Source organism: Cygnus olor, chromosome 10 (genome assembly GCF_009769625.2).
Source record: "Cygnus olor isolate bCygOlo1 chromosome 10, bCygOlo1.pri.v2, whole genome shotgun sequence".
NCBI lineage: Eukaryota > Metazoa > Chordata > Aves > Anseriformes > Anatidae > Cygnus > Cygnus olor.
The window spans coordinates 15,506,425-15,999,525 of NC_049178.1; the positions used below are offsets into that span (position 1 = coordinate 15,506,425).

At 45.2% G+C, this 493,101-nt stretch overlaps 1 protein-coding gene and 3 long non-coding RNA genes across 28 annotated transcripts; all 4 read right to left on the reverse strand.

Annotated features, from left to right (window-relative positions):
• Window positions 1-38,837: 38,837 nt before the first annotated feature.
• LOC121075650 lies at window positions 38,838-44,464 on the reverse strand. Its single transcript, XR_005823079.1, has 3 exons — window positions 44,450-44,464; window positions 44,214-44,300; window positions 38,838-38,959 (listed from the first exon to the last, which is right to left on the reverse strand). It is a non-coding gene; the product is annotated as an uncharacterized LOC121075650 (long non-coding RNA).
• Window positions 44,465-52,620: 8,156 nt separating this feature from the next.
• LOC121075589 lies at window positions 52,621-78,136 on the reverse strand. 4 transcript variants are annotated; one of them, XR_005823046.1, is made up of 8 exons: window positions 77,870-78,100; window positions 58,451-58,516; window positions 57,070-57,157; window positions 56,326-56,372; window positions 55,962-56,008; window positions 54,830-55,151; window positions 53,906-53,992; window positions 52,621-52,717 (listed from the first exon to the last, which is right to left on the reverse strand). It is a non-coding gene; the product is annotated as an uncharacterized LOC121075589 (long non-coding RNA). The 4 variants fall into 4 exon arrangements; XR_005823044.1 differs by lacking the exon at window positions 58,451-58,516 and having other exon boundaries at window positions 77,870-78,070; XR_005823045.1 differs by lacking the exon at window positions 58,451-58,516 and having other exon boundaries at window positions 54,830-56,008; window positions 56,326-56,369; window positions 77,870-78,136.
• A 12,776-nt stretch (window positions 78,137-90,912) lies between these two features.
• MAGI1 (membrane associated guanylate kinase, WW and PDZ domain containing 1) lies at window positions 90,913-415,450 on the reverse strand. 22 transcript variants are annotated; one of them, XM_040568194.1, is made up of 25 exons: window positions 414,949-415,450; window positions 257,926-258,042; window positions 245,030-245,125; window positions 178,947-179,066; window positions 166,549-166,755; window positions 162,934-163,144; window positions 159,325-159,407; window positions 156,070-156,108; window positions 151,744-151,801; window positions 149,678-149,766; window positions 148,575-148,667; window positions 145,163-145,345; window positions 143,740-144,360; window positions 127,409-127,440; window positions 120,849-121,065; window positions 114,883-114,960; window positions 112,097-112,188; window positions 110,944-111,136; window positions 108,103-108,396; window positions 104,633-104,800; window positions 98,916-99,006; window positions 98,733-98,796; window positions 97,743-97,889; window positions 96,371-96,509; window positions 90,913-92,759 (listed from the first exon to the last, which is right to left on the reverse strand). In XM_040568194.1, the coding sequence occupies exons 1-25, from the start codon at window positions 415,238-415,240 to the stop codon at window positions 92,059-92,061; spliced, it is 4,425 nt and encodes a 1,474-aa protein (XP_040424128.1). In that variant the 5' UTR covers window positions 415,241-415,450; the 3' UTR covers window positions 90,913-92,058. The 22 variants fall into 22 exon arrangements, with proteins under 22 accessions (XP_040424128.1, XP_040424148.1, XP_040424147.1 ...); XM_040568217.1 differs by lacking the exon at window positions 245,030-245,125 and adding an exon at window positions 94,309-94,397 and having other exon boundaries at window positions 92,467-92,759; window positions 97,743-97,886; window positions 98,733-98,793; window positions 104,633-104,836; window positions 156,070-156,105; XM_040568214.1 differs by lacking the exon at window positions 245,030-245,125 and having other exon boundaries at window positions 97,743-97,886; window positions 98,733-98,793; window positions 156,070-156,105.
• Window positions 400,731-404,045, reverse strand: LOC121075230. The gene is made up of 2 exons (XR_005822832.1): window positions 402,317-404,045; window positions 400,731-401,277 (listed from the first exon to the last, which is right to left on the reverse strand). It is a non-coding gene; the product is annotated as an uncharacterized LOC121075230 (long non-coding RNA).
• Window positions 415,451-493,101: the final 77,651 nt, after the last annotated feature.

Genomic DNA, 493,101 nt, shown 5'->3' on the forward strand with positions numbered 1-493,101 from the left:
AGAATGGTTTTGCTCTCCCTTATTAAAGACTCTTGAAAGCTCTCCAGATCTATAAATATTCAAATTATTCCCACAGAGTGGCAAGAAGGAATGATTTGTATCCTTCTAGCTTGTTGTGTTAACACATTCTCATTTTTCAGTGTTTCCCAGTTGGATAAATACCATGACAAATAGAGGAAACCCCTGCAAGAGAAAATACATTTTAAAGTAAATTGCACTGATGTGTAGTTTATAAATATTTGCAATGGTGCAGGGAAAAGACCTCTATTCATCCCATTAATGTACATTGAATACAAAGATGACCAGCCTCCATTGATGTTTTCCCCCGCCCCCCCCCCCCAAACTATTTCCAGCACAGGAAAAAAATGAAGTATTGCGTATGTTATGTGAACATGCATAATCATATAAATAAATCCACTTCAAAATAAAAAATGTTACTTTAAATACATTAGTAAAGCTTAATTTTTTTTCTATACCTCTTTTGCTAGAAAGTTAAAGATCTCACAAAATCTGAATCATCTTGCCTGGGGATCAAAAACAGAAAGAAAATTGAGAGCTCAGTAAATGTTATAACCTCTTAACCACTCTGCAAGCAAGAACTGATGATAAGACTTAAACAAGAATGCACAAACATTATTTTGCTAAAAAATTGCATTACAAAGATAAACGATAAGAGCTTGGGAATACCCTGCTTAACGCAGTAGGCTGAAGGACGCGTACAGATCTCTCCTCCAATCGCCAAAGTGTTTTTTGTTATTGCTTTCTAGATCATTTGCTATTTTAAAGAGTTATCATAATTCCAAATTCCAGCTCTGGCTTCTTCAGTCACCACCTGAGAATAGTGCAGCTGTGCTTTGTTTGCGGAGAACGAGCACATTTCCACACATGTACGTGATGTACATACACACGTGGCTCCACGGGAGCAGCATGTGGACACACAGCCACAGTGTTCAGACATGCCTCTATGTGTAAGGCTGGGCTGGGCATTCCCCTGCCAGCTCTGGACAGCTTAATCCCTGTGTGCCATGCTGCTGCACCCGTGGAGAGGCAACAACAACCTTGCCCTGCTCCCAGCTTTTCACTACCTTGGGCATTTCAAGGAGCATGAACCTCTCACCTAATGCAAATGGGTACTTCTTCCACCTGCTCATTTTCTAGCTTCCACCATCATCATGCAATTAAAGGATTTCTGATGCAAGTCATTAAAAATCTACCCCATGAAGCAGTCCAAAATACAAACTGTTCAAAAGGGAACAGTGTAAGCCCCTCACTTCACAGCTACCAGCCTGCTTATGTGCAGTAACTTCTCACCTTTAAAAATTAGAACACCTTCCCTCCCACCCCAGCACGATTCAGCTGTCTTGCTGGCAAACAGCTTAATCAAATGGAAATGAAGTTGGGGACAACCTGCCATTATCTTCCTATAATCCCTGAGAAAATGAAGGTGGCCAAGACCACCGGTGTGGCTTTCCCTGGAGCAGATGCTTGAGGTTTGCAGGAGCCCCAGCTGACCCTCAGCAGAACCTCCTCCTCCCAGCTCCTTCAAGGATTTTAGCAAGGTGAACGCTTGCTGTTATGGAGCTGGCTAACAGCCACCACTCATTTTGCACTGGCCATTAAGCAGCCTGCAGGCAACCCGCATGGATCCAAAGCTGTCGCATATGTTTGTTTTGCTGGGGGAGGAAAGCAGGTTGGGAAGGCTAGCAAAACCCATGTTTCTCCTCTGTAAACAGAGAACCCTCCCATGCTGACTTATAAATTTAATTGCACCATATTCTCAAGGTCTCAGCCTTGAGCTAGACAGAGAAGGAGAAGCAGCAACATCCTCTCCTCCCTGCAGCTCGCCAGGCAGAGGCAGCCACGTCCTTACTGGTGAGTTCAGGGCACCAGACAAAGGCAGAAACCTGCGGCCAAGACCAAAGGGAGCTGTAATGGGCCATGCTCTGAGCTGTTCCACCACAGCACGAGGGAAATAGCTTTCAAGAGAAACAAACATTTTGTACCATGTTAAAGAGGAAAAATAACAACAAGGAAAATAAAAGCTTTGGTTGTGAAGGATGTTCCAGCAGAGGTGATTAATGGTGTTGAAAGAAACCCCAGTTGTTGTTTCAAACTTCTTTCCAATTAGCCACAAAGTTGCTCCCTCTTTTTTTTTCCTTTTATTTTTTTTTCCTTCTTCCTTTTACCTGTGTTTGATTTAGAGTTAAGGTTGGTGATTTGTATTATGACAGCAAAAATAAAGGATCGGAGCACTGTATGCATGTGGATTTAAAGCATTGCCTTTGATGGCTCATTAGCTGCATGTGGCTACATGCAACACTGCTCGGCTGAGATACATTGCCCAGGATTTAATTCCAGAATAATTTCAAAGGCATTAAATCGAATGCTTGCCCTTTTCACCATGGTATTTAAATGGTACTTTGTATGCCAAGCTTAAGGAAAAAAAAAAAAAGGCAGAGAAAACAGATGCAGTACTGTTGGAGCATGTACTCAACTTTGTTAAAATGTTAAACATTTATTAGATTTTTTTTTAAACAAGATAGTGTTAAACCAGTTGTTACTTCAATTAACTTTCTTTACTACAAGGGAAAAAGTAGATGGTTTTGCTAACAAACAGCACTCAGAACTAGCGAACAGTGTCTCGTTTGTTCAGTAAGGCTTAAAGACAAGAACGGTCTCAAGTTGGAGAAAAGAGGAAAAAAAGATGTGCACATTTCTGTGCTGACTGAGCAGAATAAGCCAGACAAAGCTTCTCCCACAGTAGTGGGGAGATCAAGCCCCAGAGCGAGCTGAAGTTCATCAGCCTTGCAGCTCTGCAGGCACAGCCACGGCTGCACCGGCGCCCATGGGCAGAGCTGAGGCGAGCACTCAGCTTGCAGCCCCACGGGGCAGGCAGGGATGGGAGCCTGCCCTGATGTGCCACAGCAATCCCCCAAGCCAGGCTGTGCTCTCAGTTACTGCTGATCTCCAAACCCTGTTAAAACCCTGCATTTTCTCATTTTCCCTCCACTTGCCTCATCCCTGCAGTTTCAGAAATGACTAGTGGTAAAAAGTGAGAAAGTTCACTTTATCGATTTTAAGGTCAATCTTTCATTTAGAATTGAAACAAACTCCAAAGCACAATTTTGCTTGAGCTTGCAGTAGGACATCTCTCTGCCTGACTCCTTTTGCCTGCAATGGGTCGCGCTTTGGTGCAGCTGGATGTGCAGTCCCAGCAGCCCAACACCATGCCCCCCTGCCTCGTCCCTTTGCCTTTATCAGCATCCCTGCATCGCAGACAATTCAACATCTCAACATTTGGATGGAAAGTGCCAGTACAATGCTCTATAAACAGGGTAGCTGCTTGCACCATTTTACTTTACATATTTATTTTGCACCATTTTATTCAGGACAAAAACTCAAAGGCTAGAGCTAGTGGATCTACCAGAGCCTGAGCATTGGTCATTGCATCTGGATTTGAAATCTAACACTGTTTTGGAAATGCATGCAATTACCTAGAACTGTTTCCATGCAGCAAAACTCAGATGCCCTACAGCAGTAATACACTGCAATTACAGCCTCAGCTGCAAGCCATGTTTTACTGCCTCAGACTTTTGAGCAGCCACTATCAGAAAAAGAAGTGAGAAGCAGAAAAATGTTTGCATTTTTGAGGATATTTCAGAGCCCATCTGCCAGGAGTAGGGTTTTATAAACTGCACCGCACACTCACAGCTTATTTTACACAGATAATGCAGTCAAAGAGGGGGTGGTTCCCAGACAAAAAAAAAAAAAAAAAGCAGTATTTGTGCTCTTACAGGAATCTGTCTTAGAGACTTCCTTTCTCTTTCATATTTAAGATGACTGATGGATTGAAAGCTTGAGAAACAGAGAGGTAGATAAATGGCAAACTCCCAGCAGCACTGCTGTCAGTCTCAGAGCACCACATCCACATTTGCACTGCTTCATCCCCTTACCTCACAGCACAGGGCCCCCTTCAAGGCCAAAGGACCTCCCCTACCATTTCTCTGCAGACCCAGTTCTCTTCGTGGAGTGATATCGTCCCTCGATTTCCCACTTAGAAAATTCCCCAGGCAGCATGTATGGATGTTTATAATCACACAGTTTATAAGAACATCACTTTCCTTTACATGCTTCTTAAAGTCTACCTGTGTTGTGATGCCTTATTGAGAAAAATATCAAATTTTTTTTTCTCTTTCTTCTTTTTAGTTGTAGTTTTTCTAGGCATAAGATCCTGGTTCTCGATGTTATTGCAATACAAACAGCAAATAAAATAGCAATATCAGAGATAAACATAAGAGACCAAAATTCAGCTCACAAAGACCAACTTTTACAAAGCCTTTCAGTCCAAAAGAAAAAAAAATATCTAAAAAAGTCATATTAACCACTTGGATTCCATGAAGCTCGCTAGTTTTAAGTCAGCTAACAAAACCATATTAACAGTTACCAAAACTCCTTCTGGTGCCTGAAAGTGCACACATTCACACACACGTCCTTTCCATTTCTGCCCTGCACTGAAGGAAGTGCAAAGCAGCAAATCTGAACACATGTGCTGCAGCTGGCTGTGTCTCTCTGCTGTGCTCAGCAGCAGGGGCGAGCACTGGGGGCAGAGGAGAGGTTGCCCAAAGTGCTCTTTGACTGAATTCTGGTGTGTGTATATAACTTAATTGGGAAAGGCGCGTTACCTGTAACCAGGGCATAGCAATAGTGATATCAGCCAGTTAGTGACTAATGAGAGCTTTTCACCATTAAACCATTTTATCATGTATTATGGGCTGAAAAGAGACCTCACATTGCTCAGCTTGTCACAAATGTGCAGAACTGAGGCTGGTCCCTAGAGGAGAGTGCTTTCTAGTTAAGATTTAAATACAACACACACTCAACTTTTGGTGCACCCCAATGCCACATCAAAGGTATTTCCTCCTTTCACCCTAATCATAGGATTTTTCGACTGGAACATCACACACAGGCACAGCCTGTGGTACGTAATGGCCCTGCAGAGTTTTCCCAAGATCTATTTCATGCACTTAAGTAAAGCTTCAGCTTCAAATAAGCAGGGTGTAAAGTCTTGCTTTTACAAGATATCATGTCATGCTGAAGCACCAAGGACTAGTGTCTAGGGCAAATGATTTACTGACGTGGGGTTATCCAGAGGTTTAATTTGTCATGCATCTCACCCACACACTTTGTTTCCCTCTTCTCTTTATTAGGAGGCAGCACGCTGCACACCACACCACTGGCAGTCAATGCAGCTAACTGCTTCCCTTTGCACAGTAGCAATTCATTTTTCTCAGCTTCCCTCCAGCAAGATATCAATGATTCCCCAGGATCTGCAAAGCCTCTTTAAGAGCCTGTCAGAAATAAGGGAGCCTCCTTTTTCCTACTGCTCAGTTAAACACAGCCTCTGCATTTACATTACCCAGATTTGTGCATCAATCTAATTCCTTCGACGTTTATAAAATATTAGGTGTCAGCGTTTTAATCCCATGATCTGCCAGCCACAGTCCCATTCATCTGCCAGGACGTAGGCAGCCCCACTGTGAGCAGATGTAACTTTACGTCTGATCCATCAATGCCTTTACTTTTGGAAGCTGGATTATTCCAGTGCCTACAGAGCAGCTCCTGTCCTGTACCTCTCATCGGACACCACAGCTGGGAGTGAAAGAGATGCTCAGGAGATGAAGCGAGACCTCCGAAGTGTTTTCTTCTCAGAGCAAACCAATGGGCTTTAAAGCATTTTGTCCAGCTCTGGATACTTCCAGGGCTGTGCAAGAATATGACTGCCATGAGTTGGATTTTCTCATAGCAGCATCCAGGAGGACAGTCAGCTCTGACATTTCCATGCTTTCTCTGACTCACTCCTGTAGGTGATTTGCACCATGATGTCTCCATCCATAGAGAAAACCATCACACATCCTCTACCATAGTAGACGTACAGCGCTTGTACCACAAATACCAGGCGTCAGGCAGAGATGTTTTCAAAGAGTTAAAGTTCCCCAAAACAGGCCTTTTCTTCAAGGATGCTGCTTATTTTACAAGGGTATGCTAACAGTTAGAACAAACTATCACGTTACAAATATGCACTTGCATGCAGTAATATGAACCATAAAAGAGATTAATTAGTGATGCAAACCTAAAATAGATTAAAGTATACTAAACCAGGCATCATTTCCTCTACAACCTGCTTGATTTTAATCTGGCTCGCTCTTTAAAAGTGTTTTTCATTGGGTTTATGCTTTACCTTTTTGTGTCCTTCTCTAACAGATACCTTCACAGAACAGCCCAAGAAGCACTGTCCATACTGTCAAGAACCAGGCCCTTTATGGCAGTATGTGTGTAAAGGAGATAAACATGGTGTACTTATTGATTTCACCTTGGGGCTCCAGAACACACAGAGGGGATTAGTACTCAGCTGCTCCTAACGCCTGAGCTCATGTAGCTTCCTCAATTAACCTGCAGAAGTAATTTAACAACATGTTCAATGAGTCCCAAAAGCAAACGGCGGACACTTGCTGCACGCTCAGACAAGACTGCGGCAACAGAACTCACGCAGGCAGACAGCGGTGACCAAACCCAAGATAAAACCTCTGCTGAGCCCCGAATCCTTTGCCTGTTTGCCTGCGATGGTTATAGTACTACAGCAATACCTTGAAGTCCCAGCTGAGGTACAGAGCTGTTAAATACTGCAAAGCCACAGGAGTAACAAGACTGTCTGGATGCTGGAGGGCCTGCACCCTGGGGAAATGAGGCGGGGTGGAAGCAGCAGCCACCCACCCGTCCTTCCATCTGGGGACCGATGGCTGAGGAGGTGCAGGACCAAGCCTGCCCCGTGACCCTCAGCCTGGGCTTTGCTCTCTCCTTCAGCGCAGGTGGAGCAAGGCCCAAGGTGAGCTAGGGAATCTGAGCATGAGGGAGAAGGAAACGCTGCTCTCAGGAGCTGCAACTGGCAAATCTGAGGCATCTCCCAGGTACTATGCATGCCTACCTGCATGTTGGGCTGTCACTTTGTGTGTTTTCAGCCTCACCAATTGCCTTGGGATGCCCTTTGTTGCCTGTCTCATATGCCCACTGGCGATTGTACACAGAGAGAGGCAGTGAAATTGTTTCCACACTTTTTATTAGAGACTTTCTCTGCATTCATCTGCGCTTTATATCCTGTGGCTTAATGCCACAGATTTGTGATAAGCGTAGAAGCGTCCCTTCCTTACAGCTTAGATTCCTTAATGTGAAATAGGGATAAAACAGTCCACTTCAGTTCCAAATCCAGCCAGAACATTTTTCTTTCAAAAACAGTAATTTTAAGATATTTCCTTGGGGCAGTGGAAATATGAAATACAGCGGTCTCCAATTTTAAAGTAGACTTTGTTTTATTTTTTTTACTGTGAGTGGTGTGACATATACCAGCCACCATTATAGACTAATAAAAGGGAAACTCAATTTTCTGTCACAATGAAGATGACCAATAAAGTTTTAAACATGGACAACACCCGTACAGTTCTATAAAAACTGAGCAGATTCATAAAGCTCCCTTTAAAAGCATACAGACCCTCATAGAAAATGTTCTATAGGGTTATAAATTATCCGGCTTTACTGTAGAAGGGATATGCTGCACATCACAATATGCTCTTTAGCGTTGCCTGAACTACCCCTCCTAAAAGGTTAGGGATTGCTCTTTGGTACCACGGGGTCGTTGGGCAACAGCAACCTGCCTGCCAACACAAGATGTCTTCAGAGCAGAAAGCAACACACCAGGAGAACACAAGCGGTTAATTAAATTAAAGCAAATATTACTCTGCGTCACACAGCAGCCTGTAGGGCTCATCTGAAATCACAGTCATTTGGAAAAGCGAGTGGATGACTGCCCTGCAGTCTAAATGGAGAAGATGAACACAGAGATGAGGGACTGCCTAGAGGCCAACTGAATATGGTGAGCCTGTAGACTGTGTGAGACCTGTGCATCCTTTCTGAATTGAAAATATTTTGAAAATTTTTCAATTGAAAATTGAAATATTTCTTGAATGTGAATGGGTGTAATTCTTAGAACTAAATTACCCAGAAGGAGAGAAGCCAGAGTAGGACAGGCAGAGAGGTAGCAAGGGAGTCAGAGGTGTGGGAGGCTCAGACATCCCCAAAGAGCAGAAACTAGACATGCTTGGTTCTTGCTTGTCTACAGCAAGAAAACACTGCACCACAAAGTCCACTGGCACCAAATACAAAGGGAGGTGTACCGTACCTACGTATCAGAACAGCTTTGTTGCCTGAATGCTTAGAGCCAAGGGGTCAAAACGCCTTCAAGCACTGATAAGTTTCTGTGAGGCATGTCAAGGTGAAGGAAACAAACAAAGCCACATTTAGCTTCTGTCTGGAAATTCAGAAACACTTCCCAAATCAGCAAAGAAAGGTCTCTTGGAATATTTGAATTAGAACCAAAGGACCTCATGAAGCAAACCACTTTAACATGCTTAAAAACCTTTGCTGCATTAAGGCCCAAATCAAGCAAGGTATGGATGAAAGGTAATTAGAGAGAGAGAGGATTAGAGGGTCAGATTCCTTCTTCACTTACGAAAAAGGATGCGCAGAGTTTACCATTTTGCAGGGCACATGGAAGGTAGAGGCATTAGCCTGAGCAACTCAAGGATTTTTCTCCTCTCTGCTATTAGGGCTGTCCTGTGCTGGATGCTTGGAGGTCTGCCCCACAATGAACCATGTTTGCTTCATAGCAGGAGCAGCGTTTACCCCACTATGAATATTAGAGTACTATGTCATATTGTAATCATCAGAAAAAAAAGTGCCTTAAAAAAATAAAAAATAATTCGAGGCATCAAATGTAAGTGTCTTTCTGAAAGTCTACAGGACTTTCACATTGCTCCACTCCAGCATCAGCCAGTACAGCCCTTGCTCAGAGCACCAGCAGCACAGGCTGCCTGCTCTGCATCAGCCTGCATCCTCAGTAATGTGCTGTGGGCCATGGGGACAAACAGGGGGACAGCACTGCCATGGGCAGAGTTTTGTGCAGCAGTGTGGCTAGCATTATGGCAGCTGTTAGGACAGCAACAGATGGAATAAGTTTCCATTCAAGCCTTGGTCTGAGCCAGGTAGCACTTTCCATATTTCTCTGCTGAAATGCCTTGCTATCTTAGTAGTCAATGCCATGTTTCACCTCAAATTGACTCCGACACAGTTCTTGCAATATAGGAACAAGACTTCATCATTGACAGGATGCTGATTCATTTCAAGTGGCTAATGATGGACTGGAAAATAACTAAATCTGGAAATATCTGAAATTCTTATCTTCCTGCATTAAGCAATCAAGAACCATAACTCCTTAACTGCTCTCTTATCTACTTTTTTTTTTTTTTCCAGTAATATCATCTTTTCCTGTCAGGAAAGATGAGACAGATCTGAATTCCGAGATTTATGCTTTAAGTCACTATTGAAAAGTTCATGGTAACTTATTTTACATCTCTAGGCACTGAATTTTCAACACAGAGATAGGCCTGATATTGAAAAAAAAAAAAAAAAAAAAAAAGATGGAAAAAATATTCAAGAACACGTGCAAGAGCATAGCACTTACACTAGAAATAGGTTTACAAGAGGAACGCTTAATCAGAGAAGCAGAGTAGGACACAACAAGCACATCATGAACTCACATCTGCAGATACGTAAGGATGAGGGCACGCAACTTGCTGAACCCTTGGTACTGCTGCTGGCCACGGACGTGAGGTGGCAGGAACATGCTACACCCAGCTGGTGTAAGGACTCCCCTGGAAATAACATGTGCCGTTGCTGAAGCAAATTGCAATTACAAGCCCAGCCCTGTCACTGCTGAAGGGATCCCAGCACCCAGGTCACGCAACACAATACTTTGATGCATCACAGTATCGAATCCAGGATGCAGCAAGGGTTCACAAGCAACAGCAACCATTGATAAAAGATTCTGATAGGAGAAAGATAAGAACCAGCCCTTTGTTATACACATTTGTATATTAGGAGAAAAGGAAAATAAAAATATCAGAAAATGTTTGCTGCTGATTTAAAAAACTGAAGATTAAACATTTGCTTTATCTGTGGCTGCTACACTGGGGCTGCTGTAGAGTACCATAAAGAAAAATCCTGCTGAGAATTCAAAATATGCCTTCCAAACAGAGCAAAAAAGAAAAAAGCAAGTCTGATTTAAAGTATTCACAGGAAATAATTGCAAGCAAAGAAAAAAAAAAAAATACAACCCCCCTGAACCGCAAACATAGGCCCTGAGAAGGAATCATCCCCTGAGAAGCTTTATTGGTTATAGCTCTCATGAAGTCCTTACACTTTCCCACTCCACGTATGAATGCAAATAGGTCCGGAGGGTGCTTTGACAAAGGGCATCCCACCAGGGCAAGCGGTGCCGTGGCCCTGCATGGCGCGAATGACGTGTGCGTGCCGCTGCGCCTGCCCACCCGGGGAAGGCTGCTTTGTGCTGGAACAAGGATTCTCAGCATGGGCTTCGCCAGCCGGGGCCGAGGAGCTGCGGCTTTCCTTTACTGCGAAGCACAAAGTCCTCTTGGTAAAGCGCGGCTGAGACGGGAGGAAGTTTCAATCAAAGCATGGGAAAGAAGAGCTTTGCTGTGCAAGGGGCTGGGAGGCGTTGAATAGGGAAGGCAGGGGGAATAACGGCTGGCTAAAGCAGCAGAAACAAGAGGATGAATGCAGCTTCTGCAGAGACAGCGCTTCACCAGCGAGACAAGGCTAAAGGACCGCATTTTATTTTAACTTGTTTGGTCCCTGACCAAAGAGCTATAAATCTAAAGCCCCGGCCGACATGAAATAAGTTTGTGTTTCCCAGTTTATTGAACCTCTCGCTAGAAAAATGAAAACACCGTGAGAGACCCGGGCACTCAAGCAGAACTCTTTGCGATAATGAATGCAGTGTTCGGCACAGAGGGTAGGTTGCCAAGGAAGGTTATCAAAACTAAAGGATAAAGACAATTTTAAAGACACATCTGGACACTGTTATGACAAGACCACTTTGAAGCACGTTGGGATAGTTTTAATGAAATATTCTTAATGGGAGAAACTTGCTAGGCCTAGTCAGATGAGAAAATGCCACGGCTCCTTATCTTTGAGAGCAATTCATCACTGAGGCCAAACCCCCCACCTAAGAAACATCGGGCTAAGGAGGTGCTGGCAGAGAGCGCCAGGCAGCGACTGCCTGCTGCTGTTGTGAGCATACCTCTTTGGCATCAGGAAGAATAAAACACTTTTTTCCCTTATTAAAGAGGTATTTATCCATACTGAGGGACTGGTTCCCTTTGGAAGAGGCGCTAGCACCAATGGAGTGGGGAGGAGGGACAGTAACAAACACCTACATGTCCCCACTCTGATCCTACCCACATGCCAAGAGAGGGGATTCAGTGGAAAGAGAAGGAGAGGTCTTATCAGAAAAGCAAGATGAAGGAAACCACTGAACAACAACAACAACATGCAACCGCTCTTCACAGCCCCAAGCAGCCTCCAGAAGCCCCAGCCCATTTGATCTGGCAGCCAGAAGCACAGCGATCCCCAAGGCACTTGTGGAAATGAGAAAACATCTGGCTTTATCCAAACGCGCATGATATATAATGCATACAGGGGTTACGGGCCACCTCTTCAGCAGAGCCTACAGCTCTTCAGACCTTGCAGCCTTCAGACCTGCAGCTTCCACAAGCAAAGGCCAGACCAAGTCTGCCCTCAGAGCACACACACCATGATCCAGGTCCAAATTACACAGGCACTTGGTGAGGAGGGGAGGGCAAGGGGGAAGATCCCACCACCCACCCAGCCCCTTCGGGAGGGGGCTCAAAGGCTCGCAGCTTTTCCCAGGGGGTCTGGCAGTGTTTATGAGGTGCCCCTGCCAAATCTGTGGGAACAAACCCAGCTCCCCTCTAGGTCTGCCAACAAGTGCTTACAGCTTAAGGCTTTGGGCATGGAAGAGATGGCCTTGAATCCAACAGACAGCTTGAGCCTCCCACTGTACTTTATATACATTTTTTAAATGAGTACTTGGGAGATCATTGTTGTTGGCTGAATACCGTTATAAATCGTGTATTACTGTTTTTCACAGAGAACCACTATAAATCAAATCCCTGTTTCAGAGGCAAAGAGCAGCGCAGCACTCCAAACCACACAAAAAGACCACGGATCCCAATATACCTATGAACTTCAGCACTAAATTTATGTTCATCGGGAACATTTTTCACCGGGGACAGCGAGACATCCACATGCCCTTTCTGTGGGTGTCCTGGGACGTGGGGTGTGCGAGTGCAGCAGGCAGCTGGTTCTTTGGGGGAAATGCTGGAGGGCATTTCTCATTAAGGAGATGTTCCTGTAAATAAAGGAGACTACTGTATATCATCTCCCACCCGAGACAGACGCACTAACGCAGGGCTGAGAGGCAGGGCTGCTCAGGCTCAGAATGCGAGCTAAATCCTGGAAAGGGATCTGGAAAATGCCACAGCTGACAGCAGAGGGGAGGCAGAGGAAGCTGATGTTAAATCACAGAAACAGCAGACTGCATGTGGACGGCATCACACTGTGGCAGCAGAAAGTGAGAGGAACTGGTATTCAATCTTCATCATTAAGCACTCGTTTACTTCTCAAACACACGTCTGGCCTGAGAAAAGTCTAGCTCAAATCCTGCCATCAGCTGCCCAGGTAGAAGTTTCCTCACAGAGTCCTACCGCACATTTATTCAAGGTAACAAGCCTTTCCCTCCACTTCAGGGCACCATTCCCCTTCCACAGACAGATCTGGCTGGAAGGTGACCTCAGCAGGCTCAGCTGGAGTTAGCTGGTTTTAAAAGAAGAACATTATCTTATTAAAATCACCAGAAGTTTATCCCTGTGGCTTTCAATAATCAGCCCAGAAGACACTTTAGGCCCTACTGCTACCCTTCTTAATCCTGTTGAGCAGCATTCTTACTTTGCAATTGAAATCCGTCTTCCACACAGGAGCAGCAGAGCCAGAGATGAATCCTTCCTAACTTCAGCCACCTAAATGCAAGGCACTTAATGTAAAATCACAATCTATGCTCCCAATCCAGTCAGGCAGTGCAGAGAGAAGTCTTATATATATATATATATATATGTATAGGTTTTAGAAGACAGCAAATCCCACCACAGAAACTCCACTTTCTGCCACTGCATACAGAAGATGCTGGAAGCTTATGGCAACATTACTGTAACACAAAATAAAACACTATTTCCACATCTACTGAAGTTTAGTACACATATTTGCTTTGTGAATCTGAAGCCCTAAAACCAAAAATATAAATCACTTCAGCCACACCACCCCTCCCCAAAGGCCAACTGACTTCAGTTTATTCCAGAAGAATAGTTTGTACAAATCTAATTAGATAATTTGCAAGTTTTACTGCAAAGCCCTGATTAAACTAAAATATAAGCATACAAGACTGCTGCAGAGAAATAACCAGTGTGGGATGGGTACAATCGCACGATGTCTCCTACCAGCACAGTTCACAACAGGATAGAGGGTTCAGCCACTTCCCCACTTCATGCTTAAGTCTTTGAGACAGTCAAGGGTAGATTTCATCTTAGAAAAGAAGAAGCTCTCTTCTTAATAATGGGTTACACAGAGATAAACACGTACTGTAGATATCCCACATTCACTTAGTACAACATCATGGCAAGGAATCCCAGTATGTCTCAGCTCCGAAGGTTTTAGAGTTGTGCACTCCCAGGTAGCTCACAAATACACTGTCCTTCCTATTATTAAACAGTGGAAAAGGTTACTTCTTAGTTGCTTTTCCTGCACTGCCACAGTACTCTGCCTGTTTCACATTCTTAGTCTGTCTAGCACTAACAAAGCAATTTAGAAGCCCTTCTGTTCAGCACGTAGGATGAGTCTTCTATCTGGTTTCAGTGATCGTTACCTTGCCTTCCAGGGATGTCACATCATCTCTACCCCACAGGGAACAGAGAGCATATTATGCACCTAATCTATATTTGCCAAAAGAAGCATACCTTCCACTTATTGCAAAAATTTAATATGTAGTAGCTAATTTAATACACAATATACTACCTGCTTAGAAATAGTTCCCCAGACCCACCTCTTCCAATGCTAGGAGCACTTCAAAGTCCAGGGAGAGGTGCAGATTCTATTAGGGCTGAACTCCAGAGAAAAGCAAGTCCTACTCCTGGCAGAGCTGGAACAAGAGGCAAGGGTCATGAAGACTCACTCAGGGATTTCATATGAAATAATAGGCATAAAACAACAGAGCTCTGGCTGATAAAACCTTGCTACAAGGTCATACAGCAGAAAAAGTGTGATGGATTCTGATCACAGTAGAGGAGACAGGTGTTTCTGTGGAATCTTGTGAAATGTGGTCACGCACAAAGAACATGAGCCTGTCTGAATTGCTAGAATGAGCATCCACAACAAAGTGATTGAAATTTTACTTAAAAAATCAAGTTTTGAAACAAGTACAGCAAAAAGGTTTTCGTATTTGAGCAACAACCAGATGAACGAAAAACAGAATATTTTTGTTGAAAGCTTTGGATGCAACACTCCAACTTTCTGTTTTGGAATAGTAATAACAACAATATTTAAGTTTTGTACAAGTATTACATACACATTAATTCTGAAGATGAAAGAGGGAAAGAAGCTAATTTTGAAAGAACACCGCAAACGATGACTGAAGTCTCCATTGCAAGAAGTCAAAAAACTCCATGTGCACTTGGCCACGAGTGTCAGCCATGCTCCTTTCTATTTGTCAAGTACAGTCTGGATTTAACTGTGGTTCTCAAGTTTCCGCCAAGGTTTATAGAGAATCTGAACCTCAAATGTAATGAAAGAAGGTTGAAAGAAGAGATCTGGCAACAACCTTTCAGGTTTTATTCAAGTAGTTCTTTAATTATGGAGGAAAGTGGACCTGGACATCTGTCAGCACTTTAATATAGTGTCTTCAAGTGTGACCATACCGTTTAACTCCTTCAAATCAAATGGAAATGTTTATTTTGTACTACCACTCGAAAGAATTAACAGACTTATTTTTGCTGGGCACTGATATCAAGGAACAGAGTAATCAGAAATAAAATCTAATCCAAAACAATTTAAGATCAAATTCCTCCTGAAATTTTGGCTTCTAAACAGAGAAATTGAGATCTTCATCAGCTCTTCTGTCTTCCTAAGGTCTTTTCTTCCTTCTGTCCCTACAGACCTATTTGTCATGTCCTGCTCTTCAGAAACTTACCCTTTTTAAGCACCTTGAAATGAGTGTCTTACAGATATTTAGAAGAACAAGGGTAGAACATTTTTATTCAAGCAGGAGTTACTGACTTAACCCAGTACATGCTTAGCTGCCTCACACAAGACTAGCTCTGTTAAGTTATACAGAGAGGTCCAAAAACTTCACAGAGGTTAGGAGAAAGCCTTTCAGAACCATTATTCACTGAATGCAGGAGAAAGTTTATTGCTTGGAGAAGAACCTTTGTGAGCAGCAAAACTATCCCTTCTGGCTGGGTAATCTTCCTTTTGGCAGCAGCATCATCCTGATCCACCTCACCAGTGTCTGCTTTTGGTGATTTGACCCAGACCTGACTGGTTCTCTAAGCAAACTGTTCTAGTTTTTTTCCCCCTGAACTCTATATCTTTCTGAAGATACTTCCATGCACCTTTGCTGGCCATCCTCTTAAGATTCCTCCTATTCCTCAGCTCTCTTTGCATCACAGCTGGCACATATTCAGTCCTCTCCATGTCCTTCCCATCTCCCTTTGCACTGGACAGATGTCCTGTGTCTGGGGAGGGCTGTGCCTTCATTATTTCCTTTTCAATCGTTTCTTTTCTATGAAATGAATGCCTTGGTCTCCTCTGATTCATTCCCCTCTCTCCTCAGGGATTTTATGTTGTAATCTGATTTTTGCAGGCAAAAGAAAATTTGAAGACAAATCCCCAGCGGAACTAATTTTCATTGCCTTTGGCTCTCCTATAATTGATTGCAGCTCTCATTCCATCACTTTAATGAGGGGGCCGAGAGCTCTTTGTCAGTGGATGGGTTAGGAGATCCTCAGGTTTCCTGATTATACACTCTATTAGGAATACAGTACAAATGAGCAATGGAGTCCCTCCTGCTTATCTAGTAATGCCCAGGATATTCAGATGAGTTTTTCCTCCTTCAGCACTTGCTCCCATAGGTTTTGGGTAAGCCATCCTGCAAGGATGGAGTGCACATCAAGAGCACTAAGCATCCCCAAGCCATGCCATCACACATCCTCTCTCTACTGCTGGAAAAACTGTCGTGATCCTCTGGGCCTGGCCCATACCATAGTCTGAATGCAGAAGGAAGGACACACCATGGAGGCCTTCCCTTGCTTCACAGAGCTGAGCTCCTTCATGCCCTGCTGCTGTCCAGCTACCTGGTCCCCGCTTTCCTCCCACCACACAGGAGCTGTGATAATGGGAGATGAGGAGGACAAAATCTTGTTTTGACCACCTGGCAGGCTCAAATGATACTGTTTCCATGGTTATTTCACACCATAGTTTCTGTATGAAATATGTTGTTTTCTCTCATTGACACCTCAGGGGGACACTCCAGCCAGTAATGCTGCCTCCAACTTCCAATTATCGAAAGCAGTTAGAAAAAAGCTCTCTCTTTTTTTTTTTTTTCTTTTTTCCCTTCATAACACAGATCAATGTTTCATTAATCAACAAATCTGAGAGATGCTGTAGCTCCTTGCTCATCCAACAGATTCAGCACACTATTATAAACCAATAAGTAAAGTTGGAGACTTTCAAAACATTGCTCTTCTGGCATCATCAACCTCTGAGCTAGGTCTTCAGATAGAAAACTGTTGGCATGACGCTCGTTGCAATCAGACTCACCATTTCATTGCTGCTGCTTCAAAAAAAAGCAGAGCACACCATCAGAAGTAACTGTAGTAGATTCTTTTAAAATATGGTATCAAAGCAACTGAGTAAGAAGTTTCCAAGGTTTTTGCTGTCATTTCTAACTGTCACGGTATCTCTCGTCACATGCTTTGCTTTAAGCAGACTGCATTTGTAACCTGGTCAGGGCAGTGCTTTGCTGGAACGATTCAGCCTGACCTTTGAGCCGTTCTGGGGGAGAGGCAAAGGTGTGTGGTTGATGACACTTCAGCACAACTCATGGTCTGGAGTCCTGTCTGGTGCATGTGTTTCATATACACAACATACAAACAGCAGTACCTGACACCTGTCTTTTGTGGAACCTTTGCTCCTTAATTAACTGTACAGACTATCACCAAGTGGTCCTTACAGCACTACTCTCAGGGAAGAAAGTGACACAGAGGCAATAATTCAATAGAAAAGTCAAATGGCTTGTTCCAAGCAAAAAGAAAATAAGTACCCAATCCTGAATTAAAAACCCTGAGGGACCTGTCCTCTAATTGATTATGTACATCCATATATGACTTATTAGGAACATTTTATAAATTATAGAACACCTTGTTACTTTGAGATGCAATGCATTACTCATTGTATATGTTTCAATCTATGACAAATGCTTTTAGTTTCCACTATACAAAGTCTATAAATACGTAAAACATGTTATTGTAACCAGGAAAAAAAAGTACCATTTTCTACATGCCTGGTATTTTTTCCGGGAATAAGAATAAAAAAAAAAAAAAAAAAAAAAGAAGAGCTGAAAGAGTGTATGTGCAGTACTATCCCCAGCCTGATCCCCACTGTAGCCATCAAACATGCAAACTGACTTTGGCACTACACTGTGCTGCTCAGTACTTTATATTTAATGCACCAATATGTTGCACTTGAAACATTTTCTCAAGCAGTTCAAGAGATTAACATCTCTATTAAAAGTAATCACAGGCAGCATTTTACACTGATTGATGAAATAGCAAGGTCATTTTGTGTTCACTCATATCTGAAAGTCTCTGAAAGCATATCTTGCATCTTAAAATGCACTTATCTTTACAAATTGCCAGTAAAATGTTTATGCATCTAATGTAAGAGGAGAAAAAAAAAAGTTCCAATGTTAGCTCTGCTCTAAATAATTAAGAGTAGCGGGCAGAACTGAGAAGACTAGCAGTGCAGATGTTTCTCAGTATTGTCAGTGCAGCCAATGGACCGCAGATTTCCCAACTCTTCTGGTACTTCAGCTGCTTTCAACAAATTCACATTCCAGTAATGGGGGACAGTTAGTTTGGTCCACTGTGCTGCTTTGAAAACCTCCACCCTTGACTTGAGAACAAATAAAACCTCCAACTTTTAACTTAATATCTCTCCCCATGTGAATATAACAGCTTCTCCCAGTGACAGAAACTCTGCTGTGAGTCGTGGCAAGCCTTGCTTGGCTGAAACCTACTGCAAACGCACACTCTTTGAAGTTATTACACAGAGAATTTGAAGCCTACTGCTGAAGCCAATACGACTGAATAGCAGCATAAGGAAGAAAAAACATGAAACTTGATTAGACGCACTTGTTTTCTTTTTGCATGTACAGACCCTGCTTAAATCTATATCAGCGTAACCCAGGTACTGCAACAGTTGTACATATTTACATTATGTCCTGATTTTCCTTCTGAGCAGAGATATCATCTCTATGGAATAATGCAGCCCTGGAATTTAATTCTTTTAAAAACACACACAAGGCACAGTTAGGAGGGCTTCAACTCCCTGTGCAGTAGCAAGGATCCTATTACTTGGTCAAACAGAGTAAAGCATGCACACATGCTACTGTAATTTTACCATTAAATTATTCACATCACGTCTAGTGACCCCACCCAAAAGTCATGGCTAGAAGCTACAAAAAGACTCCACAGTACTTACAGACAAGGAAGTACCCCAGATTCGTGGTTATTCTGCTGCAGCAATGTCTGAGCTGTTGACTGCTGTGCACCACACTCTGCTGGGATGAATCCTGTCTAGGAAAGGCAAGCCCTTGTCACCAGTCCTGCTGACTTTACATCACTACTAAGAAAAACAGGTTCTCTGGCAGCTAGCGATCCTTATCTGCATGGATTGTTAAGGGTAAAGAGCCATTTCCTCTTTGCAACATAACTAGATATGTCGAAAAGTGTAAACCAACTTCAAGGGACCCAGTAGGAGCTTGTAGGAGGACCCAGAGTCTCTCAGAGCTCGCTAGTGACAGGAAAATTTCCTCTTCCCCAGAGTCTGGCTGTTCCACATCTACTTCTATTGCAAAACTCTGCAAAGGAGAAGGCTAGGTCAGACCTCAGCTTCAGACCCTGCAGAGGGGCCGAGATGAATTCCACAGCTTCTTATAGATTTAGGACATAAGAACTCTTGTACTTCCTCGGTATCAGTAACAAAAAGAGGCACAGACTTTTGTTGAGCTTGTGCTCAAACAAAAAAAAAGATCAGAACAAATATACCAATGTGCTATCATATATAAACTTTGAATTCCTAGATCATATCCTGTTAAGCACAGCCCCTGGCAGAGTTTACATAAATCACGTTTACCAAATTAACATGGCACAAGTCAAAGTAGCCATTACAATTTCACTGTCATTTTTTCACTCCTAAAGGCAGTGTGGTGGATGTATACCTGTTGCATCTGATCTTTGACACAGCAAGAACACCAGCCTGGTTGGAAGACTATAATTTTGTTTGCTCTGGCTGAAAGATTGTTATTTTTGATATCTGCCCTACCTTGAAGAAGAGCAGCTACTAACGTATCTAAAGCCAAAGTCAGAAAGAAAGAGGGGACAAGATGTGTGGGAATGTAACACTGACCAGGGCCCTACCAAGAAGCCACGGAAACTACCAGAACAAGTGTTCTGAGCGACTTTGTCCAGAAGTTCCCCAAGGTCTCTCCCCCAGCAGATATAGGTAAATAGGAAATAGCCAGCATTCATTCAGGGTTATGCATTGCACAGGGTGCCTCCCGCTTCCACACAACCTTAGCTGATACCTTGAGGACAGAGGACTCTGGAAAGGAGACCTGGACTTACAGGGCACCTCCTCACATCATCTGCGCTTTTCAGCTCTTCCAACCAATTTAATTATGTCCCTCATGGCAAGACTCAGAGAGAAGCTGCAAGCCAAGCAGAGAGCAGTTTTATAGTCAAGATAACTTCTTCAAAAATGTCCACAAAAATAAAACCAGAAGCAGTAACAAAAGACAGAAGCTCAGGTCAAAATGCCTTTTTTACAAATAATCCATGTCCTGTAATGTTGTTTAGATTCCCAGATGTGACTGTAACCAGACACAACCACAAACCATCCTCCCTGAAGTCATGACATATCTCCTGATGTTCCAGAGATACCGAGTGGGACCAAAAATAGGAAAATAGAAACAAAACCAACGACCACCCCCTAGATAATTTGTTTTTCCACAAGTATGTTAAGTATACAAAATAGATAGCTCTTCAAGAAAATGAATCTTTGTCTCTATGCTGAATGCAAAAAATACATGATGATTTTTTGCTGAAGAGAGAGCCATACACTGTCCTGTAACTTAGTTTGATTTAAGTTATGCTCATAAAACCAGCACGGCTGTTTATTTCCAAGAATCATGTTTCAGTCTTGGAGCATTTTCTTTCATGGCCTAAAACACCTTTTTGCATCTTGAGAAGTAAATACAGAATTACTGTGCTGTTGGGAAATACATTCAGAAAATATTTCTCACAACATTTCAGTAACAAAGCAGGAGCTGAAATGTCAACCATTTACAATAGCTCAGAAAATAACCTTTCGCTTCTGGTCATTAGAATCCACAACAGAGAAATGGCACTGGGCAAGTGTTGTTAAACACTAAAACAGCGAGCAAAGCCCAGCCTTGACCAAACCTGCCTATTCCTCTCTGAGGGAAATAATTGAAGATAGAGTTTCAAGGCAAAAGAGCATTCACTTGAACTGAAAGAGTCAGAACTGACAAATCTCTGCATTTCTCAATCCTCAGCTCTTTTTCACGAAGACCATGCATTGACAGAAGGCAGTCATTTCTGGCATAAGCTGTGAATGAACTAGTTCTTTATCAGCAATTTTACAACTCCCTGTACTTAGGAACAAAGTGTCCTGAAAAAGAATTGCTGCGCTAGTTCTCTCTCCTTGAAACTTCCACAGAGAGCAAAAATAGATGTTAGTGGCATAAGTTGGACCAAAAATAAAAACCCCAACAACAAACACAATCCAGGTGGAAGTAGGGGTGAGAAGAACAACTGCAGAGGTGAAAACAGCCCCCAGTCAAAAGAGGGGGACAAGGGGCAAGCTGCTGAGTACATCGTCAACAGACCAGGAGGGCCAGTCCCACAGCAACCAGACTCTGGGGTCTTCAACATGGGGTAGGAAACAAGGGTAGCCATAGATACCACAGCATTTCTCAGCTTGGGCACCATTATTTGCTGGGAAACACTAAATTAACCAGGTGTAAACCAAAATATCCAAAATATTAAATGGGAATCTTAGCCCAGTCTTGGGACCAGGGCATAGGTGGTAAGAGAGCACAGGAGATGGACATACTCAATCACGTCTCTGTAAGCACGGCTCAGTCCACATCATTCAGGTTTTACCATAAATAAAAAGACAAATATCCAAATATTTAGGTGATTATCTGTGAATATTTACAAAGAAAAAGGACCTTCATATCTAAAACACTGCAGAAGAGGAGGAGAGGGATCTGAAAGGACGTCATGCTGCAGCAGTCCTGCATTAAAGCACTCTGCCTATTGTCAGACCTGGCTGTGGAAACCAGTTTGTCTCTAATGCCTGAGCTGATCGCTTCTGTCAAAGCTATCGTGCAGCTAGAGGGACCAGTGAACAGACAGCTGAAGGGCAATGCAGCAGTCCTAAAGTCAAGCAGGACGTAGGACTTTGGCCCCAGCATGATCCTCTGCACAGGAAGAAAGCTGTTCCAGCACACTTTCATAGTGAGGCTGATCTCAAAGCAGCAAAGCAACCATTTTCGTCTAAACTCAGGAATCCCTTAAACCCATGTTTTCTGCATTAAAAATAAAAACACCTCCATCAGGTTCAGCAACAGCACACAGACAGAACTCAAGAAGCCAGGCCAGAAGTGGAAGGAGGGGAGCAGAAATTACATTTGCAGACCAGGAAGCAGATGCTTCTGGCAGTGGTTCTGCTCAGCCGCCAGAGCGCCTCGAGGAGGATTACGCAAGAAATAAACTCTCCACTTAAAAAATGTAAACTGATAAAACAGCCTTGCTTTGATGCTTGCTCTGCAAGAAGCATTTCAGCTGAATCAATAACACAGCGTTGTTCTCTCACTGCAGTGACACTGCAGCGTCTGCAGAAATATTTTCACATTTCAGCTGTACTGTTCATTCCAGAAAGTGCAAAGTTTGTGGTGATTACATTCAAGAGATGCAATCTACGACGGAACATTGCTGCAACCACTCAGACTTTGTCATGGTATGGATGATACAGGATTTAGCCTTCTCTAATGAACAGCATGCCAGATTTATGTGCATATTGTATTTCTCAGTAAGAATGCCTGACTTATTACAGAAACCACAGACAGATCCAGGTGGAGAAGCATTCAGGATATGACAACCACCTATTGCAGTTTAGATCAGAAAGGAAAGCAGCAGCTGAGCTTAGTGCATGGAGAAAGAGTCAGTTTTAGTTTATTGTCTTTTCAGAGCATCTAAAAAAAAAAAAAAACAAACATTATTCATTTAAAAAAGTCCTAGTGCATCACTGGTAGTTTTGCCATGCCAAAGCTGTTATTTCTGGTAAAAGGAAATTGATGGGGAGTGTAGAGTTGTAGATGAGTATCAAAAGAGGGAGGATAGGTAAGCATAGGACATGTTGAATTTTTGAGTGCTCTGGGTTTTGAGCAGGCCTAGTTTCTGATGAAGTTTGTCTTCCTTTGGGCACTTTTTCTTCTCCCAGTCCAATTCCTTTACCATGTCCAAGGTACAGTATGTTAGTATTTATCCCAGAGGCAGGGCAAACAAGAGTCTTTACTGTCTTTATAATAATGATTTTAATTTAAAAAAAAAAAAAAAAAAGAAATAAAGAAAACAGAAGTTTTATTTAAACGTCAGGGAAAGGGGATTTCAAAACATTCATTTATCACAGTCAGTACCTGGGTTTGTTTTCCAAAAGGGCTGTTGCTAATTGCCAGAATGTATATCCAGACAGAAAACACCTCACTTGCTTTTCCTGGTGGCCTTCTCTGGTTTTCCTTTCCTCCCTCACTTTCCTGTCCATATATACTTTTGTGGAAGGCTGCAAAACCCCTCTCATCTGGCACTTTACACCAAGGTGACCATATTGTACGAAGGATGAACCAGACTGGCTGCACCACCGGCTCAGCTGCAGCACCTCTGCACGCTTGCACAGCCAGGCACTATAGTCCTACCCTTGGTGATCTCAGCCCTCAGGACTGCTAGTTCAGCTGGATCCCTATTAAACACTGTCACATTTTCCATAGCAAAAGAAAAAAAAAAAAAGCAAGCACTTTAAGAGAGATAAATATTTGAATTGGATAACTCAAATTAAATCAGGCCACTGTTGAGACAGGTAGCTAACAACTAGCTAACATCTTTGGGTGCTCTAGGCCTACCACATTAGCCATTCATTCCCCATATTTGAAATATTTTCTTTCAATGGTTTCCGTGCTGAAGTAGCCGACATGATTTATCAGAAAGCAGCAGCAGAAGTCAGCTGAGGAGAAACTTCCTTCAAGCACTAAGGGCAGTAACAGCACCAGCAGAGCTCTCAGTGCAAACTCTTATTTCTGTGCATCAAAACAAAGCTGTGACATGGTGTGCAATGTTCCCACTTTGACGTTAGTAGAGATTCTCCACACTACTTATGTTAAAAAAAATAATAATTTGAAAGGAAGATTGAAGCATGCCACTATGACACTGTGTAGTGTTCCATCTGGGGAGCAATGAATGAAAGAATTTTTAGCTACATCACTACGTTTCAATTGTTTCCATTTAAAGTTGTATATAACTTCCAACTAGGAAAAAAAATAATTCAGAAGTGTTGATTTCTGTGCTAACATTCATCAGATCCAAAGTTCAGCTTTCTGTCTCTTTTTTTTTTTTTTTTGGTATGTCATTACCATCAGCACTCCAGCAACTGAGTGAGCAACACAATACTGCAGGAATAAGATGGAGAGAAAAAGAGAGAGAGAGAGAGAGAGAGAGAGAGGAGAGAGAGAGAGAGAGAGAGAGAGAGAGATGCTGATGACAGGACAGGCGAGAAGTTTTCCAGCTTTTCCTCTTGGTTTTAGAACCTTTTCGGGGCTTTCCTTTTAGTAATAGAATCCTGTTTCCAGCTTCATTGATTACATTCATTTCCAAACATATTACTTTTAATTTTTATCTGAGCTTCTAATTGGAAAAATAGAATACCACTCTCCAATTTCTATTTTTGTTTCTTGTTGGATCACGCTCTTCAGTTTTCTTTCCATTTCTTCCCTGAGGTCTGTTTTCTTCCTCCTTTCCACATCTTATTTTCCCATTATTGTTCTTGTGCTTTTCATTATTTGGTGTTCCCCCTCTCCCTCCATAGTTCCGATCTTTACATTCCACAAGCCAACAGTTAGTTATAAACTCCACTTTCACTTACCAATCCCTTACTGCTGATACACGCTGCAAGAACATGTGCTTTCTGCCTTTCTTTGTGTTGGTAGGAAAGAACTGCTGTGAATGCTGGCTCCATTTATTTACACTGCAACGTGACCTCCCTGATCCCAGGCAAATTGTTTAGGATTGCTTTTCATGGCAAGAGGTAGCACCACCTTCTCCCTGTTCTATTTTGACTTCCTTGCCTTGCATCTCTCTCTGCTCCAGCTTATGGGAAGAAGTCACAGCGTCGTGAGAAACGAGGCACAACTCAGCAGTCTGAGGCTGCACAGTGAGTGCAGAGTCATGGGCTCCCTCCAGAGAGATTTGCCAATTTTTATTACACAGGAATAGGGTAAGTCAACACATATGACCTCAGCAAGCCATCAGAAAGTACGTGGTCAAACTGGAACGAGGTCATTGAATTCTGAGAGGGACTTATTTCCCTCTCTCAGTGAAGGAAAGGTCAGCTCCCTTGGGGTGGGATGTAACTCACGTACTGCCAAGACATCCATGGGAATTGCATCAGTTGGGCTAGTATACAGCACTTGTAACAGATGATGACAAAAGCACTGGGAACGGGCTCTGAACATCAATTCTGCATTGCCCTTTTGGGTTTAAATCACGCAGTTGCCGCTTCATATTTTATGTGTATTTTTTCCAGTGGTTTGTCAGTGCATTTGTTGCTGCTGTTAAACGATATTACTTTGGAGGTCAGCTAGATAGTCTGTTTTCTGACATTACTCGTATTTCAGTGTGCGTCTCTGCTTCAGTTAGAGATAAAAGCCCACTATGCTGCTGTACTCCGAAGAGTAAAAAGCCTATCCCAGCTATAAAGGATTTGCAGCCAGCAAAGAAGTAATATGGGGAGCTCAAGGTGATTATCTTCCCTTGTATGCATAATGCACTCTCGCCTCTTTTTATGCGCTGCCTTCCTACAGGACCTGCCAGCTCCCCTCCTCCTCCTTCAGGGATCAACACAGGTAAAGCTTCCCAAAAACCAAGTCACTGCAGTGAATAGATGGGCTCCCATATCAACTGCACTAGTTCCTTACAGCTTATTCATACTGCATCACAGGTCAGCTCCAGACCTCATGCTTCAGATGAGAATTAGGGAATCTAAGCCATCACTGCACACCCTCAGATACTCCCACTGGAGTGCCACAAGAAGCAGCTCACAGTGCAGTGCCTCCGAGGAAGCAGGTTCTGAGCTGTACTTGTGTTACACAAAGCGCAGGTACTTACAAACTAAGGCAGCTTACATTAGACCACACTGTAAATTATAAATAGCTCCCTCTATAGCTCTGCCAGATTATCGCTCATTTTCAAAATGCGCGATTTGAATGCAGCAATGTTGCAGGAGAGAGGGAGAGCCATGCACCTTGCAGTTCAACTCATCTCCATGCAGCTGACACTGACAGGACAAAGAAGCGGCATCCTGCATCATACAATCTGCCTCCTGACATTTGCAGGAGTTTTCCTCTGCTATTGCGACATTACTGCAAGTAGCAGAAATACATTGCCCTTTGCTGAAGGAGTTCTTCAGCAACCTGCACATATTTTGGTTGGCACAGACCTCAGCCCTGGGAACTTGGAATCTCAAGAGAATTTGCTTCTTACACATCATGGCACAGCTCACACAGCCTTCCAAGTCCCTTAACAACCTCTCCTTCCCTCGTAATCTGTTTTCACAAACATTTAGCCAGCTCAAGACCCTACTTGGAGCTCTGCAAATGTTATCACACTGCTACGTCACTGCTCCATGGTGCTGCCCAAGTGCTTGCCTAATGTCTGACTTCTGAGCAGGCATGGCTGTTTATAAAAGCTTTAAATGATGCACGTACTGATGAGACACATCAGATTCAGCACACTGTGTCCAAAGCATTACTAGTAAAAATAGCCCAGACTGCATCACTGCATTTGTTCTGATCTAAGAGAATTCCATGCGCTCCCTGGTGCCACTAGTAAATTATTGACTGTTTAATATATAAGTGTCAGAATAATTTAAAGTTTAATCTACCTAGAGTTTGATGTAGTTTTTAACTCTTTGCTGCTTTGGGGCCAGCCTCTCCTTTATAAACACTACCCCTGTGCAGAGGTGAGGGGGAAGGGTAAGAAGAAAGAGAGTAGCGACTCTGGTCATCTTCTGGGTCTCTGCTCACCCAGCAGACTTGTTCCCATGATGACTGCAAGCCCCACAACAGCTTACGTGCTGCTCTAGACCAGCTTCTCCTGCTTTCTGCCATCCCCAAGGACCCTCAAGAGAGACCCAGTTGGGGTCTCTCTACACCATAAGGCTTTTTCCTTTGGTCTACCACATTTCCAGGAATTTCATATCGGCAGACTTCCCTTCCCCAAGCTGCAGTAGAGCAGTCAATTCTTTTTTCTTTATAAAAAATGTCTAGTTAGTTTTTCCACAGCTCTCCTGAGTACTTTCCACTGGATAATTAAAAACAATAACAAAAATTTAAAAAGGAAACCCTTCTCCATTGATCCTTCCCATGCTGAAAATGTTCATTACGGATGTTATTTCCCTCTTCCCTTTACTCAATTTAAGTTACCCTCTAGAAGTCTCCTTTACTACCTTTTTCTCTGAAAAGCCTTCCATCTTCCTGACCCTCCTTTAATCTTCCTGCATCTCTTGGGGGCTGGGGAGCATGCAATGCTTTCAGGAAACATTGTGCTCTTGCCATTTCTAGAGCTTCACGGTTTCAACCAACTCATCATCTCAAGTCAGTGAGAATCTGCTGCAACAGTTATGTCATGCTACTAGGTTATACCAGGTTTACATGAAAGAGACTGGTCCCAAACTCCATATCTAATTCATGAGCTATATCAACATACTTTAGGGCTTATGTAAGATTTAAAATAATCTAATCTCACAGCTGGCTCAGAAATGTCCTGGAAGAGGTTTCTGAAAAGTCTCACAGTTATTTTCTCTGTGTCCTATGTCATCATCTAAGAAACCGACTGTTGTTGCAGCAGACTTCAGACTTTTTTTTTACGTTCTGTTCATTCTTCAATAACTTCCATTTGCTATCTGACTTCCCATTTCCACCTGTCCTTCCAAAGAGATGAAGGAGGGGGGAAAAAATACACAAGCAGAAACAGGGTGATTTTATGAGTACCACGCCACATTTCAGGGATACTATTACCACTAGACAGCACCAAGATATTGGTTCTGTTTGGAAAATGACCTCTTGCAGTCACAACACAGTCATACCAATTTACTACTTGCAAGGCATCCTTCATAACAGGCCACTGCAGGTATCACATCAAAGACACATGGGGAACTTGAGCCATCAGCACACAGGAGGTAGAGTTGCTGGTGGAGGAAGCCCTAGGAGGTCAGGAAGCCAATATGAAGCCAAAGGCAGTAGGGCTTTTATTGCAATATTGCAGTATCTTCATACTGCAGGAAAAGAGCAATAAACACATTCTTTCCTCCTCTTCAGGAAACAGTGTGCCACATTTGTGTGGTATTTGTTTGTTTTTCCCAGACCATATGGAATTCCTTTCCTTATTTATGTATTTTAGATGAATCTGCTAGCAATAGCTATTCAATAGCTACAATCCTAAGACAGCAGCCACATAATTTCATTTCCAGATTCGTAGGAAACCAACACAGATGTAGGGAGAGCACACTTCAGTATTTATGAAGTGCTGCCTTGCCGTAAAGAGTGAGAACCTGGTTATCATTATAACTGTTCATCAAATCCAAAACACAGTTACAGGTGAACAACAATTAATCCAGAACAGTAAGGTTTTAAAAATCTAACACCTGTAGAGCCAGGCTTACATCCCATACAGCAATCTTAAACACACCAAAGTCACCGGGAACGCTGGAAGTTTCGAGATTCCACCTGAACAGTGGGGCTAGCACAACTCCCAGAGAGCTGCTGGGAATGCACAGGTCATTAGCAGCAGGAATCGTGTTGGTGCAGTGAACTGTTAAGTGTGCAAATTGTCACAACACGTGCCACAAGAAGCCTTTTTCTTGTGTCCCTCAAAGAATCTCACACAACTGGTGCGGAGCAAGTATAACAGGGGAGACGTTATCAGTGCTGTGATTCTTCAAGGAGAAAGGAACGTTTACCCCCTCAGCAGTTTTGTATGAAAATACACATTTCAACTTAGTTGCAGTAGACCTGAATTCATTAATTCACTGGGCGAGGTTTTGAGGACTTTTTTTTTTTTTTTGGACAGAGACAATAGAAAGGCGTGTGCCATGGACCAGCTAATGATGAACTCACATCATGGGTTGTGCATTTCCTACCTCCCTGCGCAAATCTTCCACCTTTTTCTGATGCTGTCACCACTGCCTCTAGTATTGGTATCCCACATTCAAATGAAATCAGACCTCTGTCTGATACTACAGAGCCACTGCCATATCCTTATTGTCTTTATTCCCTTTCTAAAAGGGATTTTTTTTTTTTGTCTGACCCCCAGCAACCCTCCTACAGTCTTCAGACGAAAAAACAAACAAAAAAAAAGAACTCAGAAAAAAACAAACCACAGTTTTCCAACCTTTGGCTCCTGTCAGTGCTGATTTGGTGCAGGAGGTGAGGTGATCTGTGAAAGATACCTCAAGAACAACTGTAGGCTCCCGGGGACTGTCAGAGTCTCCCTTAGAGTGCTCAAACCCACACAGCAGGAGATGCCTGCGAAGTGTCAGCCTTCCTTCTGGCTCAGGGCCGCGAGTTCAGGGAGATGAGTTTGGGGAAAGCTGTGATTTATAAGAATATTCCCTAATTAACATTAAGTTCCACACATCAGACTACAGCCACGCATTTGCATTACAGGTCATAAGGCATCCCCTATTTCAGGGCAGGGAAAGAAAACCAACAGTGACTGAGACAGAGAGGACAGCACCTAGACTTTCTATCCCAAAGTTAGTTCTAATGCTTAGAGGATTTCTTATAGTTTAGGACTCCTGGGGCAGTCTGGTGATTCAATATCCTATCTCCTGCATGCTAAACATTTTGTTTCCGAAGAGAATGAGGAGCACCTGTGCAAATAAACCCCCAGTTTCTGCTCCTCCACCCACCTCCTCTGTAGCTGTGCCAATAGGGCCAGTTTTGTGCGTCCTCCAGGAAGCCCCATCATCTTCCTGTCTAAACGGCCTGATTGCACGCATCCACCTTCCTGCATCCTGGTAGGCAAACTCTGTGGTATGGGTGTAGGAGGGAAAGAGACAGATCCAGAGGGGTTTGTTAGCAGAACTGCGATGCCACACTTAGCACCCACAGACAAGTCTTCTAAACCCAGCCTGGGCTGATGTTATAGGGACCCTGACCCATCTCAATAAGATAGAAGAAAGGTAAATTCTCAGAGCCGTTTCTCCTAGAGGAAAGGAGAAAGATGTGGAAGCAGCCCCATGCCTTGAGATAGCATGTACCAGAAGCCAGCCCCAGCTGGGAAATACACACTCAAGTGCTGCTGATGGCACTCTGCAGTTGCTGTCATTGTGCATGCAAACACAGTGACATGAACCATATTTACAGACATTTTAATTTTGTAAATACATTATTTTGCAGCCAACTTTTTCAGTACAGTAATTAGATGGAGATTTCATAAAGTGCCCAGCTCCCGTGAGTATTAATCTAGAGGCTACTTTGTGCCTGTGAAAATCTCTACTCTCTCCTTAGTGCCTGTAAAGCTCCATTTTGCATTGGATTCCTAAATAGGAGCAATTATCCTTGCCGTGGCAGTAATACAACTCTCACAAAGAGCTAGGCTGCTTTGTCTCCTCACTCCAGTTTCCTCCCATGGAGCTATTTCTTTAATACTAGTCTCTGTACAATGCTTCCAGAACTTGTGCTGCTATAAAAATCTTACTTCAAACCACCTGACTCTTATTTCCCTCTCCCTAAATCTAAAAAAATTATTTTATGATATCTGGGGCTTATAATAGATGGGACACATGCCAGGGGGAACAATAGGAGGAAATGAAAGATGAAATTATTAGCCAGGAGTTAAACAGGAGATGAAATTACTCTGAAGCGTTTGGATATGAGACGGCCTTTATTTTTGGAAAAAGCAGGAAGATTCTCAAGACTGGTTCTGGGTGGGGAAGAGCTCCTGTCGAAGAGAGAGACAATTGCTCTCCTCTTCTAATCCTTGCTGTTCCACCTCAGTGTATTTTAAGGATAATTTCTGCTCTTGCATGCCCAATACATTGTTTCTTCCCCCACATCCCCATCTTGCCTACGATTTGACAGAGTCTGTAATAAAAATGCTAGTTAGCACAGGATGGACAAAGCCATACTCAACAACAGAGGAGAAAGCAAGGGTTTTGGAACACAACCCAAAACTAGGAGCCACAAACTTCCTCGATTTAATCCCAACCTGGGCTTCACACAGTTCAAGGTGGTCTAGCACTGGGGTACAAAGCAGGAGTTACGCAGCCTTCACTCACCGTTGTGTTGAGAAGATGATGATGTTGTTAGACACGTCCTCTCCCCTCCACAGGTCAGCTTCCTCATACTGAAGGAAGACATACACTTTTTAATTTTTTTTTTCTCCTTCTCCCATATAAAACCTACTTAGCAGGCTGGAGAACATCTGTGGCCATCATGCACTCATGAGAAGCTTCCGTGGCCAATTTCTTATCAACACCCTGCCCAGCTGGCGGGATTGGAAGAGAAATTAGTTCAGAAAGCTTGTCTTCAGTGGAGGAGCTCAGATCTGACTCACACTGCAAATATGCACATTTTTATAATAAATTAAAGCACAAAACTCAAAATTCTGCCTTGTAAGGTTGCATGTACAGGGGTGAGGGAGACTATCCCCAAAAATTTCATAGATGTTTATCATGAACAACTGTCCCAAAAGGTTTCATGCTAGTAGAGCTCCACTTGGTGGAGCTGCATTTAGAAGGTGCTTGAACCTTGCTGTAGCAGCAAAATAGCAAAATACTTTCTGATATGCCAACATGAGGTTTCCCCAGCCCTGCAGCAGAAATACCTGTGATCTTATTTTGTCTTTGGTTTCACCAGGGATACATATTTCATTTTCCATCTTTCCTTCTTCATCTGCAGCTCTAGGAACATGCCTATACTGAGCAGACAGACACTGCCCACATCCTGAATAAAGAGAAACAGTAAGACCCCTAAACCCAGCAGAGTTCCCCCAAGTCAGCCAGCTAAGTCCACCATGACTGCAAGTCTCCCCCTCCAGCTGCAGCATGCCGCAGCACTTGCCCTCTGGAGGAGCCCAAACAAAACCAGGCAGAGAGGAGAGAAAAGAAGAGGCAGAATTTAGGTGAGCTGGGCACTTTTCAGACAAGATGGTGCTCACTAAAACAATGAACACGAGCTTAAGTGCAAAACTTGTAGTACCTTTAGTTGAAACTTCAGGTCAGGATAAAGTATTTTTAAATGAGCCAGCAGATCAGCTATTTTACTTCCTATGTTATTTTCATGCTGTGTTATTGATTTTATTTGGGCATTGCAGATTTTTTTTTCTGTACACTGAATTTTTAAGTCTGTTTTTCTCTCTGGCTCATTAATGATGCTACCCAAAGTTGAACTACAGCACCAGTTCCACTCAAGTTTCCGTAGAACAAGTGCTGGTCAGGGTGACCTTCATTTGACACAGAAAGTAACATTCATTTCCCTTACAACCTGCTATAAAAATAATAAAATATAGCTACTACTATTAATCTTCTCAGCATGATTGCTGAATGGCGAAGGCTATTAAAAAAGTTAAAGTTATTGTTCTTTTGCTGAAAGGCAGAATTCCAAGAAAATATATTACGCACTATTTAAAAGTTAAAAATTATCCCAAATAGAATTTTTTATCCATGCTGAGAGGCGGGAATTGAGGATAACAAGGCATGTCTCACTACTGAGTAATAGGCTTACAGCTACTGCATTAAAGGTGACTCTGCCATGCTGAGACAGTTACATCAGCCCTGCCCCTTCTATGAGCTTATGAATCACAATCACTTTTCGGTAACCACCTTATCATTATTCTTCTGGGAGACGTCGTATTACCCCAGCAATGTCTGCTTTATGTACCACAGTGATAGATCCATTAACTATTCAGTGCCTTCCTATTTTCTTCTGGGCACTGTTGGCAGCAAGCAGAACCTCTGGGTATTATCTGGCTTTTGGTGCCTTTGTAACACCGTGCTCCGAGCCCAGTTCCTCTTCACAGCCAGTGAATGAATCTGTTTAACAAAATTTCCATGTAATATATCCTCAATGGGCTTTTGACCTAACGTTATGCAAATCTTTGCTCCCCTAGAGAAGAATTGAAGAAAATAAGCTGAAAACTATTCCAGACAGGAATGCTACGTGTAAAAAATACATTAGAATAGTTTAAGAGAGGATATTAAGGATGAATATGAAATAGAGCATTATTTCACATTAAGTAAACAGACCTTCTCTGGTGCATACTTAATTTACCTGTTGAAGCTGGCAAGTATATGTTCTTGTATTTCTTAGCATTGCTGCTGGCTGTATCACAGGCTCAGCTTCGGCTCAATCAGTGTCTGTGAAGAATGTCATGATTCATTAATGGTCGATAAGTACAAGAGAAAAACTAGATAAAGACTCAATGACTGGGCCAGTGTTCAGCACAGGAGCTATCAGAGCACTGTCACTTCCAATCTGCTTGGAAATACGGTGCTCAGTTCAGTCAGGCACCACAAGAGAGAAAAGCAGCTAAAATGGAGCAAAACCCTCTCCCAGCAGCGTTCAGCTTTCCAGATTTTGCAAGTCCTTTATCCTCTCAGTAAAGCCACGAATGGTGGTTGACCTCCCAGGGTTTCTTTTTGTTGTCTGTGGTCCTTCTCTGCATTTCTACTGAGTGCCACTGCAGAAGGGGTGTGAGAGCAGTCATTCAGTCCAGCATCATCATCTGTTGGGTTTAGTGGGCAAAGCCACAAGTTACATCTGTCCTGGAACCCCTGTTGTCTGCAGGGGTGGAAAGACTTAACTGTATGCAATATCTATGCACAACAAAACCTGAAAATCCATACCAGTCACATTTCCTCAATCCTCCCTCAGCCATCTCACAGATTTATAAGCCATTTTTAAATGACTTTTTCATAGGAATACATCCTGGCTAACATTGCCTTTGCATGCAGCATGCTGCTTTTGATTTAGTCTTGATTAATTATTTTTGTCCAGCCATTCAAAGCACACTCATCAGGGGCACTGATTTATGGCACAGGGCATGAAATAGCCAGATTCTATTAGAAAGATTTGCAGTTACAAGACTGAGACATTATTTATTGGGGCTTCACTACTAATTGGTAACTTTCTGCCCAGCACCTGTGAGCGGGCAAATGGTTCATGTTATGCATTCACTGTGATGCTGGCTTCTTTTATTTACTTGTCTGATCTCACTAGCCTTGAACAAAAGGCCGTAGTTATGGGTAGACAATGATACAAATTTAAATCAGACCTAAACACTCTCAACAGTAAATGGAGAGGATGTGAAAGAGAAGAGTTTCTGAGCTACTGATCACACCTAATACCTGGATCTCCAGGCAAAATAACGCAGTGCTTATTGACTTTTGATTTAATCAGCTACATGCCCAGAAATAGAAGTGTTGAACGCTAACTTCTGCATCTCACAAATCAGCCAAAAGCTTTCCAAGGACGCTCTCTTGAGCTTTCTTACCACGTTAAAAAGTGCTGCTCCCCAAGTTTCACCACCTTTATTTTGGTGGGAGTTGAAAATGTACAAATACTTGAGCACACATCTCCATCCCTTCCCTCCCCCCCGAGCCAATGTTGCTTGCTTGCTCCCCTCCTAAAAACCAGCCAGTGGCATCTGTTTTTCCTCTCTGGTCCTGCTGGGTCATGAATGTTGCAGGAGAAATGCCTCTGGTTATTTCTCAGGTGAAGGTATTGAACAAGGGAAGAACTGTGTATGAGATGCAGTGGAGGGCCTGGTGGGAGCCAGGCTCAGGAGGCCAAGAGACTCTCCAAAACTCAGACAATCGGGAGAAAGTTCCAAACAGACATCATGCAGATGAGATTTAAACCTTCTGGCTTGTGATACTGAATTTCACTGCTGACCAGCAAGCTAGACGCACTGTCCTCAGTTTATTGCTTACACTGAAATGTGGAATTTCTAATCCAAGTCACAAAGTATTTTGCTATTTAAATGGATTCACAGTCTGACATGTATAAACTTGATCAGGAAACTGTCCATTCCTTGGTTAAGGTATTGATGACCAAGTTTAGATTCAAAGCCATGCTGTTAGCTCAGCAGCCCATCACTTGCACCAAAGACCAGCAGCTGCCCTGGTTCAGTGGCTCTGGATGGAGTCACGCATTCAGGCACTTCATTTCCCTCTCCAGTACAAAGCCTTTTGCACCACATGCAAAAGGAAAGCTCTGGTCCGAGGGAAATACTAGTTTTAGCTCTGCACCTTGCCCTGAGGTCCCATCATTTTTCATAACCTAAGCAGGACTGGATTCTTCCCTGCTCAGGAGCCCAGTGAGTAACACATAGGAAATGAGGGGAGGGACGCTGGCAATTCCATGGCATCTTTAGTAATAGATGGGGTCTTAACCCCAGTGTCCTGGATAAACTCCAGTTCTGGTAATTGCATTCTGCATAGTTAAAATCCCCCTGCAGTTTCAAATGAATCCATTATTCTTCACCTTTCCTAAATTGCTGTGCAGCTTTGCTTTGTGCTGCTGAAGAGTTGCTTTGTTTCACCTGAGGGATGATGGCATTTCACAGCTGTATGAAGTGGGCCTGAGCGCACAGTTTGTACAACAGTCAGGGAAACACTTTGGGATTATTCATAATTAATCCCTGTAAATGAATGGGTTTATAACACTGGGTGAAGTGGTACAAACACAAAGCACCACTTCTCTCTGAACTTGGAAGCTGGTAATATAAAACCTATACAGGCAGTAAAAGACAGAAGTTTCTAAAATTTCCCTTAGCCAGCTAAGCATGCAAGCTTCAAGTGACTGTCTCAGTCTTTACTTTCCCATATTGTTATTGATTAATTGCTTTACTTCAATTTCCTTGTTCTAAATGGAAACAATCATAACTCCAGTCTCTAGCTGCAATACAAACTGATTTCAAATCTTTAAATTGTGTCAGTGGGAGGTGGTGATGGGGGGGGGGGGTGGAAGGAAAGCTTTTTATTTTTTATCATCAATTTTCAGGTGTTCCAGGACTTACTATTTTCACCCAGATGTAGAGAAACCACAGGGCATTTCTGCTCCAGTCAAACCCAGGAGATGTCTCAGCATCACAAACTTGCTCTGGCACGATCTCGTCCCTGCAGCGTGTGCTGGTAAGAAACACGAGGATATTCCACAAACAGCAAAACGTGCCAGCCTTTCTGGAGTTAAGTCAGTGACATTTCTCGGCTGCAGCTGGTTGAGTTATAACTTCATTCCCCTTTAAGATTTGGGCTTGTTCGTATTTTACTCAGTGTCTGTGGCTTTGTGAGAACATTACAGACATCTTCTGAGTTTCCAGCCTCTCCTGGAAGGAGACTGTACCACCTAGCATCTCCATCTCCCATGTGGGAGATGCTTTCTAGGAGCCTTAGCAAGGGAGAAAATAGCCAGGACTCCCATCTTTGGGAAAAGTAACCTTTAGCTAATATTATTCTCTTTACCCAGGGCTATTACCCAGAAAAAAGGCCAATATAACAGTGTAAACAGATGCCTTCTGCCCCATCTTTCTCTGCAGGGCAGGTCACAGTCCACCCCTCGATTGCTTGAGCACTGTTTTGATGAAGGCTAGGAATGAAATCAATAGAAAAGGTTACAGAAAGTCATGTACGATGTGGAATCTTGAAGAGAAAAGCTTAATCTGAAACAGAAAAATGACTGCCTAGGAGCCACACGTGCATCTCATTTGGAAAAAAAATCTACAGTCTTATTAAAGTAGCCACGATGAGAGCATTAGCTACAAATTAGGTATGTGTACTGGGGAGCAAGCTTTCTGTATTGTATGGGGGAGTAGCGTGTCTTACACTACGAGACAAATTAAACAAGAAGCTGGAAGATCTGAGTGCTAGGCAGGGGTCAACTCAGGGCTCAACTGAACTTCAATGGTATTTTATACATAAACAGTATTTTATGCACAAACCACAGCATTTTAAGAGCAATTCTCTAACAAAGAAAATGACAGAGGAAAAAAATTCTTTCCTTGAAAATCTGGAGGGGCAGGGGACCCAGAACAATTAACAAACCACAGCTGACAGCGTTCCTTCAGATGCCACAGAATGCATTCGTGGCACTGCTCCCTCGGAGGACTCCAGGATCTCCATGCAGCAGCCTGGTGTGACTACAGGGGAACCCCAAAGCCCAGATGTGGGGGACTGATCCCCTCCCTGCCCAACCCACAGCCTTTTTCTGCAGATCCTGCAGCAGCTGGGGCTGCTACAAGGATCCCTTCTCCCTCCTCCATCCCTGATCCCACACTGCAGGGTGGGTGCTCTGGAAGAGAAAATAAGCAGTGATTTGCTTCCCACGTGCTCCTTTGCCATGCCACCCAATTTTTCTCCCCTTCCTGCTTCAGGAAGGAGGCAATATTCCATCATTACTATTCTAGCTTAATATTAGCTAATATAGTAGCTTAATATTAGCTTAAAAATTGACAGGATCTTTTAAGATGGTTATGAAACCACATGGAGGGAGCTGGAGGACTTCTCCCCCAAGCCCTACTACTGTGAAATTTTCACAAAAGTGCTTCAGGGATTTTGAAATCTTTCCAGATTTTTTTTTAAATGAAACAAAACCGGGAAATGAGTAGTGTATTTTTTTCCATGTTCCTCCCTATCCTTCTTGCCTCCTTTTTTCCCCAGTGAGAAAAGCTTGAATAATAAAAAAAAAGAGAAAGGGAAACAGGAAGCTAATCGAGAATGGATATTTTGATTAAAAGTCCTGTCAGATCTTTGATGCAAGAAAGCCCTTTTACCAGCAGTGCGGTGGAGAAAGGATCATGGAGGACAAGTTACAGGAGTATGGTCTGTGCCTCCAGCCAGGTTAATTCAGCGAGTTAGCTAACATCGTGAGAGTGGGATTTCGGGATTTATGCAACAGCCCTCTGTGGGAATCGCACACACAGCCTGGCCTCAGCACCCCAGCCAGCAAACGGTGACTCTCAAGGACCTTGAGTACGCACAGGGATTTAATCTGAAAGCATAACAGCCTGCAAAAGCCTGACCAGGACAGGGCATGGAGCAGCCATCCCTCGTGGGACAGCTCACAGAGACATCCTGGGCATCCCCAGGGAGGGCTGCCTACGAACGTGGCTCTGAGCACCCTCTACTGCAACCCCCATCTAACTGGGCACACATCAAGGCACGACCGTAGTCAGTGGATGGACACACAGACCGCCGGACAGGCACTTGGTCCTCACACACAGCATTGCTCCATGGCCAGAGACCCTCATCCAGCCACCATGCTGCAGAGGGACCAGCTGCCAGCTTGTGATTGTTGAGAGCGTATTAATGAGAAACTCGTTGCCACCACTTGTAGGCATCAAAAGGACCATGTAATACCTCTCTTGAGGCTCATCTTTTTTGTTGTTGTTGGTTAAGCATGCCAGCAGTAAAAATATGCATGTTGTTTAAAATGTAAATGGATTCAGATTTAGCTATCAGACTCTGCTTGTTGCTATGCCTTTACACATAGGATGGAATAGTACCTTTATACCTACTATTTATTCTACATGAAAGTATGTAAACCCTGTGATCCATTTAAAGCTGCAATCTTTCTGATAAGCTAAACAGATTGAGCTCCATAAATCTCAAACCATAAGGCACATTTTCCTGTCCTCGTATCATTACTATGGCTCTTTCCGGCATCCTTTCCAGTTTTGCAACATCCTTTCCGAGATGTGGAAAGCAGAACCACGTTCACTATTCCAGTCTTGCCATAATAATGAAAGAGACAGAGGTAAAACCACTGTTCTCCTATGTCCCTGGTCTCAGCAGAGGCCAGCAGTAAATGCTTTATTTCATTTGACTTGCTTTGAGAAGACGATTTCCATTCAGAATTTCACTAAAAAATTCATCTGTTGATTTTAAGAGCTGCACCCTTTATAGAGTGTCAGTGAAATAACAATCCCTGATCCATTAAGGGAAATTGTTTTGAACCCAGACAAGTTAAAATGACCTTGTTTAGCAAGTAGGTTTAAGATGACACCCGGCATGCAATGTTCCCCCTTGTTTTCTTTAGAGAAAAATTCTATCTAAGCATATGCCACAGGAAACAGCACAGTAGTATTTTGTACTACAGGAGACACTTCTTGCGCATTTAAATTTTCCCCTGGTGATACGTATGAATTCTTCTCCTTAAATAAAGGAACTTGCCTTGCAGTCACAGCAGCTGTCCACACAACACCCACTAATATGCTGCTGAAAAGAGGTCACCTTTGCCTCTCAAAGGGAGGTTCTTCAGGGATCTCTGTCCTGCCATCAACCTGATTCCCTGGAGGAAAAATAATATATTATATACACACGCATTAAGAGACCATATTTACAAACACCACCAATTCTAATTTCAAGCTGTTAGTTCAACACCCCTGGCAATAAACGAGCTGTAAAAACAATTGTTTGTGAGAAGCCCTTGCACTGTCCCATGAGTACTCATAGCTACTTATTTATGATCAAGACCATGGAAGAAGACCAGAGAAATTGCACTTATGCAGGTTCCTTGGAGAAATCCTCTCTGTAAGAAGTGAACATTAATTTATTGTCTTAATATAATTCAGGGTCACTCTTTAAAGCAGAAGCAATTACCCAAGGATGGAAATATAAGCTATTATATATATTGAGCAGACAAAAAACGTTGTTTTAGAATCAGATACAATCCATACTTAAATATCCAAGTCAGGCACAAGGATCCCAACAAGTACAATTTAAGAAGTAATTGAAATATCAATATATATATATATATATCTTCATAGTATTTTACTTGCCAGTCAGATCATTATTGTAGCATATGTCAGCTGAGCTGTCCAGGAGATCTTATGTGAGTGCATTCCATAATCCACACTGATAAAGAGGGTTGTCTGTGCACACATACAGCTCCCTCTGGGGCCAAAATGGCTCTCAAGTGGCCCACACCAGTACTGACCTAAATTACTGCTGAAAATGAATCCCCCCAAACCCACATGAGGAACCTTAAGTAAAGTTAGAGAAATAGAATAGGCAGCAAGTAGAAGATTCGTTTTTAAAGATAGTTTCAGACTCCGGAATTCTCCCCCAAAATGCTGAGCAGCCATGGGGATGTCTTGTGGGCAGCAGGCTGGGGAGATGGTGCCTGGAGCCAAAGCCCTCCTGCTCACCCTGCCATGGCAAGCATGCCAGCTCCAAGGATGTTGCTCTCTACATCAAGATGTACACAGTAGGAATAGAGCCCAAACAGGATATCTATATCTATATCTATATATATACACGTGTGTGTGTGTGTGTGTAGTGTATAGAGGAAACCATTTGGGTGTCTTTTGTTAAAGTTGTGTACAGTCAGACTAAAAGAACAAAGCTTTGAAGGAAAAACTTTGCTTGTGAAAGACATCTCCTAGCTGACTCATTCCTCAAGATATACACACTTAACCACAGCCCTGATACAAACCATCATGCTGTGCAGCATCAACCCACTCTGATGATAAAGCCACACTAAATGGCTGTGCAAGTAGCTGAAGAAAGCCATATATAGTAACCATGATATTGCTTTTGTGGCCTTAAGGGGCATTATTCCAGGATTTGCTCTCAGAGCAGATTCAGGGAGAATGTCCAGCTCGTGCCTTTGGCCAACCATCATCCTCAAATGAAATGGCCCTCGATGCACAATTGAGTGCTCTTCATGCCGTTCCCACATCCTTCACAGCCTTGCATATGGAGACATCTGGACACCCTTCTGTGACAGATTGGACACCAGCACACCTTTGGAGTTGCCTAGACTTTCAGTGTAACCTGATCTGAAATGTCCAACAATTTGGCATGGGAATCATGAGATCTTGAAAGGGGTCCTCTGGGCACCACTGCAATACAGATACTAAGCAACAGTGAATAAGCTGCTCTTCTAATGTGAGTACTGCTTTTTTTGAAGTGGGATTTGTTGATGAAGACTCCATGACAGGAAAGAGATAAGATAACTTATAAATATTATGATGCTATTCTTTCTATTCTCAAGAAAGAGAATATTATTTACTGAGAAAATAGTTTCATTAGACTCTGCGCAAACCAATTATATGATGCTCATCATCTTTCAACTTTCCTAAGTTCTTAATTGCTGTGGGAGAAACAATTGTTAAACAGCTATTTCTATATGATCCAGATATTATGATAGTTGCAACAGTAAAATCCACAGTATACTTATGCCATTCTCTTAAACTTTGTCCTCTTGGAATACCGATATAGTCCTTGCAAACTGCCCAGTTCGCCAAAATAGATGCAGATAAAGTAAAATGAATGTGATGTGTGTATAATATATTGCACAGCATACAAAAAATATGCATATACAATCTGTAATTCCCTAGTGCATCCACTTCCTTCTCAGCTAAACCAGGGAAGATTCCAAGGTCGTGCTGCAGCTTAAAACTATAATTCTTCCCAAACTGAATTGCTTCAGGCTCTAAAAATTCAGGAGTTCATTAAAAACATCATGACATCTAAAAATAATAAACTAACATCATTTTAAAGGCTGCAGAGTCTTAAACTTGTCTTCACGAATTTTGCCCCTGCATCTCTGCATGCTCAGCTTGCTTTCTGGAATCATTTAGAGCACTAAATATTTACTTCTTTCCTCTCCCTTAATGAAAAGTGGTGATTCTCATGAAACACCACAAACTAGTAACCTTGAATCTCACCCCACCAGTATAATAAGCAGCAAGTTCTTCAGAACTAAATTAGTGACTAACAAACAAGGAAGAGTCACCGCAGCTTTCAAACAGGACCACACTAGACTGGAGGTCATTCGTGCAAACCCTGCAAGAACATCTGTTATGGTGAGGTCCTTAAAAAGAGCTAAGGAGGCCAGGCTGTTCTGAATCACAGTGATGCTGATGGAAGTGGGCCTGCTGATGGAGCCGCATAAACTCCACTGGTGCTCCAGCCCCACAGAAACACTACTCTCTTCTAGTGCAGCTGAAGATAAGAAAAGATTTTGTGTTTCCCCAAACAGGCCCACAATCGATTGCACTTTGATTTTTAACTATTAACCCAGATAAACGTACTGTCACTTCAGGAGTAGCATGGTACACAGAGAGAAGACAGATTTCTCTCCTGACTTTTCCTGTTTTTAATAGAATGGAAATAATCATTCCATCAACTCATCAACTGTGGAAAAAATAATTCTAGATAATATTTCCTATAGAGAAAACTGTATATACAAATCACTCGGGAGACAGGGACCACTGCAGTGCAACTTCAAGGACCAGTGTGTCTTTGGAAACATGCTGCGTAGCAGCAGGAGAGAAAAATGGTCCAAGGAATCTAGAGACAGCACCACAGGAACCAAACCTATGGAATGGACACACAAATAGGAGAAAAGGAAGTTCAAAATAGCCCGAAGACTTGACCCAGCCAAGAGCATTTGCCATGCCCTGAAAGAAAAATCACCGCTCCTAGCAGGCAAGCTTCACCTTGTCCTACCTGAACAAATAACATTCACTGTCCCAGCATATCGAAGAGGATGAACTGGCAGAGAGCATGATGAATTGCCATAACTGAAGGAAGAAAAAGGCACCAAAATAGCTGTCAAAGAGCAGGATTGGAAGACTACACCCAGGATAAGCCCATGCAAAAGTACAGATCCAGAATGAACTTCACCACCCATTCAGGATGCTCCAGACAGTAAACCCACAGGTGATCCCCAAAACATCCCTGGGTACTTCTGTCACACCTGGGATATCAATCTGAAACACTCCTTGTCCTCTTACAGCTTCTGTCAGGCAGATACTTTCCCTTGTTTTTCAGGCTGTTGTGTAACACCACTCTGCCTGTGACACCTACAGCGAGCGAAGCGAGTTGATACCACCGGGCGCTTTGTAAAGCTCTGCGGGATGCTCTGGGATGCCAGCAGCCGCACACAAGCAAGAGCTTAACATTGCTGGCACACTGCCTGCAAATGGTGGTTGCTAGGAGGCAAATATCATATTTAGAAACCTGAAAAGAAGTAACAATTTCAGGTCCAGTTCGAGGCTCATTTAAGTCTTTCTGTTGACTTTAAGTAGGATGTGATCCGTCCTTTAGCAAAGGTAGAGGAAGTTTTTGAAGAAGTAAAAACAAACGTCACCCAAATGACTTCAGGCAACAAGGGCAGACAACAACAGGCTGGTGGAAAGGGAGAATGACTGAGGAAAATGAAAGGCAACAGCACAAAACGTTAGTGAACAAAACCCCACACGATAAAGGATTTAGTTGGGAGCAGCTAACAATGAAAAACCATGTGAAATATGTATTATTCCAAGACTCCCCCACCAGCGTTAGATGTGGCAGAGCCACCGGGATTTTTCCACTTCCTCCATCATGTGGCCATTCTCACCTAACAAATTTGCTGTACCTGTAAAAGCTGTATAACACTGCTGCTGCCCTTTGGCCTTTCTGATCTTCTGCTGTGGCACCTTGTGGTGATTTTAAATGCCACTGTGGACTAAGGGAGGCTTAAGGTTCACTAGCAGAAGGTTTCTGGCACATGACATGATCTCATCATGATCCATACCCCTCTCCACTGTACATACAAAACCACCCAGGAGCCCCTAAAAAGTTGCAGCTGTTTTGTGGAAGCACAAATGAGAATAAAGAAAATTTCAAAGTGGGAAAAAAACACCATAACATCAGACCAAAACACACTCAGATAAACCTGCTCTCTCCTCAGCCTGCTGTACCACTGCAGGACAAGTCCTTTTGTTCAGCAACCTCTCAGGGCTCTGTACCAGGAGAACCCCAGATAAGCTCTCTCTCCTCGGCTTGGCTGAGCTTGGGCTGGTTTCCAGCTGCTCCCTGGGAGCACTGGCCAGCACAACACCTCCATCGTTTTGGGAAGACCCCAGCCCCATCTCTCCAGGGGGCTGTCCTTGAGACAGAGCCAACAGGTAGGACACCAAAACCAGACACCTGTAATTGGTAAGCAGTGTACTCTAGGTCTCCTGCCTTCCCCCCAGTAAATAAATCTCAGGTGAGGCTGACATAACAGCTACCATCCATACTCACTTTGGTACCTCTGTTTCTTTTTATTTGTTTCCTCTGACTTGTTTCTCAGTGAATGCCCAAGTGCAACACATCCAGCACTATGTGCAATGCATCCAGCCTCCCCCAGCTGCCCTAAGCACAGCAGCATTTGGCATCATAACCTGTTTTATATTTTGCTATTATTTTATTCTCACTAAGAAGAAGAAAAAGAGAAATAACATCAGTCTGAAGCAAGACATACTTTTTTTTTTTTGATTGCTTTGATAAGAGCATAGCAGGGATGAAAACATATTGCAAAACTATTTAAAACATGATTTTCAGCACCTCCAGGAACTCCCCGGTGGGATTTCAAAGTCTTTGCTCACTACAGAGATATTCACACCCACTCTGGTTCTCCAGGGAGGAATAGTTTCCTCAGGTTTTGACTGTGCTCTATAAAAAGGGCAGACCTCTTTTACTAGTAGGGAAAAAACAACAGCAAAAACAAACAACAGCAAAATAAACAAACAAGAAAAACATCAACAAAATCCCCCAGAAGAGAAACTCACCGCTGTGATCCTCACTGTTTGGGTGCTGATGTCATTTGAATGATGTCAGACAGCACATCCGCCGCCCAAAGACCATTCCTCTTATCTCTGGAAACAACATAATAATCTTGTCTTCAACATCAACAAAAACAAGCAAGGAACAACCAAGGGTTAAAAGTCTAGAAAAGCACAAAAATGCAATTCCTCCTCCCAGTAAAATCTAGGAACTTTAGCAGACACGACATGCAGTTCCTCACCCACAGACATCCAAAAATTTGCCCAAAATGGGGTAAAGTTGCTGATTCCTGAACATTTGAGTCTTCACAACATGGGTGGGGAATTGAATCACAAAACTCAACTCACCTGCGTGGGACTGAGAGACTCAAGCTTCGCAGTGCAAACTCAGTGCACATTTCCCAGCCCCCTGCAATCATCTCGTCTGCACATTGCCATTGGCTGCAGGAAGCTCACACACGTCCTTCACCTGGAGTCTGGTCAGCTGTGACAATCAGCCAGGAGAGCCTTTACCTTGGTAAATCAATAAAGTGACGATAAACTTCAAACAAGCTGTTATAAATATCAGCAGATAATTTAAAATTTTGTGGATGAGAAAAGTGAAAGGTAATGCTTAGTGACCCCAGATCCAAGGAATCCATTCGTGGAACATCCGATAACCCACTCAGGTGCCAGAAGACACAAACCTCTGTCTCACCAACACTACAGTCCCACAACTGTGACCTCAATTCCTTGACACTTGGCAGATGGGGAAGCTGCAAGGGGAGCAGTCCATGCCTGTTTTCCCCACTTGGACTTCTACTGCTGCAGGTGCTAAGCAAACCCTGTGGTCCACCAAACCCAACAGCTGCCATCTGAAGAAAAGTTATAAGTGGCTAAGCAGAGGCTTCTAAATAAGAGTTAAGTTTAGACTGATTTAGATAGATATTACAGGCCAGTTTCTTTTAACATAAATTGATTATTTGGAATGTGTTCATTGAAGATTAACAGCCCCTCAATGCAATATAAATACATGGCTAATTATAAAGTCAAGCAGTCATTATTAATATTTCTAACAACCAATCTGTAGTCAAAAAACATAAAAATCACCAATCTTAAGTCTCCCACAGTCATGGTAACTGGGAGAAGAGACCATGCTCTGTCTGAAATCAATCAGCCGATGAGTGCCTGGCTGAAGGCAGAGCTATGGAGCTGAGTTTTCTGAGGCCCACAAGAAAACTGGGAGCTTGGAGCCTGATGGAGCTGGAGGAGCTGCTTTCATGCATATATACATATATATATATACATATATATATATATATATACACACATATATATTTTAATAGGCACAGCCAGAGGGGGACTGAATAAGAAGGTCACAGAAAACTTGCTGCAACTGAGATATAGGGACGGGTCTGTGAGGGTTCGTACTCTGAGCACAAAGAGGCACTGTAGTACAGTCCCAAAGCGATAGGCAATAGGACAAGCAGTCCCTGTGTACAGATGAGATTTGCTCCATTAGATGTACTTAAACACAATAGATTTCCACAGAAAAACAGCTCGGTTGTAACTTTCATCCTGCACATCAGTCGAAAGAGCAGCAATAATTTAATACACAGTGCTGGCAATTCTGCACACCGTAGCGCCTTGCTGCTGGGTCACTGCCACAAGGAAGGTAAATGTGCTTCTCTGAAGAGACAGCGTCTCACAGCAAATTTGGACCTAATGAGGTTTATCAAGCACTGGCACCCTCAAGACATGCAGCAGGCGTGCGAGCTGTTCCCACCAGACCAAGGGGCATCCAGAGGGAGAGCAGGAGGCAGGTGCTAGTGGGTGATCTGAGCCTCCCTCTGCTCCCCCATTGGAAAACCCATTTGTAATAACATCAACACAGCCGTAAAGTCCTTGAGCACCGAGCAGTGGCTGTGGTGGGATTGGGCTAGGGCTTGGGAGTTGCTAAAACGCCCCAGCCACCATTCCTTTCCTACATCAGCTCCCCTTGAAAAAGGACACAGCGTTCACTGCAGCAAAGAGGGAATGGGATGCTCTGCAGTGTTATGCAGGGGCTTTAGGGAACACGGTGGAAGGGCTCTGGGATATAAATTTGGGCCACTAGCCTTGCAGGGGGAAAGGGATGGACTACTGGCCCTTTTCCCTGGTGTGGAGGATCAGAGCAACCTGAGCAGTGGTGGCAGTGGCGTTGCCAGAGCTGCCTCAGGTCCCCTGCTTAGGACAGCTGGTGGTGGACGGAGCTGCACGAGAACTTCCCAGTGGAGCTTCTGCTTCTTCCTTTTCAGCAGAAACAGCCAGTTTGACCCTATTGACACATTTGGTGCGAACATCTCGCTTTCAACTCACTGCCTTCATCTGGGAGTTAGCAAAGCATTATACTTCCACACAGCTGAAACATGTCCTCTTGGCTCAGAGTTGATTTTTACATATTTGTGTATAAATAACAATTTCTGAAGTGGTTTTATTATGCAAAACAGTGATTTTTTTTTTTTCAGTGTTTCATTTTTTCATGTAGGATATTTTGAGCAGACATTTTCAGGACATGATAAAAGCCTGGGCTCTCTCATGCTGCAGTTTACTTTACAAACAGCAGTTAGCAATGGGATACGCAGTCCAGCGTAAAAGCAAGGAAAGGCTTTTTATTCTGCTAGTAAATCCATTCGACTTCTTCATCTAGAAGAAGCTAAATGCAGAACATGAAAAAGAAACAACTTTTTCCCGGATAGCTGAAGGTGTTTATTACTGTTCCTTGCAAGCACTTCTAGATTTGTGATCTCGTGACTTGTGAATCTCAGGTTTTGCAAGAAAAAGCGTTCGCTAAAAGTTGCCAGCACTTCTGGTTTTATTCCAAATCAAGAACTGGCACTTCCCCAACTCTAATTAATGGTGGTTATTTTTTGCCATCTCCAGGAGTAGCAAAACCACAACAAGTGGCCCAGAAGTAGAGCAGACAGCTTCTGCTGTGACCTGCTAGGCAGTCACAGTTCCCCCCATCATGTAGGAAAAAAATAAAAATAATTTAAAAATCACACAGGCCTTTTTTTTTTTTTTTTCAGTGCAAAATAAATGTTGTACTAAATCACCTGCTTATCACTCACCAGGCATTTGCAAATAAACCCAGCCTCAGGTTTCAAGCTTGTCAGAAATTTTCCACCAGAAAACACTGATTAGATGCAAGATGCTCTGTGGGAACGTATTGATTCTGTCTGACCTTTGGGCATAAACCAAGTCTGGCTTTTTTACCTGTCCATCTCCCTTACTTTCCTGTCTTCACTGCTGCCGGCCTGCCAAACAGCAGAGGGATGTGGCTGCTGGGATGGGCCCATGGCTCCTGACAGCCCCAGCACTCCCTTGTTCCAGCTGCCCTGCAAAAGGCTGCGTGGTCCTCTCCAGGAAATCTCCATGGCTCTTCATCAGCCTTTCCACCAGCATCCTCCCCAGTGCCTGGCACTGCACGGCTGCAGCTTCTACTCCCCCCGCCATGTACTGTGGGCAGGGAGGGTGGGCTCAGCCCAGCCCCATGTGTGAGTGCACCCAGCCCAGCATCCCTCAGCCCACTTCTCTCCTCACCGCCCAAGCTGCTTCCACACCTAACACACAGGGCAGGATGCACGTTTGTCTTTGCTTTGTTTTTCCAGGACAGAGTGGAAGGAAACTCCATCCAGACCCAGAGTCTCTCTCTACCCTTTAATCTTCAGCCAATGTAGACAGTGTCAGATAGTCTCCCAAACCTGGAAGGAGAAGAGCATTACTCAGAGCAAAGCTTTATGGCAATTGCTTGATGTTTCGCTCATTCAGAAATTAAATCTCTACCAAAAAAAGAAATAAAAAAATATACCTTCTATTATGGGCCACTGGCACATCCTACGGCAGGACTGGATGCTGCAGCAAAGACATAGGACTAAAAGTATATTTAGTCTTTAAAAAAATACACTCAGCTCAGAAAAAAATCATCAAAGCACCTTGCCTGGTTTAAAACCCTCTACATTAACATCTGGCTGGTTGGTGTCTGATCTCCTGGCAGCCAAAGGAAGTGCAATTACCATCATCACCCCACTGTCAACCTCTCTTGCTTTGTTGTTTGCAATTGCAGGCAAATGGGCTCCATAGCCCCGGCAGCCTCCCCAGCCCTGCCTGCACACGGTCTGGCGCTGCATGTGTTAGCAATGAGCCTCGGCAGCCCATTCTCAGAGTGTGAGCTCACTGCACAAAATGAATCTCCTTCCCTTTTTTATCCATTGGCAGGGCAGGAGGCTGCTCCTGCATCTGGGCTGGAGCGCCCGCCCGCCGGCTCGGGGTCTGGTTTCCTGCTTGGGGACTTGTGGAGGGAGGTGATGGGGGCAGAAGGGCTCAGGAGCAGGCACCTGGAGGAGATGGAGCTGGTGGTAAAACTGCAGTGATTCCCTTGCTTAGGAAAAGTCAAAATAAATAGGCAACGAACTGATAAGGTGTCAAATAGCTCTGACGCTGTCTCCAGAGATAATATCAGGACTCATATTTATGCTCCATCCTGCCAACTCATGTGCCCCACCACCCTGCTCCGCTCACAGCATCCAGGGGTCCGAGCAAGATGCTGGGACATCACCTCTCTCCTCACTCCCTCCGTACCCAAGGTTTGAGTTTACATCAGTCCTGGTGAACAGCAAAACCTCTGGATGCCTGTGGCCACTAGTCTGAGTTCTGTGGCCTATTTGTCCAGTCGTAGCCACCTCTGCACCTTGCAAAACTGTTTAGGCTTTGGTGATGTGAGGAATGGATTGCTGCCCCTTGTTGATAAGTCTTCTGCTGTCCACCTGCCCACTTCATCAGTGACAGGTTTATCTGCAACTGTGCTAGGTTTATACTAGCACCAGTATTTTCTAGGCATAGTACTGCAATTGTGAAGTGTAAACTCCTATCAGCCTTCCCTTCCTTGAACTTTCTGTCAGTACACCTAAGAAAAGAATGGAAGATTTCACCGCCGTATTTATATAAAGAAAACTAATTAACCTCATGGTAGGAGTGCAAATCTCGGATGAGCCAGCATCACACGTAAACAACAGGCACAGCCACCCGGCCATCCTGAGAAGGGGCCAGGTGACAGTGGTCATGGCTTGGTGACCCTCAGGAGGGGACACAGTCCCCAGGAGCTGCGTCTTGCAGGCAGTGGTCGTGGGTGCTGATGGTGATGGCAAAGCTGGAGCTGAGACTCAAAGCAGCTCCAATGCCCATGGAAAAGGCACACTTTACAAAATCAGACAATCATATTTGTGTTGCTTTGCAGAGGGTGAGCAGATATAGAGCATTTTCAGAGCAAAGGAGCAGTGGCCCACTGGGTGTCAGAACAGCTTTCCAGCACCCTCACAATTTACATGAACTCTTGAATATCATTTCCTCAAATCCCTGGAATAAACTGTACAAAAGGCTGCTCTGCCTGGCGGCACAAAAAGCACAGCACGACCTGTTTTTGGGGCAGGTACAGCTGCTTCATGCTCTCCAGCTGGTGCTCACCATCCCTGGCTTCCCCAGGGACAAAACCCTGTGCCAGCTGCCCAGGAAGTCACACAAGTGCTTTCAACTGTTCAAATGGTTGGTGAGCTGATCAGTGTCCAGTCTCAGAGAGTAATTTGGGTCAGGAGTGAGCTCTTCAGACAGTTCTCTCTATCTTTTGCCCTATTTTCCTGCTCCAAGCAGAGCTGGCTGCATAGGTGGGTCAGGTTGCTCATGGCCCCGTGCCGAATACCTGAGTATCTCCAGGATCCCACAGCCTCTGTTCCAGCATTTGCCAATATTCATCATGAAGAAGACTTTCCATATATCTACTTGCAGTTTCCCTTGCTGCTACTTCTGTTTCCTGTCTTTCTGGATACTCTCTTAGCCTTCACAATACGTTCTGCTATTGAAAGATGAAATACTCTAAGAAGATTTTATTTATTTATTTATTTATTTTATGATTATAGGAATTAGTCACATTTCTTCAAAAATGGGGTAATGTGGAATAGTGATAGCAGACTCATAGGAGTTTTTTCTTCCAGCAAAGCATCCCACACTGCAGCAAGCGCAGCACGGGAGAGCCACACACCATGCAGAGCACATGTGTCAGAGGAGAGCCAGCCCACACTGCAAGCGCTGATTACTGCTGGTGGGATAACTTAGCCTTATTTAATTCTTTAACTGCTTCTATTGGCTGGCCTCCTTGAATCTTTGGTGATCATCACTAGAAAATGAAAACTAAATGAGATTCCTGCCCATTCAGTCATCCTAATTGTCATTTCCCAAATTGCCAGAATTTTCCTATCTGTTGTAATGCCACAACAGGTTTCCATCAGGATTCCTCCTGCCTCAGCCTCTGCCCCAACTACCTCATCACCCCATAGGAGGAGAAATTACCCCCTTTCAACCTGTCTTCAAAATTAAAACTCCAAAAGAGGATGCAATAATTCTGCAGCACTGCGTAGGCATTCGTACACAGTCCTCTCCCTCGCTGTAATGCAGCCCACCTGCCTCAGAAGGCAGCTTCGACAGGCAGGACTCCCACAAGCACACTTAAATCTGCATTAGCTGCCTGTTTATTCAAGATACAAAGTTCCTAGAAATAGGTTAATTACTTTACTTTAATTACACATTCTCTTATTAAATGCCAATAATAAAAGGAAGTGTCTGCCCTGGAGATAAGATTATGTCACATTCATAATTTGGCTGTTTGGGACAGCAGATAAACGCCTCAGCCATTTTGAAATATGAATTTGTCATTCATGAGAGCAATAAATAATGCAAACAGGGTATGTGGTTACACTGACATTATCACCTCATCATTGCTTAAAGCCACCCCGGGCACGAATATGTGCCACCATAACCTCAGACTCTTTGATAAATTATTGGCCATCACAATCCTATCTAACACGGGGGAATGGATGAGCACTGGAAAGGTTTTATGGTTGCAGCTGCAGTATTTTGTGGCTGTAATACAATTACTGCAGTTACTGCTGAAGCAGCAAGAGATGCTGGAAAGTAAGGGAAAGTCTGCATCCTCCTGGGAGGTAATGTGTAAAGAAACCTTAACGAGTATATCCCGTGGGGGATTTCCTACCCTGCAAGTATTTAAACTGCTAATTAATTCCTATTAAAACAGGGTCTTTTGTGTACATCAAGAAATGGTGCCTGAGGCTTTGAGCCTGCAGTGGGATCTCCTAGGACTTTGCACCAGCTGAGTCTGGCAGGCTTGGCTGAGGCAGTATGAAGTACCGAGGAGTCTTTTAGGGGCCTCCATTTTGGGACTGGAGCACCGAGCTCATGTCCATGCCTTAAGTCCATTCCCAAGCATGATCCAACCACCAGAAAATGAGACAGCGCAAAAGCAACTGGTCTCCAGGCACGGATAAATTATGCATGTCTATGCTCAACCTTTTGCGTGTGCAGTATACATATTTCAAGATTAACCACCAGCCTTACATGTACAACCACTGCTTTTAAAGCCCTGCTTCCCTAAAAACAGGGGAAAAGTTAGAGATAACCCACGCTCTCAGATCATTCACAAAAAAATCAGAGGCTGACAAAGGAGCCTCAGAGGCCAGAGGGCTCCTGGTAAAACAGGGCCACGCTGTGAAAGATCAGGTTACTGGTGCCCTGCTGAGTTGTGGTGCTGGCTTTGTGGAGAGGTTCCTCTCCCCATCCCTCCTCCCCCTGGGTGGATACCTTCAGCTCTGCTCCTTTTATATGCTCACAGCAGTCTCCATGCATGTACTTTTTTTTTTTTTTTTTTTAACTTCTTCTCTTTTATTGTGTTGTAAAAGGCACTGAGCAACAATGAGGTTGTCTTTTACTGGCACAGTACAGGGCTGCAGGTCCCTGTGTTGGACCAGCCGTGGCCTTTCTGGCGTCTGCTGGGTGGTGGCACGAATGCTCCAGCAGAACTGGGATGTCTTCGGTGAAGGACTGCCACTCCTGCCCATTAAATGCAGATGCAGATAACAGAGCAGCTCCTCTGCTGAGCTTTCAGGCAGGTGCCACCCCTGTGCCCAAGGTAGGATGGAAATCCCAGTGGGGAGAGACAGACAGACAGAGGACTCTCATGAGAGTCAGGGTGGCTGCTGCAGCCCCAACACAAGACCCATGCCCTGTAACCCCCTGCTCAGCACATCCCAAGGCAGCTGACAACAACCCAGGAGATGAAGGTGGCTCTGAGCCGGCTGCCTCCTCCACCAGCCACCAAGCCTCAGCCTGCCACTTCCACAGCAGATGCCTCTTCACGAACAGGATAAATTAATCAGCCATAAAGCGTTCCCGTGCTAATAGCACCCTTGTGCGACTCAATTCAACGTAACACTGCCCTCTTGTGCTTCCTCACTTGAGGGGCCTTTGCCGTTGGATGATTTCTTTATTTTTTAATTGGAGGGAGGGGTGATCTACAAAACCAGCTGTTGGTAAAGCGATTCTGATGGTGTTTTATCCCAAGACATCAAACAGTTTCTGTTTCTTGTCATTCTCAATGCATGAGTGGTCTGCGTGGTCCAGATACCCATCCACTCAGGGTGGGGAAACTGAAAAGACAGGCAAGGAAAATAATATAATCACAACTCAAGGTAAAGGAACAATGGAAAATATAAGAAATAGAAAAATGCACTATTATGAAAACACTTGACTCACACAGGCCATGCTAAACCTTTTGAAAGCAGTGTGTAATGCAGGAAACAGCATTTAATTAACATGCTTTTAAAATTTATTTCTTTAGAGTCACATACCAAGCAGAAAAACCATCAATCCATCACGATTAACACTTTACCTAGAAATAACTACAACCAGCACAGTAATCATGGGCAATAGCATGTCTGGGGCTAGAGGTTTTTCCTCCATGCTGTCTGCAGTAGATGTGGATGATGGGCACCAAAACATTTCCACTGGGGATAAAGATCGTGGTAAACCTGCTATACCTTGGGGAAGTCATCCTGTCCCTGAAGCCATGACTCCACTGCTTTGCCTACTTGAAGGATGCTGACCAAGGTCATCCTGGCCCTTGGTCCCTTGGCTTGGATGTGGAGGCTGTGTGCCCCGCCCCAACCCACTGCCCTCCTTCCCAGGCCCCCAAACAGAGCCACGATCAATGGAAGAGCAAGTAAGTCTGCAGAGAGAGGCTGCACAAATGCAAAGGCAGAGGAGTGAGCTCAGTCTGAACTCTGGGCTGCAGTATCTCTCGCTCCTGAGATTTGTTTGCAAGGAAGGACCCTGTGCTTTTATGACACCATCCAAATGGCCACAAATATCACCTCCTTCTTCTGCAGAAGACATATATCAGGTCTGATTTCATTTCACTGTTTATCTGAACTGCCTTGGAAAGCAGTCACTTCCTAACAGAGAGGGGCACGCAGTACATGCAATGCAGTAACCATAGCATTCAAGCAGAAAGTCATTGGGAGATCACTAGATGAGGAAGGAATGATGCTCAGAGAATAAAGGAAAATCGATAATGGCACAAGGGAAAAGGTGCTTTGCTGGCACAATACTGAATTTGTCTTGGGTGTTGCTATTTAGCAGATTACTTGCATAAGCAGAAAAGAAAAAAAAATACATGGAAAGAAAAATACAATAGGTGCCAAGATACAGCCATGGGCATCCAGCACCATGTTCTGAATGGTTTTAGAACAGCCTGTCCTCGCCCAGGTACACAGCCAGCTGCATCTGTGGCTGTGTTTTCATGCTGTCAACTCTAACGTGCTTAAGTATGTGCTTACCTGCCGTGCTGAGCAAGGCTGCCTATGTGGACCTGTGCAAATGTTTTCTTTCATACAATCCTTTATCCCTGAGTCCTTTGAAGAAGGCTTCAGGGAACAAACATTCGTTCAGAAGGGGAAAGAACTATAAGAGCACTTCAATCAATGGCCTATGAAATATGTAATCACCAAAGCTACACCAGCTTACGCTGGCTGAAACAGGGTGAAGCTCATTTGCTCCGGTAAAAAGCTGTAGGAAAATACTAACACCTTTCCAGAGGATTCAAAAGCCAGCTCTCCGTATCCCTCTTGATGTGGGAGCGGAGCTGCCAGGGGTGCTCAGACACCCGTCTGGCCCTGGTGGTTCATTGCTGCTGCCTGCAAAACTGCCTCACGGCTTGGCAGCCAGCAAGAAGAGGACAGCTTCTTCCCTGGCATCGCCCAGATTAAATATTGAAGATGTTTACATTCAGGAAAGATGTGGCTGAGGATTTGGGAAGCTCTTCAGACATTATTAAAATGCACTAAGTGGTTTGCTGGCAATTATCTAGTGTTGTCACCGGCTGAGGCTGGATCTGGCATGTCAGAAACTCCTGAATGCATTTTTCTAGATAAAACCTAGATAAGAGAAGACGACAAGTTTTTTGACCAGGAAACTTGACATTTCAGTGTTGACATCTCCAACTAAGTATTCGTAATAAAACTTCCCAGGAAAGACAGACAAATTATGTTGTGAAGCCTTTACCGGGCAGAGTTTAAGGTGTCCTTGTGCAAACTGATTTAAAACTTCTGCACTCTTCTTTTTGCACCAGCCAGAAGTAGATATTCCTTCAAAAGTTACCAGAACTCTTATTACATCAGGGAGATTGATTTTTTTTTTTTTTTTGATAAACCAGTTAAAGCAAAATACAACATTGGGTGAAAATACAGCAGAGAATGACCTACCTGGCTAAGATTTAGTCCCAATAAAAGTGATGACATTCTGGAGGGCTGTTGAAGCCCTGACTAATATCGTATTTTCTTTTCCAGTTGAGGGTGTCTCGATGTCACAATGCCTGCTGTGGGGGTTTGTGGATCCTCAGCTGCTAGAAAGGGTTTTTCAGCAGCAATGTCCTGGAACATTTCCACTTAACTCCTGTTGTCTCCAGCTAGCGATAACTCTAAGTGTGTGCTTCAGATCCTGAACTTACTGCCATAAGAGTAGCATTCATCAGCTCAGGTCTTGAGCTGGTAATGTATTTTTCCTGGGGCTACACCTTAAGGCAATCTAGAAATGGAAGACAGTGAGGATACCAACTTATTAAGTATGGTAGTGGTTTTTTTTTGTTGTTTTTTTTTTAACCTCAATGAAGTAAAAAAAGTAAAAAAGTCCACTGGAAATCTAACTTCTGCTCAGTTGTCTACACCAAGTGCTTATATTTTTTGCAAGTGTACACTAGATCTCAGCCAATGGGGGGACTGCTAGAAAACACTGAGAAGCCAGAAGAAAGAGCAAAAATTATTATAATTGGCCAGAATTAATTTAGTCAGGAAATGAGAAACGTGTTTGTAACTGTCCTGGGCTGGACCCACTTCTGACTGAGCATTGCAAATACATAGTTTTAATACAAAGACTGATTCATTCATAAAGACACTTTATGACGTGCTTGCATCTGGCATCAGGGGACAGGATTTACTGACCCCAGAGGGCCCTTGCTAGTGCAATGCTCAAACTTTTGGCACTGGTAGTTTCCACGCTGGGCTTCTGGTGAAGAAATGCACATTAGTCATCAGTCCTTGAAAAGGATCCTGCCCTGCCCCATCATTTGAGGTCCCAGCCCCATCATCAGAACAGGATTGGGTTTGTGCTCATGAGCCCATGAAGGTTTCGCCTTATTAAACATCTCGGAGGAGAGCATGGGCATGGGAGCCCTGTGGCTCCTCAGGAGCTGTGGGGACTGAGGTGGGACTGCAACCCCTGGGGATCACAATGGACCAGTTTCTCTGTAAGCTACAACATCCAGCAATGTGCATCAACCCACAGAGGATGCATCACCTCTTTCCCTTGGCATGGAAAGAGAAATAAAAACAAAGTCACCTCAATGATAATGGCGTGAAGGCCTTTCTAAATTGAATTGCTCTTCCCTGGAAAAAAAATAAAATATATATTTTATACAGAGAAAGGAGGTAATTTCCTACATCTAGACTTTGCCAAGCACTGAGAGGAATAACCAGCAAGAGAAATCCATCTGTAAAGCCATGATGGCTAAGGAGAGAGATTTCTACACATGCCAACTCCACCGTGGCTGCATTTCTAGGAATTTGAAGTGTTACTGTGTGACAACAGAAACAGTTATATGTTGGCAGACCTTTTTTTAATGTGGTAAAGGGTCATTAATCATTTCCTAGTGCTCCAACAATCGAATGTACTTGATATCTTCATTTACTTATAGTGTTCATACCAGCTTCTCAGCTATCTTCATTTCCTTGGAAACAGCTGTTTTGCCTGCTAAGGAAAACAAAGTAATATTAAAAAAAAAAAGAAAAAAAAAGAAAAAAGGAAAAAAAGGAGGGGGGAAGAGAAAGTGGAAATACAATAAAGACAAGCACAAAAACTTGAAGGTTCTCAGTAAATACAGACCTCTATTACTTACGTGCAATCAATAAGGTCACTTGTGTACTAACTCATAACAAAGTACAGTTGACAATGTGTTATTTTTCTGCTGGAGAATATAATGTGAGGCTGAGCATGCTAATGACTTTTGGAAACGGGCAATGACAAAGATTGATTAATATCAGTTGACAGCCTGCTCCACAGCTCCGAAGCAGGAATAGCAATGATTGATTTGCCAAAATGTGGGGCACAGGCTTCAGATTATAGAAAGGCTACATCTGAGCTCTATCTGGTTTCAAAATATATTTTAAGGGCCAAATGTTTGACAGTAGTTAAATGCTTAAAGGAAAAAGCACAAGTGTAGCAATATTTTCAAAAGGCAGCTTATTCTAACAATGTTTTTTTCATTGTCTAAGTACCTTTACAAGCCTGAACCAGTAGAATGTTAAGTTCAGGAGCAGAAAGCCTACAAAAAACACTGAAACAAAAGAAGACAACGGAGGGTACAGCTGGCATAACTGACTTAAAAAATAATAGATCTGAGACATCAACACCAGCTTAATGCTGCAGCTTTCAATGTTAAAAGTCTCACCTAGTGAAGCGTCACTTTCTGAGAGGACAAGGAACAAGGTGAACAACTACCCCCAGCAATCTGTAGGGCTGCTTGATCACTCTGCAAGCTCAAAAAGAAATGCAAGAAAAATATCACACCCCAGGCCAACAGGGATCCCCACCGTTTTAGGCAACTGTATGTGTGACAGAACGTGCTCCCCTGGGAACAGCAGACGAGGAGACACAATCCCATCCTCACCTCGTGGGGACTGAGGGGTGGGAAGTCTTGTTGAAAACCCAACCCATCCTTTGCATTTCCCCTTACACTAATGAGTTCAGCTTTTTACTAAGCACAGCACAGCCTGAGTGCCCTGAACCTTAGAAAAGCCAGACTAATAAGCTAATATCTATACTCATGCTCCATTTATAATGATTTTGTCTAATGCAGCATGCAAAAAGCAGGAGAGAAGGATGGAGAATTTCATGACAGATGTCCACCAAAGTGCTAGTCTTCATTAGGGATGTGGTCCTGTGTGAAGCACTGAGTTAGCTGACATGATGCTGGCTGTTTTCCTTAGACCAGGACAACTTGCAGCCGGCACCATATCAGCTGATTGCAATTAAACCCTACCGCTAATCAAAGCGGAGCCTCTAAAGCCATTCCCCTCTCCTAGCACTCCCCTCTGACTGCTGCAGCCACTGCCTTTGCAGTGTAACGCACCATCTCGGTGGTATCTCACAACATGGCAGACTGCGATCTGCGTGGTGCAGACCTCATTAGGAAGAGAGGGCATTGAGATAAACAACAACAAAATTGCATTTTCACTGAGCACAGAATCTGCGAAGAAGTGGACAAACGTTTGGCTAGGGGAGCTTGGGGGTTTCCTGGGCTTCGTTCCAAAATGCATCTTTTAAATACGAATGGCATTGTGTTATTTTTCATAACAAGTCTTATGGAGAATTCAGGAAGCTCTCAAGGCTCCGAGGATGGAAGCTTCCCTTCCCATTCAGTCATATCAAGGAGGGTCTGAGTTTGGGGATTTTTCACTCTTTTGAACTACTTGACATCCAAAAAGAAGAGAGACCCTCCTTCTGAGGCCAGCTCGTTTATAAATCAGTAGTATCTACAACTGATAGATTTTCCTTAATAAAATAAGGCGTTTAAGGTGTCCAAAGATAAGCCAGCCTTTTAGGAGTAACAGCCAGCCTTATTTAGTAAAGTTTGCAAAGAAATCTCCATTCTGAGTAAGTTGTCCCTTAAATAGGGCTCCACTGATCATGCACTAAAGAGCATTGATGTGCCTGTTCCAAGGAGCAGGTTCCTGACAAACAACTCATTTGCAGAAGTAGCTGTGCAAGAACTGAGGATTGGCACCAACTGGCTGCAGTACAACATTTTTACTGGTTGATACTCATCTCACCTTCCTTTGGTCCTCTCAAAGTCAGGTGTGGAAGGTCTAAGTAAGCCAGCAGAAGGCTCCTGCCACCTGTGGATAAAGACAGGTGTCCTCAAAGGGGCTTTGTTTCTCTGACCCTAGGAGAAACACCTCATTTAATCATGCTAGTAGACAGCACTGCATTCACAACAGGAAAAGTTTGAGTAAACCTATACACGGAGCTCGACTTGCAGCACTCATGCCAAAAATCAGTCCTTTTATGATGGATAACCTGTAAAGTCAAATGCAGCTACCAGGTAAAAAGCTGAGAGTCCAAATGCTCAAATGAGTCCAGTCAAAAGACGAGGGGAGCGACCCACAGAGGACACAGCAGAAGGTGTTTTTTTTTCTCCTGAAGCCCATCCTGAGGTCTCCTTGGCCCCAGTGCAACCGCTTGCAGGTGCATTTGCAATACAGAGCTTTCCCTTGTGCGCACCAGCAGTTGGCTCTGGTATTACCCCACCTGCATGGAAAAATATGTGATGACATTTTCTGTCCTCCTTGGATTTTAATCTCTCTCCACAAATCAAGCCTTGGTGATTGAACGGACAGCTTGATGGGCAGATACTGAGACAGGAACCACTGATACTGCCTGCACTACTGACCAGAGCAATTAGCCAAAATTCGGACCCTTGGAAGTTGTTTTATTTAAGGGGAAGTTGATGGGTCAGGTAACTCTGTTGCAGCGATGACTGCATGAAGCCCAGCTTGCTTAGAAAAAAACAAGCATCATATCACTACAAAGTAACCCCTGCTCTTGGCTCCAAAGCTCTTTCTGAGCTCCCCTCAACACACACCATTTCCAAGCGGCTCTGTCTCCCTTACACAAATCCCCTCATATCCCGCTTTGCAAAAAGAGCATCCTCCCAAGCTCTGAGTTTTCCAAATCCCAAACAAGACATATTTTGCCTTTTTTGGGGGGTCGGCAGGGCAGGTGGCCACTGTCTCTTACAGCTGTCACTGGAAAAGTGGTAGTTAAAACCATTAGTCTTGACAGAATTCAGCTCAAATCACAATAAAATCATACAGTGCATTATTGAAAAAAAAGAGCCTTAACCATAGGAATGTTTAGCACTGAAATCATGTTTTCAGGACTTTGTGAGCTATCCCTCAAGTGAAAATTCACTCAGAAATCAATAGAATTGATTTTGTCTGTGCTGGACACTTTTCATGTGGCTGCATCGTGGATGCTAATTGACAGGTCAAAATCTGTACAGGGAGTTTGTGGGAAAACATCTTAACAGTTTACATTTAAGAGACAAAAATAAATGATTATAGATGTCACTCTAGCATTTAGTACCAGAAACAATCACAAACAGTTTTTAATATTTGAGTTCACAATGAAAAACTACAGCACAAAGACCACTTACTCCCCACTGCCATAAAGCTACTCAAGGCTCAGATTCCTTACCCTGAATTAAATAGATGGGAAAGGTCAGGGAGAACATCAATTACCTTGTTTTTCTAAACCAGCTACAAGTTTTAAGACTTCAGGAGAAGAACTTTTGCTTTTATTTCCACATCCCCATGGGGGAAGTATTAGTATGCTTCTGCTAGAAGTGGTGACTAAATCAAAATGTTTGTTATCTTTACCATTAGTATCTAAACAGTCTACAGCAGAAAGGAATGAGGCTTTTTGATGCCTAATCAAAAAGTTTGTTAGCTTCTACAAAATGTACACGGTACATTTTTGTGTGAGTTTTTGTGGTAGAACCCAGTTAAGATCTCAGATGAGAGTGACATTGTGGTTTGCTTTCATGCACAAAAGGACATAAAGTTCCTGTTAATGGAGAAGTAAGAACAATTATCTCTGAAGTGAGTGAATCAAGTTTGAGATACCTCTGAACTACACAAAAATGATGTTTTAGAGCCTTGTCCTTATAAGACATTAGTGATCTGAGAGACTGACTTTCAAGATAAAAGCAAATAGCTGACCTTTGTCAGCCTCTGCTGATAGCATCACATGTGAGTGATTTAACTGTAAGATTAACCAACGTAATGAAGAGTTTTAACTATCATGTAAGAGAGACTTACTGTGATGTATGGCATGCTTTGCAAGCGCTTATGTGAATAATGTCAGCCAGTTTGTCTAAGTAACCACTGTGCTGTCCTCCCATATTGACTGAGAGGAGAAGCCCAGTAAACTCCTGAGAACAGGAAAAACGTGACTGTAACGCTGAGGGGCTGAGATGTGCCACTGCACAGAGATGAGAGAAGACCTGCAGGGAACCTCAGTGTTTTCAGGCTGAACAAAGTGGATTTTTAATTTACTTTGTGGTCAAGACAATCAACCTGATTCTTAAAAATCAAAATACCAGGCTTAATCCTAGGGGAATGTTAAAAAGAGCACAAAAAAAAGTATGTAACACTGAGGCAGAAGTCAAACATGGTAGATATCACCAGAAGAAGCTGCGTGGTAAGAGGAAACAGCTGATGGGATGATGCTACAAACAGATAAGCCTTTTATTAAAACCAGCATCCCTCTCTAGCCCTTCTGTACACCTTCTAGGTCAACACTCAGAGAAGGCGTGAAGCATCACCATACAGAAACTTGTGGTGTTTGCTGAATGATATGCATCAAAGTTTGGAAGGTGCCCAAGTGCTCCTGGAGGGACTCCTCCAGGAGAGAGCTGGTCCTGCTGTGTGTGGGTGCAGAGCTCCAACAGTGAGAGAAGTTATCCTGAGAAAGGAGTAAAGACGACAGCTCCTTTTTAAAAATAAACATGTTTCTGTAGAGCAGCTTGGCATGCAGGCTCACATATTTGTGTGTATAAATAGCCACTGCCTAAGCTTGTTTTGGGCTCTGCTGTCTCACATACATTTTTATGAAGCGGTTCTCAAGCTGGGAGGGTACGAAGGGTGAGGAGAAAGGGAGGGCATTTCCTGGGAACTGCTAGAAGCACAGTTGAGGATACACACAAAGAAAGCTCAGAAGGCGAGTGGGGGACCAGCATAGGGCTGGGGCTGAAAACCTCTGGCCAAGAGGAGGAGGAAGGAGGGGGCAGACTGAGCAGAGACCATGGCTGTTGGGAGACCTTCAGCCCTGCTGCCCCATTTCCCAGCACCCAGGATCCTACTGACAAAGGCTGATCTTTTCTTTCTCCTTTCACTTCACAGCTCCTTTCTACCTGTGTTTGGTTCCCAGGGGCTCCCCCAAATTTCCCAGCATCATCTCACCCAGGTGCATTCAAACACTACACACACCCCAATAAAACACCCCTAAATCAGAGGGCAGGGGAGGGGAGAGAAAGCAAAGACCTCTCAAGGGACATTAACACAGGGCCCAGTGCCACCAAACCAGGGATGGCTGCAGTGAGTCACAGTGCCCGGAGCGTGGGGGATGCCACAAAACGGATGCAGGATGGCTCAGGTGAGGAGGTCCTCACCATTCATCTTCAACCTTGTGATGTTTGGGATTCTCGAGCTTTTCGGTTGAGCTGATTATAAAACCAACCAGCTGACCAAGAAACACCCTTAATTTCAAGAAAGTAAAGAAAATTACCTGTTTATAGGGTGCCAGAGAAAGCTTTAAATTTTGATGTAGGAGTTCAAAACACTCAGAAAATACGCTCAAAAGATACTCAAAGCTGTCTGAGTTTTATCTCACGCAGTCACATCTTTTCATGGTTTCTGGTGACTGTGCTCATGATTTTTGCAACCTAGGACTGGGGTTTTATTTTCTCTCACTTCCTAGCCTCAGGGAACTGCTTAAAGAAACACTGTGATGACATTTCTATAATAGGGGACAATCCAGGGCTGGTCAGGCTAAGCAGCTGTGCCTCCCTGCTCCCCTGCTATCCTCCACCTGGCTGAGTAATTACCATCCTGCATTGCCTCTTGCTCAGAGGATGATGTTATTCCCCCACTGGATAACAAGGTAAAATCAACTTTCCTCACAAATCCCATTATCTCCTGTGATATCCTCTCAGAATGCAAATCAACAAGTTCAGCAGAACAGAGCCCAGTAGCAACCCACAGTCTCTGTTCAAATTGCCTCCTGGTTGCAGGATGAGAATCTGGATTACCAGGAATCGCCTGGGCAGAGCAGTGGAGCAGGGACTCCGACTCTTGTGAGCCCTCGTTCCTCAGATCAAAGAGGTTTGATGGGCAGTTAATTAAGAAGTTAAACTAGAGGGCCGTAAAACACCAGACTAACCTTTGAAGTATACAACTCAAGTTACAATTAAAGACTGACTGTAATTGTCAGATTTTCAGACTTCATGGGCAATACACTCCATCATTATAGATAAATTGACTGGTGAGATCAGTGGCCACTTTGTTTTTCAATGCTGCTGTAAGGCAAGCTGGTTCAAGTGGTACCTGCCCAAGAGCTCATATGCAGCGTTGAGCTCTCTTTTTCCCCCAAATCCAAGGATATCCACAGCTGATACCACAGATGCTCTTTTCTTCTTCCAGGACTGCTGGTCCCAGAATAAGCCATCCTCTCTCTTAGCATCAACATACTTCCTTGATGGGCTGTTCATTCCCCCATGCCCCAGGGAAGAGCAGCCAAGGAGAAAAGCTCATTTAAAAGATGTATGTCTGAACACTGGGCGTGCTGTTAGGAACGTGCTGTGAAAAGTGACAAAGAAAGTAACTTCAATATTATCTGCACTGAGCTCTCTTTTTCCCAGCACAGTGATGTAACCATTCCCTGGCTGTGAAATGCTGGCTGAGACAAGGTACTGGCAGTTTTTAAAGACAGTTTTTGAGATCAGCTTCTGCTTCTCCTCCTGCATCGCACACCCCAATTGTTGGTACTTACTGGTTTCTCTCATAAGAAAACCCCAATGCCTTCTCCCGGCTACACAACAGGACAGATGACTCTTGCACATTAACACCCAGCAGAAATATGCTTTTCTTAAACGGAGACACCAGCTGCACAGGGAGACATAGCATCTCTTAGGAGAACAGCTGATAGAGTAGAAAAAGGAGATTGACACTTGGATTAAAAAGCCCCTGAGATCTGCTTCAGCAAAGAGGTCTTATCCAAAATAGCGCAGTTTGCAAAGTGTTTCAAACACCTTGTCCCCGTGCCACCCAGCCCCATGTGCAGGGTCCTCGCTCCAGCATTTTGCTGCTCACCTCGATTGTATTTTTCACGTACCTGGTGCTTAGCTGTACTTTTCTCCAGTGCATCCTCTCACTCCATGCCTGTGTATATTTACAGCCTGCTCTGAGAATGATTTACATTAAAATCCCAGTGTTAACACTGTGAAGCCTATTGCATGGAAAAGTCCAGAGCCATAAAGCATTTACAACATAGCAAAAATGGTTTCCTAAATCTCTGGCTTGCCTCAAGATATGGAAGAGACTATTTTTTCACTTTGTCCTCCGGATCTGTTTTTTGCTCCTTTTCTCTGGCTGAGTAGCTCCACTGTAATCTTGGAGGAATGAATCATTATCCTGCCTTGATAAGAAGGGCAGAACCACTCCCTCAGCATGTAAAATTGAAGTCCTATTTGATACAGGAACTGTGATACTCTTTATACATTTCTTTCAGTAATGACATGGTTTAAAAATATTAAAGGAGCTAAAGATATTAAAGTGTCTGGATGATGGCAAACTCTTTGATAAGTTAATTTTGTATTCAGAACCAATAAAGCACTGGTCAAAGAGACACAGGGTTTGGATTTACCCTGGATAATTCCTTTGCCATAAGACATTTCAAATCAATTAATTCTGACCGTGCTTAGTCATTGGGATGTCAGTGCTAACACACCACATTAACTGAAGCAACAGAGAAAAGTATTTCGAGTTTAACTTAACAAAAGATGCACAACCTTAGCCATAAGCAACAGGCAACACATTCACACTGCAAAAGTGAATGCAAGGGCTCATTCTGAAAAATAATGTTAGCTAATGAGAGGCTGCAAGTCAATACAGCCACAGGGGAAAATAGACCAGCGACGTGTGGGGAGGCAAGAGAAAGAGCAATGGGGAGAAGGTGCTTGCAGAGGCTGGGTTGTGTGCCAGGGCACCCAGCTTGGTGTGCCCCAGCCCTGCTGGGGTGCTGGCAGCATGAGCCCCTCTGAAGGTGGGATTTCCCTTTGACAGTACCCAAGCTACACAGGAAAATATTTTGCGTTTAGAGGAGAAACGGATTACAGGCACCATCTGGACCAGCGTAATAGAAGATGCATCTACTTCGAGCAGACAATCAGTTCAGAACAAGCCTTAATGAAAGGTGGGAGGTTTACCTGAAGTTTGTCTCCATTCCAGTTGTGTCATTTAAAGTACTGGAAGCTATTTAAAAAGCAAGTAATCTTCTCCCTGTTGAAGGATGTACACACAGCCTTGCAAAGCTCCTTTATCTCCCTATTGCTATCGCCACACAGAACTTAATTACATTAAAATTGCTCCAAAAGTTGCCAACAAATTGTCTGTCCTGGTTACAACAATATTAGTGCATTTGATTCCCTTGAAAATCTCTGCCTCTCTTCTCATTGAAAGGACTTGAGCACATACTTGCTGGGCAAGAAACAAATTGGGCAGACTGTATTTTTAGGCCTTTGAGAAAAATCTTCCAAATGTTCCTTCCCCTGAAAATTTCCCTTGAGTTCTGCAAAGAATTTCCAGTGCGATCACGCTACGCACAAACCTGGCACAGCAGGGGTGATCCTTACAATTAGAAAGCATGCGACATGGTGTCATGGTGCTATTAGCATTTCCTTCCCAGCCAAAGCCTAGAGCTACAAATGTAAAATTGCTCTTTCCCCACTTCATAGCACTTACTCTGGGCAAGGTTTGGCCCAGGTGCTGAAGAAGGCAGCACAAGAGCTGCGAAAGGACATGAAAACAGCATCAGGAACTCCCCTTAACACTCAGCAAGTTATTCACAGGAGAGAGTTTATGGATTGCATTAAAGACAGTTATTTTTATAAGCATCTTAGTATCAAAAAACCACTCATTTATTTTTAACTTTCTGAGTGGGATGAAAGGTGATCAGATCCAAATAGCAACCATGAATTCTGAGCCCGAAAGCCCTGGGGCCTGTTGGTACTGCAATCATTTGCAGAGCTGCAAGTAATCAATCGCGCTCTCCCGGTGTTTACGCAAGGGGAGCTGATTGATTACTCACTGCTAACATGATTGCCAGAGCTGATAACACTTTTCCATGGACAATTCTCCAAAGATCCCAGGGTCTGAGGCTAACAAGCGCTCTGCTGATGGGAGGCCATGGAAGCAGGGCAGCAATTTGGGGGTTGTTTAGGTTAATGTTATAACTGCGGTGTTCGAGTGGTCTGAGACTCTCGAAGCGCTCTGCGCCTTTGCATGGTGTAAGGCAGCGTCGAGGTCTCGTGGCCGACACCACACCTGTGGCAGAGAGGAACAGATCACCCCTTCCTTACATGTGACATTTTCAGGGACGTCCTGCCCATACGTTTTGCAGAGGGACAGAGGGCTTGCTGTCTTATCCTCATCCTACCCAAGGGAGCAGGAGGCAACTCCCCCTTCCCTCTTTGTTTAAATCCTCACGTCCAAAGCACTCCTTAGTAAATTGTTTATAGTGCAAATTTTACTGGTCCTACGGAAACCTAGGACCTCTGTATTCTTAATTATCTATTACCTCCCTTCATTATCTTATTTGCATGTGAAAGAATACATCTCTTTCATTAATCTCTTCTGTAAAATCCATACTTATTTACAAATGGAGAGAGACAAGTTCTCCTCCAGGCCGTATGACGGATTGTATGAACTGACATCCTTTGTGACTGTTTCAAGCCTCAGACAGGATGATGCAGAGGCTTTGACTGCAGCTCCCTCCCCAGTCAGAGATGCTTTCAGGCAGAGGTGAAGCCCAGGGGTTACAGCATATTTATTGCTAAATAGATAAATAGAACATTGTTCCCCTAATGCTGTTGTCAGGAAGTGGGGATCAACAAAAGCGTCTCCCCTCCCCCCCCCGCCCCCCCCATTAAAGGCACCAGATAATTAAGTGAACTCTTATGCCATTTTCATGTTTTACACTGCCTGTAATCTGAAACCCTGGCAAACAAATAGAATAACCCAGAGTCTTTCTGGCAAATGGCACAGACAAGACAGTTGAACTACTCCCAAGTGCCACGAGCTTTCTTCAAGAGCCCTTTACAGGACACTATTAATTGAGGGTGCAGAGGAAAGCGTTGGCAGATACTGATGATCAGAAAGTGCTACAGGCTTGATTTATATGGATTCTTCTGCCTCTTTGAGACTAATTCCAGTTTTAAAATTAAAACTCTGTTTCTCTCTGTTGTCCTTTTCAGTACTTTATGCAGCAAAAACAATGCCAACGGAACCAGGGAGGTACTAAAAGGTGATGTTGATTAAATGTGCACCAACAGGCACAGCTAACAACATACTGTTCCTCCAACCAGATTCTCATATTATTCCTAACAAAGAAATTTCAATATCCAATTTCCAAAAGTATTCTGAGAAAATCTATATTACTGCAATCTGACCACATTTCTCAAGGAATGAGCCCAAACACCTTGTAAAAGCCCAAGGGATCCAGAACGGGATGGATGAGCCCCCATCATTTCCCACAGGCTTCCTGCAAAGCTTGGACCTCGGATATTGCATTATGCTGAGATTATCTAGCATTAAGAACCCAGGTCCTTCTTACCATGTGCCTTTTTTCCTTTCATATTTAGAAGAAGGTTTTTAAGCAGTAACAGTCTCATTATAAGTGTGAACAAAAATAATTGCACCCTTTATACATTACAGCATCTGAAACAGATTAAAAACTTCTAGTATCTTCTAGCTGCAATGGAAGGCAATGCCTTAGGAAAGGTGATGGGAGGCTGTGAATGTGTACAAACAAGCACCTCCAACTTTTCCCAAACAGCTGGGCATCACCAGTTCTTTGTTTCATTCCTCTTTCCTTTTTTTAAAATTTGACCTTTTTTTTTTGTCCTGCTCTCCCAAGAAATGGCCACACTGACTCCAAGTGACATTTCAGTCACAGAGGTAGGTCTCCAGCACAATACATTATTAAAATAAATAAGCTAAACAAACAAACGCCAACAACAACAAAAACACTAAATCAGAGAATGCCCTAAAACTTCAGATGCAGCATTCCTGATGCCATTGATCAGGAAAATAAAATCCATGATACAGACAGACACATTGGCTGGGGTTGTCTTGCTGAAAGATGAATGGGGAAGAAAAAGAGGAAGAGGTTTTTCAAAGACAAAAAAAAAAAGCACAACAAAACAACAAAAACAGAAAATTCAACAGGAGTTCAGCTGAATTATTTCTATTCCTGTAAAAAACAAACCAACAACAACAAACCAACCACCTGTTTCTCTTGCCCAACTGACACCTTCATGTGCCATTTCAATATTCCCATACATAATACTACAGACGATGAAAATGTGCATACGTCATGCCAAAGCATCACAGTATGAACTTGTTTACTATTTAGCAACACACTGACAGGGCAGATCTCTCGCAGCTATTCCCCTTCTAATGATACAACTGAAAACTCCAGTGTGAACGGAAATATGCTGCAGTTCATGTCGAGGAGAATAGCAATTTCCACCATTGTTTTTTCTGTTCTGAATATTCATTAAGCTTTGCTTACTCATCTTCTTGGCTATTTAGCAGCAACATTTTCAATAACTATTTAATTTAATGATCAATTTTTTTTAAAAAAAAATGAACACTTTAATTACACATAGTTGCTGCAGGGCCTGCCAACAATCAGCTGAGTTTTAAAGCAGCAGAAGAAAGAGTACTGGATGCAAGAGGAGCCTTGGCAATTTCTGTCACTGAGAGGATCACTCCAAAACCAGCATGATGCATAATAGTCAGAGAGGGATGGATGTCACTACATTCAATTCTAGCACAGTTTTTAGCACACCACACAAAGGCTCTGCAGACTGCAGCATCAGGTAAGATATGCAAAACTCTGGAAGAAAATGGCAATCCTGGCATTCTTATTTGTCTGTATTAGTTTCTCAGGTACTGACTGTGTTATCCCTCAAACGTCCTTCTGACCTCCTGTATGCCCTCCTTGGATTAGAGCTGCATGGCCACATAGTTTTGCAGCCCACCAGGTCCCCAGCTGTGGGGGGACGTCAGTGAGCAGCTCACGGGGTCTGCCAGCTCCTTGGCTGGCAGGAGTAAAGCCCCCCTTCCTCCTGGCTCCCTCAGGGCCGAGGCAGAAATGGGCTCATGCCAAACATGCAGCTGTGACAGAGCTACCCCAGAAAAGCGACCCCACATCATCATCTCTCAGGTGGTAGAGCCCCCTAACAATGTCCAGCCGAGCAGAGTCCTCTGGTGGGCGCTGGGCCTCTGAGCCAGCAGAAATGCCCCAGGGCAATGGCAAGTCCTACCGCTCACCCCAGTTCCTGCAGCCCAGCATCAGAGACGTGCCAGCTACGTTTTCAAAGCACCAATCCTAACGTCCTCTATAGGACCAGCTTTCATGCTCAGGATCTGTTCCAATTCCATCTACATTTCAGTGAAATATCTCTGATTTCAATGGAGACCATCCTGATAAATGCCAACGTATACAGACACAGGAGCAAATCTTCCCTGCAATCACCCGGGGCATCCAAAACCAAGAGGCGTCTTGGCAGGATACATGACCGGCCTGATTGTGTCCATTTTCAGGAAGGAATACATATGTATAGTGCTGCGATCCAGCTCAGCCTCTATGGAATTCAGCTCTGCTTGATGAGCAATCAGCCTGCTGCGGGAACAAACACATGATGACTGCTTTCAGCTGCTAATGCCACTGCTTTTTCTGGAGCAATAGAGAGACCTAAACTGCAAATTCGCATCTGGCCTTGTTGGAAATTAGCTGGGAATCGAAGGGGTTTGCAATTAGCTTTTGGAAGGATCCACACTAATTCACAATCACAGGACAGGACACCAGAGCCCGCAGTGACATTTCGGGGGGATCTGGTGGTGTGCCTGTAATAGGGTGCATGGTGTATTTATTTTAGCAAAAGGCTATCTTCTTCTGTTTGGCTTCAGACGCAAGGCTATGAAAGGACTCAGGAACAGAGATATTCCAAACATATGCTGATATTCATTTTCACAGCAAAATGCGATTTGGTTGCAGTTTTCCACTGTGTGCACTTATTTGCCATAAATGTCACCAGGATTAAGATTTGCCATGGTTATTTTTCTTTTCTACTTTCAATGAAAATTGTCATTGATATTTGAACACTTGTTTGATTCTTGAAGTTTTATAATTTCTTATTTTGCTAAAACACCTAAACATGTTTAAAATTTAAAGTTTTCATGAAAAAATCATTTATTAGAACTTCTTAAGGGGATCTTTACTTTTAAGTGTTAAAACCACAATGAATTAGTTTTTACCCAGTTCATCTACACATCTTTCCCGGGCAGGAAATACTAATCTCCAACACCTGAGAAGATGAGCCAAATTTTAGTGGTGGTCAGGTGAGAATAAAAGTACAACATCTCCCTACTTTTCGAGCAAGTAAATCTTTTCCTCCTCTCCTCATCTTCTTTACATTTTCCTGTATTGTTAGGAACAGAATTATAACTTGCTGCTCATAAATACAAGCTGCAAATCACTGTCCTGGGAGGAGAAAGCAGGGAGGCTCCAGGCCACACTGCCTCCTGCTCTTCCCGGGGGCCAGGTCCCACCACACTCTGCTCCTGCCTCCAGGCTGCTCTCGGTGTCACACCTTGGCTCCTAAAAACTGCTGTGGGTGATGGCCCCAATCATCCTCTGCTGGAAAACCTTTTCTGACAGCATCATTGGAGAGTCTGGGAAAGGGATGGGGGCAGAAAAGAAAACCCCTCTCATTCATATTTCTACTAAGTATTTTGGAACCCTTTGCTGACTCATTTTGCAGTTTTGCTTGCAGCAAATTCAAAATTAAGTTACTAGAGAATAATGACCATTAAGTGACTGAGATTGCTTTATTTCTCTGAGCCCTAGCAACAGTGATTTTGCTCGCCTGTTGCCATAACAACTATGGCAAGCACATCAAGGTCACTAAGCCCACTTTGCTTCTTGCCTGTAGCTATGTCTCCGATGGCTTATATGCCTCATTTTTATCATAGATCCGTACGCAATGAGTAGGAAGAAAGGGTACGTTTCGTCTTATGAGTAAACACGCATACGATGAGCTTTTCTCAAGGTAAGAGAAAATGGACAAAAGATGACATTTATGGGAAATGTTCACTTCATTCTTAATGGAACAGCAAATCTTGAATATCTAATGCATGTGTGAGGTCCAAAACACCTAATACATATGGCTTAAGTTCTCTTTTACAAAGATGAAGAAAGATTCCTTGAGCAGTATGTTCATAGGGTTTGAAGTTCCTTGGTTTAAAAGGGGATCTACCAGCCTGCCCCAGGTCCTCAGCATGGGGACATCAAGGTCCCTGAAGAGCCACCTCAGATATTGAAGAAGTCTGACCTCAGTGCTAAAATATATGTATATACTGAAGTACAGCTTCAATGGAAATGCCCCATTTATTGCACTGCTGCTCACTGAGACACGTTGTCTGCACTAGGCTGGAATGAGAAAGCAGGAGAGGGCCACCGAGCTGGCTGGCTGATGAAATACAGAGCCCCGGGTCAGGCAGGACATCACTCACAACACCATTTTCCTTAGTTATTTCTTTCACAGATTTTAACAGATGCAATTTTTACTATGGAATATTTACACCACACACATCATTTTCATTGTATAGAAAGGTTATAAAACATCTTTTTAATACAAGCGAACTGCATTCATTTGTCTCATAAGTCAACTAGAGGCACTTTCAATGGAAATTCTAAGCTCCTACATTACCAGAGCGTTTTTTTCTGCCCTGTGGAAGGAGAGAAAAGAATTATTGTCTCTGAACAATATAAATGACTTTGCCACCTCTTCTTATAGCTAGTTGATTACAGCAGCCAGGGAATGAAAGATTTTGCTGTTTATTTGTCAGCTTTACACCAAAAACTGCAGCAAAAAAGATGAAACGTCCAGAATTGCAGAAGGATTTATGAGGCACTAAATACTTCTGTGAATCAGGGCTGAAATGTGATTTTATATATACATGTGTAGTAGCTGGCGATAGGACAAGATAGATAGATAGATATATAAATGTACACAGGCACATAGGTGGATAGACAGACAGACTGGAGCTGGACCACAAAATGTCAAATTTCAATTTTGATTTATCATTTACAGCAGAGATTCTGGCCCAGCTCGCCTGGCATTGTTGAACATCTTGCTAGATAAGGCAGATCAGTTATCTCATTCTCCAGGTAGGAAACAGAAGAATAAGAATTGTTGAAGACCATGAGCCCACCGGGCCAAGACAAAGATCTTACCACGTTTGGGGATGTCCAAGCACCTGGCTGAGCAGCAACAAGTAGCTTTGGTGTTTATAACAAGGAATAGCTGCAAAAGAATTGGCTGTCTTGGTTGGTATTCTACACTGGCTGATATTATCTGTAAAGATAGAAGGCTAAGGTATTCTTGATAATGACTGCTACCACATATGAGCTCAAAGAACTCAGGGAAATAAGGCTTCCTGACAAGCTAAACGCCAGCTGCTGAATTTAGGGCTTATGGGTATAATCCCGTGGTTTACAATGGGACACACTGCGCTCTTCAAGAGAAGGCTTGTGACAGCAGTTGTGCCCCAGCAGGTCACGTCACAGCCCTGCAGGGCCAGGGGGCTGGGGACATGGAGGAGCTGGCTCCAGCCCCTTCCCTGGGGCCCAGGGGGAGCAGAGTGTGCTGGGAGTCACAGAGGCACCTGTGTGGAGCTTGATGGAGCCCCAGAAAGGTGGTAGGCAAAGGCTAAGACAAGGGCAAAGTCTGTCCTGCCAAGTATATGTAGGGTTGCAAAGAAATTGGTTTCCAAACATTATTTATTCATTAGACACAAGTTTCTTCTTTTCTAAAGTTGTCTGATTTAGTGGATGTTCTAGACAACCAACTCCAGGCCAGTTTAATAATTCAAAGTCCTTTTGATGTCCTCATTGTTCTCTACTTACAGGAAAGTCCTTGGCACATCCACCCCAGAGCCCTGGCTGCCTCCAGGTCCCCCCAGACACACAAAAAATTAAATAGCTAAAAGAAACACAAAGGCTCAGTGCAAGTCTGAACTGAAATCATGGGAGCTTGCCCAGCTTGTGTTTGGTGAGATGCAACCCGTAAAGCTCCAGCTGACTACAGGTATTAAAGACGTGCTGCTTAATGCCTTTTGGCAGAAAATACGCTGAGATGTATCTCGGGGAAACAGTACATTCAATTGCTGCAGATTCAGTTGCTTTCCACAAAGCATCTCCTGTTATTGCTTTAATAACCAAAAGGAAATCCTGTTAATCATAAGTTGCGAGGTTGTACGAGTTGACAGCTGTGATATCTCAGCTGTTGATAGCTCTGCACAGGCACAGTGAGATAGCAGATAACGCACGTCGCGATTTTCAACAGGGAATTGAGTCGGTTGCCTTATTCTTACCACACGCACACACAAACATGCGCCCCCAAGAATGTCACACATCTTTCTTCTCCTGGTTATTACAAACATATTGCTCCTACAGGCAGATGCCAACATACGATTAAGGACATACAGGTGTCGAGCATGGATTACCATTTCTTAGTTTAACAAAGGGCTAAACCAAAAGAAAATGAAGCAAACAACAAGTCAACCAGAAAGAATGAAAAACAAATAACTGAATTAAATTCATCTCTACTGGGGTGAACTCAGCCTGATTTTTGCCATTGAAACACACACAAAACAGCACCAGCAGCCTGAACTTGCCTGCAACTTCAGTAACCTTTTCTTTTAGACAGTTTTTTAAAGCACACAGTCCACATGTCAATGAAAGCACCAGTATGGCAAAATTAGTCTGGTGTTGAGACCTGTTTGTAGGAAAAAAACCTTCCTGAAATGGTGGCTAATAGAAAGCTTTTACATCCAAGTGCACATCCATTACTGCACATGAAAGTAAAAAGTCATCTTGTGCAAACTGACCAAAGCCTGGCGAATATTTTAAACCCTTTATGGCTTTAAATGACACCCAGCTATCTTATATTTTCACATCATTTATTGCTGCTGACACACACAATTTGTTAGCACACTTTGGGTCACGAGTCAACAGAGCACCACTGAATTACAGCAACTGGATGGGTTCTTCTCCTCCTTGGTTATACATTCTGTGCAGCATTTAGTGCTACAGGACAGAGAGGGCATAGCCTACCACACCTATAGGTGCTGTACAAACAGAGGTGATAGCTGCCCAGGAGGCTGGTGGCTAATGAACACGGACAGGGTCCCATCCTTCTTCCTTTGAGCCCTGAAAAGTGTCCCAAAGGCTCCCGCAGAGAAATGCTTTCTACCTTTGCAGAGACCTCAGGGCAGTACTTTGCATCCTCACCCAAATGAGCAAGAACAAGCCCCTGCCACAAGACAGCTCAGCACCCGGGGTGTCAAGGTGCTTCCTTGGTCCTCTGAGCCCCCATGGCTCTGCGCTGCCCAGATTGAGGAGTCATCCCCCAGGAGAAAAGGCTTCATTTTAATTATCTCTGATTCAGCCTTGCAGAAGTTTTGCAGCCCCAAACTTTATATAATACTTCAAGATTAACTGTGTAATAAGAGGAGACTTGACCTGGAAAAAGTTCCAGCTTAGGCAAAATTTATCTCCCCCCCCCCCCCCCCCCCCCCCCCCATCTTGAGCAAATGTAGTAAAGATAGGGTATTATAGGTACAGCTCTGCCCAGAAGCAGTAGCTATTAGTCACCTCATTATCGTTAGTCATCTAGAATAGCGATTTTTAAAGACCTCTAATAACTCCATCTTGTTGTTACACCGCAGCCTTAAAGGGGGGCTCAGTGCAATAAAATGGGCTCCCATGCTGCAGGGAACCCAAGAGAAAAGGCACGGTAAAATAACAGGGAGGAGCCAACAGCTAAATGGCCATCTAGGCTGCCCGCCCCCATTTTCATTTCTCTAAGTAGGGAGAAGATATATCAGCTCTTTTTGTTAAGATCTAGGTAGTTAAAGGGCCTGTTTTCCCCTTGGGGTGGTGGGTTGTGGTCTCCTCCCTCCCATGGGCACAGCCTGTGGTAGGGTTGCTCCTCCACCCAAGAGCCACGTGGATCCAGACCTTCCCCAATACACACTTCCCTGAGAGGAGGAGGAAGGAAAGAAAGCAGGTTCAGAAATTTTGCCCTCCCTTCCCTCCCTAAATCAGCTTTTTTTGATTAACTGAAAGAGAGGACAAGTCTCCGGAATTTCATCAATTATCTGAATAGGATGGAAACCAGTGACATCAGCTGCTAATGAAGTAAGTCCAAATTAAGCCACTGCTTTTTTTTTCCTTTTAATTTTATTATTATTATTATTTTACACAAAAGGGAGACCATCTGGCGTTCACCACTGAGATCATTCAAGCCTCCAATTAATCTCTGCAAAGCAGCATACCTCCTGGTTGTTCTGTGAGTGACCATTTCTGCAGCCCTGACCATCGGTATAGAAAATAGCTTGTTGAATGAGCTGCTATAGAAATCTTCTTGTCACAAAGAACTCATTAGGTCAGCAATAAAGTGATTTATCAAAGACTTGGACTTCAGCCACCAGCTTCACTCATACAACAGACTCTGTTGCAGTGCTTCAAGCGAAGGCTTACAAATTGCCATCATAATCTTGTAAGTATGCCTCATCTACACCAGCCAGTTCCTGACCAGTGATGTGAAGACCAAGAAATACAATCCTTTTTGACCTCTATTATATGCTGTCAGCCATCCAGATGTGATGCAATGAGTTCAGCAGATATTAATCCTTCTGAATGGCGAGGAAAGAGAGCTCATACTCTGGAAGAGATGCTGGAAGCAAGATCGCTTTATGTAATCTTAACTTCTCCTGAGCCAGTCACCACGAGCTTCCTTTGCCAGATCACACCAGCCCTTCTGCAAGGAGCCTTTGGCAGGGAGGGATGGTCTATCAGCCTGTGTCAGCCACACAGCAGCTGACCTCATATAATCCAACTGTGCTGGATGATATTTTCAGTTCCCTCAGGTTGAAATCTGCTTTTCCGGAGGCATCAGCTGTGTTTCTGCACTAATCCCATTCTCCCTGGTGCCTGAGCTGGGAGAGCAGAGGGAATAAGGTAGGGAAGGAGGGGAGGATTTCCTTAGAAAGTCAAAAAACTAAGTTTCCATGGTATGGAATGCAGAATCAAGCTCATCAACTTTTTCAGCCCATCATGTATGCAACTGATATTTTTCCTTGCAAAACAGACTTCATTTTCTTACCTAAGTCACTTTTCAGCAAGAAGAAAGCCCACGGCTAAGCACAGCTTCAGTAACAAGCCAAGGTGACTCAAATACATTCCCACACATACATATTGTATTTACATTTCCATCCTCTGCTCTGCCTCTGATCCTTCCCCACCATCACCTGGGTCCTGCTGTCTCCTCACCACCTTTCTCTCGCCTCTACCAGTCTTTGCCATTGGAATTTTTCCCCTTCTGCCAGTGTGCTCCTTCCCCTCAGGACATGAACTCGGTTACATCAGCACTGAACTTTCAAACCCGTAATGTTCGAGTGGATTCAAAATTAGTCAAAACAAGCTCATCCATCAATGGCTTTTCATGTCAAGAGCTCTTAGGGCAGGGCGGGGGTGGCAAGCAGGGCCGCAGTGCATATCCAGGGAACAACGAAAATGTTGTCAAAGAGCAATTAAGTGTGCTCCTGTGACAGGTTGGCACCGCAGCTTTTCCGAGGTGAAAGAAGTCATGAAACATTTACAGTTCACCCAGCACCACCAGCAGCTACTGCCTTTTGCATACAGCCTGCATCTCAATCAGGAGGCCCAAACCTGTCTGGTACCAAACAATAATTGTGTTTTTTAAATAACATTGATCACCTTTGATTATGACTTCTCAGTTTGAAGAGATGAATGTCATATTCGCTATTGCTGCACAGCCCTCTTCTTTGCACTGTAAGCATTAATTAAACAGACAGATTGAATTTGTTATCATATATCTGGGCCACCAAGCATAAACATAAATAAAATAACGTCTCTCTTTGCTAATATTAGTCTAAAATCATTTGTGGTTATCAAAACATTCAAAAGAAATACGATAATAACACTGTCTTGAAGAGTTTAATCATAGTCAAAACCCCTTTCTAGGCAGAGGAATATTGCACCCCCTTCATATTCATGGCTGTTAATGTTATTTCCATGCACAGTGAATACGGCACTTTAACACAAGAATCCAGCTGGATTCAACTGCTGCAATCCTACCTAGCAGGAAAGTCAGGGGCTGAATCCTAAGAAGCAATGAATCAAAAGAAAGCAGCTGAAGAGGCTGCTCAGCAAGCAGCACATATTCCCACTAAGACCTGAGCACACCAGGTAAGATTTCCAGAAGGTGAAGGCTAGAGCTGTAAGCCAGGTATAAAAATGGAAAGAAAAAGCAGCATAAAGAATTGGGTATCTGAAGACTATAGAGCGAGCTGAGGCTCCCTGCGTGGCTGAAGGGCTGAGTATGCCATTGACTGAGCCAACTGAGGGTTTTGGACAATATGGGAAATCAAAGAGATGTCAGGGAGCTGGAGAACCGGCATAGTCCTGCATCCCCTCCTTTCCAAATGAGGGGAGCGAGGCAAAAATTCAATAGAGAAATGCCCATGCCTTAAGTGCTTGGAAAAATGCTTTTGTGTGAAGCGTTGTGGACAAAACACACTGAATGAAAGGCTAAGAGCCAGCGCCTGAATGCAGTACCTACTTGTGTGGGAACAGCTCCGTTTCGCTCCTGAATAGGCCTCTCACCCACAGAGGGGACACCAGCTGTGTCCTTTGCCACCCTCCACAGCTGCAGACAGGGGTCAGGTACACAGCAGCTGATCTTTTTTGTCTAACAGCACAAGGCAGACTAAGCAAAAAGCATTCTCCTCCACGGGCGGAAGCTGATAGCAAAGTCCAGGCTTACTAGGTGCTCGATTCGGTCCTTAGCCAGCCCATGAGATATCAGAGAGTTCAGCAACACCCCACGTGCCCAGGTGCTCAGAGAAAAAAGTTTCCTATCAGTGCCTTTTCAGGGCGGGAGGCAAGGGAACACAGTTTTGGTCTCTCTTTGCTGTGGCACAAGAGTTACACGACGCCAGAAACAAACCTCTCTGGCAGAGCTAGGGCTGGAAGCCACAGCTCCATGCTCGATAGCCTAAGCACAAGTGGTGCTGAGCCCTAGCCCTGAGCATCCGTCACCACGCAGAGCTGGGACAGGCCATTGCACTTTGCCCTCTGCCTCATCTCCTCTCCAGCAATTCCACAAATACTGTGGAAGTCTGTACTATTCAGCTACAGTTGATAAGTCCTTCCAACAGCTCACTACAAGAAATTCCAACTTGTTTTATTAACCCATCTCCTATACATTTACATACCAGCAACCTAAAAATGATAAAGAATTAAAACCACTTTACCTTTATCTGTATTTATCCCATTATAGAAGCAGGTGAGTGCTGCAGAGGCAGTCATCACATTTTTACAGCATAACCACTTTAGATAAATGTTGCAGGGAGGCAGGTTTCCCCTCTGTAGGGAGATAAAGTGGGTCCTTTTAGAGCTTTGGCTAGTTTGTGACAGGAGGTCAAATGGAGATGTGAGAAGGCTGAAGTCAGAATTTCCAGGTGACCTGCATTTTGCCTTCAGGAAGTTTCTCTTTTCCCTTATCATTGCTGCCTTTGTCACCTGTAGCAGATTATTCAAAAGATGTTTTGTGGTTTTGTCTCTGAGCCAACATTCATCTTCCTCCAGGACAAGCAGACAACCCCAGAAAAGGAAAGGGCACCTGCTGGCCTCACCTCTTTGTGGAGGGCTCCTCCGCCTTCTCCCTCCTCCCCAAACGGTACAAGAAGGGCAGCTTTTATCCTGTAACACGGATGAGAAATGCACCCATAACACTTCTCCTATGCCAGGTTGAGAGATTAGCTTAGGGATGGGGGTGGCAAATGTAGGAGATGCAGACTGAAGAGCATTAGCTAGATAGATGAGCACAGTGAGAAATCAAGTAAGAACTATCCAACCCACATTCCCACAGCCCCAGGCAAACGTGAAACAACTTAGTCCAAAAATCATTCCCAAATCTTTTTCTGTGTGCCTACTGCAGGCTGTCCGCTTCTGATATCACAGTGGATGTTTCCAGGCACTGAGCTGTAGGGGAGAGATGGGGAGCTCTGGCTTTCAGGAGGACACTGGGGGGGCTTCCCTGTTTTCTTGCAGAGCTGGCAGTGCTATGTTGTACAGCCCCACTGCTCCTTCTCGTCCTCGCTGTAGGTGACAGGACCCCTTTGGGGCATCCAGAGCAAGAGGATTTACTTCTTGCTTGAGCTTTCATGCTCATTTTTGTTTCAGAAATACTAGAGCAATTTAGTTGTTTGTACTGAATGTTACAATGTTCTTGTCTCTTCCCAGTCGTGTAAGCTGGAATTTTACTTTGCAAAAATAAGACGAAATATTTATTCCAGCCTTTCTCATGGAACAGAAGTCCCCCTTCTGCTCACCTCTCCCAACAGAGCCTCAGTCCAAAGGGAAAATGTCCTTGAATACCCTCTCTTCCTTGATGAGTGCAGAGCTTTCCCCATCTGCCATCTGAGCACAGACAAGAGTCCAAGCCTTGTGTCAACTTCCAGCCTCCTTTCGTAATATGGAAATGACAGCGGTTGCTGCACATGGAGCTGAAATCAAATGAATAAATGAATGTCAGCAGACTGTGGGTAGAGGCGCAGAGGTTGCATAACAGAGCCACGACAAGTGCACAGATGCAGCGCGACCGAATTGGGTGCTGAGTGGATCGTCAGGGCTTGTTTCTGAGGGAGGCACCTCATCATTTCGCAGGCACAGCTGTCAGCCGATGAATTATTCCCAGGGAATGAAGAAACAAAGTCCTCTACCCATCCAGTTACTTGTGCAGGCCACTTGGAGGGAATATTCTGTGACATCTCAAGGTAAATTGGGTGGCGAAATATTATGGAGTGGTTCCTTCTCCCTGCAGGATGAGTGTCTAGAGATATCCTACAAAATCCTTACTCTGTCAGTGTCAATAACCCTAAAAAACATATTACCAGCTGCACATTAGCATTAATGTCACACTGCAGGCATGACTACATGGATAGGGACCAGCAGACCTGTGCTCCTTGCCCTGGCCAGGTGGAAATGACTTCTGATCCAGTAGCAGACAGCCATGTTAGCAGGAAGACAGCTCACTTGAGAAGTAAGGCCAAACTTTTTGCCACTATTTGGCTTTCTTATTGTCACTGCTCCTATTTGTCTCCCTGTCAGATGTCACTCCTGCCAACAAGCCCTCTAAACTGAACTGGAATGCTTGCTTTTTATCCCCTTCACTTGCAGCAGCAGAGACGTATATGAACCAGCGTTGCCTCAACAAACATGGCAACAGATTCTTAAATAAACAGCACGCTCCCATGCTTCATCCCCCCACACAAAAACACCACTTCAGCCTCTTTGTGCTGCTTCCCCTCCCAAACTGCAGCAGCAAAGCAATCAACGAGAGAGTGAAGTAGTAGCACGTAAAGCAGACCTGCTTCACTCTGAACAAACACACAAATAACCTCCAGTTTCAGAAGGAGGAATGCACAAACACTTAGGAGATAATTCCCAAACCCAGCAAGACAAAAACTGAGTTAAAAGACTCAAAACACCTGAGCAAGCAAAACAGTCTCTTATCCCTCACTAAAGCAAACACAAAGACGAATTGCATTCACTCTTCAACCTGGCAAGCCAGCCATAATATATTGCCTGCCACAGCGATGATGATTGTTCTGCTCTCCACCTTGGCTTGATATGCACTTGGCAGATTCATAACTCTTTCAAGCTCTCCAAGATAAACATGTGTGTGCCTGATAGGGAACTTCAACTATAACCTTCCTGGAAGCATCCAATGCCCCCTTGCCTGGCAGAGAGGCGGATTCAGGCCCTACCCCAGGGACGTGGCTTAGCTGGTCGGGTCCAAAAGGGTCAGAGGGTCCTTGTGCTTCGGGAAGTCTCCTTTCCTCAGTGAGGATGGGTAGGGGCACAGGTCCCTGCTGCCTGTGGATGCCTGAAGCATCCTCCAACATGCCTGTCCCCAGTCCCATGAGGACCACAGTGGGGGTGCATTGTGTTGGCCACCAGCACATGTAACAGGGGTATCCCCTCCTCTTGCTGGGCTCTGAGCTTGCTGATGTTTTTGGCAGCCCACCTGTCTTCTCCTCCCCTAAGCCCAGTAGCTGAGGAACTCCTACTCTGCCTGATGCCCGCTTCCCGTGTCCAGACCTAATCCACTTCAAAGGCTAAGCTGCCACAAGGGACACGCTTCATGGGGGAAAAACCAAACCACTGTCACTCAAAGGGGTCAGAGAGTTTAGAAAAGTCATCTCCCCCTTCACCCCTAAGCCATGGAGGATTAGCAAGCAGCATCAGAGACTGCTGAGGTGAGAAGGGCACCCACAGCCAAAGGCTGCCAAGAACTGGGAGAACATGGGAGCGCAGCTTGATTTAGGTGAGGAGCTGGTGGATTTAAATCTTGACTGAAGGAACACTTTAGACTCACTTTTTCAGTGGTGGGAGGAAAAACACAACAGTCTGTGGCTGTGTGTAGCATGCGGAAAATCCTGAGTTGCATCTTAGGGCTGCATACATGCATGTATACATACAAAATACATAGCAGGTGTTGAGAGAGCAGCCAGCTCATGTGGAAGCAGGAATCTGCTCAGGACCATCACAGGTCTGGCTGCCAGATGCCTCTGTCCTTGTGCAGAGAGGGGTGGGTGAGCTGCCACCAGCCCCATGCCAGCCCCCACATTATTCCTGAGCCGAGCCCCGCGCTGCAGCTGGACAGGAGCCCACCCAGCTCCGCACCCGCAGCTTGGGCATGGCCATGGGTCAGCTTGGCTGGAAGGTCTCCAGGAGCCACACAAATCTCAAGTTATTAGCCACTAGAGAAAGGTGAAAGTAAAAAGAATAAAGTCCCACCAAAAGAAGAGCAGGCGCATTCTCACTAGCCCAGTACAAAAAGTCTCTGTGCCCTTCAAGTTTCTCACAATAAGCAAAAGTTATGGGGGTTCATTTGTGTCGGCAGCTTCTCAGAGGCACGCTGGGGAATGGCCTCCCTTCCCATCAACTTCTTCTCTGCTTCTGAAGAAAAACTAAATCCCTCACCTTGTCAATATCGACCCTGATGTGTTAAGGGTCCATTTGTCAGGACTAATATATCGCCGCAGTGTCAGCATATCAAGATTTACGCTTGTCTGTAAAGATGGGTTCATTTCAGAGACCTATGGAGCTTTAGTTACTGGGCCTTGGCCTGCCCTTTAAACCCCATTTCAGTTAAAAAAAAAAATGCTATAACCAGCTGCAGAGCAACATGGAAACCATGGAGCTTGTGTTCAAGCAGCCTTGTACTCAGCCCTGCACAAGTGTCGCTGCTCACAAATCTTGCCCCCCACTCCTGCCATAAGGATAAGCCCTGTTTACATGAAAGACCCTCGTGGTCCTTCAACACCACGCCGTAAGGATCAGGCTGTGTCTGCAGGGCATGAGCTTCTCCATCTCCCACCACGCCAGACCCTGCTAACCCTGTGGCTGCTCCGATTTACACCGTGGTCTGCAAGAGCAGGATCAGGCTCCGCAGCCCCAGCGGGTATCTCGTAGCAGCCCTGGAAACGGGCGGCAGCCAGAGGCAGCCCCAGCACATGGCTGGTAGAGTCTGACCTAGTTTTAACCCTGCTAAATATGCAAAGAAAGAAAATGAGCGTGTGTGGGGAAAAGGACAGCAGCGCAAAGTTTTCTCCGTTTCCTTGTCACTTCTCTGCTGCTTCATCTATAACATTTGTACGTTCATCCCACGTTGAAACATTTCCACTGCCTTTTATTTTTTTTTTTTTGGGGGGGGTGCTGAGAGAGGAAAAACAGTTACTCTTGAAGGGTGGGCTGCTTTTGTGTATCTGTGTGGACAAGCTTATATGAAGGTACAATTTTCAAAAATGTAAAGTTTTGGCAAAATATAAGAACATTTGAAAAACTGTTTGCTATCTTTTGCAGAAAATCTCTCCTCAGCTGTTTACCTTTCCAGTTTGCTTGTTTTTTGCAGTCGTTTTGTTCTTACCTTAGTCATCAAGAGCTAAATGCTACCCTGACTATCATTCTGACAGGGTTTTTATTTTTTAAGAGAACGGATTTTTATGCACTTGGTGTTATCTTTATTTCAACATCTGCCTTTCCCTCTGTATTTCTGGTCCACTTCCACCATAGAAAATACTGAAACTTCAGCTTCTCCTTCTGATTCTCTTTGAACTCCAGACCATTCGCGTAGTACATAACTACTTCATTGCTATGGAAACACTGTTTTACTCAGATCACCCCACGCTGTTCTGTATACCTGAGTTTTGGCACCTTAATTTCAATACAAAATTGTGCTTGCTGACAGCACAGGATTTACCAAGGGTACGTGTAGTCTACCTTTCTGGTCTGCTTCCTGCAGCTCATACTGAGCCCCCTCAGCCAGGATCTCTTGATGCCCATGATGCCAGCATGTCCTAGCAGTCTGTGTACACACCTGAGCCTGAGCCATGGAATGCCATGGCAAGACTGGGAACATGGTTCAACATAGGGACCATAAGAACTTGTGGAAAAAAAAAATGGAAGTAGAAACCCTCTGAATATTTGCTACTGGCTAACAAGAGAGAGAAGAGATACTTCATCTAATGCACCAAAGTGAACAGACATCCCCAGACTAGATCCAATTTCCATCCCCAGACAGCAAGCAGCGACACACTGGGCAGACATCACGAAGAGGAACTTCACGGACAGGGAGAGGCCAATAACAGGATACAGAGGTACAGCCAGGTTTTGAATGCACTCGTAGTGTAAAAGAGGATTTGCCACATGATAACACGTGTGGAACAAGTCTTGGCAATGAAGATCCTTGTCCAAGTGGTTAAGAAAAAGCCAAGGATAGAAAAAGCATGAAAACCATTAATCAGTAGACCGCAAGTGGTGCTGTTTCTGGCATAAGTTGAGACAATGCTGGTCATTATGACTCCAATGAACATTCCAGACCTCAGAAAGGTTCTTAATTAAATTATTACATCCCTGACTTCAACATAACTCAGGCACATGCTTGTATGCTTTCCTGAGCAAGGCTTTTTTTTCTGAATTAGGATCTCCATGATTGCAGTCAACTAATTATTTGAAAAGCATTTTCATCTGGGCTCCAAGCAAGCAAATTAAATACGATTAATGTGGGTTTGGCAGGACTCCATGCAAACAAAAGTTGCTCTGTTTTTGCGTAAAATTGGAAAATTGTTTTTTTGCTAATAGAGCCTGATGTATGAAATCTGCTTGTGCAGCTTCTCAGTATTTTCCCAACTTTTCCACTTTGCTGCAAAACTGTTGATGCAATTCTGCTGTGATAAATGAAGCCCCAAATCTCACAGCACCCTGCCTTTAGTACAAGACCTTGTAGGAACCAGAGACTGAGAAGGAATGAATTGCTGCGATTTGCAGTAAAAGTGATAAAGACAAAGAGCATGCTGAAAATAAAGGAATCAACGGTATGCCACTTTATCAAAAGAGATATACCAAGACAGTGATATAAATCACAAGGTGTTAGCAGCTATGGGATAATTCAGGTAGGAAGGCGAGTGGGAAAACATGAACCAAAACATCTCTGTAAGTACAAACACATACTAAAAAACAGATTTCATTTTGGACAGAAGTAAAGTCAAACATACAACCTTTTTTTTTTAATGAAGCCCATAACGACGGTCTGCTTGTCTCTTTACTCAGTATTTTACTGTGAAATTCACTTGACTTCTCCCTCCCAACAGCTATCATTATGGATAATTTTTCTCAATGAAACAGGGACTAAAACAAGTCTAAACCTGAAGCCAGTGCACGTCCATTTTTTTTCCCACTGAATTAGAGCACATCCTTTTTACAGAAGAAATTTTGAGGTGAAAATCATGAAACTGTGTTGCTGTAATACATGTCAGTAACAGAAAGGATACGTAATTTGGAAAGACCATGAAGCTTTGTCAGAAGAAGGAGCTATTCATATTAAATCTTAACTGGAATAAGGAGAGTCATCCTGATGAATGAAATCCTTAGTAAGCAGAGGGACGTGATTTTTTCCCATATATTGAAGTGATGCTAACAGCAGAAGCAATGATCATGAATATTAATATTATTTGCATACAGAGTTTAATCTCTAAGACAGAACTTCAGGCTAAAAATATTTGAGTCAATGCAACGACACGGGATGGCAGTGTTTGTCACTCCGCTCTCAGCAAAAGGAAGTTTTCCTCCTTACGTGGAGGTCTTCATGGGGGAAAACCCACCTATGCAGGCTCTGGGATGCCCCAGAAATGTGTACATGTGTTCGGGAGCAAAGCAGATCTGCGTGCCCACCCGTTTAGGCCACTGACTGCGGGTGTGAAGGCAGCCCAGCTGCGATGCACCCCAGAGGTATGGGGTCCCTCGTGCAGGCTTGTTCCGGGCTCTCGACACAGGCTCTAGAGAATCAGAATTGTGTGTGTGTTGCCATGCTAAGCACCTCAGAGTTGTTTATCATTTGCATATTTTTGCATGGTTATTGCACAATTAAACTGAAAACTTCCAGACCGTGCTGTCCCAAAGGCACAAGGAGCTTTAGCCGTAGTCAACTTTCAATCCTGTTAATTAGGCAGGGAAAAGAAAATGTTTTTGTCGATGCATGCCACACGTAAGGAAAGTTCATTTAGCAGCTCCTCTTATTAAGAACTAAGCCTTTTCAGGGTAGAAAACGTATATTTATATTCAGTGATATCAAGTATCACTTGTATAAAGCAATACTTTCCAAGGACTACTGAAGACCTGTTTCAGACTTTTTCTCTAAGGTTCCAGAAAGAAGATTTCTTTCTGACATCCCAACCAAGTATTTTGTCTAAAAGTACCTGTCCCATCAAGTTATCCTTTAAAACAGAGAAGGGACTGGAGAAGGAAAACAGATGTCTGATGCATCCTCAACAGTGCAGCCACCTCAGCAAGAAAATAAGAACGCATGACAAGAAACATATGCCATATATTTTCTTATGGTCTTTTCTTTCTGTTACTGCTATTAATACCATGTTAATAACTCACACTGGGGCCATCTTTAAACATCTTCTAACCATTCAGTACGTTTCACAGAATAATGAAGTCAGTACTGTGAATCAGCCACATAAATCTTACGACTGCTTTTAGTTTTTATGTCACTTCTGGAAACCCACAGGACATGGTACTCTGGTGCTCCTTCAGAGAGTGATTCTTGGCTTTGTCTGCGTCCCGAGGTTGCCCTCTCCTCACCTCTCCATGCCTGTGGTTGGGACCTCCGTTTCCATTGAGGAGTAGGAGGGGGCCGCGCTGACCGTCCCTGGTGCTGTACTGTACAACTGCCTCGTGCTCTTGGACATTAGCCCCGCATTGCACAACTGCAGTTCAAAGGTTACAAAGACAAGGGCTTTGCCAGCAGACTCAACACTTCAAAGCAGTGGCAACAATTGCTGGATCAAATAGAGAGGAAAGAAGTTGCCTGGGGGTTCCCCAAAGCAAACTGGAGTCTTCGAAGCAAAAACAGGATCCAGAAGAATGTTACTGAGAAACAATGAGCAAAAACTGCTCATTTATGTGGAACAAAAGCCCGAGTCCTCAAGAAACTCTCCAAGTTGCTTCCGTATCCAATCAATATTTTCTCTAGCACATATGGAATGAGCCTCAGCCAACTTCCTCCCCCAGACATTCCTGTTTCCGACTATCCTCAGACAGAAGCAAGATCGCCAATTCAATGGATCTCATTCATACTTAAAGGCACCAGCTTGGAGGAACAGTCTCACCATCCACTTCTCCTGACTCAACAAATTACTGCAGATAAGCTCAGCCACAAATACACCCGTAAGTATGCCCTTAGCACACAGCAAATGCAAGTTAATGTCACTTAACCTCAGTCCTCTAATGACAGATAGAAAATCTGAAGACTGAAATTTCTGAAAAACAGCAAAGGAAGGAAAGTTAAGACTGGCTGTAGATGACACAGGAGTGGAGAGGAAGCCTGGTCTATGAGAGCCACATAAGCAATGTCTAATTCCTGTTCCATACAAGCTTGACTTCTTGCAGTAAGCACCCAAGTCCCATCAGCTTAGGAATGGACCCATTAACCTTGGCTGAGGCACAATGCCAGCAATTTACAATTGGTTGGATATGACCAAAGAAAACACTAAACCAAAGTATTTCTCAGCAGACCATTTTCCGTTCTTCTCTCCTCTTGCTGCAACAAACCTCCACAAAAGTTCTCTTTTAAGAAACTGTTTGTTGCAAAATTAAAGCTAATGAGACTCCTTGAAGAGAAGAAACCGCCTCCATTTCAGCTTCAACATCTTGAGGCTCAGACAACTCTTTGAAACAGAGGATTTGCAATTTGCACACTGACAGAGATTTGCTGAGGATAACAGCCCTCCTCAACTCCCCCACACCTGCCCAGACAGCCAGCAACATTGATGGTGGGTGTTCATCTCTGCTGCTTCAGTGAGGGGTGCATCGATTTAGCTCACGTTTTCACTGAAATGGGTTTACACAGAGATGTCTGATTTGCTCTGAAATGGAAGCACTGGGGCATGCGTTACTTTCTGCTGACTGGCCAGAGCTCATCTGCTGGTACCCATAGGCCCAGATATGCAAAGTCAGTTGGACACTAAATTCTGCTGGAATATGGGGGTTAATAAATGGTAGTGAATAACAATTATACAGTTTTATGTGTATTTATATAAAATAAACTATACCATCATAAACTACTTATATTATATTAATTATATTATATTAAGTATATAGTTAATAAACGTTAAAACTGCCTGATCCCAAACTCATGCACAAGCCTCACTTCATTTTAATGGCATTTATACCCTAATATATCCTAGATAGAATATGCTCAGAACCATATCCACTTATGGGTATTTAATTGAAAGTACAGACACCATTCTGCAGACAACTTCTTACATTTTGATTGAATTTGTTAGTTTGTTTTTAGAAACTATCCTGCAGCTATCACAATTCCATCTGGGAAGGAGCATGTGTGCTGTCTCTCTCTCCTAGGCCCTGTAAATATCAAGAAACATAATGATTTTAAATACTTTAGAAACTCTGTGTCCACATTTAAACTTTGTGTTTTTAAACTTTGATGGACATTTATTATTTAGAGGAGCACTGTAAAGGGTAAATTTCACATCACAGCAACCTGTACACTAATTGCCGTGAGTTCTTTTGAAGAAGTGGTTTGAGGGCCTCTTGTAGGAACATGGACGAGAAGAGGATGTCCTACAAAGGCAAGGCCTTTGCTTTTTCCCCGATGTGTTGCACAGGTATAGCACTATCTTGCTGTAAGTTTATGGCAATAAAGGCAATATGGAAAAAGAAATAATAATGTCTTAAATTCTGAAAAGCACTCCCTGACTTGAAGTTAGGGACTTTGTGACAGATTGTCATAATATGGTCAGTCCCAACCATTGAAGTTCTACATGCATTAAGCAGCAGTGCTTGTGGCAGCACATATTTTACACTCCTTTCCATCCTGAGACCCCACAATTTTCCATTTGTATGACACTTTACTGCCTCTTCATTATATACGCAGGGAGTAATGCTGATGGATTAGCATCACATCCAACCGAGATCCTGGCATCATCTCAGACTCATGCGATTTACAACAACTGCTGAGTAAATTGGGGTACTTTTTTAGTTCCTACTCTTTTTTTTCCTTTCCTTTTTAAAGATTTATCTTAAAAAAAAAAAAAAAAGGTAACCTCAAAGGTCTAACAAGCACACATTTACAGATGGCAGCAGCAGGTCATAAATGACATCTTTTCCTGGTACTATTTATGAAAGCCAAATAAACTGAACATATTATGAGCCATTTATAATATTCTTCGGCAGAATAGTCAGCCAAGAGACAGAACTGAAAGCCTGTTGTAACAAAAGGTATCAAACTGAGGAGAACAGTATCTATAATTACTTCTACGGTGATAAAACAAGCATAGTACAGCAGATGGATTTAACACAAAATCACTATTAAATAAAACACTGGCTCGAATGCCAAGAAATGAATATTCAAGGAGGAGGGAACTCAGTGAAAGCGAATAAAGGCAGCAAACATAGTGCAGCTAGAAGTTCCTTGTAACTCCAACCAAAAAGATCAAAACCGACATAATTCTTCATGCTGGTGAACAGCCCCTCTGCAGACAAAAAAAAAAAAAAAAAGTATTAAAAAAAATTCAGGTATTAATCAAAATGACATACACAAATGACAGGACTGAGCACATGGGTGGTATAGGATCCTAACTATGTAAAACTAATAAGAAAAAAAGGTGTTAAAAAGAAAGGAAAATAAAGAGAAACTAACAATATCAACATATCAACTTGCTAAGATTTTTCACTTATCACTTCATAAACTTTTCACTTCTTCATCAGAAACAAGTTTTTTTTTTTTTTTTTTTTGGCAACTCCATAATTGTAGATCATTGCTGGAAAACATCAGCAAAGTTACAGTCTAAAAAAGTGTTTCTTTTTTAGAAGTTTTGAAAAAAATGTAAGTATTTCATGGTCAGAAGTAAAGCTGGAATGAATTAAAGGGAATAGAGTTGCACCATGGAATACAGAGCTGCAATGCCCTGCTTTAGACCAGGGCTCCTTCTCAGTGGGTTTGGAAGCAGTAGAAAGGATGCCACCACTAAAAAGACATTATGAGCAACTACATATTTTTTTTTCCCTCATCTTTCAGTATTTTTTAAATTAAATGTTTTGTAATATAAAATTTCAGTATTATGTAATATCATCTTTTACATTAAAAAAAAAACAACATTTCGAAAGCTTAAGACTCGCCTAATCAGCTAAGATCATTTAAGCTATGCTATTATGTGATCTTGGAGAGGGTAAACAGTACAAACAGCGGAAGATATAAAGTCAGGAGCAATGTATTCCATCACAATATAATTTCATAGTAAAAAAGCACTGGGCGTCATAAAAGATTCTAACCTAAAATGTCCATAAACTTTCTCACTGACCTAAACATACCCTTAAAGACTCAGGCTGCACCAGACTACCTTTGCAGGTGCTGTGATGGATATACAAACTGCTCACTGCTGCGTGTGATGATCTTGAACAGTGACACAAAAGCCAGGCATAATAACAAACCCTGCTCCACCTAAACACTCAGCTTCTGATTATTCTGGGGAAGAAAATCTTATATTGGAAAACTGGGAACCTTTGCTTTAAGGCTTGTCAAATGATTAATGTATGCAATGGATGACCTTTGGAAACTGTAACCTACAATTTACTAATTTAAACAGGGATGAGTAAGTAACATTACGTTGTGGCTACTCCTTTATCACTACACTCGTATGTATGCTTTGTATGGAAAACTTTATTTGATAATAAAAATAGCATTCACAGACTTTCTCCTTCTTTGTTGCTACATCATATACATAGTGTCTGTTCCGAGGAAAGAAGCTTGTACTGGGTAAGTCCACATCTACTCATCCTAGTGTTATGTATAAACCCAATTAAGTCAAATAAAGCTATGAACAATGTAGTATTTATATATGCATAGTGTTTTATAAAAAATATTGGCCCACATACTGCTTTTCATCAACACCGAAAAGAGCATTATGTCTATAGCACATTGCAAGAAATGATGATTGAAGAACAGAGACTGCATACATGTGCTTAATAATATATAAGCAGGCCCACCATGAAGAAAGAAATGATATTCAAACCAACAAAAGCTTTAGAATTACTTATATAGTCTCCCATTTTAAAACAGCTTTACATACCTGATTCAGTTTACATTAAAATATATCCCCCTGAATCAATTTGTTCCATTTTCAGAAATATAAACACTTAATCACATTCCTCACAGCTAAATTTTGTCATAAATCCTCTTTTATACAAGAAAAAGGCAACATTTTTTTTTTCTTTTTTTTCTTTTTTTTTTTTTTTTCCAACAGGCTCTATTAATTACAATTTAAACTGTACACACAATGATCGGCCATCTTCTTTCTTGGTTTTGTTTTTACAGTACCATGGCAACAACAGTGATAGACTTGCAATGTTTTTGTGTTCATATGGAAAATGTGAAACAGCATACATGTACACACCAATGCACTGTAAAAAGCAGCAGTTTACTTTAGTGGTCCAACAGTAACGGCAAACATTTTGGCTCAGCTAGGCAGTAATCCATTAAAATCTTATACCAATGCTACAGCAGACTTACCACACAACTTGCAAATTTGAAAATACATCTTAGAAACTTGCAGGTTTCCCTTTTGCTGCTGTTCTTCGACTCAAATTTACAGCATATAACCAGTACGGATAGGCTTCTACAACCAGGTTGTCCCACTGATTACCTCTTTTTGCCCGTGTTTTTTCTTTGATACATCTGATACATTTTTTTTTCCCTTTTTTTTTCCTTTTATTTTTTTTCCCCAGCAAGTGCACTCCTTTTGTCTCAGTAAGGATGAACCAGTAAACTAAAAACTTAAATACCTACGAAAAGGAGAATTTTCTGAATTTGGCAAAATAAGAAAAGCCCACTGGTTTTGCCTGAGCAGAAGGAATACACCCGCTCCGAGGGAGGACTCCGCTCCCCACCGCATTGTGCCTTGTCCCAGGATCCCGTTCCCTTCCCTTGCTTCAAAGCAGACAAAACAATACCATGCATGCTCCGGTTGCTGTCCATATACATCTAGAAGATGAGTAGGGCTGCGGTGGCTGCCTTAATGACATATCGTTAAGTGTTGCTGAGGCTAATGAGAGATCAACAGTCTACGTTAGTGTGTGACACAGGCATGGTGGTTACCAGTCTTTCTGCCTTTGCGCATCCTGTAGAGGGGGGCCTGAAAGTATAAACTGTTCATGGAACAAACTAGAAATTCCTTATCGTAAATCATCTTGTGCTGTGTGGGTTTTTTTTTGTTCTTTTATTTATTTATTATTTATTATTATTATAAATATCCTTCATTGAAACAGTAGTCTCTTCAAACAGTTCTTGCAATTTTAGGAACATTTTGTCTCTTTCTTTTTTAATTCCTTCAGCAGGAGCGCTCCATTCCTACTGAGATGAACAATATTCTTCCTTCCCCACCCCCAACCCTTAAAAAATTTTCTACATACAGTGTAGCAGTGAGTCACTAGAGAACAGTCTGGATCAAATTATTCAAACTTGGTCATAAAATCCTTTACCTATATTATATTACTGGCTACCCCCATTTACTATATTGGGGAGGGGGGAAAGTAGCCCGATAAAGGAATTATTCTTAAGAAATCTACAAAGAATGTAGAAACAGAACTTTATAATCCTTTAGGACCAACATTTGGCAAGTAATTAAAAAAAAAAAAAAAGAATACACTGAAAAATACTTTCTTTAATATTATACATCAGGCACAACACTTTTTTTTGTTTGTTTGTTATAAGATTTCATCTGCATAAAAGGTTTGTAGGACCAGCAGGTGCCGGGTGTCTCCTCGCCTTGCGGAGGCTGGATCCTTCCAGCTCCCGTGCTCTCTCCTCCACTCCCGTGGCGTGGGGCAGGCGACGGGGACCCCGGGGGACCCCTCAGATGCTGAGGTCGGTGCTGCACTCCTTGTAGGGCCGCCTGCGCTGCTCAGGCAGGTGCCGGCGGCTCGCCTCGTGCTTCCAGCCGGGGTCTTCCCTCTCCTGGTGGCCGGCTCGCTCCTCCCTGAGCCGTCTGTCGGGCGACCTCTCCCTCCGTCGGTCGGACGACTTGGCCCGCCGGTCGAGGGAGGTCTCTCTTCTCCGGTCGGGCGACCTCCTCGGCTCTGTGAGTCTCTCCAGCGAGCGCCGGCGCCGGCTGGGCGACCGCTCCCTGCGCCTCTCGGGGGAGAGGTCTCTCCTCCTCTCGTGCCGCTCCCGCCTCTCCAGGGTGTTGTCAGCGCTCCTTGTCCCTTCCCTCCGCTTTTCGGGAGACCTCCTCTTCTGCCCGTTCACCACCGCCCTCTCCGGCTGCCTCTCGCGCCTCCTGTCCGGCGACCTCTCCGTCCTCCTGCCTGGCACGGTGTCGTTGGTTTTAGAAGTCCCATTCCAAGTGTGGTGTTCATTGGGATGTCTGCTAACCTCTCTGCTGCCTTTTAGGTCTCTAACGTAAGTCCGCCTGTCCCCATGTTGTGATGATTTGTGAAGGTCTGGTGGATAACTGGACTCCAATGATGGGTGCTGCCGTCGGTCGGATGGCGCGGGTTTCATTTCCGATACATTTTGTGAACCTGTGGCGGGACTGTTCCTGTCACTGCTGGGGTCTGCAAGAAAATAACAGCAAAGCGTTTGGTACCGAAGCCTTCCGCGGCGCCGTGACACCACTTATCACTCTTCAGACTTCATTAGTGACAAAAACAAACAACTGTTAAAGCAGTCAGCGAAGGCTAACCGGAGCTTTTGTTAATTTAACTGCGAACAACGAGAGTTACAGGTTAGTACTGGTGCTGCTCTGTTCATTAGCCGTGTTTTGGTCCAAGCCGATATCGTCTTTATGCTCTTCTCGTCATGGGGCATTTTACATTTCCCCCAAGCCCAATTCACAATGTTTCGCTCACACTACTTTCTCTACAGTGGGGTAAAAAAAAATGTAGTTTGGGTTGTTGGATTTTTTTTAACAGTTTCCAATAAAGAGGGCCGTTAGGAAATGATTTTTTCTTTTAAGTCTTTTGAAAGCATTGCCTTCCAGTTGTGGGAGGCTTTGTTTCAAATAGCGGAAAAAAGCCACAGAAAATAGAATTGATTATTATGTTTTGACCTTGTAAAATAACGTTTTGAAGGTGTGAGAATTAGACTGTAATCAAGCAATTTCCATTTTACTTAATCTCACTTAATTCTGCCACGTTATGAGAAGTCCTAGGGTAGATTTTGGTTTTGCCACAATGATTCAACAAATGATGACAGAACGTATGATTTTTTTTTTTTTTGTATCAAAGCAATGGAAAGGTATTGTAATATGTAGAATGGCTTTGATTAGAACCTAATCTCCAGTTCATTATTTTCATGTAGCGTTTCAGGTAAAATACAGCTGAGCTACCTCTGTAACAAACTGCAAAGCAGCCGGATAACCCCCCAAACCCAAACCCCAGCCCTGCACTGTAGCTCAACTACAATCACCCTTGTCATTTGTAAAGGATGTTTATGAATGATTCATTAGAGACACGGCAAAGGTATCTGTGCTGACTTAATGTGAGCATTCGTTTCATTTGGTTATTTTCTTTTTAAAGTAACTTCTGCACGGCAGCTGGGCCGGTGTTAGCTACACTTCCTGGGTGCTCCTTGCTGCTTGCACTAACTTCAAGGTGGGCTGTCCTGGTGGCAATGACCAAAAACCCTCACAAACACTTGCGGGGACAGAAATTTTTCTGCTTTTCTCCTTTTTGTTTTCCCTCCCCCATGCCAAACACTGTACATGCTCCTTGCTCCTGTCACCACAACGTGTCTCCCATCTGGTGCCATTTCCATTCCTTAGCTCAGGAGGGTCAGTGTGTGCATGGACTGTTATTTTGGTGATTTCCAGGTGAAACCCATGGTGCGACTCACGTGCGTGCATTTTTGCTTATTAGCTTTTCCAGGCAGCCGCTGGAGGACCACACCGCTTTTCCGTGGCTGTAAGAACGCGGCTTGTGGCAACCTGGCTATGGCACAAGGTACAAACGAGGCTTACATGTGTTGAGTGGTGTACTTACAATTCGGGGGACGCAGGGTGCTCGGAATGAATTGCTGTACATATAAAATATAGCGAAGCGGAAAGCAATGTGAGGGAATTAGGCCACAGCACAAAAACACCTAATATTGATTTTAGCTACAAACCGTAGTTTGATTATGGCCCATAAGGTAGAAGCAAGACTCCCCGAGCTTGTCATTTCTCATACATGCAGCGATATTAGGAGGTATCATCGCTGAGGAAGGAAGAGCCCAGCACCAAGAAAAGTAAGAGAAAGAGAAAGAGAAAAGTAGAAAATTTAGATTCCCTATATTAAAGGTGAAAGAAAGAAAAATCTTCATATTTTATCTTAGAATAAAGAAAGTTTATTTTTCCAGTCAGATTGTCTAGGCTTCACCCAAATATAAGGCTGCAAAGACAGCAGTTGTTATTATCGTGACATAAAGAGACATCTAAGAGGTGATTCATTAACCCAGACAACGAGAGCATCCATTCTAAAAGACAGCTGGAACAGCGACACAGAATGTCATAGAAAAAACATTAACAATCAAACAACAACGAAAAATAAAGTCCACCAGAGACCACAACATTAAAAATAAGTACAAAACTCATTACAAAAATATACAGCCTCATAGAGAAGCACGTTCCAATCGAGTCAGAAAAATATTGGAACTTAACATTATTAGAGGAACCGTTTGTGACTGCAGCGAACAGAACGAAGAGAGGAAGGAGTCCCAAATGTTACAAGGATATTTCTTTACAGTAGTGAGGCCCCTGTATATTAAATCCTTGCTTGGAGAATGAACATTTTAGTGGTTTAGCATTAGCCAAAATAAAATTGGTGTTGGATTTTCATCCTCAGTGCAACAGACATATGCTTTGAGATGTGAAGCACTTAATTTACAGGATATGTACGCAGTCTAGCATATGATACAGTACTGTACATCCAAAGGAGTATAGGAAAAGACAGAAGTAGAAAGAACATTACAGAATTTCAGTGCCATCATTGAACCTTCTGGTGTGCTATTTATATTACAGAAGTGTAAACCCACAACTTCCCTTCCGTATCATTAAATACTTCAATTGTTTGTTGGTTATACTCTGAATTGGTCATTTAAAGTTAAATAATGAACAGAGTGAGCAGAAATGCTCAAACTTGGTACAGTAAATAAAAAGAAAATCTAGTTCATAAATTGTGCAGAATGATTTTGGTTTTGTTATTAGGACATGGAGTGAATGATAAACACAGAACTTACTGACACAGAAATAACCCAAATAAGGGGAGAAAAATATAAAGGACATCCCTTCAATCATCAGTTTCTATAGAAACCTCAAAGACCTTTGGTTGGGAGTAGCCCTCCATCGAGGGCACAATATTTGACAATTATCTCAAATAAATAAGACATAATTATAATATTAAATAGTGTGCTAAGTTAAGCCACCCAGCAATCCAACCTCCGGGGGGAAGAAAAGGAATTCTAATGTACTTCTTAGTAAGAAACAAGGACTGAGTGTTTCCCCCAAGACGGACACGAGAGCATCTTTTCATAACCTCCACACCTTTTCAGACCTTACAAATTAACAAGTTGAAAACAGCAGACTGTTTAAAGGGGGAGAAAAGGGCTCAGGAGGCCAAATCAATATATTTTTGTAGTAAAGCTTTTCTTTTTTTTTTTTTCTTAAATAACTTTATAAATATTTACATAAATATTAAGGGAAGGCAAAAATCCCATAAGCCATCTTGGCATTCATGTCTATGGATACAGACAAGAACTAAGAGAATTAACAAAAATTCACTGCTTCAGAATAACAAATCAGGATCCCAGTTTTTGCATTGATTAGAAGTAGAGACCTATTTGAAACAACAATTCAGCCGCTGAGAAACAGTTTGGCACAGTTCAATGACATTCCTTGTTTGGCTGGACAAGACAATAAGGTTTTTTGTTTTGTTTTGTTTTCCTCTCTGATCACCAAAAATACTGCTATGATGATCTTGCCTTACACTGCGCCCCAAGTCCATGGAAGCAAGCAAAGGATGAAATGTGTAGAAAATTCAGCACAAGCGAGGCAATTAACCATATGTTGCAAAGGTTGGTAAGACACTGGTGAGAAAGGAAAATAAAAAAGAATTCCCGCTTCAGATCTTGAGACAAATCATTCATGGAGTGATGCCAGGGAAGAAAGGAATGTTTTCATAGTTTGACCCACCATATTCTGGGACAGAGCCATCTCCACGTTTCAGAAACAGGCGGACCCTGCGGCCACCATTTTTAATCAGTTCGATGGCCCGAGCGTGCTTCATGTTCTTGGTAGTTTCACCGTTGATCTCTAGGATTTCATCACCGATCTGTAAAAGCAATAAAAGAGAAGAGTCTAAGATTAGAAAGTAACCTGCAAGAGGGCCACCACCAGCACATCACAAAGAAGACAGTGTCCACAGCAAAGGTGGAAGAAGAAATATGCAGCAGGTAAGTCTACACGTGCCACACTCCTTCCAGTGACAGCTACTGCCACAGCTGTGAGTCCACAAAAACCAGCATGCAGAGGAGACATGAAGAAAACAGAAGGCTTGAAGTGTTGAACTATTTCTCTGCTATTTCGTAAAACCACCTTGCATTTTTGTATTGCTTAATAACTAGATCTATGTTAGAAGCAGTATTGTTTTATTTTATTTTGATTATTTTTAAGATTTTGGTCAAACTTGCTTGTTTTACAGTCTGCTGTAACCAGCACGTTCAAATATTTTTGAGGTCCATTTCTCACTTGGATACAGATACCTGGTATGAACCAATAAACCTGCTTTTGTAAACATAATTTATCAGGATAGAAAAAACAGGGCTTGGAGGAGCTTGTTAAAACATTGGCTTCCACACAGCAGCAATGATTTATTTTCATCAGCAAAAATTTTAGACTTATAAATCTAGCCCTGGCAATAGAATTTTGAAAATGCCCTGTGTGTGATTTATCTGTAGTAGACAAAGACATGTTGTAAAGTTATTATGCATTCTCTATCAGAGGAGCATGGAGTGCATAAAACTTGGCAATTTACTTTTTCTGTAGGCATTTTATAACATATGATTGTGCTGTAACATTTGTAATTTAGGTGATATGCAAAGTTAACAGCTAATACTCATTAAAAACTATACTGTAATTTTTTAACCCATCAGTCAACATATATGAATGGTCCCTCACCACTCTACCCAGCAGAGGAGAGGATCAGGTAGGACAACCAAATTCTCTTTTCATGGCTCCAGCTTTAAAGGAGCTGGCAAAGACTGTGATTGTAACATTTTGATTACCATGCATATCTTTGTTAGGCTTAAAAAGTCAGTTTATATATTAGAATTTGGAAATCTGGGTTGGAACAAGGATGGGGTGAAGTCTTCCAATGCATGTGCACTTTTATAGACTGTACATAAAGAATGAAAGAAAAGTCACTGATAGAAGTAAATCTATTGCTCCTTTCAGTTACAATTTCATTTCCCATTATCTGGCAAAGCAGAAGGCGTGCCTGCAGGGGAGAGGCAGAGCAGTCAGCTTATTGCAAAGCACTGTGTTTTTTAAATCTGTTTGTGCATACCCTCATCTTCCCACATCTCTCAGCTGGACCATCCTCAGCTAGTCGCAGCACGTACAGATCCATATTATACTCCCGGCCGCCTCGCAGGCTAAAGCCAAACCCTTTGGCTCCTCTTTCCAGCTCAACAGTGTAAAAATCTTGGTCCTGCTGGAGGGAAGACAACAGATGTGCAATTCAACAGAAAGTTAAATGCTTCTCTATTTCTCATTTTGAAATTATTCAACCAGTGAACGTTATTATTTCTGGAACTCGTTAAGTACAAAAATAAAATCGGTGGAGTTTTCACACACACAAGCATTTTCTGCTTCCTCAGTCCCAAACTGCAGAAGAAGGCTAGGATGACCTCGCTCCCAGTGTCAGGCTCTAGTTAGCTGGTACATGGGACAAGTCTACACCATGGTGCTGTCTTCTCCTTTTTGTTACCACCTCTTCTATTCCTTTGCAAGAAGATCAGAAGCACATGTACTGTTTTATTCTACAACACAATGCTGTTGGCGTAGGGATGTTTTGAAGTCCCTAATGGAAGAGGTTACTTCTGGGATGGCCAGTGGCAAGGAAAGATAACAGTGAAATAACCTCTCTAATAAGGTACTGTCTGCAAAACCAGGAACATGTTGGCCATTACCCGTTATTAAGTTTTGCTCTTTTTGTTCTCTGATTTTATCACGTGCACACAACAGTACTTTGTGGAGAGCGCCCTCAAAACATACACTTCCACAAACAAAACACATCAGTTATTACTGTAGTAAAAATGTTAGCTTTTTTTTTTTTTAAAGTCATGATAAGAATGCATTGGAAATGCTTGTCAGATGAAACAACAGCAATACATATTAAGAAACTAATCAGCAAATCCCTCTCCCTCCAGCAAACAGACTGAGGGAGAGCAGCCTCCCAGTAGGAATTTTTGAGGGAAATGTTTGAACACAGCCCTTCAGCAGACTGGAAGCAATAGTCTGTGGTAAACAAAGCAATTAGGAAGGCACTCCTTACCTGAGCTGCTTGGGGCTGTTTGAAATCAAACTGGGATTCCTGCTTTGGTTTGGTGTTGTTCCTGCTGCAGTGAATGAAACAAAGAGGAAGAGGAAAAATACAGCTCATGGAATGTGAAGGTGATTAAGAAGTAACCAAACAGAGCGCATGGCAAGATGCCCTCCTCAAGGAAAACAGTCTGACCTGGTTTCCTGCGGTATTTGCTGAGGAGTATGTGTGGTGGTAATTGTAGCAATTTTTTCTGCATTGGTCAATAAAGTAGCATTGGAGGATTCTGCAAAACAAATTTTATTTATTTATTTTTCATTATGAAGGAAGACCATTGGCTATGCGCTGAAAAATAAAATTTGCAAAGTCATTTCACTGGAAAGCATCAACATGGTTTTTTGTTTGCCTTTTTTTTTTTTTTTTTTTAAGAACTGGAAACTGGCTCAAAATTTCCCAAATCCAAAATGAACAGGATAAAGTCTAAGCTAAGTCATAGCAATTATGTATATAAAACTGTACAGTATCCCATTGCATAGAAATATTGGCCTTTAAGTTGCACATTGAAACTTAGTACGATCCCTCACAGAATTGCAGAATGATTTGGGTTGGAAGCGACCTTAAAGATACACTGTATCAGCCTGTCCAAAGGCCCATCCTCAAGGGTCTGCTTTTTCTGGTATCTGTCATCAGATGTACAAAATCACTTTCTACCCTTCTTCTCTGTAAGAAAAAAAAAAAAAAAAAAAAAAAAAAAAAAAAAGCCTTCCAAACACTAAGCCCTTCTAAACACTCCTAACGAGCTAGGAAACATCGTCACATCACTGCTGTTGTTGTAGCCTATGCTCTTGAAAATGTCAAGGCTTTAGTGAAAACATCATATTTAGTTTCATCACTGAATAAGTTAACTAGAAAAGAATGTGTGTTCCAGAAACCACCACAGCCAACCACCACAACTAGTGTAGAGCAGGGAGTCAAATATTTCTCTATATCTGTATAATGCATACATAGTATATTTATAATTTACTTTTACACAAATGAGGCTTTTTCAATAACCAAATGCATCACCATGATCATCAATCTAAAGGGAAATCCAAAGACACTCAATTGGAAAAAAGAAGAAAAGTTAAAAAAAAATACATAAATTCTGCGTTAGACACAGAACAAAGACTGAGTTGCGAAGGAAGGGTTGAAGAATGCTTTGTCTGTTATATAACGGCATGAATTCCAAAATTCCAATCATTAAAGTCTCCAAATATGGAAGGTTGGCTGGATTAATCTTAAAGTAGCAATAACTATTCCATGGATTATGAGCTTAGCAGTACTTCCTCCATCACAAATTGCAATCGGTAGGATTGAGATGTGGCTTTTATCTAATGCCTTACAAGGTGATATTGAATATGGCTAAACCCCAAACTTGCTGAAATATGTCCTTGAAATGCCACCCACTGGTGCCTGAGCACTCAAAGATGCACAAAGGGATGTGGAACTGCCTGCACCAAATGCATCAATGGCTCTGGGTACCGTTTAAAAAAAGGGTCACTAAGAGAATGCAGAGAAGAGGATTAACCTCAAAGCTTAATTTACACCATGATGAAGGACTCCCAGCCCAACGTCAGCACATGCAAAAGCCATGTTTCTCCATGCAAAGCAGGAGGAGCTTCCAAGTGATTTCCTCACTCCTGCTTCAGAAACAGGGAAGGGAGTTGCTGTAGACATGAGTTAAAAGTGACCATCAAGCTGCTCCTCACGGTACAGCATGGCAAAATGGTCCTCTTGCTATTTTGGAGCTTTATCATAGACTTCAATAAATATAGAGTTAACTTAGAACTCATTTAAAACTCTATCTAAAATTAAGGTCATGCGAATGTCATTAGCCAAATTTCAACACAGTTTTGGAGGAAAGGCCTGGAACACATGCATATGGAACTCAACATATTTTCCAGAAATCCATATTGTATCAATCTGGAACTGAAAATAGTACTGAACAGTTTCAAATTTTGAATTGTTCTGGGGTGTCTGCAGGTCAGCAATCCCTGAAAACATCCTCCCACTGAATTCTGAGGAAGAGTTAGTGGTATGTGCTTAACCATTCGAAATGCTGAATGGTTACCTCGGACAAGGATGGGCATTGGGACTGGAAAATCAGAGTCAACAGAAACACCTGCTCATTAGGCACAGCATTCCCAGTTAGTCACTGCAGTGGCAGGCACTTGCTCTTTTGTGGAACTGTTCTGCACACAGGACATCCCCACTACGTGCTATACTGACTTTATTTAGAAGAGGGCCATGGAATACAACTAATCACAAAACACTGCTCAATACTTTTCAAGAGCAAAATCTAAGCTGAATGCACAATCAGTGGTTAAAAAGATGCAGCTTGTTTCTTGAATGAATTTCTCTAGTTCAGTCCCTCTTAAAAAAAGGCACCATCAGACAACAGAAGCAAAATCTGGGTGGAAATATCTTGCTCTCCAGAATAAAATCACAAGGTTTTCTACCCTGCCCTTGTTTGCCTCATAAGCTCCAAGCATCTGGTAATTCACTTTATTGACTATGGAAAAAGCTCCCACTATTAAACAGAGTCCAGCTGTAATATAGATTTGCAGAAATGGGAGGAAATGGGAGGAAAAGCGGTGGTCATGGGTTTACTTGGATCTGGGAACCTATTTTATTTCACGGATTTATTTCAGTTGTGGAGGAACCTAAAAGAGCTGAAGGTTTTTCCTTTCTATAGCCGGTGCTTGTTAAGGGAAACTCAAGAAAAGGGAAAGAAAAAGAACTGTTGAAACAGATGGGTGCAAGGAGAGCACGGCTCCTTTGCCTGCAGCATTGTGCCCAAGTTAACATGCCCAAACCCATAGCATCTGGAGCCGTAACATCTTCCAGACGAGAGCTGGCCTGTGTCCAGTGGCTCGGAGAGCAAGAGAGGCTCCTGGGTCTGCCTGCACCTCTTGGGGCAGGCATGACCAAAAGATGCCTTTACAAGGCAGTGCCGTCGTCAGCTGGCTTGTGTGAGAGGGACACGTCCCTGTGTGTGGTTAAACTGTTGGATTTAACAAAGTAATTCTGTGTATTTTGTAAAGATGCCTTGATGCTAAAATCTGTCTCCAACTTCAGAAGGTCCTGAAACATGGTTAAGTGTGCTGTATTCACCCAGAACAAAGCCCCTGAAATCCTCCACAAATATTTGGAGATGAGATGAAGATGGGCTCCAAAGAAAAAGCAACTTTCCTCCCCTTTAGTAGGTCACACTAAGAATACCAAGTAGAGCAACAACACATCTTTGGTACAGATGTATCTTCACACCACTGTACTGGGTCTATCTTTAGCCCACCCTATCCCATGAGGCAGGATTTGTGCATCATTTTTGCTAGTGTTTTAGACGCAGGACACATGCCAGCCACCATGCAAAATTGGAAAAGAACACAAATACAGGAAAGGTTCTCTCAATAACTACAACAGTATATTCTAACATATACAGATTTCACCAACTTCTTGCACTATTCTGCCCTAGAATACACAGACACCAGTGCCTAATCTAAGGTTGTTTTTTTTGGCTGCTTGTACCCTTGCATCAGCCAGTAGCATGCTAACCCATCGTCATGCCATTGCAAATACACTCCTGTAGTGGTCTATTACAATGAGTTGGTGCAAGACTATCACACAGCAAAAACCATTGGGGGGTTTAATAATGTTAGAAGAGATTAGCAATGTGAGTTTATTGTGAGTCTTGTGATGAGCTTTAGTTTCACCTTTATCTGAGAAGCACAGCTTCTAATTTTTTTCCCATCAAAATACAATGTTAGACCCCTTAGACTTGCCAAAAAGCACCCCAAAATCAGAAGACAACTAGAGAAATAAAACAACATTGAGACTGATTTCTTAAATCACATGTTTTCTGAGCAAACCTCTCACCATGTTTCAGAGTGGTTGGCCTTACTACCCTTTGGAAATTAAATGCAGGTAGAGCTGGCAATCAGACTTTGAATTTACAGAGCTCAGCAAACAAAAAGGCTCAAAGCCTGCATTACTGCAAAAGAGTTGACTCCTTCCCAGAATTACAGTTCTCCATCTTCTCTAGGAATGCCTGATGTCAGTCACAGCTGGAGAGCTCCCTTCTAACCTAAGCAATTTAACAAGGTATTTTGTACACACATCTGCATGAACAAGGCTGGCTGAGCATTCCTGTCAGGATGCTATGTTCCTCTTCAAAAATATCAATGGATTAAAAGTTATTTCACATGTATTTTTTTTTTCTTCAAAGATTCACCTGCCTAGATTTTGATCAGATACCAAAATAAAGGTAATGAACAACTCTTCTCCTGGTTCACCTTCCAGAGCTGGCACACACAGGCCAGCTCAGCCATTAGCCTGATTCACAGCCATTTTATTATTCATGAATATTTATTTTGCTGGAAGCAGTAAAGGATCACATCCCATTTGACCTGGTTGCTGCTAGACAGTAGGAAAATAAAGCCTTCATGCAAAACAGATCACCCTAAAGAGAAATAATTTATAACCAGATCACCTCTGGTCCTGCCCTGTTTTTATCCTATAGCTAAACAAAGCAGTCATGCTCTGTGGGGTAACCAAATCCCCGTTTCAGCTTACTACAGCCATAGAAAGGAGAGTTAGCAACTAGTGAATGTTTCCCAGAGAAAATCACATCATGTAACTCCTTCATTCTGCATTACAGATACCAGGCTCAGTTCACATCTTCCCTCCGGTTCTTCGGAAGCGGTAAGTGCACTAGTGCTAGTCCAAACAGGCAGAGCGACAGCAAAATGCTTCCTGGCAGGCTGCAGGATGAAAAGGTCTCCTTCCAGTAGTTCTCATTGTGAGGAGACATCTGCAGTTCAGTCAGACTTTCTCAACCTTCCTTTCAAATTTAATCACACTTTCTCTACGTTTAACTGAATGCAAGTAATGTCCTGTGCAACTCTAAGAAATGCTCATTAGCACTGCATCTGAGCTATCAAATTCTATACCCGTGGATTTAGCTTTAAAAAAGAGCAATGTGAAAGAATTTCTGCTAAACGAGTACCCTCTGCGAACGTGTCCTCTGCAGAGCAGGACAATGAACAAATGAAATTCTTACAGTTTGGAACCAAAGCAATTTTAGCTCTGCTGCAGATGCTTCACGTACGTTTCTGCTCTATTCTTATTTGGCATCGCAGGTAGGGATTAATTTCATGAAACCGATACATAACGCAGACCCTCACTTGAACCAAACAGTTCAATGATCTGAAAATAGTACCAAGTGTCAGCATATTGCCAGGCATCCTGCACATCCCCTCTCATCTGAAACAATGAGATCTCATCCAGGGGAACCCTTATGACTGTCAGCTGCAAGCCCACAAGCAGCTCCGGAGCCATTGCCATTTAATAAAGTCATTTGAAAATGTACTGAGATGGCTTCAAAAAGCAACTTATGCAGAATAAAAACAAATCTTCTTTTCAAACAGCTTAAAATATGACAAAGTGTTTATCTCTTTCTGTGATCTCTTTATAGCCTGTGGAAAGCTTCAGGGATCCCGTATATTACTGAGCATGCAGTGATTCTCAAAAATCCTGAAGCTCCATTATTAACCTAAGAATCAAATTAGAGAGTACCAAGATATGCATCAAATTTATGGAAGATTTTAAGGAGATACTTGGAGGAACACAATCAAATTGAATATAATTATTATTTTTTAAATGGAGAATCAGTATCCTCCTTTAAAAAAAAATAGGGCTCCTACTTCTATAGAAAGAAAAGGGAAATACATCTATGGGACACTCACAACCCCTTGCTGCTAATTCCCAAAGCAAGAGTGGAAATCTTTATGCTTTTGCAGCTCTGACTGACGTGAAAAGCCCAGGAACAAAGCAACAACAGGGTGAGAAAACACAGCAGGGAACAAATACTTTACCATCTCCTGGAATGATGCGCAGAGTAACGGTGTTTCCCGCTTCCTTAATGAGGTTGACGATGTCTGAATGCGACTTGTTGGTGATGGAGCACCCGTTCACGGCCAAGATCCGATCGCCTACTTTCAGCTTGCCACAGCGGTCTGCGGGACTCCCTTCAATTATCCGACCTATTTTGTGAGGCATGGCCACACATGCATTTCCCGCTTTTGTATTGGTTTGGGGGTTGTTTTTGTTTTTGTTTGGTTTGGTTTGGTTTTAATTGTTTACATACGTGGGAATTACGGTGAAGGGGAAAAGGAGAAAAAGGGTTGAAAAGGGAAAGAGAAGGTTAAGGGTTAATTAATTAATGCATCAAGCAAAAGTTATTATAGGATAGCTTTGCTGCCAGTGTTCAAAACATTGGCAATCAACTAGTATGAGTGCACAATACTTCTTTTACAAAAAGGTGCTTGTTAACCCTCAAATCTCCCTCCCCCTTGACCTCTGTTAATACATGGTGAGCTTTTATGAACTACAACTGCACTTAGCAGCCCCACAATAACCCAAATCCCAATTTTATTTTTGTACCAGAAAATTGAAACTCCGTGTAGAAAACACAACGTTCCTCCTCCAAGATTACATCGGTGTCAGCCTCTCAAGTCTTTCCCTAAATCAATTGCTGTTCAAGCTTCTGCCAATGTTTTGTTCTTTCTCAATTCAGAAAGATGAAATCATTCTAGTCTGAGGAGGGAGCGCGCCTCCCTTTCTACCACAAAGACCCAATCTGTCAGCGCTGGATGGGGAAGTGACATGGAATGGTTTTCTTCCATTGTGAACAAAGGTACCACCAGGGAAGGCACAGGACCACTACAGATGGGCCAAGACTGACAAAAAAGGTAACCTGTTTGGTGCAGGCATCCACCTCAGCCTCTGTTAACCCCCCCACACACACTTTTACAATCCAAGATGGCATAAGGGTGGGAGCGGGGAAGGGATAAGGACCTCCTGATTTAAATACCTCTAAAACCACACGCAAAACCCGTGAGACGTCTGGCACTCAGAGCCAGAGCGCTTTAGGATGAATGTGTTTTGAAGACAAAACTCCCCTCCTGTTCCATGCAATTGGTTGGCCCCAGAAACGCAGGGTCTTCCACAAAACGCAGATTTGGGACACAGGAGCTACAGAACAGCACTCAGGTAAATCGTCTGGGCTTTTGTATGGCTTCGTTACGTGGGCAAGAGGCCCTCAGGCATGCAGTGCGTGGTGAAAAGCATGAGATATGCGGAGTGGTCATCTGATACTTCACACATACACGATACATTCACCCTCAAGATGCACTTTCCCATCTGTGCTCTAATCTTTATTTGATTAGTAGTTTTAAACGTTGCTGCACGACAAACCCAGAAATGCCATAAAGGAGAACAGGCTAAGAAAAGGAATATGAAGTGAGAGAACAAGGTTGGAAAGATGCAATGAAAACTAGCAGAAGGTGTTAATACTATTTGCAAATGGTGGGGGATTTTTTATCGTTGTTTTACTGTGATGTTAGAAAGTTTCCCTCTCTGGCGATACAGAAATCCATCCAGTATAAAGATTGTTTCAAGGGTATCTGAAATAAGCTCCTGAAATAAGGAAGGAGTTCCAGCTCTGGCCAATCTATGGGGAAATAGATGAGAGGCCACACCAAAGTGACCGAGGTGGGTTTTAGAACCAGTTTGGCCCATCTCTGAATACTACCTATGAAAGAAAAAAAAAACTACAAAGCAGGCACAGAGCAAGCACCACATGGCAGAGGGAACACATCTCATGCAGAGTATTAGAAAAAAGCTGAACACAGTTGAAAAAATTAAAGGAAAAACAGTCACAGATCAACAGACCTCCATGAGAAGCCCCATCACAGAAAACTTCCAGTTAGAGAGTATCTTGGGCTAAAACAAACACAACTCTTTACAATTTCAGGTCAAGGTTTCTCTGCAGAAAACAGTTACAGCACAGCCTTCATACCGTAAAAGTTCTTTACGCATGTTTGAAATGCTTTCAGAAGATAAAAGCTCTCTCTCCGTTTTAGACTGAGTTCAGCTTATCGAATATTGCATTACACCGTTGTGTTCGGGCACCAAAATACCTATCCTGGAAGCACAGTTTCCAGCCATGAGGACAGCACAAAGGTAGCTCAGCACCTGAGAGCTGACAGAACTCACTCCACCAGGTCTACACTGGACAATTCCCCCTTGCAACCTCTGCTGCTATGGCTGCCCAGAACAGTGTTTAGAAACGGTCTGCTCCATATCAATGCCTGCAAAGGAGGTGATGCTCCCTTGATCCCTTGTGCTTTTACTAGTGTAAGGGCACTGCCACTGGGTAACAGCAGGAAATTTCACTGGAAAAAAAAGGGGGGAAGGCCACTTTTTGCCACACACACCTGCCTGCCCCGGGAACAGTCAAGCTGTACAGGGAGACTGCAAGGTATTTTGTCTACAAAACACAACCCTGCTCTGAGAGGCAGCGTGAATATGGCCAAAGCACTTCTTCTGCCCTTCCCTTCCCCTGTAAAGTCAAAGTGGATGCTGCCTCTTGGAGACCATAGAAGGGAAGAGAGTGGCATTTCTGACTGCTTTCCTCCTTGCAATGACAATTCTGCTCTAGAGCAGGCTGTCCTGCGCACACGTGCAAAACCAACTTATTTGTGCTTTGCAATATATGACTCATTTGTTCTGTAAACAGAATGACGCCTCTTTTGCAACAACACCTGAAAACAAGTGTCTGTCTAGCAGAAGAGACAGTCTTCAGAAAGAAACCATGACCACTGCTGTAAGGGCAGGATATCAAGAGTGACATTGCATGAACCTTGTTCCCTCTTGCTCTGAAGAAATGGGTTTGGGAAAAGGAGACACAAGGTGGAACGGGTCAAAAAAATTCCTTTTTTTTTTTTTTTTTGGTTAAACAATATCCTCCATTTAATGTCTCAGCAAGCACTATTAATTAAAACTTTCCAGCCATCAGCACACTCACTTTGTAATGAGGATCAGAATAACCCTGATTGCCAAAGAGAAGTTAATCAGTTTAGGCATTACTGCTTTTAATGATGGCTCAATTCCACCATCAGGAGACACACTTCCTGCCACTTGCTCCCTTTCTGCATTACACAACAGCACCTCTGAGGGGATCCCTGGCTGCTCTCCTGAGAGCAAGCCCCAGAAAGGTGCCCAGCTTGCAGGGACAGCCCGTGCTTCGGGTAGCACCAGGAATTGCCACTGGTGGCATTTTTGCTCTTCAGGATGGGACTTCTCATTTTGCTTTTCTCGACTCAGTGCTGAACAAAACCCAGGAGGCAAACACCTACCAAGTCTCATCCTCTGATTAAGCCATTAATCACACAAATTAGGTCATACCCATGACTTTTAATTAAACATCCCCACTTGCCTCCTTGTGCTGCAGCACTCAAACCTGAGTCTCATTCGAGGGGCGCTGACAAACCCCAAGACTTACCGAACGTCGTCCCCGCCTCCGGCCTGCTCACCGACGAGACGATGACGAAGCCGAAGCCCTCGTTTTCGCCGCGGCGGATTTCCACGTCGTAGGGCTGGACCACGGCGCTGACAACGCCACTGCCTCCCCCGCCTCCGCTCCCGATGCCACTGGTGCTGCCACTGCCCGAGCTGACGGTGTTGAGGGAGTTCTGGCTGCCCTGCGGCGTTCGCTTCTCCTCCGTCAGCGAGGCCGGCTGGTTGCTGCTGTGGTGGGATGAGGCTGGGGACGGGACTTCATTCTCTGCCTTGGGAACTGGGGAAGGAAAAAAAAAAAAAAAAAGACCATCTGAGGAAGCTGCACTGTTTAATGCTTGACAAGTGCTGCACATTGAGAAAAAGACAAAAGAAGAAAAAAAGCATAGAACCTGCTTTAATCCATAAATCATGACCAGTGGCTCCGTCCTCCATCTCCTTTTGGATGTCACCGCAGCTCTGTTCAGTGACAGCACTGACCACACACCCACATCCACTGCTGTTTATGGTCATGCAGCCAAAGCCTTCCACTACCACATCCCCTCTTCAATTACATATGTGCAACTGTGTGTATGTGCACAAGCCGTGGGGAGACACAGTAATACCAAATACCCATCACTCAACACTTGGGTATTTTTTTTTAACTCAATGCTATCAGTTGGGTAGCACTGAGTGTTTTTAATTAACGTGATCATGATTAATAATAACTACCCACACTAAAACAAAACAATTGTGAACTAAGCTTTTCTGGATGGAGGAATCAGCAACTTTCATCTGTACAGTCTGGCACAGTTGGGGGGAACCTTTAAACATTATTAACATTAATATTAAGCAAGTGTTTAACAGCAACTGAAGTTGGAGGTGGTATTAGTTTAAAATCCAATCAGCTAACACAAGGCTTGAAGAAATCTCAAAAAATCTCTTAGTCCACACTGCTCGAGTCCAGGCCAACAATACTTACTGTCAGTCCCGGCAGATGTTTGTCTAATCTGCTGTTAAATATCTCCCCAGGCAATCTATTGGTTGTAATATCTAACTTAAATCTTCCCTGCTGCAACATAAGGCTATTATTTCCAGTTTTATCTTGCAGACATATGGAGAACATATTATTCCCTTCCTCTTTGCAGCAGCCTCTTATAGTCTTGGGGAGTTTAACACCTCCTCCCCCTTGTTTGCTTTAGGCTAAACAATCCCAATTTGTTCGATATTTCCTTGCAGACCATGTTTGCTAGAGCTCTCCTCATTCTCCCTGGTCCTCTGGACTCCCTCCAGTTGGGCGCCCTCCAACTCAAACATGTCTTTCTTGACGTGCTGGACCATGTTGCAGCTGAGAGATCATCTGCTGGGAAATCAGGAGAGTTCCCTGCTGCCTACGTTCCAGCAGCGTTTGTCTTTACCTGAGCCAACCCCAGGTAACACTCATGGCTTACAATAATTTCCGCTTCTATTTACCCAGCCAGTTCTCCACAGTCCATTTGTGCAGCGGAGAGCAGCATATTGCACTTGTCCCCACTGAATGGCTGACTCCATTAATCAGCTCACTTCTCCAATTTGTCTGGTGAATAAAAATCAAGTTGAAGATCTTAAAAGCAACAACAACAAAAAAATGGATGGCAAACACAAAATCTAAAGCTGTAAACCCATGATCTAAAGGAAAAGAACTTTTAAAATATTATTGGAAGGCAGTACTTATTTGCATTTATATACTCGAAGTATGTTCTAAATACATAATATTCTACATATTAAGAATGCATAAACATTCCCTAATGTGAATCTCAGGACAAGGAGTACCCATTTAGGTGAACAATCTTTTGCTACTGGCATATAGACGAGCAGAGGAATAAGGGACCAAAATTCGGGAAGAGGTTTCTCTGCGAAGTTGTGCTGGAATTTAAAAGCCTACAAATATAAGGTGAAAAAAGGGTTCCTGAATAATTTATCCTAGAGTAAGTGTCCACATTTGAAATGATTCGGAAATAGCTCTGAACAAGCCCCTGAATGAAATATCAAGGGTTTATACCAAAATCTCTCATGCATCTAAATCTTTTATAATTTCCAGCCTGCAGGGCTATAAAACTGGAAAACGCATGCACAGAAACAATACCAAAAATCCAACTGCCCTTCCCTTCATCTCAACCCTCATCTTCTAAAACTTTTCTCGCAACGGCAGCTCTGCGTCAGGAATGAAAGATGTGCAGCGTGCACCACACCTAGCATAACTCAGCATAATCAAGCCTCTCTGTTACAAGGAACATGCAGTCCCTGTGCTACCTGCCTGGATCAGTGATGCTTACAGTTTGGCATCCTGCAGTGAAGTTGACTACATGGCACCACCACACCTGAAGCTTCTCCTGCAGCTGGGACTTCAGCCACCACACACCGATCCCCTACCTCGCTCTGCCCTTGCCTCCTCTCCTGTGGACTCTGGAGCATCTTTTCCCTCCCTCCCTGTTTAATCGTTGTTATCAGGCAGCACAATTATTTTGGGAAGAAAACAAAAAACACAGGCAGTCAGACACCGTTTCTGTCACTGTATGGATCCAAATAAAAATGATATGTTGCAACTAAACAGTTCCCCATTTACCAGAAACCTTCACAAAGACTAGAAGACAAGTGAAATTGAGAGAGCCTTGACTAGAAACAAAATATTTGATACATATTTGATCAAGAACAAAAAAGGCTAAAAATAGCCAAAAGAGAAAGAGTAACACCGCATCCCCTGAGTTTTTCCAGTATTACAAGGAGGAGCATTTGTTCTTTAAACTGTTGGCCGAACAGATGGAGTCTGGCAAGAAAATCTAGCCCGCTGAGCAGCACTGCAGCCTACCTGTGTAAACTACTTTGCGCCTGACAGTCAGATTGACGTGACCTTGTTTGGCTGCCTGTTGCATAAGCTGGACGACGAGCTGGTGCGATTTCCCAACAACGGGCGTCCCATCCACGCAGATCAGCTCATCGCCCGATCTCAGGCGGCCGTCAGCATCAGCAGCACCCAGCGGTACAATGTGACCGATGTAAATCTGATGAATTAGCACAAACAGGAGAAAGGAAAGAAAGAAAGAATGATAAATGAGAACAGTAGATGCTCAACAGCCAGCTAGAAGCGAATGGCACACAAATTTAGTAGGGGCCAAAATTGTTGACAACTGTCTGCTAGTCAGGAGAGTCGGTCCTGTGGAAAACAGCTCCACATTAATCTAGCCCTATTGTGAAAATTGTAATCAAGATACTGACATCTTTTTCCTTTAGGCAGTCCTCTCACTCTGCTGACAGACAGCCTTGGGAAATGCATTCAATCAGACAGTAAGCAGAGAGGAGGATGGTTAAAAGCACCGGGAGCCTTGTCAGGGAGGCTGAGATTGAATTATCCTTTCAGTTGCCTCTAGGGTTTACAAGTTCAGTCCCTTCAGCCTGTCCACCAGTGCAGTTTTGGTTTACCTTCAGTGAGCTCAGCAGAGTTGCTCTGGCATGAGAGGGATTCATGGGCTCTCTTTCCATAACAGCCAAAAGAATTTTGGCAGGAAAATATGTGGAAATTTATGCTGCTACTTACTAGCTTTGACCTGCACGGTGTATGATACCTTTCAAGGCACTGGATTTTGGTAAAGAAGCTAAACAAATACAAGAAATGAAATTGAGTAAATAGAAGGACGACCACTCTGAGGTCTAACAGTGGAAACTACCTGTAAACTTGACCAGGACAACCTTTCCTCAATATCCGGGCAATTCCAGATGTATGTGTTTTCATCTGGGCTATCACAAAAACAAAGAATAGCAGAGGAAGTCATACCCATTTCAAACGTGGGGGTTCAGTTGGTTTTTGGGGGCACAGTGGGGAGGAGATGTGAGGTATACAGTCATATCCCATTAATTATTTAAACAAAGATGCCACAGTGCAGTTCTGCACATTTGTGTGTGCTATTGCTGTGATTCTGGAAGATGTCATGAGTTAAAACAAGCCAACTTCTTGAGGTACTCACAGGTTCTCCAGGCTCATTTCCACCCAGAATCCTAAATCCAAAACCGGTTTCCTTTCTCCATAGAAAGATATCCTGCTCTTGATAATCTGGAACTGAAGGGAAAGAGGGAAAACTGTTATTTTAAATCAAAAACACAACTTTATAGCCGTATCAGGACTACTCTGATGTACGTGTAGAGGGATCTGTTGCACAATTTTATTCATTAAATGAGGTGGTCTTGAACTTTTAGACATAATGAAGAATATTTATAGGTTTAAGTAGCGAAGGATTATTAATTAAATCACTACTAAAAATTATCCAATGCTTTCTACTTTCTAGGTGTCTAATTGTGATTTTGTTTATCGCTGTAGTATTTCCTTCCATCAATATTAGCATCATTACCCAGAGCAAGAGCCTCTTCCAAATCATCAATAAATGAATGTGCATGACAGAGAATCACTCTGCCAGAAACAATACAGCTGCCTCCTCTTTCACAGGAGACAAAAGAGCTACTTGTTATGACTTCTACTGTTTAATTAACTTTCAGAAGCATAGTTTGCTATCCGTCTACTGACACTTATTTAAATAACTACAGGACAGATCCCCAACTGGTGGAAAACAGAAGGGGTCCTCTCAAAACAGTGCAGCTCTCCAGACTTTCACTTGCTCATGTACAGGTTTTATTAAACCAATGAACAGACAAAAACAGCTGGAAACATAAAAAAGAGACCAGCCTTACCTACTCATTAGCATGGAACACCAGCAAGGTTTTTACAATGAATATTGCATACTGTGAAGTACTAACCTTGAAGTGTAGTTGAACAGAAATATTTTACATTAACTTATTGATGGTTGCTTTCATCCCTTTTTTAAAAATGCAAAATTAATTGCTAACATTAAATCATATCAGAAGACAACTTCAGGTTCATTTAATATTTATTGGTTAGTATCTATAACATTGACTAATTTTGTAATGATCCCCTCCCAGAATTTATAATTAACGATCAAAAAAGCTATTCCTTTACAAGTCAGCTGCCTGTATCTTTAGTAAAGAAACCAAAGCATATCATCCAGAAACATAATTTCATTACGTGCAACTCAGATACAGGATGCAACACATTCGATAAAACACGATCTAGTTTTCTGTATCTACGAGCCGATAAACGGGATGTTTTCCACTGGCATCAGCGAGTGTCAGACTGGGCCCTGACTGCATTTTACACTGCCGGTGCCTGTTGGTTTGGGTCTGCTCTTTTGGGGCTTCTCAGTGTTAAGACTTTTCTCTGGCTCTGATGCTTTCTCTTCAGTGACTCACCAATGGGCTTAAAATACAATAGGAATTCAAGACCTGGGAATACTAAAAATTAAAAAAGAGCAGGTGAGTGCTCAGGCACACGGCTGGTTTGACATACTCATTCATATCGGTTTCTCGCCCTTGGTTTTACGTACAATATTTTCACATTTTAATTGCTTGCAGTTATAAACTGAGCTTGAGACCTGTGCACACTACCTTACTGAGCTTGAGGCTAATTTTTGCCCAGCTACAACTACAGAACATCCAGGTGCTGAACGTGCTGGAAGCCCGCATTGTTCATCAGTTAAAACTAGCAGGCTGGAGGCAGCTTGCCATCCCAGGGAAATGCGGCACAACACAGACAATGAATTAATTGCTGTTTGTCACTGCCTTCAGCGAGTGGGAGCGTGAAAAGCAGACACACTCGGAAGCGCCTCTCTAGCACTTCGTAGGCTTTTTTGGCAAAGGCTGGCCCCAACCAATTAATAGCGCGTGTTGGATCTGTCAGAGGCAAAATGGCTTCTGCAGAGAGCTTCAGCGTGGGCCCGTTTTTCTCGGCATCTCTCAACACCTTCCCATTTGTCAGCTCTCCAGCCTCCCTGAACGATGCCGTATGCTCCTGGTTCGGGTACCAGCTAGCCCATTAGCGGCCGCTGGAGATAACAGCGAGCCGAGGTGTAACAGCGGGACCAACCCTCAGCAACACAAAGACAACTCATACGGACCCCAAGAAACAAGTTCAGTCATGTAATGCTCCTTCTGCTGGGAGGATTACAGAAGGGTGAAACACAGACACAAACGTACAGACAGCACACGTTTACACAGTGTGAGTATGAACGCAACAAAACCCCTTTTACCGCTTTTTGCTCCAGCTCTGCAGTACGGTGATGCACTGAGAAAACCCCATCCACCTCCGTGCTTCCACACAGCCGAAGTAGGACCACCTGCCGCTAACTGTGGCCACGCTGGAGAACCACATTAGGTTCTCTGCTATTCAGTAGTGCTTCTGAGGAGCCACCTTCCCTACTTAGAAAATGTCATACTGCTGCTGAACTTATACGTTTAAAATGAACGAAAAGTGGCCTCCAGGTGTCATTCATAACATCTTTGCACCTTGACCTGATCTCAAGCTGTCTGACTCTTTCAGAAAAATCATCTACAGAGCCCAAATGGGTAAAATTTGCCAGTCTGCTCATCCTGTCCTAAAACAGACTGCCTGGAGAGCGTTGCAAAAGTGGTAAGAAGAGTTCTGCTGGGGCCAGAAGACAGAATGGAAGGGGAGGCGAGCGCCGTTTCATGATGGGAACATGAAGGTGATGCCCCCGCTACCACCGCCTATGGGATCCGCTGCCAGCCAGTACACAGTCAAGCAAATACTTTGCACCTCCATGGCTAACCTCGGCGCACGGCCCCGCCAGACGCCCGCGGTGAAGAGGAGCCCCCTGCCACAGAGCAGCAATGACACCAGAACAAGACATCACAAGACACAGATATATTCTCGGCACAGTCTTACATTCTCCAAAACTCGTGGAATTGATTTCTCTCTCTCTCTCACCCTTGCTCAGTCCAGTTGCAGGCGAAGGTGACATAGCTGTAACATTAATTTTACAGTTTTGCAAAGCTTAATGTATCTGCTTTCGTGTTAGTTCATTTAATTAATTTAGACTGTATGGATAGTGTTAGGCTTTCATGCATGTAATTGCTAAGGTTATAGCTACCATGGATAATTACATACCAACTTTCACGTCTATTTGCACATGTCTGCGTACATGGGATACATTATACGCACACATGTTTTATTCACATGCATGCAGGTACATTTGAGAGACCTTTTTTGTTCTCAGAGGAGGAATCTATTTGAGAACACCTTGGAAATACTTTTCTACCAAAAAATATTCAACATCATGACACAATAAGTTTTCCAAATGGAAATAGCTTTCTCTAACGTTAAAAGAAATTCTAAATACATAGTGATGAACAATGAAATCAGTGGTTAATTAGCAGTGTTTTTAATTAAATTTCTCCTATACAAACCTTAGTAATTATCTCACATTATATATATAAAAAATCTCCCTGGTGTGATATCAGTTTCAAGAAAACATGGATTCAGAAATAATCAGTATGAGTTCGCTTTAGTCACTAGCTCATTTGAGGCAGCAACACTTTCAGTGACTCATAGCTTGGCAATGCAGAAAAGTTTTAAGGCCCAGATTCAGCGAAGTATATAAGGACAAGCTTGAAATTATGAGTGAATAGTCTCACTGGAGCTGATGGAGAGTTTCAGTGCTGAAAATTCCCGTGATTTAGCCATAAGTCTCGTGAGATTCCATATTCACTGGAAAGCCCCGCTTTCTAAACTATCCCGGTGCAGGAAAATTGCAAGTTTTCTTTCTTTTCTTTTTCATCAGCCCTTCTGATTGCATGGAAAGCTTTAGAGAAGGCTGCAGCATGTTCCTGCCAAGAAGACCAAGTCCTGCCACTGAGGTCTGGGAAGACGCACTGCCCTGGGCTGAGCCACGGACCGAGCTGGTGCCAGACGAACATCAGCAAAGCCTGCTCACAAGCCAGCTTTGTAAACTGCTCTGCAGCCTCTGCTGCTCCTGCAACGTGCTGCGAGCACTACGGTCCTTCCTAGCAAGGCATCCTCTAAGGGCATGGCCACATCTGTGTGCCCAAGTGTACGATTGTAACCGTTTGTCTCCTGCTCATGTAATAAAAGGACATAACCCTACCAAAGGCCCTTTACTAACTATTGTCTTTACAGTCAGCCTGATCGGAAGGCGACTGCAATTTCCCGAGAGAATTTTTCTTTTCTATTTTAGGCAGAAAGTATCTCATGTTTGGTATCATTGTGCAAATATTTTTAATTCTATGTAATTGCTGGTGAGTGAATGCTACACACTGGGGTCATGCCTTGTTTGTATTATTTTAATTAGATTTGGGGAAAGAAAATCCTACCAAATAAATTATGTGCCTGAAAATAAAATTCAAATATTAAAAATAAATTCGAATATTTTAAAAGCTTTAAAAATTATCTATAGTGTTCTGCTTTACTTTTAATTAAATACTTAAGCCCTTCAAAGGGATTAATTAACACATCTGCAATTCAGATTAATTCATTTTGTCACTGCTGTTTTGACAGATGGCCATATGTAGGATACAGTATTTTGCAAAGCAATCAGGCCACATGAGAAAAATTTGACAACAGATTGTGTTAATCTTTAAGGAAGTTTAATAATACATTGAAAAATAAAAAGCATATTATAAAAATGTATTTTCAATAAAACAGTACAAGATTTCAGAATTGTGGCTCTCCGGTAAACTATTCAATTACTGTTTGTCTCACTGAGGGCTCTTCATGCATGTCATTCCTGGTCTTGGAAGTGCTCCATTTTTCAAACCTTAAGGGTTCATCCTTCTCTCTGATTCATGTACACATCCCCCATGAGCAGCAATGAGTTACCCATCAAGCGGAGCTCAGCCAGTTGAAACTTAGCACCAGCAAAGAGTGCATTTGTTATTGCCACCAAATGATCTGTTTTCGAATTCACTCAACACAAAGCTGACTATTCTCGAAAGTCTTAATCCAGTAAGTATTGCAACTCTGGGCCAGATTGCAGCAGAGCATTTGAGCTCAGCCTTAGCCTTAAAGCATCCAAGTCTCTGTGGGTTTACAGCTTGAATTTAAGCCTTCCTGGACAGCAGCCCAAGCCCTGAGCACCTTGGGGGCCTGATCCCCCCACTTAGAGGAGCTGCATGTGAAGGAACTTAAAGCTGCAGTTCTCGTCTGCTGCCATTCAGCCGAAGTCCAGACGCGGTTATGGAGCCAGTGCTCAACTTTGCATTATTAATTCCAGCTTATTTTTTCTTCCTTCTATTTTTATTTTTTCTCTTTCCCAGGCAGCATCTGTAGCTCTCCTCCACAGAATCTGAGCACCTCCTGATATTAAGTTGCATCCGACAAATCAAAACCTACATGTTTTTACAACAGTATGGGTTGAACTTGAATTTGAACCAAATTCTTCTCTACCAATGGCTTCAGTGAGACATGCCAGATAGGTCAAATATAGTCTTTTTTATTAAATAGAGATCCAAAAAGTAGTCAAAGAAAGGAAGAACACTCTTCACCAATTCTGAAAAATTAAATTGTTGCCTGTGTGCTTCCCATGTCTACATCATTAACGTTAATAACAGTGGGATGCACTCCCAGTTAAAAAGGCAGTAGGTGGTCATTATAGATTCAGTACTTCTTAGAAACATCCTGGAGACAATGTATTCATACGTTGAATTAAACCTTTCTATGTTATTATTTTTAGAGGGAAAAAAATTCTGGCTGAGCTGTGGCTAATGAATTCACCTTTTTGTGTCAACTGCACTTGAAAAACTGCACTATGTTCTCTTTATACTCAAATGATTTCACAAATGGGACTAAATAAAACACTGATGATGATCTAATGCTCTGAAATTCTCTCCTCCACTTCGTCATACACTTCAACACAGAGGATTGTTGCTGTTGTTCAATCCACTTGTTGGGGATTCAAAAACCTGCCTCTCAAAAGACCATTTTATTATCCCTTTCAGGCTTATTGAAAATGTAAGGCAATGAATCAACAGAGAGCCCCTTGGACTGGGCAGCAGGGAGAGCTGACCTGGGGCTTCTTGGGCAGCAGGGGCTCCTAGGGCCCACCAAAAACCCCCCAAAAAGGATTAATCAGCCAGTCTCAGCACTGGTACAAGGGTGGCATCCTCCTACCATATAACAGATATTCATTTAGTCCTGCTCATGTCTTCATCACAAGAATGCAGAGTGTCACACCCAGCACCCAAAGCCATGGACATCAAGAGAGAAGAGATGCCGACTTCAGCCCCAAAGCCAAAGGAAACGGGTCCTCAAGCAAAGACGCAACGATATGACCGTACCACTGCAGCCAAAGAAGGAACTGGAGTTAAACTGAACTGCAGCTGGGTGAAACCACAAAGAACAACACACGTTGAGCAGTCAGCAAAGCTCAAGGCCCAGGGCTTAGTTTCTTCCATATCACGAGCACTCCAAGAGCCACACAGCTGGTGCTTGGGAAGCAAGTCTCCAAGGGATGATTCACATTCATAACAGAGCAGCTAATAATTGCCCACTTCTCATGCAGACCAAACACGGGGAAGGAAACACAGTGGCTCACCCCAAGCTGAGGAGGTGCTGGGTTTCAGCTGTGAACCACGGTCTCCATTCATGAGACTGGGGAGCAGGACGAAAGGTGAGGGCTTGGTGGAAGAAGGAGCAAGAGCTGACCACTGACCTACAGAAGAACCCACCAGTCACACTATGGGATCAGACCGCAACAGGAAATACAGCGTGTCCAGCAGCCTTGTTCACTTAGACCATCACGTTCCTGGTTTTCTTCACCTTCTGTTAGGTGCAGCGAAGCCCCACCATGAGGCAAGAGTATAGATTAATCCCCAGGGAACGAGTTTCACTTCAGCTTAGGGGCTCAAATCCATAGGCTTTTGCACACTTATAGCGGTACATGAATACAAAGAGACATAGCCTCATCACACTTTTGACATTACCCAAAAAATCTCTTATGCACAAAACCAGCAAGTCTCAAAAAACACCTTCCTGGGAAGGAAATGACAACAGGACAAAAAAGCGGTAGAAAAGCATTGATGTCCAAACAGGGAGGTCTCATCTGGTAAAAGAGGCAGGAGACGAGGACTGAAGCAACAGAAGAGGACTGACCCCGCTGCACAGAGATGCTGGCCATGGCAAGCTGCGAGAGGGATGCTGAAGGAGCACAGCAGATCCAAACTAGAGCAAGACCTGAGCAGAGAGGGTTGTGGCACAGGGAGAGACGAGGTGTGGGAAACCAGCAGGTCAAGAGATGGTGAAACAGACTGGAAGGGCTCTACTCACAGACAGGGATAAAACCTCCATGAGATACCTGCAGCCATCGAGGAAAGAGCGAGGATTTAGCACATGGCGGTGGAGGTGGCCACAGAAGATGACGGCCTGCATGTGCCCTTCAGGATTTCTCCGTCTCAGCCTCAGGATTTTATCGGGAAAGACAAGCAGGAGCTAAGGCTGCTAAGCTGATACTAATGACTAATTAGTATGATATAAACTGTTAATTAGGAATTAGCTAAGTAGCTGTAGAGGGTCAGAGGAGACGGCAGCATGGTGCCTACAGGAAGGCAAGCTGAGCAAGGGTGACGCTGGTGCCATGGGACAGCCTTGGCCTCGGCCGTGTGGGCAGGGGAAGGAGGAGCTCTGCCTGCAGCTCTGCTGGGCTGAAAAGTCACTGCTCCTCAGCTCTCTGCCCTTTTTTCTATTTCAACGAGCTGCATGTGCAAGTTCAGTCTCTGCACTTCACTGTAGATCAGCATGACCGGACCCAAGAGCCAGCATGGTCAGGAATGCACCTAGTCCCTGGAGAGGGAAAGGAAGCAGTGCACAGAAGCTGAGACACCTACAAACTGCATTGCTGAGACATTCAATCTGAAGAGATGCATCTTCAGCCAAGAAACTGTGACTCATGATTTAATTTTTTCCAGGACATAAGATTTAGAAGTGATTCATTTGGTCAGAAAAAAACAGTCCTACCATTTTTCATTCCGGGGTAGTGTTCATCTCAGACCGTTTCTACCAATTTCCAGTTAGCAGAATAAAACCAAACTCCAGGTGATACTCTCATGGCACCAAGACTTTGAATCTCCCCTTACAGTAACCAAAAGAACTATTGCTTTTGGAAATGAACCTAATACTCTTTAACTCTTTCTTTAAGAAGCTGTTGCAGATTTGATCATTTTCAGCAGTGCAATTAAAGCAAAGCCAGCATGTTTATTTTATTTCTGGAGAAGAAACTGATTGAAACCATATTTATTGCCTTGGAGCAGAGCCAAAGTCCTGCTGAACTAATAGACAAGTGTGCAGATTATTAATTGCCATAAAAGCCATTTACAATATGCATTTGATAGCTGTATTGCTAAAGTGTCTACTCTGGTTAAAGTAAAATGGCTTAGCTGGATTTTCTCCTCCCTAGAGTGAGACTGGAAAGCATCTGATATGAATTTCAGCAGACTAAATACTTCCCATCCTTACTGAAATTCCTGCGCATATCAGTCAATGAGTCTTAACTCCCAAAAAGAGCTTAGGATCTAAATAACAAACTTTGAAATTTTCCTTCAGTTTAATTTAAAAACAAACCAAAAAAAAGGGGAAAAAATGGTCTTTAATTTTAATGGGATTCTTAGAATTATGCTTTGGTCTAAGTGCCCCTTCCTGGAAATGATCTAAATTCAATCCTCACCAGGAAGGAAGCTGCAACTCTGTGAGGTACAAATCACTGACAGGTAAGAGATTAACAAACCGAAGCCTTATATTTCTAACACAAATCTAAAAGATGCAGTTCTTTGCAAAGAAAATAGAGAGAGAGAGCGCAGCTGCCAGAGCCGTAGCCTTAGCAACCACACCTGTTTCATACTCACGTCGGCTTTCATACATGCTCCTGGACTGGGCCCAGATTTTGAATGGATCTGGCTTTTTCTGCCCAGAGCCGTCCGGTTGATCCGCGGCAGGCGGCTCGGCGGCGGCGTAGTCCGGCAGCACCTGCGCGCTGTGAACGGGGGAAGCGGTGTGCCCGCTGCGGTGGCTCGAGACGCTGTGCTGAGAACTGTTTTGGCTGTCTTTCCTTTCAAGTGGTTGCTGGAAGGGAGAAAGCGAGAGGAAAGAGAGAGAACAGACGGTTATTGGTGTTTGAGTGGGTGTTTTCCATCAATTTTTCTCCCTTCTTTGATCAGGGTTTCTGCATGCACAGAAGTAAATATATAAATCACAGTTTTGCTGCCACCAGTTAATTCTGGGTACAGTTAAACTCCCTGATGGCAGATTTTGATAGACAGACTGACAGAAAGAGATATGCAAAACAAAGTCATTTATCATAAAAAACATGCGGTTCTGCACCTCGCACGTAAAACAAATCTAAAGCTCATTATAGGTTACAAGTTTCAGAGCACTTCTTTTTTCCTACGGTAAGTCAGAAAAACTGAATCACATGAGGGTCTAACGTGAGTTTGCAAGAAAACAGAAAAACTACCAAACTTCACTGGGAAAACATAAACAGTCCCCCTGAAACAGATGCAGGCACAGTCCTTACTACGAAAGATCACTTTTCCTCTGTAACCCCCACAACATGACTGGGCTGTCAACAGAGTACCAATTTCATGTCTCTGCTCCCCAGAGCATCCTGAGGATTACAGCAGACCTTCACAAATGTGAAGATGTCTATTTCCCATTTGATTTCCTTGCTTTAACTGAGCACTTTAAAACAGGAAAAAACGCATCCGCCTAAATTCAAAGCTTATTCAACAGCAGTGTGTCAAGAGCTCTGTCTGCTCAATATTTAGCTAAGCAGGGTACATAATTCTTAACTCAAATTCACACCGGTGTGCTCAGATGAAGCACAAGTCACATTTGCATCGCCAGAATTTGCGCTACTCAATATGCAGCAAAATCCTCCCTCGAAAATTGCTCCCCGAACCATAGAGCAAAGGCTTTTAAATGCTCTTTGGAGATGACCTTGGGCTGGCATGCAGGTCGAGTCCCACCTCCCACCTGCGCAGGGAACCAGCACGATGCTTGTCCAACGGCCACCGTTCCCTGGCTACAAGGGGTCACCCCCACGCTACCTAGAAACCTCAGGCCAAAAAAAAAAAATAAATTAAAACCTCCTACTGGCAGGTGGTGCCTGAAAACATTGCAATGGGAACCGCTGCTTTGAGAGACCCTTCTGTAAAAAAAAACAAGACGGGGTAGGGAGAAGAGCCAGTGGCAAACCCAGAGCAGGGCAGCACGGGGGCTGAAGCGCACACGGGTCTGGGGACCCACTCCTGTCTGCTGAATGCAAAACCCTGGGTGGGCAATGCTCCACCACAGCAGGGCTGAACTAATTACAGAGGAGCAAGTCACCACATCAAAGCAACCTTTTTCAGTCTTAACAATAGTCCCGTTTTTTTTTTTTTTTTTTTTTTTTTAAATTGCACATATTTTTGGGCTTATGTCGAGAAAAAAACCCAGCTCCAACAGCCCAAATGGCTTTGACACTGCAGCCCCATATTCACGTCGTTGATCCACCACTAGCATTTTTTAAATGATGTCTCAATTGACTAGAATGTAAAATTGCCTTTGTCCTTTAAAGTAATTTTGAACAAAACATACCTGCTGTGATTATTCATCCACAGACTTTCAAATACAAATATCTGAACCAATTTCAAACATTTTTAGCTTTTTAAGTGGTAAAAGAAGCTAACTCACATGCAGCCCTTCAGTTTTTAAATGAAGCAGTTTAAAAACATCTATGCTGCGGATAATCACTCCTTTGTAACTTTAAAAAAAAAAAAAGAGACAAAAAAAACACATTACAACTCTCAGTTCAACCATCTGGATTGTTTTGTTTGTTTGGCCAAACTACTAAAATAACTAAAAGCATCCTGTGAAACTTCAGGCCAATGTCACTGGAACTAGCTGGTTTACAGAACTCGGAGAAGAGGGACTCAAATGTAAAGCTTTATTCAACCCTCGGGGAAATGTTAAAAACTCTCTGAAAACTTTCTGATCTAAAGAGAAACAAAGTTTGAACTTCCAAGAGTGCTCTCACTTTATGATATGGAAGGTCTAAACACTGAACAAACTATGAATTCTGTTTTCTATTTGGGTTGCAAATGGAAGTGTCAGCTCATCTCAAGCAAAACCACCTCTAATTAAACCAGGGTTGCAATTGCAAATACATAGACATTTTCCAAGAAATAGGGGAAAACTTTTTCAGAGGGACAGTTGTTTTTCCAAACAATAATACTTTTAAAAGCCTGAAATATCTCAGTTTGGGAGTTGAAAAAGGGAGCAGAGAAAAGGGAAGACAACCATGGAAATCATGGATATATGTAATTAAATTAATTCAAGAAAACATTAATCAACTCTCACATCACTAGATTAGGACACAAACATCTTTTCACGTGCTGTATCAGCTTCAGCTCCGAAGGAGCTCCAGAAATGGGGACTGGCCAGATGATGGAGTTTGCGCCTTGGTGCAAAGGCTGAGTTTTCCCAAGAGAGCTGAGCCAACATTACACTGGTGGAATCCTCTGCTTCCTGCCTTGTTCCTAGCTTTGGGGCCCGTCCTCCTGGGTCCAGGTCCGACTGCCCACATCGACCAGCTCCCGCACAGGCAGAAGGCAGCCAAGCCAGGGCCAGGTGAGCAGGGGCTGTTTGGGGCCAGACCTCTGCAGACCTCACCCTGCGATGCTCTTGGTGTCCACCTTTTTCAGTGCAAAGAGAAGCAGACCAGCTGAACCGTGTTGACTTTGACAGCAGCTACAAAAGCACGGGGCGCTGAGCTACCCACGTCAGCAAGAGCACCCCTGACTCTGGAGTGGGAAGAGGAGGCAGCAGCGGTCAGTGTTTGGGACACAGCAGCCTTCTAGGATTCCTTGACCCCGCCATGAGTCCCTAAGCACTGAGCACCTCGCCATCCTCTGATGACAGGGAGGGAAGAAAAAAGCAAAGGCCTTCAAATCTTCAGCTGAGGAGCTTGGAGCTGTTGGGCTTCAAGGGACGCAGGAGGAAAACTGATTACAGAAGCGTACAAGAGCCTGAAAGATGCTGCAGGTCCCCACACGGCAGAGCCCCATTGGTCATTCATGCTAAACTAAAGAGCAATTAGCTGTTACTTTGTACAGGGACTGCTAAAACAACGGAGGCCTGTGACAGGGCTGGGGCACTAACCACTGCCTGTGGCCCTGTATGGCTGCGGCAGGCCAAGAAACCCACAGCAGAGAGGCGGCGGTGGCAGGGAACGTGTCCTGCAGCGAGTCCACACCAAAGGCTTGGCACAGGAGTCCCCAGGCATGAAACAGCAAGAGGGGAGAGCTGCTGGCTCCCTCGGCATTACACGGTGGGGAAAAATGCTCTCTGAATGGAGAGGGATGTGTCGTATTGTGCTGTGAAGCGATTGCTCCTGACAAAAACAGGACACGAAGTGGAGCCCCAGGTACTGCCTCGCCACCCAAAATACACGGCGAGTCTCTCTGCAGGGACAGGCCGTGCACAGGAATTGCACTTTGGGCCACAGTTCAGCTAGGCTGACATTGTACTGAGAGAAAAGTAAGCTTTTTGGAAGAGCTTGGCACTTTCCCTGCAGTGATCTTGTCTGCTGCTGATCGAGCTGCAGAGTTTGTGCTCGAGAGCATTTTGGAGAAGCTGGTGCTGGCGGTGACAGCAAGCAGAGCTGGGAATGAGAATCTTTGCCCCCTTGTGGAGTGTTTTGATGCAAGCAAAAAAAAAACGAAATAGAAAAGAAGAGAAAAGTTTGTTTTCATCCATGTTATACCAGGATAATTGCAGGGGAAATTGCTACGCTAGACAGAACTTTCACGCTGAAAATTTATATCCCCAGACAGTCAATACAACGGTACTGTCCATTTGCATTTAAAGATGAATCAATGGGAAACTGGAAACAAAGCAGCACAGAGAGCTGCTGTGGATGCATCCTTGGTAGCAGTGCAGGGGGAAGGAAGTGCCCAGTCCCTTGTTTGGCTGCAAACTTCAAGATCTGAAGATCTGGCTCTCAAGATATATTTTTTTAATCTAATTTGGCTCTTTCACCAAGGCTAAAAAGTTCTCCCTAAAATAAAAGAAACACAACAAAGCTCATCAGAAGATGCACAGGCTGAAAAATACAGCCCAGGAAAACTGAGCTCAAGGTAGCAAAGTATTCCCAGACCTTGCCACAGCTCCAGCATGAGCAAAACCTCGCCAGGGGTCTCCGACACCTTCTCCAAGCTGGGATGTGCCCAACAGCCTGAAGTCTGCCTTTTGGGAACACGGGATTGGGGCTGACAGCTAAAAATAGGACTTGCGGAAGAAAGGGACAGCTGCAGACAGTAAGTCGAGGGTACACCAAGGATTTGGGAAAGGACAGGGGGTAACAAGAGCGGGCTTTTCACTTGAGCAGAGAGGAGCAGAGGATGAAGACCTGAGCTTGTGCTCAGCGGGGAGCACAGCAGTGGGCAGGCCTGGCTCTGCTCCGCCAGGACGAGAGCGCTTTTCCCTGCCCGTGGGTTCCCCGAGGGGCTTTGCTGCAGGTTTCTGTGCTCAGCCCCTGCATGTCACCGATGCCGGGGATGGAGGCAGCGGCTCCACATGCCCGCTGTGCCCCCGCGAGGGGCGGCCGCTCGCTGGAGCTGCCGCGCAATGCAGAAGCGTGGTGGTGGTGCAGCGGTGCAACATGGCGCTGCTAATTGCCGATGCAAATGATCCGCGGGCAGGCAGCGGGAATAGGAGACAGGCAGAGGGAACAGGAGGCTCAGCTTCTCGTGAATCCTCGGCTTCAGATGCGACAGCATCGCCTGGGGCTGTAGTAAAATGTACTGGAGGGAGCCTAGAGCAAGGTGATGGGTTCAGGAGAGGCACGCGAGGGGCTGCTTCCCCAGGGCTGGCCAGCTCCTCCGAGCTAAGAGTAGGAGGAAAACTGCCGTTGCAGTGCTGCACCTGTTTGCAAGCAGTGGCTTTGTTTCCTGAGGCAGGATTACCCTGATTTCTCTGCTGCTCACACTCTCAGGGAGCATCACTGCTCCCCTGACAGGTGTCTGATGGCAGGAGCCAGCTCCCCGACTCCGAACACACGTGGGGCAAAGCCCGAGACTCGCTCGGCGGGGCTGGTTTAGTGCTGGCAACCAGACTTCGAAGCGAGTGCAGCGGCTCCCGCTCCGACCGGGGAAAAATGTGCAGGCAGAGAAAAGAAACGTGCCAGCCGCGTACATCTCACACGCTGGCTTCTGTCTTACCGAGGGCTGAATTAATCTCCGCATACGACACAGAGGCGAGCGCACAGGGTCTGACATGCCCGCGATTTGCGAGGGAGCACACCCCGCGCTTCTGCCTCTCCGCATTAATGCGAGCTGACAACGGCACAGGCCTGGGCTCACGTGACTTTAATCAGCGCTGCCCTAAGCCATCAGAATCACATTAATTATTTCAGGGCTTTCTTTTGGGAGGAACAGAGAACTCGTACGGAAAGCGGGAGCCTTCTGCTCAGACCCTTGGCGAGGCTCTCGCCCAGCTCTGCAGCAAGGCGGTGGGCACCCAGCTGCAGGTTTTGGCACCCGGGGGGAGTGTCGGTGAAGTTTCGCACAGTCTCGCAGCACGGCAAAGACCTCATGCACTCTGCTTCCCCAAAGCTCTTTTTCTCCCTTCCTCTCATCAGCAAACTGGAAACTTTCAAGCTTAAGTGCTCCATTCCCTTTAAAAATAAAGCATTTCTTTTCGTTGCATATAAATAGCACGTTAATATTTTTTCTACAATATCATGCACGGAGCTTTAATGACACCTTAGCTCACAGCTAGCACGCTATTAGCTAACATGTCATCCGGCTAACAGCTTTACATGGAAATAAGATCAGGATGGACAAGAACATGCCCGATTTTTTTCTTTGTAATATCAAAACTCACACCTGCAGCACAATCCTGCTCAGAAGGAAAATGCCTCCAGAGCAAGCACTCGGAGAGCTGCCTGCATTCACATGAAACTGCAAACACGCTCCAGTCGGGCTTTGTCTTTCTCGGCAAGGTACATGCTGTCACGTTCTGTCAATAATTCAGCCGAGGGTGCTCACGAAAACTCAGGGAGTTAATGGAAAAGGTCGGTGCCTACAAACACCCAACAGAAACCGCTATCTGGCAAGAAGGTGGAGCCTCCCATCTTTCCAAAAGGAAACAATAGCTCTTTTTTTGGTAAGTTAAACAGGAGAGAAGCTCATCTGCCAGGGAAGGGGATCTGTAAACCTGAGGCTTTATTTGCAAACCAGCCCCTCTTCTGCACTGCATCCCGCTCTCGTCTCCCCACGCAGCACAAGCTGTGCAAGGTAATCACGGCTGCAACAGAAAGACAACTTAAAGCCATCAAAGCCCGCAACGAAAACAAACCAAACTCACCCCTTCCTCCCTCAAAGCAGACAGACAGACAAAAATAGTAGGTGAAAAAAAAAGTGCTTACCGACTTTGGGCTCTTCTTTGGGACCGGCAGTCCTGAAAAATGGCAACAAGGGAAAAAATGAGCGTTAGCAGCGAAACGTTACCTTCCCTCACAGAAAAACCGCCTAGGTGTTTTCATCCGAACATGGCCATCTGCAGAGTTAGGTCAGCTTTCCCTCTCGCGCCGGAGTTCCCAGTCTGTTCATATCGAATCAAAGCCCGGGGAGAGGCAGCGCGAGCGCGAGACGGGAGCGAGGGCGCGGGGGGAGCGCTGGCGCTGCATTAGCTATGCTGCCTTGTGCCGCAGCAGCCGGCAGGCTGCGAGAGAAACCCACAGCCCGCGGCAGGCGCCGAGCGAGCCCCAGCGCCTGGGCAGAATCGCCAACGCTCCCCCCTGGCTTAACGGGAGCCTCGGATGTTTGCCTTTTGACGCGATCGCCTTGTCGATTTTACCGGGCCAATCACAGCAGCGCAGGGGGAACAGGTTGATTTTTTAAAAAGTATTTCTCTGGAAATAGATTCTTTTTTTTTGTTTTGGAAAGAAAAACCTACATTGGCTCGAGCTGGGAGGTGCCGGCTGGGCAAAGGAAAACAAAAGCACACGGGGGAGTGAGCTTTTATCCCTAAAAGCGTGAAAGCCACTGAGAAAACATGTTTCCTTCCTGTCCATCCTAAGTACAAATCTTTGAAGCCAGAGATTTTATCTGTTAGCTACAATTTCAGGGAGCTGTGGCTTGAAAACAACACTGCCAGTGTCCTGACCCTGGGGGGGATGCTAGGGAAAAGGGGGGCTTACGCAGGTTGGAGGCGATGCAAAGGAAGGAACAACTGGGATGGCAAGAGAAGGTTTCTTCAAGGACAATTCTGCATTTTGGAGCTGCCTCTTGCTCGCTCTGTGATGAGCGTGAGCCAAAGAACTCAAGTGGGATTTGTACCGACTACTTCTGCGTGGCTCCGTTCCCAGCAAAGGAGACGCTTGTGCGGGGGAGTTTACCCCCAGCGCAGGAAAAGCTGTCTCCTGGGCACGCCGCACATGGTCCTCTGCTGCCGGAGGAGAGGGAGCCCCCCCATTCTGCTCTGTGTGGCACTCCAGAAAAGAACCATAAACTAAAGCGCAGATTACCCTCCACACTAAGTGCTCAGTAATTCAGACGTCTGAAATCTGCTTTTGTCTTTAGGATGTGATTTATGTGGCATTTATGCCACATTATGTTTTCTACTTCATGCATTTTGTCTGTGCTAAAAACCATGCCCTCGTCTAACTTTTGCACAGAGAATAAAATAAGTGATGCAAGCGAATTACAAATGTGCCTAGGAAGAAGCTCATTTTAAGGTAATTAGGGAAATGTTAGTTCTGAATAGGGAAGATCCACAATTAAAAACGATAAACAGAGCTCACTGCTGCTTGCTCGCAGACAGGGCTGAAAACTGTAATGAGCATTTTAAATGAAATGTTTTCTGCTTTTGAGGAACATCCGCGCTCTGCACGTCACTGCGGTGTGCTCCCAGGCACAAGCAGATACCCCTCCAGGCACTGATTGATCGAGGGACATCGAAACATCAAAACTGTTTGAACTGAACAACTGAGGCTGCACCTCCGTTTCTGCTGGCAGTGACTGGGTTTGCATAATAGACTTAAAGAGTAAAGCACTAATAATGTGCACGGCGAGCCACATTTTTAACAGGCATCATTTATCATAGACAGAAGCACACGGACAGGAATTCTCTCTCCCTCGCCTTCCACATGCATGCACACACGTTCACTCTTCCTTTCCAAGAGATGCTCTTCCCTGTTAAATCAATAGGTAGGACAGAGCTCCATGCATGCACGCATCCTTGGCAGACCAACATGAGCCGGAAGAAGTATTGCAGCAATTTAAATGTTCCTTGCAAAATATAAAGCTGAGATGCAGCTGGGCTGTCAGTTCAAACTGTACCAGAATTTAGTGTATTGCATCACAACCATTAAATGTTAAAATTTACTAACTATGAGCTACCGAACAAACCTTTTCTTCAAAGTTTGTCGTTAATTTTAACTTTTCCAATCTAAAAGAGATGGAAAATGGTTGAAAAATGATGGAAAATGCCCACAAGGCCATTGTTTGGCAGGTCCTTTAGAGGCTGATGAATCTTAACAGTGTTACTGCTCTGTACCAGTGTTTGCTGCAGAATTTGCAATAATTGACTTTTTACTAAAATAAGTGGCTGCAGAACACGTTCACAAATATTGTTAGCTGTTCGTGGGACAGGCTTACAGTCAGGGGAATGACGTGCCTGTACATTTTCCTGTAACGAAGTTATTTATTCACCTAATTAGGGACTCGGTTCTGGATGCAGCAGGCCAAACGAGCAAATGATAGGTGTAACACGTAGTTTTCATGCTCAGATGATGGAAAGGATGTGCTATTTAACAGTGACGAACGCAAAGCGCTTGCATAAGCCCCAGCTCCTGGGAGCGCCACAAGCAAGGAAATGATGAGCTTTCCCAAAAGCTTACAGCATACACAAGTGCCCACGCCTCTGAATTCGGGATGGTGTCAACTCTGAATTACAACATTCATCTTTCTATTACATTAACCGCATCCCATTGCCACCCAGGCACTGCTCATGCTGTGCCTTGCCTGGTTCTGCACATCCTGGAGGCTGCCCATCCTCTCCTGAAGTCTTCCCACGAGTTTTCAGAGCTAGATGGACCACATGTGGACTTAACACTTTGCATCTCCCTGGCATTTCTGCCAATTTTTGGTGCTCAGAGTCACGACATTCACATCCCCAGCTAGAGAAACCACAAGGCTTTGCTGCCTTTCCCCACTCAAATCTGACAAGGGAGTAGTAATGGTTGTACCAACACTGTTGGCAGTGCGGTTCCTCTGTGATTTAATTCACGTGGACATCTCCAACCAGCACGGTAAATGCATCTCCTCATCTTGGGGCTTTTGGAGGTGCAGATTAGAGAAGACGGAAGGCAGAGCAGTGCAAGCGAGCGGGGCTGGTGTCATCACAGAGTTAACAGTGTTTTAAAACAAACCGGCACATCTGGTAAACAATGTCAATATGACCCAAACCCCCTTGAATGGGCTCATTGTAGCTACTTACAGAATGTGACTGGAATTAAATTAATTAGAAAACACAAATTACTCTCCTCTAAATAACAATGTAATAAAGCAACTGCTTAATGAAAAATACCAGTGATCAGCGAGCAATCCACAAGCACAAAAAAAGGGATTGTAATCACACTAAATTTGCAGACTCGTCAGTAAGGGAAGAAAGGCTTCATACAAGGTTAGTCAAAAATGAGTCAGATACAAGGATCTAAATTAAACTAATTATCACAGAGATTATTACATTTATCTTAACAAAACCTCTCTCTTTTTTCTCCAGTACTCCCTAAAGCTCTATGTACAGCTGGCTGCATCCATCTGCTCAACTATGTTTTGTAACGCAGGGAAAAAAATGCAAATCATTAAGCAAGTTTTGTACCATGACTCCAGCACTCTTTATGCCTTTACCCATCACGGGCAATATTCTGCTGTGTGACACCAAATTATGTTGTGAATGATGCAGTGCACGAAGTAAGGTCGCAAGCCAGTTCCTTTCATATTATTCAGCATGTGTTAACTTTGCAGTCTTCTGCGGTAAACCTTTCGGTGCTGGGAAACCTTAACCCTACATGCTATGGGATCATGGGAGAGCCCAGGGCCAAAACAGGGAAGTCACCCCCAGGTGTTGCTGTTTGTAACACGCAGTGGTCCTCAATTTGTACAAGAACATTTTCTCAACCCTTTTTGTCTTTATGCAACCAAAGTAGCATGGGCAGACCACAACACGTGGCAAATTCTGTTTCACTGAGCACATACAGAACGCGATATTTAACTACAAATCTGTACCATAACCTGGGCCGGACTCTGGTGACAGACCTTAGAAGACCACAGATGTTCAAAAATTACCCAGATGGACACCAGACACATCACATTTGAGACACAGTGGATTAAAATGATCAAAGGCTGAGTCTTAAGGAAGACATCCAGTCATCCCCTCTGTACAGCTCAGTTATGCAAAGGTCAGCTGGAGCGAACACTTCTCCCTCTACCACCAACAAATATATATATTTATATACATGTATGTGACACACACATATATATATATGTTATAACATAAATATACGTAGATATATGCACACACACAAAATATAAATATATATTTATGGTATTATAGTTATATTATGGTATTATAGGTATGTATTTCAATGGGATCCAGCTGAAGTTGGAACAATACCAGTTCGCACAACCCATCCACAGGACAAAGGTGCTTGAAGTCACCAAGAGCCCACCCAGAACCTAGATATATCATCTTATTTATTGCTAACAATCTCTGTGGCAACTGCTCAACACTTTTCAGTGTTTGGGTGCTTTTGCAGACGACGAAACAGAACAACTGAGGCAAGATCTCCGCTTCCCGTGACTGTTTAACATTTCCAATCAGGACACCCTGTGGACCACCTGCATCCTACAACAAAAACGCCATAGGTGAGCCCAGGTGAAGAGGTCACCCATTTCGTTTTGCCTTTATGTGGTCTGCAGCCCAGAATGCACAACAGCTGAAAATTAGGGGGAGATGAATAAAAACGCAAGAAAAGAAACATTTCAGATTGTGTCACAAGGTTAACGTTTGCAGAGAAAACATTCCTGCCTGGGAAAAAAAATAATAACTAGCTTTCTAAACAGTGCTGCTTACACTGTGCTGAATAAAAGCCAAAGGCTGTATCAAAGGAAACAGACACTATGAAAGATGAGGGGTAAAGTACCGGAATCAGGGGGTACACAACAGTATATGGCATTGCACATTGATCGCTATTTTCTGTGTGCAAAAGAAGGAACTCTAAATAATTAACGCTAATGGCCATTAGTGCTGCTGGGGGCAGGGGAGATGAGGTGGTAGTGACAAAGCAATCCCCTTGATTCTGTATAATCCATTGCCAAAGAATTTTTAATAAAGGACAAAAACTATCTAACAAAAAATGGAGGGAAGTTGATCTTTTCCAGAGTGAACAAAGATCAAGGAAACGCACCAGAGTAATTGGCAGCAAGAGACCCAAGTCTGCACACAGTCGTAAGGAGCTCCACCAAGAAGAAAACCCCTGCCTCGTTCCTCGACAACTTTCCTGCCCATCATTGTGATCTGCATAACAAGAGCATCGCTGCGCTAGCAAGAAAATCAGCTCTGCAATGCAAGCTTTAAGTGAGAGAATAATTTACACTGAAGGAACTTAGCCCTGCCATAAATCAAATTTGGTAGCTATCAAATAAAGTGAAAAATGCCACGTTTCTGATGCTAATGTTGAATGCTAATGCTAGGAATGGGTTGTTTTCAAGAGACCATCTCGGGCATTATTAACCCACTGGCACTAGCAAAAAGCATAATGAGGCATAGTATATTATCACCATTAACAAGAATTTCAGCTTTAGGTGCTCTAAAGATGTTTAATTGTATTAACTTCAATTAGTCATTCTCAGTCAGGATGCAAAACAATTCCCTTCATTTGCAAATCCAGTCATATTTGCAGCATCTCAAACCAGAACTGACTGCAGAAGTGATAAAGAAGATATAGGCCAATAAAATGCTATTTAATTACTACAAAAATATAAATTTAACTATGTAGTAAGATACATACGGTAAAGCCAAGACAGTAAGATAATAAAGTGATTGAGAATTAGTGCAACCATTACCCATCCAGCCAATGGCTGGAAGCATGTCAGCAGTTGTTAGAATTTTATTTATGAAGCTCATTAAATGAAGAGTTCTTCCTAAAGCTCAAGCGGTTGAAGTCATTTGCTTAAATGAAAATCTCTGTTAATATTTAAACAAATATGTACATAGACATTAAATTTCTTAAACCTCAGGAATTTGAGAAGGTGAACACCAGAACTGGAAAGTAATTAGAAACCTTCGTGTCCTTTATATATATGTGTACATAATATAAATTTACATGTGTACACAATATAAATTTATATGTATTTCCATATACTAAAGGGGCTATGCATGAAGCTACTTACCCTTTACCACAAGCCCACAAAACCTACAACTTGCGTGCTTTACTTTTAAGAGCATGTCACATTTTTTTCAGTATGCTGCAATTTCGGTTGTCCCTGAAGTTAAGTGATAATAAATCAGGGGGTTTGATTTCTAGCTTGGAGAGGCCCAGTCCCAAATGTCATCTCCTCAGCTGGCTGTCCCAGGGCATGGCCATGCGGGCACCAAAAGGAGGTGACACCTGGAGGACCATCTCAGGTGCCTCTCCAAGCTCAGCACGGAGCACGCTGCTAGAGGAAAAAACTTATTGTGCTGTTGTCACATCCAGAGTTATCTCCTGAGGGTGTTTGTCTTCAGACTTACTGCAGCACTGTTAAAAGGTGTAAATCCACATGCTCGAACCTGTTTGGTTTATGGCAGGTTCTCTTATTTCATATTTGGTCAGCAGCTCATACAAAGGGGATGCCTGCAAATAGGGCCCTCCTGGCATTAGTTTGCTGTTGCTATTAATAAGTAACATCCCTTAGTAATATGATAATATTTACAGAATGCTCAGCCAGATTCTGTCCTGGGGTATGCACATGCACACATTGCACAAGACAGATTTTTTTTACTAGAGGACAACAGATTTGCCATGACTTTATCAATTTACAATACAGTTCTCTATAAAAACGAATCAGTAACCCAGTATACTTCGATATCTGTAACTGTGCGTCTCAGAAACTAACCCTTGAGGATAAGGATGGAGTCAAAACTTCTGGGGGACCCTTATCCACCTGCCACATCCCTCCCAATATCACCTTCCTGTGTCCCCAGCATCCCCAGCCAGCTGCGCCAGTGCCCTGAAGCTCAGCCTCCTCCACCCAGTTCCTCTGATCTACCTGCCTGCCAGCTCTCCCAGACCAAGCCATGGCACGCTGCAGGCTCCTGACAACACAAAAGGCACCGCTTTACCGGGGCCTTAAGGCTGGTACAGTCCTAATTACTACCACCATCACACCTGATCGAGGAAAAGAAACACGGAAAGGAAGAAAAAGGAAATCCTGATGCTGGGTAGGGAAAAAAAAAAAATAAAAATCCACAATTAAATTCAGAAAAGACTTAGAAACACAAGGGTATATATTTAAAAACAATCTGTCTCAGAACAAAACCATCCACTAGTACATTATAACACTATCCTTCTTCCTCAGTTTTGCCTACCTGCTATTGCTTTTAATGACTCTCCAAATGTAGTTAATTACAGTGATAAACAAAGCCCTTTCTTGGATTTCTGATAGCTCATTAATTCTGTTATGACTGGTTATTATAATGCCAAATCAGGGCAGCAGCCACCGCACCCACCTGCAGCGTGGCTGATAAAAACTCCTTATTTACAAGTACACTCACACCCAAATGCCACACAGGCAGCACAAACGGGTAGGAGGAAAAACTGGGTGGAATAAAACCCTCTGTGCTGCACAGCTCCAAGTCTGCTCCATTTCCTGCTGTGCAAATCCTGATGAAGATGTGGGAGGCACATCCCTAGTTAAATCTGCCTTATCTAATGCCTAGTACTAGGTTCTGCTGTGCCACCTTGTGTTGTAGCGCATCACGTTTGATAGAAAACAACGCTGTGTGGATTTGAGTTGCTCCACTTCTACCACTTCGGCATTTAATACCAAAACCAAATCAAAACATGAGGGGGAAAAAAAACAAACCCACAACTTTCAAAACCTCAAGCCGGGGAGAACAAAAGGCTTTGGGAAGAATTTCAGAGCTCTCGCCTTCCATTTGCTAAGCAACCTCCAGTTTTGTTCTCATCTAAGAACGAGCTGCTTTCTGAAAGATAAGGCGGTTCATGCAATAAAACATCCCGATGAGAAGATTTCAGACATTTTTTCTTCCAGCGTTCAGCAATCGCTTTGGTATTCTTACTGATTTTAAAGCAGATCCAGTGCCACAGAAAGGCAGCCAAGTGTATAACGTGCACAGCGTCGCTATCGCCTTGTCAGCATGCAATATTATGCGAACCTGAAATGATGTTGTTAATCCAAATATGTTAATTGCTCATCTCCTTAATAATAAAAGTACAGGTTTCCTCCTGGCCTCCAGGCACACTTCATGGAATAGCTCAAAACTTTAGGAAATTACCTCAGCCCTTAAAATTAAGGCAAAGCGTGTTACAAAATGCCATGCAATGAATCAGCAACTGCTCGGTGCTCTTCTGCCCTTCCCGGTGACTCCGGAGCTCGGTGACACACACGTCTGGGGGACACAAGCTACAGCCTAGAAAGGCCGTGCTGCCACAGAAATGCAGGGCAACTGATGCAAAACTAACGCTGACCCAAAAAGCAGATTTCCGGCATCTCTCCATTTGCTTACTCATTTCTAGAAGAGAATCAAACGGAGTTAATGAAGGGTAGCTGGGGGGAAAACACTTGTGCCTCCAATGTCTTACAGATCAGAGTCAGCACTTTGCATGCCCCACACCAGCAAGAGCTGGAAATTCTGCAGGCAATTAAAATGCCCACATTCCAGCAATGCCAATTTTCCTTTGTTATCAGGATTGCAACAAAATATAAAGCTGTTGGTTTTTGGAGTCAGGTGCTCATATGTGCATTGTTTGAAGTTTCTTAACCTTTGGGGTTTTGAAAAGGCAATTAATATGAATACTAGAGGCTTGAGATAAAAAGACAGAATAATACATATTATTTTTATATCTGGAGTTTTGGGGCCTTAAATGAAGTGCTTGGGCTTATTGAGGTTGATAGTTGAATTTGTCTCTTCCTATTTCAGCTGGATGCCTTGCATTGAGAAACTCCAGCATGACCTGGTAAGGCTAATTAATTAGTTCCTGCAAATGCACTGTTTGTATGAACATTAGTAATGCACATCGAACACTAAGGTGCCTCAAAAAGCAACCAACAATTATGCTTTGTGGCTACAGGCATTTGTAGGCATTCAAAACCTTGCTGAAACCCTACTGCCTCCTGGAGTCTAATGGGAGCCTTGCCATGAACTTCGGCAGCACCAGAACTTCATGTTTTTGGTAAAAACAGTTGTCCCAAGCCTTCCAAATTCAGATAATCAAAACCAAACGGTTAATGTCACTAAGATTAACACCTGTAAAGCACTTTGAAGGAGAAAAACACTGCATAATCCCCAAATACTACATTATTTATAAGACGACCTGATTTTAAATGTAAAGTTTGGCTTATTTTTATCACAAAGAAAAACAAGTTCCTGCTAGCTTGCTTTACAAAACCAATTATCAGTGATCAGTGTATTGTGCTGCATAACAATACACTGCATTGCCCCAAAAAGGCACATCTAATGCTCCGGAGCTGTTCAGAGGAAAATTAACTTGCACAGTGCATCGAAATGCATGCATATAAGCAATCCTAATAAGGGCTATGAACTTCAAACTTGTTATTAAAAATATCGCAATGTGTAACGTTTCCTTTATTTCATCTTTTCTTGACTTGAACTGATTTTTGTACCTGCTCCTTGATATACTGGTCCCTAACCAGACTGTAAGAGAATAGTAAATGTGACATCAAAACTTGCTTTAAACTTGTTTTAAAGTCTCATCAGCTTTTTTGGCCTTGTTTGAACATAATTCTGCTAAACAGAGAGAAGAGAACAGCAAAGACTGACTCAGTGGATTGGAAAAAAAGATGCATCTACTCCCAGACAAAGGTTCTCCAAACTCAGCTCCTCTCCTGCACCGTAACTCATGGAAACTAGGCAGCTTGCGTTGAAATTATATTAAACCTGATGTAGTGTTTAAGCAATGTGTTTGTACTAGCATTATCTATTTTTTGAAAACAGAAATATAACATTGCAAAATGTTTAAAAATATTTCATTTTTATGCATTTTGTAGACAAAAACTTTACTTATCTGATTTCCTTCTTTGAAGGCAAATCTATTTAAAGGAAATAGTAACAAAATTAAACAACAGAAAATGATCGAAGGCAGATTTTTAAATGCCAAATAAGTTCCCAATTAAATCAGGAAATACGTAAGTCTGGAATCGCAAAGCAATAGCCCTGACATTACAAAAATGAAAAAAAAAAAAAAAGAAAAGAAACAGAAAAAAAGAACTAGAAAAATAAATCTTGGCATTACACATGTACATATATTTCTTTAAACATGCTGCGATTCTCATTTTTTAACATAATTTACTAAATAAATATGTGCACCTGTGAGCGATCAAAAAAAAAGTATATCCCCACCTGTTATTTCTGGATGGTGTTAGTAGCACTACAATATCAGGCGTTTTACAGTGTGCACGTCAAAATAACCTGCACGGAGTGACAAACTGCTGAGAGCCAACAGGCGTGATGGGAGACACCTGAGCAGAAGGTACTGGGAGCACTGGGAGCTGGTGGTGGTTGACAGAAGGGAAGGAGGCTGAGGCAAAAAAGAATTGAGATGACTTGAAATGGGGTTTTCAGAACCGTAGAGGTGAGTTGAGCACACCATATGGCAGAGAGGAATTAGGTCTGCTCCTGCTTCTGGCGAGGGAAGAAGATGTCACAGCGTGGTGGGCTAGGGGTTAGAGGGAGAAACCCACTGCAAGGGAGTGCTGCAGGATGATCCTTACTGGCAGCTCCGAGCTCAGAGAGGTGGATTTTCATGGGGGTGCCTGCGGATCCAAGCGTGGGACAAAGACCCCAGTATAATGCTCTGCTCCCTCTGTGCTGAGAACTGAAAACACTGCTGGAAACCCTGAACTTTCCTTCCCTTTCCAGAAGCTTTGGCACAGGCAAACATGCTCTGTGGTAACGGTCATCCGATTCCCAGGTTGTGATTTTGTCCTAAAAGCAGTTTGGACTCACTTTTCCTCTACTTCAGCAGCTGCTAAGGCAGTTTGAGATTTTCTGGCAGCTAGATGTGTAAGTGGCATGACTTTCAGCTCGCTCTTCACTGCAAGCCTAAAGGGCAAACAGAAGTGAGTGGCTTGTTCAAAACAGTTCAAGCCTCTACTGAATAGCTGATTGCAACTCTAATTACCATGGTTTTACATCATTAGGGATAGCAACTGAAAAGGAGCTCTAACTCCAACACTGTGAGATTAGACTTTTTTTTTTTTTGGCTCTTACCACTCAAGGATTGCTTTCCAACACTTTTGGTGGGGACAGGAAGGTAAAGTTCCCTTTCTGTGGGGGGTAGAGGGATCTCAATAAACAAGTACAAAGACAACATTTTCACTTATAAAATTCAGACTGAGAGGGGTTTATGGAGGGGGCAGAAAAAAGGGAGGAGATGTCCTCTGAACCCAGCAGTGGTAATGGATCTCACTCGGTTTGGGTACTTGTGCTCATTGTCGCTGTAACTTACGCCCAAGCATTGTATTTTGACACTCTAGATCTCAAAGAGCAGTCTGATTTCAATCACGCTGTTATAATGTGCGTGCAATTGTAAGTTGTTACGATATATTGTTTGTAAAGCTTTCCCACCATGTCTAAAGGATCTTCTAACTCTCTCTGCCCTGGCTGGGGGGAGCCTGAAGCTGCAGCCAGCAACATAAAGAAAAAGACAAAAATCTTTATATTATTATATTATGTTTCAAGGGCCTAAACACAAGATAAATAGAGAGAGAGGAAAAAAAAAAAAAAGTCCTCCCATTTTAGGCTACTGAAAGACCCTTCGAGTCCAGAGCAGTTGAGTCCAGCACTCATTTTTGGCACAAGAGGAAGGAGTTAACTCCTCTCCATGGGAAGCGGTGGAGGTTAATTAGCCTCACACGCCAAGAGTACCTCTGGAACAGCAAGGGAGGCTTCATATAGCTAAGCAGACTTAATAGGTTTATTGCTTTCAAGCTCTGTGATTTTGTTCTGTTGCTATAAACCTCTGCTGTAGTTATATGTATCGCAAGGACCTTCTTAAGGCTGAGTCAAGGAGCAAATGAGCAGGGTTACCCAACAGAGGCCTCCCCACTCCTTCCTGCCTCATCTCTCCCCACAACCATCTTCCATTCAACAGAACCCGAAATAGAGATTTCACCACTGACTGCTTTTACATGGAGGTTAGCACTCAGGTGCCCACTGATGGCATTCACATGGGTAGATGTCGCTCAGTCTCCCCTTCCCATAAAATACACGTGGTTCTGAAACTCCAACAGTCGTACCATTTATGTCTCAAAAGAGTGATTTCTGTTCCCTGGTTTAATGTGAATTTGGCACTAGGGAAAGCAACCAGAAACTGCACTGATCTGCACGTGACATGTGAGTGACATCTCAACTGCACACTTTGGCTTTGATCTCCAATGAAGTGGGAACACACCTTTGAGGGGATTACATAGATCAGACTCAAGGTTTACGCTACTTTCAGCCTTCTGGTCAATAGAGACGCCAGCGAGCACCAACTGTGAATGCTTGGAAAGGAAACTGCCCATTCAAACCTGCATGCGAACTGCTCAGCCTAAGTCTTGTAACCCAACACAAAGCAGTCACAGTATTGTTGGATGATTTGTACTGAGGACTAACCTAAAATTGAAAAAAAAAAATAATCCTTTTTAATTTGAGGTAATTTGCAAAATACATCAGTAAAACATGCAGCTGCTTTCACTGAGACAAATGTTAGTTCTTACCGACCCAGATAAATACAGCCCAGTAGTTTTTGCAGAATAACTTCTTCTGAAGCAGTCCCCTGCCCATCCTAGCACAGACACAGCTCCCTGGAACAGAAGTCACTTGGGAAGCAGGGAAATTATTCTGACAAAATGTTGCTTTTACTATAAATGGAATCTATGCAGAATGGTGAGGTATTTGAGAATTGCTGATTTCAGTCCATTACTCCACGTCAACAAGATTTCAATGAAAAATGGATTTCAAGTGGCAAACATTACCTTTTTTTGGGGGGAAAAGCACTTTGTTTACTTGGAAGGTTCAATGTTTAAATAACCTTTTTCAGTTACAAATACTCAAAATAAAGATGTGCCTTTTTGTGGCCTTGTTAACAATAATTCTTCAAAATAAATGAGATGTGCAGTGGCATTGTGCATCGCAGGGACAAAAACCTCTCCTTAATTCTGCATTTTGTAACCAATAGCGCTGGCAGTTCTTTGTAGTCAGGCCTCGAATGGCCCTCCTGTGCTGTCAAGCATCTCTTCCTCCGGTGCAAGCACCGTGTCGTAACCCCTTCAAACCTGCTGAGCTTCACCTTCAGCCAGCGAAGGCTTCCTGCCTCCTCCAGTTGGACTTACAGACTCTGATGGGTCGGCACTTCCTTCTTATTACCGCTTTAAATTACTCACGGCCAGACAACACCCATTTGCTCCTCAGCCAAGATCTCTTTGGTTTAAGAATCTTCTCTCTCTCCTGCCTAATAGCTACAGACAATAATTTTCCCCCCTCTGTCCCTTCATTTTGCTAAGCAAAGGCAGCTTTTCAATCTGCTCTCAGGTACAGCCCAAGCGGCCATCCTGCCCCTGCCTCTGCGCCGAGTTCATCCTTCCTCAACCCCTCGAATGTTGAAGTCCAAACCGTGAGATGGGCTTAGGGGGCTTTTTCCAGCACTGTGTAGGGATGAGATAGGAAAACAATAGCAAGAATATAATCAAGCCCTAGGGAAGGGAGGAGAAAGGGGAAAATAAACTGAAAACAGAACATAGGTAAGGCCTCTCGAAAGCAAAAAAATGACATGACATCATCCCTCCCTTAATGTACCTTTCCCCCCCCAAATCTCACACAAGTCCCACAAATGATTTTCAGATGACACACGAGCAGCTGAGCATGCAGAGGGGGCATTTCAGCTCCATCCTCCCTGAAACCCTCCTTCTGTTCCTCCCTCGGAGCACCTGCAGGACTCGCCTGCTCCCCCAAGCCAGCCTTACAGGAAATATTTCCCAGGCTGCTCTCGGCGGCTGCGGGTTTGCATTTTAACAATTAAACCTTGTTGTTGGGAGCGCACGAGCAGCTTGGAGCAGGCAGAGCTTTTCCTGTATATTACCCGTCTTTTGCTGATATTTTTCTGCCTGATTAGTAATCACTTCTGACAAATCCCTTCGACAGCTCTGAGCACCAGACGTAGTGTTACAGGGATGCTTCCTGCAATGCCTGGCTGAATGCAAATGCAAGGCTAATGCAAGGATGCCTGGCAGCATCTGAGCACTTTCTTCACTGGACACCAGAGGGAGGAGGAGGAAAGGACAACTGTCAGTGAAGCCAAAGAAGAACAGCTTCAGGAGCCCTGAATCAGGCACAGGGGCCAAATGCATTTCTGTAATCGGACCACAATAAACAGCAGCACGTTGTCTGGGGATGGTACTTCTGATAAACGACTTAGCAGAGCTAACACAAGGCAAAATTTCTGGAGAGAGGACCCAAGTGCAGCAGCACTGAGTGTTGAGTATGTTTTAGCCACCTCCATCTCGAGCTTTTAACAAACCTGACTGGTTCTGACGGTGGGTTACTACCGCTGTGTGTATTCTGCTTGGCTTGCGTGCCACAGCCTCCGTGCCTTTTAGTCCAGCTTTTTTCCGGGTGGGGGGGGAAAAAAACACATTTCAATGACTAACTGGATCCAGGGCCACCACAGTTTCAGAGTCCTGTATCATGAGAGCATGAAATTTGGAGCTGCAAGTGCTGTGCACTGAGAGAGAAATGTCAGGACCTGGAGGGAGGGAGGGAGGGAGCTCAAGGAGATTGATATGGCACCTACGTGGGAAGGGGACAGCAAATGTTCAACATGTGTTTAGTATCTCAATTCAATAAAAAATATATGAGATTCAGCAAGATTACCAGGGAACTATTTACTATCCTATTAAAACTCTGCTTTTATTTCCTCATCAAATCTTTTCATTATGCCTTCAAGGCACAAGGAGAATTATTAAATGTCAGCCACAATTCAAATAATTAATGTATGGTGGTACCAGATATATATGTGCTCTCAAGGAGGATTAATAATAGCTGCTATCTTTCTTCCAACCATATTTTTTCCAAAATACATATATTAATCATGAGACTGTGGTCCATTTTTTAAACCTATCTAGTACTGAAAGTCTCTAAGGAACTCACACCTCGAAAATTGCAGAACTCTTAATATATTCTGTTCTGTGCTTTTTAATTTACTACCAAAATACAAAAATACGGTAGGCACTTGCAAAGGAAGGAGTATAAGAAAGGCACTGCTTTCTCCGGGATTGCTATTAATTGCAGAATCGGTGCCCTCCAATCCTTGAAAGGACTTCAAAAACAGCAAACCAGAGTTGCAAATTCAGAAAGCAGCGTGCCTCCATTAAACGGACTGGCCTTGGTCGCCAACTGACTACAATCAAAACACTTTGGGAGGGTTTTAGAGAAGTGCTTTCATACCCAGCATTCCCCCCAAGGCTGCCTGGGGCTGCGTTCAGCACCTGCCTCTCAGCTTACCTCTGTCCCTGCAGCGTGCCAGCTGAGCACCCATGTGCTCATTTTTGCCATTGTCTGTGCAAAGCACGACATGGGACTGGGAGCACATTGGGGCTAGGGCTTTGCTCCGTCAGAGCTGCAGGGCCAGCATCAGGCTACTCCCTCCTTGCAGCAGGGAGCAGAGGCACAGGGGAGAGCTGGCCCCTCTGCTCTCGATTTTGTGCTCAGCAGCTGACCTGGACGTCCCCTGCAAACTCCACGCTCTCTCTCCCTGTAAGTTTAATCTGCAGACCAAGAGCCTGCTACGTGAGGCAGGGTGTGCTACTCTGTGGGTGGCAGAGGGCTCCTGCATGCCCATGCCCGGACTGCAGACATACTGACTGCAGGACACTTTTTGTACCTGCTGGTGCCCTCTCAGCAACGCAACCAAAAATGAGCTCAGCTCCCACTTGCCAACAAATGAATATGGCAAGAAGAAATATTTCAGTTGCTCACAACTTGGAGAAGTTTAACTCCTCTGCCTCCAACCCCAACTGTACCCCAGTGAAAAGTCCTTTCTATACTGAAAAGTCCATGGGTATCTGTCTTTGGACACTGCAAATCACAGAACATATTACAAGCTTCTTTCACCCCTTAAAACAGCTCAAGAAATGTCCTTATTCTTTAAATGAATAAAGTTTTATGAGCAGATTGAGGTTTGTAATGTAAGTAAAGTTGTAGCCACACCACCCTCTTGCCCCCTACCAGAAGCCGTGTGTAGTGCAAGTGCGCACAGAAACTAATGCACATTCCCCTCAGAGCAGCATCAAGACCCCAATAATTTTAACCATCTATGTGACCTAACAACTGCCAACGTGCGGCAGTTCCCACACCTCAGGCCCCAAACCATTTCAACAGAGAAGTTTACGAGAGCAGGTCTTTTGTGACACGCAAGGTTTTTTGTTTCGTTTCAAGAAGAAAGATTTGCAAGCAGTTTCGGAAACGTACCTCCTCGCTGCACCAGCAACGTGACTTCGCTTCCCTTGGGACATTCAATCAGCATATCCACCACCTGGTTGTGCGTGAGGCTCTGCACATTCTTCTTGTTCACTTCGACTATGAGATCGCCCTCCTTCAGGCCTCGGCACCGCGGGCTGTCCACGATTTGTTTCACTCTTTGGCCGCCCCCGCCGGGACTGTCTGCTATAGTAAAGCCAAAGCCCATGGGCCCTTTCACTATATGCACAGTTATCAGTTCAGGCTGCGTTGCTATCGAGGATGCCAAAGAGACCGTGTCATTGGGGTAGCCGTGGGGTCCGTTGGAGGAGACCTCAGCCGGGCTGCTGGGTCTCGCTTCCTTTGTGCCGTTTACTTTCCCTGTTTTACTGCTGTGGCTCGCCGGGGAGTCGTAGTTTTCCTGCCCGTTCACAATGATTGGCTCTTTGTCCAAAATCGCCACGGACGTCACCAGGCTCGTGTTGGGGTCATCGGGATCGAAGGGCAGGGGGTAGCCTCGGCACAGTTCCAGGTCCACGCTGGCACCGATGGGGATGGACTGGAAGATTTTCACTACTTGAGCGTGAGTGTGCCCCAGCACACAGGTGTCGTTCACGCTGACTATGACGTCCCCTGCAGAGGACACAGACAGACAGACCAATGCATACAGCAGCTTCACGTTTGTGCAGGAACGTGGGAAGTGGAGCCTGCGAGCTCTGGTCCACAGCACCCACAGGTACCACTCCGGTGAAGAGCAGCACCCAAACACTTTGCAAGGAAAAGGAGCAGTCACATTTGGGCAAGCAAGAATTATCTTCACATAAAGGATTCACGGCATAAAGCCTTCATGTACAGAAATGTTTTTGAAAGCAAAAGCGGAATTTGGCTGATGCAAAAATTAATAAATTCAAGCGACAATATATAGCCCATTTAGCAGTTATTGTGAAGCCCCAGCTCTCGCTGTTACACCCTGTGCTACACTGACATATGATAGAAGCAAAACTGAGAGCATATGAGAGCTGTAACAGAAGGCTCAAATACCAACTGCTCAGAAACAGCGCCACGTAGCATGTCTCAAGCGTACTTTAGCCCGAAATCTAGGTATGATTCACTTCTTTAAGGCTGTGGCTGCAAGACAAGGATCTTTAGCATGCGATGCGCAGGTGGGCACTCCCCTGCCCATATCCTGCAAGAAGCTGGGAGAAGGGGTGCATGCCATGGCAGATAAATACAACGTGCAGTGATGTAACCCTACAAAAACACCGAAGATTTAGAGTATACCCCTCAATGTATCCCACTTCCTTGCTTGAGAATTGGAAAGCCGAATGCCGTTCCCCCAAAACAAGGTGAGGACTAAAGGTCATTAAGAATTGCACATAAAAACATCTGTAAAAACATAAATCAAAGTGGTGGTGGAGATTTTGATTTAAAGTACCTGTTTCCATTTTGCCATCCAGGGCTGCGGGGCCGTCGAGCACCAAACTTTTGATCTGCAGAAATTCATCTGGTTCATCTCCTCCAACGACAGTGAAGCCAAACCCCCTGCTGCTTTTCCTTAGCTTAGTGTGGATGAACTTCCCTTTCAACTCCGAAGGGTTTCTCGTAAAAAAAGGTTTCCCTGTGTAGGAAGTTTGGAAAATCTATGAACAGGCAAGCAAGAGCATTTGATCTGTTTTTCCTCTGCCCCTTCCCGTTCTAACAAGTGCACAGACACAGCGGTGAGCCAGGCTGAGACCAACCTTGGTTCTGCTGTCCTGGCACCTCGTTGCACTCCACCTGTTTCCCTGGGACCAATCATGCAGTAAAAGGAATGAGCGAAAACCTCCTATTACCAGCTGCTTTGTTAGCTGTGCTTGTGCATACCAAAGCCCCGAGGCTACACGGGGGGAAATATGTTTTTTTGGGGGGAATGGAATATATTAAAGCTGGCAGTGCTGGCTTAGATACGTGTCTTATCTCTGTCCTGAGGTGGTTACATCCGTCCCAGTAAGGATGGGATGGGGGCAGCACATCTGCCCCCTACAAAGTCTGTAGTGAGAATTTCTGCAGAAATGAGTACCGTTATGTTTTCCTCCCTTTGGCCTTCTCCCAACTCACCAAGCAAAAAGCAGCTTCCGAGCTGCGGCAAGACACTGCTCAACCCTCCAGCACAATCCCCTGCCCACCCCGCCACCGCTACCGCCCTACGACCTCTGCTGAAAGGGCAGGGAGGTGCTGCTGTTGTTCTTCAGACCCTGCTTGATGTCTGACTCTCTTCTTTCTGCTCCTTGCCTGTTGCGGATGAAGCACTGCCGTTGTGAGGTACGGATCAAAGAGCACCCCGGGACCGGGGTGGCCGTGCCGGAGGCTGCTAAAGCTCTCCGGGATCACGGTTAAGAGAGAACAAGGCGCTCCAAAACCAAACGCGCATCCTCGCAGAGCACGTTGCACAGCCTTGGAGGAGGAGTCAGAGCTGCTGTACTTCACAGTGCCAACACTAAACACCTTTGCACTTTTAATTGTTTTTAATGCTTAGAGGGGAAACGACTGTGCCACTAAGCCCTCTGGTGACAGCTCCGGGAGCAGCAGCGTGCGGCGCAGCCAGGAGAGCTGGCACACGCTCAAAAAACCTCGGCGGCATAGCCGTGGGGCTCTGCTCAGAAAGCAGACCTTGAGCGAGACTTGTAAGCCTTTGACTGGGGGAAAAAAACAAAAACAAAAACGTACATTTGAAGATTATTCATGAGGGGGAAGTGCGAGGATTCATACTCTTCTGCCTTTGAAGGGTAGCGGAGAAATCCCGCACACCGTGGGCAGGACCCAAGGTGCAGAAAAGCGCCTTGATTGCTGAGTGCAGCCCAGCCTCGCCGGTAAAAACACAGCTGAGAGGCAGCACGTAGCAGGGCTTGGTCCTCTGCTAATTTCTGGTTCAAAAGCTGAACAGGACAGGCAGAGCTTGCCAGCTTCTGCCTACAAACACAGCGTGAACTCGCCCTGTAGTAACAGCGGGTGGTAGCACCACAGGCTATGTCCCACCTACAGCATTTGGGAGGGGCTCACGTTTTAAATGAGTGTATCCACAAAACCCCAGCTGGAAGAGCAGTGCCAGAGGCACAGGGAGGGCTCCTTGTGCCCACATCCCCACCAGCAGTGCCACCGGTGGGAGATGGAAACCCCTGGGCATAGGGCAGGAGGACAGGGGAGCTGGAAATAGCTGCTGCGAAAGGGGGAGTGAGAGAAGGAGCAGCACTGAGAAAGAAAGAGGAAGGAATGGAAGAGAGAGAGTCATCAGTGGGTATCAGGGCACATCACTCAGAGTGGTGCTGAGACACACTAACACTTTCTTGGAGTGTTGCTGTAGGATTTTGGTGGATGGCAGTCAGGAGCGGGTAGAGAGCTGAGTGGGGCTCCTAATGGGTCCTTTGCATTGCCATGCATGGGTGCTTGGGCAGCCCTGCTCCTTCCTGACAGTGTGAAAGGCAGATGTGGCATTCGGAGATGGCTCCTTGGAGAGGACTAGCTATCTGGGGGCACTCTGATGAGATAACAAACACCAGATGCCTGGTGGGCAGGGCACTGCCCCCAGACCTTCTGCGTTTTTCCTTGCTGCCAGTCTGGACTATCCTAACACACTCTGATAACCCTTGTGAATGTGCTGGGGGGTTTGGATACTGTCAAATCGGGAACAGCTTTTTCAGAAGGTCAGATCTGCTGCCACCTGTAGCAGAGAGCACGCCCTGGCTCTTCATGGCAGAAAAGGCAACCCAGGATCTCACTTGTGAGAATTGCCTTTGGAGACCGTGGCTGACCTGCAGAGCTAGAGAGTTATTTCCCAGCTCCTGGGGCCTGTTCCCGCGGCTCTGCCAGGATGACTTGCTCCTGTGTCCCCTTCTCTCACCTTCCTCATCCTCTGGTTCCTGCACACCAGGGCAATGCTGCACACGTGCGATGCAATTTAGATGTCGCTAAAGATGCAGCTTACTTACAGCCACTTGTAACCAGAGAGCACTTGTACTGCAGCAGGTACACGTGAAACTCTGCTCTTGCTGGCAACCTGATCCAACAACTTTTCCACTCATGCTGCTAATCCAGGAATGATTCCTGTCCTGTCTGGCAAGGTTTTTAAGACAAGCCACTGGTCTGTGAGGGGCTGGCCTTACACAGACCACCGACACTAATAAAAAGGGCTGTAATACCCTATAGTGCTTGTACACATTTAATTCAACTTCAAAGTAGGTCCACAGTATTTGGACCTAATATCACTCCCTCCTCATCACTCCCTCCCAGCTCCTACCCCTTTCACATTAAAGGCATTCAAACTTAAATTTTCACGTGGATGTCTGTGTCTTCATCATATTAAAATATGGTAAGATTTTGTGTTGATTTGGGGAGGGAAGGTTGCCCTGTATAAACAGAAAAAAAATTGTTTGCTCTTGATCTTACTATAAGAGCCACACTGTAAACTCAGCAGTGTTTAGAAGATATAAAAGTCTAATCCTTGCTTACCCATATAGCTTTGTAGAAAAAGTTCTCCTCCCATTTGCACTTGCATCCACCAGCAGCAGTTGCTGTTAAAACCCACCGATGTAACTCATGCTTTCATGCCTTTTTAAAGACTTGGAACACTACATGGGAGAACAGTTGCAATCCTTTTTTCACGCAGGTAATCTCATTTGCCTCTCACATTTGGCAACAGATGTCGTCTTGAAACAACTAGTCTCAAAGCCTAGGGTAATTCAGATGAGCAGGCACATGCCCTGGTGTATGACACTAGTCATGGAGATACTCCCTTTACTGTGGCTGAGGGAATTTAATTTGTGTGAAAAAAACTTGTTGCACTTTTACAACTGGTTTCACAAGGTTGTTACCTTGCACTGGTGCTTCCCGAACTGCCTCTTGGTTGTTTGAAACATGGTTTGGAGCAGCGGGTGGTGGGAGAGATGGACACTCCTCTGTCCATTCTGGAGAGGGCAGAGAGGGAAATATTACTTGTTTCACATCAGCACTACGAGTTCGTGCACGTACACACACTGGGAGTGTAAGGTTTGAGCACAGGAAACATGAGAAGCATGGCAAGAGTGGAAAGAGTCACGGAGAGAAGAAATAAAATGAATGGGATGTTCAAAAACCTGTTCTGGAGGACTCCCTGTGTCCAGGTCAACTGCTGGGATACGCTACCTCACGCTCATACTTGGGACTTCATTTGCATCTAGGTAGTCTCAGTATTTATATTAAATCTGTTCCTCACAGCCCACATCTGTTCACCCTGACTGTTAAGTAGAAGAGATGATGTTGTGGCAGGAGGAATGCTGAGGCCTAAATCATGCCCCCCTTGGACAGTAACTGTTGTTGAATGAGGGATGGGAAAGCTATGAAAGTACCAAAATAAACCCACGGGCATCTCACTGCATTTGAGCTGCTTTAGAAAAAAAAAAAAAAAGAAAAAAAAAAGGAAAAAAGCGTTCTGAAATCATGAAATTACTTTAGATACTAGAGCTTGACAACATCCAAAATCCTTGGGTCAAGAACTCCCCCATGTAGAAAGGTTTCTCTACTGTACGTGTAAAATGCCTGCTCCTCATCCCCTTCAGTATACTACATGTCCCAGTGCAGATTGGAACAACACCAGCTATAGTGAGCTACTCGATACAGCAGATTAAAGAAGAAAACGTGTACTTTCATTATTTCTCGGAAGCCTAGAAACTTCCCAGAAATAAAGGTCATTAAAAAAAACCAAAACATCTCTCCCCATTACAGGCCTGAAAGCTAGGACATTTAAGTGGTTAGATGATTTAGATTTTCTTCATCTTATGTGAAGGGCACATGCAACTTTTCTATGCACGTCATTTTGCCTTTAAATGCTCTAAGGCCACAAAATGAAGGACAAAAACACTGGCACGGTGCTGCCAAAGTGTGGGAAGGCACATTCCCCCAAGAAAACCCCAACCACCAAGCCCTCGGTGGTGCCAACCTTCGGGTGGCTGTTGCTGTTGCTCAAGCTGTTTCTTCCTCTTCGCTTCAAGAACTGGGTTTTCATATTGTGTCTTCCGGTTGATGTGGCTGGGGAAGAAAGAGAGCAAAGAATTAGGAAATCCTTTATGTGACAAGCAGGAATGACGATCAGGTATTAAACTCTGCTGAGGAAAGGAGTAAAACTCCAAATGATACAAACAGCAACCTATGTGGAGCAATGCTCACCTAGTTGTGCCAAAAACATACTTAAGAAAACAAGCGGATTTCAGTCTTGATACGATGCACTGGCTAATTCCTTCAAATACATTAAAATAATGATCTATTCTGTAAAATAGTGAGATTAAAGCACGAAAGGTGCCCTTGCCTGATTGTATTTTAAAAGACAGGCCTATATCATCCCCAATTTAATCTGATTCCCGTAGGTGCAGTCGTTCCCTGGCTCACTGAAGTTAAAAAAAAAAAAGAAAAAACAAACACAAACCCAATACCTGCTAACATCTGCCAGCTACCTGATCAATGCACACTATTAATAGAGTGTCTTAAAAATATCTGCTGGGATGCAGGCTGTGGGCTGAAAAGCTGGGCTCTGACTGGATCAAAATATTCAGCACTGGCCACCAGCAAACACTCCCTGCTGAAACCAGCATTTGGTGAAACATCAGCTGCTCTCCTTCAAGGGCCATTAGGGTGCTTTTGACCCTTACAAAGTGTTTAGAGCTAACACTTCTTATCAATTTCAAGAAGAAAAAAAAAAAGAAACAACACAAGAGTAAAAGTTTCTCCACCACTACAAACGCTTCCTACTGCCAGGGGACTGGTAGTGTTAATTGTATTTGCTTAATGCACACATCTTTGTGTCCAAGGCAAAGTTTACCTTTAAGGACTTTTTCATTTTATAGTCTTTTATCCCACATGTCTTTATTAAAAAGCAAACACATTTTCAAGTAATTATGATACAAGCATTGTAGAGTGCTGTTCAGAATTTTTCTGCTAAAGATCAATATTTAACCAAACAAAGAAGCAGGTAAAACCTAGTTCGTGAATTTTGTAAAAGGTTTCCAATTTCAAGATAGCTTCAGAAACTTAAGAATAATTATAAGGATTTCAAAAAGTGCTACAATTTAAACTTTTTCATCATAAAGTTGTTTCTCAAAAAACTATTAAGTAATAATAGAGGAGTGCCTGAATTGGAAGGGACAGAGACAAATGCTCAAATTATGAGCATCTTGCTAGCTTATAGATAGTAAGTAAAATAAACTTACGTCTCATTGCTGTTACTTTTCTATTTAATTACAGCAGTAAGGAGTGCCACAGAACTACCAGGCAAGTATATATAAAGTGACAAGAAAAAAGGGTGGAAAGACCTCTTGGCATGGGATTTAATAGCCGAAAAATATTCTCGATGTCTTTGGTAAATAAATGTCAAGCCTTAATTACACAGTTTGCTAACCCTGTTTCCCTAGGCACAGATGGTAGGGTCAGAACTGAGCCAAAGCAGGCAGAAATTGTATTGCATGTCTATTCTGAGGGCTATCGTAAGCCACCCTAGCAGACAGGAGCATACACATAATTAAAAATTCATTTTATGGGGTCAATGATGAAACAAAACTCAGCTCTCCAGTTTCCCAAGGGAGCGGTCTGTCACCTAGATGGAGAAGAAGCTGTTCTAATTCTGGAGAGCGTCGCCCTGACCCCATGACTCTAGTCACAGCAACGCAGCCCGGTGCAAGAACCTCTGCCGTGGCTGGGCGGCCACGCAGGCTCCTCCATTCCTCCTCGGGAGCCACTTGAGGGGAACGGGCAGCCTGCTTTGCATGCCGGTATTGCGAGCAGAGTGCTGGATGAAAGGGATCAAGCTCGGCTGATTGCACGCTTGTTAGTGCTCTATGTACGAAGGCATTTGGGGAGATGCTGGGCCTCCTGCACGCCCTGCCCCTGGGGTGCTCCTGCCTCCCCTGAGCAGGGTGGGTGCTGAGCAGAGCCCACCCGAGGATGGGGAATGCAAGGCAGAGGAAAGCCTTTCTTCACCCACCAGCCACCCCAGACCCGGAGAGCAACACTTACTCTACATAGTAGACACCATATACGGGATCCTCGATTTTCTCCCAACCAGCAGGCAACTCTGGAAATAGAAAAAGCATTACTGAAGCCTCCATTGCAGGATCTTTTTCTGGCAGGTACCTGCTCTTGCTCAGCATACACTCAGCAGCAGCAACAGCTCAGATATTGCTACAGACGCTTTCCAGAATGATCACAGCATTCTTTAAAGGCTGGCGTAGCGCTGCACTGACATCTCAACCTGCCCCATTGGTGCCGTGTTAGCGTGGGAAGATGCCCCAGCCAGTCAATTTCAGATTTGTTTTTTGCATCAAATGAACAGATGATCAATAAATTTCCTTTCTGGGAGTGCCTCAAGTATCCTCCTGGCTTGACCATCACAGGCAGAGTGGCCCTGGGTGGAGGCACTGCAGCAGAAATGGACGGACACAGGCTACAGGCCAGATTTATGTTAACACCAGCACATGAAGATGGGTAAGGTTACAGCAGGCAATTGTAGCAGGCTAACAGAAAGAGCACTTTTATCTTCTGTACCAGGGTAGGGCCATTTATGCTCAGCACTGCTGATAAAATTATATTTTTGACACATTTCCCAGGGATTTACATTGCATTGCTCAGCCTCAAGTCCAATGTAAACGTGCATCTTGGAACGGGACAAAGGGAATTTAACGTAAACACCCGGCATATGGAAACCACCCAAGTGGGGCTGGCACACACAGATGTATTTCACTGCATAGTACTTAATGTAAAAACACATATTGCCATAATCACATGTAACAGAGGTTTCCTTTTTTAATTAGCATAATTAACAAAAAACAGTTCTGAAGATGAAATTAACATTTGGAAATGTATCCACTTTTGTTCTTGTTGATTTTCTAGACTGCATATAGTACTTTAGCTATAATTAGGGAATGTAATAAAATCTCTTCAGCATCCAACTGAGGGTTATTAAAGCTGTATGTATTACTTAAGGGCCTGATCCTTGTCCCACTCATTTGAACACAATGTTCCCATTGGCTACGGGTACTGAAATAATCATCAGATAGAGTGGTACGTTTATGCAATATTGTAATTCAACTCAAAAGAAAGCTCCACCATGCTACGGACTGTGCAAGTGTGGTCCCTGCCCCACAGCCTCTGCACATTCATTCTTTTAAAAAAGTCATTGCCAGATAACGTAAGTTCACATATCTGACGCAAAATAATTCCTCAAAATTTATCACTAAACTGACGAGACCAACAGTAAATAATCAGTGCTTGTTTATTATCAAATGCAAAGGTTTATTTTCATTAATGGTATCAATTTCTCAGCCAATACAATCAACAATGGCCCAATTAATTAGAATAAATGTAATTATCTAATTCTGCCTTAACAGACTTTAGCTCTGTTGCCATAAGGATAGAAACATCTCCAGACTGGAGACGAACAGAATCTATACAAACACACATGGACTAATTACTCAAAGTTTATGTTTGTGTTCGGAATTGGCTGAAGATCAGATGAAATTGATTTCAGGGTTTTTGCTCCACATGTGCCTTATTTGCAGATATAAGGTAGGTTTTTCATTCTTACCATTATTTCATCCTTACTGGGTTTAACATCTTTGGATTCCTTGAGACATAAGCAATTAAATGCAAGCCAGTGCTAAGTTTTGGGCATAAGAGTGCTACACAAGTTTATCAGAAGACTGATCTGAAATGAGTGCTTCAGAAACTGGTATTTCTCCATGCCGTGCAAGGAAGACGACTGCATGAGAGTAGAAGTTAGAAAGCAAAAGGCTAATCTTGAAAGTCTTTTTGCAAAGACAATGCTCTGGTTTGCAAAGGAGTCCCGTATGGTGAAAGCATTCCAGGGCTGGCTTAAAGAGTTTCCGTGCAGCTAAATTAAGACCTAGCAAGCAATCAGGAAAATTGCAAGTTGTGGCAGCCATTTCATTCTTAATTTGCACTGCGGTGAAAGTAGTATGGTAACAACCAAGCCGGGGGTGGGGTAGGGTGGGGGGAATTAATGGGGGAAGGGAGATGTAATGTACAAATGCCTTGAAACGAGTTTTCCACAATTTTGCTTGCTTAGTAGCTTTTGTTGATTTTGGACTATTAAGTGCTTTTGATTTTTACAGTTCAAACAAAAATGCTTTGCTTTGCTTCTGTTCACAACAGGTTTTCGTATTAAATTTTACTTTTCCTTTTCTTTTAAAGAACTTTCATGGAAAGTCAGAAAATCAGCACTTTCCTTAACCCCAAAACTGGTATTGTGCCCAAGTCATTTCAGGCTCCTGGACAGTTTTCTATCTCTGCAGCTTCCCATTTGAGGAATGTGTGCCTAGGTTTCTAGAAGTAGCAATACAAAAAAAAAATGGCAATTTTTAACACATTACTTGCTGATTACGTAAATGCACTTTTGGACTTCTAAAAGCCTACGGAAATTTCTCTAATGCCAATAATCTCCACAGCCATCCAAAACAGTAATTTTTATGCCATGTTGCACAGTCTAGCTTCTCAGCTGCTTTAAATTATTCATCACCTTTCTCTACCTCTCCTGCCAAACTGAAGATGACCCAGCGTATTAAAATTTTTCATAAATTTAAGATTTCCAAAAACATTTTGCATCATTAGGAGTCTGAGTGAGCCATACAGCTTTTAATTTGGTACACCCACGCAGCACTCTGAAGACTCAGAGAATTTGTCAGCAGGTAAATTCAATGGACAAATATCCAATCTCACACTTTTAAGACTGGGGTAAATACATAGAGATGCTACTGAGATGCTCTTGTTTAGTATCCTATCCTACAGATGGGATAGATGGAATCCTACAAAGAAAATCCTCCAACAACCAGGGATTTTAGTCATTCCCACGCATCACATAAAGGAGCTGGAGATGACTTCAGTGTACCCAGCTCATACTGCTCCCCACGTAGGTGAGTCCAGGAGGATCTGCCCAAGTGTATGACAAATTCTACTCCAAAGGCAAATTTTTTTGCGTAAAGAGAGAGGTGATAACATAAGGAGAGGTGATCTATAGCTCCATATGCAGTCCATCTCTTTCAAAAGGTATAAAAATGTTTCAATTTTTGATTTTCTCATATTTATAAAAAAAAAAAACCTGCAGATACACTACAGAGCTAAATATCCAGCAGCACTACATTAATGCTAAGCACCGATGCACTTAGTGAGTAGGCCATATGTCTTCATGTCCCCTCACTAACTTTGCTGTAACTGAACCATTTGAAAATGTCTTTCTTCACACTGCAATATTTGCTAATCTCAACAGCATATCAATGGGCTGTGACCTCAATAAAGCTTATCTGCATTAAAACAAAGAGAACATCTCATGATGTTCAAGCAAAACACTTGTGTGTTTAAGTGCCTGCAGAACTGGGGTCAGGCTTATCAATTAATGAGTTTCTCTGCAACTGTTTTTCAGCCTTTCTTCTCATGCATTATTCCAGGTATATTATCTAAAAGAACAGTTCCTGGAGAAGTGTTAAAAGTGAGTCAATAGCTGCTGGCTGCCAATGCCATATCAATCACACCAAAGCGGACGCAGAATAACTTGCAAGTCATTACAGAAAGCGGAGGTTAATTCTCTGGTAATACAATCCTCCAGTATGCAGAACTATGAACTGTAAATACAGTCCTCTTTAAAGCAATAATAGTGGAAACAAAATCCTATGCAATCTCTTATGCCTTTCAGCTTTCAAAGTGCACTAGAGCATAGCTGAACAGAAATAACAACTACCCCCACCATCAGGATAACAGAACTAGCACCGCTGAGATTAGATATCAAGACAGCACACTTCACAAAAGGATGCAGCAAATAAAAATGTACCACATCACCGAAAATCATGTTTTTAAAATCACCTACTGAGGCAAAATGTTCTGCTATTTCATTCACAAGCTCAGCAAAAGCAGCCTGTGTAATACTTAAACTTTCTAAATCACACTTTGTTTCTCTTGTCTGGCAAATATATTCGTCCTTCAGCTAATTGATTTCAACTTTGGCACATTTGAACCTTTCCCTGAAGCCAGTGATACCAATGTAAAAGCCCCTAACTTCTACAGAGTCCAGAAGGAAGCAAATTCAAACAAACTTTGCAAAATTAAGGCCCTCTAGCTTTCCTCAAACTCTGAATCAGTACAAAAACTACTGTAGATCTGATACTAAGGGAAGAATAATACCTTTATGGGCTAGGGAAGTTTTGTTGCTAAATTAGGCTTGTTGAAATGAAAAACAAAATTGAAAGATGCAAAATGACACAAAGGAGAAAGCAATTAAAGGCTTAAAACTGTGCAGTTGAAGTCAAACATCAAAACAAGAGATGGATGATTTACCTAGTTCACTGTCCAGTTCCTCCGTGTGTACCCCTTCTTCTCCAAGGGAAGAGCAGTAAATGAGACAGAAAAAATTAAAAGAAAATTTCAGATACCAGCACCAAGCAAGAAATTCCCTCCAGCAAACAGCAGAACAAGCACTAGTTTTCCAGATTGAGCCCAAGCTTTCCATTTATCACATTCCAGTGACCAGAATATTGATGGATTTCGTGTATATAATGAAAGAATTGGTTCTTGCGTTAATAGAATATATGTATCAATTGACTATTTTCATGCCACGGTTTGATGTGGCAAGGTAATACATTTGTGTTCTTCTCTCTGTAGTGAAGCTTCTCCCTCAGATCTGCATGGTCCGACCTTCATAATCTTTTCTGTAGACACAAGGATCTATCAGAAGGCCAGACCTGAATACCAATGAAGAAATCTGAGAGGATAAACCTTGTATCTAAATAAGAACTAATGTGGCAAGGTTTTCAAGAAGGTACCTAGATTTGTGTGCATACAAGGTCCAATTGACTTCATTTTAACTGCTGGGATGATTTAAGATAGGCACGAAGCAAAGTGCCTCGTTTAACTGGAGTCACAGGCCCATACCAAAGTCCTGATGCACTGGTGAGGCAAAGACAGGAATTCTCCATTTTTAGAGGCACCTGGGACAAAGACCACAATTTTTCAAACACACAAACCCATCAATATTCACTGTTGCTCCATTTATCATTATCTGCTCCATATTCATAAGTTAACAGTGACACAGATGATTAAAGTATTGCTTAGCCTATAAATAATAATAATGCAGTCAGAAAATGAAGGATGATGACAAACCCAGAACAAAGATGGTAAAAACAATCTTGGACCTAGTACGGTAAGGTATAAGCCACGTAAACGAATGACAGAAGCAAACAGAAGATGTAGTGTCATGGCACTGCTTTTGAAAACTTGGATACCTAAAAACACTTCCACAACCTGCAACGGATTCTACCCAAACAGTTGTTTAGGAACATTAACATGAAATATGATCTGCAATTTCCTTTGATAGCCTAAACAACTCAAACCTACCCAGAACTGGCCAGGGACACACGTCCTGACGAAGAAAGAACACAAGACAACTGCCACCAAACAAGTCTGAAAAAACATCTAACATTTATAAAAACCACAGACGGGATGGGGTCAAGCCTGAAAACTCACGCACACACACAGAACACAAACAAAATGGAGGCGTCCCACTGACTTCAGTGGAAATACACCCGACGGCGACCCTTGCCAAAAAATGTCAAACTTCCACGATGCAGTAAAAATAATTTTCTCTCTTTTTAGTGCTTTGAAATATAATTATTCTTATGTGTGAAGCAAGATCGGAGCAGCCAAGCAAAACAGTGCAGTGCATGGTTGCACCTCGGAAGCAACTGTTTTAATTACTGAACGTTAAAAATGTTCATTAATGAGCAACTTAGTGAATGAAGTGAAGGGGCACGTGGGAAGATGAAATTAGCTAATTTTAAGGACCTGATAAACAAAAATGCTGCAACTCTGTAAAATTACGAATTAAATACAATAAATTACCCAGCTGCATGTTTCCAATCCCAATTAAATAAATTATCCCAATGCTTGTCTTGTAATTGCTGAGAGGACAAGAGGTTTAAAAGACTTTCCCTTCTGCAAGGGGACGTAAAACTGTTGAGTGGAGTTGCTCAGCCGCCCGCTGCTGGCTCATCCTGCCAGCTGCTCCTCGCCCTGGCTCAGAGCACAGCGCGGGGCATCACCAGGGCTATCGGCGTAGCGGGAATCTCGCTGGCACAGAAAGCCAGAGCAGAAGCTGTGCTTGAGGGAAAACTGCCCTCCGAAAGAAAAAGGCTTGTGCTGAGACTTTGCAACCTTCTCCTTAAATTGCCAGCAACGCTTAACTGCAAGGAAGAGGGAGCTCTGCCTGCATATGCTCCGATTTAATTTTGTTCCTGTTCTGATTACCCGCTGACATATCCATTTTTAGGCCCAGAGCAAGGCCTTCATTAATCCAGCTCCCTCCGCTCGCTCCTTGACAGCTGACGCCAGCTGCTGAGGATGTGAAGCAGGCGTCTGAGCTCAGCGTGCCCGTGCTCGGTCGGTGCCTGAGCTCTGCACATCCTCGCGGGTTGGGTGCACACCGCTGCACTGCCCACAAGAGAGCTGGTGACCTGCTTCGTCACGGCAGCGAAGGCCGCACAGACAACTTCTCCCATCCTGCAAAATCTCACACGTGAAGAAGAGGAGGAGGTTGGAAAACTGCACGTGCAGAAATAGTAACAGCAGTTCTGGGGGCCAGGTTTGAACCTGCCGGTAAAAAGGTTGAGCTGAATTGGTCCTTTTCCAAAATAAAAACGTAACGCTAGTGAGCTGACTCACACCAGTAGGAGGTTAATCATATCACGAACATTAATTTTACAAGGACAGCAACAACACTGATGAGGTAAACCTTTCAATTTTTACTATCTGTCTACCATGATAGCATTGTGTTAGTTGAAACTATTCACTAGAATATCAACACCTTTTCTGGTCAGTAGACCAAAATTTCCACATAGGTTTTTCCCAAATGTCTGAATTATTTTTATCATGAGTCCCTTTTTCTTCCAGTGCCTCCTTAAGGATGCAGGGAGAGAACCTCCTTTAGCAGTCCTGCATTTGGCTGCTCTACATTGGACAGTGGCTTGCATTTCCAACATCTCAAGGAATACAAAATTACCTCAGTGCAAACAATCAGTGGCAGAAATCTACAATTTCAAATGGAACTTGTCTTCAACAACCACAACACTAAGTGCGCTGTCAGAATTTAACATTAAAAGTGAAGCAATTGAGTTATTTTTGCTCAAACAAGGAAATAAAAACACAACTCTTTCAATTCATGTAAAACAGGCAGCTGAAGCGTAACACAATGGAGCACGCAGAGCCTCAGCCGCTTTCCTCCTACACAGCGATCCAAGGAGTGAGCGTTCGAGAGCTCCAAGGCTCGTTCAGCACCAGCGACTATTTAAATGCCTTTGCAAAAACAGAGGCCTCTCACTTTGACCACCTCTCACTGATTTTTATTAAACGATCTGCCATCTCGACAGCTTACACACACAGACAGTGATTTTACAACATAATCAATATTATCTCTATGTACTTATAAACCATCTTATTATTATTTACACATTTCTGAACACAGTACCAAAAAGGGAAAAAGGAAAGGGAGAAAGCCAAAGGATGAAACACATCGTTATTTAACTATTTTCAGTCTCTTACCATCATCTTCACATTCTTCTAGAGGCTTTTGCTGTTTGTTCAGGCACCGTGGATCTAGCCAAGATGTTGTTTTTGTATTATGGCTGGAAACCAAAAATGGAAATATGACCTTTGTTAATAAACCAGAGCTGAAGTATCAGTGACAGAAAAGTATATATCCTCCTTATTATTCAATAGACCTAAAGGCATACTTTTACCTCAGAAAAAGCAGCATTACAATCTGATGTTCTGCAAACTAGTCTACCAAAACGCATGAATCTTGGCATTGAAAGGTGAAAAACAAAAAGCTAAAATACAAAAATTAGCATTTCTGACTGGCAGGATGTATGTGAAAGTTGCCAATATTATAATATGAATTTCCAAACTTTAGTCTTGGTGGTTTGTTTCTCAGTTCCAGGAACTGTCTCGTGAGCCATTTGCCTCTCGATGAAAAGACAGAAATTTCCCTTCCACAAAAGATGCAGTGACCTTTCTCACTGCAAAAGACCCCTAACATTTGTTTAGACTTGGCCCATGCGTTAGTCAAAAGCAAAACTTCCAGTGACAACTTTTAATTACACACACAAAAATGTCAGAGCCTTTGATGGAAGTCAAACAGCTTCACTTTCAACTCTTCCTTCTCACAAGTCCCTTGGCAGTACCGTGATGCCAGTCCCAGTGGTGAAGGCTGCATTGCCAAAAAGCTTTAAATACATTTTCTAGAAATTATTTTCTCCCTTCATTTAATTTGCATGTAGAGACAAGCTTGTAATACAATGCCTCTTCTGCAGCCTGATGTCATCTTAGAGGGGACCTGCAAAGACAAACCTCTGGTCCCTGAGGTATCATTTCTCTGACTTAGCCTGTAACACTGCTTAAGAGCTTTAGGTTTCAATACCATAGTAATGCTATTTACTTCTCCTTCAAGGTCTCAGAGAGGTTTACAAACTTAACCTTAGCCTCACACCAGGCTCGTGACATAGGAAATGATGTAAAGAGAGCTGTGATCCGTGAGGAGCTGACAACTGACCAGCAAACTTGTATTTTACTACCAGAACATGGGACTGCCCTGCTCCTAGGATCCGAAAACACAAATAAAAGGTCCTTGTTTTACACATCCTGCTACCCAGCCCTTCCAAGGCAGGAGAACAAACTCGTTTAATGCTTCTGTACGCTTCAGAGCAATTAATCGCCAACTGGAAAACTGAATGGCAGAAATTGAGCAAGTCAGGCAAATTAGCAGCAATAAAGCAGAGGGGTTCTGACAACTTATAAATAAGGAAGCCTGTAGCCTAGCTGAGAAAAAAAGCTGTGGGAGGAGAGCAATTGAATATTTACATACTTCCTGCAACTTTGCCTTGCTAACCCAAGGCTCACAACTGCGTGGTTGGGTGAGGCACCAAGCATTTAGCTAACCACCTCTCAGATCCCACGCTCAGGAGACAGACCTGTGAAGTGCACAGATCTACATGCAGGGTAATGAGGGGCAGGGATACTTGGGGTAATGAAAATCCCAACTAATGCACCGCAGAAACATATCTCAGGGGCCAAATCACTTCAGCTCCAAGCCAGCAGGATCTGTTATCCGACACACAGCTCTGCCCCCCCTGGACCTGTGCTGGTTCTGTGCAAGCAGCTCAGATGTTCCCGTACTGCTCCCTTCAGCACCCCGACTTGATAAACTCAACGTGCTGCAGATGATGGTACAGGCATCTGAGCCAGCTTGGGTCCACACAGCTCATTAGCTTGCTCTCTTAATTTGATACAAATCAAAGTAAATTGTTTGTAGGCTCAGGCTGTCCTTAGAATTAATAGAACTGCAGCCACTCAGCGCTGCATCCGCACTAACACTTCCCTGCACAAAATCACCCCCTGTGCTCTGCATCCTCAAAATGGTCAGTCTGCACTGCGGGGTGGGAAGCAGTTGGTGTGCTATGAGATTCACATCAGACAGCGAGATGGGTACGCAGGCTATGCTTTTCCATCACGTACACGATTCTCCTGCAAAAGGTCTAACAAATTAGTTGAGGTGCTTCAGTCCTGCACCGCTATCAGGTAACGTGCATGGAGAATACAGTGGGGATGGATTTTAGTTTGCGGGAAACTGGTGGCAGCAACACCACCCCTTCTTCCTGAAGCACTGGTAAGGAAGGGTGGCAGGACCCATGCGGGGACACAGAAGGGAGCAACCGACTGCCTCGGCAGCATTTGGCACTCAGCATCTGTCCTCCTCCAGGGGGAAAAATGGCAGGCTGGCTGGGCGATTACTCAGGCTGTGTTATATACATTAAAGCCAGAAAGTACGTCAAAGAACGAGGCACCCTGAGGACATAATGAGGGGCAGAACACCGCGTTCGGGATAATGAACACATTTCAGTTTCATCTGAAATGCAGCAGATGAGGATTTGCATTGTGCCTCCTAGACTTTGGCGCGCAGTAGGGCTTGGTGGAGCCTCTCAGGTAACCGAGAGCACCCTGGCCCTTTTTGCAGCAGCCCTCTCCCAGCTGGTGAAGAGCTCAAAATTCCCCCAGCTTCTCCAATATTCTGGCACTCTTCTCTAATGAGTTCTGCTGCCACTGCGGCCTAAAGAAAACCTGCTCTGATGGACCTCTCCTCGGCTCCCTGCAGAAGTCCTCTCTCTCGATGATGGGTGAGGACTGCTCCATACGGCCCTAATCCAGCACAGCTCTCACAGAATCACAGAATTATAGAATCACAGAATATCCCGGATTGGAGGGAGCCCATGAGGATCACCTCCTGAGTGCCCAGAGGGATGGAAGCAGAGGGGGTGGTTCTGTGTGAACTGGTCACCGCCTTCTGGTGCACACAGAGGCTCAGTTTCCAGTACCGCGTCACACAGATCATCAGGGCCCAAATCAATTCCTCACCCCTTCCTCCACCCGCGCAGCTAAGGGCTCAAGTTTCATAAGCTAATTGAATTTTAATGTCTAGCTAAGCTCTGTGCAAGAAATCTCTTCCACTAACAGGTCCCATTTTATAAGTTACTTCTATCTCAATAAATCTAGACAAGTATAATTAGGGACTATTATTTATGGCATGAAAAAAAATCAATATCATCATAAAGCTGCTGACAGCGCAGAGCTTTTAGGCGAAGACTGTAGAGCACCAGGTGCTCCGTGCTTTTCTGAACTCACTGTGCCTGTTTTGCACAGAGCCGAGCCTCCCGCAAACCACTGCAGCATGTTAACATCTTCGGCCCGTTTGCTCTGACAAGAGGACAACACACAAAGCCCATTCCCTGGCTCCGCACGTGACCGGGGGAATTCTCTGCTGCACTGCGCACAGGGGCAGGCTCCAGAAATGAGCTCTCAGCCCTTTCAGTCGGGACCTTTCATTCCACCCGTGAAAACAACTGGCCCGTATTTTCCAAGGGTCTGGTGCTTTTGTAACTGCCCTCATCAAACAAGCAATTGCCCGTGGCTTTGAACTTGGGAGTCATTTGGATGCTAATCCAATCAGGAAATGCAAAAGCCCTTCACATGCAGTAAAGAACTTTTAGCTTTGCAACATTACCGTGTTCACTAAATATTTAATTCACATTCAATGCATCCACAGAGGTGTACCCAGGGGGGGAGAGATGGAATTAGAATAACAAAAATGTGCTTTACTCTATAAAATAGACTTCTCCGTTCTCGGTGTAGGCCATCTCCCAGTTTTCCGGCAGAGGACCTAGGTTGTCCTCGGCAGAAGGAGGTAGGTATTGAGGGAGGTTCTGAGATGGTTCCGTGGTGGGAACGTTGGTGTGGCTATCAAGCACGGACGGTGGGGCTGTCTCTCTTACGATATGCGTATTATGCTCGTCTTGGTCACCAGACTCTGCTGTGGATTAAAGAATTTTTCATTAAGATTAGTTAGAATTACTTGAACGCATAAATTTTCAACTTTTTTTTCCTCCTCCTATTTGCTTCTCCAGGTTTATCCTTAGAATTTTCCTCTCCTTGCTTTTAATTCACACGACACAGAAACAGTTGAGCTGAGGGCAGAGACTGCAGGCTTTTTGCAGTCGGGGATGAGCTTGCTTTGCCCACACACACTCTGCCAGCCAGAGCCTTGCCAGCGCAAATCAGAGCTTGTGCTCAGCTACTGAGTTCGCTCTAATAGGCCCTGCTGAGGCACCAAAGTCTTCCAGGCTGTCTGAGGCCAGGGCTCACTGATGTGGATGTGTTCAACGGGCTCTGAGCAGGCTTACAGGTTGACTCCTGCTGCGCCAATTGTGGCGCGGGGATTAGGAGAATAAAATTTCCCATTTGAAGAATGATCAAAAGGAGGGTTTGTAAGTGTACAAGGTAGCCTGAAGCTCAAAGCCAACAAGATAATGGTGAACTTCTTTTGTGCACTTAAAAAAAAAATTAGAATGGATGTCAGCACCACACCGTGCGTCCACATGTTGTTCACAAGTGCCTGTTCTGACTGTCTAGAGAGGTTTATTACATGGCTCTTCACTGTATCCATCCAGCCAAAGTCACTCAGGAGTATTTTATGATGTATTTGGCCCTCCTCCCTATACAGAAATATTTTTCATGCTTATACCCATGCCGTTTTGAGCTATATACGTGGAACAGTGCTGACCATTCCCTCTATCCCTAACCACAGTAAATACTCCCACAAACCAGGTCTGTTCTCCTAACTCCTTCACAAACAAACTTTGGCAACAACAGAAAAAAAAAATCCAAAATTACCCTAGTTTAGCAAAGTTTTTTTTCTGTTCATCCCTTGAAGGTGTTGAAAAACAGTGGCAATCCTTGCAAATCCCCTGAGACCACCAGTCTGCAGTACAGCCCAGGGGCAACAGGCGCTGAGCATGAGATCGGTGTCACGCTGCCAAGTCCCCAAGCAGTGGGACCAAAAGAACTCACAGCCAAGACCTCTCTTGTGCTCTCCAGACAGGAGACCTGACCTCAACTCAAAGCCCCCAGTCTTGTTTTTTTGGGGGACCATTAGCAGCAGCTCCTGCACTATTTCTACTCCGTGTGCTGGCTTGGCGAAAAGACAAGATACTGAAAATAATAAGCTGGAAGAATATGGAAGAAAAAGACCTAGACTGTACCCGTACCCTCAGATGCCTGCTTTCTAGCCTTCCTGTTATTCAATATTTTAAGGTAGAAGCTGACAAGATAAAAAAAAAAAAAAAAAAGAAAAGAAAAGCATGAATGAATCATCACCAGCTTAAGACTGGGTGTAAACATGCCAAAGCCTGAAAAACACAAGTCACTGAGAGGTCTTCTAAGGAAGTGGGAGCATTTTAATATGGCTAGCACACATACACATGAAATAAGCATAAGGAATCATTTTGGTATAGGAGAAATAATTCTCTTTTCTTGATTCTGTGCTCATTTCATGGAGGCAAGGGGCCAGGGTGTGATAACGTTGTGACGAATGAGCTGCATCTTCCAGTATTTCATCTTGTGAAGGAAAACAAGGAAAATAAATGATGCTACAGTCAGTTCAGGGGCAACACGCTGAGATGGGCCGAAAGGAGGTCAAACGGCATCTCCCACCAGCCTCCTCTCAAAATCAGATCCTGTGACAGGAGCTGAGGTAGCTGCCATGTCACAACATAGGAGAAATTACCCCCCGGTGAAAAACTGTGAAGGAGCTGGTAGGCAGAGATGGAAACTCCTAGCCTGGGAGGGATTAGGGCAGCCACGAGTGATTTGGGTTGAAAAAACATAACGGGTAACAGCCAAGCAGAGTACAAGCCCCAAAACCATTTGAGAGTTTGGCCTTGAGAGGTGCAAAACTACATCTCAGCCTAAATCCTTTCCAAGCTCTACAAGATGTCAGAGCCAGGACTCTGGTTAGTAGGAACTGTCATGATAGCTCCTGTGACTCGTTCAAAACTGGGAGAAAAATTATGGAGGTAGGAAGTGACCAGAGCCACAACAGGATTGAGATCTGTGGTCAGCAGGACACAGTAGGACACAAGACCTTCAGAAACACAGAGCTTGCACCCATGCTTCAGACCCCACTTCCACAGCAAGCAGCCCTCAGTTTACTCATAGGTACCTCGGAGAAGAGGACCCGTAATTAAATACAGTGGGCATCTGTAGGTGCAAGGAAGTGGACAGGACAGCAATGTATTCTGGAAGCAGCACTGGTTAATTTCAAATGCACCCTGCTTGAGCCATTTCATACTGGTTTTAATGACTGGAGCTCAACTATAGGTCAGCTCTTCCTTAAACTTTCTGACCTTGGCTGAAGTTGTACCGCAAACTAGCTGACAAAGCTACAGACAGAAATGAAGTTCTGGGCTAATTTACAATGTAGACGAGTACACCTCATGTAGTATTCAAGATCATTTCAACTCAGAAAGTTCCTGATTTCCAGTGGAACCCTTACATTTCAAGCTGACTGTCCACAAAGTGATGTTCAAAATGATGACATGTTCCTTGACATCAGAAGTCATTACACACTTCTTTTTAAGAAAAACCTCTACGTTCGCAAGTAGCAGAATGATTAACTCAGAATATAAATGGATTGACAAGTGTTACCTTTAATTTCTACCAGACATCATTTCATCTTTCTGTACTTAAACTTGTCATTTGGTTCAACAGAGTAATTGAAATCTACACTGGAGTAACTGAAAGCAGAATCTGGCTGACTGCATTCAATGGACAGTTTCTGAAAGAATATGAACGTGTCCTTAATGATCCAACTGCATAGTACTAGATAACATCTTTAAAAAAAATCTCAATTATTGTCCACAGTTAAAGAAGTCTATTCAGAGACCTAACAGTTTCCTATGCTTGAGAACTTCAAAATTCGACGCTGCAAAGTAAAACACCTCCCAGGAAGGAAAACAAACAAACAAACCAAACATGAATTTCCTTCATACACCTTCTCAAATTCTATCCATCACTACCAACAGCTATCCAGCAACAAAAAGAAAACAAAACAAACCAAAAAGTAACTAATGGATGTGAGGTTTTCCCCACTTTTTCTCATCCAGCCCAGTCCCACAAGACCATTTCAGAAATCACAACTGTGGATGTGAGCGTTCACACCTGGACACCTGCCATACAGGTAACACTGGCCAGTTCCTTCCAAAATTGACAGCTCTGCAGCAAACCCATTAAAAACAAACAAACATACAAATAAAAAAAACAATAAGGTAAATTAAAACAAAATAAACAAAACCAAAATAAAATAAAACCACATAAAATCCCCCTCCATAAACCTTCCCCGTGTGTCCTAACTGATGGACTGCGGTATTTTTGTTTTACCTGTGAAGCTACTGCTCATTTCAGGTACATCATCCTCTTCCTCATTCTCTGTGTGCACTATGCCAGCATTTTGCATATCATTGTAAGACTTGGTTCGCTTTGGAGTCGACTGCTTGGAGCCAGACTGCAGGTTTTGCAGAGCATCGGTGGAAGTCACTTTCCCACTGAGGGGCTGGCTGGGAGGCTTGGGCGTTCCATAATAGTTACCTAGGCAATAGAAACGCATTTACATCTTCAAAAGGGAACGGTTTAAAGCAGCAAGATTTCTATTTTATTTTATTTTCAATCCCATCAAAATCTCTGTCCCACCCCAGTAGTAAATAAACAAATAGATAAACTGACGCACGCTGTTCCCATTTTTTTTAAGGGCATATTTCATCTCCAGATCTCTGGAGTGGACGCGGAAATATTTCTTGCCTTTTAAGTTATTCTTGTTGAATCTAAAAGGAGAAGCAATGGTTGCATTGTTTAGGTGCACTGAGCGTACAAGGGCTAAAACAAAAGGCAGCCGTGGTGAATACCAAACTTCATCTCATTACATCTGAATTTCAATTAGTAGCCTTTTTCCATGTGTGCACCCACACAATGCTGGGGCAGATCTGGAGTGAGCCCTGCAGAAAATAAAAAATTCATGACTGCTATCACCCAGTGAAGTGATGAAAGGCTCGATAGCCTGCCTTAATACACAGGTTCTTTTAGGGTGGATGTTGCATTTAAAAACAAAACCCAGTCTCTGTCTAAAGGAAAACTTTGTCAAAGGAGAGAAAAGGAAAGGCACCACGTGGCACTGCTTTCTTCAAAGGGGAAATTCAGCGGTTGGGTCAACTTGGGTAGAAGTGAAGACCTTAAAGCAAAACCGGGAGGGACAAAGACGCACCACAGTTATGCCAACACACGGCTGCTGTTAGCTGTCACCAGAGGTGACGTGAGCAGTTCAGAGCGCCCGGGTACTTCGTTGTCATTTTAAGTGACAGTGGGAGAAATACACAAGACATACAGGTCCACCGAGACCGGAACAACATGGGAATGTTTCACTGGTTGGTTCACTTCGCCTCGAACAGCCCAGCAGCACTCGACCCTGGGATGCTCCAGAGGAAGCTCAGGTCTGGAATCGCCTCCGGCAGCACTGGGAGATACAGAAGTCCCGGCCCTACTGCAAGGCGCTTCTTCCTCCTCTGACGGATGGACACTTTTTGCACAGAGATCTGGGACATACGGCAGTTCACATGCAATTTCCCAAATCTTCCTGTTTGATAATTGTTTTTTCATTTGCCACCTTTGGATTCCAAAGGTGGACTTAAATATCCTCCCTAGGCTCTCTGGCATGCCACAATATTAAAATCTGCCCTCCCATCTAGCTGCGTATAAACCCATGCTGCTATTACAGCAGCACAAGATTCTTCTTTCAAATACCCAGGTACATTTATTTACATCCCTCATCTATCTCCATAGGTTATGCACAACATGACAGCATTATTTTTCAATTTTTCAGCACGTAATTACATAATATATTAAATGTCCATTCCCCAGAAAACGCACACCTCCCTTTATTACTCCTGTTACACTAGATGGAAACCACATGCCAAAGGCATGTTATGCGAGGGCACTTTAAAACCTCGCCTGCGCTAAAAAAAGATTATTTCATTTACTCTTTACATCCGCGCGTGTATTTTTGTTGCAGAAGCCAGCCTCATCGTTTGTACTCTGCGATACAGCGCAGGTTAACGCTAGCCAAGCACTTTGCAGGGACCCACCAAACGCTGCGTGGAGCAGTTCCAGCTCACCCAACCCGTTTCATGGTTATCTCTACTCCTGCTCAGCCCACTCAACTGCCTTTCCTGTTTGAGCCTTGAAGTCCCTTACAACCCCAAAGCTGTGGGAGCTGCCTGCTTTGGGATAAGGCCATGGGGATTGTGCACATCCCAGGACTCGCAGATCTCAAAGTGCAGCTCTGGAAAGTCTCCAGATGCACCTGGAGAAAGGGAGACTGGGAAGCACCCAGCTCAGGCTGGCAGAGCCCAGCTGGGGAAGGCCACGTTGGGCACATGTTGCTACCTTCCCCAGTTGTTGCCTTCCAAGGGGAGGAAAAAGTCTTACAGAGCCGAGGCTGGAGGAGTCGTGGATCTCCTCGCTCCGTGCTTTCGCAGCCCGAGCACCCGGGCAGCACCATGTGCAGGTTTGTCTTAACAAGGCGTGTTCCAGCCTGTGTACAGCGGCGTGGGTTCAGCTCCGTAGGAGCAGCGACACTCCGCAACGCTTTCATCTTCCGTTCGTCATTTCAGAATCTTAAATGCACGCTGTTGCATAATTTATAGGGAGGAGGAAATTACTTCTTCTGGAAAGTCTCTAATGGGGATGGAGGCTACTAAAGCAGGTTGCAGTCTGTGCTAGAGAAATGATTCTTATGCTCTACATACTGCAAAACTATTTTATGCAAAAAAAAAAAAAAAAAAAAGAAAAAGGAGGAACGGGGGAGAAAGAAAGCAAAAGGAAAAATACAAATGTAGGTGGGAAGAAAAAAGAATTTACCCTGCTCCACTCCTATCCTCTTAGGCATTTCTCCAGACAAATGCTGCTACTTTTTTGTTTGCTTTTGCTTTTTCAAAAAGTAGGTGTGTTTTCTCAGGATGTTAACTGCTAAGGCCACAGATCTACGTGTGCACAAGGAACATGAGAACAGCTTTTATTTATGGCACTGAACACCACTATTTTGGACAAAATTTACTTCAGGTCTGTTGTAAATGATTACATCCTTCTGCAATGGATGCAACAAAGTGACTGAAGAGGGTATGCAGATGTTGTTAATGTGGATTTTTATTTCTCCTGGACAAAAACATAGCGCAGATGTTACCATCACTCCTCCAATTACAGACCAGTATCTTTGAGTTTGCTCATTTTCAGTTCCCCTAGTAATGGGCAATGCTGGGCTTCCTACCAGTACATGGAGAGCTGTTCCTCAAGAGAAAAATAGGCTTCTTCAAAGTATTTCAGATTTGCTTATTCCGAAATCACCAGTCACTTTTCAAACCCGCCATGGCTGTTGGTATCGCTATTAGTGAATTACTATTTTATACAAAGGCTGTGTGCTGTGCTAGGGGACCCCTACAAATATATATGAAGGCATACAAAGGGTAAATATGAATTGGAAACTGAGCAAGGGTGTGCACGCGTGGGTTTTGTTTTGCAGAGTATGGGAAATGCAGCCACCGGGGCTGAACTTTGCTTTTCCCTCCACGGGAGGCAGATTCAGCCTGAGTCAGTAGTGAAAAAAATCACAGCTATTCCCTCAGATTCCCATGAGGAGATACAGGCTTGGCACACCACACAACCCACGATGACGAGGTGCAAAAGAAAGCTCCAACGCAGCTTCCAGGTGACAGAGAGTGAGAAAATGGAAATATTCTCTTTGCCTCGTGTCTGCTGGGTGCAGTCAGACCTACTTCTCTTTGCTAAGCAGCTCATTTGGAAGGCGCAGCACGCGGGCCTGGGCTCGGGGGCAGACACATCAGTAGGAGGGACTGGCACTTAAAATCATCATCAAAACTCGTGTTTAATCCTACAAATTATAAAGAGAAAATATTTACCCTGTGACTCAGAAATCCAAACGTGCACCATTAACAACTGACAGCAAACAGCCCAGGAAGAGTTTTTAAGCACTCAGACTTGACATCATTTGCTCAAATTAAATCTGTCAATGTTTACGAAAAAACATATATTTAAAAATATGCTTTAACAGTGCTTTGTGAGCCACTTGTAAGCCTACAGAAGGGGCTAACTTCATAGCCAGTGTAATTTGTACTGAATATCCAATCAGCTCTAATTATTAACAGCATGTTACATGTGCATACACAAGCATCTGTCAGCCCAGAGGATCCCAAAACATTCCCAAAACTCCGCGCAGTTGTGGCAGGACTGCCCGGGTGCTGGGCTCCCCCCTGGTGCCCATAACGGGATGCCTCAAGGCTGGAAAAGAGCAGCTCAGCTCCTGGGCGAAGAGGAATGGGAAAAGCTCTCCTTTCCCGTGGAAATGCCAGTTCTGAAGCACCTGGGATGCCAGGAACTTTCCCAGGTCTGATTCCTATGGGAATGGGGCTCCTAAGCCTTTCTCTCATCTACGTTTGGATCCTGCCTACAGTAACCGAAATAATCGCTAATAATACATTCCCTCAGCAGATGCACATGCTATTAACTGAATTCCTCGTCAGCACCTTTCACTAACCCTTATTTTATTCAGTCCCTTGGTGCATGAAACAGATTTATCCACAGCTGAAGTCTGATGGCAGCTTTTGCAGCCAAAACCGTGACTTAATCCAGGTACTCCAAAGCACCACTCAGGAGAGCACACAAAACTACCAACAATAACGAGGAAAACACAATAGCTATTTGGACGGAGCTGATTTCTTTTCATCTCCTTATCTCCAAGTGTCGGCAGCTTACACATTTTAGCATCACGCACAGTAATTAGGCTTCGGTAACAGCTAATCACAACAAGACGACAAGTTCTCATCATCAGAACACTTCTCGCTCTGCCAGTTCAAGCAGTGTTCATAATCAATGAAAGCGATCTACAGCAGCTCCTATCCTGTCCTGCAGCTTATGAATTAAAGTAATACCGTCAGCCCAGAGACACCGTGGTTTTTGTTTAAGTTTTGGAAACCTAGTGGTAATGAAAAATTTGTCTTATATTTCAAAATAATAATTTAAAAAAAATATTAAATGCTTCCCTGAAGGGCAATGAATTCACATACAATCCTAAGTCGTTTACTTGACTTGGAATTGGAAATGTAATTCATAAAGACAGCTAATTGGTGCATTTTTAAGTTAAAATAACTGAATCCAATTCCTAAGAACTGCTGCCTATTACCATTCAATTCAAATACAGTTAGCGGGACCCCGTGCATCCAAAACGCTGCTTTTGGAATGGGGTGAAATGTGCAACAAGACACATGCAGATCTAAGAGAGTCTAAAACTGAATGGACAGGAAATCAGGTGTTTCACCTTGCAGAGAGGCAAGATGAGACCACAGAGGCAGCCGGGGTGAGGACAGGGCAGCAGAGCCGACACGGAGATGTGCCAGAAGGCAGAGGAGCTGTGCGCAAGGTCAAGCATGAGGCCAAGCATTAGTCCTCATGGTACAACACCAACCAAGGAACGTGGTCCCAGACCTTACATTTCAGGTACTTTAATCTCTAAGTGTTGGTTTTGCTGTAGCTATTCTCTTTTTGGGGAGAGGGCAACTCGTCTTGATTTTCTGTTGCAAAGAGATTTAGGACTGGAAGCGCGTTTGTCTCAGGAAAGTACAGAGCGGAGTTCTTGCGGTCCTGAATTTACTGATGCCTGCTGCGAGGCATAATTTTGCAATTATAAAACAAACAAACAAAAAATATCAAGACACTCGGAAGCCTCTGTGTAGCGTAGAGGACTCTGCGTCCACAAGAAGTGCATCTGATCTTCAAAGGAGTTACCGAGGACTCCATTAACAGCTCATGTTTTAAGAAGCAGTTTGCAGCAAACTGCGTTCATGCAAACGCGTATTTGGGGAAAGAGACTTGGAGATAAGCAATAAAATTAAGCAAGGCCTGGACATGAAGACTTTAAATGTAATTATTAATGTAATTGTTTTCTTTTCTGAGAGGCAGCTCCTCTTCTCTGTGCTCTACAAGAACCAAAGCAATTGACCCTTAATTTTAGCAGAAGAGCCTCTGCTCATCTAATCCAGCAAGAGTGCTTGTGTCTGATTAGCACAGGATGAATTGATTCCCGGGAGCAGGGCTCCTGCTACTGTGTTTTGTCTGTTCTCCTTCCAGATCATATTCTGCTACAGATTTCCACATTTAGATGACAGATCTGGCTGCTGTCTGCAGGATTCACCTAGCTGCAACTGCACATTGATTAGCAATTGCCTCGAGGAAATTCAGAGTATCCAGGCAACCAGGAGGAGGCCTTGGATACAGCATCTGGATTGGAAGCAAAACACAGACAGCGGAAGATCTCGGAGAAATTAGCCCCCAATATATGCAAATCCAATTTGCTCGAACTAGCAGATTCTCTGCCAATTTTTGCAGTTATTAATGGTGAGGTTAACTGGAAGATCAGTCTGGATTTCTTGTTAAGTTAGTAAAAATACTACAATGGGCACATTTCAATTTCTGCTCGCTACCTAACACATACTACAGTGAGTGCCTTACAGGCAATGACAGCACGGCAGAAAGTCACCTACAGATCAGATTGGTCTCATTTATTTTAATTTTCCCTGTGGTTAGGTATCACTAGGCATTGCCACATGTTACTGTTAGCACTCACGTGAAGCTCTGTCCAAGCACATTTAATGCATGGAAAATTTCTAACAAGCCAAAACAAAGCAAAGACACCTCCAGTAACACATAAGCTGGAAGGTATCGGTGGTACAGGGCATGGGACGGATGTGGAAGCTCGGGGTGCTTCCTGAGTTCAGCTGTATCAGAGCTTCTGCTGTATACACATGTAAATAGATTTAAAAAATTCATAGGGAACATGAGTAAGTGTGTGCTTGTGCACGGTATGCCCAGAGAACACAGAAGTGGCTGGCACACACCCTGCCTAGCACAAGGATGTAGGAGTCAAGAAAATGCCACGCTGAGCCATTGCAACATGCAACCCTTCTTCTTGCAAATGCTTGTATGTTTATGTGCATCCCCCCCCCCCGCAGAGGATGTGTCCCGTTAGCACCTCGCCCCTCCGAAAGGCAGAGGCGTGTGCCTTGCAGCTTGCAGCACGGGGAGAGCTCTGCAGCGGCAGGGGGATGCTGCGAATCGAGGAGGCTGGGCTGCCTCCTGGCACAGAAGGGCTGCTCAGCTGCAAAGGGAGCTGGATACCACCTACCCCAGAGGTGCAGCCAGCTCCAGAGACAGTCCTGAGAACATACAGTCCCAAGAAACAATGCCGAAATGTGCCTGGCTGCCATCTATCAACAGTCTTCTCCAAACAGCCTTCATTAATCAACACATCAGATTCTGGTTAAAGAGTAAATAGCTTAAAATAACCTGACTCTAACTTAATACAAAAAGCAACCGATGCGCCATACCCTTTTTGTCACAGGTGTTTGGGAACAACCTCTGCCCCTGAGGTCTGTGTTTTAAGATATATCAAGAAAGAGTAAAAAGCAGGGCTGCCAATTAATAATTTCAGAAAAATTATTGGAAAACTTCCTATTGCAAGTGCACAGAGAGAAGCCACACAGAATTTCCATGGGAAATTCAAAACCACTCTAAAGCCCTATCAGAGATTTGAATATTTGCTTTTAGAGAGAGAGAGTTACTCAGCTACGACTTCAGCTGTTTGTAGAACAAAGCATTGTTATCCGATCACACCTCAGTATAGCTGCACTCATATTTAATGCTGATAATCGGGCCCAGACAAAAATGTAGACTTTTGATTCTCACTAGCAGTTTAAAAAAGAAGAAGAAAGCAAGGCGTAAAGCCAAAGGTAAGAAAGGCATCTTTCTGCAGTGCACAGATGCTTGCCCGTAAGTGGGAATTCGACATGATACACGGTAACGGTGCTGAAGGAGCCATTATGATTTATTGAGTCAATCTGCAGGATGGAGACATTAATAAGCAGATCTTATCTCATTAAGCGGAACATGTTGTTCCGCTGCATGGGCATCCCCAGCATCTGCCAGCCCTCCTCGCCCAATCTTGTCATGTTCCGCACGCTGTGGATGCAGTGCTCATTTCAAGGTTGTACCGAGTTGGCAAGACCCACGGGCTGCAAAGACACCAGAAAAACAGCGGAGAAAACCCAGCCATTTTGGAAAGGCAGCTGGGGGAGCAGCGCTGCTGCGGGGAAACCCAAGGAGAGCTCGCCCATCAGATCTATCAGGCCAAAGGCATCTTGATTTGAAGCATGTTGCTGAGTACACCTCTCTGCTTCCGCTGAAATTCTAACTGCTCTGTTAAGGTAATTTATTACACTCATTAAGTACCACAATCGGAGACCCTGTCTACAGTAGCTAGTTTTATACACTTTAAAAACGTTCGCAAGTCACCCCATTACATCTTAGTCATGAGGCTAATGCAGATTACTTATTACTTCTCTTGGCAATCACATAACGCTTGTCCTGAGAATGAAAGATGATGCCTTGACAATAATACTCCATAATGTAATAACCCTTCACATGTTATAAAGTGCAGCACTTTTTCTTTTGAGGATCGCTAAGTGCTGGGCAGGCATTCATTAATTCAGCCTCTCCAGACCCCAGAGACGCGGCCATCCCCATTCAAAATTCGGCCACCACGCCTATGTCCCCCTGTGTCTCCGCACAGCGCCCGCCTCCCCTGTAACATCCAGCTCCAAGCTCCCAAATGCCAGTGCTTCCACCGCCTCCCTTCTGTCTGTAACATGAGATAACTGCAGGCACAGGACAGCCGCTGAAATATTAATGAGGAGAGAAGTAAGTGTTGTTTTAATATTCTCCAGGCTGGTAACCTGAGGTATAGAGCTGTTACCTGATTTGGCTACTCGGCAGGCTGGGGAAGAAATGGGAATAAAACCTAGAAGCTGTGTCTCCGCTCAAAGCAGCATTCCCTTGGGGGCCCTGGGAGAGCCCGCAATTCAAATGCAGAAGTAATTGCCAAATAATTAGTAGCCTACACAATTACTGCCGTGCATCCATCAGTATTTTATGCCCTGAAGGATCAGTCAATAAATGCCCAAGATTACAATTATCTTGATTTCCTATCCACCAGAAGGCCCAGGTAATGTGCAGTCTAAAAAGATTTTTTCTTCGTAATGAATATTGTCAAGGGAAGTTACCAGCTGGCTCGAGCACGTCACGTGCAGCTTCACCAGCACTCGGGTGGTGCAGAAAGGACCAATACTGGTGCAACATCACAGCTTTGGGCACACCTTCCAGGATTTCATCTCCATGCAATCAAAATGGGGCTTTCATAAAGGAAAAAAGCAGACGTTTCTAGCAGCATCTTAAAACTGGATCTGAAAACCTCAGGAATTAAGGCTTTCAAATCCACACCCCCACACACACCTGATTATGATTTTAGGAGCATTTTGGGTGAAGAACACACCACGGTGGTGGTCAGAGGAGAGGCTGCCGTGCCTGCTCTCCATTTACAGGGACGTGAATCAAAAACTGCCCTGAGGAGCACATTTGCAGGGCACCAGAAGAAATACTACTGATATTATGCAGCCCAGTGGGTAGGCAACACCTTTTTTGTCCCCTTCAGCTTGCAGTTTCTCTTTGCAATTAGAGCACTTTCAAAACCTGATACACTCTCCGACTATTTTGTGGTTTCCAGCTGTTCTCTTCTGCTTGTTCTTTATTCCTCCCAAATCAATAGCATCCGTATCAGCATCAAAGTCCTGCATTTTACCCCTCCTCTGAAAGCTCCCTGTTTTCTATTCTTTCTCCCCAGAAGTTCTCTTCAGTAACTATTAAATGCTTTTGTTACATCTCCTGCAAGGTTTTTCCCAATGATAGTGCTGGTTTCTGAGTGGCTTTATGCCTTCAAAAGGCAAATGAATGTCATCTGGTAATGTCAAAACGTAGCCTTGATTGTTTAGGTCACACTTTCTCTCCAGCTGCTGAAATGTAGCAGAGAAATAAAGAACATGACTACATCCAACTCCCACCCGTCATCACATGCAGACACAGAGACCTCAGCCTCTGCTCCCAGCACCACGAATAGCAGGAGCTCCTCAAGAGGTGTTCTTCCTCACCAGGAGCACTGGCTCTGGATTTCATCGACCTTATTCTTAAAAACTGCCAGCTGTATTTTAAGGCAATTGTGTCTTTCCCTCTTCTTTCCCTCAGTTGTGAAATGCTTCTACCTTACTGTGGCAATCAGGAGCTACTTACAAGCCCGTTCGTTCCTCCAGCCCCACCAAACCTGGTTTAGGTCACGAAGCAGAATTTGCCTATTCAACATCACCGCTCTCCATTTCATGGTTTTGCCCTTGCTTCATCTCTAAATCACCAAATTGCACTGTAACTGAAAGCAACCCTATCCCTGCAGTTGTTGGAGTTCGGCTCAGTACAGTAAGTAGCATTACTAATATTAAAAGCCATGCATTAAAGGTATTATTTTATTGTTCTCTGGAGAGAAACAGGAGAGTATTTCCTTTTGATAAGTTCTATCCCTCTGGTTTAGAATAAACTGTCACTGGGAGGGTCAAAAATACGATCAACTTCACCATGGTGGGGAATTAGAGAAAAAAAAAAAAAGGCAAAATGCAGCATAAAACAAATGAAAATTAAAATAATCTAGGACTATAAAGCTGGGTACTGAAGAAAACCTGGAAATTAGAATTCTAACTTAGTGGTCTTCATTTTGGCGGAGATTTTTTTATTATTATTATTAGTAAAGCAAAATTGCTGGTGGTTGCAGCTTGAGTCTTAACCACGCCATATTCTAAGATTCAATCAAGATTAAAACTGTTTTGATCAATACTCTTGTAAAATAAGATTTCAAAAAAAAAAAAAGGACAACAAAACCATTAAAGAAATCTCAGTAGAGAGCAAAATCATTTCCTGAAGCTGTAAGTGAAAAATGAACTTTATTTATTTCACATTACTATCAAATATTGATGTGTCTTGATGCATATGTGTATACACACATTGTCATTATTTTCTTTATTCTAACTGATTTTTCCCTCATGGGCCAGTTCTCCAGAACCACTAGGCATCAGCATCCCTGATGTCAACGGGGAAAGAAGCTTCTCAGCACTTCGGACAAGTTAGTCCCTCCAAGTTGACACTTCTATCACCCACCGAAATTAAATACCCATTAGACTTAACGGAAGTCAACCTCATATGCAGCAACTCAAAAGAGCTAACCATGAAATCTAAATTGTTTAGCTGCTAAAGCATATAATCACATAAGCAATGAAATGACCATGCTATAACTGTCCCAGATGGGTACAGCATTCCCTGAAAGCTAATGCCCAGCATCTCCCAGGAGCCAGCTTACAGCCAGTTACCCATTTTGTCTTTCCAAGTGGAAAGGTCACCAGAACAAATATGATCAGGAAGCAATGGCAAGGCAGTTCAGCCAATCTATTTCAAGCACCACGACAAAGAAAACTAATTTAGTGTTATAATTAGAAACACGGAGAGGAAAAAGCCGATTTTGGAGAAGTGCTGCTGCTGGAACGTTAGTGTTGGTGCTGATAGGGCTAATCAGCTCAGAGAGGTGGAAGAGCGAAACCAAATAATGCATTTAGCATCTTCACGTAAACCAGGTTTGACACCGCAATTGTCTGTAGTTGGGATTAAGTGCAAGGTTTAAAGGTGACCTTATAGGAGAGTTTTTAAAGAAGTAGGCTAAACAGTGTTTCAGAACTTTATTTTTAGAGCTCAAAAAAACAAAACCACATGTCCCAATCTTTTTTGTTCGTATTTGATAACTACTTTTCAAAGAATATCAGCTATTGGTGTGTAGTTCATATTGTAAAACATAATCCATATATCTTGTTAATGGCTTCAAGAAGGGTTTTTCAACTCCTAATTATGACAAGACCCACTTCACTTCTTGCAAACGACATGCATGAGCTGAAGTGCACGGGAAGGACTTTCAAACCTCTAAGATGTTTTTTTTTTTTGTTTCTATGATTCTATGATTTTTTTCATTAGCTTCCCAAGAGATGCATCTGACTGTTCTCAGTCGGGGGGTAGGTGGAAACAACACAACCAAAAGTAGTTTTCAATTTAAAGGAGATAGAGATTGCATCTTTAGGTATACAAATCCTATTGTGTAGCTAAATTTGGCCAATTTGCCTTGCATTTTCTTGGGAGGCAAAGCCATCTTTTTCCTTCCCTCACCCTAGTGACATTTCAGTGCCCCTTTGGCTGTCTCAATGCTGTTGTTTGTAAAGCTGCGCTGTCAAAAGAATCAACACAATGTCTCGGCTTAGAAGTAATTATCCAAGAACAAAGAAGAAAAAAAGGCCAAAAGCAGTGCACCATGTAGTTGCATCCTGAGACACATTTGGGTGATGAAGGATGTGTACATAGGGAAGAAGACAAAAAGACTGAAGGGAAAAGAGAGACAGCAGGAGGGAAGAAAAAGCGAATAGGGAGATAGGTTATAGGGGACACAAAGGAAAGATGCATTTTCATTCACTGCTACGCTGCCTTCCCTCAATATTTTGTTACCAGATTTCATCTTAGATCCTCCTGGCCTACTGATGTTAATCTTCTGAGGTAGTTAACTCGGTGGGAAAAGACAAAACACAGCAATATTGAAATTCCCTCTCTCTGCGTACAGACAACAAATGGAAATGGAACACAAAGACAGAAAACAAGGTCTTAACTGTAGCTGGTTAACTTGAGCATGGGTGATGCAAATCAGACATCCTACCATGGCTACTTGAAGTGCTTTTTCTCTGCCTGTGATTCCGTACCTTCATAGGTTCCTACTTCCAGAAGGGTCCCACTTCGCTCCAACTCCAGAAACTCCTCCACAGTCAGAAAGTTGTAGTCCACACCAGGCACTTCTCCTTCTCTCGGAGGGCGAGTTGTGCCTGAAAGGAAAAATTAAGATTTAATATAATTTTTTCTTATCAAGTGTTAAAAGGGACAATAAAAATGATTACAAAGGTAGAACAGTATCCAAAAAATACAATTCTATGATACACAGAAAGCAACGCCAGGAGACCAGTTAGGAACCCACATAAAAACAAGACAAGACATACATTTCTGATGATGGTACTAGTTGTTCCACCGAACCACAGTAGTTTTGATATTCCCAGAAAGTCTTTCTGGCAAAGAATTATCTTGTACCACATGCAGAATCACAGCTGGAAGAGTACAGTATCTGGGAATATGCCAGCAATTACCTTCCTGCCATTAGCAGTGTCACTTCAACTTCGATAAAATTGCAATTCGTATTTTCAGATAAGGCAACTTCTGTCTTCCTTTATTTCTGTCACTTATTCTTTCGCATCACAGATCTCTTCTCCCTTCTTTCTTCTTATTACTTTATCTCTATGTATGGTTTTTGTTTTTGATTTTAATTCTACATTAAAAAAAATACCATGAGGCAGTTTGGATGCACCACTCACATGCACTCACTAGAGAAACTGTCTGCAAATGCTTCTTACAGTTCACCTACAAGCTCATCCCGGTTCAAGTAATACTCTTCCTTTTAAGCAATACTTCGCACTGAATCTCTCTCTAGCACTCAACAATTTAAACAGCACCCATAGAGAACAGGGCTCTGATCATTGCTGCTCTGCCAGCTCTGAAACCCTTCCCTTCCTACCAATTTCCAGCCCTTCGAAGCACGGTGTAAGATGAGTCATTTCACGACTTTTTGCTGAGACGGCTTGGGCCACTGCATTTTAGGTCACTGAGCACAGCTTAATTGATTGGGATCCATTTCTGTTCAATAGCCTTTATTTTCCTTGACTCCAGAGACTGGGAGACGGCTGAATTCTGTACATCTGGGATTAAATACAAACGACAGATTTAAAGACACCGGTGGAAACTGAACTTTAGAAGAAAGAACGGTGTTAGACGGTTGCAGGGGTCTGATGGCTGTGGCCGCAACCAATCTGCTGGCTTGGGAGTAACTTCAGAGCTGTGAAAACCATACCTAATATTTAATGAAGCATGATTTCTCACTTCTTTGAGGCTTTCCCGGCCCCTGGGCAGTACCTTCTCAGTGCATACAGTTTCTTAAACCTGCTATAAAAGGACTGAAGAAAATATAAAGAAACTGAGTTTCTGGAAACTAATTGGGAAGATTCCAGCTCTCAGAAGTTGAAAGAGCATAAATTTACCATGCCTACATCTGGCAAATGTTTTCCTCAAGTGCCAGGGAAGCGGAAAATCTACTTATGCCCTATTCATCCGAGAGACTGCTCAAGAGGTCAGTCTTGATGGAATGACACCCTCAGAACACTATCACTAGATTAGTTTCCTTGATAGACATCCACTTTCTCCAAAATCCTCCATTTCTTGTTTCAAAATAGAATCTCTCTCTCTCTCTCTCTCTCTCTCCCCCCTCCACTCCCCCTCTCATTTTATTCACCGTCAGCCTTCAGATAGCCTCTAAATTCCTGTGCTTTTGCTATCATTCCTTCTCTTGGAGCTGTGTGAACGGGTAAAGGCAGGAAGAAGAAAAGCAAAAAAGGGGACAGAGGTGATGAAGGATACCTTCGCCCTAGTAGCAGAACTATTCTTTCCTATTTGAAAGGATTCAACTTGGCATCCTTTGAGTTCTTGAATTCCTACAATGATTTTTACCAAGCACTTTGCAGCAGAGGACAGCTGTCTTTCACAGATCTAGACCAGAGGAGGACTGGGCCTGCACTGCGTGCCCCTTGCTGCCTGAGCTGCTGCGTTTCCACCCAAGACACGCTGCCCCACGCCTGATGCTGCTGCGGATGTTCACACCGTGATGACCCTCACCTGGGCATCATGGGTCTTGCCCCCTGTTGGGTTCCTCTAAACCAGGCCCGTAAGAGGGAAGGAAGATGAAAAAGCTCCAGCAATACGTCCAAGGACGCTCTGTAGCTGCCCCACGCCTGGAGCACAGTGGAAGCGAGAACCAGACTCCGTAACGCTCCTCACCCTCCGCGTCAGTCAAACGTCACCCCGAGCCACGCGGCACGCGAGCCGAGTGCCAGAGACTGGGATGTACTTCTTCCCAGTAACTGACAACACACGTTCATAAAGCACAAAGATCAAGGAACTTCAAGATTCATTTTACTTTATCTTTTCGAGTTCTCATCTTTTCTTTATCTATATCTTTCCACGGAGAGTATTTATTAATCATTTTTTTTTCCTTCTCAATTTTTATAGCAGTGAAATTGCAGTCAGCAGTTTACTAGTGCTGGCTGCCTATTTGACATGACAATTATATCTCTGCCATAATTCCTCTGAGCCATTTTAATGGATCTATTTGTTTCATCTCAGTGTTCTTAATTTCCTGAATATGTTCAAGTCAAAAAATCGCAGATGTGCTTGCTATCAGCGCGATTGCCTGCAACACACGCTGAATGCATTAGGAACGCCAAGCCAGGGCGTAAAAGAAAAACATTACATCACAGAGATAACATTTGTCACCTCCCGTTGGGCTCCAGCAAGGAACAGGGGGGGAAATAAAAACAACACTGCTTAGGATATCTTATCTGGACCAAGGCGAAACACCCAACAACTTTCCATGTCGCTGTCTAGAGCGAAGATTGCTTGCAGATGCTCGGGCTGTTATCCTGCTCCACATCTGAGCAAGTGTTACTGAATGCAATTCAGAAAGGCAGGGGGAAGGGAAAACCCGCCTCCGTTTTTCTTGTAGCAGAATGACAGGCTGCCGGCTGGACACACGCCTGGCAGATGGCATTTCAAAGAGTTTTCATGAACCATCTGGGATGTGTACAATGATTACAAACCACACTTACAACAAAGCCAGAAGGGCTGCTTCGCGAGAGGGGTGTGGGGAGAGGGCAGGCGGAAAGAAAGCGTGAAAGAAAAGACAACCAAGAGGTGCGTAAGCCAACTCGGGGACTTTTCCCAGGAACGGGACGCTGAGAACAACCGGCACCTTCCACCCCGAGCTCCTCTGCAGCCCCAAACAACCGCTCGACTGCTGCCCAGCACCATCGCAGGCTGCAAGCTGCCGTCAGAGCTTTCTGCTGATAAACTCAGAATTGTAATTAAGTCTCTCGTTATTAATGTGATTTAATTATGTGCAAAGCATTGAGTGTGTCCTCCCTCCCCCCGTTAAATTGCATTTCAGCGTCCTTACTACAGGTTGGTCATCGCTGAAGACGAGGGCTACGGAGGTGGCTGTGTATTTTTATCAGAGCTAATAACAGATCAGAGCACTGCTAATGGCAGAATTAATTGAGCGCAATGAGTGCTGCAGACAGCCCAAACAAGAGTTAGATACTCCATTAGGAAAGGAGAGCCAATCATATTTAAATACGTTAACCTGCCTGCCATGTTTGCACTGAAATATTAAGTGGCATCAAATCTTATTGCCATTAGGTAGCAATTTAGCTAATTAATTTGAGTTATGTCCCACTGCGTGACTAGCTCAGAATCGCTAATGCTACAACATGAAGAAACCAAAGGAGAAACTGAGTGGTTACTGACTCCTTCTGTACATTTAATGATTCATAAACTTTCACGATTTGGCTAAAATGTCCCACAACATACAAAAGCAGGTATAAAAATGAATGCACAGTGGAACTGCTCAAACCTTCTACAACCACAAAAAATAAATGAGGAATAAAAAGGCTATTGGTTAGTATTGCGGGTCTTGCCTTCTCTCTGGCTCTGGGGAGGTAAAACTACATTTGGGTGGCCCTGATGCGAGGTGAAACATCTGCCGAGCTGTTGCTTTGGTTGTCACGCTCAAGCTAGTGGCATCCTAGACAATCCATGCACAATTAATGCCCGGGCCACAGAAAAGGGATCTCCTCTTGGGCTGGAGACCCCACCTGAGAAAGCGCTCACAGACAGGTGAGCTTGCGCAAGGAGATCCCCGTGCTGCACTAACTAAATTAATTAAATTAAAGCTTCTCATCCATGCCCAGAGTAACTGGACTACGGCTCAGATGTACTGATGACTATCAACTATTACTCTGAATAATTTAAGTGCCCATTTAAAAGACAAATAGCTACTGTTATTATGTTGCCTATCAACCATACTGACAATTACCCAACATGAGCCTCAATTATAGCATGGCCAGATTGTTAATATGTGATTCAGGGGCTGTTTAGCTCCTTATCAATCTACCATGGCCTCATGTTAAGCTGTTAATAGCCACTGATGCCCTGCTGCTAAATTAATCAGAATCTTGCTTATTGTAACCTAAAAATAAGACTTCAAAGAGGCCATAGTCATTTCAGTTTTCTTCTTAAAAAAAAAAAAAAAAAAGGAAGAAAAAACAGTTTTTGAGCAGTAATTCTGTAACCATGCATCCAAACAGCCTCTAGCGTGTTATTCAGAAGTTAACTTCTCCAGTGCAGAACACCTACATCTCCCCATTGCATTTCTGCAAGCCCCTTACCCAATTCCACTGCTTGGCAGAAATTATGGTGAGCCGCCAAAACACAGCTGAGCAGACCACAAGTCATTTCTCGTCTCCACTGTCCAGATTCTCTTAAAATGACAAAATGTGGGAGTTTCACACTGAGGGTACTGACGTGGCTGCTACAGGCATATTTTCTACAAGCCCCAGTCAGTGGCGGTACCACAGGTGAACGAAGTGCAGTAGGGAAGGTTTTAATGCACAGTGTGCAGGGATGCTACCGACTCACAAAGCTGCAGGGCCGAGCGCTGCTGCGGGGGTTTGCCAACAGGCTGCCTTCAGGCGGGCTAGAAGGAAGGATGCTGCTCTTGCTGTTGCTCTTGCAGGCTGATATTTTTGTTCATTCAGCAAGCGATTCCTCTCCTTGCCTACCTCGAAAAAATCTTCAGCTGCTAAGGAAGAAACACACTAGGAAAAAAGCCCCTCTTCGCTCCGCACAGCGCTCAGAGGTCACCGTCTTCCCTCGTGTCACGAGATAATTTGGAAAGCCTGCTTTGGCTCTCCTGCATCTGTCACCTCCAGTGCCAGATAACTGGAAGGCAGGACAAACTCCACAGATCTGCTGATGGCAAGCAGAAAAGGGAAGAGACAGACAGAACCTGGTCTGCCTCCAGAAGAAGCAACCTGATTAGCGGCTAGGCGGAAGCCCGAACTTATCTGGAACACAGCATTAGGAATGGCTTTATCTACATTAACAAAAAATAAAGAGTAACCTGCCTGTAAGCAAACGCTGTACACAGAACTGCTTCATACTATAGATTCCAGGGGTTATCCAAACTAAGACCGCTGACATTATTTACTAACAGCAGCAGAAGGCATTTTGTTTGGACACAGGTATGTTATCCATTACTCAAGTGCCTGTCCCCATTTACCTAAGGTAAGGGGTGCAATTTATTGTTGTAATTACATGAAAAAACAGAAGTTTCAGAAAGCCTTAGTCTGTTACAAATCAAATATGCTCAATTTAGAAATATAATTTTATCTGGAAACTCCAAACTCAGGAAACCCATTCTGGGATTTTAAATGGTGTCTGTCCCTTCTCCAGCCATCGACTCGATACCTGTAAACCACACAAACGTGACAAGCATCCAAAGCGTCTTGGTGGCGAAGTAGAAATTCAGTCCAAAGGAGAACGTGCTCTGTCACTAGACATTAATTCCCAGCTTTGTTAATGATGCATGTGCAGGAACAGATGCTGATTGACTCTTCCTGGCCACACAGACACTGCAGTACTACAAGCAAAATTTCTGTCAGCACAGTCTGCAGGAATGACTGATTAAACCCAGAAAGCAGCTGACCAAGACAAAGCTATCTTTCTATAGAGACATTTCAGAGAGAAATGAATTTTATGCCTACAGTCTACACTTTTTGTCTGTAGGGAAGATGGAAGGGATTTGTCCGAAGAGCTCAGTATCTCCTCCTGCTCCCACCAGCATCTCCAGCAACGCTCCTTGGGCAAAGCCGGATCCCTCAGCTTAGGGGGACGCCCTCTTGCTCGAAGGACCGTGCTGTGCACACACCAAGCAATGAGGCCGACCCTCGGCACACGTAAAAGCTGCTCTGCCTCTTTCTGAGGCACTGCGTCCAGCTGCATCTCTCGGCTCCTTTCTCAGGAAGTACCGCCGGCCTGGAGCCTCCCCGGAGACATGATTCAGCCAAGCCGCGCAGCAACGGCTCGGGGTTTGCATACCCTCAAGGCAGCACGTTATTTTTGTCCCTTCTAAATCTATTCTTGGTATTCCCGCGGCCCTTACTGCCACTGAATGAGAACATTGATAATCTTCAACACACTTATCCCCGTAGTGTTTGGAGGTAGGGAAAGCAGGTTTTTTTTTTTTTTTTTTTCTGTTTTATTAGCACCGGGATGAAAGATGAACCAGACCCAGGCTCTCAAAGGACTTCAGGAGCCTAATTCCAGAGAAATCAATGGGATTTAGGAAACCTTACGTATCAGGGCCTAACAGATTAAAAGACAAAAATAACTTGCTGCTGCTTTGGGGCTTTGCAAGCTTGTGAACGCGCAGTGGAACACCGTGCCGTGGCTACATGAAGCCAATTCGCATACGGGGTTTTGTTCTGGACGGCAATATCAATTCAAAGAAACCGATCATTATTCAATGACCACAAGATGTAAGGGTTCAAAAACTGCCACGCTTCCCAAGAAAGCCACTTAAACAGGTCTTTTTTTTAAGGATCTTAAGAAAGAAAGAAAAAGAAAGTATTCTGGCAGCAAATAAAACGTAAGGAATAAATGTTCTCATGTTCGCAGCAGCAGCTCACCTTCTGGATCCCTCTCTTTGAGCGATTGCTGTTACCTCAGACACCTGCAGCCGAATCCCTCTCATTTCCCACGAGATGGGACACCCACCAAGAAGATTAAACTTCGTGAACTAATGAGTTTGCCATTAATCCTGTGCTCACTGAGTCCAACAGCATGACATCCACTAATTTAAATTGTGAGAGCCTGATGAGAAAGCAAACGATGTACCTACTTGGCGAGCAGACCTTAGATGTAACTAGGCACTGTTTTATTCTAATATATGGATTAGTGTAATAAAGTGTAATTTTATAAATCAATAAATCTGTAGTAATGGGATTGCACTGCAATGTTCTGCTTTTAAAAACTGGCAAAGAAATGAATGAAAATTGCCATTGGTGTAAGTGTGTGTGTGACTTATGGGAAGTGAAATCAGCTGAGAGTAAATTAACAGGGTGATTATATGTTTGCATTCATATTCACTTTCTCTCATATATACATTTTTAGAAGTCTAGATAATGCTACAACCATGACGCACACCTTTACTTCAAAAGGTCCACCTTTATTGTCTGAAAGAAGAATTGACATACCTCCTTCAGCAGTAGAGATTTTGACTACTGCGTACAGCCGTGCACATCTGTACTAAGCACAACGGACCAAAGGTGCTGGGGTGGGTGCTCTCTACCACCAGCTGCTCAAAATCTACTTTGAAGTCACAGGACATGTGGATGCAGCGTCACTCCCGTGAAAACAGCACTTTTAAACAAATACCCCGTTGGCTTATTGACACTTCCCCACTGTAGGAAGTCGTGTACCCAAAGATACAACCTATCTCATACGAGTTATCAGTTTTTCTCATGGCCATTTGCAAAGCTATCCGATTTCTACAAATTGCCGAACAGGAGGTGTTGCTCAGTCTGAGAGTTTCATGAGCCAAGGAGTATTGCTTTTTCCTTGAAAACGTGGATACTAAAGAAATTTAATCTCCCCCAAACAAGGTAACCTATTCTCTATTTTACTCCAAGGCTTCAGAGTCCTGTGAACAGATACTGGAATTATGCTCATACTAAATTGGGTATCCAACACAGACCAAACACCTGCAGTACTTCAATTCTGTTTATATCCAAAACCAACATTTACTCTTGACACCTACATACATACGTGCAGATATATCCATGAAAAGACATTCTGCACTTTAAAGCCACAGCAATAGATTATTTGATGTCCATTTGCTCAGCTGCTTCAACAAAGATTGCTTGCCTCCCTGGCTGTTTGTCTTCTGAGGCCGTTTGCATTGCCGAGATAAGTACAACACCATGTGGGACAACCCTGCTTGGGTGTGATAGAAAACTCTTTTTGTTGCCTTTAATCACCCTTCTAGCAGACCTTCAATTTGCATTTAAAAGTCTTAATAAAACAGCTCACCTAACAGCATGTGCCTATAACCAGATCAGTTCATTAGTCTGATCTCTACAAATTCCACCATAGAAAGAGAGAGTTATATAAAACCTACACATTTATCTCTGAAACGTTGCCTGATGGTTGTTTCTGTGACCAAATTTTCTCTGACCATGAAAGAGAGAGCATCCATCACACTTCCACAGAACATCAATATAGTTATTTAAAGCAGTCTTTTCCCTGAACAGCATACACTGGAGATACCGTCACCGCGTTATACTTCTTCCCCTAGCCCAGAGCTGCAAAATGCTTAGAACCTAATGGACTCCCAACCGTGATAACCTCATCACACTCTTACAAAGTCAGAAGTCTCCTGTGGCCCTTCGATTTTTGGCAAGACAAAAGTCTACCCACTTACCAACCCTCGGCTCAGACAGGTCTTGTTCCCAGACAAATCCTCCCCAAGCCTTGCTTGGTGGTTTTCCAGCTTCGTATTCATTACTGACCAAAAAATGCAAATGCATCAGATATAGCAAGAAGTATGCAGATTATAGAAACATGCAGTTATAGAGCCATATGGATGCACTTACTGTGAAATGCAAGGGAAGAACTAGAACAGACAGCAAATCCACCCAGCAATATGCCCATTTAGGCACCATTCCCTACAGATTCTGTCCCTTAATTTTACCTGTACTTAACTGCTACCAATTTCTCTCTCTCTCTCTTTTTTTTTTTTTTCCCCAGTAGCTCTGTATGCCTCGCACGCTTTGGTTCTCCATGATTGCTAACACTTTAGCTGGCTGAAAAGATTCTTCTGGTTTGCTTTCTGTAACGTTGTGATTAGGTGACTGCTCAGGATGCTGAAAAAATGCCAAATGTTCAGGAGTTGATTGGTGTTTGAGTTTAGGATTCATCCCTATTGATAATTGGAAGCATTAGAACATGAAAGAAAACAAATACATTAATTCTAATTTTTTCTTACCTCGCTGAAGTAAAAACTGCTGGAATATTTTACTGTGTGCAGTTCCCTTGTTGTCAATTCTACACTACCAGTTCTAACACAGCAAAAACTTATTAGTCCTTACAGCTTTGTAAGAGCAATAAAATACCAGAGAAAACCCAAGTTACAACGCATATTCCTCATGTTTAATTAAAGCATTCCCCGATCCAGGAAGCCTGCTGGTTAGTCAGCACACACCTCTGCATCTCCGCGGCCTGAAGCTATCTGTCACGCCACTGATAACACACACAGCCTTCTCCATTTGTTTGTTTCGGGTTAGGTTTTTTGTTGTTGCTGTTGTTTCGGTTGTACACAAATAATGAAAACCTCGCCTCCCTAACCTGTCATCACCTCGGAATTTCACAGGATGTGTACCCAGGGAGTGTTTTACTGCGTCTTTCTGAAGACGAGCACCACCCTTACAAAGTACTCCAGTGCTCAGACTGGGGACAGGACACAGTGTTTGGCTTAAATGGTCTTTGCTTCATTTCATCTGATTACTTCCAGTTATACCTTCTCCCTGCTAAATGTCCCTGCGTAGGCATTTAGAGCTCTGCCTTCACACAAAACGATCAGTCCATCACATTACACGCTTTGCCATTTTATTAGCTTCTCGCAAGTCATTTTCTGCAAGTGCCCCCATTTTAAATGCCATTTTAAGCCCGCTTGCCATTTTTCCAATGCCCTTCTGGTACGGACTGGCCAACAGACAGCGCGGGACAGCACGCAGAGCCGTAACGCCAGCAGCTCCCACCTTCACCGCAGTAATTCCAGAGTATCTGAAGGTCCCCACTGTCACTGGTTTGGATCCAACGTAAATAAGCTGCACGCAACAATTATCCTTGTGCAACTGCTTGGCAGCCCAAACAAAATGAGCTGTTCCTTGTCCTGCGTCCAATTCCCAACAAACAGAAGCACCACCAGGTTTTAGCTCATACCTGCGTCAGGTTCACGCGGAGAATAAAGAAAAAACCACAATTATTTTTTCAGCTTAGACACGGTCAGTGGAGGACATTGTCATCCGGGGTGTTGAGAAAACAGTCGGCCCAGAAATTTGCTTTCTCACACTACTAGATCAGCCCACTCCAGCAAAATGAATGTCTGAAAATACACAACCAGATCTCGGCTTTAGAAAAACTGTGTAATGAGATTCTCTCCGAAGTCCCGATATGTTACTTGATTTAGAGGACAGTCAGGTGATTATCAGAGACAGAATGCTTGTCTTCAGCAGGAGGATGTCATATAGCAGGTAAGACTGTATCAAAAAATAAAGTTTACACCCAAACTCCAGCACTTATATTCAAAGCGTGAGGCATTTATCCTGCGACAAGTGTGTTGAGTCCTTCAGATGACTGATGCAGGTGACACCACTCTGCCAGATGGATGCTGGCACAGAACCCTCATGGCACTCGCTGCAAATCACCTGCCTAGCTTAAAGCACACAGGTGCACGCAACAGCTTCAAGGCTAATTTCCATGCCTCGTGTTAAAGATGTGCTCAAGTTTTTGCAGGATAGAGGCAATAAATGTTTTGAGGATCTAAAAAGTGTTTCTCTCACCCTGCCAAGGAAGCATTGTAGTAAAGCAAAAGAGCACCCGGAGTTGAATCCCTGATACCCTTGCACCGCAGGATGAGGGGGAGCAGAGCCCGATGGATGTGACAGATTAATTGCAGGCATTTTAAGTATTTTAAATAACAACAAAACCCCTTAACATCCACCGCAAAATCTGAGCAACTCCCACTTGTCAATATATTCAAGAATTCCTTCTGCAAGGTGGGAAGATTGAAACTGCACCCATTTTTTGGACGGGTTACGGAGCCACACGGCGACCAAGCTGACAGCCCCAGCTCCGAGCTGACTGGGAAGCAAAAGAGCAGCAGGGCACTTGTGCCCCACGACTCTGCAGTTAGCAGACTTTGTTTGGGGGCTAATGGCATTACGTGCTCTGTGGTGCTGATCCGCTGAGATAAAAGTGACAGTCCTCGGTGATGGCTTCATCAGAGGGAACTGCTGACTCAATATTTAGGCGTAGCAGCAAGAGCTGTTTATGTGCATACATTGAAAAACAACAGATGACTTGTAGAGCAAAACACATGGGCAACATTCTCTCTCGAGGCAATACAAAAGAGCCAAAGTAGCTAAAGCACATTTCCACAGTGACTGTGCAGTAAAGCAAATTAGAGCTCTATATAGCCATCATCCATTATCCCATATATTTTTAGCAACGCTACGATTAATAACTGGAAGGAGCCAATGAAACCACATTACAAAGAAATATACGTCCTTTTGATAAACTGCCACTCCTTCCTCTCAGGCCACTTCACAACTTAACAGAAGATTAAAGTTTGAAACCTCCACTATAGCATTTTTCCTACTACTATTGCCATTTGTTTACGTTATGCTTCACATTTTTTAGATGAACGAATTACATTAATTATTATTTCTCTCTCCAACTCTTAAGCCAAATTAGGTTACTTCCAGAGGCTAAGGAGAAAGTGAAATTATTAATGTTTCCAAACATCCATTTGGAGGCAAAAAACGTGGTGAGGGGAAAACTTTGCTAAGATTTGAAAAAACGTAATTTGTCTATTACACAAATACTACACTTTCCCCTTACTGCTGTAGCTGTCTCACCTACAAGACCATCATTTGAGATAGGTCAAGACTGTAAGGAAGTATATTTGAAAATCACAGCTCTGAGACTTTCATCAAAATACATTAAAAGTCATTAACACTCGTGCTTCCTTGGAGTCAACTCTACGGGGTTAGAGCTGCAGGACCTGGAGGAGATTCATCTCTCCTCCAACCCCATCGGTTCTTCCCAGGCCTCCATCAGAGGCTACACAGCCGTGATTCAGAGAGCTGAAGCTGATTTCCTGGATCATTTTGCTCAATGGGAATCTCATTAATTATTGAAAATAACAGAAACTTGACCTTCCCTGGAGACTTTTACAGAAGTTCAGACCGAAGGTGAATTTGTCCAACCTGCATAATGCAAGTCAATTCCTCCCTGGGTAAAGCAGCGTTCAAAGTGAACGAGGCTGGCAGAATTGAACCTTTTGTGCATAATTAATGTAACCATCGATAAGAGGAAGCTTAGATTCAGAATTTTTCTGTGAGATAAATGCACAAGGATGAACTTCTACACTTTTAAAGAGTTTAACTTAGAGAAAGTGTCTTCGATTAACCAGAGCCTCTTGCTATTGCAAACTTAAGCGGACGCTTTGCATGGAGCACACGTTGGTTTCATTCAGCAGAAATGGTTGACAGCAAATGATGCCAGTTGTGACTCTCGCTTGTCACAGATCAAGATACAATACCCCTCGAGCACAAATAAGCTATTTCCTGGGCTATTCTCCACTTGGTATGTGTAAGCAATTCCCATTAGTGTCAATGGGAGTTATGCATACGACCATGAGAAGTCACCAATTAAAGCTCAAGTGCTGAAGATATCTACAGGCTATTTGATGTACTATTTCATGATCTTTAGCTCATACTCCTTATCTTTTGGGGAAACATGGCTACAGGGTTTCCACAATGTGTGAATTACAAATAATAACGTATTAATCCAGACTGGTATACATGCTAACCAGGCAGCAATGGTCACATATTTATATAATTGGATTTATAAAACTGCTCATTCTCAGCCAGACAGCACTTGCTGTCCCTCTCCCCAGGCCTAATGATAGTGCAGAGGAAGATAAGCTGTTCGTAAGAAGTCTATTTTGTAAGACCTGTATTACAGACACAGCTCAGTATTTCATGGACTAGCTGATGGAACATGTCTACTTGATGGCATCCTATTTTCTCATACACCTTTCCCATGCAAAGGACTTCAGATTCTTTGGATGATATTTAAATATCTAGGTAAAGGCTAGGTTTTCCAAAGCTCTAGACTATTACAAGTCACTTATAGGCAAATTTTTAAAGAGTTCAGCATCACAAAATACAGGCTTGGAGGAAGACTGGCTGCAATAGCAGACAGTTGTGATAACCTCGATATTCTAATGTAGTGATTTCCATTGTTGATACAACATCCTATAAAACTAGTTTGTCTCTGGGGCTGGGGGACAGCAGAAGGTAGTAAGGTCACTGCGAGAAAGAAAGGGGCATCTTTAAGAGACACACATTTATCTTAGGAGTGATGCTTTTTTCTGATTTTAGAACTTTCAGGGCAACACCAGCCCTCCTCTCCATCACGAAAAAGGCAAGTTTTGAAGTAAATGGATGGTCCACCAAAGTCACCTACCAGCAGCGTTAAGGTACCATTAGTGGAGGACTCCTGCTGGCAACTACAATTGGCCCTAATGGCCAGTCTCCTGGAAACCACGAAGGACAGAAAGCCTGCCCTCCTACAATACCTTTCAGGGATGATGCCTGGGCAGAGCAACTCTTGCCATGAGGTACAGGAATGGACTAAACGACGTCCTCAAGGTCTCCTCTCTAAGTCTGTAAATCACAAGAGCTGGCCACACTGTAATCACGTACTAAAAATTCCAGGAGGGAGGCAGAGCTGTTCTGAATTTTGTCAGAGTTGTAGTAAAGTGTGCTACTAGAATAGGATTTTTTTTTTTAATGTATCCAAGCCAACTCATTCATCTGTTTAGAGTGTCTCTCTCTTAAAAGGAGTTCTTGCAAAGGGCACATCTACACTGCAGTCACTCGAGGACAAAGCTCAGCAGCCAAGTATTTATGGATTTCTTAGGGCAGGTGCTGCAGCTTGCCAAGGGCAGGAGGCTGTGCAACTGGATTATGAGCAACGCAACTTCATATCCAGCCAGGGATCTTTACACACCTCTGATCACCACGTAACAGTGCAGGCAGACCACACGCTCCCCTCCACGTGCAGCCTTATATAGATTCATGTTGCAGATCAAAGGTTTAAGAGTTCAGGAGATGTTGAGTTTCCACACGGATGAGCACGATGCCGCGTGCTCAGGCTGCTCCCTGCTCTCTCCCCATCCCCTCCTCACCTCCAGGCGCCCCTTCCCTCCTGGTCCATACGCACATCGCAGCCTCCCATCTCTGGCTCGTCCTCGCATCACTTCAGGCAGCACAGCCTGGCAGCCCTCGGTAGTTGCATTTGGATTTAAACAATACCAACTAATTTTAAATGATGTTCTGTATAACCTTGGAAACAGCTGTGTGTGATGATCGTGGTCCAGGCACATAAATGCTTTTAAATGACGACTGAAAAAGCATGTTTAGAGAAACAGAAATGCATTAAATGAAACGATCTGCCTGTGCTGTTCAGCTCTGAGCTTTGTGCAGAGCTCTAGTTTTCTGGCCTAGCAAATCAGGAGCTTTTACTGGAGGGGTTCATTATATTTCTTTTTCACAGCAGTTCAAGCAATTCCCCCTTCCCTTCCTCATAAAGTCTCCCCAGGAAAAGCACAGGTTCTAAGATCAGAAACTTTTCCAAATGGGCCTTTGTTAAAATCTCCTGGAAGGAAAACGGTCGAGTTGCCTATCTTCAACTTGTCTTTGGTCTCAGTATTTGTTGCCCTCTTGAACAGAGACAGGTGGGATCAGAAGGAAGAACTTCTGCTTTTTGTATCACTCCAATTATGCCAGCTCTGCCCCCATCATACACTGATATTTCTGGAGCATGTTAGCTGGTAAACATCTGCTAAGTTCAAGTTCTCCCTTCCTTGGCCTCTCTCCCCCCTCAGTGCAAAGGCTGAACAACCTCCTCGAGTTTCTCCTGGGACTGGAAATGCACCTTAGCAGAACGTCTGATGGTCTGCAGGTGGGTCCACACCTCAGCTGGGAGAGCAGAGGGGAATGCCAGGGCTATGCCATCACTTCTGGGAGAAGAGAGCCAGCTCACCCAGAGCTTTCTAGGCCAAGTTTTTAACTCATCTTCAATGCAGAGCCTCCCTTACTTCACACAGCTCCACCTGCTCCACATTATGGTTCGGTGAATGATGATTTTGTGCAATGTAAATAAGGGCTATTTTATAGGGTTTACCCGTTTCCTACAGCCCAGGCTCAGAAGCAAAGAGTGTTTGCCATGGGACATCAGAGCATTAAAGGCCTGTCATCACCTTCTAGGTTTTTAAGAAGGTCTCACATGAACAGCCTCCTGTCCTTGCCTCTCTCTTCACGCATATCCCAAAGGGAAGACAAATGGATAATACTCAATTACCCTGATAAAATTACAAGCCTCCCCTGCTCTGCATGTTTCACCTCTTCAGCTCAGTGAAAATAAGCAAGACACGATTGCACGAGTCTAGGTCCCCACAAACATACAAATAAGGATCAGTGGTGTGAGACAGGAACGCATTACCCCTTTGAAGCTCTGCTGACACACGGATCTGGGCTTCATTGTCACCTCTGGAGTTCAGAGCACTGTTTGCTATAATCAGGAACGTGCCAAAACTCGGGCAGAGCATTGCAACCATCACTGGTCACTCTGCTGAGACGAGCCTGATAACCAGCAGACCAGGAGCCCTTAAACAGAGACCGAGTCCCACCCTCTCCTGTTTGAAAAAGACCATACTGAATGTTTTAAAGACCAGCAGGTCGGTTCACACTGCCGAGGCCCCAGGGGCCTTGGCAAATGCCAAGCTCCTGCTTATAATTCACGTTGTCATAAATGGGGCTGGGGGTAGCAGGAGGGGGAGGACAGACTGGGCAGCGAGAAAAATGCCACTAAAAACGTAAGGAAAAAAACACCATGAAAAGCTGACCTTTGCAAAACAGACTGGCATGCCAAGTACCATTTTCATTACTGATTAAATATATATAAAAGATTGTATACAACCGTATTATTAGATTGTTAAATATGTATACTCAAATGTCTCCTGGAGTAGAATAGCTCTGCAAGAGCCATTCCTCACCCTTAGTAAATATTCACGACGTTTTGGCATACTCGCTACATTTTTAAAACCGGAATCCACATCTATTTTTTTCCTTTGTTTCACAAATCTGCAAATATTTTGGGGTCTGGGCACTATTGATCTTTTCACAGCCATTCCAGTCACTAACTTCAGATGCTTAATACTTTAGTAAAACTGTAATTGGCCACCGTTCGTCACGAGCTTTCTAAACAGGAGAGAAATGTTTATTGCTTTATGCCCACATCCCGCAGCGTGGTGCACACCACCCGGTCTGACAGCGAGCAAGGTTCAAGTTCAACAACGTGTTTAACCAACTCACATCCCAAAGTGGAATTTTTGCTCTGGGTTTCTGTAACTGCTTAAAGGCTGATTGCACTCACCTTATTTCTCACCACTGGAACAACCATAAAGCTAAAGTGAGTTTTTATATTCCACATTTCAGGGTACCGAAAGTAGGGGGCAATAATAGAAATGCTGACATTATCCAGCTATGGTGGTGCAACCTCTCCACCATAATTACGTGCAGTTGGAGATAATAAGCACTGCTGATTCAGGAGGAATATCTGATTGGGCAGGAAAACAGAGAAGTGTTGGATAATCTATTTCCTGAGTGGCAACAGCAGGCCTAAAGAGCGTAAGCAGAGGAACAGAGTTGGTAAGGAAACGACAACGAAGTCCGATCACGAATCCCTAGAGATGCTCTTACTCCTTTTATTGTTCATGTGATTGCAAGGGACCTAAAGGACTCATTCAGGAGCTGTGTTAAAAGAGCATCACCAAGTTCCCTGGAGGAGCGTGCAGCACGGACGCCAGGGGAAGGTTTGATTATGTGGCTGAGACGCTGGATGCCCAGGTGAGAGGGCACAGAGCACTGATTTTCAAAAGAACTGTGTTCCTTCCAGCTCTCTTAAAAATCAAATGCCTTCAAAGTATCTCAAATTCAGCACCGAAAATGAAGGCACACAGAAAAGACTCACAACACGCATGCAACGCTACTTTTAAACTGTCTGAATAACCAGCAAAAATTGCCTTGAAATTACTGATATTATAAGGAAAAAAACCTAATAAAACTGATAAAACTGTTTCAACCAGTTATTTTTTGTTTGAAGAGGGACAGGCTCTTTCTCTCCTTCCTCTTCTTTTTACCTTGGCCTTGGGGGTGGGGTGGGGAAGGGAACAGGACTTTTGGTGAAAACCGTTCAGTGATTTTAATGTTTTTCCTGTACCCCTTCTTTAACCAGAGCTCATTCTAAACATCTACACACTGAATTTCCCACAAGATGATAATTATCTCTAAAACGGCTTGCTCGATTGATACAAAAAGTTCCAAATGCCACACTGTGATTGGTTCTAATTACTATTAATAAATGCAGAATGAACGTTGATAAGATTAACAAACCATTCTGAAAATTTCTTACTATATTCACTCTACAGCATAAACTTCAAATTAACAGCAAGGCCAGCTGGCTATTAATATTCCCAGGTTAACAAAATGCAAGCAGCTCACACAAGGATGAGCTTGGATTTTGCAAAGTAAAATACCTGGGTAAATATTTAGCATAAAAGAAAAAAGGTGCAAGTTCCTATTTGCCTAGGATGGGGTATTATGGAAACAGATACAGCGGCTTTGCAACATTTACCCCAAAAGGAGTGCAGGCACCAAGAGACGGGAGCACGTCGCCCTTTCCCACCCAGCGGGACAGATGAGCCCACCGGTACCTGTTTGAACAAACTGGTCCCCATCTCCTTCCATCCCCCCCAAAACCACCCCGCTCCCGACTGCCCCAATCACCCACCGCAGGGGGCCAATACACACTTCCCGGTTGGCTTCCCATGTGTCGGATGCTCTAGGGCATTTCCAGTTTAATAGGTATTTCTTTTTAAAGTTAGTGGGATTGAAATAAATCCATACTGTTTGCCAATTTCCAGCTTATGTAATCAAAGTCAACTGTGCATTCATAAATTCCTCCCTTCTCCGCAAGCTGATCTGACAGTAGTGGGGGGGAAATGTAACGGGAGAAATATTCTCCTGTGGCACTGTCTTGATTTCCCTGGGAAAATAAAATGCCTTCAGTTTATAATGGCCTGGTAATGAAATAAACATATTGAAATCCATAAAGGAACCTCAATAATAAGGTCTTTAAAAACTGCAGGCACAGCCAAAGCAAAAAAAAAAAAAAAAAAAAAAACATAAAAAAAGGCAGAAATATGCCTGAAATTAAGTGGAGACAAATCACCAAGCCACAGACACGGCGAAGCCCAGCAACAGGCGCACCAGGAGAGGAAGGGGAGAGGATCCATTCAACAGCGTAAGCTCACACAGCCAGCATCTGCTTTCACCCCATACTAAACAAAACAAAGTCACTGCAGCTACAGCATTGGTCACTTACAAAAAACACCTAACTGGAGCTAGGTATACAGAAATATCAGCGTTGTAAAGCCTTTTGTCTGAGCGCTCAGCCAGGCTCCCTGGTTAAATAAAAGTCTGTTCCTCCTCCGCACCGGGAGGTGCTGAAACCCAGGCATTTGCATGGCTTAAAATGGCTGCAGCAGTTCAGGGCTTCTCCAACTTCTTGTAGGCAAGACCGCGGAGCACAGGAGAGGCGTGTCTTTCCTGGCTATACACTATTTTAAATTTAACAAAGCCATTGTAATTAGTCCCCTGAGTACCCCTCCAGTAACAGCTTCAGCTCCCAGCACTTGCTGTATGCTATGCAGTAATTATGCTACCAAGCTGTCAGAGCTTCCTTATCTGCATGCAAATTAGTTCATATGCTATACATCTGCTATAATGACAGTATTAAAACAAGAATTTTATAATGAAGCCATCCTCTTTACAGCAACACAGCACAATTACTTTATTAACATACTGCATATCTACGTCTGTAACCGCTCCCAGTCAAACAGCCAAATTTTCCCTTCCTCCGTGCGGCGAGATCATCTCCACCTCGCTCTCCGTGCCTTTCAATAAATGCAAAGAACAAGGACGGGAATTTCTCAGCTACCTCTGTATAACACCGCTCCTTCATTGTTCCCGGGGAAGTACTGCACCAAATGCCATTAAGCGTGACTAGGTGAATAAATATTCCCACAACGCTCCGAAAGGTTAGGAGATGAAACAGTAATAATCAAATCAGCAGCTGCTCGCTCCCAGCCTTGACATCAATCATCGGCTTCTGCCGACCGGCGACTGCGAGCGCCGCGGCCAAACGGCGGCGGGAGGGGGCCGCGTCCCCCCGCGAACGCACTGAGCAAAAAGAGGTGCCAAGAGCAGAACGAAGCGCGGGGCGAGCAGAACCTCCGAGCGGGCAACCCCGCAGACCTGGCGCCACAGAGGGCTTCTGCGCGGCGAAGGCATGCCGGTGCCGGAGGGGGATGCGAAGGCGAGGTCGCGAGGCACCGCTGCCTCCCGCACCCTGCCTCCGCCCCTCGCCGCGGTGCGTCGGTGCTCGATGTGCCCGCCGAGCATCCTCGCCTCTCTGAAATGTTAGCGTTGGGACACTTTGGTGGGTCGCGGCCCTCTTTGCCAGCTTGGGTTTTGGAAGAAGCACGCAGTTCTCTCTCTACAGAGCTTGTTCACAGTGACCGACCTCAGAGAAATGAAATCGATAGAGGCCTTCACTAATTTCCTTGTGGGCGTTCTATGGTTCTTCTCTTCATTACCTTTTGAGCTCAGGTGCTTTTCTTTTCTTTCTTCTTTTTAGCTGTAAGCTATGTGATCAGCCCTAAACCTTCAAATAAATATTTACATATATTTTTCAAACACTTTACTTTTAGCTCAGTTATTAACCTTCCAGTTTGCATTACCACACGCCACTGGTGCTTTGGGGGAGCTGCTGGGATCAGCACTCCTGCCCTCTTGCAGGGGCACACCCTGCACCCGGGCGGCTGCCTCTCCAGTGTAATAGGGGGAGGTGATTAATAGCGGGGGAATATCAACTCAGGGGCACTTATATAAACTGATACAGATTATTTGCACTTTTGACCTACCGGTTACTCTTTGGAAGTCTGTCTGGGGATACAGCAGTTGTGCTCGGTGGGCATCCTTCCCGAGCAGGAACACAGGCATGTGCAAGTTGGGAAAAAAAAATAAATCAACTTTTCCCCTTTTCACGTCCTATTTCCCCAATCACCAGAAAGGTGTGGATAGGTCTCAGCCAAAGTTTGAGCACTGCTTTGTTCTTCATGCAAATCACCCCTTTCATCAATTACCTTAAAGCCATCTGTAAACATGACGGCCGTTTCAAAGCCAGGAGGAGATAGGTGAGAATTACCATGGACAGCACAAAGATGTTCAGATACAGAACAAACCCAAACGTCCTTTTGAAACCTGTACTTACAGCTTCAGTAAAGCTCCACGTACTGACACCACCGTGCATAAAACAACAAACAGAAGAGCGAGGAAAAGGCACGGAGCAACGCTCCTTTTTCCCCTACAAAAGCAGGTTTTATTTTTGTCAGCATAACCTGTAGTTTGCTGGGTTTCTGTGAGACCAAATATTTAATCAATTTATGAAAGGGATGATATTATGTGTTTGCCTGAAAGAACAGGGTCACCAGATTTCACGACCCCGGAGTTTATACCAGCACTTGGCTCCCATGAGACAAGTACCAAATTGCCTTTTTCCTGGGGGAGAATAGGGAACAAAGTCAGGATACATCCCAGTCCTCCCGCAGCTACTAACAAGACCTTCTGCAGCCTTTGACACCACCCCATGAAATAACAACACAAGCCGCCTTATTAGCGCTCAGTGTGCACCTACCCACACGGACAGGCCTTTCAGAGAGGCCAGTTTTGCAACGAGCAGCTCAGTCTCATCTGTTGGAAATCTCTCCTGCTACTCTTCTGACACCTCTCTCTTACAGCTGTTATTAAGGGTAAACTCCGATGTCCCTTAGCGTCCATAAAAAAACCCTGTCATTAGCTCCAGCGGGGTTTGGGTCACGTCCTGGAGGTGGCATCCATCTCACCTAGCTTTCAGGATGACAAGGCAGGCGTAACTCAGTCGGAGCTCACGCTCTGGGCTCCCTGTGCTCTCCAACACCAGACACAGGCACACTCATCCAGAGCACCGCTCACCCCATGGTGAGCATCCAGGAGCATCAATTTCTCCTTGTTGGCCTTAAAGGGCTTCTAGAGCTCAGACATAGACATCTGCAGTCAGGTGAGACAAACCCCACCTCAGGAGCATCACCACCCCAGTGTCACCAGCCCAGCCTCCTCGGAAGCAATGACTTTTTTGGCATCAACCCCTCCCTGCTGCTGTTATCGCCGAAGGCCCCTCTGTACTTCACCTGACAGCCTCAGCCTCTTCATACTATCCCTGGGACTGTCCATCCAGTCTCCTCTCCCTCTTCCACCTCTTCTGTGTCTCTTCAAAGCCTGTATAGTTTTTTCAGTCTTACCAGTACCTTCCCCAACAGCTCCCTCATCAGAGCCGTGAGCCTCTGGCTGTGGCTTGGCAGCTGAGTTCCCATTGCCTACTTAGGTTTTTGTTGCATTAATAAAGAAGAAATACTGCCATCAGCACGGTAATCTGCTGCAAAATAAAAGCACACAGAAATCACCTGCAAGGTGTGCTATTTTAGACAGACTGGTAATGTAGGTCAAGTTTTATTTAAAAAAAAATCCGAGCCATGTAATTTGTAAAGGAAAAGTTCTCCTCTGGGTTGCATCTGTGTTTATTAAGAAGCCTCTTATGAGTTCTGAATCCATGCACTGTTGTCTTTCAAAGGAAAATCACATAAGCTTATACAATTCCTGTTCCCTGATTTCAGTGAGCCAACTCTACGTTTGCAACCATACATCTTGAGAGAGATTCGTGACAATGGAAATTATTTTTTTTGCGCCTTAAAAAATAAATGTGATGGTGAAAAACCACCCGAGGCATTTGAGAATCAAATCAGGATCACTTCTCGATGCTGTTACACTTCTGGCTGCCCGACTCATTGAGATGAGTATCGTCCAGGCTCCTCTTTTATATAAATCTTCCTCAAGCCCATTCTACTCTGGGAGCCAGTCCATGAAGAATTTAACAGTTTTCCTTGCAGCTTTGGCATGTTCTCTCCCTCATGGTAGCAATATTGATCCATCTGGAAAACCGTGGTAGCACAGCCAGACTGCAGAAACACCGCACAACCACCTTGATGTATTGAAATACTACAGTGACCTTGTTTTCAACATACTGTCATATACTTAGTGTGTACATGACCCATATAATAATGTAGGGTTTGGGCTTTTTTTTTTTTTTCCTTAAACAATTGAGATTGCTATTGCTTCTGAGCAAAGTTTAATCATTATAGTATTTTAATTTTGTAATTAAAAAATACAGAAGCCAATCCCAAGCTGGGAGTACGATGGCTGCGCTTCGCAAAGGAGAGATCTGACAAGGGATAAAGCAATTTATTCACTCCTCCTTCCCTCACCTAGATATTAAACACTTCACAAAGGACCATCAGCAAGAAACCCGATTTGTAGCCACTAACAACCTTGGCAGTGTCCTCTGTAGCGCAGCACAGCTGTTCAGTTGATGGGCACCTTGTCCCAGTAGGGAAAGTCAGAGCTGTTGCCACTGCAAATGTTCCAGCTTTTTGCTTTTCAAGCTCTCTTGCTTTGTGCCTAGCTTGCAGGAGAACCCTGTACAGAAATATTGCCACCAAGACCACAAGGACTGTTAACCTGAGAAATCGCTCTGTTCTGCCATTTGTCTCATCTTAAATGTATTTAAATTCAAACGAGCATTTACATTGCAAGCAACCTTTGTTGCTTTCGAAAATTAAAGGAAACAACACATGACCTTTTCTGAGACTTTAAGCACTCGGATCCAGCTGCTGCCATCTAGCACTGACCGTAACCCAGCTGTGCTGCAGCTCCTCTCTGTGCAGTCCTCCTTAGACCAACCACTCAAAGTCTGAAGAAATAAATGAGAAAACCCCCTTTCACCCTACCTTTGCGCTGGGCTAAACGCATTCAAATTCTTACCGCAAGCTCACCTGACTGCTTGCTTTCTAACTAATATCTTGACAAACATTTTACATCCCATCCCCTGGCAGAAAATACAAGTGCAGCCCCTTCCTCCTGCATGCTGGGGAACCCACCAGCCCACGATCTTTACGTGGTGTCTTCAAAATCTCTGTTCCCGCAGTGCTTTCCCAGACTGGTGTTTACCAGCACATCAAAGAACAGCGAAGTAGTGTCAATCTCAAAAGATCAAAAAACACGGTTCTGAAAAACTGGTTTGGGTCCCTGACTTCCAAATTCCTTCAGCTGCTGCAGTGTGTGTGCGATGCTTTGTACTTTTGGCAAAGCACACAATGTTAAAAAGGGGAATTTTGAAGGGCATCTCACGTCCCATCTCTAACTATCCGAAACGGGTATCCTACCTTGGTTTTCCTTGTAATCTTGCTGGAGAAGAAAAGTAGCATGCACCTAGAAACCTTTCACAGAAAGCCATATGGCTCAGGATGCCTGCACAACAAAGTGCCTGGTCTTTTCCCCGCACCTAAATGAGAATTTACAAGGTACAGGAGGCACAAAGTTTGTCTACAGCCCTGCATCCAAGTAAGACCACATTTTAGGAATTACACCAGATGAGACTTGTATTCAGTATCTGAAACGGTAAAAGGTCAAGCAGAGGACGACAGGAAGGACACAGCCTGAAATCTAGTTTTGGGATCCTGCTTCTTAGTCTCCAGGAGGCTGGACGATTTAGTAGAAATCTGAAGGGTAAAAGTAACAGTTTTGCTATTGTTTATTACCTTGCATGAAGCGATTACTACAGTGGTTTATTGCCTCAGTTGAGCAAAAGACCCATGTGCCAACTCTTCAGGCAGACGGAGAAGCACCACATTGCTTCACAATTAAAAACAACATGGAAGAGCACCAAGGGTGAAAGGTAGATAAAATCCTAATCTCACTCAAGCAGAAGGAAAGAAAAAGGAGTTATGGCACAGAAATCTTCCTACCTTTGCTTCTGCTGCTTCAGAGATTACAGACAGACACACCAAACTTACTAGGAGTCCAAGCAGTGGTGAGAAAACCGAAGCAGAACCTGTTAATGCCTCCTTCCAGAACAGAGGGACCATCACACACTGATGTGAGACCTAACGAAGTCAATATATACCTCCCTTACACGTTGCTATTTCATGTTAGGGAATATCCACTGGCAACTTATCCTACCCATCTGCATTTAGCAGCGTTTCCACATCCTCCTACGCACCCTTCTTTTCTGCTTACAATAGTGCTGTTACGCACCCATGGTGAGAAGCCGTTGGTACTATGCTTCTCCCCCTTTTCTCTGTGACACCCTAAAGCCAAACGACCCCCCCCGATGGCCACTGGCTTGTCAGGGTGCCAGGACAACGGACTGCTGTCCCGCAAGTTGTTTCAGTCTCCTCCTTCCCGTATCAGCTGTCGGTGGTCACCTTGCACATGGACCTGCAGCACCAGGCACGGCTCTGGGCCGTAAGCAGGGTGCCCTCCCCAGCCTGCTCCGCGCTCTACCAAGAATGAAAAACAGAGGAAGAGCTACAAATCTTCCATCCAGCAGGCACAAACTGCCTTCTTTGGCTTTAGGTGTAAGCCATACTAAAAGCAACGTGACTGGAAATCACACAGAATGCCGGCTCACTCAGCAGCCGTTGCAAACACAGGGAATCCTTATTGACCAAGCACGGCTGGGGGTGCGCTGGTCACTCCCAGCAGCGGTCTCTGAAGCCCTCTGCAGACTCTGTTCTACAGCGGTGCACAGGGAAAATACAAAGACTCTGGTTTAAATAAAAATAAATGCACTGTACCAGAATATAATTTTGCGCTGATACAAAAAAAAAAAATCACTTAAAATACTTTTAAAGAAGTTTTAAAATGACAGCTTTCAAGTTTGATTGCACATACCCTGCTCAAGTCTAGATATGGGCCTCTCACAGGATAAGCAGAAATTTCCAGGTTCAATTCCTATCAATCTAGGAAACTTTAGATACCCCACATCTTTGCATCTAGACCAGCTGTGCTTGCTGCAGGACAAATCCACTCCATCCTGTCCTCAGCTCTGGCACGTTGAATTTCATAAAGAAGAAGGATTCCCAGCTATCTCTGTGACCTATAACATTAAAAACGTCACATAAAAGATTAATTTGTTGGTAGAGAGCAGAAAAGAATTTTCTTTTGCCAGAGACAGATTTTTTCTTTTTAAGCAGAAGATGTCACCAGTTCAAAGTCCATCAGAGACGTTCAGTTCAAATATATATTACAAATTTATCTCGGCTATCACTACTGTATACTTGCTATACAATTCACACACAAACATATTTTACTCTACATAAGGATATTTAACACAGAGAGGCTGTTCTTCCTCTAAAGCCCAGGATTAATTTATATAATGCACCTTTAAAGTCATTTTTTTATGCACTTGGCTATGGGTCAATTCCTGTTAATAAAGCAAGATGTTGCAAACATAAGTTCTAGCTTGGTACATGTGCTCACCCCTTTTTCCTGAAAAAACCTGCAGCTGAACCCCCAAAACAGCTACCCAGGAGCAGCACGGCTGCTGCTTTCTGATCGGAAGTCGGTGCGAAGAGATGACCTGTGGTCAAGAAAAATTCACTGATCATTTGCCCCCGTAAAGAAAGAGACCAGGAGGAAAATAAGGGAATTTTGTGACATCGGTGGAAAAGCCCAAGAACATGCATAATGCCATACGACCCCAGCAGGGTACAAACCTGCAGCAACTGCAGTTAAAGAGGAGGGCTTTGGAAGCCAGCTCGAAGGATGCCTGAAGGTACTCACCTCCCACTGTCCCCAGCTGCTCCTGCAATTCAGTGGCAGCCAGGCACCTTGGCACCTTGTCCCCTGCTCTAACTTCTTCCACATATGTTCTCTTCAAAAGGCATTTTAAGACCAAAGGAAGAGCCAAAAACCTGGGGGGCACTTTTGATCACTCCCAGCGTGGAAGGTCTGACATGGCATTCCAGTTCCTGCCATCGCAGCGAATACGGCCGCGATAAGACTCCTTATTGTACCTGGAGAAGCCTACGCTCACAATTCCAGTGAGAGAATTTCCACTACACATAGGCTGGGTTTGCTTGCTTTTTCTCTTCCTCTCTCCCTGAGGTTTAAAGAGATCCCTCCTAGAAGAGATCTATAGGACACGACTCTACTCTGAACACTACTATACCTCATAGCTTGATATATTAAAAATGGCTAAAACTCTGGAAAAGTTTTTAAAGAAACTGGGGCTGCTGCCGGTCAAGGTTATAACCTACATCTACTAGATAATAATTTGTGGACTACGAAACATCTCTTCCATGTTTCTCAATTATTCCCAACGTACAGTCCACACAACTACATTAACATAAAAAACAAGCAGCATCAGAAAGCTATAAATTTTCACAGTAAATCAGCCACTTCCCCTTCATTAGGCTTTGCACAGTTCATATTATTTCCTTTCTGGAGGAAATCATTACTAGTTACTGTCTGCCTTCAGAAACAAAACTATCAGTAACATTTCCACAGGGATCATCTGAAGTGCATTTCTAATAACGCACAGGTTAGAAGGTTTTCAGCGTCCAGCATTTAAACTTTATGGTCCCGATGACACTGTGAAAGGCACATGTGCTTAATAACAAAACTTGTAAAGAAACACATCTCAAAACATGTAACTGCTTGCTTAAATATAGAGCAGACGTGAACTTGGGCACTCACTCAATACAGAGGAACAGGTTCTATTTATTGCTCCAGCAGCCAGCCTTAAAGCAGGAATGACTGACGCGGCAGATAAAGGCTCTTACCCTGGGCTGGGCTGTATATAGCACTTCATCAGTACACTTAGGGCACTTCAGTGAAGCAGGGATGTATTGTTATCCCTATTTTACTGCAAAGGAAAAGCTTCCCAAGGTTACAAAAGAAGATCAGAAACTCGTATCTGCAACCACCACCTATATACCTTAATTCCCATGTTTTGCCCATTCAGCCACACTGTACAAGCTTCACAGTCTGAGGTTTTAAGTAAATATTTAACTAATTTCTCAACAAAGCTATAAGCATTCACAGTACTTTGTCTTCTAAATCAGATTCACTTAGGCCAGCCTCAGCTGTGTCCAAGCACATGCCACCGATGGCCCAACTCTCCTCTCTGAAAACACAGAGAGGTAGAGTTACTTTTGCTTAAACTTCACAGGGAATACATGGGGCCCTGATAGATCTCACTTAAATAGGTCAATTAAGAAATATTTCATGTCTTTACAGTAGAAATTTAGGTAATACGTAGTAAATCTCAAGGTGGAAGTCACAAGAGATGGATTCTTGAGTTAACACATTCATACAAGTCCGAAAACACCCTCCTTGTGGAAGGAATAGCACAAAGCAACACAAAGCAATTTGTTCTTGTGGAAGGAATAACACAAAGCAATCTGAGTTAGGGTGATGCATATACCAACGCAGTCCTTGCGGCTGAGACCTCCTACCATTCCCTGCGAGGGAGGTGACACACAGAAGATGTCACCCTGGCTGGACCACAATTCCCCCACACCTCTGTGCACCACAAAACAGGGCTTGCAAGTCCCGTCACCCTCCGTCACATTCATTTTGGCCAGACCAGCCGGAGATGGCAACCCTTTTTGACCTCCAAAGGCAAAAGGAAGCCTCAGAGCACCTCTGATTAGAATTGCACAGCTGAAATGTTCCTTGTAGTGACTGTTTTCTTTGGTTTCTGCTGGCAGACAGCGGTTCACTTACCTTTGCTGCCTTCCCAGCTTCTTCAGCAGGGCATCATCCTGGCAGGGAGTCCAGCCCCAGAGCTCACAGCTGACTGCTTGGCATTCCCTCCTCTGCCTCAGTTTGCTTTCTTGTTTTACCATGCAAAGACTAATGAGTTCATTTTAATAAAGTGCTGAGCAGGCTATTTGACATAAGCCTCATCTTCCAGGCGGTGCCAAATACCTCAGCTCCTGCTGAGCGCCAGGCCATCGGCGCTGCTCAGCTGCGGGGAGCGGGACCGCGGGGCCACGAGGCAGGTAAGAAACAGCAATGCCATTTCTGGGGCAAGGCAGCAACATTTCCTACAATTAGTGACATGCTAGAAGTGAGAGACGGAGTCAAAATGATGAAGTGAAAAGTCTACAAAGGAGAGCTACGGCCTTTATTTGCAGCCCTCTGCTTCATGGCTCAGCCACTGCGACCAGGCCTCAAACCCTGACACAGCCATCACTCGAGGGCTGTGTTTTCTACGGCTTTTATACTGAAACGCAGCAAGGAAACGAACGAGGAACAGCTTTCGCAGAGAAAGCAACCGAAAACCAATTGTGCCAGACATCTCTGCCCAGACTGCCTTGCCTGTTTGAGCTGTGACAGCGTGGAAACAAAACCTAAGTGCATTCAGCACAAGCTCGCATCCCCGCACGCACAAACTCACACCGACACCACCGCGGCGCGCAGAGGAAATGGCTGTGATGTGAGCATTTGCCAGGAATCACCAAGGAATAATGGAGCCTCTGTTCCCATTTCCAATCAAGAAAAGCTCACGCACCACAAGCACCTCCGCGCTACCAGCAGCAGATCCAGCACATAAAGCTCTTTAAGAGTGCTGCACTGGGAAGTAGTGGGGAAATAGGACACTCCAGACTCTCCAGAGATTGGTTTCTATTTTCATGGCTTTTTTTTTTTTTTCAATTTTTATTTATTTATTTATTTTTTCAAGCAAAAGGACTGCAGAAAGGTATTTCAGCTACCACACCCGAGTAAGTAACTAAAGTTTACACGGTTTGCCAAGGTCGGAGAGCATCGTCTCACAAATTTTCACAGCCTGCAAACAACTTCACAATTCTAAAAATATCTGTGTAACTGTCATGGCAGGCAATCAAACACTCGTATTTTTTCCTATACAAAACTGTTTCCAACATACTCCACCTTGAGAGCTAAAGCACGTTTTCAAAAGCAAAATCCCTGTATCTCAGCAAAATAGGAGAACAAAAGCAAATAGCTTGTGCAATCACCCTCAGACATTGGGGACCTGCGAGAGGTGAGACAACTCCTCCCCAGCACACGCAAGGCATTTCACACTGCAAACCATGCTCTGGAGAAGGCTGGGGAAGAGTGGAAGGTCAGGACCCGCTTACAATAAAAAAATCAGTTTACAATCTTAGTTACAAAGTTAAGACACTATAATACATTTTTAAGCAACTCATTACCAATTTATTAAAACACTAAGGCTTCTTTGAGACTGCTAGAGATCATTGTTTAAACTGCTATTTAACAGTGCACTGATTCACAGCATGGGGAATTAATTCTTATGCCATTACAGACACACATACAGTATGTGCATATATATTACATTTCATTTTTAAAAAGTGATTTTGCATGTAAAATAAATAGGCTTTTTCACATCTTGTCTATGAACTAGATAAATCTATTTTCAAATAACAAACCTGTAACTTACTGGAGCAGTAAACAGTTCTTCTAAAGAAACATAAATATTATTTTGACACTTGGGTACCTCACACAGCAATAAACAAAGCCATTAATAAAGACAAGAAGGCACAGCGCCATGCTTCAGGAGATGCCAGACCATCACCTTTTTGAAAGGGTCAGGTGGCTTTAGAGAGAGGCAACAACCCCATCAAAGCCCTACGTCTGCCTGGAGATTTTCTCATTTGTTCAGGCCGAGAGATGTCTCGCCTTCTTTCAAAGGATTAACAAAGAGAAGAGGAGCAGTGCTTCCTTGTCCAAGTTATTATTTTTAATAAGAAAAATAAATACTAATTAGAATACAAACCAACAGCAGTCCTGATGAAGTGGAACTGTTTTGCTCCCCCATCAATCAACAACCGGACCGCAGAGACGGGATAATCACACGGTAGAAGGTCTCATTTAATTGACTGATACGCTGGAAACCTTTGACAGAAAGTGGTCAGTTTGAACTTTGGGCTCAGTAATGAGCTCTCAGATTTTCTGTTTGACAGAATGGACCGCAACAGTCCTGCATGACTTCACTTAGCTTCATTTCATAATTACGAGCCTGTTCTTTACTATTTTTCCCCAGCTTAAATACTTCTTTTTCAAAGCAATGCCAGGAAAAAAAAAAAAAAAAAAAGAGGAGAGAAACCAATTTTAATGAACTCATGCAAATATAAGCCTGGTGAAATGAAATCACAGACCTAAGCAGAATACTGCATTGAACACATTTGTATGTTTTATGCAAAGCTCATCTAAATTTGAGTAATTGAACCTAATTTGGCAATCTGCACAATCAGTTTGCAAACTTCAACCACTGAATTTTAAGTATAAGCCTGGAAGATCATTAACATTTGTATTTATCACAGAGGCCGTGATCCAGCAGAGTTCTAAAATCTGTGCTCAAGTGTTTTGAGCAAGGTCTTAGCATACACATGGCATCTAAGAGAGTATCAGGAGCTCTACATACAGAGAAAAGTCTTTGATATGTTCAGATCACACAATTTTAACCTCAAACCAATCTCAAATCTCAAACCAAATGTCAAATCTCTGAAGATTAAGGGTAGAAGCCTTCCTCTAAAAAGCCTACCATCTTTACTCTCCTTTGCCACTATCCAAAAAACATTCCCCTGATCATAACCATTCCTCTACAGCTTTCCATCTCCACCCCCTCCTCTTCTCCAAGAGCCCCGTTGCCTGCCGGTTCCCTCCTCAGGCAGATGTTCAGCCGGCCCTTTTCCTTTCTGCATGCACCCGGTCCCCATCGATAACTGGACGTGCTTCCCATGCTCCAGGAGCGTGGCGAGAGCACCCAGCTGCTTATTAAAGGGCAGTTCTCCCCTGCTCTCCCCAGCGCATGTTTTGGCTGCAGCAAGGGTTATTTTTCATTCGTGCCTTCTCTTTCTTCCACAAAAAAATGCAATGGGTCTTGAACTCATAAAAATGTTCTTGCTACAGATAACTTAAAATACTTTGTAGGAAGGAGAACTGTTTCCCATCCAACTCTATTCATTACTTTTTTTTTTTTTTTTTCTGAAGGCATCTCCTCAAAGAGAAGGCGAAGCACATTTTTCAAGGTGAAAACTGCCAGTCTGAATTTGATTCAAAGTCTGAATCCATTTCGATGGGAAGCTTCACAGCATCCCAGCCACTTACTCAAGCAGAGGAGGGTAAGCAGCCTGTGCTGGTATCATAAACCCTCTCCACGCAACCAGAACACCACCAGAGTTGAAATATGGTTGTGTTTCAGTAACACGGTTTTAAATCATAGGCGTAGCCAAGATTTATTAAGGCAGAACTGCGCTAGAGCACATGCGAGTTCAGTTTCTCTCCATGTGTCCTCGGGAAATGTGTTAATTGCTCACAGCTCTAACACAGATTTTCAATACATCTGCAAGACACAACAACACACATGCTAGCACTGGGGGGAAGGGGAGGATCTCATTCTTTCCATTGTACAATCTAGAGATATTCAGCACATTTCAGCGTCACGGCTTTACGCCTTTCCCAAAGCTCCCTCTCCTACCGCCCCGTCCTTCCCTCCAGCTGGCACAGCGCTGCACCCCAGCTCCCCACCCGTCACCGATGTGGAGGGATGCAGCTTGCCCTCTGCACTCCTCCTGGGGACTTCTGATCAGGGCAGGGTGGCAGAGGACAGGTGTAACTGTGCAGTGATGAGCAAACGCTGCAAGCCCGTACCTCAAACCCCCACAAGTCCTGCCTCCTCTTTCTCTATCTCTGACCAGTAACATATCAATTTGATCACACATTGATGCTGCAAATTACATGTCATTTTTTTGTCACCCTTCTTAACAGCTGTGACTTGAAGCAATGCTATTTAGGCAAGAATTCAGAGGAGCAATTCCCCAAATCAGGAGGGCTATACAAGGGACTCCTGTTGCTCCTGGGCCTTCTACAGTGTAGCCAGTTACAGGTATCTGCATTCCCATCACACTCCTGTTGCCAAATTCTCTCCAATTAAACTGAGAGCAGTAAAATCAGGAGGAGAAAATTTTGCAGGAGAAAATTTCGAACTTACTAGGCCACAAAACGTTTTATGAAGATTGCTGCTTAGGTGGAAGGAACCATGTGCTGGAGATGAGCTCAGGCCAACTCCAGCTGTAAGCACGCCAGCCATGCACAGCTGCATCCCACAAACCTAGGTAGTTCTTTCTACAGAATAAACTAACCACCTGAACCACACCAAATGCTCAGGACATGCTGCTCTTATGGCCAGGACCTAGCAGGCCCTCACCAGGTGTGCAAATGAGAAGCTATCAGGTGCTCTACCAGCATCAAGTCCAAGACAGAGCCTATCTTCTAAAGCAAACCTTTCCCCGTGACTGCAAAACATTGCAAGTTCCTACGTCCTGGCGGCTCATTCATCCCAGCCTGCCAGCTCGTAGAGAAAGAGCTGCGGTGGTATTACGATGGTTTGAAACGGGAGGTGTCACCAGAAGTGAACTTTGAAGATGTGCCTCGGACTGCTCAGCCTCACAACGCTCCTGACAAACACTGCTCTTCACATGCTGAAGCAGAGAAATGACAAAGAGGAGCTACTCAAACATATCTGGGCAAAACCCCTTTGTGAATCTAGGGGCAACACAGCCGCATCCAAGGGACACAAACTCCACCGGCCGACATAAGCCTAACTGACCATGCTGCGCCCCCTCCAGCCCCCAGTGTGTGCTCACCAAACTCCCAAGTTTGACCATCAAACCCGATCCAAAAACGCTGGGACTCCTCCTTTCACTGAGGGCTCCATCAGGTGTCTTCATTAATCACAGCTGACAGATTTTAATTTGGGGACTTTGGAGGGAGCGTGGAATGGGGCTTGGCGTCTTGTTTCATGCGAGGAGACGACAACTCAGATCTGCAGTGCCTGATTAATATTTTATGACTGTGATCCACCGGGTATGCGGTGTAATTCCGGTGGCTTGTTTTGCTCTACATCTGCTGCATCTCCAACACTATCTGCAACAGCTTCGTGGAACAACACTGAAAAGAGGTTTCAGTCCAGCAGGACAGCACTGGCTGACCTCTCTCATCGCTTCACGTAATTCAGAGGGAGCAACCATTAAACAGGAACTGAAAGTGCTTTTCAACTTTTAAAGGGAAAAAAATGGCACCAGAGATTTACATATAGATAGCATTTCAGAGAAGAATGATGCTGATTTCTCCTGCCTTGCATTTATTTTCCGAGCCAGCGTATCGGAGCGGTCAGTAGCGAAGCCTGCAACAGGGCACTGCTGAATACACATCTCCGTGTCCTCACCAAGAGCTCAGCGTGCTAACATTAAAATGACATTACAGCCCAGCGCAATCAATGAAAAGAGCTAATGACAGCAAAACGCATAACCTTAAGCACAATTCTGCAATCAAGATCCGTCTTAAGCCTTTGCCCCGAGGTCCCTGATCTAACTTTTTAGGGAATAAAGGGCTAACTTAAAATTTGGTGCTCACTGAGGGCACAGCGGGGTCTGTCCCACAGCCAGGCAGTGGCCGCAGCCCAGAGGCACCCGAGGTACCGGCGCTGGCTCGTCCCAGACCTGCCGCCTGCGGGGACACAACAGCAGGGGCGGCTGTTCTGAATCACCAACATCTTCACACAGCTCAGAGAGAAAGCTTTCTGGTTTCCTTGCGACCTATGAATAGGGTGGTTTGTTTTGTGTCTTTTTTTTACCCCCCATTCAAAGATTTCTAATAGCATATTACTCAAAAACTCCCATTCTCTCCTTGGAATACAAGTAATGCTTGTTATGAACTCTGTCCTAAGAAGGTATGTGTCAGTGAAAGACCGGGATATTTCTTGATCTCCAGTCTCTTTATGCAGCTTAATGCTAATGAAAGGAAACCATTTTTTTGCACACAGTGAAAGGGAACAGATGGTGTCACAGTTCTGCTGTGGAATTTAAGCAGTGACAACCTATACAGCAGATCAGCATCACTGGTGAAACTCTTTTCAGGCAGTAGCATGGAGGGTTTATTTTATTTTTTATTACTACTCACTATTTTGAAAGTCTTTTTCTCTCCTTTTTACAATGAAACCTGAGGAAATGGTATGGTAATCTCACCATCCTGCAAAACCTCAGAAGACACGTGATGACCACTATTTTAAACGTATTGCGAAGGGACAGCTGAAAAACAGCACCTCATATTGCAAGCCATGATTTTCCAATCGTGCATCTATCTAGACACCAGTCGCTGGAGAGCAAACCAACGAGGGCTAAAAAGGGACACTGCCAAGCTGAAAAATCACTCCTCTGGCTGAAATGTGGTCCCTAGTCTAATTATGCCTGCAACACAGCTAATGGGGAAAAAAAGAGGTCTTTTTTAATTATTTTTAATAGTTTTGTATTTCGTACTTTTAGTTGGCAATATTCTTTGTGCAGTTCATCTCATTGTTTTGTTTCTAGGCTCACCTGCTTTCATCCTGGGGAAAAACAAAGGTGAAAAAGCACAAAAATCACAGCTGGAAGTTGACTCAGAAATACAGAATTTTAAAGGGACAGAGATTTCACATAGATTTGCTCCTGTTTCTGCTTATTGCATTGTTAATTACATTTTTCAGACCCTACTGACAACCAAATCGACATGTTTTTATATGCGGATTCTACTAGAGGCATCTGAATGCCCACAAAATCCCCCTCTGGTGAGACAGCCACATGCAGCTTGAAGTGTCAGTTTTTAGTCCTATTATTCCTTCAGATTTATCTTCTCTCAGCTTACTTGAACTGCCTGTATGAGTATTTTATACCCATACCACCAAACGAAACAGATGATACGCTCATCCACTCCACAATTCGCATCGAAATAGCCAATCTCAGCTCAACCCAAATCCCACAAGAAAAAGGATTAACCAGGCAGTAGCATCCTTGGAGAAGAACAAACCTCTGGCTGCAGGAGGAGGAAGAATGGGAGCTTCCCAAACCTCCGACCCCTCCAGGAATGTCTGGACCCACTCCACTTGGGAAAACAATTTTGCACAGGGGTAGATGATATGCAGCCAGAGTTACCCTATTGTCAGCCTTGCCATTACGGTCATTGAAATGAGATTGAGAAAACCAGCTCTTAGACACATCTAGAAACTCAAATTTTGGGCACGTTGCCATTTGCAATGTGCTCAGTTCTCACCGTGGGGGACAACAGCATTCAGCCCGTAAAATGCTGGGAAGCCAAATTAATATATTCGGCTGGGAGTTTGCATAGATCAGGGACTTGAGATCCAGGAGTAGTAGGGGCACCATCATCCCAAGTGCTCCAGTCTTCAGTGGGGAGCGTGCTCAGGCTTTGTGCTCCCCTAGGTGTGTAACACATACGGCTCTAGAGCTAAGGTGTATAACACAAAAGAGAAGCTCCTCTCTTCAATGCACATAAGGCCCAGCCCCAAATTCCCCGACTTAGCCAGGAGATACGTAGGTACAGGGGGTTAATTAACGCTTTGTCATCAAGGCACTGCTCTGCAAAAGCAGATGCCAGGGCTGCTTCACAGACCCAGCGCCTCCGGGAGCAGCGACCACATGAACCATTCCTCCCGCAGCACCAAACCGCTCCTGACTTCCGAAGTGACAGCCTTTACAGGAACGATTGAAAGGAAATACGTTTGGGATGGGAGCACCCCAAGTGTGGAAAAGCGACAAAATATTCGCAGCGAGCGGATTCTGAGCTCGCAGGAGCTCACGAGATGTCACCTGCTGAGGGACACGTCTTGCAGGGAGGGACAACACACCACCTCCCAACGCCTCCCCCAAGCAGAAGCGAGACACTCCGGTTATAAGGCGTTTATAGGGCATCTCTTAAACACGCCGGGTACAATCACCACCGTGCACCAAAGCACCCGCGCTCTTGCGGCAGAAACTCAACAGCTATTACACAGCAAGTGCGAAGTGAAGAAGCAGAAAGAGAGGAGATTGTCAGTAAATAGGGTTAATGCCTGCAGGTAATATCCATTCCGTTAAATTGTGCAGCATTTTCCAGTCTGCAGATTCTCAATCCTATTGAGCATCTCTCTCACGGTGCAGGCAGCCCCATCTGAGCTCCCCCCAAATTCTGCAAGGCTGTGTTTGCAGGCAGCAGCCGGTTAACTAAAGGCTGCTGGTGCTACCCCGGGAAGCTGCAGGGGGGTGGGCGAGCCGCACAAAAGCTCTCAGCACAAAAGGCCATCCTTTTCATCCCTTTTTCTTCTCCATTTTCTCCAGCTGAGCCATAGCTTTATTCAATCAAGTGTTAAAAAAAATAGTTGCAAATGTGGGAGGGGGTCTGACTTGGGGTGGGGGGGGGAATTACACGGGGGAACACCTAATTTAATACGAACACTCAGATTTAGAGGGTGAGGGGATGGGGGGGAGCCTTCAGCTCTCATCTTCTCCCTGCTTCCAAACGAGCCCTTCAGCCCACTTCCTGGCACTCGCAAAAATCCATGCAGCACGCTACAGACATTTTCTGTTGTTTTTTTCTTTATTGTTCCCCACCCCCCGCCCCGGAGAAGACGTGAAGTGCCCGACACCGAAAGGACAGCGAACATCTTTGCATTCCCGGCCAGACCCGCACAGTGCACATAATCACATAAAAAACATGGCTGGCTGGTGCATCGACAGATGCAAACGAGAAATACCAGACGTAGCCTTATTTAGATCACGGCAAAATTAAACGGGGAGGAGGTGGCGGGGGGGGGGGGAGAGAGAGAAAGGGAAATAATTGTGCCTGTGTAACATGGCTGCACGATTTTCAAAGCCTCCCGACTGCCAGCTTGCAGGGAGCAGGGAAGATGTGTGCCTGCTCCGGAGGGAGCTGTTCCTGCCACCCCGCAGCACGGCCCCTTCCCTCGGCTCTCCGGGCGGCGGGCGGGCATCGGCCGGCAGCGCGAAAGGCAGGAAAGAACTAAAATAGTTTACCTGCTCAATGCAACTTCGCGGGAGCCCGGAGGTAGGGATTCCAGGAGAAACGCAGCACGGAAAACAAAAACCTGCTCGGATCCTTCTGGCAGTCCACGGTCTCATCTACATGCGTCTGAGCAAGCCCTCACCAGCAGCTGCTTCTTTTATCAAGCCCACAGGCAGGGCAAATTAGTCCGGTTAGGCGGTTCGGTCAATGTGGGCTATTCACAGCGTGGCTGCTGGGAGAGCCCGGCTTCTCCTGTCCCCCTGTCCCCGGGTAGGCACCCGCCCACCTCCACATGGCCCTGGATAAACACGGCTCCCGCAGCACCCACGGCGCACACCACATGATCCTGGCAATCAGCAGCGCGGGCAAAACGCCGCCCGGACCTCTCGCTTCGCCCGAGCGAGATGCCAAACTCTGGGTAAAAAGGCAAAGCTGAAAGGAAGGGTTTATTTGAAAGGCAAAATCCCTTTTTTCCCAGCTCCCCCTGCCTTTACCCCCCCCCCCCCTTTCCCTCTTTTTTTTTTTTTCCCTCTTTCAAGGAGGAAAAAAAAATAAAGCGAATGTAAAGACCTGAAGATTGGTAGTATCTTCCAAATAACTCAGTTCTGAAAATGAGGTGTCACTGACACAAAGTGTCATTCAGACCTCCAGTGGGCACAGAGCATCGGGCAGAGACCCCGGACCAAGCTCAAGATGTTCCTGGAGAGATGCTGACCACAGCCAGTGCCTCCCTGGTCTGTACGAAGCCACAGACTTTCATTGTTGCTTCACAAAAAGAAAACATGACAAGCCTTTTTTCCTCCTTTCCCAACCACGAACCAGAGTAAGATATTCATACAGAAACACACACGCACACTGAAATGCAGCGCCAGGGAGGTGGCAGCCGGCTCACACTGCCTGCCATCCCTGGAGCGGGGAGCAAGCCTGCACGGGGCACGCAGGAGGCTTCAAATACACTCACGAGTGGGATCCCCAAGGTCAAACATCGGAAACAATTATGAAAGCCTCGATTCTATCATTGCACAAAGGGGAGAAGAACTGAGCCCTTCTCCACGCCTTCCAACAACGCACCTGCATCTAACGCCGCCTTTTCCTTCCCTCCAACGTGGGAAGTGCGCAGAGGGGTGCTGTAAGCGCGCACACGCAAATATGTCCCATAAACAAAGGTCCTCTTGGTCATCTCAACTCTCCCCTCACCAAGGAGGGCACCTAGCTGGGAGAGTTCCCCAAACAGCCTGGCTGATGGGTGCAGGCTGCCTGCTTCTCATCAGCATCTGCATTTAACCAGGAGTTAGCACAAACCGAAGGTAAACATTCATAAGGTGTTTGATGCTTTAAAAAAAAGGAGGCTTATCCAAAAAGCAGATACTAGGAATACATCATGGCATAACAATGCCCCCTCTTGTAGTTTGCTTAAAATCCTGGTTCCTGAAGCTGTCACACCCAAACCACAAAGACACAAAACTCCACAAAACCCGCTTCCCTTTCTAGGAAGGGAAAGGAGCTCAGTGTTTTTACAGCTCTGAAGGAAAAGTTGTAAACTGCTGAAATTCCTCCGAGGCTTAGGAGAGAAAAGAATAAAAGGCAGTGAAAAAAAAAAAAATTCTGTAAGAATGAAAGCAAGCGAGCTGGTGCTCTCCTCTGCCATGCCCAGCTCCTCAGGACCTGACCCAGATGCTGTAGGGCCGGGGCTGGGCTGCACACGAAGCTCTAACCAGGCCCCCTGTCCACACGTGGCTGTGGGCAGCAAGAGGACACCTCAACAAAGGAAAGAGCAAGCACGGAAAGTGTCCCGCAATGGGTAACAAATTCATTTCAGGCTTGGTGGATGAAGTGAAACAGAGCAAGAACTGGAGGGGCGGGGGGGAGCGGGGCCCTGAGCAATCCTAAAAGGCGAAGCTGTGCCACCGCTCCCCAGCAATTTCCACTCTCAGCCACGAGCTGTTACCTCTAATTTGCTCCTCAGCAGGGAGGTTTGGTGCCACCCCTTTGCTCTCCTGCTCCCTCATTACCTCTCTTGCCTGAAAGGTGAGAGGAAGCAGGAGGCAGGATTGAGGCCGTTTCGGGATTGCATTGCGGGGCGTTTTAATAAGCTCGGCACATCGCTGTCCCACATGGAAGTGCAATCCACGATCCAGCCGAAGGGCAGCCTGTACTGCCCTCAAACCTGCCGCTGCTGCTCCTGGAAACACGCGAGCAGCCGGGGCCCCCATCCTGGGGAGGTTCCTGCACATCCACCCGCAGCCGTGGGGTACTGTGTTAGTCCAAGGAGGGCACGAAGCACGCCCCTTCTGTTCTGTTTGGCAAATAAGAGCACAACCGACACCACCGCGGGAGAGATGAAGGCTGCTGCAGCCCCAGTGCCTCTCCTGGCGATCGCATCGCACCTGGCACCCTGCAGAATGGTGCCTTCATCTTCGAATCGTTCCCGGAGATCGCAGGGGGACTCCGGGTGCCCACAGCACAGGGAAAAGGCTGGTTAACAGTCAGGCAGGAACAAAAGGTCGAGTGTGCACAATGCAAAGCTATGCACGCCAGGTGTGATGCACGCAATGCAAAGTACAGTCAGCCAAAGACCTATTTTCAGGCTTAATTAGAATTTTGCTCTGATAAAAGGCCAAACCATCCTCCCATTTACATCAATAGAGTTTGTCATTATCCTTGATGGCAGCAGGACATGGGACATTAGGATAAAAAACAGTTCATTTCCTCACCTTGAATGAGTGAAAATGAGGGTCAATTCTTTACGGTCCCATTTTATTCCTAGAACTTAGAGCATTGCTAGGATTTAGCTTTATATTTCTTAAAAATTACCTGAGGCGGGACAAAGCGATGCCATTTTCCCCCTGTATATTTGACCACTTGTGAAGGAAATGCAACCTAGTCCTCCAAAAATCCATGCTGAAATCTTTCTCTCCAGGGATCCCTGAAGCACCCCCTCGGACCCGTGACAGCGGCAGTGTCACCCTGGTACAGACAACACACACGCCTCTGCGCTCAGCCTCCTCCTGCCAAAGCACTACTGCTCACCACGTAGTCCTGGAGTTGGCCCAGACTCCGTAGCAAGGAACAAAAGGTAGGAGAAAAACGCAGAGGCAGCCTTAAAGCACTCTGAAAATGTGACTTCAGAGGAGAACAGTCGGAGTCCACATCGACAGGAGCCTGTGCTGCAGAAGCAGGAAACAAACAACCTCACCCTTTGAAGCTGGCTGCGAGCACAACTGGTTGGTTCCCAGCTCCTCTCAGTCTAATTTGACACCGACTTCACCGGATTTATTTATTTCAGGGAGAACAGGAGAGGAAAGAAAAGGGTAAAAGCCTGGATCAATGTAGTAGGGACAAACACCTCAAAAAAAAAAAAGAAAAAGGAAGGAAGACCTCCATTCATCACTTCATCTGTAAGCTGGTCCTTCATAATCCGTTTTGTTGCTGAACAAGGAATACAGGTGTGTGTCCTTGGAGAGCAAAGCTTGCTCCTCTGGGGGCACCACGCAAACTTACATGAATGAGGCACATTTCTGAAAGCAATAAACACTGATCTGGAAACTGTTATCAACTACATGCGTTGTTATACACTGCTTTGTTCTTCACGTTCATTGATTTTAGGAACAGACCATTTAATCCACGCTGTATGAACCAGGCCTAACATTTCAGTGAGTTCCTCTGGTACTGAGCCCAGGCAGATTAGACCGCAGAACCCTTACCAACTGGAAAAATATATTAAAAAGAGAAAAAGAAATCGACGTTTTGATATTCCTCCGTTTCTTTACATATAATTTCTGGGAAATATGTATTCTAGTGACTTCCTCTGAACAGGAATATTTTTAATGATAAATAGAAATACACTGAATATAGATCTTAAAAATGTCTAGTTCTCAAAAAGCCCAGTAAAGCACTAACTGCTCCACAGAGTTCTCATATGTTTGTACACCTCAATGTGAATTTTTTGTTTGCATTGCAGGAGCAGAAGCACAGGAGTTCTCAGTCTTACAAAATTGTAATGTTATTTTTAAACTTCTAAATGGATTTGTATGATAAAAACAACCTTGAAACCACAAAGCATCCCAGTTACGCAGTTTCTAGTTGATAAATGGAAAAACGACCCTTTTTATAATCACAGAACAGCAAGACATCCTTGCTACTGAATAAAACTTTCTATTAAAGGAAACAGTGCTTGCTCACTGAATCAGAGAAGGATTTCACCCAAGTGGTCAATGACGACTATTTTAGCAGTGTACGTCCCACAAGCACATTAAGAGATGCTATATTTACCTGTGCATGAAAAATCCCTTCCTCTCTCCTCTCCCTCGCGAGAGGCAGCCCCCCGAAGAGCGAGAGCATTCCCCCGCCGCACCGGCAGGCAGCCTTTAGCTCTGGGGTTTGCAGATGTAGGAACAAGGATGCTCAAGGATCTTTTACGGTTTCCTGGCAGTATTTATGGCTGGATCCCGGCTGGCTCGGACGGCAGAGATGCTCTGCAAAGCATCGTTTCCGGCTTGCTCCCCGCCACGGAGCGTCTCCTTCTCTCGCATTAGGAGCGAGCACAGGACCGATCAGTTTTCCAGCGCTTAATAGATTCTGGCACAGCCTGGCCTCTGCTATAAACAAATAGCCTCGGCGCATGAAACCCCTGAAGACTGATTAAAAGTAAGCCCGATTTCATGAGCACGGGTTGCGTGCGGCCATTCCCGGCGTTAACACACAGCCCTTTGTTCTGCCTCGCTGGAGGGCAGCGCGCGCCGCACTCAGCTGGGGCACCTCCGAAGGTAGGCTCCTGCCAGTGACATGTGTGATTATGTTAATGGCCCTTAACAGTTCTTTAACGTAAGGAAAACTGACACCAGCAATACACAAATTGCTATCGCGGATGTGAAGCGATGCCATTAGGTTCGGGGAGGAACGTGGGGGCCTTGCTGGCAACGCAGCCGTGCGGGTTTACACGAGAGCAGGGAAGGAAAGCACCTGGGCTGAGGTGGCCACAGGTGATGGACATTAAGCAACTGGATTCGCATTGAAAGAGCTGAGTCCTAGGCCGGACAATGCTGGTTTTGGACAGAAGGCAACAGAAGAATTGGAAACGTTCACGAGAGGTGAGAGCAAAGGGGCCCTGGGCCAAGAGACCCTTCCGCCAAGTCCTCGAGACCCCAGGGGACTCCTGCCAAGGACTGTGCTGGGGGGAGGTCTGAGCATTCCTCTGCCTCAGGCCACTTTCCTGGCATCGATTCGGTTTTGTAGGGTGGGAAAATTCTGGCTGGCTTTACGGCCTGGCAGGACACCGGCACGCATGCACCATCCCCACGGGCACCCCAGAGCCGCTGCTCCCCGCCGAGGGAGCTGCGCGGCTTCACTGCAGCCGCAGTTCTGCTCCTTGCCCTCTCTTTACTGGCCTATGAAAAGGATAATTTTAAATCCAAATTAGGCAGTGCACACTGCAGGAGAAACCCCACAGGTAAAATGATGAGGATACAATTTTTCCTGCGGTACTGAGACATTAAAATTTAAGTCTGACGTTTTTAGAAAGAAACGAGCTGACAAACAGACGAGGAAAGTAAAACCGTCCCCATTCCTCCCCCATCTTCACATCTTCCTTAAAAATAAACAAACAGAAGAACAGAACAAGCATTTGAGGAAACGACAGCCCCGGTCAGAACTCACTTCATTACACACCAGCAGCTCTGTCGCCGGACCCTTGGGAACGCCGCCTTCCTCACGTCTGCTCCTCGTGGTGCTGTCCCTGTGAGCTTGACCAAGGCTTGGCCACGCAGCCAGCTGACATCAAAGGATCCGTTCGATGTAATTTATTCAATTTTCAACTATTTCATTTTAATGACCACTGCAAAGTTGTGCTGGAAGACCGTAGATGTAAGCCTAAACCGGTGCAATTCAGATCACAGCTTCCAGTCTGCCAAGACAAACTGTCCGCTCAGGCCAGCTCTAAAATCTCATTAATTTTAGACGAGCATGATACTTCTCACAAGTAATGGACACCTGGCAGCAATCTACTCATCTGCACAGGGCTCAACCAGCAGCAACCACCAAAATAAAACCAGAAGAGCAGTTTGCAGTCCTGGTGATCCAGCTGCAGCGCGCTCTGCCCCTTTGGACCCATGTGAATGTCGTGCCGGGCGCCTGGCTCGCTCCTGCAAGGTGAGAGCCAGAAATCCTGCTACAAACCCTGCAGCTTCACGAGCCACGCTGCCAAAAGCCTCAGGAGTTCCTCCAGCAGGGACAGACATCTTCTCAGCAGCATTTTGAGATTCCCCCCCCACACACATGCAGGTGAGGTGACTTCCCTGAGCGCAGAAGAAGCAGGGAGCTAGTTTGCTTTCCCAGCTCCCTCGCTGCCCCCCTTCCTCAGCTTCTTGTTTCGAGCTCATGCCTCCAACTTCACGCCTTGCTCATGGAGTCAATGCTTTCTAAGGCAGCTTTACGCCTTGCTGTGCGTACAACACAGGCAGACTTTGTGTGTGCCACTGCCAACAACAGAGCTCTGCAAACCTGTGAAATACGTGCCGAACACCACACCACGAGACACGTCCCACGAACAGTTCAGAGGCACGGCGTCTGCTCCTTCGTGCCATACAGCCAGCCCGATCCTGCCTACAGGTCCCGGCAGCCCCCTGCCAGCTCACACAGGCCGACTGATAACACCGCTGCCGCTGGTGCCTTTAACTCCACCTTAGAACACTGCTCTCCCATGGAAGCCAGTCTCACTGGAACACGGGAGAGATCAGGCTGAGGATTAGAAACTGCATCTCTAGCTTTCATTAGTTAAGAACATGCAACACACATTTATTCTTTTAGTTTTTCAACCTAAAGGCAATTTTCCTCAATTCTGCTGTCAAACATTAGGCACTAAATAGCTTGTTCCTTCAGCTTACGCTTTGGTAAAATAATAACAGCAAGCCCGTAAATAGAGTATTGACTCTTTGGGATTCAATAGACTTTCTGCGAGAACCCAAGGGCATTCCTGCTAACTACAAAAGACAAACACAGAGGGACACAGAGAAGGGGACATCATTTTCCTGTAGCCAAGCCAGGCCAGCGCGGAGATTCGGACCCGGGGCTCTCCAATCTCAGCATGCCATCAGCCTTGGCCGTGCTCTCTAGGCCAGTGACCTACAAGCCACGGAGAGCACACGAGCGAGGTGTGTGCCGGACCAGCCGCTCTCAGCATGGGCTGAGCCAGCCTCACGCCTCCCCCTCCACGTCGACAGCCTCTGCCTGATACAAACGCACTCCAGCTTCACTTGGGAAATCAGCAACGCTTAGCTCCAGAGACCAGTCCACTACAGGCCACCAATTAAACTGCATCCAAAGACAGGAGCGACAGGACTTCGTTCCAGCTGCTGTGCCGACGGCGGCTACCAGAACCGAGAACATCAGCGGCTGGAAGCTGCTCCGTGCACCCCGTGGGATTAGCTCACCCAGCCGGCGTCCCAGGAAACGCAGGGGACAATAACGCTGCCGTTTGTGACGTGCAACGTGGGATCGGTGAAGTTTCAAGAGATGCAAAGGAGGGTGATTTCTGGCACCAATGCCAGACTCCTTCCACCATCTCGTTTTCAAAACGGAAGCCTGATTCCGCCTCTGCCTCTCTTGCGGCGCGGGCGCAGCTGCGCAGCCCGCTGCATACACCAGTGGGGACGCGAGCACAGAGCGACAGAAGCCTGCAGGAGGATTTGTTTTATAGCCCAGCTACCGACCAGGTCGCTCTCTGGAAGACGCTGTACAAACAACGACTAACAAGACTGATTCCTGCTCCAAGGCACCCACGGTAAGTAACAGTGATCCTCTGCCCCGACCCGCTCCGACATGCTGCTGCCAGCCGTTTGCACCGGGAGAACGCGCAGTGGGTGCCTGCGGTAACTCACACGGCTGCTGTGAGTTACGAGGCAAAGTCTGTCTCACTGAGAACGGACCAGGAGCTTCTCAGCGAAGGGCTGAGCTTGTACCTCTGCAATAGGAGGAAAAAAACCCTCCTGACCCTTTTATTGTGTGATTAAATTAGGCCAGACCTAACCCCGCTGCATAAAATTGTGTCAGACTTTGTAGGTAGTTACAAAGCATTTGCATTTAGAAACAAAACTTTAACAAACATGGCCTAAGGGCCTAAAAACCACAGATCCAAAAATGAACCCAGAGCAACTGACCCCATGTTTTACATCCAAATACTGCCGTCCTTTAATGCATGATAGGTGGGAAGTAAAATATGTATCAGTGTGAAACTGATAAGCCTGGTATGTGAGTATGTGAGCTGAGACAAACAGCACAGCACCATAAGTTAACGTCATTAGAACAAATAAGACAAAACAAAACACAGAAGTATTTGTTTTAAGTGTTAGAGCAAATAAAGGTGAATTCTTTAGGTCAGCATGATTTTTAAGCTGACTCCACATCCTCCTGTAACTGTGTGCTTACTTGGAACTGAAATGGTTTCCTGCTCGAGAGGAAAGCCAGAAGAAACAGTGAGCGCCTCCGTGGGTGACGAGCGGCGTGACAGCTCTGTCCCCCGCCCGCTGGCCACCTGGGGGACTGAGCATCACCCTTCCCTGCCAAGCTTCCCATCCCAATGGTGACTTCATTGACCCCAATGACTTCATTTGGAAAACCATGATCTACTGGTGAAAAGCACCAACCGGGTTTATTCGTCATCATGTTTTCCTTCTTCTTCCAAGTATCCCATTGCCAATTACACGTCAAAGAGCTGTTTTCACACCTGCAGAAGCAGCTATCCCACAGCACCCGCCCTTTTAGAGCAAAGACAAAACCACACAAAGCCAATCCCTAGAACAAAGCGCACGAGCAATTCGGGTGGAAAAAGGGTTGCCCCATTCCCATCCCCGTGGCGGGACAGGCAGCCCAACCGCCCTGCACTCCGCAGCTCACCTCCCTCTTCGTGGCACCCCGGGGTCCTGGTGCCCCACTAGCGGTGTGCAGACCCTCGATCCCGTAGGCTTGGCTGACAACCTCAGCCTTAGTTAACTGCATCTTTTTGAAATCCCAAGATGTGTGGGAAGAGGCGGTGAGAACTTTAAAAAATTGCAGTACTTTGATCCTAATTAACAGAGTTGACTGAAAGCAGAATATGTAGAGCTAATTTTCACAATATTTTTCCACCATCCCTAGACAGAGCCTTTTTCCTGGCACTGTTTAAAATTAATGAAGTAAATATGTTTGCATATTTATCTTTTCGTTACATGGAAACAACAACAAGGAAAACAGATTGAACTGATAGCAGAATTCTTCCACTCCAGAGCAGTCTGGATGTGGTTTTTGTTTCAGTTCCTACAGTGCAGCCCAAATCAAACAGGCAATGCGAGTTCACTGGCTATGTAAGTAATCAGTTTTATCCAACAGAGCTACTACAAAATAGCTGCTATTGGAAATGACCCCTTCATTTTATTTCTGTCTCTGAGGAGAGATACTGAAACAGTTTTCAAGGAAGACAATATCCTTCCTGAGGCCTAAAAAACAAATCACTTGCCAGTTGTACCACACCAGCAACAACAAATGTCCAGCAGTCAAATGCTACCATGTGGCCAATACGCTCACGTAATGGAAAACAGAAATAAAAAAGAGAAAAGACATACAGGCACAGGATCATTAGAACTCTTGTATTAAGTCCTGAACAGATCTCTCCATTTTTTGAACCCGCAACCCAGAATCCATGAACAAGTGTCCGAGAGGTCAGTGGTCCCTACGCCACTCTGCAAGCCGTAGAGTGGTCAGGATTTCACGTGCGGGATGGGAAGAAGAGAGGCACCCACCTGCAGGACTGAGCTGCAGCTTCAGCAGACTGTGTGCGGAGGAGGCCACCAGCTCGCACGTGCCGTACACAGCGGTGCGGGCAGGTCCCAGAGCCGGGGGAGCGGGATGCACGTTAATGCACGCACAGACTGAGCGGGAGCAAGAGCTGAGCCTTGCCAGGGTGATAAGCAGAGAAGGGAATGGACCTTACTTTGTGTTTGAAAACAGCCAGCCTGTCCCCAAGTCCAACCAGGCTCAACATCCCCCTGGCCTGGATGATCCTGCTCATTTCCCATGGCACAGTGTGTGGAAACCCCATCAAGCCTCTTCCTTTTAAACGTACCCCGTAACGTGCCTGTTACATTGCTGGTTAGACATCCTCCAGCCTGGGAGACAGGGCAAGCGAGGACCGCATCTGGTTCAGGACTCACCCCTCCATACCCAGTTTTACTTTGATTATCGCAGATACAATAATTCACTAGAAACACATTTTTTCTTTCCAAGGGTCACAAAGGCTAAGTAAATGTGATGGATTTTGCTCTACTCAATGATTCCTATTTATGCCTTGATTATTGTATCGATTGCCATTACAAATGGTGAGTACCCGTGATTGAAGCAATAATTAAAAAGGCAAATCATACTCGGCAGTCGTTCCCCTATTACTGCAGGGCTGTGGGTCTTGGACTAGACTGTTCACAGCACTGACTGCGTGCGCACATACAAAAAGCCCTATGGAAACCTCAGGTTTCAGAGACTACAGGAGGAAAAATAAATAGGAAAGAATCATTATCCCTTCTTCATCACCACATATGAGAGAATTATCTGGCATGAAGAACTATTAGGTATTGGTCTATCTGGAAGAAAACAACAGAGGAAACTTTCAACACTGATTATGGCATTTAAAGCGAGGAATTCTGCTCTGCTTTCAAGTCTGTGGTGCTGTAGGAGAGATCTTGTTTTTACGAAACTTCATCTGCTCTACGGTTTCATTACAGCTTTGGAGCTGGAACTGCAAACACAACTTCCACCGACTTCTTACTTCCCCTCCTAACAGAGCCATGCAGATGCCAGGAGTTACCTCATCGTGCACAGAAGACAAAACCACCTTCCCTGCCTCCTAGCTCATTTCTGGTCCATCAGCTAGGAAGAAAGGTCTAAAAGAAACAAAGGTCAGCTGAAGATGACCATGTTCAACAGAGCCACTGAAAGAGCACATTTCCAAAACCCTGTTGGCTCTCTAGACGCAGAACAAATGTATCACACTGCATGCCTGTTCTCATTAAACTAGAAACCCTTCTCATTTCAAATTCTGTTTTCGTTTTGTGCACTTATTTTCATCTTTTTCTACATTGCACTTCCGCTTTCTTTCTCAGAGTAGGAACGAGCAAGATCCTTTTAGATGACACTGTGGTGAATGACATGGTAACTACAAAATCCTTTATTAATCTTTTGCCACAAAAGCCTAGAAAATAACGATGGAACTCAAAAGTAAATGTTGTCTATGTGCATAAAGGGGCTTGCTCTTTGAACTTCACTGAGATGACACAGTCATTACTATATAAAAGCGCGAGCATTTTCTTATATTTTGCAACAATTGTCAAGCAAGTGAAAGCTTTATTTGATTTTCATTCGTGTGTAAAGACGAGATTTAGTGCTCCTGTGGAATAGACTGTGTCAGAAGGGTTTTAAATTGTAATGCTATCACTTTAACATCTTTAAGGCTCTTTTTAGAAGATAAACTCATCTGCCTGTAATGACTAAATGACAGTAATGGAGAAGAGCTAAAGATTTTCTTATAGTAATAAAAGGGAATACTTCACCCAGAGAAAGAAAAGAGAATTATGCACTTCCCAGAAACACTTTCAAAAATATTTCAAAATAATGGAAAAATAAATAGATATACTATATTTACACACACAGAAACTGAACCAGGATTGATGTAGGTCTACGTTTCTGACAGCAAGCATCGCTGCAGAGCAGAAAAGGAACAAATGAAAACTCTCAGCAGAGCACTTGTTGCGGTAACACAGCAGGTGACGGTCCTGGAACTGGGGAGAGCTGCTGGCCAACGCTAGCACTGCATCAGCTTCCAGAAATAGTAAGTAATATGCCGTAAGCTCCCATGATACACAGACAAGACTGTCTCAGCTGAAAGCCCTTGAAAAGAAACAGGGGAAAAAAAACACAAAAAAACATTGTTTTCACTGATCCTCTGTGAAGCATCCCTGGCTCTATACAATCTAGTTAGCCTCCACATTTTGTTCTCTCCTGTACATCCACAAAGAGGAAGTCTTTGAACCGAGTTGCTCCATTCTTTCACAAACATGAATAGCATAACTCTAAACAAAAGATTTTTGTGGGTGCATAACCACAGTTATCTACATGTTTCCCTGGCTGCTCAATTTGTGGAACTATTGTCGTTAGAAAAATTGCTCATCAGTCTTATGTGGTGCAGCAAACACAGAATAAAATGTACTTCAAGGCATGATTTGCAACTGAAAGCCAATCGAAAGGCAATGAATACGCTCCAACAACGCCAAATGAAATAGCGTGGCTGTGTCAGCCAGCACACGAACCAAATGTTATACTTGACAGCTGGCGGGAGGCAAAAATGTGCTCAGCGAACTACAACTCCCAAAGTACTTTGCAGAACATTTGTCCCAGATAAGTCAGATGGCAGCTACGGTTGGACCACGAGGAGAACTTAAAAATAAAAGGAAATGTGCTCTTTTCAATGCCACGAGATAGCAATCCCAATATAGGCTGTATAAAAATTTCTTGGTCCTTTAATTAGATTCTTCATTTGTTTGCATTATTCCATTCAGATTCATCACAATAGCTGATCACTTAGTCAATACTTTCCAAAAGCAGAACTCTGTTTTGCATAAGCACCGATGCCAAACAAATCTCTCCATTTATAAAATAACAGTTGCAATCCTTCCTCCCCAACTGAGCGCTAGGACATAAATATGCCCATTTAATGAGAATGCTCAACCATGAACATTTATTAAAAGCGCGCTAGACGTCAAAACGCCAGCAGAAGCTGAAATATGCATCGTGATTTTGGTCCTGTTGTCAATACTTGCATGCAAAAGTAAGCAGAAGATTTTCCACTTTTCATTATTCCTGCTTAACAGTTATCTCATTCCTGGTGTGGTTTTGTTTGTTTGTTTGAAAATAATCATATATATATTTTCCACAGAAGATTAACTGATATTTTGTATTATATGAAGTACAATTCCGTTGACACTGCCGTGTCAGGTCCTGATTAGCAACACTTCCAGTTGGAAAAAAGCCACCTTAAACCTAACAAAAAATCACAAGAAAACTATCCACGCACCGTGTAAAACAGCTGTAGCTTTGGGGGACCAGAAAACAGACCCTTCGCTTCCAGCCTGTCACGGAAGGCCAGCTGCCACTGCTGTTTCCTTGAACTTGGAAGGGATCGCTGTCTGTGACTGGGGATGTTGGCCATGCCACGACCACAACGTGCTCCTTCTGGACCCTGCATTTTTCAGTGTGGACATTTCAGAAGGTACGGCCAAGGCAAAGGGGTGCCACAGCAGCTCGCTGTTACTCACAGCAAGCCACGCTGCAGCCACTGTTTGTCACACCATTATCCGTATTTATACATGCAACTGAAAAAAAAAAAAAAGATTTTTTTTCCCCATTCTTGACTCAGAGGCAGCTTTGTGATTTGGAGAAAAATCTCTGTAGGTGTCTGAGTTTTCTGGGGGAGAGAGAGGAAGAAAATAGTGGAGTCGTTCTGCTGGGTTTCTTAAAAATGATCTGATATTATTAAATGTTACCAGTACCTGGACATTTGTGGGTGGCCATGCTTTATAAAACAAAACAGATGTATTAACAATGGGAATGGGAATGGACAAGATTAATTTACCAGGACAGCTGATAAAACTTGCAAATACTAGGTTTTGGCAATGGAAAGCCCTTGCTTGTGAAAGACTTCGAGGAGAGGCACCACGCTTCTCTCTGGATCCATCCCACCTTGCAAACTGGGATTTTGGGATTCAGCGGATGTTGGCCTCTGCTCACCCTGGAACTAATGGTAAAACTGCCCTTTGCACTGAACGGGGAGAATCAGCCCAAGGAGCACAGCCCAAAATTACAGCTCTTGGCTTAAAGTTAAATAATAAACCAATGCTCCTTACTAAAAACTAAACTAACAGCCACCACAGGGGCAGAAGATGTTCTCAAATTTGATCAGGAGGTCACAGACACTAGGAAGATGCTACTTCCACATTTTCCTTCAAGAAACACAAGGTCAGAAATTAACAGCTGAGAAGCAGCAAAGAGCACATCTCAGTTTGTGCCATCCCTCTCCTGTGCTCGCATATTCCTCAAACCTGATTCCGAAAAGACCTTGCTCCATGCAAATACAATCCATTATGTCAGCGCAATTAAACTTAACGGGATCATAAAGTCAGCGAGCATCTGGAACTATTGATAAGGTTTCGGTTTATGGACACTTTGGTAGGGGAATTGCCGCTTCCTTTTACATAATGATGCAGCTATTATGGATTTTGGGGGGTTGGGCTCGGGGGCTTTTTTTCTCTGCTCTCGATTTAACAGTTTGCTGTACCTTCATTCAAACACGTATGGGAGATCAGTGGTACTGAATTCCTTCCAGTTTGAATTTGGAAATATGTGGTGTGTGCTTATACATATATATATATATATATATATGCACATATATATGTGCATTTAAGAAAGCTTCTGTGTGTGTGTGTGTGTATATATATAAAGAAGCTTTCTCATCAGTTCAACAGCTTGTCTTATCTCAGTGCCTTGGATTTAAGAGACAGCTCACTTTGGCCATATGTTTCGGTTTTTCCTCTCACTCCCCCGCTGTCTTTCCACACATACCATGACCGTGGACAACCTCTCCTTAAGTGGGCAAACAAATGGTTTAGCTCAGATTTGCACAGTGTCTGCTGACTTGTGTGGGCTCTAGCATCCAACTCAGCTTCATCATTTCAGGCAAGCGCATTTCTGACAGACACCACGGTAATTAGAGCATCTCGATTTTATTAGATTGATGACAGATTAAAGGCCAAGATCACAACTAGCAGAAATCGGTGTTGCTGCCCGGAAATCCACAGTGCTATGCTGGTCTATGCAAGCTGCGAACATGACCCCAAGTCTTTTACATTGTATTGTGTCCCCCTTACATAACGAGATTTTTAAAATTAAATGTTTTCAAGCCTGTGTGTGTGGTCCATAATCTAATTGACCAGACATTCTTGCATCCAGTTTCCACTTTCAATTGTCTGCCCCACCAAATGGTTTGAATTCACAAAAGAGCACATAACTGAATTTCAGCTTTTTGTCCCTGTACAGTAAAAAAAAATATATATATTATATATTATATATATATCATTGCATCTTTTGGGACCTCTGTATGTACCAACGGCCCTGGACTGTCTCTCCCTCGTATCCTCACATACATCTGAAACTGTTCCACATGAGTCTCCTTTATACTTTAGATTCCAACTGTATGGGCTATCCAGAGTTCAAGTTGGTGCCTATTTCTAATAATAATTAAAAAAAAAAAAAAAAGGCAAAACCAAAAACACAGAACTTGCAGATTCAGATCCAAGATCCATTAGCAGAACCCTTGTTTCAGGAGCATCCTGCTATAGGCACCAAATTCTCAAGGACCAAAAGCCCAAGCATGGGGATCCTCAAATCAGCAAGATCTCGGTAGACCGATGGCATGCGTAATGCTGGGGAAGATCCTTAATGAAAGGGAGCCTCATCTATAAAGCTGATCTATATGAGGTCTTGCGGCCCCTCACCTTGTCTTTCTTAGCCCTTCTCCAGCCGGTAACAGGACCCACCACGCAAACCTCACTCCCTTTACAGCTGGAAGCAAGATTCCCGCTACCGCTGCGCCAGAGTCCTGGGAGAGCCCCTGGCCTGTCCCCATGGGAACGGGTGACCTGGATGCGCAGGGACGAGTACCGAGGAGGCCTTTTACACCAGGTGGGTCCGTGCCCGTTATTATAACCATCGCCATTAGCAAATGTAATCAAGCACTCGTCTGACCTCGTACCAGAGGTGAGCTGCATTTGTTTTGACCAGGCAAAGAAAAGAGGATAAAAATCCATTAAAACAATCCCACTATAAGAGGCAATCGAGACTATCCCATTTATTTCAAGTATACATTATATCACAAAACATTTCAAGGGCTTTCTGATGCTTGGTCTATTTTTAAAGACTTGCAGTTAGTCAGAGATGAACCTCCAAACACTCAGCAGCTTGGTATGAATAAATACGCTTTCCCAAGCCTGTGACCTGACATAAAACAGGCTGCAGCGATTCGTGCCAGCTGAGGAGGTTAAGCTAGGAGACAGGCCTCTCTTGTGATGCACGAGGGTTTTTTGCTGTTACAACTCAAGTTTAGAACAAGCCAAAAGAAAGAATCCTTTCCGCAAGAAGACACCACTGCTATAATCTAGCCTGATCTCTCCAGCCAAGCAAAGAGCGCTTCACCCAGCACGCCCTCTACCACGTCTGTAACTCCAAACTTTAACAATTCTGTACCTTTTAAGATGATGTTTAATGCATTTTGATGCCTCCAATACGGGAACAGTCCAACTCATCCCTTCAAAAGTTTGCCAGGACCTATTTTGCATGTAGTAAAGCAACAAAACAAAGCCAAGATACTTCATCGGTTCAAGAGACAAGCAAGAGGAGTCTTTCTTTGTTCTTTAAACCTTTAGCTGGTGCTGTGCAAGTTCCTTATTTACAAGACCGAGGTACTTCCCCAGTAAGGGGTGCTGTGTCGAGGGGTCACCGCCACCAGCTAGGAGCATCAGCGCAGAGCTCCTTATGCAAACAACCACACGCGCAGATTACAGAAATCTGTACTGACAAATTGGTCACGCAACAAACAAACAAATTAAACCCAAGCGATGAACACACATTACAAATTAACTGATGGATTATCTCCCAAGTGCTCATTGCCTGGAACAACTCAGGAAATTCGGTAGCGGGTGGCTTGAGCCAAAGGGTAGCAATTGGCAGGGATATCTGTGGTGAGTGGACACCACCCAGCAGCACCACAGCTGAAGACCCTCCTCCTCCTCCTCCTCCTCCTCCTCCCTCCAAAAGCATTTCTGCAGCCCCTGCAAAGGAACAGAGACCTGAGCCAGCGCTCACCTGACACCAGTGGAGCAGCTCACACGCAAGTGCCCCATCTCCGTCATACCCGCAGAACGCAGCCGTCCTCTCTGAAAACCCGAAAACACTTACCAGAAGTGAATTAAGACAATTCACACCTGCACGACTTGTACCTGGAACGTATCACGGCTCTAAAGGCAACTTCTTCCCCTCCGTTCTCCATACGAAGCTGCTTGTAAGCACATCAAAAAATACCGAGTGCTAAAATGGCAGCTGTATACATTCCAAAACAAGTTGCTACAAGCTCTCCATAGGTATTCTGTTTTCCAGCAATATTCTCTTGCCCCATAAAAGACAGGTTTTGCATACCAAAAAGACACCTGTCCGCACTAAAAATTAACTACCTGTAAAATCAGTTTTTCTTTCTTTCTTTTAAATTAAGTACATTTTTGGCAGCAGCAGGACTTGACTTTTCTTTTGGCCACACTTCTGTAACTTGCAAATGCTTTAACCGAGCAGGGTCATCGCTAGTTTAACGTTTTCATCTGGGTTTACACATAAATAGCACAAAGTTCATAGGAAATCCTAAACATAGCAAAGGAATTATGAAAGTTTGGCAACTAGCAAGTCTACCAAGTAACTTTTTGGTTTTTTAATATTCTGTATAATAAAAAGTACAGCTTTATGATCATTTAAATCATTATCATGTGTGCTGAACCTTACGAATCCTAGCTGAGCTGTACGCTCCAGTGCCTTATTTTTTTTCCAGCTGGAAGATGGACAGAGCTGTTTGCTGTTTGATCTGGCCACATCTGATATCACAAAGGAGAAAATAAAAGGTGAGTATCAACCACTTGGCCCAGTGCATGGGAAAGAAGAAGTTTCCCCCGAAATATTTTGCTTTTATTGACTTTGAAGCTGAAAGAACTGACTTCCACTGCTTTTTCTTTTCCTAATTTGGATGACAAAATCAAGACGTTATCCTGGTCATTTTCTAAAGATCTGCACACAGGTAGGCTTCACCTGCAAATTAGGGCCTAAGCACTGATAACACCCTGCGGGGTTCTGAGCAACGACTGAGCTTTGCAGTTTGGATGCTATTAAAAAAACGCCACACTTGCTCATTTTCATTACATTTTTTTTCTTGGATTTTCAATGCCAGTCAAATCTGGCAAACTTTCCAGCGTTCTGGTGAGCAGCAACTTCACGTGCTTAGCAAGGCTGAGAACACATTCAGACAACTGGGGGGATTTTTGTCTTTTTAACTTCGTCATCACAGTCATGACCCGATGCAGTATCACTTTTGCTTAACATTTTCCAAATAAACCACAGGAAATTGTATGCTATTTAGGAAAGTCAGTTGAGGTGATGATTAGCTACTGAAGCTATTGTAAAATTAAAAAGCACACAGGCATGATTTAAATGTGAAGTTCCATTTTGGTACTAAACCACTCAGCTTTCATTTGACAATACAATACTCAGAGACACAAATTAGCCTTTATCTATAATTATATGCATGCATTTACCAAAAAATAAATATTTTGAAAGATATTTCCTGACAAAACAATCCTGAGACAAAACAATGAAGCATTCATTTCAGCCTCTGCCTAGCTTAAAGTAGGTAGAAATGGTATTTTGAGATACGGTTCTCAGGCAAATCGCACACAGCACAGCTGCTTCAGAATTTGCAGGCTTTAAAAGACTAAAAAAAAAAAAGCGACCTCTCACTTCTTTCATCTCAGGGAAGAGACGAGCATTTGAACTTAATGGCCATGAGAATGATGTGGCCAGAACTTGATGTTACATTGCCTAAGCATCTCTGAGTCCCAATGACTGACAACGTGTACTCGCAGGCATCATCCCCGGCTCTACGTCATTTTATCTCTGACGAGGTCGTCTTTTCTTTGTTTCAGTTATTTTTTTCCTCCCTCCCCCAACCCTTTTTCATGCATTTCCATTGGTTCAGCAAGATTTTGTGTGGTCTCAACACAGACCAGTTTGGGTAAAAGATACACAACAGAACTGTCCTTTTTAATTTTAGCTTCAACACTGAAAGTCCGATCCCCAAAGCCCCACCTAGAACACAATATTTTGCCAAGCGAATGTACGTTCTCTTTTCATTCTATAGGCGGCACCATAAAAGCTGCACTTCAATAATTACACAGTGCTTTTCATCCATCGATCCCAAAGAGCTTGAAAAAAGGAGCATGGCATTAATCTCAACGTACAATGGCAGAAAATAAGGCAGAGAGGGAGGACTTCTCCCCGCTGTTTGTATTTCAGGGGGCATAAGGAACTGTAACGCACCGGGAGCCCTGCAGCAGCAGGTCTCCCACATGGTGACGAACAAGGGAGGCTTTTTTTTACCCCTCCCTCGTGGCAGCTGGGCCGTTCCCGCAGACGAGCAGCTGCTGCAGGCACCCCGTGCACCCATCGCGGTCACAGCCGGGCTGTGCGAGGATGCCCCCGTGCAGGGGACACGGCTGCCTTGTGTTCCCCACATCCGTGTGCACTGGAAACTCACCGCTGGAGGACGGACCGACGGGAGCTGGGCAAAAACCTTCCCTGAGCGTAGCACTGCCCTTCTTCCTTTTCACTCCTGTCTTTTAGGACGATAACAGATCAGCAATTAAAGCAGCCAAGCAGTGGCTGTGCCGTAGGTACGGTCTATTCGTAGTTTGCCACGGTCATTGTTATCCTGGGTCAGCCGCAGCACGCCGAAAAAGTTCGACCGATAAATTTAATATCGGGTCGCATTTAAGCCGCTGACAGCCTATTAAGGCGATCGTGCTGTAGGATGCTGGCACTTAATTACTGAGATGGTATCGGACCGCACAGTCAGCGTAGCGTGGTACGTATTGGTTTGCAAGCAGAGCCCCCAAAACTGTTTTTAATACTACTTTAAGCTAGAGAAGCTTTGAATATGAGAGCTGTTTAGTCCTAGTGCTGCACAGAGTTGGGGCAGTCAGTCGCAGAGCCCAACGGAGCAGCCACACCAGCTCTCACCATGTGTCTCCAGAAAGAAGGATTATTCCTTGCTGTTGCCTCCTGTAATGTTCTGAAATTTATCTTTTTTTTCCCCTCTTTTTTTGAAGTATAGCAGACACTCAACAAAACAGCTTTTGGAGAGGGCAAAAGTAATTCTCAGGACTGAGATAACAAACTGGGGAAGGATACACAAAGGATCAATCATTGCACCCAGCCAAAACACTCTCTTATTAACAGAGCTTGTGGTACCTTAGCGAGGATGGGTGATTTTCTTATCCCTTGTGTTTTTTAGAGATGGATAAACGGATAAACCTGCAGCACGCAGAGGTGCAGGTGGCCACCAGCAAAGCCAGGAACCTCAGGGTGAACAGACATCCCGGGGATGTTCCCCAGCAGACACCAGCCCATGGCAGCCCATCGCACGGCTCTGGTCGGTCCAGCAGCTCCCCCAGCACGCTGCCAACAAGCACTGCCCCTAGTCTGGGAGCATAAAAATGGGGCTTGGGAAACTGAACTAGTACAAATCACACAAACCACAACTGGCAGCCTCTGAGCATCTCTGTTTCTTATTGCCTAGATACATCAGAATAAAACCGAACTTAGTCAAACGGGGAGGAGGCATGAGCCCAGGGAGAAAAAACAGGCTTCGACCCAAACATGCTTTCTATTTCAGCAAGAAGGGCAGACCACGGCTTACTGGAATACACCAGGCTCTGTGTAGGAGGAGGTTCAAGTACCAAGGGGATGGTCAGCAATATAAAATAACTAGGCTATAAAAATTAATAGTGTCAAGACTCATTTGAATGCATATTTGCAAAATGCATTTAAAATAAGTAACTCCTGAGGGAAAGCTATCAAAAAATAATGTAATTAGATACGAGGTCAGGAAAGACATCAAAGGAGTTTAAGATTTCTTCCACTCCACCCAAGAATATCCAAGGAGTAGAGTTTCAAAGCCCAAGGCACAAGTGCAATTGTTTGTTCAGGTGGCGGTCACACCGCCGTTACTTCTGCGGCTCTAACAGTAGTGCAAAGCTCCAGCAGCACCAGCGAGGGCAGCTGCCTAGCGGCATATGGCGAATAGAAATATTTATTTGCTTTTAAAACACTCTTCTCGGGTTATAGACAGATGACCAAACAGGTTACAGACAGAAGACTGAAAGAAATCAAGTTACCCCTGGCCACGTGACAGCATTAGCATCCCCGTGCAGAAGCAGAGTGTGAGCTTTTTACAAAACAGAAATTTAACACTAGAAACTAACATATTTCATCTTATATTTGCTCAGGGCAAGGAACACATTCGTGGCTAGTTACAGCAGCTGAGCTGATGAGCAAAAGCTCATTAGGCCATGCCAGACCAATCGATTTTGCCATGCAAAGATACCCGTATTTTATGCCACCATTTGTTCTGGTGCAATCATTCTGTATCAGAAGTGTTGTTGTTTGGAGCAGCGGAGAAGTCAGAAAAAGCAAATTTATTAAGCACTATGAATATGGAGAGAAACAGAGTAAATTTGATACACTGGTAAAAGGAGAAAAGGGATCAGAGAACAGTTACCATAAAACCTCATTATGAAAGCACCCATGAGAGCCATCGGTTTGCACTATTACTATATAAAGCCTTTTTGTTATAATGGGGCTATCTGAAATAGTGCTTAGTGCAGTGGGACACGCTTTAACTTCACAAAGAATGTTACAACAGGCAACTATTTAATAAGGCTGCTAGATGATCAGGTCAGCAGGTAATTCGCCAGGAGTGAGCCACTTTTAAATATTTTAGTAAAAGAACACACCGAGATAATAACATCTCATTTACCAGCTTGCCCTTCAAGATGATATAACCCTAGTACCTCTTTTACAGCAAAGCAGACCTTTTCTAAGAAAGGTGCTTCGATTTAAAGATCTCCCCATGGCGACAGCGTGCCATTTTGTAGCTCGAGATGCAAAGCCTTCTACATATAAAAGCAACATTTGGGCGGCATTAAAATTTCCCCTGGCTTTGTGTGTGTCAGACGCAGACAGAAGCACTATCTGAAGAGCTTGTTTCACACACGCACACTTACAAGCTTCCGTTTTCAGTCGCTCCCACTGCAAAGTTTCCAGAACTTTAAATACCATGGATGGAATCTGCTATAGCTGTTGTCTGCTCCTCCGTAACAGCTTGTGCTCTGCTTTGGGAGGAAAATGGGACTCTGAAATTTAGGGGTGGTTCCTTTGCTCCTCCCTGCCTTTACAAAATGGGAAAACATTGCACAGAAAAAATGCCTGCTAAAACACAGCCTCCCAAAATTAAGTATTTCTGAGCTAGAGAAGGCCACAGTCCAGGTTGCTTGAAACGGTCTGTTTCTCTTTGCACATGCAGGTAGTTCACAGAATTCCTCCACACTCGTGCTGGACGTTAGTATTTCACTTCTAAAACCCGTTTCTCACTTCATTCACGTGCAGAGGAGAACAACAAATAAGGCAGGGTGTTACCAAAAGAAGGCGGCAAGTTTGAGCACAAGGAAAGCTCTTAACGTCACACGTCTGTTTGACAAGGCTTGGCCAGGTAAAGGCAGAATACAATGCATAAATTAATCACATTCTGGCTGCCCCAATTCTGAGATTTCCTAACCTCGGAACCCTGTGCCCTCTTCAGAGCCATGCCTATCCAAGTTCTGAGCGTGAAGCAGACTCCCAGCAGGAATGCCCCAAAATATAAGCCTACCATTAGAGGGCTGAATTTTCCAAAAAAGACCTCTATTGGCGTAACAAGCTCCCTGACGAAGTTAATGCTAACTCTTCCATTTCCTATTATATGACTTAGAAATTCAAGTCAATCGTGCTTAGCTTGTTAGTCTTCGCTAGGACTCTCCTGAATCCAACAGCATACCTTTAATTGTGTCACGGTACATTTCTTTATCTTGGTTAGGCTGGCAAAACTCCGCAGACTAGTTTCTCCTTCACCTCTCTTGCAAGGATCCTATTTACCCCAAACACCGAAGCAGGAACTTAGCAATGTGATGTACTGACCAGACAGAGAGGAAATAGGCTTTGATTTGCCATGCGATGAACTCGCTGATAGCACAGCACAGAGCAGCTCAAAAGCAGCCCGCGCTGTCTTGGAGAAGCACGAGGAAGATGAATAGAGGTCACCAATATTTAGTCACCAAGACCTTTATAAAAGTCAGAATACTTAGACTGCAATGACCCAAAAAGGCCACTGAACTAATAAAACAATAGAATACATGAAACATGAGAAAGAAAAATGCAGAAAAAAAATGAAAGGGATCCATCCAGCTGAAAGCTAAACGAGCTGATGATAAGGGGAATTAAACGCTGCGTTGGACCCTGGTAACCCAACGAGAATCTGAAACTTCAGATACCGAGAACAGCAGTGCTCAACCTTCGTGTTCCCCAAATCACATGCGTCTAAGAAGATGAGTTGTCTCTAACGGCTAAGCTCCTGCTCAAGAGTGATGATAAAACGAGCTCGAGTACTCAAATCCCAGCATCGCTGTGGCTTTCTAGATCCCTTCCAGCTTCCCAGCGGTTTAGCGCCGTGCGAATGCTTTCTGGGGCACTCATCTCCTTTGTGACAACATCCTCTCATCACCAGGTAACGCGTGACATTCTCGCTCACAGTCCCAGGAGTGAAGTGAAGGATTTAATGAGCACAGCATCTGAATCACTTCCTGACTGGGGCTCCAAATGAGTTGACTTCATCTTCACCAGGAAAATAAATCTGAGGTTCTTTACAAATTAAAGTCTTTGTGTAAAAAAAAGGCAAAGGAGTTTTAGTTCATGCATCTGAATGTGGAAAATCCTTGATTTCCCCTAAGAGTTCAGGATGACAGATTATCAGATGTTAAAATATTGCCTTGTCTACATTAGGACGCTAGCACTTGTCAACTGAATCATGTTCAGAACACACCTTTATCCAGCCAACAGCGCTGTGTGAGTAGCTTGCGCTGCTATAGACCACTCCCAGCCTTTCCTAAAGAAAAGGGCTTGGCTTCCTCAAGCTCTCCTCAAGCCTCAGGCTCTCCTTGTGGACCCTAGAAAAAGAGAAGAGGAGACTTTTTTCCCCCAAGCCACTTCCCCACCTTTATCACGGCTTGCATTCTGGTGCTGAGCTGTTAGCACGCCATCAAAGAAATGACACACTATAAATCGCCACCGCAGCGCTGACAACGAGTGCATTTCCAATGGCACCTTCTACATGACTATTATTCAGTCTGCTCCCCATTCATTTAGATTAATGTAGAAGATTAACACCAGAATGTCCTCACTGCTAGCAATAAATGTACCAAAGACTCCTGGTAAAATTCATACGCAGTAAAGATGCAAATGGTTGGAAGAGAGAGGAAGGCTTTTACTTTTTTCACCCCAATATATCATGATTTCAGTAATAGTGTTCTTGCAGAGGTTTTATTTTTTATGCCTGATTCTCATCCCATCTTCAAATGCATTAAAGGCAGTGCTGTATGCTAATGGAGAATAAAATAAAATAAAATTTCCTGTCTACAGTGGACCAAGAGTCTCCTGACACAGATGGAAACGGTGGTAACGCCGCCGATTCCAGGTGGGCCACCACCTCTGTTGGAGCAGGGAGAGCAACGAACTGCTTTTCGATGCAGTAAGCGACAGCCACAGCCACATCCCAATTGCTGACAAGACTACTTGATTCATCTAGCATTTTTCCCCCCACGTAAATACTGGAAATTTTCAGAAAGTATATAGCAAAGTCATTCAGGCGCAGCTCACTTGGGGCTGGCTTCGCACATGATATTGTTGGGAATTTTGCCTCACTTGCCTCAAACTGCTGGGTCAACTATTTTTCTTCTTGGATTTCATTTTCTTAATGAATCATTTGAAAGCCTATTTGAAAGAAAAATATATCCAATCTCTTCCAAGGAAAAATGTCATAAACACCCACATCTTACATCAACTAAACATTATGCAATTTTTAAGGAAAGTTTTTACTTAAGATGCTGTGGACTCTCCTGTTCATGACATTTGACGTTAGCAGTTAAATACAAGCGTGAGTATTCCTACTACACACACCCACCATATGTATACATCCCATACAACCATGTCTATACAGGGCATATTGGTATTAATATACTTTATGCAAGTGTATTAATATTATAATAAGGGGATACAATGGTCATTCCATGGGTGAAATCAGTGTGTGGGAAGTTAGGTTCCCAAGGCTAACCCATCTCCCTGCCTTCCGCATGCTTTTCTACTGAATCTGAAACATGGTCAAGTTGGAATTTTGAGATCATACTAACAGACCGAAACGAATACATTTTTTTTTTCCATCAGAAAAGGCCAGAGTTTGCTGAAGTACATCTCCTACAAGTAGACCCATCTCTTAAAAATAAAAAAGTTTTAAAAAAATCACTGTTCCTCCCTACATTTCCCTGTAGGAACTACGAATATCCAGTAACTTTCTTTAGGGGAACAATGTTAACTATAGTCATTGCTATCAGCTTCACCAGCTACATCTCTACACATTACTACATGTAGTAGAAATTCTGCTTTTCTCTGTTTCTCTCTCTTTTTTTTTAATCCCAGATGGGGGTAGATGAGGGGTTGATGCCATTTCAGCACATGCCCTTTCCTCCAGATTTGAGAGGACTGGGATTCCTGAAGACATCCTGCATAGGCAAGCCATTCCTTCAGATGGAGCACAACAGATCAAGGATGTTTTTCCTACTTCTGCAGGTTTTGTTTTTCAACTAGAAGAAACACAACATACGCTTAGGAGGAGAAAAAGAGAGTAGGACATTCGATCTGTTATCTTTTACTAGTCGGCTGAAATTCTACTAGATATTATCAACAAGAGAGGAAAAAAAAATCTTATGTATGCAGAACAGCAACCCCAGGATTAGCTACAGACAGAAAGACCATATAGGATTAGCACAGCGAACCAGTCATCACGCTTACCAGAATATTCACGAGCAAAATATTTGGAGGATTTCAGGACAGGATTTAGCAGAATTTGACTGAAAACAGCACCACATTTTGAATAAGCTTTATCAAATACCACAGCACCCAGCATCCCCTGACCAAAATGACTTGAAGTGCATTAATTTCAGAAACATTTCGGGCATAATCATTTAAGGACTCAGCGCACTGGGAAGGATGGGAGGCTGTCAGAAAGGTGTCTACACACAAGCTTCAAAGTGCAGGCAAGAGCCTTACCTACAGCACATGAAGTTTTAAACGAGTGAAACGCAGGGTAAGTATTATTACTGTCAGATGCAGAGTCAAGAACCCAACACCATTTAATCAGCTTCTGCTGCTGAATTAATGGCTTTCATTGTTGCTTTTTTCTTTCTGCAACGCTTTGACTGCTCTGACAGCCTCACTTGTGCTACGGCTTGTCAATAACAGAGGAAGGGATGCTCTAAGCTTCAAATTGCAGGCTGGATTACCTGCCTTAGAAGAGTGCCTAAGGAAGAAACTTGCCTGGAAAAGGCTCGCTTGCTGGCTCTGCAACACTTCAGCAGCGAGGAGCTCCTGGAGCGGCTGCCTGAGCTCTTTCTCAGCACTCTGCAACAGTTTCCCAGGAGGACGCAAAGCAGCATCCTGGGATCCATGCGGATCCATCACTGCTTCCATCTGACAGGAGCTAGCAGCAGGCAATGCAGAGTGCGAACAAGCTGGCAAGGGAGAAAACGCTCCCTGCTCCTCGGCACCCCTGAGCGAATCCTCGCTCCCTTCAGAGCAAAGTTACTCCTCAGTGCATTTTCCCACGTTGCAGGAGGAAGCACACATCAACAAGCAACAGGTTCACAATCTGGCCCTTTACTGAGCCAGATCCTCTGACAGAAAAGCCATTCGCAGCAGACTGCAGCCTCCTAGGAGTTAGGCTTTGCATTTTGCCCATTTTTCCTTGTGCACTGCAGAGTTGAAAATGAGCATAACTGGCAATATAAAGCCTAGGCTGCCGAAGCTAGGAGTTCAATTTAAACATGAGCTCCGTACATGCACGTGATGTGTGTTAAAAGAAGTCTTATTCACCTTCTGGGCAAGCACTGCCTTAAATTTAGACCCATTTTGGCTGCACATCCAACCGCTACGCTTGCGAACCGTCCCTGTTTACACGCACACAGACTGATATCCAGGGAGCTGGAGCACAAAAGGGAGGGTAAATAGCGAGCAACTGATAACACCGCTGATGCTGGACGATACCATAACCTGATCCAGCGCACACGGGCTTGGCACCGGCGGCTGGAACGCGCTCTGCAAGCGCTGCTGGCAGCCCCAAACGCTCACCCTCTTATCTGGCTGCTCAGTAACTGCCTTTATTAACCTGCAGTCTTGGCCGGCCCTTTAAATAGGCACAAGAGCCTGTCACCGTTCCAAACTGCCGGTTTATTTTGCTGAACTCCCGCTGGCAGTTTACGCAGCAGTAAGTGATCGAAGGTGCTCAAGGACTAAGCCCTCGGTTGCGGCGACTTGTCCGCTCACCCGCGGACGAGGGACGCGGCAAAGGCAGCCGCAACGTGCAGTGCTGCAGCTGCTGGCCGTGCCTTACCTGGCCTGTGGGCAAATGAAGCTGACCACTCTTCATCACACACTGATACATTTAAAAAAAAAATAAAGTCTTGCCTAGAAATTCCTCTGCAAGTCCGGGGAAAAATGAAAGCCCTTCCCTGTCTAACAGCAAGCACAGATCAACAGTTAAGTGAGCTCCAAAGGCAAATATTCCATTTGCACGGAGATGCAGCGTGCCACAATATGAACAAGGAACAAAGCCCCCTTTCATACCGCTGACAAATACAGTATAGCATGTCACAAATCACAACGGGAGCAGACAACACGATGGCAGCAGTCAGACGGGTGTCTTTTTATTAAGAAACACATATAATAATGAGAAATTACGTATACCTCCCCCCTCCCCCACAAAGCCTTCAACAATCACACTGGCTAACATGGCTGGAAGTATTCACGGAATTGACTTCTGCTACCCACAAAACTATCTCAGGGAGAGGTGCATCCAGCAGCACCACAGGACATGCACAAACGCCAAAACGGGTATTTTGATTTTACACACGCTGTACATCTTGTTTATTGCAATGCGCACACAGCTTCTGCTACTCATTCACAGTTGATGTATTTCTGGAGGAGCTAAAAAAAAAAAAATGCCCTTTTTAACTCTCTCGCTGCTGAATTTCAACTGAGACAGCACCTCTGCCTCCTCCCCTCCTGCCCTTTGCCCTGACAACCCAGCCTCCTCTCCAGAGATTCACTTCCCAGCCCTCACGTCTGCTTGGCTCAGGGATGTCGTACAGAAAAAAGGACCCTCGGGACCCTGCTACACCTCTAAGAGGTGCCCAGCCGCCCTCAGCCTGTCCCCTGTTGCTTGCCGGAGCTGGCACTGGGGACCACTTCCCAGCTCGGCTCGCAGTGGCCAGCCCCTGGCCCCACAACACGACCCCAGGAGCTGAAACGCGCCGCTTCTCGCCTCCTGCTTTCCTCTCGGCGTGCCCGGCCGTCTGGGGAGCAGCCACATTTCTACCCCAGCTGGGAGCATCCCTCGCGAGGTCTCCTTCCTGCCCCCTCCCCGGCTGAGGCGCAGAACAATGCGGGGACAGACATTTAGCAACACCTGCTGTAGCGCATTAATATGCACAGGGATGGATGGATGGTTTTTCCCATCCAGCACTAAGACCGCATTGTTCGGGGCGATCCATCAGCGGATCGCTCCCCCCCCGCCCGACGCCGGCCCCACAAGCCCCCTTCTGACATGTCCCCTTGTCTCCCAGCCCGGGCTGACGACCGCGTTTAGGAATGCACTTCATTAAATCGGAGCTGCCCCATTCCAACCTGCAATGCGGAGGCAGCACAAAGCGAGCGCCACGCTTCCTCCCGCATTTCTTTCAAAAGCCCCATTGTTCGGCAGGCATCTGGTCCTGATCTCAGCCTATTCGTGCCCGCTGACCCCGCTTTTCGCCGCGCACCCGCTCGCCAACGGGCCTCCCGTAAAGCCTGCTTGATGAATTAAAAAGCAGCACCAGCCATCTGTCCTCCCGAGGCTGGGCTTCGGCGGCGCAGACCCCTCTCGGCTGCTCCCTCCCCGGTCCCGCAGCCTCCCTGCCTCCCTCCGCGCACAGCCCGCCGCCGAGGAACCGCTGGGTTCGCGCTGCAAACGCGGACCCAGCTCGTCACGTTCGCCGCCTTTCGTTTCTAACGCTAGCATCTAGGAGGAGGAGGAAACAAATAATACAACGGAACGTTCTCACTTGCCTGAGTCCTTCGAAATTCAAGCACAAATACAAGATTAATCCTTCCTTTGTGAGGTCTTGTCTTTAAGTCGTGGTATGTAATGATCCTCAGCACTGCAGCAGAGGGGAATAAAAAAATGCAGGGATCATAAGCAGGGGGAGGACAGGGCTTACTTACATCAGGGTTTCTGCCACATGACAATAGGTTTGAGAGGGAAGAATAAGCTGGCAGCAGCAGCTGACAGTGCAAAAGGGAGAACGCAGAAGCCTGCCTTTTATATTATTGGTGACATTTCTAACACATGACAACAATTTCCATCTGTATTTAAGCTGGGAGTGTGAGGAAAAGAGCATTACATCACGGCTCCTCTATTCCTAGGGGCTGTGGAATATGTAGGCCAGAGGGATTAAAAAACACCTGTATGCGCTGGAGATCTGAAATACCCCAAGGCAGATTTCCCCCCCCACACACCTCTCCCTCACCCTTCCGACTTCTCTACCACCTTCACGGAGCTGCTGTTTGAGAACGTGCCCAGGGAAGTGCAAAATGGTATTGTCCTACTTTGCAAGGCGCAGGAATGGGGGAACGATGTGAACACGTATTTGTAGCTGTCTCCCTCCGTAGGAGATACGGCACTCATTTTTGCAAGCAATCAGACAAAAACACAGAGCATCTCTCTGGCTTCCACTGTGCTTGTCCCAAGGGCTTCGAGTTTCTCTTAAAGCACCGACTTTCATCTTCCTTTTAAATCTGCAGGGAATTTCAGTGACAGTAACAAGGATTTTTTTTTCCCCCCTTTCTTTTAGAGCCAACACACATGCCTGCATCTTTTTGAAAGCGAACATCAAGAACAGGGGCCAAAAATTACTTTGGAAGAAGCACTTGACTGCTTCAGAGCCAGCAGGTGTCCGTCTTGGACGCTTTCCACGTATCTCGGAGGACAGGATTGCTCAGAGGCAGCACCGAAACCCCGGGGGAGGACAGCCTCACGTGGAAACCTGCTCCCCCAGCTGCATCAACAGGGGCTCCTGTGGGTCCTGAGGACCACACAGGAGGTGCTGTGGGATGCTGTGGGAACAGTCCGGGCAGCTGCTCCCATGGGACAGGGTTTGGGAACCGTGGGCCCAGCCCTTGCTGCTCCAAGAAGTGGGTGTTTTGAACCGTACGAGCCACGGTTTGCAAAGCAGCTCGGTACGGGTGGAGACGCAGGCAACAAGTCCCGGGTTTAGAGTACACGGCACATCAGGGCCAGGAAACATGAGGAGAAAACATCCACTGCGGCACCAAACCCAACGGCGCAAATCCTGCGGCTGCTCAGGCACAAGTACCCGACCCTCGAGGGACAAGGTGCCACCGAGAGACAGCGAGACTCGTAGTACTTCTGTGAGGGAAATGGACCCACGCAAACAGGAGGCCGGCCTGACTGTCAGAATATACCACAGTCCCATTCCTACGGGGACACGAGCATCCCCATGAAAATGCCACCTGGACAAAGGTGCTGGCCCATCGAGTCTCTTGCCTAAAGAGAACAAATGAGAATTGTTTGCTCAGGAGCTGCCTTCCCTGTCTTTCCGCAACCGCCTCCACGGGTCTGAGGCTGGTCTTGGTTGCGTGTCTGGTCAGCCCACAGTCTCCGTGGGAAGTCTAAAGCCTTTCATAATCATGAGTTTACAATGCTGGATACTGTAAATTTCAAGACTGCAAAAAGAAAATATATAACTTAATTCCTTGCCTCCTCTTCACATCCACAAAACAAAAATTTCCGCACAAGTGAGGGAGCAGCTAACTGGGACATTCCAAAATATAAATAAATGCTTCTTTATTAAAAAAAAAAAAAGAAAGAAACGGAGCATTTTACATTTATTCAGAGACGCAGTGCCCCAATCATTTATGAAAACTCTTTCATAAGATTTAGCAGGGGGATAAAAAGGAAACAATGAAATGACTTATTTTTAATCTGAGGTTTAAAGGCTTTTTCTCTATCCAAAAAAAAAAGAGTCCCCCACACAGAAAGAAATTGAATGCAAACCTCTGTTTCTGTATCATGAAAGCTCCTTCGAGCACCAGAGTAATCAATTTCTCAGAGCCTGTGTGGTCTACAGCAAAAGCCAAAGAAGGTATTTAAGTTTATACAGCCTTCAGCATTTTGATGGCTTGCTTTTGAAATGTGACATGTTTAAATTTTATATCTTTTTTTAAGTTGGTTATGTCTTTAGAAAATGGTTGCTGTCAGTAGAAAAAAATAGAAACAAAGGAGAAAAAATGAAATTCAACCTGGTTTTGAGCTGTTTGTACATTTTAAAATCAGAGTAACTCGAAGCTCTAGCAAGAAAACTCTAAGAATGGTAATTACAGCTCCCTTCATTACATTACATCCAGACTTATTTTAGCATCAAACACTTTGACTCATATCAACAAATAAAAATAATATTCAGTAAGAGCGGTGCTCCAATGCCAAACACCACCAGATAAACATTGATGCAAATTTACAGAAACAGTAAAGCAAATACTCAGTCGGATATGAGTGAACTTTGTACCTTTTCTCGTGCAGAAAGCCAAAGACAAATCATAAATCACTTCTGGATGGGGAAAGGAGCCTGTCCTTACAGTAACCCCAGCTTCCCACCATGGAACAAGACCATCTTGAGACATGGTTTTACAGCTGGGATTTAACTCGCGGGACGGAAGAAGTGTGAGATAGAGCACTCTTGTAGGTAGGAACAAACCTCTCCAACAGACTTCTCAATCTTTCATCAGAGCGTTTTGGATCCAATTCACTTACCATGTGGGAACAGCAAATGGGGAACAAACTGTGAATTCAAATAACTGTAAACTCAGCAAGATGTGGAAATAAAACACAGATGGTGCACTTCAGATTAAGGGTCAGTGTTTCGGCGTCGCTTTCCACTTTTACATTCTGATAGGTGATGTATAACAACCACCTCCTCCTTGAGACAGCACTCTAAATAAAGTGTGACTCACTTAGGAAAACACAGAGGCGAGCGATACCTCCAAGGAAGCCTCCCTGCCGGGCGGGAGGAGCTGGGGGTACTTTGTTAGGCTGTGGCTCATGGGTTTTCCTACTCGAGGATTAACATTTGGGAATGGAAGTCATCTGTGCTGGGTGGACACAGCTGAATAAAGTGTCTTGAGCTTTTCCAAGTCCCTGGCACGCAGAGGCAGGGCTGCTCTGCCTGGCATCTATCACAGCCCCTGCCACAGCGCCCACCTGGTCTCCTCCTCACCATCTTCATTCTCCAGCAACATTTCGCAGAGGCTCCCCTGATTCCTGTCTGCAAGAGCCAAGAACACAACCACTGCTACCAGCATTACCCTGTGCCAACCCTTACGCCAAGTGCCTGGTACTAAAATACCTCGGAGGCTCACGTTTGGCTTGCCTGAACATCGGGTTCATTTTTCTTCTGAAACTGATTTTGTCCTAAATCCCAGGAATGGAATTTAGGATGACTTTATTCTTGTTGTGAAGTGTTAATTGCACGCCCAGGGCCCTCTAAGAAAGGTTCTGCTTGTAAGCACAAGTTCAAAGAAAAAAATAAAACAGTAAGTACAGATTAGATGACAGACGAACTATAAATCTATAGGAGCTTGAAATGTCAGATAGCGAGGAGGTAGTAGTGACTGTAAGGTGACTATTACCTTCAAAATATGCCGGAGGTTGTTTATCAGATCAGAGTTAATGAGGGAGAAATCTAATAGTACTATAATATTAAATTTACCATTTTAATGGTATCATCAATGCTCTGTAATGTGGGCAATTTACAGACTGTCTGTCAGTGTGATCCTCCGCTGTGGTTAGTTACACGGGAGCGGCACGATCACATCTTGTCAGCCGCTCCCTTCCAGAAAACGCAGTGTGCTGAGCAGGGGACTGCAGGAGCCTGAGATAGCAATGTGTATACATATTTTAATTACAGGAATACAAAAATGGGAATGCTGTTTATGAACGTTATAGGTTTCTTTTATTCCTGGAAGACCCGGGTTCAGCTCTGCCCCGCTGCTGAGTACAGCCTTCCTACTTGTGCACCGCCATTCAGTGTCCTGCTGGGTTCCCCTCGACTCTCTTGCACGTCTGCTTTTCTCAAACCCTTACACGCCTAGAATTAGGAGAGCTGAAACTGACCTCACAATCTAAGCACAACTTGCGGATCTCATGCGGTACCACCCCAGCCCCCAAAACAAAACCAACCAAACAAAAACCAACCACCCCATAGCTTGGAAAAACATGAAAGAAGATGGCGGTAAGGGCTGTAAAACTAACAGGTAAATTAAAAGAACCACGATATCCAGTTTCAAGCTTTTCCTGACTAATTCAAGACCTGTGAACAGCAGGAGACGGTAATGCTGCGTTTATAAATAGCCACCTCCTCACGTATTCAGGGAAGAGTTTGCCGGAACAGCTTCTTAATTTGGAGTTCCTCCTTCCTCCATCACCTGCCCAGCCCCTCGGTTCTGAGGTGCACAAGTTCAAATTCCTCATACTGCAAGAATTACCTGCATATTTTAGCATATGGCAAGCAGCTTTAAAGGAACATACTGTAGTGGCACTAGTAGAATGCCATGATGGTCTGAGATATAAATGAAATTATCAGTTTATCCAACAGCAGATCCTGCTTCTTCCTACAGACCCCCCTTGAGTAACACCAGAATCTGTTTGCAGTAGTTTTATTTATTTTTTAATTCATAAATGAAGTGTTAAACCTGAAATTTAAAGAAGTGCAGGTAAGGAATGAATGATGAAGAATAAAATAACTCAATGGCAGCTAATGCTTTCCAAGGGTCTGATGTTTTCCTCTACCTTCAGCTCCAAAACGACCCTGCAAGTAGAACTGCCAGACCACTATCTACCTGATTACTCAGTGATACATCTCTCATTCTGGAGATACATTAGCCTTTCGAAGAGTCATTTATTAAACATTTCCATTTAAATAATAATTTTCACAATTCTCAGTGAAACAGACGTATTCCCTCTTAAATCAGTAATTAAGAGCAGCCTGGGACATTACAAAGCCCTGTGAAAGGAATTCAGGGAACTAGTGTCCCCCTTAAACAAATCTGTTCTGGCAATGACCCAGGAATCTTGTCTTCATAACTCACAGCTCTAATTATTCAAGAGGACATTATAAATGAAGGATATATCTAGACTGTTATGACTAATAGGAAAGATTTATTTCTCCTACAATAGGGGTAGAACTAGAAATATTTGTTCTATTTTTTTTTCTGCCTTCCTACTGGGAGCTAAAAAATAAAATAAAATCAATGCAGATTAATTTACAGAGTTATTCCTAGTGAAGATACTGGGTATGACTGTCCCCAAAGAAAACCAGCTAGCAGAAGCTAAACAGTTTTATAAATGCTCACACAGCTAATCTCCTCTCTGCTGAAATAAACAGAGAAAGGATTAGAGAACAAATACAGCGCACTTTATGTGAAGAAGCATGGTAATGTTAACAAAAAAAAAAAGGTAATTGTTTGAAGATGAAACGCAGCAAGACCACATTCACCACCAAAATCATCAGGAGTCTGCATCTGCCATTGCTCTCCCAAAACCATCAGGAGTTTGCGTCTGCCATTCTCTCCTAGGCTCGGAGACCGTCACGGTAGCAATATATGTGACTGGCAATCACGCAGGCATTTCCTCCTCTGGCATGCCACTGTTTTGGGCCACATTAAATTGCCGGTACTGAATTGGACCAGAATAATATCATATAGACGGGACTTTCAAGCGTCCTTTTTTTAGGAAAAAAAAGTACTGACATCTTTAACTAAGGAAGCATGAGACTTTCATACCCATGAAACAACCACACAAATCAACACACCCAAGTACAAACATACCTATATAGAGCGACGGTGACTGTCTTCTGGAGAGTTAAAAATGAAATATGAGGTGTGCATCCCAAACACAACTGTGAGTGGAAGAACAGGTTCAAGAATAGGTATACGTTTGATTTTTCCTAATTCTAAACTGCTCACTTTGCCTGGAAAACTCATTCTGTTGGCTTGTACTACAATCAATACACTGTAAACTGTGAGCAGATACATAGGAGTAGTTGAAAAGAAATTAAACTGCTTGGTTTATGAAATCAACTGCTGGGATTTTGCAGCCATCACAAGAGATTTAAGCAGAACACTAGGACATCACATAAAAATGTAGATAAAAGGACACTCGTCACCTTTGACCACACACTCTTCAGCAGATCCTCATTCCGTGACTTTTGGAGATATTGCAGTTCTCCTCTTCTATAGTTTAAATTGTGATGGTGAATGAAACTATGGCAGGATGGAGAGGGTTTTGAAGTGAATAATCTGGGGTGACTCATCTCCACCCCTTCAACCTCCCAACAGCAGTACCTGCTTTCACCTCTGATTTACTCTCAAGCTTTCCAGGAGACTCACAACCTTAGAAACCTTCCCATTTTAAATCATACGCACAGACTTCGTTTGCACTACCTAAATGCCCACTCACAGATGCTTTTCTGTAGTACAAGGCAACCGCAATGAAAAAAAAAATGTGAAATCAAGTACATTGGGGACTAACAAAGAAAACAAAGAAAACTAGCCATGTAATCTCTTCCCACACTTCTTACCCAAATCTCCTTTGGCAAACAGCATGGGAGAGCCTATAAGGCTGAGCTCTTCTGCTTTGTACTGTTCTCTGGTGCCTCATGCAATTTCAACCGGGTGTACAGCGAAATACAAAAAGCTATTCCTCACAAATGGGTAAGCAGATGGAGCAATATTTGCTATCATAAGTGCTTTTATTTCCAAATGTAAAAAAAAAAAACAACATACCAAATAGTTCCACTGGCACAAAATGAACTATTGATCTAAAAGGACACACCAGATGGAAAAAAAAAAAAAAGGGTATGAAGTCTCCTAGATTAAACAGAAATGACTGTGTATAGAAAGGAACTGAACTACAGATATATTGGTCCTATTGTTCAAAGCAGGGCATTTTTCTCTCTCAAAAGTGAAAACACACCTGGTTCACTAACTTGTGATATAATCGTAACGCTGGAAACTGCAAGGGACTCGATTCTGCGCTCCCGGGAACACAGCTACAAGAATTTTCTAAACCCACTAGTTGTACCCAAGATACATTCCCTGATGAAAATAAAAGGGAAAAAATAAATTTGTGCATATTAGCTGGCACGGAAAATCTTGCTCATTCTTCAGAGTTAGATAACTGACAAGGAAGCGTTCTTGAGAAAAATGATCTTCACATAACGCCAGTACCTGTACGTTGCACCCTAGTGATAAGGGTTCTATTTTAAAAACATTTCAAACTTTCTGCTCACACAGATCTTGTAAAACAATTAATTGCTCTTCCTGTGGCAGGAAAAGATCAGCCCACCGCTCATCACCTTATCAGTGTGTGCTTTCAAATTAATATTTCATGGACACTGCAACTTTTTCTCATTACAAAAGCAGAATTACACTTCTAGGAAGGGAACTGCAACAAAAGGTACTTGGATAATAAATACGGCTGCAGTTCTGTAGAGCTTTTGAGAATTCAAAGAACATTTGTTTACATAAACTGATGATTTATTGCCTGCAAAGAAAAATAATGTGCACTGTCAGTGATTCTGTTTATCCTTAATAAAAATTAGCAACCAAAAATAACTTCAAAATTGTGACTCAAATATCCCCACGTGTAAAAGCACGTGTGCTTGCAACATAAAGGTCTTTTTGCCTCACTTCAATGATTTTTCCCTTGTATTGATATTCTGTTATACCCAATATTCTAAAGAGAAATAGTACCTGTAAGCTGGTTTGCATGTCTTCCTATCAATTCATTAACAAGTTCGGAAATCCTTGTGGGGAACCCAGTGGTAAGTGGTCCTCTGTTAGTTGCAGATGACGTGGGTTATGCATGTAACAGCTTATCCAGCTCCTGGAGCATCTGAACTACCCTTCGGTATTTTAATTATCCATGAAAACATTTACTCCAGTTAATAAGTTCTACATCCACTTACTAAAGTCTTTCCTATAAATACCATGAAGTTACCCGGGTCAGTCTTGTCGGCTCTCCTTAGCAGGACACATTCCCTTTGCACCAGCAATCACTTGGAATAAAAAATCTCAAAGTTCCCCCCAAAGTGTGAGAGAGCTCGGGCCAACCAGGCGCCTGGCAGTCACTGCTTTTTTCTGAGCCTCCTTACAGATCACTCAACACTTACACTATTGATTTTTTTATCCGTTCCTTCCCATTTTGCTCCATGCTCCCCTCTAAGACTAACCACAATGGCTGTAATTGAAGACACGGGAACAGATCAAACTCTGGGAAGGCGAGAGAACAGGCAGCAGAAACGAAAGCAGTATCTCTCGAACACTAAGCTCTCCAGCCAATTAATCCCAGGGCATATACTTGTTTTGGGAAAGTGAATCAACTGTTGAATGATGACCTCTCGAGGTTTTAAACGTCAACTTTGGGAAGAAAAATAAAAGAAAAAGGTAGCTACAGAATGTCTAGGCTGACATCTAAGACTTAACTCTGGGCTACGCATTATGTCGTTCCTGTTTCATCAACCATCAAAAAGACCTTGCTTTTCCCTGAGTTTTGATGACCGCAGCCAAGCAAAAAAAATAATAATAATAATTGCACCATACTGAAATAAGACAAATGCAGAATATACTTGAATAGGGGTCTGTTGTTTTAGTCATGCCTGCACCGGGAGCACTGCTTTGGCAAGTTAGGGTGCAGATACCAGGCCCACCATAGCTGTCTGTGCACGTCACTGAGGAGTCCAGCAAATGGAGAATCAAGTAAAGGTGCTCAGGTGGAACCCCCTCCACCCCCAAACACACACACGGATAAGCTTTTATGGAAATAATCTCAGGTTCTTCTTCAGACACTGGGAAAACCGCTGTCAAGTTGTTGAGAAGAAGCATCTAGGACAAATGGCCAGTGCTGCTTGTTTATTTTAAACAGATGCCCTCTACCATCATTTCAAAATGAGGAAGATAATCCTGTCTGTTCAGCCTTCTGTGAACGGTGCTTTAGACACGCTGCTGCACCAGGACATGAAAGGAAGCTGTCATCCCATCTCTTTCTCAATTAACACTACTGCACAGATATCCCAAGGTAAGGCGACGTGGAAACACCTATTTCGGATGCAGTAGCACGGATATATTCTTACATGCACTTCCAGCTAATCACATTTTCCACTAAGCAAATCTTCACGTACACCAATGCGATTTTGAGGAGTTCTGCTTCTAGAAACACTTTGTGAAAGCGAAAGGTAGGATGTCAACACGCTGCACCTCCTGGCCCCTCAGCCTGCCCCATGCCATGTGGGACGCAAATCCCATCAGCCTCTCTTAGCACGGGTGGGCTCCGTCACCCCACGCAGTCAGCAGACCTGCCCGTTTGTCCTCAGGGTTTCTTCCAGCTCAACTTCGCCAGCCTAAGTGAAATCCACACTAAAAAAAAGCCGTGGGCAAAGTCTCAGCGTCAGCCAAAGCACTTCTGGTGTAGTCATGGCCAGTCGGTAATCGTGACACCGTTGCCAAGTCACAGTCTACTCCAAGCTCAATGGAGCCGTTAACTAGCCCACAAACAGAGCATTATTTCTGGTGGTCTACATTAGGCACGTCAGAAAACTGGAAAAATGTGGTGCTTCAAAACGAAACGAGGCCAAGGGGACAGCGAGAGCCTGCCCTAACATCTTGCTAATCTGGACGATGTCTTTGAGGGGTTTTTTCTGGTCTTGACAATGGATCCTATGTGCTAGGAATGAGAACTGATATTTGAACACATAAAGAAAAAAGCTTTGCTGAAGTTTGAGGTGCTGATTTCTTTAAGCAGAAGACAAAAATACTATTAAAAAGTCTCAAGACCCAGCATGTAAAGTCAACAGTGAAATGAGAGCATCAGGAAGAAAGTGGAGGAAATGGCACACGGTTGGTTTAGCTAAAATAAAAGCTAGCTCAGTGTCTGAACTGCGCTGTTTCAAAGACGTGTGCATTGTAAATGCATGGCTTCATTAGTGTCTCTGCACCATCCCAATACATAAACATGTCCTGCCTCTCTTCCTTACTCGGAGTCCTAGATTACGATGCTGAAGTTGTAAAACCCAGAGAAGAATGCTTTGTGTCTGTAAATAAGCCCGTGGGTGTGGTGTGATAGCAAGAGCAGAGCACTGAGGATGGCACAAACACCAAACCTGGAGGCCACCTGGAAGCTTGTCACAGCTGTTGTTTACTACAGATCTTTGCAGGAAAACTCAGCGTGATGGGGAGCAGGGAGCTGAGTGTGTGACGGGCTGGAGGAAGCGTGCTGGAGGGCAGAGGGACGACTGCTGAGGCTGGCCAGAGCTAGGGCAGGACTGCGTGGTGCTTCCCATCTGAGCTAATACATGCATTTGCAGATGTCTCTTTACGACTTCAGCTTGCAAAAATAACTGTGCAGTCCACCTACTTCTTTCAATAATAATTCCCCTTTGGGTGCATTCCTATCTCTCGTTTCTTTACAGACAGCTCCTGTGTTTAGCGGTGAAGTTGCCTGCTCTCTCAGAAGCCTGTACCTGTGTCATCCATCTAGGCAATGCTCACATCGTCCCAATTCGATGAGAGCAACTGAAGTTGCTCTCCATGGAACACGGCTAACTCCTAATCAACTCTGCTATAATAGGCTGTGCGGGAGCCTGCAGCCCATGGACCTGAATCCCAGCCTCGACCAAGTGAGTGAGAGCTGAACCACGGGGGATCCTAACTATTTTTGGGGAATTTTGGGGGAAGAACAGGTTAACATTGCCTTTCTTTATGTTGCATTTAGTAATTATCACTTCATTTAGCACTTCTATTAGTGCAACAAAAAGCAGCTGGCAGGCCAAGCACGCTCAGTCCAAGTGACCTTGTGTTCTTGTTCGTGTTTACCACATAATCAGCAGAGAATTCCATTTCCCAAATACAAGACTTCATAATCCATTAGCACTAGAGATTGGTCCAGGGCTCTGGATTTACTGGTCACGTGCACCAAGGAATAAAAATGAGTGTACAGCTAGATTAATCTCCAGACCTGTAAAGCATTCCAACCCACCATGCGTGCAGTCGTCTCATTCAAATTCACACATGAATATTAGCATCATTCTTAAAAGCTACCACTAATACCATCCCCACGGTACACGAAGAGAAAATTAAATGTTACCTGCTTTACAACTCAGCAAGTATGAAGACACACGGTAACCGAACTCCACTTCTCAGATTTTCCATTTGTTTCATAAACGGAACATGAGTACTGATGTTCTTATTAACACACCAGCAACACAAACCTCCTCCTCCTCCTATTTCCAGGAGGCAGCAATCGCTTTCACCGGTCTTAACTTTAAATCAAAAGTCTTTAGCGAGTCCAAACAGTTTAGCTCACCATCAAGTTCAATAAATCAGAGAATAGAATCAATGGAAAGCATTTCAAAATGTAACCTTGGTAACACACAAAATGCATCCACAGTACTTCACTCATTTGCTTTATTTGCTGCTTCAGAAATTAGAAATTGGGATGTAACACATAGGCAGAAGGACGTTAGCATTAAGACATTGCATCTACCGAGCCTTTCACACCACATGCGTTTTCCTAGAAGGCACTTTCCCCATTATACCTTAAAAACCTGCAGCCAGGCAAGTCAGATGACTGAAAACTAATCATATTTCATGTTAACAAAATGGAAAATGGAAGTATTCAATAGAAAATAATAATCCATATTTATTCTTTACGTCCACGCACAGCACTTTAGAAGTAATTTGGTCCATGCTTTCCACTGATAAAACGAGAACGAACTCAACAGCGATATACAACATCTGCCATTTGAAGAATCAACATCTATCAGCATTACCACACAATTCTAACTGTGGCCCTACACAGTTCTCCCGTGTGCAACACTTAGATTGAAAACAGCTATTACTTTACCTATCATTATGTGGTATTTGTTGGTAAATACTGATTTTTGAGTGACAACATCATTATTCAATATTTATACAAGTCTTCCAATATAAACAACCTCTGATTCACATAGAGATAGAAAGCTTAAAAATGTTTTGCTGCTCAATTCAGCATGCTATAACTAAGAGTTTACTAGCTCTTAGCCAAGCCTGATCTGAAAGGCATGCCATTATCTTCAGAGCTCATCAAGGTCCAAGCAAAAAACCTTTTGTTTTCAATATCCTCTTCTAGAGGTTGGAGAATGGTGCGATGAAATAGGATCTTTTTCCACTTTTTGTGCATCTTCCCCAAAAGCTAAGCACAGACTGATTTTGGGTAAAGCTTCTGAACTTCTAAAGTTTATCACTCTCTAAACTTCTCTGTTTTCCTACTAGCTCGTTTCTGGGTGAAAAAGAGCATTTCCTTCTTAGCTTCACTTTTGCTGCTTACCGCCTACGCGAACTGAAGATGACCTTCCAACAGTGGCAGTGCCCTCTTTCAGTGTGACCCAGCCACAAAATGCTGTTCCATTTCACACCTTAAATAAGCATCAGAAATAAAGTTTTGCTAACAAAATAAATATAAAAAAGCCGCTTTTATTCATCGGTTTCAAAACAATAGAGAAACATGCACCATAATGATACTAATGAACACTTTCTAAGCCAAGTACTCTTTTTTAAAATCTTTTTTTTTTTTTGCAGTAGAGCAGCATTACAGCCGTGTATCAGAGCATCCACTGTTCCAAAAAGGTCATCACAAAAGCCGAATACAAGGATGAACTGGTTTCCCTGTCAACCCTATCTCAACCCTTTCTGCTGTCACACGTGCAAGTTTGTCCTATCTGAAAACTGAGCTGTGCACACCACCACACAAAGGCTGCCTCTGATAAATAAATCCACAAATAAATGAATAAATAAATAAACCAATTAAAATTCCACTCCATGTAATCCACCAGGTCAGTGTTTTGTTACTTACAAGGCACAGCATGGCGATAAAGGTTATCTCTAATAGTCTGCTGTAGATCGTGATCCGGCGATCCTTTCTGAAACCTCTGGTTGAGATAATGTCTCAGGTCTTTGTTCAGTCTGCTTCCTGCAAAGAAAACACAGCCATTTATTTATTTCTAAATGCACACAATTAACATTTCCAATTCAGGCAAATGTTAGGCTTCCATTCAGAGTCCCCTAAATTATGGCATGCTGACTTTACGAGCGGAGGCTCATCTTCCTCTACAAATGGCTAATTACCAAAAATAACTCGCTGTAAACAAGAGGTCTCTCTTGCCTCGTAACGCATCTTTCTTCCTGTGGTGCTAAACAGATCATGATTCCCTTTTATCACTTATTTGTCTGAGCAAATGGAGAAAGACAGATGACGTGAAAGAGATGAAAGATAATAAAGGTAGAGGATTGTTTTTGCAACTCACTGGAGAGGGAGCTGGGCAGGGAGATGGAAAGGAAAGACTGCTCCCATTAGAGGTACTAACACAGCCAAACATGGCACAAAATCAAAGATGAGCTGTACTTTGCACTGCTACCTACCCCTGCACGCAGCGTGAGTTGGGAAATGACTGAAGGAGTTAAGAGCACCCAAAGTTCTTAAAAACCAACAGAATAATATCCAACACTTCTCACTTGAATTTGTTTCCCCACTCAGCTTTGAACACTTCCATAAATATGTGAGAATAAAGACAGATGAGCTAAAAACAACAACAACCAAAAAAAGCAAGACTTCGTTGTAAATGAACATTCAACACCAAATCTTTTCTTGTAGCAGAACATATGAACTGGAGCAACTTAATGAAGTCTTTTCCCAGAAATGAAATATTTCCAAAACTGAAATAACGCTGACATTAATTTGACTGAAAAGCAAAACCAATCCCACATAAACCTACAGAGAATGGGGATAGAAACCCTTTTGTTCTTAAAATAAGGAGTGGAAAAGTAGCTCTCACAGGCTGAGGCAGATCTGCACCGTGGGTGCAAGAAGCTTATAGAGGGGCTTAAAGGGGAGACCTGGAAAGGACACAGAAGATGGACCCATTGCAGGAGGGTTGCATAAATTGTAGGAAATCCCTTGAGCTGAAAATGAATTGCTGGTAGCTGGGAGTATCTTGGAAGTGGGGAAATATCAAACATCTTTCCCAGTTCCTTTTCTTTCCTAGGCATCTTGTTTAAGGGCACAGACTGAGCTACAACACTGGGCTACATGGACCTCGGGGTGAACCCCTACAGCTGTTAATACGGTCTTTTACAGTTTGCATGATCATTTTTTTATTGGATTGTGAATATGTAATGCAGAGGCCATCTCAATATTTGTTGACACTGCACTTAACGTTACTTTTGCAGATTCCTGGCTGGAGCCTCTAGGAACCACTGCAAAACAAATCAAGAATGATAATACTGCAACGCAGTGCGGCTGGACAGCGGGGCTGGGAGGCAGCAGCGGCACCAGGCTAATGAGGAAAATAGTGCAGGCCACTGAATGAAATGGGCAGGAGCAGCCTGAGTAATGAGGATCTGCAACTTTTGAACAGTAACATCAGGTTAAAAACAAGCATACAAACAACAAAAGAAAACTAATTTGAAAAACTGAGTTAAACTCTAAAAAAAGAAATACAGGTGATTTGTATTTTTTTGTACGTACATTCTCCAGACATTATTTTTTTTTTTAATTGAAGGACGGCAGGAAGGAAGGAAGACAGGAAGGCAGGTTTAAGCAGCAGCCCCTTTCCTAACAAGAAGCAAAAATTTTACGACCAAGATGCTCATTACAGAAATGGCTGAAACAACAAAACTGAAATAAAGGCCGATAAAGCTGGCTCGTCATACCTCCTGACTTACCCCAAGCAACGACCCCCACTCCAAGAGCAGTCTCTGGTTACTATATTTAAAACAAAAATAAAAACGGTTTCCCACGTAAGACTGTGGGTTAAAGTTTTCATATTTCAGATCTGACCTTCCAAACTCCAGGTGTTTGATTTGATACCAAGTCTTTTGACTCCAGAGAGATAAGGCATGAAAAGGAGCACCCTCCGAAATAATAAACCACTTTATCTTTCCGTTGAACGGTTCATATTTTTCTCTGCACACGATAGTAAGACAAGGTAGTTACTCATAGCTAAAAACAAACAAACATGACAAGCACCTTGGACACGTTGCAGGGGAAGGAATTAAGCACTGAGCTGCATGTTATAATTTAGGCTCTCTCCTGAAATACTGTGTGATTCATGATTCAATGATTTATGTCACAATAATGTCTAGAGGTGAAAAAGCTCTGCTGAGATAGGCTTGTTTGACTACAAAAAGCATGCAATTTACTGATGATATCTGCCTTTATCTTCCCTCTGTGCCTATTCCATCGAGCATCTCAGCCTATTACGGCCCCCACTAGGAAGTTTGGCTACGTGGTTATGCAGTAGCTGGGATCTCCCAGCTGAGTCACCGATGTGCCAGCCAAATGGCATTGCAAAAACAGGGGCTACAGCAACGCTTGCACGCTCATCCCCTCAGGGAGCTCACAGCGACGCCCAGTTCTATTACATTTACTTGAAATAGGGAGGAAAAAAAGGGGAAAAGATAAAAAGAGAAAAAGAAGGGAAAAAGGGAAAAAAAGGGTCACATTTTTGTTATTAAATTCCAGAAAATTCCAGATGGAAAAAAGGCTTCCTGCAGCCCTGACTAGCTTGGCTCAGCAGCTGCTGAGACCCCAGCCGTGCGCAAAACCAAGCTCACCCCATACAATCCAATCCAGAGCATGGAAGAGGAAAACGAGCTCACAGAAACTAACCCCACACAGAAAGCCGTCAAAAGGACCCACACCATGGAACACGTGGGATCCTCTACCATTTGAAGTGTCGCAGTCCACCCTGACTATCTTTTCCAAAAATCTGCTCAGCCGTGAAAGGGCACGTGCTTGATCTTGGCATTCTTGAGCAGATTCTAACGCTAAACTCAAGTTTTAAAAGTCTGATTTTTTTTTTTTCTAGAGCCTAAAATATAAAACCCTGCAATCCCTGAGAAACAGAAAGACGTGCCCGTGACATCTCTGCAACCTCCCATGTGCAAAGTGCAGCAGTAAAACTCATACTTGAAGGGCATCCCCCGCCACCGCTCCCTTTGCCAACACGTCTCACCCGCCGATGGCTTCTGCCCCTGCGCCAACCAGCACCAGGCTGGGTGGGAAGGCAGGTGCCCAGCACCATCTGCCTTCATGCAGACGTCCTCCCTTTGCAAAATCTGATTCCATGCATAAGTTGTGCTAAGAATACACCTGGCTTCAGTTTCCTTAGAGATGAGCTGTGCTAACTGAAAGGATAATACACTTTCAAACACTCCTCTGTTTTCAAGGAGATTGGATCTTACATTTGCTCTTTGGAGAACCTTCCTTTTCTTCTCTGATAAGCACGTGTAAGGAGATCCTACAGCGATAACAGCAGACCAACAAAAGATGCAATCCAGAGGAGACAGATCTTAACATCCAACCTTCCTGCTGTTGGAAATGCAGGAAATGCCACCGGAAATTCATGCTGGAAATGCATTTATTTGCCCACAGAAAAACTAACGTGTCTTTTCTGTAATCAAAATTGGGCAGTTTCAGAAAATCAGACATTTAAAAATAAATAAATAAAAAACCTTCCCTACTAACTTCAGCAAAAATCATACTTTGAAATTGAAGAATTACAACATGTTGCAAGATTGATTTTTGTTGCTGAAACATTTTTAACCCCATTTTTTAACATTTTTAACAACAAAAGCAGTGCCTTTCTTTATAAGAGAAACAAGTTTCCCCTGCTCTCTCCCCACTGTAGACTACTCCAAAGCTGAGATGTTTCCACCTTATTACCTGAACCCTTCTTTCCCTTGCATGAAACAAAGGCAACTTACTGTATGGCCATTTTTCTCAATTATACTTAATTATAATAGCGCATTTCAGAGCACATCAATCATCCTCCCAAACCATTGCACCATACTAATATCTCAGTAACAAAAACTAACCCCAAGGGGGAAACAAAACATCTCCCGTGGAAAGAGCTGATACTGCTGACACGTAGTTTTCTGAGAAACAATAAAAAGGTGCTGGTCAATTGTGTGAAGAGATATACATACATATATAACCTAAATGTTTCTGTGATTAATGAAAAATATCGACTGTTTCTACATACACTTCTCTCAAACCCTCAATGCTCTGTCACACACTTGTCCTCCAGCAGATACCCAGTACTCAAGTCACCAGAGGAACTACGCTTTGAATTCTGCTCTGCCTCCTGTTACTGCAATTCCCGGTTTCTGCAGGGGAGCAAGCTGCACACGCCATCACCCAGCGCTGCCTTTGCTGCAGGAGCACATCCGTCTCCTCCAGAGCACCGCCGCCAGCGAGCAGCACACAGACCCGGGGGGCTGAAAGCTTCTTGCTTTATCAAAATACAGCCTTCCAATAAGGAGAGCAGACTGCATAAGTGACCAAGCAAAAGCTGCTATTTTTCCCAGCGAAAAGCTGCGAGTGAACATCGCCAGGCTGACAGCACCTTCCTGCCAGCTGGTAGGCAGCCTATGCCAGAGCTGCGCAATATGTATATGCCGAGGATATATTTTGAACTCATGTTTTATGCATTTGGAAACTGGCGTTTCTCAGTTTACGTTTACATTAATTACTGCAGCTGTTTTTATCCCATTTGTGCGTTGAGATGGTCAGAGCTAATCCTGATAAATAGCTGTAGTCTGGCAGAGCCCATGGATGCGTGTGCCACGATGGATCAGGGTCAGGCCCGGGACACAGTGGTCTCTGACCTATATTACATTCCCCTAAGAAGGTTTGCAGCAGTAAATATTTTAGCTTTACCCTTCTGTGGAAAGGCTACCGATTGCCACATTCACAGTGGCTGATTGCATCTGAACTGGAAAAATGCATTTTCCATTCCTGAATTGCAGCAGAAGCCCCCTTTTCTTGTAGGGATCTCCACTTAGAGGCATCTTTAGCGAGCGATTCTCTGTGGGCGGACAAAGACCATTTCAAAACAACAGGACCATGAAGCAATCAAAGGTTAAAGGCCTTGCTAAAGGGATAAGAGTGCAACAGAGTCATCTGGATTAAGACTCTCTCTTGCCGCCTGATGTCTACATTGAGGGAAGGATTCCATTTTTGAAAGACACAAAGATTGCACATGTTGGATTTGCAGTATAAACCCCCGATTATAACATGGTGTCTTTCATCTGAAGATCTCTATCTGAAGATATTTAGCAGCCATTAGTAAGCTATCTTTGTCGCACAAGAACAGAACAGTGCCAACCAAATGCAGAACTGCAGATAATTAAAAAAGATTAATAACAAAAAATCAAAATAAAATAAAATAATAAAAATCAAAATAACTTGCTTAGAGGTGTGAACAGAGAACCTGCAGCTCACGTTTTGCAAAGCAGTGAGGGGACTTGCAAACTCACTTGAGTGACCTCCTGGGCTGGGTGGCTCAAACCGTGCTCCTGCCTCCACGGCTGCTGCTCTGCCAGCAAACGGGACTCAACAGAAACTCATCTATACTGGCAGCCAAATCAGCTCCCCTTATATTATAAAGTGTATTAACCTAAGCTACTCTTAAACCCATCACCCTCTTTAAAACAAACACCACTACCTAGCTAGTTGTTGTTTGGGTTTGGGGTACAGGTGGGTTTTTTTGTTTGGTTTTGTTTTGATAAATGGTAAAATATTAATGAAGTAACTAAAGACAACTTCCAACCACATTGTTAAATTCTTACTGGATACAGGGGGCAGACAGGGCTCCTGGGAAGCAGAAACCACTTAAAACTCTTCCATACAACACTTTACACAAGAGCAGTGCTGGCATCAACCCTGCATTCACCACTGCATCTTACTAATGCCTGCAATGGATTTCCTTCGAGTCCTCCTGTAAAGGCAGCCCTGATACTCACTCACACATACTGTTTGTTACTACCTGGAGAGATTCATATTTCATTGCTGGACCAATTAATATAATAATTTTCACAGTAAAGTCCACCAGGCAGCAGCCTGTCTTAGGAGACGAAATGAAGGCTGAGTGGATTTTTATCGTTTAAAAAGACTGCGCTGGTAACCACACCACCATCAAATCTTCCTAGTCCCAGCAGTTGTTACCCAGATGATAATATTTTGTGCTATATCATTTCATTCTGTCCCAGCCTTGTCTTCCAGCTGCTGTCCAAAAGTGATTAAAAATAATGGGGCTATAAAAGCCATTCAATAATTAGAAGATTCATTGGCCATATGCCAGCAGTGACAAAAGAGAGTGATTTATGTAAGACGAGTATGTCACATCTGCCAGATCACAGTTTCATTACGCCTGTGGCTTTAAGGTCACAGTTAAACACTCTTCCAACAGCCATTTGTCAAGGGGGCGCTGGGGAGAAGAGGCCAAATAAATCACCACCGTTTTGTTTGCTTTCTTGTTTTAACTGCTAGGTAAATAAGTAAATAAAGTCGGGTACCTACTTTTGTTATTCCATGTCTCCTGTGAGGTCAAAGACACAAGGATATATACTAAGACACAAAGGATTCATTCATCGTTGCTGGCCAGAGTTCAAACAAGATCACAAAGCGAAAACATCCAGTTCAAAAGCCTCGAGTATTCATAGGGCTTCTTAAATACAATATAATCTAAGCATGTTCTATCTGCCAGCCACCCATGAAATGAAGGCACCTTGTAAACCCACAACCTGTTGGTAAATTAATTGCTATTACATTTTCCTAACACAAGTAAACTTAAAAACCTTTTATGGCTCAGCGTGCTAAAGATATTTGAACATTGCCAAGGGAGTTCAGCTTAACAGTTAACACGGCTCAGCAGACACCTGATTTGATTCCAGTTCTGTTTTCCTTTTCCCTCTATTTAAAACAAATCAAAAACACTAATGAACTTTTACTGCAGCGTACAACCGGTCCCATGCAGCCCAGATGTTTGGGTGTCCCACAAATGCCTCTATAGCCTCATCTGTCAGCGTCGACAGTTGCTTCCCTACCAACGTGGGGTCTCTGCTGACAAACTCTCCTGGCCTGGGGTACAAACTGGATCTTGGTGGGACATGTTAAATACAGCCCCAATCTTCCTTTGGTTTGTACCAGCCTGCTACAGCCGGACTCAGATGCACTGCTTAGCTCAACCTTGGTTATTCTAACAAACCCATACCACAACCAAAGCAAAAACGACTGTTCATCCCCTACCTACCTTCCTGAGGTAAAACATAAAACACTTCCCAATTTCTATGCTTCAGAACCCACTCAGAACAACAAAGCCACGTCCGATGCAAATCCTTCCAGTGGAAGGAAATTATGATAAGCTGGAGGGCTGTACTGTAAAGAACTGCGGAAAGTTCCAGGATGAACTACCTCCACGGCAATAAAATCCAGCTTTGATGGAGCACGGTTCAGTCTCCAGCAGCAGCCCAGCTGCTGAATCAGCAGAGAGCACTTCAGCGCAGCTAGTAATTCCTGTCTGGAGAATGAATAACACTTGTTACTTTATTGCTAACAGAACTTCTTAAAATATTATTTTAGGTGTAAGTTGTGAATCTGAAGGAGATGTATTCACTCCAAACTTTCGGGGCGTGCTCAGAATCGGGAGCAGGCGAGAGCCTGCTTGGCACCGTACCTTTTGGTATCGCTCTCCATCTGCATGGGTGAATGAACCAGCACTAAAGTGGTAATTCAGCATTTGCTGCTAAAGAAATACACTTAACAGATCATAAATCCCTGGTGAAACTATTCTACAAGCACCTAACCTAATCTACTGTATTCGCAGGGCACTCCACATTATTTTCTGTGCCTTAATAGCGATTCATATTTCTAGTGTGAATTCAAACAAATAGCCTTTCGGCTGAGTAGTGCCAAAAAAATAACACAGAGCTCAGGCTCGGAGGCTGAAAAGCAGAAGTATTATCATTTATACACTAGGCCTGAACATTCGGAAGCCTTGTGACAAACACACTTCTGTTGCCCCTGGCTGAGTACCAACAAATGCAGTAGAAGGCCCAGCCTGTCTCCCCTTCGGCCTTTTCAAGCTTCCAGTGCCCTCACGGTTTTCATCACAAACTTCCCAAAATTTAACTACAGCTACAGCCCTGGGTCCCTTCTGGGGCTGTGCAGGTCAAGTTGTCCCCAGGGCTGGTGGGTGACACAAACTGCTGGGGGCTGCTGAAGCTGTGACCACGCCAAGGAAAAACACAATTCTGCTGATCTTTGCCCCAGCTTTGCTGTAGACAGTGGCAGGTTTCCATGCGGAGGGGTCCTATCTTGAAGGAAAGGCAAGAGGAAGAATTTAAGGGCATTTCCTGCTCCTCTCTTCTTAAGGCATTCGATATCTTTTATGCTCGCATGGAACCTGTAGCACCAGGACACTGAAGAACGAGTGACATTTCTCTAGGGAAAGTGGCAACTGTACCTACCCACGGAAGTCAGAAGGACAACAAATCTAAGATTGGGGTAACACATATAACGCAAAAATAATGGGTACTGCCTCTAAATGCACCTGAACTGGTCAGGCTGAGAGCCTCACTCAGCAGCATGGCTTTGCTGCGTCCACACGGGAGCTGGCAGGCGCACAGCCAGCCCCAGTGCTTCTTGCCTACATCATGGTTAATGATTACCCCAACTAATTACAAGCTGGAGGTTAACCACTGCTACTCTATTGACTCTCAGGAATCCAATTTTCCTGCCTCATGGTGTTTTCAGGAGCCGCTGAAAAAAACACCCTGCTCTTGACTCAGTTTTTTTTTCCTTTTCTGCTCCGTTTTTCACTTCGAAGAATCCACATCGAACACGTGGCAAGGAGGGAGCCAGGGCTCTCGGGCAATCTCTGGAAGTGACAGCGGAGAGCGAGGTGAGAGAAGGGACCTGCTGGGATCCCAAATTTTCTTACTGAAAAGTCTCCAGGATAAACCATAATACTGATGAACACGCTATAAGGCTATCACAGGAAAGCTCAGGGAAGAGGTAGGGGTGCAAGGAAGAACCTCCGGGAAGAGTTAGGGGTGCAAGGAAGAACAAAGTAGCGCAGCATCCCCTGGACTTGTTTGCAATGAAATCTGGACTAGCATTACGCTAAAAACTTGAGACAGGTCTGAGGCCAAACCGGCACTGGACGAGAGGCTTGAGTTACCCGGCTGGCAGTCGAGCTGTGAGGTTACAGTCATGTCCTTAAGCGCTTCGTCATGGTGGTGACCTTAAACCAAGCACCCAGAGCAAAGCCTCAGCTCTGCAAAACTTTACAGAAAGCCATGCCCTGAGGTGAGCATCGGGAAGAGCCATTCCTCCGAGGCAGGCGCTCTGCCTTGCACACAGACACTGCTGTGCTGGGGCTTTTGGCAAGGAAAGCGATGAGGAGTACAAAGCAGTTGACAGTGGCAAGAACTGTGATGTTGCCATGTAAGTTAAGGGGAAAAAAATTTTTAAAAATAATAAAATGCACATCCAACGTCAATGAAGTGGCATGGGATGCAGCCTCTTTCCATGAGGCGCTCCAAAAGAGTCCATCCGAGCGGCTCATGGCCCGCCCCTGCTAAGCCTTTCCCTGGCTGTGTGAGCAACCCAGCGTTGGGACTTCATCGGGAAAACACAGCCTGCACAGGAGCCACCTACCAGCATTTGTCACCGACACCTACTCCATAAAACGGGGCTGCAGGAAGCAGCCCGGATAAGGGAGCGTTGTTCCTTTTGCCGTGCTCCCCCTCCAAGCAGCCAGCATCTTTCCTTTCCTGGGAGGCAGGGACAGAACGGGAGGCAGCAGAAGCATGGTAGGGGTGAAGAAGGGAGTCTGGATAAAGCAACAGGAACAGGAAAATGGAGATGAAAAGCACTTGCAGTCTTTCAACCAAAGGCAACGACCTGTTTCTGGAAATTAGATGCGTATCTCTGCTTGTCTTCTGAAAGAAGTCACCATATGTTCTAAAAGTAGGATATAATATTTGAGCTGTAAAAGCCAAATCAGCTTGAGAAACAGACGGTATTACAATGCTTTAGCAGAACAAGACCCACATAACAATATGCCAAACTCATTTTCTAGAACAGCACTAGGAAAATATTTGCAAAATCTGCAACCCATTCCCTAAATACAGCATTGGATTCTTTCAGAAAATGGGGGAAAAAGTGACAAATGCCAGTATCTGGGATTTATTTATTTTTATTATTTTTTCGTACGCTTGCTCTTCGCTGTAACTTAAGCACGGGAAGTGGGTTTTGGGGCTTTTTAAAAAACAACAACAAACTGATTTCAAACTCTTTCAGCAGTCAAGCTAAGGCCATTCTCATCCTTACTTTTCTGCTTGGCTGCTGGAGGGACAAACTCCCATTGCCCTGCCGGTTGCCAATGAATTCTAATCACAGCTTTACGGGTTTCAGCTCTGCCCTCGTCAGCTCCCAGGCGCACGTCAGTACTACCGGCCTGATTTCCAGAGGTACTGAATACATGAAATCCAATGCTAAGAGCCAGTGACGGACAGACAATAAATGCACACGTTGAAAGAACGCGAGAATTCTGATGCCTCCTATATATTTATTTATTCCCCTCACAGGCATCGGACAGAAAACCTTGGCCTTCTTAGAAGAAACAACCCGAAAACCGCAATGTGTTCGCTGTCCAAGCCACGTGCCTATTGACAGCCTCTTCCTTGCTGTGGCTGGACGATGTCGCACCTGCACCAATTTCTCAGCAAAGAAAAAGAAATCTATGAGTTTCTTTCTCCAAAATATATATAAATATATTTATTTATTTTACACAAAGGGCTCCAAGTTACTTTTCCAACCTGCTCTAGCAATTTCTCAGGTACCAGATCTGCCAAGGAACCAAATCAGAAAGGAGACTCGCTGTGGTCTCGCAGCATCAAGTAGAGGTCCTCTTCCTACTTTGTTATTTTCAGAGAGTGAAAACCAACCCTAACCTTAGCTGAAACTGCCTTTTTTTTTTTTTCCTTTTAATATATAATTACACATTTGTGGAGGTACAGAAGAGGCACCAAACCACTAACGTACAGTACATAAAAGAAGCACAAAGGCAACAACGCTCTGTGATTTAGAAAGTTAAGCTCTCAAAGCTGAGCATAATTAAGAGCTAAATCTGCTGGGGAAAAGAACATTTAAACAGAAAAACATGTATTAACAGTTGGGAGTTGTTGAAACACACTTTACAAGAGGCACAAGAAGCCACAAAAATCAAGTAAGAAGGTCATGCCGGTTAAAAAACCAACCTGACTCATAGGGAAAGAGGCTGCAGCTTTTTTTACTTTCGTATCACAGACAAAGATAAAACAAGATCTAAGAAACAGCACTGACTCTGTTTAATTATTCTAACTGCAAATATCTTTATTTTATTTTTAGGCTACTATTGGAACAGCTTTCTGACAGTTGGAGGATATTCCCCATCCCTGGAAAACATTACATTAAGATGGAATGTATTTCTTCCTGAAAAAATATATTCAAGTTTAAAGAAGAATTGATTCAAACTAGTCTATAATGTACTGACCTACACCTTGGAAATCTAATTTAGAAAGACAAATGCTGAGCAGGGTAGGTAAAAGATTTGGAAGAATAGGAGATCCAGCAGCAACTGAAAGGAGTTCGCAGCAAAACAATGCAGAGTGCGAAGGCTTCAATTGCTCCGTTGACCAAAAACCTACACAAGTTTGGGAAATCTCAGTGGTAAAAGGAAAGCGTTAGTGTGCTGATTCTGTTATAAAAGCAATTCAGTACACGGCATTATGGATCTCTCTTTTGTGGAGAAAATGGAAATGAAATTCGAAAATAAGATTTTAAAACCCGGACAGAGTTGGCTGAAGCAAGCAGGAACCAGGGCAGGCCACTTCGCTACGAGTTTTAATACAGTACTACCATATCTTCTTGCTAAAACTCAAATTCTCAGACAAAAAAGTAAATGAGGGCATCATGGCTGTTAGCTCTTCCACACACAATCAGGTTAAAAAAAAAAAAAAAAGCTCTGATTCTTGGGACTCTCTTCCACCTAGGACAATCCTCCTTTGCTCCAACTGCCGCGTTTAGCTGTTCAATGACAACAGTTAAAATAATGAACCACTTGCATTCAAAACCAAAAAAAAACAAATTAACTTGCATAGCCCTAGTCTCCAACATAAATGTAATACCTCATATAAAGCAAGCTTGGCAATTAAAAAAATAAAATGTACACAAAAAAGCTTACTATGCTCTGTAGGAAAAAAAAAATAAATCTTTTTTTGCCTTGGTTGCAAGGTCATATTTTCTTAATGTGTTTATAGGAGTGCCTGTATCATGTTTCTGTCACCCTAACTTTTCCCCTCAAGAACCAAATATGAATATTACAGATGGTAAAAACCACATTTTCTCAAACAGGAAATAAATGTTTATATGTGGCATATAGCAAAATATATATTTCCAGAGACAATAGCTACAAGTTTTAGATTTATTAGTGGAAGGCAGGAATTTTTAATGGAAAACACATTTTTGGGGATAAGAATTTTAATTACAAAGAAACAGTGCACAAATGGCTCCTTTAGATGCAAAGCAGAGCGGTTCTGCCACAGAATCAAGAGGACATGGTCTCTTTTGGTGAAAAATTGAATATTGAATAAAGAGAGAAAAGCTTGACTTGAGCATACGGCAAGCTAGACATTTTCCATGGGATGCTTTTGATCATCAAATGGCATTTGTCATAGTGAAGTCATCCTGCAGGAACATGACATTTCTGCAGAAATTAGGCATAGCTCTGATGGTGCCTGTTCAGATTATGTCTCAGTGTGCCAGGCTATCCTGATCCTGGTTGAGGGACATGGGTTCCTAAAGGTCCAAGCTTGGACAAGTCAAGCTCTTCTGTCCACATGCCTCCTATCTCTGTCCTTCTCACAACCCTCCAGAAATTCATCCTGCAGGAATGACCATTAGCATGCTAATCCAAAAGCAGTGGCTTAAAAATGACACCTCCAGAATGAAGTTTCACAGGTTCTGGTTTGGTTGAAAGGGAAATATCAGATATTTGGCTCCTCAGCTAGGCCCAAATGAGGACATCCTTTTATGAGCACGTCCACTTAGCTTCAGGCACCTTGTGCTACAAACAATCAACTGCAAAGTACAAGTCCAGCAGTTGTCAGAATAACAGTTTCCCACAACTCAAAATGGAAAGAAACACTGGTTTCATTCCCATTAGACTACTGTATCTAGCGGTGGTCTCACTCTCATATATCCACAATGAATGGCTTTTGTGAAAGATTAAAAGGAAAAGCAAAGCTGAAGGGTTTAATCGGGCTCTGCTGCTGGCTATGGCTTCATAGGATTTCTCCCATTTTGCAGGATGCAAGCAGAGTCAAACAATCTTTATCCCCATTTTTGCCACGTGATGGTCAGCTCTCCAGACTCACGTGGGTCTAACCAATTCCCAATTCTGCTGGGAAATCTGCATGCTCGAGCAACGGCTTTACTGCCATTGTCATTAAAAACAGATACTGTAAGAGTGCTGATGACCCAGCTACAGACAAGAGGTACAACAGAGAGCAATAAAAATCAGCATTAAGTGTCTAAATATTAATTCCTCCTCCTCAACTTACTCTTATTTTGGAGAGCTCTCCTCCTACTTCCTCAGTCGGTTTGCTAACAAGTAGCTTTCACTCCCACTTAATCAAATGCATTTGGAGGTCTCATGCACTGGTTCCGAAACGGAAAGCTCTGATCAGCTTAGCCTCCAGTTCGTTTTACGCTTCTCTTGTTTTTCCGAGTGTGCGGTGAAAGCTCTGGAAGTCCTACAAAGATCGACTTTTTGGATCTCCTCGTACTCCATCTGCGACAGAAGGGCAAAAATATTTTGGAGAGGTCTGAGATGACCCAGCAAGAGATGCAGGGAAGCACGGGATAGGCCTCACATTGCTGCTGAGTGGATGTCACTGCTGTTTCTGCCTTAGGTTCCTTCAGGACTTTGGCACAAGGGACATCCAGGATCCGCTGTTCATAAAGAGAACCCAAAAGCCCAGTTCTCCTCCAGACAGCAGCTGCATGAACGTCTGCAGCGCTGTGCCAGTCCCACCGCCCTGTTAACAAGCCCCGTGGTGGGGCCTCAGCTTCCTAGAAATCAATTCTGCTTCTGGCTCTGAGCAAGCCCAGCCAGGCCGGCCCAGTAAACTGCTGTGTTTGACATGTTGTGGTTTTGCATACCTCTGCCCAGGAGTTTTAAAATTCCATGGCTTAAGAGTAATTACTTGGGTGAATTTTAAATTTCTTTGGTTTTGGTCTCTTCTTTATGACACAGCCTGTTTGATAGTTTTTGAGATTTTAAAAAGAGGCTTCAGCAACTGGTCCTGTTGTGAAACGATGCTCCCCTGTTGCTCCTTCTCCACATCTGTGCAGACACAGAAGCTTCTTTCAGACAAGGCTGAAGGTACTAGGTACATCCCTGAAGGTACGAGGTACATCCGAAGTTGCTCTGTAAACACCTTGTACGCCCAAGGCTACACCGCCAGCACATAAATGGCAGCTGCATCCACACGGGCTGACAATTGATTTACCCATAATTTGCAACCCCTTTCAGAGGAACCAGACTTCCTAGCAATCAATGAGAAAATAACCTTGTTAGCAAATAAGACAAGGTTCTTTTAAATTAATCAGTCTTTTTCATCCAAACAGTACAGATAATGAAAGAGATGATATTTTACATGACCTATAAAGAATAGAGTTTCTATTTCAGGCTGTCTTTCGGTAAGGGTGCCATGATTATGTTTTGTTTACTGGACAGAATAATCTCTTATTTGTTAAGACTTGAACGCAATTTTGTACGGTACAAAATTTTTATCTTCTATTGTCTTAATTATCATCTGGAGGGTTGAAACATGAGACGATGGCACAGAGCAAAATGAATATTTATGTGCTCAATCTGCAATTTAAAGAGAAAGGACTTGGAGCTTTCTCTAGCTCACATGCTGGATGTGCCGCATCGGACTGGTGAGTTGTGTCTGAACTCAGCGTCTGGGAGAAAAAGGTGCAAGTCCCCAGGAGCAGGTGGGGAAAAGAAAAGGCTCAGACGGTCAGCAGTGCACGGTAACATTGGCAGGTTGTCCTAGGGAAGATCAAAGTGAACTGATTTTTAATTAAAACAAACATAACGCAAGGCCTGACCTGCTCAGAGTTATTTGAAAAGTATCAATAGGGATTGAAAAAAGACAGTGCTTACAGATAATGCTACATCGGTTAATTCTTCTGCTGCTTCATTTCTGTATCAATGCTGACCTTTCCACATCTGAAAAAAGGAAGAACTGAAATACCTTTTTTTTTTTTTTTTTTTTCCTTTTTGAGAAGGAGAAGGAACTGGTTTGGTTTTAGTTTTGGGTTTTTTTTCAGCTCCATAGACAGAGAGATAAGAACTGAAAATAATCAACAAAAATCAATCTCAAAGAGAGAAATATCAATTAGCATGAGGTTAATTTCTAATTTTGTGCTAATATGACAACCAGGCTACGCTGACAAAAAAAAATCTGCATTTGAGAGAAAGAGAGTTTGCATGGCTTATCAAGATAATCCTTTTTGAATACAGTTTTAATGACAAAGGAGAAATAGTTGCTTTAAAACATAAGTGCCTCTATGGCATCCTGCACTGAGAACATGAAGCAAATGTTTCAGGTTTGACTTGGCTCTTGTGGACTCTCCCGGGGTAATTGCAAACACAGAAATACCAACAAAACAGACCTTTTCCCCTTTGTTCTGTTTCAGGTCATGACTATTTTGAGGCCAAGCTTGCGCGCATCTAAACAACAACTGCATTATAGGTTTTCCTGTTTGGGGTTCTTTTTGTTTATTTGTTTCCACTACTATGCAAAATCCCTCAAATGCCTAATTCTGCTGTAGCAGCTCCAAATTCAATCAAGTGGATTAACTTTATGCCTACCTAAGCAGCGTGCGGAATACGCAAACAGTCATCGTCAAGGTTTACCTGCTGCGAGCTAGGCTCGCCGAAGGACAAGAGAAACTGCAGACAGCTCTGTACGCATATCACGGCTCGGATAACCCGCCTGGGGCAGGAACAGTCATTGCCTGAAAGCTACCACATGGGCCACTGCCCCATCTGACTGACCGAGCCGTGTCACCCTTGGCAGCACAGCCCTCAGCCTTTCCTTCCATGGGTGGCAGCACCGCTGGAAAACCCCACGCTGTCCTTCTGCCCATCCCAAGCAAGCTTAAAGCTTCAGGTTACCAGCACCTGTCCAAAAGCTCCTATGCAAAAGCCCTTTCACTACACTTCCAAGTCTTTTAAACACATCATAGCATGGGGAGAAACACGAACATCTTATGCTTATTGGACATTCATACTTGAGCACCTAGAAATAACAATATTTGTATCTGTGCAACGCCACCTGCTATAATCAAAGAGTAAGGCCACTCAAAAGCATCCATCTAAGCAGACAAAGGAAAAAAGGAAAAGGAGAGAGAGAAAAAAGAAGGAATGGAATTCACAGCCAAACAAAATAAAATTGAGAACGCAGTCAAGCTGACAGAGGTAAACTGGAGGCAAAACATATTTGATAAATGCTGAAACCATACTGCCTAGCAGATCAGTGCCTACCGAACAGAAGGACTGAAGAGCACAATCACTCCGGCATGATAGCTATAAATCAGAGTTTAATGAAATAAGCTATTTGTGCAAACTATTCATGGCTACGGTAATTCATTTATGCTAAGTGAAAACAGACTAGAAACTTGTCAAAACGCAAACACAACAGTGACCTACTGACACGGGTCAAAATGAAAAGGGAAGAATCAAGTTCGGGACCCAAGGGCTACAATTACTGCAATGTTCTTCTATAAAGACGTCTCTTTTACACCTTGATTTTCCATCAAAAGGCAGATCTAAGGCACTCATTAATACTGAAGAGAAACGAACCAGACGTTACTGAAAAGGAAGCGAGAAATACACATTTAATAATTTGAATTAAGATTTCCTGCCGGAGAATGCCTTTATCTTTCCAGGCAGAGTAGCAAAACAATTTTGCAGGAGAATTTAATAGAGAAATATGGCACACAAAAGGGCTGCTTATATGCATACCTCGGTGGAAGATCTAGGGTAGAAATAAGTCCTCTGGACAAAAATGAGTATTGCACCTCAAACACTGCTGCCAAGTGTCATTGCTCAGCTATGGAATATCATGTTTAAATCTGTTTCTAAGGAAAGCCACATTGCTTCCCCAATAAAAAAAGAAAAAAGTTATTTTTACGTTACTGCAGTTATGATACACCAAACATAAATAAGTCTGTGCCAAAGCAAAAGGAAGCACTTGTGTCTATAGTTTTGAAAGTCACTGATCTGGTTAAGACAGTGGTATTTTGACCACCAGGTTTAATTTTGAAAGGATTTAAGCAGCTTTACTGTCCAGCAGCCACAAATAATTCTGTGCTTGAACACTTCTTACGGAAGTGCATGAAGCAGAGCACCAAAGCAACACGCAAAGTGCAGGCCATTACTCTCACCAGCTTTATTACACAGGCAAATTAATGCAAGGTAAACAAATGGCATAGCTCTATTAATCCATCTAGCTGACTTTCTTTTTATATATATACACACATTTTTTTCCTGCAACGTTTTGGTTTCCATAAGCAACACAACAAATTGCTTTGATTTTCCTATGAACAGGAGACTAATGGGTTAGGTATTCTCTCCGTGCCCAACAGCACATATGCAATAGAAAGCTTTGAATGCTTCTGCATTTCTTCAACAGCCTTTCACTAAGAATTCACCTTTTCCTTCTGCCCGAGTACTGCAAGCAATACATCTCGCACAACAGAAAGAATAGCTCATATCAGGAGAAGGTTGACTTAACTGACCACAAAGAACTAAGCTGGGACTGCTGCATGCACACATGCAAACAGACACAAAACTTAACACATTTACACCTCATCGTGTTTTGTTACATTCAATAAAGAGCACAAAGTGGGCAAGAGAACTACTGGTGCTCAAAGAGAAGCCAAAAAAAAAAGACACCCGATGGGTTTCAGTTCAGTTCTCCCAACTATTCCAGGAACTTATTAAGGAGAAAGGAATTATGTCTGCATAAGCCAGAGGAGAATCACAGCAACAGTGTAAGCTGCCTGCATCGAAGACAGCAGCCTGCTGTGGTTGCCAGAGCAAGGAAACTCCTTCTCTGGATGGTGTCTTCTACAACATTTTCCTCAAAATGTATTTTGTCTGCCTTGGCATTTCGTAGCTTAAAACACTATAAAGCTTGCCATCTCTACCTTAATTTTTCCCTCCTGGAAAATCATTAGAAATGACCAAAACTATTCTGAGTAAATGAACTCACCGCCATCCCTTCAGCTCCCATTAAATACCACTCTGAGTGTTATGTACCCTGAAAATGAAAATTGCACCCAATGCCTTCCTCTTCCAAGTCCTTCACCTAACCAAAGCAGCAGGCTTGACATTTAGCAAATTCCTGATCCCACAATGGATTCTCAATTAACTATCGCAGGAAACATCTCTGCAGTTATACTTCCAATATGGTACGTGTCACAAGCTCGTGGGGGAGCTGAAGAGAGAAAAGATGAAAACAGCACGGCTTGTCATCACTTCCACAATCTCATTGAGAAAATAGTTCAGAAATACAAGACTGAACAGGCAGGGTTTTACAAAGACAAGGTTCTTTTTGTTCCGTACCCACAGTTTAGACAGAGGGTAACGCAAGAAATGCTAATGGCTAGATGTCTTAACTACATGGAGGTGCTTCAGCGGATCCGTTTGCCCTTTTGCTTGCTGCATTTTAGAAAGCTCCAGACTACCGAGTGAGTGACAGTGGTCCCAGAAGGGTCCGTAAGGAAAGCAAAGTCTCCGTAAAACAGTGAGCTTCAAATGTCATGCTCCTCTTGCTAATGTGTAATAAAATGCTCCTCTACTTGGGGAAAAAAAAGAAAATAAATAAATCTTGTTTATTTCAGTACCCAGTGACCACAGAAGTAAACAACTGAAGATGAGAGAGATACAAGTACATGAGGGTGAAGGCAGACGGTCTTTAAATAGCAAATAAACCCTTTTTTTTCTTTTTTTCCTGTCTAAAGGAGAATGGATATTTTTCTGACTACCCCAAATAAAGATTTCCCACTTTTCAATTTCTCGTGCCATCCTTCCCTTTACCTACCCTCCTGGCTGCTCAGATGAGAAGTTCAGCGAAGGACCAGCCCTCCACCAGCATCACCCATGCAGCACCAAGCACCCTGAGCCTCAAACAATGCCCACACCACCACCCAAAAAACAAATATACACACGCCTCCTACACACAGTTGCACCGTGTCCTATCTTTTTCTTCTACTTGAGGTTATACGCTCATTTTGGGGATAGATTTGTATTTTGTTCTAACTTCTCCAAAACATTACCAGACATTTTAGAAGATATTAAGAAAGGCAAAACACCCACTGCTGTGCATTCTCATGTGACGAGCAGAAATAATTTAATTGCTCCATTACAGACCAGTACTAGACCTGATAGCCTGGTTGCTTTGCTGTACAGAACGTACAATAACCACAAAGAGCAGTAAATGTCAAGAGTTACTGTTATTACTGTACGCAAAGTGCAGAACAAAATTATTTCCCATCAGTTCTGCTATGAAGAGGGCATGATTCTAGGATTACAGCTTTTGTGTTGAACAGCACCACTGAAATTAAAGGCAATTCAAAGTAGAACCAGCTAATAAAATAATGAAGAAAAAGTAAAATAAAGCCTGCTGTAGCGACACAAACCAGCAGACCATATGAACCAGCTGAAGTACAAGAGGAGAATGTGTTCAGCATGAAGGCTGGAGAAGGTGGTTAAAAAGGCTGAAAAGACTACGTCCTCTTCCATATAACCTAGTCAAGATCTGAGAACAGAGTGCAAATGCAGTAAATTTATAACACAGAAATCACATTTGTTAATTCATTGACAAAGAAAACCTAACGCCAGTATGTTCAGCTCTCTTCTGTGTCTGCGTCTTAACATTCACTGTGGTTATAACCTGTTACGCAATACTATCTGCAACGTACACGCATACATCAATGACGTGGGGAGGTACTCCTCATTCTACACGTGAAAAATGTTGATTTGGAAGACACGAGGAGTGCCTGCAGACAGAAGAGCAGCAAACAGCCCACCCGAGGTATCTCAATCACCTGCCCCCAAGCACTCTTTCCACTCTTTGCCCTGGAAGAGGCATTTAGAAGAGCGGCACGGCTACAGCAGGCATAGGGAGGACTCAGTCGGGATCCACCCAGGGCACAGATCGGTCCTACGACGTTTTGTGAACACGCTCTTCCATTTAGATCCCATCCCCTCGCTGTGGTTTTTATCGCACAGCACTATAATTATTCATTATGCTATAAATTATTTCAAGACCAAGGAATAGGACCATGCATTGAAACGCACGGGGCGACCATGAAAATCTCAAAATCTGTCAACAAGTGAAGCTCATTTGGAAGAAATTGAGCACAAAGGGCAGCTACGAAACCACACAGTGTCGAGCAGCAGGGAATCGGTGCTACGGCATGAACTTGAAAGTAGCTGTCAGGGTAGCGTTTCTCGTGATTGAAAGCCATACAAACCCCGGGTCTTGGGGGTAAAACAGAGCTGTCAGCCCGGGACGGGAATCCAAGCAGACCACATTGTTACCGGGTTCAGTCTGCAGCTAACTGGGAAAATTGCAGAGAGGCGCTGGCACGCTACGTCTGGAAAGGGAAGGGAATGAATTAAGGTCCAGCTAACGTCTTCTCTTTTTAACAAAACTAGATAGCTAACCAAGCGAAATAAACCAGTGGCAAAGTCAAAAACTAGAAAATTCATCTTTTTAAGTGGAACGTACAAAACCACTCCCATAACAGGCATTACAAGTGCAATTTTCCCCCTCTACGGTGACTGGGAAGGAATCACTCTCCACCTGGCTCTGCGACTAGGGGGAACATGGCACCGTTCAGAAAACACAGAGATGTTCATTGCTGTCACAAAGTCAGTACTTCCGCCCATTCGTCTTTCTTACCACAGAGATGTGAAGTCTTACAAAGCTACCTGCTTTGGCTACCCAAAAACTTACATGAGCTACCAAGAAGTCATATTTAATGCACCAGCTTTGCTACACTGCTGTTAACCTGTGTAACTCTACATTACCTTGATATAAACTAGCAGAAACACATTACATCTTTAAAGCAAAGCCACCAGTTCCCTCTGCTTTGCTAGAACAAATTCGGACACTTCTCAAAACACCAACAGGCCAAGACACATCCAGACTCTTTGAAGAGATTGATTCATAGCCTACTGCCTCAAGGATTTGTTAATTTATTCATAGCTTGAAGCAACCTTTGATAAAACTTACGCTTTTTTTTTTTCCTCCTGTAATGCAAACTATCATCTTCTGGATTGCAAACACTGTTTCCCACATTTCATTCATTTCATTGTAGACAAGGGGCTTTGTCCTCCTGAAGCACGGCTGGGAATGCTTTGGTTGTCATTCCAATTCTCTACCAGCTGCAGGAGGAGAACCGCTGCTATTCCAAAACAAAAGGTTAAACATACATCTTCTTTTCTGGGTAAGCAGGTTAAGCTGAGACTATTAAAGTTTTACTGCAACGGCATCCATTTACAGCAGCAAAAATACCAAGGAACTGAATCTAGGCCACCACTACACATGCACTGATACACTATTTAATATTCTTTTCAGGGCACTTCTGAGAACATTTGATCTCTTTGATATCTTTTTGACGGTACTTTTTCATTAGACTCATTATCTAAAAATATTTTAGATTTTGTTTTTATACACACAAATTTGTCATGAAGCCAACTTCAATACTGCAAAAGCCACTCGGTGTAGGGAACTCAAATGTACGAATCTCCAGAAATTCCACCTTCTGAATACAGCAGCTTGAATTGCAGATTGGATGAAAGAAAGATGACTCCAGGAGCACAGAGGTATTCTTGCTCAGTAATAGAAGGTTACTTTTCCCTTTCCCAAGTAAAGCTTTCACCCTGAACAAGTCACTAGGGATCTTCAGTCCACATTTAATAATTAGTTTGTTTAGAGGTTCATTTCATAGAAGAACCGCAGCCTGCGAATGAGCAGAATAATCTTCCAAGCTTAATTTACTGGCAGTGATTTGTTTAACAGTGACACTTACAGATCTCAAACCTTTTTAGAAGCAGATGATCTGGGTAATATATCTGCCACACTAACGCCTTGGAATTTTATGGGGCGTACGATGATTTGCTTTTTTTTTTTTTTCTCGCATTTTCCTCACATGACCACCTGTGGCTATCGGGTCACTGGTGCTCTTACTGCACTGCTGACACCGGGTTGCTACCTGAGTAGAAACAGAGGACCAGAGCAGTGACATTGTCTCCTTTATATTGTCTCCTTTATATTTTCAGCCTCCAGGCCAGCCTGGGCAGCTATACACTACTGGACACTGGGAATCCTGCAGAGAGCCCAGGGCCCTGCGCCCCAGCGGTTCGCAGCCCTCACAGCCTTGAAGAGGAAGAGGCTCTTCTGCAGCCTGGAGAAAGGCAAAGAAATCAAGTTCTTGGGAAACCAAGAGCAGAGTCATGTCTGTGTCATTAAAACGAGTCATATCATAGTTAGTCCAAAGTGTTTCCACTTAGCAAAACCCAAGGGTGAAGCTCTGAGCCAACGCTTTTTGCTGTTTGGTACCTATTATCAATTCAAATCAGCTTAAACCGTAACAACAAAGTCTGGGAGACCCTGTCTAGGGAAGCTTAGAAAAAACTCTTCCTTTATATGCTTGAAAAAATAATATCGAGCTGCTTTGGAGTAGCCCAGGATGGGAAGAGCAGAGCTGTCATCTGGTAGAACTGGGACAAATTAACATGGCTCTGCCAGAAAGCCCAAAATAGGACCTTGTATTATGTACTGTCTCAGACTGTCTTAATAGCTTCTTGCTCTCCTAAAAGCTTATAGCTCAGCCCAAATTCCACACACACAATTCTTCATCCTCCATAACGAGATGATTGTTGCATCATTGAGAAATGCAGAATAAAGAATTCAGGCTTTGGTTATGAAATATGCTAACCAAGAATCCAAAATGATTAAACCCAAGCAACATGAGAGAACTGATTTACTTTGCATTCATGAAACGTTAAGTCATTTCCATAGGAAGTGCAGAAACATCCCTAACAGCTATGCTACATCTTGCCTTAAAAATCCCCAAACCTGTCCTTGGTGTCCCCACGCAGATGCTCTCACATGAAAAGAATTGAGGCTGGGCTCTAAGGACTGGTAGAGCTGACATGGTGAAGTGTGCGAAGGTGAAAATAAAACCAGTCCTGGCACGGCATCAGTAGTTTAACTGAGAGAGTATTGCAGTTGCATAGCGATCTGGTAGTATCTGTTTACTAAATAAACTCAAAGCTTACAGAAATTTCTCTGCGGGACTTTGTCGATGTAATGATTTTTGCTGTTGTGAAGAACTAGCACTTAATATCAGAGGATGCTTGCATCCGACTACGCTGCTGGTAGGTTTTGAAGTTATGAAAAAAATAAAAGAAACCAAACCCCACTAATAGTCGTCTAAATGTGACACGAACTTTTCCCACAAAAGCAGCAATGTCATTGTGGGACACCGTCCGCAACAAAGCAACGCCGCTTATACACTGCCCCAAAGCATCAGAAAGTTCATTTAGCAGCTGTACCTGTACCTGTGAGTCCAGCTGTGCCCAAACCTACAGCCCAGCAGTGCCCAGGGATGCTCCCCTGCCCCGCACGTGGCTCTCCCTACTATTAAGCTGTTACAAGGTCCCTGGCACAATTTTGGCCTGTGCCAACCACATATTCCCATGCAATCCCAGGCAGAGTTTGAGAGCTGGCACCGTTTCCCGACCTGTGGGAACGTTGTGTAGGTTAAGAGACTTAACGCTACGGATGTGGGTCACTCCGGACCAAACATTCCCGGGCACACTTACTAGCAGAGAGGTAACCTCTAATAAAATATTAATTGCACAGTAAATATGCTGTGTTCCCCCTACACACACGCAAAGGTTTGAGGCACTTCACACCACTGGAAACCAGCAAGTGTTTTAAATACATTCCGAGTTCACACGACGACAGTGGTTTCCAGCATTCATCTCTTGGAGCGCCCTAGAAATTCAAGCTAAATAAACAAAAGCTCGCATCATACAAAGCGCTCTGATAAGTAGCTGCTGAAAACTTCAACGCTTCCGACTGACAGAGCTTACAGAAGCAAAAAGCATTTATATTCTGAAGCTACACTTGTAAATTGTTCAAGCATCGTACCATGACAACAATCTCATAGGATAAAATAATCTTTAATAACAGGGAGAGTAAGTCCATATTCATGCTTCTTTTTTTCTAACAAGCATCAAAGCTGGCTGTCCCCGTGACTCACGTAAGGGATTTAAAGCTCTAATGCTGCAAACCCATGCATGTGTGAGCAGTATTCCGCAAACAAGCTGCCTCGCATAACTCATTCCTGTATCGCGGACCTTCACGATCCTCCTTCTGGACGTACCTTACACCTTAATTTACCTCATTATCGTTAGCAGTGCTCCCTGCAGGAATCTGCCAGGAGCAACCTGCAGGGTATTTGGCACTGGTGCAGACGGGAAGCGTTTCCAAATCCTGCACTACCCAGGTGGACCACGCTGCAGCTGGAGAGAACGAGGGGATAACAAACAGACAACACACATGCAGACAAATACCACGCAGGGATGGCCACCGGTTCCAAAAAATGCACACATCCTTCAGTTCACTTTGCATGTTGGACAGCAGAGGAGTGTTGGGATGCTCGTGGCACCGCTTGGACATAGCCAAATCCCAAGCAAGGGCCCTGTTGTCCTCCTGGCCATGCTGCTCCCCAAGGGTGTGCCTCCCACCTTGGCACCCTCCTTTGGGACACTTTGTCTCCCCAGACCCGAGCCCAAACACAGAATTGGGTTCAACCTTGGCTGAAACGGGAGCTAAACTTCCCATCAGCTAAATTTCAGAATCTGGAAGCCAGGATACTGCAGGGCTTTCAGCAGCGCTGTTGTTCCTGGAGAACAGCAACATCTCCTTACAATAGAGGCAGCTACAGAAAAATCAAATGGCTTTTTTGCAGCCTACCCATGAAAAGAATTGAACCACAGCAACAAAGAGAAGAACTTATTACCATGGTTATTGCTGCTATTTCTAGACAACGTGAATGGGCTTTTTAGGCTTTCATGAGCGAATTTACAGACTCTGGGGCAAGCACACTGTTAGTAATTGCAGTTGCATTCTGCCACTCGAGTATTTTTGGCAATTGAACTGTCAGAAACCATTTGATAGAAAAATGTCTCCACATCATTAGTGCCAGCAAGGACGATATTATGGGCCAAAGTACGAAGTGAAAAGTACTTCTGCCTTTAGAAGTGAATCTTCCGCAGCTCGCGGATTTCAGACAGCAGCCCCCCTTCCCGGCCCTTCGCGGGTTTCAGCTTTGAGGTTGTCGCATGTGCCACCCACTCCTTCAAAGGGCTTTTTGGTTCTGCACAGCAAAATATCGGTGTTCTTCATTCAAACTCAATTGCTGCAACCCCTTTTCCCCCCTCAAAGCATCTGATTTCTGGTACACCACAGCCGTTCCTCATTCGATCACTGCAGTCTCTGTTCTCGCCTTCCTATCTCTAACAAAACATTTTGGTTTTCAAAACCGTGCCTCTTGGTGAAGCCAGTATGAGCTGCAGGATGTTCAACACATTCGAAAATTGGATCGCTTAAAAAGGGGGCTTTGGAAACACACTAGGAAGTCCTGGGCTGGAAAATTAGAAACTAAACAAAGTCAGATGGATTTTATACTCCCCAGGGAGCCTTTTCAGATCTCAGTGGTTCTCATTTTCCGTATTAAAATAAATAATTTACTGTTGCTTTTTCTTTCTTTTTTTTTTTTTAAACTTAAAATGCAGCAATCCCAACTGTCAGACTTTTCCTCAGCTTGAACATTCAAGATGTTCTTCAGCAGTTAGGTACCAGCTCTTTTCACTTCAGCAGCTTTCTCTTAATTCCACTGGAACACGAGCACATTTGTCAAGATTTATGAATCAACAGGTCCCCACCCTCAGTGCCTGCTTCCAACCACAACGGAACTGCCCATCTTCGTGTCTCCTGCTGTTTGCTCAGTCCTTTCACCTCAGTCTTGCTTCGTTTCTCATCTGCTGCACACCTTCTGGACTACCGACAATTTTCCTTCAAGGAGCGTGCGGGCGCTCAGCAGTGAATTGTAGGAGCTGTAATCAGCCAGAAGCGCATCCATTTCCATGTTTAGCCTTGTAAGGTTGCAGATGGAAAAAATAGGTGTTTCAGCGAGTTGCTTATGCTACCAACTACTCACATTATGTCTAATGAGAGTTGTGCAAGGGAAAAATAGCAATTTTGCCCACTTAAAATTAAAGTGCATATATTATTAAATCAATTATACATTAAATAAAGTACCGTTTAAACTCTGAACAAGATAGACAAAACAATGGCTGATTTTGCACCTGCACACCCTAGGAAAAGTGATACCAATGTAAAATGAAGAAGTATACAAGATTTAAATGCCTCCAGGAGAAGAGATCTAGCCACCAGTGATTACACCTGTCACTGAATTGCACATTACAACTTCCATCCATATTCCATTGACAGTGATTGAACACCAGGTTTCTGGCAGTAACTTTTTAAGCCAAGGAACTTTAGCAGTTGATTTAAGCACATTTCAAACCAGAAAGGTTTTATAGTGTCTTCATCGATCACTGGGGATAACGCTCCAAAGGCAAGATGCTGCCTTGTTGCCAGTGGGATAAGCAACTCTGTTGTTTTGCCTTATCCGAGAATAGCTTTGAGCTAGGGGAACTGGATAAACAAACCAGGAATAGAGATGGTATAGTCAGTTCTGCCTCAGATTTCTCATAGAGGGTTAACCTCCTTCAGCTTCAGCAAAACAGAGGCGACTTTATTTCCAGGCTCAGGTGGTGACATCTGCTCGCTACCACCGCGTGCTCGGCACAGGCACACCCGGCCCTCACGCCTGCCTTCACCCCTACCCACCAGTGCTGCTGCAGGGGGGAGGATAACACAGGTACACTTGCCTGAGAGCTCTGCTCCACCATCACCAAATGCCTTGCACAGGCAAAAAACCTGAGCTGCTAACCCCAAGGTTGGGAGCGCGGCTGCCTTCGCCTGGCTGCCACCGAGGCGCGTTCCTGCACTCGTTATGCTGGGGGGGGAGCGCAGCCCCTTGCTAAAACTAACATACAAATATCCAAAGATGGTTAAACAAATACAAAAATATGCAATGCAGAGCCTTGCAATTCACGTGCATGGACATAATTAGGTTTGGATTCTGAAAAAAGAATTAAAAGATAAAATTAAAATTCATAGCACTAACTGCAGACTCCACCAAAATTATATTTTAAACAGCAGTGGAATGAATCAAAATTCATAATTCACTATTTCTTCCTAATCCATTTCAAAGTGAAATATTAATCAACAGAAATATTTCATTCTACCATTTATTTCTGTTTCTCAGAAAAAGTACCCTTCATTCTTCTCACCTTTATGGCTTTGCAGAGGTGCAGGGCTCAGAAGCGCTCGTTGCCACCTCAAGGACTTGGCTCAGCCCAATGCTAAGCACCTTCAATACCCAGCTGTGAATCACCCCGAGTTTGGAACTGGAACAGAAATGAGTTTGCCTACAAAAGCAGGGTATTTTCTGTACGTTTCATATCTTAAACTGCACGTTACGATGCTGCAGTGCATTTTTCAAATTCCAATAGCGTTATGCCTCTGTTATGGAATTGGACCTTTTCCAACCTGAATTTGTTAACTTAAAGGCCAACACGTGCAAATTAGTTCAGGTTACATCTTTTTTTCTTCATCATCCTTAAAAGCTTGTCTTAATTCATTTGTAAACAGCAGAGCCCAGCCTCATCCCTAGGGTTTTAGTTCGAGTTAGTTATCTTGGAAAATATACAGCCTGAGCGCGCTGGACATACAGAGGGCAATATCTGACATTAAGCCAGGATTACTGGGCAAGTAGCTCCCACTGAAATTCTCTACACTAAGGACTATGGCTCCTACCCGACCACTTCTATGCATTTTTAAAACACTCCCACCTTTCAGATCTTTGCAGAATTGCCTACAAGCCATCAAACGACGATTATGCCCCTTTAAAATCCTTCTACTCTCTTTCACTGTATCCTCACCGTAAGATGCACGGCAATTGCCGTGTTACATTTCACATATGCCTGAGAAGTAAAAATTGCCATTTAAAGCAGGTCTTTTCCATTATTCTATTAGAGTCATCCCCAGTGATAATACAGCCAAATTCCCCTTTTTGTCAAAATAAGTCCTGCTATTTGCTGTTACCAACCTCCAGAAAACGATGGGAGGAAGAGAACTGCTACTGTTCAACACTCGCAGATCATATGTGTGGCTAACATTGTGCCACCCTAGGCATGCTTGAAAGATAAACTGCGATTTTTAATGTACTGCCATCAGGTTTTCACTGAATACCCTTCTCAGAATCCAGAAACAAATGACTCTTTGTTTGGGAGCCTTGTGATCAATTGGATGGCTGTTCTGTGGCTATTTCAGTTATGCTGGCTGTGTGCTTTGCTGAGTACATGGCTTTGAAGAAAAGACATCTGTAACTAAGGAGAAATAGCTGATTAAGTGCCCTCTCCCAAACTAGCATGCCATTATTTATCTTGACAAACAGCCTCTCCAAGGAGGGAGGCAGAAGCCAGCCGGGCTCCCAGCTCCCGCGGGGCTGCGCTCGCACCTCCGGACCCTGCGCCCGGCTCCCCTCGTGTATTGCTCTGCACCCACGGCCACCGGCAGCGAAGGCAGGAGCTGCCACGGCCCAGCACATCGGCCCGTGCTGCTGCCACAGCCAGGCGAGAGCAGAGGGGCTGCAGACTGCCCACGCTGCATGGGCTTGTTTACAGGCTGACCGCAAGTAGGGCAGCGCCTGACACCCGAGTGGATGGATTATCTGACGTCGTCGTTTCTGCAGCTCAGCTCCATCTTTCTGGCCAGACACCTGGAAACTCTTCCCTAAGAGGCCGGCAGCTGCTGCCCGTGGGGCTGGCTCATGGTTCTGGCAGCACCACAGGGAGAGATGCCGAGCCACAGGCCACAGTCCAAGAAACCTCCCCCAGCGCCGCCCTCCCTCACCACACCTGCGTGGTGCTTATCCTGGCCTTGGGGCAAAACGCTTTTCAGGTCTTGGTGTCTGCTTCTTTCCAGCTTTGGTTGGAGAAAGGACCAGGCAGGGAGCAGACCCCCATGCCCTCGGGGTGCTTCTCGCCATTTGCTTCTGCCAGGCAGGCCGCAGCCTTACGCTGTGCACCAGGAGCGCCGGGCCTGGCACGGCCGATGAGCACGAACTCTCCTTACTTAGCAGCACCTTCTTCCTCTGCGTTATTCATCTTGTCAGACTCAAAGCCAATTACTAACAAAATTTTTGACGTGACAAATGTGCCATTAGCTCTGCGCGAAGGAGCGACAGAGCCTAAAGCAGCGAACTAGCACGTGAGGATGGGGCGCTCGGCAGGAAAAAGCTGCCCCTGCTCTCGGCACTGCGCTGTCAAGAGCAGCAGCCAAACGGTGGACCACAAAAATCATGCTATGGCAGTCGGTTTCCAGACAGCCCACTAAAGCTAACCTCAGTTAGAGAAATTAACTCTTTTAGCGACTAATTAACTGATAAACTGGACTGCTTAGCAAAGAGGCCTGATTTTCCTGATGGTTTCACACGCGCCAGAACAGCAAGCCCCGGTATTTTTCAGGACCTCAAGCACGAATTGCCACGCCACAGATTTGAGTCACAGAACCAGGTGTGAAAAGTAACTGGGTTTAACTTCCCACGCCATCCACTGCAAGTGACAGTAAATAAAACTACCGAAAGCTGCACGCACAGACAGTTACCGCAGCTTAGCTGCTGAGCCACGGGCACAAATGTAAGGCCACTATCAAGTCTGCCAAATGGCACTCACCATTAAACGTGTAGCTCCTGGTATAGGAGAAAGCAAGCTGCGGTGCTTTTTGAAAATTGAAACTAACGTTATGCCCAACAGAAAGAGCACAGAGGGTGCTTTGGAAAATTCTTACGCTATTTCTGGGAAACTATTTGCAAAAAAATGTCAGTTTTTGCCTGCTCATGTTCAGCACAAGCAAAGATAGCAGGACACCGCATCACACAGCAGTCACTGCTGGCAGCGAAAGGCTCAGGTCTTGCTTCCCATCCCTCCCTGTTGAGCACATTTGCGACATCAGATCAAAGTTTTCAGTCCATATTCCATGCAACCCCACGGTACAGAAAAAAGCAGCTCACTGCTGGGAGCTTCTTTGCTGCACAGGATTTATACTTCCACTCAAAAACTTTTGGGCATCCATAAATCAAGAGAGGTTGGAAGAAAAAAGAAAAGCCTGAACTAGACCAATGCTCCACTGTTTGCTAATTTAACTTCCAATTTCTCAGCTACTGGCCTGATTCAGAGAGTGTCATCAAAAACACCATTTCATTTATCTGTGTCTTGCTTCAGATTTTCTTAATGTACTTAACTACAATCTCTCACACACAGAGTGTGGTTTGGATAAATCCTGTAATCTAATCAATCAGCTAATTCCACTGCAAGCCAGAAAGGGGGGGGGGGGGGGGGGGGGGGGGAACAAATCCTAAAACTTTTCATTACATATTTCTCTCAAAAATAAATCACTACCTAATGGATTGCTAAATTCATGCACAAGTAAATTACCAGCAGATAATTAAGAATTAATAGCCTTGTGCGATCAGAGGTTGCTATTCATAATGAGCTGAGAGATTACAAAAGAATGCTTTTTCTATAAAATAAATTGAAATATAAATGCTTGTATACCAGTGTGTGTGAAAAACTAATAAAGAACATCAGAAATTAAGTTGCATTTACTCATTCTCTCCATGGTATATGAGAATTTTAATCAAACAGTAGCCTTATTTCCATATTTGTTTACACTGCAGCATTACAACTTTTTTATTGTTAGCTGTAGCCACAAACAGTGAATGAATTGCTAATGCTAAAGAATGGCTTCAGGAGTTTCTCATGATAATCTTGTTATCTCAGATATCCAAGATGAGACTTCATACATGGAAAAAAAGTGCAAGACTTACCCACACGCACCATGCAAAATCCCATCAAATAGGTTTAAAGATAAACACACAGATACACCCAAAACATATAGTACAGCACAGCACATGCCATTTCATACAAAGAGATGTTGAAGAACCTCTCTAACACACCTTTAGTTGTGCCAGCATACCTCCAGAGGCCAGGATCATGCATCCAAAAATCATCACACCAACCACAGGTATGACTTCGGGTGCCCAGGCAGCTGTGGTGCATTGGCAGATGCTGGTACCTCTGCCAACGCCTTTGTAAACCGCTGTTGTTCGTACAGCTCAAAGTATGTTCAGTAAGGGACTGCTGAAGTTGCAGTCTCTTGGAAAACACAAAATAAATCAGCTCAGCTTCAATAACCTCCTTTGCAACAGCTTGGCACCACCCACGGACAGCTACAGGGTCTCACCTGGAGACCAGCAATTCCCTCAGGAGCACTGATTTTGTCCTTGTAGGCACGTGAGCGCAGCCCAAGGGTGAAAGCCTCACCCAGTCTACTCTGATCCAGCCGGCGTGGCTGCCAGAAGCATCGGGCCCCCTTCTTGCCCCTTCCAGCTTCCTGTGGTCCTTACTTGCCTCGGCTCCCCCAGCTGGCCGGGGAGGGCAGAGCAGCAAGGCATGAGACAACAACAATAACCCAAAGAGGTTCATTCTTGGTCAGATCAGGAACCAAACCTGCTGTCTCTGTGGCCAAAAAAAGGCAGGACTACCCCTTTTAAAACCATATTCAAACACAGCAGCACAGACATGCTTTCTGGTGCCAACTCTAAGGCTGATCTAAAGCAGCCTTGGAGAAACTTTCAGACATTGTAGTATTATATTGCTTCACAATATACAGCAATGCTCTCAGAAACAGGCTTGTTTTTTTCTCCATACGGCTCCAAGTCAGAGAAAACATTAACTCGCATTTACAAAAGACAGAGCACGGGTTTCTAATGCTGTGTTTTACCCTGCTCAGGCTTGTGACCTTTCAGACCAAGATAAGGGAACAAGAAAAGGAGTTAAAAATGTGAGCTTTAAGAAATAGGATTTTTTTTCTCCTGATTTTACTGGAAGACCATCAATATTGGATGAACTCCTTTAGATGTACTGTGCCCAGAGCCACTGAATACCAAATGCTACAGTAGCTGTGCTTCAAAGAGAATATTCTGTCATAAGCTGAGTTTTAGCAAGGCCAGCTCCAGATCAGACCACTGCCAAGAGCCTCACCAAAAAAAAACCGTCCGTGAAGGCCGTGCCTCATTATTTCATGATGAGTGCTGCTGTTCCACAAGCCAGCGTTCATAAGGCAGAAGTACACGAAAGCATCGAACGCCACAGGACACCACAAAGACAAAAGCAATAACAGAGGAAAACACACTGGTGGTGTTGCCAGTGGTAAGGGATGGTTTCATCCATGATTTGGTGTTCCTCTTAGAAGATCCTTGCATGCAGCTGTGGACAGCCCAACAGCATATTTTATGAAGAAGATATATTATATATACATATATATAAAATATTCACGTCAGCTCTGTGTCGGTATCCATTGGCCCCTAAGCTTGTGGAGAAGCAGGAGACTGCGTGCAGTACAGACAATGCTGTCTCAATTCACTAATTAGATCCAGAACCACAATTAGATAGAAAGGCAATTCTCATTAATAGGCCAGTAGAAAACTTCCTAACCTACAATAATTTTTGGCTGAGGGAGCACAAGAAATTTCAAAAAAATTTCCCTTCTCTGTGTAATCTCAAATTTCTGGTTTCTACCCTGTAAAATAGGCTTGTGTGTGCATCAACGCTCTGCTGCTCTGGTAAATCAGCCTTAAAGGAAACTGTGTCCAAACAAAGAGCAGCAAAGAGAAACACTTCCCAGTCTCGGTAAGCAGAAAGCATGCTCAGCCTGGCCAGGGTCACTGAAATGTTCATTGAGAAAGAGATGTGTTCCTCCCTGTACCTTTTTGCTTACCTCCACCTAATTACCTGAAACAGATTACTTTATTGATCCATTTTAGGAGCAGTTCTTTAAATCACCATTTAAACCACAGGCATTAAGATTTCTTTTGTCTCTGTAATTTAGCTCCAGGCCAGAGAACAGCTGAGCTTCTGCAGCCCACCACATCAACCGCTCCGACCAGCAATCCGCGGTGTAGCAAACCTCGTAGTCTGCCCTGAAAATCTTCTCTTTTCTTCTATAGCAAACGGCCAGAGATATTCTGTCACATAAAAATTCTGGGCTTATTTTCTAAGAAAGCTGGTTGATCTAAACAGCTTCACCATTCTTTCTGTAACTGCATTTCTCCGGCTCTCGCCTAGTTAGATGAAGCAATCGATTGTTTGCATCCTCCCATCCATCCATCTCCCAGTACAATACAACAGAAGTGTCAAATAAGATTTATTGCTATGAAATTATAAGAGCAATTCTAATTAGCGCTTACTATGGAAATGTTAGAAGCACAATTCTGTTTTTCCCTTTTCTTTTGCATGGTGATCCAGAAAACTGCGGGTAAGAGAGGATCTCTGCAGGACATGGCTTTGCCCCAGGCTCTGCCTTGGCCAGCTGGGTGATCCCCCAGAAAGGTGCTTTATTTGTACATTATTCCATAACCTTGTCTGCAAAAACACAGGTAATAGTATTCTTCCCTCTGCACACTGAGATTTACTGATGATTTGTTGGGTTTGTTTTCCTTTGCATTCAATTTTTTCACTGTTCAGGTGAGCCAGATACGAGGCATACAGCCTGAGTCAGGGCCACCCTCCTCTTCCTCACCTTCAAGGAAGGAAACGCCTTCGAGGACTTGCGTGGTGCTGGGTGGTAGGGGTGTGTGTGTGGTTACAAATAGGTGCTTGACACACCTGCACAAAACAATTATTATTAACTCACGAACTGACATTTTAACAGTGTTACAAGCTTGCTTCAGTTGCCTCAATTGTTGTTGCTGTTATGACACTAAATGAGCTAGAAGTCTGGTTAATTGATTGCCTGTTAGACATTCTGCGCTGTCTGTGCATATACTTTTAACTTGGAACAGCTTCCTAGTGTGCCATAAATTTAAACCCCAGTTTATCTAGCAGTATTTCTTAAATATCTACTAGTATATAAACATACTCCCAAGTAGTCTTCTGAAAAAGGATGAGAAATATTAACAACAATAGAAATGTCATCTATTAGCATGCTAAGGATGTCCACCAAGCTTTCCTAAGATCATCTTTCACGCCAGTACCCCGCTCACTAGGCCAGTGCCTTCATCTCATTGCCCAGGGCAGACACAAGGGCCTACAAGCATGCAGCCAAATGCACAGCAGTGGAAGTTCAGAAATTTCAGGAATGAAACCAATGTATCAATGAAAACTGTCTTAAAACCTTTAAAGAAAGCTGTTATGTGGATTTAACTTCTTGAATTTTCCAGAGTGTGAAGTAAATGAGCTGTTTTATTTCCAAGCCAGTGTTTCCCATGAGGTCGCCATATGAGATAACCAGTACAGGTAAAATGTTTTCACGGCCTGGAGTTTCTCATAAACTGTTTCTGTGAATCCACCTTCGGACCAAAAAGCCAATATAAAATTGGTTTTCTGCCCACTGCACCCCTCACCACTCGTTTGATATTTATTTTATTTTTAATTAAAAAGACATATAGTCCCTTCAAGGGCACTAAAACAGAGCAATTGTTTAGGAAAAAAAAAAATCAATATAGGCATAGTTGTAGCTCCCTCTAGAAAGCTTAATTGCTGACAGCGGCTCTGCAGCCCTACAGACAAGAGCATGAAGAGATCCCCAGTGCCTCACACAGCCCATGGGGGCAGCCCCGGGGTATCTGCCTTCGGGCGCCCCGCTTCCAGCGGCATCCGCTCTGGCCCTATAAGCTGTCCCACTGACTGGAAGAGTCCTGACTGGAAGAAGTCAGAAGAATGGGGTGGTTGCTGGATGGTACTGAGAGACTGAAACAAGCTGGAAGAAGCTGGAAATGGGGAGAATGGCCTTGATTATGAACCTGGCTGGGCAGGGCCTTCGGTTACAGGCCATAAGGAGGAGGGAAGTGACAAGCAGACATGAGGGGTAGCTGACACTTCCCTGTCTTTTTATATGGCCTCCTCTGAAGTGTTCAACAGAGCCTTCCTACCAGGAAGGAAAACGTGGGTGGTTCAGAGGAAAAGGAGCAGCTAATAAAGTCCCTGGGATTCATTAGGCAGACGTGGGTGAGACACCTATTCTGCTGGCATAGAGAGATTGATCCATTTGGCTCACTGCTGTTAAAGCTCCTGCTGCCAAATGAGACAGACTTTACGACTGCTTATTTATATATATATTTATATACTAGAAAAAATATAAAATAAACTTATTATTATTGTTAATCATTAATCAATAATTCTCGATTAGTTATTATTAAAACTTATTTATATATACGTATTTATATACTAGAAAAACTACCTGTTAGAAAGGAAATATACAGTGCACGCCATGAACATGGTAGATACACCCTTCAACCAAGTACTATCTGTAGTTAAGCACCATCTTCTCAGCACTGAAGATACAACTCTGAGATTTCGTGCTTTGGGATGTGTGCATAAATGTGCACATGGGGGCTGCATCATAATAAGTATTCTGACACTACTGCACTATTTTAAGTGACATAGCACAATAAAGTTTCATTGCAACTCACTTGATCAGTCAAGCAGGAACAGCAATACTTTTAATGTTTTCAAAAGCCATCAGCAGACTGGAAGCAAAATGCCTTAGCATTTACCTTGTCTACATAAAGATATGTATATATTTTTAACTGAAAATATAGGAAGCTATTATATAAAAATGTCCAAAATGTTTATTTCCTAAGGCAGTATAAGGCTTGTTTCCAGCAACTGGTGACCTCCACAAGAAGAGCTTTCAAAGAATGCAAGGAACTGAAATGGTCTATTGCAATACTGACAAAATCAAGTCATTTTTTTCCAGACATGTAAGATGAAATAAACCACCTCATTGCAAAATGTTCACATCGGAAGCAGTAATAAGTTACAGCAGCAAATCCTGCTGCAATCATAATTACAGCGGTCACGAGTGAGAAAGGATGCCTGCCAGCACACAGCAAGTGCAATAGCTGTGGAAGGACTGTATGCGATGGTTAAAGTAAGCCCTTTCTGTTTTTAGAGACCAGCAACACCTCAAAAACACCTACAGCACAGCTTTCTCACCTAGACAAGACAAAACCCTGTCTTGGTCCATACAACAGACCACTGAGGCCACAACCAGTACAGTTCTGCCCAGCTGCCACCCCCAGCCCACGGGATGGGCAACCCTTTGTGCACAGCACAAGGCATTGGCAAGATAATTGCATTGACTGTAAATACTGAGGAGACTAAGCCGTGTTTTTGCTCTGTTAATGCTGCACCCTGTACAGCAGATATCCAGACGCCCATGATGGGCACCACCATAAGCCTAATGAGCCGAGGGGAGGAAAGCCACGAAGGCATCACTCTGAGACCTCTGGTTGGGTGTGTGAGATAAATGACGGCTCCAGGAGCTAAGCCACACTTGTACTGTGCCACATCCATGTGCTTTATATATTAATACATGATGAAAGTAATAAAAATGAGATTTAATTAAAACAGGGGAGACTCCAGTAAAAGTTTTTAAAGAACACTGAACTTGCACCGTTTCTTGCAAAGCTAAACTCTAGAGGATCATCTATTTTTCCCCCTTCGAGCTGCCCTTCCTTTCACCCTGCCTTTTATGAGGCCCCATTTGGAAAGGTGAGCCCTGAACTCACAGGCTCAGTCTTTCATGAAGCCCAGAGACAGAGCAGTTCACTTGAGTACAGGCCATCAATTCTGGAAAGAGACCTCTATGTCTGGATCCGAAAGGGAAGTTGCTAAACATCTTTCCAAAAACAACACGCTTTTAAACGTGTGCTTAATGTGTGGATTAAAGGGAGCTGGCCTGTGCTGCCAGCTCGAGGGGAAAATAAGAGCTCTGACTTAGCAGTTTAGAGCACATTAACGTAAAAGCCGCAAGGAAATCTTTCGCTTGCATGTGTGGCCAGGACGTGAACATAGGCATGGTTTGTGCTCCTTCATTTGCAGTTAGCAGGCTAGTGGGGACTGAAACAGCCAGCTAGGTGGTACTTCACATTAGCTGGTCCTCGCTACTGTCACCGACCTGTTATTTGGGTGGCTTCAGGTTGATGCCACAAAATAAAAATAAGATCAATGCTTGGTAAATAATTTAAACATGCAGCCATCAAAGTGGCAGTATGCCTCCCTGGAGGCAGGGAGAAAATCCTTACTGACCAAGAGCTATACGAGAACTCTTGTAATCTTTAGTCTGGTCAGCACAATGGGAAACTTGCTTTTGGTGCACATTTCAGATACTTTTGCACGTGCTTTTTATTATGGGAAATCAGGTAGATTCAATGTTGACATTTAGAGCTAACACAGAAGATTTGCCCTTTCGAATCTTCTAAAAGTCATGGATAGGTCACTTTGGCTAAATATTCTGTGCCTACGAGTTCTGCTTAAATCACAACAGACTGAGAAGTGTTATATCCAAAACATGGAAGGACCTTCAAGTGACGCTGGGAGATCCGAATCCTACTACACAAGATAGCTGAAGCAGTTCAACTGGTATTTCTTTACACACTGGACTACAAACTCCCATCATTTACATTCCTTCTGAACCAGTGACTTGAGCGGCACTATACCTAATTTAGTCAAGTTTGAATGAAAGGCGAACCAAGAGCAGTTTTGTAAGGCGCTCCTGACTTGACTTTCAAGTTTCAGCCATTTAGTCCAAGGATATGACATGGTCATTATTTTCCTTAAATCTTTCTATCATAATCACTACACTGGCGCAGCTCATGAAATAGCCCTAACCACAAGTCGTGAAGATAGAAGCTACTCCAAACGTGTTTGATTTATTTTGAATATGTGATTTCAGACTGCAGACGCAGAATATACCCAGGCAATTACAGATTGATATAAAAGAAAATAATACTTCTGATCCCAGCACATTAGGCTGCAAGTCAAGATAGTCACATCTCCACATAATCATTTGAGGAACATCAAGCCAAAGGCTGCCAGCTACAACAAATCCAGTCTCCTGAAATTGTAGGTAACGCTGAAATAAGGCATAAATAAGGCATTTCGCTTGCAAGAACCCACAAGATACCCACTCTCCACTACTACTCACCACAGCAAAACCTCTAACAAATGTCACGCTTTTAGTGGCACAGGGCTGGCCACAAACTGTTTAACGTGGCAGATGAAGAACAAGGAAAGGTCAAAAGGCAGTGCCAGGATCTTACATTCCTAAAACTTCAGGTTCAGCTGGGTTGGTTACATAACAAAACTGATTTTAAAGCTCTTAGAAAAGGCAGGTTCTCAACAGCTGCTATAAAAACATGCATAGGGCAGTCTCATTTAAGGAAGAAAATCAAGAACTAAGCAAATTTCCCCTTAAATCTTAAAATATGCAAAATTAAGCTTACCTGTAATTCACTGCAGCTTTCTGAAAATCAACTATTTTCTATTGTTTAATGCATAATCTTTTTCATGTGTTTGACTTAGCAAAAATCTTACAGAAATCTTAACACTTCCCTTGCGCAGCATACACGTTCTGCAAAGCCCTGCTTGAGCTGCAGGCAGCCAAACTCTAGCACGGAGAGCCAAAAGCTGCACTGAACACCAGCCGTTGTATCTTCTGTTACGCATATGCAACAAGCAAGATAGGCCAAAAAACCATAATGTAAGAACTTAAAATTTCTAGTCCTCACTTTAGGAAGCTGATCATAACCCTGGACATCTGAGTTCTATTTTCTTTACTACCAAATGACTGAACATGGTGGACTTTTGTGTAATTTTAAGTTAAGACTTGAATGTTCCTTGCCAGGTCTGAAAAAGAGGACATCCTGTTGAAGCTTAGCATTTGAGATTGGTATGCATTTTTTAGGCTTATTTGACAGGCTACAGCCAAACTGATAGCAGTCGTCAGCCTTCTGGGAAACACAGACCTCTAGGGAAGTTGAACACTGCAAAACTGAAAGACTGTTCAGCTGTTGATATGGCATTTGGAAGGCCAAGAGAGTAAACATCATTAGCTTGATAGAAACTCTAAGTGCATTGTAGTAACCTGAAAAGGGGATCATAGCACTAATAAAATGGTGAGAATTACTGTGATCTGCAACCACACATGAAGCACCAATTCTGAAAAGAAAGCTATGTATAAGTTGTTTCTAAGTGATGATCTCTTTAAAGTAGAAGTCACTCATTTAAATTAAGGCTCAAATATAGTTCAGTAACCAGAGTGTCAGGATTTTGATTCTGCAGGGACAACATTGATGACGTTTTAATTAAGTCCTCTGCTAATCCCCGAGCCTTGAGTCTCAGTCTGTCTAATTCATTTGGAGAGGGGTGATGTATTTCAACAAGGAAAGTCATACACCAGTATTGGATATGGGTAGGGTTACACAGCTTTAATTTTTGTTGAAAGCAAATTTTTGTTGAATTATATATTCAGTTACTTTGGTAAGGATTGTTATCACGTCCCAAGAAACTCGGGAAAACAGGCTTTGTCAAGTTAACAGTATTTTTCTTCTCTTTGTTGCTGAAAACACAATGAAATTAGGAAACTGCAATTACAAGTTTGGCAGCTACAATCCTCATCAGCTTTCCTTGGCTGCAGTGTGTTTAACATCCCCCAAACAGTTTGTAAGAACTTGTGCAAGTCAAGAAAACATCCGAGTGAGATGGCTTTGCCAAAATGACAGAGAGGTTTCGCACCCGTGAAGACCGTTTGACCAATGCATCTCCCTACGATGTAACTTAAATGAACAGAGGAAAACCATCCTCAGATACTCTGTATTAAACACGGAGGGTAACCATTTAACCACGACTGGCCATCCTTGGATCTGAAGATCACTTGTTTAAGTGTCATAGTCAAAGCAGTGCCCAAAAACATCCCCCAGAGAGAAGAGCTGCCTTGAGGACCAGGAAACCCATGGCTAACTGATGATCTTTCATTAAAGAAGGGTGCTCATTGGGAATGAGAGAGAAAGGTATGTCCAGAGACAGGGCAAGCAAAGAGAAGGAGCCAGCAAGCTCTGGTTACTTTCTTTTTCTCTCTTGTTCAAACCTCTTGCTAAGACTGGCATACCTGCTGTGCATACGCACGCACCCAGAGCAGGAAGGCTGACTTTCCTCCTCCGTGATCCTGTAGAAAACCACACCGAACAACGAGGAACACTAACACGGCAATCTCTGCGAACAAGATTTCTCATCCATGTTGCCCCTCCAGCAGTCAAAGAAACAACTCCTTCTCCAACAAGAATTTGGCAACTCCTACCACATGTACCTAAACCTCGAAACCATATAATCAACATCAGACACGAAGCTGTAAATCCAGGCACCACAGAAGTGACAGGTATGCACGAGTCTCCCTGCTGTACCACCGGGGGTTGCACATTGAGCATGATTGGGAGGAAACACAGACACATTGCAGATCTGCTGTGGAAGACAGGAGTCTGAAGAGGAGCTTAGCATTACCAGGGAAGAATTTTTTCAGAGGTAGTGAGATCCTCAGCGATCAAATTGTGCATAGGGAGGCTTCTGCTAGTGTCCTGGTGCTGGTCAGGGAGCAGAGAGGACTTGGGGACAAGGGTAATGAGAAATGAGACAGAAGAAAGTAGAAGGACAATGGCAATGATGAATTGGGGATGCTGGTTTATTGGAAGTCTCGGGAAGCTTGGAGAAAGACTACCATGGTTCACGTGCACACTCTCACAGGCAGCACTAGTAAAGCATGCCGTGGCAACTCCCCCCACCTTTTTAAAAATAGTAATAATTAAAAAAAACAACTGTGTTATGCAGTTACGTTTCAAGAAAATAGCATGGTTTCAGATCTCCAGATGGTGCAGTGTCTGCTAGGACTTCAGCTTCAGCCCCCGTGCAAGAGCCGTCAGACCCCTCTCCATCTGACAGACTTCGCTCAAGCAAAGTGGGACAAGTTGATTGAATCCAAGCAGCAAGGAAGAGCAGGTCTGAGAAACAGACACGCAGCACTCCTCGATCAGCAGCTTTGCTCCACAAAACAGACCTGGATCAATTTACACTGATAAGCTGTAGATTGTGGGCATTAAATTCAGCCACGTTTCATAGCAGTCACAAATGATTATGGTGCAAAGTCAACAGTATCGACAATTACTGCAGTGCATGAATTTCAAGACCTCTACTGCGCAATTTGGAGGTTACCACTGCAGAGGCGGCTCCATTTGTGCAAAAGATTTTTAGATATAGTTTTAAAAAATCTAAATTTCAAGCCTGACAAATTTCTTTTACCAGCAAATAAAATTGATTCAATGCACAATTTGAACGAGTTCACAAAAAACAATGCTTCTCTGACTTGGCATTTAAATCCGCAAAATTATTCAGATGTATGACCTTAAAGCACTGCCAGTGGAGTCCACGCTCGGTTTTATTATGTAGTATTTTTATCAGAACTTTACCCATATAATGCAAAAATCTTCTGGAAACTCCTGCACTGAGTCTAGCTCAGCTGATGTAAATACATGACAAGTCTGCCTTGTTTTTTCCTCCCTAAATCCTTCAGGTTAGTGGTGCCTTTAAACCACTCCGGAAAAACAGCTGTATGGAACCTGCTCTTCAGGCATCCATGATTTCTGTGTCTACTACTTTTTCATACGCAGAACTTGCTGTTTGCTGTGACCACAGTGACTTCCATGGCTTACTCAACTCCTAGTTTAATGCAATATCGCCCTCTTATTTCACTTTCCCTCTTCACTTTTGCACAGGCATCAAAGCTGCAGTCATCACCATGGAAACTAGCTGGAGAATTAAAAAAAAATTAAAAAAATCAACATGCCTCTTCCAAAGCTAGTACACTGCCACCCACTGGGTACTGGTGTTAGGGAGCCTCGAAGTACAAAGCAACGCTGCTCAACGTAAGCAAATAACTGCTCGTTGCAGCAGCCTGCGTTCAGACCCAATACATGCACTTTCCATCAAATAGCAGGATTTGCCCTCAGTGCCAAGATCACCCTTGTGAAATTCAAGGTTAATACACCCAGCTTCTTCGCTACTGTTGCCATATAAGAGATCTCTCTTGTTTTCATGCAAGTTTAATAAGCAATGTGTCTGTGCAGGCTCTGCAATGGCTTTCGTATTTCCAGAGAGCAGAAATGGGCATCCTGGAAAAAACAGACCCATGCGATTCCCGAGGGAGCTGCGGGTTGGGCTGTACGAGGGAGCAGGCCCAGAACCTGCAGCTTCTTTTTGTGAGGTATGACATATCCAAGAGGATTTGGGATTTTTCTTGATCCATAATGATTCCTTACTGGCCAATATGAACTAATATCAGATTTTACTTTTGGAAGATCTCCATGGTGATCTGAGCCTGCTGACATCAGCTGGTTTTTGGTGTGGATGTAAGAACAAAAAAAAGATGGCCTAATTAAAGGGGAAACAACCTCAAAAAATTGAACAAAGGATGAAGAACTCATTTCTGTGCTGTAGTTCAGTCCTCCAGACAGAAGCAAAATACGCAAAAGGAATCATTTACGTAGTTTAAGACAAACACCCTTGACTTTAGAGCACGCTCTATCATTTTTTGAAAAATAAAGTAAGCAAGCTGACATGGAAACATAAATCCCAAAGACCAGAAGAATCACAGTAATTTTTACAGTGCTTTACGAGATTTTTCAGATCTACTGCAGTGTTACGTACCAGCTCTCCATCTCAAATCTTTAAGAGGAGGGAGGAAGAAAAAAGGGAAGGTATGCAGACCTGATCTGTTCTGTTTGCTGTTCCAACAACTTACAATTCAAAATACTTCTAATCAAACTGCTGAGATTTTCACAAATTTAGATGGGAATTTTTCTATTTCATCTTGTTGCTGAAAACAATTGGATGTTTCCTGCATGATTTTTTTCCCTTTTTAAAAGGTTTTACAAACACATGCAGGTGCTTATTTCAAGCTGACACTCCAGAAGTGAATTAGTATTTTTATCAGGCACAAGCCTAGCAAGAAAATGATTTAAAGTAGCAGGTAATTACACCAATAAAATATTTATGGAAGCTGATTATGCCAAAACACTCATTTATATCTCAGGATATTTGTATTTTATATAACCAAGCAAAAAAAAAAAAGTTTAGGAGTTCTACAAAGTTAGAGTTCGCTCCTTTTGGAAAATAAAACCCAGGCAATGATTTCCAGTGACCAAGTGCAAGCCACTGTTTGCTGTAATACTTATTGTGGGGAGGGGGAGCTATGAAAGATCTGTTTTCTCCAGTCCTGTGATAGCCCTGGAGAAATAGTAATGTTGAAAGTCATCCCCTCTACAGTGTCAGGGCAGAGTCCCTGCTGTGACGGATGGTGCACCAGCAGAGGCTGGGCTGGGGCTGAGACGCCACTGGAGATGGGATCTCCCCCTTCCCCTGGCAGCCTGAGCACAGTCTTGGATTTTTGTTGCCTCTTTTACACTGAGCCTAGCCTCTGTAGGACACAGCCGTTTAGTGGCCACCTTGCGACCAGCTTTCCTGAACGGGGGCAGGAGACAGGAAGGATGGGCACAGCTCTCACAGTAACAGCAGCAGCAAGGCTGAAAACCACCCCCCACATGCCCCCCAAAAACCCACCACCAACAACTTTTGCTCTCAATACTACCAGCTGAAATTAAGCAATAATTTTGGCTGTGCACGTTATTTGCAGAGTGAGCAACATAAACACTGCCTCTCTATTGAGGCTTCTGCAGAGGTTGGCATCTGTCTTCCTGCTGCTTCTAATCTTGAGGCAATTATCTAGAGTTCTAGATCATTCCAGACAACTCTAAAGTATTCAAAATACATTGGTAGGTTTAAAAATGGGACTGCGTAAGGAGTGCACTTCACGTCATGCAGCAGGTCTTCCATGAGCTTCCATGAGCTCATCTTCCGTGAGGTTTTAATTATTTCCCCCTTGTGTTAATGTGTCAGCAAGACCAGCAGGAAGAGGTTTCAGGTCCTTATGAAGGCTACATGTTATATATAGTGTGGATTTTTTTACAGATGCTAGAAAAAATGAAAAGCATTCCCCATATGGATCAACAAATAGTTATCTGGGAGTGAAGGCTGGAGCAGAACCACATTTAATCCATCCTAGACCTAAAGCCACCGTTTATGTGGCAAGCTGCAGTGCAGAAGAGCAGTTTTCAGGCCAAATACAGTCCCTGTGCTGGTGCTGAGGCCAAAGGAGCTAAAGCCAACGCAGAACTTGCAATTCTCCCCTCGGGGGCCTTTCACAGCAGCCTACGGACAACAGATGGGAAAACACCACTTTGTCCAGGCACAGCTCCCGTGCCCTCCAGCAACCCCAGCACGAGGGGATGTGCTGCCGGCTGGACTACCAGGCTAATCCCTGCCCTCCTGCATGCATCCTGGGGAGAGAGAGCAAAATAGAACCTTAAAATAAATAAATAAATTCAACCATGTCTGGCTTTGTTCCTTTCCACCCTCCTGCTCCGGCTCCTGGCAAGGGGAGCCTGGGATTACAGAGGAGCTCACCCGGCCACCACCTTGGGATCCCTGAACCATCTAACGAGCTAGCCCTCCAAAGAAATATTGAAAATATATATGCACAGACGTGTGTACGTATGCGTATATAACTGTTTTTTTTCCTGAGTATTTCCTTAGCCAACATGGGGAACAAAGGTAAGCACCCTCCTGGCCATCCTCTTCACTGCTGAAAGTCACTACGGTTTCCCTCTCTAAGTACTGTGCAGATATATCGGGATGAAAATAAATGTAAGTGATATAGTCATTCTAGAGAAGTACACGCAGTGAAAATTACACAGAGCAGTTAGAGCAGTCCCTCAGTTCTACAGGCTGGAGTGGTTACGGTAGCATTGCCCAGAAATACTGCTGAAACAAGTAACGCATCCAAAAGATAAAATTAATTCAAATGAAATGAAAAGCGAGTTCCAAAACAGGGCAAAATGAGTAATGATAATATAGAAATTAAAGGAGCAGAAACAGAATTTAGACGTTGTAAGTTTGGAGGAAAGACAGATGCCAGCACACGCGTTAAATACTGTGACACTTCCCCAGAGAGTTCTGATAATACTTCACCCTTAAATAACACACTCAAAGTGCTTCACAGACATTAACTAATTAATCTTCAGTCCTCTTGTGGATGGAAAAATTATACGGTAGGGGAATAAGGTCAGATCTTCAGAGGAGATGAGGCTGAGATTAAACAGTCTGCCCCCAGGCTGCACACCGATGTGACGGCAAAGCCAGGGCTCCCACTTCCAACATCTGCCCCACGAAAAGAAAGCCTTTAAGAGCAAAACTGACAGCTCCAAACATCTCCAGCAGCTGCCCAGACACAGCAAAAGGTGCAGGCTGGGTCAGACATCTCCCCTCGTTCGATGGCAAGCCCATAAACACATATCCCAAGGGACAAGGCATTAACTGTGCACCCACAGACCTCCCTGCCCTGCTGCTGCTCCACAAACCAGTGCCGGCTGCAGGGCGAGGGGAGGTTTCTGTAGCACCCACCTCCGTGCCAGCCCTTCCCAGTGCTTCATCCTCCCCAGTCCGGGTTCCCAAGCACGAGGCAGCCATCGCTTCAGCTTTGTGAGGCTTCAAGTTCCTGGAGCACGTTTTACAAATAATATACATGATGTGGTGCAAATTGCAGCTGGCCAAATCCTACCTGCCGGTGACTTTACAGGCCAGAGGGCTGTGAAGATCAGCGTGGAGGAGGTGACTTCCAGGAGTACGGAATACCCATGGGCAGGGCACCACAAAGAGGTTGCACAGACTTTGCACAAGCCACGAACAGCAGACCTGCTCTGGGAGATGCTGCAATGGATTTTCAAAGTCCACTACAAAGTGCTTTCAGAGCAAGCAACAAACAGAACAGCTACAGTGAAGTTTTGCTGCAGGCTCTGAAAAAAAAAATCAAAAAAAAATCAAAGTGTGCTGATGGCCTGGCCAGAGGACACTGTCTCCTATAAACAAAGCCCAAAAACTGCGTTCTGCCATTTGTTGTGGCATTTGAACGGCTCCTACAGCTGCAACGTCACACGGTATCGACCCTCAGCTTTTTTAGAAAGTGCTCTAGAGTGCTTTGAAAGTAGTAAGGCACCATTTAAAAAGTTCAGTGCTCGTTGCAGTGCTATCAGAAGATGAATCAATTAAAAGCTCGGCTACTGCAAGCAGCGGTGTGCCTGCTAATCCCTGGCTGCTTTTGTGCGAGGATCCGGGGTTTGGTTTTTGAAGTGAACCTGTGCCTAAATTCATAATTATATTAAGAAAAGGAAAGTGCTAGAAAACAGCTGGACCTCCTAGCTCTAGCAGCAAGTTATTTAAAAAGTCAAGGGCCTAAATGGCATTATTCCTTTGGATACTATTTTGGGGAAGAAGGGGTAACATTAGGCTGCACTGCTGCCAGCCCTTCTGCGAAGAAGCAATGCAAAAGACTCAGTAAACCTGAAGATTTACGTAGAAAGTAAAAGCAACAGAACAGAATTCCATATATTGAATTATCTCAAGAACAGAAGTGATCAACAATGCAGACCAGAGAAAGTGCAACACAGTCAGACAAACAGAGGTGAACTGCAGCAAAACAAAACACCAATTTAGAAAAAAAAAAGAACAGGGATAAGAGAAAAGGCATTACTGTAACCAAAAAAAAAAAAAGTATTTCAAATATTTTACTTTGACACTGCACGTTTGGACCAAGGCCCTGGAATTGAACAGAACTAGAAGGAGATGCCTCTCACTGTCCTGCTGCTGTGGGCAGCCAGGTTTGGGAGGCACAGAGCTGAGAAGGGAACAGTGCCCATGGGACACAGCACACAGGGTCCTCGTCTGGCTGGCAAGAGACAGGCTGGGAGAGGGAGAGGACGGGGGGAAATCTCCCACTGGCACAGGAGTGGAAGGCTTGGGGTCAGCTGAGAAAAGGTGCCCTGGATGAAGACAAATATAATTCATAAGCGAAGACAAGGAACTCGCTAGACAACGATAGCGGGGAGGGGTGAGGAAGGGCACAGAGCTCTGACGAACTGAAAACACACAGAGACGTAAACAAGATTTCAGCTTGAAGGAACTGGCAGTCCCTCTCTGTCACTGGCATTTACATTGCATTTCCTCCAGCTTTTATAAAACCTGGCTCCTCTAATTCATCCTAATTCACTCCCCACCGCTTCCACACGGCTCCCTCAGTGCATGTGCGGGCAGCCTAAGGAGCAGTGGTTGGGCACCTTGTGGCTGAAAGGAAATGTTTCGGGCACAGCTCAAAGCCTGTGGGAGTCAAGAGAAAGAGCTGAATTGGGCCTTTAGCAGGAACAGGACGTCAGGGGAGTCACAGGAATGCCTGAAACAACTTCTCGGCTTAAACAGAAGACGCATACGCCCCAGTTCAGTTTTAGCCACTAGCTGGAGCAGGCTGTTTGTAATTAATAGCAGGTGGTGGCTCACTCTTTCGGCAAGAGAGCAGACGTGAGTTGAAGTTTTAAGATACGAATGCACTGTTTGCCTTTCCTCGTAAAAACACAGCGTTCTGCAAACTGCTGTCTAGGACCACATCTGTGCTAACACTGCACAGGGACCTGGGGGCCGCGTGAACGGTCAGCAACACGTGAGCGCTGGCAGCAGGGCAGGCAGCGGGCATCCAGGGCTCCATCTGGGGGCACGTAGGCCAGCAGATCAAGGGAAGAGGTTAATCCTTTTAAATCAGCACTCGTTAGGCCACAAACAGAACGCCACCTCTCGCTTTGAATGCCACTCATCAAAAGCACAAGCAGTTACATAGTGTGTACGCTTAAAAAGGCGGCACGTTCCTAAAACACTGAATTACAATGCAGTTGTCAAAAATTAAAAAAAAATACAGTAACCCACAACAGTACTGAAGACGGCTACAAGAACCCACGCCTTTTTTTCCCCACAAACTTCTGCAAAACAGGATTCACCTTGGCAAAAACAAAAGGCAAGAACTGTGTAAACTAATGTTACCCATTGAGTTTAAGACACTACGCAGCTTTATGGCCAGCTGAGATGAACCATCCAATGGACTTACAGCTGTACAAAAAAAGTGATAAATTAATAAAATCACGTGCCTTGTACAAGCTACCTCAGATGCCGTGCCTTGTTCTGCAGAAAAACATGAAGCAATGAAAGAAAAGCCACCTTTAAAACCACGCTGATCTAAAAAACAAATTACTAAGTTATTGACTACATTTTAAATAGAGATTACAGACTCTGGACTAGCCTTCCACTTGATTTAGACTTCCACATCCATCTGATGTAGGTCTTAGCACTGCAAGAATAATCACTCTGACTTTCACAATAACTACCTTTTGTTGTTGCTGTTTTAAAATGCATCTCAACTAGATAACCTACGGTTTAATTAAATTACAATTGAAATAGCATTGTAAGAATCCAGACCATTTAGTACCTGGAACAGCAAGCATTCATTCTATTTCATAAAGAAATTAATTATGCAAGAGACATTAACAACAACTGTAATTCTTTATGGATTTAAATTATGTTTTGAAACGGAAGAATAAAGTTCCCAGCTGATCTAAATTCCTCTAGATTATAAAAATGAATTAATGATGATAATATTCCATATGTCTAAAAACTGGTGCAGGAATTAAGTTCTTAAATCTAAAGGCAGCGGTACGGATAGTGAAAGCCGAATAACCCATTTCTACCCTAATAACTTGCCATACTGATGCCTGGAGTATTTTTGGATGTGCTGCAGTCCAAGGGCTCAGACTGGTTTCTGGTTAAATCAATGGCAGCCCTGGAACTGACATCCAGAAGAGCAGAACGGGGCTCTGGCTTCCCAGCATCACGTACCTTTCCCCTTCTCTGCAAGAAAATCTCAGCTGTGTCCAGGTGAAATTTCTCCCAGCCTGACAAAGAGCAAGGATGATAAGAAAAGAACTATAAGGAACGATGAATGCAGTATTTCAAAACTGGGCACCCTGCTGTTAATTGTCATCATTCCCTCCACAGTTTACGCATATTAGAACTATTCTGGCACTTCCCCGTCTGGGGAGATAGCTTGAAAGGGGATAGGCAACGGGAATCCCTACAGCACAGCAGACAGTTTGTAAATTCACATGCTGTATCAACTGGGCAGAAGAGTCAATTTTCCAGATATATAAACCTGGGTTTAACCTCTGCAAGGAAATATATGCACCTCCACTCTCCCTTACCACATTAAAGGGACATCTCTGCTGGCTAGCAGTGACATGCAGGGAATCAAAATGAAAATGCAGACCAACTTCCAAAGCAGCATAACCCCCATATGACCTTCTTCGCCTGAGTCCAGGGCTGCGTTTTAGAACTAAATGGTAAAACCCGAGCTTTGCTGAGGACGCTGCTCTCCACTATTGAAGCCAACCAAGCACACAGGGCTCATTTTGTTTCCAGGAAAAAGACAGTGATTAATTAGAATGCAAAAGATGCCTTCCTGCCAAATATTTTCCAGCCTTATGTTCAACTAAGAATAATTAAGGCTCGCCCATATCATCCAAGAGACTTTTAGCCATTCTCAACATGACATCATCTATCACCCAACAAAAGTCCACGTTTGCCAAGGAACAGACTGCAACCAAGTAGACGGGCTGCACATTAGCCGGGAGTTTTACTCGTGTCTAACTAACAGCTTCTCCGATATAAAAGGCCAGTAGCTGCTCTCTTTACTACAGCCATGCCTCGTTAGCCTGTAAACACCACCAGCAATAGCTTTAAACAGGCATTACTTCTTGGCCTCAGCTGCTGTTCATTGCATCCTCCCCTGGTGCAGAGAGGGAAGGGGGTGCTCTGCAGGACAGCGGGTGGGATGGAGACCCCAGCACTGCTCCCAGGTCAGGCTCAGCCGTGGGACCTTCTAGCACACCACCCTAAATCCGACTTCACTTCCGTGAGAAGAGTCATGCTTCAAATTAAGCACATGCTCAGAGTGCTTTGCTGATGAAAATAATCATAGGCACGGGATCATTAAGGAAGGTTAAGGAAGTGGGGGGCCCTACACAGGTGTAAGCAGGAGCTCCCTTACAGGAGCCCACTGCTGCACCAGGGAGCTGCTCTGCAATCCGGGGGTAAGTTTCTCCATCTGCTTCTACAATTACAATGGTGACCTCCTTCGACCAACCCTTTTGATGCCGAAAGGCCAAGAAATGTAGTCACATTAGGATTAATGACTCAAATTAGCTCGCTTGCACCTGTGCCTCCCTGTACCCATGGCAAACAGACAGTAGCCTCACCTTTACAAAGCAACATTTGAGGGTTTCTTTGGAGTGTTTGTCCAAGAAAAACCTTTTCTCTTTCCGTCTTACCAAAATAAACTACTTAAGAAGGAAAAATGTCTCCCATTGTAAAAGTCTCTTGATATAAAAAAATGCAAATTTCAAGCAGCTGTAATGAAGAGAATCAATTTTAGCCTTCTGGTGGCTACCTTCCTGCAAAGCTGTATTATTTTTCAAGTATTTACAAGAACCAGATCACGTTTCTAGCTTCCCGTTCCTCTCCTGTGTAATGAAGAGAATCATGTATATTGCCTTCATTTAATTTACCCTAGAAATTCAGAGTTATTGATTGCAGTTGGTAGACTTCCTAGCTACCAGATACTACAAGCAGCATTTTTAAACCTTTTGTATTGCTCAACCGTGATGCACAACAATAAAAAAAAACAAAATGAAATTTTGAGGTGGGGAAGTATATAGCTGTGGAAATGAAATACTGAGTGGCAGTAACTGAATATACAAAACAACACAGAGCTGTAAGCTGCCCTTTGTGACATTTATTTAAAGAAATATCTGCACAACCGTATCTGAGCAATATCAGAAAGGTCTAGGGTTATCAGATAAAATTTGTACACAAAAAAAGTCATTTAAATACAGGTCTACAGAAGGACCAGAAAATATTCCTTAATTTGGATGGTATTTAGTAAAAGGTTTTGCAAAGGGAAGGAAAGAAAATCAGAATTTAGATGAAATGTTTTGTTTGGATATTCAAAAGCAGTAATATAATCCAGACAGCTGCCAAAATATCAAAAAATTATTAAAAAAGAATGCTGCATTAAGGCTTTTTTTTTTTTTTAATTTTTATTGTGATGAAAAATATTAGTGGGAAGACATTCAATTAGTAGTGATCACAAAATGTTTCTTTACTATTTTTCATTTTGGCCACTGAAACAAGTTTAATTATTAGCACAGCACTAATCTGAGAGTATTTTTGGCCAGCCCTATCTCCAATGAAGAAATCTTTGATCTGTTCAAGACTGTGCCCTGTGTTTCCCCCCAGTTACTTACAAAGTCTGGAATTTGGTATATCTGAGGTCAAGTCATTCTGGCATTGAGAAGTCAACTCTTGCAAACAAACCGGCCAGCCTGCCTTTTCGCTGGTGGTTGTGATGGTATGGAAATAAGCAAAACCACACTGATACTTCAGGAATGTTATTCATAAGGTTTTCCTTTCTTCAGCAGTCCTAATGACAACATCAAAATGCACGCAACTAGCTCCAAATAAGTAAATAAAAGGGAATCAGTCTAAAATACAGGGTTCAGAAAGTAAAATTAAGTTGCCTTCTCATTTCAGAGTTCTCCAGAGTTCAGAAACTGCCTTCTTCTAAAGGAAACTAACATCCTCACACAGTTACACAGTTTTAGGATCCAAGCCTCTTTAAACATCAGGAACTCACAGCTTACTTCTAATATTTTTCCACTTACCTTTATGAAAAAGAAAATCATATTAGACTTTTAAAAAATAGTTTCAAACTTTTAAATCAAACCTCCTACGTTTAGTCCCATTTTTCTGGTTTTAAAATGTGCATAGAACAAGTATGATGGAGAAACCAGTAATAATCACAAATGAAACACTGACACAATGATACACAGACAGAAACAATTGGCATCTTCATGGCTATTTTTCATGGGAAATTTTAGAGTATTTTAAAGTCTTGTAAATGATTCTTTGCTTTCAAAATACTACAGGAAGATACATACTGTTTATTTGCTTCTTGCTGTTTCATGTCATCTATCAGAACAGGAATTTAATGAAGACACAAACCACTGTAAATGCTTCAGTTATCACAAAGGTTGTTTTTTTTGTTTTGTTTTGTTTTGTTTTTCCAGAAGTCATGAAATTATACATTACATTGGCTTTTAACAGTAAATTTATAATCAAATGTTTGATTTGCACTAGAAGTGAAGATTTTTTGCTGCTTTTCCTTGGCAACCTGCGTACATCATACCAGTGTAGCATCAGAGTGCTAGCACTTGGAATAGAGGGAACAAACCTAACCAGGTTGTACTCACCAAAGTGTTACTGCCCTTCGCTGAGCAAACCCAGCAAACATTAAAAACCAATACAACTGCTTCATGTAACATCTCCCCCATCCAGTCTGACATCTGTTCATTAGGGCTGGGATTTCACATCAACTGTTTAAAAGCAGCATCTTCAACTCAGCAAAAAATTTATTGTCCTTTTGCAATCAATATATGCAAGATTAATTTATTACCTAAATGAAAGCACTGTCCATTTATATTTGGATATTTGCTTTCCAGATCTGTAACTGATCATGTATTAGTAACTGATCATGTATTAGGCCAAAACAAGCAAACAAGACTATTGCCTTACCCACCCCAGCTTATTTCACAGAGATGCTATTTTTCCTATGTATTGGCTTTGACAGGCACCTTAGCCCAACAAATCTGCTGAGCTCTTTGTGTGTCTGCAACTTGTTCAACCCAGAAATTTAAAATGCGCAGTCTGGAGCAGCAGGCATGAAAACCGCTTGTCCAGCCGCAGCAGGGTTTCTCCAAGCGTTGGGAGGAATGGCACAGTCTCACTCATACCACCCCACTGGGACTTCCAGCTGTTCAGACACAGCAGGTCTTCGAGTCTGGCAAGAAATTTTGCCAAATGCATGTTAACTCTCGACTCATCTTGGGAAGACACGTAATTGCCTATGCAAATCAGGCTGAGACGTTCACCAAGATCTCCCTCTTCACCTCCACTGCTTTTTAAAAATTCTTCACCATGTTAAGAAGGGATAAAATGCTTTACTTACAACCAGAGCTCCTAATTTTGCAGGCTAGAATACTTTGCATGATTCGGTAGCTTACAAATGAATACATGGAGCCAGCATCTGTCAAATCCCTTAGGCAGCCTTGCTTAACGGAATGCAATTTCTTACCTGAAAAACATAAATAAGCGACATACATTTACATTTTATCCTGCATAACTTAGTATCTTATTTAGTACCTTAAATCACACATGAAACTGGCTCTTCCCATTAAGCATGCAAAGACACTGCATCACCTCTTTAGACTGTTTTTAAAACGAACAGTAGTTTCCAATTAGAACAGTTCAGATGTAAATATTTATCCCAAATACGGAGACGTGATTAACATTCTTACCACAGACACGAGCTCACTGGAGTACAATGCTTTCAGAATTACCCCCAGCTTACAGACCCGAGTCGTTTGATCCCCCAGACGTCAGGAGAAAGGGGGGCTGCCCAGGGCCACCACCTGGACCACAACAGCCACAGAGCTCCTAAGGGTCCTCCTCCCCATGACAAAAGCCCCCTGGGACACAAGCCCCAGTGCAGCACAGCTCCCAGGAGCACCCACCCCTGCTCTGGGGCTTCATGCACCAGCCCCAGCCCTGAGACATCGGCCTGGCAGGGGAGGACAGGCAGGACACACGTTTCGGCAAGGCTCAAGCAGTGCGTAAAGTTGGGTGCACAGACCAGCATCAAGGAGAAACTTGAAGCAGCTTTTTAATTCTCCCCACTCCTGTCCAGTCCGCAGTCCCTATCCACCGGGATCAATTGGTATTGAATATGAACTCCACCCCTGAGGCTCTGCTAAGATAATAAATATGTTTGGTGCAAGTCTCAGCAGTAAATCAGAGCAAACTTATAAGCCTAGAATGATCCAAAATCCACAGGGGTCTAGCAAGAATCCATACAGTTGCCATGAGGTCCTTGGCTGCAGTCACAGATTGATTATATACATTTAAAAAAAAAAAGGTATTAATGTATAAAGCCTCCACAAGGGACAAAACCCACAACAGTAGAAGAGAAAGCGTCAATAAAGCACGAGAGCTTTTCATTGACATCTTCAAGAAGCGATGTAGAGCCAAGTCAAACAGCCAGAGAGCAAATGCCTTGGAAACGTGCCTCATCTCACGTGGGTCCACCAAACTGTGTCTCTCCCCTTTTTACTCTTCCTTCTCAAAACACCTTCTGCTGTCAGAGGCAATGGAAGAAAACTTCAACAAGCCAGGAGTCAGGATTTTGGTGCACACACCAAGCAATCCTCAAAAAGGCCAGGAATGATACTTGATTTTCCAGCAACTGCAAAGAAGCCACCCCAGCTCCCTGGGTTCCTAGGGTGGAGCTGCGGGAAGGATTTCCAACCCTCCCTAACTGCTCTTCAGCTCTGCCCAGTTTATTCTCCAGAAAGTTTTAATTGCATTTTAATTATGCAAACACGCTGTGGGCTTTTAAGGTAGAGCATTACCTGAAGCTGAAAGGAATACATACACCTAAATCTAACCAAAGTGTCTGCAAATCAGTCATTTCTGCAGTACGTGTGCTCCTCCTCCGTGAAGAAGCCATCCTGTATTTATTAAACTGACAGAGTTCAACCTGACTCCACAGGAAACTTGTGAGAGCTCCCCCAGCCCATACCTTTAAATGTGAATTTCTGGAAGTAACTAAAACCGTATCTGCAAGTGAGGCATTTCGAGCACAGATTTCCCTGGGGTGGTTAAGAGTGCAGGAGGAGACCCAGGCCAAGATATTTCAGCAGCGTTCTGACAAAGCTGCATTTACAGGGCTCTCCAAAGTCTCTCCAAGTTCAACATACATCCCTGAATATTACCAGGTCAGAGCTGATGCATTTTATTTTCCCCACAGGTTTGGAGCATAAGCCAGCATCCAAACAAAACATCCACATCAGGATGGCCCCATGGTCCTTGAGGCTGCCCGAAACCATGTTACCCATTGCACAAACGATGTTTTTGTGGGGTTATTGCAGAAGTTTGCCAGAGGAGCAGATCAGGGCTGAGACAAACCAGCCCTGCTCCCTGCCGGGCAGCGAGAGCAGTAGCAGGGAGGAGAGGGACTGACACTGCCAGCTCACACTGCGTTCATGCCAGCCCTGGGTGAGGGGGGTGAGCACCAGGGAGAGCCCCACTCCCCCAAAACAGCTTACAAAGTGCTTAGGGCTTCAGTGCAAAGCCCTAAGGGAACACGTCCCATGGAGGGCTGAGCAGCTCTCACAGCTGTTCTTGTATCTGACAAACCCAGAAACCCATGAAATGACAGGACAGGCAAGATGCTCCTGAGCTGCATTTCAGGAGCAAGACGACCTCAACCAGTGGTGTAAGTAAGGGTGGACAGGGGGGACGATGGACAGGGGGGATTTGCACTCGCAGGCAGAGATTTAAAGCATGAACCCGAGGGGTCTGTCTACAAGGACCTGCTCCCTGACACTCCGGGCTCTGCAGTGTGACAGCAGCACATACAGGCCAAAGACTACCATCAGTGCTTCCTGACTTCGTGTATTCCCTCACCCACTGATCTCATAATCCACAATCACTATATTTAATACACAACTGTTGAGTGCTCCCCAGGAACCATCAGCGGCCTTTGTGGACGAGCAGAGCTGCGCCAGGCGATCGCTGCACGTAACTGCATCGCGGGCTGTCAGGCTCCTGGTGCTGAGCAGCAGAAGATGGAGGTGGGCTGCCCCGCGCCCTGCTGGCTGCCCCCCAGCAGCAGCACACGGGAAGCACCAAGGCCCTCCTGCACCCACACAGCATCGTGACAGATCATGCCTGGCCGGCTGGGGCTCGCCTGCTGGTTTCTGTCACAGCCGTGCTGTGCAGGAGGGCTCAGAAGTGGCAGGTTTTAACCACATTTGATGGAAACTTGACACAGGTGTTGCTGTCTCAGCACAACATCGCATAGCAAGAAAAGCAAACCCTGCTTCAACTTGACAGGCGATTTCCAGTGTTGAGTTAGGAAGTGTCCCTACCCCAGCTGTTACTTCTCCTCACCACCTCTTGGATCACCTGTAGAGAGCGGGGTTTGCCTCACGTCCCCCCCTCCTTAAACCCAGGGGACTCCTTCCTGCAGAGCACTGCTGGATGGCACGCTGAGCTGCGTCTGAGGCCGTCACACACGGCGAGAGGTGTCCCCAACACATGACAGTGACACGGGGCTCTGTTCGCACAGCGCCATCTCAGTGTCACAGGAAACCTGATAGAGTCCGGGGACTTCTATCCGCAGCGTGGCGTTCCCATTTAAAATGCACACATCTCGGACAAGGAACGGAGGCATTCATCTGCTTGACGTTGCACTGGCAGAATTGCTCATAGGCATAAAGGAATTATCTAAATGTTTTCCACAGAAAGCTGCAAACAGCCTTGCACCAGCACTTCCTATTTTCCACCATTTCTGCAGTCTTCCGAGACTTTCAGAGAGATTTTAAGAGGTGGCTCCTCAAAAAGACTTCCCTCTCCTGCTCATTTCTGAGTAAAACAAATGTTTAGACACAGAATAGATGCACTCTGGCCTCGGTTACACTGCAAAATATAAACTGTAAAGTAATCGAAAGGGAAAGGTCTGAATTTTTAGCTGATCTTCCCCAGACTCTTCCAATTTATTCGGTGATTTAACGTACGAGAACATCCCGGTGATGAATGCACTGTTTATACCAGAAATCCGGTAATAAAAGCAATGTTCTTCAAAGAAAATTGAAATGATTCTGATATACCTGTACAATTATAGCACAGGGACTTGGGAAAAACAAACATCAGCAACTGAAAGAGGATACTTCAATAGTTCAATAACAAAACAAAATAATTAGGCTTGCTTCCATCAAAACATTTGGATGAGTACAGCTGCTGCAGGCCCTGCCTGGCAGCTATGTTATCTTAACAATTAGCTACAAGACTACGGCCAGAGCCAAAAGAGTTCGTAATTCTCGATGATCTCACGGTATCCAGAGCAATAAGAGAAGAAAAGAATCTTTACATTATTTCAAAACTTTGAAAGCCCACCCCATTTGGTGCAACAGTATGAAGAGCTTGTTTGAAAACTCAGTGTTATTTTAGCAGCAGTCGCTTTTGCTAGCAGCTTTCTGAACACAGCTGAATGGAGAGGAAATTATTTTCCTAACATTTACTTCTTCCAAAGGCTAAAAAAATGTCATGGCTAAAAAAGGCACGGCTGCAGCCTTAGGTACAGGCTAATACCCATCTTAAGTCCTAGCTAAGGGTGCCGAAACCTTAGGCAACTCATGGTTTTACCGGTAGCAAACACAGAAATGCCAAAGGAAAGCAGCAAAAGTTATCCACAATCCAATTAATATTCCAGCAGCCTGAAGAGTAAGTAGTTACTCAGCTTTTTGAGTAAATATTGATTGCAAATGAGGTCAGTTACCTGAACGTGGAAACATTTGGTACTGAAGCTTTGCCATGTTCATTGTGCCAAACATTTGGTGAAACCGTAGCTTTTTTTCCCTGGTTCTAGAGCACCTGCCCTTGGGGAGGGCTGTGCAGCCCTGCACATCGCTGAGGACCAGGCTGATGGGAGGGCTGGTGGCCAGCCAGGCACAGCAGGTAGCAATAGTGCAGCCACAGCCTCGGCATTCAGCTGGTGAGACGAACCACATTTAGACCAAAGACTCAGCTCTGTGTTGCTACGTGGATGCTCAGGAGAAGGCACAGAGAAAGGTACGTCAGGAATTCATTATTAGCCAGCTTACTGCTGTGCACACTCACACCATTTCTCATCGCATTTCTCACCCATGCCCGCTCAAGGCCTAACCCAAGTTTTGGCAGGGTGACTGAAGTGTTAGAAAAACACCACAGCCAAACAAATGTTATGCACCAAAACTCACAGCCCTAAAGCTCCAGGCGGGCTGGTCCCCAGCATGGGGCCATAGCTCCAAGACCTCCAGCTGGTGTCACTTGCAGTAAAGAGCTCTCAGCTGTAGGCAAGAGACACTGAGCCATTTCATTACTGAAACCCTCAGTCCTCTCTGATCTGAAAATTCACTAATGACCGCAAGCATTTATGTCAGCATAACCCTAAAGCCCCAGAATTGCTGCCCCTATACCCCAATGCTGTCAATAAATTACCCAAAGCCCAGGACAACAGAATGAGACACGACCTAGCCGATGCCCAGAGATCCATTGCTAAGGAAATAAATTTCCCTTCACTGTATAAAGTTCCAGGAACGTGCTGTTAAAGTGATCAAAAGCTCAGTGTTGGTGCCACTAAATCTCTGAGGGTTGCCATTTTGGATGCCTATTAAAGGTTTATATTTGTGTTATAAATCATCTTACTGCATTCCACAGAGAGCGATTTTAACACTGGAATCATACCCCCTAACTAGTGTTTATATGAAATTTAAAGGGTGAAGAACAGTAACGGTACTATTAAAGACACCTCCTTTTTGAGTCCTGAAAATAATAGCATGCTACAGAGCCATGAAAAGAGAAAATGATAGCAGCATTAACCTGTAATAATTACACTAATAAAGGGAAAGTAGCACTGAAGAAATTATTACAGGGGAAAACACTAAAATTTCTGTCTAAAGCACCAGCATAACCTTTCAGAGGATATATTTGCAAAGTACATAAATAAAAAGTTCTAGTTATTTCAAAGGTTACGATTATCACCTTCCCTTATTTAAATTGACACCAGTTATTACTGTACTTTCTTGGTCCAGAGTCTAAAAAATAAAAGGAACGTAAATTGTAGGTATAAAATCATAATGTTATTTGTTATTACGCTGTTATTAAGGTGCTATTTACTGAGTTTGGGCTGCTTTTCCCCTCCGTGGTGTAAGATTCAGCAAGGAGCAGGAAAAGCCTGACTTTAGGACAGAATTAGCTAGCAGCTTTTAAACTTCCCACGTTTTAAAGGCAAGAGAGCAGAGAGAAACAGAAGCACCCCAGAGCACAGCACCCAGCACCAAGCCTTGGTGCCGCAACCATGGGTGCCAGCCCTCCTGCCACCCTGGGGCCTCCTGCCCCAGCACCTCCCCTGCTTCCAGCTGCGACCTTGCCCGGGAAAACCTATTTAAATCAGCACTAAATCAGTTCTGAGACAGCAGCAACCCTTCACATAACCCAGAGGGAGAAGAGGCATCTCCAGGAGTCCCAAACGAGGGAGCTGCATGCAGCGAAGGCCAGAGACAGCCAGGAAAATCTTCCCCCCCGCCTCCCCCCCTTACAAATAAGTAAAATTATTGATGGCTGACAGTTGCAAACCCTGTTTCATGTCAATAGCAGCGCAAGATGGTTTATACAAACCAGCTATCATTTGGATGATTCGCAATAAAAAAAATCAAAATAAAGGATGATCAACAGTATGGCATTTGTTTATAAACAATTGGTGAAAACTTCTGCCTCTTATTCTAAGAAGTGTAAAGTCATGCAGTGCTTGCTTGCACCTTCACTTGCTACTGACACTGTCTTTATCAACAGCTGTCAACAAAATGCAAAACAGAGGAAGAATAATAGACAATCTGAGGAGTGCAACCAAATTTAAAGAGTTTATACAGCTGCCTTCAGCTAAATATTCACCCTGAGAGGTAGCAGCAGACGCATTAGCAGACACCAGTCCCAAGACAGCCAGGCATATGACAGAGAAAAAGGCAAAGTTCTTCCACGCTTGCTTCAACCTCAACCTATATTTAAAAATTATTATAATAAAGAAGAAACCGAGCATAGCCTAACCTAAATCTGTATGTTTTAATGGCCCCAAACAACAACAAGTCTGATTCTGAGTGGGGGGAAGGCACAACACAGCACAAAAACATATATTTAAATGAAAAAAAAAAAAAAAGGAACCATGGGCAAAGAGCAATGTTAGTTCAAACCACAGATCTGAACACTGCATAAACCGGCACAAGAAGGAGGGGATACGATGTGCATCCTGAGTGCTTGGAAGAGCCAGCCCGCACGTTACTGCACCTGAAGAAAAACAGCCTGGAGAGGTCAGCGCAGGGGTGTCTGAAACACCTTCTGGTCTGACAAGCACTATCTGTTCCCTCTGACTAATCTGACAGAAAATCTTTTTATTTTTAAAGAGCCTGGCCCATTGCAAGCGTCAGTAAAATTAACCTTAAACGTCAGAGGAGGGCCTGGCCTCAAGTCAGCCTGGCTCCTGCAAAATGGCGCCCGGTGCCTGCCTGCTCTTTGTTGTCACGAGCAACTGACAGATTTAAGGGAAGAGACAAAAACCTGGAGATGAATGTTGCTTGGCCACAGTGGAAGAATCCACAGGGTCCCCAGCAGAGAAGACACTATTTCATGAGGACTTCTGGGGCTCTGGTGTCTCCGAAACCCACCTCACCACAAAGGGCTCACGACTCACTGTGAGAGACTTGGTTGAGTCTAAATTTCTGTGATCTCTCAGGTGCAAACTGAAGTTCCATTGTGTTATACAGAGGAAATATTCTTTCAACAAGTCAGTTAAAAAAATAAAATAAAGAGTCAACCCATCAGACGGGCCCACCTTGGTAGATCATTGTCAAAGGACTAAAATTACTTGAGACAGAGCTACATCTTCTTGTGACTGTAACATTCACAGCCAAGCAAACTGATTTTCAATGTACACCAAGAGTCACGTCTAGCTGAAAGGAACAAGAGACTGAGTGAGGTTATGGAGCATTCCCAGATCTTTAAGGCCTAGTGCAGTAGTGTCTAAGAAAAAGGACCTCCTCACTAACCAGACAGGAATAAGTCAAAATAATAATAAATAAATAAATAAATAAAGGCACTGTCAACAGCAGAATCTATAATTCCCTTTTACTTTTCTACTTATTTGTGGAGGAAACGATCTTCCTTATGTTCAGAACAGCCCAGAACAAAGCAGAAAGAAACCCCAACCCCTTGGGTTGAACACGACTAACAGCATATGGGTGACCCAGCTCAGGGATCAAGCAGTTGTTCTGCTCTCTGCTTTTTTTAAATCTTTTCTCTTTCTTGGATTTGAAATTCAGAATAGCTGCTAAGGAAACCTGAAGACAAAGCATCCACTCACAAGTCACCCTGTAACACTTACTCCATTCCCTCCTAACCCCACTCATAAATCTCCTCAGGGCTCTGAGAAGTGGAAGGTCTGCACAAAAGACAGGTGAAAATGAGAATAAAAGAGATAAAAGGGATGAATCCCTGGGGGGGGGGGGGGGGGAAGCATTTAAATACAGGGGAAAAAAACTATTTAAAAAATGCCACAAGACTCGACACATCCCAGCTCACTTTGTTCCTAGCGCTGTTGTGCGAGCGCGTGGCTGAGCTCTACCTACGCTGTCCGTAAGCTGTTGTGCGAGCACTTGAGTGCCTTTATGTTCGTTACAGCTCGCGGCAAGTTAACCTTTCTCGACTCCTCTCCTCACCACCCCAGCTCCTTTCAAGCACTCTGTTTGCAAACAAACCACAAGTGATGCCAGAGAGCCTCCTTGGAGCCTCACCTTCTCGAGAGCCCCCAGTGCGTGACACACAGCCTGTACAGAGAGGCGACGCGTGTGTTGAAGCAGAGAAATTGAGCACCAGCTCCCGCTCCACGGGGCAGGCACATATCCACTCGACGTGGTGTGCTGCTCAAGTATCCCGCGAGAAGAGGCAGGATCAAGAGGGAGCGCTGCAGGTGGAGATGAAGGCCAAGCTCCTGCCCTCACCATCGTGAAGAGGAAGAAAGCGTGCTCCTCTGCAGCCTTACTCCTCGCCCAGGTAAGGGATCCTGCCCCACGTTTAGCTCCCACAGGTACAGGGAACAGGACCGTGAGTAGATCTAATCACAGCCCAAGGGAAGACAAACAGGCATCACAGAGGAGATGATTACAAACATGCCAACCTGTTTTGACAGCAGTAATGTCACCATCTTCAGTTTTTATTCTTTGCTGTGTAAGCAATCGGTTTCACCCAGCTCCAGACAGGCGGGCGGTCCCCTGGGTCTGGTCTGTGGAGCTCCCAGCTCCTGCAGCTTAAAAAGGACCAGCAGGATGAGCTCCACGGAGCAGAGCTACGTACTGTGGTGTGACTGGCCACTGAAGGGTTAAATCAGAGCAGGCAAAAATCCCAAACAGATTCAGATTTCCTGCAGCTGCTTTCAAGCTTCACTCCCCCTCCCCTTTTTAAGGGTCTGTTTCGCTGTTCTCTACTCACAACAGAAGCTCAAGCACAACACTGTCTTAGGTTGGAGATGTACTTTGATTTTAGGGTCTCTGTATACCAGCACCTAATTATAATCAACAGGAGGGATTATATATATACACACAAACACACATATATAAATCAATACAATTGCACTGGTTATACACAATAGGGCTAGTGGTAGGGAGGCACCTTACGCAGCCAACAGCTCATTCCCCTCCTCACCTGGGAGCAGCCAGGCTGCCGCAGGGCAGTGTTACCAGCCAGGCGACCCTCTCATTTGCTTTTTACTCTCATCAAGGCAGCGATCCCACTGCCAGCCTGATGTTGGGAAAAGCCCTGGTGCCACCACAGCTGCAGGCAGGGACCCAGGCTCACGGAGCCGCCAGCCCAAACCTTCTGCAGGTACTGGTCCTGCTCCACCCCTGCTCTGGGATCCCATTTTGCCAGAGCCAAAGCAGGAGGGACGAAAGGCCAGGAAAAAAAAAAAAAAGCTAAAAAAGCTGGGTTTGGCAGCATGGGCAGTGCTCAAGAGCAGAGCACCCAGCATGGGCACGTTGGCAAGGAGCTGCTTTTACACACCTGGCTTCTCACATCACCTCTGCATTCCCAAAATGGCAAACCCAGATGTGCCTCGCTGCCTCCAGCCAGCCACCAGCCAGCAGGGCACCTCGACGGGTGTTTAAACTTGTGTTTAAATCCCAGTCTAGAGAGAGCTCAGTCACACACTCGAACGCTTTTCTCAGCTGGGAGAAAGGTAAATACACATTTAATATTGTTTGATGAACTGGCACCCAAAGCAAATAAAATCTATTTTGCCAAGTTTATGTTGGGACTCTTGATTATTTAAAAAGAGGCACCTCAGGGAAATGTCTCAACCATCAAATGTGAATGTGCTTTTCTTTAGCAGATATCTGCCTGTTTCAAGCTGGATTTGCAAATATATATTACTTTGTATTGTTTTCAAGCAGAAAACAGAGGATAAGTGGAAAAGGCTTTTCCTGCATCCCAGAGAAAGTGAGTGCAGAACCACACAGGACTTGCTGTACAGCCAGGAAAGCTCCTCACAATGCACTAACAGGTGTCAGCAAGGCAAAAATCCTCGCTGGGCTTCAGCTACACCTCTGGGACGCAAGAACCAACCAAAGGTTTTAGCATCTGATCTACCTGAGCACTCCGTAGGACTAACTTGTCCATTAAACCAGGTGCTGCCTTCATTTGGTTGCAAACGACACAACACAAGGAGTCTGCGAGCAGAAATACAAAACAAGCATTATAGATTAAATTAGAGCACCACGACCAGGAAAGGAAATCAAAATATTATTTTGGCTTGCCATTTTATTCATGGGAGATCAAAACAAGAAGATAAAGAAAATCCCAGCGCTGTATGACAAATACGTCTTATTGCATTGCTCATCTGATATTAATAAAAGAATACAAAGCTGAGAAATCTGCAGAATAGCTTTAAGTATGACTGAGATTACCCATTATATTGGCCAACATCATCTTCGTTTAGAACAAATATACCACACCAGAAACAGTAAATAAAGCACTTTTCTAGAACTCAGATTTATCTTTTTTAAAAAAAAAGTTATAAAACGAAGCTGATTAAAAAATAGAGCATTAAATAAAACTTCACATCTCTTGTAATTGTATCAGTTTGCAGGATGACAATTTTGTTGGCAAGGGCATAAGGGCTTTGGGCATGCATACCACTCAAATAATGAAACCCAGCTTTACCCATCGGACTCAAGAACAGGAAAAAAATAGAAAAAAATGATAATGAAAGCTGGTGCCCCTCAGTGCAACCACAGATTTAATAGAAACCATGCTTCTGTGTTGCCTACAGCCAGGAACAGATGAAAGACACTTGCGCGATTAGTTAACAAGTGGTCATTTAATCTCCCTGACAAACCCTCTTTCCCAGCTCCACGTTCTCCTGTTACCACTGAAGTTTGACTGCCTTGTTCGACGTGGACCCAGCCCTGCACATATCACACGAGTCCGCATTCCTAGGAAGAACCCAGATCCTTTTACTTGTGCCAACAAAACCGGCAAATACCTCACTGACTCGGGTATTTTCTTCCGATACAGATGCTGGAAAAAGTTGTTAGAAGGTGGAAATTCACCACAAATCCACGACTCTGTTACCACACTGTAAGAGCCAGAAAGCTTTTTTTTTTTCCTTTTAAGACCAGGAAGTTATTTTGATTCATCTCCTATTTACCAGAAGTAAAAGCTCAAACATGGGCAACCTTTCAAGAGAGTTTGGTATACTTGTTCTCTTCAGTGCTTGTGGCTGGGATTAACCTTGAGTTTACAATGCTGGTCTTGACATGCAAAACACCCTTTATGATTACAGACTTAGAGATCACAAGCTATTTTAATTCTAATTTGAGCATCCAAATAGGTCTTGCCTTTAGTTCTCACTCTATTCTTAACTTCTGAGAAGGCTTCGCATTATAGCAACGCATAATTTGTAATAATCACATTTAAACCACATTCTCTTAAAAGGGAATTTCTGGCTCTACAATTCATGGGATAAAGCAGGGGGGAAGAGAAAATAACCTTTTGCTTCCCCCCTTATCTAATCACTTCATGAAAAATTACTCAAAGGCGCCTTTAAGGCCAAGGAACACACTCAGTCATTGGGTTTCCAGGCATTGACTTTTAAGTGGATTGCTTGAAGCAGTGTAAATTTCTTAAATTCCACAACAGTAGTGAGATCCTGAGTCTCCCTTTCATCTCAACGACTCAATTTATGCTCCAGCACACATTACTGCAGATATGACCCCTTCCATCACGAGCCAGTGACGCCGGCGGTATTAACGCAAACAGCCTTGCTCTACAGCTGCATCGGAACCAATTGATTCAAGTCTTCCTGAATTGACATTAGAAAATCCCAATTAGCCCCCAAGAAAAGTTTAGAGGAAGTATTTTTAGCTGTCCTAGACCAAAATAATCAATGTTTCTCGTTTGGCATTTGTACTTTAAGTTCAATGGCTCAAATACTGATGACTCAGCATTCGGTCTGATGAATCAGAAACAGTCGTATTTTGATGAGTATCTTCTCCAATTAGTCAGTCTGGTAATAGATACAGGTTTGGGGCACGGTTTAATGAGACACTGGAGCAAAAGTTTAAGTATTTGGGTAGCTCAAACCCAATATAGCGTATCTTTTATGAACCTGTCTGCACTACATAAAAGCTCCTGCTTAGAGAAACACGAGCAATCTAAGTAAAAGAATTACTTGGCAATTCTGTATAATTTTTTTTCCATAAGAGTACTACTCCAAGTCACAAAGTAAACTCACACTGTTGCTGCTTCACCCCAAGAATCTCATTTAGTATTGGTATCTCTGGTTGAATTAGTGTTTTTCAGGCCACAAAGTAAAGACTTAAGATGCAAACTTGCCCTTCCTAAGCATAAATGCCCACATTTCCCAAAATCTGGGAGCACTGCCCAACCTGTTATGGAGAACTACTTGCCACAGGTTCAGAGGTAGGAGGGTCACACGGCCTGCAGCACACAAAATCTCCCACTGCGTGTTAGTGCCTCTTCTTTTCAATGAGGAAAAAACACCCCCAAAAAATTGCCCTCCAATTAATAAGTCTGCCAACTTGCTTCTCGCCCCTGACTGTCCCTGACATGAACAGTCAGAAGCAGTCAATGATGCAGTCTGTGCAGTATGTATGTTTGCATACAGTATATATCCCACTAAACCAACGAGAATGACCATGGGAAACACCTTTCAAAGCTGTATACCTGCCAGCACCCCCAATCCCCAGGTGCTTCCCACCATTACTTGGGGACTAAAGGGAAAATCTTCCAGCCGATGCAAAACCACTGCAGGGAGACAAGAGTCACAGAGGAATATTTACCTTTGTTTACTCGTGTACAGGACTAAGACATCTATGACAGCTCTATTTTGTAAAAGGACATTCACAAAGAAATAAAACCACTGTGCAGAAACTAGTGCTCACCACAAGAGGGCACTTTTAAAAAACCTATAGCTGAAAACTCTTAATAAGAGATGCGATACCAGCGAGGAAGGACAGGGTTTGGAGACGAGGGAGATAAGCGCTCAGGGAAGAGCTGGCATACAGATGACAAACGTGAAATGTCAATATGCACACTCAAGCTTGAGACAGGACAAACATCGCTGTGACAGAGCAATCATCTCTGCACTGGCACTGCGTGGACACTCAAGTTACCTCGCACACCTCCTGCCTCCTACAAACGTCAGCTGCAGTTTCAAAGTGCTCCAAGTCAACTCCGCATTTCTCTTCTTAGTGAGCAAACAATTTGTGCAGGTAAGTTGTACTCAAAAGCATCAACATTAAAAAATTACGAGAAAAGAAGCATTCACCTTTCCCTCATCTCCAGAACGAGACACATTACCCTGCCAGCCGTACTTCTGAGTCGCATTTGTCAGAAGAGCGTGCTGCAACCCTTCCTGCACAGAAGCACGTTTCTGTTGCGAATGCTGCACCTTAGCTGAGAAAGCAGAGCTGCAGGAAGGTCATTAGTCTGTACCAGGGTTCTGTAAAGGTACGGATTCAGACCTGCTCTTTTGCTACACTTCTTATAAACACAAGACAGTCCATCACCTGCTTTAACAAATACTGGATTATAACGCGGCTACTGAAAGCTGTAAGGATATATATTCTTTATTCACAGTACTGTATATCAGAAATATAAAGTTTTGAGGGAGTGCTAATATTTACGAAAAATATTACGAATAAAAACTTATTCCCTTACAACACAATATAACATCACATGTTATTTTAACAAGCTGCTGGGGAACACTTCAAGTGTATTCGACCTAAAAGGAAAAGGATATTTCATTCCAACCACTTTAAAATCCCACATGAATCCAACGGGTCCAGTTGTTAGCCTGTTTTGATCAGGGAGAAAACAGGGATACTTCCCTCTGGCAAACACGGCTGTTCAGAAAGGGAGGAGCCAGTACCGGCTCCGATCCCTTACTCCTTACTCCATGCCTCCCCATTCAGGGTTTTCCATATCAATTTGCCTGCTAAGAAACCTTTTGGAAACATTTCAAAGGCATCTTGCTCTCCTCAGCTGCTCTCAGATTTCTACAAGGCTGACATCAGGCCTATCTCTAATGAGACAATTAACAAGGATTCCTTTCTACTGCGTGCCACCACAAAGCCTGTTGATAATAAAAACCCCTCTGATAATAAAAACTCGGCATTTCTGTCAAACTTTCTTTATGCTGAAATATTGCTGTGCACAACGCTGAGGAAACCAGACAATATAATTCAGCTTGTAAGGAAATGTGATGAATTCAGCGGGACTTCCACACCAGAGCAGTCATTCAAACTTATTGGCAGAACAATGAACCTGAGCCGAAGCGAGTAACAGCCCTATTAGTGCTAAAATTACATAGCAGCAAAGGGGGGTGAAAAAACAACATCTGGCTGGCAAAGATAGAGGGCCGATGCTCAGTTATTCCTTACGTTAGGGCTGCCAGGGGACACCTCCTTCCACAGCGGATCCAAGGGCACAGCGAGAGCTGCCCCAGGAGAGCACGAGGAGCTCAGCTGCGGTGTGCCACTTCTCTGTGGGTTATTCCCCTACCAGCAGGCACCTACGGAGGGGTTTTCAGGAGCTGGTGTACGTCAAGGTCAGTGAATCCTGTGCCACGTAGCTTTATGAAGTCAGAAATTACGTGAATGGAAAAATTAGATAATTCTGTCTCCTACAAGGAAGGAAAGAATCCCCCAACGCAACCGCAGAGCTCATTCACCAGCTCCAGGCGATGGTGCCACAATTTAGAGGTTCCTGTCTGCCCGGCCTCTCTTCTGGCGCTCACCATCTCCCCAGCGGGCAGCAGCACCCTGCTGACACCTGAGGTGACCCTTCGGTGACCAAAGGAAACTGCCTGTAGCAGACCCGGAGCGCCCCTGCCCCACCTGGCCCAGGCACATCCCCGGCAGGCAAACACCCACCGGGACGACCACAGCTCCTTCCAGCCCCAACCACCACCTCAAGACCCAGCTAACCCTCAACATCACTCAGCCTACACGCTCCAAACAGCTTTCCAAACGCTCCCCAGCCACCTCTCCCCTTCCCCACCACCGGTGCCCTCCCGAACCACTTGTCGGCATTTTCCCTCTCCTTTCAAGCTTAAGCGACCGCAAGCTATTTCAGCACGAAGCCTGCCGACTTCGGGTCTGCAGCAGACCCGGCAGGAGCCACGCTTCGCTGCACCCACACAAACCAGAGCGTTCAGACCAGACTTGTTTCAGCCCCAGCACGATGATGTCAGATTTCCACCAGGCCCACCAAATCCCGCAGAGACACCCACCATCTCCTTTGTCGGCTTCCTCTGAGCCAGCTTCAGCTCAGGCTGAGCGGTGCAGCCACGTGTCCATGCTGTGCAAGGCAGGACTGTCACCTACTCGTGTCTCTAAAGTGCCCTTGCAGTTTGGAGCCCAGGTAAGGTCCTTACACGGTGCAGCAACACCTCGCTGTGCTGATTTCAGGGCATACCACCCCATTTAATCGCTCACCCTGCTTTCCTAGGAGGGATGCAAGAGCCTCTTCACAAAGAATTTCTGCTTTATCTAAATAACAAATCAGAGAACGAAGTGCAAACAGTATTCACCAGCTGGATCACTGTAAGGGCACAGCTCCCACAGACCTCAGGCACACGCACAGCAACAAGAGGATGCACCCAGCGTGCACGAGCTGCTGGACTGCTCTCCCCAACCAAGGGGGACTTCCATGTTATTTGGATCTTTAAAGAACCCTTTAGGATGGAAGGCTACTGATAAATACAGGTATACAAAAAACAAACTAACAAAACAAAGTACCGAGCTCACGTGCCTGCTTGTACAACGCGTGTTTGACCTCTGGAGCTAATTGCTGTTTTCTCAGCACACCAGCAGCGGACTGGGCGAGCAGACATCCCTAACGCTCAAACAGAGCGCTGCGGGAGCTGACGCTGCACTGCAAATCACGACAGATTCAGCAGAGCCAGTCCCTGGAGTGGCAGTGGTGCTGGCTCCAGAGGGAGCCACTGGCTCACTTTTGCGGTGCCAGCAAGAGGCCAGCACACAGAAACCAGCAACGACTTCACAACCAAAAGGGCTTTTTAAATGAAAAAGCAGAAGAATGCCAGGGGAGAGTCTCTTCTGCGTGCCATGCTGAACAGTGCAATGACAGCTACGTCCCAACAATAAGGGACATCCATCATGTGCTCTACTATTGTGATCAAACCAAATAGCTTGCGTTATAAAGAATGCAAACAGTCGAGTGCTGCCCAACGATAGTGCGGGTGCACGCACACGTGTGGTGAGATTACAAGAGCAGTTTTCATTCCACAGCCGCGCTGTGAGTTTGAAAGCACCCTTGCTGAAAGAACTAACAGGAAAACGAGCAGAACACGTACTGTAAAAAGAGAATTGAGAAGAAAAGCCGTCCATTGGAAAGAGCTGCAAACGAATACAGGTGTAAGAGCACCCTCTGTTTGATTCCTTAGAGACACCTGTAATGTTTTTTGTTTGTTAAACAACAGAGTGAGGTCTCCTTTATTAAAGGACCGAACTGTGCTGAACTTGGACTGTGCTCAGTTGAATGACTTCTGATCACGGGACAGGGAATTGGGTTAGAAATGAGCAGACAGGGACCGTCAGAGAGGGGAGTCTGCACACCTCGGCACAGAGCATATGGCCAGGAGTTCGTTACTTCCTTCTCCCTGACTCCCAGGTGAACGAGCACCAGAGGAGCAAGTTTATCCTCAGCGTGATGACAAATGGGGTTAATTCTTGGAGACGTACCCAAGGTAGCCGTAAGCCAGCTTGTTCAAGCAGCTACCAAGCTTCCCAAGTGCTACTGCCTGCACAAAGCTCTGCAGCCAGCTGTAGCACCCAAACCAAGCTTCAAAGGCCACCAAGTTCATCGCCAAAAGTCACAGTAACAACTTCGCCCGGGGTCACATACCTTCCCAAAGCTTCCCTAGACTCACTGCCCCTGCTCCGAGGAGGGAACGATCCATCTCAAAGCTGCATGAGCTCTAACCCAGAGCACAGCGTTTGCCTTGATCTCCTCTCAGAAGTCTGAGTGCGGAGGGGTGGGTGAGTTATGGGCAGACACAGTCCAAATACATTTTCTCTTTTGCAGTGGTCCAAGTACGACTGCCAACTAAAATCAAAGTTTTGTGGTTTTCTGTCTGCATAGCAGCAGTCAGCCTTTGTGAGTGGAAACCAAATCCCACAGACACACAAGAGCCAGGCTGGCAAAGGCTCTCCTTACAACAAAGCACGGGAGCGCGTTTTGCAGATGATAAAGCAACGTGACGCAAGCTAGAGAGGCTGGTTTGTTTTATCTCTACCTGCTGCATATCATAAAAACCAGAAGATGTGCATCTCAGCTACAGCTCGCTCACTGAAGCCTAATGGACGCGAGTTTAACACATCACTAACCAGGAGCTGGCAAATGAGCACGCTCCGAGCACCTTCTCAGAGGGTTGCCAGAGGAGCGCTCCCATTTTATGCTCCGTAACACACCAAGGCTGCAGAGAGCAGCGAGGGGAGCAGCCAGGTGCTGACTTCCAGCAAACGTCATGCAGGCCAAATCTTAACCTCCTCCACCCCTGTGCACATCAGCAACCTCCGACACCGCCTGGTAGCAGCAGCGCGTCCAGCAGGAGATGGCCGTCAGGAGATGCTTACAGCCTGGCCAAGCTGAGCATGACTGCGGCGACCCTCACACACATCACAAGGCAGGGTGCGGCGGCCGGCTGCTCCCCCTGCCCTCTGAGCGACTTCAGAGCTTTGCTCGCCACCAGCAACTTTGTCCCCAAGAGGAGAAGAGGACACGAGCCCGTGCCCCCTTGCGATGCTCACCCCTTCGCACGGAAACCCTTGCAGGGCAAACAGCTTGCTGGCGGCTCCAGCAGCTCCGTGGTGCCCGACTTCCACCACTGGTGCAGGCGGGGGAATTGGAAGTGAAGCACAACTGGCCCACGTGATGTCCTGACGCGCAGCCAAGGCAAAGCCTATTTCAGGCGGCCGTTATCTTCTTCACCAGCTCTCTTCCCACATCAGCAACCTTCCCCGCTCTTCTCGCACAGGAGGGAACAGAAACATCCCCCCAGCAAATCCACCCTGCGAGGGGAGCACGGCCGATCCCCAGCGCTCCTCCCCAAGTGCAGCACTTCTGTGTCGTGCAATGACAGTGTTCCCACGAAGTACCCGATAGCTGCTTCGGTATCGCGAATTGCTCACCCACAGATAAAGACCTGCCCTGAAAAAAAAGGGAGCAGCAAAAAGCACCCCAGGAGCCACAGCTCCTTGCACTGCTGCCCTCCCCTTGGTGCCCCCTGCGAGATGAGGCGGGGGCTGCAGCCCCAAGCACCGTATCTGGCTCTGTAACAGGTCAGCACCTTTGGTTTTCCTCAGATCAGAGCTGTTGTGACTCAGCACCGTTTTTGTTGGGACCTACTAACATGCACTACCCCACAAGGAGCATTTTGGACAGAAATTCCACAGCAGAATTACCTTACTGGCTGGATGCATTTACTGTATCAAGCAAAATAGACTAAAACTCAAGTAAACGCAAGCACTCATTTTTAAACGAAAAGCTGCTTTTACTCAAGCAAAGGAGATAAAGACAGCAAAACACATAAACAGGAAAAACTAATTAGAAAAAATAAAAATCCTTTTGAACAGACTGGACGGTCATTTGGAAATAAAACTCTATTCTTAATGTTTCAAAGCGCCTGCTATGTCAAGATTATTGCCAGAAGAAAGGCTGCTTACAAAGATAATTTTCTTTCATTAATGTACAACAAAGTATTTATATGAAGAAGTTCCAGACAGAGCAAGACTTTCTCCTCCCTCTGCCACCAGCGTGCTGTCAGATCAACCCTCCTACAAGGCACGCTCTGCTGAATTCAAGGAAAACTGAGGAGGTCACAGGAAAAAATGGAAATAAAAAAAAAAAAGAGGACAAATGAAAAGCTTGGCTTGACGTGTTAATCTGTTGCTTTAATTACTGTGTTTCATGTCAATAGGAGAGAAAAAGAAGTAAGACTACGACAAAGCTGTGGGCCCTGGATGCAGCGTGCTCAGCAGGACTTCTGCCAAAAGCAAAATGTTTTTATCGAAACAGCTCCTGATTAAGCTTTCCCCCTCCGATGGCCCCGTGCATTTTCCTCTTGATTTAGGGCCAAATTCGCCACCCGTTCCAAGGGTTACCGCTCTCACGAGCCTGATTACGGAGCTGCCTGCTCAGAGCCGCTACGCGTGAACTCAAACCTGCAACAGACTCCAGCACGTTACAGCAGTACCGTACAAAAGCCAGGTACGACGGTATTCCTTTGACTTCGCAAAGTCATTAGCAGCACAAAAACCCGCAGCAGACCTAACACTTGCTTGTCCTTTGGTGAGCTCAGCTCGAGCGTGAGCAGGATGGGTGCTCCGCTGCCAGGAGCCGTGTCTGCCTGGCTCCCAGCCCCGCAGCGACAGGCTGCTACAGGGACGCGCCTTCCACTTGGACCTCCCCATCCAGAACCCGGGAGAAGAACGCTGCCTGCATTTGAATGCTATTTTTGGTTGACTGACAGCTTTAGGCCGAAGAAGAGAAACTCTTTTGTACCGTTTGATCCGGTTTCTTGTAAGCGACCTCATTCCAGAGGCAGGTATCTGACCGGTACTTCATGCCGGAGGGAATTACATTCAGCCCCGACTCCTAGAGCAGCGTGCATCTTACAGACACTAAAATTCACAGCACTCCTGGGGATTGTGCGACTCAGCCGCACGCCTGTGGGCTGCTCACAGCCCCTCAGGGACACACAGCGCTGAGGGATGGCTCCGAGGCTCACCCCCCTGCCCCGCACCTCGCCCCGATCTCCAGGCTGCCCGGGGGCTCCCAACCAGCATCTCCTCGGCTCGGGAGATTTCCCCCACGCTGCGATCGGACTCTGGAGAACGGGAGAGGAGGACAGGTCTGCGGTGTCTGCAGCACTAAAAGAAGCAGCTCCGTGAGCAGTAATTTGGAGCAGCAGTGAAGTGAGTGGTCCTTCCCTCTTCCCCAGCAATCACATTTCCACATCCCGCCCCACCTCCCAGAGGAAGGCAGCAAAGCAATTCCCAAGAGGGAGCACAGAGCATTCCTCGCAGCACCCTTCCTTGCTAACAGAACTGTCCTATTTTGGTTTTACAGCCCAAGAAGCGAGGCAGAGAGGCCGTATCCCACCTCCTTGTGGCCAGGCTGTCCTTGGACGGTCAGGCCCAGACCTCCTCCCCACCCCACGGCCCGTTACTGTCAGCTTACGCTACCCTTCCGTCAAGCCGCACGGATTCATTAGTGCTGTAATGGCTTTCTTTATCTAGCTGTTTGCTCTGCAGCCCATCTCTGAGGTATAAACCAAGCCTGGAAAAAAACTAATTAGCGCAGACAGCCCCAAAATGCAATCCACAACGTTAACAGCCTCTAAGTTTTCAGGAGAGAGCACAGGAAGCGATAAATGCTGGTGCTCCGAGAACTAATGAAACCCCTGAAAACGCCTGTGGTGGGGACACCCTATTGAATAAGGATTTAGATTTGAAAGGCCATAAGGAAAAGCTTTTTAATTACAATAATATAGGTAAAGACTACTGTTACTTCAGTACTGTGCTTGTTTAAAGCTTTATTGTTAATTAGCTTATACAAAGAAGCAGAAGAGATTTGAGAAAAAAAATGAAAGGTTATTTGCTCTAAATATTAACATTTGTCTGTTAATTTTGATAGGAGCTCATTCACAGGCTGTGCCACAGTGGAAGACTGAGGATGGGAAAGTTTTCTTCTTTGTCTTGCTACAGCACAGAATTTGAAAAATGCAGATTATGCCATGCAGACCAGACATAAATATTGCAATTATTTCCTTTAATGTTTCCAATTAAAGCATTGGCAAGAGGGTGGAAAAGCAACAGGATATCACCAACGTCCAGCTGGAGCTCTGCTGAAGGCCAACCCGCCCCATGACTGCGATTTCTACTCTGTCCTGTCCGCTCGGCTTCCCAGGACCACCGGTACCCAGGCTCCTGACATCGCCTTCTAATCAGCCTCAGCCCCCTGATGCAAAGATGCTGGGCTACATCCTTCTGGGAACGGGGAGAAGGGTTTGAACAAGAACAGGGTTTGTTCTTGGGCACTTACTGTATTTGCAGCAGTACGATCTGTTCTTAACAGCATCTTCTGCATTTACAGTACAGCAAACAGGCTCAGAAGGCAGAGCCACCTGCTTTGGTACCTGATTTTCAGGGAATAAGAAATTGATCCTAATGAGAGGAGTTCACAATGGCAAGTGAAAGGATGAACTAACTCCTATTTTGAACGGCTTCACCGCCTTCCCATCGCAGCTTTCTCTCTAAAGAGAAGTGCAAACGTCAGCACAGCCTGGGGAGCACAAGAAACGGCGTCGAGCCCTGAAATCCAAATAAGCAGGCACAGCAACTGTTCTTATGCCAATCACCACCTGTGTTCTCATTGACTACTTCTCTCCGTTGACAGAGAAGATACTGCAGAGGAAAGGAAAACACATCCATGCCACCACCCGCACAAAAGGCAGCAGCAGGTACTGCCACCAGCAGCTCCCAGCTCAGTGCCGAGGTACGTACCACCCTGAAGCAAACCACGACCTTGGAAGCAGCTTGAGTAGAGAAGCATGGAAATCTAACCCAAAGGAAAAGAGGGGGAAAGAGGGGCAGGAGAGCTGGAACAGATCTGTAGGTCTGCTTGCAACTGAGCTGTGCAAATATGGGCATCCTACTCTCCGTCCCCATGCCTTTACCTCCCCTCTTTCTACTTTTCCCAAATCTCTGGAGTTTTACTTAGATTCTTGGGTGTTCAGGAGCATAAGCTTCTCCTGCCCTGTACTCCTGAGAGTGCCTTGACCCTTCCCTGCCAACAGAACCTACAAGAAGAGGGGAAATCAATTTAGACACAGTTTAAAAAGCAGCCCGCTAAATATAGTTCCCATTCCTCAATTGTCTTAAGAATCTGAAACGGAGAAAGGCACCTCGCCTTTCCAGACACTAGGCTTCCACTGAAGCGTAGCCACGGAGAATGGTTTCTTGCTATCTGTTCGGTCTGTCTGCCCTGAACCAATACAGGATAGAAGCTTCAGAAATGGCATAAGCCAAGTACTATATAGCACAGTCTGTGCCTTACCAGTAGCAAGCACTTGAAAATAAGTCAATGTTAACACAGAAGATTCTGACAAACGCTGCATCCCTCTTCTTTGTAAGAGTCAATAACAAAACTTGTAAAGCCGAGGCCTCATCTGAAAGTAACAAGTTGATGGATACCCAAGGGACCTCTGTTTTGTATTCTTGTTTCCTATTACACATGTGGCAGGGATAAACCCCTTTACAAGTGTCCTCTCCACCTTAGACTGTTTTTGAAGCAACGGTAGGCACAGCCCCCATTGACTTCAGGACGATTACTAAAAAAGTTCTACTAAACTACCAGACATTATGAAAGAGCTTAAAAGTTTTCATTGAATGTTCCTAACACCGTACGACGATGGCCTTGAAACTAGAGTTTAGTACCACACTAGCCTCACTCAGGATCAGCTCGTAGCTGAAGTTATAACAGTGAAGCAGCAGGAAGAAAAAGAAAAGGCCCCGAGGACTACAGTCGGGATCTTTAGATGCACCTCCATGTCATTTGAACAAATAAAGCCATGCCCCTAAACATCTGACAAACATATACGAATGTGCAAGCTGGACCCTTTCAGATAAATCTGTTAGTCGGTTACCAAGAAGACGTGCAGCCCGACCTCCTGGAAGCACTTGGTCATGTGAAGAACAAATCGACTTGCTCACAGCCCATCGGACTTCAGGCCGCTGCTCCACCCAGCATCACCGCCTTCACGGAACGAATTAATTGAGCCAGTTACAGAGCGGGGAGTAAGTCAGGAAGAGAGAAGACGACAGTTTTGCTTTGCAGTGAAAGTCTAGATAGCAGATAGTGACAGCAGGCAGCGCCTTTGGAAAGGGTAGAAGACCAGATGAGGTCTCAAGGACCGCACCACTTCTCTGGTTTCTATCAGGAAGCTCCAAATGGATGTACATCACGTAATTTATTGCTGGTAAGGAAACCAACAGCTTGCTTAAGCTATGTTCTTTTCTACCAAAATAGTTTGGGGAACAAGATAAAGCACTAAAATATTTGCTTTGTTATTTAACATCTCTTTAAACAGTCGGTGAATTTACCCTACTTTATCTCCTATGTAGACATTTTTGTTATCTGTGCCCCTTCCTTTGCACAGCTCACGGCCCAGGGATACGGAAAGCCAAACTTGTAGCCCTTGCACATCATGCCCAAGGGGTGTCTCAAACTCAGATTTGGCGTTTAATTTGTTCAGGCAGCAAGGTAGAAAGGAAAATTTATTTCAGGTGCAAATATTTTGGTATCTCACGTTCCTGCAGAATGAACACTACCGAAAGGTAACAGCCAGAACCTACACTCAGTAAGAACCTACATTTTTCACCTCTGGCCGTTCAGTTCTAGCTCTAATGGCACCATCACAGCTGCAGGACAGTTTAGGCAGAGCTTGGCTTGTGGATGACTGCAGGACATCCCCAAAGGCGGTGGAGGCAGGCTCTCTGAGGCTGAAGCGAGCATACCAAAAGCCCGGCTCCTGGACATCTCACAGGTAGAGGGAGGCACCGCAAGGAGCTTTCTGCTGCCCAGCGAACTGCCCTTTGCATGGAGGTCCGTAAGAAAGGAGATGGGGGAGAACCCAAGATCCTCACACCAAAAAAAGTTACTCATTTCCTCTTTCCAACTGCATGCTAGAAAGCAAAGGAGAAGCCCTGAGCAGAAGCCCACATAAGCCTGTTTCCACCGTTAAAAATATGATGTAAGAGGATAAAGAATAAACAAACTGCCCGCACAGCTTATCCCAGGATGAGCTCCCGTTCAGTAAATATTTGTTTGTTCCAAAGCAGAAGCAGAACAAGGAAACCAGAAATTACTTGCAGAACTCCTCACCCATACACCTGGAGCCACTAATCTGACAAGGGGAGCACAGGCACGAACACGGCTAACAAGCCTGAGTTTTGCCCTCACAAAGCGGGCGAGAGGTCTCGGTACCGTGAATCACACCTTTTCCTTCATTTTACGGAGATCTTGATGTTTAATGCTGCTCAATTCCCGTCTCCACAGCAGAGAAGCCTCTTCTGTAATTGCTATTTCTCTCCGATGATAAAAGTCAGAGCCAAGGTCACCACGAGCACCACGTAACAACCTCCTGCCTCCGCGCCTCACCCGCCCGCGGTCCTGAATGTCACCGCCTCCCTCTTCTCACTTCTGCTGCTGTTGAACCTTCTGCAGCACCGACAGATAAGGACCGGACAAGTTTCTTCGGACGCAAGATGGAAATGAGATTTGGCTGAGCACCTCAGACACAGGGAGATGAGCACCTTCATGTGAAAGAAGGATGTGTTTGCAGCCCTCTTCTCCCCAGTTCAGTTTCTCCTCTCAAGGAAAACCAGCAGAAGAAAGTTTGTTCCTTTAGGAACCAGTCTCACATAAATAAAATAAGTAGACATTCAATACACCTGACTTTTTCTTTTCGCAAAATCGGGCTGCTGCCCAGATTTGAAGGAGTGATGAGAGTTTGGCAACATGAGCCTGAAGAAATGGTTTTCACGTGATAAAAGTATCCTTTACTAAAAATCGGTGTTTGCCGTGGATTGCATCCAACTCTTGCCAAGTCTCCGACTGGAAAAAGTGTCTGTTTTTATGAGTTTTGAATAGACTCAACTTTCCTTTGACTCATTTTCCTTGAATACTCCTTCTCTAACTGACATTAAATCTCTATTTGGACATTTACTCAATTAATTTGCCATAATTAAATTGAGATTACTCCACTTATGAAGTGAACTGAAATCAAATTAAGGCAACTTTAATTCTGAAAAGTGCGCAAACACAAACGTTTAATGAGGTTTAAATAATCCTTTTTAAATTCACACCTTTAGTTAATTTAATTCAGCTTTCCTCAAAAACCCTGCACGGGCATGTTCCACGGCAAGACGTATCTGAGAAAAACAGTGAGGGGAAGAACACCACCCACCGAAAAAAGAAGATAAGGGCAATTCCGACCGCAGATCTTCTCAGCAACGGGACGAGATCACCCACTTCTCAGCTTGGAAGTACCCAGCTAACAAGCAGGGCATGGGAGAGGAGTGGGTGCCTCCGCACATATCCTCAGCGCAGCTTTTTCAACACTTACTCAGGAGGGCAGAGCAAGGAGACCAGACCTATGAAACTTCTGCCAAATTAAAAGGTGGAAAATTATAGAAAAAAAAGACACCGCCAGCAGCCAAGAAACAGGCAAAAATTAAACTTTACCCCAAGGTGTTTATAAGGGCTTTAAAAGAAAGCGTCCAGGACCTACAGAAGGGAGTGACATTGTGCATCGCTGCTGTGATGACTGCACTCAAAGTGAGGGACAGGACAGAGATTTTTATTTGAAATTCCCCCAAACTAACGTGCAAGGCTTGGTAAGTAAGACAAGACAAGCACAGTGCATTTTCAGCAGCCCTTTGATTTTGACCTCCAGGTCTGGTATCAAGCCATCTATTATTAATAGCTGGTTGTGGCTGGAAACCTTTGGTTCACTGATGTGAACACTGCCCCAGTGGTTTGTCTTTTTAGCTGTCTTGAGCGACCTCTTGGCACAGGTAGCTGCTCTCAGTGCTTGGGGGCACGTTCTCCAAAATCCTTCCAGGCTGATTTCTCAAGTTCTCCGGCCATCATTTCTCCTCTTCTTGCGCACTCTCCATCTGCCTTCAGACCATGAGATTTATCGTTTTCCACTCCCCAGCAAGATCTGCTTTTTCTGAACCCATCTGAAGCCAACCCCCACGCATAACCCGCGGATGCTCCCGAGCACAGGCTGCAGGCTGCTGCCTGCTTGAGCACGGCTCCCCCCCCAGCAGGGTCTGCCCGTGCCTCCTCCTGCCCTGGAGGACGACGAGGGAACCCAGCAGCCTCCGACAACCCTCAGCACCTCTGCAGAGGGTGACACACGCAGGGCTTGCCGGTTCAGGCAGCGCTTGCCAACAGCTAGCTCACACAGCTACCTGATGTCACTGTTTTCCCACACCTCTGCACTTTAAAACAAGAGAGCTGGAGAGAGCCAGCACCGCAGGAAGGTTGTGAGCATGAGCTGGCCACACGGGCAGCACGGAGCTGGATGCACGCACCTGCGGCGGGGTGAAGCAAGACGCCAGCAGCAGGCATGCACTGATGCTGGCACGGTCACTTCCACATCCTCTGTTCCCTTCCTTCACGTCGCTGCCGGGCACCCTGGCAGAGCTGCGCACCGACCTGGATGGCCGCAGCCTGGGGAAATCCGTGAGACTGCTCACACATGTGCTGGTGTTCCTCTGAGCCCCGCTTTTACGCCTGACGTGTGCTTGAGTGTGAAATAAATCTACGCACGGCCCTGGAAGCAGCGCGAACTGCACGCCTTTGCTTCTGCACCAAGTCAAGCTGTCATCATGCAAAGATTTGACACGGGCAGCAAAATAAAGCTCTGGCATTCATACAAAGGCTGTCACACGCACACTCAAAGGCAATTTCAAATGAGGTGAATAATTCCTTGTCTAAACCTTCCTTTAAATGTAACGAATTGCTGGGTTTAGTTCAGGCATTCACATTCCAGCTCAAAGCAGCGGAGAATTCCTTCTCAAGCACGGCAAGCACCGCGAGGTTTGTGATGGAATCGTTTGTACCTGCACAATCTTGTTTATCACGAATGTGAGCCGTAAGTTCACTTTTGAAAAGAAATAAGAGATTGGAGCTGAGAAAGTGAAATAAAACAGCTTTCAGGACAGTACACAAGTGTTCAGCCCTACCTCTCGCTTTCACAGACGCTGGCAGGCAGCGATTTCTAGCAAGCGCAGGGCACCAGGAGCGCGTTTCGCCCACAGCAGCAGAGGCACGATCGATTCGTACCGACAGCAGAAGTTATACTGGGAAGCCACAGGGAGCAGGTTAATGTGAGACTGTAGCAAAGTAACACTTGCTACACACCAATTAAAAGCAGCCCTCGCTGGTGTTCAGAGTCCTTTGCAATTTACTCAAACAAACGAGTTTCCCTTAAAAGAAAAAGAAAAAAACAACAACAATTGAAACCCCTCAATTTCCAACAGGAGCCCAGTACCACCCCTGGGTTGCCCTGAAAGAAGCACTCGCAGGCTGTTTTACACCTCCGCAACATTTATTCTTTTACATCCACGTGACGATCCGTCCCTCGCAATGACTAGCATAAATAAAACCCAAATACTTTGCAGCAATTTCCATACGGATCTCAATCGCTTTGCACACGTTCAGGAACTAAAAGCCAGCAGCTCAGGAAGATGGGAGAACGTCAGCTTTGTGCTCACAGGGAGCTGGGCACGCGGGATGCTCCATGTCACCGCTACACAAGCATCTCTCAGGGAGCCAACAGCGAGGTGGAAAAGCATCACACGCGATCCCACAGATGCGATAACAAAGCCACATTCGCCCAGACTTTTAGGGGAAAAACAACGAAAGCAAGAAAGGGCACTGAGCTCTGCATCACTCATCCAAGGGGCTAACACAGCACTGCGGCACGCTGTCACCGAACGAGGCTGAGCGCCACCCGCTGCACCAGGACCCGCACCAAATCCAAAACCCACCGGGCACCTCCCTCCCCAGCACAGACACCGCAGCAAAGCCCTCTCCTCCCAGAAGCGTGCACGTTTTGGTCTGAAACACACGGCCACGGGAAAGCAGCCAGCCTCCCCTGCCCAGCTGAGGGCCTGCCAGGCTTCCTGCCAGCACTCGCCGCCTTGCAGTAAGGCGAAGCCCAGCCCGTCAAGATGGGCAGGAGGTCCCAGACAGACGGGGCTGCTTCGGGCGCAGAAGGAAGCAGAGCTCCGCGCCTTCTTCTGGCGAATGCCCTTTGCCACAGCGCTCGCTGTTTCACGAGAAGAGAAGCCCCCTGCAGAGGGAGGCGAAGGAGGGGCTGAGTCCGACGGCACGCTGCTAAATACTGCCCGAGACAAACCTGTGTCTGGCACCTTCCAGCAAACCCCTCGTTGCCTTTCAGATGGCCCCAAAAGGCTCTCAGCCACCCAGCAGCGACTTCACAGGGGGGGGGGAAAAAAATCCTGCAAGGGCCTTGTGAATTAGGAGGCGGCTTTTGCAGAGGATATTAAATCTCACGCTTTGGGGATTACGACAGTCTTTATCTGTTAGAGATCAGGATGTGGCTAACAGTAGGGGACAGATTATCTGCATCTGCCGACTGGGGAGGATTTACACCTTCTGAAGCATCTGTGCTGGCTATTGTCAAAGCGAGCCTTCAGCCTAAGCCAGCACGCTCCTATAGAGGAGAAAAAAAGCTTTATAGGTTGCATACAAAGGCCTCTGAGTGGCAGCATGCAAGAAATTTCAAAAGGCTATCGATGACTTGGAGGAACAGAAATGAAATATTGATCGTACCGGGCCCTGCAGAAGTTAATTTTTCAACAGCACACGTGTGGGCTGGCCCAGCTTGTGAAACCAGCCCCAAAAACACCCGCCTGAAGGGCTGCCGTTTAACATCAGCCCAGAGATCTCCAGGGCGGGCAGAGAGCCCCCTGAAAACACCCTGAATTTCTACAGGTTCCCTCTGGTGGGAAGATCTTGGCTCAGAAAGGAGGAGTTGAGACCTTCACTCGGTCCCTGCCCCCTTGAAGGACGGCTCCAAGATCGCTGCCCTCCGTCCCTGCTCAGGTGCGCGGATGACAGCACACACCCTGCACAACGTTACGGCAACTGCGTATTTACAGCGTATTTGCAAACTCTTTAAATTAATTTACCCCAAGTTCTTCAGCAGTGTCCCTGCCAACTGGATGACTGATATCCATTTATAATTACAGCACCAAAAACAAACAGCACATTAAATCTCCAGAAAGCTATTTTAGAGCTACCTCAGCTGTCATGGAAATAAATCAGCCCAAATATTCACGAAATTCATCTTCCAGAAAAGCTGATAATCGCACGCTCGTAAAAAAGTAAATGTTCAACTGGAGTCAGTTTTGTAACATATTAATTAACATAATTTTGGTCTGCCGTGACAACAGGCCATCTGCTTACGCTGGCATCAGGAGAGAGGGAGCTGGGAGGCAGCTGAAGCCGCTTGCTGTGCACGGCTGATTCCCACCTGAGGACGATGCAAGAGCCGCACGGGTCACCGGAGGATCCCTGCCTCTGGTCACCCAGTGCCCCGGCTCTGGGCTCGATGCAGCCTGGTGCTCAGCTGGCCTGCACAGCCCCACGAGCCATGCCAGGATCCCAACTCCGAGCAAATCCATAAGAAAAATCATCTGGAGAAACAGGCAGCGGGACCCGCTCCGTACTAAATGAAGTGCAGGCTTCACTGGCAGCAGCTATTATCTCGTTTATCAATAGAACAGGCCTAGGGGCACAGGACTTGTGCCTGTGCACCTCTGCAGACACAGCTGTGTCCGACAGACTTGCTGAGCTATGACAAGCTGGCAAACTTGGATTTTTTTTAATTTTTTATTTTTATGATTTCAAAGGAATGCAAGTGCCAACAGAATGCCATCTCTATTTGTCAGGACTGCCTCTACCTTCACAGTAAACACAGACGAATACAGAAATGGATGAGGTTTTCCCCAGTTATTGTCACTCACAGGCTCCCGTAGCTCAAAGTGATCCTGTACACTTCTCCCAAGTAGGGCCTGAATCTGCAGGGCCCCAGGGTGAACAACCATCGTTTTGGCAAAGCCAAGAATTTAGGAAAGTTGCCCACATACAGGGCAGCACAGATCCTGAACCTAAACAAGAAATAACCACCTCATCGTTAGAAAGCAGGTTCATTTACTCCGCTATTTTTAGCTTAATTATGTAGATGAGGAAGCTACTTCCAGGTGAGATCTGGTAAGCTGCAGCAGTTTTGTAAACAGAAAATCTCTGGGAAGACACAGTTCTGGCCCCAGCTTTGAATCCAAGGTGAGAAACAGCCACCAGCCTCCAGCCCTGCAGCCAGCACGGTTCCTCCAGCTCCCCTGCAGTATTTCATGGCATTGCATCTGCACCAGGACTCAGCATTTACGGCAAAGAGCCGGTCCTGTTCCGCTGTGGGAGTGCAGCCAGGGAGAAGTTAAACATTTGCAGAAGATGGTTTCGAGTGCACCACAGCGAAACCCGCAGCGGGGTTTCGAGTGTTGCACAATGTTGACTTTCCTGGAAGCTGGCACCCCGCGGCTCGGAGGTCAGCCAGCCTCCGCTCACCTTGTGCTTGCCACCCAGTCCCCGCTGGCCCCTGAGCCCTCACGGACCCCAAATTCTCCAGGGGGAGGCACGCACCCCATCCGTCACGGGTCTGTAGGACAGCGGACAAATCGACAGCGATGGTTACTACCAAGTGTAACCAGAAGCAGCGAACGTCTCCAGGCTCTGCTACACACCGTTTTCCCAACAAAATCTTACAGCGCTGATAAAGGTCACTTACCAGAAATCAATATTTGGAAACAGACTCCTGAGCACAGCAGATTAACGCTGGTGACGACGGTATTTACTTTCATTAAGAGCAATATTTGCAATAACAGAACATTATTTTGTGCTACGCATGACACACGCGAGGAAACCTGAACTATTTAAATGTAAATGAGAACATTCATATTTGACACCAAGACTTTGCCATTCGTTATTTGCCAGAAATATTAAAGGATTTCTATTTACCAATTTCAGCATGCAGTGAACCGTGCGTGTTTTTCACTAGATATTCAAACAGACCCTGCTTCAGCTCTCGCCTGACCCTTTTCAGGCCCCCGTCCCCTTCCTGCAGATTACATTAATCTTCTTGTTTGTTCTTTCTTTAATTAAATGATACAATCTTTCAGGCAGTCTGCACACAGATATCAGCAGATAAAACTTTCAAAAACCAGGCGTGCTCACACGAATAATCTTTACCATGTTAATTAGCCCCCAAAATAAACAAGAACAAGTACGCAACGGAAAACCACATGGAGAGAAATGTGCACTGAAGGTGTAGTTCAAAGAGTGGTTTGAAGATGTGGCATTCACTAGCCGTACAGAACAATGGAGGTTGAAGGGACCTTCCGCACATCCCCTGCACAAAGCAGACACAGAGCAGGGTGCTCAGAGCCGCGTCCAGGGGCAGAGGTCCCACACAGCCCCTCTGGGGCCCTGGCCTGTCTCACCACCCTTGTGGCAGCCTTGGAATAAACCCAAATTTCCAGTGTCACAAATTCCACCTGTTGCCTCATCACTGATAAGCCTGGAAATCAGTCACAGAATCACAGAATCAGTCCGGTTGGAAAAGACCTCTAAGATCATCTAGTCCAACGTTAACCTAGTACTAAAGTCCACCACTAAACCATGCTATGAAGATGAAGCTCTACATCTACACTTTTCTTGAAGACCTCCAGGGATGGTAACTCCACCCTGGGCAGCCTATTCCAATGCCGCCCAACCCTTTCAGTAAAGAAAATTTTCCTAATACCCAACCTAAACCTCGCCTGGCACAACTTGAGGCCTTTCCCCCATTTTATCACTCGGTGCCTGAGAGAAGAGCTGAGAAACGTCTATTTCAGAGAATTTTTGTACAGGCACATTAAATAAACGTCTGCTCAGACAGGCAGAAGTAAATTTGATCCTCTCTGGTAATGAGGAAAGAGTGGAAGATGACTCCTTCAGAAGACATATCATAATACTGTACTGTGACATTTAGCATAAGGACCAATTTCCTTTCTTCAGCACCAACCTACAGGAGAACTACTCACCCAAATCAACAGGCTTGCTAGGAAAAGACTTAAATTCATAATCAGGAAAAGAGTTGATAAGCTCCCAGACAGTCTGGATGGATTTTGATGGATGATGCAGAGTCAAACAACAAACTTAAATTTGTTTTCTCTTCTTCAATGAGATGAGTAATTACACAATAATCTTTGAGAAACTGGTCACTGCAACAATCCAACCACCACCTTTTAGTTGTTATTCCACAAAAATGGTTACTGGTTTTTTTGATCTAACGAATGAGCCTCTCTTTACTGCCTCCACTAATGATGTTTCAAAAAAGAACAAATTTGTCTTTAAGAAAAAGTTACAGAAATTCTTCAAAGTGCTGCCTCTCTAGCAATTAAAAAGTGACAGCTTGTTACCGAACAGGAGGATAGGTGCTATTTTTATATCCCGCTAAATAGGTAACACCATGCCAAGCCAAAGCAGAGCTAGGGCCTGACTAGCACATACCCACCAGGCGTGCAAAAGGCCTGAGACCACTGCTGGCAGCCAAGGCAGAGCCTGACCAGGCGCCACGCCGACCTGCCCCAACGTGGGGAGCTGAGGGGATTGGGCAGGGGGCACACACACATGCTGGAAAGCCATCCTAATAAAAGGAAAAGATGTGAACCAACAATTTCTGGCGTTTTCCTGTGCGCTCATTACAGTACCAGTCTCAGTGAACGTTTGAAGCGGGAGGGAGACAGACCAGCTCGCGCTGCTTCTGGATGCCTGGCACACCTCCGTGCCAGCGCTGGCACGGCGACCTGCACGGATTAGGATTCCTTACAAAGGCCATTAACCGCCACAGCAGCGAGGTTTGGAGCGTTTCGGGGAAGAAAAGGAAAATTATTTCGTCAGTTTCTGTAACAGTATTACATATGACATGACCATTCCTGGTGTGTAGGGATCTGAATTAGTGACCATAAGGTCTCCGTCTCAGACACGGGGAAGAGGAAGCTTGCCCATAGCAGCTAATGAAACACCAACGAGATCCGTCTTTATCCTTCACCAAGGGCAACAGCTTAGTAGCTCAAGCAGATATTTATTCTGCAGTCCAGACGGCTTTTAAACAAATAGAAGAAGATTTGAAAGTATAATATGTTATTGATTAACAAAATTATGAACTTTTAATGCTTTGTACAAAAGAGCAGTTTGCATTTAGTCACTTAGTGCTGGTGCTGCGATATGTTTGGCCTTCCTCTCAGTTCAAGGCACTGCATGTTTTCGCTGTTAAGGACATTGTTAATTTGAAATCTAATCATTTGGAGAGAAGTAATAAGTGCTTTCAAGTGCTTTCACAGTCACATTTCCATAGTCTCGCAAAACATTCAGAAGCTTCTTCTCCCAGAGCTACACACAAACAAGAGAACACTATGAATAGATCGGACCAGAAGGTACTGCACCATGGTGGCATTTCTCAAACACGAATGAAGCGGATAAGAGACGACAAAAGGTGGTGTTTCGACTTAGACAGGACTATTTGCTACCTGCACCAATGCCACTTGTCACCCTTAACAAGCGATCTGCAGCCCTGTGTGCACTGCGTGTCCCTAACACCGGTCGCAGAACACTGGGGTCTCGAGACAAAGACGTGTGAAGGAGCTGTCAGCCCCGTGCCCAGCTCCCTCTCCTCGCAGCAGAGCGCCTCTAACACCTCTAGCAGCCATCTCCAACACCTCTAGCAGCCACTTACTGACTACTCACCCCATGTCCTCCAGCACGTGGCCCCCATTCCAGATGCCCAAGCTCGCAGCTAGATCCACAGCGGCACGCTTTTGCCACTGTGCCACACAGATAAGTGGCTGCCAAAGAAGAAAAAGCCTCGTGCTCTGCGATATTTCTGGTGATGACATGACTTTAAAAGTTTAAAGCACGTGAATAAAAGATTTTGTGGTCAGACAAATGGCCCATATGCTAGCAATTAAATTATATATATACATATATACACACACACAGGCAATATGGTTGATTGTCAGCTACCAGAATACAAATGGAGTCTTTGAAAAACTTTGAGCTGACTTTGAAAAACTAAACTGGAGCTGCAGGCTCCTCTGCCAGACCCAGTGGCCGCCGTATCCCAACGGGGCTCCAAAAGAATGCCCTGATGCCCCCGAATGGCACCACACAAAGGCAGGGCTGTGACCACGCATCCTCCCCTTTCAGAAGGGAAAGCTGCACGCTGCCGCCCGTTGGCACAGCCCCAAGCGGTGTCTCAGGGCTCTCCCACCCTGCACACCCCCTCTTTGAAGAAGCCTTCACACATCCTTCGGGCTAGAGTTTCAAAGCACGCCGTCCCAGCCCAGAGCTTGGTTTTCGCTCTTGTCCAGCTGGCTCCACACTCTGCTCCCTAGTGCCCAGAGTGGAGACACGAGCCAATTGCAAACACAAACCAAATCCCTTCCAAGCTCCTACTTGCTTTAATCTCTTGCTTATTGCAGCAGCCCTGAATTTACAGACGTTACTTGCAGAGAACAAGGAGGTGGGATTTTTTTTGTTTACATATATTTCAACTAGCCAGACCTCTGTGTTTTCTACACATAATTAACCGTCATTTCTGTCCCTCGCTCAGACCACACTGCTTCACTAATGCACATCATTAACAAAAGCGTCAGTTGACTAAATTGATATGCTCCAAATGCCACTTAATCCTCAGAAAACAAATCTGGTAATAAAACTGAATCTACTAACAGGTCACTAAAGACTAAGCTGAATTCACAGGCCAGCATTGCCCTGAATACGCATGCTGTCATTTCACACGCTGACATATTGGTGTCACCCAGATGCTGCTGTTTGTGGCACTTGTTAAGACAATAGTGACATCTGAAATACATGTACTGAAGCTCCCCATTCATAAACACGGGCATAAAACTTCTAGTCACTGGCTCAGCCCGTTTCGATTTCCAGCATACAGCTTGTATCTGTTTCAACTTAACTTTGCGTTTCACATTGTGGTTGACAAACAAGACACGGCACAGCATGACTAAAAGCTTAATCTTTTTTTTCCCCTTGTCGTACACACCATCTCCCTCTGACACAAGCAGAGAACTGAGACGAGCCCCATGCAAAGTCACAAGGGGCTCCGCAGTCAGGGCCAAGAGGGGCCTAGCAGGGACAGCCACCTTTTTCACACCAGAGCCTTGAGCCAGAAACACCAAATCCCACCAGAGAGCTTTCCCATTACATCACAAAGTTGACATTTGCAATCCTGTACACAAAAGTGAAATCATTTCCTTTTCATTTCCTGAAGACAGATGGGAAAAAAAAAATCTCTCCAAAGGAAGGAAGTATTCATCTTATAATGAGTTCAGATTCATGCAAGTTTTGCAGAAAAGTACAGCCCTTGGTTTGCAGGTATGTCGTTAGCCACGATTACTTGGAAGATCCAGTGAAACTGAAAAATGAGATGGTCAAACTTCTGGGCACAGAAATAATTGCTTTTATGTCAGATTGCTTTATTTAATTTCAGAGAAAGGTAGGCTCTGATAAATTGTACTCCTCGCAGTATTTCCAAAAGCACAACGTTACAGTTCATTTAAACTCCCCATCCTTATCTGTGCCTTTCCTCAATGCCACTCAAGAACTTGTTTCACTTCCCTTCTTACACCAAATAGCCTTCGTTACCATTGCTGCTGCAAAGAAACTGAAGTCTGTATGAAAGCAAAACATGCAAAAACATAGGAAACCCTAGCCCTAGAACTTGAATTCCCTCGGCCCCATTGCACATTTTTTGAACTTTAACACTTCCCCAGCAGAACTCAGCATGCAACCGAGGCAGTTATTTGGCTCACAGCTGAAAGTTAAACCATTCCTCCCACTCTGAGCAGAGAGCAGTCCCACAGCCCCGCTTGTAAATGAAAGGATTTTTGCTATGTAGCATACAGGCAAACACGTCTGGCAAAAATTAGATTTTTAAGAACATGGTAATCCTTGAAATTTTGCTGGGGCAGTGAGGAGAGAGCAATTAAAGACAGCCCGGCTGGTTTACCACCACACTTTGGAGTTCCCAAGGATTTTACAAAAGGACTCATACCAAATTCTGGTGTGTTTTTTTCTCCCTCCTCCAGAAAAATCAGTTGTCTCCTCGAAACACAAAACGAGCACAACACCATAACAAATAATGAGATTAGGAGAGATACGGAATTGCTGATGGATGCTGCTGGTAAAACCCCTGTACAAGACTGCCTCCTTCTCTCTTCAAATGGTCTTTACCACACTGGGACCATTTGTTAGACCGCAGCCGCTGCCAAGCGGCCAGACGAGATCCCTGACAGTAACAGACCTCGTTACGCTCTGATTTATGGAATGAGACCTCGGAGGGGCCCAGCACACGATCTGGAGGAGGGCAGTAAAAAAAAAAAAAACACACCACCAAATCCATCCAGAGGTGACATTTAATAGGTTTGTGCATTTTATAGTAGCCTTAAGTGTGCTCCTATAAGAGGAGGGGAGGATATACTTATTCAGAAGGAAAATTCATTTCTTCTGTCTCCCAGCCCACTTTATTATATAGCACTCCACAGCACGTACCCTGTTTGAAGGCCAGCAGAATTCTCCAGGGGAGCAACATCTGGGCACAGCCACCCCCAGAGAGAGATGCTCACACGTTTCCAAAACACATTGTAGATAAGGCCAAAACGCTTTGCTTTAAGCCATAAAGATTTTACACCAGACAAATAGTGAGGTCACAGCAACCACCACTCCTTTTAGCTTGATCCCCACACACACACACCCCTCAGGCCTGGCTCTGGTATGCAAAGGCAGCACAGGGCCTGTGCACGGCGACGTGAGGAAGAAAATTCAGTCAGAGGGCAGTGGGGCACTGGCACAGGCTGCCCCCATCCCTAGAGGTGTTCAAGGCCAGGCTGGACGGGGCTTTGAGCAATCCGATCTGGTGGGTGGCATGCCTGTCCCTGGCCGGGGGTTGGAACCGGTGATCTTTACGGTCCCTTGCAACAAAAGCTGTTCTGAGATCTCCACGCCTCATGGCGCTGGCGGCCCTCGGTCCCTTCTCCCAAGGCAAGGGCTCTGCTGCCTTGGCTGCTGCTCAGAGGTTCCCCAAGCAGGCCCCGCAGGGAGCAGCGAGGGACTTCTGACAGCCTCCACGCTGCCCGCAGACAAGAAGCCCGTTTGCTCTTCGAGGAAAGCCACAGGGAGCCAAGAGCAAGAGGGGCCAAAACGCCTCCACAGGCGTGAGCCACAGGCACCCGAGCTCCTCAATGCCAAAACGTCCAGTCAGTGCTCCCCTGTTGAGTTTCCAAAGAAACTCCAAGTGCCCATAGGCAGCTCGGTGCCCTGAGCCCTCCCGCTTACCCTAACTCTCCCAGGGGGCTTCCAAAAGCCCAGTGACAGGAAATTTTCCAAAGTTTTATTGAAATGAACCGCTATAGATCAGCCAAGAACTCTAAATGAGAACACCTCACACACCAATCCACCCTCTAAAAAACAAGACCCATGTGGGTGTTCCCAGGTATTAGTTAGCAATATAAAGCACTCTTTCTACCCAATATTTTGCACAGAAGTTTAAATTGAACAGGAATCTATGAAAATTATGGACCTGGAGGTAGTGGTAGGGAAACAAAGCAAGATGACAGCTTTGTGTTTTAAAAAGCATGCTAGCAATTTGGGAGGAAATGTACACGCTTCATTTTGTCCAAACCGACTAAGTCGCAGAAAATGCAATTTATTTTCAGCACGCCACACAAAGCGTGTACAACTCTGCCTAAGATCCTTCCCCCTCCCCTGCTCCAAATGGTTGGGAGTCTTCTACCAAAGTTAAAATGAGAACGATGTCTTTAAACAGCTTGTGTTTGCAGGACAGAATGGAATCAGCAAAAACAGGTCCAATTAGTCAATCATACCAAATTGGTACTAAGAAAAAAACAACATGTGAGAGCTCTATTTTAATTTTATTTAAAGTATCAATATTTACACATCTTATTATAGAAAGAATAAAAACTTGTAATGTTATTGCTACATATTATTACAGCAGTGACAATCAATAAATTCTTACACACTAATTACAGCACTTGACTACGGCACTTTGATTAGGAAAAAAAATCAAATCCCAGCGAGAAGAAGTGGGAAGGATTTACAGCTCCCTAATAGCGGTGCTACGAACAGCATATTAAACCTCAGACAGATGTTTCCCTCAGCAAACAAAGAGCTCAGTGACAAGACCTAACACTTTTTTACACCACGGAGCTGTACTGCTGCAGTCTGCAACACCAGGCAGGCAGCCAGACATGCACAAAACCATGCACATGGACTTCTAAACCATGAAACACTGATTTCTAAGAAATGCCACAGATCAGCGTTTGGTTCAAGGTGGTACATTTAAAAATAGTAAGTTCAGTTTTGTAAACTACAAAAAGTTAATTTGCACATAGTAAAAGAGAACCTGCCAAGCAGATTGCTGCAACCCGCGGATTTTGTTATGTTTTCCTTCCTTCATCTTTCCATGTAGTGGTCATAGTCAAAAGTTATTGTAATGCTGCAACTTTGAAGCTGACCTTTATATTAGCCCCAAATTTAGTATCTGAGACAAGATGAGGGAAGAAAAGAAAAAGGACATAGGGAGAAAAAGGGTGCGCAGAGCGTCTGCAACAGCTAGGGGGCTTGCTCAGTGCAGAAACAGTCTGGGTGGTATTAAAACGTTTCAGCTAACCTACTGCAGCCCGCAAATCTAGTTTAGCACTGAAATGTATTTGGTCTTCTCTCCAGGTACCTATTACTGCACTGCTCATGATAACACAACACTTGAGAAAGGCTGACAGACATCCTTTAATTAAAAGGCACTGAAAATGTACTTAAGGCAGCGCAGTTGACCACAGAAGAAAAATCAGTGTTTTCCATCACAAGCCTGAAGAGCTTCCATATAAAAGATACAGATTGCTTCTTCCCCTGGCTTTTAACTGAAATTAGTTCACTCTCATATTGCCAGGAACTGCTCAAGAGTCAGTCCTACCAGGCTACAACCCTTCCTGCATCAGCTCTTCAACCAGAGGCTCGGAGGGGAGAACAGCAAAACAACCACCCAAGCCGCCCCTCTCTAGACATCACCGACCATCACCTCTTCTCACAGCTGCGCCTTTCTCGACACAGCGCTCTGAAGCTGCAGCACCCATCTGTGCCATCACCGTGCTCCACACTGATGCTTTGGAAACCTGACCTCATCACTGATGAGAAACAAATGCTGCTTAAACTCAGGGGGGCAATGGTGGAGATTGAACGCCAGAACTGCTGGGTGGGACCCAAGTGTTTGGGTTGCACAGGTCAGGTTTGATGATCTAACAGTTCCCCTGACCTTAAAGATGATAAACTACATTAACTAAGCAAGATTTTAAATCAATAAAACATGCACAGAGCAGTAACAAAGGATCTTCTGAACCTCGACTTGGAAGTTCTTTCCTAAATGGAACAGTAAATATTTTTAGAATTGTATTTGCAAGAGACAGAAGTAATCCAGAACTGTTATATTAAGTCTTTTAGGACTAAGCATCGCACTGTAGGAGGGACGAGGTGAAGAAAAGGAAGAGATGTATTTCCTACGTAAAGGATGTGATTGTACCTCTGGCCACCTGGTCTCAAACTTATTCAGGCTGAAGTTTGTCTAGCAGATAACAGACATGGTATATAAACAAAAGTTCCTGTGATTTCTAGTACTTATAGTCTAACAGATATAAGACATGGATAATATCTAGATAACAGTGTATTTTATCTATACACCGTATGAAGACAGATACGCTAAACATACACACAGACCATGCACACTAGTACATTTTAGCGTGTAACACTTATCTAACATTTACTTTTAGACACTGGCTACAGAAAAAACACTATTTCAGAAATGCTTTAGGTACAAGTAGAATAGTCACTAAAGGGAAAATGCAATGAAAAATAGATGCTTTTAGACCACTTGAAAAATCATCCCTTTATCTTGCTGACGCGGTGATAGGTGATGCTGTCATCTGTAAAGTTGAACAGTCTGATTTGGAGAAGGTGCCGTGCTTCACTTTTGCAGCATGAGCCATTTGTTAGGGAGATAACGCATCAACATTTTTTTCAGGAAAAAAAGCTACGTTAAGCTAATTTTAAATCCAACAGCTTTGTTACTTCGTTTGAATCCTTAATCACAGCGTCTTTCAAGCAAATGGTCCTTGCTCTTCATTTCTCCTCTCCTAGTACTCTGATATTGAAACTTTGATTTTACGATGGTATCCGCAGCGGTGGGATGTCGGTGTGCTACGGCAGGCCTGCATTTCCCACCTCATTTGTGACCAGTGAGTGCACCACTCCGAAGACACAACACAGGTATAGATGCCTCACGGCAGGCTGCTCCTGCCTCGCTCTGCCACCGCAGAAAGGCTGCCGACTGGTTTTAGTTAGCCCTCGGCTGCTTGCCTTCCCTTTCGCCGGTTCCAGGACCCACCCTGGGCAGTGGCACAGCTCCCCTCCCCAGCCCGTGCCTCCTTGCTCCACATCATTTCCAACTGTTTTGTAAAAATAATTGATCTGGCCACTTTCACAGCTTGTGCTGCTCATTCTTCATTAAATACACCTCTCCTTGGAAAATGCCGTTTACTCTCGCAGGATCACCAGGCATTTATTGCTGGCACAGACAGCAGCCCATAATGTTGACAAATGCTCTAATGATTGGAAAAACACTTACTGGTATGGCAGGCTTTGGGTTTAATCTGCAACATGCTGACAGCACGTAGGGATAAATGCCATATTTATTTGCACTTGAGCAGTAACCACACACACAAGCAGCCTCTCCATACCCAGGTAACATCAGCTATAGCCTGAGGACACTCCAGGTCACACATCAGTCACCTTCCACACTCCCACGTCCTTCGTCTCCTTCAAAGGAAGCAGTCGAGATTCTCCACGTCGCTTTCCCACGGACATCAAACTCCAGGAGCGTAGACGGTGAGGAATTAAAGCAAGTCCCGACGCATTCTCTTCTATGAACACTGTGATTCACCGAAGCCAGGACTGCTCAGGGGAGCTTGTTGCTTTAAAGGAGGAAAGTTCCTCATTTTACACAGAATTTCTGGGAAATGGCAGGAGAGAGAGAGGCTCGTTCCTCTGCTGCGTGAGAGGAAAGGGCCCAACTCCGTGCAGTGCCTGGCTGAAGCCAGAAACCCTCAGCAGGGCTCACAGACCAGCCTATAACAAGTTGCTGTATGCCCTTTCCCCTCTTCATCCAAACATTTCAGGCTGCTATGATCCTGATGTGGAACAAGGGCATTCCTGAGGTCTGAAAAAGACCTCTTTGGGAAGAGGAAAAAAAATATTCATTTCTTGTTTTGCTGTTGCCTGCAACCTAACCGTCACAGCGGAGCACTCAGAACACATCCTTCGGAGTTTAATCAAGGCAGCAGTCTATGTGTGCCTGATGAAGTTAAAGCTTCTCAGAAACAAATCCATGCCCAGTCCCTCCCGTTCAGCTAAGGACGGGAAGGAGAGGAGAGCAGTGCTGCGGTGTTTTTGTCGCTGTGGCCAACTTGGCTGCTCGTCCCTCCAGCGGGACAGCAGGCCTACTGCTCAGCAGGCCCAGGAGAAACCCCCGTGGGTTCCTGTTTTACGGATGCCCACAAGGAGAGCTACACAAAAAGCTATTTCAGACAAAGGTCCACAGCTGGGTAAACTCATAACATGGCTCTACAGTAAAGAAAAACAGATTTCCTCATGCAACGCTGGCTCCCAGAGAGCTATCTTGGCGCGGGTAATTGATAACAGGTCTACGTTTCAGCAGCAGGCAGCAAACAAATGATTCAGCCATTTTTCCCACAACATTTTAGTAGCACGATAAGTTCAAAGTACTTGTTAGGCTTTCTCAAGCTGCTCTCTGCTATCTGAGCACTCACCCCAGGAAGTTGGCATACTTTTTTTTTTTTTTTAAGCATTTGGGAATGTCTGCTTTCACATTCACCGCTAGCCCAGATTGAAGGGCAGCCATTTCAAGCCATGGCAAGACTGACAAACCAAGCCCCGGGAGCCCTGAGAATTTGGCTACAGCCCCGAGCATCTCTGCCAGAAGGGACCACGTTACTGCTACAGGCCACTGGCAGAACAGGGTGCCCAGGGAAGGGGGAGGCTGGCAGCTACTTCGTCTCTTTGCTTTTTTCCTGGGACAGCCTCAGAGAGTTGATAGAAACAGAAAATAACAGCAGTAACCAAACAATCTGAAAAGGCAGAGCCCAAGAGAAGCAGAGCTATGTTTCTCTGAAACGAGTGGATATTAGTTTTCTGACAGTTTAAATATTGTATTCTGCTTACTGACTGTCAGTAAATTTACAAATAGTTGGCAGCTTGGCTTATGACCAGCACCCAAAGGAATGTCGACTGCAGCAATTTAATGGCCTGCTCCTATCAGCAACAGCAGCAACATTTAAAATACTTCTCATTGCTAGTGAGTTTATCTGAAGAAAAAGAAAAAAAACAGCCGAGATGTTAGTTTTACATTTTTCACCCTGCTGAGGCCTCATATTAGATCATTATTCATCCCACACACCCCCAGCCACTTCTCCAAAGCTTTGAATTTTGCTTCGCTCCAACAGCGAGAATTGCAGACTCGATGATGAAAATAGACAACCTCTGGCTTTTTAACAAACAACAAATCCCTCAGTCCCTAACGAAGGCTTTATCCAGTATTTAAGCACCGATGACTCAGCGATGCCGCTACACCAAGACCGGACGGTTTAAGATTCTCCAAGTTTCTTGATGTCAGAACAGAAAACGCGCAGAGACACAAAGCCTTAAAAGAGACCGGTGCTTCTAATGCTTCTAGGGCTTGCAGTACCCCAGAACCCCATTCACCAGCCCCGTACAGCAGAGCGTGCTTCTCCTGCAGGAAGATACTGCAGCTCCTATCTAAGATGCAGCAGCTTCATGCCTCGTGGGTTCCCAGGCCCTCCTCTCCCTTCAAGAGGAGCAGGACAAGGATCACAGAATCATTCTGGTTGGAACAGACCTTCATCTTGGCCAGCTGCCCCCCACCCAAGGACGTGAGCTGGCACCGCTGGATGCTCAGGGCCACGTTCCTCCAGCAGCAGCCACGCAGGGGAGATGCGAGCTCCGGTTCCCTTCCTGGACAAGATCTCCACTGAAAATTTTCAGTAATAATGCTGACAAAGTGGATTATTTTTAAATGGCATCTCCATCTTGTCCAACAGACAGTTAGCCAACAGGGACGAGCTTCTGCCAGCACCTGCTTTACTCAAGGGCCACAACACACCTCCACCAGCAAAGCTCTCCAAACACGAGCTGCACTTGCATGCGGAGAGCATCCCAACAAGGCTGCACACACCAGCTAGGCAAAGCCCCACTGGAGAATTATTTCCTTTACCATAGCTTCCTCCGTGAATTTCTGAGACTTAGCCCTACAGGCTGCACTTGGCAGGCTAAGCTATGAATTTTACTGCAAAGAAATAAATCTACAGAAAGGGTCATAGTTAGTTAAACTCATCAGGAGATTGCAGAGGGTGAAGCTAGTGTGGGAAATGCATCAAAAAGGAAATGGTATCAATATAAATTCAGGATGCCTGCCTAGGAATGTGAACTGTTGCTTTCTATGCAATTACATAGGAGACAAATCGTAGCTCTAGCTGAAAATGTAAACATCTCTATAAGCAATAGGGGAGGAAAAGCAGGGTATCCAAACTAAAAGGCTCTCACACCATTAAATGTAATCACTAAGCAACTATTAGCCAGTCTGAAAAGAAGATGAAAGGATAATGGAGGGAGATATGGGCTGGCAATTACAGGGAAAGTGAAGTGAAATAGTCCATATTTATTTTTGTTTTTATTAAACTTCCACAAATATTAATAGCCAGATTGTACTGGGAAAAAAAGAAAGAAGAAAGAAAAACCAACCCACCACCTAGGGGCTAGGCAGCCTCTCCCCAGATCCCCAGAGACGAGGGCAGACGCACGACTAGCCTGGCTCCAGAGCACGGCACGGCACACCAGGGAGCACAAGTCACGTAACTGGGTGGGACGCTGCTGCTTACGCTAGGCAGGTCCCTTTGGAGCAGATTATGAAAGGCCCAGCGGCATCAGAGGAGTATCACAGCAACAGCAGGAACAAGAACCCAACTTGCTTGTGGTAGGTCTAGGCTTTGGGACGCACCAAGTATCCCACTTCACTTAAGTAGCAGGGGGTTGCTTTAATAAAACAGACTGTCATACCTAGATGCAGCCATCTGCACGGGGCATTTCAGGGCATACAACCACAAGAGGAGATGATGAATTTCTCTCAGAACCAAAGCCTTGGCACCGTATCTAGGAATTACCATTTCACTGCTGCATCCAAGATAAGATACGCAAGACAGTAACGTGCTACAAAGCACTACTGGACAACTTCTCACGGCAGAAAGAGGAGCAGCAGTTGAAGTTACAGTACACCTTTTAACTGCCTCCCACAAAAGCCAGCAGCACATCTGAATCAACACCAATACTCTTCCCAGCATCAAGAGCATCTCCAGGATTCGCTGATAATGTGCCAAGTGACATTATTCTAGCTGTAAACCACAGCAGGGTTCATTTTTAAGATGTCATAAGAGAATTTGCTCACGGAGCATGGTGATTGCATGGGAAACACGTATTTCAGAGCACCTACCTTTCCTTTCAAAAATAATCTATTTTATGTCTCAATAAATCTGTTTGAAACGTTTGGCAAAGAACCCAGCATGGACGTTTCCAGGAGCACTTTTTTAGATGGCATCAGTCTCAGCATTCCTCCAGAGTCTCAAAAACCCTAGAGCAATTTCTGTCGGCACCTCTGGACTGCTTAGAGGTAGGCTCAGAGGTCGCCCTCCTTGCCCACCAAACTAGAAGTCACAGCACGAAGTGACATTAGCTCTAGAACAAAAACCCATGTCTCAATACAAAGCAGGAGCTCTCCAAGACAAGGCCTGTCATCTTTGCTACGTGCCAGTTACCACCTAGCATGACAAAAGCACCACCTCTCGATTGTGCTCACAGAATTGTACCAGGGAGTTATATTTCCCCTTTCAAAGGGTTATACAGAGGAGCCACCGAATCAATAGACTGAAGAAAACATTGGTACTACTTGTAACTCTTTTTGGACATTTGTTATTCTGCTCAGAATAGCAACTGACAGCTGTAAAAGAACCAATGTTTGGGTAAGTAAACGTATACTGTGTAAAATTCTAGCAAGCCAGGCACTAAGGTTACCTCGTCAGTATGGCACATACTCCGATGGCATGCTGTCAGGACAAGAGTGGCGAATTACATGCATCTCCTGCAGAAATATCAGCAAAATGATATAGTTATTCAATTATATTTCCCTGTAAAGGATATTGCTTTCCCACAAAAAGCTGTTTCTTGTTCAGGGCACAAGAAGCAAACAGAGATATATTAAGACATCTGCAGATGATGTTGGAAAGTCATTGCTACAGGTAAAATTGGATTTTTATCATCCAGCCATCTGAACTCTGTTGCAGGCCTTCTATTAATGGCACAAAAATGGTGTTTGTTTTTTTTTTTTTTTTAATGCATCGTTTTTAGAACACATTAAAGGTTTAAGTAGAACTAAAACGAGCCGGTAACGACAGAAGTGCATTGCTTCACAGAAGCAATGGCAACCCCAGAGCTGACCTGCCTCCAGTCACGTCGCCCCAGCACCTCTTCTTCACAGGGGCAAACACAGATCTTGAGGTTTCTTCTCCCTTTGCCGTTCTCAGCATCAGCCTCCTTCCCTAACACCCAGTGCTGCTTCTTAGTAGGCCTACCCTATACGTAGAAATTGTGTTTTAGTTCTCTCATCGGAGAGCATGTGCCAGTTGGAAAAAAATTTAGTTTTAACTTTCAGGCGAAAGAGGAAAGAAAAGGGGAGAGCAGATCCCCAGTGAAGCATTCCCCAAAATGAGCCGAGTTATTCTGCTACACTTGGCAGTTCCTAGAATCCACAACAGCACATACGGTAATAAACACGTTTACTTAACGAACAGCCAGACAGGGTTAAACACTAAGTTCGGACTCGGAAGTTGTAAGTCTTGCAAGCAAAGGACCAGGTTCTGGTTCTTGTTTCTTGTAGGCTGCAACCTCCAGATTCAACCTCAAGTCACGGTTTTAGAAGTAATCTCAAAATTAAGGGAGCTTGCTACTGTTTTACCCAGTCAGGAAACAAAGTAGCAGCTTAACTGCTAAATAAATGATTCTTTGCAACAATTAGAAATAAAATCAAGTCTTTCTGGAATCCCAGAGCAGCTCTGGCAATACAACCCAGGCTCTGCTGCCAGCAGAGCTGTGAGCAGCAAGCCAGATTTACCAGAATAAAACCTCATCAGATACTGAATTAGGTATTCTGCAAGGACCCGAGATCTTTTTCAGCCTTCATACAAACATTTCAGCCATATGCATTCTGCAGCCATCAGTTTTGGCAGGACTAATTCCTTTTTTTAATGACTTATTGGGGAGCTTTTTCTTGGAGCTGCAGTCAGTGGATATAAAGAATGGCCTCCTTTCACAAGATCAGAGATGTTTTTGCACATAAACAGCTGAAAAGAACTGGACTCAACAGTCTGCAGATGCCCATGATATAATAAGAACAAATAAAAAGCTTATGACACTGTAACTCTGCACCAGCAGCGACATAAATCCTGCTGGAAGCACTGGAGCCCGATGGCCTTTGAAATCACTCACAGGTTCTAAAATTCCTGGCAATGCACTGCGGGGATGGTATTAAAACACAAAACCTTTCTGCCAAACAAATACTGAGGCAATAAATAGCGATAGTAAAGCAGAGACAGATAGACCTTTGAATCCATTGGACAAAAATGTTGGAGCCTCGCAGACAGCATGCGGACCTATTTACTGAACCTGAGCAAGCAGCAGCAGATACTGGGAGCATCGAGGCACCCTGCAACACCCTCCTCCCATGTCCTTCTCCAGGCAGCATCGCTCTGGCTGGAAGCATGGAGAGGAGGAGGCAGAAACAATGGGAAAGGAGCTCTTATTTGATGCATAAAAATCATGACTAACTTCTCACTCCCTCACCCAACACCATGCTCCCTCCCAAGGCTTTTCATGGCAGAGCGACATAGATCTGAACCAATACAGAGCTTCCACTGAGCCACAACATAACATGAATCGCTCCATGAGCCTTTAGTATTCATGGGCAGGCGCTTCCTACCTGAACTACAGCTACACCATCACCTAGCAGGTAATTACTTTCAAAACAGGCGGCAGCACAGACAAATCTGTGATTAAGTAAATGCTAATACAAAGAACAGATAACCCTTAGTGTGAATCCAATGACTAACAGAGAACACAACTGGAGCAATAATTTCTTAAACATCCTTGCAGTAATCCTACAAAACATGCATAGCACACTCAATTGTAAAATGCAAAAGGAAACTCATTTTACAATCAGAATTGAATGGAATTCAAATACAAACAGTCATTGAAACCTGAAAGCCTCTGAATTTCCTTCCTCTCAAAGAAAGCAAGCAAATGTGTTTTCTTTCTAGTTGAATGTGTTTAACAACCCTCTCCACAAACAAGCAGGAGAAACGCTCCATGGTCTTTTTTAATATTCCTCACCACTGACACTTTTCTTTAGTAACTAGCAAAAACCGTATGGTCTCTAATTATTTCTGTTTGGGTTTCTTGGTTTTTATTTCTTTTTCCTGCTGCAAGGGCTGGGGAGGTTCTTGCTGTGAAGTCTTTTCCAAGAAGACATTTCAGTCTGAAACTCCGATCCCTCACTGGAGAAGTCAAGTTTGGTTTGGTGAGCACCCACCGAGGCAGCAACCCAGAAAAGCTCATTAAATCATCCCCTTAATTCACAAGGTGACACCGAGCAGAGACCAGGACAACGACCCAGTACGGCACAGCGGTCACCCAGAAACATTAAAGGCGTTTTACACATCCAGGTCTCATCTTCTGTCAATATTTATGGGTAACAGATTCATATAGATTTGCAGCACCCAGGGATCCTGAGATGATCTATTCCCATCTCCCTGTGTAACACAGGCCACATCACATCAATCAATTCCTCCTTGGCTTGCGCTTACACTAGAGCATTTCCCTGTATATCAATCGCTCATTTAAAGCCTCCCCGACAGAGAATCCACTGTGTAACACTTGATAAATTGCTTCAGTGGTTAATTACCCACCCTGTTAAAAAAAAAAACATTTTATTTCCTGACAGTGTATTAGTTATTAAAACTGTGGTAGTTTGATAAAACTGCCTTTTTTTAGTCTTTAGCTAGTGAAAAATGGACTCATATGAACAAAATCTCCCATTCTTACATACTTGAGCAAAGAAGACGTCGAAGTACCACCAGACATCGGAAAGATGGGGAAGGGCTGTTTCAGAAGACCTCCTAGAAGGATGGGTAACTGCAGGGGCCAACTCGCTTACACACCAAGTGTGAACGATGGCTGTTCAATACACCACATCAGTCACCTCAGCTTACTCCATTTACCACCTCAGCAGGCCCGCAGCGCGGCCTGTGCTGCACCAGAGAGCAAGCCAAGCTCCCTGGTAATGGAGGACACTTGGCACCAGATCCCTTGGCCACAAATCTCACTTGCCGGAAGATACGCAGTCACCGATGCCTTATGGTGCAGTTGTGGTTCTGGGAAAGTTGTACTTAAAGAAAAGCAAGTTATATACAAAAAGGTTGAAGGCCTCATGCAGAGGCCCAATGACTACAGCAGAGATGACTTTAGCCAAGCTTGAGGATTCTTATCACATCAAATCAAATTAGTGAGGCAACGTTTAAGTGTTACTGAATCAAGGGAAGAACCTCTCTCAGTTTTGGCTTCTTACACAAACCATCTCAGCAAGCAAAGAGTTACAAGTTCATTTTTCTGAACATGTCAAATATTTGAAGACATGAAACAAGCCAAACATGTATAAGCTTCTTTTGACACGTATAAAAAACACACCGTACTTAACCTTGGCAAATAAAACTGATTGGGCCTAAGCCAGCATTTTTAAGACTTTCAGGATCAAACTCTTCAGTGCAGCGCCTAGGCCATTTATAATAAGAAAAAAAGTTAAAATAAAAAAAAAAAGAAAAAGGAAAAGAAACAATTCTTTACTGACCACCCTGCAACATGCGAACAGCCCAGATCCCTGTCGTGACCATTACTTCTCAATAACAAGGCACCACAAGCTTCAATCCGAGCTTTTTTTTTTTTTTTTAAATAAAAGAAAAGGGCAAGATCTCCGACAGTACCTCTGTCACCAGCCTGAGCCCAGTTCCTCAGGAGGTTAAGAAGAGCCTGCAGGAAGCCTCTTAGAAGTGATTTGGCTTCTGTAAAAACCCTTTGTCTTCAAAGTTTGGTATTATTTTTAAATCCTGACAAGGAATCCAGACATCATAAATACCATCTCAACCCAGAATCCCTCTGATTATTATCAAAGGAATTACTTAATATAAAGTTATCACAATTGTAAAATGCCAAGTTTGAAGTTAATATGATGATGCCTAAAAGTGATTGATATAGCTGGTGAACATCCCAAACCTTCTGCCAACTTGCTCACGGTGTGAATAAATTAAAAAAAAAAAGTTGCTGCACAGCTTTAAGCTGTCAACAGGTTTCATCCTAAATAGTTTTTAAGCCAGTCAAAACATAACACATGGCCAGCTGCACTTGACTTCAGGTTTACCTGCAGCCAGGTAACATTTTACTAGTTCTAGGGAGAATGAACTCCTTCGTACCTGCTGTCCAGTTACAAAGCTGTAAAACGCTCCGCATTGCTTTAAGCCAGGCATCCCTCCCCAGCAGGAAAGCTAGGAGAAACCAGCAAAAAAGGAGAATGCAGAGCTCGGTGCTTCCCAGAGCACTTCTCCAGAGCACGTGAATATTCATCAGAAAGGTCAAGTCTATTGATCACACGCACAGGGGTGCCAAGAAACCCTGAGCTCGCTCGCGTGCCTGTCAGAAATTAGGTTGCAGAACGCAAGCGGGGTAAAAGGTTAATGAAATACAAGCTGAGGAAATAAAACAAGGACACAGATGACTGTGCCACAAGGTCCCAGGGCCAGCTATCCTGGCTGGGGCCCTTTTCCCAGACACGGGGCTGCAGAGACGCAACAGGAGCTCGGAAAGCAGGGTGACACAGGGCACTTTCTTCCTATCAAGGAGGGAGTTGAGATGCCCTCGCAGGCCATTTTGCTCACCACCACCTAAACCCCGTGCGGGAACAGATCCGTGGAGCTCCCAGACTGATTTCACTGGTTACAGATTGCAGACCCTTCTAGTGTTACCTAATCAGAGTATGCTAGCATACATGAAAATAGCTACAATAAAATAAACAAAAAGCTCCAACCACAGCACGCAGTGAGGAATTACACCATTTCACTTTTGTGGAATTTACCTTTACTTTTTTTTTTTTTTAACTATTTTTTTTAATTTTACTTTTTTTTACTATTCACTTTTGTGGAATTGTGGAATTTGTGGAATTTTTGTGGAATTACACACATTTCACTAGTTTGCTCCCAAAATGCCAAAAACACACAAACTATCAAGGACAGTAACACGAGAAGCATTTAAGAATACAGACTCAGGAATACCTATGCAGTATATAAGCTGCCGTTGGACGAGGCGTATGTGGTGGGTAGAAAAAAAAATGATCTGAAACTTGGTATCACTTTTTACAACTGGTGCGTTAAGGCGACAGACTTAGGAAAATATGAACACAATGCAAGACTAAGCCCAACAAAAAGCCTCACATAGTTCACGGCAAACACTCTGCCAGTGCTTCACCAGGTGAAGTAAATTAACCCAGCTGACAATTAGCAAAAATGAATAAACCCCTGTAAAAACCAAGCAGAAAGGAATTTTCAAATATATCAACGCAAAAAACTTGGCACCTTATTTTCAGTTTTTTAACAATGCAATATATTTACCCATTTCTCTATGCTATATGAAACTTAACTCAGTATGAAAACAAATCACTGCAAGCCTTGGCAGATTAGCAAATGTCAGATCAAATTAGACCTTCTCCTGGATTATGCAGGGGCCATACAGGTGTATCACAGTCTAACAGATTCTTTGCTTTCTTGACGTGAATAGGTCAGGACAGCCCAGAGACAAAAGGCAGCAAGATCAGACGGCTACAAGTGCACAGTTTTGGAAGGCCATTTAGTGTTGGCCTTTGCTTTAAACTCATTCACACAGAAATGCTTTGGGAGATGGATAATGCCACAGAAGATAGCGAGCATCAAGAGAAAGTAGTTTTGCGTTCTCAAATCCTTTTCCCTGCAAAACCCCACAGCCCTGCCTCTAACAGGAGCAGCACACGTCCCCGGCCTGCAGAACTGCTGCGCTCTGCGTGTGCAAACATCCCGGGCAGGTTTCAGATCACCGGCAGAAATTAGAGAGATCCCTGAGCTCTGCGCAACACAGACGCACCCCTGGAGCTACACGCAGAGCACACGAGCACGCCTTCCTCCAAAGCCTGGGCTGCTTCAGCGCCTGACCCACTGCTCCCTGCGGGACACCGAGCTGCACAGGGCACCAAACGGACCCCAGCCCAGAAGGCAAATACACAGAAACATTGGGGCTGAGGGGAGAGCCGACAGCGTTACTTCAAGGGAGAAGAATCCACGTTACAAAGGATGGAACTAGGATGCACCAACGAGAACCCAAAGTTTTCCCTGAGCCATGCCGACTCTCCTGCTATTAGGTAAGCCTAGAGAACAACACAGGATCGCTGCCACGGCAGCAGAGGAATGGCACAGGAACCTGACCAGAGCCCAGGGCACCCTTGTAGACAAAACCGGTCTGTGCCTGGCTCCCGTGGCTCCGTTGCCAACAGACTGTCAGAGACGCTGCTGGGAAAGAGTAGAGCACAGGCAGCCGACAACTGCAGGCAGGACTTCTAGGACAGAGCAGCGCCTTTGAAACCCAGCACCCTGCCTGGCAGAAGAGCTAGGACACGAACACACACCCCCCCTTCCACCTGGTGGAAAGAACCAACCCCCCTGCTGTCCTCCTGCCGGGGGCGAGGGGCAGGCAGCAGCAGGAGCACGCCGGGCTCAGCATCAGTCACCCAGCCCTCTCCCTGCATCCCACGCCACTGCAGATCCAGTGCCTAAGGCAAAGTTTACAGCACCTGCAACTATTTCAAAAGGATTTATAGCCTCACCGTGCCACGGCCGCCAGGCATGCCCTCTTCCCTCCTGGGCTGGATGCTTTCGCTCACGCTGCCCCAAGCCCCGCGCGGGACGCTGCCCCAACAAGCTCGTCTTGCAAAGAATCTCTTGCAGCTTCGCTCAGAGCTGCAAACACCGACCTTCTCCTTTCCTTCCCCTTAAGATAATTAGGGGCAGGGGCGGGGGGGGGGGGGCTAGCATTTATCACCAGCCCTTCAAAGCAAAGAGCAAACCCACCCAGGCATCCCCTCCCTGGCCCCTAACAATCCCCGGTGTACGCAGGTGCAGGGAATTAGGCAGAACAAGTCAAGGCTGGGCTCAGTAAGGTATTTAAGCCTGTGCTTATCCCAATGAATTCCAGGTTCTCCCAATTTCATTAGCCCTACCCAGAGCCCAGGGGCGGGCTGCTACGTACCTCTGCTCTTGCAAAGAGAAGAGGAGCTTTGAATTTAGGAACTCGCTGCATGCGCGTCCAGACCGATCCTCGCTGGGACGACCTGTGCTGAGAGTCCTTCGAGTGCAGACTTCCTCCATCTCCATCACATTGTATCACGAGTTAATGACTCCCAATTACATAAGCTGTTTTTAAAAATCGTGGTACAATTAGTTCCAAAAAGCACGGAAGTACCCGACAACTTGGATTCTCATTAAGAAGACACAATTATAAACAAGAATCCAGTTATTCTCAACAGATAGCAGAACTTGCGCTGTTTATAAAAACAATTGTTAAGTTTCTGTGAGACGGGATCGTCTTGTGCTTTTTATTTAAGGAACACAATGGTAAAAGAGCGCAGAACCATTACAATACGTAAAGCCTCTGTGCTTGGATGCTTACTTTGCCTTTTAAAAGGGAAATCAGGAGCACAATAAGGTTTTATTGTTATTCTTTTAAAATACACAAGCGAACAATATAATGCTTGAAAACAATTTCTTGTAAACAATGCTAATAGCAAAAGCAAACAATACCTTAAAACATAAAATGAACTTATATCCTCCTAGATCGAGTTATTATTTTGGCATGTTGATAGGAAATAGAATAAACTATTTGTTAATGCTCAAGTCATTTAGGAACTATAACCACAATGATCTATAAGTAAAGACCAGGGCAGGGAACAGAACCCCAAGCTGAATGTTTAGGATCTTGCTCCTAGGCACACGGGGAGAGGGTTACAGGACCGCCCTTTCTGGCAGGCACCTAAAACCAGGGTAAGAATTTCACTATTTTCAAGGAAGCAAGAAATTAAAGAGGATTTTTTTAAGGAAAAAAAACATACCCAACAGCTTTTCTTGGTAAGACTTGCAGCTTGTAAACTTGATCTACAAAACGTAAGTTTCAGCCAAAGCTGCCACTGGCACCGAGCGCGCAGACGTACGCCACAAGTCGGGCTGGCTGACGGAGAACCTGCCCTGACAGCCAGCAGATGAGGAGCTTAATTAGAAACAAACCAAATTAACCCGAGCTCTCAAGATGGCTCCGAACGATGGGCTCCAAACGGGGAGCGAACAAAGAGCAGCGAGTGCAGCAGCCGCCCAGGGATGCACCTTGAGAAGCGCTTTCAGACTCACTCCCTCTTACTCAAGCCTCTTCCTTGCATCTTAGGGAGAGAGAAAGAAAACAACCAGCCCCAGAATTCAGTCACGCCGTCTGAACCAAGCTCAGCATTCCTTACCTGCCTCCTTTTCCCACTCCCTTACTCCGTTTTGGGATCCCCAGACAGACCGACGGCCGCTGCTGGAGGAGGGTGTGACCACGGCGCTCCTCTGCCCGTACCTGCGTGCAGGACACTGAGCATGCTCCAAATCCCTCGCCAGCCAGGTCTCAAGGGGAAAAAAGATTCCCTGAAAGCAGCTTAGAGATGTCCCAGCACCAGCCCTGGATGAGCTTTATCCTGGATCCGTTTCAAAGCATTTAAACTCCAAAGGGGATAAAGCAGCAAGCAAACTGCACACAAGGAGAGCCTGTTTTAACAACCGGGTCGAAATCGACTCATACGAACAAAACACGGGAAATCGGGGTCCCACTTCAGGCACTGCCAAAACACACCTGCATGCTTGGTAGTGCCTCAGTTTCCCACCTACAAAGAGCAGCTGGAAGTGGCGGGCTTAGTCCTTCTTGTGCTTGCCTTGCCTGTAAAGCATTTGGATAATGCGCAGCCTTTTACAAGGCACTTTTACAATACCTAAGACAACAGGGCCTTGACCCCTGTTATAGCTGCTAAATAGTCTCACATTGCTTGCGTTACTGTAAACCCAGAACTGAGGCAAATAAGGAACGGCTCCCAAGTGGCTGTCAAAAAAGTCTCTTCCAGTATCCAAACAGTGACGGCAATATAAGCAAAGCTGCCGGAGCCAAGACGTGAAATCTTATAGATCGGAAAGGGAAACGGGCAGGAGGACAAAAGCAGCACGCTGCTTCCCCGCGGCTGCAAGAGCACGCTTGGTTCGGGGACTACCGCTTCCCCGGAGCTGAAGGCTGCCAGGAACCTTGCACCAAAGCCCGATCCAATTTCCATAGACTTTCCCCTTATGTCTCCTGCACTCCGGCTTCTTGCCCATTCCTCTTTGCCCATTTGACAACAGGATCCCCACGACGTGTCTGTGTCATACCTAAGATGAAAATCCTAAAGCAGCCAGCTTCTCATGCACTCTCTGTCGATGCAGGAACCTCCACCTGCAGAAATACCCGCTCCTCCATGCATCTGCCTCGTAAATAATGCTATTTTCCCAGGTCTTCCCAGTCTGCAAACGTGCCCTTGTTATGGAGCAGGGGCTCTGGGGGTGCAAGAGCGGTCGCAGTGCAGCCAGGTGGGTAAGGAGCCGTGCTTTCAGTACGTGTAGGATAGTAAGGGGAAAAGATTTGTTCTGCTGCCTTCCCTGTGACTGACAAAGCGAGTGCCATTCTTTGGAGTCGCCTCTTGCCAGGGCTGAGACTGCAGATCGGTAAGACTAAAGAAAGATTAAAGCCAGGCTGTCTTTACTGTAAGATCATATGGTGATTATGGTCGAGGCCCTTTCTTTATAAGCTCTTGTTTTCCATGGCTTGTAGCTTTCTCAAAAACAAACAGACAAAACCTTTGGCTTGAAATATCTTTCAAACAGTCTTAGCCCAGAAGGATGCTCCAGGAGCTTAAAGGGCAGCTGTCTGATCGGCTGTTTGGTTACCAGGAAAATGAGGCACTGTTTCTACCAGGTAAAGACTGTTCGTTCTCCTCTTATGCTCTAAATATTTTTGTAAGTAAATTTTAGATTTTCAAGCCAGACAGGGCCCATCTGACGTTGCAGTCCATAAAAGAAGCTGTATCCGAGTACAGTGATTCCCATACGGGATGGGAAAAAGGTTACACTGGTGGAAGACTTTGGCCACGTTAAGGTTTTGGGGGTCTATTTATTTTCTGCTGACTGTTTGCTGTTGGTTGTGGGTTCTCTGGTCATAAACCAGTACCCCCAGCCATCGCACCCCGAGCACACCTCTCGGTGCCCTCATCTCCAGCTTCTACGCCAGCAGCTCGGCAAAGAGCAAAACTCGTGCTTCCACGAAGAAGCTACCTGCAGTTCTCATGGTTTCGCCTTTAAAAAGTCCATCACCGCAGTGAATACGCTTTTATCAAGTGTGGCAGAAAACAAACTTCAAAATCTAATCACATGCACTTGTGCGAGGAGCTTTAAAAAAGCCGTGCTGTGAGGCACGCCAGGCTGTTGCAACCCATCCAATCCCAACGCGCTCGGTTCTGAGCCAATGCAGCGCTGAACTTCTCCTTAACGACTTCGGTGCTGCCAAGACTGATGATTTTCACACATATCTGATGGTGGTCTAAAAAAGCTCAGCTCCTGGAGTCATGCGATAAAGTAGAAATATGCACTTTTATTAAGTAAAAGCCTTTTAGATCATCATTTTTGCCCAAGGAATAAAAAAAAAAATAGTGAAACTTTACATTATAAAATGCGAAAAATCCTAGAGCTAAAAACCCCTTACCGTCTACCTTTGCTTCCAATATTGGGGGTGAGGGGTGCTTAGTAAGCTAAATGATTTTTTTCTTGAGCTCAACTCACAACTTCCATGAACATCTAAAATATTTTCTTCAGAAATTTATGCTGTGCATAATTCTGAGCAATGAATAAATTCAGGGAAACGAGCTCTCCACCATTACTTCCATAATATGAAACAAGGTGACATTCACAGGATAAAGTCCCAATTATTCCTTTAGTTCTTGCTGTCATGACAGAGTGCTCTTTCTCTAAAATGGTTTAAAAAAAAAAAAAAAAAAAGAAGAAGAAAAGCAGCACATTCTGAGAAGCAGTAAGGGCACAGAAGAAAGGGTCCATATTTCTTTTTAAGACCTTTGCCCCCAAATCCCAATATTTCCAGAGAGGTTCCAGGCCCTATCCCCTAATTTTGGAGGTGAAACTCCCAATGAAAGCCAACGCAATGTTGTCTGCTGGTGCCTGCCAATTCTGAACCACCTCTGGGAGCGAAGCACGACTAGCAGTACGAAATAATAACAAAAAACAAACACCTGCACCCCCAGCCCAGCTTGTGCTGGGGCAGCGCAGCCCCGATGCTGAGCCGCAGCCCCTACTACACTGGGGGAATGGACCAAAGCTCCTCCGTCACCTCCTGACCCACACCCAAAGCACCTCCAACACTGCAGGAGGGGATGGGGAGGCGGTTTGGGACCCTCCTCTTCCTCACAGCCCCCCCACCGCCAAGCACCACGCGCGTTTGCCGTTCCTCCAGCGGCCGCCGGGTTCCTCCCGCAGCAGACGGTGGCTCCAAGCGCTCCGTGTCCTCGCGTCAACTCTTCACCCCGACTCATTAAGATGTTCCTCCCCGCTGCCCCCTTCCTCCGCAAGCACTGATGGGCTTGTTTGCAAATCCAGTGCACACTCGGTAGAGCTCAGCAGGCTTTAAACGCTAATATTCTCATGCATATACGGAAAAGCAAACTTTATTCTAAAAAGAAGTGGCAGCTTCTAATTTAAGGATATCCAGTTTGACTGCTAGGCACAACAGAAATTACCTATTTGCCATGTAGGCAAACAGGCTGCTGTAATGCCAACCCGATGTGCAAATGAAGGCTGCCGTCTTCTGCCCTGCGCGGCCAGTGCCTGGGTCCCCTTTACCGTTAACCCTTTCTGCCTGGGCTCGCTCCCTAGGAGCCCCATCGTATATTCTACGGATGAAATTCCACTCCCTCTGCTAATGCCATCGACCGTTCGCCAAGAGGAAGGCACAAATTAAGTTATTTTATAGTTAGGCTGCCCATCAGGGTGAGGGCGAGGGAGCGGGTGGATGGGGGCGCAGGCAGGGACCAGAATCCCACCGGATCCTAAATGCAGACAGAGCCGCGCGTCTGCCTCACCCATCTGCTTTTATTTAAAAAAAAAAAAATACATTCTTCTTTGTATGTGTGTGCATACATCTCAGAATGCCTACACATATGCACACAGACAACCACAACCCTCCAAAACGCGGACTGGTATCACGTGCACCGTCACCACAGACAATAGGGAGCATTTCGTGTGCCCATCACCAGCAGACTGAGCAAAGCTCCCTCGGCAGCCCCGCAGAGGTGTCCGCGACCAGTGGGTTCCCCACGACGCACAAAGCTTTATCCGCTTTACTCCGCAACCTGCTGAATTGCTGGAATATGGTTAGCTGCCACACACCCACCCCAGATCCGTAACCCCACCGCCGGCAGCTGTTCCCTGGGCCGGGGTATTTCCAGCAGATGTCATGGCTGGGTAAAACAACCAAGACTTCCAAAATCGGGGCCAGGGGAGGCGAAGCAGAGCCCAGCCCCCGCACCCAGCTGCAGCACCACCACGCCGAACAGCCGCACGGCAGCGGCCAGGGCTTGGAGAAATTTCAGCCTTTCCTTAGCGGCATTAAAAAGCCATCAGCTTCCAGCGAGTCGAGCAGCAGAGACTGAAATTCAGTGTTTAAAGGATGATTAAATACAAGTGACTTAAATTATACATTCCAGTTGCTGGAACTGCCACCATTTAACACCCACCATCTATCCCCCGTTTCCTCCGACGCTGATTGCTGTCCTCTAAAAGACGATCATTTTCTTACAGGCGCTCAAGCACAGAACCAGGGATTTATGAATTGGAGATAATTAAACGGGTTTGCATTACAAATAGGGTAAAAATGTACATTCCGTGGGCCATCTGAGAACACTTAACAAGTCAAAACGGCCGTTTTCATACCTGACAACCTGCCTGCTCTCTGTCGAGGCTGCTAACCCATGAAGGGTTGGTGGGATTTTCCAGACAGGGACAAGCTCTTACCCAACATCTCTAATCCACAGAGCTCAAAGCTCTCTGCAGAACAGTCGCTGACCCCTCTCCTTAAGTAGGGAAACTGAGGCACAAGTCTTGAGCAGTCCTGGGGCAAGCTGGTTGCGATGGCCACCACCGGCACCATGCTGCCAGCCACCAAGGCCACGGCCCTGCCCTGACACATTGCCACCTCCCAGCTGGCAGGGACGTGCCACACCTGAGCAACCTGCGTCCTGCTTTGTGCTGAAACCCCCAGCACCTGCGAGCTTCCTGGGCTCCCGCTGTCTCAGGAGGTGTTTGATGCAACAAGGCGTCAGCACTGGTTGCTTCAGAGTGCTTAACACGCTTTCATGCATTGCAAAACGCTGTTCTGGACCAAAAATAAACCTGGCAAACCGGCCAACGGAGAGATCCAGTCTCCCTTCCCAGCCCTGCTACCGAATCGCCCTGGACACAACGCAGTGCAGGGACAGGGAGAGCAAAGCCCCACGACATCCTTCCCGCACCGTGGGCTCGTGCAGGACGCCCCCCTCTCCTCCTCCGTGACAAGTGCACGTGTGGGTTAACCCCTGCCAGTACAAAAGCAGACGGTGGAGCATGGGCATCCCATTAATTGCAAAGAAAAGCCCTTTTAAACTGATTCCCTCCCCCTTTCCTGAAATCTATAAGCCAGAAAACGCAGTATCGATCTCGCTGCCTGGCAGGAATGAGAGAGACTTATTAAGCACAGAGATCTCAGGGAAGGAGTCCCCAAGGAATATTTTCACTGGACCAAGGGCCCTTACAAAATGCCAGGAGGGAAAGGAAAAAAAAGTAAAAAGCCTAATCCTGGGTCTTCACTGCCAGCTCGCTTTGCCCTGCGCTCGTGGGAGCCCAGAGCACCGCAGACTCAAACAGAAGCAGAGGCTCGGAGATGCCCCGAGGCGAGCTGTGCCCACGGGCACAGGGCAGGGGGAGAGGAGAGGCGATGCAAACAGCAGCAAATGTAACCAGGGACTCATGGCACGCAGCAAATAAACGGTGATGTAACGGCTTTTGCAATTAAAATTCAAACAAAAATGACAATCCCACAAGGGGAAGGATGGCAGTGGCGGGAGGGGGCGCGGGGACTCCACCACGTTCACCTCTGCTGCTGTTGTAACACCCCAAACGGCAGCTGCAGGCAGGAACAGAGAGAGGGCAGGAAATATCTATGGGACAGCAGCAATTTGTGATCTACAACGGTGCTTGAAGTTTTCATGGCTGCACCGAGAGCAGAATTTATATCCCAAATCCACGCCACAGCCTCTAACACTGCTACTGGTTTTGACCCCCGGCCCCCGAAAGCCCCGGTAGCAACTGATGGGTTCACGACTAAAATAGACCTTGCATGGTGAGGGGATGGACAGGGAGCAAGAGCGGGGGGAAAACATTTAAGAAGAAGTGCCACAGAAAAAAATCCCACACCTTCCTCAACGTTTTGTCACTGACGTGAGCTGGGTTCTCCCACGGAAAATGGGCACTTCACCTGCTTCCTACCCCTCCATGGCGATAGGGGGGTAGAAAGCAATTCCGGAGAAATCGCATGCCCCAAACCCCATGGAGATGGGTTTAACACACACCATCCGTAGCAGGCGCTCGTTTAACTGCTCTGCAAATCCTCCCATGAAGCAGAGCTGCAATTTCTTTTGCTCCTGCTTCATTACCCTCACAGTGAGAAATTCTCCCCCCCAACGCTCACCTTGAATATTTTTTTCAGGCAAATAAAGGTATTTTCCCCCAGTGGCTCCTAAAAACTGATCGTTATCCTTTTTACAGAAATCTTTTGTGTGTCAGAAAATGAACCGCCTGCGCTCAGGCTTGCACTTCCAGACACGATTCCTTCAGCCTCCCCTCTCCAGCCCCATTTTCCGAGCCCCCAGTCTGCGCGGCTCATCTCCAGACGCAGCAGTGTGAGCGTTTTCCTCCTGCCACGCACTGCCCGCACCGCTCAGCACAACGGGAAGTTGTGCCAAAGTCTTCCTTTACTTACTCAGCCAAGTCTTACACACACCACTTCTGTAAGGATGACTCAGAGAGAGATGCGATCCTTTCTTCAGCCCTCGGGACGCTGCTGACTCGTGTGAGCTGGCCTTCCCCAGCAGCCTCCCTCACCACATCCCACCCAGCTCCTCCTCTTGCATTTGGCCATCGGGCTCCTGCTCCTGGCACCTTCTGGACCTTCACCTTCCCTGCGCTTCACCATGCCGGGGTCTAACTACTTTTGCATTTCACCAAGATCTGAAATTCTGCTCATAAGCCTTGGTCACATCAAAAGCACCATCTCATGCACCAAGTATTTATCCCATTAAAAGGCAAGTTGGACAGATTTATCATTTTATTTTATTTTTCCTCCCCAGTTAGCTTTTCCTTCTGACCACATCCTCCTCCACCTCTCTGATGTTCACAAATTCCTCCAGAACCAGACTCAAGTTCTCCGATCCTGCATTTTCTGGGCCTTCCCTTCTCCTGTTAAAGGCCCGGCGTGGATTTTGCTCTGCTCCTCATCCCTCCCCACCACATCCTCTGTGAGCACCGATGGCAATCACCACTGGTTCGGTGACTGCTGAGACTGTGGTTTTTTCAGGTAATCTAGGGCAATTTCATCAAGCCTGGCCAACAGCAGTGTTGGATCATCTCTTCCTTCTCTATTCACAGCCCCTTATTGCTCCTACCTGAAGAAGTTAACGTGTAAGTGAATGTAATTAATGTTAGGTTTCGTGAGGACTGAAGCAGAGGTGGCATGGAGCACATCTGCCTTTCGCCATCTCGTCTCTCCAGGCTTGCTCTGTTCCTCTGTGACCTTTCTCGCACATTCCACTATTTTTGGAAGAACTTCCCCCAACTTGGAAGCCTTTAGATAAAGAGCTTTTCCACTAGAGGGCACAAAGACAATTTCTCCTAAATGAAAACCGATGTTAGAAGGACAAATAATATAATAGTTAGCATCTTACCAAAGGTATCTCAAACACCAGAAATGAACATTTAGTACACTGACATGTAGTCCATGCTCCCCGGGTGTTTTGCCACCAAACGCCTCTAACATGTACAGATTGAAAAACCAGAAATCCAAAAGTGAGACCCCTTTAACAAGGTCTCCTATACAACACCAGGCACTTTGTCTAGCTAACTCTACTCTGCCCACAACTTCTTGTTAGCCACAGACAGCACTGGAGACAGAAAATCCATCCTAGCATTTTCTAGATTTAACTTACCCAAATTCAGCAGTAAGTAATGGGACTTTTTTACGCTGTTGTTTCCTAGATCAAAAGAAGCCCTGTGCTAGCAAAGACCTGCTGTTTGCAGATACCTTTAAATCTTGGTAAGTCACCTCCTGACCTGTCTTGGGTAAACTAATGAGATTTTAGCCTTTAAGGCTCTTCTACACAAGGCAGCGTTTCCAGCTTTGAAGCTCGTCTCGTGGACTCGTCGCTGGTTGTATCTATAACCCCGACACTTTAACCAGCTCCTCATCAAGAATGGTGCTGGGCTGTACAAAATGTATAAACTCAACAGGAAAGCAATCGAGTCAAACATCTGATTACATGAATTCAACAAGCAAGACGGTAGCGACAATTTCAGAGCAACCCTGAGGGTTCATCAGCATCCCCAGCCCCACCAACAGCTCCAGGTGCAGCCAACGTGTCCGGAACCTACCTTGCTGATTCCCGTACTTCTGGAAAGCCGCTCTTTTGGGGGCCAGGCCGAGGAGATGCGTGAGCGCCTGGTAGCCCACCCGCGTCCGCGTATCCACACGCACACCCACGCTCCCCTCCATGGCAGCACGCAGCCCGACCACGGCGAGGTTTGCTTTGCGCCCTGCCACTGCCCGCGGAGCTCCGGTTACTGGAAGGTTTGGCTTGAACAGAGCCAGCCCAGAGACTTTTGCTAATGGAAGAGGAGAGACAATAGCAACACGCAGGTGCTTCCTCCCATTTAAAGTGTTTACTTACGCGGCTCAACACAGTGACGCTATTGTGAACTGGATCTGCATGCTGGTTTACAGAGTTCAAAAGGTAGCACGTAGCAAAAGGAACCCCAAAATACTGTTTATTAAATTAAATGCTGAAGATTAAGTATTTTTGCTTTCCTTTTAAACTCCGCTTCCTTTCCCAATGCCGAGTAACAGGGTTTTTCCAACTATACAATTAAAGCAGTTGTAAATGGGAAGTGATACAGACTACATCAAAACAAACAAAAAAACAACAAGAGCAAAGAATTTATCAGCACATCTCCACTGTCTGTGCAGCAGGATCCCTGCGGCATGGAACGGACAACTCTGTCAGCTACTGGTGAGGGCTGCATTTGAGGCTGTTGTAACTGCAAGAGAGGAATCAAAAAGCTGAAGAGGAAAGGTACAGTATAGCTAAGCCACAACACAGAGTTAAGGAAAACGTCAGTCTGAGAGAGGAACAAAGGCCTATTTGTTTTATGAGATAAAGCAAGCAATTCGGCTGTATTCCACGGTAAACCATTTGGCTTGGGACCGAAACAGGGGCGAGGGGGGGCTGGGAATGAGCATCTGATTCTAATTTGGCTGTCCTAAGTTTATATTACACGAATCAAGATGTTTTCTAGAGGTGCCAGGCACTCAAATCCATGGTTGGACCTTGTACATAGGAAGTATCAGATGTACTGAACATCTTGCATTTCCCTCTACAGCCAGTGAAGGCTCAAAGATACTCAGCACTTAACAGCAAAATAACAGTAATAATAAAAATAGCAGTATTAAGGTGAAGACACTTTTTCTGGTATCTAAATAAACTCAGAAACCCACCTTATAGACATGGGTTTGTAAAAATCTCAGTCTTTCCCTAGCACAAATTTTTCATCATTCAAGAAATTTCTAATAAAATATCCTCATATTCAACATCATGCAACTTAAGAATTGTGCCTCATTTTCACATAAAGCTATACCAAAAAATGGCAGACATGATGCAAGCAATACGACAAATAATAAACAGAATCGAGTCCTTTCTTCTGCGTGCCACATTCTCCGGTCCGCTCCCCACAGTCACTGCCATTTTAGATGTGCTTCCATTGATTTTCCTTCTTGGTGGGAGCAGGCTGGATGGGATTCAGCACTTTGCTCCCTGCTATCGTTTTCCGTGATCCTGCAGGATGATTGCTCCAAGAGAATGAATGTCAGCTGCAGACTCCCTCCTTCCACTCGCTATCATCAGTGAAACTAGAAATGGCAATTAAAATCCTTCACCACATTGCTCTGTCAGAAAGTAAGCGGCAAGTGCCACTTCCATTGATGCAAGTAGCAGTCACGCAGAGACCTAAGATCAGCAGGTTAATCACTGCAGAACTGCTTTTGTGCAGCTCCACAATACTGTGTCCATGTTACCGAAATAACACAAGAACATGGGCAGATGCGTGATTAAAAACGGCTGCAGCAGCTCATGAACTGCACTGTTCACCACCAGTTTGGACCGAGCCCGTCCCACACGTGCTGAAACAGCCTCTCAGCACTCTCCTCCCCTCACCCATGCTCCTCATTTGAAACAGCACCAGCAAACGGCACACGGGGTTCATAACCTGTTAAACCTCTGGCAAGCAAAGGCCAAATAAGCATCTACGGTCTTCTCTGAGTTATCCACAAAAATGAAGGCCCACCACTGTCTGCACTGTGTTATCAGACATGAAGTCAAAGCCAGGATAAGTGCTAAGCAGTCGCTGTCCCAAAAGAGCCAGTCCCACCAGGTGCAACCACCCTGAACTGCTTCACCAGCCCTTCCAGCAGCCCTACAGAAGGAGAACAGGGATCTTGCAAGGCAGCAGACTGGAAAACAGCACTCCTGTGTCTCTTATTGCTGGTTTTAGTCTTTACAAGCAAGCCATGTGTTTTTTTTTTTATTGCTTTCATTCTACTAGCTTTACAGCATGCGGTTCCTGAAGGGACACAGGATGCCGTTGCTTTAGAGAAGATCCGAGAGAAAAGCAATTGAAAGCATTCACTGAAAGAGAGCATCAGAAGGTAAACAGGTGAAAGTAGCTTCATTTACCAGTGGTGGCTTACAGATGCTCAGGGACACTACGATTGACCACGTACTGCCGTGGGCAGGTGGGAGGACAGCAAGAGGAAAGGCTTTTCCAAAGCTCCAGATGTGACAGAAGAGCAGGACAGGGTCCTGCTGAGCAGCCTGGAGCCCCGGGCTGCTGATGTCTACAGGACATTGGCAATGCCCAACGTCTCACTCCCTGCTGACAAGCTAAGCAACCAAAATGCTGTAAAACTGCCACTCCAGTAGCATCTCCAGCCCACAGGGTGGTTCATCCCGCCTCCACTTTAGTCACAGCACGGCTGGGACACACTGAGCAGGGAGGCCAACGCGTGGAAAAGGCCCCCGTGGAGGCCAGGGCTTGCGCTGAGGCTGACCTTGGACACTTGCTGGGTCCACCTCGGCTGGAAACTCCCCTACAGACAATAGCTGTAAGAAAACACCTCCGTGAAACACATATTTCTGCAAAATCCCAAGCTTTTTTTTTTTTATTTTAAATTACTGAGAATTTAAAAAAAAAAAAAAGATTCAGCCTCAAAGAACTGCAGCCTGAAGGAATTCAATTCTGCAAGCAGAAACAGCACAGGAGTCTGAAGCAAACACAACCAGAGTCGGCAGGAATAACAAATTAAAGGTTTTTGTTGTGGCAAACGAGGCTATCGAAAAGACCAGCAGTAACACCGTGTTCAAAACTTTGCTACATTACTTTTATGATTCCTACCAGCAGCATGCAACAAAACATATCTAAGCTGGGATCAATTTCTTACAGCCTTATATAAACATCATAGGAATTGTGTCCTCTGCAATACTTCTTGCTCTCTAGGCTGCTATAAATAAGTCAGTTACAGCCCCACCGCCTCTTTGTCTCCTGTCTTGCCATCTCAAGTCGCTGCTTTTATTTCTTCCTCGCTACCAGCGCAGCCACTTTCGGCTTCAGCACATATTTTAAACGTAACGTGTAGCTAAACTCTACACAGAATGAAGCATTTAACATTCGCAGGGGAGGAGTGGAAAGAAAAAGCTGGGTTCCAAGGTTAATGCCAGCTCCCCTCCATCCGCAGTCTCTCTCCTGTACCAGGGAAGGGAGTTGTGGTAGGCAGGAGAGGAGCAGGATGCTCGGCCCCAGGAGGGCAGATGTCATTGAGCACCAACTTGTTGGAGGCAGAGACCTTCTGGGAGATAAATCCCTCCCCTCCAGGCCAGGCCTTCAGCCTGGCCATGCCCCGTGCACCTCACGAGCAGGCCGAGGCGTACCCAACACGCTGGGTCCCAAGCTGTAGGGACACCTGAGAGGGGACACGCTGCAGGGCCACGCCTTGAGACCAGGCCTGCACCAGGCCCACAGCCACGCAGAGGGTCGTAACAGAGCCGTGTGCCACTTCGTGACTTGCCCTGGTATATCTCTGGACTACACAGAACTGGATTTCTTTCCCCACTACCAGATGTGTAACGTGAAGGATGCTGTCATACGATAGCCATGGCGGAGGTTTGCAAAGATGGGGAATTTTCTGAGCAGCAAAGTAAACGCCTGGTGACAGCACGTGGAGCAGTGCCCAGAGCCCCCAGAGGCTCTGCCAGTGGGAGGACCCAGGAAAAACAAGCCAGCCTTGACCCGGCACCAGGGAAGGGAGAGAGGAGCACATGCGTGTGTTTTATTTCACACTAACCTCCATCTGACCAGCTAGACAAATAAATCTCCTCTGCTTGTCCTAAGAACACTTCTAGGGACCAGGAGAGAACTTGGAAGACTTCACAGTTGAGCCAGGCCCGCTGGTCGCCGTACTGCAACCGAGCTCAACGAGTTTCAGGAAATGCAGTATCAAGGAGGCAAACTGCACCCAAAAAAGTACTCCAAGTGCGGAAGAGAGAAAGAAAAGGTGCTTAGGGATTTGGTACGTGATCATGATCGCTTAAATCCCTCACGGGCAGAGGAGCGCTAGGTGGTCCCAGGAGAGCCCATCCCAAGGCAGGAGGAGACACAGGGGAGGGCCCAGTGCCTTTACGGTCAGGGAAAGCAGCGTGCGCACTGCCTGCACCGCCACGGGGCTGCTGCCTGATTACAAGGATAAACAAAGCACGGGTATCTATGACACCCGGCCTCGCTCCCGGAGGCAGCTGGCACGCCTGGTTTCCAAGCAGTGAGCACGTACCGCAATGCTGACGGCTGCGCTGTTATTGTACTTTTGTCCTCTTTAGTGCGTAGGCTCTCCAGGGGCAGGGATTGCACCTTTCCTGATGTATTTACAACATCTCACGTGCTAGATTCCCCTAACACTTCATTACTGAGGCTATTCAGAAACCGCTGTCACGAAGATGCTGTGCTTACACCTGATTCCAGCTTCCTCTTGCTCAGATCAGCGTGGCTCAGACATTCACTCATCACTACAACCCCGTAGTGCCAGGTCAGCTTAACTGTGCCAATATTCAAGTGAGCTGGATGTAAACCCTATAATTTTCTAATTCTTTTAGTTAAATAGCTGCTTTCTCCTGATATAAGCAACACATCAGAGCTCTGTGAAGACTCCCTAGGCCCCAGTGATAGCAACGTGGGCTTGTACAAGGGGTGCAGTTCAGCTAAGGGAAGGAATGGAAGGAAGCCAAGCCCTAAATCCTCAACAAACCAGGTTTTACACCTGAGAACAGCTTCAGTCTCACATTCCCTGCAACAACACTGCGGCAGAGCCACGGCCCACCTGATGCTGAGCAGCGGAAGTGACCCAGCCAAAGGCACATACATCAGGGCAGTTCAGAAGAAACACAGAAAAAAAGTCAAACAAAACTTTCAAGCTGCTCAAGTCGTCCCCCTTTGGAGGCTCACCTGCCCTTATAACCTCCTGCATACCCACCACGGGGCGATGCTGCGAGCCCAGGGCACAGCGTGCTGCCCACCACCATGGCCAGGGCTGGACTTGAGCTTCCCACCGGGACCGTTGAGCTCAGAGCTCTGCAGCACGGCGAGCTGCAGGCGAGCAATGCAGAGGAGAGGGAGGCGCTGCTTCAGTGCGCTGATCCAGGCAGACAGCAAGAGGCGGGAGGGGGGCGAGGGGGCGAGCACTAGAAATTCCTTTGACAGGGTGAAAAATGAAAGCAAAGTGAAACACAGCTCAATCTGTCAAAACAAAATCACAGCAAGCCCACTGAAAAAAAGAAAACGCGGCTCGGCTCACATTCTGTAGTAAGCAATAGCTGCTGCATTTGTTTTCTTGAAGATAAGCAGGTGGGTCAAGTTTGCCAGACAACACACTGAGTAGATCTGAAAGGTAATCACAGCAGAAAAGCAACCTTTCCAATTTTGCAGAGGCTCTAAATGCAAACAGGGACAAACTACGGACCTGCTTCCACCTTGCAATTCAAAAAGGCTTGCAGAAAACTTCTTGGAGTTGCGCTCTTGGGCTGATGGACGGCTTCCAGGGTGTCTGCTCCAGGCAGGCTTCTCCTCTCCTCCGAGCACCAGCCAAGGAGGAGAGATGAGGCTCTCCATAGAGAACAAATCACGAATGGGCACATGGCAAAAGATCCCATACAGTGCATTTTTGGTCACAATGGTAAAGGTCAACCTAATATTCAGAGTACAGAGAACCCATTAACCTGGCAAGAGAGTCCTAACAATGTTACCCTGAGGGTATTTGCAATGGTGAGACAGCTTGTAATGAGCTTAGGTGGGCCAACCTAATTATTCGTGGCCTGAAGAAGCGTCTCCCAGTGCAAGAGGGGTACAAGATGTATTTATAGTTCTTTCCTGATAAGCTCATTATAAGCTTTCAGAGATGAATGACCACAGCATTTGACTGCTTTCTTGCAACCTGGAGATGTGCGCAGTAACGGGCAAGGGAGCCAGGAGCACGTGGCTGGGGCTGCGGGGCTGGAAGTGAAACAGGAAAAAGAAAACAAGAAAAAACAGATTTCTGTCACACTGCAATGTGAAACTGTGATTTGCTGGCTTCGTTTTGAATGGACAATTATATGTGATGCATGTCCATTTTACATAAACATTCCAACATGCATTTCCATAAAACCCATTTTAACAAGGCCTCGAGCATTAAAAATAGGAAATAATATAACAGAAATAGTTAATATAGATGTGCAGCACCCCATATATATATATATATATATTCAGAACTGTATTCACATTTTAAAAGCTTGGTCATTCTTCCAAATAGAGCAACATTGAAAAAAAAAAAAGTCATTTCCCAATATTTCCATTCCATTTGCCTGCTCAGATCTTTATTTGTCATAACAGGCCTTCAGGTACAGACAGAAATTAATCTATTTCAAACTGGAACCTGGCAGAAGAAAGATGGAAGGAAGGAAAGGATACCAAAAAAAAGTTTCATTTTTCTGTGTCCCGTTTATTTACTTTTTTTTCAGGGTGTCTCCTAACATCACTAAATCTCCCTAGTGCACACAGCTTTGCCATTTGCATCTGCACTGTTTTAACCTCTCCTCTTTATCACGGCGATCGCTCGCCTATTTTTGCAGGGGCTGAAATCCTACCACTCTGTGTTACCAATTCCCTTCCTCCTCCCCCGAGGTTTCCTCTTCCATTACAAATTAACTCTTCCGTGCTCCAGCCCTCCTCCTCCGAGCCCGGTGGCAGGTTCCTGGATTCCCACGACACCCTCGCGTAACGCCGAGAGCAGCAAGCCTCCCTCGGCATCAGCAAGTTCGGGCCACTCCACTCAGGCAAATATTTTCGTACGTGCACGCCATATTTCATAACCAAATATTTATAAGTGCAGGGTCAATCCTGAGGAGCTCTTTATCACGCCGACTTCAGTTGCACCGCTGAGTTGAGCAGGGCTGCGACCCTGCTTCTCAGCAGTAGCGCACTAGAGAAGACTCCTGGCACTTGCAGCATCTGAGATAAGCCTTCCTGCCACAGGGACGGGGAGAAGTGCTTCTCCTTGGAGGGAAGAAAATGGAATTTAACCCCTGCTTACAATTCCTACTCTCCGGCTCAAACCAAGTCTCATTCCAGTGCTACTTCGGTATTTTCACTGATTAAAATATATCAGAACATCAGGGTTTGGTGGAGGAGGGAATGAAGGGGTGCACAGGTCACTAGTAATGCAATTTGAACTCCACGACCGTCTTTGTAAATTTTCATAAAACCTAACAGAGGCCAGAAGTAACGAGCAGCTCTAATTAGCGGCCTGCTGCTGACCTCCAATCGCTCCTGCATGAGCACCGGGTGAACCTGGCTCCTCCTTGGGTCCCTGAGGGTCAAAGTTTGTCCGGAGGCTGCGGGCACCAGCCTCACCTCGCAGAGCAGCCGGCAGCTTTGCCTGAGCTCGGACACTTGTAGCGTAACTCGGCCTCTACGGAACAGAATCAAGAGGGAATTTGCAAAGAGACCGCAGTTTCCCTTGGACTTCTCTGTTTTGCTATAGAAAAATAGTGTCAGAAAGCGCAAAACCACCAGCAGGAAATAGTAGATGATCTGAATACCTCCTCTTTTCCATTAGGGTCAGAGAGTCCAATGATCTCAGCATTTATTGAAACGCTCCTAATTACACAACTCCTTATTGCGTTCATTTAAACGCTCTGCCCAATGTCCCAATCAGCGTGATTTATCCGCAGGCACGTAAATCACCCAAGTGAGACTTGGGGAGCTGCAGCTCCACGCAGGGCAAGCACACACACCGCGCACACGAAGGCATTTGGGAGGGCCTCCCCTTTAACTGCGTTCTCACCGTTAAACCTCCAAGCCTCGGCGGCTAGCCTCGATAGCGATCGCTGCTAGAGCCTGCGCTGGTGTGTCTTACACCAGGTAGGCTCTACCTTTGCAGACGTATGTCTGCTATGCGTGACCACTCACGGTGACTCAGGGATGAGCCCCAGACTATCTCAGAGAGCATCTCCTTCCAACAAGCCTGCCGGCGTCTACCAGGTGTGCCAGGGGGCAGTGCCACCACCCCCCTGAGATGCTCCTCACCTTGGTCCTGCAGCGTGATGCCTCCACAGACCTGCCCCTGCCCGGGCCCCCTGGGGTCCTGACCGTGCACAACTGCTCACCCCCAGCTCTAATTCTCAATCACACCCGGTCCCATGTGGTGATTTGGGTGCTGTGTTATTTGTACTTTTCAGTCTATTAAAAACCCTGCAGCTTCTTCCACATGGACTTAGTCCTGAGAAATAGTGCCCCAGTTCTCCAAACTGGGTGAGGATGAAACAGGATAGGAAAATAAAACTGCTCGATAAATGCACAGCAATCTCCTCACGCTCCTGTAAAGCATAACTGGAAATGACATGTATTTTAAAAGGGTAAAATCTGGGAACTGCCACCCAAACTGTAAATGACGCGGCAAACCCTGCTTCCTTCCTTCCCTGCGGCCAATAAAAGACGAAACGCTCCAGAAATGAGTCACCTCCAATTCCCACTATCAGCAAGAACCTCCAAAAAGTGCCTATATTCAGTGACAACACCCCCCCTCAAAACAGCCACAGAAACATAGGGGTTTTTTACCAAAGAAGAGAGCAATGCCAGCCCTGAGGGCTCACACTGCAGTGCAGGAGGAGATGCAGCTCTTGCTCAAACCTCTCTGCTCCTCACCCAAGGAAGAGATGCTTTGACGTGCAGCTCGCCACAGGTAGAGCCCTGCAGCCCCCGTGGGCAGCCCGGTGCAGGGTCAGGCCCCTGCCCACCTGCGCCCTGTGAGCACCTGGGGGATGCGGCACCGCGCATCCCTGCTCTGGAGGGAGCTCCAGGTGCTCTCCCAGCCACCCTCTTTATTTCATGCCCAGGCTTCAAAATGTTTTCTTCATCTTACTCCCTTCCAGTACGCTCGTGGCTGCTCTCCTCTCTATTTCTCCCCTTAACTTCCAGCGTTCACCACATTCAGATGCCCTGCGGGTCTGCTTTGCCACCGCAGCCACGTCGCACAGGCAGTCCCCGCTGCAATCCTCCAGCGCTGCCCTCCTGCTGTAAGTCGGCTGTTAGTAGGGTCATTAGAAAAGACATAATTGTACGTAAATGTTTTTTGGGAGATTACTCTCCCAGCAGCGTCACAGTCCCCATGCCTCCTGGCACCAGTCGGGCTGCACCCCGGGACCTGTGTGGAGCAGACTCAGACCTGGCAGCCTCCTTAGCAGGGTCTGAGACAGCAGGGGATGAATTGTGCCAAATGCTCAGCAGAAATTTTAGGGCCACCCGAGCTGAGCAATGGGGATGAAGCCTGGGTATAACATACATCAGCGGAGCCTAAAAATGCAAGCATTTCCACTTCCAAGGCTGCAGCTTTATCACTTCACTCAGAATTACAGCGTTTCTTAACATGCACACATTGATGCATAGCAAATTGCAACAAGAATAATGGGAGGGCAAGAAAACAATGGCAAATTAGCGAGATAAAACCAACTGTGACAGCATGAAATTCTTGTCACTCCTGGATTAGCCTCTAATCCATTTATCAGTCACTCTGGTTTTTGGGTTTGTTTCCACAAATTCTAGGGAGGTGATCTGAGAAACGTGGCATTTTTTCCCTCTGTATAAATGAATAACTGATCTGTGCTGCATATTTTTAAGATTAACAATCCAAGGTCAACCTCTTGAAAGGAGAAATAATGGTAAAATATTTTTCCAAACCGTGTTTCAGCAAAGGAGGAATTTCATCTTGACATAGGATACTTGTTTTTTAACCTAGACAGGCTCTAGGACTTTTTTTTTTTTTTTCTCCTTTAAGAGTATCAACCAGTTAGGACTCCCAAGGCCTGATTAAATCCCCACCCTTCAGGTCAAATCCTGGTTACCAAAATGACAAAGGTCAAGAGATACAGAAAAAAAATGGTGGTCTCATGACGGACAGAACAGGTGTAGAAATTTTGCCTTATTCTCATCCATAAGAACGTGTGGAAAGGCAGGAGAAAAAGCATCCTCCAACTGGAAACAGCACGCTGGGTGACACAGAGGCACCCGTCCTTCCCCACGCCAAGGCACGGGTCAGAACCAGACCCTGGAGACCCAAAATACTCTGTGGCTTGTATTTACATCTTGCGAAAAGAAATACGGCAGAACAAATACCTCCAGAAATCGCTGATCTCCACAGGCTCCAAGTATGCTGATAGAAACTTTTACATGCCGAGTTTCAAAGCATAAGAGCAACAGAAGAGGGCAACGAGCTTTTAAAACCTGTTCCCAGGCTAAAACCCTCAATTATGGAGCGAGACTAATGCAGACAGAGGTGTTTACAAGCCTCTCCAACGAGGATTTTATAAACGGAAGAGCCGCCACAAACTGAACGGTAGCCTTGAGAGTTACAAGCGTGACACCAGGCTCTTCCTGTCCCCAGAGGGGACCCATCTCTCGCAGGTCGTTCCAGCCTTGCACAGGAGTGTTAATTTGGGACCGATGACTCACGATTCCTGTTTTCCACAACGTTCAAACCAATATTGGGAGGAAACCTGGTGTGTTTTTTTCCTCCCCCCATAGCCGAGCGGCTGGGTAAGAACAGGAAAGACAGGAAGGAGTAAAAAATTGAGCAAAAATGGATAAACAGTGTCGTGAGCCCTTCCTGAGCCTTCCCAAGCGATGCGCTGCAGGAGATCCCATCCCACACAGGTTGGAGGCAGAGGCTGTGCATCCAAGAGCCAAACGCGCATGTGGAGCAAACCAAGGACAAACAGACCCAGCAGACAAACAGCACTGAACATAATTTCACACACAGCCTCTTCCAAGAGCTGCACCGCTCTTGTCTCGCTGCTGGGGAGGAATATTTTAGATTTTGAGTTTTTATTTAGCCCAAACAAGAAGCCTGGCAGTGCAAACGCAAGTACACAAAGGGGGAAAAAGCAAACACAAATAGGACCAGGCAGCAGGCCGGCAGCACAGCCCCGAGGAGCCGGCAGCCGCAGCGGAGGTGACGACCAGGACTCCCTGGGCTGCGGGCTCCACAAGGCCGGCCTCGGCCTTCACCGCTCGCAGCCGCTGATGAAGTTGGGAGCATTTTTGCACTCTGTCAATTAAAAAAGCTCGTCAGTAACCGGGCTGGCAGGTGGAAACCAGTCGGACGGGCCTGCAGCCCTGCGCAGGCGCGCTGGGCCGGGATCAGGCCTCCCTGAAGGCTGAGCTAAGAGGCGGGTCATGCACGCAGGGGGTGCACAGGGAGGCTGGGGCTCCCGGCCGAGGTGGGAGCACTGCTCCCCAGTCTCCATGGGCAAAGAGGCCGCCGTCCCCGTGCCCACACATCTCTCCACCCAGCATCCTGAGGTGCTGACATGAACGTTCACAGCCCCTCCAGATCCCCCGTCAGCTGCTTCTCCTCTCTGAGCAGCCTCACCTTGTGTGAAGACGTTGCAGAGCCGGTAATAATTCCTACCGAACGTGACATCACCTCACTTCCTCTGGAAAACAGCATCCCGGCCGCTCCCTGCCCGCCTGGCTGCGATCCGAGGCCTGGAAGGCCCTGGAAAGCCGCGGCTGCTCCCATGGCTTCAGCCCCCCGGGGTGAGCAATTCCTGCAGAAAGCACCTCCAGCATCCCTGGTATTAAACCCTTCCGGCAAAGATGAAATTTCTTAAAGTTTGCACTTTTTTTTTTCTAAAGCTCTGCAAGTCATTTCATTCCCAAAAGTTGCCCTCACAGGCTGAATTTGTGGGCTAAGGGAGATCTCGCACACAAAGAAGCAGGCCAGCCAGCTGACAGGCTGGGGGCACTGCTTCCAGCCCAAATCCTGATCCATTATCCCCCCTAGAGGCACGGTTAAGCACCCACATTATGCAGGCAAATTGATGAAACCATGCAGATGGTTGTGTCACCCCAACTTCCTGAGATTAATCCTGTTTCAAACCCTTATCTAAATACAAATAGGAAAATATACAATCAAGCAAACATCAAAAAAAAAAAAAAAAGACTAGGACTTGGCTGGACAAGAGCTTTATGAGGAGCAGCTGTTTTTTCCCCAAGGTTTCTGAATTATTTTATTAGGATTCCAAGAGCTCTTAGAAGAGGCTGACAAGACCCCATTAAATCACCTAACATTTAACAGTCCCATTTATTACATTTCGCCCTTCCCCCTCTTCCCAACGCAAATCAATCTTTTTTTTTTGTGCGTGTGCTTATTTCCCATCCTCACTGGTTCTGCACACAATGGATTTCTATCACAATATTGGATGGGGAGCACCTCATCTATTAGAATGCCATCAGTATCAGCTCCGTACGTGATGACTTCTGAGAGGAAATAACATTGCTTTATTTTTTTCCCTCCCTCTACAGCTTCACATTTTCACATTTTCTGGCCAGGAAAAGGGCAATGTGCTCTCAGACTGGAACTGATAAACACACCATGGAGCAAAGAAAGGCCTAAAGGCTGAATGAGCCAGTCTTAACTCCTGCGGAAAAATGCTTTTTTTAAGACCAAGTCTGAAGAAAACGGTACCTGGGGAATATACTGAATGAAGGACGAAAGATCAGGTTTTTTGTTATTTTGGTGCCAACTGGAACCCAACCGACTTTCATCCACAAAGTTATTATAAGCTAATGAATAAAAACACTCCAAAAGAAAGCACAGCCAAATAGCTTGTTTCAACCTCAGCAAAACCTGGCTCATCAACTCTTCCAAACAACCTGGAGCCAGCTTCCAGTGCAGGAACACATCTCCCTCCCATTCAGGAATGACATTTGCCCCAAGACCAAAGGTTCTGCCCCGCGCTATCAGACGTCAGACCTGTGTTCCCAGCCACAAAGGCAGCAACTCCCATCAATTCAGGCACAAGGTTACGTACAAGCTAGGCGCGTGGCACTTGCCTTAGCTGGGAGATACGAAAATGAAGTAAGTGCCATCAGATGTGGGATAACTGCTGGGAGGGAAGTGTGGGGGAATTCAGGACATCCACAACAGCGCGTTGCCTGGTATTCCCTGGTTGGAAACACTCGGAAATATCCCCGCTACTGTGGTCTCCTGCAGAATGTGCTGCACTATGGTAACTGCTGTGGAGAAAGGAAGGAGCAATCCCTTCTGGTGTACAAACCGACGATGCTCCATGCTAAACATTACTGCTGGCAGGAGAGAGCATCCAGGCTAGACCAGAAGAGGACACTGGATAGAGCAGGGACAGCAATGTCTCCTAACACGCTCCAGAGAAAACTTCTTCTTAATATCAATTTATATCCTGAAATATGGATCCCTAGCCCTTCCAACATTCTTAATTTCAAAGGGCTGTTTTTTGTTTTGGGTGGGTTTTTGCCTTAATCTCAGCTGCTCCAACAGTTCACATACAGTATTTAATTACTGGCATCGTCTCAGACATTGAATTTTGGCCCTCAGTAACATCCTGCGGCAAGAAGCTCAGCAAATTACCATGGGGAAAACATTCCCTGATTCCTTTGGAGTGCGGCATTAAGGCTGCATAGTAAAATTCCCAGAGGCCAGGAAATGAAAATATTAAATATTCTAATAACATCACTAAAGAAGTAATGTTTTACATATATATCGTTCCAATCAAATATTTTTCCTGCTTAATCATTTAGGAATGATTAAACCTCAGTGCAATTCGTGCTGGTGTCAAAGGCTCATACACAGAAAAAGAGAAAGGAAGGACTGCACACAGAAATCCTGTACAGGATATAACATAACCAGGCAACCTCTACTGCAGACACTTGAATTTCACATTTTCTGGTTTTGTTGATTCTAACTAGACAAGCTTAATGGCACCGTAATTATATAAATTACCTGGCATATATAACACCGCATAAATACATGATAAATGAACCGTTGCAGAGGAAACACCAAAGAAACATCACAACTAACCTTTTCTTTGGTTTTCCACCTTAAAAAAAAAAACAAAGACCATGCAACTGCAGTAAAATATGATGAGCAAAACCAGCTTCTGTAAGAAAGCCTTCTTCCTGCAGACCTTTGCTTAAATCTGGATAATTAAGGTATTTCCAAAGGGACTGCAAACCAACCTAAGGGAGGGCACAGACTTGAAATACATACATGTATTATAGAAAAATCAAACCATAGGCTTTTGATTACAGCCAGAAGAATAAAGCATCCGACTTCAGTCTTCAAAGACAAGGAAATTCAGAAATAACACTGACTCTCCTATTACTCATCCCGACTGTGCTTGGTTGTTAAAATTCACGCAGGCCACCCAAAGTTAAGAAACCTCCCGAAAAACATTCAGCTCAAAGGGAGATGTAAAGAAGAAGCCCAAGGCAGGTTATGTGGTTAAAATGTAACGCACAGCATCCATCAAGAGTGTTGTATATGCCATTCCTGAACTGCAACAGTCACACTCATGTGGTTATAATTTACGAATTAGCACTAGGTAAAATAAGAATTTCCTCACACCTTGAGCTGAAATACCAGATATTCTTCCCGGAGTTAACTTCATCCTCCCTTACCTTTCCACAACTGATTGCCATTTTTCATGGCAATAGCATATATTTGGCAAACATTTAAGCTCTTAGTTCTGTTTCACTTACGTTAGGTGGCAGCTTGATGTGCATTGATACCAAAATTCTCTCACACACACACACACAAAAAATCCCACAGCACTTGCATGGGGCTGAGCTTTCCAGATCAAGGTTGCAGGAAGGTAAGACAGATGACTCAAAGCTGGTATGAGAGGGCCGTTAATTACAGCTCTCACGTACGCAGGATCGTGCCCGTACGGGCCTTTCCGAGGCTTCCTCATCTATGGCTGCGTGAGAGGAGCGTTAGTGCGGACGGAGCAGGAGGGCGCCTCCAACCACACAGGCTGGGAAACGCAAAACACAGATCAGCCCCGTGACTGAGGCCTTCCTCCATCACCTCCCAGATCAGGAACCGCATCAGTACAGAGTCAAACACGCCCTTAAGCCCGCCATGATGCTTTAGGCTACATTGGGCACAAAACCAGACCGAAACACCTTCCCACGGGGCTGAAGAAGATCTAAACCCCACCAGCTCACTGGGACAGCAGCAGGACAAAACACCCCCAAACTCACTGTCCCCGTCCCCACCCCACAAACTGGTACACGTGGCTCCAACTCCCAGGAGATGGCTTTTCAACGTGTAAAATCCTATCTGGGCCAGGAGAGCCTGCAGCTTTATCGTCTCCATTGACTTCTGACCACACAAGGTCCTCATCTACATGGCAGCCGCCTCTTACGTGAGCACCGCTGCAGCTCTGCTCCTGGTGGTTTCTGCACATTGTTTAGGTCGAACGTGAAGAGCGTTGCAAGTAAAATCACCAAGTGCTGCTGGAACTTGCACCGATTTGTTAAAAAAAAAATGGCTTGGAACCAACATTTTCATAAAAGGTGCTCCTGCCTCACCCTTTTCCTGTAGGGAAAGATGATGAATACTGGAAATAAGAACAGTTTTGAGACGAAGTTCCCAGCGAAGCAGAAAATCACCTGATGGAATCAACTTCTCCCCCCATCAGACTGTTTTTAAACCAGACCTTACTTTCTCCTGTCCATTTTATTTCCTCGCCCACCGCAAGCCTGTGTGTGAGGACAACCATGCTCAGTTCAGCTACTCTGTGCCCAGCGCTGAGCTAAGCACGGCATTTCCCTTTGGAAGGGGGCAAAGCTGTGCCTGCAATCGTTAGAAAAAATAAATATTAAATATTTAACATTATATCCTATATAATATATATCAAGATCTTAAATATTAAATTAACTTACACTGAGCTTTCGACCCACTGCAAACAATTTTTCAGAGAAGTGGTATTTACACGACTAGCCAACAACTTTACAACAACCCTGTAAAGCAATTAAATGCTGCTCCACAGCACGGGTGACACGGTGTCACGGATCATCCAGTGCCCAAACTGTGGAACTGCTGATTTCAGTTACAGGCAACAATCTGGTAGTAAATACAACGTCGTGTCCTGGCTGACAACTGACTGGTATCATTAGGAAGTATGTGTTGTACCAATTACAAAATTAATTATAAAGTCATGTCAGGTCACTCAGTTGGAAAACAATTATTTCACTTCAGGACAATACATGAGAGCCGGTACCCCACCTTCAGCAGTATGCAAACTGCAGTGGATTGCTTGGGACTAACCCAGCTCTCTGTAGTGCTGGCAGATACCCCAAAAACCTCATGGACTTGAGATGGATGTGTATCGCCCGGGAAGAATCCAGTTGGGCAATAAGGAAACACAGCGGGTGAAGATGGATGGCAAAGAAAAACTGCGACCCTGGTGAACAAGTTCTAGTTTACCTGCAGCCAAGGAAAATTTCAAACATAACAAGCACGGGTTACTGTCTGGTTATCGGTTACGTTTCTGGGGCTAGGCTGGTTCATGGTTTTTCTTTTTTAGCAGTTTTGTTGAGGCAGTACAAGAACTTTGGTAAAGTGTTGGTGGTGTCATTGTGCTGTGACAGAAAATCTGCACTACGTATTTCCAGGGTAAAATTCTCACATCTCCCCTTCAGAAAGGATCTTGGTCCTTCTCTGATCACTCCAGAGCCAGGATACCAGGCTGCCTTCAGCTCTTCAGCCACGGCATCTGCTTACAAAAACCACCGCAGCTTGACAACCACGTGCGCTAGTATTCAAGAGTGCAATGAAGAAAACGGACAAGGAACAAACAAGTAACAACAACAAAAACCAGACACTTTCTCCACGCACGCTTTCCCCACGAAGCACCCGCAGCCTGGCACAGCTGGGGCCGCTCAGAGCCGGGCACTGAACCTGCCCGGGTTACTTTGGGGACTTGCATCTCAGTCACCTGCTGCGTGACAAACAGCACAACAGAACAAAGCTGGCTCCCAGGGAACAGTATAGAGATTTCACGTGTGTAATATATGCAAAAATCAATAAAATATGCACACATATGTACAGGGTACGAGCTGACATTTCCTTAATGCAAATAGCCTGGCCCTGACGCTTCCTGAGGCTACGGGCGTGATCTGCAAGGTGTGGATGCCACCTCCTCAGCACAGCACGCAGGTGTCTCCCTGGTTTTCCATGTTAATTCCTGAGCCCTTGCCTCCAGATTTGCCTTGGCTTTGGTATGCGGCTGCCATTGTCCAGCGCTGGCTCCCGAGGCTGCTGCGGATGTGCACATCAGGCCTGTTTCAGAGAGCAGTGATCTCGTCGCAGATACAGGGGACCAGTTTGCATCTCAAAGCACAGCAGGTTTAAATCTTCTGCCTCAAAACCCATTAAAATCAATAAATGTTATACAAACCTCCCTATTTAAAAGCTAGATAAGAGAGAAGTAAAACTGTGCTTGCTTTGCAATGGTTAATACCCTCCCAACACCATGCACACTCACCAGTTAAAACAAATAAATCAGACTTACTTCTCCAAGCCATAACAAAGCCCAGAAGCCTGCAGACTCCGAGCAGCGTTAGAGGCAGCACTATCATTTTAGCACAGTTGCAGGGAGCTCTGTTTATATAAACACCCTCGCTGTTTCTGCTGCAAGTGCACGGACGGGAGGTCTCTGCTACCTGCCCTGTCCTTGGGACGCAGCTCGCCTGCTTGTTCTGCTTCACGCTGCGACCTGGCTTTCCTACTCGAGGCTGGACTGGCTACGGCCGAACTTCACCAGAGGCCCCCGGGAGCTGCATTTTACAGCCTTGCTCTGTTCCTTCTCAGTGCACGCTCCTGAGTCGCTGACACTGCAGGGAAGAGGCAGAAAGCAGCCTGGCTGTCCCCCCGGCGCAGCCAGCCCGCGCTCCCGCAGGGATGCTCCGCGCTTCCAGCACCGCCGCGCCCGAGGGGAGCTGCACCAAGGGGCTGGGGAGGGCACAGAGCCCGCGGGTGGGACAGGCAGCTACAGGAGGTGATGCCACAGCAGCCTCTCTCAGAATTAATAAAGTGCACTCCTAGTACCTTTCAGTCAAACGTGACTTTTCCCTTTTTTTTCTTTTTTTCTTTCTTCTTATTTTTTTTGTAGTCCCTAATTCCCCTTCCAAGCACCCTCCAGCACATCGTGCCACGTGGGAGCCAGAGCGCAGGCAGCAGGAAGGTTGTTCCCACATCCCCTGGGCGCATGCACTGCCCCATGCTCCACAGCTCGGAGCCGCTGGCGAGCAGCAGCAAGAGCAGCAAATTTCCAAAATCCCACTGGCCCTGCAGTTGCAGACAGGCTTGCATCTAAAAGTGATTTGCAATTCTTGCCATGGCTTTTACCTTATATTTTTAATGTAACTTTTGCTATCTATTTTCCATTTTGACATGTTTTTCACAGGCCTGTCTCTGCTTACGGGAACGATATTTGTCTTTCTTACGAAATTTTACATTTAAAGCTTTCTCTCAGTTTTAATCAACTGTCTCTATTAATTTCCTCTGCAATTCAGACAAAGTTTATTTGTATCAGTTTCTCAAGCTATATTCCCTCCTGCTGAATAAGGCTCGAACACACTCATTTCCTTATGATGGATTATTTTAATTAGATTCTAATCCTCTTTGAAGTGTATGTCATCCCTGGATGGCTTCCATCTCTTTTGGAGTTTCACCTTTTGTGTTACCTTGCCAGGACTCGGCTCCCCAGCAATCCAGCCCTCTGTAGGAGCACACAGGAGCAATTCAAGCACCTTCCTATCAACAAACGTTCAGTTTTGCAAAACATACTGGTTTATCTGGTTTCGCTGCCGAAACTTCGGCTGCAGCCTAAGCTGGTTTAGATGGTTAATAAAACATTGCGGGTAGACCAGATACATGAAACTATTTAAATCCAGCGTGGTGCAAAGACATTATTTCCTTTCAAGAGTGCCTGCTGCTCGCATCTCTGACGAGGGTCTGCCTTAAACAGGGAGAGGTGAGGGATCAAGGATGGCTGCGGCGGGGGCTGCTGCAAGGCAGAGAGCTGTAGGAGGAGGATAATAAGGAGGGAGGTTATGGAGAGCTTTAGAAGAGGTGATATTCAAGATATTATGAGAGGAGATTAGCAGGGAGGTGTGGTGCGGGGCCTCCTGGGAGGGCAGGCCGGCAGCATCGCCCTCAGCCATCACACGGGGCAGCTGCAGGACTGCGTGTGACCTGTTCAATCTTAAACACATGGGATGCAAAAGTCTTCAAGGACTGACCAGACAGGCCCTCAGAAGGCAGATCCATGTGGGATCCCTGACCAGAGCAACCCCTGGAATAAGGAAACCCTCTGGGCTGAGGGAAGCCAGGGGATGGCATGTCCAGGAGCCCATGGAGCTGCCCCCACCCCTGCTGCTCCGTGGCTGTCCATTTACAGCAACAGAGGCTGTAATGGCCTCACAGCACAGCCACTGTTACAAAGTTATGCCCCATAGCATCTACTTCGTCTGTATTTCAGCCCTTCAGTTGTTATTAATTTCCAAAGGCATTCTGAAGATGTTTGAAACATGCACACGGCACAAGTTTATCCGGAAAACTGCCCGGCCAAGATCTGATATTAGCAAGCACTTCACCAGCAAGTCCAAGCGTTTTTGTTCACAAGCTTCCTAGGAAAGAGAGCAAACCACAGCCACCATCCCAGGAAGCTGCCTTTGCGAGGAGGGATGGAAACAAAGCAGGGGGAAAGGGATGATCCTTGCATTGTCTGACATTTTGTGGTCATGGCGTAACCAGCCGGGCAATTCCCATGAGAGAAGTCTACAAAGACATACTGGCTGGGTAATCCTAATTAAAAAAAAATTCTAATGTATGGTTGCCACATTTAGCCTAGCCAGGACAAAAGCATGACCAAGATTTGTAGGACTAAAAACGATTGTGCTAGCCAAGTCTGACGTGTCTTAAATCTTCGTGCTCACAGAGGGTAGAGAGTCTAACACTTTTTGTAAACCTTTGTCTTCTCCTCACACCAATAACCACACATCTGAGATCCCCAAGTCTTCAATCATTTTTTAAATTCCCAACTGTCTGTAGTTCCTAAAACCCCAAGTAAACACTGTCTCTTGGCTTGGCCATTTGCAAGAGAAAGTAGCAGCTTTTGTCAATGAGTGATAAACTTTGTCAATACAAGGGCAGGGGAAGAATGGACCAAACGCATTGCAGGGCCTTCAGCTAAGATGCAGAAGTAATTGCAGCTGACAAACATTAATATGCTAAACTTAGCAACCTCCTGTTTAATTAAGTTTTATCAAAACTGCCATCGTTTTGCACATCTCGAAGAACTGCGTGCATTTCTGGGATACTTGAAGGATCACTGTAACAGATCTAAAAATGCTTAAATTAAATGAAATCAGTTCTAACTCCGCTTCCATGGATTTTCTGTAGTGCGTTTTCCCCACTTGCATCTCAGCTTGATTTTATAGCTATTATCATATTGCTGTAATGTAAAGATTAACTTTCCCATTAACCGCAAGTAAATATATTTTAACAGTTCAAACTGATGCATCTGAGGCACAAATCACTCCAGCTCTGCCAGCCTGGTAAATGGTAAAGTCATTCAGTCTCAGCAACAAAAGGTTTTAATCCGATAGCCAAAACTTTTGTCCATCAGATTTAGATTTGTCCTGAAATGTAAGACAGACTTTGCTCTTTCCCCCCCTCGCAGAGCCAAAAGCACAGAAAGCCTGAAAATTAAAACCTGCTGCATTATTCTGCAACATGGTACAAAATGAAATAAAAAGCCAAATGTCTCTTTGCATTCCCCTCCTCATCAAGTTGAATTATTTTTTTTTTTAAAACTGCAATGTAGTCGCAACTCAGCCTACATCTCCAAAAGCTAAACAATTATGCCACAATAGGGGTATTTTGTTCACTCAGAAAAAATCGTCTAATGAAAAACTATGTTGGTGGTTGAATCCGTTTCCTTTAGGAGGAGCTGGCTGTAATCTCAGTGGGACTTGTGGTTTCAGCTATTCATACTGCTCATAGCAGTTTCTGTTTTTTCTCAAAGCAATGTAACCCAGCAACACAGAAAAAGCTGTGATTAACTTCTTCTGAGATACAAGATGTCACAGCAATGCCTCTCCGCTGAAGAGAATCGTAAATCTCCATTGCTCTGCCTTTACTGCACAGCCATCTCGCATCCCGGACAGAGTCTGAAGGGGAAGTTACAAGGCACTGACATTTTCTCTTCTACCCCAGCACAAGCTGACCGTGGGCTTGCAGCTCTCAGACCAGAGATCGTCCTTCACAGCTGCATCACTTGGAGCCTAATCCATAGTTCTGGTTCGTCGCCAACCACAAGAGAGCTTTAAAATTAACAAGCATTATATTAGCTGACATAACCTAATGAATAGCTATCAATTGTCTACAAACAGAAAGCCTGCCCTTTTATTTCTGTGCAAGCGTACATATGCGGTGGAATGAAACTCAAAGGGAACGTCTGTGCATCGAAATCTTAAATAAAATAAATCGTCTTTAAAATAATGCACTAGAAGCTGGTGTCAATCCCAATAAATTCGAAGAAGTTTAAGGGAATAATAAGAATAATGTTAAGGAAAAAAAAAAAAAGAGGAAAAAAAACTCCTTCCCCATCGAAATCACCTCTCCAAAGCAGAAAAGCTGAACACAGAAGTGAACTTTCTGAGGCTCCGCTGGGCACGTGGTGATGCGAGGATCCCATCACCCACCCAGCGATGCTGCAGAGGACTCATCCGAGAGCTGAAGGGCAGCCAGCATCTCCAGACCCGAGCAGCTGCGCCAATTTTAGGACTAACTCATGGCAGCGTGACAAACGTCAGAGCTTCTGCAAGAGCAGGCGTGCAGCAGCCGGCCACACGCTCGAGCGGGACCGCAGCTCCACAGCCACAGCTCTGCACACTGCTCCGGGAAGAGCACCGCCTTCCTCCAGCCAATGCTTAGCTCCGATGCAGTCGCTTTTTTATGCTCTGTGAGGTTGTTTTGTTGTTCTTCTTCTTCTTTAACTGGCAGGTTCTATTATCTACTGTGTATTATAAAATTAGCCTTTCGGCTCTTGCATTAATACCAGCTCCCCAAGTCAGAGATGAACTCCAAGCGACACGAAGAAGCCATACTTTCAGCTCAGGGCAGCTCTCTGAGAAGGCACTTGACGTGGCCTCTTTACATGTCTCTGGGCAATTTTTTCCCTCTTGCTGCAGTCTTAAACTCAAGGTTTCCAAACCGCTCTCCATCAGCAGTTATTTATTATTACTCCGTCCTACAATGTCATTTCCCAAGCACCCAGGTGCCACAGAAATAAGAAAGAATTAGGCCATTCCCTGCTATCAAGAGCTATGAAATATCCTGAAAAAACCTGTGAAGGTTAAGCAGATGGGCACAAGTTGAAAGCAAAGCAATCCTAGGGGTGAAAAGCACAACTTTTGGTTTTGCAAAGATGATCTTTTTGTTTCTTTAAATAAAAATAGATGGGAAGACAAGAATAAACTTATCACAACCAGAGTAACACTGAAGAAAAATCTCTACCATCAAGACTACAGTACACTGCTTGCCTGCTGCATCTGGACAGAGAGGGTCTGGTTTCTGACCAGGACTCACAGCACTTGTGCCTGTAACTCTTCACGTTTACCCCTTCCCTCCACTTCCCGGCACAGCAGCACAACCTGCCCCTGCTGAAACGATGCCAGCTGAGCAGAAAAAAACAAACTCAAAGCAGGCAGCTCCACAGAGTCCTATGACATGCGGGAACGGGGCATCTCCATTCATCCGTGCTCCCCTTTTAGGAAGCGATCCTTCAGGACCCAGCTATCAGCTCCTAATGACTAGTTTTGTTACTTACAGGCCCCACAATGAAACAGGGGGTGGCTGAGGTTGCCATGCTGTGGTAATAATCAAATATAAGGGGATTAGAATCATTAAAAGCTAATCAGGGTAGAATTATATATTTTTAATTAGCAGCTGCTGTGCGGTTAAAGCACTAGAATCCCCCAGCTGCTTGCTGGTAAATGCAACCAACAGAACGCTATTTGAAGTGCAAAATACATATTTTTACATGGAAATATATTAAGGAAATAAAAAAATTGCTTTAAAAATACTATACATTGTAAAACCTCATTATAGATCATTCTTTTTGCTTTTCAGCATTGGAAAGATTTTTTAAGGCCATAAATTCTTGTATTTAATCTTATACTGAATGCAGGCCAAATATAAAAAGGGAATCATTTACAATACATTGTGTATATTGTTTCTTCAAACCACAAAGTAGTTGCCCGTAAATCCTCCAGCATTTGGTATAAACATATAGTGTTTGTCTACTCATTGTAAGTCTAGAAAAGGACATATTTCTGCAGAGCCTTCAGAGGTATTCACTTCATGAATAATAGAGACTGAATAAAACTTGTCATTTGGATTTTCTTGTAACAACACACTTTAATCCAAGATTCCCAAGCACAGAAACAGATCTCTGTGGTTTCTGTAACCACCCCTGCCCATACTGCTGTATTTTTAAATTATCCTTAGTTGCATTTTAGCTGACAACCTTTCTACACTATCACAGAGAGACTCCACCAGGCACCAGTCTCCAAAGACCTTGCTTTGTTTAAAAACAAAGCGAACCCAACAGCCAGTTCATCTGAAAAAAAAGCTGGTTTTGTTGCAGGGCGTTCAGCTCTAGGGAAGCTGATCAAGAGCACGCAGATGCTTGCCAAGAAGAGTTGCTCTCTTAGCACCTAAATTTGGCAGAAGTCTACTAAAAAGCCCGTACAGCAAAGCAGTTGGTCTTGTCTTTAAACAAGTTCTTCAAGTTTCCAGTGTTAGACCAGCCTCCTTCTTCCCAGTTCAACAGCACTGTGACATTTTGGTCTAATACAGGGCAGGAGCAGAGCTGCACCTGAGCACAGACAGACCCCTCATTTCCAGCATCTCCCAGCTTTGTTAACCATCCCTTCCACTAACAAAAATGCCAAACACAACGTACTGGTGGGTATCTCCTGCTGAGCATTCCCACTCACCTTTAAGTCGTGGTATCAGAAGGCACATTAACACAGAACTGAGAAGACTCACAAGGTTAGCATGACATTGTTGCACGTCAACATGTTTTTTGCCCTCGGCATCATCCCATTTCGACCACACCACGGTGGCTGTCCCCTGGACACACTGCCTGGGACACAGCGACTTCCTCCAAGGTTGTAACAGCTCCCCAGCTCACGGGTAAGGAAAACTAGTCTTAGGGGATGAACAGACACAATCAGGCTCCAAAGCAACTTCTTGAGGGTACATCTTGGGGTGTGTCTACAAGGTTCAGGAGAGGGCTGAGCAGCTAGCTTCAACTTCATGTCCCATCCACACGGACAGCAGGGCTCAGACGACCACGTTGGCCAGGGAATGAGCATGTCTCCAAGCCGAGGCAACCCAGCTCTGGCAGGCCTGTTTCTGGGTCCAGCACCACTCCATCCCGTGGTGACCAGGCCCTGCCAGCGATGCTCCGCGTGGAGCAGGCCGCCCGCTGCTCCCTGGGCCTCATCCTGCACGGGAAGGGGGACACTTCCCAGCCTCCACGGCCTCTGAGCACTGTAACTGCTCCAACACATCTCTCACTGCGGATCAGGTACAGATTCTGCCACTACAGAAGGCAAATGTCCTCAGATTCAGCAATTTCTGGTAAACTGTTTCCTCTGAAGTCCCCACAATACAATTTCTTGGCTGTTAAGAGAAACTGTTCTCTCAAAGAGTTTTCGAGTCCTGAATAACATCCTCTGCCAACTCGGGAGACTTTGACTAACTACAAGGAAAAGCCAACTCAGAAAAGCCAAGAACCATTATTTGACTTCAAGACCAAATACTCCTTTGTTGACTCACACTAATAGAGCCAGCCCTGGAAAAAAACAGGCCTCCTCCTCGGGTAAATCATCCGGCCTTGCAGACGGGTGTTGCCGTCAAGCCAGCCCTCATCACCACCACCCAAAGCCCTGTGAGTGCTCTTGGTACGCTGCCTTCAGACGAGGGTTACCAGTGATGGAAACCGCACAGGAGACACTACTTACTTTCTACTCTTCCCTCTCAAAAACACAATTTAGCCTCAGAGCAAGTGCAAAATATATTCAGGGAAGGAGCTCACAAAGACAGCTATTACACCCAACATATTAGCATCACAAATGTGGCACTTTCAAGTCACAAGAACAGATTCACCACTCAAGGCACCACCTCTGACAAGAGGAGATGTGCAATGCAATCAAAGACTTCCACAGAGCTAAGACGCTGAGCAGTACCCAGGCAGGCAAATAGCAGGCGAAATTAATTGCCTGTAGCATGACACAGCTGCAAAATCCTAGAGGTTTTGACGGCTTCGCAGCATCTTTCTTTCAACTCTACCCCATGCTGGGACTTTAATCTGCAGGGCTATAATGGTACTATCAGCAATGTTAGAGGCGAGACTAAAAATAAACACGGGACAAGAAAAATGCAGAGCTCCTCCTCCCTGCTGGATCTGGAGGGAATTTCCTGAGTCAGTCTGACTGCTCTATCCCTTGTTTACTTGTTACTAAGTATGAATTTTCACAGCAGCGTGTGTGGTTTTCACTGAATTTTCGAAGTTAAAGCCAACAGGACTCTAATGTCATAACAAAGCTAAACATCGCTAACCCTGTCTGGAGGGCTGGGATCCTCGCTGCTTCCTTGCCCACGCTGCACACTGCATTTCCAGTCAAATATGGAAGTGTTTGGGGCAAATACAGTCCACTGGGTCACGGGATGAAGGACACCAGCTCCCAGTGACCTGCAATGTGTCCCGCATCTGGGATACCCTATCAGACCCATTAGGTGTGTTTACCCCGGACAAAGAAAGCCTCACACAATGTTCAGAAGAGCTGGAAGGTCTGTCCTTCTGCACAGCACCTCTCCAGAGGTCCTCCCAACTGCTCAGCGCCATTTCAGGAAGGAAGAGTCAGCTCCTCTCCCTCTGGCACCCACGGAGCACACAGCAGCCGCCACAATTGACTTCAGAGCTATATAAAAAGTTGGCAAAAAGATTTGTTTATGAAGAGCTAAAAATTAAGTTTGACTTTAAAATAGTGCAGCCACCAGTAACGGCTCGGAGGGTCACATTCTTCTTCCATCTCAGCCTCCTCCCCTCTGGGACCTCTGCTTTGCCGAGAAGCTTTCCCAAAGCAATCCGTAAACCGGGCAGAAAACCCCACTGAGAGAGGAGGGGAGCAACATGTCCCAGAAGAGCTGAAGGAGCAGGCTCACACATGGATGCCCAGCATTTCACAGAGGACTTGCCATTTGTTCAGGAACAATGCTGCAGCAGAGTCCATTGCTATTTGCAGCAACTTGGTACGTTAGATAATGCGGTATTTCATGAAAATTTCAGGAGGTGATTGCAGGCTCCTGGATGCTCTCAAACTAAAACGCACACCTTTTCCATTTCATGACATGCAGCACTCTCTGTACCCTCGTTCACCTTCCCTAGCCCGAGCATACACAAGAGGAAAATACAAGATTTCAGCTTTGCAAACCTCCAGCCTAAACCAACATCCTGTAAAACTATGAGTTAAATGCAGGAGCACTTCACTTCCAAACCGCAAAGGCTGTAATAAGTGTGGGTTTTAATTGCCTGGTACAGCAGCTACGCAGCCAGAATCACAAACCAGCAATGAAATCAGCTCTTCTGCACTGCCGATTGCTAAACTTTTGCCCTTGTCCACAATGTGTTGTGTCACAGAACTAATTCAGTACCCATGGAAAGAATTAGGAAAGCACTTAAGAAAAATTAAGTGTTGGCCCCAAGCTAGCCAACTGGCATTACACCTTACATTTCTTCCCAAAAAGTTTCTAGTTGTTCAGGGATCTATCCCTGACCCTACAGAGATGAATTTCCACCATGCAGTATACAACATCCTCCGTAACAAACTTCTAGATATTATGTATAATTTAAGATCTGACCCTTTAGAGCTACTGATTTCAAAAGGCTTTGTACATACTTAAAAATCTCATTATCTAGAATTAGAAATGAGATTCTTTGAAAACAATTAGTCCCAAGTGACAGATGCAGTCTCTATCAAGCAACTACCGCAGGTTTTGAGGCTTCATTTATTTAACGCAGCTTCCACAGTTATTCACATGCATGTCCAACTTCTCCTTTATGGGGTTACAAAGCACACAGCAAGCTCTGTGATAGCTTGCATCCAACTGCAGAATACTTGAAGAAAAGCTAGATTAGTAAGGAACAAGACTTTACAGCAAAGCCTTCCTTTCATCTGGTGCAAAAAGCTTTGAATCTCATAAAGCAGCTGTAGTAAACTTTAAAGCCACGATATTTCACAGAGTTTGCGGGGATGCGTTGCTACTACTTGCTGGGGTTAATGGAAGTTTTACAGTTTACTTCCTCACTCTCCTTAAAACCATCTTGTTCCTGAGTGAAGAGACGCACACCAGGTAGAGTAAAAAGAAATGACAAAAAAATAAAATAAAATCACATTGAGAACTTAAAGTACGCATCTTTTAATTCAAAAAGCTGGCTGACCTAAGTAGAAGCAGCACATACGAGAAAACTGAGGCAGTATCCTCGTGCAGGCAGATGAGGAATTGCTGCTATCGGCCTCTCCTCCTGTGAAATCCTGGACACCAGGCGCAGCCCTCGCGAGACGGCTTCTGTCTTGGCTGAGCCGGGGCTCAGACCGGAGCCACGCGGTGCCATTGGGAGTGCAGCACTCGAGACGAAACGCAGAGCAGAACACGAACACCTCGGTTAGCTCAGTTGCCAGCCACAGGCGTATATTCTGCTTTTACCTGCACAACTTCATTTTAAACCGGGTCTTGTCCCCAGGGCTCCATAATAAAGAAGTTGCTCATACAACGCACCAAGAGTCAGAAGCTTTGGACGTGTCAGGACAAATCCCACCAAAAGTAAATTGGTATAATACACAGATTTTACACTTGCTTACACGGCACTAGAAAGATGCAGGAAGGCAGGCTGCTGCACAGACTCCCGACCCCAGAGATGGTAAGCGTTGCTTTTTGGAGGCTGAAAGGAGGTTCTGGGAAGGAAGAGAAATCAGAAATGGCATCTTTGGAAGGGGGACAATGCAAGAGCTACACCCTGGCGGCTCCAAAAACACCTCTCTCCCCACAGAAGAACAGGTTTCGGTGTTACTCGGTATTTAAGTTTTGCAACAGCTTTTATTCCAGTTAAAGTTTCATGAGTATCCATTAAATTTCAGTGCCGTGTGCTTTGCCACGTCCGTCCCCCTTCCCAGCTGTTTTACCCTATTACAAAAACTACCACTAACCAGGTACCTACACCAGCCTTATTTTAAGGACATTTACTCCTGCATTTTGGTGCGTGCTCTTGCCCTGAATTATTAAAACAAATGCACAGAGCTCACCTCTACGCAAGTAACAAGGCATTTCATTAGCACACCGCCAGTGCAATATTAACTCCAGTGTTTTGCTGGGAAAAGGCTGGAGTGCAGGAAAGAAAAGTGATTGTCAGAGTAAATAGGGCACTGTTATTAAAGAAATGGGTTAATTATCAACCACAGGCATGAGACTGTGGGAACACAGCAGCAGCCTGGGCCGGCTTGTTACGACTCTGGATGTTGGACGAGCAGAAAGTGACCCAAATGTGTTGCAAGAAGAAAGCAGCTGGTTTTGTGACAGGTATCTGCGGGGGATTTGGGGTGCACTGCTTTTATTAGCCAGGGGTGCAACAGCCAGCAAGACAGGTTTAAGAGCCACTGCAAAAATATTTTACGGCTGGTACCAGGGAGCTTTGCAGGATTCAGAAATGAATCAGACATTTCTTCACATAACAAGGATAGCCAAAGGCATAATCTGATATTCAAAAAAAAAAAAAAAAAAAGAACAAAAAAGAAAGAAAAGAATCAAACACCATGAACAAGGAGTGTATAGCCTCCATGCTTCTGGGCATAAACTGCCCCTGTCTACAACAGAGCAGGACCATCTTCCAGGGAAGTGCTTTTCTAACCAGGGGGTGCCGGTTTCTAATGCTCTCTTCTAAACTATGTTGTATTAGCCAGAATCCGCAGGAGGAAACCGACCGAAAGGGCCGCTCACCTCACTGTGCAGTGACGCATCCTACAGCAAAGAAAGCAGCAGCATTCCGGCACCGAGTTAATTTCCTGAGCCAACACACCAGGAGAAAAACAAAGCCAGGAGTCAAAAAAAAAAAAAAAAAAAAAGTAGCAAAATGTGCAGCAAAGAAAGTAGCAAAAAACAGAGCAAAACCAATAGCTGCTAAGAAGTCAGTATCTCATCAGCCCAAACTCACCAAAAATGATGGGCTCATAACAGACTGAGAAAAAATAATAATATTACAAGAAAAGTGGGTATAAATAGAAGTGCCAGGATGGGACATGCCTCCCAGTTATAGAAAAAGCATCTGGATTGTCCTCACATCGCCTCTTGACCGCTGCCTAATTCAGCAAGCATCCCTCTTGAGCAACAGGGCTTTCTCAAGCCGAGCAGTGGGGTAACGCTGACTTCTCTCCATCCGATGCCACCTGGGGCAAAGAACCTCCCGGCCGGCGGGGAACAGTTTGTTCCCTCGGCTTCACCGGCTGGGGCACAGCCCAAAGCCACGCCGGGAGCACACCAGCAGCAACCTGGTTGCAACCAAATTAATTGCAAGTTAATACGATGGTGCAACTCATACCAGGTGAAGTGAAGAGCATAGGGAGCCCCAAATCAGCCTGCTGAGGCTCCGGAAGCACCATTTCCACTTTATTTTCAGAGCCTGCCACTTGGTCAGCATTGCTGAGGAGCCCTGCTTCTCCTCTGCACTGAGGTCCTCCCGCTTCTGCCACACAGCCAAGGCTGGGTAACACATCCTCGCTGGCTACACAGCACGCGGCTCTGGGCAAAGTCAGCTGAGCACGCTGGATGACTCAAAACTTCTCTTTTCTTTAAAATAAGAGAAAAAAAGGCCTTTTCAACTGAGCAAGTTTTCCTTCTACAGCAGTTACAGGCAGCTCTGGCTCTGTGTACGGTACCTGCCCACGTGCATCCTTCTGGGAAAGTGGCAGCTAAGGGAAGTAACTGAAAACATTAAGGAAAAGCTCTTTTGTCATCTTGTGAAGCATTAACGCTGCTCAGCGCTTCACTGTTTTAAAGGACATCGCAGCAGCCTGGCCGTGGACACAAGCTTCCCAGCCCGCGTTACGGATTTCGTAACACCCAGAACAGCGCTTCTGAAAAGCGAGAACCTCGCGGCGTTCCTCCTCCGCCTTCCCCGTGGTCCCAGCGTCTGAGCCGGGGAGATAGTTGACTTTTCATGTCTAAGCTCACGCACTGGAAAAAAAAAATCCCCATCCAATGGGAAGTTGACGAAAACAAACCCGAGCAGCTGCGTGTGAAAATTACATGAAGGCAAAAACCACTAAGTGTAAGCCTTAGGACAGAGAAACATTCAGTCAAGTGCACAAATGCCTTCCACGTGTTCGGGATGGAAAGAAGCAGAATTTTTTAAAGACTAACATGGAAACTGCTTTAAGCAATTTGTCATTTTCAATAGAGCTTCTGCAGCAAAAGAGAGATTTAGACAAGTTAAACAACTTCCTACTGGAGTGGCTGCATGCAATGCTTAAACTACTTCTTTCAGTCTTCTTATAAAGGGAATATTTATAATGTTGCCATTCAGGAAGACTTTGGAACATCACTGCCATTTGATTTTACTTGTTAAGAGGAAATGCAGGGCTGAAAGCAGGGGAAAACACCGCAAATCCCATTCTGGAATTTTTTTCTGAACTTTGTTTCAGGCAGCCTGGTGGACGGGTGCCAATAGGGGAATATTTCACCTTCACCTTAAAATGGGGGAAACTGGGGATATTTTCTGTAATAGGGGCAACTTTAACCTCACCTGGGTATCACCTGGCAAATACGCAAGATACGATCTGAAGGAGAGCTCAGTTTGAGAGCATTCCTATGCTCAGCTCGGGCTAGGGACATTTTTTTATGGCAAAAAGTCCTCCGAACATGATCCGCTGCAAGCACAACAATGCTAAGGTCTCTTCTGCGTTAGGGACTTTGAGGAATCGCACACACACAAGGAATATTCCCCGCTGCTCCTGCTGCTAGTTCAGATGCCCCAGCAGACACGGAGGAAGGGAGGTTGTGCAGGCAGCAGCGAGGCTGGTTTGTCAGAAGCAACGCGAGTTACTGTGCCCAGCATCTCCCGACAAAGGCTCGCAGCACGGGGCGGACGTGACCTTCCCTGCCCATTCGACTGTGCTGTGGAAAAAACACTTGTACTCGCAGCCAGGGGCAAGATCCCATCCGGGCAGCGTCCACGAGGGCAGACCCTGTGCCGAATGAAAGAACACTAAAATAAAATAAGAGGATAACCGGGACGAGCCGGCGCAGGAGCCAAGGCTTCCTGGCTTCCTCCCGTTTCCTTGGGGCAGAGCAAGCAGCGTGCAGCAGCCACAGTTGTCCCAGAGGTCACGGTGTTCAGCAGAACACAAGCACGGTGCTGGGTCACGGCTGGGGTGCGAGGGCAGCTGCGGCAGCCCCAAAATCCAGCCCGTGCTCCAGGTTTGGGGACGTACTCCAAGCGCCACGCGGAGCCAGGCACCAGCTCCACGAAACCAGCGCGAAATGGGGTTTGGTTAATTCACCGCAACCTTTGAACGTCAGTGAGCTCTCCAAGACTGTGACAACTTGCCCGGCTTTTATGCAAACAGCAATTTCCACACTGGTTTAGACAAGCCTCGGCATCGCTTGTAGCATCTTTTGCAGGCAGACTGAAGCAGCCCTCGGTGATGCACTGTGTTGGCACACGCTTACGTGTAAGCACCCTCTTCACTGGGGCTTTGCTCGTGTGGAGCAGCTTCAGCAGATCCGAAGTCACCCACTAGCTGCTCACCAGTCCACGATGCGGCCAAGATAGCCTAGCCCGGCTCAGAACTACTTAAAAAAGACTGCAGTTAGCTCCTGGAAAAACTGATACGTGTGTAAGTAATCACTGGAAAACTGGCAGCAGAAAGCAAAGCGAAATGCAGAAGCCACCCTGGACGGTCCCTAGGTCATCTCCTTTGCAGATAAAATCTCAGCTTTGAAACGCTCTGTGAGCGCACAGCAAGGCCCCAGGGGGGCAGGCCGGATTTTCCACGGGCGCTCTCCCCTCTCCCCTGCTCAGCGCTGCCGGGAGCAGCCCAGAGCCAGGCACGGCGGTGACGGGGAGCTGAGATCGGGGGGGCCGTGGCCTTGCTGCAGGCATCCCGGCCAGGCGCTTTGTGCTTCTTCCAGCATCGCTTTGAGACCTTACAGACCTCACCCTCCCGCTTTTCCTCCTGCATCCAGGCAGGGACATATCCCGCAGGTTTACGCGCTGCCTGGCCACGAGGCCCCAGCTTCCCCAGGCTTGTCAGACTCCCGCCATTTCCCCCAGCCTGCCTTCCTTCTCCCACCCCCCTGAAACCAATCACCGCCGGTTAACGTGTAACTTCCACCTGCCTTTGGAATGAGGGAAGCGAACGCAACTTTATTGCCTTTAAAGGGCTGCCAGCAGGGCGAAACCAGGCACCTTTCCCAGATAAGGTGGAGAGGAGCGCTCGGGTTCGCCCTCCCTCCCTCCCGAAATGCCTCACGGACACCAGACAAAGGTCGCGGCAGCTGCCCCGCGGCGCCTGCCAGGGAGCCGGGTCCTGTCCCACTGGGGTCTCACAAGCAAAGGGGCTTGCACAAACACCACGTTCCCCCAGGGGACTTGTGCAGGCATCACGGGCACGGTTTCACCAGGGGAACGGCACGGAGCAGAACATAAACGTTTTCAACAGGACCGGAGGCTGCTCGTGCATCCCACGCAGGAACGCGCAGGGGAACTGCTCGGGGTCATTACGGGGTGTTTTTACACTGCTCCTTTTCAGCTTCCAAACAGCCGTTCCACCAACGAATTTTGCCATTTACTGTGACTTTTACCGCACTGGCTGTTTGACAGCCGGAGCTCTCGGAGTCATGAGATAAGTTTCCACTGAAAAGGAAAAAAGAAAAAAAATAGAGAAAAGCTTCCAGAACTCCTTACCGAAGCAGCATTTGACAATCAGACTGCTAAAGCGCAAAAATTAAATATATCTACATAAACACACACCGGTCACATGCCCTAGGAGCCTCACCCAAGAATTCTAACTATTTTGATAGGTGATGCACACTGTTTCCGCAGGCTCCTCCTCTCTGGCTGGGCGCTGATACAGAAATTTCCTCCATACGTAACCTCCCTGGGAAGCCAACCCTTGGACCAGCTCAGCACCGCTGTCCTCAGCGCCCTGCCTGGCTTTTGCCCCGTGCAGCCTCGCAGAGATGAAAGCTGCCAGCCACATGAAGGATTCATGCAGGCGATGCTGTAAGTTCAGACAGAAATACCTCCGCGTGAATTTAGGTCAGCGATCGATATTCTCAGCCGGTCTGTACTTCTTCATTTGAAAAAAATGGGGCATACAGCTAGGGTGAGCATAGCATCATATTCTTTGGCTCGGACCTCCCTTTGGAAACAGTCTGAGTAATATCAGGAGCCCGGAGCGCACACAGACCACGCAGAAGCTGACAAACGGCTGCATACCGCTGCTCTGCACGCTTGATACTTGCACGTAAAACCAATGCACAGAATTTGCTGAGATATGGGCAGAAGATAATCTAACCAAAAGAAAAAAAAAAAAAAAGAAGAAGAAAAAAAAGCCAACCCCCAATAAGCAAACAGCTTCTTATGGACTTGAAAAAATACCCCAGCCTGCGATCCTCGGAGTGCCCCGTGAGCCTGGCAGAGCCGGCGGACGTGCTCACGCAGCCAGCCCGCTGCCGTTCCTCTCCACCACTGGGCAGAGCGAACTAAGACCATATTCTATATTAGTCACTCCATTGTTTAAGGAAAAATGCATACCAGAGAAAGAGAAGGACACAGCTCTTTGTCGTGTATGAAACTAATCCCTCTCTTGCCCCGAGGCCAGAAGGATGCCCGAGCAGCACCGCCGGCTGCCGAAAACCTTCTGCAATGCCACCGCTCACCCTGCACAGGGGATGCTCCATGGGGAGACACCAACGGCCCCAAATCCAGCGGGGGCACAGGTCTCTCCCCACGCTTGCCGGATGCCAGCTCGCCCAGGCCACGCCATGCCACGCGCCCCCAGCTGTCCTCCAGCAGCAGCCCCGAGCAGCACGAGTTATTTTAGACCCAGCATCCTCACCGGGTATTACACTAGATTATACATTGACGCAGGCATTTAGGGTGACCAGAACAAGATGTTTGTCCAAACTGCCCAGGGACGGTGCTCTGTAATCAGCTGGAAACAGCCAAGCGCCTGTCCGGCCCTGCACAAAGCATCCCTGCCTCTGCTCTTGAGGGACAGGCTTGCTGCTGCACAGCAGATCCTCCTCCCTTCCTCAACTCCCACTTACAGGCTGGAGGCGGCCTCAGCATCGGTAACACGTCCAGCAGTGAGCAGGGAAGTCTTTGCTGAACCCAACACTTTCAGCATCCTTCACCCCCCGCTGCCCGGTCCTCTGCCTTTCATCCAGCCATCCTCAGCCTCCAGCAAAACATCAATGGCTTGTTCCTTTGAAGGCCCGAGACCCAGAGCACCCTCCTGTATCCCTGATGCTTAAATTACCAACGGGGAGTAGTACATGCACCTTTGGAAAAGGAGAGATACGTCCACTCTTTGCAAATCCCTTGCTATTTGTAAGAGAGTTTTTCTCACGGTTATTCTGCAGCCCAGGTCCTCGCTTCCCCAGTTTAACCTGTTTGGAGGTACCTTACCCGCCTTTCACTCACGCATCCAAGTAAATAAATATATAAATACAATCAAGACATCTGCGTCTATCATCAGCTCGGGCTAATACCCACTTAGTGCAGGATCTGCACCATGGGAATATGAGAAGTTTCCCATTAAAACATTAAAGTCTTTTTGAGAGCACACGGTATCTGCACGGCTTTGTTTGTGTTGAGGGAGTGGCTGGATTTTCGGCAGCCTCTTTTTCAAAGGCTTTTTGTTAACAACTAAATGAAAAACCCCAGAGCTGAGGTTTTCTCCTTAAAAAAAGCCACTGTGATTAGGGATATGAAGAAAGAGAAGCCGGCCTCTCTCTTCCCAACCTAATTGCACCAAGGCACTGACTTTCGGGTTCCAAAATTACAGATGTATAATCCAAGACAATGAACTCTTTCGTCAAGGATTAGCAAACCATGTAAAGCTGATTCCTCACTCAAATGCCTTGCAATTGTAAGTGCCTCTGTTCCACTTTGCAAGTCAGGCCAACGGCTTCCTTGTTTGTTTTCTTTTTTGTTGTTTTATTTTTCCATTGTTTTGTTCTGCTTCCCCTACGAAGACAGGACACTTTACGTTGTTTTCGCACCACGTAATAATGAGTGATGTTGTTTAGTCTGATAAAGGACGCTTAATGAAAACCAACAAATATTTTTACATTTCTTTCTTTTAAGTTATGGTACAAGCCTCTGAAATATAAAAACCAGGAACTGTTCTCAGTCAAAAGCCATGACTGTAAAAATGTAACCCAAAACATCAGGACCTGAAAAAAAACAACACTATTTTGCTTCTGAAAGGTTTACTAGGGGCAGTTAAAAATATATATGTAGGCTTAAAGAAGATTACTAACACAAAACAGTCCAGCACCAGTGATGCCAAAGCCAGCAGCGGGGACTAGCAGAGAACGGTGCCATCATTCCAGCAGAACAGCTCTGGAAAGCACTGCCAACGTCAGAGGCTGGAGGATGGATGGAACGTCTGACCTTTGGAAAATGAAAGGTGGATCCGGACAAAAACAGCCCCTCTGCCCCGAGCCACGCCGCTCTGACAGGGCCAAGAAGGATGCTGGCCCACCTAGCTGCTCTGGAAGGAAAAGTGAAAAGAAAAGGAAAAAAAAAAAAAAAAACTCCAAGGCTGCCAGCATACCAGCCCAGCGTAAAGGCTGCCAAACTGCTCTGGAAATAGGCAGCCTCTGCCACGGCTCTCCATCAGATCAGCAGAAAACAAATTCTGGCCAATAGCCCAGGCTCAGGTTTGTTGCCCAACAGCAGATCCTCGCAGAGAAGCCCAGACTGAAAACAGGGCACACATTTCATACAGGGATCTTGAGACGGTGCGAAAAGCCTCAACGAGAGGCGTAGCTCGCCAAAAGCAGTGGCGCAAGCCCTAAAAAGAGTGAGAAAGCAGAATATTCGGTGTCAAGAGACAAAGGGAATGATGATAGCAGTGAAAATGGTGTTTTCCAGGAGCTGCTCCTGCACTCAGCAGTGCTGTCGCTTAGTGCCGAGACGCTGCTGCCACCGTCCCACACGCGGTGCCTCTGGTGACAGCAGGGATCTTCATCCAGCACAGCGAGGGTGATAACACTCAGTTTCTAAAAGGCTTTTTTTTTTTTTTTTGAGCTAAAGAAAATTCCTGCAGAAATACAGACCCAGGGGATCCTGGATTTTGCTGTTCCTGGAGCTGGTACCGGAGCGGGACGGTGCTCGGGTATGAGGGCCGGTGCTCAGCCCCGTCCATCTGATCCCAGTGATGAGATTGCTTCTACAAACTCATGGCACCTGTGCACACAGAACCACCATTCCATGCTTTTCATCACAAAATTTAAGTCACTCGAAGCCCACACAGATCAAAAACCCGCACGCTTTGGTTTATGAGTTCCAACTGAAGTGAGAGATCATGGGGGGAAAAAAGAAGCAAAAACGTGAAATAACTAACAACTATAGCATATGTCCAGAGTAAAAAATGCAAATAAGAAACTTAGTCAATTAAAGAAACAAAACAAAACACACGCACATCAGTAGAAGTCCTAAGGAAGCCACCGCTGCCCACCCTCGGACACTGCTAATTCAGTAGAAAATGCCCCTGAGGCAGCAGCATCTTCTCAGTTTCCTTCAAACTGAGCGATGCTGAAACATAACAAATGAGGGACTTGTTGGCCCAGATCACCCATTTTGCACAGCCACAAAAATGCTGCTCAGAAGACTTTTACAACTTCGTGTCGCTGCCTTTAGTAACCGTCTCCCTGTGTGCGCACCCACCGTGAAGGAGCAGGATATTTCTCAGGCACCAAAGAGACAGAAATGGTCGAAGATTCATGAACGATCGCAGCCTGGACCAGAAAAAGATGACTCCCCAAAAAATGAAACACGTTGAGCTATTGATGGTTGGGCCTTCAAACCTGTTAAGAGGTGAATTTTCCATTTCGAACACGGCACGCAGAAGAGGAACCTTAAATCTCACAACAGCAGCTCGATAATTCGCTCATGCAGAAGTTGTAACTGTCTTAGAAAATAAACTGAAACAGCGCACAGGATGGTGTTAACATCTTCTTTTGCAATCCTGTTGAAAGACTGCTCGTAATGAGACTTTAATTGTGATTTAATTGTGCTGTGATCTGGCTGGCCATAAAGAGGGAGCCTGGAGTCCCATCACAATGGGTGGAAAGATTGACCTTACTGAGGAAAACATAATCCCGTTTCATGCCATTAAAAGGATTGTATTAATTCCCGAGCATTTTTATGGCACAGGGACGTGGCACCTCGGCTCCACCACCCATCTCGGGGGCGCTGACTCGCCCGCAGCTCCGTGGAGGACAGCTCCATGGCCTGCTTCGCCACAAGCACAATCAGACTAAATCCTGACGAGTACCGGACTGTAACGCAGGCAGAGCGAAGATAAGGTCTTCCTAACAGCACTATTTCAACGGGCAGACATACATGTATGACTGTTAAACGAAGTAGCACTTTAAAGAGAGAAGATTACTGATTTGTAACAAAATATATGAGAAGCGATGCGAAAAAGAGATTCTGTCTTCTTTTATTTGACGTTTCGGTAGTGACGCGCCCTGCCTAGCGCTCATCCCAGAGGGTCGCTGTCGAAAACAGGCCTTATAAATCTAACACGCATGAACATCTCCAAATTTCTGGATGGCAAACCTTTCACTCCGCTTCAAATCCACTTAAGGCCTCAAAGAATTTGGGTCACCCGGAAAAAACGCTTACAAAATTCACCGTGCCAGCGAGCGGCACTCGGCTGCACCACCACCAAAGGAAAACGCTTTTTGGGGGCTCACGCCTGACGCCGCAGAAACCAGCTCCTGGGAACGACCAGAGCTCGCTGTATTTCTCCCGGTCTCCCCAGGCAGCTTTTCCCTCGAGCAGAGGCAGCCAAATGCCCCAAACAGCCAGCACGGGCCCTGCTGCAGCTCACGGAGGTGCAGATGCAATGCCAGGCACCGCCGTATCACGGAATCACAGAATTGTAGGGGCTGGAAGGGACCTCAAGAGATCAGCAGGTCCAACCCCAAGTGGTGTAACCTACTTAGTGTGAGGTGCCCAGCGGTGCTGTGCTGCTTCCCGGAGCTGGCAAAAGTACTGGATGCACATAAAGTTACAGATGCAGCAACCTTTTTTATTTTTTTCACGTTCTTTTGATTTTTTCATTATTTTTCTTTTTTAACTATAGGAGTACACCACTTGTCTCACCAACCCTCTCCAGGAAGAAAAAGGAAAAGGCCCAAAGACCAGCTCGTGGAAACTTTCTGGAAGAAAGAAGCAGTTTTTGTTCACGTCGGTCGATGAAGCTGATTTCAACACTCGGCGCTTGGCTCCTGCAGCGAATGCCAGCCCGACACCGAAGTGCACAGCCACCGCACCGAGCCTTACGATTTATCTCAGGGTCAAGTTAATGTTTGAAAAGAAACAAATGCAGCTGATAGCACACGGTAAACAGTGACTGTTTCTGTTTGGGGTCACACCTGCCCGTTTGCCCTGAATGTGGATTTAAAAAAACCCAACCACATAGCTCCTCCCTACTGTGGGAGCTCCAAATACCAGGGAAATTATTAATGGCATGAAGTGATTGAAATATCTCATGGTTTCAAAGCAACTGGTTATTTAGGGCTTAGGATCCTGAAAGAGACTTTTTAAGGAAGCCAGGAGTTGAACACAGAACTGAGAAACATTTTAAATAAGTGTATGAAAACACGGGCTTTGACAGATCTCCTTACCAAGCACCTGGCTTGGGGAGCATCTGGCACAGGTCTTCGAACCAAAGAGTACAGAAATAAAAGGCCACAATCTGAAACCTCTCTGAATATGTCCATGCTTCCTTCAGAGGGAGATGGAAAGCCCAAATATCTTTCCTTAAATGAAACACGATCCATCTGTGGTAGACACGGCCTTAAGCCTTGTGAAGGACGGCACGATGAAGTCCTGCTCGTTCTGCCCGACTCTGCGAACCAGGAGACATGAAAAAGAAACAGGGTGCCTGATTTAAAATACTGTCACTTCTTACTGATTCATCTCAAAGAGCTGTTTTGAATGATGTGAAGTATATTCAAGGAAACCACAATGTCAGCAACGCAGCCGAGAAACCATCGTGTTAAGGCACTGCAAGTCTTACAGAAGAACACGCTACCACGGCTCCTATAATCCCATCTATTAATTCTGTACTCTCTGACCAAGCAATAATAAAATTGCATTTATTAACTCCACAGGAGTTAATTGCCAAATCCAGCAGAATTTGGGCACAGATGTAAGCTGGAAACAGTCATAAAAGCACCGCGTGTTAACGGAGGTTTCTTTCACACGTTTGACAGTTCTGTAAGTTACTAGGAGACATGACAGCAGGTTCTTCCTCTCTCTCCCCAAACCCAAGCAACTCTAGCAGTATATATTTTTTCTCAAATATAATACCGAAAAAGGGCACATATGGGGAAGAGAAAGGAAAAAAGCTTTAAGTTCTCTAGATTTCCTCGCTCTCTCTCTCACAGGGTAAGCGAAGGACCAAGAAATCCCATAAGAGCAATATTAAATGCAGTTATTCCAATTAAGCAAATTCACATACGTTCCCCATTTTTGTACTTTGTAGGAACCCATTCAAAGTTACAACTCACAAAAGCAAAAGAAAATACTGGACGTGGACCTGTAAGTCTATAAACCTGAGTTTAATGATAAAGCAAGTGCACGGCTTGTTCAACCTTTCTTTCACAGCCTGCTCCCTTGTCATCCACTAAGTGCAAGGTCAGAACGGTTATTTTCTCTGTTCAGGCTGGCAGATGACTGACTCATTTCGAGTAAATTTCCTGTTTTTCCAGCCTTATAAATGTCATACAAAATAGACCAGGCAATAAAACGTATACGCTTCCAGGCTAAGATTGCCCTAACACTTCAGGACCGGCTGACTGGGCACTAGGAACTGGGAAGAGGAGGAGAATCAGAGTTAAACATATGTTTACAATTTCATCTTCACGCTCCTTCGCTGTCTGCTCTATTGCCACACACCTCCTGTGGAATGACAGTTGCCATCCCCATAATGAGATTTTTAATCAACGTAGAAGCACAGCATTTTAATTAAAGCACTCTCCTTTCCTAGGCATACACTCCTGATCCGCGAGGGAGTTCCCCGCTCCGTGCAGAGCAGCGCACGGACGCCCAGCTCTCACTGAGGGAGGCACACGGAGCGGCTTTCAGACCACAGAAGTATTGAATGATTGAAAAAAGGGGATTTCTGAGAAGGAAAGAAGGAAAGAAGGAAAGAAGGAAAGAAGGAAAGAAGGAAAGAAGGAAAGAAGGAAAGAAGGAAAGAAGGAAAGAAGGAAAGAAGGAAAGAAGGAAAGAAGGAAAGAAGGAAAGAAGGAAAGGGCAAACACAGTAACCAGGCTTGGTTCGGGACGAGGGCGGCGCGAGGCTCAGGTGCCTGCCCTGGCTCTGGGCAGGGCTTTCAGCCCAACCAGCATGCTGAAAGCCAGCTGTCTGCCTCTCGTTTTGACCCTCCCGGAGCTAGGACACGTTTCCTATCAAATTCTGTCCCTTCTGGTGTATTCCCGTGGCAAGTTTCTATTTACACTAGGCAGCGTTTCCAAAATAACCCGAAGTTTAATGGCAAACTGCTTGCGGGGAACGACCCCCACACCTTCCGTCACCCACCGCCGCCGCTCCCGTTGCAACATCGCAGGCTGTATTTTAACACCTGCTAAAGCGATCAGCACACAAGAAAACCTGCCCGATTTCCTCATACTTTACCCCAGCCTCCTCTCCCCCTCCGTCCCGGGTGCTCCCCTCCTCGCTTTCTAATCAAGCGGAGAAAATGCAGGGGGGGCACAGGCATTCCTTCGGCGAGGACAGTTTTCTTGGAGGTTTGGCACTCGGCTGGGGCCATCCCACAGGCTCCAAACTTCGCAGCAGAGCCGTGCTGCGGGGCTGGAGCACCGTGACGGGGCACCTTCACCTGCTCGCTGGGTGCGCCCTGGCCGGGGGAACGGGGAACCCGAAGGGATAGGGATCCTGCCACGGCGGGGTGGCCGTCCCCTCCTTGATGGTGGCAGCCCGCCAGCACTTTCCGGAGCAGGGTCAGGCTGGCACCCAGCAGCGTGGCTGCTCCGAAGGATGCTCGGAGGCGGGAGGTGGGCACCTCTGCCCGCGTTGGCCCCGGCTGCGGGACCCCCAGCCGACCCCCGGGGGCGTCCCCGCGGTGGAAGTCGCTTGCGGGGCTGAGTCGGGGTGCAACGTGCCCGTCCCCATCTCCGCGGGCACCTCGGCGCACAGCCAAGGGGAGCACGCGCGTGGGTGCAAACGCGCCCACGGGGACACGCGCGGCTCCCCCAGCCGCCCCTACAGGACCCCACGGTGCCACGAAGGGCAAGGCCGCCCTCTCCACCCACCCGTCCCCTTCCCCGCACCCCAAGGACACCCCCCCCCCCCCTCGCACCTTGTCGGACGGCTTTGACCACGATGGGCTCCCGGCAGCTGCGGATCACCTCCAGCACGTCGTAGCGAGGCAGCCCGGAGACGCGCACCCCCTGCACCTCCAGCAGCAGCTCCCCCTCGCTCAGCGCCTCCTCGCCGCCCCCCGCCGCCACCACCGCGCCCGCGTAGGGGAACTCGCCGTGCTCCGCGCCCCCCAGCAGCACGAAGCCCAGCTGCCCGCCGGGCCCCCGGCTCAGGGCGCACTGCCGCACCCGGCCGGCCCAGTGGCTCTTCTTCTGCACCACCCGCGCCATGGCGCTGCGCGGCCCTCCGCGCCCGCGGGAGCGCGCTCAAGCAGGTGCGCGGGGGAGCCGAGCCGATGCTTCATAGACCGGGCTGAGCCGAGCCGAGCCGAGCCGTGCCGGCCGCTCAAGGCATCCCCGCCGGCGCCGCCGCCGCCCTCCCCAGCGTGGCTCCGCGGCCGCGGAAGGGAGCGCGCCGCCTCCCGTGCTTAAAAAGGAATATTTGGGGGGGGGGGGGGGGGGGGGGGGGATTGAAGCGGAAAATGAAAAAATGGGGAACGAAAAAAACGGGAAACCAAAGTTAAAATGGGAAATGGAAATGAAAATGAACAAATGAAAAAAAAAAAAAAGAAAAACGAAAAAAAAAGGAAAAACGAAAAAAAAAAGAAAAATGAAAAATACGAAAATTAAAAAAATTAAAAAATTAAGGTTAAATATTTAAAAAATCGAAATTTAAAAAAAGTAAAAATAACAAAAGAAAAAAGAAAAGGAGAAAAAAAAAAAGAAAAGAAGAAGAAAAGAAAAAAAATGATTTAAAAAAAATAAGTCAAAAAGTGCCCAACCGGCAGCTCCCAACCAGCAGCTCCGGCTCCTCCTCGCCCTCCCTCCCTCGGCCGCCGCGGGCCCGCCGCGCTCCCCCTCTCCCTTCCCCGTCCCCGCTCTCTCCCCCCGGTGCCCGCCGTCCCCCCGCTTGTTTTGTTCCCCTCGGCTCCGTCCCGCTCCGCGCCGCCGGCGCCTGCGCCCTGGCACGGCCCGCCCCGGCCCCGGCCCGGCCCCCGCCCGCATCCCCGCCCCCGAGCCCCGGCCCCGCACCGGGCCCCCCCCGCGGGCAGCCGGGCCCCCGAGGGTCGGGGAAGGGGATGGGAAAAGGGGGGGGGACCTGCGCTGGCCCCGGGGGGGGGGCGCGGCCCCGATGCGTTGCCCACCTTGCGGGGGGAGCTGCGGGAGGGGCCGGGGGAAAAGTTGCACGCGTGGTGCCAGCGCTGCGGGGAGGCTGGGTGGGAGCGGGGGATGCTCTGGTCTCTGCTCTCCGCTTCTGGGGGCTTGAACTTAGAGCAGCACTCGGGTGTGGGCGGTTTGGGTTCCTGTGCAATCGGTCAGAGCCATGCGGGGGGGGGAAGGACTTGAATCTGTCCCTCCACCTATCTATCCACCCTCTCTATCTGTCTATCCACCCTATCTATCTGTCCCTCCACCGATCTATCCATCCACCCACCCACCCCGGGATCCATCCATCCCTCTGCCCTTGGCCCCAGCTCTCCGAAGTTACCCAGAGTCAGTGCAAAAACTCAAACGGGAAAATAAGTAAGCGTGCGCAGCCAGCTGTCCCTTCCAGGTCGCGCCCCGTGCTTCCAAACCTGAAAGCCAGGCCTCATTCTGAGCAGTTTATGCATGACCAAACCCCTTCCAGCAAGGAATTCAGCTGTCAGATGCGTGCCGGCCCTATTTCGCTACTCATCGGGGCTGAGAAGTGACCCAGGGAAACAAAGAGCCCCATCCCGCTCCCCACGATGCCCTCACAGGTGCTCTGCTGGCACAGCCCAGGGACTTTTGCTGCTCCCCATGTCGCTCTCATCCCCCATCTTCCCAGCCACGTGTGTACCGAAATGATCTGCGATGCTGGCAGCTTGGGGTGCAGTAACTGGGGGTGCACAGACCCCAAAAGCAGTGCCTTCCCTGCCCTTCCAGCTGTCCTGGAGGAAGAAGCCTGTCCCTCACATCCAGCATCCCCATCGCCGCTTCCCTCCCACGGCTCTCATCAAATCCCCAGCACTGCAGGCACCGCTCCGCAGCTGCACGCTCTGGCCCAGGTGACACAGCCACCCCCAGACCAGGAACGGGGATGCTCTGCCCCCTGCCACACACCACAGCAGCGGGAAACTTGTGGGATTGTCAGCGCTTGGGAAGTTGGGAACGAAGGGAAACGCAGGAGGGGACTCCTGAAACCCCAGTTTTCTGCCGTGCCCAGCTCCTGGCTCCTTCCAGCTCTCTGGAAGGCTTCTTTCCGCTCGGGGCTTTGCTACTTTTCACGCTTAAAGCTGTGCTGATCCTCTAGCTCGCAGCAGCCGTAGCTGCCTTACGTCTGCTTTGGCTGGCTTTGTAACCAGCTACCCAATTTGTCACTTTTAGGATCAGGGCAAGCTTTTTATGTTGCCTTGACCAGTAAAAACTGGAATAGCAATCAGGCTAAATCCTCCAGAGAGTAAAGGCAGCAGCGTGGCCGAAGGGAAGGGTTTATGTCTCAGCTGCCTGCCAGCTGAAGGTTGTGTCACTCGTGTGAGGTCACAGCCCAGGGAGACTCCCTCCTGCTCACGGCCAGACCTGGGTGTGACATTTTTACTGCCGCCGTTTGCATGGGGTGTGATGCGACAGCCCCACGAAGCCAGAATTCAGCTGGGATCCACATGACCATCGCATGCATTGTGGCTGCCCTGACCAGATCTCACAGCACCACGCCTGCCTCAGGGAAAAATAATTGAAAAACACCATTTAGAAAAACAATTTAACTAATAAAAATTTATGATACAACAGATTTCTCAGGGCCGTTTTCTGTTTGCTCACAAACACTGCAACACTAACGCACGTGTGATCTGTTCCCATCCTAATCCTAACGCTGTGCTCATGTCTGGGCCACCGTGTTCCCAAAATTGTTCTTGCTGGTAATTAACAAACCCTCAAAGCTTAGCCAGAAGTTTCTCTTGATTTTAGGGCTCTCCCTTCAGTTTTCCTCCGTGCATGATGTGTTTGACCGACTTCCTTCCATCTTCTGCCAGCTGCATTCAGTAAGGAACCTCAGTTCTAGTAACCTGCCCTGCTTTTTGCAAGGGTCTCCAAGGGCTTTATAAATGTTAATTAACGAAGCTTCACCTGGGATGATGCCTTCTTCCTCCTTCAGAGGAAGGCTTGCATGCTTTGGGCCCCACCGCAAACACAAAATAGCAGCTAAAACGGTTCTTTCAGAAAGGACGTTGACCTGCGGTCTTGGTCTCATAAGCATCTTTGAAATCTTAGGCTGTGTCCTGGATTTTAAAGTGGGTCAAAGTTCTCATCTAAGTTTTGATGAGAAAAAACACGGTTTTTACTTGTTTTGGGATGAAACACCACATTCAGTCACTGAGAACTCTGTGGGTTTATTAGAGTTCAGAGCAATACGGTCCCACCAGAGAGCATTAAAAAAGATCACAATGATTAAGGCTATTAAAAAAAAAGCACAGATTACTTAATAGAGCAGAATTCATTTTTAATTTCCAGCTAAAACCCAAACCCTCTTTGACATCATAGGCCTGGAGGCTTCAAAAACCCTGAATGTGTAGATCCTGGAATGAAGAGAGACTTTAAACAAGGTCTAGCCTTCCTGACATCGAGGTTTCCTGTCAGTACACTCATGCTGCTAGCATCTATCAGTAGGAAAGTCATGGTTTGCTGCATTTCCCAAACAGGAATTGCTGTTCACAGCAATCCCAGCACGCTCCTGCCAGAGAGGAGTTTTCTGCATGGTGTCCAGGTTTCTCTACAAGCAGGTACTGCTCCCTGGTAGCGCAGAGGAGCGGGGCTGACTCCGCTATCCGTCCTCTAGCAAATGTTTAAGAAAAGCCCCAACTCCAGCTGCTGACCAAACCCACACTTGTAGAAATCCTCCCAAGCACAGGACACGAACAAATCTGCTTAGAGCCACAGGACAGGCAACAGGAGCACGCCACGGGGTTTTCATAGAGCTGTGCCAGCCCGCTCCGTCCTGAAAGGCAGCACCTTGCACAGGACATCACCAGCATCCCACTGGCAGGGGGCTGGAGCTCCAGCCCATGGCACTTGCAACAGGAGACCGAGCAACTCTGCGACCACGGGATCCTAAGAAAAAGGCAGCTCGCCCCTTGCTGGGATCCACCATGTCACCTCTCTCTACAATTTATTTCAATAATTTCACACACAGCGGAATATAAAGCTGAAGATCAATCTCATAACCATATTAAGACACTCCAGGATATATTTTATGGGGCCATTAATATACTTCTTGGGTGGTTAAAGTCACCCACAGCATAAATTAATGGCTCCATAGGACATGCTCTGTCATATCGTACGGCTTAAATAACACACAACAGGTTGTTACAACACCTTGGGGATGTTGTCATACTTTTTGGGCAAAACGCAAGGGCACAGAGCAGCCACCTGGATGCAGGCCTTGGGGTGTCCCGCAGAGAGCAAAACCAGCAGTCATCTTAAGAAGCAAGATTTTCAAAAAAATCCTACACATGAAGGAGTGCAGATCTCATTAACTTTCATTAGCATTTGTGCTCCTGAGCGTATTAGTTTCTTTCAGACACATCTTCCCTGCAGAAGCCGTTGCCGTTCCAGGATGTGATTGCCGTGGGTGCGGCTTTTTGGCAAGGACCGAGTCAGTCTGTTCCCAGCCTTGTAAAGCTCCCGAGAAGTCCAGAGCAGAGGGGATAGGGCACAGCCTGTTGGTTATATTAAGGATCAGATTTACTTTGCGAGGGAAGCTGAGCCTGCCACATGCTTCAACTTTCCAAAAGAAACCTGAAGGAAACCTCCCCACAGTATCCATTTTGGGCAGCTTTTGTGGGAGTGGAGGTTTGGTACACATAGGAGCATTTACCACTAATAGTTTCAAAATGGAAAAAAAAAATCCTGACTTTTCTAGTCTTTCTTGTCTATGATCTCGTCGCAGAAGTAGCAAGTTCCTGCCCCTAGTCTGGTACATATTAAGTTTTACCACTTCACATTCTTCTCTGGGAATTTTTCTTTTGCTATTTTAATGGGCCCACATGAGCTAAGAGGGACTTTTCAGTAGACAATAGCTTTGTCCTGCTAAGATAAGCTATCCTAAGCTCATCTGTGTCAGCTGATAAGCCTCCCCCTTTCTGCTTCTGGAAAAAGAAGGGCTTGCTTACCTCTGTGCCCAAGGCACCAACACTGCCCACTTTCATTTCAGACCCTGAAAGTCCCATCCTCTCCTTTGTTCCTCCTCCTCCCCTCCACAGATATGCAGTGAACCACTTTGCATCCTCAAACACCACTGCCAGCTTTGCTGAGGCTAAAGGAGATAACATTCCCTGTTTTTCTCCTGCTTCCTACACTGTACCACCTTCCTGTCCCATTCTGTCACCTATTTTCTCTGTACATCTTCTACACAGAAGACATTTTCCCCCCCTTAAAATCCTGAAAACTAGTGGGAGACAGCTAAATTAGGAAAGGTTTCTGCTATAATGAGAGGGAGAACCTGAGCCTCTTGAAGATGATGCGTATTGAGTGAGTTGATAGTCCCTTACAATGCAACCGTGTTCAAGTCTGATGGCCTAAGCACAGAAAAAAAAGAGTAGGAAGAAAAAGCTCATAAAAATCCACACCATCCTGTAGCACAACCTGGTTTAAACAGCTTACATGGAGCTACTTAAAGGTGTCCATCTCACGGGTTCATTTGACAATAAAACTAGACATAAAGGCTCTACTTCACCAAACTAACTGGCACACAGGACTGAGGCAGTACAGTGCCTTGACTGCCGCCTCCCCCATGCAGGATTATTCTCAAATGTGAAGAGTCAAAGGTCAAAGCCCAGAATATTAATAGCGATACCATGTACAGAACAAACAGTAGAAATCCCTTTTCCCTGTAGAAACTCTGACTGGGAGAAAGATTTCAATGATAGAGAACTGGTTTTGTTCTTTAAAAAAATAAAAAATGTCCAGGTGCCCTCAATACAATTAAAAGAAAGGAAAAAGTTGCTGTGTCTTGTCATCATAAGGCATGATGACAAGACACAACAAGGGTTTGGGGAGGAGTTCCTCCAGAGCAATACCAACGCACCCTTCCTTCAGCAGTGCGGTAGCTGGGAGGTCCCTCTCTGGGTCACACACTTGTAATTCTGGCAAAAGCCACAACAGACAAGGCAGCAACACAGCCCTGATCCTGCAGCCATCTGGGGACTGGCTTTGCTTTGCTCATGAGAGTGATTTACAGGCATCAGACAAGCCACATGTGTAAGGCTGAGCACACACAAATGTTCTCAGAAGCAGAGCCAATTAACACACCACAAGATATCATTCAGTGATTTGGAAGATATACAACCCGTCTTGCTTTTTGAAGCAGCGAAGCAGAAGAATTCATCGCTGTGTCTGATGTTGTATCCTCACAGAAATGGCCCTGATCTACTTGCTCTTTGCTGGTCCTGTAAAAGCATCTTCAAGCTAAAGCAGCATCTACTTCACATTCGAGCTTGATCCAAAAAAGCAGCATCTTGGATGCCAGGCGCTACCCCTGCAGTGCCTTACCCCCTATGGAAAGATTATGATCATCATCATTGCTATTTATATACAATAATGGCCAGAAGCCTTGGCTGGGATGAACGGCTCCCAGGGCTGACTCTGGTGAACATCAAGGGAGATGCTCCTCTTCTCCAACCAGCTCCAAAGAGGGACTCGGGGCCTGGGAGCAGGTCAGCGGCAGTCAGGCTGAGGATTCCTGACTCCCTGCCTAGTATCCTAATATTAGCTCGCATTGTCTCCCAGACTGGCGTAATTCTTTCACATGAACCGCGGGCCCAAATTAGCATGTCTCGCTGCATAATCTGCCAGACCATCCTGTGCGCTAAATTAATCAGGGACTGAGCAAACATCATGGGAACAGCTCTCGTATATTGTATGTGGGCTAAGCTATTCCTACAGCATTGTTTGCTTTATATTTTCCTAGCATCATCACACAAGTACGTTGGGCCAGATCCTGGAGCATTGGCTGTGCGCTCCTTCCTGCTCCAGCCCCGCGTTTCTCTCCAGCACGGTGCAGAGATGAAAGCCGGCTCGGCGGCAGCTCTGCCAGGAGCAAGCTTCAGGAAGAAGTGCTAACAAATAAACTCCAGTTGGGCAGCAGATGAGCAAAGCGAGAAGCAAGGAGGAGCACGAGGGCTTGTACGAGCGCCAGCCTGTCCTCACAGAACATGCCGGCCTCCTCGGTGTGGTATTTACAAGCTTCCTTCCTTGTTTCACAGTCAGCACACTGACAGGTTTTCCTCTGTCACGTGTACATCTTATCTCTGGGCAACTTATAGTGAGGTCTGGCCTACTCCTGCCACTGGTCTCGTCCCCCTCTCACAGAGCTCACCCAGTCTCCCACCCCTGTGAGGCTTGAACCAGCAGAGATGGAGGAAATGGCGCAAGGCCCCATTGTGGCTCGCCCAGCCCATGGGTCACTCAGTAAATAGCCCCGGCCAGTGAACAGGAGCTGAGCTCCTCCACATGTGATGGCCTGAACTGTGAGGAGGGGAGGGAGCCGGAGATCCAGCCTGCGGTGTCCTTGGGGCACTCACCAGTGCTACAAGGCCGCTAAGTCATGGGACAGGTTTCGTGAGGTGCCCGCAGAGCCTAGGGCGGCAGCAGCAGGAAGACGAGCGACTGGTTGAACACCATCCCTTCCTGGCAGCAGGACCAACGCAGTCAGTCAGCCATGAAAGCTAAATTGCGTCCCTGGCAGGCTCCAAGAGGAAGCAGCCCCACCTTGCTGCTCAGCACAGTGGAGGTTGAGGCATCCACGACCTTGCCCAGCCCACTGCCGCATGCCAGACCCATCACAGGCAGCCACAGCAACAGGGACAAATCCGAACACTGTCCCTGTCATGCAGCAGGGATGGTTCAACTGCCCATGCTGAGCCCTCAGCACAAGGTCACGGAGGCTTTCCACAACCCCAAGGCTGATCAGCGAAGCCCTATACAAGAAGTCCATCCATACGGCACCAGGAGGTTGGAGATCACCTCTCATATCTGAGCCACATCTCAGCACTATTTTACTCTCAGGCTCTTTTTTTTTTTTACTGCAGTAGAATTAAGTTTTAACACTCCTGACTTGTATCAAATGAGCTTTTATTTGAAGATCCGGATCCATGGAAACAGAACTGCATTGCACAATGGCAGACAGTTCACTGCCCAGCAGAGAACCAGAACTGGGAGAAAGCAGCCCATCGGACGACAACCAACCATGAACTACTGGTGCCTGCTCTTGTGAGCTGCTGCTCCCCAATTACTCCTTGTAGACAACATCTGAAACAGGAGAATTGTCCTTGCACTATTATGACATCAGCTGTAAACCTGCTCCTGGCATATATGGTCCCGTTTTCCAACGCCTGTATGTGTCACCAGGCCCTACATACAGCTCTGCTGGCTGGAGATGAGTAGTGTTCGTCCTCCACAGTATGACGGGGATTAGACTCGAGGCAGAGTAGAAGGTTTGCCTTGGACGAGGTCCAATTTCAGCATGTCGATAACTTATAAAAACACATTGCTATCCAACCAAGCAAGTTTCAGTTCCTAGATGATTCAGCAGCAGCACTACAAGGAAATATGGACTTGAAAAGTTCCCCTAGGAATTCCCGCAAAATTCTACATTAAAATAAAATGCTCTCAGCCCAGCAATGGGATGGAAAATGGAAAGCACGATCCTCAGCTGCCATGTCTGCAGGGACCCCTAAGAGCTGGGAAATGTTTATTGGAGTTTCAGTGAGGGGGAGAAGAGTGTTTTGGGTAAAAAGGCAGAAACCAGGTAGGTGAAAGCAGCTGAGCAGGAGAAGGAAGGAAAATACAGCTCAGGGTTTGGGTTTGGCCAATTTGTAAGGGCAGCAACTTCATTGTCACTAAAAACATGAAAATCTTGTGAGCAGGTAAGAAGAAAGTTGCAGCGAGAAACCTTTAAAAAATGTATTCGGAAGGCAGCCTGAGAAACTTCAAGTATGAAGATGTGAGGACAGCTCCAAAGCCCATCTGAGCACTTTGGGTTTTGGATGAGATCCATGTCTATTTTAAAAAAGGAATGATAAAAAGAAATATAAAAGGAAAAGTGCCACACAACTGCCCAATGCAAATTAATTTCTGCATGGGCATGGCAAGCCAAAGATGAAATATTCATCTCCTCATCTGTTCTGACCTCTTGCAATTCATTATCCTAATGCTAGCTTCAGTACCACATTTAGCTTTTGCCTGCATGCAAAGTCAGCAGAGACCGGCCGGCCCTTGCTCAAGGTGTAAGAGCTCTTCTGAACACATTTCAACAGGAGATGTAATGAAGGGAACTGAGAGCTATAAAACCACTGCAATAGCTTTAAGTTAGTTCAAACATTGTTACCGGACAAACTGACATTTGCTTAGAATCACTTTGCAAGAGACAGCACACCCTCTACTCCCCTCTTTTACCATCAGACCCTAACACCCACTTTGACCTGTTATACCCAGAAGTGCTGTACAAGGTCAGCTGGCAGTTTCTGAGCAACCTGGCACAGAGCAGCCTCTTCCCAACGTGCCATTTTCCAGCCCATGCTGGGCACAGAGCTTGTGCTCACCAGCATGCAGCCTTTGGGGAGGTGCTCAGCATCTCGCTGGGTGCAGACCTGCCTCCACCAGTCACCTACACAAGGAGCAATTCCATCCTTCCTTCATAAGGAAAATCTGTGCACATCTCCCTGAGCAGCACAGACCTGATCCTCCATCCTTCAGCCCCCAGGACTCCCACCAGCCGGGGCTGGCTGTGGTGCTCAGCTTCTTGAAACCCCATATACTTCAGTCTTCCTGCTTTTAATTGCTGCTCAGTGCTGACATTTCAAAAGGATGCTTCTTTGCTCCCTCTTTTGTGTAGAGCCTGTTTGTATTTTTTGCTCACTGCTGTCTCTTCCCCAGAGCCCTCACTAATGAATGCAGCATGCTGATGACCTCTCCATTATAAATAGTTTAATATTTTTAAATAAATATGGGATGGTGCCATGATTGTGTGGGTATTTCATCTAGCCTGCAGCACAAAGAGTTGGAGCTGACAAAGACAACTGCAGCTTTATTTGCCATTCTGTTGCTTATTTGTCAGAGAAAGCAAGGAGAAGGGGCCAGTACCCCGTACAGCAATGGATGTGTTATTATGGATGTAGCACAAGGAGCTGCTCCTCATCCCAGGGCAGCAGATGGATGCAATAAAGAGAAAACTTTCTGGTTGTTGTTCAGTTACTCGAGATCTACAGTGCCGCAGAACTGTTAGCTGAGCCACAGAGTGAATCAGAGGAAGGTGCATGGCAGGGGGAATTCTGTTATACGATTTTCCACTGCATTGCAACAGAATTAACACATTAGCTTGACATTTAGCTGATATAATTTATTCCTAATATGGGAGCAAAATTTATCCTGAGCAGCAATATTAAAAATCAACAATCAAACCAAACCTAAAGTGACAATGGAGAAAAGAAAGGGAAAGAGCCCAAGTACAGGTCAGATTTTGCAACATGTTAATTAAGTTTTCAGCCCAGTAACTTCTGTTGTCCTAATTTTCCTTCCTTCTGGGTGCATCCAGATTTCCGCTATACAGATCACAGTGGGTTAGATCCAGGCTCGCTCATCCCTCACCACCAGCTTCTCAGGTAGTAAAAGGTTCACAGAGAGCTCACCCAAATGGTACCCAAGGGTTCCTCTGCACAGGCAACTCCCAGGTGGCATAAAGCCAGTCCTGATGCTCCACATCTTCCATTCCCATCCCACAGTTTTAGCAAGACACGGGGTGTGAACAGGGACTGCTGCCAAGCAAGTAATCTACAGCAATGCAATCCATCCCCATGGACAAGGAGGAGCAGCGATAGCTGATACCAGCTGTTCCCCAAATGTTTCCCCCAACAAGTCTGCTCCTGGGCTTGAAACCCAGCTCTGAGAGTTGAGAAACCTGCCTGTGGTCACATCTCCTGCAGCCAAGCATCAGGCAGGCTGGTAGCTGCTCAAAGGCACTAGCCCTGCACCTGTGGCCTTGCACCTTTTGAAAGCCACACAGTGCAAAGGAACTCCTTTTCCCCCCAGGTAGTCACCTTAGCTCCCAAGCACCACAGTAAAGCCCTGTCAGATTGTTTTTTAACTGATTTATCCCAGGCTGAAGCCACACAGATGCTCAGTTTTCTGACTCTCTTCCCTATGCCACTTCCTTTGATGGCACTGTCCCACCAGCACAGCTTGAGGGAGGGAGGATGGCTCCTTCAGGCACACCACGAGCACTTTTACTGCTGAAATGGGGAGCCCTGCATGCTCAAACATCATGCTCATGCATGGTTTGGGACACAGCAGTCACTATTAGGGGCAGCAGAGTAAGTGGGTGCCCTCCCAAGGTGCCCACGCAAGCATAGGCAGCAGCAAAAGCTCTGTTGCTCCCAGACTCAGGGTAAAAGGAGGAAGAAGTGTGTAGTGAAAGAGTCTATTTTAAAAAATCAGCCTTGCAGAGAGCAACACAAATCCTGCCTCTGCCTGAGAGCTTGGTGTGAACCCAGCTCGGGAGGACAGCAGAGGTATAATTACATAATTGCCTCTAAAACACATTATTTATTAAATGCTTTGCACGGTGCCTCAGCAGCTGGGGGAGGCAGTCCCTGCCCTAGGCAGGACCCCCATGCCACCCTGCCCATCACACTAGCTCCCACCAGGCAGGGGGTGGCAGCCCCCAGGAGGTGACATCCTCGGGGGACACACAGGTGCCTGCAGCCCTCACATCGCCCTCTCCTCCGCTTCCCAACAGCCAAGCACTTGCATTAGTTCTGGTTCACTCACTGCCTGGATGGAGATTTTATTACATAATATGTACGTGCGTACACACATACCCACAGAGCACTGTAGATCTAAATTTTCTCAGCAAGACAAGGTGGGTATAAGTGCTCTGTCATTAACCAGCGAGGAGAGGGGGGAGCATTGATTAAGGAAGGGCAGAAGATAACAGCAATAAACCCTCTTTCCCACATAATCTGAACTACAGTTCACAAAACGTTAAATTTCTAATTATAAACCCAGGAAGTTTTAATGTAAGAAGTGACTTGTGAGACAAAGAGTTTTCTCTGTTCATTAAAATATCCTGAGTGTAATTTCTTTGCCCTTAATCATGATCTTTAAGGTTTCCACAGGCAGGTAGATAATTAACACAAATCTCTCGATTGCACAGCTCTCAGCACCGCAGCTCTGGCTGCACAGGGGCTGGATGCTGTTGGGTGCTGGTTTCCCCCGGGCCCCTTTGGGTAGCACAGCTGTAGGTCACCTCCCCACGGACTGCAGCGTGCTGGGAAGGTGCATCCCTGCTCGGCTTTGTTTGAGGGAATAAATTCTAACCAAACCACGTGAGCAAACCTTAGGAGTGATGGAGGGAATCAGAGGGGCAAATCGTTAAGAACATCACTTCCCTGGTGAGAAATGGCTGCATTTACACCACTGTAGACCTGCCCCAGACACTGTTCTTTTCTTCAAGCAGCCAAGCAACGCTGACTGCTCTGTATCATCTCAGACACCAGACAGAAAGCCTTCCTGGCAGGCTCAGGCTGGCGGCACCGAGCACATCACCTCTACTCTGCAGCACACAGCAAGGATGGAATTTATGAAGCCAGCTCCCTGGTGGGGAGGAACAGGGTTGCTGAGCAGGTTTGGGACCCTGGGGGGAAGCAAGTCCCCCTGCCACCAGGCCCTGAGGTCCTTGCCTCTTGTCCCTCTCAAGCACTGCAAACCTTTCTCCTTAAAGAAGTCCACCAGCCTCAAGCAGGCCCAGGCAAGGAGGGCCATTATATCAGCAAGGGCAGTGCCACCCACAGCACCACATTGTGGCTGAGGGACCCACGCTCTCCTCTCCCACCCCAGGTGCTGCTGGGCTCCCTCCTCCCTCCAGCCCGAGCTCTGCCCTTTGCCTGGGAGATGTCATGATGTTTGCTCTGGGCCACCAGGAGCAGAGATCCCATCCCATCGGGAACAAGGTGCATTTATGTGTGAGCAGTCGCAGCGTGCACCACTGAGCTCTCCTACATGCACAGCCAGCAACAAACTCATTTCTTCCTGAAGCTGAGGATGAAAAATAAGATGTAAAACCAAATTATACCGTTTATGTACATAATTCCCTGTGCATATAGATAAGAGCATGCCCATGGCCTATCCTGCACTGCATCTGATTCTCATTAGGTGCCTGTGAGCCCTGCTCGGTGGGGTTTTATCGCTCCCGGTGACACAGTTACAGCCCGGCTGCTCGCTCCCGGCGTCTGCCCTGGCATGGCTGCTGCCTGCGCAGCCTGCTCAGAGCAGATCCATATCAACACAGCTTCTCAAGTGACAGCGCTGTTGGTTACGAGCTAGAAATAAAGCCAGAGCTCTCCAAAGTGAGTTTTGTAAGTTGGCTGCTGGGGTTTTATTCACAGTAAGCAGGAGCAGAGCACAGGAGGCAGAGCCTGGCTTGGCCCTGCAGCCCAGCACCAGCCTCCTGGGAGGGTTACACCTCATCCGACCACGGATATGGTGTTTGACTCAGGGGGCAGCTTTCCAACACAAGATATTTTGCTAATCTATTTTTCTTTCTATGATTTCCAGCAATCCCCCCTCCTCTGTGCGTTTTGGCTGCATCCCCATACAAAAGCAGATCACAGCACGTTCCTGGGTGAGCAGGTACAGAGGCACACAGGGAAGCCAGCTGAACAGGCACTGAGCCTCAGCTTAAGGAGTTTTAATAGCTTGCTCTTCAAGAAGTTGATTTGAAGAAAGAAATTAGTGTTCTGGGATGGGCAGAAAAGCAGACTAAATTCTTTCCTACATTCTTTGTCACCTTCAATTGAGAGGAACAATTTCAGAGCCCTTAATGCGTATCAGAGACATCTATCCTGCTGGTGATCTTCCTTGTAAAATGCAGATTTACCTGGCAGCAAAAATCCCTGCAGTAATCAGCAAGAGAATGATTAAGTATATTCACAGATTTTTTTTTTTTTTTTCCTTCTGGCAAAGAAACTGGAGAGTTACAGGTTTATCCCAAACCTGAACTTTTTATTAACTCTAAAAAGACTGACAGAGTTGCTCATGTAAAGCCAAGACCTCAGCTTTCCTCTGCTGATGCAACAACAAAATGCACGAGTTTAAACAGTTTTTGATGCACAACTGAGAAACCTTAGCAGTCCTAGTTCTCTTATAGTCACTAGGCCCCTGTGAACAAAGAAGCAGGCAAAGAAGTTAATTTCTTACCATTTTCCTGGCTCGTGAGAGCAGAAGGGCCATGCAGGACCACCACAGCACCTACTAAACCCCACAGATTCACTGGGGGTGCAGCAACTTCTGGAAACATCCCTAGTGCTGCCAACTTACTGCATTAGAGCCTAAAACTTCACTTGCATAGTATCCCCTGCCTAGAGCTCTCCACGCCCCAAGGAAGAGCTTTAGGGTACCCTGCACTGCCTTTATATCCCTTATGCACAACGAGCCTAGCACCTGGTGGCCACCATTAATTCCATTACATTTATAAAGCAATTAAAACTGGGTGAGCAATGCCAAAAAATCTCAGTGAAAGTCCTCTCAGCTTTTTAAGCAAATTTATTCCAGCTGGGTTTGTACTTCCAGCACATCAGCATCCCACACATATCCCAGCATGGGAGGTCAGAGGCACAAATGTTTTGGGAAGGGGTGGATTTAAGTGAGAATTAGGAGATGTATGCAAATTGTGAGCTGAAGCGAGGGTCTGTGCAAGCAGGAAACACTCACAGGCCACGTGAGTTAACCAGCTAATTAAATCAGTACAGCACAGAGTCTGTGAATGAGCTATGGGTCAGAGAGTATGGAAAAAAGCAGACATGGAACTGATTAATTGAAGGTAGCTGTGATCTGTCTACCACTAATTCGGTTGAGCAATTAGAACTGGGCAAAGAAATGTTTTTGCACTTGGAGGAGTTGGAAATATTTCTTTGTTTTATCTCGGGACAAAAGAAATGTAAACTGAAAAGGGAAAGAAAATTCAGACAAAGTCTGGCCTGAATCTGTTTAGATTAGTTTCAAAAGTGTCATTTCCACTCTGGCCTTATTATAATTCCTGCTTTATAATTATCTTACCTCTGAATATGAAAAAGATGACTCAGGCTGGATATCTGGAAAGCAATTTCATTTTAAACATTGAAAATATTTCAAACTGTTAACAAAAAGCTTTATTGAAACCTGTCTCCTCAAAGTGAAAAAGACATTTTCAACAAGTCAGCATTATTTTTTTTGGAGAAAAAGTCTTTCAGCTAAAAATCCTTGACCCCCTCAGTCATTTATCCATTGCATATTACCAAGCTCTAAAGGCAAGAGCCTTGGAGAAGGTCATGTTTTCTTAGTTATCTTAAAAGAGACACTTTGTCAAACAGCACTTATTAATTATCCAGATGCTGAAAGCAAAATATGAGTGAGGGAAGAGGGACTGGACAGTCACAGTCCACATCTCCCACACCTCCTTGATCCATAAGTTTTCTTCTGTTCTTCTTTTAATTATTTTAGTTATCTTACGTGAGATATCAATTAAAAAAAAAAAAAAAAAAACACCACAAACAAGCATTTCTCCAAAGGCATGACTGGGGAGATAAGATTTCAGTTGGCCCTCAGAATCCTTTTGGGGTGACTCCTTCTCCCATGACAAAAGGCTCAATACAAGCAGGGCACTAAGGCAATAAGATTCCCCAGCCTCTGAAGACTTCAAGTGAACAAATGTGCTGTTAGCTCTGGAGGACACACCGTGTAAGGACCTGGTCTGACCCCAAAGTCTGACCCTCAGTAGAGCCCAAAGGAGGGCTTCAAAGGGATGTTTTGACACATAAAGATAAAGTAGGCATTGATTAGGGTTTATTAAGACTTGAGATGACTTTGGCATACAAAGGCAAGAAGAGTAGATTAGGCAGTTTTGATCATTTTGAAGGTTTCTCTGCCATGTCTGATTGACATTTAATCAAGTTTTCCATGCAAAATGTTTGATTTGGTTGATTGAGTCCAAAGAAATGAAAAGTGTTAAACTTCATTTGAATAATGGTGGTGTGCAACTGTGCAGTTCTGAACGGCAGTATGCTGAAAGTGGCTGGCCCAGGAGCAGGCTGAGACACCCTGTCTCACATTTTTTCTTTTTGATCAAAAGTTATTTGCGTTCTGATGTGTATAGGATTCCATATATTTCACCCTGACACAAAGGCTGAACACCTTCACAAAGGTGATTAACAGTTTTTGCTGCTTCTTTTGTTAAGGTGAATGAGAAAAAGCTTCAACCACCAACACCAGACTGTGAAAGATCAATTCATCCTTCCTTTCTGGAAGCTAAAAATTCTAGACTTTTTAATAAATGATTACTCTTAAAAGGTTCAAGGACCTCAAATCAATTTAATTAGAAACAATAAACCTAATTAGACCTCAGAATGACCCTGCACCTAAGGCGAATGTTTGACTAATGGGTAAGCGTCTATCAGAGGCCAAATCCCATCCTAACCATGTTGGCAAAAGCATCAGAAAGGCAGGAGAAGCAGAAACTGTCCTGCTAAAACACCACATAGGCACAGCCTTTACCGCAGTGCAAAACATTTGGGAAAGTGTTCCTCGGGGGAAGGAGCCCAAAATCATACCCCAGACACCCCACGGTGCTGCCAGGAGTCCTGGGTCGGTCGTGGCAGGACGAGGCGGAGCCCGGGGCGCTGCTGGCTCCAGGAGAGGAGCAGGCAAAGCAAGGTGCCCTCACGCCCAAGGGCTTCTCCTCTCCCTGCAGGGACCCACAGGCTGCACAGCTAATCCCCCGCGTCTGGTGCTCGTGATGCATCTCCTGAACAAAGGACACAACGTCGTGGATAACACCGAAATAGCAACACGTCTCAACACTTGGCATGCCGTTGGAAAGGTGACTTTATTTAGCTCTTCGGCCCAGGGACGAAGGACCAGCAATTTGATGATGGGGAGCTGTTTGAGTCCTGCCTGGCAATGGAGGAACTGGCAGAGGCACCACCTGGCTTTGTGCAGCATAGAAACAAGGTCAAGGACTCGGCTCATCCCATCTGTGGTATTTTTACACTGCAATTTATGTTACAGTAGGAACAAGAGGCCTTGTCAGAAATCAAGGCCCCATAGCCCAGGAGGAACAAGGGAGGAGAGGCAGCACGTACCTCAGAGCCGTTGTGCTCCAGCTTCAGCTCCCCAAGCCCTCTCCAGGGAGGGCCGAGCAGTCAGTGGGATGTCAGGGGGGTGGTGGACCTCAGGTGGACTTCACACCGCAGAGTGCCTTTGGCCTCCACCTACAAAAGGCCTCACGGCCCTGCTGAGGAGCCACCAGTGTGGATGGAGCTCACTGGACACGGGGTGGGGAAGAAGGGGGTTGCAGAGACATGATGGAGCAGCAGAAAGGGTGGGAGGCAAGATCCAGCTCTGCCTCGGCTCACTGGGCTGACAGGAACTTGCTCCCTGTTCCCTCGGCACCTTTGCACTTCACTGGCAGTGTCATTATGCTAGCCTCAAGCCTCTTGGATGCTATGAGCGTCCTCCTGCGTGAATTATGCCTGCAGTGAAAAACAATTTCCACTCCCAGTTACATCAATATAATCCTTCAAAAGATGATTTCAGCTTTGCATCAGTGCTTTTGATAGACATAGGCCCCTTGAGCCCAGCCTGGCTGTGACTCAGACACAGATTTCAGTGGTGCTGCTTTGGGAACACAGCTCTCCTCCCATCCTGCAGGCTCCTGGAGCCTCAGCTGGTTTGGGGAAAGCTGGGGCCAAAGACACAAAGACACTTCTGTGCTCACTTCTGCACAGAAGTGAGGAGCCATGCCTGCAGCACCCTCATGGACTTTTTAGCCCGTCCCGTCCCCGCAGCGTTTAGGGAAGGGCTCTGGGCTCCTCATTCACACCAACTGCCATGGGATTTCTCCTGGCACCTCTTTATGCTCAAGGTGTTTGAGACCTATGTGGTCTCACTATCTATGTAAAAACAGAAGAAATGGTTTAACGATGCACAAAAAAGTAAACCAAGGCAGTGGATTCATATTGGAGACCAGTTTAGCTCTGCCACACATTAGGGTTGCACCCTGCACAAAATAAGGTAGGTAGGTAAAGGCAAAGACATTTACTGCAAACACAGGCCAGGAAGATTTTGGATTGTGGTTTTCACGAGCTGGTTTATGAATCCTGGTTGCTTTGGCATGGATCTTTGCAGTGACGTGTGTCACTGATGAGATATTTGATGTAGTCAGCTCAGTAAAGCCAAACTCCCTCTGAAATGAAAGTGGGGTTTGCCTGTACGACAAGAGTGTTTAACTGGCCCCAGAAATTCAGGATACTTGTTACCGGATAGTCTAAAAAATAGAAAAGGAAAAGACCAAAAAAAAAAAAAGAAAAAACACTCCCCCCCTATATTTAGTGTATGGTCATTAACAAGGTATCCCATAGGTAGAACATGATTTATTGAAAATTGAAGAGAATGTCCTGGTTTTGCTAGAATGGAGGGTTTTGTTCTACTCAGGGCACTTTATATGAAACAGATGCACAGTTGATAAATCAGGCTGTCCTGCAGTAAGGATAGACCGCATTTTCTGTATAAATTACCTTGCTCTCTGTAGGCAAACGTTAGGGATGAAAACGGGGCTACTCTCGCTTCCTAAAAATCATTGATTATTATTGTTGGAGAAAAGAAATCCTTAGGCCTGTAGGATGTAGCTGCGGGAAGAACAGTCAATGCAAAACTCCCTACAGAAATCACTTCCAGAGTAAGTGTTTGATTAAAAAATGAAACAAAGGGAATACTTGAAATTTATGTTCAGAAGGATATTTTGCTTTCTCAAGTTTTGCTTTTTTTTTTTCAAATGTCTGCCCCCCAAAAAGCAAGCACATTCAAATTTTAATCTACAAATTTTTTTTTTTTTTTTTTTTTTTATTTTTTTTTTTGGTAACACCATGAAGCAGCGCTCAGGCAGCCTGCAACACTCTGTGAGGTTTGGAGTGATGCTGCAGGGAGATGCAGCAATAAAGCAGCAGGACCCAGCAGCCGAGGGAGGAATGGCCTTTGTTTGACAACTGCTCAAATATGTATACAGAAAGCCATAACGTGGGTGGCTTTCAGACAGAAGTCAGAATGCAAAGGGATATTACAGTTTTTCAATAAAACTCATGAAAGCAGTGCCATGGGATAGGATTTCCTGGAGTTTTCTGCTTACGAATGATAAATACGTAAGACACAATCCAGAAGTTCAGCAAATGCCATTCCTACGTGGCTGTGTTTTTAAATGCACCGTTTCCTTGCCTCCCTCCCCACTACGTTTAAGTGGCTCTGTGGAAATGGGAATTGTTTTATGGAAAATGCCAACGATGGAAGGCGAGGCTGGCGGGAAGGCTGCGCTGCCCCGCAGAGCTGCACGGAGCAAAAACCTGAATGGAGCCGCGCTGGGCGTGCGGCCCCCGCTCCTGCCTGCCTCTCCCCTTGCTTTTCTTCATTTAAACTGCATAAGCTGCAGATGAAAAACATATAAATAGTGATCCTATATATAGTCCCCGGATAAAACTGCAGTTCATTTATGACAGCTGACAAATCTAAAATGGGCAATGTAAGTGCATTACAAAATGATGAAACCTTAAGTTCTCTCCCCCCCAGCCATAAGGACGCATTAACATTAAATTACCCGCTGAATAATGTAATCTGCTGCAGTTTTCTGCCAGTTCAGAAATACAGCCAAAATAGCCCTTTCCCTTCTATTTACAGATGGAGTCTCAAAACCCATCTTCCTTGCGGCAGATATAGCATCCACTCACTTACATTTGCTCAGATTCAATAAAATCTGAATCCGGCTGAGTTAAAGTTGGTTCGAAGCATATTCTTGGTTTCAAGCCATACAAATGGCACGCATGCCTAGGCTTAGGCCCCGGCTCATGGGATTTCGGAGGTATCAGACTACAGATCCCTGGAGCTGAGACTGAAATCAATACCCAGTACTTGTGAGAGATGTAATGGATTCAATCTGACCAAAAATTTAATTGCATTTTTCATTACGATGCAGCCTTTTCTATGTCTGGATGCCTTTGTGTTTAGAAAGAGTATTTCGGGGTATTACAGAGAGGTTTGCTGAATATTCCCAGTGATCCCGATCTCGCTCAGGGCACCGCACAGTGGGCTCTGGCAGGCGGGTGGGTGGAGGTGCAGAGTCTCTGGACTCCCAGAGGAGAAGCAGCCACACCACCTTTGGGATCTACCGTCAGAACCTGATTTCAGGACATGCTGGCAGTAGCTCTTTTTTCCCTGCAGTCTCGTTGTGGCATGCCATGAACGGAAAGATGTGGAAAAAAATGTGTATGGTGAAGAAAAGGGAGTCCAGAGAAGAAGTTTATGTTTGTCAGTTCATTTTCTCTCAGGATATTACGTATGTCCAAGGGATCCTATGGTATTTATGAAGCATATTTTTAGAGCCATGAAAGGAGGAATGGTTCCTTTGGCCTTGCCATTGCACTTGCAAAGGGCTGCTTCTTCACCTGGTGGGTCAAACTCTGCTTCATGGCACTTACACCACTTAATACGCCATGGTCCGCTGGAGGGTAGTTAATGAAAGCCATGATAAAAATGGAACACCTCTCATCTTTTCTCTGCTGGGTCCTCCAGGATTTGGCCAGGATCTCTCCAGGGCACTCATTTCATGAGCATCCCAGAGAAGGCAACTGATCAGAAACCCCAAGAGGAACCCCCCTAAAACAGTATGTGCTTGGATCCCATAACCAATACCTATCTTTCTAGAAAACTCAGAGCCATGACTGGAAAGAAAGCCAGCTATCAGGCTTTCTTTTTAAGCAACTTTAGATCAGGAGGGAAAGAAACAGCATCACCCCATTACAAATGGAGTCTATTTTCTCTGGGGGAAAAAAAAAAGAAATCACTTTTCTTTCAAAAAGTACTGTTCCGTCAATACTGCTCCTGTTCACAAAGAGGAGCTGTCACACAATTCAAGCTAAAATTGGCATCGCACTAAAACCTCAGTATCAGGACTTGAATGAAACTGATCTGGAAGCACTCACAGTATTACACTTCCACAAGAAGTTTTCCGACTCCTGATTTGTCTGCACACCATCGATCCCTGCGCCCTCCAAGGGGTTTGTTGTCTTCTTCCGTGGCAGGGGCAGATGGAGGAGTGAAGAGAAAAGGAAGCATGGGGCAGGTTTGGGGTGGTTTTGGGGTGGCACAGGCAACTGGCAAGCTGCAGGGCAGCAGGCACACAGCTCAGCTGTGCTGTGCCCCAGGGCACTGTGTCCCCATCCATCAGCACCCTGCGGAGAGGGAGCAGAGGTCTCTGAGTTACTGAAATGGAGAAGCTGCTCCGTGGCAGTGGGATTCAGCAGGGGAGCTTCCCTTCTACTTGGCTACCTGCCTTTGTGGAGGACTTGAAGGTTATTTTATTCCACATTGGGAAAAAAACAATATATTATAATCAATGTATTATAATTCATTATTGAAATCTACATATCCATGCTGCCTTTATAGGGTGCTGTCAGCAGCAAGCAGCGTTCAGGGTATGGTGTGTCCTGCCCAACAGATGCCCCCGTTATGCTCCATGCTCCTGGAGGCCGCAGCGCGGGCTGCTGGAGCTGCAGGCACCATGCAGGGTTTGCCCATAGGGATGCTGATCCCAGCATAATTCATCCTGTGCCATCAAACCAGGTTCCTCTCAGGTGGTGGTGCCTGGGGACACTGTGCAGAATGTGCTCCCACTGCTAGCATCCTGCAGGCCCTCAGGGACAGACATTTTTTTTGACTTTTTGGACTCACAAAACTCATCCACCACATTGTCACAGAGCAAATTAAGCTGTGATCTCTCCCTCCCCGAGCCCTACATTGCCAGCTGTTTTCAATCCACAATTTGTTTGCCAGCAGTTCCATGCGATATTGCTGTCATTAACACTGCTCACCGGTTTATAAACACAACTGTTTATTTATCAAACACAAGTATCTGCTTTGGGCTTCAAACCAACCCCAGGGCTTTGTCTGATCCGGCCAGGCTGTGCTGTGGGGCTGCCCCACTTCGCACAGACCAGGGCTGGGCTGCGAATGAACTGTCACCTGTTGGTGCTATTCCTTCTCCATGTGCTTTAGGGATTTCTTCTTGTTGATGTTTTTTGCTTGCAAATGGGAGAAAAGAAAGGCAGACTTTGGAAGAGCTTTTAAAGACAGCACGAGTAGGATTTGATAGCCTCATTCATATTATTCCTCCTCAAAATCCCATTTTCTGCCTCAAACACAGTCAATGTCTAGTCCCTCAGGTGCAGGTGAATATCCAACAAGGCTGGTTGTGTGGTCATGCAAGTGTCAGAAAAGGAAGAAAATTCCTTCAAGAACCATGCCAGCGCTGGCTTACACCCCAAGCACGACATTTGATTATCCTGCATTTTAGCGCTGGCTGCAGTTCCAGATGTATGCAATGCCACGCCACCAGGCTCTTCCTAAATATGACTTTTAGAAAAGATTTACAGTAAATCCACCAGGACGAAATAAGCAGTTAGTTATGTCAGCTCTTTAATCCGGCTACAGTAACCAACACTGGGAAAACTGTCTTTAAACGCCGCTGCCTCCCTACAGGCAGGCGGTGAGAGCCATGGCTCTGGCTGGGACAACAGGACAGAAAGACCAATGCTGCAGTCTGTGTTAATGCAATTTAAAGCAGACAAACATAAAAAAATAGGTGTGGGAAAGAGTAAATCATCAGAACTGGGAGTGTGTTGGAAGAGAAGAATTTGTGGGCATCCTTTCCTGTCTGCAGGATTGCACTGAAGTGTGTGATAAGCCAGCTAATAATCCTCGTGGTAGCACAGATCATTTCCTCCACCATTGCCGCGTGGTGTCGGCACCAGGCAGCCTGGATGCACCTGAGAGCATCTGCTGACTCCTGGATGACCTCGTACATTCACGGCTGCCCAGCGGCTTAATGCAGTGCTACTGGCTGGAAAATTAACAGGCTGGCGTGTGCGCCCAGCTGGGAGTCCCCAACGGGGACTTCTCACCTTTAATGTGGCACTGGCGTGAAGCATGACCTGACACACAGCCACAGAAAGGTCTCTGAGACAGCCCAGACGTGCAGGTGCTGGAAACTGAGACATTACCTTCAGCACGGTGCTGCCTGCCAGGAGGTTTTGTAGCTGAGGACAGGGATGTGTTTGCCACCAGTGTGCTGAACTGTTTTCTAAGAAATCCCATCCCTCTGCGCCCTCATTCAGCGTAAGGAGCCTGTTCGGCCTCCTGCTGCTGTTTATTCTATTTGTATTGACTGCAATAAGTATCTCGTGGGCGACTTCTCTCCAGATGGACCTTGAGAGGGGCTTTGTGATGGTGCAGGAATTATTTAACCCTGGGCAGCCCCCAGAATGGTGCGACGAGGCTGTTGGTGTGGGGGGCAGCAGCAAGCCGCCCGTGCCAGGGCTGCCTCGGAACTCAGCTCATGCCAGGGTTTTGTACCTCACCATGTCTGAACATCTCCCTCGCACAAACAGCTACAGGAAGGGTCTGGCAGAAAGGTATCTATCCTCACATCGACCAGATTTTGGCTTTTGGATGGCTCTCTTTTCTCTGTTGACCTGCTCCCAGGAGTGGCATGGGGCTGGGTGCTGCATGCACCCCAAGCACCCTTCCCAGAGGCCAGGTACAGGTGGCCTCTGCATCTCCAGGGCTGTGCACTCAGCAAAATATATTACCTGTAATAATGTGCCTCGTATATACAGCTGCCTTTCTGGGTATATTTTGAAATGTTTAATGATGTGTGGCTGAAATATAGTGATATCTTCCTAATGGAATGCAAGGCGAAGGAGAGCTCACGCACACCAAGACATCTTATCTGTATCAGCAATTAAGAACCTAGAAATTAAAACAAAGTATAAAACCAAAGCTTTTTAGTTAAAGCCAAGGGATTTGAGCCTGCAATTCCAGTCCAGCCAGGTTTTCATAAGGCTTTGTAGTAGTGAAATCCAGATGTCAGGCAACTCTACCTATTAGATATTCGGTTCTTGTAGGCCGTGGGCTTCTCAGTGTTTTTGTGTCCCTCAGCTGTCTCAAAGTCCATGTATTCATATAATTATATTGCTATAGATTTTTCTCTCAAGTCTGTGGTCCTGTTTTAAATTAAAATAGTCAAGTGCCAATTGTATGAGTTACCAAAAGCCATTGTGCAGACTAGTCTGGACACGGCACTAACATTTGTTCCAGGATCTTAACCTCAGCAGTTCACCTGCATCGTGACTCCAGTCTCTGTGGAGCATCTAAATCAACCTCACTAATGCTCCTAATCAATTTGACAGCCAATTAATGAGTTCAACCACTATCACCAATGCTATGCCATAAAGAAATCCATGGCTTTAGGTGACAAATGACACAAGACTGTACGTTCTCCAAAAAGTATACAAGCTAGATAAAAAGTCTAAACCTAACTTGGTCGGTTATGATGTTTGGTTTGAGCAAAAAGAAAAACATTAGAAAACCTGGATTGCATTAGATTATCCAGCCTGCCAGGCCAGGCAAATATATATATATATATAGAGAGAGAGAGAGAGAAAATGCTGCTCTTTGATTTTGCCAAATTACCTTACTGGATTTCCCTCGTTTTAAGAAAAAATAAATAAAAAAATCCAAAGGCCAGAAGTAATCTAGTCTAATCAATTTATTTTAAACATAGAGCTCTCCTGATAACCCTTGGCATATTGCTCTTATATGATCAGAATAAGTGAAAAGAAACACTTCCAGCTTCTGGCAAAGTTAAACCTCTTCCATTGCTCTTCAATACAGTGATAAATTGCTTCTCAATAAGAAGTTCACAGCCTGCCTCCACTAGGCAGAAGTATTATTTACATTCTTCCTTAGAGAACTTTAAATTAAAATCATTAACCACCTTACATGATTTAAGCCGCAAAGAAAACAATGTATGATTAAAAGTAGGTCACAGGAAAGTGACTGTAAAATTGAAATATAAATGAGCAATTTCAGAAGACTGCCCTCATCCCACCATGCTTTGTGGTGTGTATTTCACCCTCCCCAAAGTTTTAATAAAGGCATTGTACTGTCAGCACTTAGTAAATATTAAAATAATAATATATGCCATAATTACTTTCCAGACATTACTAACGTGTTCCGATCTGCATGGGGCTTGATTCTCAAATTACACAAAAACCTTGAAGAGGAGAAAAATGGTTTCCTGTTCCTGCACCACTGCCGCCGGAGCTGGGTCAGCACAGGCCTCGGTCCTTGTCCTCGGCCCAGGAGGCAGATCAAGACGTGGATTGAGCAGTTGGAGTAGGCTTCATGTTGGCTGTTTTGTGCTCCCTGGGGCCTGGAGGAGAGCAGAATATACTTCAGAGAGACGTTAATGCTGTCCCTCCCACCTCAGAAGCGCGCCTCACAGCATTTGGGGTGCAGATTACCTGGTCGGAAAGGCCGCATGTCCCGGCCGGGCCTAGAGCAAGCAGCTGCAGAGGTCTGTCAGGAGTTGTTTGCTTAGGCACAGAAACGTGTGTTGTAACATTATAAACGTTATAAACACACTGAAACGTGTGTTATAATGTTGGGATGGCCCAGCGTTTTGGCTCCACCTGTGCCAGCTACAGGCTGCGTCCCTCGGCTTTCCTTTTCCTGTTTACTTGGGGCAGAGCCATTCCTGTTACAGTGTGCCGCTGGGGCAGGGCAGAGCTGAGCTCAGGACCAGGGATTTTGGAGGAGATAAGCAGTCGGAAGGGGGAGGAGGGCTTGCAGCACCGCTGTTTGTCAGGGCCCATCACCACAGACACACGGACCGGTGATTAATTGGTCAACTGGGGCATATCAGGCAGTTTCCTGACTTCTCATTTGTGTCCTGTTATCACACGGAAGCTTTCGGAGAAGGAAACTAAAGGTAAGAGAAGAGATGATGAAGCCTTTAGTCAACAGGAAAAGGCTTCTAGTGTCAGGGCTGCTGCGGACTCCAGGGTCAGCATCCTCTGGGCGAGCGTATGCTGTGCTGCTGTGCACAGCTGGAGCCACAGACACCTTGGAATGATACCAAAAAGCCCAGCACAAGCAACTCCTGCAGGAAGGTGTTAGCGGAATAATGTTCTCTAATGCCCAGGAGGTCAAGAAAAGTATTTCTTCTGATTCCTTTTTTAGATTACATATTATTCCCACACCATTGCCTTAGATGCTTGCAATGGAAATGGAAGCACACTTAGATTTAGTATTTTGGGCTAGAACCAGAGGTAAGTGAAAACACAGGTTCTTGTTATGCATCCCCGTTGCATCAGGCCTCTGCAGATGGGGCCTCCGAGCACCACCAATGCTGCCCAGGCAAGAGGCAGTGAGCATGGGGGCTTCCTGCAAGCCCCCACGCAGCACTCCAGGTGGTGGGTGACAGGAACCAGCCTGGAACAGGAACACGAACAGATCCCAGGTGAGAAGGCACCAAAAAGGCCTTCAGCATACGGGGTTGTTGGGGTTCTCTCTCATAGGCAGAATTACTCCTCGGGGCAGTCCTGGCACCACGGCGGTGTCATTCTGTGCCTCTCTGGTACATGGGTCTAGGAGCACAGCTAAAGAAATGCATCGCCATTCCAGCTCACCTTTGCAAAGTGGTGTGCACAGTCTGCTTTTTAATTTTGCCAACTTTATCGTATGTTTAGTATCTAATGCAGGACAATTCCAGTTTTAAAAAGACTTAAAAAGAAATGTGTGTGTGCTGATATGACAAATGTAATAAAACAATAGTTCTAATGGGAAGAAAAGCCAACACATTTGTAATTTCCTTTCCCACAATATGCAGTAATTCAGCAATCCCATCATGAGATAAGAATTACTTTGAGAATAATTTTCTTTTAATAGCTCTGTCTGAAACAAGGCAAATTTCTTTCGTAGTCATTACAGCTTCTGGCCTGCAGTAAATGGCTGGAGACTGAGGAAGAATTTAAAGGAAGCATCTTGCCATCACATACACAAACAATGCATACCGCGACCATTTCTTCAGCAGATTTAAAGCAGCATTCCACATCCTTGGCCATGATGCTGCTTATGCACTACCTATTTAAACAAAGACTTGGAAACATTAATGCACTGAAAGATTCACTAATTAATTTCACTGATTTACGGAGCATGGGAGCATGGGCTGAAGCAAGTGATAACACTGATAGCGATAGCAAAAATATTTATTTACAGAGACAGAAAACCACATATGGCCAATAGAGCCAAGGATTTATGACTGTGGGGTATCTGGTGTGACATCTGATGCATATCTTAACAAGAATGAATGCCAAAAAAACAGCACAGACAATTCCACCCAAAGCCACTCCAACTTTAGAATCCAGGGCCGCAGTCCCCAATCTTTGCGGGCGGCAGGAGCCAGCTGGAGGACCCGGAGAGGCTCTAAGTAACAACTGCTTGTTTCAAACAGGGATCCTGAATGAGATGTGAGATCTCACTAGCTGTGTTTGACCTCAGGGCTTCCAACGGCAGCTTCTTCAGTTTCAAGTTTCTGTACCTGTCACACCTAATATAAGCTTTCATCCTTTAAGTGCCCACAGATCCTTAGCCCTTTTCAGCGTGAGAGATTGCTTTGGAAATGTGTACCAAGCTGCTGGTGTGAAGTTCAGCTCAGAAGCTTTTCCAAAATACGTGAGTTATTTAGTGCCTACCCGCAGAGCTTGCTGGGACCATCTCTGTCCCACCCCGTCCCAGCTAACCACACACGTTGTGACCACCTGCTGTGACTCCGTGAGTTCCTCTCTGTATCCATGTCACGGGAATATGATGCATAACCAGAAATACCTGCAATCAGCCCCAGACAATCACCACAGTCAGCCTAGATTTTGCAGTCCTTGCTCTGGAAAAAAGGGCAGCACAACCAAGCCAGCAGCAAACTCTTCCTCTGTTATCCCCAGGTCTGGGCAGCTCGGTGACTGCACAGGTCCTGATGCACACCTAGAGATGGGGTGGGTCACAATGCCAGGTTACACATGCAATTAATTGAGCTTAATGCTTAGCAGAAACAGCACAGGAGTCTCGGCTTATCCAATTGTCATTTATCAAGTTCCTCTCTCTCTTCTGCTCCGAAGTGAAAATTGGTTTCATTGCATCATGTAATTGTGATGGATATTTTTAGATCTGCAATTTATCATATGGAACTTGTATCTAATGAGACCACTGTTGTTCTTCTCAGTACAACACAAGGATAAGAGCAACAAACTTTCCCAGACACTGCTGGGACAATGAATGAGACCAAAGGACTCCTTCCCTATGGAAATGAATAATTTTAATTCAGTTGTTTTTTGTTTGTTTCTTTGTTTCTTTTTCTTAGTACAGAGATTTACAGCTTTTATTTTGGCATTCAGCAGAGATTCACAATCCAGTTTGCAGTGGTGATCACCAACTAAACTGGATTAAAGCCTGAGAACGTTACTCCTCTTTGAAGACAGAAGGGGAGCCATCCTTCTGTGCACAATACTTTTGATCTTAATCATCTTTGAAAACATCAAGCACAAAATACCCCATTATCATTCAGAAATTATAGCCAGGGCATGGAAGGGAGCTGAGCATTTATATCATAATGTAAAAAAAATAATGTAAATGATCAACATTTCTTGATCTAAGGCCGCACGACTTCCTTAGAGTTTGTGATAAAAGGAAAGAAACTGAGACCATGTTTCAAGAGCCCAGGTCAGCCCCAGCTCTGCAGGACGCTGGTCTCAAGGTGCCACCAGCCTTCTTCTAGGGCCCTGGGTATGGAAACGAGGGGACAGACTGCTGGGGACGTGATGGCTTCTTTACTCGGTGTCAAACCAGATCATTGCGTCTTCTGTGGTCTAAATAAATAAGAATAACACAAGCATTTTCAAAGTAAAGCCAATGCCCATGCTGGAAGAACACATTTTATTTCCCACGAGCAGCCTTTAGAAGCAAAAATCCTTACAGTGGCTGGCTCCCACTTTGCTAATTCAACAACAAGCCACAGAAGACAAAACGCACGTAACGTCAGAAGTTTGGCTGGGACCCAGAAAATGGAGGGAGCTCTCATGGAGGGCTCGGGTTTTCTGGAGGGAGTGCCTTCACATTACACCACCGCCTAATGTTTCCCCTCCACATCGCTCCAAACCAAACCGCAGGCTGTGGCGGGTCAAACTTTGGGGTTGTACCATGTCCAAAATGAGCCCAAGCAATCCTCCTGGCAGCAAGCAGCAGGGGCATTCGTTCATGTGCCCCACACCCCAGAGCTTGTTCCATGCACATGGGAACATGTTCAGTGTCTACAGCCAAAGCAAAGCAATTCATTAAAAAACACAAAAAAAGCCCAACCACTGTACTGAATTTAATAGCCACGGTAGCTCTTGGACATGGATACAAGGAAACCATTGGATTAATTTACTGATGAATCACAAAAACAAATCTGTATGATATTTCAGAAAGCAGAAGACTTTCTTAATTTAAATTAGGACCATTCATTTTCCTGAGGACCATGGGAAGAATGCTTCAGAAGTGCAGAGCACCCACATCTGTTATCTCTAACTAGGGCTGCAGTTACTCAGCAGTCCTACAAACCAGGGCATATATTTATTTCTCACTTTAATTGCTGTTTTAGCTTCTGCATTATTGATGATCAGTACAAAGTGTCCAAATATGCCTCCAGAAAAACATAGTCCCTTTAATTGCAGAGCTTAGAAGTTAGCGTTCAACCTGCCCATTCAGAAAAGTGTTTGCAACAGTTGAAGGATAACATTGCTTATTACCACAGCTGAAATACACATCTTTATGGCCAGGCTTGAGCTGACATCCTGGTCTAATAAAACTTCCTGAGAATCAATAGTAATTGACAGAGTTTGCATCTGTCACAGCTGGTACAATACCAAATTCTCCCTCGATCTGTTAACCCTCCTGGATGCCCGAACTGCTCTTGGCTAAGCCACAAGGCACTGCTCAGCGACTGAGCACAACGTCAGTTACCATCAGCTCTGCTAGCAGTAAAGGACCATCCCTGTTCCCCCAGTGAGCACCCCAAAAATGTCTCTGGCAGCAGTGCTCGCTGTCCCGGCTGTGTCCCATGAGCTGGAGGGCTGCTCTGCGGCATCAGTTGGGAGCATCAGTTCCCCAGGGACACCTGCAGAATGGGCTCCGTGGGGCAGAGCAGGTATCCAGCTCTGGATCCATGTGGGACTGAAGGAGGGGGGCTCATTTGTGCACCCCTCCTTGTCGGCTCTCACCCTGCTGCTGCTCTCAAGCCTGGCATGCACTAAATCAGTTCCCGGAGCATAATCCATGAGGATAAGCAGTGCCATTGCTGTCCAGCTCCCGATTCCTTTTGAAAACCTTCATCTCATATTCAAGCCAATGCAGTAAATAACCCAAAGCACACTAACCTGAAGCTCCAACCTGTTTTCTGGTTAAAACTCCAGATACATCTTCCATTGAAATCAATAAATACACCGCTCGCTGGGATCAGTGGCCGAAAGCCGGAGGAGGACAACATGGGCAGGCACTAAACAGTCACTCAGCAGTTTGCTAAAGATTTTTTGCTCTCGCAAGGAGAACAAAGCCTCTGCAGAGGCAAGCTGCAAGCTCCCCCCGGGCTCTGGCGGATATTTCATGCAATATCTGAAGGCTACCTAACAAAATGACTGAACTCTGAAACAATGCAAACAAACATCAGCCGTGAATTGATCAGAAAAACCTCTGTGCATTCTCTGATCTGTTACTTACACAAACCTCCTTTCTAAAGGAGAGGAGCAGAGATGCAGTTTATTAATTCGCTTCTGACAGAAAGCAGAGTCCAGCTTCTTAAAGATTGCTTGGTTGGGGGAAAAAAAATAAATACAGCAAAATGTTTCCTAGACGAAAGATTTGGATTATTCTGTGCTTGTTAATTGGTTTTTGTATCTAGCACACACTCTCATTTTCATAGGAGTGCTGTCAGATAGATATAATGGGGAAAAAAAGTTTGCAAATGCTTTTTTTGGCTTCAGTGAGTCCCTGCTGTTTATCCCAAGGCTCTAATTCAGCCGGTGGATTACTAGTTGTACTCCATTTGTGTTCACAGACCTTGCTTTCTAAAGAGAAATAGAGTCATGTGCACTGGTACATACACGCACGTGCACATAAAGCAAGCTAACACTTGCTGTGCTATTCCATGTGATGTTATTTTACGTAGCACAAGTGGCTGATCCCACGCTGCAGGGATCTGTATGATATTCACTGGGAAAGGTCTGTGCTCGTTGTTGCACTGAGGTTTGTTGGACGTTTCCTTGAAATTGGTGGCATGGAAAACTGCCCTCCTTCGGGATAAATGCAGAAACATTTCTCTCCCGATGGGGCTGGAAGAGGAACCACTGCCTGAACGCACACGGGAGGCAGCAAGACAATGTGTGAGCAGGGGGCGGCTGCCAGATAATGTTTGCCTCCAAGTGAGAGAGCACGAAGACAATGTCACGGGAATAACAAACGTGAAGGGCAGGAGGGTTTGGGCACTGCATTTACTAGAGGAGGCTTACAGCTACCAGCAGACTGTGTTTTCTGATATTTGAAACATGCAGGAGTTAAGGCAGGCATATGTTTGCATTACTTTTTTATATATTTATAAAATACCATTTTTATTTTTACATATACATGCACACACGTGTATATATATATTTATATAAAGAGGATGTTTTGGCATCTAAATAGATGCTCAGTTTCTGGCTCGCCCAGAGAGCCCGATGCCTGCAGCCCGCGTGGTGCCGCTGCGTGGAGGAACCGCCCTGAACGGGGTCCTCTGGCCGCCAGCCCCCTCCCTGCCATCGCTCCCACGGGGAAACGAGAAAGCACAGCTTTTGGGGAGGCTTTGTGTGTGAAATTGTTACTCAGTCCTTTTGATGAGAGAAAGGAAACGTGTTGCTGGACATGAGGTGGTAATGGAAACAAGGAGCAAAGTCTGTCTAATGAGAAGGAAAACACAGAATGTATTAATTTAGGCTTCCAGAAATTAGTTTGCTGAACATACTTAAGGATTAAATACAGGTGTTAAGCCCAGCCATTCCCACAGTTAATTACGTGTTCTCACCTACTTGCATAATCACTGTCTGTTTAAGGTTTTCCCATATTGCCTGCTATTACCATACCCAGGCAATGATTCCCATACTGGTAACCTGATCCCTATTTATACCGTACTGCTAAAGTACTAAGTGGTACTGCTTTAGTCTGTCCTAAAATCAATTCCTAATGTTACTGTAGGAGCAAATGTAAAACTTGATGTATTTTTCCCCAAAGGTTAATATCATATGTTTCTGATTGAGCAAGAAAAAAGAAATCATTTCCTTACAAGACGGATTTTGTTATGTCTCTTGTACGGACATGGAGGAGGGGAAAACCCTCAGGGGATGCGTAACAGGACCAAGAGCCTGTGTCCTGGTGTCAGATCCAGCCTCAGGCAGCTGTTTCAGAAAGCTGCCCAAGAAACCGAGACCACTCGGCACTTTCTGTCCACGCTGCAGCGGACAGGTGTCCTCATTGCAGGTGACAGCACGGCCAGCACCAGCGGGGAGGTCAAATCCAGAGATGACACCAGATAGCACATCACCCAGAGGGACAGCCCAGCCCATGGAGACAACCGAAGTGTATGGCTGAAGCTTTTCTTCCTCCTGCTCGGACAGAAAGGAGATTTTCATTTTACCTGGAGGTCTCAACATCCAGCAGGAAAACTTGCAGCTTTGCAACCAAAGTGCTCCCAACTCCCCCCAGCATCCAGGATGTTTCACTGTGAACAAGTAAGCAAATGCGCTCTGCTCTGATCCTGCTATATGAATCAGCCAGTGCTGCTTTTCAATATGCTCCAAATTGCATGATCGAGTATGGGTCTTAATAGCTAAGTGATGATTCATTTATGATGGCACCAGGACAATCCAAGTGAGTTTTTACCTTTTATCCTCAATGTAATGCACTCCATCTATTACCATTTCACCGAGATCTGAGCAAATTCAATAATCAGATCAGTATTCAGCGCTCTTTATGCACAGAACTGCTACTAAAAGTTTAACGAGGCCAGCCTTTTGCATTACTTTCTAACAAGAAACACAAGGCAGCCTCGGTTCTGCGGGTGTTTTCTCTCTGCTGACTGTACAGGGCTTCAGTTTTACGTTACGGAGGGCTGCAGAAGTCCGTGTGCTTTAACAGCTGCGGGGGGAGACGGGGAGGTTCAGGGGGGTTCCAGTTGTGCCTGGCAAAGCTGCTGCTAGCAGCACGCTGGAGAAACACCCGCCTCGTCTCCAGCTGCTCGGCCCCATTAAAGCAAAGCTCAGATACATTAAGCACATTCCTGCTACGGCCTTCCTGTGTAAGCAAACGCAAGTGGGGAGAGAGGTTATGCGATCGGGAGTGGGACACCAGGCAATCTTTTAGCGAAGATACGAAGAGTTAGGGAATGCTTGAGTTATACAAACATTCCTGAAATAACAGGAAAACTTTAGCAGATGTTTCCTCGGTCTAATTTTCCCCCCTTCTCCTCGTTTTGTGTGTGGTTTTCAGCTCTCTCCGCTTTCTAAAACTCCTTTTGTACGAAGGGCCCACATTAAAATGTCAGGTTTTATTTTTCCAGAAGACAACTGCCAGAAATGAAACCCTAAATGCTCATTTTGGAGCGAGGCAAGGATCTCTCGGGAGCTGCTGGGAATCCCACCCATATTTCTGATTAGATTTTTGTCAGCAGCGTAGGAGCCAAATTCTCAGTTGCCCAAAGGCTTTCATCTCGATGAGAATCAGACTTGGAGGCGTTCTGAGGTATCAAATCGTATTCACTGTCTGCGTTAGTTATTGGCAAGGCGTCTGGAAATACCTTGGGGTTAGTGCTTTGATTAGAATTTGATCATAACTTTATAAAACACAGATAGAAATGATCTCGGGTTTGAGCCAAGAACTCAGCAGATTTGAGGGAAAAGTGGACATTTATATGAAGGAGAGGAATAACTTTTAGCAGCAGTTTACACAAAGAGCTTTAGAAAGGATCAAAATCTTTTGCTGCACGGAGCAAGGCAATCCCTGACAATTCAGGATTAGGCAAAGCCTTTTGTAGGGTAATTACTCAGCACCTTCCTAGCACATCTTGCTTGAGCATCCTGTAAAGCTCTTGGTCACAGCTGGAGCTGGGATACTGGGGAAGATGGACTGCAGCCCGATTTTGAGAGGTTTATGGCACGTGGGACATCATTTCCTCCTGCTGATCACCGAGGTGGCCGTGGGTCAGCCTGGCCCTGAATCTTTCACCCCAAAAACTCCCTTTCCAGTGGGCAGGTGCAGGCATCGAGAGCTATTTGTGTACAGAAATACATAGGCGGTGATCGGGGTGGGAGGATAAGCCCTAAAGAGCTGTAAAATAAGGGATGTCATACGAACACGCAGAGGGGCTGAAACAGGCTGCTCCTCCCTGTGTGCCCCTTGGGCCAGACACTGCCAGAAGCTGCTCTTCCCCGTGACTTCTACCCCTCTCCCACCCCTTTCCCCACTCTTCTTACAGCCCGTGCTCTTTCCAGCAAGAGCCACCTCTGTTTCATACTCGCTCAGCAGAGGGGGTCCTTCATCTTACCCTTGATGAAGTGTAACGCACACAAAGGGCTGATCAATGGCATATGACGAAAACCCCCCGCCCCGTTAAGAAAGCTGCTAGCCCGTCCCCTGTGTGCAGACACGGCGAGGAACGGGGAGTGTTTTCCAAGCTGCCTTTTCCCCACAGCATCCTTGGGGTCTGGAGATGTTTGGTTCTCTCGGTAAGGAAAGCAGGGAAGGGGCTCCCCGACAGGCTGGGCTGCAGGAGGGTGGCTTTGCCCTCTGCTGGATAAAGCCAGACCTGCTGGAAGCTTTCTGATCGTGGGTACTCAGGATCTGCCAGATGGGGAGACTGCATTTAGAAAGCAGTTCCAGCCAAACAAGCGTTTTCAAACTTACTGTCTTGCTCTGTAAGCAAATTTTCATCCAAGATCTGAATTGGTCAAGAAGGAGAGGATGTGGTAACACTGATGGAAAGGACCGGGACATACAGAAACTGCATGGCAAAATAAATAAAATAAATAAATAAATAAAAGAGGAAGGAAAACGTGGCAGGTTGTGTCTGGTGTCCTTTGCTATTGACTATCCTTGCTTGCTTGCAACCTAATAAACTCATACCAATTTCAAGTGAGTGTATCAAGATGGCAGATCCAAAGTACATTTGAAGGGTATTGATTTAAATACAGCAAATCAAATACATCTTACTTTGAAACCTATTTGCAGTAACAGGATATGCCATCTGCTTCTTGCAGGGTAAAGGCCAGAGAACTCAGTTCTAGAGACGTAGACAAGACAGGCCGAGAGAGCTGGGATGTTCAGCCTGGCGAGGAGAAGGCTGCGGGGAGACCCCATTGTGGCCTTTCAGTACCTAAAGAGGTCTTATAAAAAGGATGGAGAAGGACTCTTTACCCGGGTGGATAACAATAGGACAAGGGGGAATGGTCTTAAACTAAAAGAGGATAGATTCAGATTAGATTAGGAGGGAAATCTTCACTCTAAGGGTGGTGTGGCACTGGCCCAGGCTGCCCACAGAAGCTGTGGCTGCCCCATCCCTGGAGGTGCTCAAGGCCAGGCTGGATGGGGCCTTGGCCGACCTGATCTGGTGGGTGATGTCCCTGCCCATGGCAGGGGGTTGGAACTGGGTGATCTTAAGGTCCCTTCCAACCCAAGCTGTTCTGTGATTCTATGAAATTATTTATCTGAGGTCCCCCAGAGCGGCGCTCACAGAGTAAGAGGTGAAACAAGGTTGTTGAGACGCCCCCCTGCCCCCACTGAAAGAAAACTGTGGTAACTGTGCTTTCTTTTCATTCATCATCTCAGAAAGAAGCCAGAGGAGAACACAGATGCATCTGGGGCATCATCTCCTTTTGGCTGGTTCCAGCCTAGCGCCATTTCAGAGAGCTGCAGTGTGAATCCATTATTTCATGTTGGCTATGCTGCACTCAGGAAGACAATAACATTAATTTTTATTGTAACAAAAAACCCTAATTAAAATTGCAAAATAAATACATAGTCTTGAAGTCTTTTTCTATGCAGGAGCTTAGCATTAATCTTCATTATTGTTATTAAGTGTTAGGGGACAAGAACATTTTGATGAATAATAACAGCGCGTACCCAATCGATGCATACTTACAATATATGTTTACAAAAAGAAGTGGCATGAACATACGACTGGTGAGCTCGGAGGCTGTTGTGGCCAGATAGATTAATGTCAGTAATTCATCATGTGCCGTGGGGATTAGAGAGACGAATAAGGACTCTTGCCATGGCTCTGGCAGGCGGGCAGCAGTGATGTGCCTCGTCTGTGCCCCGAGCTCTCCGCTCTCACGTATTGTCCTCAGAGTCGGGAGGTGATGTTCAAAGATAAAGCAAGCCCAAAACTTTGCTCTCTGTTTTTGGCCAGACATAATAACTGTTTCACAGGGAATAAAAGCAAGAATAAATTCTACGTTCTTTTGCTGGGTTCTCAGAAGAGACGAAGCTCAGCTTTTGGACTTTTTTTTTTTTGTGTGTGATTTTCAATTGGAAAAATGGGAGTTGATACTCATTTAGTGCAAGCTACTTTTAGCAACAACCCTGATCCAAAATCAAAGATCTGAACTTTCTTTAAAATGTAAAGCAGCCCTTGGTCAGGTCTTGCTGAGGACCCAGAAGATGCCCCAGGCTTGTAGGTGAGGGGAAGACCCAGGAGCACAGGCTGCAGAGATCTCCTCACGTCTCTCTTCTGAGCCCTCCCGCACAGCTGCAGTGCGCCGGCTGATGAGAGCACCTCTTTTTTTCAGGCTCTGCCTTTCCCACTCAGCAGGTAGATCTATTTAAAGCACAAACAGGATTTTATCCGTTCTTCCCTCTCCTTCCCTCTATTGTAGCCCATTTGGTTTTGCGGTACAGTCATTTTGAGAAGCGTTGCAGTGGGGTCAGGCTACGGGTGTACATATGCGCATCAACCCCAGAACCTCCCCTGCAGCTGCAGCATACGGGAGTCACACCACTGCCTGCTCTTCTGAAAAGGGATTAAATCCCCTCATACAAGAGATAACCTGACCTGGCCAACAAGGGCTCTAAAAAAATGGCTAACTGCGCTCCTAGTGCAGAATGCACCTCTCGGTGAGAATCCCGCTGCCAGAAAGCAGTGATTCATGGAGAAGTAACAGTCATTGTGCGCTTTATCCTCCCTCGTGCCAGTTAATATGAAGCAGTTACACTGATGAATCTCACTGAGAATCTCTTTGCTGCGATATAAATCAGTGTAGCTCCATTGAAGTGATGGAGCTGCGCATATTTATATCAGCTGTGCAGCCAAACCTATATATTTCCCAGAGAGATAGCAGGACTTCAGACAGCAGAGTGGAATCTTAAATAAGTGAACCAGAACAAAACCCCCAAATGTAGACGGCACAAAGAGTACAAACCAAAAAATTTAAGCGTTTCTGACACCTGCTCCTACCTTTTGACACAGACAGGTCATTGGCACTGATGTACACCGATGTGGGAATTTTGCCACAGATATCACTGTAGTCAACTCCATTTGGTGGAGTATCAGTAGGAAATAAATCCAGCTAAATCACACCTGCAATTTTCTTTTGGAAGCCACGTATGTATTTTACCCAGCACAGCCATCCTCCCCCAGAAACACACAGTTTACATGCCTTTGGTATCTATCATGGTTCATTACTCAAGGTAATTTATGACATGTTTATCCTGCTTCAGTACATCATTTTGTGATTTTCTGCAATAAAACCATTGCACTGACTAGTCTTGGTTCTTTATTACATTTGAGGTCACTTAAAAGGGTAATTTCATCTACTGAACATTAAATCCTGCAATAATTCAATACTTTCAAGCTCTCTGAAAGCAGTGCTCTCCTTCTCTTTTGCAGGATCATGTGGCTGGCACTGAGAGGAGCCCCGACTGGGTATGGCACACAGATTTGGCTGGAAGAAACTCCTGTCATGGATGTAAAATACACCTTGGTGGCAATCTCTGAAGTGCTAAGCATGGTTGAAAGGGCTTGTATGGATAAGTTGAATGCCTGATCTTTTATTAACAAATGTACATGCACCCCAGTGGAAGATTCCCAATTTCAAAAAGGAGATTTGGGGCCAGACCATGGTCCAATGTCAATGGAATTTCCCTTCCAAATTACATGAGAGCTAACCAGGCTTTTAAGCATTTTCCCCATCACAGCTTGCACAGCCAAAACACTGGGATCCCTTGAGATTCTCTAATCTCAATGAATTTGGCACTAAAATGTTCAAGAAAATGTAGCTGCAGAGGAACTGGTTAAGTAACAGCACTAAAAGGGCTTTAATATTGCACCATACCAGCTCCACAAGGACTCCAGGTTTTGCCTACACTAGAGAAGAGCTACAGGTGTCCCACCTTTTGTCTGGCTGGAGAAAAGCCTCTGCTTTAGCAGGCGTTGCAAGGAGAAGTGGCCTTCAAGGGACCCTCAAAAATCAGTGGGGCCATGCCCAGGCTGGGGTGGGCGGTGGGGGTAGTGCCACAGGCTGGCGTGCAGCTGGGAAGAGGAGAAAGCTCCAGCAGAAATTCCCTGAAAATTCTGAAATTCTGCCTGACAGCTGAGCACATCCTAAATGAGGATCCCCGCGAGGTTTCTGCCCACCTCTACCCGTTGGCGATACTTCTCACCACCCTGTGCTGAGCAGCCCGGGGTGCCTTAGTGCAGAGCTCAGCCACGTACGGTCTGAGAGGAAAACGATGCTGAGCAAAAAGCTGAAATGTCTCCAACGACTTGAAGAAGATGCTGTAATACACAGAAATGTGCTGATTGCAAGGGTTGGTGTCTGGAATATGCTGAGGCTGGATGCTGTGTGCCTGTGCCTCATTAAGGAGATTTTTTCCCTTGTAGTTGGTAATACAGGCCATTAGACCCCAGAAACAGCTTCTATTCCTTCTGCCCTCTAAGGGTTTCTACTACCTGTGTTTCTCCATTACTTCTGTTCTTTCTCTACAGCTCTTTTATTTTCCTTCTAACACCTGTATTTCACTGCTGCCTCTCTCTGGCCTTTCCTCGGCCCAGGAGCATGCAGGGGATGTCTACGGGGAATATTTTGGAAGCTCATCTTTGCCATCTCATTCCCTGGCCACAGGGCTGTTCACAACGGAAAGGGGTAATCGCAGGAGTGCTTGGCCAGCAAAGAGGCCGTAATAAGCAGATGGCTCGGATACTCTGGGGAAATAACAGCCATGACCTCTGCTCTTTGGTTTTCCCAGCTCAGTCCTTTGCCACTTGATCCCTGCACTTACCCCAGCTGTAAGCCTGTGGCCGAAGCAGCTGTGGGGTCCCGGCACAGGAGAATTTGGATGCGAGGATTTGTGGGGGATCTTCACTTCTCACCCATCACCTGCAGCTCCTCCCTTCAGGGGAAAAGAGCAGCCTCAGGCTTGGACTTTTGATTCATGGAAGAAAGAACCCAAACTCACTCTGCTTTTTTCAGCTGAGTTGTTAGTCATCAAAATAATTTGTGCCTGGTTTCCAGTGATTCTCGTTTTTTTGCTGGAAAAGCCTGCATTGCTGTTTCCTTCTGAATTTCAATCGGGTGTCATTACTGTGCATTGCCCACCTTTTGCTCAGGATAGATGCTTCTCATAACATACTGGAATTGCTCGATGCAGTGAACTTATTCTCTTTAAGAATCTGAATCACACTAAGTGGCTTTACTTACCATCTGTTTTTTTGATTTGCTTACTCTTCTCCTGTTCGTACTGTCTGCAGGAATCATTTGTTTCCCTGCCTATAAATTAGTGGTCCAGAAAAAAAAACTGCAGTGTTGTCAACAGATTACTGAAATACAGCTCTGAGAATGGACCTACAAAAGAGGTTGGAAGCAAAACTTAGCACAGAGCCAAACTATCTGTAATTGGATTTTGAGACCAAAACGTTATAATGAACACAGAGAGAGGAATAAACAGGATCGTTTATTTTATTTGATCATTAGCAAAACTCCTCGGTTACATGTGATAATTACTGGTGAAGATTTACATGCACAGTGTGTGCCAGAAAATGTCTAAACCTATTTCTTTGCAGCAGATCCACTACCAGCATACCAATTACATGACATAAAATGCATCGCGCTCTGAGAAATCCCCCAAGGTTTTCAGCAGCCCAACCTGCGAGCCTTTCCCTGCTCTGTGCTTGGGATTGCTGCCGGCTGTACTGATTTGAGCAATGAGTACACATTCTCAGCAATCTATCATGTATGTTTAGAAAATTGTTTCTAGAGAAGCTTATAGGTTAACCTGGAAATGAGAAGTGACACAAGATCAAGATCTTCAGTCTTCGCTCTGGTAAGGTACTAATGGATCATAATGGGCGATTTTGTGTAAGCAAGGCTTTGGAGACTTCTCCATTAAGAACTTTCCTTATACTTCTGTGTTTTAAAACTGTGAAGTTTAGAACTTTCCTGGAGTTTATGTCCAATAAAACAAAGAGTGGAAGCCCAACTTGCATCTCTGAGACTGCACCACTCTAGGGGCTGGTTCGAAGGTCATTAATCAGAAGATATTGAGTGACTTCAGAATTTGGATCCAGTGGGTGAAGAACCAAAATGCATTAAGGTAGATTCAGGGAGGGAAGAAAACATCCATGCCCAGAAGTACATAGAGATTCACCTTCGGAGGACGTATCGGCAAGTGAGAAAGGTGTCTTATTTGGTGGGCTGGGTTTCAACACAAAGTGGGCTAGAAATAGGAAAATAGACATAGCTTTCACTGCTGCCATCTGCTTCTAGCTGGTCTGCCTAACCTATGTAGGAAAAAAAACAACCAACCAACCAAAAAAAAACACATTAAGACTTTGGCTGTGCAGCCTTCGACAAGAAGTCCCTTCCACATTTGAATGCCCCTGGCTCTCCTGCAGGCTCAGGGCAAGGAAATGGAGCGGCAAAAGGATGATGGGCTTGTCAGGTGTCCAGTCTTGTGCCAGACAACTCATCTTGCAACTGAAGTATCTGGGTTAGAGAGCCCTCTGCCCACTTTGAAGCTCTGGATGTCACTCCAACTCCTGAGGATTTTTCCAGGTGACCCAGAAAGGGAACGTGCTAAAGACACCGGTGCCTCCAGACAGGCAGGGTGGGAGCCAGAGCCCACCCAGGAGGACTTCAAATACCAGTGGGGCAAGGTGAGGACTGGTTCTAGTTAGAGCCAGGTTATTAACAGGCTGCATGCCTACAGAAATGGAGGCAATTCTGGGAGTCTTTTGTTGTTTTGTAGGTTAGAATCCATACCTTAACTTTTCCTGGATCTTAGGAGGAGGACCTAAGATCTTCTGGATCACTCATCTTTAGGTTTGAGCCCTAAGGCTCAAGGAAACCTCTCTTTCAAAAGTTTTCAGTCCTTCTATTTATTAGAATCAGCATTTTATGTACCTAGAGGAATGATCTATCGGAAGTGGCCTGGGAGATCAGAAAGACAAGACGAACTGAGCACCATCAGGAAGGCAAAGTGACAGGCTGCTAACAGCTGAGTGACATTTCGGAGCTCTGCAGCCTGCACAGGGAGAGGCTGTGCTGACAGCAGCTGACGTGCCCTGCTCTGCCTGAGCCTTACCCCAGCCCCTGCTGACAGTCATTCCCCATCAGCCTGCTGAATACGTGTCTGGCCTTTCTGGAGGAGGCGTGAAGGCAGACAGACGTGAGGTTTGTCAAGGACACTGCTACGTAGCTTTTGTCTGCTTAATTCACATGCCTTAAACACACCGGGTTGGTGTAGCACCTAACTAAAGCTGCTGGCTCCAATGCTTCTTGTGTTGCAAAGACATGGCATTTTCATGGCATGTCTTCTTGTCTTATGATGCCCTGGAAGAGGTGGAAGTGAGGAAACACAGCTAACCTTGCCAAAAATGCTATAGAAAGTCCCTGGTGGAAGGGGGGAAGGAAGGACTCAATCTGTAGTCACACGTCCCTCAAAAACCTGTCTTAAAGCACTTTACAGCTGTGATAGATCCTACAGTTACGCTGAGTCATGGGCAGACCTGCATGGATGAGTTAGCATCAGTCTTTTTTCAGCTCTTACAACACAGTGGTACTTTGGGTGCAGTCTGGATTGGAACCCCCTCAAGCAGGACACTGTACAAGAACCACAGAGCCCAGAATCCAAATGATGGATCTAAAATGCCAAATGGCATCCAAAATGCTACAGGTGAACAAAATGCTATAGGTGATCCAAAATGCTATAGGTGAACAGCATACGTAATACTTGTTGCTTAGGTTTTACCTCCCAGCCAAACTTTGCTTCATTTTGTGTCATTTCGTTCTCTTGCACTGCTATCTTTGTTCGTTGGAAAGGCACATCTTGTGCCATTTTCTCTGTTCCATTTTAGTCCTAATATTGCTGGTGGAATGGATTAATGGCACACTATTTTCTAGTCTAGTAATCTTTGTCACAAAAGTGAGTGAAAGCATACAGTGAACACAAAGATCTATCAGCACTGCTGCCTGACTGATGGCTCACTCTGATAGCTAATACTGAGATGAGAACAGAAGATGAAAAAAAAAGAGATCCCTTTCTTATTTTAATACCAAGAAGTACATAGTACCTGTATCCATCTTTTTGACAAAGACTGTAATGAAAATGGCAGCATGCTGGAATATCATCTTACCTCTGATGGGCTGTAATTTTATGCCCCTCCATGGGCACTGTAGACAGTCAGTGGTCTCTGTGCAGGTGTGCAGGTTAAAAATGTCCATCACTCACTCTGCATATTGCATCTTGGAATCACCTAGATGGTATTTCAAGCCCCTCATGCCACACAAACTACAGCATATCCTATTTTCTACAAGTTAATGGATGGCTTTCATGCCAAGTCTTGGGACCTGAGCTATTTTCATTTCTACAAGAGTGCAGGGAGGATCATATCTCCATTGGATAGCCAAGGGGTTCCCCTCCTGACTTCTGAATCCAGCAGTTTCAGCAAGGGGCAAGGCTGGCCCAGGACACCCTCTGGCTTTAGCAAAAGCAGCCTGACCCCAACAGAAGTCCGCGACACCTATGGAGGCCTCTGTTTCCATTAGGGTCAGGCATTTGGAAGCAATTCAGGTACCTTTGTAAGGGATTTGTCCTAAGCATTTAAAAGACCTGAGTTTACTAATCCTCATGTGATTGTTTCCTGCTTCAAGCAATTTACATAGTTATTAGGCCCAGTACTCATTCTCCTCTCTAAAACATGTGGAGGACAAGGCCAAATGAGAGGGGAAATTTGATTGCTTCATATTTCATCTGCTTGTTACTATCAGTAGGGAGCAGCTACACAGCCTGGCAGCAGGCTGCAGAGGGCCTAAACCACTCCAAAATTAAGAAGACACAGATTCATGTTTCTCCTGACTCCTCATTTGTCACAGGCCGAAAAGAAAAGAAAAAATAAAAAGGAAAGAAAGAGAAATACAAATTAAGAAAGAAAGAGAAAAGAATATAATTTGTTTGTGGAATATTTGTGTGTGTGTGTGTTGCAGAAGGTTAATTGGAAAGGGTGTTTCTATGCCAACAACGGCTGAGAACAGACGGCTGAACCCGGGGGAGTGCCCACCCCCGGGCAGCCATTTTGTGTGTACGGGTGATGTGGCCCTGTGGCTACCACACAGCGCAGGCTGGCTGGAGTCGGGGCTCCTGGGCCACAACCAGCCTGCCTGCAAGGCTGGAGGAGCTGCTTGGCTCTTCCCCTGCCCGAACTCGGCCTGGCAGGCCCAGCCAGAGCGTGGCCTGGCTGCTCCTCTGGTGGGCTGCCATCCCACTGGGGGTTTTGTGCCTTCTCCTTCGAGCTGGGGCAGGTCCTTCCCGCCCCACGCAGGTCCAGCACCTCCCTGGGGGCATTGGCCTGAGGAGGAGGCACCTCGAGGGTGTCCAGGCTGGAGTGGCTGCTCCTCTTCTCCAGCAAGGGAAGGCCCCCAGGGGATGAGAGCGGCCTCCTGGCCTCAGGGACTTTGTGATATGTTTGCCAGGCACAACGGAGCCCTGATTTTGTCTGCAGGCTCTGAATGCAAATATACCAATATATACCAGTTCATTAACAGGTTATTAACCTGTGAGATATTCAGATCGTAGTTCATCTGCTTCAACCCTCTTCCCTCAAACATATCTGATTTAAAGTCTGAGGGTGAGGGCAAGCAGCCTTTTAGAGATAAATCATTTCAACAAGTGCATATCAAAGCTTTGGTTTAAGTTAAAAAACAAAACAAAACAAAACCTGCAATGAAAACTTGGCTTAAAACTACTCAAACAAGGCTGAGTGTGTTATGGCTCTTACTGACTCATTTTTCATGCAAGGACCATAATTTCAGCTGGCTCTCGGGACTGTCATGGAAGGAAACCCTGCTCCACACACTTTTATATTCAGAGACATTTGAAATGCAGATGGGGAATGAGGCAGCTTAGTTACAAGTAGGCCCAAAATGGAAGCATATAACATTTACCCTAAATTTCTGGGGTGAGATACCTAATCTTAGTGGTAGATCGGTCTCTAGGATATTCAGGTCATCATCTACTGGCTGAGGTCAGCATTTAAGGCCTTCACATGGGTCTTCAAAGTGAAAAAAGTTCCCTGCAAGGCCAGCTGAGGCCTTGCAGCTGGACTGACCACATCCCTTGGATCAAAGCGCGTCTCTGAACTGCAAGGGTACATTAGTGGGACAAGGATGACCGTCCTCATTGCAAATTCAGGTGGCAAAAAATAGCATTGAAACATGCGTCAAGTGTGTCCTATTATAGCACCAGAAAGAAAATCGAGCATTTAGAGTAGCTGAGTGATGCATACCCCAGCTAACTACAACCTCTCCGCAGCACCGAGTCTTGCTGCTCTGTAACTGAATTCCCCTGAATCATCAGATGAACAGATTTTCCCTCTGGTTTGCTCAGGCAGGCTTTTACACGTGCCCACCCCATGCCTCCAGAGCCTGCTGGGAGCAAGGGACACGGCGAGTGCTCACGTGCCGGTCAGACACACGCACAAGCTGCCCCAGGTCTGCGTGCTATCTGTTCTTAATCAGCACATGGGTTCCATGGCCGCTTTGCCAAGGTACCTTTAAAATGAGGGCTTAATTTGTTCAAAGAAATGGCATAAACTACACCAGCAAAAACACACTGACTACACTTACAGCCACAAATTACCTCTAGGACTGAGCTATAGATAAAAGTTTTGCCAGCACAGCAATGCTCCTTAAGGATTCAATTTTTTTTTGTGACATTCCTACGCTAGAAAAAGTCATGCGAATGCAGCTATGCCAGTATAAAATTTATTTTGCCAGCATAGAAGTATTGGTAAAAAAAAAAAAAACAAAAAAAAAACTCTTAACTTTTATTGCTTTCCCAGAAAGAGTTTCTAGTGTAGACTCAGCTGCAATTTGAGCAGTGAGGCCAGAGCAATCTGCTGGCTTTGAAATCACTTCTCCCAGCAAGGGAGGCGAGGCACCTCGATGCGCACTCATTCTGCGCAGGTTCGTGCTATTTGCAGTGCCCCGAGGTCACGCCGTTTCCTTGTTTGCTGATGCAGCCAGAGCCCCTCCGCCAGAGCTCTGCACCAAAGAAAATGTGCCAGACAAATAATTTCGGAGATGAGCAGCTTCATTTGTGCTTGAGGAAATGACTTGTCAGAGAGCTGCAGAGCAGCTAGTGCCTCCAGCCCCTGCCGGAGCCTGGCTGGGCTCGTGATGGAGCTCAGGGCAGGGTCCCCGTGGCACCAACCCCATGGGCATCTGCTGAGTAACTCTGCCCTACCAGGCAGCGGTTGATTCAGCCCTTCATCCCAGATTTGTGTCAAAGGCTCTGTGAGCTCAGGACAAGACCCTGGAGACAATGCGGGGCAGGGGCTTGAGCTGAGGCCTGCAGTGCTCCGGCACCCACACGCGCAGCCAGGCCAAAAGCCAAAGCCCAGTGGCAGCTAAAAGCAGCCAGGGACATCCCGGGCAGCACAAGCTTCTGCAAGTGCTGTACCAACAAAAAGAAGGGCAGAGAAGATGGGGTGTCCTGCTGAAGGGGAGAACACTCCTGTATTACATTATGGGAAGGTCTTTGGCAGCTGTCTGAAGGAAGTAATGGTTTGTGCAAGACTTGTGATGCCATAGTCAGGCTGCTTTGGTGGCATGACGCGGAGCTGATGTGTGGAAGCCCAAGTGACAGCTATGAGGCTTGCTCTCGTACTGATATGCAGAGTCCTGCCTCACCCCACCTCCGTAAAATAACCCTTAAAGGAGGAAAGATAACAAGGCATTTAAGTTGCACATTAGGAACAAATTGCTGGATGTACAATAGCTATGCACCAGAATTAATTTACAGAGAGCTGGGGGAAGCTTTTCCCTGGAGACTTTTAAGCACCAGCTAGATGGCATCTGCCCCAGCAGCCAGAAAAGCTGTGGCTGGTCCTGCCGTGGCACAGGGGGATGTGCAAGACGACCTGCCCTACCGCGATACTCTGAAGCCTAAACCCTCCCATGGCAAGTCCCATAGGAACTGCCAAAACAAATATCTGAACTATGGGACCACCACCCAAGAGTCCTGATTCTTCACAATGGTTTAACCCTGCCATGCTGTGAGCTCTGCCAGGCGTGCACCCGCTCACCGTGGTCAGCTCTCGAGCAGCTGCCCAGGGAGGGAGAGAGGAGCCAGCACTTGTGTCTTGCTTGAAATTCCTCAGGAACAGGCTCAGATGCAGTGCCTGTGCTTTTGGCCGTGCTCTCTGGGTTGTAATGTTTGTGTTTCTGTTATTCTCTAGATGCAGGGCAATAAAATTAGCATTCACATTCAGATTTATATCCCAGTAAAGGCAAGTTCCCTCTAATAAAAACAAGCTCATTTATGAGACCAGATTTCAGGCATGACTTGCAAGAGGCAAAATAACATCCTGTGTAATTCTAATGGCTCATACCTCAGTGGGCAGATGCGATGGCTGTTTTTCTGCAGCTCTGCTTCTGCTGTCAGCCTCTGTCTGCACAGGGTCTGTGGGTCGGTGGCACTCCTGGGACTGTGCGATGCATGCTTGTGGTGTGTTTTGACATATCCCCATGCAGTGAGGCATCTTCTCACCTCCTGTGCCTCTGGCTCTCCGGTTGCTTTTCTTTCCATCCCTTGTTGAGGCTCTGCAGGTCAGGGAGTGGGTAAATACAGTGGGGAGTCCAAGCCCTCAACCAACCATGAAACAAAATGAAGTAAGAACTGAGTTTAAGCCCTAGCGTTACTGCGGCATTGCTTGTGCTCCCCCTGGCTCCCATCTAACAGGTTGCCGTGTGAGATTTCACTGCTTTCATGCCTTGCACAGTTGCCATTGCCCCTTTCTGCTCTCTTGAGCCTCCCCTGCTCCACAGCCACCAGCACAAACACTTGGGCAGCAAGGGGAAGGAGGCACCCAAGGGTGGCTTTGGCCCGGCCAAGTGGTGGGAACAAGGGGACACCTCAGGGCACTCAACGGGACAGATTTTAGCCTCTGACACAAAGAGGGTTGTGAATTATGGGACAGGAAAAGCACAAGCAACCAGAAGACTAAAAGCTACCATTTCTCTCTCAGTATTTACTATACCAATAAAATATCTTCATAGCAGCTGGCTGCAATGTAAATCCTCCTTAAGGACTAACGGCCGTACAGGGGACCATTAAAAAAACAGCTCCACCATTAAGGTTTTTGGCTGGGCGGCTGCTGATGCTGTGACTCTGAAGGCTGCACTGAGCCCACCTTGCCCTGGGTTTTGCCCTTGTGCAGCAAACCAGCTCCCTGGCAAAGCACCAGGCTGCGGCTGGCTTTCAGGGGGGGATTTTTGCACTCTGATTCATGAGAAAACAGCTAAATCGGCTCCTTTTGTCCTGCAAGAGCCCACTGCAGACAGGGTAGGGGGCATCTTGAAGCCCAGCACACTTCTCGTGCTGCAGCACAGGGCGAGCACTGACCGCAGCACCACGGCTCCCTGCTGCCTTTCTCTGCAGCGGCCGTGACATGATGCTCACCTGCAAACCCTGCCCGGGGCAGGCTTTTTTCCCATCAGCTCTGTGAACCCTGGATATATTTTTCAGGGCCTTTGTGATGTAACGCTTTAATGGCTACATTAAATTAAAAAAAAAAAAAAAAATCAAATACCACCTGAAAAGCAGTTGATTAGTTGCAGAATCTGATCCTTTTGAAGTAGTAATGTAACCTTCCACCTCTCTCTGTTCCTGGGGCATCTGCCTTTAATCTAACATCTTACAAGCTTTCAGAACAGCGCCTGTACCTGTAGTGCTGAGCTCTTGGGATGCTGCACTCGGAGGGTGCTCTTCCAATGCAGAAAGGAGCAGAGAGCCCCATCTGCCTCACTGCATCCCAGGGCGAGACTTGAATTCATAACGCACGTATGTCTTGGATGCTGCCAAAGGGCAGGTAGAGGGCATGCAGAGGAGCACGACAGGAGTGATCAGAGCAGAGAGGCAGGGACACTGCCCTGTTTGATGGCTTCATTCAGTTTTCACCCATGTAGAAGGCTATTGAGAGAAACAACAACGAAATCAAAGCACGTTGTGGAGACAGGAGCCGAGGGCATTGTGCTGATCAAATAGCACTTGCCTCTCTCATCCTTGCAGTGCAGCATCCTTCCTCAGCAGTTACTCCGAGCAGAGTTCGGGGATTACCTTGTTGCACACTGGTCCTGCAGCACTTTGGCACAGACCTTACCAAGCCCCAGGAGCAGTGGGATGGACAAACCCCTGCCCTGTGAAAACCCTCAGCTCCCCCCGGCTTTTAACATCCAGCAGGTGAGGCTGGGCCAGCTGGGACGTGGCTGACTACCTGCACTCGTTTACTTGTGCCCGAGCCAAGTGAAGCACGTAACTGCTGGCCTCCTGCTGCGGCCTGTCCTGCTGCAGGGACCCGGGTCACTGCTGTGCCCAAGCCCTGAGCTCACAAACACCTCTGAGGTCTCCTCGCTGCTCTTCAACATGGCTGGTGCTGGCCGGTGGGTCCAGCAGGTATTGAGGGGAAGGGACAGACAGACAGACACTGCGGTCCATCTTCATTTCTCCCATCACCAGCCACAAATGAGGCTCCCACCACAAGGTTACAGGTGCTGAGGAGCCACAGGCTGCCAACCTTTGCAGTACCATGATCTGCACCAGTACCAGTCTCTTATTTTGGGGGTGATGGTGCAGACGGCCAGCCCAGCTCCACGTGACTGCAAACTCTCCCAGTGACTGGAGCTGAACCCCGTGAGATGGGGACGATCGATCACAGAGCTGTGGGTTCACATTTATGCTTTGCAATCTGCTGTCGAGCAGGGAAGCTGGCACGAGTCGCAGCTCTCCTGCAGGACTCTGGCTGGTGATTGCCTGGCAGGATTTAATGAGTTATGTTTGTGAGATCTGCCCCAGCCTGCACCTGCTGACCTTGGCCCCAACACGTGCAACATTATAAATGAACACAGGCTCACAGATCCATCACTGTCTTCATCTAAGAGCCAGCTTATCATCCTTCCTGCTCTTCTGGAGGATTTCTGTGTAATCAGCATGCTGATGCCTGTTTGCTTTTCTCAGATACAAGATCATCCATAGGAGAGACAAGTGAAAAGTAGCTGCATCTTTGCGCAGGAGCTCTACTTCTCACCTTGTCTGGACAAGGATCTCCTTGCTCCAGACGTGTAACGGAGAAGAGGAAAGCCTGGGTTGCCCATGGTGAATCAAGAAGCTCTGATTTCTCACTTCTCCAAGGCCAAATTGCATCAATGACCGTCTTGAGAGAAGAAATCGCAGAGATGAGCTCAGCCCTGGTGGGAAGATGAAGCAAGAACGGCTATTTCCAAATGGAGCTCTTTGTGGGAAAAAATAAAATAAAATAATAATAATAATAATTAAAAAAAATCTACTTCTGAGTTGGCACAAGTGACAAGGAAAATATCCTTTATAAGGAAAGTAAAGAAAATGTTGCCTTTGGGGCCTTCTAAAATGGGAGCGCAAAGGTAGCCACCCAAAGAGGTTTCACTAAGTTTTAATTATATGGGGAGTTTGAAGGCCTCGTATTGTTATTGCTGAGATATTTGAGATACATAAAAGGGCCACAACAGGGTGGGTAGGCACAAAAAGGACCCACTCCAAATGAAAGTTCATTCACTAACGTATGTAAAGATCAGAAAAAGTGCATTGCGTGCTCCAGGACTATGTGGGGTTATTCAGAGGAGGACGGTGTTCACATAAACATAGGGGATTTTTCCTTCCCTTTTGAAAGTCACCGGGTCTTTGCTACGGAGCCATATTGCATTCACAACCAGTAATGTCTCCTGCAGAACGTCCCACCTCAGTCATCAGGTTTTCTGATTTGTTCCCAATATGACTGAACTCGGTCATAATTCCACCATGCATCATCTCGTGTTGGCTGTGCTTAAATTATTTACTGTAGGGAGCTCGGATGCTGTAATCCTCTATTCTTACAGCCGACCAAAGTTTTCACCTTGATCATTAGAAACCACAGCGCACAACAGATGGCTAATTGATGCCATGCAGCTTGGCTTTACACAGCGTATCTTCTGACTTCTTCTTTTTATTTATTTATTTTTGTGTGTGCGTGCGTGTGTGAATCTTTTAGAATTTCAAATGGGAACTTCGTTATAAACCGTGCAGTAATTTCGCAAGCGAAAACCCACAAGTGCATCATCAAGAGCTGACCTTGTAATTAAATGTTTTCCTCTGAAGTTCTGACCTGATAAAACGTTCCTGCATTTCCATGCTTGGCGAAACTCATCATGGGAGTAGGCAGCCGTGAGATTTTCTGGGTCTGCCTTCCAAGCTTGGCTAATCACACAATTTTAATAGCAATAAATCACCGTTTCAACAAAGGGCTGTCTCTTCAGCAGAGACGTGCAACTTTTTCTCACAAAGGTAGGGGTTTATCATGTTTATTTATAGACATGCTCTATAGCTTCACATACTGCAAAGCGGTGACTCAGCCACCGTGCCATGGGCACACAAACACTGTTAATAAAACCCTATTCTGCCACATTTAGACAGATTATGGACAAATGATAAGGAGGTATTTGCATATGAGCAATCCCATCAGAGGTACCTGAAAGAGGATCATATTTTCTGGTAAATTAGACATGCCATTTCCTCTGGAAAATAATCTAAAATTCAGGTGGTTGATCGCAACGTGTATTTGTACTCTCAAATGTGGTAAATGCCAGCCGCAAGCAGTCACGGCGGTACTTTGTTTTGTCAGTCCCTGGGACGTGTCAGGACACCTCCAGAGCAGGATTTACAGCTACCAGGAGCTGTGCCCGGGCAGGGGACGCGCGGGGGTACCCGACGGGCCAGTGGTGCCTCCTCGGCAGGAGCTTGGCTCCATTTAGCCCCAGCACAGGCTGCAGACCTAGGAAAGCACTAGCTGTGTGCTGAAATATGTGCAACTGCTGCTGTTAATTTCAGGGAGCTCCCTGGAATTAAACTGCAATCATGGATGAGTATCCCCCGACCTCCTAAGGAGCCAGGTCTTTCCAGGAGCCTTGGTGCCATCCCGCTCTTCCCAGGGCTCTGCTGTAGGAGCAGTGATGATTCCTTGCACAGGGAAGCATTTCTTTTTGAAGATTTCATCCAGGCTTCGTGGCAGCAGGATGTCCTGATAAACCCCCAAATCTCGCTGCCAGCGTGGGAACCCAGTGTGAAGACATCTGGCTCCACGGTTATTTCTGTATGGCAGGGCTCTGCTGCACAAAGGAGACCAGCCAGCAGTGCTCGTGGCCGTCAGGTCCCAAAAAAATCTCTCTGTAGGGGTGCTCTCAGTACCCACCTCTTTGCAAGCCTAATAAGCACCACCAGCATAAGAAAACCTACAAAATACTAGTAAACAAGGCTTGCCAGGAGGGAGACAGACTTTCCTCCTTTTCCCTCCTACTCTCTCTCTGCATGCAGGCAAAATTTAGCAGTGAGCCAGGATTTACAGCTTTAATTACGAACTTTAGCCCAAGCAGTCCTTCTGTAAATATCCTTGCAGGGGAAATGGAGAGTGGGACTTTGGCGTGCGCAGCGAGGTGTACAGCTGTGCCTCCGGTTAATTGTACTGATTTTGGTCCTTCATTAAGTTGATTTCATTTGAAGGGATTTTATCTTCCCCCCTACTGCTGGTGACAAGCAAAGAAAAGGAAAAAAAAAAAAATGTCTCAATCTGTCTTTTACTGTGTTATCCAATAAAATAGCAAAAATTAGCCTCAGCATCAGAGATTAGCCTCCTTCCAGCTCACACACCTTAATTAAACATGCTGAGCTCTGGCTGGTGTCACACTCAAAATGTTTTACACCGTTAAAAACTGTTCATTTGTTTTGCTGTCCAGTCGTCCTCATTTTTATACATAAAGCCAACCAGGACTCGTAGCAACAACCAGGACAGTGGGCCACCACTTAGAGACCTTCTTGCTCGTTCCAAAGAGAAGATTTTGGGTAAGAAAGGGGTATTTTGGCAAGAAATCACTAGTGAGCCATTTTGCAGAGAAGCAGTGCAGACCAGTGCCAGTGATCAGTGGTCTTTACATTGAAATATAGTCATCAAGCAAGCAGGTAAAGCAGCTGTGCCCGGCCTCAGGCTGGCCACACCAAAGTGCGCAATATGGCCATGATCAATTTTGGAAACCCATTTTATCATCTTATCTATTATTCATTAGACACTACAGAAAGGGGACTTGCAGTTCCCTGTGGAGGCCGGGCTGGCCGACACCATCTCAGAGCACACTGCACCAGCCCCAGCCCCGCTGGGCAAACCACGCCGTGCCCAGCCCCCGCGCAGAGGCAGAAGGCAGCGTTCTGGCTGCAAAGAGACGGCGTGCTGGGAGGTTTCATCGTGTCACATTTGACATTCCCAGCTTCCCTAATAGATTGTGCTTGTCATCAGAACCTAACAAAATGCATTACCTTGCTGGCATTTGCTGCTCAGCAGCAAGTACCACTCTTAACCCCACTAGCTTCACTTGGGGGTCCAGCACTCTGATTTAGAAAGTAATTTCAGAGGCTAAAAAGCTTATTCTTTTTTTTTTTCCTCCAAAAAGATTTAATTTTAAATCTCTTTATAAGAAGGCATTTACAGCTGAGCAGTTCTTTTAAACTACATTTCGTTCTTGATAGGAAGGAAATTGAAGTGCATTAGAAAACGTTCAACCAAATCAGCATTCTTAAATACCGGTGTGCAGGAGATAGGGAAGTGCCTTTCCTACCTACGTTATCTAAGAAAGGCCCCCAAGGGCTTCTCAAGCCTTTGCTCTGCACCTGTTTTGTGCTTGTTCATCCCAAAATGTCCTCTTTATTACTCTTTGAAGACTCTCGGCTCAGGGCTTATTTATATACACAGATGGCCCCGCGGCCAGAAAACACCAGCACCAGAGTATGTGTGAAGATACTCTGCAGATATTCACCTTTAGCTCTTTTGTAGTTAAATACTTATATACACCTTCACTCTCGACACCTCTCTCAAAAGCTGGCATGAAATTGCATACAAATGCTGTATTTCTTTTAAATTATCTGGAAGAATTATTGTATTAACCAGAGTTCACTAATGCACAGCCAAAAGCTGTCATTAAGTGATACATCATGCATTAAAGATAAAGTTATGGGCTCTAAAACAGATTTGGTAAAGGAAAATTTAACTTACACTAAATTACCTATGGAAATAACTCACCTAAACACTGACTTAATTCATTATGAATGGTGCCATTATAATAAATATCAGATATATTCGTAATTGCATGGCATTTATCTTCGGTTAATGACCTGTAGGAAGGTTGTTACATAGGTTCCATCCTCTGGTTACTGCAAATGGAAGTATTCACCGGGCTGGCTTGCAGTCTCACACCTCATCCTGGAGAACAGGGCTGGACAAAATAATAAAATTAGCTTCTGTTAGTAGAAGATAAGAGGAATCCATCCACTTCCCTTGCGAGCGTTAGCTTTGACACGCAAGTCACCAATGTGCTCCTCAGCCTTGTTGCTTGTACTGGGAGCAGCGGCATTGCCAAATGCTAGAGGAGAGGCGTGTGCTTATCTCACGGCCAGGTTCGAGCTGTGGCTGTTCAGCCTGGAGAAAAGAAGGCTTGGGGGTATCTCATCCATGTGGGAAGTGAAGAAGACATGACCAACTCCAGTGGTGTCCAGTGAAAGAACAAGTGGCAATGTGCACAAACTGAAACACAGGAAATTCCACTGAATTCCACGTAAGGAGCAGAGTCCTCACTGTGAGGGTGGTTGAATGCTGAAACAGGCTGCCCAGAGAGGTTGTGGCGTCTCCACCCCTGCAGATGTTCAAAACCTGACAGGACGCGGTCCTGAGCAACCTGCTCTGGGTCAAGGCGACCTCCAGAGCTGCCTCCCAGCCACTCTGGTTCTGTGATGTTCTCTCTAAGGCAAAACTTCTATTACTTTCAGCAGAGTAAATTTTACCTGAAAATGTTGCTGTCATTATCTAAATTTCTACCAGAAATTGGGGTTCCTTCTTTTTAGGAACGATGACCATCTGTCCTGATTCCCTGAATGAATGCTTTTACCTCCTATCCGCAGGCAGAGAAGGAAAGAAACAGCAAAGCTGAAAGCAGTTTGTTGTTTGTTAGTGTTTGACTGAGTTCATATCCTTTCTGAAAGTCCTCAGCCCCGTGTATGCTGACTGTTCTCCTGGATATCCTGCCTACGGGTATAAATGTTTTTTTTTTTTTTTTTTTTTTTTTTAACACACAAGCCAATAAATTCTTGGCCTAAACAAGAATTCCTGGGGGCAAGAAGTCCCTGAAAATGTGTTACTTTAATACCATATATATTCCCTACAAAAAGTCTGAGCCCAGGTGTGATGGATTGTGCAAAGATTCGCTTGGATTTTTCCAAAAAATGTGACCCGAGGCCTTGGGATGGGGGAGAGTTGTGATTGAAGCAGTGTGGTTACCTGACCCCTGACAGAAGACTGTGATCCAGGGAGAATGACAGCGGCAGCCTTTCGTTCCAGCATCGCTGTTGTTCTGGTTTTATTTAAACTGGAAAGGCGAGAGGGCTTGGGAAGCTGCCAACGTTAACGCTACAGCCACTGACAAGGTAAAATGTGCCTTGGGAAGATATACAGCTCTCCTCTTACAAAGGTGGCCGTCTGGCTTTAAAGTTGAAGCTAAGCATCCCGGCAGAGCAGATCTGGGGAGCACGGACTGCCTTGGTTCCTGGCCCTGGGAGGTTTGGCAGAGATGCGGCACCCCCCTGCTGCAGGAGGGGTGGTGAGGGGCTGTGATGCCCTGCATGGTTCAGTTGCCCTCAGCACTGCAGCCCACACAGAAGCTTGCTAAATTACGGCTGATGCTCAGCTTTATTTCTTCATGAGATATGGCAGCCAGTAACGAAGTGGAGCATTTAGTCAATGGTAATAAATAAAACTAATTTCTTTCTTAACCAGAAAAATGGAAAGAACGAAAAAACTAGAACTACAGGTAGGTGATCAGGCTCTTCTCTTCTTCTTGGAAAACAACACACACAAAAAAAAAAAAAAGCAAGGATTTTTAAGGAGTCAATTGCACACCCAGAAGCTCATTAGTATGGCAGACCAGGTTCCTCACTGACTTGGCTCTGCTATCACACATTTAAGCCTTAAGCCATTCTCCATTAGACATGCATTATAAAAGAGACTTTACTCCTCTGACCACATAACACTTTCTTTCCTCTTGCTTTAGCCTCCTGCTCTTGGCAAGAGGGGAGTCTCCTACAGGAGCCGATGTTTCCCTCCCCCTGCCCAGGACACACTGCCTTTCGGCTGAGGCCTCCCGCTTGCCGGCACTTCCAAGCGCTGGGGCTGAGCCCTGCTCCCCCCGCAGCCCCCTGCCCCTGCCGAGCTGCCATGGGGAAGGGGCTGAAGTGAACACAAGTTTCCCAGAGTAGTTCAAGACTTTTTTGCTCTCAAAAGCAGTGGGGTTTCCCAGGATGTGTTACTCCCTCCATCAGTGGTTGGCTTGGCTCCCTGTGAATGCCTTGGTGGTTTGCGCTGTCCTAAATAATGCCACAAAGGGACCTGCTGCTTGGAGAGCCAAGGAAATGTTGAGAAGAAGAGGACCCAGGCTGACAGCATGAACCTATCTGTGGCCCACCAGCAGCTCGCTTTGGGACTAGGGGACCCTCAAGGTCCAGTCATTGATTGTTCAGAAAAGCTTACATTTTTATGTAAAAATTAAAATGAGTGACTGAGATGCCGTGTAAGCTCTTACTGACTGCACAAGGGCAATTTTCAGGGTCTGTCAAGAACAGACCAAGTGTCTAGGGATGTTGCTGGCACTGCTTGGTTCCTGTGCATTCACTCATTAGTTCTTTGTATGCTCTTCCTGCAAGTGACTGCTACCAGGGTGTGGAAGGACGGTGCTTACCAGTGCTGACTTGGCTTCCCCTGCTCTGTGCCTCATTACTCGTAGCTCTTGGCACATCGATAAAATGTTATCTCCCAGATAAGCCGAACACAGCACGCTGTTGTCTTGACTTGTGCAATAACACTTGGCCTCTGTTGCTGTGGGAAATAGCTAAGTGGGAAGGGTACATTCAGGGACACGACTAAATTATCTCCTTGGAGGCACTGCCTGGCACTAGCACTGCAAGCAGTGGTGCCTGGGAGGGGACGTCAGGTGAACTCTGGCAGGTGCCCCCTTCCCTGCTGGGCACCATCTGATGCAGGAGGACACGAGGTGTCCTGGATCGACAGCTGATTGACACAGGGAGGGCTCAGGACCTAGTACAACAACAGCATGAGTCGTATGGGAGTGAGGCGCTGCAATGGGTTGTGAAGGAGCGGGCATGAAGCCATTTGAGCCATTTGGCTACAGCCCGCTTTGAATTTGCGAGGAGGCCCAGGACTGTGCTCGGGCTCATCCAATACACAAGTGGTGGGAGCACCAGGGCTTCAGTGAGGTCCTGATGGGAAGCTGAGGCTCACTACCACGCTTTTCGAAGGAAGCTTTGAAACTATATTGTTAGTATGTGTGCGTGTGTGCCAGTGGAGCAGCACAAGCCACCATCTGTGAGCCCTGCGTGTGCAGCTCCTGCCCCGGCTCCCCAGCACGCACACCAGGCGCTCTAAAAAGGAGAGGATCTTTTCTGCGAGCCTTTCAGTGATCCATGGCTGTCAGTGTTAACAGCAGGAGGAGCAGCACAACCATCTGCAGCACTGACAGGAACCAGGCTTGACCCACGAGAGCGCTGCGTATTTTCAGCGAGGATCAGGAAATCAGCTTACCAAAGAGAAAAGCAAAATGCCCGGCGTTTAATACCCTTGCTTTTTACATCTTCCCTGAGGTGTGACGGCAGGCCCTGAGGTGTTCTGCCTTTTATTTCAGTCAGCTCCCCAGAGGATGGGCCTGCGGGTAGCGCCACCATTAGCTGAGGGCCCAACCTGCTGCAAGGCCTGTGAGCCATGCAGGCACCGGGATCTCTGGGGACAGCTGAAATGGCTCAGCCCTTCTCCAGCAGAACCGCTTCGTGTCCTCCGTGGGGGGAAGAAAAAAAGGAGAATAACTGCATAAATTACCAGTGGAAGCAATTTCTTCCCTGACAGTCTGCTCTGCTCCTAAAGGACCAGTATATACTGATGCTAATCAGGCTGCCTGCTCATGTCGGGAATCTCAACACAAGCAGGGACAGGAGAGGCTCTACTTTCAACCCGGAAGAAAATCTCCTCCAGTAGAGATTGCTCCCTGGTGGCATGGGCCCTTTACCCTTGTTGATCAGAGGAAAAAAGTTGCTCCTAGGCATTACCCAGTTACCTTGGCCTCTGTTTTCATCGCAGCGCTGCCACAGCACAGGGGCAGAGCTGCACTGGGCATTTGCAGTGCCAGGAAACATAACAGTGCCCTTTGCAGGTTTCCTCTCCTAGCCCAGAGAGAAACCTCTGGTAAAAAATGAAAGCAGTAAGGAATTGCAGGGGCTGGTAGGTTCCTTTAAATCGTTTTCAAGCCCTGCAGAGGCAAGGGCTGTGTTCGGTGTTTTAGCACCTGCAAAAACCACTCAGATCAGCAACTTGCCAGAGCTACAGAATACATAAACCTGATATTTTTGCATCTCTTTAGTATGTGTTGTTAGTGGGAACCAGCTGAGGAAGTTCATGGTTGTTTTTCCCCCCCCCCACCCCTCAGGAAAAAGTAGATGACAAAATCTCTCTCCTTATATTTTTAAAAGGAGGCTAAGAGAAGCCACTTCTCTCTCCTGCACAAAACATTCAACATGGCTCATTATTTTCCACATTCTGGTATAAATCTCTAAAAGTAATGATTGCAGCTGGAAAAAAACTGCAGCCTGCAAACCATGAGACACTCCTTTGGGCTCACCTGTCCCCTCTCTGTGCATCAGCCTAAATGGCAGTGTGTTGATGCTTATGGACTTCCCGAGTGAAATCAAGCCTTGTGTCAACTGAGGTGGGACCAATTGGCCCCTTTGGATCACATTTGCATAAAATTGTTTTGCTCAGTATTGATTGTTATTTCCCAGCCTTCTCACAACTCACGAGGATTTAGGGGGTTTCTGGGAGAACTGAGATGAGAAAGAAAAGTAAGAGCCAATATTGAGTTGGTCTGTCTGAAACTGAGTGGCTGGAGCATGACTTGAGCATGGCACAGCCACACATTGGGTGAGAACACGGATTTAAGGCTTCTTTTTTCCTACTCGGGCACCACCTGCTGGCATTTAATTAAATTAGCATCAGCCAGATATTAAACCCTCTGCAGTCCCTGAGATTATGCCAGTTTTTTTTCAGATGAAACAAGCTAGGCAGGAGAATGTTTTCGTCACCTTGTGCACATCATAGACCCAATGTATAGTTGACATACCTATAAATATATTTTTATATATTTTTATCTCCTTGCACAGCTCTTGTGCTTTTAAGGTTGTGGCAGGGAGCTCTTATGGAGACGTTTCTCTAAGTGACTTGCTGCTGACAGCAGGCAGGACCAGCTGGGAGCAATGTCTTTGGTGGGATCATGCCAAGGCTGTCCCCATCACTGCCTCTGTCCCCCCCAGCATGTGTGACATGGGCTCCTAGCCAGCATGTGCAGCCCTGCCCTGCCAGAACAGCCAGAGGACAAAAACAGGACTGGAAAGAGCCAGGGCTGCTTGACTTGCTATAGCCCCAAACTACGAAGTCACTTGGCTGAGAAACACTGCCCATGCTCACCTGGGCATCCCAACAGCTGCAGGGCTGGCAGTCACAGCACATCACACCCATTGCTCATCCCAAGGTATTTCCTACTCAGCTTTTGGCTGGGAGTTTCACAGCTGGTTCCAAACAAGCTGTTGTTTCTCCATATTGAAGGAGAAATGATAACTAGGGCTTGGATTGAGAAGGCTGAGAGGAAATGAGAACCGACATCCAAATTCCTCATTGCTTGCAAGATGCGTGTACACCACAGGAGGAAGCAAGCCAAAAAATTAAAAGCTATGCTTGCAAGAAATTGCACTGAGAGTGGAAAAACCCAACTATTATTTTCACTGCAATCTGCCGTTGAAGGCTCATGGTCTCACTGGGTCCCTGGTGCTGTGGGAGAGCTGTGTCAGGTGGCTCTGCAAATGGGAAGTCCTTGGAGATTCATGGGAGTGTTTACACATTATCTGCCTTTAACTGGCTACAGAATACAATAAATTTTATAAACAGGGTTGCTTTTGGGAGCCCTGGGCACTTGGTCATGTTCAAAGTGCAGCCACATCACCTTTTTCAGCAGCATCCTTCCCAGAAGCCTTTCAAGAAGACAGAGAAAACCTTTACAAGAGAAGTAATGATACGGAATTTTAACAGAATGTTAGTAGAGGAAAAGACACCTTCATGTCCTTCCTGCAGTAATAACAGTCCTCCAGCTCTTAGAGAAAAAATGAAAACGGAGCAGTGTCAGCAGTTGCATTTATGATGAAAATTGCACCCATGTGCAGAGGAGCAAGGGCTTCCCCCACTCCCTGCAATTCCCTGTGGGTCTGACAGAGCTGGTTACAGAAACGCAGATGGAGACTTCACGATGCAGAACCTGGTAGAGCTGTGACTTCTCCACATAATGGTTACTTCAACAGGGGTCAGGGGACACCCTGAGCTGAGCTGCCCAAGGTCGGTGCTGGGGGAAGCAAGCCCCTGCCAGCTGCAACCCCTCCCCTCACTCTGCCTGCAGTGACCAGCATGGGCCAGGACCCAACGTGCCCACAAGGCTGCACCCTAAAAAAATAGCTAGAAGGATTTTAAGTGTGGTTTGTGAGCAATAAGGCTTCCCCTGCGCTGGCTCAGTCTGACAAGCTCTCCCTATACAAATTTCAAAGAGGGTTTTGCCCTGGTGAAAATACAGCAAAAGGCTCTTTTATATGCTTTTTAAATCCTATGCAATCAAAAAGCTCTTTGAAGCTCCAGGAGCCTGAGACACTGTCTAGAAACATCTGCTTCTATTTTTCTGCTGGATTTTCCCTTGATGGGAATCAAAACCAATCGAGCCCTGGTTAGGGAGGAGAGGCTGGGCAGTGCTGGGCACACACACAGCACCTGCACAAGCCAGCATCACCCAACTTCCAAACACCAGGCTCAGCTTCCACCACTGCTCTCCTCCCCAAGGATCAGTCTCAGGAAGCTTCTCTCTCCATTCAGCCCCACCTGTGCCGATGCCGAGCTCGATGGATGGCAACACTGGCCTCAAAGCTGCCTGCCCACACCCCTGCCATGCCCAGAGCAAGGATGATGCTGGCCAACCTGGGCCATGACAGGGATCTGAGCTCTATGTTCCAGCAGGCTGGAGAGAACATGAGTGGATTTGTCATTTAAAAGCATTTTACAGGAGGCATTCATTTTCAATGCAAAAGCTTGGAGAAATATTACAAACTGTGAGCATTACTTTATGCTTCTTTCACAGCAGGCCTGAGCCATCTCATCTGGCACCCTGTGAAGAAATTATTTTAGATTTTCTAAGAAAACCCACGGCTAATGGAGCAGCTACCTTGCTGCTTCTCCCAAGAGGTAATTGCTTAATATGAACGTCTCACAGTCTTCAAAAGAAAAATACAATCACCAGGCCTGTGGGTCATCGTCTCCATCCCTTCTCTGCAAGTGCCTACTTCTATTGTAGGTTGCCACATTTCTAGCACCACAGCCCCACAGATCTGTCCTCCCCCAACCCCATGGCATGCTCCAGGCCCCACACTGAGCTTCCCTTCCCTGCTGGAGGCTCCTTCCCCAGAGCTGTTGGCTCCAGCCAGCCCCACTGACGCACAGCACCCACAGCATAACAGCCACATGGGAGAACACAGTGGCAGGGGCTGGAAAGCTCAATGTAAAGTCCTGTACTTGGCTTCAGGGTGAAAATCGTCTGCTCCCCATTCACGCACTGGATTTCTGCCTTCCCCATTAGCTCCAGGAGGAGCAGAGCACCACAGCTGTGTGGTGACTGGGACAGAAGTGATTTCGCATTCGAAATGCATGCAGTTAATGGGAAGAAATTTGCAGAAGAAACTTGGTAGTGGAACAGGAAGGCTGCGAGAAAGATTCAACGCCCCCCAGCAACACCCATACAGAAAGACGAGAGAAATCGTCAAGGCCCGAGGCTGGAGATGCCACAGGATTTACGGTGCAGCACGAGTGGCATCTAGTGGCAAGGGACAGCGATGCTTTTCTTTTGTGAAGCAAGTCTGCTTTGGGGTGAAAGTAATGACCAAGCCCAGGCATGGTGCTGGATCTTCTCTCCTTGCTGCTCAAGTCTGGAGCCCGAGCTGCAATTGTCCTGCCTTCAGGAAACCAGCAGCTCCCACTAAAAATAAATAAGTCCTCAGCAATTCAAGCAGCACTGGGCTGGGGCATGCATTAGGTACCTGAGAGCCCCCAGGATACTTCAGGCTCCTCTTTGGGACAAGTCAGCAGGAGAAAAGCTGCTGCTCCCTGCACCAGTAAGGCAGCGTGGCAGAGGATTTGGGGCAGAAAGGCAACAAATGCAGACCAGAGCAAGGCAGTCACATGCATTAGCCAAGAGCCAAGGACTAGGAAGGACACCTGATCTGCACAGAGCTCTGCAAGCCACCTGCCCCACCACTGTTTTAGCTGCCGTGTTACAGGAATGGGGAAATGAGAGGTAAGGAGGGGTGGGCTGGCAAACAGCGCTGCTCTGGAGGAGCCACGTCTGCAGAGCAGTCAGGCTGGAGGCGAATGCCTGGTGGAGGAGCTGGTGAGAAGGTGGCCGAGGTGCCCCTCACCAGGAAGAATTTGGCAGCAGGGCATTGCATTAACCCCACCAGCTCAGTCTGCATGTAGCCTCTGGCAGAAGCCAGCAGGTTTTGCTTGCAGTCTCATGCCCAGCACAGCCCACGGGGTTCACGCAGAGGGGAACCCGCAGTGCCTCCAGGAGCCTCGCTTTTCCAAGGGCCTCTCTAGCTCCATACTCCACTCAGAGCTGAGTAATCCCTGGCTGCACGTTATTAGGATTCCCAGCATTGCCTCCTGTAAGTCTTGACAGCATGCTGACAACTCAATTTGAAAGCCGAGGTGTTTCCTTGATGTAGGACTTCTTCTAAAGGGGAGGCAGAGTACATCAACCCGCAGCACAATTCATTACCCTCATCTCAGAGTATATGGCACATCAGGGAGAAAGCCGTGAAGTTTTGATTTATACAGGCTAATCAAGGAAAAAGCTATTAACCGAAGGGCAATGGATTATTAAATAAAATGACAGAAGAAACAGGATGTCAAGACACCAGTTCTGACTCTAGGAAAATGGAACTGCTCTTATCTATACTAAGTCCTCACTACGGAAGTTAGAGCCACCTCTCCAGTGCAGATACCCTCACAATTTTAAATACATTAAGGACCTGATCCTGCTCCCATTTAAGCATTTAGAGCATGGCAAAATGATTGCAAGTCTGAATAACTTGACCCAAGAGCTTTCTCAAGAGCGCTCAGTAATAATGAGCTCAGAGACCAGGATCTGGGTGCTCCCCCTCCACAGCTCTCCGTACATTGCCTTTGACTGGCAGCAGGGTCAGCTCTGCGGGGCACAGGCTGGAGGTCTGTCCCACAGCACATGTCCAGGCACAAGAACAATGGTCATAAATACTACGCTTGGCGTCTCCTTCCACCCAAAAGTCACCCGTCTGAAAGCTGGGCAGCATCGCTAAGAGGATGACAAGAGTGGAAACCCTCCAGGAACAAATTGTCCTGTAAATGGCAGCAGAGCTGCCCCAGAACAAGAGCTCAGCTCCAAGCACAAGAGCCTGTCTGCTCACTGGGAGGGGAGGGGAAGCTTCGAGCTCCCTCAGACCTACCAGCTTTGGTTGTAAAACCCCAGTCAGTCCCTTCCAGCATCCCATCGGGGAGCAGAGGAGCTGTAAGTAGCTACTGTAAAGCTTCACAATCAAAAGCAGCAGCAGCTCACCGAGGCCATGGCTTGGAGGTTTCTGGGGTGCCAGGGACCTCAGGCCAGACCCAGCACCAGTTTCACCTCTTCACCTTCTGCCTAAACCCACAGCAGCAATGGAAGCCATTAAGAGGCCCAGATGAACAGACCCACTATAAATCAGCATATCCCACATCTACACCCCTCTTCGAGGGCAGGTGGAACAATCGCAGAGAAATCCCAGCCCAGGGACAACTTCCATCACTGTGCCTTGTACAAGTGCAAATTCAGGGTCCCTTCTCTCCATGAAGAGAGCCTTTTACTACCTCGTGGCTTGCTCAGCCCTCATCCCTGATAAAAAGGTGTCTTCTACACCCCTCCTGCTCCAGCCCTGAAGCTCTCCCCCATCCTGGCCAGAAAACAGAAGCCCCTACATTGCCTCCCACCGTGTGCTTGGTTCCTCCCCACCGTGACCAAGCCCCCGGGTGCTGGTACCTGATTTTCCCAGCCCGCTGCACTCCCAGTGGGTGCTCTCTGAGCACTGCAGCGGGCTGCCTGCCTAAGCCTTGTTATTCGGCAGCAATCCACTTAGAAGAGCGAGAGGATGGGGACTCAAGCAGAGTTCAATATTCTCCTACAGCAGCTTTTAGGAGCCTGGTGTTGGTGCATGACAGCCTCTCCTTCACTCCTAATTAACACAGTCTATTGTTTGGCTAGGGCTTTCTTTTCTGCCTTTTTTTTTTTTTCCAGTTTGTTTTCCCATTTTGCTTTTTAGTGCCTGTTCTTCCTGCACAATGCAGACAGAAAGCAGAGCCCGAGAGGCCAGGCCCTGCTGAAGGAATGACTGCAAAGGCACAGCCCAGAGACACACACAGAGCTGCAACCTTGACACCACTCCTCCAGCTGCAGGTTCACGGAGAGGCAATTCTGAGTTGTGCTTGGCAGCTTACAGCAAATAACTCATGTGACAGTCAACATGGGTGGCTTATCCTGAGCCACCCACAGAGCACGGTGAGCAACCCCACACTGAGCAGGAACGGCAGCTTTGCCTTCCCTGCCCTCCCCACTCACCCCAGGGAGCTAGGGGCACAGGACTGAGCCCTACCAGTGCTCTGAATGCCACAAAGGGCTCCCTGAGGACCTTCAGCAAGCACACTGCAGGTGCAAATAGGAGCTTGATCCTGTCTACTACTCTTGGAGAAGCTTGCTTAGGAAAATTCCTTACGGGAATTCCCTGAAATCCCATTATACAACCCCTTTCATACTCTTGTTTAACCTGCTGGTGCATATTTCCCTAAACATAGACTGCTGGGGTACCAGCAGCTCTCCAGCCTTTGTGGTCTTCAATTACCTCAGAGCCCTTAGCTGAAATAGAGCTTCGGGACCTGCATCATGGTATCCTCTACATCTTTGTTTAGTTAACTTAGTAGCCACATTACAGTGTTGGCTCTAGAAGATTAACTCTAGAGACAGATGCCCACCTGACCACATTAAGTGCTCTGTTGAAGTTCAAACAGAGGAGCCTTCAGTATTTACAGTACCCTTCTGACCTGGACTGGAGCTAGTATCTGCTAGGACACCCTACAGCCAGCTAACCTTCATTTAAGACAAGCTCAGCCAGACACAACATTCTACAGGAGTTCCTAAGCAAAAGTAGTAACAGACATGACCATTAAAGAAACAGAGTAAACAAAGTTTTTCCTACCTTTCTGTTCTACCCCTTTGTTTTACTTTCACGTAAGCTTCTCTCTAGCTTTCTCTTCTTTTGGGGGGTTCCATGCTTTCAGACTGAGGCTTATTACTCTTCTAACTCTGTACTAGCATCCTAGGAACCAGGAGACTTCTGAGCTTTTTCTCCCCCCTCTATTCTATGCCACTTCTCCTTCAGAAAGAGAAGAGACACAACCCTTCCTCCACAGCCCTCTCCTCCCCGTCCTTTTAAAGGACTGTTGTTCCCAGCCCAGGCAGTGAGTGACTTTGATTCCTGGGTGACTGTGATCAGCTGAGGAAGGGAGGGATCAGCGATCCATCACAGATAAAGCTGAGCCCAGATACCAGCAACTTCTTTTCTACACAAAAAGCTTTCTGTGTTGGGGGCACCTACTAGTATGCTGCCTGTTATCATACAGGGATGCTTTCTAAGATCAAGGGGGTAGCAAAACTCTTTTTCTTGCAGGGAGCACCCTTCAGTAGGAAGGAGCTGAATGCTCCTCTGCGTTGATCTTTCTTTTTGCACAGCAAGATGATCTTGAGCCTTTTCTGTGCATTCTTCAGATGAAAGACAGCCTCCGTTTTTATGTGGTACTAACACCCAGGTCTGCAATCCCTGTTCTGGGTTGTGCTTGGTTGCTTATATAAGGTAGCCTGGTATAACTTTGTTGCCAAATTTTCATGGCTGGTTGAACGCATCCATGGCTTTAGAGTAACCCTGAAGCAGAAATGTGTGATGAGCAGTAGATGAAAGCCAGCTGTCCTGTTCTTCCAGTGCGGTGTCAAAGACACTGAAGAAAGCTCTTGCACATGTTTCCAGGTGTGGGGAAGTAGCTTTTCTTAATACAGCAAATGTAGGCTTGTCTTTTGTGATTCATAGAGGTGTTTAGCTATCATATCCCCCTGTTGAAGGGAGTAGGTGGGCTGCTCTCTCCCCTTTCTATCAGTTTTCTTAAGCTATCAGCCTGAACCCTCCTTTGGGTTTTGAGCTCTGAAGTTACCATGCCCAGCCCGAGCAAGCTGTGTGGCCCCTGGGGGCTGCAGGAGCAGGGGGCGATGTGCTCACTTGGCTCTGTGTACTGAGGGCACTAACAGATAAGTGAAAGGAAGGGGAGAGAAAGGTCAGGAAAAATTCTGCTGATGTCAGCCCCAGGCTGGTGGGAATCATCTCTGAATGACCTCTTGGGTTCCCCCAGCTTCTGGGTTATCTGTGGCAAAGGAAAATGTTGGTGACAAATGTGTCAAGTAAAGTTTTCTCTGAAATCAATGAAACTACTTTCCCCTAAAAGGGATTTCTTGAATACTGCCACAAAGCTAGCATCAGGAGAGAAAGAAGCCATCAGGTTTAGATGTCAACAGTGTCAGTTTAATGCTAGAGGGAACAATTTGCCTGCCCATCGGTCCTGAGCTGTTTTTCCCTGCTGTCACGCTTCTGGCTGGACCAGAAGGCACTTAAAGAGAAGTTTAGTCACCCAGGGCAGCAAGAGAGGGATGCTTGATGTGGTTACAAATGCCTCTTTTCAAACCCGAGTATGGGTTGAGATTTCCTGCACATGTCAGTCCTGGCTCTAGCAGGGGCGAGCAGGCAATGGGTTCCTCCTAGAAAAGCTCTCCTTCGTCTCTCCCCCTGCACTATGAAGGAGCAGAGGGCTCTGCTCTACAGTGACCTGCCCCTTTGCTTTGTCCCTGCTGCTTCATGGCAGGAATGGTTCAGCTCTCATCCTGGCACAGCAAAATGCACTTTGGCTCGTACCAGTGGGCAGTTCTAATTTTCAAACGGCCTCATCAGCCTGAGAAGGATGGCTAGGTGTGCTGAGGATCGCAGCGTGGCTGCCTGAGCTGAAGGAGAAATCCGAGATATATGCTCTCCAGTAGGCTGTGAATAATTCAAGTGGGCTGAAAATGAAAGGCAGGTGCTCTAAAAATGGTTCGAAAGCTTTGGTGCCTTCTGCCTGAGGATGTCCAGGCCCCCTTACAACATTGCGAAATTGTCAGTTTGAAGCAATAAGATACCTTTATGGCTTTAGCATCAAAAGCGATGTAATGGCTCTTTGCTGTCAGTGGGTTAAAGGCTTTCTCTAAACCGCAGTGTTTTCAGGGGAAGACATATATAACAAGCCTGGCATGGTGCAGTCTGTCACAGCTCATTCAGTATCTGCAAGAAAATAGAGCTGCCTGAACAGTTCCTAACGCAATCTTTTTCCAGTTGAAAGTGCTGTTACAGCACACTGAAACTGTAAGGATGGCATGGGAGGATTTTAGGGCAACTTCATTTGGAAAAGGCGCAAGAGTTTTCTTGGGTCAAAGGGGAACTTCTCATTGTTTTTTTGTTGTTGCTTCAAAATTACTTTCCAAAGTATAGTAGAAAATGAATGGTAATTCAATAAAAGTCAAAGCTGGAGAAGGCATTTCATTTGGAAGCATTTAACATTTCAGTGGCTTCTGCAGTGTTTTCCAGTTTCCCTGCAGCAACCTGGCCAGAACTGAGTCCTCTTCCCCTTCTCACAGCCCCTGCAGGGCTTGTGGACCTCTTGGTATCCCATTGCATCGCCTTGATTTTGCAGACCGTCACTTAAATTGCTTAACGTTGCTGGAGTCACCTTACATATCCAAGGTGTATTAACACCGAAGCATTAATGTTATCTATTTTACCGGACCTTTGGAAGTTAAAAGATAGCAACCGAAAGCATCACTTAGGCTTCCTGCACGAGCTATTATTAAACTGGCTGAGCTCCAAGATCCTAAGCCTAGTTGACTTTTCTGTTCCAATTCAGCTGAGAAAATAAGACGGCATTGTGTAGCCTTCAGCCTGCCTTCTATTTGTACGCGTCTCAGGAGATGAGTAACTTATGATAATGTAATTAGCGAAGTGAACAAATGATTGCCCTGTACGCTTCTCCCCGCGAAGAAGCCGCAGTCTGCCATCAGGACACTAGGTGGTAGTCTCAGCCCTTCACTTGGCGTTGTGGGGACGGGAAATCTTGGGTCTGTGCCCGTGGGGTTTGCTTCCTGCGACACGCAGTTTGAGAGGAACGAGTGCTGATGTGGAAGTCTCATTCCAAGCCGAACTCTTCGCGGTTAGGTTCTGAAACTTGTCACGAAGTCCCAGCTGATCTCCAGAAAAGGCGGATCTCGAGCCTGGCAATTTTTGTAGTTAACCATTCCTGAAAGCACCAGTGAGATCTCTATTTCTGATGGTGTGAGCACAAATTCTGATTTAAAAAAAAAAAAAAAAAAAAAAAAAAAAAAGGCCAGTCCCTACCTATGTTGATGCCTGGAGTCAATGGGATGTAGAAGACATGGCAGACCCTCCTCCTTCCCCTTCGTTTGGAGCAGAAGACGTATGAGCAATTATTACCTAGCGCTATGCAAGTGTCCTAGTTTGGCTATTTTGTGATTTGTTTTAAATTTGGAATAGACAAGCGTTGACGTACAAAGTCACGCTAATTGTATCCTATGTGATTACTTGGGTATGGTCAGCTTTGTGTATGTCATGAAGCGCTCACCGACTTGCACTCATTGCTGCTACGACTGTAATATGCTTCAAGTTCAAGCCTCTGCTCTGAAGGAGGCAGGCAAGAAACTTCAATTTGCATCTCCTGTAGCCAACCCCAACGCTGCAAGATGTTCCTTTTCATCTGCTTTTCCCCTGAGAAGTCGGAGTTGTTAAAGCTTAGTACCGCAGGTATATATATAAAATAAAATCTGCATATGCCATAAACTTTCAAGAACGGAAGAATTTAATAGCAGCAGTGAAGCAGAAGAGGCTCATTTGGCTCTGCTCCCCACTGACCAATATTCAGGCTACATTAGATGCCCTGGCTAGGGAGGGAACTTCTTCCAGCTTGCTCTGAATCAAAGAAAAGATTCCCTTTGACAGTGATGTTAAGAAACGTTCAGATATGTTCCTGCTTGTTTTGTTCAGCATATGTTTAAGTGTGAGGGAAAATGTGGGGGGTGGGGAACTTGGAAATAACCTTTTTTAATTATGAGATATCAGATTGACTGAGAAACGAATCCAATTTTTACTCTGATAGACTGGGAATAGAACGCAAAGAGAAATCAGGCATATATTACTTGTAACTTGACTCTTTCACAGTTTCAACAGATTGCAAACTAGTATTGATTTCTATACATAAGCTGTGAACAAAAAAGAATTACCAAACTTTCAGCCTGAAAAGCCAATATCGACCAACCTAGAATGGCATTCAGGAGAGCGATGCTTAGCTGATGAAAATAAATGGCAGTAAAATAGCTTCTCACTTGTAATTTTTATCTAATATTGTATCAGGTCTGTAATCCTTCGCAAGTGTCATCTAATGCATCACTGGTGACTGGAGAAATGTGCAGAATTAATAAAGAGGATGCCTGGATGTGGAATAGCTAACCACCTCCTATCTTCCTGAAAGGCTTCAGTTTGATGCATGATATTCCTCTGATGAAAGTATAAAATCTATTCAGTTCCCAAAGCTAGTCTTATTCTTGAGCTCCTGTAAAAGCAGCCCTTTGACACCATCCATTTATTTGTCTCCCAACGTGTACCTGCAGCCACGAAATCCTGTGGCTGTGCTACGGCACTGCTAACAGGAGGGGCTGTGGGGTTGCAAGCATAGATTAGAACCATTTCTATTTTAATATTTCACTATCTCTAAATATCCAAAGCAGAGGAAGGGAGCAGAAGATAGAGGATGGGTGTGAACTGTCAGGCTGCTTGTGAAGGGAGCTTTCTAGCAGGAAGAGCAGAGCATTGGATACAAGTGCCTGAGATATTGAAATTAAAAGCTATGTCCAAAAGCCCAAAATAAGACAAACATTCCCCAGAAAAGGGTGGATTTGGCTCCTCTGGAGATGCCTTCTCTCTGTTGTCCTGCCCCAAAATATTACTGCCCTAGCATATAACAAGCATCCCTAGTTTTTAAGGGGAAAGGAATGAGAATTTTTCTAACGTAGGCCAATCATTTTGCATGTAAGCCTTCCTTGTTTATAGAATCAGAATATCCCAAGCTGGAAGGGACCCACAAGGATCATCGAGTGCAACTCCTGGCTCCACACAGGACCACCCAAAAATCAGACCATGTGTCCGAGAGCATTGTCCAAATGAACTCCAGCAGCTCGGTGCCATGACCACTGCCCTGGGGAGCCTGTCCCAGTGCCTGACTTCACCCTCTCCTTCTGTGCCTCTTCACCCTCTTGGTGAAGAACCTTTTCCTGATATCCAACAAGAATCCCGCCCGTCACAGCTTCACATCATTCCCTCGGGTCATGGGAGGTGCAGGGGAGCCCAGGTGGTGGTCATCTGCAGAGCACAGCATGTGGGCTTGGTCCATTTGAACGTGCAGCTGCAAAGACTGCTTCCTATGATCGTCCTGCTATGGAAGCAAAGAGCCTGTGGAACAGGTGCTAGGTCTCCAAATGCTTCTGCCAACTGAAATTACTATTCATTATATTAATTCTGAAAGGACATAAATTCTTGTCATATATGGGGAGAGGTTGCTTGCAGTAGGATATTGGTGTTTCTAGTTCAACGCATGTTCTGCCGGACTGGAGCTTGAATTTTTATCTACTTTTGGCCAACTACAAGCAAGAGTAGCTCCATCCCTTAGGTTAGAAACATTACCACTTGACTGGTATCTTAGTTTGAAATTAAATTAAACTGAGAAGCAGGTGTTGCATATGACCGGACAAAGAAGAAGTTCAGCAAGCCTCTATCTGCATCTTCAGATCAAGATGAACTTTGATAAACTTGGTTTTTAAAAAAACAAGCAACATTTTTCTCCCTCATCTGACTTGCAAATGAAGCTAAACTCGCATTATCAAATCTGATTGGAATTTATTTTCAGCTGAAGGGTTCACCACAGACTTAAAGGACCAAAGCCAAGATCATAATTACATATTGTGGGCTGCCCCTGCTGCAAAAGTTTTGCTGATTTCAGAGCAAAAATCTACTTAGCGAGAGAGCTTTTTGTGCTAAATGAATAGTTAGAAATGCAGTAATTGATGTTTCTCATTCAAATGCAGAAAGGATTTTGATTCAGATCCCTCCTCCCTCCCTTTGAAATGCTATTTACCTACATCAGAGTCTAATAAGGTTAATGCGCTAGATGTTCCCCCAGTGTAAATTGTATCAGTAGGAAGAATGCTGCTTGAATAGAGTCCTCCAGCTCTATTCATTTGCTTTCAATGTGTCAAATTAATTTTGCCACATGGGTAATAAAAGCTGTGCTTCTGTGTATTTCTGTAAACATTGTATGATTTAGAAAGTGTTTATGATTTCTTTTAACAATGAAACTTAAACTGTGCGCAGTCCAATATCAGCAAGTAATTTCAGAAGCGACTGAGGCATGTAATTGAGTTTGTCAGTGTAATTGTATTTTGGAATAGATAGTGGTATGGTTTTTTTAGTTGCTAGTGAGTCTCATATTTAGTGTGCTGATTAATTCTATTAGAGAAGTTAATTAGACTGAGGAGGTGGGGGTGCGAATGGCTACAAATCACTTTAAAGCACTGCATTTAACTTGGAGTTGATCATTCTGTGTACGGAGAAATGATGCTTCTCCCTGTTTCGGACTCACGTGTGTGATTAGAGCTCATCAGCACAACCCTGAGCCTGCCGACAAGGACAAACGAGGAGTATGGATACAATTTTCTCTCCTTTCAAGTGTGAACTTCCAAATTGAGGCACTGCAGGGTACGGAGCTGACCTGACTTTAAAACAATAAGCTCCTGTTTGCTCCATCATAAAAATAATTACAAGATCTGTATTTCTGGCACAGCCTCCCCATATTGTTTCCTGTGAATAGCAAAAGGCAATAAGGAATAACTAGGCACCACTTAAGGGCACTCTGCAAGACTTTAGAGAAGCTTGGGCTCAAGTCTTTGCATTTAGGTTTTCCGAGATGCTGGAGGTCTGGCAGCTGTAATATCTGCCCCTGAAGTGGTAGGTATGAACCGTTTCTGGAGTGCATCAGCAGCTTTGGGATGGTGAAAGGAGAAGGACAGACGTTATTTCTCTGTGCCTGCTGACTGGGGCTGCACAGAAAGCGCACCCTTAGGAGCAGCACAGCATGGTAGCTCAGCCCCAGAGGAGCTGACGGGGCTCTTCTGCACCTGAGCTAGCACGAACCAAGCAGCTGAAATTGTAGGCAACAATTCAAAGAGCCCTTCAACGCCTCTCCATCCCCACAGCATGCCCCAAAGTGCTTCTAGGTGTGAGATGAGAGGGATGGAGGAAAGGGGGAAGAGGGAATTGCAACAGTCTCCTCTAAAGCCAAAGATATGTGAAATAAATCTATAGAGAATAGATTTTAAGAAGCTGTGTGCAAATTGAGTCACCTGGAATATTTCCAACTAGACAAACACACAATGCTAGCAGAAGAGCATTAAAACATGCCTTGAGACCTCATCTGAGCCGGACAGAAGTCAGGACCCTTTATAATGCACATGTTGGAAGCTTATGTTATTTTCTGGAAAAAGTCTCTGCCTAGATGTGAAGGCAGGATAGTGTCAAACGAAGCAATGGTCAGGACTATACAAAACCCAGGTCAGCTGTCTGTACCTCTTCAAGCAACTTAGATATTGTGTCAGAGAATTGCTCCCAGCCTGCCTGCTCGGGCCATTATAACACTGTCAGTGAAATTCCTCTTATCTTCTGACTCCTTCCTCGCACAGATTATGCAGCCATGGTCAGCACAGGGCATATTTTAGTAAGATTCAGAGTGGTAACATCTGGCAAATTCACATGTCATATGCTTCTCCTTCCCCATGTACAAACAGCCTGTGTTCCCAAGCTTTTGTTTCCCTTAGATAATGGCTTCTCTGCAGCAGAATACCAATGATAGGTTATCTGCCAGGAATGGCAACGCACCTCCCGATTGCGTGATACGAAGAAATGATCAGAAACTTTCCCATCGGAAGGTGGCTGTGATAAGCTTAGTGAAAGGAGAAAGGCTGGCAAGGTTCCCTCGCTGCACAACAGGAGGAAAAGGAAAAGGCCCCTGGAAACTCGCAGGAGGGTGAACGAGAATGTCTTGTCATCAGTCTCCTTCCTCTGGTCCTGGGAAGGATGCTTTGGCCGCGTCTCACCAAAGGGACGGGCTGCACAATGTCAAAGACAACATCGGAGATGGAGACTAAAGGCTAAAGCAGCTCAGTAGAGAATTAAAGGTGTGTGCAGAAGAGCAGCAGCGTGGCAGTCCGGGGGTGCCGTGTGCTATTCAGGATAAAATGACATCTTTTTGCAGGGGCAAATCACGTCCTGACTACTGGGCCTGGGCTCAGCTGTTGGGTTTGGTGGTGGTTGCAGCAATGCTCCAGGGCTACAGGTGCCTACGGGTGGGCAGAGATGTGTTAGGGGTATTCTCAAATGCCAGACAGTCAATGAGATTTGTGAACCTGAAAATATTTAGGTACTATTGAGACTTTCAACATCCTGCTTTCTCTCCCTTTTAATATCACTGCAATCCCAGCCTCTTGGGACTAATACCACAATTTTTAATTACATTTCATGGTTTATTACAGTCCAAAAATCAAGCATTGCCTGCAGATAAGGCTTTTACCACTTGTGCAAGCTGGTGGAAGGAGCTGCACAAGTCCTCTCAGAGACCTCAGCTTTCTGGAGACCTGGTGAGTCTTCTGCAAAAAGGTAGTGGGGATTCCAAGCTATCAAAGCCACGTAGCCATAGAAATAATGCTGGGTAGTTTGGGATTTCTGATGCAGACTCTGTGGTGCATGGACAACTTGGTTTCTTTGTCCTTTTCAGAGTAGCTAAAACAGCCTGAGAGAGACTTTTCCTTGAATTAAAGGATACTAAAAAATGAATTATAGCAAGTACACAGCACCAAGCACAGCCACAACTTTTTTTAAAGCAAATGTCATTATTTTTACAGTTTACATGTAAAAATAGCTGTAGTTTACATGCTGAAATTCAGCTGTTCAAATAAGCCCTTATGCTCCTTCCTTCAGCAGCATCTCCCGGTAGGGGCATCGTTTCGGCTGCGGTGTCTGCTCTGTGTGTCACCGCGAGCACTTCCCATCAGCCACGCTCCTGGGAGCCAGAGAAGGAATTGAGCTGATAAAAACTAGGAGCTGAGCAAACAGCTGGCAAGGAACTAATTTTCTAAAATATTGCTCCTTGTCTGCATGGAAACACTTGCAATTTATTTCTGCTAGGAGGCTGATGGAGCTGAGCGGTGGGGGTGAGGGTCACTCGTGAGCCAGGGCCACACACCTCCCCTGGGGCTGGGGCTGCCATCCCTGTGGCACTGGTGTCGGGACGGAGGATCTGGGGGCATTCGGAAGGGACCAGGCGGCCTCACGCTTCACTTTGGGCAGGCTGGGGTGTCAGTGTCCAGCTCTGAGGAGTCGGGGAACACAACACCATGAAATTTGAGGAAATACAATTGAAATTGAGTCCTTCTTTACATAGACTCAACAAAATATTGTTCTCTTAGAGGACAACCCACTGCGTGCTTCATGAAACCTGGCCGCAGCCTTTGGAAGAGGCCTGGTCTGTTAATCGTCTATTTAAAAGAGAGGAAGGCACTAAACCACCAGGAGAACGACTCAAGCAATTCAGTTGCCCATGGAACCCACTTTTTGGGAATGTCAGGGATGCTCCCCTGGAAGAGTTAGGTAGTGCAGAACTATCTGGGCAGTTTAGGGCCATCCTGTTGCAAACTTTTTCTTAACTCTGCTTCCTGAGTCAACTAAGTCATTGCATCAGCCCACAAAACGAGCTAAGAACAGATGTGAGCGATTCCAGTTGTCAGGTCATTGGACTATAGCCACAAATGCAGGCATAATTAAGATTTTCCTTCATTTCTCTTATGTACTAAATGGAAATATTAGATTAATTCAGCTGTGCTGTGAGATGAACTGCAGAGACTCTGGCAGATATGCTCACATGGAAAAGGTCACCGTGTTGCCATTGGATTGTTATTTCACTTACTTTACCCAGTAGTTAAAATGGACATTTTGTCTTTCCCACACCACTCATCTCCAATTGTCCAGGCAGCCAATAAGGCAGAATAAATGAGGATCACCAGAAAGTTGTACTGTTTAAGGTTTTCTATCATTATGCAAAAGCTACAAGTTCATTAATCACTTTTCTCTTAATGAATTTGGGGACTAGCGTTTCTGCTGCTAAGTACTCAAAGGAGTTATTAAATCTCTGGCTGTCTGGTTCCCCCATTTGCTTCCACAAAAATTTACTGCAATTAGTATTTCAGCAAAATTTCTAAAAATGGCCCGATTTCTTAAGAACAGGGAATGCTACTGTAAGTGTGAGGGGAAGCTTATGGTGTATGAGTAGCAAAAAATGCTTCTAAAATCCTCATTAAAACAGCCTTTCCTGTATTTTGCAAGAGGGTCAAAGCAATAAAAGTGAGCCTGACAAAATGAGGAGAGGCTGGAAAAACTGCTGCCTGTCCAGGTCCAGCTGTCTACTGCTGGCGAGATGTTAGGTTAATATTGAATTCGTTTTCATTTTTTTCTGAAGGAAGCAGCTCCACAGGCCCACGCAGCAGCCAGGGAAGTAGGCCGGTATCTGTAGCACAGCGATTGTGCATGCCGAGGGGCTGTGGGGCACTGGGGTGGCAGCCGGAGGCAAGGACCAGTTCTGGGGCATGTACTGGGCACAGGACCCTGCTTCCTTGCAGCCCCGATCACTAGGCCTCGGGTTGCCTCTGAGACTTCACTGCACCGAAGCTGTGACTAAATCATTGCTGGCCCATCCCTGACAGAAATACATTGTAGAAAATAATTCCGTGCTTGTGCAAGACTGTGTCAGGAGCCCTTGCCTTCATGTGTGCACATGGTGGGTGTTTAAGAAGGCTGGTGACAACGCTGTCTCCTGGAGAAGGGCCAGTGTCACGCCTTCCATTGCATGGAGATACGCTCATGATGTGGTCTCAGGGATGTCCTTTAGCTCTGCTCTAACTTCACGGTTCTGTTGCAGTTTGTCATAAAATGGGGACGAACAAGTTTTTGATGGCCAAGAGGTTGTGTTGCTTCTGGTCTCTGAGTTAGCAGGCCCGCTCTGCCATGCTGTGCTCCTATACTGCATCCCAGCCCCTTGGGTGCCGTTCGCAGCCACATCGCTGAAATCCCCCTCCAGATGGCCTCCCTGGCTCAGTCACGTACCTGCTTAGTTTCAAATCAGAGGGATCCACGAGTCTTTATTTTTATTCTACTTATGCCAGGACACATTTTTGCAGGGGCTAAGTTTCCATCTGCTTTTCACAAGAGTGGGCCGGGCCTGGTTTCTCAGGAAGGAAGAGCTGCAGGGTGTTGTCTGAGCTGAGGCAAACCTGACGATCCAAGAGGGGCTGGCTGACTGGAAGGGCTTGGCTCGGATGCGCCTGGATTGCCCAGGAGAAAGATAATAAACAGAATGAGGAGAGCAACTGCTTTAATAAATAAACTGGAACATGTGTGCAACTGATACCGCCAGGGGCTGATACATGCCAAGAAGTCTGTTTTTAACATCTGCTCTTCAGCGGCCTTAATATGTTATGACCAGATCAATATATCTTCTGCTGCTGGTGTCAGGCTCCCTATAGCAGCTAGAGACAGCGGGGAAAATACAGGTAAACAAGCATATATCTATATATATACGCACATATATGCTTTTTTTGTACATAAATACCCACCAGTGCGAGGATTAATAATATGAAACAGATTCAAAATGGTGCTTAAGTAGCCCATAAAAAGGGGCCCTATCAGCGGCCCATATTCATTCCCTATGTTTTGCATAGCACAGAGGATTGTTCTGTTGTCGGCAACTCATATTCCACTTGGGGCATCCATAGATGCAATATGTTCTTTACCATACTGTGATTAAAGGGATTTTCATCTCTTGCCAAGGCTTTTATGTGCTGCAAAGGTTGAGGGAAGCAGGTGAGGTGCTGTAGGCCTGGTGGTCATTTTTAAAAGCACTCCCGCCAGCCTGCAGCCACGGGCAGGGAAGGGCAGAGAAAGTGAGTAGGGAATGTCAGAGATTAAAAGGGGCTGAGCAGGTGGATGTTCCTGGGCTGTAGTTTTTAACTAAAGACAGAGTGCTACTGGGGGAGAGGAAAACAAGAAATCCTACAGGCAGGAAGAAAGCGTGTGAAATTATTCAGTGCTTGAAAGTCATGTGGATGAATTGACTGAAAAACTTTGAACTTATAACAGAAATCAGGACCCTACTGAGCAGAAAAGTAGTGAGAGAAAAGCTATAATCAGCTTATATTTTAGGAGACTGGCAGGTTTGAAAGCCCTGTCTGGCCTAGTTGTCTGGTAGACTGACTCCGGCAAAACCACCAGACAACCATCGTACATGCACTGTGGGGAAGAAGCACCACGGGGCTATACCTCAGCCTCCCTAGCTCATCCTTCAGCCCTTGAGCTTCAGAAAGGATGTGAGAAAACAGACTTTTTTCTTTACTCAACTTACTCTGCAAGCTTGGGGGGAGTCCACTGAAGGACTTTGCACAAAGATTAGTGCTTGGCCTGCAGCATTAAGCAGAGCTTGCTCATTTAAGACAGGATGGTGGCTTGGATGAGTAGAAGGTTGTGGCCTCTCTGATGCAGCAGCAGTTCTCCTGACAGAAGGTGCTAAATAAAAGAGACTGCCACTGAGTGTATTTGAAAGCTTTGCACTGAACAATGTGAAAAATTCTTGTTATGACCCTAAGCACCTTTACATCAAGAGACCTGGGCACACATGGAAAGCAAGGTCTTCTTTGAAGTGCTGCCATCAGTGGATTATATGGGGATAGCTCTAAAATCATCCTTCATTTACTGCAGACGTCTCATTTTTTTTCCCCCTTAATATTGCTCTGAAGTACCTAATCTAATGACAGATGTGGACTTGGAAACCAAGGACCTTTCAGCTTTTGTGTTTATTTAGCCACTTAGCAGAACACCAGCTGGAAATGGTAGCTTTTGGATCATTTTTACTTCTACCTAAATAGCAGGGTTCTTTCAGAAAGTCAGGCACTCTGCTGGGTATTACTTTAATACTGTTCAGTCCCATGTTCCCTTTATTATAGCTGACATGTGTAACTGGCTCCTGTTTCTTCCAGGAATCCAACCCAAAGTTTTCAGGAAGTAATTCCTTGGATAGCAAACTG

Coding starts and splice junctions, on each gene's coding strand:
- MAGI1 (XM_040568194.1), bottom strand. CDS start 415,240: ATGGCGCGGGTGGTGCAGAAGAAGAGCCACTGGGCCGGCCGGGTGCGG. Junction 121,066..127,408: donor CAAAGAAGAGCCCAAAGTCG/GTAAGCACTTTT, acceptor TCTCCCTTCCAG/CAACCACTTGAAAGGAAAGA. Junction 92,760..96,370: donor TGGCTCTGTCCCAGAATATG/GTGGGTCAAACT, acceptor ATTTTCTTGCAG/ACCCCAGCAGTGACAGGAAC.